Raw genomic sequence first — 576,716 nt, forward strand, 5'->3', positions numbered from 1 at the left:
GGGGCTGCCCGCGGCGGCGGCGGCGGGGCCCTTCCTGCCCGCCCGGCGGGGCCGCGGCGTGCGGGGGCCGCGCTCGGCGCAGCCAGGGGAAGGTGTGCGAGCAGTGCGCGGTGCCTGCGAGTGCCAGTACCGGTGCCTGTGCCAGTGCCTGCCCGAGTGCCTCCTGCCCCTGTGCCTGCCGGTGGGTGGGAGCGGGGCTGGGGCGACGCGAGGGGAAGGCGGGCGGGCAGAGCGGGCGGGCGAGCGCCTCTGCGCGCCGCAGCCCGGCAGGGATGCGGCATGGCCGTGGGCTCCGTGAAGATGCCGTCGCCGTGTGAAGGCGCGGAGCTGGCCCGCAGCTGGAGCCCCGGCGGCGGAGCCCACGACCCGCCGCCGCCGCCGGTGCAGCTGCGGCAGAAGCTGCGGGAGCTGCCGGCGCTGCTGCGGAGCGGGCTGACGCTGCGGAGGAAGAGCGCCGCCGCCGCCGGCCGGGTGAGTGAGCCAGCGGGCGGCCCGGGGCAGCCCCCGCCGCCTGCCCGCGGGGCCGGGGCCGGGGCCGCCCCCTCCCTGCCCTGCCCGGCCCGGCCCTGCCCGCCGGGCGGCGGTGCCCGGGGCGGGCGGGGCGGCGCCCGCAGCGCCCCGGCCGGGCCGCGGTGGGGGGCGGGCCGCGGGCTCCCGGCGCTGACCCCGCGGGGGGCCGCCGGGCGGGCGGCACGGAGGGAGGGAGGGCGATGGGGCGGCTCCGCGGCGGGGCCGCACCTCGGCGGCCCCCGGTCGGGGGTGCCCGCAGGCCGGCCCCGGGCTCGGCCCGCCTCCGCCGGCTCTGGTAAAAACTGAAATACCAGTCTGGGTGAGTGCGCGCCCCTGTCCCCATCTCTGGGTTCCTCCTGTGGCTCTGCTCGTCCCTCCTTTTCCCCTCCATGTGGCAGAACTTGTGTGGGTCGCTGCATGCTCTCGGCTGTCAGGAGATGCTGCGCAGGTGTGCTCGGACACTTGTGCAAACGCGTGTTAAAGCAGTGAACTTCAACACGCACCCACGTTTTTGAAGCTAGAAGGCCCTTCTGGGTGTGCTCTGCCCCCAGTCTTGCGTGCCTCCAGAGACGGAGGCCGTGGGCTCAGGTGGGCATCGTGGAAATCCCTAGCCAAATTTCACTCAAGTTCACTCGTTTTTAGAAAGGCCGATGGTACAGGGGTGGTTTGGTAGGAAGCAGCACCCTGGCAAAGCACAGTGTGACACCGCTGCAGCTGGGAACCGCAGTGGTGAGCGGCTGCTCATGCCTTTGATGTCTCCCAGTCGTGACTGGAGCCATATCACGGGGGTGGGATTGCCATCGGGTCACGGCAAAACTTACTTGCAGGCCAAAACTGGACTGAAACCCACCATCTGAGTAGTTGAAATGTGGGGGTTGGGTTTACCTGCATGGGGTCAGGTTTGTCTACGTGGGGAATCAAGCGAGCTGCCGTGTGGCTTTGGTGCACAGATAAATGCCCATGTAGGGAGTTAGTGGGGAGAAATCAGCATGATGTATTTGTACCCTCATCAACTTTGCTGTACTTTACCCATGTAAATAAATGCTTTCTCTGCAAGGGGAAGTTGTTGTGAAATATAGTAGGGTGTGAATTTAAAAACCAAACTTCCTGGGTGAATGCTTTGTTATAAGAGGATATGTATGCAAGGAAGATAAATAGGATTAAGTTAGTATGTAAATTTACAGCAGAATAGCTATTTCTGAGTAATATTTTGATTCAGAATCCTGTTCTAGAATAAGTTTCTTTCTTCAGGTGAACTTAAGCCACTGAATAAAGACTAGTCTATATGGAGACCCTTAATGATTTTTATTGTTCAGGTGAAATTGTAATCCACTTGACAAGTGTCCGTATAAACACAGACCTAAGGGGATTCATATAATTTTAAATGGCCAAGTCTTGCTCTGCCCTAGCAGGATGTTTATGACAGATATCTATCTTCTGGTGAAGATGAGACCTTTTCTGAATTGAGTTTAATTTGCTCCACTTTAAAAGCATACTACCAAAGAAGTGGAGTACGTGTGCAGTAAGGAGGTAAGAAGCAGTGCAGAGCCACTGCTGGTAATGGTGTTGGTTTGTAGGCAGGTCTGAGATACTGTTCTAGCACAACAAATTCATGGTGCTTCAGGGAGACACCATGCAGAGCAGGCTCGGGTTTATCCTCACAGTTATTCCCCATGGCTGCTGAAAGCATTTGACAAGCGAGTGGTACAACAGTTACTCTAAATACTCTAAATATTTGGAGTGGGTGCGTTAACACCCGGGTAAGAAGCCTGGGTAGCTCCTCAGTTGTGCTTGCTGAAGCCTTTGTCCTGTCTTGCTTCATGCAGTCCCAGCTGAGGCTCCGCCTGTCTTTGCTGATGTGCTGTGTTATGGACCAGCAAACACAGCGTGACAGATTTTGTGGTGGTGTGATCTGCAGCTTTGCCTTCCAGTACCCTGTGGGTCGCCTTGCAAAGTTTTCCTTGAACTGTCTGTCCTGGTAGGAGGGAGGATGGTGAGTCTCTAAGTCAGTCTGGAGTCAGCCCAGCAGATCTTGGATCAGTGGGCGATGCTGCGTGGAGATGCTGTATGGCTCCAGCAGGACCTTCTGGCCGGTGGCTTGGTCCTGTGCGGACAAACGGGACTGCTGTGCTCTGCCGTTTCTGGGTTTGCAGGGATTCTCCTGCAGCTGGAATTACTCAGCAGTGCAGGTGCCTAGTGGGGTGTTCTGAGGCGCAGGTCACGGTAGGAGTCCAGTAGTGATGTTCATGTCACTTGTTCCCTTTGGAAACAAAGTGGACACTTGGGGTGCGTGGAGGGTCTCTCCCACACATGCGATTCTCCAGGGAGTGGTCTGGCTCTGTTAGTAGTGCCCCGTGTTGATTTCTTGCTGCTCTGTGCATATGCCTTTTCCCCCCAGAAATGCAATTTTAGGGACACGGCACTTTTCACATATTTCTGTTTAATGTGGAGAATAACTTCAACCCTGAAAATGACAGTATTTGGGAGAAGGAAGGGTTATGTTAGAATAATCAAATGCAGCATTTTTTATACTTTCCCTTTTAAACATGACTCTTAAAATAAAGAAGCCTTAAAATAAGGTTGGAGGAAGGTTGAGTAACAAAAATATGAAACAAAGATTCCTTTTTTTTTACCTCAACAAAATATTTCAAGTTAATCCAAAGTTAATTTTTGGAGGGTTTTGTTTGCTTATGAAATCTCCATCCCCTCTACCCCTTTGAAAAAAAATTTAGTCTGATCTTCCTCTCCAGTGACTTTTTCTTTGTGCTTTTTTGTTTGTTCAAACGCCAAGCTGAGAGTCTTATTTGTCCAGCTGGTTTCATCAGGAATGTTGCTCACTTAGGTGAGCTGTTTTCAAGTGAATGCTGACCAGCTGAAATTCTGGCTTGTTTAATTTCCTAGAAAAATATTATGACCCCTGAGCAGGGGGTCTGCCTCTGATGCTGACTTGCTGAGGGACCGCCTGCAGTGCAGTTTGCTTCCTCGTCTATAAAGCAGGGATAATCTGCATGCTTGGGGACTATGGATAATAAAATATAATGGAAGTGTTAAGGGTGCTATAATTGTTTTGAGGATGTACTTCACTGCATGCTGTTCAAATACTTCCTGTGGTGCGGCAGGGAGGAAAGCATTGCGTAGTAGAGGGTAGTATACAAAAAATGGAATAAATTTTGCAAACCAGTGTGGGGTGGAATAATTTTTTTTAAATCTCTTTGGGCTTCTCAGTCCTTGGCCCTTGGCACTAGACTGTTTGATAACAGATAAAACTAACCTCCACTTCCTTTGCTAGCAAAGCCCAATGCTTTTTTTAAAGCTCCTGAACTTTGAGCTGGACGTTGGCCTTGTCCCTGACAGTGGTTTTTCTTAAATTTGATCTTAGGGCAGGTGCAGCACAGATGTCCGAGACGGCACTGGGGGTTAAGCTGCAGTTGCACAGTGAGCTGCGAGGTGTGGGTTTTACTCCTCATCCTCTGCTTGGTGCTTCTTTGTTTCTGCTGGATAAGACAGCAGAAAATAATCCAATCTTTTGCTGTGGTAGTTGTGTGTGTGTTTGTGTGTGCGTGTGCCAGAGCTTGTGCAGAGGCAGAGGAGGGATCTGTTGTGGTGGGTTGCTGTGCCCTGTGGAACTGTTCCCCTCTGCCATGTGCTTTCTCAAAATCTTTGGAAAGTGGGACCCTTCTGTTTCCTAGTTTGCCTCCTTGAGGTATGTGTTAAGCGTACGTGTAGTAAGCATGAGTGTTTTGGTTATTAACTGTCTTTGCTGTTCTTCCTGATGCTTGCCAAAGAAGTTTTCCTCTCTTCCCCTTTTTCTCGTAATTAGTGATTAAATACAGGTCCCTGCCCCTGGAAGCACCAGGAGCGCCACCGGCAAGGTCCTGCAGGCACATCAGTGCAGCAGTCACTCCATCATGCCAAAAATCCTTTTCACAACACTCAGCTGGACTCTTAATGGAGCTAATGCCGCTCCTGAGTGCCTCCTGGGAGAGCAGGGAAGCGCTCAGCAGTCAGAGGAGGAATTAGTTTGCACGCACATGCAGACACGCACACATTTTTAATGACATTTTCTGCTATCTAGGTTCACATTTACACACAAGCAAAATACTGTTATATGTGAGCATGGATGTTGCTCTTTGTCACAGTAGTGGAGCTGGAAAACCTTTTGGACGTCATGGTGTCAAACCCTATTACTCTGATATTGTGAAAGATCTTGCTGGCCTGTACAAACTTTCACCATGGACATGCCTTTTGACTTGCTCAAAGTTGAAGAGATAACCATGACTATTTTCTTTTCTGAGACCCTGTAATGACTTTTGTGAGGTTCCTAGAGGTCTTCAGCCAGGCAAATGTTCTCAGACTGTCTTCACCCTAGCTCTGTTTTGAGTGACAACTTTGCTGCATGTGTATGTCAGGATGTAAAATGACTGTAGGGTTACAGGCTGAAAATAAACCGCAGGAGTTAGGGTATGGATGCTAAAAGTTTACATGAGTTCAGGGTGAGACTGGAGAAGTTCATGGAAGAGAAATGTACTGAACATACATATTCCTCATCAGGCACAGAAGGTTCCCAAGCTGAAAATAGCTGGAGGGTTGGAGCGTATTAGAGATATCTATCATATATTCTGGCACTGGCAGTTGTCATGCTGTTGGAGACAACTCTTCTTTGGCAGGGGAAAAAAATCAAATTATATGCAATCTGTTTTAATTAAATGAAGTATCCGAACCTCTCAACTTACATTCTGCTAAACTTCTATTCGTCTCTTGCAAGAAGCTTTCAGTTGCTTATGTCATTCAAGTTACTTTCCTCTAATCAATTAATCCTGCGACCGGGGAAACCATAGTGTTGTAGATGAGGTTTTGCCAGGACATTAGAAATTCCCTGCTGGAAATACTCAGAATTTCCAGTACTTCTTTCCATGGCTACATTATGTTGGTGGTTGATAGTGACATTTTGATTGAGCCAAGCGTATAGATCTACCTTGTACTCAGGTAGCCTTCCCACCAATGACTGACATTTATAGCAGTCCATATTCTTGTTCACAGCTCCTCATCTTAGTAGTGCCTGAGTGACCTTGTCTTTCATGCTGCTGAATTACACTCTTTTCCTAATACTCCAGTCCTCGAACTGACCTAATCTTCCCATACGCCATTCTGTTTACATTTGTTTTGACAATGCCTCAAATTTTGTGCCATCAACACATTTCATTAGCGCCTTTATGCTCGTTTGACCAGTGTTGTTAATGAGAAGAGGAGAAAAAAATCAGGAGAACAATTGCTCTGGTACCTATGTTTATACGTACTATAAAGGCTTTAATTTTGGAGTTTCTCCTGCATTAAAAAGATGCAGTGTTGTGGTGTGTAGATGCTGTACTGGCTGAAATCAGTGCACAAAAATACTGGATTGGCTCAGTGAATCGAAAGTTTTACTGTCAGAAGTATTATCCAAGTAGGCTGATTGATATTGGTGACATTTTGCTTTAAAGCCTGCTGTAGAGGTTCTACTCAGTAACTTAATACCCCCATCACTTTGGCAGTTATTATGTGGCTAAAAATAGTCGTGGTAAGTAGTCTTGAATTTTTCCCATTGTAATCAGGCTTATTATGTATTCCTGCTAAATGTATTTGATTAAGATAATTGTCTTTCACAGTATCCTTTAACTTGTCAGGTCTGTGACTGGTGACACGTGAAATGTTGAGTAATGAGTAAAATAGCTTAGCGACAGTGACCACGGTAGTTGATGGGGAATTTCAGTCTCTTGTGTTTATTTGCATAATAATTTGTTTCATAGTCAGTGTTCAGTGAATTACTAAATTGAGAATACTTCTTAATTAGCCCATGTGTTATGACATCTGAGAAATTATGCTGGGGTTTGATTAACTACAGTTGAATGCAATGGAAGGCAAACCCACTCTTCTGCCCTAGGAAGTAACTTAATACGTTTTGCAGAATGCAAAGTTATTTTTCTCCCTTAGGCTGGGGATAAGTCTGGTTGACAGGATGATGCCCACTGCCTGTGGTCTTACACTGGCACTGGGTGTGAGGCTGGCAATGCCTGGACTGACATCTCAGCTGCTTTCTAGCATCCCTGGGAAGGTCCAGGTGCAGCACTAGCAGGAGGACCAACGCACGGGGAAGAGGTGCCATCGTGTGGCTCGTGCTCATGGAAGGTGCATAAAATTGACATCGACCCTTTGACACAGAAAAAAATGCAGCAGCTTGCTCTAAGCTATGGGACAGGTTCTGAGTTTCCTTTCTCTATTTTGGCCAGAGCATATCCTGGTAAGTCCCTCTTTGACCCACAGTCGGCTGCTGTGAAACATGGTCTTGTCTTTAATGCCTTGCCACACTGCAAATGAAGCTCAAGCTGAAAACACCTTGAGTCAATTTTGCCCACGGTCAGTCTTTTAAGTGCTGCTTTTCTTGTGTTAGTAACCTTCAGTTAGGGACTCCGTAAGAAAATATCGATCATCAGCCCTGCATGCTTTTGTAATTCTGGTTGAACAAGGATCTCACTACTTTCACTTTTGGTTTTGCTCCTGTTTCTAGGGGACATAGCCTGCAGATCCTCAGATGTGGTGCTGCCATGTGTGGCTTGGAAACCTATCAAGGAAATCTATGTAGGAAATAAGATCAGCTCAATTGGAATTAAAAGGAATGTATTTGAGTATTTGCAAAACTTCTGCTAGTGTTATGTCTTGATGAGAGGCTCGATTTAAATGTGAGCTGATTGTCCTCTTAGTTATATATTTAAAAGGAAATAGACAAAATTCACTTTGTGGAATTGTATATTTTAATTTGCTTGGTTGCAAACCTGCATTATTGGTTAATTCATGCTAGATTTCCCAGCCGCCAGGATGAATGAACAAGCGCTGCACTGTACAATTATGACAAACTCTGTTAAGGTTTGTATTCAGCTGTTGTTACTCGTATGGCCCCAGTGGTTTGAATTCCATTTGCGCCGTGAGGAAATTGCAAAACAAGCTGTGCATTTTTATGCTGATGAAAATGCTGAAAATAGGCAGCGATAGCTTTTTAAAAGCAGGGGAAAAAAAGGAAAGCAGAATATGCCATCTTTTCAACCTAGTTCATGGAAAGTTATTGTAATAAAACAGATGTTTTATCCTTAATATATAACAATTAAAGTAATATTTCACATATGGGAAAGGAAGTTGCTTGTTCTTTATACTTATACTATGCAACTTTTTATACTTATACTATGCAACTTTTTATACTTATACTATGCAACTTTTTATACTTACACTATGCAACTTTATACTATGTAATTTATACTATATAACTTTATATTTATACTATATAACTTGCTTCTTCAGTTACAGCTGAAGTGCTGCTGTCCACCCATGGTTTCTGACCTCTCCCCAGGGGAGTGCTGGGTGTAACAGCCAGCCTCTGGAAACCATGGGGTTCAGTACACTGACTTTTGGTCTGGCTCTGCTGAACTACTCAAGACCGCAGATAGGTCTTGCCACATTCCTGTGGCTGATCACCATTCACCCAGGTCACAGAGTCGTCTCCTTGGGATGTGAGCCATCTTCTATTAGGGGTTCATATTAATGCTTAGAAAAAGAGTCTTGGCGTTGGTTGGGGCTCAGTATGGTGCTGTGGCACTGAAAGTAAAATGGAACACCTTTTAACTCTGGACAGAGTGAGAGTGCTCTGTTCTGTGGTCCCTCAGGGCTGGCTTAGCTGGGCCATCCATACATTGCTCTGCTCTTTGTGCACAAACTCTGAAACCTCTTTTTCCCCAAATCAGGCTGCCTCGTAGATCCCGTAGGGTCCATATGCATAGATCCATTTCAGTGGAATATTTTAGGTTGCTTTTTAGTATCTGCTGTATAAATTTTAGCCATATGACACCTTTTGATTTAAACATTTTTTCATTATATCTGCACTTTTGGCAAAAGTTTAAGGATAAAAATGAAGTCATTTGGGCTGTAAAGTTAAAAGCCGTGGAAGCAGGATCTGAATATTTTCAAGTTCCAGGTGTAAAAGGCAGTAGCTATTCATAATTGTCACGGTGTCTTTTATCTCAGTTAACTTATGGTTTGACTTGGGTTAGTCTGGCCTTGTAAAGTGATCTACTTATGGCTGTTGTATTAAGCTAGGGTCAATTATTAATATTTAAATATTATAGTATACAGTTTATTCTGATGGATTCCTTTTTCACAAGACATTTTCCTGGAGAGGACACAGCAGGATAACTGATTAAAAGTCAATATACTTTTTATAGTGCAAAAAGAAAATATTCTGCTGATTGAGGGGGAAAAAACCCCTTCAGTCTATATAAATACCAGTAGAGTTGTATTCATTGCATCAGTAATCATTTTTTGCCTTCAGTTTTAGAACTAAATTAACCCATTAAAGATTAAAACGATGGATGATTTTTAGTTTGCCTTTTTTAAAAGATTGATTGTGAAGAGTGCAACTTTCTTTTTTTCCTTGATTTTGGGGCTGTGTGTGTGCTTTCTGAACCTCATACCTAAGTATTTATTTGTCTGAGACACACATGGGCTATATGACTTAGAGCAGTAAGGAGAGAACTACTCCAGAGGCTCTCCAGCAGTCTTGTTGCTTAATTATGGAGTGGGTTTTATATGTGTGCGCTTTATTGTGATCTGCTGGTAGCTTCTCCTGCAGCTGGCCCTTCCGAGCATCTCTGCAGGTGGTGTGTCAGCATCATCACTGAGACTGTGCAAAAAGCAGCACCAAGCAAGGGTCTGTGGCTGCTTACAGTGATACCACTGGCCAAAGCAACGTATGTCATGCAAAAAGCAACCATGCCCTTCGTGATACAGTAGACGGTATGCAGTCTGCAGGTCAGTACTGAAGAGCAGTAAACCAGAGGAAGTACTCCATTTTGGATTAAGCTGGCCCCCTCCCCACCCAAACCCCAACAAACCCCAAACCAACAACAAAAAAAACCCCAACAGAAAATTGAGGTCCAGACCACTTGTGAGCAGCAAGAATTTATGACGTTGCCTGGGGTGAGGAGGGGGAGGGAGAGCAGGTGTTTGGGTTTTGTTTATTTGGTTTTTTAAGACGATAAGCATTTAATTGTGGTTTTCTGGCCAAGTTCTCACTGAGAGAGTTAGACTCAGTGATCCTAAAACACTTTGTAATTTCAGATGGATGTGGTAATCATTTGCTGTCATAGACTGCTACTGCACACTGCTAAGCAGATGCTCCATTTCATCCCATAGCTGAATGCACTTCAGTGATGCATAAATTGATTTTTAAAATATGGAAAGAAGGGGAGAAAAACAATGCACACACATGGTTAGCTCTGAAAGTCGCAAAGCTGTTGTTTACTGGATGGCTGAAGGAATGAGCTAAAAGAACCCCTTAGATCTGGTCTGGGTCCCAGCTTGTGTACAATCCAGTGCTTTGTTGCGGTTTGTCGTTTCTGCAGCGCCTGAGGCCTCTTGGCAGCGAAAGCAAATCTGGGGGTGTGGGCTGCGAGTCTGCTGCTGAATCTGTGTTGTAGGATGAACCAAGATTTGTGGTGTTTGTTAAGGAAGGCCAAACTCATGGGAGATGCGAGTCCTAAAGGAACAGAAGCAGAATCTGGTAGTTAGCTGCCAAAGAAGAAAGGTGAGAACACAGCGTATCCCAAGCTTTAAGTGTGTTTCGGCTTAGGAAGGGTAAACTGTAATATCTGTCTGTACTAGCACTGAATTATGCATAGGAATTCTTTAAAGTAGTCTTCCTCAGCATTTTGTTGGAAAAAAATTAGTTAAGATACAAAATATAATAATCCTGCTAGATTAATTGTTATAAACCTTTTGAAAACTTAACCAGAATTTAACTTCTGTTCACAAAGGATGGCATAATCATGTCCAAAAATGGAACCAAAAATGGAACTTTAAAAACTTACACCATACATGCCATCATAAAGCTATACTCTCTCAGCTCGAAGAGTGTTTACAAATGATTAAAAGACCTGTTCTCTTTATTCCTCAGTATCCACATGTATGAAAGAGATTGATAAAACTGGTCAGCCCGTTAGAGCATAGTTATTCATAAATATTGTCTTTGTAATTGTCTTTGACAGCAATTGCTTAGAATAAAATACATAAAATGCAAAAATAATAATGGTAGTTAAATGAATACCTCTTTATTTATATTTGTGTTATTGTGTTGAAGGATACAAAGAGGAACATTCAGCAGATATTTAATTTCTTGTTTTATCTCATTAAACAGACAGTCCGCAAACAAATGAGTTTCAGATTAGTTTTACCAAAGCTATTTATCTAATTATGGCTTTCACTGCACTTGAATGAATGGCTGCAAATGAATAGGTCTCTTAGGTTGCCAGGACATGCATTAAAACTGGTGAGTCTCCAAGCTGAATAGCAGGAGTAATGTCTCTTGGTTTTTTCCATTGAGATGTCTGTCCTCAGTTCATACAGTGTATGCATAAACTGAGAATTTATCAGAAGTCCTGCTTAAAAGGTCCCATTTTTGAGTTGATAATTTGCAATTCAATGTGGCAATAAATGTTTACATTATAGTGGTAGAGGTTTTATTAAAAAAACCAAAGCAATTATTTCAGAGGAAGGTAGTGTAGATACGAAACGTTGTAGTGGGTCAAGATGATGGTTCATCTAGTCCTATATCCATAAGTTTTAAGGTTGATCTAACAGGTGATTGTTTTAGCCACAGATATAAAGTTTCTTGTGCTTTCAAGAGAGTGTGTGGGCAAATGTTGTATAGTCTGCCTTCCACATTGTTTTTTTTCTGGTTTCAAATAGCCAGAGATACCTTGTACTCTGATGCTTGGAGGTTGTTACCATCAATCATTGTAGTTATAGCTTTTCATGTTACCCATATACAGCCTTTTAATGAATCTGGCTAGTATTTTCGCTTCAGACTCATCTTGGAACTCACATTTACAGAGCTTGTGTGTGGGGTTTGCTGATAAAGACTTCACAAGGCAAGGAAAAATATGTTTTGGTTTATTCTGTTGCTAATGAAAGCATTTCTTTTTGATCAGTTTTGAATATCTCACCTTTAATTTCAGTGACCCTATGAGGCAGGGAACTTCCAACTTCTGTACAGTTAGTTTTTATGTATTCTTTTATACAGCTGTTTTTTAAAGCAAGCAATCCCAGTCTCTCTAGATGACTCTTTCCATGCTATAATCATTTTTGTTACCTCGTTTTGAACTCTGTCTGGTTTTTCAATGTCCCTTTGAACTTGTGATGGCTTGTGCTGAATGTAATATTCTGTATGAGACTGCACTGCTGATTTATATAAATCATGCAATTTCTTCCCTCTCTCCATCAGGTAGGCTTTTCATCCTAGCAATTTGCTATCTTTTTAGGGTTCCTGGTGGTACACATTAGTTCTTCACTGAAATGTCTTCATAGCCATTCAGGTTGCTTTCTTTAAGTTGATATGGTTAATTTAAAACCACGTAAGTCGTCAGCATTTTTTCCTTCCAATGGGTGTTACTTTGCATTTGATGTAGATAAACATAATTTAACATGGTGTTGTCCACTCACCTACCTTGATGAGGTTCATCTGAAGTTGTTTATAGACTTCTGATTGTGACTAACCAAAATCGTATAAGCAAAATTGGCTTATCTTGATAATAACATCACAAATATGTTTTATTAAACAGCATTCAGCCTAGGATATAACATTGGGGCATCTTCATATTTTCCTTGTCTTAATGGAAACAGCCTGTTTAATCCGGTTCTCGTCCTTCATCACTTTGCTATTGCTTGATCATTTATAGTATTTTGCCTCTTCAAGAAACACTGCTTCAGCTTCTTTAGAGGAGTTCTGTGTGTTAGAGTGAGTCTGTACTACGTCTGTTGAAGTTGGAGGTACAACTGTAGAGTATTGCTGTGTAGATGGTCTCTGAACATACAAGAAAACCAGCTTATATCATGTCAGTCTTGACCTTGTTACAACATACTGTGTCAAAGGCTTTCCTGTTCTTGTAAGAAATATAAGAATATTCATGGCTGGTGAAGCTCCTGTTCAGTGGGTGGACAACTGTTTGGAAGGCTTTACACAGACTAGTCACCAACAACTTTGTCAAATAATCTCTGAGCAGGGCTCTGCAAGAGTGTCTCTTGGCTCTGCTACTATCAGTATTTTATTTAAAAACTGCAGTGATGGAGTAGAGAATATGCTTGTTAAGAAGCAGCTGCCTGTCCAATGCATCAAAGAAGAAAGGGCAGGGAGGGGGAGAGCGCGGTTTGTTCTTTTTAAATTTTTTTAAAAAATTTTTCTGCTTAGGCAACTTTATGGCAAAACTGCTGCTAGGAACAAAACTATCTAACAGGCAAATCACTTACCAAAGATTTTCGAAGCATGTCACATTACAGACAACTGCTCTCTAATCTTGTAAAGCTCTTTATTAAAAACAGGGACAGAAAATGTCCCTGTAGTGGTCTTTTGCATTTAAACACAAAGCGTAGCTAACAGAGCAACACTGCTATTAAATCAAAGTTGTGGCCTTATTAAAAACAAGGTAAACTTATGCTCTTTGAGTATCCATTTATTGTGACTGTAGAAAAGGACCAACTTCAGTTGCTTATTAATAGCAAAGCACGTTACAGGAAAACTGATGGCAGGATGGTGGGAGCGGGTAAGGAAACATTACATTCTTCCATTCTGTAAATAAGAATCATTCCGAAGAAGCTACCCAGAGACAATAATAATTTCTTTTTATAATCCTGAGTTAAAAACTGTTCCCTGTCACTGAAGAGCTAATGGTAAATTTTGTGAGACTTCCCAAACTGGAAACCTGATTTTTTTTATTTTTTATTTGAGCTAAGCAAGAAAACAGACTGAATCTTCATCCCTTGCTTTAGCAGTTCTTGGTGTTATCTGACTTATAGAAACAAAGCTAAATACTGAGGGTCTGTGAGTCATCATCTTTTCAGCCTGAGCCAACTCCAGTTTCAGTATGTGTATGCTTCTTTCTTTATACGGTGACTTTTTCCCTCCTAAGTTAGTCATTGTTATCTCTTGGCACAAGTGGAGAAGTTAAAAATGTCAACAAGCATGAGGCACGCTAAAAACATGCAAACAAACCTCTCGTGTAATCTTCCAAACCCCAGAGCGTTCCTGTTCCCATTACTTTGTTGTTCATGAACCCATCTGATCTTTTGATCCTATCCTGGTGGAGGGAGCAGGGAGGTCAATTCCAAGGCAAAGGTTTACTGACCAGGAATGGTGTCCTAGAGGCCCTCTCCAGTTAACTTCTGCTAGTGTGTCCAGTGCCCACAACAGACATTATGGCATTGCATAGACAAAAGGCAGCAAATAGATGAGAGGTGAAAAAACTTTTGTTAATCTCTTTTGCAAGCTTCGCTTTTTGAAGAAGTCTCTGTGTGTGTATCTACGTACCAAGAAGGTGCTGAAACTCTGTTTAATTTTGCTACAGTTATTTTTGGCACTTGGGAGCTGACCAAATAGATACGTTATCCCATAGGCTTAGGCTGGCTTAGGTGAAATTGGTGAAGCCCATGTGGTTTGTGGTGGTGGTTCCACTGAGACAAGGACTGGTTTGAAGTCATCTCTAAAAAGCTGGTGTGGGAAAGGATGGAGCAGTGAGCAAGTCGTTTGGGGTGAGAATCAACTGGTTCTTGAAGACAGTGTATCTCAAAATGAAGGTCTTTTACAGTAAGTGGCGATTTGCCATCAATCTGCCCTAGTGCCACAGTTTAACTGATGGCTTGGGTGTCCCTGCTGCAAAATGAGTTATCAAGCTGGAGGGGCTTTTGAGATTGTCATGGCAAAGGGGTTGGAAGAGTCTGAACAGGTATTACCTACTTTGGTAGGGTGTCCAGGTTGGCCCAGGCTTACTTGGTGAATTGATGAGGGCAGACTGAGCATCACACCAGACTGTTAGGAGGTCACCGACATCTTGCTCTTCGTTAGTGTTTATAGAAACACAGGTAGTGTACCTCTGCTAGTCTCTGACAGATCAGTCCCTGCGGTAGGGAATACTGCAGTATTTAATCTTTTAGATCATTTTGCCTCCCTCATTTCAGTCTAAATTCTCTAACAAATTAGCATCTTCCATGGGCGTATCGCTTGAACCAACTTTTAAAGGCAGCAGTTCCCCATCTCTCCCCTGCTCTCCTTGCTGTCTCCTGCCTCCTACTTTGTGTAGGTCAGAAAACATTTGCTAACTTAAAATGATATTTATTACTGACTTTTAAATCTGGGTGGGCTGGTAACCAGGATACAGTGGGCAAGTGGAAGGAGGATAACAGCATGTTGAAGTGATAAATGTTGCAAGCATTGTCTATGATGCAGCATATTAAAGAGGAAGAAAGTTAATTCTCTTTGCCCCTAGACCTGAAAAAATGTGGTCAGTCTTTACCTCTGGTGCTTTTAGTTCCATGGGACAAAGCAGCCCTTCAAGGATCTTGGGGTGAAGACTCAATCTGGTGAAGCAGAAGAAGGTGGCTCAGTTCTTTGTTGCTGCTTTACATGGATATGTAAAGGAGGATCCTGGAAGAGCCGTGGACAGTGGTGTCTCTGGTAGAGCAAGGAGAATGCAGCTCCAAGTGGCACAGGAAATGCGTGAGCTGCTGCTTAGTCTGATGGTCAGACGCTCCTCAAATGTACTCTTCTTAGTACTGGCTGCCAGGCCTGACTGTCCTCAGGTGGTGGAAATGTGACCCTGTAGAAAGTCAGTGATGTGTGAGTCCTTTCCTCTGATTGTACTATGGCATCTGCTGGCTCTTTGAGGTTGCCTTGTTCAGGATACGCTCAGCTATACTTCGGCTGTGAGTAATGCAGAGGCTATTGTACTTTTCTTTTATATGCCCTGGTTCACACAACCGATAAGCGTGCTTACATTCACATTGTGTCCTTCTGCTTCTCTCTTACGTGTTCTAATGAGTATTTCCTTAAAAATAGTTATACTGCTGCCACTGCTGTCTTCAGTGAGGGATGAGATCCTTGTCTGGGCTGTTATTGCAGATTCTGCAGGTGCAGGCTGTGGTTACTGCCTCATGTACATTTTGAAACAGCCTTAGAAAGGTCATCCACAACTTTCAAGACAAGAGACTTCTGTTTTAAAACAAAAGCTTATAACCAATTGACTAGGAAGGCTGCTTAATAGAGTTTCACTGGGCTGTGCCAACTATAGTTAAACCCTTAGTATGATCTTCTGACACATATTTTCTGGACTGTCCCCATATCTGGTGGATGTCTGGCCCATTCCACGGTGAGATAAGTAACCCCCAAACAGTTCCTCTGGAGGAGTAATCTTCCTTACAGCACCTGATGTACAGAGATGTTGTTGAAATCATGGAGAATTCAGTCTCTTTGTCAAGACACATCTGACACAGGCATGTATGTTCAACTTCATAATATATAATTCACCTCAGATCCCTGCACTGCTGTAATACTATGGACTTCTTTTTTCCACTGCACACATGTTTTTCATGCTAATTTAGACTCTAGCACTTTTTTTTTTTTGCATGTGCTTTTGAATATGGGAGTAAGATTGACTAGGATATAGACATCATATGGTGGGACTTCTGCTGGGATGGAGAACTAGATAATAGTTTCAAATGCAATTAAAGGTTAATTAATTCAGATAATTTAATCATGTAAAAACAGAAAAATCTTCTAATCCTTTGACTCTCAAATTTTGGACTTTGTTTAAGGAATAGTACCTTTCTTGTAAAGGAAAAAAACATTTGTGTCTTTATATTTGTTTAAAGGCCTCCTAATGTATGTAAGGAATGAAACAAAGGGATAGGAACTTTATGCTTTAACTACCAGGTCTAGTTTTGCTGGAGGGTTTTTTTCTGAGGGCTGGAAATTGCCAGGATTAATGACCTCACATGGGACAAGAGGCTGATGTGGGACCAATTGAAGGCTTATATTTATTTGTTTGTTTCTCTAGTTAGTTAATTAGTTAGGCTGCCTAAACCATTTTTTTCAATATATACTTCTCCACAAAAGGTATACTGCAACGCAGTTTAGTACTTCCTTTTTCTATGAATTTGAGTGGGGTATCATCACAGAGAGTGTTAATCTCGCAAGAGTAGGTTGTCAAATTTTGTGGCTTTTTGCTTAAACTGAGTTTGGTTGAACATCTGTATTCTAAGCCTGAGGAGAGGTGCAGGGATCACCTGTGCAGGCCTTGTCTGATCTCGCCCATGCTGTCTTGCAAATAAATGATGAATGTGGAGAACCCTTATAAGGACCAGTTCTATTCATGACAATTTCAAATGTCTCTTGTTGGAGCAAGGTTCTGCCCTTCAAAACTGTAGATCAAAATGAGAAAACTCCCTGGTACCAGCTGGAGAATCTCAAGAGATAAAGAACCCCCCAGCCCTCACACAGAGGGATCAAACTTCCACAGCAGTAGGAAGAAGGACTTGTAGACTTACTTGAGTTTAGACTGAATAAATTTACAGTGACTAAATTCAGAATAATGCAGCATAGACATGATGTGACATATCCATGTGCTTTAGTAATATCAAATGTGTCCAAACCGTTGTTATATGAATAAAGAATGAAAATAAAGATATATATCAGAAGAAAGGCAGGTAATTAAAATTAAGGGTAAAGTATACCAGTAAGGAAACCTGTATCTTTAGGGTGGAAGTCTTGCCTAACTTCAAAAACTGTGTTCTTCTTTTCTTGGACCTATGTTCATGAAGGAGGTTCCTATCTAAAGATGCTTGAACTGTTTCTGTGACCTTAAGGGGGTGCTGAGCACATATTTTACTTTCTTAATAGCTTAATATGCATAAGATAGGTCATTTATATTATTTGGGTATGATCTTATCATACTAAGTAAAACTTGTATCTGTTAGGTATGGCACTTGAGCTGTTTTTCTATGTCCAAAAATTTACAAGACTCATCTGTGTCTTGCATCTATGATATTTTCTGATTCTATAAGTTCTCAGTCTAGTGAAAGCTAAATTTACCTAAGCTACTTTTAATGGTTGTTCGTATACAGTGCTAAACTGCTGTTCACGTTCTAATCCTATTCCATATCTAATGGTTATTGCACACTACTTCCCATGTTACTTTATGTGCTAAGTAATCAGGATTGAATGATAGGCGTGCAGTGGTTTCTGGCACACCGGCAGAGACTTTTGAACTGCTTTGTTTTTCAAGTCCCTTCCCTCCAAAGGTAGCAAACCTCCCTTTGGAAGTGGAGTGCACTTGAATTTTCATTTGTTCCTGCGTCAACAGACAGACCAAAGGTTTTCAAGCACAAAAAAGATCTTATCAGGGTTAGCGTGATCCCATTCTGCAGACTGTTTGAAGGTGCCGGTAGCAGAGCTCCAAGTAGCGCTGAGGCTCTGCCGAGAGCAGGTGAGGAGTTCCTGGATCTACTTTGCCAAGGAATTGCTTGTGTGATCCAAGGGAACGATTTTTTTCTTTCATTGCATACTGAGTGCTTTTTAAGCTCTCTGTACAGTGAGGCCTTGACTGTTTCATGAAACTAAAATAGTTAAACTTTAATAGTTTTTCTACAAAAAATTAAATTACAGCTGTTCTTATGGAAGTGGTTAAGAACTCCCACTATCCAGTCCATAGTAGGTTGGCACCGGCTTGTGCCAAGAGCTACTGTCAGTGAAATTAATATTGTTCCCAAGAGGTCTCATAACGGAGTGCTGCCAATACAAACAACAGTGCTGCAGATTCTCAAGCTGTTAAGGCTGTAATGCAAGCTTCTTTAACCAGAGCTTGTTCACCCAGCTTGGAGGCCGCTCCCACTCTCTGAAAACCTCAGAAGCAAGAAAAGCAAAAGTTGGCAGTTTTATTCATGATTTGTTGTGTTTTAAATGTGCTATAGGTATTTGAACTTAGAGTGGGGCTACCCTGGCTACATGGCAGAGAGCTTGGGTGCTTCTAGCCCTTAGCTGATAGCTGATGTTTACCAGTAAGTCTCAAAGTGCTTTGCAGAGCAGAGTGGTCATGGTTGTTCCCATTGCATGGGAAGGGAAATGACTTGCTGAAGGTTGCGACCACACCAGGTTCAGGAATAAAACCGAGGTATGTTGAACAGTCTGGTGCTTTGTCCAGTAAGTCAGCTGGTCTCTGTAAAATCAGAAAATCAGTTTCTCGGAAACAAAGGGTAAAGAATTTCAACGTCTTGTACCTGAAAGCAAAAACTGTGCTCTGCTTCTAGGAATAAGGTTTGGGAAATTATTGGGTGACCTACCTTTTATGCAAGCAGGGGTAAAAGCGGAGCTCTCTGAGAGCAGGGACATTAAAGAACAGGGACATTAAAAACATACCTTTGCACACTTGTAAAGCAATTCATGGACTATTTGTGTGCAGCTCCTGAAAAAAAAAAAAAGGTTGCCAGAAATGTATGCATTTTTCAAATAGTAAACTAAAACTGATGCAATTTACTGCAAGGTATTTTCATAATTCATAATCAAAGCACTGAATTTTAACTTTGTCTTTTTGTACTTGAAACATTACATGTACTGTCATTATTGAAATCTGTAAAACTGGTTCTTTATTTGCAAATTGCTTCTGAATAAATTAAGATTTGAATGGATTTTCTTATTCAATAATATATATACTTTGTATTGACATTTTTAGCTAGCTATTGGCAGCATCATTTATAACTGATTTGCTGAATATTTACTAATATTTGAAGTTTTGTTCCTGCATCTGTGTTCACTGAAATAGCAGCAGCAATATTGGATATTTTTTCCCTTCTGCTGCTTGTTACAGTTCTTGCGGCAGAGGTGAGCATCCTTGCAGCAGGGTCATGGGGGCAATTCACAAGAAGTCTCCTGAGCCTGTACTGGGGAAAATCAAGTCCTTAACCATGCTGACTTTGCCTGACACCAGAGAGGGAGCATTTGAACTTACATCTACATGATGGGTGGTTGGTAGTGACAGGTAGAGATGAATCAATTGTTTAATTGATTGTCTGCTTTAAAATTTTTTATTATATTTAATCTCTGACAAATGTGGGTTGCTGAAGGCTGAGGTCTGGCATGAGTATTATCTGCAGTAATGTTGACAGCAGAGGTACATCAGCTCCACAGCAGCTGAGACCTGGCACATTGGGTTAATGTGACTGGGAGAAGTTTTGGTGAAAGACTTACATGAATATATGTGATTTTAAGAGCCTTTTTGAAACACAGGGTGCATCTAGAAAAGTGTTTCTGGTTGCTCTGCAGCTCCACAGACTTTCTCTCCCCTTCCTGATGCAGCAGGTTGGAGGAGCAAAATTAAGTTGTGTCTGGGAGTGATGGAGCAGGAGAGAATTACAGAATAATTTGGGTTTGAAGTGACCTTGCGGAAGCTGTCTGATCCAGCCCCTGGTCCGAGCAGGGCTAACTTCAAACCCAGAGCAGTTGTGCAGGGCCTTGTCTGGTCAAGTTATGAAAACTCCAGGAAGGAGATTGCACAGCCTGGGCATTAGTTCTTGTTTTTGACACACAATTTCTCCATGAAATTTCTTTTTACTAACCACAGAATCATAGAATGGTTTGGGCTGGAAGGGACCTTAAAGATCATCTAGTTCCAACCCTCCCTGCCATGGGCAGGGACACCTTCCACTAGACTAGGTTGCTCAAAGCCCCATCCAACTTGGCCTTGAACACTTCCAGGGATGGGGCATCCACAACTTCTCTGGGCAACCTGTTTCAGTGCCTCACCACCTTCACAGTAAAGAATTTCTTCCTTATACTTAATCTAAATCTACCCTCTTTCAGTTTAAAGCCATTACCCCTTGTCCTATCCCTTGCAAAAAGTCCCTCTCCAGCTTTCTTGTAAGCCCCCTTCAGGTACTGGAAGGCTGCTATAAGGTCTCCCCACAGCCTTCTCTTCTCCAGGCTGAACAACCCCAACTCTCTCAGCCTGTCTTCATAGGAGAGGTGCTCCAGCCCTCTGATCATCTTCGTGTCCCTCCTCTGGACTCGCTCCAACAGGTCTATGTCCTTCTTATGTTGGGGGCCCCAGAGCTGGACGCAGTACTCCAGGTGGGGTCTCACAAGAGTGGAGTAGAGGGGGAGAATCACCTCCCTCGACCTGCTGGTCACGCTTCTTTTGATGCAGCCCAGGATACAGTTGGCTTTCTGGGCTGCAAGTGCACATTGCCGGGTCATGTTGAGCTTCTCTTCAACCAACACCCCTAAGTCCTCTTCCTCAGGGCTGCTCTCAATCCATTCTCTGCCCAGCCTGTATTTGTGCTTGGGATTGCCCTGACCCATGTGCAGGACCTTGCACTTGGCCTTGCTGAACTTCATGAGTTTCACCCAGGCCCCCCTCTCAAGCCTGTCAAGGTCCCTCTGGATGGCATCCCTTCCCTCCAGCATGCTGACCGCACCACATAACTTGGTGTCATTGGCAAACTTGCTGAGGGTGCACTCAATCCCACTATCCATGTCCCTGACAAAGATGTTAAACAGCACCGGTCCCAATACCGACCCCTGAGGGACACCTCTTCACACACACTTCATCACTGGTCTCCACTTGGACATTGAGCTGTTGACTGCAACTCTTTGAGTGCGACCATCCAGCCAATTCCTTATCCACTAAGTGGTCCACCTGTCAAATCCATGTCTCTCCAATTTAGAGACAAGGATGTTGTGCGGGACAGTGTCAAATGCTTTGCACAAGTCCAGGTAGATGACATCAGTTGCTCTTCCCTTATCCATCAACACTGTAACCTTGTTGTAGAAGGCCACCAAATTTGTCAGGCATGATTTGTCCTTAGTGAAGCCATGTTGGCTGTCACCAACCACCTCCTTATTTTCCGTGTGCCTTAGCATGGTTTCCAAGAGGATTTGCTCCATGATCTTGCTGGGCACAGAGATGAGACTGATTGGCCTGTAGTTCATTCATTTGTTCATTCTTCATTCTCCCAGTCCCTGCCTTTGCTTTCTGCGACTTGGGTGGTGTGGCTTGAGCACTTGCTGAGGCAAAAAAGTTGTTGAGTACCACAGCCTTCTCCATATCCCAGGTAACCAGGTCTCCCGTTTCCTTCCAGAGAGGGCTCACATTTTCCCTAGTCTTCCTTTTATCACTGATGTACCTATAGAAGCTTTTCTTGTTGCCCTTGATGTCCCTGGCCAGATTTAATTCTATCAGGGCTTTAGCTTTCCTAACCTGATCCCTGGCTGCTTGGACAATTTCTCTGTATTCCTCCCAGGCTACCTGTCCTTGCTTCCACTCTCGGTAGGCTTCCTTTTTGTGTTTGGGTTTGTCCAGGAGCTCCTTGTTCATCCATGCAGTCCTACTGGCATTTTTGCCTGACTTCCTCTTTGTTGGGATGCATTGCTCCTGAGCTTGGAGGAGGTGATCCTTGCATATTAACCAGCTTTCTTGGGCCCCTCTTCCCTCCAGGGCTTTATCCCATGGTACTCTACCAAGCAGATCCCTGAAGAGGCCAAAGTCTGCTCCCCTGAAGTCCAGGGTAGTGAGCTTGCTGTGAGCCCTCCTTGGTGCCCTAAGGATCTTGAACTCCACCATTTCATGGTCACTGCAGCCGAGGCTGCCCTTGAGCTTCACATCCCCCACCAGCCCCTCCTTGTTGGTGAGAACAAGGTCCAGCATAGCACCTCTCCTCATTGGCTCCTCTGTCACTGGGAGAAGGAAGTTATCATCAACGCATTACAGGAACCTTCCGGATTGCTTATGCCCTGCTGTGTTGTCCTTCCAACAGATATCGGGGTGGTTGAAGTCCCCCATGAGGACCAGGGCTTGTGAACGTGAGGCCGCTCCTATCTGTCCATAGAAGGCCTCATCTGCGCGGTCTTCCTGGTCAGGTGGCCTGTAGCAGACCCCCACTATAATGTCACCTGTCCCTGCCCTCCCTTTAATCCTGACCCATAAGCTCTCGGTTGGCTCCTCATCCATCCCCAGGCAGAGCTCCATGCACTCCAGCTGGTCATTGACGTAGAGGGTGACACCCCCTCCTCATCTTCCCTGCCTGTCCTTCCTAAAGAGCCTGTATCCTTCCATTCCAACACTCCAGTTGTAAGAGCCATCCCACCACGTCTCTGTGATGCCAATAAAGATCATAGCCCTGCAGCGCGCACTGCAGTAATGCATGCTTGTGACTCAGGCTACCTGGCTTGCGGAATGGCTTTGCCAAGTTGATGTGCCATCCTGCTTTCTTTTTTTATTTGGAAATGTGTTGTGAGAAGGTATTTTGCTGGCAACACAAGAAATATGCCAACAGAGGTACTTTGAAAAGCTTTTAAGTATGCAGACAATCCGCATTTTCCTACTCCTGATCTCTCTTTTCACCGTTTTGTTGATGTCTTCATTTAGATCTATCTGAAAATAAATGGTAACCTGTCACCAGGAACATCTTTTTAATTATAGTGTGAAATATCCAGTGTGCATTCTTTTGAAAGCTCCAAATAATGTATTATTAAATTATAACTTGCCTCATTAGAAATATTAATTGTTGCATAAAATTTTAATAATCACTAAAAAACCCCACCCACCTGCTCTTGGGTGCTACCCTCCAGATCAAAACCAAAACAGATGCTGATGGCCAGGAACATGATGGTAGATTACAAAGAGCATCTAAAAGGGTATTTATTAGGTGCTGAGTTTTAAAGAGAAATAAATGGAGCAATATTGCTAAATTTTTATGGTGACAGTCTGTACAGTGCCCATTTTCTACTGAAAAAAAGGGAGGATGCTGCTTTCCTGTGAAATGTTGCTGACAGCCAGAAAGAGTGAAGTGCACTGGGAAGCTTTTAAGGTAGCATCAGGAAAGGTATGGCTGAAATGGCAAACTAGAGCACAAAATGCTGCAATAAAGTTAGGTTAATGAAGGAACACGAATAGTCAATTAAGTGTACTCTGCATATTTTAATGTTATATAAAGCATGATAAAAAAGCAGTAAAATTCTGATTCTTTCTTCTTTTCATATTTAATGAACTCTTATTACAAACATTGTATTAGCATATGAGTTGAAAACGTCCATAATGTTTTTATAAGAAAGAGAAGAGAAAACTTGTTTAAGCTCTGTTTCTATATTGTAAACTATGGCTGTAGCCCATGCAGTCTGCAATTGATCTATGGAGTTAAATGAGACGGGATTTCTGTTTTACTTAAACCAATGCATTTATGTGAACGTGAAGGTGGGAGGTGGGGTTCCCCATTACTGACACCTTTAGAATTTTGAGTTGTCATCTTTTGTGGGCATAGTTAACTTCCTTTTTACGTCGACAGAGCAGAGACACTGAGGATTTATTAGGCATTTTATGCCATCATTCCTTGGGTAGTTTTAATCCAGCATAAACAAGTGCTTCCTCTGAGCACAGCTGTCCCTTCCTGCCTCCCTCCGCATCCCACTGCTTTCGCCTGTGCCCCTGCCGCCCGCCTTGCTAGCCATCGTGTTTGTATGGCTCCCCAGTGACCCGGCGGAGGGAAATAATCTGGGTTAAAATGAATCGTTATTTAACGAGCCAGTTCGTATCAGCCCTTCAGCTTGGTTCAGGACGTGGCTTCACAGACATGCGTGGAAGCACAAAGCAGAAGAGTGGTGGGGATGGGAAGGTGAAGCAGGAGGTGGGGGGAGGACACGACCTGCTTGTCAGCCGCCTCTTTTGTGGTACTTTAACCTGGTCGTGGAAACACATCATTAGCAGGAGAGTGGCCGTCTCCTTTTTTTAAGGAACATAAAGTTTCTCTAACCCAGGCATCCCTCTCTGCCAGTTCACCACTCCTCCCTTTCTCTCAAACTGAGTTGGCTTCTGTGTCAGTCTGCCGCAGCTTTATTTGAGGCACAGGATACGGACAGAGGAGGTTCAGGCCTGTGTTGGTGCCTTCCTGAAGCTGGATTTATCCAGGGTTTTTCTCCCATGCTAGGACTGGGGAAGAGGGAGGAGAGCAATGAGCCAGTCCCGCCGTATCGTCCTCTGTGATATTCTTTTCTATTCTTAACTTCTTTTGGGTAAAGAAAAAGGCATTGCAAACAAAATTTGCTCTTGCACACTAAATTACACTCCTTGCTAGGCTATGGAGTCTTTAAAAGTGGCTGGCTTATGCCAGATTAACTAAAAAAGAGTTTTGTTTGAAGCATAAACCCATTCAGCCATATTTAGTTTGGTAGGTACTGGAAACTACAGAAATGCTTCTAAACACATTGCTTTCCTGACTGTCGTTGTCTCAGAAATAAGTCTTTAAACCTAAAGAGCACTGCTTGTCTTTATAAAGAGCAACCATTTTCTTCGCAGATCCCTTTCTGTTTTGGGAGAGGCAAGAATGAACCATGAGTTGTGGGTTTTCGTTTTGTGAAATAACTTATTCAGATTCATTGCAGGTTCTTTTTATACAGGAAACAGGTGGGATATATCTTTTGGTTTCCTTTCACTAATGACCCATTTGGGTTTCTCCAGAGAGCTTTGCAGGCTCACCTGGGAACCCTACATTGCAAGCTCTGCTGAATGCAGATTTCTCTTTTTACAGCTTTTTGACCCTTTTATGCTACACCTAAGTATATGAAGTTTCAGATGATCAGGGGAAGATCTTTCCTTTATAAAGAAGATCCTTTATAAAGAGTTTTATATTTAATCTTAAATAAATATTAATGGAGAGAACTGTTCCATTGGTTGTTCTTCGTTATCCACGAATTCTGACAGAGGGTTTTGAGAGGAGCGGTGGGGGAAGGTTGTTTGTTACGAATATTGTTTGGCAGGAAGTCAGGCATATTCTGCAGTTTCATATGAATGATATCTGCTGAAAGTCAGCTAGCTTCCCAACCAACTCTGCTTGCTGTGCCTTAGCAACCACGAGGAAAAATCTGCTGCCACATGGAAACGGATTGGGATTCATGACAACACTCCCTCTATCCAGCCACCCTCAAACAACGCTAGCATTTCATCCGCTAAACACAGCACCCATGTCTTGTTTCTGCTTAAAACCCCTGTCATTTTGACAGTAGCAGGTGATGTCAAATGCAAAAATTGGAAGGTGGCAAAGTGATAAGCCAAATTGTTAGTAATTTTCTCTCCCTTCCCCCACTCCTTGCCTGGCATGAGTAAGCACTGGGAATAAATGAGCATTTACTCCTGCAGAAAGTGCTGCCTTCTTGCGTTGCAGGTTGAGGAGGGTGTGTTGGGCAGGTACAGCCCAGCTTCATTCCAGGATTCATTTTCAGATCAGGGCTGGACTGGAAACTCTAATTATTATAGCTGCTTGCTTTTAGCAATTCCAGCAAATCTTTTTGAAGGAAAAAACCCACAGGTTTCCATCAGTTGTAACAGTTGCAGTAGTTTCTATCCCTGTTATGGCATTATCATTGTAATGGTTTGTAATGAGAGAAAGAAATCTGTCTAGGAAAAAAATAATTACTTTTTGATTTGTGCGTGGAGTGGGAGAGAAGCCTGAGGGAAATTAAGTAAATACCCTTGGTGGATTTTTTAATTTTTTCCTGAGCCCCTGTATTGTTAGAGTTGAATGATTAGTAAAGAGAGAAAAGCACAAACAGATGATTGTTTTTGAGAGTGACTTTGGATTCAGCTTTATTTGTGATCCTTTTCCGTATGCTGTCTCTCATGGTTGGAACGTGAGAAGTTTCCAGCATGAATACTTGTGAAAGTGTATTTTAGGCTTGGATGCTTAAATGCTTGTTGGAAATCTGTCTGAATATATAATTTCCTTTGTGGTCACATTAGCCAATTTAGGATTCAGGTGTTGAGTAGTTGCAGAAATCCCCCTGTCAGGGAATAGAAACAATGTCATTACCAGGTAGTCTGTGCTACACCATGTGCATTTCAAAATGAGATGATTTTTTTTCGGGCTATTTATATTTAGGGAATAAGCCCTGATAGAGCACAACACTGAAGCATTTGCTTAATTTTAAATATACTGAGTAATCCAATTTGGAATGCACAAGTGCTATACTGAATTCTTTAGGGACATAGTGATAGTGCCCTGAAACTATGAACAATTGTTTTCTTATATTTGTACACAAAAATATTCCTAGAACTGCTCAGCAGTGTGGAGTTGATTATGGGCATGTTTGCAAATTCAGCCCTGATCAAACAGACAAATATTGATGAGTGTGTTGTAAACTGAAAACAGGTAAAGTTTGATTGCACATTGCAAACTCTTAATGTGGCATTATGCTCAATTTTTGGTAACGCAACCAGTTAAAAACCTAGTTATTTGAAAAACTTGGAGTGGAAGCTTAAACAATTTGCGAGGGGGAAGAACCCAGATTCTGCCTTTTCTCGTTTCTTTTAGTTTTAATATAAATCCTGCTGTAAAAGATTTAGAAAAAGGAATAATCTTGATTAATAAAAAAATTTCTTACTTCCCTATTTTTGCCAAAGCTTTTTTTTCTTGCTAACTGCATAGGCATATCAGAAGCTCTTAGAAGAAAGGCAAAACATTTGCGTCCCATATTTGAAATTATTATTTTCCTACAATTTCTATGGCCTCTTCTGTAGTGTACGGCGTGACTTCTAGTGTAGACAGGTTGCTGGCTGCTACCACTGTACTAAATCCCAGCTGAGGAAAGCACTTGAACTGGAGCTCCAGGCACTCTTGCTTTGTTTCTTTCTGAGCACGATGGTGATTAAATTGCTAGCAGATGTATGGAGCATTGCTGATGCTACTGCGACTGCAGTGCTGGCAATGGCAGAAATATCAGCAGTTGTTGGAACAGCTTGGGCAGGAGGCAAAGCACAAGCAACTTGTAGGCAAGTCATCCTCTGAAGTTGAGATGAGGCCAAAGCAAAATCCCAGATCTAAAAACATGGAGAAAATGTAAATGTATCTCCAAAAGGTATGACTGAAAACATTCTCTATAGTAGCTTTAGCCCTCGATTAGAACATTAACCAGGTTGTAGTAATTGCATAGGAAGTTGCTCTAGTGGAGCCAGTTCAATACTCTGCTGGGTAAAGAACTAAGTCAGCATCTCACAGGAAGATACAGCTTGATCTTTCCAATGGAGACCAAAATGTGCCTTCATTAGTACACTTTGCTTGTTGTGTAGTATGTCATGGGGGAATTTCTTTCCAAACCTTTCAAAAATCAGTTTGTGCGCATATATTAAGTGTTATCATCGATATCTTTGCATGCTTAGCTTTAAATAATGGCAACGATTCTCAACTTGTTAAAAATAATTGTCCAGTTGAAGCAATACGAATTTAAACCCAGATATAGACCTTGCATAGTAGTATCAGTCATTGAATTAGCTACTGCTTTTAAAAATCTAGCTGGAGTATTTGATTCTTTGGCTAATAATTCCATGAGCTGGTCATATAGATTGTAAAGAAGTATTTCTTTCTGGTTGTTTTAAATTAGTTGCTGGTCATTTTATTCTAATCCTCCCATTCTTTTAACACCATTGCTCTGCTCTTTGTGTTTCTAGTGGTTTTAAACACCACAGTAAACGCCTTTATATTTTTTCCCAATTTCAGACTAAATTATCTGTGGTGTATTCAGATTTGGATCCTAGCAGTCCTATTCCAAAACCTTCTTCTGGGCCACCTGTCCCAACTGTCCTCTCCTGTCACATGCCAGTCGTGTCCCCGAGCTAGGATGCCATCCCTGTACCACGGTCATACTTCACATTCCTGATCGCCCAGCCCAAGGCACCAGCTCCCTGCCTCTTTCTTCCTGCATTCCCAGCAGGGAAGCTGAAGCCACCTATGCACACCTACTCATGTACGATGGGGAGCCCTCCTGGAGGACCTCCAGCGCTCTGGATCTGCTCCACATGTGGTCTCTTGTCCCAGGACCATACGTGCTGCTACATCCCCATCTCCTCCCTGACACGTGATTTGGCAAAGCTTCTCCTCAAGCTGGTGAAGGGGCACAGGGGGACACTGGCGTGGCAGTGCCTGGAAAGCGGCACGTGGCATGGGCAGCAATAGCTGTTCCAAGGTAGTTTTCATGAGAGATGAGTTGTTTGCTTGATGACTAATGAATTTGCTTTAAAAGCACACTTTGGCTCATTCTAAAAGTTATTTTCAAATGTATTTTGAATTGGTGTGTGTGTGTCAAAATTATTTGGGAGGAGCAGCCTATATTTACCAAATACCTTCAGGGAGGAGTGGTGCTTCCCCCACACAGCAGCCCGAAGGTTGGGGGTTTCAAACAAAGCCTGGACCCCTGATCCACTCCCTCTTCTTCATCTCTCTGGAAGGTGACTGCCCAGTTTGTCCCCAACAGCCAAAGTAGAGTCTCCTGAACAGAGGTGTGCTCAGTAGCACAAAATGACGTGATTTTGTGCTACCTAAATATTTATTGAGGCAAGTTAAAAAAAAAAAAAAAAAGGAAAAGAAAAGGGATCTAGCTTGGTAACTAGGACATAAACTCCTAAAATTTTATATGAATTTCAGCCTAACTGCAGTGAGTGTTTCAACATTACACAGGCTGCACCAGTATCAACAAGAAAGATCATTTTTTTCTATCCTAGAATGCTACTTCCACTTTGTTTTATTTTATCCTGTGCAATTTCCATTTTCTTATATTTGTAGAAATTTCGTGTGTGTAGATTCCTGCATGGCAGGCTAAATGTACTCTCCTGGGCTCTCCAATGTTTCATGCTTGCTCCAAGCTGATACGGGTTCAGGCTGCCACCGACAGAAGCCATTGTCCTGTCTTCCCTTCTCCCATTTCAGGGCTGTGAATTCCTTTTCTCTCCCCTGCTCCAAGAGCTAGCATGGTGTGGTCTGAAGGATAAATGAGAAGATTTTTTTTTTCTCTACTAGTTTTCAGCCTCAGTCACCTTTTGCAGACTCCTTGGAATTTCTTCCTAGTATCTAATCTGAATCTACCCTCTTTCAGTTGAAAGCCATTACCCCTTGTCCTATCACTACACTCCCTGATAAACAGTCCCTCCCCATCTTTCCTGTAGGCCCCCTTCAGGTGCTGGAAGGCTGCTATAAGGTCTCCCTGGAGCCTTCTCTTCTCTAGGTTAAACAATCCCAGCTCTCTCAGCCTGTCCTCATAAGGGAGGAGCTCCAGCCCACTGATCAACTTTGTGGCCCTCCTCTGGACTGGCTCCAACAGGTCCGTGTCCTTCTTATGTTGGGGGCCCCAGAGCTGGACGCAGTACTCCAGGTGGGGTCTCACAAGAGTGGAGTAGAGGGGGAGAATCACCTCCCTCGACCTGCTGGTCACGCTTCTTTTGATGCAGCCCAGGATACAGTTGGCTTTCTGGGCTGCAAGTGCACGTTGCTGGGTCATGTTGAGCTTCTCATAAACCAACACCCTTAAGTCCTCCTCAGGGCTTCTCTCAATCCATTCTCTGCCCAGCCTGTATTTGTGCTTGGGATTGCCCTGATCCGTGTGCAGGACCTTGCACTTGGCCTTGTTGAACTTCATGAGTTTCACCCAGGCCCCCCTCTCAAGCCTGCCAAGGTCCCTCTGGGTGGCATCTCTTCCCTCTAGAGTTTCAGTCACACCACTCAGTTTGGTGCCATTGGCAAACTTGCCGAGGGTGCACTCAGTCCCACTGTCTATGTGCCTGACAAAGATGTTAAATAATTCTGGTCCCGGACCCCTGAGGGACACCATTCATCACTGGTCTCCACTTGGACATCAAGCCGTTGACCGTAACTCTTTGAGTGTGACCATCCAGCCAATTCCTTACCCACCGAGTGGTCCACCCATCAAATCCATGTCTCTCCAATTTAGAGACAGGGATGTGTGTGTGGGACAGTGTCAAATGCTTTGCACAAGTCCAGGTAGATGACGTCAGTTGCTCTTCCCATATCCACCAATGCTGTAACCTCATTGTAGAAGGCCACCAAATTTGTCCTTTTTGCTGACTTTGGTTCTATCCTGTCGTGTAACTGCACCCTGCAGTAGCAGTATTTTCCTGGGCTGAGGCTCAGCCATCCTCTGAATGCCAGAGACCAGGCCAGTGCAATGCCAGGGGCTGTAGTTCCCACCGGTATCGCTGAAATTAGCTTGCTGATGATAACGTCGTTAGCGCCAGCCTGGGAATGGAGCGAGGAAGGGGGAAATTGATGTATAAGCTTTGACCGTGCTGCTGCAGTGAGTGAGGCTTGTTGAATTAAAGACTTGGACAGAAACCAAGTGAAGTGGTGGTATGTAGGGCTGCTGCAGAACCGAGGTGTTAATGACGTGCCGTCTAGGAAGAGTTAGTGGGATCTGAGGCAATGTTGCACTCTTACGGCATCTTTGTTGGGTATGGGAGAGGGGAATTAAGCCTTTATGTTCTAGTATTTCCATATGGAGCGACTGTTATGCATGAAACTACACTAACATTTGTGATGAGCGTGGAAGGGTAAACAGCGTTAGATGGTTCTGTGGTTCCTTGTCACTTCCCTTTCTAAAAATACAGTAACAAGAAAAAGGAGGAAAAAAGCAGGTGGCATTACTGAAATATGGATTCTGTAATTCTTACAGGGTGTGAAGGATGATTTTTTTTTTTTTTTATGATTACAATATACCAAGTGTGAATTGGATCCTTCTCAAAGCGAGGAATTAATTATGCTGCCTACAAGTTGGAATAACGTGAGGGAGCACCACACAATCCTCCCATTGTGCTGTCAGTGCACCTGCACAATGTCTTCTGTTCCAATTCCAGACTTCTTTTAGGCAATGTTTATTTGTGTCTTGTGTGGCTTGTAGTAAGATAGAAGTTGCCAATAAGATTCCGAGTAGACAATATCTTGTCTTTTAACACTGACAAGATATGGAAGTATCATGGTGAGTAAAGGTGGGGTAACCTGACTCTCGTAGAGATGTTTATCCTGTCTCTGTTTGCTTTCCAGAGTTCTGGTTCACTGTTAACTTTATAACTTTAAATCCCCAGTCTTTATTGATCAGTGGTAAGGCTTTGGCATTTGCATTTCCCTGCTGTGAAGCGTTACGTGTCATTTTCCTTTCTATCTCCTCAAATATCAATCCTCTCTAATTTCATTGAGTGATCGGTTATTCTCATGTTACATAAAACAGAGCACAGAAAGTCTGTCTTTTCTCTGTGCCATTTCATTATCTTGTATAATTGCGTTATGTCTCCTGTAATCTCTCCTTTGTAAGGTAAATAGTCACAGTCTTTTCTGTCTCTTCTCATATTAAAATTTATCCAAATCCTTTATTATTCCTACTACTATTATTGCCTGAATCCCCTCTAACATTGGAGCGTCCACTTTTTGAGATGCTGTTACCAGTGCGGCATGTGGCATGGCAGAGATAATGCTGATCTACATTAGAGCAATGTTACCTCTGTGCTGGTCACCATTTTATTCCTCATTTATCCTAATATTTTTTTTAACTACAGTTAAGAATTTCATTTGAAGAGTGGTCTTCCTTGAGAAGTGTTCTGTGACCCTCAGGTGTCTTTACTGAATTGATAAAGTTTGCTTTAAGAGGTATTAGAGCACATGTAATTACATTTTCTCCCTCTAGTACATGCTACTTTTAATGTTGAGCTCATCATGATACTGTCTTTTCACCTAGGTTTTTTTAGGTTTATCTTTAAATTCTTCACTGTCATTTCTGGTTTCCTGGCCCAAATAATTGTGTGTTGTCTACAGACTTCACCACCTCATTGCTCATCTTCTTTTCCAGATCAAGAATAAATGTAGTAAACAACACAGAACTGAGTTTACCAAACCTTTTTCCTGATGTGAAAAAAAAATTATTTGGAGACTTCTCTTAGACTACTCAGATGATTTGATAAATTCTTTTTATGTAGATTTCAATAGCTAAAAGACCTAGATTGCTGCTACTTTTTTTCCATACAAAACCCTGAACAAAACTAAAGCTCTACCAAATTGTCTTACAGACCCTGTCCAGAAGAATTTCAAATCCCTATTTGGAAACTCCTTCAAACAAGGTACTTGTCAAGCTTCTTTTTAATTTCATTTCATCAAACAATGTATTGGGAATCTTTTTCCTTTGGTTCAGCCTCTTAATCATAGCTTTGAAAACACTTGTGAATGTGGCCTGCAGTTAAATCCAGTTAACAAGTTACAATTTGTGTATGTTAGAAGTTGTCTACTTCTATTACTGAATTTGCAAACTGAATTGTTGTGAATTCCGACACGCACTGGCTTCCCAGCCATTTAAACGATTGCCACTGTTTAGCTTACTTTTGCAATATTTGAGAACTCTGAGAGCTCTTGCATCTCACAAGACTTTACTGTCTCAGGATGATTTTATATTCCTTGAGAGATTCCTAAACATAGGAAACAAACAAACAAAAAAGGTGAAACCGTGGCATTGTTTTTCTTTCAAGTTAGTTGTTTGTGTTACTGATGTGTTTTGCTGGGATGGTGAGGAAACATCACAACAGAAGCCTGAGTTAAATTCATCAGTAAGGAGTGGTATACCGAGTCCAGGTGGAACATGGTTTTATAGAAGATGGAGTTGGGTCCTGTTTTGATAGACACATCTGCAGCCTTGAGGTGTAAGGTGGAAATCAGAGGTGTGTCCATTCTGAAAGACCACAGCCTCCTGGCAGGGTAAGGATGAACTGACCTGTAGCTATCATAGGATACCTCCAAAGTTTCTGAACAAAAAGAAAAAACTATGAAATGGTGTTTCAATGTGTATTAGGCTTGTATTAAATTATTTAATTCAAATACAGTTTAATTTTAACTATATTTGTGTGGTTTTGCCGTGGTTAATGTAGTCTTTTTGCTTTGCTAGAATAACACGTTTTCATTTGAACTCGTCTGTTGTTCAAAGGTAAAGCTGACAGATAGTAAAACCTCTGCTTTTCTAAGGCAGCAAATGTAAAAGTAGTCCAGCTCATGGGGACACCTGCAGCCGTGATACAACTGGGTATGGCAGAGGTTGGGGTACATTTCCTACGAGGCTTTGACTGCTTGCTTGTTGTTTAGCTGGGGAGAAGGCATTGCTCAGAGGGAGGGAGCGGACAGTGGCAAGGCAATTTACTACAGCAGGAATAAATCCCTGTTTGTCACAGTTTTCAATTTCTCTTTTCATTCAGATTTATGGAGAAAGTTCTTCCTGTGCTGGGAGAGCTCTCAGGAATATTTTTACTCTACAAGCATCTGACCTGATTAAAGACAGGGTGTACCTTACTGGCATTTGCAGGTAACCCGAGATAATTCATTCTAATCAACTGGATGGGTTTTATTTGCATTTGTCTATGCCCTGATTTGACAAGAGAGTAAATTCTGAGAGTGAGATTTTGTGTGTGTTACTAAGAATCAAAAATATTTTCTAAAAAAATTATTTAAAATCTCATGTACTTTAATATCTTTTCTTACGTTACTTTGTCAGTTGGTAGAAAGCAGCAATGGCCTGATTGTATGTCCATTAATTTAATTGCATATGATTTCATATACAGTTGTGTTTGTCTGTTATTTTGTTGAAAAGAAAGAGTATTAAATTCAGCCCTGGTCTAGAGTTATAAAAGAGATTAATTGGCTTCCTAAGATTTAGTTACACAGTGATTTTTTTGCATGTAGTTTATGGAATATTTCTGTAATGAAGTGATTTTCCATTTGTGTTGCTTTACAGCATAAATACTTCCTCCTATTTTCAATTATGCCAAAATGTTCAGGTCTCTATTATAGCACCATTCATTCATATCCGTATTTAAGAAAAAGCCACAACTTCTTTTTTTTTTTTTATGATTTAAAAAGATAAGTTTACCAATAATGTGAAAGACGAAGTACATCCTAGAGCAGCACTTAAGGTCTTACACATATATTGTGTAGCTGTATTGCTTATGCCTATGCTCAGAAAGGAAATAAAATCCTGAGGCTAAAAGCTGGATTTTATTTAGCTCTTCTACATCTTTGGATGACTGTCTGTATGCAGCACAAATTGATAAAAATATTATATATTGTAAAGTGTGCCACATGAATTAGGTATGTAAGGGAACTTATCTAGCACGAGTTCCCTCATTGTAAGTAAGGTCATCCCCTGAGACTTGCCAGAATAATTTCTTCCCTTGAAATGAATAGGATTACAAAAATTAGTAATTGAGACAAAGGGTTTGCCCTTCTGAACAAAAGGATTCACTTTTAATAGCTTTAAAAAATAGCTCTTTATTATAAAAGAGCATTTTAACATTACTGTAGTGTAAGAAGTGATGTTTTGCTTATTTTCAGGCGAAGCTGTGTTGGATCGGAACTGGTAGACTGGCTTTTGGAGCAGTGCCCTTTTGTTAAGTGCAGATCTACAGCAGTTGGAGTGTGGCAGCTCCTCCTGGATATGGGCATTATATTATCAGGTCAGACTTGATAGTACTTCTAGCGTGAGGAAGGCTATCAGTTTCTCCTGCATAGGATAAGGCTCACGTTTTTGATGGAAGAGGAAGGAGGGAAAGAAAAAAAATGCAGATTGATCCATTTTTCTTCACAGTTTATTTTACTATCTCTTTGGTAGGCTCACCTCTGTGACCTTTCATTTCATAAATACCAAAGATTAATCTCTTTTTTTAGGCAATTTCCTTCCTTTTGCCTTTGCAAATGTAATTGCCTATTACCATGTTGCAGACAGCATGCGTGTCTTTTCCAGACTATTTTTTTTCTCCTCAAGCTCTTTTAGGTTTTTCACAAGACAGCAGCTGTTTGGTCGCTGCAGATCATGGCTTTGCCAGATGACTTCTCTAGCTATTAGTGATTTTCCTTTCCTCTCTCTGTTTTTCATAGTTTTAGATTAGAATGGATTGAGAGAGGATTCTGATCCTTGAGACGGTGGTGATGCCAGGTTCTACCTGGCTGTCCCCACCTTCCCTGCCAGATTTAGGGGTTTGGTCCAGCTAATGTGGTTGGCAATAATTACACTGGTAACCAACCTCTGGAAATCTGATGGACTTTACTTTGTAGCTGGGACTACTTAGGTAGCTCAACTCGGAGCATACCCTGCCCTGGGGTCTGTGCTAGACACTTAACTTTCCTCCTTGCAAAAAGGTGAGGTGTTATGGAAGATTTCCGCTTATGTACATGGACGGTATACTTAAAGGTTTTCTTCTACTCCAGCTACACTGACAGTATGTCTGATCATGCAGCCTCAACAAGGGTTAAATGACTCTCCCAGCAGGAGCTTGTGCTTTTGGCTTTGGAACCCGTTCTTTGGTCCCAGTTCAATCCCAGTTATGCCAGAGAAGACAACAGCTGTTGTACTGACATACCATTTTACCCGGGTCTTGTCTACAAATCCAGTAGCCCTGAATTTGAGGAGAAGCTGCTATAATGATGGTCTGCATCCCCATTATTGAACTTTGTTTACTAGTGCCTGGCCATTAGTGAGAACAGATTAGAAGCCAATGGAAATAGAGGCTCAGAAATCTGACAGGTGGAAGGTTTTTATCCCCTAATTCTGAACTGATTCCAAAATTGATTAAATACTTAGCAGTCTTAATGCTTGAATTTCAGGAGCCTGGAGATCTTCAGATTGAGGTTTTGGGGTTGTCCTGTTTGGATGCACTGAGTTAATACAAGAGGGCAGGATTGCTTCTGTGCTGACTTTGCGATCCTTTTGCCCTGTGTGGTGGTGCAACTCAGCATTAAAGTCAAGTGCAATACAGAATGTGGTGGGGACACGGAACCTTTACATGGTAAAGGTTTAAAGGCTATCTAATGTTATTTTTTCTAACAGTGGACAGACAACTGTATTTTCAAGACACTCATGCTTTCTACCAGTTCTCAGCGGATGAATGTACCTACCTTTTCTGTGAATTTGAGAAAGAGGAAGGATGGAAGAATGGAGTAAAGCTTCTACTTCAACTACTGCCGTTGTCTTCTCCCAGGATTGACATGTGCAATCTGTAAGTGTGCTTATACAGCTGTTTGCAACTTTCGCTGACTGTTTTTAAGTGGCTGGCTTATAATGACACTGTTTATCCCCAAACCACAGTGCAAATGAGCCAGCTTTCTATTCAAGGTTGACAAGCTTTGTAGAGATGGGCTTTGTAGAGTGTGGGTAGATAAATGAAGGCACTCGACTTGGGGTTTTTGGCATATTGTGATTCTTAATGCACTAGCTTGCTGACTCTAGCTTGCTATATTACCTGGGCAAATGGCTTTATTATTTTTTTGGTCTCCTCTTACATTTGGAGGTTTGGCATGAATTTGGCAGCAGGCATGCTGTGGAGCTGATTGACTAGCAGATCAGATGCCCTTGTGCTGTGCCAGGATCAGCTATCAGATGGATAGAGAGGATGGGTAGAAAAGTGGTAGCTTCAGTCATCTGATTTTAGTTTGCTACTGCATGTTTGCCAGAGCTCTGTAGTCTCACATTTTTTTTCCTTTTTCAGAATATCCCTTTTAAAAGTTTTGCTTTGTGTATGTCTCCTCTTTCACCTGACTGTTGGATGCTATCATACCCTCTGTGCTGATACAGCTGCACTCTTAAATGTTGCCTATTTAGAGCAGCTAGAAGGAAACCATAGTTATTTGTGCCACAGTGAGAGGCCAAAACATAGGAAAAAGGTGTCAGTGAGAGGTCTGGAGGCTCATGACCTCTCATGCCTTAGCAAACCCACAGGAGCTGGCCTGGATAGACAAGTTGGGCTAAATTCTTTCATTGTCCCTAGCATGATGAATCCTCAAACCTGATACTTATAATGTGGAGAACTATTACTCTGCCAGTACTAGGATTTATTCTCTTTGATGTCAGAGACAAAACTTTCTTCTATAAGTACTTTCCTTCTCTACATATTAGATTTTACAAACACAGTCTCTCAAATAAATGTCAAATGGAAATATTTTAAAGGAGCACAAAGCCCAAAGTCCCTGTAAGCTGTCTCAAGCCCAGCTTCTTAAATTCAGACATGTTGAGCTGGTAGAAAAAAAATCTCAGTGATTTCTCTGCATGGCTCAGGGCAGAAACTTGATTCCCTCCCTGTTGCTTACTGCCTTCACCAACCAGAAACTGGCAGTTCTGGAGTGGGGATTCCCTTGAAAACGCATTTATTTGGTCAGCTTGAGTCAGTGTAGCCAAGTGACAAGGACTCCAGATTGGCTAAAGCAGGGGACTGAATGTGATCATCTAAGCAGATGACTCATATGGGAGAAAACCTTTGAATATGTTTGCAAATAGAAATTCTTGTCTTCCAGCCTACTCTGGTGCTAAGCAGTTTGTCTGTCCCTTAAATATCAGGGCGATTTCATCTTTATTTCAGTGGGAATTGGGGTTTTCCTCATTATCACTGCAAACCAGGCCATTTTTCATCGTTCATGACTACTTGTACAAAGGCTTTGAATCAAAAGACAGAACAGATAGGTTGTATTGATGTGTTACATGAAGCATGCTGGGTAGGAAAATGGATTGAAGACTTTTTAGGTTCAGGTTAAAAATGTGTCCTGCATGCTGACCTTGGCCGGAGAGTACCACTATTTTACAGTCTGCTTTGCAGTTTTATTGTTCCAGTGCAACTGTCATTTCTAGTGGAGGATGATCCCTGTCACATGAATTGAACAATTATTCATTAATGTACATTTCCAGCTCCTTCTTGCTCACATTATTCAAATTTTAGTTGAAGTTGGATTCCTTTTGGGAACATTGTCACTGAAGAATTATTTTCTGGAAGTTTTACCTGTCAGATTGTGAGGGTGCTTTTAAAAAACCACATATTGAAGGAATTGAATTTTAAATAATGGTATACTCTCGAGGGAGTGAGATATTAAAAGGAAAGGAGGCTTTTCCAGGTTCAAAATTCTCCCATGTTTGATGCAAATAATACACTGCTAAAACACAATCTGAAAGGGAATAGATGTCATGAGGTGTTTGTTAAAGTTATCTGACCAGGTTAAATAAATCCATATACTCTTTTTCATGAGGAAAGTGAGTGTCTTCCTTGCAGTGAGTGTTTGTCTTTTCTCAAATATATAAGCTGTTTTGCATACCATTAGAAGCATAATCTTTCTTGTAATTTAATATTTTTGTATTCATTTTTCTGTCTTAGTTTTTCTCATAGTCTGTATTGATGGCATTAATTCTGTAGGTACATAGGGATAGAGAAATTCTTACCTTATTAATTAGATTCCCTGCTTTTGATGACATCAGAAGCGACTACCTGCTTGTGCACCAAAAGGCAACGTTGGACATCTCCTGGTGGTCCTGGGAGCCAGACGAGCTCTGTCTCCTCCACAGCTGGTGGGCAGCAGCCTTGTGCTTGCCTGGACTTGTGGGGTGCATCAGTGGGTCTCTGTGGAGCACCATGGATCTGCTCTCCCAGAAGGAGTCTGTAGACCAGAGTAGGCACTAGCAGCTCTGGGCACTTCCTTCAGTAGCTCTTCTGGAAACCCTATTAAATAGAGGTGGCCCAGTCTTGACTTCCTGTACAGATTTTTGATGGATTTATAGTTGCTTCTGGTCAGTATTAGCAGTGTTACCAAATAATACTATAGCAGGTTCTTCAATGGAAATAGCATTCTGAAGCCTGAGACGTGCTTACGGTTCCTGAATAAATGCTCCCTGTTGCCTTTTGACCTTGGCAAATTCCCTATATTAAACATAACATTAGTGGGAATCTACCGTGCAAAACAAGACGGGACATAGCAGATTTTTAACAGCTCACGCTAAACTGAAGGCTAATGTCGTTATGTGTATTCCACAGGACTGAGCCCCTGTAAATGTTGTCAAATGAGATGGGACTGATACAGAGGCCTCTTGGGGTCATTAAACACCCTATGTTTATCACAGCCAATTCTACTTGAATAGAAAAGAAGTGAATATTGCAATAGCCTGGGAACAAAAGATCTGTATTGAAAGCTGTGCCATGGACTTCCTTACAACCTTGAGCAATCACTTAGGCTCTCATCCAATGCCTCCTGAATTCTTTTCCAGTGACTGCAATGCCTTTGTATCAGGTGTTTAATCTTTGTGTGCTTCTATTTCCTTCTTTGTAAATGGGGGTGTTTATAACAACATCTAATTCCCAGAACCACCGGTTGACTCAATGAACATTTCAAGAATGCACTGGGTACCTTAGACTATTGAAATGTATCCCATAATATTTTTTTAAATTATTTGAAGAGATGTTAACAGGGGATTTTTTATCTTTATCTCATATTGCTTGTTATTTTCTTTTCAGAAGTGTTACACTATATTCTCTATCTTCTGTCCTGAAATAATTTACATTTTATTAATTTTGGAAGAGTAACCATTCTTAAAAGTAGTTTCTTTTTAATGCAAAGAGCCAGGATGGGGTATTCATTTAGTTACTGCTTTATGGAGTTCCTGGAAAGCTTTTGCCGAACATAAACAGCTCTCAGGTATCCATGGGTCTTTTATTGGCATTGTAGGTGGATTGTAAAGCCAGCTTAGAGACATATGTAGTGGCTCTACTTTGGACAGTTGAGGTCCAGGCCCGGGACCATGGGTGTATGCATATTGCTTCCTCCGTCAGCAGGTCGGGTAGCACTGTAGTTGCTTTCACGTGGTGTACAGTAATAATCGTGCTGGACCTGACTTGCCTGCATGCAGATCTAGGGCAAGCATCCCTGCACCTTGCTCTGCTTGACACACAACTGAGCCCACGCACCACTGAGCTGTATAAGCATTAGGCTTGTTTGCCTGGGCTTTGTAGCTCCTGTTTCCTACCAGCCCTACTAGGTCTTAGCTGGGCCGCCCCTTTTGAAAAAAATAGGATGATATCTGTCCTGATTCTGTTCCTCAGCATCCATTCTCTCTTACTTTTTTCCATTAGCCTGGGTATCATAATACACTCTTCCTCTCTGATTCTGGAAAGCTGACTATAATTTTTAGTATATTAATGGTTTCAGAAGATTTCAATGCTCATACACAGATGAATACTGGGAGTATTTTTAAATAGAAGATAAAGTGATAGAGGCCCAAGATGGAAACAGCTGTGCTATATGCTGTTCTGGATTTATAGATTGCGTCTGTGGCTGTGTCTATGGAGCTGCTATCTTTTGCCTCCAATCTAGAAGAATCAGGTCCTAGCCTGGTTCTGAGAGATCAGAAGAGATCAGATGTGTAGGGAAACAGGCATCTAAAGATGTAAATTATTTTAATCTCATTCCAAATTATAAAGAGAAAGACTGAATAAATCAGTCTTTGTAAACGAAAGTGCATTAATTTATTTCTTTTGGGCTGTTTAGAACACTTAAAATGTTCAATCATATTTTTCTTTGAATAGGAAAGGCCGTTGTGAAAACAATTGTGATTTCTAATCTGAATTACCATTTTGGTCTGAATATGCTTGCCCCAAAAAGAATGCATATGTCATTCTGTGCTTTCTGACCTTAATTTTTTAATTAGGGAAAGAAATTTTTGGACATGGGATGTAAGAACCACAATATACCAGCTGCATATTCCAGACATGTTATCATCTCTCTCCCTAAACACATCAAGGCATATGGGCAATTAAATAATTTAGTCAAAGATAGAAGCTTCTGCTAATACCTGGGATTTATGTTTATTACAGTAGCTGCAGTTTTGCGTATCTGCTCAGTTTGCTGGCATGCCACGCTTCTTGACTATCATAAAAAGTAAAGATCTCAAGGGCATTTTCTTTTTCTTCTTCCCATAGTAATAACCCTATCATATTGGTATCTTTCTTCTGATTGTCAATAAACCTTCCAAAAGGCTCACAGAGGTTTTAGTGATGGGAATTAGACTGTTTTAAAGAAAAACACAATCCTATCCTGTGCTGTCCACAGCAGCTTTTGTGTGGCTTTTTCCATGAGGGCCAGACTTCTGTGACAGTTTCTAGAAGGGTTCGTCCTGCACTGCCCCAGTTTTTCAGACACATTAAGTCTTGTGAGTAACTGTCAAGACAACCTAATAGTGTTCTCAGCCGTTGCTTTAGTTTGCTAATTTATGGCTTCTTACATGTATTCTTTTCATTTTCACATATATTTTTTTTAAATATCAAACTTCATGTGTCACATAATGATTTTTATGTTGTCTGCTTTTATCTATGTGAGCTTGCATTCCATAGGTGTTGCTCCACACCTTAGCAAAGCTGGGTGGTGAGCAGATGGAAAACTCTTTTCTCTGTTGATGGAGTATGTTTTTAGCAGAGCAAAATATCCATTCAAATAGGCAACTCTGAGCTAAGAGGGTCCTGCATTCTTCAGTTCTTCGTCATATTTTTATAGCTGAAGAATTTTCTCACTGTTTTATGTTAGTCCAATCAAAAGAGTTCTTGACAGCAAGGGACAAAGGGTGTACTCTGTCATTACTGACACAATTAATTATTGTCATGTTGCAGCCATCATTTTGAAGTGGAATCTCAAAAGCCCTTTTACATTAGTGCCTGTGGCTACATGGTTCCTTGCTTTCCAGGAATCAAAAGATGTTGAAACAGAATTAAAGAAATAATAAAATCTTATTTTTATTTTTTTAAGGCCTGATCAAAAAATAGAAGATACGGCAGAAACCAATGCTGAAATTCTTGCTCGTCTCACTTCTGCGGTAAGGTCACTGCATCAAAGTTTGTACTGATCATGTTTGAAATATTGTCATGTTTTGGATCCTTTCAAATTAAAGACTTAGTCTTAGTGAGCAGGTGTTTGTAATGCAAACTACTTTTTTGTCTCTGAAAGGAGAAAGCTTTACTGGGGTAATCTTAGTGTGCAATTCCAAAGCTATTAAAATCAGTCCAAGCAAGGACTGCTGCAGCCAGCTCTTTTGTAATCCATGCTATTCATGGCCCGGGAGATACCACTTTGGAGGATCATGGTGATTTTTCTGCCAGGTAGCTTACACTCAGATCCTCTTGGTCAAGTGGACATCAGTGAAGACAATGGTGGGGTGGGGGATAAAGGGAGAGAAAGGGCCTCAGCAGCCCTGGCATAGATTATCATAAGCTTCTGAGGAGACCTACCTGGGAAGCCTGGGTGTCTGGCTTCCCAACTATGTTTAGCCGCAATAAACTCCATCATAATAAACAACAGCTTATCCTGTCTGTGCTAGAATTTGGTGCATCTTGTTTATCTTGTTGTAAGATCATTGTTCTAAGAAGCAAAGAGACAGGACTTCAGAAGGTTAAGCTAGATTCACTCAATCTAATGTAATCTGTACGATCGTACAGAGTGCAGCCTCAGCAAGTTTGCAGGTGATGCAAAACTGGGAGGAATGGTCGATACACCAGATGGGTGTGCTGCCATTCAGAGGGACATTGATGGGCTGGAGAGATGGGCCAACAGGAATGTCATGAAGTTCAACAAAGGGCAATGCGATGTCCTGCATCTGGGAGAAATAACCTCATGCTCCTGTACAGACTGGGGGCTGACTGTCTGAAAAACAGCTTTACAGAAAAGGACCCGGGGGTCCTGATGGACAGCAGCTTGAACACGAGCCCTTGTGGGGAATGTGCCCTTGTGGCAAAGCAAGCCACCTGCCTCCTGGCCTGCATTAGTAAGAATGTTACCCTCAGGCTAAGGGAGGTGATCATTCCCCTCTGCTCAGCACTGGTGTGACACATCTAGAGTGTTGGGTCCTGTTCGTAACTCCCAGTACAAGAGACACATGGATGTGGACATGGACACATGGAATGTATGCAAATGACCATGAAGATGATCAGGGGAGTAGAGTATCTGACTTACAAGGAGAGGCTGAGAGAACTGGAAGTTGAGCTTGGACAACAGAAGGCTGTGGGAGGATCTTATCAATGTGTATAAATACCTGATGGAAGGGAATAAAGAAGACGGAGCCAGGCACTTCTTGGTGACATCTTGTGACAGGATAAGAAGCAGTGGCACAAACTGAAATTCAGGAAATTCTACTTAAGCATAAGAAAAAATTTATTTACTCTGAGGGTGATCAAACAGTAGAACAGGTTACCCAGAGAGGTAGTGGAGTCTCCATCCTTGGAGATGTTCAGAACTCAACTGGGCATGGTCCTGAGCAACCTGCTCTAGCTGACCCTGCTTTTGAGCAGGGGTTTGGATCAGATGACCTCCAGAGGTTCCTTCCTGCCTCAACCATTCTGTGATTGTATAGTTCTGCGAACATCACACCTAAATCATGGTATCGGCAAAACATGGAATTAGTGCTAGTTCTGTTTTGGGTATGTGAGAAAGTACAGAGATGAAAGTGAACCAAGCAGGGTGAAGTTATCATGAAAAACACATGAGGATAAGAGCTATTTTAAGTAAAATGAATAAAGTACTATCTTGAAATTCCTGAAAAATGGAAGGGAAGGAGAATTTGTGCTATATTTTGTAAAGATAAATGTCTTTACAAAAGACATTTTGTAATGTCTTTGGAAAGCCAGTGGTTCTGCATGTTCAACCTTATGCAAAAATAATTTAAAATGTATGACATTAGAAAACTTTGTGTTTTAAAATGGTTTTTTATTTTTTATTTTCTCTATATTCAAATTCCTTGTTTTCTCTACCTTTTCTTCCTAACTGAAAATGAAAGGAGAACTCAGAACCTCAGTATCCTCCATTTTTAGTTCCATACAGAGAAAAAATAGAAAAACATAAAATACTTTCTGCAAAGTTATATCTTTTTGAAAACCCACAAAACTACCAACTCTATAAAACATTGCCAGTATCCCTCAAAAGCTTCGCCTCTCAAAAATGGAAGAATAATGTTTTTTCACCAGTTAAAAAAAGGGAAGCACTCAACAAAACAAAGTGACTTTCTGAGTTTAAGAACTGGATCTAACTGTTGCTGGATACACTTGAGTAAAATGCATATCCTTAAACATGTGAGTAATTGACAGTGAGTTCGGAGTGCTTCGTGTCTAGCTTGCAAGGTCAAACCTTTGAACTACGTCCTGCGTGATTCCAGCAGCAGGGCACATGGACAGCTTTTTTTTAAATGAACGATTTTATTGCTGTAGCTAACTAGCTAAAGAAAAATTAGGCAGTAGCATTGCCAGATGGCCTGAGACCCATCTATTGCCATGGTGGTGTCAAAAAGACTGATCTTTTCTCCTGCATTTTCTGATTTTCCACAAAACTGTGCAGGCGCTCTGTAATGATTTTCTAGTCTAACCCTGGAGAAAAGACGTAAGACCAGAGCAGAATCCTCCAAATATTAACATCTGTATATGAACTTCTCCCTCTTATCCCTCCAGAATATTACTTTTCTTACATACAGTAGACTGGGATCTAAAGTACTCACTGCAAGTTTATGGAGAGTCTTTATGTGTCCCCAGGGAATCTGAACTCTCAACTTGCACCACTCAGCAGAGGGCTGGACTCACCAGGATACGGTTCTCAATTTTATTTTTTTCTGCCAGCTTCAGAATTTGTATGGAAAAAGAGAGTCCTGTGAGCAGGAGCTGGAAAACAAAAATGAAGGTATTAGCCATGTCTGGAAATGTGTTCATACTGTCTTGCTTTTTGGCTCACTGAATGTTTATGTATTTTGTACAGAGTCAAACCAGTCTTCCTTGAAGAATTCATAATTCAGAATCCTGTTCACAATACTCTTCAGACCAGTGTTTCAGAAGTGGAGGGGAAAAAAAAAAGAAAATCCTTACTTCCAGCCCCAGCACTAAAGCAGTCAGATATTAGAGTTGACTTTTGTGTACATTTCTAGGTTTGGAGGTTCAAATCCCATCGGTGTTGATAGTACCACCGTCTCTTCTGGTTTTCTTTTTGCTTTTCTTGTAATGGAATAAAACATTCTGTGTCAGGTCAGAAGGATGCTTCTGTATCAGCTTTTCTTTTTTGGGGATTAAATTCGCAAATTTTCAAACCTAAACTGATTGTGAAAATCCAGCCCCAGCAACACTGGAGGAATCTGTGTGCCTAAAATATAAATCACTCTTTTAGCATCTGAAAGCGCGGGAAAAACTGTAAGCATGCATGCACATAAGGTCTAATCATGTATTTCTGTAACTCTATAAAAGCTATTGCTGTTGCAGAGGGTGGCACTCACCTCACCTAAATATAAGTGGCCATATGGCAGGCATCTGCATCTGAGCTAGCTTTCCCAGGCACTCCTTACAGCCAGGGAGCAGACACAGTCACTTTTAGGATGCCGAATGTATAATTCATTTTGAAAGTCTACTTTAGGGAAAAACAGTCATACCTTAGGCTCCGCTGGTAAGGTATGCACTCTCTATGAAGGGGTTATAGAATGACTAGCATAGACACAGGCATCTGTGCAAGTTTGGTGAATTCCTCTCTCCACCTCTTTTTCTTTACTGTAGCCTGACTTTCTTTGTTGGCCTTTCTCTTATTACTTATTCCCTATTGCTTTCTGTTACCAGGTGTTGTTTTTCTTGTAGAGTTCCACTTTTCACATTCACTGCACAATTTGTGATTTTTTTTTTTTTGATGATTCAGCCAGTCTAGAACTGATTAGTTAGGGAAATGCACTCTTGGTTTTAAACAATGGTTATGGAGATTGTAGAAGATAATAGTGATAGCTGCGGTGAATGATGCCAAGTCAGAAGGGCAGCAGAGAAAAAACTGCAGAGGTTTCTTTATCATCTTAATTTGTGCATAATGTATGGAATACACCTCTTTTAAGAGCAGAGTCAGACACAAAAGATAAGAAACTAACTTGTCGGGGGTCTCACTTTTTCTGTACGCTTTATTCTACGATGGAAGAAGTGGAGTCAGTCAAGATAACTGAATGGAGCCTATTGAATTATATGCTCATATCATATGCTCCATTACAATGAGGCACTGACAACACCATTGAACTTAAATTGTAAAGGCAGCTGATGTGCAAGCAGTGCAAAGTGCCTTTTGAAATACGTTTGCATCATATAATCTTTTTGGTCATGAATTTTTAAGAAAATGCAATGATTACTCCTGGGTTTAAAGAAGCATTCCAGAGTTGGCATGCATCCCATGTCATGTCACAAAGAGCAGCTTCATATTCAATGTCTTGTCTGCTAAAACCAGAGCACAGTGGGATGGCTGTAAGTGTTTCCACTGCAAAGCTCTTACCTTCCCTTGTGATAGGACAGAAGAGAATATCAGGATGTTATTGCAGCGTATCTGGGAAATACAGTTTTCTGGTACTTTAAGACGTCAGCCAATACTACTTTTATTTAGAGTCCATCAAACTATCATTACTTGAGATGCAAAAATGTGAACTAGACTCTTTTCTTTTTCAAAACCCTGCTGCTTAGAGCTTTCTGTTGCAGGATTTCATTTTGAGGTGCTGTAAGGATTGCCACTTTGTCTCTAGATCTGAAGTCCTATTTGGCACATTGACACGTACAATACTATTTCACAAAAGACTACCATAGGTAGAAAAAAGAGAGGGGAAAAAAGTAGAGGTGGTATGCACTGTCTACTAGATGCACAACTATGCCTTCTGTGATAAAATGACCAGATTCGTGGATAAGAGAAGAACTGTAGTTGTCATTTACTTTTGAAAAATCTCTACCTCTGTCCTTTGAAGATGAGAAGATTCACCATATAAATAGGCCATTTGTATTTAACCAAGCAGAAGTATATGTGGGTACCACTCTGTATGCACACTCTTGCTCTTTCATATTGCGAAAAGAAAACTGATTAAGATGTGGTAACATGCCAACAACACACTCAAAATGTTATCTTTCAGACTTTCATAATATTTCTGTAAATACCTTATGGTAAGCTGGCCTTTAAACTGAATCAGTTTTGACATCTGCAGTGCTACTCAAAATGGGTTACTATTTAGATAGCATTAGCTTTGTAGCGGCAAGCTCTATGTATAAACCAATTTTTTGTATTTAATATCTCAATTTATTATGGTAGGCATAGCTCTTGTTTGAATGTGTATTTTACTTTGAGTCCACATTATTATCTTCAATGTGATGTGCAACTATCGATTTTGTCAAACAGGCAGTAACTGGAATCCTATTAGGAAGAAGTATGATAATGTGTAGCATGTGTGCAGTGAGGAATGAATGTTGTACACAGATTTCCATCGGTGTAATGATGCATGGGAATTGCATGTCCAGCAGACATGTCAAGTGCATTTACGCTAAAATAGACAAAAGCATATAGATTATGAAATCTAGGGACACCAGGCAAATCCTGAAGGGTGCTCAGCAGTACCAATTCTTTGTGATTTGAGTGAATCCTATGAGAGGGAGCTCAGACCGTCAGGATGAAACCCTTTGATGAAGCAACATTTGCTTAATATTAAGATGAGAGGAACATTTTTTTCTCCTGCTTTAACTGAAGGGTTTTGCTCAGATTAAGTAATATGCCAGCTGCATTCCTGGCACACAGTAAACAATGAGATATTTTGCATAACATAGACAAAATACAGAAAAACAGCCCTTTTATTGCCTGTGATGTTAGCACCGTGTTTCAAACTTGAAAAGTGCCACCTTATAAGCAAAAGTAATACTGCAAATATAACTGCAGAATGCCACAATGCTGCTTTTTCTTCTGAGAAGATGGGTTTTTCTTTACACTCATGGAGAGATTTGCATTTTTCAATTGTTTGATTAGGTTAATTGGTATGTTTACAACTGTTGCAGATTGTAGTGTCTCCTAAGGCTAATCTTGAGATAATGTATTTATTAAGTGCTAAAAGATAAAGATGAGACATTGGTGCACTGTTTCTTACTGTCAGTAACCTGTGAGAATAGAGCCAGGATCGAGGCATCGACATTGGTACCTCCTGCTGAGTTTAATGAAGGGAGAGGGTCTGAGCAGTTTAGCCGTGAAAAGTCGTGGTGTTGTTATTCAGAAACCACTTGGGCTTTTATTGAAAATCCCACTCTAACTCTGGATAGCTGGTATGTATTATTACTAGTGTATATTAATTGCTGCAAGCACACAAGTTGTTTTTCCACAGAAGAACTGTTCTTTCCATCTTACTTGCAGTTTATGCTTACATGAACCATGATTAACAGTTCTCCAGACATGGGAATGAGTGTACAGGAAGGAAGGAAGGGAAGGTAATACTGCCAGCTTGCACAATTGTGCTGGAAACAGGACGACATTTAAGAAAACTGTGGCACTGCCTTCATATTTTCCTGCTTGGAGTGGCAGAAAACTCTGTCCCTCTCAGTGGGGCAGCGTCAAGGAGTAGAAAAGGTCCTTGTACCTTGCAAGGACAGCAAAAAAAGCTCCCTGGTCCTTTGCCTCAAGGGAAGGAAGGATGCAAGCAGAGGAAGGATGTGGCCTCTGGTATGACTGCCTTCTGCCACATGCAGAGCGTACTGCTGTGTGGCTGCTGAGTATCTGATCAGTGGATGCTAGAGTTACCTTCGTACTGAGATGTCCTGGGTGATTTTGTCTGTCTTTCCGCTCAGACCAATATAACGTTAACTATTCTTGTTTCACATTTTCAAACTTTTCTTCAGTCATGAGAGTGGGATGTTGACAGTTGTTAGTAATTGTATTACTTCAGGGATCCTTCATGGGCTTTATGCCTTATTCTGATCATACCACGTCTTGTGAATGATGTTTTAAATTTCACATGCTCTCGGAAACTGGCTGTCAAAACTCCCACTGCAGAATAGCCTTGAGCTTTGCATAGGTCTGTTAGACAAGATAGCTAGTATGCAGTGCAGAAAATGTTGTACAGAGAGGTAAGACAATCCCTAGAAAAATAGTTGGAATGTCCCCCCTTTTTTTTTTAATACTAAAGACAGGCTGTCTTGGGAAAATGAGGGAAATTGGAAGAAGCTGGGAGGTGTACAGAAGAGTCTGAGAGTGTGGATGGGGCAGAGGAAGGGAAGAACCGGGGTGTATGCAGGAGAGAGTGTCTGGGGGTGCCGTAGGTCAAGTGCAGGGCACTTGGAGCAGCTGTGATGGGACAGACAATGGCAGTGAGGAAGTATGAAGGATAAAAATAATGCAGAATGCAGAATTTTACTGATAGAAAAAGGAACAGACCTATGGAGAGAAGTGGATGTAGAGTTGAGCTGGCTAAAGGGACAGTAGCTGAGTTGTGTAGAGATTGTAGGGAAAATATGAAGAATGCAGAGACAGGAGGCTGAGGAAGGGAGCTGGCTAGCGTGGCAGGGCTGTTTCATCACACGCTAGTGAGTTAGCCTGTAAATCTGGAAATCAGATAGCTTTTACTTCTGCAGGTTCATCTCAAGCTAAATTTTGGTCCTGAAGTGCTCAGCCATGCTATTAGGAGAGGTTGTTTCCTCCTAAAATCTCCAAAAAGCGAATGTCATTTATATACGTGAACCTCAGCCAAACCTCAGCATGGAGGACTGGAGTCACACAACAAATCCAGCATTACAGTGTGCTCAGCAGAGGCAAAACAAACATTTAACAAGGAAAGGAAGAAGCTTCAAGTGTGTGCTTGTGAAAGAGATACGTTGTGCAAATAAATTACAGGTCGGGCTACCGAATTGCCCACTCCCTAAGGAATGTGCAGTATTTACATTAAATTAAAGTTAAAAAAAAAAAAAAAAAGTTGTCACAGAATTCCCAGCTGAAAAGGAAATAGATTTGCTAGGAAAAGTGACTGTAGTTTCAAAACCAAGTATCTGCATAATTCCATGTGCAGTTGACTGCTGCAGAGGACTGATAGCTGATATCTTACCACTGTTGCATTTTGTTTTGTTTGACAGTGCTAGTAACTATAACCATCCTTTCCTTTCCTGGTATTTTAGGTACAGAGAGAACTGGCTGCTGTCATTGCCTTGAAAGCAAGGAAGTCAGGTGAGTCAGGCTGGACTTTAGAGGGGGTTTTGTAATGCTGTTCCCTTTTGTCATTTATTGAAGTATTTGAATTGTCATTGCTGTCTTATTAACATGGGGAGCAAAGATAGCAGACCTCGTTCCTCTCTTGTTGGAGAAACTGTGTACATAGCACAATGCAATTACTGTCAAGCTTTGCTTCCCCTAGCTCATCACATCTAATGACCTAGCTGATAAAATTGGAGTATTACAGTTGAATATGAACTTGGGTCTCTTTCTGGCCAAAATCACTATTTCCTCTGGGCTTGCACTTTTATAAAAGAGGCTTATGTCTTTATTTGACTTACATTTAAGACAAATAAGTTGATAATTTTCCTATGTTTTCTTTTATGGCCCAGTATCTCATGTCATCTTCACTGTGTTTTACCTGCCCAGTCAGGTGTATTTCTTTATGCTAAAGCAAAAAGACAACTTCATGCATGAAGGCGTTCTTTCCTGAAGACTTGTCTATACATCTCTATGGCTGTAGAGGCAAGTCTCTATTATCAGGGCAGTAGAAGGGGAAAGGCAAATGGATAATTGAAAGTCTCTGACAGTATAAGCATTTACAGCAAATGCTGGTGATACAGTGCAAAGGCACTGAAATATGTGGTCATCTCAGCTCTGTCAGGGTTTGGTAGCACAGCCACTTTCAGAAGGTGTCTGCCTTGCTGAGCTGGAGTGGAAGCAAGGGAGCTGTGTTCTCCAGGCACTGCACAGGAACTAACAAAACCTACTTGACCAGACCTGACTCTATACAGGGTTGACTCTCTGGTGTCTTCATATATAGTGCAGTTAATCTGCAGCATGGGCAAACTGCATATGGTGAAGCGAGAGTTGAATGTATTTCTAGAGTAAAACAGCGGTGGAGTTGCCTTAAATTATTGGCGTGTTCCCAAAGCCATTGAGGTCTTTGGGAGCATTTTCACTGAGCATCTCTTGTGATCTTCAGCCATTTTGCTAGAAACTGAGATCATGGATCTTGCACTTTTTGAGCTATTTTCTGACCTGTTAATAATATTGCGTCATAATATCTGTATCTGTCTATCTGCGGCTTACAAATACAGCACAAAAGTTATTGCACACAACACATGCACTACACACAACGTGATATCTTAAACTGGAGGCACCGAGAAGATGTGGCTGGCATATCTGCAAACATTTCTTTGTGAAAATGTAAGTATTACAAAAATATTCAGTTTGATGCATTTTTGTCTGGAAATAGAAGTACCCATAGGTTATATCCACAGTCACCTGTAAATGTAAATCTGCAGAAAGTAAACACAAATCAAAGTGGGAATTCAGACCTAAATTGCTTCTGTGTAATAGCTTTGCTTCTGAAACTGCTGTAGTAGTTGATGATGTTAACACCCCTCAGCTGCTTGCCCTTACCTGGTATCACCCAGTCCCACCTGAATTATAATGGCTGAACATGGAAATGGTTCTGCTCTGGTTCAGTGCAGAGAAAAACAGGCTATTTTAAGGAAGGTCTCAAGGTAACCTTTTGTTTTGCTGCAAAATGGGCTAAGAGTATGGTGCCCTGTACCTTTTTACTTAGTGCTTATACAGCTCTAAGAAATCTCTTTCCCTGCTTCTCAGCAGTTGTGTCGGCAAATATTACTACTGCTACTGGCAATAAATAAAAACTCTATTCCCCAAAAGAGTTGATTTTAACCTGAATTAGCCTCTCACTTCCTTTTGGTGGATGCTACCTAAATGGTTGTGTCAGGAGAAAATGGGATGGGGGTTGGATTAGGAATGAGCTGCAGGAGATGAAAATGGGAAAGGAGGATACCTCTTGGAGTCCCCTTTATACTAGTGTAACTGCAACCCACTTTGAGCAGGTAGAAATATTTTAGTTAAAAATCACAGCTTTAAATAAACAAAGCTCCCTATAGAGCTTTGAAGTGCTGACCAGCCTTTCCTAATGTGTTAATGTAAACACTTAAAATATCGGTTTAGATCTGAACAAAAGATACCTCTTTAGTCAGTTTAACTAGTGCATGCTTGTTGTTGAAATTTGCATTTCTTTATGCCTCATCTTGGATGACTAAAAAATGGCTACATGATCAGGCATAACTGTAAGGTCTAATTTAAGTTAATGCCTTTACTACAGTAGGAGCAGAGTAAATTAGGGTGGTTGATTATGCTTTTTTATTTTATTGCTGATGGTTAAATTCACAGCGTAGCAGTTACTGTTAGCAATCAAGCTATGGTATGCTGTGCCTGATGAAGTGAAGCATATTTCAGAGAAGGTACTTCTGGAGCTAAAAGCCACAGTATCTTTTGAAGATAGTTCTTCTAACCCTCTCCATATAGTTCCAGGAAATAAACCAACAAAGATCAGGCAAAGAGTTTATTTTGGCATGAAAAGAGTGGAATCCCATGGCTATTGGGCCAGCTGCCCTGTGTGGCTTCCAGGCTGGTGTGAACGGTGTGGGCGCCTGGCGCATCCGCCCTGGGATTCATGAGTGGGGAGCGCGGGCGATGGGCATGGTCCTAACCTGCTGGCTAGAACCTGCCTGCAGTGGGTAATCGGCTCATTATCGAAAGCTTTCCTAGAGATTGGCAGCCCCAAACCCAAAGCTGTTGTGCAGAAGTTCCTCTACTGTTTTTGATGGTTTGGTGGGTTTTAAATTACAGTGTTTCGAAATATTTCCTCTAGATAGCTGGTTAGCGCTACCAGTAAGAGCAAAAAAGGAGTATTTTTGCTTAATGCAAGGACTCTGTAATTTGTTCCTGAATTACTTTAATTTCTGGATATACCTCTGCCCTTAGAGAGGCACTTCACAGGGGTTTAATTGTACTAGAAAAACTGTCTGATTAAAGCTTTCATATTACTTGTCTAGGACTGTTGTAGTAATCACAGAGTTACATTGCATGGAAAGTGCTATACAAGCACACAAACACCACAGCTCCCTCTGCAAGAGGTGAAGAGGGTCCAACTAGGAAGGTTTGCTATGCTTAGAGGGGGTAAACATTGCCTTTGGTTACCTGGGTGAAACAGTTTATTTTTGTTTAAACGAAGCTTGGGTTTGCTACCTAGTATATGTGTATGAGAAGTAGTAATTACAACTATTTCAGTTCTTGGGCCAGAATGGCTGTCTCAGAGATTTAGACACTGTATCTATTGACAAAATGCTTTGAAAACCGAGGTAGAGACCTGAGCCTCCTGTGGCGTAGGGCAGAGTATCAAATTCTTGCTAGTACAGGATCTGACTTGATGGAGAATGTCAGCTACCAGAAAATAAAAAGTCAGTAGGGTGTGGGGGAGAATGCCTTTCCCCAAGAGGTGTTCTTCTGTTTTTATTGTGGGGTGGAAGTATAGGAGAAATTCATAAAACTGACAGATGGCTGAAGGAAAAATGCAGAACCTGAAAAATGGAAAACTTCTGTGCTGTGGAAAAAAGCTCCTTTTTCATATTTCAGATGTGTACTGCAAGTATACCACTCTGATAACAAGGCATAAGCTGATAGAGAGGTACTTGAGAGCCCTCATGCATTTTTAGCTTCTTTGCAAATAAAACTAAAAAAAAGGTAAAATTAGCATCTGTAATCCTGAAGCTTTGATGGATCTCAGTAACACTGTTGACTAGAAAGCACATTTTTATTTCATTAGAATAAAGCTCTCATGATAAAGGTGACCTAAGAGGGGGAAATGAGCTTGTGCACTTCTCTGTGGCTTATAAAAATGCATTAAAATTGTTCTTGCTTAACCTTAGAAATAAATAGATTAAATACTGTCTTCCTTGATTTGGTGAAAGGTCTTGGGGAAGCAAGTAACTGGAGCAGAAGAGAACTTTGTTTTTAATTGCAGGCACTTGGCATTAGAATTGCTGTGTTTATTTATACCTTGCTGGCTTCTGATGGCTTCCGCAAATGTGCTGAAACATAACAGAAATGCAGCCTCTCGTCTGAAGGTTTACAAGGGCTGGCATTTATCTGAATTGCTTGTCGTGGCTCATGACGTGTTTCTTATGTGTTAGAGATGGTAGCTAAAACAAGGATAAAAAGCAGCAAATAGCCTAAGGCTGGAGGCTTTAGCTGGTGGCGTAGCTACACAGGTACATCGGAACTGATCAAAATCTGTCAGGTAGATGCTCTGAACTGGTGTTAATACCATCCACAAACAAGACATCTTGCATTTCTGTGCATGAACCTAGCTGCACCCCATGGCATCACGCAGCAAATACTTCTAACTTTATATCTAAAGGAATTTCTGTAACTTTATTCCTGCAAAGGGCCATTACTAAGAGCATGGCTCTGGTCCTTGTGTTTCTGAATACAGGGGCTAATTAAGATAAGAGCTGACAGAGTATCAGTGAGGTAGGAAGAGGGTGACTGCAGCTTCCCCCCAGGCTTTGCGGGAGCAGGGGCAGGGCTGTGGGTGCTTCTCCCTCCCACTGTGAAGGGCAGGGCAGCCACAAAAGCCCTAGCACTTGTGTGTGGTTTTGCTCCCTCTTAAGAATGATACTCAGGTTTCCACAATATAGTTAGATACTTTTTAGTCATGCCATTCTTAAATTGACAAGCTCTATTGATTTTTTCAAAAATGGGTCATTTTATCTGTAATAATATGACTTTTGGAACATATTAACTTTATATTTGAGATCTTCTGGATTACCTCCACCCAGTTTACGGTTGGACTCGATGATCTTAAAGGTCTTTTCCAACCTATACGATTCTGTGATTCTGTTATTCTGTGATTCTGACATATGAGTATGCATATCCACCCTTCCCCTTTTCTTTTGTATTGCTTCTGTCAGGACTTAACTGCCTATGTATTTGCTTAGTATTTTTGTTTTAGGGCAGACGATTCAGTATGAAGCAGTCACTGGAGCCTGAGCTTTGCCGACATGAATGAAAACCACGCTGTGAACAGCTATTCCTTTTCCCAGCCACTGCGCCATCTCTACAGCACTGCTGTCAGAGCTGATTGCATGACTCGGCTCAGACACACTCCAGGCAATGTCAACCCGGTTAAAAACATGAGGACAGCCAGGCTGGGTCAGGTTAAAAGTCCATCCAGCTCCGATCCTACTGTGAGTGATGAGTAGGGGATGCTCAGAGTAGAGAAACAGAGCAAGTACAAACAGTCCTTCTGATGTGCGTACTCAGCATCTACCAGTCTGTGCTAGAGGGATTTTGTTGTACCCACACTGTTGTGTTAGATAGCCCTTGGTGGACCTTTTCTCCATTAACTTATCAAATTGCTTTTTAAGCCTGCTTATACTCCTGACCTTCATCATCTCTTGTGGCAGCGAGTCCCACAATTAATGTGTGTGGTATATGAAAGCATATTATTTCTTGTTTGTTTTAAATACATTCCCCACGACCCTCACTCTGTTGTGATATAGCTTTTTGGTGACAGAAAGCGGTGAATAATCCATTCCCAGTTCATCACCATACTATTCAGGATTTTGTGCACCTCTGTCATACCCCTATGAGTTCTCTCATTTCCAGGCTAAATCGCTAGTCATTCCTCATACCAAATCTGTTCCATTAAATCTGATCATCTTTGCCACATCTATTACATTATTTTTGAGATGGGGCAGCCAGAGCAGCATGCAGTATTGCAGCAGTATGTGCTGGAGCTGGCACAAAGTGAGGGTGGCAGCTTCTTATCAGGGTGGGGAGGCGGAGGGATGTGGGAAGGAGCCCAGTAAGATGCTTTTGGCAGCATTAAGCTGTTTTATCAGCTTAGTTAACTCAGGAAACGGCATCTTTACCATTCAGCCCTTTTCCCCAACTAGCACAGATCCTTGTGAGACTTCTTGGTAACTTTACTCCACAATAATTAGCAAAAACTTTGTCATTTGGTGCTATATGAATGTCCTATGTTATGTCATTAGTTTCATTTACTTGTAGAACAGAGTTGTTATATAGACAATGGAAACCATTACGAATTTGAATTAGATTTGTACACATACTTGAAAAATGCGGTTACAAATACATGATCAAAGGTCATTCAAGAATGGAGCAGTTCAGTATTATGTTTAAATCTCAGACATATTAAGTACCCTTTGTATTTGCAGGTTTTGTAAACAAGCAGATATACAATATTTCTGGTGTAAAATGTGCACAGTTTATTATCACTTATTTTATGCCACTGAAAAAGAGCATAAAGAGGGATGAAAAAACTTGCTCCTGTTTACAGAATAAAGTGGCAGTCATGTGCCAGACAGGTGTGCATTTTCTCCTGCGGAAAAATTGAGAAAGTTTGAAGGGTGGGGAAAGGTTAATATCAGTAGGATCTTACTGCTTTTCTATGTCCCCTTATGTCTCTTTTCAGTGGGTTTATTTACTTAAGACCTTATTTCATTACAACTTTAAATTCCTCCAAGCATCCACTTCTTTAAAGCAAGGGTCGAACTTAGCAAAATGTGTGGAATAAGAGTTCTTCTGCAAGGGTTGGACTAGATGACCTGTAAAGGTCGCCTCCAATCCAAAGCATTCTATGATTCTATAAGTGTTACTAATAGCATTCATCCTGGAGTAGTGGCCACTCAATGTAAAGGTGGAGGAGTGTCATGCTTCTGGTAGGTCTTGGTAACTTTATCTTTACTTTTCCTCTGCCCGTTGAAATTCAGTTCAAAATGAAAGTTGCACCTGAAAACATAGCTAGGAGTATTTTAAAGGTTACATTGTGCTTTAAGGATTTCATGCCTTGAAGTAAGGGAGGTGATCATTTTGGCTTCTTTAAGCGATCCTTTTTAAACATTTTATGCCTTAGTGAAGGGAATGCCCACCCCTAGGGACCAATGTCTTGTTGCATCCCGTGGGATTCTTCCATTACTCCTGAGATCAGGCATACCAAGAAACTGGCAGCGCTTCAAAAGGATAGCATCAGACCCCTTCTAGCCCTGGGGAATGGTACTTATTGTGTTGGCCGGTCAGGAACACTGTGTGCGACACACACACAGCTCCACTGTGCCGTGGCTGAATTGGTGACCACCTGCTTTGTGCCCACCCTGGGCAATGCTGGGCGTGGGAAGTGCCCTGGACAACATCAGCGAACGAGCTACACAGTTATGCTCACCAGCCTTTGTGTATTCAACAGCTGATATAAAGCAGAATGGACTCTGAGCCTTGGAAAAAGAAGGAAAAGAGCTCCAAAGAGCTCTCTGGTGGGAATTATGCTGAGAGGGATTTTGGCAGCTTATGGTCTGCTTTTTGCAGTTGTTGCAGAACTTCAGGCATAGTTCTTTCTGTGTGATCTATAGAAGAAATGAGCAATGCAGAATAGCTGCGTAGGTGACAGATGTTTTGCACATACCCAAAAAGGGATTGCACGGTAAGGTTGGAAAGACAGCAGTTGTGCAAAAAAACAATTCCCAGGTCAGTGTTTTGTTTCCAGTGCTTTGGGAGAGGCATTTACAGAGAGTTCACAGAATTTATTTATTCAGAGTCTTCTTTGTTTCCTGCTCCTTTCCTGGCCGTGCCCGGAGGATGTTTCCATGGAATTGAGAGCGGTGTTTCGCTTTGCACCAGCCTGCTCAGCGACTGCCCGTACCTCCTTGTTTGATCAGTTCCCGGCAATCATTCTCCCTGTGCCTGCTGATCATGTAATGGGCTCTTCTCCACCCTTGTAACATCTTGTTTCAGGCAACACTGCTATAGATACATTAACTGGCACTTGATTTTTTAAATTTTAAATATCATGCACATGAGAATTAATGTCTAAAAGCACTGGGTAAAAGTTAAAGCTTTCTGCATTCAGCTGTCGAATGGTTTTCCTTGAGCTGCTACGAAGAACATAGCTTTTGTCTGTTCCTGTAGTATTCCTACAGTGTTTGCAACTCGTTTTCCACTTTTTTTCTCCTTGATAAAAAATGATATGAGTTCATATGTTCACAAACTGGGTGTAAAATGTGGCTTTTCCTTTGTCTGTATCACAAAGTGCCAGGCATTGAAAACCAAACCTCCCCTGGCCACATGATTCAACAGTAGTTGATTATCTATTAAAAAATGCCTCCCTTGTTTAGCCAGAGGTGTTTTACAAATTATGTTCTTCTAATGCACCACCACCTGGATGAAATATGGGCCTTCAAACCCAGATGAAAGGCTTCAGTTCTGATAAATAAAATAAACAGAACTTCTGAACAAAACCAGTTGTATGATAATGTGAAAAGAATAGCAGCAAAGGCTCCTGGCCATAATCTGACTGAGTTGGGAAATATCGGTGGCTTTACTTGGTATGCTCATTTTTGAATTTACAATGGCTATATAACATAGGCAGGCCTGAGTCTTGCTTAAACTGAGGTTTGTCCTTCCTGTGGTCATTCAGATGCACTGGAAAGGAACGGCGCCTTAATCGTGTGTGGACCAGCAAGACCAAATCTACGTCTGTCAGCCTCCTTTCTTACCACACTGGCTTTGCTCTGTTTAGATTGCAGATTCCTACCCTTGCTGTTATCTGTTCCTTTTGATAAACTCTGCAATGAGAGGAAATGTTCTGGCATCATTTTTGGGAGTCCTGTTTCCTATTTGAGATCTGAGAAATGGCTTGTAGCACTAGGACCCTTGGGAACTTATTTTTCTGCGTGGAAACTAGACTAGCATAATGAGTGCCCTCTGTGCAAATTCAATATTAGTTCTACACTTAAGGTCAAGCAGAAGTTAATGACCATTTTTTACATACAGAAATCAGTTATGAAACCAACATTATATTTCATGCTTTTGTCATTTTAGAATGAAATAAAATGCTGGAGTAATTTGTATTAAATTGCTTTAAACTACAAAGCATAAATATCATGAATCCCAGATTAGTGTTTGAGAGAAAATGGCATCATTGTCACTTGTGCAATAGTTCATTCCCCAATTTACAGGAGCCTTTATTCCATCCCATGCTTGCTGTGCTTTTTTAGATACAGAGGTGCTGAACAATGCTGTAAGCAGGAATCTGTCTTTAATAATTTTTGCATTTTCTTTGTTTCTTTAATTAGCTGATTTACTCAGCTGATTGCACAGCTGTCTGGGCAACACCCCCCCAGGGGCCTGCCAACTGTTTCAGAGATATGTAGTGTACTCAGTGAAGGGAAATCTGTACAATAATTTGCATATATATATGCAGAAATAGTGGGAAGGAATGAGAAAGCTCAAAGGCAATTTTTGTATTGCTAATAAAAGGAAACATGCTAAGGATGAGCTTAAAAAGCTTTCTCTTTTCAGTAATTTCTGGGAAAAGATTACAGTTTCATGGTAAATAAGGAACCAATTCTCAGTTGCAGGGTTTTATTCCTGGGATGATCACTGTCTCTTATATGCAGCTTTTGGGGATTTCAGAAGTATTCAGTGCTTATTGGTTTTCCCCCTTTAATTTGGAAATAGGACTTGGAAAATACAGGAGTATGCACGAGGACCTGGTCTGCCTTAAAATGGTCCCCAAATCTGAGGTTTGTAAAGCATTTACTTGCTGCTCATCTTCCTTTCTACTGCTCAGTGCTAGTGCCTTACGTAAGCTCGAGGATCTGGCTTTTAGTTTCCCCAGTGGTATCACTATGAGCTATTCATTTTTTTCCACTCTGATAAATTAATAAGCATCAGCAAACATTATAACACTGTCAAACAGCTCAGAGCTGCCATAGTAACCAGCCTCTCTAGAGCTCGCTGTATACCCTCCACAAAGAATAACAAGGGGGATACCACAAGCTCCATTGTTCAAAATAACAATAAAGTTTTCAAAAAGCTTAGAATTATGTGATTTAAAAAAAAAAAAAAGCTTTTTTGCTGTTTGTTTCTGAAGAGCTTAATGCTAACAACTTCCTTTGGAAAAAAAACAGAAAAGAAACATGCCTCTCAAAAAAATTTGGGATATAAGAAGAATGCTAGAAGTTGTGAGCTTCCCAGCAGCTGAAGATAAATCAACTGGTGCAGGCTGCTGGCAATTCAGAGCACTGGAGCCTTCCCCCAGGGAATATTCTTGCAGATTCCTGAGGTCTTTTCAACAGTGATGGTTTGACAGGGACAGAAAAATAGGCTATAACCATCCAGCAGGGATGAGACAGTGAAAATCTGTTGGCTTGTCAAATAAACAAAGTTCTTCTGTTCAGGAGTAGGCTCTTTACCACTTCCAAGGTGGTGTATGTCTCCTGTCTGTAGAGGGCACGTACGTGCCTTTTGCATACTGGCTAGAAAAAAAGAGATGCATATATGAATTTTGATCACACAGTAGTGGAAAGATTGAAATCTTACAAAGGGCAGAGTGGTTTGATGTTCTGGGATGTTAGGTTAAAGAACAACACTAAATAATGAATGAACATCTTCATTTGAACCAAAGGAGCGTCACTGAGAACACGAGGGACGTGGGCTAAGGGGTGACCGAGCTTGGTACGGCGGGCAGAGCTGCCTCTGGAGCAGCTGTGGGGACAGTGGACTCCTCACCCAGCCCGCGCAGGCTGTGCCGCCGAGCCTGGCAGTGCTTGTGCAGCTGGGATCCCTCGCTTGGGCTGCCCCGAGGCGATGCCTGAGGGTTTGCAACGTGCCAAGCAAGTTCAGTCTTGGGAGCAGCCGAGGGCAACGCAGAGGTAAACCGCATGTCTACCAAGGGCGACGTTTATGGGCTTCCCACCCCCAAAAGGCAGGCAAGCCTGGTCCCACAGTTGGACTCACAGCAAGCTGAAAGGCTGAAGCTGGAGTTGGGTGGCACAAGGGGTCTGGCAGCAACGCCGGCTTGCAGGGTGCCCTGCGCCTTGCCCTGCCCGCTGCGTGGGGGCTCTGTTCTCAACCAGGTCATCAAACCGAGCAGATTAAAAGTAATCCTTTGCCAATCCACAAACCCCAAGTGCTTTACGGTAGTACAGAGCGGGAATAGCAAGTTCAGGAGGTGTGGGACAGGCAGCAGGGATGGGGAGCTAAGCTGGCCTGCTGTCCTGGAACGGCCATGCGGGTGCCACCCAGAGTGAGCGGCTTAGGGATCGACAGAAGTCCCTGCCTGCTGTTCAGCAGCAAACTGGTTAACCGTGATGGCAGTCCTCTCCTAAGCATTTAAATAATTAGCTTTCAAAGTTAACACCCTATTAAGCCAAAGGGAGGAAGTTCACACCTCTCCTGGTGTTATTGTTCCAGTCTGGCTGGCTGCAGCAGCAGAATGACGCTAGTGCCTTGGTTTGTGTTGTGAAGGTTATCTTTGCAGCCAGAAGGGGTAGAAAGAAGAAACTTCATTTATAGAAAAGGAAGAAAGTACAATACAGCAAAGCCTCTGGGAAGATTGCAAGGCTGTGGGTTCCAGGAGTTGGTTTATGTGTGGATTATTTTTTTTAACTGTCCTTTCCACTTCCAGTTGGGTAAAAGATTCTGCTATTTTGAATAAGACAAAGTATTAAAATGAAATAATGTGCATTGTATTACATGACTTTTTAAAAATCTTACCCATCAAACGTAATTAATTTCCCTTCAGTTTGGGGCCATACAGAACACCGTATCGTGGAGGCACTGCTCTCTGGGTAACCCTGGCACCCTTGGCAGCATTCTTCCATAGGCAGGAGAAGGTCCGTAGTGCTGCAGGTGGTTGTTGTGACACTCACTGTGTGCCAGTCTGTCTAGCGAAGGTGAGCCCTTTAGCATACCAGTAATGCTTCATGCTGCCGCGAAAAACAAATCCCTTCCAATGGCTTAAATCGACTTTAAACTTTGTAGCATAGTAGTAAAAGTGGGGGAGCACTGTTGGTCAGTCATGGTGACACAAAGGATGTGCTTGGTTCCAGCGTCAGCGATGGTTCCATTCCCTTTCCCTTCACACCCCCGTGTGATGGCTGATTCTGCTGAGGTAGCTAGTACAAAATGATTTACTTTTGTTTCTTATTTCTTTGTTATTTTTTCTGCTGATTTAATGAGCTGAAATGGGATTACTAAAGGACAAGGCTCTCCCCCGCAAGACTTCTCTGTTCCAACATTAGTTTACAGAAGAATCTGCTAGCAAAATCTCAGCTCTGGTCCATGGGGGCACAAGGAACTCAGATCAGATGATGGCCCTTGTGATCCTTAAGTGACCATAAAAAAATCAACATCCTGAATTCCCTAGGCTAATTTGCAAATGGACACATTTGAACTGCACATTAGCAAGCTAATGCTCATTTAACATCTTTTTCTTTCATTCATCTGTGACCTCTCCAGGAGAAATGCTGCAGGTAGAAAAGGGAATTAGTCACTCTATGTTTGCATTTTTTTTCTGTCATAGGTCTCAAGCCTGAACCCAAACATAACATTAAATAGATACATATAGATCATATAGATCAGGGTAAACCACTTTTGCCTTTCCCTGGTATTGCTGCCTTGTGAGAAGTGCTGGGGTATTTGTATCAAGGGGAAAAGCTGGGTTTATGCTGGCGGAGAAGGAAGGGTTTGGCCCAGCTCCAAAGTTCACAACTTTTTTGTATGTACATGTTACAATTTTAGGGAACTGTTCCAGAATCAACACTCGCCTGGGAAATACTTTTCCATCCCACCCTAACCTTCTGCTCACTTTTCCTACAGTTGAATTTGCAACGTCAAGCCTTTTTATTAAAAAATAAAAGGACAACTGACACTAAGTGGGAAATTATCCTTGAATTCTTATATTTTATGACAGAACTTGTATCGCGTGTACAAGAGCCCACAGGGCAGCGCCTGGGCCAATTCAAGGGGTGTCTGTGAGTTGTCACGGGGTTAGGAGGCACACTGTGTATAGAAATACAGCAGCTGGTTTCTTCTGTGTGTGTGATGACCCCTGTGAACATAAATTTCTGAAGACACTGGAATATTTTAAGAGATTCATGTTTTTTCTGTATTTTATAGACAAAACACTTAGTAACATTTTCATACAGAAACCAAGAAAATATAATTAAGGGTTGTTATTTGTCTGTGTGGCCTCTTCAGCCTTCAAGAGGCTATGTTCTTGTGATGGAAAAAAAGGTATGAGATGGTGTGATTCCTTGAGTATTGTTCCCTGGGTGTAGTTAAAGGGGTTCAAATTGTGGCTGGTTCTTGTGTGTTTGTATAAGAGGCAGAGAGGACACCAAAATCAAGTTTATGATGGAAATTTCATGAAAAAGAGGCCAGCTGCTCCCTCTCTCCCAAGAGGGCTGCGAGAACGTCAGTGTGAGGTCTGGGATTTTTTCTTTTCCTCTAGGAAAATATTTACTGGTTCTTTTCTACATTCCTTACACAGTTTAAACAACATTGAAGCCAAGGAGAGCTGGGTTTGGATTATGAACTTTTTCAGCTTTTTTAGAGTTGAGCTGTGAAATTGCTGATAAAACCAGCTTTTTTCTTTTTTCTTTTTTTTAAGCTGTTCACTTAAGGTATGTCTAAACCAAGGTTGTTTTCTCATCATCTTTAAAATTGCCCATGCTAAAATTTTTCAACACCCAAGGATATCTGGATCCATTGGGGCTGTGGACACGTACCCTCTTTCTCTTTCCCTGTGTGCTAGGTAAAAGATGTTATTGTCCTCAGCCCCGGGTGTTTGCTGCTTGTCACTAGCCCCTGGCCAGATACCGTCCCTTCACTAATCTGCCAGCCCAGCCAGGTTAGCAACAGCGTGCCTCCTTGAAGGTCCGCCTGTTTGCTTTGGTTGAAGATGTTCTGGGGTGCTTGCCCTGGCACCGGGCAGGGAATTGGACACCTGTAATAGAGGCCAGTGACAAGAAGCTGGTTGGCAGCCACTAAACTTTTCCCCTGGCACAGCTGTTTGCGGAGCACCCATCTGCTCAGGCTTGTCAGAAAAGCTGGCTGGATAAATGTAAATCACTTAAACCTGGACCCGTGGCCTTGTTACTAGCAAGGTGCTACTCCTTTAAATGCCATGATTAATAGCCAATGTCTGTGGGGATATTTTGCCCATCAGTGGCTACAGCAAATTGATTTTAGGAGAAATCAGAAAATTGAAAGGAGAGCTGGGGAAATGTTGTGTTTCTGCTAATGCAGCCACAGACTTAAGCGATTTGCAATTGCTCAATCATTTTATAGCATTTGTTAATGCCTTCTGGCATTGCAACATTCCCAGCTCATGCCGGTTGTTCTGAATAGCATTCGGCAAATGGCTGTCCTGAATGCTTTGTGTCCGCGGCAGCGGGTAGAACAGGATCATGCACGTGTGGGAGTGTGCAAGAGGACGAGGCAACTCTTGGGGAGGAAGGCTGGGAGGTGGGTTACAAGGGAAGGGGCTGCACAGAGCTCCCAGCCTGGTTGGACAGAGAAGGTTGCCTTGGGAAACCCTGACCTGCGCTAGGAAAGCAGGGTCCGCACGGGGCTGTTGAGGCAATCACTCTAGTTACTGCTTCATTGGGTCGTTACTTTTCCAACCTGGGGCAGAGATATGCCACAATGTCCTAAGCACATTTTGATTTTGCCCAGCTTTAAATGCTGCTGGGATTTAACCCCCATTATACACGCGTTCTGTTATAGCTATAGATTGACCCTGTGTTTTCAGCATTCCCCTTGAATTTCAGAGGTTGGCTGGTAGTGATGTCAGCAAACCCTCTGGTGAAGATTTATACCAGACCTCTGTTTTCCTTTGATAATGGATTAAAAAAGATCCCTGAATGGAATAAACTGTATTGACAAAATGACTTTTTTCCCCTTTTATAATTACATTTTTATTACTTTTTTTTTTTGATAGCATAACTATGGGGAAAGAAAGAGGAATTATACCCTATATGGCATAGCAATATCAGCAGAAATCCTGCAGTAAAAAGAAAATAAATCCATATGCTTTATTTTAGAGGTCAAAAACAGTCTAAAGTTACTTTTCTTTTGAGTTGCTGGATGCTGCCTAAAGGTTAGGCTGCTTTTTGTCTGCAGCAGGCCCCGAGCGCCCACGCAGACACACCAAGCTAGACCTCATGGCTCACATTACATGTATTAGCTCAGCCATGGTAACCCAGTTGTATGTCTAAAGATTCAGGCTGAGGGTTGAGGAGAGCTTAGGTGAGCATGGCTGATGAAGGTAGTACTGCTACCTCTATAGCCGATCTGTTCATCAATCAAATCCTGGGCTGCCTCAGCTCACAGGCGTAGTTTTAAGGCAAAATGGGACTGGTGATCCTTGCCTGAAAACACAGTGCTGTGAGCTGTGGCAGTTCAGGTGCAGCCTGACGACCAGCTCAGGTACCCAGGGGTGAAGGAGAGAGGAGGTGGACAGGAGGAAACGCACAACCTGAATCCTCCTGGCCATCCATCAGAGCCATGAGCCTGGTGTTGTTCAGGAAATGGATTTGCCAGCTCTACTGCTTCAAGGACGCTTTTGTTGTCACAACTGCTGTGGCTACACTGGCAAATTGTTCGATGTGTACACAAGATCGATGATATTTGAGTATGGTGCTTGTAAGTAAATAAGTATGGTGTAAGGTAAAGTCACTTCTCATGTGTTTCATTGGGTCTGACCCTCCTAACCTGCCATGTGTCACATTTCAGAATGTCTGCGACCTTAATGTCCCACTAAAATACAGCGGGCGTATTGACTGGAAGGCTATCTTGGGCTATAACTAGTAAAACTACCTATAGATATAGCTGTTTGCAGTACAGAAGTCTGATGTGTCTCTTCAAAAGTGGTCCTTGTTTCTTTAGCTAGATAAACTGATAACTCTGGTTTCCACCTGTCCAGAGCTTCCATGTTTGATCCAAACCTTTTTTCTTTGCAGTCTGGCAAAACTCGTTGGTGTTAAGCAGTGTTAATTGAGCTAAGTTACTGGTTTCTCTTATTGTGCCAGCAGCAAATAACCTTCAATAGAACATCTTCTGCGACCATTTATTTCCGGAGATTACTTTTATGGATAGTAGTGGTGTTTGTTAAGATTGAGATCACTTTGCTTACAAAGAATTTTCCAAGGCTGAGATGAGGGATAAATCTGCTTATTTTGTTTAGTCTGAATTGACCTTCTGCAATATAATGAAAATAAAGGGATTCTTTTATTATTTTTTTTATTTTATGATTTTTTTATTCTTTAGGAGTCACCAGGTCTTGTTATAATGTATGGGAAAGTGGAGTTTCCTTAAATGTCACCGTTTTATCAGGACTAACAGTAGCAGGAATATAACTATTTAGTACTGCATTTGAACCTGCCTGCTTCCAATACATTCCCTCTTTCTTATTTTAGCAATTCATCAAAATGAAGAAAACAGCAGTCAAGAAATAAGAGGACTAGAAGAGCTCAAGGATACTGCTGATGCTCAGGTAAATGTGCAAGATTAATGGCGTCCGAGGGACTTTTTCAGATCTACAATTTGAAGGATCCACTTTCAATAGCTCTAGGAAATGGATTTTCCTCGATGTTCTGCGCAGGGAGCCCGTAGGAAGGAGAAAGTCTGCTGGATCTTGTCTTATGTGATTATTTAGAATAAGATTGATGATTACCCTGGGAATTAATCCCATGATGTTGAAATCAGACAGCATTCTTGAACTATCTCTCTGCTCTTTTTAGATAATACACATAGCATATACCAGATGTGAAAATAAAATGAGATGTGTTTTAGGAGGCAAAGACATGTAGCATTTTGATTGAATTTTAATCACTGTAAGTAGACATGCAGTGAAATGAGGATACTTATTAGTCACTCGTGTGTAAGCAACAACATCTTTCTTACGTTCCCTAACTGCCCTCATTTACAACTAAAGCATACTTCTAGATATTGCTCAGAAGAAACTTAACTGCATTTTAGAGTATTTTATTATGGAATTGCTTACCATTTTTAATTCAGTGAAACTTTTTTGATTAATCTCCAGTTCATTCAGTCATTTAGTTCATGCATTCAAACTGTGCAAGTGTAACTATATTGCTCGTTGTATTGGTACTGATTGTTGCTTTTAATTTGAAATTGATTTCTCTCAGTCTTGACTGTTTTTTTTTCTTCTATTCCTCTTGAAAATCTTATGTTTCCCACCAGTTGACACCTTTTCTCCTTCCTACATACACAACTTGCAGTTCCTGTCTCTGATATATCTCTTAACACCTTGCCCACTAAAAAGCTGTGTGCGAGAAAGCAGGATTTGCACTGATGTCTGTGAGCAAGCCTAGCTGAAGGGGTCCAAGCCATGTAGCCAAGTTAGCAGTACCTATATCTTTCTAAAGGTAGGGGCTATCTCTAAAGGAGGGGCTGTAGGCAGCTGTGGTAGCAGACCTGGGCCATGGCAGACACCTGGAGAGTGCAGGCAGAAGAGTTGGGGACCATGTGGATATGCCTACTGCATCAGTGTGTAACTGGGCTTTTCTAGTATACTCTTCAAGCAAGATGTTCGGAAACGGCCTGCTCTTTTCTTAATTGCAGACAGTTTCAAAAATATTTTAAAAAAAGAGTGTAGTAGGAGCCCTAATGTGTGAAAATTTTGTTACCTGACTTTGATTCCTAATTTGGTTACCTGATTTTGATTCCTAATTCCTGATTAGGAATTTGATTCCTAATTCACATCAGTGTGGGGTTGAGGATCAATCTTCTAGAGCTCAGCTGTGCGTTACAGAGCTATAGAAAAGACCCAGGGGGAAATACTGACCTCACTGCACAAAAACTCTGGCTTTCTGTTTTCTTTGTCAGGTTTCATATATGCTCAGTTCTACTTGATTGTAGTAGCTGTTATTTTTTGAAAATGTTTGTTCATGTTTATGTCAAAAGCTGTAAAAAGAAAGACTACGACGTGTGCTCAAAGCTCCTAAGTAGCCAGCTAATACGATTACCTGGGCAGATTATAAAAACCCGTACGAATTTATCACTGGGATATTGATTCTCTTAGCTTTTATTTGGCTGGAAACCAGCTTCTAAGATTTGAAAGAATTTGAAACACATTTAAAATTAAACAATTATTAAGTGAGCAGTTAAGAAAAGTGTTCAAGTGCCCAACTGGGAGGAGAGCAGGAGCGTTCTCAAAGCAGCTGTTGCTCCAATTTGTTTGTCAGTGCCATAAAAAAGACATCCTGCGAACACGGAATACAGTTTGGTTTAAGGGTGTGAATGATTTTTTTTTCACTTTAGTGAGACACTGCATGTGACTGGAGCAAAGCAAATGAACTTTCGAGGCGGTGGCATATGGTTTTAAGTTTTCAGGTTGATCAAAGGTGAAGCCTCTAATAATTATGTTGTTTTCACCAGACACAGAAGGAGACAGAGGTGCAGTGGAAAGAAACCAAACCACCACAAACCTCTTCTGTTAGCAGAGTTGAAGGGTGTGGTGCCTGCTCTAAACATTGCTCTGTGGGACGGCGGCTTGACTTACATTGGAGTTAGTTGACAAAACTGGTAGAAGCATGGAAAAAATTCAGTACGGGGATCTTTAAAAGTGAGCATGCTGTAAACGATGTAAATAATGTAAATAAAAAATCCCATCCTGTCTGCCTAGGGCTGTCTTAATTCACATCTGTGTCACTGCTAGCATATTCATTTATGTTCTTTGCAGAGGGAATATTTTCCAATGGATGTGCTGAAACAGAAAATGTGTTGTCAGCATCTTTGCTTTTCCAACCTCAGTAGTGACTAATTTATTTTCCTTCCCATTAAACTTTTTTATTTCATTTCAAATATTGCATAAACACCTTTAATTATAGTAATTTTGTGCCGTGAATGGTAGTAAAGCCTTACTATAAAGCTCCTACGTTCTTTTATCATTCATTAAATTAACACCAGTTAAAATATGCAACTTTGTGATTTTCTCCTTCACATAAGTTAGTACTTGTATCTCTGTTGGTGTAGATGAATTAGAAGACTAAGCACCAACATTTGGGCATGTGGGATTTTGGAGGGTGTATGCCTGCACAAAATACAAATCGAAATTGCTCTTTGCAAGTAGGCCGGCTTGCCTTTACCCTTTCGCCTAACAGCTTCAAAGGTATTGCTTGAAAATTAACTTTATATTGACAAGTGAAAATGACCAGTAATAGGAGACTCTTAACAATATCTTCCCAACCAGTTTTTAGAAGCTGTCATCAATTAATTAATTAGTTGACCTGGATGCTTTCTTATAAGTATTTAGCAGAAAGATTTATAGTGGAAAGTCAGCATAATTAAGAAAATCAGAATTAAAAGTGAGGGATTCATATTTTTCTTCGTAATTATGAAAAAACATGTTTATAATTTTCTATTTCAAGTGCATTCTTTACTCCCAGAGCCAAGCATGTACATTTAACGTTATAATACCTTAGCCCTCCCAGAAATTTTTTAGTTGACCTTTTATCTGCTGGACACTCAATAAAATAAATATTTTTTTCATGTTCTCTGTAATTCTTTAATTTAAAGAAGAGTTGGGGAGGAGGGGACATGTTAAAATGTAAGATTTCTTCTTGGTGGTTATTTAAAACAAGACAATATGATTCTTTAATGAAATGGCCAATTTGAATACAGACAGTATTCATGGAAGGGGTAATGGGCTTGTATCTAGAGTTACTTTTTCCTTGGGGTACTCAACCATGAAGAAAGCAATAATACACTCTGAACACAGGACAAGGGGTGAAAGAAAGTAAGGCCCATGTGTTCAAAAAGTTGTCTTTCTCCGGGATGTTTCTTCCACTGGAAGATACTGAAGCCAATTGGTCCCCCCAAAGTGAAATCCCCCTCCCTCAGCTTAAAAAAAAGTGTTTTTAACCATTGGGCTTTGCTTCATACACAAGGTCAATAAATATTTGTTCGGCAGAGTGAACATGGCATTTCCATCGATGTCCATCTGACATTTGAAGTACAGGGACTCGTAACCATCTATGCCGCTCATAGGTCATGGTTTGACTTGGCTGGGCACAACATGAAGGTGGGAGAAGTCCCTCCACAGTAGTAAGATCCCAGATCCAGAGAGGCTGTCAATCTTTATCATCCCAAAGCCCGAATAGTCCCAGAGCCTTAATAAGCCATAACACTTTGAGTTGTCCTTAGCCTACAAGCCTGGGGGGATTACAGCACACAGATGTTATACTCCCTGCTAGAAGCATCCTGAAGCCATGATATAAGCAGGTTTGGCTCCAGCTGATGTCCCCAAGCCAGCAAAGTGTTGTGAAGTGCAGACATCTGACCTCAGCCAAGTCTGTGACAATTGCCTTTTTCTCTATTAATTAAAGAGAGTTGGGACAACTAGTTCATTTTATTCTTCCACATTTGATAAAGTCAGTCTCGCTCCTGATCTGCAGGTGATAACGGTGTGTCAAAACTGGTTTATAAATCCACGTCCTCGATTTAGAAGATCAGGAGCTAGTCTCATAGAAAATGTAAGGATCTTCAGGTTAAGCGCTGCAATTCCTTATTTTTTGGTGGGTTTCTGACCTTCAAACCAGTGTGTAGGTTCCTTATGTGGGAAAGCTGGGTGCCTCAGGAGGCTGGGGACTAAGCATAAGACATGCAAAGCACAGGCTGTATCTGAAAAGCTTTCCTTCTCCAGAGCACAAGTGCCTGATGCAGGCTTGTGAGGAGATACCTTCATCCAGACTGGAGGAATGTAGGCATGTGAAAATGTCTTTCAAATAATTTGTTAAGGATGACTCTTCGGATTTGGTCGTGGAACCTATTTTTTTCCATCAGCGTTAAAGCACTTGTTCAGAAAGTGGATTTGTTACCCTCCTCAGCTGAAGAAACCTTAACCCACCTTTCCCTCTTCCTTGGAGAAAACAGCGGACCATAGGATGGTTTGGGTGGGCACTCTCACACTTTCAGCTGTTGTGGGCAGGAGTTTCTCAAGGCCAAAGGAATGCAGCCTGCATGGCACTACAGGTTAGCAATCAGGGCATCCCTGGCTTCTGGTCCTGACTCATAAGGTGTTTTTTGAATTTTGCAGTAGACACTGATTCAGTTAAACTCAGGATGAACAGTAGAAAGAAAAGGGTGGAGGAAGTGGGGAAAAGGGTTTATTTGCAGATTGTCTTTAAAGTCATATGGCGATACCATAGCCATGCCACATGCCTGGCCCTCCTAAGGCATATGCTGTTCCCACCAGCAAACATCTGGGCTAATCTGAGTAATACTGAGGCTTTCACCCTCAGTAAGTTTTCAGACAACACGAAGTTGGGTGGGAGTGTTGATCTGATTGAGGAGAGGAAGGCTCTGCAGAGGGACCTGGACAGGCTGGATCGATGGGCTGGGGCCACTTGTATGAGGTTCAACAAGGCCAAGTGCAAGGTCCTGCATTTGAACCACAACAACCCCATGCAACGCTACAGGCTTGGGGAAGAGTAGCTGGAAAGCTGCCTGGCAGAAAAGGACCTGGGGGTGTTGGTTGACAGCCGCCTGAATATGAGCCAGCAGTGTGCCCAGGTGGCCAAGAAAGCCAATGGCATCCTGGCTTGTATCAGAAATAGTGTGGCCAGCAGGACTAGGGAAGTGATCGTGCCCCTGTACTCGGCACTGGTGAGGCTGCAGCTCGAATCCTGTGTTCAGTTTTGGGCCCCTCACTACAAGAGAGACATTGAGGTGCTGGAGCGTGTCCAGAGAAGGGCAACGAAGCTGGTGAAGGGTCTGGAGCACAAGTCTGATGAGGAGCGGCTGAGGGACCTGGGGTTGTTTAGCCTGGAGAAAAGGAGGCTGAGGGGAGACCTTATCGCTCTCTACAACTGCCTGAAAGGAGGTTGTAGCGAGGTGGGGGTCGGTCTCTTCTCCCAGGTAACAAGTGACAGGATGAGAGGAAATGGCTTCAAGTTGTGCCAGGGGAGGTTTAGACTGGATATTAGGAAATTTTACTTCACTGAAAGGGTTCTCCAGCATTGGAAGAGGCTGCCCAGGGAAGTGGTTGAGTCGCCATCCCTGGAGGTATTTAAAAGACGTGTAGATGAGGTGCTTAGGGACATGGTATAGTGGTGGTCTTGGTAGTGTTAGGTTTACAGTTGGACTTGATGATCTTAAAGGTCTTTTCCAACCTATACGATTCTGTGATTCTGTAGTAAAAGCTGTGTGGTATCATCAAGTGAGGACTCGGTTACACAGAGGCTATATCCATGACCAAATAATGGATAGTGATATTAGTCACTGACTTTTCAGGGAGCAATTTAGCCCTCATCAGCTAACTTTGTGATAGGTCTGGTATCCCTGTGTGCAAGCATTTTTATAAAGCAACCAGTGCTGAATGTTATGACAAAACACTATCAGCATAGCTTGAATAACTGGCAGAATATTTGCCCAAAAAATAGTTCTAACACAGTTTTTACAGCAAATCTCATTTTCTTCCCTAAACAAAATCAGGAGATATTGATTTGTTATTTACAGAACAAATAAACATCGGGCAACTGTCTTTTAACTCTTAGGGCTTGCATACGTGAAAAATGGTTGGAGCTGGAGCAGGGGGAGTTTTAGCCTGTTATTTTTAGGAGTGCCTTGTGTTGCGCTTCATTCTTTTTCCAGGACTGTTCCTGGCTAACTTTCCCATGAGTTTTTAACCTCTTGCTCTTGCTCTCTTATGTAACAGGAAACAGGCTGACAGGAACAAATAAAACACAGCGTATCTGATAGTCACACTCAGAGGAGCGGTTCATTTAGTTAGCCCTGCCTTCGTTCCTACAAAGTAGATACATTTGGAGATTCGGATGTGCCTCAGCTCCTCTCCAGTTGTTCCCCAGGAAGCAGCGACTTGTTTGTGTTCAGCAAGCGGCACCGAAGTACCGCAAATATGAGAAAACAGATGCTTTTCTTTTAAGGTTGAAATTTGTGGTGGTGTCATGTCCTGGGATTGTGGATTTAAGTATCTGTTTGCTCTTTCTCCCACCCTTAAGGCAGGGGTTTTGTGCAAGCTTCAGGGAAGAGATGACATCGGACGGATTGAGCTGGTCCAGAAGCTGGCGAGAGAAAACTGCCAGTTTTTGCAGGTGGACAGAAAACCACCAGAGAAGGCAGAACAAGTAAGACATTTCTTGTTTGGGTTTTTCATTTCTTTCTGGTAGGGGAGGGAGATTTAGGTCACAAAACTGAAATAGCAAAGCTGATGGTCAGAATCCAGGGCACACATTAGTCATGGAGCTGTAGCTGCTCTCCTCTGGTATTTATGTTTCTCTGAAGTGCATTCAGTTCAATAATTGTCAACACACTTAAATTATTATGTTGTCATTAACTGTCAGTTACTGTTACTAATATCTTACACGTATAGGAAATAGCAGGTGATTTCAGAATGCTTTCTACCAAATTGTTGTTAGTGATTATGAAACATTTGGTTTTTAGGGTGCATTTAAATAATGTATAAGGTATATGAGTGCTTCCAGTACTTACTTTAAATTGTCTTAAAATTACTTTGCTGCTGGTATATTTGGATGCAAGTATTGGCTGGAGCTTTTCAGTGTGAATTAAAAAGAATGGTCCGGGTAGGAAATTCATCAGTTTCTTTAAAAAAATTGTGTTTTCAACCAAAGGTTACACTGAAGAAAGCAGCATTCTGTTTAATGCTTCTGAAAGCACTTATTCAGATGTTAATAAGTGGATTGAAAATGCACTAAAACTTGACTGCTCTGCTTATAGCACAATGTATCTTAATTTTGTTCTCCTGGTAAAGATTTCTGTTGTGATTGCATATTCATCTAAGGTGCCCAGGATAACAACTGCAAGAAACAACAAAAATCCCACCTAGTCCTCATGTGTCTTGCTATAATGTATATGTAATTTATTCCATTTTCTGCTCACTGGACAGTAGAAAAAAGGCATGTGCTTTAGAAAAGAAACACTTTTCAGCTCATCAGCGAGCTCATTCCTACTGAAGTAAGGCTGCACAAAGGAAAAGAGAAAAGATGAAATCTTATTTCAGAGCTTCATGCTGTTCTGTTCGGCAGTGTATAAGGTCTAGTCTGGTGTAGTTAAATATGTAATTGTATCAGTAGGTGTACACAAGGGAGGAGGGTAATTAGCCAGGCTCAAATCCCTTAGATTGAATTGTTCCTCAGCTGATCCGCTAGCCATGGACATCTGGCAGAATTTCCATATATCTTTAAACTGTATCAGCAAAGCACAATTAAAAGTTTAGGTGCTTAAGTAAAGAAGATTTTAAGCCAGGGAAGGTTTCTAATTTTGTTCCAGGATTTGGAAGCAAAATTACAGATGCTGGGGCATAGCGGATAAGGGAATGTCAATACTCCAAAAATTCAGTGGATATTTTTGCTGCTTACTCCGGTCATTGCAAAGGGTGATGTGGTGTCAGCTGCAGCTCTGTAGCTGCACAGATTACAGTACAGTTCCAAAAATGGAAAGGAAAGAAGTGCTCAGCTTTTCTTCTCCTTTGAAAAGTATGGTACTTAGCAATTGCTGCTATTTAGGAGATGAGTGACTTCAGTTTAGCAGGAGCTAGAGCAAGCTGCTCATATCCATACTGAGCAGTATAATGCAGCAGCAGTTACTGCTCTTGGGCAAGGATGTGCCTTTAGACAAAGGAGGTGCCAGGAAAGAGAAATGTCGCCTGAGAGACTGCAGAAGCGCAGGTCATTCCTCACGTGCCCTTTATTTCTGAGTGGGGAGCATCTTATGGCTAGTGCTGGCAGGAACAAGTTATGGTGTGCTCCCCCCACCCTGGTCTGCACGTGTAGGGTGGGGGATGATGTGGCTCTTCCTATGGTCCAGGCAGCCCATGCCCAGATGTAAGAGAGACTTGCAGTCCTCGGTGCGAGTGTATTTGCTAAGCCCCCAACCAGTCTATTGATTTCATTAGGAATAGTCACCAAGAAGGCATTACCGAACATGGGCAAGGTCTGTCGTAGGGTTCTCAGTTTAGCTGACTCAGGTAACTTAGTTTCACTGGAAAAAACCCACGCTTTGCTGTGGTGGGGGTGGTGGGTCGCATATGTTCAGGAAGATGTGAGCTTCCATCCCTTCCTCTCCCTCCCTTCCTCCCTTGTGGTCCGAGAGCTGCTCTGGCGCATGTGCAGGTGGCAGGATTTGGCTGGCTGGGCAGAGTTCGCTGCTCCAGGCAGCTGTTCCCTCTCTTCTCCGAGGAGAAAAGCAGCAGGCTGGATTGCAGTGAGTACCGCTCAGATGCGGGCTTTCAGACCTTCCTGTCTCATCCTGCTGCTACAGAAGTGATGGCAGATTCATTGGCATCGGCTTACTGCCCAGTCCCTTGTGCTCACTGTGAATGTTAGAGGAACAACATGTTCAGGGTGTGGTGTCCTTACAAAATGATGTGTAGCATGCCTATGTTTCTTTTTTTTGTTTGTTTTTAAAAGCATAGCTTACTCTTACATTACTTTCTTAGAAACACAGGGTAATGGGCACTTGATGTAGGCAGTAAAATGGAGCGGCTCTGCAGGTTCTCCACAGGACCCTCATTTCTCAGCAAGTATCCCTGCGCTAAAGCTTTCACCAGCTTTCCCTCCTGGGGAGCTCAAACTGCGCTTTCACGGATGATCTGCCTTCCTCAAAGGGATGGCGGTCGGTCTATAAATGAGACGCGTGAACAGCCTGCCAGGCTCCTCTCCCTGCCCTTCAAGAGCTGGCTAGCCGGGCTGGCCTCCTGGCACCCATCTGGAAGCAGAAATGGTGTTGGTTGGCGGGGCTGTGCATTTCGATCAGCCCCGGGGCAGTGTCGCTGATCGAGGCTGGGGGCTTTGTAACCCCCCTGGAGGTAAAGCTGCTCTTTCCAAGATGGCTAAGGGGGAATTTTTGCCCAAAGTGGAGTTCTGGGTTGTTCTGCTCTAGGAATATGCAAAAAGAAAAAACAACTTGAACACAGGGTTAGAATTGTGCATATGCATACTTTCTATCTAGATGTGCTGTGTCCCAGCCATGCAAAAATGTCAGGGTAATGTAGTTGTGGCTCCTCTGTTGCAACCTACCTACTGTGTTTCTAAATCAGGTCTTTTCAGACTAGAACCTCACACGGTTTTCCAGCATTAACAGCAAACAGAAATGTATCTTGTACTTTCTTTTGAAGAAGGAAGAGCTCTCAGCCTAAGTGAAGAATTGAGTACCCAATGAACCCAATAGCTTTTTTCCTACGCAGTGAGTGAGGTGTGGAGCTGCCTGGGGAAATGACCCTCTTTGCGTTTGTAGCATTCTGAGCACGATGGGGACCTAGGCTGTGAGAAGGACTGGTGAGCCCTCCTATCATTCAAATAAATAATCACCATCTTCATCTGAGTTTGAGGACAGAACTTCATGACTTGCATAGGAAAGGTAGATGACATGTGAATGCACAAGAGTCTGGTCTTCCAGAGGTTTTCGGGCAGCTAAAATACCTAATTGCATTCTTCAAGGTGTGGTGTTGGAGGCTGTGGTCTGTGGTCCACAAAGGGCAGGTGAAGCACGGATTGGTTTGGGTCACTGGTTCAGGAAGAGATGAAAATTAAATATTTTTTCTCAGAAAAAAGCAGATGGTCTGGAAGAGGGAAAATATGTGACAGCTGGGTGGTTCACTGGAGGAAACAGTTCGGTTTGGAGCTATGGTGGCAGAGAGAAGGGATTCCTTCAGTTTGCATGTGTTCTGGAGGGTGTAAAATTGGGGTATATGCATGATGATTTTGTACATGCATACATTTTTACTTCATACATTAAGCACCCTAGTCAGAAAGTCCATACTGCTTTTGTTTCAGGTTTCTAGTATGCTATCATTTCTTTTTCAGATTCATGGTCTGGATAAAAAATTGTTCTGAAAAAGTCCTATAATTTAACAAGTTTTGTGCACAAGCTCTTATACAGGTGAGCCGCATATTTGTTTCAGGCACTGCAAACTTGCTGTGACCAGGTTAGACTGGTATATTGGAACTGGAGATTGCTATTCTGTAGCACACAGTGCCAGCTTCCTCTCTGGTGAATACGTTTGCAAAGTGCTCTAACTCTAACGGTGCTCACAGACTTGTAGAGGAAAACATAAACTAAATTATAGTGATTTTTTTCTCCATTCCCACTTGCCAATGTGTTAGAATAAGGTTCTTAATTAAGGCACTGAACCTACCATATGTGTTAGGTTTCCTAAAACTTCAGTTTTGCTAATGAGTAGAAAGTAAATAGTAGTAAATAAGCTTCTAAATAGGCAGATAAGCTGCTTCTCTGTGCTGTTGCATTCCTACAATGAGATTCAATGTACTGATAAATAAATAAAATGAAATGGTTGTCTAAAATGCACAGAAATTATTTTAATATCAAATGTGGGCTAGAGTAAAAATAACTATGCAAGCTTGCAGTTCTAATTTTATCATTACATGCAAATCATACTCATAAGCCTAGGGAAATGTAAAACTGGATATTTGTATTTTTATGTTATTTAAATATTTCATTCCCTTAAAACAATTGTTTTGACAGAAAATAGATGAAAAATCTGTGTTGAAATAGTCAGCTATAACATGAGCCTGCTTTTCTGAGAAGTTTGCTTACTGTTAGCATTAATTATAATATAGAAAGCAAGCTCTGTATGTAAAGCCATTTGAAGTAATTTGTCACAGCTTTTTTTTGCTCAAGCATACATTTGAGATGCAGTTGAGGCATATTTGCACTAAATTTTAGTTTTTTGGAACTCCTTTTAAGCAACTACAGGCTCAATTAAATAATGCCTTTGTAATAGACATGATACTGTTTGTACAGTATTTCCAGTTATTATTTCAATGAAGCATTGCACTGATTAAGACAATCACGTCTGTTTATAGTGTCAATCGTAAAAGTGCTTTTCACCTCAGCAACGTGGAGAAAATATTCTTTAGACTATAGTACCATTTTCATAGTCAGATCAACTGAATAAGCTTTCTACAAATTGACAGTAATGTTCAAAGGAAATGCAAGATTCTCTAATGTGTTCATTAGAGAACTAAAGAATATGAATTCGTTTCTTCAACTATATAAATTATATTCTAGGCTGGGGCTCTTCCAGTACTTCCATGCATCAGTGGGGAGGGGAATGTTTCCTAAATCCACCTTGTAATCCCTTTACAGATTAATGTATATATTAATTAGAGTTACATACTGTTTAGAAATATAAGTACATACAGCTTGAATGTATTGATTCTGTGACTTAGCCAGTTCAAGATGAAAGAGTTATATTGTAGGGGGGCAGGTATGTTTTCAGAAGGACAACATACTGAAGAACAGTTTTGTTAATTTACTGGGTACTAACTTTTGTAATCAGTGGTCTCATTAAGAAGACAGATTATTTGCTCACTGAAGCAGGTTAGTGGTTGGGCTGAAGCTGTTAAAAGGCTTACAAAAGAAGATTAATGATTTAGAGCCTTGGGTTGTATAGATTACTCACGACCGAGGAATTTCTTGAGGAAATTCCAGCCATGACACATCAAGGTTATTTTAGGGTGCACCTACCTGTCCAGCTGGACGCCTGCAAGGAGACAAGAATGAATGTCAGGACATGTCCAGAGCTGCAGTTTTTGTTAGCTTGACAAAGCCGTGGCCTTGTGCTGATGTACTGTTGAATTGATGGTCAGTAATCAGGGCTTCAATGGAAAAATATTTTTTAAAACGATGACGTCGAATGATGTTTGAATGCAGTCAGTGACTGAAATCTGTGCTTTACTTTTTAAAAAAAGTTGCCACTGCTTTTGTGGTATCTGCTCTAGCTGGGACAGATCTATTGGGTAGCTTGAGTGCAGATTTACTGCTTTTGGCTTTTGGAGGCTATTCTCCATCTCTTGCAGAACTGTGGATCAAGTGGACATAACAACTACAGCACAGTGAAAGTTTTTGCAGAAACTTTCGTGGCTTGAATAGGCATGAGATGGTATAGATGTCTGAAGTCATTGAAACAGAATGGATTTAGCATGTCAGCACAGGAGTTTGCGATTTCCCTTCCTACCTCTTAGATCTGCCAGTGTTAGCAGAGAGAGTTGTAGCAGAGTAAGATGATAGTTTGCAATTTTGACTTAGTCTTCAACTACAAGACAATCAGAAAAATGAGTCTATCAGTGAGGTTGACAGTTTATAGCTCCGTGTTGAGTAAGAGTAAGTAATTAAGAGGTAGGTACATGCTTGCTGTGGAGGTAACCTGAAGTTCAAGTCTCTGGTCTGAATCAGGAGGAACAGAGACTTGAACCTAGTTCTGTCATGTTCTGGAGAGAGTGTCCTATTCCAGACAGTCGATCTTTCATCTGCTGGAATGAATGCATAGCTCCAGGTGATCCCCTGTTCTTCATAAGCCAACCTCTTTATCTTCTGAGAAGAAGAGACTTTTGCAGGTCCTAGGATTTTTTCAGTGCCGAACAGGCACAGGCATCTTTTTGAAGCGGAAAAAGTTTGTCAGAGATAAGGATCCTCCTGCTCAGATGTAGGACTGGGATCGTTTGGCTGCTAGGAAAAGCTTTGTTTCAGTCTCTTGCAACAGTTTTGTTAAAATAATAAGAAAAGTATTTTTATTTACTATATACTTTTAAGAGGACTTACTATTCCTTTTGTTGAGTCTGTTTAATGTAGCCAGAGTTTTGGAGGAGAATGCCCTCTTGCCAGGAGTGCAAAATAGCGGTGAGATGATATGGTCCTTCTTGCTGTAAAAAGCACCTGAGAGGAGTCATGCTTGTGCTTACATGATGTCTTGTGAGGACAGTATAGGGACATGTCGGATGGGAAGCTCACTCTTTTCCTTTGAGTCAAGTTATATATTCCCATAATACTTTCTTTCCTCCAGATGCTCGGCCTAGTGTTTAAAAGAAAAGAAAGCCTAATTTGCTCCTCTTTGATTTATTCTGTAAAATTAAACTACTTTGTATAGAAGGAAATACCTCATACACATTTTGCATGCTGGGCTTTCTTTGGTGCGGAACGGTGACTCATTCTTGTATGGGACAATACCTTAGCTACTGGGCTGAAAGGGGTAAAAAGGGCACGTTGTATTTAGCAGGCTAAAGCCTGGGAGCCAGAACATTGAATTTTTATTTTTGACTCCATCAGTTATTTAATATGTAACCTTCTTCAAATCATGTCACTTCTCTGCACCTTTGTTTACTCAGGTATAAAATGGGGTCTTAAACATGTAGGACCTTGAAGGGGTGCTATAAAACCTACAGTGATTAATGAATGTTGACGAATTGCCTTGAGATCCTTGAGAGGTGGTTTGGAGATCCCAGAGAGCTGGAAGTGGGTTGGACTTTGAACTGCTGAGGGCCAGGGGGGGATATTTTTTAAAAACGTGAGCAGAGTTACAGCAAGGCCAAGCAGTTGCAGTCACTTTGCAGTCTCTGAGTCCTCGGGCATCGCTTCTGCGGCTCTGCTGTTGGCAGCATCCCTGCCCCGACTGCTTCTCCCCATCCCTGGGCTGCCCCGTGTTGTGCTGCTCTGTGAAGACACACAAGGAATAATCCAGCTGAAAAATAAAATAAATACACCTTTCTTGTGAGGTTATTTTCCAACTGGATCACTTTCCCTCATGGTACGGGGATGTGGGTATGGGGTGGGAACGAGACATGGTGTCATGGATGACCCTTGCTGGCAGAGCTATTCTGCTGCTGACAGTGAAACACGGCCTTCCTCCTTTATTCCCCAAAGCCTTGTGACTTACCAAATCGAGAAACTAAGCTGGATCAAATTAAATATCTGTGTGTTTTTTTGGTTGGCATAATTTTGATCTAGATCCTGTGCTTCACCGTGTGGCTTCGTGAAGGCTTCCATGCGCAAAGAAGGGGGTGAATGACGAGTGGGGGTCAGCATCCAGGAGCAGGGAGAGGACAGGAGTGCTCTTTTTCGTGGGCAGTGGGACTTCACAGTTCCTGGTAGCACCAACACTGAAAGCATGGTTCCTTGGTTCTGCCTTCTGCTCCATTTATCTATGTGAAAGAGCAGAGAAACTCTTCAAAAGCTTTCATCTGCAGGTTGTCACTGTCCTCTGCTTCTGTGTTTCTCTCCAGATTCTGAACCCCTTACCTGCTTATGTTCCTAGACTGTCCGAAAGCTTACATAAAATTAATCTATCATTTTCTCCTCTTAGAGAAGTAGAAATTACCAGTTTATGAATTCCAAGCACCTGCTCTAATGTTTTCCAGTTTTAAATTTACCATTCTGTCCCTCTCTTTCTGTGATCAATACATTTGATGACATTCTGAATGTTCTTTTCTCCATTTTTCTGATTTATGACATCGATAAACTCCCAGTTATGCTGATAATACAGTGCCGGTATCCTTGCCATCTACTTCTGTACAGTTACTTCTACGCTTGTCCTGGGAACTCTGAGTAACAAAAGTGCCTGAATCTCTCTGTCAAGTTAGGGATTTTGTTATCTAAATTCGGTAAGATTTAAAAGAAAAGTTGATAATGCTTTCAATAGGTACCACACAAACTTATGTCAGAAATTCCAAGCAGTTTCTGAAATACAGGAGAAGTAATTTTGTCCTTCGCCTTTCAGTGGTGCAGATCTTTTCAGTCATTCATTGTTTTACTAGACTTTTCTCTTGGAATTGAAACCAATCAAGGACATCTGGCTTTGGCTCATAGTGTGGACCTGGCAGAGAAGAAACAGCCAAGATAACTGGAAAACTTTGTTGATAAGCCAGAAGCTGATGGCTGCCCACCACATCATCCTCTCTGGAAGTTATCTGAGATTTGGTAGGCTGCCCAGAGATCAGACCCATGTAAAAAGGATTCCGTGCTTCAGGTCTCTTTTTTTTTTTTTTTTTTTTTTTCTTTTTTTCTCCTATTCTCCCGGGTAAGTTCAGGAAGAATTTTCAGTTTCATTGAAGTGGAGATTTGGGCCATTAATGCAGAAGATACGTGGCTAGTGTCATTAAACAGGTGAACATGTTTCTACTTGTCAAGCTTTGCTCCTGTTTGGAGTAGAAACTGCACCAGAGCAAATTCTGCAGTAAGATCTGCACTCTATGCTAAGGTCAGTTAGGTTCCAGTGGCAGGATGCTCTGGAGTTGGTGAGGCCTCCTTTGATTTCAGGTGCTGCTGTGCTGGCACCACAACCCTCCCCAGCTGCCAGAGCAACCTGGCTTTCTTCAGAGATCTGACAGCCTGTGTCAGGACCTCACTGGAATAAATGCCACAAGCATTTGTCAGCATTTGTTCCTGCAGGCAGGCTCTGGAGACCACCTGGAGCATGCTGGTGTGAAGACTCAGCCTTTCCCTTACATTCAGCTGCCTTCCCTGTACCAGAGTCAGGCTACCTGCACTGAGGGCTTTTTGGAAAAGGGGCAGCTGTAAGGTGTCCATCTCTGCCTACATTGCTGAAGCCTCCTCCACAGCAAGAAAGGAAGGACAACTTGACCTTGTATTTTTTTGCAGGCTTCTTTTTTTCCAGGATTTATTTGTTTTAATCATGAGACATCCCTTAAATCTCCAAATGTTGTCCTTTTGCTATGGCCCTTCTGTCACTGTGCCTGCATTTTAAAGGTTAATTCAGCTCCTGCTGATGTTAATAGGTATTTTTTGGTGAGAGCAGGGTATAGCCCTTAGGGTCCAATGCTTCTGTCGCGCCGTAGCCTTGAAGGTGGTGGCATTTTGCAAGATGTGCTTGGCACATGGTCACCTGTGGAGAATGCTGATTTGGTAGCAGTTAATACACCACTTGCATTCATTTTTCCTGGTTGTATGTGGCAGCTCAAAGAGCAAGGAAATGAAAACCCAGGCGATTAGTGGTATTTTTGCTGACTGTCTTCCTCTGAATCAAAGCAGGTTTTCCCCTCTCCTTCCTCGATTAGTGTTCCTACCGCTGTGTGCAGCACGTCCTGTATTCTAATTCACAGCACATGAAAATGAGGTCTCAAGTGCATATGCATGGATTTCATTTTAACTACCCAGTGAAAAGTTTTAATTAGGTGTTTCATGTGGAAACATGAAACAGGGTTTGAAATTAGCGATGACCTTGCGGTCTTCCTTGAATATATTTTCTGATACCATGTGGCAGGCAGTTCCCAGCTTTTTTTGTCAGTGGCTGGAACGTGCGCATCCGAGTGGGGAAGGCTCTGACGTGTGGGAGCGGCAGCAGTTGCTGGTTGCAGGAAAAAGTACTTCAGCCTCATTTGGTGACTGGGAAAATAATAGAATGACCTAACTCAGGAAGATCATGAATAGCAGCTGGTATTTCCTTTAACAGCTTGCTGGAGATCACACCTTAGGTGGAGTTCCAAGCTCTGAAGTAGGGTAAGCCCTGAACAGGGTGTGATGCTGAACTACACAGCCTTGTTTAATCAAGGGAAAGGCGTACAGCTTACATCCCTTGTTGGCTGTGCTGTGCATCCGCTCTGTCCCCTGTCAGCCTGGCTGACACTGCTGTCTCACCTGGAGTGGCTGAACTGAGAGCACCGTCCCTTAATCCGTCTCCATTTTCTCTGGGAAGTGAGGGAGTAGACCTGTGCATACTCTGTCAGGAGCAGCGTTTCTACTTAGCCCAGTGCTGGGAGGAAGAAAAGAGAACCTGCTCTTTTGGTAGAGGAGGAGACAAGCACAAAATGCGAATATGCATCACCTTTTTGGTTTGGTTGCAATATCACAGTGTCTCTTCCCTTTTTAGGGGCACTGATATGTATCAAATGAATACAATATCAGTTTAGGCCTTTTTGCCAAATACTTTCGATATTGCAAGTAGGGGAGTATTCACCACAGGAACCTTTAAAACATATATGTGGATACAACTACAGCAGTTACATCGATTTAGTGTTTGTAAAATATGCTGTTTGGCCATATTTAGCCGGTTAATAGAGAGAATTGATGTGATCAGGGTCAGGGGAGAAAACACTAATCAGACCTGACTGGAGTGAAGAGGCCAGAATTTCAGTTCTCACATGCAAAGCCTGGTTGTTCAGATTTCAAGCTAAAAACCAGACACATTCAGGCCTGAATTTCCTTGTGTGGATGGTACATGGCTGGAAAGTGTGCCGACGCTCTGGCGTTGTCTCCTCGTGTGAAACCTGAATCTTTGCAGGGGAATCAACACATTGATTCAGTCTGTCTAAATAATCTTGTCAGTCTGTACACGGTACCTATAGCAAGCTAATCATTGGGCTATATTGATTTCTTTTTAGTTTCCTAGATTTGATGAACTTGTGTAAAAGCAGCATGTGGCTTCTAAACAATACTCCCTTTGCAGTGAGTTCTTTACTCCTATTCCCCACAGAGGAAGAAGTAAATTAAGCCTGGGTGGAGGATTGTCCTACCTGCTTTATCATTGGCATCGCAAGATTTTCCGGAGGAGTTTGAGCAGTTCCCAATGCCCCACAGGGAACCCATCAAATCCTGCACATTGCAGGTGATGGCATCCTGCATCTAGGGCCTTTGTCAGGATTTCACCAAGAATATGGCAGAATCCTCCTCCACCAAGGAACTTTGGGTGCTCGTGGTCCCCCAGTTCTCCTTCTGTAGAGATACGTGCCTATGTGTGCATGTGCTGTAAATATTTATTCATTAAACAGACTGCAAACCTTGTTCAAAGCAAAGCTGATCACTTACAAGGACTACTTATGGAACCTTTTTTCACATTGTAGAAATAACCAGTCATTTACACGCAGTCTCAGTTGGTAACACAAAGAAGCTGCTTTCTCCTGGTGACCCATCTGTTCTGACACTCCTCTCCTCCTCTCTTCAGATTGCATCAGGTTTTCATCTAGGAGTTTCTGAGAAGTTTCAATCTCCTTTTCAGTTCTTCAGATCAAAACCTGAATCTCAGGCATCACATCTGAGACCCGTACAAACTTCTGTGCCCCTGCCTCAGGGATGTCAGGGCTGTGAATGTCACCTTTCCCCTGCTCTCCATCCAGTGCCTGCTGACGGAAAAAGTGATAGATGCAGGCTGTCTCTTCACTGGGTTATCTTGCAGGTAACTCTTTATAGGTACACGTTACCATAGCTGCCTCCCTGAAGAGGAAGGGTGGATGGTGGAGTCGGGGTGTCAGAGGGGGACTCGGGAGCTCCCCATCCTGCATGGGCTTCCTCCGAGACCTTGGGCTAATGACTGAATGTCTCTGTGTCTCAGATCCTCATTTGTACATGGAAGTGCTGCTTCCCTGCTCTCAAGAGCGTTGTGAACGTAGGCTCTCAGGATGCTCTCCCACACTGATGTGGTGTTTGAGTAGTTAGAGTGCACTGGCTGGCTGAAGGATACTATAGATAGGTTGAAGCAGCTTCCCTTTTAAAGTCTGAACAGATTGCTTCAGTTGACAGATTTTTAATGTGGGACCCCCAAATCAGGTACTTTCTTAAAGGTGGCCTTTATTAATTTTTTTTTTTCAGAGGAGCAGCTGTAGCCTTCATTTCAGCAGACCCCTAAAAATCTGCCTCTCTTACTTCATTTTAGACATTTCCTTGTAGGAACCTACGCAGGAACTGAAGGAACATGTTCCAGTCTTACAACAGAGCTGTGGGTATCTGTGCTAAGTTGTGTGGGATCTGCAGCCGCCCATAGAACGGCATTGCTTTGTTCTTGCACTGGGTGGCCGTATGCTCCCTGTAATTTGTCTGTTTTCACTCTCCCACCCTCAGCTGTCACACAGACATACATATATACATACGTACAGATACGACTATCTCTTCCCTGGTGCAAAACTTAGTTTTATGCTATGTGGGGGAAAAGGCTACAATTCCACTACACCATTTTCCTTGTCAGCTGCTGTAGCAATGCACTTAAATTCTGTCTAATACTTACTGGTTAATCAATTGACCTGTTTTCAGGTCAGGTCAGTAATCATACTGTTTTCATTGCAGTGACATGTAAATAGTAAATATTTGTATTAGACAAAAGCTATACAGTAAATCATGCATATAACTGTTGTTTTAAAATGCTATTAGTTTTTTAATTTGCGTGACGTTCAATATGTATTAAGGATCCCCTAAGAACAGAAACAGTAAAAAAATAGCAATTTAGTCATTTAATTATGGTAGAAATTAAAGTCTTACCTGCTGTAAGAAGAAATAAAGGTTTAGCATTCTAGCAGAAATATCAATAAGCTGTAAAGCTGTAAAAGTTGCTTGACCGTTATAATGTGAAAATTAACTGTAAAATCATAGACATTTGCAATTTTCCTTGTAATTCATTAACGCTCCAGTTTCCGGTATTCCAGTGCTCTCGTGCATGGAAAAGATCTGCGTCAAATGGTTGGGTGCCCAGCCTGCTTGAAAAAAATCCTATTGATTAAGATCTAATAATACTTCCCATTCTGGGGATTCGTCATTTGGGCAATTTTGCTAAGGCAGCACAACGTGTAATATTAATATGCCCATACCACTTTTGCTTTTATAACAAAAAATGTGTTCCAATCCCTTTTACTTTTTTTTCCTTCTGATTTGCCATGCGCACTTTAAGTGCTTGCTACAGCAAAACTTCTTCGCTTTCCTACCTTAGACAATATATTTAATGAACTTTATCTGTGTTGCATTGTTAAGGGCAAAGAGCTAGGAGCCAGCTCTAAATAGACTAGGGCTTTTACGAAAATGAAAGCCCTGAAGAGTTGCTTCATCATGGGAAATGACTGCCAAATGTCGTGTGAGCTCTTGCTTTCCTGGCACACACAATGTAGAGAAATATTTTCATTTTTAGCATCTTGACATTCAGCTTTTTGACTTCTATTGCTTTACCACTTTTTAGTATATGAATATTTTCCATTAAAATTCATTGTTATGAATTTGCTTATATTGAAATAACAATTGAGATAATATAGAGATATAGATAATTAGAGGCTTAGATCATGCTGTACAGACACATCTTAATCAGATCAAATAAAAAACTGCATTTTATTTTTAGCATAAAATTTTTAATTAATTTTTAATAAGCTAAAGCTTGAAATCTGATGAATTGGCAATGATTTTGTGATTTGATATTCAGAAAGAATGCGTCCTGAATACCAAATGAATGAAAGTTACTGTGGACTATCATTGCTGCGTTTTTTATTTTGACCTTGAAAACTGGGTTAGTTTAGTATTTTCCACATTGCTAAGCTTGAAACACACTAATTGGAAAAACAGTGCTGAAGGTTAGCTATGCTTTTACTTCAGTTATCATGGGGGAACAGTTTGAAGTTTATGGGGGTGGAGGGAAATTCTCTTCAAGATCTTCAAATAGCCTGAAAGTTCTGGTGATGACAGCACCGTAAATTACCGTTATCTTAAAAATGTCCTTCTGTGCCAGTGAAGCCTCACATAGCTAAAAGGAAAGGTGACAGGGGAGTGGGGTTTAAGTAATGTCAGGAGGATGGGGATGCCCGAGAAGCTGCTAATCAAATCCTTTTGGTGCTGTGCAAACATGTCCTCCTGCATCATGGAGATGTGTCCTCACAAAATATACTCTGGTGCAGCATGGTTTTGGTAGGTCACGTGAGTAGCTATTTGTAAATATTATACTTTTTATGTCAAGTAAATGCTCATGAGCCTAAAGATCTTGTCCCCCTCTTTGCTGGTTGTTAATAGACAGCCACTGCACCAGTACAGACTAAGGGTAGATGAAGGAACGTGCTTTGCACAGGGAGAGCTTCCTCTGGAATAGATACAGGTGTAAGACAGATTCAACAGGGGTTTTTTTGTCTTTACTGAGTAGGTAGTTACACTGTAAACTTCACATTCATTACTTACACTGGAAAAAAAAAATCTTAGCAGATCTTCAGGAACATTAGATTGTGATCACTTGCATTTTAAGGAAACAGAGGAAAATGTAAGCAACTTCTGCTTAGGATCACCTGAAAATATAATTCGTTTTATTAAAAACCTAACAAAACCCTCATGTTTTAGATACCTGAGTTTTTAAAGACTTTGTCTCTTCCCTGCCCCCCGGCATGAAATCAGTGTGGTCTCTGTGTTTCTGATTGCAGTCTCCTAATCCTCCAATGCCTGTGTTAAAATTCAAGGCATCCACAAGGCACAAGTCCTCCTGACCTAGTGCTGTAGTTATGATGATGCATAAAATAAATCATTGGAATTACTGAGGCAGTCTCAAGCACTTAGTAACTCAGGCAAATGCTTCTTGAAACATGACTGAACTGAAGAAAGGATCATTAGTTATTTCCCTGGAGTACTTGGATATTGTAACCCTCTCCACAGGGTTCTATTAGGGAGTTAAGACCTGGTCATTTGTTCACACATCTCATTTTATCTTTCCATTACTCAAATGCTCTGTGACAGCTGATGAATTCCAGAGCACGTCTCTTCTTTAGCCATGGCATCTTCTTACCTGTCAAAGTTCAGGTCAAATAGCAAATGACCAACCAGGTGGGAAGGAAGAGCCCAGCAATGACAACGTAAACAGGTTTAAGAAGTCATTACTGGAAGGACTTATGAGATAAGGTGACTTTCTGAGACATAAAAATAATTTCCTGAGTAAGGAGGAAGAAGTTGGTTAGATGAGATCTCAAGGTTATACACAAAAAGAATATAAACCTGTAGAAAGCTATATAACTTGTATAAAGCTATGAAGGTCAGGAAGGAATCGAAGCCAGAAATGGGGGAAGGGAGGTCAGGATCAGAGATACAGGAGAGTTTCGGTATTTCTTGGGTGACATCATAGGTGTTGGCAGTGTCTGAGTAGTCCATACTGTGCTGTCTGATGGTAATGGGATGTGGTGTGAGGAAGAGAATGGGATCAGAAGATACGTGTCAGTGGACATTCGCATCCCCAAGCAGAGCCCTTGCTGGCTGAAGAAACCACTGTGCGTACAGTGTGATATCAGAAGCCGGCAAGTGGCATCACGGTGTGGCTTTCTATCTCTCCCTATAGATAACACCACTGCAGGTTGCTCAGGAGGTCAAGAAGGAGGAGATATTTTGAGGGGGGAGAAACTGAGTGATCCAAGGGAGATTACTTACTCAGGAATCTGGTGTTGATGCTGCTCCTTGTGGTGAATGAAAAGGATGGGGAAGGGAGCCTTGTGTGGGCATGATAGTGGCTGGAGAAGAAGAGCTAGAAAAGGGCAGCAGGGAAGTACAGTCAAAGCCCAGCGACTGATGGATATTTGATGCTGTATGGATGGGACTAGCAGTAGAGCAATATGGTCTGAGGGGGTTGTTCTGGAGAGAGTTGTCTTCATTAAGAGCGGGGAGGAGGGGAGGCCCTCTCAGGGACAGGTTGTATGTTAGCTGCTGATAATATCTGAGCCCGGCAAGACATGCAGCAGCGTGGTTCAGGGCTGATTCAAGGGTAGATCAGATGTCCTTGTTTTGGGGGCGGCAACATCTATCAGAAGGGTGGGGCAGATGGCTGGAGGCGGTAACAGCGCCAGCTGCCCCATTGCGATGTGCTGCTGCACGTCTGGCAGCTCTTCACGCTGTCGGGAAGACTGTTTTTCTACTGCTGTTGTGAACGGTCTTCTGATGCCAAGGTACAAAGTGAGTTTGAGAGGTACACTCTGTCATTTGTGAGGTTTCACAGTCTTGATTGAGGCAAATCCTAGCAAAACATTCAATGGTTAATTTTTTTTTTCAATATTTGTACCTATTCTAATGATAGATCTAGTTAGATTATCCCATGCAAAAATAACATTTGGGATTACTTCTATCAACTTTTTGTAGAAGAAGAGAGTGAAATTGTGCATGCTCCTCCACAAAGGAACCATTCTGTGCGGAGGAGGACACACAAGCGCACGGATGAGTGTTTACTCAAGATGCCTTGCATCTCATTGCAGATACCATGTGATTTACCAGTTCCCATGGTAACGACGCATTTTTCATTCCATAACTTGAATAAATGTTGAGATTGCCCTTGGTATAACTAACTTACCTCCCTCCTAAAGTTGGGCACGATTGTATTATCTAAAGAAAGCAGAGAGGAAACTCCCAACATTCGTACTGCAATAAATTTTTAGACCATGTAGCTAGTTAAGAAGCAGGTACATGATTCCATCTGGAACAAAATAAAAGTAACTTAATATGTGATCATTTAAAGTCATAAAATGGGAGAAATATAAAATGTGACTTCATAATGTGGTGACTGGCATTGTATATTTTTCTGTAATTTTTATTGTTTGTGACATGTTGTTTTTCTTCAATACATTAACATTTAATTAAATTTATCATTTTATAGTATTATTCTTTACATATGCATGCAAGAAACCACTTTGCTTCTTGTCCTTGTTGTAATCTTGCAATAAAATTTCTTTATTTCTTGTGTGCTATAACCTCCACTTTTGCATGAATTATTGCTGACAACAGCTGGCTAGTTGTTAACCCGCTCTTTCCCACCTCCCATATTCTTTTCCTTTTTACTTTTGCTAAATGTGGACAACAAACCTTGTACCAAAGCAAAAAAAAATCGGAGCCTTTAATTTGCTCCTGTGTTAGACATTAGAAAAAAGCATCCTGTATAGAAGCAGACCGATTTTTCTTATTTCTATAGTAGACTATTCGTTGACATCAGTGAGCATTTTATACTGCATAATAAATGCAGAATCAAATCTCCAGCTATTAGGTGAAAGGAGTGAGCTTTATTTTTTCTTCTAACTCCTTTTTCCTTTCTTTTTGGCAGCCTTATTGCATCCTCTACGCATTGCTGTCTACTTAGGATACGTTATCAAGTCTGCGAGTGATTAGTGACTTATCTATTTTTGAATTATTTAGATGCATGAATTAATCAGCAAGAAAAGAACCATTAGAAAGCATTAGTAAAAAGGCAGGTCATTTCAAGCTATTTTGGAGGGAGTTAAAACCATCATCCAAACCCAAGAAAATTATATTCATAGTGCTTCATGCTTTTCTCAGAAGAAATCACCGCATTTTATCTAACTTAGTTGAAAACAACCACCAAAACACAGGATATAAACTCTACTTTGTGATGTCTACTGTTGGGCTAGAAGTTAAATAAATTGGTTTTATTTTAAACATTAGCTTTGGATTTTTTTTTTACTCCCTTACTCAGTGCTTTTTCACACCTGCTGTTAGAAGCCCATGTTAAATGTCAGTGCATTTGAGAGAGTTTGGTTCTGGAGTTCCTGAGAATGAGTTCGAGCCTTATATAGTATTCTCGGTTTTAGAGTTTATCTTAAGCATTTTGCAAGGCCAGAACCAGCTCCTGGCCTTTGCTGAGTATTCTCTCATGAAAAATCAGCTACATGCTTCTGTAAGCATAATGCTTCAACAAAAAGATATATGCCTTACAGTGATAAATGAGCAGCACCTCAGTTTAATAGACAAGTTTTAGTCTTCCAAGTTTGGAATTGTGGCTTATATTGTGGATAGTGTATATATTTATTTATTTATTTATTTTTAATTAGAGTAATTGCATTGTCAGCATTGAGAGGTGCTGTGAACATAAGGAAAGAGACAAAGGTTTCTCTGGCAGATAGTAAGTGGATAAGTCAGTTTTTAAAAATATTTTACTTCACACCAAGTATGAATTGGAGTGAAAGGCAAAGAAAGGGATCAGCAATCTTGTCAGTTTGACTTAGAAGTTGTATGTGTGCAACACATAATTAGAGCAATATAAGGCTGACAGTGTCATATATTTACTGCCATCTCTCTTCCATTCCTTCAGGAGACCTTATTTATCGCTATGTCCATTATAAGGGTTGTAAGGCCTTTGTACACGTGTCCTTACCAAGGTGAATATTATTCTATGTTAATAAATTAAATCAACTAACGTTAGTGAGCTATCTTCTGCGGTTTTCATTCTTGTGTGAAAGCTGTACGGGGGATGCCACAGAAGCCAAGTTCCAGCCCTGCTGGATGTTAATCAAGTTGTTATCTAGTTCCCTCATATCCCAGTAATTTCTTGAATTTCACCCTTCTGATGTTAAGATTATTCTCAAGTATAACTTCTGTATATCTAGTCAATCATCTTCCGTTTTTCTTTTCCTAAGGCATATGGCAATAGTAGTATGTGTTATCCATCCTGGGGTATCTGGGTTAAGCCTGCAGTACTCCTCAAATCCTCGGAAGTCCTCCCCGCTTCCTGGCCAAGACATAAGTCCTGCAGTTTTTATATCACTTCCCTCATGCTTTTCACTGCAGCTAAGGCTTGACCACTGCCACTGACATCACTGGAAGATACTCTCCGGTAGCAGGGGGATCGAACTGTTGCTTCGTCTACATACTCCTATTCTATTCTATTCTATTCTATTCTATTCTATTCTATTCTATTCTATTCTATTCTATTCTATTCTATTCTATTCTATATGCAAAGGAGAGACTTGCATCTGGTGTTTGAATGTTTGTCCTATAGGAAACTTTAGATTCTTGAGGGGAAAAAAGTTTCCATTTTGATTCTGGTGAAAATAATACAATTGCAAAACTCTCTTAGGGCAGAAATACAAATGTAACTTTCCTGCCACTTACCTGGGGCCCTGGACCTCCAGGCCTGATGAGCTCCTGCGTGCAGGGGATGCAGAGTTCCTGCCAGCCTGGGGCGGGCAGTATGCGCAGGCGGTGGGGGGAGGCTGGCCGGCTGCTTTCTGTTCAAACCAACATATTCTGGCACTATTGCAGTTGTAGTGAATCCACATTTTTTCAGTAGAAAAAAAAAGTTGCACTGGAAAATTTCCAACCAGCTCCACACCCCACTACATTGATTGCAAGTCCACTGGAAGAGGTGGTTGGCACCTGCGCCTTTTGTTCTACAGTCACGTTAATTTGCCCTGGTGTGGTGCAGGTTTTTCCACAAATACACATGCTCTAGGCCTGCAATTCTTCCATATCCCAGTATTTTTGAAGTAAGTGCTTCCCTGCCAGCTGTGAGAGAATGATAACAATATTAATACTGTCCTCACGTCTTTTGTCTCTCTCTCCCCGCTCCCTCCTCCTTTCTTTTTCCGCTCTGCTTTTGTATGGTTACAGAGAGAAGGTCTCCTAGGTTGTCCTTGCCAAGGTGGTAGCTCTCTGTCAGGCTGTCAAACTTATCTACTAATAGCTGTGAAGAGCATGTGCTCCAAGAAAGGGAAAACCGAAATGCATAGCCTTCAGTTGTCTTAAAAAGACATTTTTCATTATCCGACAAAGAGTTGTGGAGTGTTAAGGTTATGATATCATTACTTTGGTGGTTGTGACACCAGTAATGGGGTTTTTCATGTTATTTTAGAAAGTGTGCCCTTTTTCCTGTGTTAGACATATTGCTTCCTTTCATAAAAGCCCGATCCATAAAAGTGCTTTCACCTTAAATGATGGTATTTGGAGGTAACTGGGGGCCAGTCAGGGGTACAGACAATTTGGTCTCGATTTAGGGCACTTCTTGCTACTAACCTGCTATGAAATGCCGCGTGAGGCTCCTCTTCTCTCTCTCCTTTTGTCTTTCTTGAACTACACAGATTTTTTCATGTTTTTTAAGTGGCCTGCACAATGAAACCCCAACCTCGCTTGCGGTGGAACCACCGCTTGGGAACATCACGCGACTGAGCTTTTTTTTTTTTTTTTGCCCTAGGACCTAACCGCAGCCTTTCTGCTCACATAAGGACTTGCGTTTAGCAGTGCCCTATTCCCATGAGCGGTTTCTTTCTTCTTAGTAATAGGGAAAGCAGAAATAATCCTACTCTCAGCAGTTTTGAGATTACAGGCAAAAATTGAGTTCCTTGATGTATGACTGTGTAGGGATATTAATCTTTTCCCTGATGCCTGTTGTCTGTCATCTCTGTCTTACCAGCACTGTCCTTTTGACCCCTCTACAAAGGTAACTTGTTATTAACATTGCCTTTGCTGCAGATACTCAGTATGCAGATGACAGCACCAACAGTTTTTCTAAAAGGGCTTATTCTGTGCATTATCGGGTGCGATATTCAAAATCGGTTTCAGCAACAAAGGATTTTGATTTTTTTTTCACCATGTGGCTCGTGCTCATTTTACCACCATTTGCGAAGTTGATAAATTCAGAGGAGGTTGTGTTGAGCTGAATGTCGGCTCTTTATTGTGCATCTCTGAGACAGAGAGCTCAGTGTGAGACCACTGGGAAGTTTGGGTACGATGCCTGGGTGCCCGTTGTTGGGAGAGGTGGTGGTCGAATCATTTGAAGCATTTTATAGTTTTATAGACTGGTCAGAAGTCGCTGAGAGCCAAAACAAAATCACTGTGTAAGCCATTTCAATTTTTCATCAGTGGATTTCTCTTTCTCCCAGTGTACTGTGGATTAGCACATGCTTATGAAAGTAGATTTAACAACTGCAGAGGGAAACAAAAATATTGGAGTACAAAGAAGAACTGGAGAAAAGTTCATGAGAGGAGAAAAATAGTAAAATGTAAGATGAATACGCTATGGGCTGTATTTTATAGTGAAATAAAATAACATAGCCTTATGTGAGAATTTTTTTTGATTCTTAAGAATTGTCATATGAAAAGCTGCTGTTGATGTGCCTGCAGTCCTGTAAGGTAATTTTTCCCTTGAAATTGGGAAAAAGTAGTGATCATGCAACTGACTACAAAATAGGCAGTCCCATTTAAAACGTTTTGTGCTACGGTATTTTAAGTAGAGGTAGAATAGTAGCTATTTTTTATTTTTGTCTTTCTAGAATAAAGAGAGGGTAATCACTGCATAAAAAATACCGGTTTCCTCTCTATACAGCTTGGTTAAGCTGTGCTGGTGACTTTGAAATGCTTTTCTCCTGCTGTAGTTGAAAGTCAGTCAAGCCCATTAATACAGATTTTGGTCTCTCTTGAAATTCTGTGAAATACAGCAACATATTCTGAGATGGATTATCCCCAGAGATCAGAGATATTGTCGTCCATCTCCACTTTAATTGTGCTGTGTTCATTTCCATTTTCTTGTCAAATAAAGAGGAATAGCCTGTAAAGAACAGGGTCATTTTTGTACATCTATTTGTACTTTGGTAACTTTAAATCTAATTCTGCAGTTCCCACAATAACAGATTCCAGGGAAAAACATAGTGAAGTGTAAGCAGGCAATCATCTTTAGTCTTTGATAGATGCTGTCTGAAAGTGTCACTTACAGGAGAAGCTGTTAATAGAATGTTGTTGGGTTTTTTTACTTTCTTTCATGTTTGTAATATAAATATGTTTGTATTTTATAGCTAGGACTTGTCTCATTGTCTACTACTAGCATTGGCAAATGCCTCACATTGTAACACTTCATTTTCAGTTGCTTCTAAGAGTTGTTGCATCTTATCTGCTTATTCTGAAAGGTGTCTGCCTTAGCCTATTTAATCTTTTAATGAAAAATGCAGCCAGCATGGTTCAGAAGCTGCTAAGAGTAAGGTTAGGGGTAAATACTGTTTTGCTATGTTAAAAAAAGTTCTGGCAGTAGTTCTCTGAAAAGCTCTTATGCCCTTATACTTCTGAAGTGGGATCTGAAACCCCTTTGGGGAAAAGTCTTTGGTTTTTTGCCATCTTCATAAATATCCACCCAAATCTGGCCCAAATGCAGTTTGTATATGTTCTGTAAAGAGTTTCTAGAGCTTTGGAGGTTAATATTTGAAGGATCGGTAAGCTCTGATCATGCTTCAGCCTGAGCTGTGAAGAGTTTTCTTTACAGCTGTAGCTCTCAGCTGTTACAGCCAGGGTCTGCTTGTAGGAGGTAATGAGCCTGGACGGAGCTCTGAGCTAAAGCAGCTGTAATTCTATAACTTTTGCTATATCCAAGCTAGTTGTCAGTGGGCAGGTTTGGGGACCTCATTGTCACCCTGTGGAGGCAGGTGCTTCCAGCCTTTGCAGTGGGTACAGCAGGGTCCCAACAGATGAGGACATTTTGTCATTGCTCAGCTTTGACCCAGTCCCAGAGCAAGGCCTCAACATAAGCTGAACAAGGCAGAGCTGTAGGGATAGAGCACGACATAGTTAAAAAAAAAAAAAAAAGAAAACCAAAGTGTTTTAGTCAAAGGAGCTAAATTAAAGAATACCAGTCAGTGTTTCCCAGTTTTCAGACTTGTCCTTTCCATCTTAATCATGTTCTTGTAATTCTTCTTTTTGCATGGATAATACGCACCAGGGATTGATTATAACATCCAAGCAAAAATATGCCTGCCAAGGAAAACAATCAGTCTTCTGAAATGGGAATCTTGTTATTTGGTGGCTTTTGTCCTGTTCCGTCACCTATTTGAGCACCTTCCTTGCACTGCAGTGGAAGCCTGTCTACACTTGTGCATCTGAGCCCCCTTCCAGCCTCTGCTCTTCTATTTCACTCCTCTTACATGGAAATATTCCTCTGTGTGTAGGGAAGCTCCATGGATTCATTGTGGGGGGGGAGCGGTCTCCTCTTCAGAACGTGAACAGCCCCGGGAATCCTTCGTGTATGCCTTTTCCCGTACCTCTCAAGGGCATTCCCTGGCACCAGCATCAAAAGACATAGAAGCAGAAGTGATCAGCGTTATCTGATTGCGTTGAGTCAGTTTTACCAAATTATGCTATGAAAACAAAATGTTCCTACCCTCCATAACTCCTAGAGGAGGGACTTTCTTTGTTATTTAATGTGATTTTGAAGCAGATAGCCTGTGTAAAGTTTGCTTTGTTGCGTGTTGCCCAAAGAAGATTCTCTTTGCCTTTGCACGGTTGTTTGGCAGCAGGAAAATCTGTATGCAGACTGGATTTTCAATGCTCCATTAAGTTTATAGGTGCCTTTATTCAGGTTATCTCTTAATTGCCGTATTACTTCTTTACCCATTGAAACCAACGATGTGGGAGTCTCTCTGGATCTGGAGTTTGCCGGGGTAGCTCTGGGTCTGGTTCCTTTTTTAAAAAAGCAGGTGGAGAGATGTTGAAGGAAAGTTCTGTCATTGGGAAGTGCATGTTTTGCATTGCTAATTAGTGGTGTTCCAGCCTAACAGGCACTTCAGTAATGGGTAAGAAAAAGAAATAAATCTTTGTACAGGTGTCCTGTCCCATGGAGGAATAATGTGAAAATGCAATTTCTTTTCAATGAAGCACACTTCTGAATATACCGTGTCTGTCGCAGAGCGTACTGGTTTTTTTTTTTATTAGAAAGCTGTTAGAAAGTAGAGCACCTTTTTAACGCTATTTCTAGCAGTGGATGTCTCTTGTAGGAAGAGGGGAGGCAGCACATTCTGGGTGTTGGTTCCTCTTTTAATTAATGAAATGGCCAAACTCAGAAGTTCAAGGGACATAGAAGCCCTGACTGATACCAGAGTTATCGGTTGCTTTGGCCAGAGATCGGATTCTTCACTGCCAATTGCAAATAACTCAGAAATCTAATGTCTTCCACAAGGAAGCCAGCACACCATGGCTGTTTTCAACACCACTGTATGTACCTCTGCTTTCTTCTGCCCCAGTGGTAATTCAGAGGGTCATATTCCTACTCATGCAAAGCGTAACCTGCACAAGTTAAGGCCCGCTAAGCAAGGACTTCCAGCTGTTTCATTCCTATAAGCATATAAATATTTATACCACCCCAGGGTTCCTTTCATGCTGAAAATAAAGGTAGCACTTGTCTGCTGTTAAAATATATTACCCAGGAGATAAATGGCTTATCTCAATATTAGGAAGATGGATGCAAGGAGTGGAAAATTAACCATAATATTGGTCAAAAGATCCACGAAGTCCAGAGGGCCTTACTGTTTACCTGAAACTCCTGCTGGGAAGTGATGTAGAGGTTGATGGTGCTGTGTTTAGCTATCAAGAGGTGATTAATTAAAAGCCATAATAAATGTGAAATATAATGGTCGACACACATAGCGCTTCATGGACACTAGCTAAATTTCTTAGTGATGGGTATATCAGTCCCTGCACCAGGGATTGAGTATAACATCCAAGCAGGATGCAAACGGTGCTTTTGAAGAGACGACTGAGAAGGAGAGCCTGCACCAGTGACTTGCTCGAGGCCACATGCGAAGTGAGACAGCGATTAACCTCTACAGCATCTCTGGTGCTCTGCCTCCTCCTATCCCACCTCTGGAAAGCACAAGTCCAAATGTATTCTGACCCAGGCTGCTGGGAGTCATCTCCCACACTCTTGCACTGGAGGGAAGTAAATGTCAAATAGGCAGCGTGGGGGGCTCAAAGCCGAGGTGCCAGTGTAGCGTCACCAGAGTTTGAACTGTGATTCTGCTGTTGATCTGGAGCATGACCCTGCAGTAGCCTCTCTGCCTCAAATCATCTGCCTGGCCATAAAATGAGAGAGATGGTAATGCTGAGTCGCTGTGCTCCTGCGTGGTCAGTGCAGGTTGCTTAAGCAAGGGCTGCGTAAGGGTCTGAAAAAGTGCTGGGAAGCTTCGTTGTCAACTGGTGGTATGATGAGGATGTCTCTTGAGTCAGTCTGCTGACTTTTAGGGACTCAGCTAGGGTGCTGCCGTGCTCTTCAGTACACGCTGCTGTCACTTGGGGGCCCCTTGCATCCTCCTTCTCATCTGCCACTGGATTTAGATGGAGCATGCTGAGAGCAGCCTGGTTTTCTTCCAGCGAGAATTAATTATTTCACGGACCATTCAAGATTCCGATAAATGAAGCGTGCCTTGATGTCATTTTAGAGTAATATCTCTAGTGAAATCAGAACTTGTAAAAATTGAGAGAATACACAGGACTTGTCTTTGTGTTTTGCTTTGTTCAGGTTAATTGTTGTTGCTTGTGGTATGATTAAAGGGTCTGACTGAGCACAAAAATACATCATGCATAAGTGGCATTTTAATGAAATAATAATTCTTCCTTTAAAGTGAAATTGTTTTTAACAGAAGATAGCAAAATAAAGAAATTCTCTATCCATCTCCTTTTTTTGGAAATAATTATTATAGGTAATGAAAATCCAAATTGAACCTGGTTGGCCTTGGTTTTGCACAGTTTTTGTCTTTCCTGATAAGATAGGTTGATTTTTCTCTTCCTTGAAATTGATAAAACAGGCAAGGACAAGAGGAAGAGCCTTACGAAAATCTCACCATTGGGGCACTTTATGCAGTTAATTTGCACACAATTACCCAAAAGGTTTTTTGAAAATGTTTCTGCTTGGTGAGATGCTGAAGCGGGAACATTGTCTTCCAGAACCACCGTTGTTAATGTCCTTTCAGTATGAGAGCGCTCTTGCCCTCCCAGTGCTCCCTGTTGACTTGCTGCCAGCTGCTCATGTATGTAATGTGTATGGGTATGCAACATGTATGGGTATGCTTAAAATCCATTTCGATGTATGTGGAAATAGATGGTTTGTACAAATACAGCACCGTACATCACATGTATGCCCCATATGTGCTGCAGTTTGGAATGTCAGTAAGCATGGGGAAATGAGTGTCGGGGCTCTCTTAGAGGATGCCAGAGAAAAGAGAGAGAAATAGAGAGATTTATTTGTTTGGATAAACCTCCCTGTTGCTGAATTGCTTTAATGCTGCACCTGTTTCTTGTTCTTCCTCTCTTTCTCTTTTGCTTCTTCTTTCATTGCAGCTTTTCAAATATGTAGGCAACAAAAAATCACGGCCGGTGAAATGGAAGGTTACAATTATGCATCAGTATTCCTGTAACGCGGCTGCTCAGTAATGTCCCCTGGGAGTGTTACAATGAATATCTGACATTAATTGGCTCAGTACCTGTATGCCTGACCTTGCAGAAATTTCATAGATCAATTCTACATGTTGTTTACTGATAAAGAAAACTTCTTCAGGGCAGGGGCTGCATCTTTGGACATGCCTGCACCACACTGACAACCAGAAGCAGCAATCAGACTCACTGGGTCTTGGAATAAGAAATAAAATAATAGAAAGAGGGATCATAAAGTGGTTTCTCTCCCTTGTTTTGCCAAGATCTGTTCCTCAGCAATTTTTAGCCCACCTGAAGTCTCTGTCACTGCTGGATACTGGACACTCGATGCACAAATGCTGTTTTTTCTCCTTCGAGTAGTCCATGTATTGCCTTCACACATGCGTTTGACATACTGAACGATAGAACTAAACCAGGTCAGAATTAGAGGAACAGCAACTACTGGATGTACTTGCATTGGAGCAGCGGCCTCTTTTGTGTCGCTCACCCTCCGGTGGCGGAATCTGGCAGGAGGAGCTCGCAGGGGCTGCGAGCAGCCCTTCGGCAGCCGCCGCGGTTCAGCGCGCCCTGCTCAGTCAGCAGCAAAGCCTCATCTCCGCTGCTCGGTCCGCTGGCTTCTGCTGCGCCGTGGATGCGGGCTGCGTGGGCAGAAATGGACGATTGTGCAGCTCCCTTCCGTTTAAGGGAGCCCAGGGGGAGAAAGTCAGTGTCCAAATGGCAGCTTAGCCGAGATTCACGCAAGGGGTGGTCACTGGGCTTAACTTTCTGTGCGGGTGCCTGTTTCCCAAGTTAAAAAGTTGTTGAGAAGGAGGGAGATCCGTACACAGAGTACTTTAAGAGACGCTCAGAGACATACACTGCATGCCTGTCCCACTGCTTTTATTGCCTTTGTTGAAGTACAGGAGAGAAGCTTTACAGAAGGTGTATTCTGCTTGTGTATTTATTATTGGGGCGCTCGGGAGCGCTGGCCGCTTCCTGACTATTGTTACCTGTCCCCTGCTTTATTTGACCGGCTGGAAATTCAACAAGCCGTCACCTCGGGGCCACGGAAAGCCGCATGCCCGCCCCGCTCCTGCGGATTAAAATCCAACACACGCTGCCGAGCGCCGCTCACAAAGGGGAGCCGGTTCCTCCTCCCTGCCCCTCTCGATCCAGACCTCCGGCAGCGAGAGCTGGCCGGGCAGAGCCGGCGGCGGGGCAGCAGCCCCCGGCCGGCGGCCGGCCCTGACGGCTCTCTCCCCTCTCTCTCCCCTCTCTCGCTCTCTCCCCCGCGCACAGAAGGCGGACGATGGAGGCGGCGGCGAGCGGGCGCGGGAGGAGGCCGGCGCAGCGCTGGTGCTGCGGAAGGTGTGGTCACGCAGCCCGGCCCCCGAGCGGCGCGGGAGGTAAGGCTTCCGCGGCTCCGGGAGCGCGGGGCTGGGCCGGCCGGGCCGGGCTCGGCGGCGGCGGCGGCGGCGGCGGCAGCGGGCGGGGCGGCGGCGGCCCGCGGCCCCCGGCAGGGCGATGGCCCCCGGGGGGAGCACCTAGGGGGGCGGCGCGGGGGAGCGGGGCGCCATGGGGAGCGGCAGGGTGCGGGTGCCCGAGGCGCTGGCGGGCCGCGGCGGGGAGCGGCCGCTGCCCACCTTCGACGTGCCTTACTTCAAGTACATCGACGAGGAGGACGAGGAGGACGAGTGGAGCAGCCGCTCGCAGTCCTCCACCGAGGATGACTCCGGGGACTCTCTGCTTTCCGACAGATACGTGGTGGTGTCGGGGACTCCGGAGAAGATTTTGGAGCATCTCCTCAGCGACCTGCACCTGGAAGCCGCCCAGGACAAAGAGACAGGTAAGGAGCGAGCCCGGCGGGGAGGCGGCGGCGGCCGGGGAAGCGCCTGTCCCCGGCCCTGGGCGGGAACGGGGGAGAGGTGCCGGTGCCGGTGCCGGTGCCGGTGCCGGCAGAGCGGGGCGGCGCGGGGGTCGCTCCCGGGCATCCCCGGCCGAAAGCCGGCTGCCAGCCTGACGTTCATCCCGGGGCAATGTGGGGAGGCAACGGTGAGCGTGCGGCTGTCGGGGGTGGCAAAGCGGGGCGCCCGGCCTCGGGGCAGGAAGGCCGGCAATCAGCGAAGCCGCTCAGGAGCCGCATGCTTCGCAGCAGCTTCAGCCTTTTTTGTATGCGGCTTTCGGCGCTGCCTGGGCAGCGCAGGCTGCGGCGTGCAGCACCCGTGTCTCCTCAGGCAGAGACTGCCATTCCTCGTAGCCTGCAGCTATTACTGTATTGATCAGAATACTTGCTGTGCACTTCAGCCTCCTGGCTAACTACTTGTTTTGCCACCACCCCGGTACTTTGGCACGTCTTCTGTTTCATATGCGCGGCTTATAAATTTCCTCATAGCCCAGGGCACAGCGTATAGCCTGATGCTGTACTTGTGTGTCTTCAACCAGAGATTGTAATTTGTTCCAGCCTAGAGCAATTATTATATTGATCGGGCTACTTGACATGCAGTTTAATTTTCGGCTGGATCTCTTGGCTATATGGACAGCTTGCTGTCGCCAAGAGCTCCTGGGGTAGTTTATCAGAAGTGCCTGCAACCTGCGATTCGTAGATAGTTTTAATGGAAGCGGCTAGGCTGGTGAGACTTTCGGAGGTCCCGAATACTGAAGAGCTGAGGAAGGCAGCTGGCTGTAAACGGAGCTGTGCATTTCATCCCTCCCGATAGGGTTAAAACGCATACTCCTGCTGCCTGTATATATCTCTCTCTACAAATGAGATTACTGAGAATAAACACACTTTAATCCTTTTAAGTGACTGAAAATATAAATGACATCTGCGATTCCCAGAGGAACGTCAGGATTGGGTTCTCGGAACAAGTCATTAGTTTAATGTGGGACAATAGGCTTATTCCTAGTGCTGATGTGTGAATGCCCCGAAGAAACATATAGAATGTCTGCTGGTGATACTATTACGGTATTATTCCTAGTGCTGCTTTTGTCTGCCTAGACATTAATATTTAGTGCAAAGAGAGACTGTGATTGTTTTCCTTCCACAGATGCCCTGAGACTAGTTCTGGGTGTAATTTACTTGAGCCAGCTCTTAGGCAGTGTAGTGGGGGTCCTTCGTTGGCCCTTTAAGGTCAAATGTTAGATCCAGAATAAGTTTCCCCATTAACGCTTACGTATGCAGATTGAGGGACATTAGCTGCCCGTCTTTATAGTCTGCTGCATCTTTTTTTATAAGCTCACAATCTTGCTGGAAAACAATGAGATTTGCACTAGTGATAGGCATTATATTTTAGTGTTTGTAAATACAAAGCACTCCTTACATAAAGCATTAGATGCTGTATACATCCTCACGTGTACTACCTTTTCTTTCTCTTCTCTTTGCTCTCTCTCCTTCCCATCACCGGGAGGCTGTTCATAAGCCTGGTCTTATTGTTATAGAGGGGGCTGGTAGACTGCCCTCAAAACAAATGCTAAACCACTACTTGCCTGGTTGTTAGCAGATGGTAATGTGTTTAAAGGTTGATTGGCTTCCCCTCACCTCTTTTGCCTTATCCTACCTCCTTTTAGAAAGAAACAATTAGCTCTGCCCTGTAGGCAGGGTTAACTGGATCCTAGGGACAGAACAAAGTAGCTGTGGCTTCAGTTTTTTGCCATCACAAAGAAGTGTGCTAAACCTTGCCCAGCGGCCCTCCACTTCCTCAAAGGTAGTTCATCATATGCTATTTTCTTCTGACTTTATTAATCTGGTAATATTGAACTTCATCAAAATAAAAGACTTCGGGAGTTACGTTTCCCAATGTTTTATGTGGCGGATGCCCCTGTAATGGTTTTTATCAGTCTGCTTTGCAGACTCAGTGGCATTTGGCATGAGGCGGTACGGGATATCGGCTGTACATATGTACATCTTTCTTTGTGCACCTGAAGGCATCCTTCTGCTGTTTGTGGGCTTGGATTTGCTGTTCTTTGTATTTTTTGTAGTTCCGGTCTGGCCCATCTCAGAGGACGGTTGAGTTGCAGAGTCCCGCAGGCTTGTGTTTTAGCAGGCATAGCTTTGCGGAACATAAAAGGACGATGTTGTTGTACCCAGCTGCTGCTCCTGCTGTCGGTTTGCCAGTTCCAGGACGACTTCCTTGGCCTCCTGTTTTCCCTGCAGCCCCCAACCCGGTTTGCTTATTTGTGTCTGTAAAGAACGTGAGAAAGAGCTGTTCTTACATACGCTGGTGCACAGGGGGCTGTTGTCCTGTTTGACCCTTTGCACTGCTTCCCAAGGAGGGATGCTCTGCATGTTTTCATTCCCACCCTTCGTATAACAGATCATAACTGCAATCCTCTGTGGTCATTAAAAAAACCCCACTATTTCCTGGGGCTAGTGTGGTCATGGGGCACTGCTTTTTATAAACACTGACATGGCTGAATGATGCACCATATATTGCTCCCAGCCATCTTCTTTTGTAGCCCAAGTCAGCAGGTACCGCTTGCAGCAGGGACAGTAAAGGGAAGCTTTGGGGCTGGGCTGGAATAAATTTAGCTGAGGTCCAGCCCAGGCCTCAAGGCTCCGTTCAGCTGCTGCTAAACCTGTAGCGAGATACCTTAAGCACTCTGCTGTGGCATCCTCTTCTATAAAAGACAGGTGGGGACACCTTCTCTTACCTGACCTGAAGAAGAGTCCCAGTGTCTGTGATGTGGCTGAACACATTATAGCAACTGAGGACACTGAAGGGGACATTGCAACATGCAGAGCTAGGCTAGTGCAACTAGCTAGACAGAGCTCAGCTCAGATTACTTCTGTAGGTAAGGATGTCTTGAAAGCCTGAGGTCTGCAAGACTCTTTAAGCTTCGGTACTTAATAACAGTTTAATGATTGAGGGTTTTTTGTGATGACTAAGTCAAAGAGTATATGTGAGTTCTTGTGGCATCACCTTAAATTGGGGCTTGCCAGTAACAAAGTCTCGCCAGCCTTCCATCTCAAAGGGAGAAAGTTTTCATCTCGCTGAGTTACTATAACCTGTAATGTACCAATCCCCAAGAAGACTGGTTTTGTTTCCTACCACGAGATGGCTGGAAATTTTAAGTTTCTGTAACGAACAACTTTTCTGAGTCATCCCAAAGGTTGTTGGAATCACTGGGGGATGTCTGCTGAATGCGCACTTTAGAGGGCAGTTGGAAGTTTTAAGAACTGAACAGAGTGAGATACTTCAATTATGTCAATATCCAGGCAGAAAATGCAAGGCATACCTCCTGGGCTAATCCTCGTCAAGGATGGGGATTTGAACAAGTAATCTACAAGAGGCCAAATCTTAGCGTCTCAGGATCTCTAATCCCTTCTCATTGACTACAACATTTCTTTCACAATTGTTGTCGTCTTCTGCAAAAGCTTCTATTTCTTGGTCATTAGCAGCATTTCCTTCTCTGGATATTATCTTGATCTAGTCTTTGGAGTATCTTCTGACTGGTCTCTATTCAAACATACCGTCTTGCCTCGCTGTGATTGCATTCAATGTTTGGCAGCGTCTGGAATGACGCAGTGATCATCGCATCCACTGGTACTTCTCCAGGCCTGCCTGGATCCCTCAGATCATTTCCTTCAGGCCACTGGGCCACCTCTCTCAGGCAGCTTAAGCAGAACATTGCTGAAGCAGAACATAATCTCCCTCATCACATCTGATGACACTAGCTGTCTTTTACCTCCCTATTGTGGGTTTCATTTTAGGGAATGAGTAGGGAGAAGAAGAGATTGATTTGTGAAGGTCTTTGAGAGCAAGAAGCAGTGGGAAATGGAGATCTGGTGAAAGGATGTAAATGAGGAATGGTAAGACCGGAGCAACGTGCTGGTGTCGGTCTTAACTGACGTATCTTTTTACTGGACTGGGTGAAAGGGATTGTGGCAAGGGGGGAGGCATGATACTTTTGTTAGACAGGCTGTCACAGAAGTTAGGATGGCAAATGATGAAAGGCCTGGAGAAGGGCTAACGGGACAGAAAAAGAGGATGAATCCTCATGATGTAGCTAAAACAGATGCAGAAAGGTGTAAGTATGGTCTGGATTTCTTAGGAATAGGAAAAGAAAGGAGTAATGACCTTTGTACCATGCTGTGTCACCTTATCTGGGACTATGTATGACCCTTGGATTAGTGGGAACTCTCCCCTGTCACACAGAAGCAGTTTTGGCATTAGGATCATAACGTAGCATCTAGGATGGGCCTTCAGACCATGTCTGTTTGTCCTAGAAGTCTGTTCTGTTTCTACACTTGCACCAATGGCATTGCTTTGATGTTGGGTAATGGCACCCTCTGAGGAACTGTATGTGACCTTTTAGGAGAATGGTAGTGTCTTGCATGAGCTGATTGTAGTCAGCTGCTAAGTGATGTTGCAAAAAAGGGATACAGCGCTGCCTTTTCTAGGTTTTGTCTTTTGTTTAATAATAAAAAAAAGTCTGATTGCTTTTTGATTTTTTTTGTTTGTTTGTTTCTTAGCTATAAAGGATGCTGTTAGGACTCTTGCTCACTGTGCTTTATTACTGATGAGTAAAAGGAGTTAAATAACGTGCTCCTGTGACTGCCACACAATCAACATGAGTGTATCATCTGATGCATGTGGACTGATGTCAAGGAGAATAACTATTTGCCCAACACTTTGTGATCCTATCTTCCAGCTTTTAGGATGGAAAGAATAAATGCCTGCTAGCCCTTCCTCTTACCAGTCATCATTTTGAGGGATTTTGTAAACGTCTCCCCAAAGTCTTAGGAAAACTTGGTGAACTGAGTGGGCTAAATGCATGTTACTGCCATGCCCATAGGAGAGGAATGAGAGTTTAACAGAATGCATGGAGCAACATCAGTGTAAGAATAGCAGAAAAGCTAAAATAATCATTTAACTCTGTGTTCAGTGTAAGAGAACCTGGGGAGGATCTCGCACAGGACCATTGCTTCATGCAGCATGAGTCTAAGCTGTCTCAAATTGGAGTGTCAGTAGAAGCGGGTTTAGAATAAATCAATAAAATGAATAGTAACAAATCACCGGGATCAGATGTTACTCCCCAAAGACTTCTAAAGGAACTCAGATATGAAATTGCTGAACTCCTAACAGTCGTGTGTAATCTATCATATAAATCGGCTTCAGTGGCAGAGGAAGGTGGAAAATGTGATGCCAATTAAAAGAAATGATTCTATTTGGGGAACATCTAAGCAATAAGGTTGTCATTTTACCAATACATTATTCCAGCATAAACTGGTGCTGTAGTCAAAAGAAGCAGCTCAGCCTTGCCCAGCCACTCATTCCTGCCGCTGCACTGGTCCCTCTGTGTCTCTACAGCCTGTCGTGTGATTCTGTAGTGGACCCGAGCAGGGAGCTGGTCCTGGTTGACACTAACCAAGGAAATACTGAATTATTAGTTTTAAGACGGATCAGTTTCCTGATCCACTTAATCTGTCAGTGGTGCAAAGTTTGCCCCTGACACAGGGAGAGGGTGGCAGGGAGTGGGAGACACGCAGGTGAGGACCGCAGGAGAGAAGGACTGGTGCCTTTAGCAGCTGAACTTGCTTGCAGGAGTTTGATTAGATGCAAAACTGCAGCGTAAATTTATGACTTTGTTCTGGGAAATTGGGTGGCAGTACAGTAAAAGTAGAAAGAAGAAATGCATGCAGCAATATTATACTGAGGGAAGGGAGGAAAAAGGGTTATTTTTCAGAGATAAGTCAGATCTTTTGTATCCTGTAGAGCTGTTAAAGATTTGAAGGAGTATGAGGGTATATATGGTCTGGTCTGCCTATATCTTAATGTTTGTATTTCCAGAATGCTTTTGATAAAGTCCCTTGCCAAAAATCCTTAAAGAAATTTAAAGATCCTTTTGATAAGGAAGAAGATTCTTTTCAGGACTGATGACTTAAAAGAGGGAAAATGAAAGGTAAGAGTAAATTGTCAGTGTTTAAAATGGAAAGAAGTCCCCAGTGAAGACTGAGGTGCTGGTGAGTGTGGGATGAAAACTGAGGTGACAGCATGTGCTGATAATATTAAATGGTTGAGGGACTCATGATAATTGAAGCCATGGTTTCACCTTTGGTGGCCATGCAAGGTTATGTTCTTGTACATCCTATTATACCCACCTCTGACTGCCTGTTTGAGCTGTCGTGTTGTCATACTGACAAACTTTGCTTAGGTGTTTCTGCAAGATGAGTTAGATCAGGAAGCTGATCCAACTCAAAAATAACCTCATGAAAGTAGTGACAATGGGGCAGTGTAGGACTGGGAAAATTAGTTGGGAGTGGGCCCCCTCAAACCAGCCCCGTGGCTGAAGAAAGATGAAAGGAATAAAAATCTGTGTGACTGCGTGATAAAACTGCAGATGAGATCCAAGTTTGAAAAATGCAAAGTAATGCATTTTCTAACATGGAGAAAAGGAAATCCTTATTATACATATTCAGCAGAGGTGCTGAATTGGCTAATATCATGCATAAAATAGGTCTTTGGAGATAGTGTAGATAGTTCTTGGAAGTTTTTCATCAGCATTGATCAAAAAGGCAGACAGTATTTGGGACAATTAGGAAAGAAGACAAGCAAGAACCATAGTTATGCCATTGTATAACTATGTATATATGGTTCCTTCTTCTCCCCCAGCTCAAAAAGGTTGTAAGCGAACTAAAAAAAGCTTGAAAAGGGCAGCAAGGGCGATTAGAAGTATAGATTAAATACATCTAAGAATAAATAGCCTAGGTCTGGTCATCATAGAAAAGCAATTTCTCTAAAGGAGGCATAAGGTGATCTGTGAGACTATGAATTGTGTGGGGAAGGTGAGTAGGGAAAGATTATTCATTGTTTCTCATCGTACGAGAAGTGTTTTGTAACACAGTGAAATTATTTGGTTTATAACTAATAAAGAGAAGTTCTTCTCTGATATGATACACAGCTAAACTGTGAAACTCATTGTTGTGAGGATTTTGTGGAAGCCAAAGATTGGAAGGGCTTAAATTAGGCAAAATCCTGGCAAAAACTCCATCACTGCAGTGATGTCGATACAGCTTCCTATTTGGAAAGTCTACGCTGCCAGTTGCTGGCAGCTAGGAGGGTATATCAGAGAAAGATAACTCTGCATTTGTCTTTTTCTTAGTTTTTTTTCTTCCTATGGGCATCCTCTGTTGGCCCCAGTCAAAGACCTGGTTCTATTTTATGGGGATCTTTGATGTGACCCAGTATATTGCATGCAGCACATTGCAGTTTGGAAGCAATTAATCAGAATCTAAGGTTATAATAAGGTACTAGTTCCTTCAGGTAGGACAACTGAGCGACTAATCAGTTCAGCTGGCAGCAGAGAGTGAACAGTTTTCTGCTGAATGGCTTTGGAAATGGTGTGGTGGGGCCTGGAGCTGGGACAAGAGAGGCAGGAGCCTTGGGGATAGCATGAGGCTGGGACCAAGGCTGCCAGCAGTGACACTGGCTTCAAGTGGGAAGATCTGACATCCTCCAGTTGTCCTCCTGTTCATTGCCACGTAGCCCCTTCTCCTCTGCTATACTTGGTTTGACCTTGTGCCAGGTAGATCCGAGTATCTCAGTAGGAAACTGTATCTTTTTTCCTGTGGTAGGTTTATTTTCTGTCACATTAGTGAGCTGAATCAGCGTCCAGAAGGAGTGCCGTGTCTGGGATTCACTACAGACAGTGTGTCACACGCTGCGGTGCCTAAACTAATAGGAAATGCCAGCAAGGGGAATATGTCTAAGATGCTGTCTCCTGGCAGGAGCTCAGACAGTTATTTCTGGGAAATGAGGACTTGGAGCCTGAAAAAGGTGGTGGTGGTTGTTTTTTTTTTTTTGCACTTGAGCACTAAAGCTTGTTTAGGGCAAACTTTTGGAAAGGCAGAGTCTGGGGATGCTGCTCCTGGATTGTCTCACCATTATATCCAATGACTGGGAAACTAGAGGCAGTATGGGGAATGACGAACATCCTTAGTGATCAGGACTCTGTCTTCATGATCAGGACTCTCTCTGTAGGTACTGATGGTATTTTTTCAGTTCATCACCACAAATAGTTTTCATGGTGTAAGCATGCCTAGCATAGTAGACCCTTTCAAGGAGGGAAAGGAACTGAGGTAGCCATCAGACAAACACGTGGTTTCAGTGTGCTCAGGAGCACCTAGACACCTTTTGGCACCTTGGGCACCTAAATAAATTTTTTTGTACCCTGTGCAAGAATAGCTTGGGGCGATGGTAGGGCCCCAGGTGTTTCATGTGGTTTGTGTTTGAGTCAAATTTGCAGAAGAAAAAGCTAAAAGATACTCAATTAGATCATAGTATTCTTAGTCCCTCAGTCTTTTCTCTGCAATACTGTGGTTCATTATAGCTAGTTGTCACCTTTTGCTATGTGAGAAATTGATAAGGAGCTGTCATGAAAGCCTACTGTGAAACCATTTATTGTGAAGATGTGCACTGTAGACAATATGAGGGATTTTGATGATCTTAGTGATTTAAGCAGAAAGTAATTTAGAAGTGCAGGTCTAGCAGGAGAACTTTTTTAGGGATGAAGATCAATAATTTTCTTCTGACAGTGAAAACGTCTTCTAATTTTTTTTTTAAGTCATAAAAAGCAGAATGTGTTAATTTGTTGTATTGCAAAATAGACTTGGGTGATGTAAACGTTTTCATGGGGTACCTGTGAGACAAGTTGTTGTGACACTGGGAATTTGGTAAGGTTTCTGGAAAGCCAGTGTGGCCCTAAAGAGTTTTAATCAGTTATTTGTAAAATCACTTTCACCCTAATGACATTGGAAGTCTAGGTGATACAAATGAATTGTCAAACCAATGGAGTATTTCAAATATATGAAAGGATATATGATCATATAGATCTCTAAATGAACAAATGCATTAAGTAGCTGAGATTATAGAGGCATGTTTGTATATTTGAGAAGTATTTCTTTAGAACTTTTTTCAGAATAGGGCTTTTGATAATTGCTGATTGTCTTGTGTTGTTGATTCAAGAAGTAAGTATGCAAGGGACAAAAAAATCTCAAAAGGGTCTATTTTTAAAAAATGCTTGTATTTTAGCGATAAAAGAGTAGTAGAGGTTGCCTCTTAGTTTCTGCCTTGGTCTGAGTCCTTTTCGAATGACCTGAGTGTGGCTGGTCAGCGTCAAATCTAGCACAAATAACTAGTGTTCCCAGGTCAGATGGCTAGGACTGAGGGCCATAAAAGGCAAAAAGGAAAACTGAGTCACTGCACAGTGGTGATGCCAAAGAGATCTCTCTTGACAAGGGAGATGTCATCTTAGAAGTATGCCAGCCACTTGGGTTGATTCCTTGTCTGGCTTAAATGCTACGCTGGAGGTTGGGTCAGTTCCACAGCTGCAGGTTTGCAGACAAAGCAGGACAGATCCCTTCTGTTGCAACTAATGCCATACTGGTTCTAGTGAGCTGTAAGAATGTCAAAGGCAAAGGAAGTCAGCATCGACTGGGGCTTAGCAAAAAGTCATAGCCAAATTCTGAAATGGGTCTGAACTGTGGTAACTCTCACTGACTTCTGTCTGCTGGAAGTCGATTCCTCTGCAGCAGTGGGATCAAACCACTAAATGTGAAACGTATGAAGGGAGAGGACAACCCCTACTGTGAAGGTGGCACAACTTTCTAGATCCTCTCAGCCCCAGATACAGCCCTATCTTCATGTTTTTCCAGAATGTGGCTCGTAAAGCATTGAAGCTGGCTAATTATAAAACATATACAGTTATCTCAAAGCTACTGTTTCTACTAGAGAAAAAGTGAGACGTGATTTATAAGAGAGTACCACAAGAGGAATAGCAACAGATGGTGTGTGGGTTGGCAGGTCAGTTAACTGAGAGTAGGAACTGGAAATGCAAACTGAAATACCAGTGTTGCTGCTTCTTATGAAGTGTCCGCACGTCCTGTTTCATCAGCGGGAGCCACAGACCATGCAGTCCTTCAGGAACCCCAACCATGGTGCCCTTCACCACAGGTGTCCCATCTTTCCTGGGTATTTACTCATCCTCACCACTTAGTGGTGTTCTCCTTCCCTTCCTTCTTAAGGCTTTTTACTGTCAAACCCTGACCTGCAGACTGTTGAAAAACTGGACACTCTTTTCAGTACTTTCTTTTTGTGTTCGTCTTCCACAACACAGAGGTTCACCACCTGCTGACATAAGTAGGGATGTTTGTCCATTAAGACTCCTGTGTTGCTATTAGCACTTAGTGACGTGGCTGTTAAGTCGGAAGCTCGTTCTCAGAATACAGCAAAGCACTCCTTCCCAAGGGCAGGCTCTCTGTAATGTTATAAAACTTGGATATGGTGCTCTGAAATTCAGATTTTTTTGGAAGGAAGCTTTCATGGGGTGGGGGAGTTTTTATGTAAGAATGCTGAAAACATAAAACTGTATCTTGACATACTTGCTGTATCTTTTGAGTCCAAGAATACAGTTCACACACTGTCTTCGGGGTTTGAATTCCAGTGTTTCCAGTGCTCAAAGTTGCTATAATACAATGATTTTTTTGTGAGATTAACATTTTCTGAGGAATATAAAGAGCGTGTTCATTCCCTGCCCACGGGGTGGAAGGATGGATTCACTGAAGACCTGTGCTTTGAGGTTGTGTATTAAGAATCTGAAAGAAATGTTCTTCAAAGCCGCTTTTTTCCCCTTGTGAACTAAATTTACTCTCATGCTGTTAATTCCTCCTTCCCCCGCAATCCTTCTTAACATGCCCTGAGTTCAAACGGTTTCACAGTATTATGGAAGTAGCAGCCTCGGTCTTCTTGTGAGCAGGAGAGGGGCTGGTTTTGGCTATAGCCAAACTACAATTATCGTTACTTTACTACCGCCTGTTACTACCGTTGATACTTAGCTGTATAGTGTGCTGATGCAGTCGCTTTCTTTACCACCTTACCATTTTCTGTAAATCCCTGTGCTGAGAGGACACCCAGGGAAATTCAGAACAGAAAGCCACAACCCAAGACCTATTTGTGAACCATAAATTGGAATAGATTTCTGGCTATTTCTCCATGCATAGTGCCTGATGAGACTTTCTGCAGGCTCTTAAGATCTCCCTTAATAGCTGCCAACCCTGGGCTGCATTACAGCACCAAATGCCTCTGCTTGCTGCGTACTTGAATAAATGCTATTGCTTGAGAGAACCTGTCTGTGGCATTGGCAAACTGGTGCCAACACACTCCGGATTATCAACTGCAGCGGAGCTCGGCTCTGCCTTGCCCTAACGCTGGCTGCTGCCTTCTCTATCATGTCCAAGGAAGAAAGAGGGGAAAGAGCAGCTGTGGCAGCAGCTTCTGAAGGCCAGATTTGCTGTGTGCTGGATGAGGTTGGCAGGGGATTCTGCTGTGGTTTATGTTATCTTGCTGGGTTTTGATTTTAGTGGGCAAGTCAGAAGATCGGCTGTTGGATGTAGGAATAGATGGTTGTAGTAGGAATACTTTTGTGAAAGTGGAGGTGCCTGTCTAAAGAGGAGATAATGGAGCAGAGTGCGCTTGGCATAAATTCAAAAGCTTTGTGCATTAACTGCAGTCGGTAAGCTCATAATACAGGCTGTAAATTGCTGTCGCTTTTTTAGAAGGAAAGGCTTGATCCAGTTTGGTATCAGTTGGGGTATATAAAACCTTTTAGGAGAGTCTGTGTGGTTGGCATTGGAGACAATCCTTTTTTTTTTTTTTTAAAGTCAATTTTGATCCTTTTGGAGATTGAAACAGGAATAGAATTACAGCACTTTGACAGCCAAAGGTTTCTCGTGAGATGTCAGTTACCCTCACAGAGTATAGCTGGTTCTAGCCGAAAGAGCTTTTCGGAATAGTGTTAGTTACTGCAATAAAGTAAATTGCTTGTCCCATCTTTTAGACAAGGTGAAAGATACTGATGTGAGTTATCCTGTGGCAGCAGCTCGCATTGCTGTCTCCTGAGCCAGGCTGAGATCCTGAGATAACCTTGTCTCCGTTCAGAAACGCTTGTGAGATCCGTCTGAAACCAAATCAGTGCCCTCCCTCTGAAGTGAAAATGTGACGGCTTGTTTTCAAGGACACTGAGGGCAAAAAAATTGGAGGGTGGGAGGACGAGGAAAATAGATCAATGTAAATAAAGTGGCAGCGCTGATGGATCCAATTTTGATGGAAGCTAATAATAAAAAACTTAGGCTTTCTTGTGACAGCATTTGGGATGAATTGTGATTTTATTCCTTTGCTTAAACTTGAGTCTTGATGGAGATACAAATTGCCAGAATCAGGGATGTAATCATGGAGAAATCATGCTGTCTGACCTGGGACTGCTAGAGGCCTTTATACCTCACCTTCTAGTGCTTTTCAATTTCTTTCCTTTTTTTCTGCACCCTGCATCCCCCTCCTGCCGGTATCCCTCCTCTTCCTGCTGCCCAGAAGGCTCTACTGATTCCCCAAGCAGCCTTTCTTTAACTCTCCCCACCCCTGTTTCTTAGGATTTAGAGCTTGTTGACCTCTCTCTAGGAACCACTGCAGCTAAAACCAGAAAGCCAGATACTGTTTTTGTTCTTTCCCAGTTGTGAATTCAGAGCCCCGGCATCAATACAATAAAGAAACCCTTGTTGGGTTTCATTCCCTGCCCCGATAGGAGCCTTGTCCATGGGATTTTGTTAGTTGTTACTGTTAGTACATCATGGGGGATGCACAGCCACAAGCTGGAAGCAAACAAACAACAGTGAAAAACAACCACAAACAAATAGCATTTGTCAGATCCCTGTTGTCAAGGGGTTTTCATTCAAAGTCTTAAAGCAGCAGTGAGCGTGCAGAGTTGCCCCAGAGCATGGAAACCACCAATAACTGGCAAATGCAAACATTTTGCCTATTAAGGTGACTACAGCTTCTTTTCTTACTGTTGCATTGCTGTCTGTAGAGATAACTGTAACGGGCAGGTGGAAAATTTCCATCCTGGTATGTGCCAGCAAGCGGTGGCAGGGAGGCAACAACTGGATGATTTAGAAATCCAGCACGCACGCACGCACCCCACTCCTGGCAGATGAAACACCTCCTCACCTCCACCTTCAGCTGCATGGGGATGAACAAAGAGGCTACGTAGGGCTGGCTGAGTAATTCTTAGGACAGGCAAACAGACACAGACCTCTGGCCTGCTTGAGCCCAGCCTGACTGCGAGGAAGCAGCCCTGGCCGTGCTGCAGGCTCCTTGCTGACCCAGAGAAGGCATGTCCCTCTGAGCAGGGCTTGGGAACGAAAGGGATGCTCTCTGCTCCCTCCTTGCTCTCCTTGTGACAGTGGTGTGGGGCTCTTGGGCCACACAGCTTGCAAATGCTTTGAAGACGGTGTCTGTGCCGGGGCTGTGTGCTCTGCCCAGCGGGGCTGCTCGGTGGGCAGGGAGCCCTTCCCCAGGGCAGTGTGAGGCCTTGGGAAGCCATTGCCATTGTGGGGCTCCCCTGCTCCCTGGACCCCTGAGGTCTGGGTTGAGCAGAAGCCCCAAAGCACACGCATGGAGATTTTGGGACGTGGTCAGTCAGGAAACCTGGGCATGTTGGGCAAGCTAAGTCTAAACCTGTAGGCAGGGAAGGGTCTCTGCCAGCTGAAGCTGGGCTTCTCCCATGCGTTCCCCAGACCTTCTCTACTCTCCCAGTATTTATTTTCTGTTGCAAAGCAGCAAGAAAGCATTTTTCTGAGGTCTATCCTGGTGCGGTGTCACTAGGTTGAGGCAAATTTTGTTTAAGTCTCCAGCGTGATGGCCCATCTCTCTAAGCAAAAGTTTAGGCACATCTTAAGGGTTGCTTGTGCAGCTTGTGTAAATATTTTGAGCAGTTTTTTTTCTTTGATGTGTGCATACAGATTGTGTTAGTATTAATGAGAATCTGATCTCCCTACTTGGGGGAGGGTTTTGACGTGCAGATGGGCCATAGGGCATTTGATTTAACTTCTCAGTTTAAAGGATTGGAAATTTGTTCAGGGAATCAAGGTTAGTAAGATGTAATTTGAGAATTTACAGCTATGTTCTTGATTACAAAGAAGGATAAATCTTTAATAACAATTTTCTAAAAGTATCTGAAAAACATGAAAATGCCATCAGCTTTCCAAGAAACCACTGTATTGGGTTTTCTTGACAAATGGAGAGCATTCACATCCTCCTAGAGGGTACAGTCATGTAGGTCTGGGATGAGGGATTTACAGATGAGGGATTTACAGCAAAGGGCAGGAGCAGTTGCCCAAAGTGCTGCTATTCATAGTGTTGGTAAGAAGGCTCCTCTTCTGAACCCCTGTGACTTAGGGGAGTCCTGGGTATGAATCAGGGCAGAGAGACTAGGAAAGTCCGTCATTAGACAATATACAAGCTCCGCTGAGGTCAATGTTTGTCAAGATTTTGTGTTCCCTACAGCAGAGAATGGCAGCTCTGTATGATCAAGCTCCAAACTGAACAAAAAAAAGGCAGCTTTTGTATTTATCTTAAAATAATTAGATGTTGTTAATAGTTTTTGGATACTCTCATTTCAAATAGGAAGTGAATGCACCACTTCCCCTGCTAATCTGTGAATCCAGAGATTCACAGCATTTGGTTTGAATGATTTATTTACTTTTTAAAATTCAGACATAGGCATGTGTGTGATGATTTATTCCTCCTTGTAATTGGATACAGTGATTAAATGAGCTTGCATATTATACTTCATTGTCCTTCTGGGATGTGGGCTGCTGTGTCTTTAAAACAGCAGCTCCTAACAGAATTGATTCCAGCTCCTGTATATTTACTGTAATCAGCGATGTGTTTCTAAAAACTGATTTGGAAAATTGCTTTTAAATATATGTTCTTATATAGGAAGTATTTAGCTAGCTGAACCAGTGGTATGTAATCCTCAGAGTATTCCTTTAAGATGCTTTGCTACCTTCTCTGACAGGCACTCTTTAGTAAAATAAATACATGCTCACTATTTTGTAACCTGAAAGAAGCTATAGGTGGTGTTACACCTAGCAGAAGTGTCTACTGGCCTGCAGCCGTGGACAAGTGATTGCAGTCTGTTTAAGGAGACTGTCATCACGTAATTGATGATTTTCCATAGATTAGCCAAGGATGATATAGAAAGGATACTGCTTCTTAGTAAGAAAAAAAATTTAAAATGGATTTGTATAATTGGCCTTAATGACTAACTGAATAAGCAAAGCAGTTTAATGAAAAAATCCTTATTTACAGAAACAAATGCAGAAAGATACTGAGTTATCATTTTACATATATACAGGCATTCAGAAGCCACAGTGTCTGTGACTGGTGCTATGCAAACACAAAGTAAGAGACAGTGCTCTGCCCTGGGAATTTTTAGGGTTTGCTAAGAGAAGACCCAGCAACCTGGTGCAGCAGAGATATGGGAACAGCAGTGATTGGAAGCCTTGTTAGAGAAACTGGGTATGGACCCACTTTGCAGAATTTTAAATAAGGAGGATATCTCAGTGATGCTAGTAGTCCCAGTGTTTGAGATAGATTGTATCTTTTAATCAAAAAAGCCCAGTCCTACCAGTGGCAGCTTGAGGCTCTATCACTACATCTCCTTTGGCTGAGTTATTTTATGTCCACAAACATAGCTGTGCTTACATGGCAGCCCTTACTTCAGTGAGACAATAATTTGTCTCTCTTTCTTCTACAGATGCACTTACTCCCATTACTTATAGGAACATAGTGTCTTTGAGAATTTGCTGCCCTGTCTCAAATTTGGTTGAAATTTGTCAACAGATCCAAAGGTTACAGTGATACGGGAAAGCAAGACTTACAGACAGTTGGACAGGCAGTTAAGATGCAAAAGCAGTTTTCCTTTCGGGAAAAAGAAAGAAAAAGAAATGCTGAAGGAAACTAGAAAGCGTGCTGTTGTTAGCCTATTTCATTTGAAAAGGGTTTGGAAATTTGACAGGGAAAGGTGATTTGCAGTGGGATCACCCTCTGAATCTTGCATTTGGTGGTTTTGGCCTCACTGGCAGGAGGTCAAATGCACTGGAATTGTCCGCGTGGGACCACAGAGAGATGAGCAGAACCGGAGTGAGGACACTGGGTTTGTACTCTCAGCCTTGGCAAGTGCCTCCAGCCTCAGCTAGTGCTGTTGCTGGGCTTGTGTCTGCCTCCCTTTCTCTGTACAAGGGAAAAATAAAGCTTGCATGTTTTGCAAAAACCATGCTGGCACTTATGGCCAAAAAGCTATAGAAATGAAAGATAGCAGCAAGCACTAGTCACAGCCAGGTGTTGTTATGTATAGTGGTGAAACATGGTCATGGAGCAGATGAGCCAAGAGACCCAGTTGAATACAGTATCCTATCTGTTACTGCAGTTCGCGATTTTTACCTTTATCCTAAACACTGCATCGGATTAATGTATGCTTGTGCAGAAAGGTACAGTTTACATCTTGGCCAAGGAGATTCCTCTGTGCCCCGTGGAAGCCCAAGGAACAGCTGGCAGTGTTGATGAAGGGGTAAACACTGAACAATTTCTACAAGATACAGAATGCATCTCTTCCATTAGATGCTTTCCAGTTAGTGCATGACAGATACAGTATCTCATAAGACTTGGAAAAGAAAGCTGGGCTATACCAGTCCAAAGTTATATGTATCTGAGAGCTGTTTTCTGGGTGTATTTTATGTGACTAAATCAATAAATAGCACTAAAAATCTGAAATAACAGCAGAAGTGAATATACACCTTTAGAAAATTACCCCACTGGGCTTTCATCCAGTAATTGCTTAATATCCCTGCTTTATTTAACTGAAATAAGCAAGGCCATCAAATAAAATCCCTGAGTAATTATGGTACAGCTGAATCAAGGATCTAATGCTGAGCTCCCCAATAAGTGAAAATAATTTGAAAATTATCAAAATAAAGGTGTTCTTTCTTAAAAGTGTAATGTTGAACTACTGTGTGTTGCAAGCAGCCGAAGGTCCTTGCGCAAGAGCACAGTTCTGCTGCCACAGGGAATTATGCCCATGCAGGTATTTTAATACTTACAAGCAGCTGAACTCCAGGTAATGTCTGTTCCTCGTGTCTTACCCCCGTATGATCTTTAAACCGTGCAAGCAAGAACATTTGTTATTTCTTTCATTCTGCTGTCAGTACAGGGTTGTACTGGCAAACCCAATAGTTTGAAGTTGTTAGATGTTCTTAATACGTACACAGACTGTGTACAAGGCATTTTTTTATTGCTGTCTTCCATTAAGTTGTAATAATGAGGAGTAAAGCTGTCTTTAATTTACATGGTAACCTGTCATTGGAATGATTTGGGTGTCTCAGTATAGCAAGTACAATTTCAGGTTCATAATTTAAGGACATATATCATGTAAATAAGTCTACAATTAATGTAATATTGTGTTTTAACACCACCATCATGAAACGCATCAGGTTTTTTTGGAACCCATTCACCACATGGGGAAGCAAAATGCAGCTGCCTTATGAGTGCTCTGATGCTTGTTGTTATGGTTTTACACTGTGAAGCTGTGCTTCACTGCCCCGGGGAGTGGGGAGGAAGGCAGGTGTGAGAAATGCAAGATGCAAGTATGGCCCTGTTTGGTTTTGGGGTTCTTTTGGGTGTCATGTCCCTCCTGCTACCCCCCTCCCAGTACAAGGAGGTCTCTGCTGTGTGTTGTAGGTGTTTAGATATTGCATAAGTTATTTCAGAGGTATCTGAGCAGTCTGTGTCCATCAGCCTGAAGTATTGTACACTCTGGGGCAAAATGCTGGACGTGGCATCCTTCAGCGCTGCAGTGAGATTGCAGTATGCTAAAGACTGTCGGGTCTCCTATGAGGTTTGCAAGATGTATTCCCTCCTCCTCCTTGTCCCCTGCCCAGCAGAGCCTGTAACACGTCACAGCCATGCAGCACCTTTGCTGGGCCTTTTGTCTCCATATGTCAGAAGATGTTGGCAAGTGAGTTGCTGCTTTTGACGTTACATGACGGTGGGCTACAGCTGCAAGACCCTAACCTAGTCTGTGCAACCCAAGACACCAAGTGCATTGCTGTTTCACCTGCTGCAAGAAGTCAGTGGTCTGTACATTAGTCTAGTGCATGTTATTGCCATCTTATGCAGAGATTTGGCCTAAATCCAACAGTTCTTGCTCAGATGAAAATGCCATCATTCCCTTTGTAGGCAGTTCTGCCAAATCTACAGAAGCCAGGAGCGTTTTGCCAGTGGAGGCTTTGTTGTGCTAGGCTTCCCTGAAGAGTCGCTGTGATGTTTACTGCACATGCTCCAGAGCCACATGTTGGGGAGCTTGCACTGCTTAGCATATTTATGATAATTTGGCTCCCAGGGGCAAACGAGATTCTACTTATATCTCCTTCCCTGGGCCGAAGCACAAAGAAATTTCCCCTTGCTGCTTTGTAGGGGGAAAATAATAGATCAAAGCTTCTTGCTAAACACTTTTAAAAATACACAGTGCGGATCCGTACATTTCTGTTCCCTTAAGGGACCTATCCCTCTGGTTGGTATGGAAAGCAATAAGCAGCAGGTGCTTGGGATAACACTGCACACTGAAGTCTAGGCATTGCACCTGACCTGCAGAGCTTTAGATGTGGCGTTGCCATGTGTGGTTTGACCTGTCCTTTATCCTTATTATGTACCAGTATGGAATGTATTCTGGTCACTATACTCTAGTTGTTGTAATCTGCTGGACTGGATATTGTCCAAATACAGTGGATTTTGGAGCCTGTCATTAGGTACTGAAGTTAAAACTTTTTGGGTTAATAGTCTTAACTTATTATGTATTTGAAAATACTGCCAATTAAGATTGTTTTTAATATATATAGATGTTGGGTTTGGGTTGTAAACAGAAAATTTGGGTTCGTGTTCCCAGAAATGTCACTGAAAAGTAGGCTCTTTGAAAGTATCTCAAGTTGAAGACCCAAAAATTAAGAACTCTCAATCTTTTTTTGAAGATGTGATGATATTTAATATTTATATATAATATTAAATCTGAAGGTTACTGTTTCCTAGGAGTAGATTTTCCAATTCAGCGATGAGAAAGACATGCTGAACTTGAAACTTGGTTCTTCTTCAATGCCATATGAGTGTCGGACAGCAAAGATGAAAAGAATGAAGATTAAGTACATCTTCCCTGATATTAATTTTCTGGAAGTCGAACAACTAGTCTAATTTTAGAGTTCCCTTTAGACTCAAATGTGTGCTGAGCTGTTGGACCTGGGAAAAGGCTTGAGCAGCCATGAGCTCCTCATAGCACCCACTTGGTAGGACCAGGCTTGCAGCGGCAGAGGGAGCAGGTGACGCAGCCTTTTCGTGTGCGCTGCTGTCTCTCGCTGGAGGACAGCTGTGTGTGCAAGGGCTGCGCTGCCACCAGGCACTAAAAGGTCTGAGTGGCCCCGCTGAGGCAGTGACAGCTCTCGGTGGCACCTGGAATTTGTGTCATTGAGGGGTCCGGGCTGGAGAGCATTGCATCTCTTTAGGTGCCTGGAGAAGAGGGTAATGGCAGGGATGCAAAGAAGTCCAGGTGCAAGATAGAAGCAGAAAAGCAGAAAATTGCCTTGCACTTGCTCATACGACTTTCACCGAGACCTGCTAGTGGCTGGGGTGCCAGGCGGTGTGTCTGCTGCGGGTGAAAACCCGTGAGGGCAGACAGCAGCGTGCTGTGCTGTTACTGCTGCATGCCCGGCGCTTCTGCCCCATCAGGCAGCTGGACCCCGGGCAGAAGGATGAAAGGGAACCATGAAATCTTTTATCCTCCGTCCTGCTGCTCCAGGCAATCCTGGCCTGGCTGGCTTATTTTAAACAATCTGTAGAAAGAGAGGGTGGGTTTTTCTCCTAAAGTACTTTGGGAGATGCCTGATGCAAATAAGGAGTGGCTGCCTTCTGCAGCGAGGCTTGTGTGAGGACTTCACATTAAAATACCTCAGTTTACTGTCAAGTAAAGTTTCACGGCATGGAAAGCTTGAGTGTTTTAGTTGCAGTAGTCAAGGGCTTTTTTAAACAAAAAGTGGCAATATCTTAGGGTGACTGCTATAGGCAGTATTTCTAATACTTCGAAATGTATAAGGCGTAGTGGATTTGTCCAATAATTTCAAATAACCCCGACCATTATAGCTGCACATTAATCACCAGGGCTCCCTCCTACCTGGGGAAAAAAAAAAGAGCTTCAGATTTCTATGTGGAAAAATTAGTGCCTCATTAAAGCCAGACAAGTTTGACATTTGCTCTCTGCCTGTGGTTTCAGGGCTTTTTGTCCCTCAAACAAAATATGAAACTGCTCCAATACATGTGACAGCAGCAACTGGAATGCAGCTTTAGGAGGGTCTTTGACCTTACCAGACAGAATGTGTTTGATTCATTCTGCAGATGTTAAAATACTGCCAGAAATCTCAGGGAGATGACCTTAGAAATCATGTCTAGTTCTGATTTTTGTGCTCTAATAAAAATTCTGGTTGTACAGGTTAAATATCTTGCCCTTATGTATTTTCTTTTTCTAACCTAGCACCAGAAATAAATGGCTTGCTCTTTATTCCTTTGTGCATTGATTTCTTGGTGCTTCAGTGGTTAGATGACATAACTACTATAATTGTTTTAATACATTAGCAGCAAATTATATATCGATATTCTTTTTTCCATTGACCTTTCTTTCTCAACATGATTTTCATTTTTTGCTTCATGCTGTGTCCATGGTGGCATAGCATTTTTAGAGGATTTGATTTTGGATTAAGGGCTAATCCTGCAAGGTCCTGAGTGCCATTGCCATCTGCTGGATTCAGGGGAGATCCAGGACCACTCAGCACCCTCTCAGACGTGAGCAATATCTTGCTAGATCAAATAGTAATGATAGCAGTTTGCATTTACTGTTTGTACTCGGAGACATCCTGACATTTTTTGTAAATTGCTGTGGAATTACAGATTATTGAGAAACTCCTATCTTTGAAAAGAGTCGCCCTCAAATCATTTTTCCGTTTCTGCAGAACAAGCAATTTTCTGATTACAACTACCACTGGCTGGACATGCATTTGCACTGCTGAAAGGTTTCAGAGCATTGCATAGTATTATGTGAACAAAAACATGCAAAAATTCTACATGTAGCAGTGTCTGCCTTGAGGTATGATTATAATTTTTCTCATTTTACAGAAAGGAGCAAGAGGGGTGACAAGAATTTATCAAGCTTAAGAGCTTTCAGCACTGAGAGGCTGAAAAACTTGAAAATGCTGTGCTGTAGCCCTCATTTAGTTTAATTTGAACTCAGTGAGTGAATATTTAAAATAGCAAAAAATGTCTATTCCCTATAGAATAGTAAGTAATCATCATCCATTTTACTCAGGCACAGGGAGCTCATCTGTCTGTTTGCCCAGCTGTAACCCCATCTCATAGGGCTGCTTTTCTTGATGATTGTGAGAAATGCAAGTTTTAACTGTTTCTGAGCAGTTATGGTATTGCTAACCCCATCAGTGAATATTTTCTTTAAAAAAAATATTTCCAGTATGTGCTTTGAAGTCATAAGGTGCATTAGCATTATTGAGCCCTGCTTTTCAGTCATAGACAGGGAGATAAAAACCCCAAAGGATTCAGTTGGTTTTGGCTTTTTTTTTTCCCAAATATACTCTGAAGGATGAGCCGCACTGAATGTTAAAGAGAAGTGGCTGGTCCTGCAAGACAGGGATGACGCAGCGAATGTAAATGAGAGCAAATTTTGAAATTGTTGGCGATTTTTAAATTCAGAATTCTGGCTAATACTGATAAGTCTATTAACATAAGGGGATGTCAGGAGCTGACCATATGGTCATCCCCTCGTCTTTGCCTTAATCACAAATGGGAAATGGCATAGCTAAAGAGTTTTAGAATTTGTTGTATGTTGTCTAAAATACATTTATTTCTCTCTCTGTCTTTGTCTTTCTCAAAAATCCCCTCCCCCCCCCGACTCCAAAGAGGTGTCATTAACGCACAAAACTCGGAGTTTGCATTGATGTTTGAAAAATGCATGTGTAACCCCCATTCACATTTCATGCTGCTGGAGTTCCTACACGCTGCCCACCAATACATTATACTCAGGTTCTAACATGCTTCAGGATGAAGAAGATCGTACCATCTCCTTCTGTTTGGTATGTTTCTGAAAGATATATTGAGCAGTAAGGGCATTTAGCGATTTCCTCAGCTTGGAAAGCAGAGAGTTGACTGAGTAATATTTTTAATTCAGTACATGAATACCGAATTCATCCTTTTACTCAGCTTAATTCTCTCATACTCATAGTGAAAACTGCAACTCCTTTGTAGCAGAGTAAGGGTTGCCGAACTGACACCACAAAATTGCTGTAAGAGTAGTTTTAACCTACGAGTTAACTGTGAATTCCAGTGGCTTGTTCATTCAGACAATCTTTTTTTCCCTTCCTCCTCCCCCCCCCCCCCAGTCTCCATACAGGTTTGGCCTCCTCCACCAAATCCTTGGAAAAAGCTGAATAGCTACTTTGCATAAAGTGGAAAAAGACTTGCATTCCAGTACTTTATCTATATTTTCTTATAATCCGATTTAGTGTGGAATACAAGTCTGAAAAACCCTTAAATCTTTCTGTAATTCTTGCACAGCCATTCACAATGGATTTGTACAGTGCAAGTGGAAGAGATTTGCGTTCAGAATAGTGATAAGTTTTTAAAAAAAAAAAAAAAATCAACAAACCAACAGATGAGTTGTTTCCCTTTGCAGTTTAATAGATTTCACTATTAGTACCTTCTCCTCAACTAACAGTTCATGATACAGATAAAGGAATCTGCAGATAAAGGAATATAGAGTCTATAGGCACAGTGTCTATATGTTTATACTCCTCTATATAGAGGAAATTACCTTTTGTAAACTGGCTAATTATAAGAAAAAAGGTTTCTGCATTGCATATTTAAAATCCTCTTGACCTTGTTTTGCATAGCTTTATTTTTTCTTAATATTTAAATAAGTATGTAGTGGCAAAGAAAGAACATGGAAACAGAAATGCTATAGAGTGGGAATAATAGGGTGTGAAAAGTTGCCCTGTAAAGTCTGATATGAAAAAGAGAATGGTTCTTGTCACCTCAGCAATCACAGTTTGTCACCAAAAGTGGGAGGACGTGTTTGGCTTATTTTTGACCTTTTTTTTTTTTTTTTTTTTTTTGTAGCCATTGAGAAGCAGCAAAACAAAAACTATTGAGGATCTAACAGGGTGATCAGAAAACCAGGACAAACTGGAATTTGTCTTCAAGTTGTCTCTTCTTATGGGTATAAAGGGATTAATGACTCAGTACTGGCATTAGGAATTATTATATCTGGCTTAACTGGACGGGGTGTCTAATTTTAGTAATAGAGCAATAGGTATATTCTGAATTCAGTTTGAGCTATTGAACATGTTTGCAATGTAAATGTGTATACAGTATTGTTTTAGCTGTGATGGTCTAAAGACCCTGGTTGGTGCACATGCAAACTAGTAAATAATATGTGGACCTACAGATTGCTAGGTGGATAGTTAGGGAGGTGTATCTATCTGTAACACTGGAATATTTCCCTACTTTTCCTTCTTTACTCGTTCTATGAGACAGCTAAACTGAAATATCTGCTTTTTAAAGACTGTCCTCAAATATATTTAATAGAAAGAATTTAACTTTTACTCCATTTGAGAAAGGCATTTCCTTCAGATTAAGTCTCTTTTCATGTTTATGTAACAAGTTCTTAATGTGAGACTGCTCCACTGATGCTTTGTACCACTGTGATACCACATTTAAGAAAATGCTCAAGTTTGAGAAGAGCTTACAGGTGTTAGATGTGGCAACACCATGAAGTGTACTGCCTGTCCTGGTTTGTTAAATGTGCGCCACAAACGATGTCTGGCTACAGATCTGTATTCATTTCTGTCCTAAGGCTTAGTGATTGATACCCTGCCTAGAGAAGAGGGTGGAGAAGGGAGAAAAGAAACCGTTGGAAAATCAAATTTGGTGTGTAAACCCATGTGAGAAACCCATTCTACCCTCCTGGCATTTAAAAACATGCCCTCACATTGAGTTAGTATTTGTAGAGTTGCCCTCTTGGAAAGAAAGAGTATGATCTTGGTTAGAGAGGTAAGTGGGCACATGGCAAGCAGCAGGGAATCCTCTGGATTTTTTAAGTACATGGGAATATATGATGTGTTGTTTATCCAAATATATGACCATTTGGGACTCTAGATCCCCCTTCCCCACCAAACACACCATCGTTGCCGTTGGCTGTCATCACCTTGTACATGCAATACAGTTGCAACTTCTCTTGTAGACGTATTGCTGGGTCCTTTAGTTACTAGCTGAAAGCAAATGTTCCCTGGGTAATCCACATGGACTAGAACATCCCATGTTTTTCCATCCCTCAGCCACCCTGAATGTATCTTGCAGAAGGACTTGGATATCACAGAGAGATGGGAAGAGCAGTACTAACTGCTCCCGGTAAAGCTGGTGTCCACGCTGCTTTATTTCACCTGGGGAAAGGAGAGGACAGACACAGCCCGTGAGAAACTGTCTCAGCAGAAGCTGGTGTGAATTGATTATTTAATAACAAACAAGCACACTGCCTGCTTTTTTATTATTTTTATGCCTATGGTACTTGCACACATTCGGCGTGGTGAGATTACTGCCTAAGGCTGCCCCCAAAGAGCTGCAAGAGCAGGAGCCCATTGAACTTGTGCTGGTTCTGTTGCATGTCTTAATGAAGCTTTAAAATGCTTGAAATTGTCTTTGAAATGAAATATTCCATAGCTGCAAGCTAACTGCATACTTTGTAATAATTGCTTAGCCAAATAAAGGAAAATTGTGAGGAACAAAGAAAAATTAGATTGATGGCTAGAAGAAAATTATTAAATAAAAAATTCATGAAGAAGAGAAATTAAAAAAAATAGCATAGCATCACAGGCTTTTGCACAAAGACTTCCCTTCCAATGGGAGTTTTCCTTTTCCAACTATTACTGTGCATTTTATTCTCCCTGTTTGCTACAAATACTAGAAAAACTTTTTCTATGGGAATAATGGGGAAGGTGGTCACAAATTTATGCAGAAACTGGGACACAGAGTAAAATTTAAAAGCAGAGGTATGCATTTCACTGCCATTCTGAGTGGGGGTATGGTGCACTGTAAATAATTAATGATTTGACTGGAAGTGCCTCTTTTTTTTTTAACTCTTAAATCAACTGTGACTATACAGAAAAACCCCAGAAAGACTTCTGTTCACAATTAGCAGCCCAACTTGTACATAGAGCCCTTCCTCATTCAAATTTACTGCTCTTAGTGGCCATTAGTAATACAGAATGAAAAATTTGCTGTGAATAAATTCTCTCATGCTTAGCCTTTCTCTCTGTTTGCAGGTTAAGACCAGCAAATCATTACTTCTGGACATGTATTAATGTCCAACAGTATCTGAGAAGTGTGCAATTGTTTGTTTGGAACAAATTATTTTTGAAGAACCAGTACACCCTCAGGTTTTGTGTCCTTGCTATGGCATGAGAAACCATTCTGGAATGATTTTAAATTACAGTGCATTTAGGAAGAAAATACAGAAGATAGTTACAGTGAACAGTAGGACGTCGGGGAAATACCTACAAGCTAGTGCAGGCATTTTAAAATACGAATATTGTTGCGAAGTCTTTAGGTGACGTCTGGTAATAGATATTTAATCTAGCAAAAGCACTTTCATTGCTTACTTGTTAAAGTAGTTTAACGGATGAATGATGTTATTAATGGACCACATGTAGAATCCAGACTTTTTTTGTTCAAAACATTCCTTTAGGGTTTAAATTTCTAAACAAGTTCAGAGGCAATTTGAAGAGATCTAGCCTATATGCAAGCTATGGGAATCATCATTTGTGAACTTTTCTTCTTCTTAGCATTTCCTCTGCATTTAGAAGAAAAAGGAAATCACTCTGTATACTTATGTGCGACTTTAAGTCGGCTGAGTGATATACCTTGTTTTGAGAAGATTGTTAGAAGCCAGAGACTGAACAGATAGATGTATGATTGAGCATGCAGAGAGAGGGAGATAAACAGGGCTTAAAACCAGTTGTAAGCTATGTGAACCAACATACAATTTTCATCTTCTCTTCATTAATTTTTTTGAGAGAATTGCATTAGTAATATCTGTAGCATAGCTCTTGCAAAAAGTTTAAGCAAAAAAGCAAAAACTGCAAATCATAGCAAAACCAGCCTTTCTTCCCACCCCAACACTTTGGGGTGCTGGAAGAATTGAAGGTAGACATGTATAAAACAAATGATCAGGTATTAAAAATAAACTTTTAAATTGGTATTTTAACACCAGTTAGTAACAGAAAATCATGCTATTTTGAACAATTTTGATAAGTGTTCCTGTTTTGCTTCAGCTAGTATTTAATTTCTGTCCTGAACACATGGCTATGTACTGCTGAAACTCAGATATCACCTATACAGAGTAGAAAATTGTGGAAATAATCTGTTGTAAGTGTGTCTTTGATTTCTTGAAGATCACTGCACAGTCACATAGTTTAGTCAAGAACTAAAATGTGGTTGTTGACTCCAAGAACAGCAGTTTCCAAATAAATGTTTGTGAAACCTCCAACTTTTAACAGCGGCATTGTATCATCCAAAAGATGTGCAACAGAATGAATAGATGACCTTTCAGATACAGAACAAGCTGTTCACAATGTCTTTTCATTTCCTGAGACGAAATATTCTTTTTATACAGAGATAATACTTTCCACCATTTTTAACAATGTTGGTGAAATATAAAGAATTTAATTGTTTTGTTTCTGAATGCAAGGGGTTTTAGCTATGCATCTTCAGATCAGGACTCCTTTTTTTTTTTTTTTTCCCTAGACCAGCTGTGTTAAATGCATTGATCTAGCTAGATCTATTTTTTTTTTTTTAAAGACAATGGAGGTATTTTGAATCCCATGCTCACAGGGTGGGATGTCATTAGCTTTCCATCCATGTGATATCCACATGGTATTTAGCTTTGAATGATATATGGATGAATTCTTATTGCCATCCTGCACTGCAGCTATGGGGTCAATAATTTACTGACAAGGAGGTCCAGGGCAGCTGTAACTGAAATTGGTCTAAATTATTGTGAAATTGCAGCCTTGGTGTGAAACGCTGCTGGGGTGCTCTCAGTTGCACACACCTACACAAGCACTAGCTTGGGGTGGAACAAATCACGAACAAATAATGAGAAAATCAGGATAAGGAAATCAGTGCTCAGCCTTATCTTTTTCATGTGAGATATGGTTCAGCCCCATGTGAAGTATGGGTCAGCCCCTAAGTCTTTACAGTTGTAAAGCCACCACTTAAATCACAACTGGATAACTGGTACTAACTAGTAACAACTACTTGTACTGGTAAAGTATTTTTTGCTCTGCAGTATAACTGCTATTACTTCTGTTATTGATCAGCCTCTGTCCATGTTCCTGTTCTCATCTGAGAAAGCAGGAGGTGCAAACCTGTTTTCCTGTTAAAGGGAACACAGTATATCTGCTGGAATTCAAAGAAATATGGTGAACAGGAACGCCTCAAAAAATCTTACCATTTTGGGAAGAAAAAACAAAAAACCAAACACAAACATTTTTATTTTGGGGTTAAAAAGACCAATATAATTCTCTTGTCTGTTTGCAGAAAGCTAAAGGTTTTGTTGATTGTGAGCCAAATACAAATTAATTCCTAGATCACACATCATATAGGAGTAATTTACTAAAATTGGAAGCAAATTTGTTTAAGAATTATAGAATAATTTCAGTTGGAAGGGATCTGTGAAGGCATCTGGTCCAACCCCTGCTCGAAGCAGGTCCAGTAAGACCAGGGTGCTCAGGGCTTTGCCCAGGCAAGCCCTGAATATACCTGATGTTGGAGATTCTGCAGTCTGCCTAGGCAACCTGTCCCAGTGGTTGACCCTCCTCACAGGAGGAAAAAAGATCCCTTGGATCTAGACAAATTTTCCTTTGTTGCAGTATCTGATGGTTGCCCCTTGTCATTTTGCTGCACACCTCCAGGAAAAGTCTGGCTTGATCTTACCTGTACTGTGCCATTGGGTTTTTGAAGACCACCACAAGATTTCCCCTGAGTCCTCCTCTCATCCTAGAGCAAACCCAGTCCTTTCAGCCTCCCTGCTGCGTGTGGTAGAGGTTTGGAAAAATCCTAAAACTAGTGTGGCATGGGAATGAAGAATGAGAAAGTTACACTGAGATCCAAACTGGCAGTACTGTTCATCCTGACAACCCGAGGTGCTACAACTGCAGTGGGTAGAGACAGTCAGCAGAGAAAAAAAATTTCTATAATGTAATTAAGTACACCTTAGAGAAAACTTCTCAGCACTTAAGTGATGTCTACAAGACTAACCAGCTAAATATTTGAATATATTTATTTCATGGTTCTCAATTACTGTACGTAGATGTTAATTACAGCACATAGCAATAGCAGTTTTCTTTCTCCTATTACTAAAAGCTTTTCTTCTGAATTTCCAGAACAACTTAGCTGGTGGAAAGGTTGTTTTGCATGCAGCAGAGCCAACCAGGATGGTGGTGTTCACGATAAGGACTCTTTCCTACCGATTCCTAAACTGTGGCTTATTTTGTGCACATTCGTGCTTGTTGGTTCTTTGAGAACTGAGGATGTACTTGTTAAAGGAACTGATCTCTGCAGTGGCGACATATTGTTAACTGTTTGAAACTTAAAGTTTGATGTATTCTGTATGCTTTGGACCTTTTTTGGGGGCGGAGGGGGTCCTATTCCTGCCATGCACACTAACAGGAGTAGATACTCTCTTCCTGCTCTCAATAATGTATTGTTGGGCTTTTTTGTCTTCATCTGCAGAAACTCTCCTGGATGACTTCCTTCTCACGTACACAGTCTTCATGACGACTGATGACTTGTGCCAGGCACTTCTGAGGCAATATCCTTCTATTAAGTATTGTATTAACAGGGGTCACACAGTTACACCTAGGCTTATATATTGTCAAGCCTTATATCAAACGTAGTAAATTGCATGCCTGGGATAATTAGTTTTACTCTTTGCATATTGATACTATTGAACTACAACCCCACATGATTATTTTGAGGTTGCATGTAAGAATAGTGAGAAAAGAGAACAATTGTCTAATATTTATTATGGCATGCTTAAAAGGTGGACTGCACCTGGGGTTTTGGCATCACACCCCAAGAAACACATGAACAAATAGGAGAAATTTCAGAAGAGAGCAATGGGAATTATCAATATTCTAGAAAAAAAGACCTACCAAGAAGGATTGAAAGAATTTGAATTGTTTTACTGAAAAAAAAGAAACTATAAATGGGACAATCTTTCCGGTACCTAAAGAGGAAGGGAAGAATCTGTTCCCATATCGATGCCAGATGGGACAAGAGGCAGTGAGATTAAATTGCTGTAAGACAGTTTCATGTTAGATACTAGGAAATATTTTTTTTTACATTAAGAAAAGAAACACTGTAGTGGAAAATGTGTGAGACAGTAGAATCTTTGATACTGGAGACTATTAGGAAGAAGAAACTAGAAAATACATTCCAAGGATAACATAGGGTATACATGAGCTTCTCTTAGAGTGGACTAGTTAGGGTGGACTTGGATGGACTAGTTTAGCTGATCTTTCAAGGTCTTTTCTTCTCCAGTCCAATTTTCATAAGGTTTTATGATACTTGGAATTAGATTCAAATCTGTAGCTTCCCAAAGTTCAGGTTATATTGTTTTTTTAACTCAGATGGGTTGTGGAAGAAAAGATTCAAACTGGAAACATTAAATCCAAATTTGGATATGAGTTCCCTTAACTGGCATGTGCCTGTAAATAAAGAGATGTGTATATATACACATTCACCTATTAAAACGTTTACAATTTACATAGCTGAGGAATCAATAAACAGAAAACTTCTGCTCTGAAGTTGAATGTACAAAGCTAAAGCTGCCTCTGAATAAACCTGTATCCAAAACATACACATTTGTATATGTGCATACTTACTTCACAAGAATGCTTGAAAGATGTATTGAAACAGATGTGTAACTCATAGCAGCAATGCAATCTTGTCTGCTCTTTTTGTTTAAAGATATATAAACCTTTATAACTGTTACAAAATAACACTTAAAATGGGATTAAAACCTATCCAGACCTGTATGTTAATTCTTAGAATACCTATATCTATGTAACACATTTCAGAATACATGAAGAGAAAAAATGAAGTATTCTACAATCTCTGCTCCTTTTATCATGTGATGATAGAGTATATAAGTCTAACTCATTCTGAGATAAAGAAGTTTGTTCTTGTATTTCCAATTACTTCCATAAGCTATGGAGTATTGTTTGAATGAACTTGTAGCTATAAAATGAACTTGCTTTTTTTTTTCTTTTCTTTTTTTCCTCTTGTGGTGAAAACATCATCTTTTCACCTAATAAAAGAAATAATAGCAAAGGGACGGGAACAATGTACAAAGTGGGTATCTTCTGTCATTTGGTGTTTCTGCTTTGTGAATAGAGAACAAAGGTGGAAATAGATTCTTTCACCGTATTTTTTTATTATTATTTTAATAATGTTATTTCTGCACATAGTGTAATTTGTGCAGGGAAAAAGAAACTGCCTTCCTCTGCCTGGGTTTTTTTGTTGTTGTGAATGATGCATTGTCCTCCTTCCCATAGACATTCACATTGGCATCAGTGTGCAGGACAAAGGTTCGTTCCCGGTTCTGCAGAAAAGATATGACTCAACATTGTATAATTCCTTTTGAATTGATTTTACTTTTATAGACTCGCCTCTCTAATCTATAAAGGAAAAAAATCCTGTTGGCACAGAGGATGAACTGACATTTCTATTACTGAGAATTTCATTCCAAAAACTTGATGAAATTCCTAAAGCTCCAGACAGGATAAAACATTTCAAACTGAGCAGTGTAGTGAAAAAATCTTTCATTAGCAAATGAGATGATTGCAAAGTCTTTTCCATCACTTAATTTTTAAGTTTCAGTGAGACCTTATATTTGTTCCTTAACCTACTGTACCTATTGTGCTAAGAACCACCAAGGGAAAGAAGACGACTCTGATGTCTCCTGTAGGAAACGAAAAGTCTTGCATTTGGTGTCTCAGTGGACTTCTCTCTACAAAGACTGGTTACATGAAGATGAGCATTTAAAACAATTTTTAAAGGTATTGAAACACTTTCTGATGCATTTCAGCACTGTTTAATTAACATACTGTGTCTGAAAAGCCCCAACAGCAAAATCTATAAAGCATAATTTTTCATACTTAAATTTTCTCCATGAAATCTATAATATAAAATGATTTACATCTGTCTTCCTTGAATGCCTTAGAGATAGTCTGTTTGAACAGAAAATCTGTAATATCAATACATTCAATGTCAAAAACATTACTTTCAGATATGAAACTTATAGAACTCCATGCTCTCTACAAAATGGGAAAATTTAGGAAGGTAAGAAACCTACAAAGACGTGGAGGTTCCTTGGACACACTGGTCGTGTCTGCCAGAACAGGGTCTACAGTTGGTATGCAGAGGATCATGGATGAAGAGAGAGTTTTGTGGTCCTTGTAAGAGATGCTACTTTGACTGAGGAGTGAAATGCTATTCCACAGTGTTGGTCAGGTGCACGTGGAAAGCAGCACAGCTTTATGTATTTTTAATAAATAAAATTATGTCCTTACTTATTAGCAAGGATCTTCTGATCTTTCTGGATGAGTTCCAAAAGCTTTTAGAATTCCCCTGTAAATTTGCAAATAGCCATGTCATTGCTGAGCCGAGATCCATCTGGTTGGTGAATTCCCCCTCCTCCCACCCCGCTGGTTGAAAGATGAAAGTATTTTAGGAGGCTTTGCATGATGTTCCACCTTTCCTGATGACAGACTCTTTGTCTGCAACTGGAGATCTTCTTAAGGGCCTTTTTGCTCTCTTCAGTCATTTACTCAAGACAAAGGGATGAAACATTGAACTAAATTTGGAGAAAGTGTTGAGCTTCCTTTTTTTTTGTTTTTTGTTCTGTTTTTGGAGTAGGACACACTGCATATGGAAGCAGAGAGCTTAGGATTTTTGCTGTTTGGTAGTAGGTGTGTAGTGCTGTACTGGAAAGGGGGCATCATTCCAGCCATCAGTTAGGTTACACTGCATTGCACCTGTCTTGACGCAGGGCTTGTCCTTCTGGCCATGGAGGTGTGTGACTGTGTATTGCCACACAATTTCTCTGCTTGAGGCTTCTGTGCAATATTAAACAGCAGTAATGTTAATGGTGGTTGAAGTTATACATGCAAAAACAATATGTAGGATTCTAATCCAGAATAATTGTGCTGAGATTGATGAATGTAGGAGTGTTAATTGGGCTAAAGCAAACCTGATGACTCAGTTTATACATATGATCCTCATTTTCTTGGAAGGGAAAGAGAAGGATCTATGTGCAGATTCTGAAAAAGTATAGAGAAAATATTTCCTACAATTTCAGTCATGAAGGCTAATTCGGTTTATTTACCTCTTCTCTGAGGTAGTGTCTTCTACATTTAACTGAGGTTCCTGATTGATGATATTCAGACAATGCCTCCTCCAAAAATAAGAAGTAGCATTTATTTATTTATTTATTAGTTTACAACTAGGAGTATGTTGTTATTTGTTTGTGAGAGAGAGAAACTCAATTTAAAAGGCATGCAAACATGAGGAAAAGTGAAGGAGAACATTCTCCATTTTAAAAGTCTTAACCAAATGAACCTGTTTGTTATCATTTTGGATAAGTGGTGATGGTGTGGTATGTTCTCATGCTTCAGAATGTGTTCTTCTGACCTAACCCAGATTTCGTGTAACAGCCCCAAGTGCAGTTTTAAATCTTCCTGTTTGTAGACTAATGAGTGTCAACATTTTGCCCTCTCGCTTGGTGATGATACAAAGAGTGTTTTGCCAAAGGCAAGCTGAATATTGACCAGTCTGGAAATGTAAACAGGAACATTCTCTCCTCGTGGGTCTTGCATAAATACAATGATGAATTTTGTTTTAGTAGGCTAGTGCCTGAATTGATTTAGACCACTGATGTGATGCCTTAGATTGAAGTTTGAGTTATCAGATGTTTGCAGATACTGTTTTATTTTGTAGACGATATACAGGAATGTGTTAGATGATGTGTATGAATATCCCATTCTTGAGAAGGAACTGAAAGAATTTCAGAAGATACTTGGGATGCATCGTCGTCAGTAAGTATTGATTATATCTGTGATCCAGTCTCCTTTTATTTAGACCGTAATTTATTTTTGTTGTCATCTTGCTGTAATTCAGTAAAGATAAAGTGATGAGTGATACAAGTACTACATTCATTTTTTACAAATCATCTCTTCTTTAAACTAAAGCTAGATTATTCAGTTTTCTCGGATGTTTGTTGGGTGGTGTGTGTGGTTCAACAGTCACTCACATCAGTTTTGACTGGGCTGACTTGCAAGTAGAGTGATACTTTGTGGAAAAGCTGGCAAAATTTCCCTCAGAATCTGCAGTCTGTGACTTCGGATGGTACATTCATTCTCATTCTCTCTTTGCAATCTGCAGTACTGCAAAGCAAATATCTTTTGCAATAGTCGTCTCAGGGTTATTATTTTACTAATAATTATGGTATTGGTAAAAGATATTTCCTTGGCATGTTTTTCCAACAAATGGAGTTTGTTTCTGTGGTTTGGCCATTGGGGAAGTGGAAAGAGCTGTGTCCTGAGAGTGACCCTGCCTGCTTACCCAGGGGCCCGAGCTGCGTCCGTGTTCTCCAGCAGCTCGCGGGCTGGCAGCATTGCTTTTCGCTACATCGATTGTGCAAGTCACAGAAGAGTTTCCTGGCTGAGCCAGGCGCCGTTAGCTTTCCCTGAAGGAGCTTTGCAGCCATTCTGCGGTGACCATTTAATGTTGAAGACTTTCTGATGTTGTAAACTTTGTAATAGCTAAAACTTCCTTTTCTTAATCTTTGGCTGGAAAGAATAATTTGGATTTTCCTTTTTGTTTCAGCACTGTAGATGAGTATTCACCTCACCGAAAGGTAACGCAAACCTGATTGTTGCTGGTTGCTAGATAACTTATCATCTCACTTCCTTCCTGTGTGCCCCCTTCCCTCTCTTTTCTTGTCTTCTCAATTGAAAGTGACTGGTGGCCAAAAACATGACAGGATACATCAGAGAGGTTAGACCTGCAATGTTGCTTAAAGAATTTTTTTTTTCCTGCCAGTGCAGCCTCGCTATCAGCTGCATGAGCTAACCCGCAACGGCTGTGACAGTATTAGCATCTTAACAAGATGCTCTAAGATGTCAGAATTCGGGAGAGGCCTGGGAGCATGTCCCCACCGGGCTGGAGAGATGTAGCAACCTGGGCAAATCAGGCTGAGCACAGGCATTGACTATGGATGTCAAGCAGACAGAGCAAAGGGGGGATTTGTTGTGGCAGGGACAGAGAAAGAAAGAGAGGAACATAAATCTGTCTATTTAACCAGAGGGAGAAGGTGCAGCTGGAGAAAGTTGGCGTACAAACTGCACAGAGGTGAATTGCTGTGCTCGTCAAATTTACTGGGCTGAAGCTGAAGTGTGTAATAAGCTTAAAATGTTACTGTGGAAATGTGGAAGGCAGAACATGAGATTGTAGTGAAACTGCTAAATAGGCTGATTGGTACACAGGAAACATATATAAGAATAAGCATGTAAGAAATGGGCTGTGAACATGGCTACAGAGAACCTTGAATTGTGCTGGCTGCTTAGCCTCGGCACGTCCCGCTTCCTCCAAAATCCCCACCTTGGCCATTATTTAGTAAGGCATATCCCAGTTCACTGATCCCAGAAAGGGTGGGTGGATTTCCTGTACAGAAACCTTTTTGGCCAGACGTATGGGCCAAATTCACGTGTTCTGTGAATTACTGCTTTGTAAAGGGCAGGGATGCAGAGAGTCACTGTTGTCTTTTTTTTTTTTCCCCTCCCACTCCCTTACAGAATAAAACCTTTTTCCACCAGTTCAGTCTAAAGGAGAACTGGCTGCAGCACAGAGGAACGATGAATGAAACAGAAGAAAGTAAGTACGATTGAAAGAGTGGAGGAAAAACTCCAAACCTGCAAAATTGTTTTTCAAGGGCTGCCCATAATGTAATTTTTTTTAAACTGACATACAGCTTCTGAGCACGATCTTAGGGCCACAAAAGAAGAAAGATTTGACCGTGTAAGGCAACCTTCATGCTTCCTACTTTGCAGGGGTTCAATAGTGACGTGGTGTCTCAAGGGCTTTTTGCCCCCGTCTGGTTCCTCCAGCAGCCTGTAGCAGAGGTGTGTGCCTCCCAGGAGTGCTGGCAGCCCATCCACCAGGCGTTATTGCAGCTCCATTTCATGCTCTCGGTCTCTTGACCTAGATCTTCGTTGCACAAGGTGAATGAATAAGCCTGTCACATGAAATGGGCCAGGACCTGCTAACTCTGGGAACCTGCCTTAGTTCCTTCTCTGCTCGAAAATTGTCTCCATGTGAAGTGCAAGGTGCCACTTCACTTTAATATCACCCATTTCAAAATGCAATTTCCCTTCATAGCTACTAATGCAATAACACAGTGAGGCTGTCACCCTCCCGTAATGCCTGTACGAGGAAGGAGGCAGAGAGGAGGATAACACTGTGTACACAAGCAGAGAACAGGCAGAAGGACCTCCTGCCTGGAAGTCTTGCCCTTTGGTGATGTATCTTTGTTTCTCACCGGAAACAAAACTTCGGAAGTTCACTTGGAGTCAGGATATTTTTAGTGCTCATTTGTGACAGAATAAAAACTGAGCTCCTTCAATGCCAAGTCTTTCCACACAATACGTGCTGCTGATAGATATCCTCTTTCCGTGCTTCAAATATAAGGTTATTTGAGATTTATGTTATCAAGGCTGCTTCTAAAAATGGCATTTCTGGATGAGAACCACCACACTCATTCTTCTTCTTAAAAAGTCAGACACAGCTCATGAGTAAATGGGGAGGGAAATGTACTGGCACCAGACAGGGGACAGACTCTGTGGCCATGGGGACAGGAAGGGCGGGACCCAGCAAGGCCAGCCCCGACTGGGTTAAATTGCTTTTATCTCACTCCTTGGGAGCATGAGCCACGGAAGATGGTGGGATTGAGGGAATGAAATAGCAAAAGTGGAGTTGGGGAGAGGAGAGACAGATGCTGAGGGTGGACTTCTAAGTTGGTGTGGTGGAGTGCTGCTGATCGATGGTGCTTGTGGAGGGTGTGTCTGTCCAAGCCGCACCATGCCACTTGACTGGAGCATTTTATCCCCTAATGTAAACATTACCAGGGTGACTTGCAACCCATGACCACTTCCTCCCACTGGCATTCCCTCCTGCACCTCACAGAGGAGCAGCACAGGCTCCTGGAAGAGATGGCATGGTCCATGACAATAGGTATCTCAGATAGAACATTGGAAAGGTGTGTGGGGGAACAGGCTTTGGGAGAATCGGTATGATGGTTGTGCTTGAGGACCTGCCCTGTAGATTGGTTTACTTCAATGTTAAACAAAAGATATGTCAATAGCCCAGTTATAAACATATTGCTGTCATCTTCCCCTCCCGAATGACAGAGAGGAGGAGATTTCAAACAAATTCACTGTAAGCAAGTTGTGCTGCACTCTGCATATGGAGTCCAAATATTCCTGTCAGATTTTTTAAAATTTATTTTTCTACCTGGTAATTTAGAGTGCAGTTTGATGTCTCTTTCTTTTCATGAGTTATATCCATTCTGAAGAGAGATTCTGCCATAGGATGAGCATCTGATTTACTGTCTGTCAGCAAAGACAGCTTAAGAAAAAATTATAAAAACAAATTACTTTTCTTCCCCAAGGTTAAACGTTAAATTTCTCCTTCCTTCTCATTGTCATTTTTTCTTTACTACAACACAAAAAAAAAGATATTCATGAGGATAGAGTTCTTAACCACTTCTGGCATGGTCTTGGTTAATGAAGGTGCCCTGAAGCCATGCAGATTTGTAGGACAAGCAAAGAGCTATTGCTACATACATCTGTCAATAAAAATAATTTTAAAAATACAGCATTTCTGGAGAAGAAAAGTTTTGGCTTATACTGACATGGTAGCAGCCTGTCTGCAATAAGAAGTACTAGAGTAGAAGGAAATGGACAGTTTAATTAAGCACTGAAGTGAGTATGAAACCAAGAGTTGTGGCAGTGCTTATTAGCAGATGTAATTTTTGAAATATTTATGCAAGTCTGCAGCTCTGTTTCTTCCCTTTTAAGTATGGCAGCTGTATTTCAAAGAACTGGCTACTGCAAACTCGGCAAAAGATGTAAACCTAAAATTCTGGCAAGCAGAGGGAGCATACATCCCTTTTTGTAGGAGAAACAAAGTACTACCTGAGCTGAGCACAGCATTACTGCTGGGAATCTCCCTCTCAAAGCCTAACCAACTCATAGACCTCAGTGGAAGTGATGAGCCCATGGAATTTCTCCAAACCAGTCCCTTTTATGTATGCTGCAAGTGATTCAGGGAAAGAGTTGTCAGAACTAATTGCATTGCTGTACAGGCAGCCTCTGCTGGTGCAAAAATACCGTGGCAATGCAAGTAGTTTAGATGTCTAGACAGATAAGCTAGCGGGAGTGGCTGAAGACCAGGGAGCGTGGTTGAAGACCAGGGAGTGCTGTTCTTGCGAAGCCTCCTGTTCCAGGTGGAAGTGGAGGTCCAAAATAATTTCTGCAGCAGATGTGAAATATAGTGGAAGGACGGTGATTTATGTGAACCTAAAAGGAAGGAAGAAAAGATGGCAACAGCTGAGTTGGCAGAGAAGATAGGCAGTAGAGGAGGTTGTCTGTGATGAATCCTCATGGTAGGAAGTCTTAAATAGATAGGTATTGCTGAAGTGCAGCCATGGGGGTCTCTGTTTCCATTTGCTTGGCGCTCTCATTTCCCAGGGAGAGGAGGTGGGAAGGGGGAAAATGGTGACATTTATACTTAGTTTCCTGTCCCTGTAGGTTGTGGTGCAGCAGCTGCCTTTCGTGCAGCCACAGCAGCCAGGCAGCCGAGGCATTGCCATGGTCGGGTCTGTGAGATTCTCCCCTGCTCTGTTCAGGTGTCTCTGCCTACTGCTGAGTGTGTCTTTCTTCCTTTGTGCAGTTTTCTGCCGTGTGTATATAACAGAGCACTCCTATGTCAGTGTGAAAGCTCAAGTATCCACTTCAGCTCAGGAGATACTGAAGATTGTAGCAGAAAAGATCCAGTACCCGGAGGAGGAGTTGGCGCTGGTGACAGTCACGTTCTCTGGCGGTAAATAACTTCCCTTCATCTGATTACTTACCTTTTAGTGCATCGTGTAAGGGAGGGCTGAAATTTTCTGGTTCAAGGATACAGCTGTTCCTGTGTGGGCCCACAGCTGGATGACCACGGGAACAATGAGGAGCTGCTTCCCAGAGAGTCGTTTCCATGGCAACAGCTCATTCTTGGGTACCATCGGATACGGCATCTCCTCACTGGGAAGGGAGTGCAAAGGACTCTCAGGCTCCAGCAGTACTGCAAGATTTTAGTTTTTCCCCACAGATAAATCTCCTACTTTTGCATTTAGATTAATTTGGAAGGTGATGAGGCATGGTTTGCTTTAAAAAATATAAAAGGGGATAACAAATACTGTATACGTAGCTGTTTCCTTATTTACAGCATGGGTAATGAATATTCTCCACCAGAAAGGAGGGAGACGTGTATTTGCACAGTTGAGATACTGAGAGCAGTCTAAGCAATATTTTGTAAGCAGTCTTGCTTACAACTGACATTTTTTTGCTTATTATTTTGTGTTTCTCATTGACCAGAAAGGCTTATTGTCTTTTTTAAGGAAGACCAGACAGATCGTGGGCTGATACTAGGGACCAGCCAACCCCCCAAGATTTGCTTTGGTGTCTGTCAGGTCTCAAGGTCTTCAGTCAGATTGTTTTGCTCGTTGTGGTGCCTTTTGGCTCTTAGGGAATATAAAGGAAGGAATTTAACTAGGTGCATAGAAATGCCAAGCTGGACCTACAAAAAAAGGTCTAAAGAGTTTAGAATATCTTGGCCATATTCTCAGATAACGTTAGTTGGTGTCGATCCCGTGGGACAAAGGATGCACCCTTAAAGATATGGCACTCATTCTTACTTCTTTGTCAGTCTAGTTAAATGAAATATAGACAAATGCTGGCTTGTTCTGTTTATTTATTGGATTCAGAAGTGTAAGGTCACATTTTTCTCCCCCACGCCGAGCTCAGTTAAACAACCATTTTTTTGCAGGGCACTGGTGTGGGTGGCAGGGAGATGGTGCCCTGCCCTGGCTGTTGAGAGCCTGGGCACAGAGGGGCCACACGGGAGTATTGCACGTAGGTGTCCTGGCCAGCTGGGTTACATCATTTGCAGGCACACTCCTTTTACCCTTGTGTATGCCCAAACTTGCCTCCAGTGCGTTTTGCAGCACTACATAATCACTGTGCTGCTGTTGTTTTTCAGGTCTTGCGTTCCTGTTCAAAAGCAGGGCAAGTTTTGCTCCGATAGCAATAAATCTGGTGCTAACTGCCTACTTAGCTAAAGAAAACCAGCAATTCATAAATAATGAAATACACTGTTATCTCTAGACCACATTGGTTGCCGAGAAAGCCACAGAATAGAAGTGGTTGCCACTTGACTGTTCAATAAGAAACAATAATTAAAATGTAGGTACAATAGGACTGTCATTTGTACATGACTATTGTAACCCTCAAAATGTTATTTAGTCATGTTGCCTGAATTAATTGGAGATACCACAATATCAGTATCCTTGTTCTTATGCGTTGGCACCCCTCTGCTACGAGCAATAAACACCAGCCTGCCATGCTTTTTTTTTTCTTTGTATTTTTGCTATTTGCATGACTCAGAACTGTCATCTGCCATCCACTTGGAGGGCAGCAGTATGAGCATTGGAGAACACATTTTTATTGTACTCTTGAAATGAACAAGCAAGCTCTTTTTATTCAAAATTACCTTGAAAAAACATACTGGTAGTTCAACAGAAATGTATCTGGTGTCAGTGTGAGCATGGATAAGAGGGAAAACAGACAGTTTGAAATGATGTTTCTGCTCAAACTCCTTCTGGTCCTGCTCCTCCCTCATGGGCAATGAAAAGTCCAAGGTAGCTCTCAACATGCTTGTAGTGCTTTTGGGTCTACATTAATACAGTAACTGTAATCAAATCTCATGTGTCAGGTCTCCAGAAGGTGCCCACAGGAGCCCACAGGAGAAGACAGTTTTCCCAGGGCAGATTTTAGCTGTGTTCTGGGTTTTGCTTTATTTTTTCCCACACCTTTCTCTGGTGCATCCAAGAATGCCCAGAGCTGAACCACTTCTCTGGAGTGGAGAAAAAAAAAAGTTCCTTTCTCTTTGCTACCAGTTTGGTGTGTCCTGCTCTTTTGCTCAAATGTTCCCTAAAGGAATTACTCTAGGTCTAGAGGTATTTCTGTACGTACCGTACTATCAAGGACTCTTCAGCTCTGCTCCATGGGGTGAATTTTATGGAGTTGGGATCCTTTAAACTTCTTTTCCTGTTGAATAGCCATGGCTGCTGATGACATCTCCACCCTTGCCCTTGTCTGCCAGTGACACGCAACAGCTCAGTCTCTGGGGGCCGAGACACTTTGCTCTAACAAAAGTCACTACATTTACAGTAGATACACTGGATTGAAATGAAATGTTCTGTAATGCCTAGGAAGTTAGACTAGGTGATTCAAGCGTTTCTTTCTGTTCCATCCTATGTGATGTCCAATTTGAAAACAGATGCTGGAAGTTTTTGTGCTCTAGTCCAGCATCAGAGACATCTTGCCTTTATTGTGCCTGAAGAGTGTGGAGATGATGATCCCATGCTTGGCATATACATAGGGACTGGGTTTGATGCTTAGCTAAATTCTAAATTGATGTGGCTTTACAAATATATTTTTAATGTTTTTCTCAGTTATATACAGCTTTTACTCCTTTTCTGAAGCTTCTGTGTTTTGTTTTCTGTTTTTACAGAAAAACATGAACTACAGCCAAATGACTTGGCTATCTCAAAATCTTTTGAGTCATCCAGTCGTATGTTTGTCTACCGAAAAGATCTGACTGATTCTTTGGTAAGGATGTGTATTGTATACTTCCCATTTTTTATTTGTCTGACTCCAGATCAAGAACTCACTATTCCTCTCAGAGGGCTTTTTCAATACAGAATTTATTTTTTGCTTCCTTAGTAAAGCTTACTGAGCTGCTCTATACCTGAAAAAAAAGTATCTTGCATTAACAGAAGTTATTTGACTGAACAGTAATGCAATTTGTTCATCAATTTCAAATAGACCAAAGCTTCTGTACAGCTTAAATCTTTCAATCTACATCAGCCTGGAAAAGCTGACTTGTGCTTGTACAGGACTGGATGGGATAAGGATTATTCAGGGCCTGTGTGACTTTTTTTTTTTCCCCCCCCTTGTGCTGCTGTAACACTTAAAGTGGCTGGTACATAATCATACAAGGTGATGGACAAACTTTGTGGAATTATTACATGTAGAAATAGATGTCGTGTGAGTTCTACAACAATTACTGGGCATCAGTGTGACCCCAGTATTGTGGCAGCCACATGGTCAGTCTGTGGCTGGCATATATTGCTAGTGCTATCTCCTCTTCCCTTCCTTCTGTCTGTCTGTCTCTCAATCCTCTCGCTGGTGCTGGGGAGGGGAGTGGGTTGAAGAGCAGCAGGTCTCTCATTCCCCCTGTCCTCCGAAACCGGGGTTGCAAACTCTCTCTCCCCCTGTGATTTCCCAAAACCTCAGTGAGGCCGGAGCAGTCAGGCACTCAAAAACATTGATCTTTCAATAGTTTTCTGCTAATTATGCAGGCGTTTTGAGGAAAGCGCAGGGACGGTATCGCAACTGACTTTCACGTGTTGTCAGTACCGCTAGGATCCGTGCATTCATCCTAGGGATGAGAAATGTCTATTTACATGTTGTTGGATCAATGTGCCCCGAAGAGCTGACATGCTGCTATCATTGTAATCTGTCATCCCCATTATCTGTGGCGTTCTAGCCACCTCTAAAAATGCGAATATTAGGGGAAGGTTTCCAGTGCAGACAGGTGACAGCCAATCTAGTTTCATTAGTTACATAATAAAAATTGCAAAACTTGCTGTAACTGTCAGAAATATAGCACCAAAGTAATGGCTTAACAGCTAAGAATAATCTTTCATCTTGGCAGATGGTTCATGTGCCAGGTTTCAGCCTGATGAGGTAAAAAAACCCAAGAGAAATGCAAACTTTTGAAAATCCAAACTAATAATGGAAATGTCAAATGACCCTTAATACCGGCAGTACCAGTGCACTCCACAGTAATATGCTAAGTAACTTTTATGAATCAGAACCCACAGTGTTTACTGTTTGTTGGCGATTACATTTGGAGTAAATGAATCATAAAATGGATGGATTTATGTTATTTGTAAAGGTGGATTGGTGGGCAAGTTGTGTGTATTTATTCTAAATCCAGTGTGTTTGCAGAATGATTCCTTTATCTTATAATACAAAAATTTCCTGGTGTCTTAATTCAGATTTTATTTTCTGATGGCTTCAGGGATTTTATTTTCATTATGCTTTCTGTTTGGTCAGTGTTTTATACTCAAGGTTTAAAGAAAGAGAGACAGAGCGAGAGGACTAATCCAATAGGAAGTCATTGATCCTATTGACCCATTTCCTTTTTCAAGCTATTTATTAAATAGGCTGTAACTCCTTGATTTTGATTGGGGGAGGCGGGGGGGGAACCCTCAGAGTGCACTTAGAGAAGATTACTTAGTTCTGTTTTGTACCTTGGTCCAGTAGCTGTTTCTTTGCAGACCTTTTGGTGTTTGCTCAGGATTTTTTTGCTCTTGGCTATTGATTTAGAACCCATTTGCTGAAAATGAGGAATTGCAGCAAAGGTCTGTGAGAATTTTGGGAATCAACACCTGGGATCTTGCCTTAGAACTAACAAACTTTGACTGGAGCCTCTTCAATGCAATTCATGAGGTAAGAAGCACCATGTCCACTTCCAGGTATATTACTGTTATGCAGCATTGAGCCATTATGATTTCCTGACGTTGCACCAGCATTTTGGAGCATCAGTATTCCTTGGTGCTCAGTTCACCATCATGACAGTATGATTTGGCAGCTCTCAGTAGTGGTGGCATTGAATCAGGTCCAAGAGATGTGTTGCAATCCTTAATACTGAAAAAAATTGTTAAAGGTTTGTAACTTCCCTTTGCTAGGGCATCTCTTATGTTCCCTGTATACCTTGTGGGTTTTATTGAGATTTGCCTCAAGAGAGTAAAAGAGCATGATTATTCTCTAAAAACTGTCTGTGTGAATATGTTATATATGCAGATTGTCCTTTGCACTCGATAATGTTCCAGTAAATACAGGACTCCACAAATAGGTGTCCTTGATACCACGTTAACCACAGCAAAATTCACAATTTCAGCAATTTAGGTGGTCACATTACTGTTCTTGTTAGGCTTCAATGAGATAAAAAATGTTGGGCAGGCTTTATAAAATGGGATAATGGCCCACTTCAGTGCCCATTGGGTTGTTTCAATGACTTTGATAGGTTCTGGTGTGAGCTGCTGAGTAAAATACACCGTTAACAGTACAAAATGTCACTTGAAAATATCATTCACTGAAAAGCATGGTGACTTTCTGAGAAAATGAATGGGAAATTCCCTTGCTTCTCATCAGATGCATTCCTTGATCTTTCACTTCAGGTTCTTTTATTCAGGTTAGACACTTTAAATCTAGAGCCGGTCGAGTTCGTTTGTTTTGGGGTGTTTTTGCACAGAAATCAATACCCCCACCTCTGTTTCTGAAAACTTGGCTATTTTTAGGAAGAAGTTTGAATGGAAATTTTTCAGATTCTGCAGTAGTCTAATATGGTTGCTTTTTCATACTGGAACAGAAGTGATGAAATACAGAAAGAGACAGATTGCTTATGTCCTATACCTGGCTGTAGCCAGAAGTGGAACTGCAGGAAATCTCACAAGAAAAGCACATCTTGCAGGGCTTCCAGTCCACTTGCCTGTAATAAGCCTCTAGACTTTGCTAAGCCAAACATGGACCCTGAATCATTTGTGATTGGCTCATGGATAATGAAAAAATAACCATCTGTAACCAAGTCTTGTTTCAAAAACACACTCCTAAATAATTAATAATTCATTTACATTTAAATTGTTTTTATATCCCTAATAATGTTGTCAATGTCTTCCAGCAAGAGCTGATATACTTCACGTTCAGCAGACAGGGCAGTGCTGAAAACACTGAAAATCTCAGCCTTCTGCTTCAAAGGTGCAACGAGGTCCAGCTTTGGGTTGCCACTGAGATACTCCTCTGCAGCCAGCTCTGCAAACGCGTACAGCTAGTCAAAAAGTTCATCAAGATTGCTGCCCAGTAAGTTACTGAAGTTACAAAAAAAATCCTTGAATTCACATGCTTTTTTTGGTGGGAAAGGAGAAGTAGGTGCAAGAGCAAAGAAAGAAAACTAATTTGTCATCCGATGTTTTGACAGTGTGTTAGCATACCTAGATAAAAGAGTCCATAAATAACAACAGCAAACACTGGCCAAAACTAGACGTGGTGGAGTATATGCTGCTCAAATCTTCCCCAGCAGCTTAGCTGCTGTATCTGCAGCGTCAACTGCAAAATCCCTGATGGTGCAGAGATATCTCCTTTCTTAGCAGAGATAACCTGAGGACCATATTACAAAACTATTTGAGCAGCAACACGATTATTCACCAAAGACTACACAGAAACCAAAAAACTCTGTTATAATCTTGAAAGTCCTACCTCTAGAGGAAACTGGCTTCAGTAAGCTATTGCCCAATGTTATCCTCTCTGGAGTACTCTTTTATTTATTGGAGGGGGGGTTCTTCATTAGTTGGATTTGATGGGCTATTCTTGCACTATTACAAAATAGTGCTGGCATTTATTCTGCGTCTTGGAACAGAATACAAATATATACTATACACAGAGAGTTCTTTTCTCTGTAATCACTCTTATTTTAGTAACCAAGGGAATGGAGCAATTTAAATATGTGCAACCATTCTCCTTGCCTCTCTCTCCACTTGTTGGTCTTCTGCAATATTTGAATATGCATGTTCATGGAAAAATGTATAATTTGTTCCCTTCATTGACTGGGTTGATTTAATTTGCAAGGCACTTACACAGAAAGGACTGTTCTCTGCTGAAGCAGTGCCTTTGGTGAAATGAATTCTTCTAATCTAATCTAGTGTAACTCATAAATGTGATTTGATTTAGTTTGCAAGTTGTATGGTATCCAGTAATACGTTCATTTTCTGCCTTATCAATGGCCAAGTTTGGTCCAATTACGTCAAAAACGGTTGGTTCTGTGTGCCTTGCTTGCACCACAGTAGCATTAATTTGCATTCCAAGAAAAGTTTGATGTCTGTCCCACATGAATAGGGATATATTTGTCACCAGACTAAAATGTGGCTCTATTTGAATTAATTCGATCTCTGTTAAGTGAAAAGCCAAAGTTGTGGAAAATAAATATGGTTATCAGTAAACAATAGACAGGATCTCCCAGTGCATTGCAGAAGCACCCATCATTGTAGCGTGTAGATTGTGAAGTAATGGATACACAAGTAAGTGAGCGTGTAGTTTGCTCGGGATCTTTTTTAAATCAGAAAAGCAGCTTTCTAAAAGAAGCCATTATTGTATCTCATCAGTTCTGGAAGAGTTGATGAAAGAGGAAGGGTGGAGGGATGGTGTGCTAAGCACAGGACTCTCATCATGAGGCACAAGCCAAGCAGCCCTGCTGCTTTGTTTATGACTAAGGCAGAGAGGTCTGTGAGCAGCTCTGGCTGCTCCATTTTCTCTCGTCCCAGATTCAGCCAGGAATCTGTGTCTCTGACTTCCAGCTTGTCAGGAAAGCACCAGGACTAAGCTCTCATGTTCAATGTTTGTGTGCTTCACTGTTGAGGAACACCTGAAGAAGATGGAACGCTCTTACAGAGTGTGCCAATACATAAAGGAGAGATGGAGTTTTTGAAACATGGATACCTACGCTTCTGTTGATGCGCTAGTCTAAAATAGAAAACAAATTATTTGATAGAGAAAATGAATTAGCATGTTGTCAGAAATGAACACCCTGAGGAGCTATAGAAACAGGTCAACATAGGGTTAGAATAAATGGATTACAACAGCAGCCTTCTTGCTTCCCAAGCGGTGGCTGACTGTAGAACATGTACCTTCTCTCTACAGTTCTTTGTGAGAAATGGGCCCATCCCATAGACAGTTTATCCGAGCTGTGCTGGACACCTTTTTTTTTTTTTTGGAATGAATTACCTTTGGGAGCTGCCTGACTTCAATGATAAAAGGAGTCTAAGCAGCAAAGTTAGGATTAACTTTAAGACAGCTGAAGTGAAGTGAGAAATATACCATCTCAAGACAGTACACAGTGATGAGTGCAAGCTTTATAAAACTCGTAACAAATGCTGGCGTGTTTCCAGTCTAAGGCCTTGGCACATACTTTTCCCTGATGATAAATCCTAGTGAAGGCAGTGGATTCACTTGCACCTAAAATTATCTTAAAAGAGGATTCTCTCTCTCACTGTCACACACACACACACACACACACGTACATTTATGGTGGTCTTCAAGAATCTGTAAGAGAAAGTGGAATCTTTTTGTTTGAAAAGGACTCGATATTTCAGGATTTCACATTTCCTAATGGACTAGAAATAAGCAGGGTCTGATCATATATAGTAAAATGTCAAAGAATAGAGGTATCAAGCAAATTCCATAGGGACCTGTTTTGGAACCATTGCTAACTGCAACTAATTTATAGGGATATGTAAATTGAACATTAATCAGACTTTCAGACAATAAAAATGATGAGGGTTTGCAAATGCATTGGAGGATAGGAAAAAAAAAATGATCTAAGGAGTCTGGTGGCATGTGCAAACAACAGTAGGATAAGATTTAATTTAGATAGATGCAAAGTAATTCAGCTAGGGAATGCTAATACTGAGCTGAAGAAATAAATGCATGATTGTAAAGAACAGTACTGTGACAAAGGTCCTTGGGTGATAATAGATGACAAATTATAGGCAAGGACAAAGTGTGATGCTGTTCCAAATAAATAATTTGATATTTGTTTTATACTTGCATAGGAGAAAGGTGTAAGAACTTAGACCCAAAACAGTAATTATGTTTCTCCTTCGCTCCCCACTGTCTCGCTACACCACCTTGATAAGAAGGAAACGCATGAGAGAAAAGTTAAAATAAATTACAAAGAATTCAATGAAGGATAATAACAATATGGAAAAGTAGATTGCAGGCCATGACCACAAAGAGAAATTGAAGGAACCAATGATGTACAGTTTACAGGAAAGATGAAAAAGGGGATGAAAATATTTATAATACAACAGAATAGAGGTCAAGAAATTTTTCTGTATGGTAAAGGACAGCTGAGAGTAACTTGAACATTGAAAAGGGAAAATTACTTTTGACAGCAAAGGAAAAAAAACAACCTGCCAACAACAGGGTTGATGAGACAGTGGAACATTTGCTAAAAAACTTCTTAGAGACCCCATCACCTAGACTGCAGGTGGTCATGAGAGGACACTTAATGAGTTCATTATGTGGAAGATGATTGTATGTTAGTGCTGAGGGTTGAAATGGGACTCAGTAACCTAGGATACCTGTGCATTCCATTTATCTCTGATTCTGAGTACAAAAAATCAGAATACAGCGTTCATATTTTTATTCCACAGCTGTAAAGCCCAAAGAAATCTGAATTCATTCTTTGCTATTGTTATGGGTCTCAACACTGCATCTGTCAGCCGGCTGTCTCAGACCTGGGAGGTAAGACACGTCTTTGTATCTTTTAGGCCCTGTCAGAACCATTTCTCACAAAGGTTGTATACTGGTGAATTACCTTTTCTTTCTAATTATTGGTTTTTCACGCTGAAATCAAACAGGGAGTGAGTGTTGGTAGAGAAACTTCTCTGTGACCTGAAACCTTAGATAAACAGCTATTCAAATAAAACTAAATGTGTCCTTCCAGAGCTTTTAAATACAAACAAAGCAAGGAGATCTTACCCTCTTTAAAAAAAAAAAAAAAAAAAAAAAGTCAGGTAAATTATCCTAGCATTTTAAGTACATGTCAGAACAGAAAGTTATGAAGGTGGCTCTGAACAAGCAATACCTTGTTATGGAATAATTTCATTAAAAAAAAAACAAAGTAGAAATAAACCCTCTTTAATACTCCTTTATGAGCTCTTTTGCAGCTGCTCATCTTGGACAACAAAGTTAGGAAATGGGCCATGATTAAGGAGCATACTGGGGAACAGAGGCTATCTGCTGAAGAAGCTACTGATTGCTAGACAGAGCATGGGATGTTTAGTGGAGGGTCCCACTGAGATGTGTGTTTATATTGTGGATTTTTTTTTCCATCCAAGTAAATTATCGAGTGGTAGTATCTGCAAGCTTACTGTATCTGCTAATGGACCAAAACTGGGGAAGGAGTAATTTAGTGTGATGGGGTGAAGCTTCATGCCTCCCCCATGCTCCCAACACTACAAGCAGGCAGTACTCACAAAATACCAATCCTTAATACAAAGTGACAGCGGCTGTGATCTCCTGCCTTGGAGATACTCTTGACCACCAACAACTGAAACCAAATTGCCATCAGAGACTTACAAACCTATCTGACACTGTCCAGATCAAATTCTTCCCCCTTAGCTGAAATCATGCAGATGGAAACATCACTGCCTATGTCAGTGGCTTCAGCAAGCAGGGAAACAAGGGCAGCGACTGCTTCTGCAGGGAGGACTCAGGCATGGGGGAGCTAACTTTAAATAACAGGTAAAGCAAAAATTTTAGAAAAAAATACATACCTGAGGATGACAATAGAGAAAAACCCTTTGTCTCTCCTCCTTTTTAATGCCTTGCCCACTAGGGAACATTTTGTCCTTGCCTGCTTTTATGGGTTGCCTTCATCTCATTTCTCTGGGCTTTGGTAGGAGAGTGGAAGGGGCTAAGTATTGTATCAAAGGCACCCGGTGGCATTGGTGTAGATCTCTCCCGCACAGAAACACACAGAACTCAGCTGTGTGATGAGACCTCTGGAGATCATGCGGTGCTAGTGGACTTCTCTCAGGAAGAGCAGAATATATTGCTTGTCGGAACAAGGAGTCCATCTGCATATGTATCATTGTAAATACGTCACGTTTCTGTGTGTAAAATATTTATGAAGTCACATGCTTTTTTTTGTTTGTTTGTAAAACTTTACTGCACTGGAAATTTCAAAAGCAAACGGTTATTTGCATTAGTAATGTGACTTCTAGAAAGTAGAGCAATGTTTATAAATTAATTATAATTACTTACACATGTAAATCAAGCCACCTAAATTTAAGCAACCATTTAGACACTAGATTATATTGGCTCTGCACTTGAATTCTTAAATAAGTAGTATGCTCCCAAGCATATTCTTCTACTTTTTTCTACAGTATGTAGTGTTTTAATGAGCCTAACTTTTCCTGATTGAAGATATTAAAAATTTGCAATTGCAATTCCATGTTCAGTTATTTTAGCATTTTAATCATACAGCACATCCACTTAATCTTAATTGTTCTAAATCTCTTTTCTCTTGGTAGTGTCATTGTGGCTGTCCGGGTCTAAGGACAAAGGCAAGACAGGATTTCTGCTAAGAGAGGATATCTTTTACTAGACTAACTAGTATGGGTGTAAAAAACAGACAGGCTTTAAGGTCCACACACCATTCTTCAAGTCTGAAATACCAGCAGCAAAATTCAAACTGAAGAGCGATTGCTTTGAGTATAATGAGGTGAATCCATTAAAGCATCTTAGAGTTAAAAGGCAGGAGATGCTTGTGGAGCAGAGCAGGTGTTATCATATGGGGCAAGAAGGTAGTTTGTGCCTGGGCTCCCTTGGAAGGTGTTTTGTGTACCTCCCGGTGGGATCAGGATGAGGAACCAGAGGTGGAGTAATCGTTTTTTAAGAAAGTTCTCCTTCTCTGGCACCAGCATGTGCCAGTAGTAACACTGGTCAGCTCTGGGGTGGTATATCAAACAGCACTGAGTGTTACCCCTATTAATTTCTAGAACCCGTGTTTTAGGGGAAGATCTATTATAGCAAATGATTTAATCTAGGTGCGATCACAGTATCTGAATTCTCAGCCTGTGTTACTGCTTCTAACTTGATATGGATATTAAGGTAGATGCAGTAGATGTGGAAGCTAGGGAAGAAAATAAAAACAGCTGCTAACAAGCAGTTTCCATAAAAGAAGGATGCAGGTCCCTGAGGTGAGGCTGCAGGGTCTGGTGCCTCACTGGCATCTCACTGAACATGGTCTGTAATTAGGGCTCTTGGAGCTGAGGAGCGGAGGTTAACTGCCTGTTGGTACTTTCAGCAGGTGCTTCACACATGGCATTCTCATGGAAAAAAATGCCTCAGCATTTTTCTGCCTAAATCAGCTTTCCTGTTTTTTTCTCTGTTTTTCCCCACTTCAGAAAATTCCTGGGAAGTTCAAGAAACTTTTCACTGAACTTGAAAGTTTGACGGTAAGTACAGTGTTGACAGCAGAACGGCATTGCTTGTCTTTACCTGTCTTCCTTCTTCCTAATTTATTTGGAGGCAGCCTGTCATTGACTAGAGCTGGAACTTGTCATGTCAGAGCCGTGATTTGCCGAAGGCCACGCAGCCCCCCAGAGCTCAGAGGTGGTCTCCAAACGTGAAAAGGAAAAAGGTTGTATTCCTGACAGCTGGAGGAAGGGCAGAGCGAGGCGATTGTAGTGTTGGTTCCCCAGCATCAATTTGGAAGCTGTTCTTTTGCTATGGTGGTTAATCAGCCTTTATCCGAAGCAACATGCTACGGATCAAGAGAACAGGAGGACAGCTGAAGTTTTAAAAAAAAAAAAAAACAACACACCAAACTCCGAGGCTAAGAGTCTTTGTCACCATTATCAAAGCTGAATAAACAAGTGTTTCCTCTGGCTGTCATGGAAGTGTGTGCGTGGTGAGATCACTGCCTGGCGCAGGGAACATGAGATGCAGCCTTTAACAGTTGTCACGCTTCTGTACTTAAAGTCCTTTATCAATTAATGTGTTTTCAAGATTGCGTGTGAGCTGGTGTACCAAAACATTCATTTATATGGGAAATTAAGAAGACTTTTTGAATTACTTGCATAACACCACTGAAACATACTCCCGTACTTTCTTTGAAAATATCCAATATGCTCCATTGATCTGAGAGCAGTTTTTGTTGGGATTTTGCTGTTGTTGTCTGGTGTGTTGGGGTTTCTTTTTGTTTTTTTTTTGTTTTGTTTTGGTTTTTTTTTTAAGAAGAAATTAATTGGCAATACATGCTGGGATACATTTTGTGCTAGATAGTAAGCTGAAGAGATTTTGCTAATAGAAATTTGTGGCAAAATTACAGAGCAGTCTCAGTGAATCTATTCTGCAGCTTACTCCCATTTTCGCAATGCTTCATCTAGAGGAACGTAATTGCTTTTGTTCCTTTCACTGTTTACGTTTCCTGTTCAGTTTAGTAAGTCACCTCGCTTAGAAAACCTTTATCTACCTTGTTTCCTGAGGAAACCTTTTATATCTAAATCATGTTCAGATCATAAGCCCGTAATGGATTTAGAATTGCTCTTTTTATAGCCTATTGATTTTTCTCTCTATTACCCAAATGGTTTTGTAGGACCCTTCTCTGAATCACAAAGCTTACAGAGATGCATTCAAGAAAATGAAATCTCCGAAAATCCCCTTCATGCCCTTACTTCTGAAAGGTAATGTTAAAGCTTGGCTGCTCTTCTTCTTTGTGGTTAATTAAAATAAGTATAAGGTGATTTTTTCCTTCAGGTGGCCTTATGATAAGTATGTGGCAGATGTAGTGGTATCTGCAAGATGGCACTTGGTCTGGATAAGAAACGGCTGCCTTTTAAGACAGGGGGAAGATGGCAATTTTCACCCAGGTTTTCAAACTTCAGTACCTTCCCGCAGGCGTGGGTAGAGCAGTGTGCCATTGCTTTGGTCACATCCTCCTCGGTGGAGAAGCGAGACCTTGCAAGCCCCTGAACGGGGCGGCCTCGGCCACGCTGCTGGTCTGAGGTCTCGCCCTGCCTCGCCGGGGTGAAACTGCCTGCTGTCATCCCGAAGGCAGAACCTGCCCCATCTGCCTGTCCTGAGAGGAGGGGATTGTCAAGTCTCTTATAGGCCTGAAGGAGATTTTAAAAAATATTTACTATTAAAAAATATTTTCAAAATATTAAAAAATAAAATCAAACTACTTGCTTAACCGAGTGAGCTGGGCAGCTAATTAAGTGGCAGGTATTTAAAATATTCTGTTGTCTTGGAGTCATTAATTATTAACTTCCTTGTCTTTGAACATGGCAAATTCATTTGATTATTCCTGTATTCCGAAAGTGTTCTCTTTAGGCTGTTTATTCCAACCTGCTGCTGCTGCGAGTTTAAAATGTCAGACAGTTCTCCAGATCAGTCGGTAACAGTTTGGGAGCCATCAGGCACTTCCCCTCTTTGCACACATCAAAGGAGTTTGCATTAATTCAGATGGATACAATTATCAAGGCTTCAAAATCAATATTTTTTAAGTGTTCTTGAGTATGTCTTGCCTGCAAACAAAGGCAGCAAACGTAAACAAGTAACTTGTAGCAATGATGGTTGCACAGCACTACAATATGGTGTATAAGAACATGCACGTAAGCAGCATTCATGTCTCTAAAATTTATTGGAGGTAGCAAGGAAACTTTGCAAAATAATGCAGTAATTTTCTTCAATACAGTGATCCATAAGGAGATGATGCCAAGGTTGGTAATACCCAAAGTATTGCGCAGTATATAGGACTTTATTCCATGTCAAGCATGTTTGTATTAACGTTATTTCCAAGACCAATAAAATAAGCATTGATAGCATAGAAATCATTAGTAACTCAACAAATTACTGTATTTCAACACAAGAGGAACAAAAGTAGTTTCAAGAAAAAAACCTGAAAATCATTAATAACCTTTCTTTAATTATGAAAAATAACTTTAGTATGTCCTTTTAAAGTTAATTAAATTTAAATGTGGAGCTCTCTTACAGCACACAGACACAGCTTTTGAAAATCAGGCAGATTTTTCAAATATGTAATAAAATACTGTGATGTACCCTTACAACATAGCTCAGATGCAATTTTCTGCTCCACTGAATTTATCTAGACTCTTAGTTGTTGGCTGCAAAGCAAATTTCTGTTCCTTCCACCTCAGAGAGATACACATTGCTGCCACTGACTTAAAAAGCTGTGTGGAAATTTCTGCTTCCAGTACAAGTTTTTCACTAGAAGTGACAGATGGTTTTTAACTGCATTGATATCATGACAAGTAATGCCTGTGTCCTGAAGCCGTGTCCTTTCCCGGTCCCTTTCCTTGGGTGCCCCAAAGCAGCCCAGCAGAGGAGGTGTAGAGGGTCCTATGCCCTCCTTTCCCCCTGATTTTTAGGATGCTGCCCAGGGGCAGAGAGGTGCTGGAGACATCCCCAGCGTGTGCCATGTTTGCCCCACTTGCTCAGGAGTGCACCAGGGGAGGTTTAGACTGGATATTAGGAAATTTTACTTCACTGAAAGGGTTGTCAGGCATTGGAAGAGGCTGCCCAGGGAAGTGGTTGAGTCGCCATCTCTGGAGGTATTTAAAAGATGTTTGGATGAGGTGCTTAGGGACATGGTGTAGTGGTGGTCTTGGTAGTGTTAGGTCTATGGTTGGACTCGATGTTCTTAAAGGTCTTTTCCAACCTATACAATTCTGTGATTCTGTGAGTGCCGGCGAGCATCCTGCGTGGCCGGGCTGGCATCCTGCCTGCCCAGGCTGGTATCCTCCCTGCCCGAGGCAGACCCCAGCCCAGCTGCCCTGGGGACAAGGGAGCTCTCCATCACCCCTCATGCACAGCTCTGCCTAATGAGTCCCAGCCCCCAGCTGGTGGGTTTCCACCAGCATATAAAGCCGTTAACATTTCCATTCTAAGCAATTATAAAATGCCCCTTGGGTACAGAGCGAGTCTTTGAAACAAAAGGAAATAAATCAGGTTGGCTGTTTTGGGGGTGATGAAGGGGGGTGGGGTGTGACAAAGCAGCCCCCAGTGTCAGCTGCAGGTTCCCAGTCCTAAAATCCCCCAAAACTAGGGGGACCAAGTGGGCATCAGAGGGAGTCCTAGAGATGAGCACAGGAGAAATGCCGAGATGCACAATTAGACTGGTGGGTTGGAGGTTGGCAGCTCTGCTGAGGGAGATGTTGCCTGTTTACTGTGTGCCATTTGCCTGCTGGCAGACACAGCTGTGACTTTTAAGAAGTAATGGTATCGGAGTGCTGTCTCATTACAGTAGTACTGTCTCTACCTGGTACTTCTGGGTACCCACACATCCAGGAGAGGGCTGATAGGGGGCATGGTGGTGGTGCTCCTGCTAGCACTTCTAGGAACCCTGAGGATGCACTATCAGTGGCAGAGTTTCCGTCCCCGTGGGGAATCTGTCCATGTCCTTGGTACTTCATGACGAAGATAGGTCTTGCTTTGTGTCCTTATATGCATTAGAAAAATGGAGAAAATGACCTCAAGTTACTGTTTTAATTGTAAACTTAACTTAGCAACATTTGTTTCGCCTGATATTCCTGTCTCTCCAGCTCATTACACTGTGTTCAGTTCCCTTCCTGGAGCCAAATATAGACCTTTTCCTTTTCCTCTCGCTGACCTTTTTGTTGCCTTTGCAAATTCTCTCCGACAACACTGTGTAAAAGTGTTTTTCCTTAGCCATAATGCTTATTTCAAGGCTTTGAACTTCAGTTTGGTGGCTTGTGTTTAATCTCCACGGCTGGCCAGTGCTGTAGCTCTGTGTGGGACTTCAGAGTCCTTGTGGCCCACAGAGAGAGATGAAGGGGTGTCAGAGCCAAGTCCAGCCTCTGGTAGCTCTGCCCCCATGGAGCTCCGGGCTCAGGGACCAGCCAGCCCCAGCCTGGGCACAGCCACAGGCAGCGTGGCTAGCTCGATGCGGCAGGGTGGGGAGAGCAGGCATGCCATGCAGGGCCATCCCTCTGGATGCCCCTGCCTGCTCCCAGTCATCCTCTGTATGATATATATGCACCCCAGAAGTAACACAGGCCAGTTTTAATAAGAAATCTGTGCTCGCACTTGAAAATGTTCTTGTTACAATGTGTACATAGTGTTGCTACGTGATAATCGCTGCCTGTCATCGTTATACCAGACTTTTGTTGCACTGTTATAAGGTATTGTGTCAATACTTAATGGGATATTTTCCTCTTTTTTTTTTTTTTCTTTTTGTTGCTGTTTGTTTGTTGTAAACAACAAAGCCATGGAAAATAATTCTTTTTCCTGTGTTTTTTTCAGATGTAACATTCATCCATGAAGGAAATAAAACTTTTCTGGATAACCTTGTTAATTTTGAAAAGCTGGTAAGCTAATTTTGTCCTTCCTGTTTTTCAAAGAGATTCATGTTCTCTTCTTCCCTTTCCCCTCCTTATCTTGTAAGACTAAAAGGTTTTCTTCTGGATGAATCAGGAAGAAGTAAACAGGGGTAAAAAAGAGCAGACAGAATAAAACAGCCAACAGTTTATCTCCCCTGCCTCTGTCCTCTGCTCCTCTCTCCTCAATCCTTCCTCCCCTACTTCTGTGTAAAATGGCTAAGCCAGTGATGGCCAGCATCACTGCCACACAGTCCACTCAAATTTTTTTTTTTTCCAGTGAGAGGTGTTCCTTTGCACCACCTCGTGGACTGTTTCTCCTCACTTAAGTTCTCCTGCTTCAGCTTTCTCTGAATTATGTTTCCTTTTTTTCTCAAGGCACTAAAGAAAAAGTTTCTCTAGTTTATTGCTTGCTACTGGTAAGCTAATTCCAGGGATCTTAAATGAAAGTAAAAGTTTTGGTCTAGGTTAGATGATGAAGGAAATAATGCCTGAAATATGAATTAAACTGACTGTAAATACCACTATACTAACTTTTATGTAGAAGAGCAGTTACTGACATTGTATCTTTGGCCACATCTACTCTAGACATCATATGACATCTACTCTGGCATGATAGATGTTCGATTTCTCTAATTTGCATTATTTCATTTTTTTGTTGATAACATTTTCGTAGCACTGAAAGCCACAATTTATATATCTGAACAACGGTAGAGTGGAGAAACTTTGGGGGTTTGGGGTGTTTTTTTTGTTTTGGGCTTTTTTTTGCTTTTTTGTTGGCCTGAAGTATTTGATCAAGAAACCAAAATGTTCTTTCTGATTGCTCCAGATGTGCCATGGGGCTGTTAGTCCAGATGGCTGTGCCTGGTGAATTGTTCCCAACTATTTTCCCCATGTGTTTACACTTGTTTGAGAATGAACATGCAAACCTGGAGTTATTAATGAACCAGATGTTGAACTTATTTTCACATCCTATCATAACGTACGTTGTCTTTCAACTTGCAAGCAGATGTAGACTTTGGCTTTTGAACCTCAGGTCCTCTTTCTGTGTTTTCTATTTGATTTCTGTACCTTTCATGTTGCAGAGTTTACAAGAACACCGATTTGCATTTAATGAAAGGTTTTCCTGTCCCAAGTCCATTAACTGTTTGACCTTTAGGTGTTTGCGTAAAACTCATTAGCATGTTCTTCTTCATTGCCTCTTGGAAGTACATCCAATTAACATGTAAATTAAACTAGCCCTTGATGCACAATAATTGTTACTAAAATCCCGCCACTCGCCCATATATTTATTTAGTGAATACGTAGGGTCTGATTCATGCTCCAGTCTTAGCCAGACCTTGTTAGTTAGTTTGTTTGTTTGTTGTTTAATCATGTATATGTTTGATGTATGCTGGGCTTGCTTGGTAAGATTTCCTGTCCTTGCTGTCATCACCATTGTGTCTCCAGAGGCAGTGGGAGCTTTGCTGATTGACTTCAGTGAGCCAGGTTTTCACCTTTTCCATGCAAATGGATACTGGGCATTTTAAATGGGAGGGGAGAGTTTGAGGTGATGGTGGGGGGGTGAGGGTTGTTCAGACTGACACTTCCTCCAAATTATTAGTCAGATCACACCCTCAGGAACGTGCTGTCTCACGGAGCCCTGTGTACATATTAACGCAGGCAATAGTGCAAGTGTAGGAAGTGGGGGCTTAGGAGAGATTTAAATACGAGTGTAGTGGAAACTCGGGCAGTACACGTATTGCACAGCTTCATTTGGATGCTAAGGTATTTAGTCTGTGGACATGAACTTACTAGAGATGCATCACACATAATCACATATGTATCAGTTCATGTTTCTTTTCTAACTATAAGGGCTTTATCCCAAGGAAGAACGCCTTCCTTGGTGTTTTATACTGTGCTGAGCACTTTCTGGCCTCTGCTGAGAAAAATTAGGATTGACATTGACTCCTGCTTGGTTTGGATCAAGCTGCTGAACCTCACCTGCAAACTCGCTCTTGCAGAAAAAGAAGAAAAGAATTATTCTACCATAGTAGATTACTGCTTTGGGGAAGGAACTTACTCACTGTCATAAATGCATAGAATTTCTACTTATGAATTTCAAAGCAAAGATGATTTCTTGTGCCTCCATTTGGATCAGTATTTTAAAATATTTCATTTCTGCATTAAACACCTGACCTGAAGGAGGACTCATTGGCCTGAACCATTGTTTTTTCCAACTATATCAGTTGGTTTAGTAAAAGATATTATCTCTTCCTACAATCCCTGCTTCTTTTATATTCTTAGACCATTGTGGCCACAACAATTCTACCGTGACTGAACTTGATTTGACATGACGCGATTGCAGTGAAGACAAAGTTAATTCAAAATATAAAGAAGAGAATTTGCAAAGAGAAGGAAATAAAATGATCTTTTGTCTCAGGAATGTTGCTGAGTTTTAGCAGAAGTTCAAGGGACTGCAGTGGTTTATTTAACTCCATGTTTGGTAAACTCTAGTTAGAATAGTGTTTGATCAATATTTAGTACCATACTTCATCAACTAAATCTGAAGGAATAAATTAAAATATAGTCTTATACTGTTGCATCTCAAGGTATTTCCACAGTATTTACTGAGCTGCTTCACTGAAATGTGGCTTCTTCATTTTTTTTTTTCTCCAGTCAGGCATCACCGTGACATGTCTTAGCCACACTCCAGCAAACTCTAATACAGGTCAACAGCCGTTACAGTTTTAGATAACACCTTCTTACCTAGTGCTTTCAGCTGTAAGCGCTGTGTACATGTAGCTGAAGGTTCTCAACCCCCACCCCCCAAATATCTAGGCAACTCCCAAGACTGAGTTTTTGCTACCCGTAGTTAAAGGGGTGCTAATGATCCTAGGTAGCCCGTAGCCTGAAAGGCTGCAAGAAATATGTGTAACTCATCACACTAATGGTATGGAAGCACCTGTTTAAACAATTGGCTGGTTTTCTGTATTGCAATTGGATGCCAGAGAATTGCAAATGGACAGAGAGAAATGCCTAATTAGGCTACTAAAGAAGGGAGATTTGAGATTCTGCTTTACGAGAGTGTTACACAAAGAGGTTCTTCCGTCACCAGAGCATCACCTTCAGAAGCCAGTCTTGGGATGGACCCCCACACTGACTGACTACAAAGGAGAAACGGCAAAGAATGACAGTGTGTGTGATAATGGGGTCTCTCTTCTAAAAGCGAGGTTCAAAGGGTATCAGCTGGAAAACGCCACACCAGCAGCACTGGTGGAGGTTGTAGCACTCCCAGTACTCACACTATTGACCCTGAAATCTAGGATATCTCATTAGAACTTCATTATAATCAGTGCAAGGACATCAGCACAAGACATTGCATGATTTCATGGCAAACAAAGCACGTCAGGTAACAAGAAAAATTATTTCGATTCACTGATGAAAAGAATATGAAGTTTCCATTAAACATGCTGTTTTTCTTGTGATAAGCTTTTCTGTGGAGGAGCCTCGTAAGCCACTCTCTGGGTGTTGAGAGATGAGCTGTTCTACATCGTTCTGGTCTTAAACACACTTTGCTCAAGACAGTTAATCCTTTCCACCTCTGATTATTTAAGAGGGAGATGTGACAAGAACATCAGCTGTTTGCATGAGCTATTATATCATTGCTGCTAACTGCAATTTGCTGAAATTAGTTACTAGATTTGGTGAAGAGTTGCCAAATTCAGTATGTTTTCACCTTTATACCACAGAAGCAGTCAAATAAAGGAAAAAAGGAATGCCTCAACAACTTTATGGGCAACATCTAGTGAAAATGAGCGCACCCCACTGATTTATAGAGAGCAATTCCAGTTTTCATAAGTTGAAGACCTGAGCCTGAATGAGAAACCAAACTTAACCCTTTTATTTCCTTTGCTTAATCTAAGTGAACATCCAATATCCCTGTTAGCACCAGCTTTTCTTAAAATAGTATAGCTACAGTATAGTCTTATTTGATGTGCATCTGTGGAGATGTTAGGGCGCTTGCTCTGCAGCATTTAGGTGGTGGGCTGTTATTTTTGTGTTGGTTATTGTACTGCAGAAAACTGGTGCCTCATTGTGCTAGGCATTATACAAGTATATGTTAAGGTGCAGTCTGTGCCACAGAGGTGCTTACAGTCTAATTAGACAACACGTGGAGACAGAAGGAGAGGTTGCAGACTATTGAATGTGCTGGATAATGCACTAAAGCCAGGGGTTGGACCCAGAAGCACCCATCCAGTCCACGAGACTTCCCTGCTGGTCGCTTTCAGTTTAATAAAAGTCACAGGAACAAAAATAAGCAATTGTTTGGCCATTTTTCATTACCACTTTCCATGGGCTCTTAGGGAGTTGTTCTCATTTAATCTGTGTGATATCAATAAGGACCTTCTAGACTAACCCTGTTTCATCATATATTATCACTAGAACAAAGAGCAAAGTCTCTCTCCTGCTGTCTTCATTTTCTACCTTACTACAGTTGCTTTTTGCTGTACAGTGTAGGGCAAGGAGATTTTTTTTCAGGCTTTTCTAATGACAGAATCCATCTCAGATTTTTGCACTGACGTTTTATATCTTGTCTTTGCAGCACATGATTGCAGATACTGTTCGGTCATTGAGACATTGCAGAAATAACCAGTTTGGTGAGTAGGCAAAATTTGCTACTTTCTTTGCCTTTGTACAGCCTTGAGGGTTTTTTCTTTTCTGCTTTCTTTCCACTTGCTCAGGTTTACTACAGCAGCAAAACGTGGCCGACAGTTATTTAACTGACAATTGGCAAGAGGGGGTGTCATTGTTGGAAGGTCAACATAACAGAAACCACAGCTGGATGGAGTTTTACTTTACAAAATGTTTGTAGAAACAACTTCCAATTTTTTTCTAGATTATTTTCCTGCAAAAATTATCACCTCTTCAAAATACTGTGTAAGATCTGTGCCAGCTGCACTTAATAGTGGAGGCCTCTGATGTACACTGCTGTTTCTCACTTTCCCAGCTATAAGCGAGTTACCTCAGTCTCCCACTAGTCTGTGTGTTCTGGTAATGAATTCACAGCTGTCTTGGCTTCCAGCAGCTAAAAGATGGTATTCATCACCACAGCTTTTCACTTAGCTTTTCACCAAGAGCAGTTGTTTGCTTAGTTTGGGTTCTTAAGGACATTTCACAAAATGGTAGAAGTCTTGAAGATACTAAGATCCTGTGGGTTTCGTGAAAGTAGTTGACTAGGTAGAAAAGAGGAGGTTGCGTTAGTACCTCTGCTAGGGGAAGCCTGCAAATAGAGCTCTGCCTGGCTTAGACACTGGAGGATCTGTGCTGATGGGAACAGTACGAGCACCTCAGCTGTATGAAAGGCTTTTTTGTGTGTGTGTGTGTTTCCACCTTATTAGCTACCAGAGAATCCAACCCTAAGGGACGATGGCAGAAGACCCCGGCTTGCTTTGTTCTGCTGCTCACAGAGGAGAAACCTTGTTTTTCTCCTTCTCAGCATTTCTCATCCTCTGCAGAGAGGTTAAACACAGGAAGGGGACAAACACAACACTACTTTAGGAAGTGGTTAGAGTCTTTAGGCCAAACACACTAAACATGTCATTTATTGAGGCCACTAAAACCTCTTTTCCAAAGAGAAGTTCAGAACTGTGCTGTAGCCTTGGGGAAAAAGGGTTTGAATCGTTTCTTTTTTCCAGCTGAATTTTCAGCAGCTGTCAGCATGGACTTTGACAAAAAGAAAAACAATAACAATTTTGTGTATAAATACATGTACCTTGGAGAATGATAGGTACTGCTAAGAGTTTTGCTGAACATTTGTTCTATAGAATTACCTTGTGTATGAACAGTCTTTTTTTTAAACAAAGGCTGCTTACTATTATGATTCTTGTTTTATTTTGAGATATATATAGAAGGGGGGGGGGGGAGAGGGAGAAGTACGTGCCTTTTGTTTTTATTCTGTTAAACCAGATACTAAAGGAAATATTGATTCATCCAAACGATGTGTCTGTAAGTTAGAATATGTCTTATTTGGCATTATAAATGGTAGCATTGGTTCCTTTTAACAATGTGAAATTTTTTTTGCAGCTTCTCTGCAAATCTTTCATCTCATTTTTGCCTTTTTTTTTTTCAAGTGGTTTTGTAAGTGTTGCAACATAAATCCAAGGTTAATACCTGAGATTTATCATATAATCTGGTAGTTTGAAGTACGTGATTGTTATTTTATTTTACCACAGGCTTGATTTATTTTGAAGCTGGCATTTAAAAAGCAGCTTATACAGACATCCCTGTAGGCACTTTTTTTTTTCCTTAAATTCGTTTAGGCATGAAATGAATTCACTGAATATTTATTGAGACTTTATGGACAGTTTCCTTTTCTAGTGGGCTTATTTTGCACTCAGGAATATGAATCTTTCTACTGCATCAACTCCCAGATTGGCCTAAGAGCAGCAGGCATCTCATTGTAGGAAAGAATTCAAACAAAACTACGCAAGGAATATTATTATTGTTTATGAACTGTATCATGTGTATTAAGCTTGCAGGCCAAAGTCTTTCTGGATTAGAAACTGGTTAGGTTCCAAGCAAGACTGAAATGCCTTTTTAATGGAATTAATACTTTTATATCCTAAATCCTGAAAACAAATAATAGCATTTCCAAACCCGGGCAAAGCAGCCTGAACAAATAACATAATTCAAGCTTTTGTCATTTCAGGTGTTAATGAGAAATACAAATGTTTTTTGGTACGTTCAGTGCAGCTGCTGGGATCCTATTCCCTCAGAAGAGAAAGGTCATCTCTGTATCCTGACACAAATTTATCACATTGTCCTGTTCTCTCCCACATTTCTCAAGTCAGATAGCCACTCAGAAATAGCTCCTAAAAATAGCTGCCCAGGCACCCCGTTAGCAGCCGCACGCAGAGCTGGCTGCACTGACATCCCACGTTGCCTATGCAGCATCATACGGTGCTCTTTAGAACCAAGTGGGACGGTCGGTTCCTGGAAAGCTTCTTGTGTAGCTGGAGAGCATGGCGAAGAAAAAGATGATAATGAAACAAAGGAGAGGGAGGGAGAGTGCAAGTTAAGCTGATTGGTTCGGGGAATTTTGAGAGGTTTTATTTTTTAATTTATGGTAATGTTATTAAAAATTCCTTGAGGACATGGAGCAGAACAGAGCTCTCCAACCTTCGCTCGTTTGTCAGCAGTCAGCAACGTGTGGGAAATGTATCTCATTGCTTTCTCTGTCTGTCTTGATGGGTCTTGTGGCCACGGGCTTAGCTTTTCCTTTTCCACTTCTGCCTGGCCACCAGCCATGCTGGAGGGTTTCGCAGGGGGCGAGTTCCCACAAGCCAATGTTGGGCATAAAGCTTGTAACAGAAAACATCTGCTATTCAAGCCACCCTTCAATTTGTCTGTTACGCAGCTAATTCCTCTTGCTGTGTAAACTCCCATGAAATGACAGCATGACTCTTGTCTCTGTTACTAGATCAGAAATCAAAAGCACAACAGATCAAAACGCGGGGGCCTGTCAGAACAGCTTTGAAGAGCTTTCGTACCCGTCTGCTGCGCTGTCACCTTTCACCTGCTCTGAAGGACGTGATTTGGGGTCCTGCTGTCTTGTGTACTTGCGTTAGGGTTGTTCAAAAGTTGCAGGCTGGGTCGCCCACCCCTGCTCAAGGTCCCGTTGTGCTGCCAGAGCGGCACAAAGGAAACCTTGAACCACCCTTACAGGGGATGGACTGCCTGTACTGCCAGCAGGAGTAGATCTGCCACTCGGGAAGAATCAGCTTCTTGCCATCCACTTGTCCCTCCTTTGTGCACGGTGGCTGCCCAGGATTGCCTGCTGCTTTCTTTCTTCTCCCCTTTTCTGTATCTAGCTGTTACCTCATACATTGCACTTAAACACAAGTCCTTTGGATCGCTGGCTGTCTTTTTTGTGACTGTCTAGCACCTGGCAGGCTGGCACACCAGGGACTTCGTAAGGCACAGGAGAGAGAAGCAGGCAAGGCATGGCTTTCTGATCCATCCCCTTTCCTCCTGTCTTGCAGGCAATGAAGTTCCTTCGAAAGAGCATCATGAGCTGAAGCCATATGTCCATCATCTGCACGTCATCGACAACCAACAAGCTCTGTTTGAGCTTTCTCACAGGATAGAGCCGCGAGTGTGAGCATACACAGCTTCATATAACCTTGTAACTGCAGCACTTTGAATTAAGTGAATGTTTATGCCAAGCATGTTGCTTCCTTATGTAAGAACAGTTTACTGAGTTTTATCAGTAGCTCACGCAACATGCACAGGAAAATCAGGCAAGAGCCAGCAAAGGAGCTGCTCGCAGAGTTGCAGGGCAAGCTTGGTGCCATCCCCGCTGGTCACTGGGGCAGGAGGGAGCGGAGCAGCATCCTTTGAGCTCAGGAGCTTGGTTTCTGTGAAAATATTGTTTGGTCCAGTGTAGCTTTCAATGCAGATTCTGCCAGTATTAGAATGAAAGGAAACGTCGTGTCACAGCAGCAAAACATTTCAGCAAGCAACATGCCGCAAGGGGATTGATTCTCAGCTCACCACAGTATGTACCTCACTAATTCAAGGCTGCCAAAGTATCGTTGCCAAAAATACTGTGCAATCCGTACAGCTCCCCTGAGTCCACTGGAGCATCTTATTTGAGATAAGTGCGGACAACCAGGAATGGGAATATAAAAAGACAGCGCACCAGATGAAGCTCAAGAGTGTGTCATGATGTGGAGCTCAGCAGTAAACAGTTCACGCTGTTATGGCCCCTGAAGAATCTGCTTTATAAAACACACTGTAAGAGCCAATCCACTTTTGTTGCAATTTATGGACACAATTGTTTGTAAACTGAAAACATGTTATTTTCTTCCTTTTCAGTTATCCCAGGTTTAGCGCCAGCTCCTGCAGTTAACGTGTTATAAATTATTATAGCAGGAGCTTTGTTTTCTGTTTGGATTACAGCATCCTTGGTGTCTATTCAGAGGCAATGCCTAGATCCACCTACCTTCCTAACTCACCTCCTGGAAATACTGTTTCAGCAGGTAAAACCTCACCTAACTTATACACGCTTCTAGTTTTTAAAGAACAAAAGGGTACACCTTACAGGGTACCAGTGTAATTACCTGCATACACACCGGGCTCTCAGCATTAGGGTCCCTTTAGTGCTTCTGTCCCTCTCACACCCCTCCCCGAGCCAATTCTCACGTAGCTAAAAGTACTACTTCTGGGCATGTACTGAGGCAGCATTTGTAAAGTCTTGTCTACAGTTGACCTACATCTAAGCACCACCATCACCGTAGCTCTGGTTTTCAGTGCTAAGAAGTTGCCCTGAAATAATCTAGTGAATGCCACAGGCAACGTGCAGTGTGCTACGCAGTCTGGCACGTGTTTGTACACTGACTCACGGTAACGGTCCCTTTGCAGAGCAGGGAGGACATTGCATTGCTTTCCCATCTCTCATGGATGTTTTCCACATGAGGAAGACTTCCAAGAAAATGCTCCTTTACTGAAATGTGGGAATACTGAAGTAGCATGCTCTTCATCATTGTGTTATCTCTGGTTTAAAGGGATTTAAAAAAGCAGCTTTAACAAGTAGTCTGTGGGAGAATCTGTAGAATGCATTCGGTTTTCCCATCTGTGAAATATTGTATAGATCTATTGTAAAGGAAACGGATGTTTCAGAAATGTATTTGCTTGTACTTTGTTATTATCAAATACTATATGATTTATTTTTTTTTTTTAAGAAAAAAAAATCTTTTTACCCAGTAAAAAGAAAAAAAAAAATAAACTCTTGCTGGCCATGGAGTAAAAATTTCCTATGTTCTTCTGTAGATGTGACTGCACATATTGTAAATACCTCTTTTGTGCAAACAGACCAAAACTGTTCAAATGAGGATACTAGCTGCAGTGGGCTCCTTTTTGCAGTGTAAGAACACAAACCAGATACAATTTGCTGCTTGTGTTATTGCAGTTCTTCCTCTGGCTATAGCACTCACCGAATCCCCACCCTAGACTCATTACCTGTGTGGTTTGCTGGTTTTTGAGCTCCCCCTTGTGAAATCTTTTTACTGTGGCATTATTTTTAGGCGTCTGTGTGTAGACCAGCCTGCATGCTTTAGCTCATGTGGTGTTACACTCTAGTTCACAAGTTGTTCTCTTGAAATCTGTGGGAGAGGGAGCAGGAGAAGGTATTCAGGGTGAGAAAGTGGGCCTGTTTCTCAGTTCACTGCATTTGGCTCTGTTTTGGTCGTTACTGTTGATGGAGCAGCAGCGGTGCCAGAGAAGAATAAAAGACAAGGAAATGAAAGAAGGGGGAAAAAAAAGAAAGAAAAAAGAAAACAGAAGTAGAAAGATGATTCTGTGCTCAGGGTTTGATTTGAAAGGATGCTAGAGCCACCTTGAAGGCTCCTTACTCTGCCAATTCAAACTGGTTGAAGTAGACGGATGGGTTAACTTGTACCATTAGGCTTCAAGCCAGCAGAGGTATTGGCTAACGGCACCACTGTAACTTTGTACTAAATCAAGTGTTGTCTACCCCTTGCAGCTGGCATAAACTCAGTTTGAAGGCACATAGCCAGCATTAACCTTGTTATCTGTGTTGTGGCTAATTAGACTACTGTTTAAAACTTTACAAACTAGTTTTCATAGTGGCCTGTATAATTAGGATATAACTTTCTGGTCTGAGAGGCCACCTTGGATGCATCAATTTCACATTGAAAATACAGATATTATAAGTGTTACCATAAAAGAAAGACAAATAGTCCAAATCTGTAGCTAATATGTCTAATAAAAAAAGGCCCATCAGAGTCTTCAGCAGGTGAAGCATTGCAGAGCTGGGCTGCAGACTGGCAAGCAGGTTGAAGGTGTGGTGGTTGGGAGGAGAACTAGAAATAAACCCTGTGAAAGAGAGGGGGACGCTACTACACAGCCTCTGCCAGGGTCCAGCACTGGTGATATTGTGTGATTCTTAAATCCTTCAGTAGTGCAATTATGTTACATAGGATAAAATCCATTAAGTTCAGTTTATCACAATCACACCTGGGGTTAAATACTCTGTATATTTTCCTTAGTAGCTAGAAGGAGTAATTAGAACAGAGGAAAAAGCTCGGTCACTTTATAACTCTTTGCTGTGGAATTTTGTTGCATCAAATTTAGGTGCTTCTATGACACATCTTTTTGATTCCAGCCCCATCTTGGATAGAAATAAATTGCATTTGCATGACAGTGGCAAAACCAAAATGTTATCAGAAATAATAAGACGTGCTGCTGTAAAATTACAAAGAAAGGTGTAAATACTAAACATTTTAGCAGAGTAATATTTATTTGCATAGCCTATTTATTGTCATCTTATTACACTATTAAGAAATACTGGGATGAAGTCAATGAGCTGAGGTAAGAACACCTGCCTGTTCCATTCTCTCTGAGTGCCATAATGCTGTCAGCTTGCATTAAAAGTAATAAAATAGAAAACCCCAAATCAAGGTATTTACCTAACTTCTCAGGGACTACAGCTAGTAGTTATCCACCGTTATGAGACCTGGTATGTATGAAATAATCTGATTTACCAGAATCAATATTGCCAATGTTTTCCTTTTCATATTTCATGCTTGTCTGCCTCTGTACATATTATTGTGCTGTGTATTTATGAGAGCTAGTAAGCAATAATTTATATGTCAAAATGGCCAAGCAATACAAGGTTAAAATGTGTAGAAGCAACTGTTACATTTATCTTGCATTTTCCAGTGTTTTTTAATATTGCTTTTCAAAATATAAAAACTACCTTAATGAAGTCTGGGCTCTGTGCCTTCATGCCTATCACACATACTTATTGTTCCTAACTGGAATATTTTACACCTATACTTCCAGTCATTCAGTTCTGCAAACCCTCGCTGGGTTTGCAAGGTGTATGCAGACCAGCGTGCGCCTGGTTAGAGGCTCAGGAGCCTGACCCTGTGCAGAGCTGCTCGTTCATTTCTGGTTGGTGGGATTTGCTGGTACCGATGTATTCCAGGCAGTTTCAGAAGCAGAGATGATGTTAATGGGGTCTCAGCTGTGCCTTATCATCATGGCAAAGTCTAAGAGGGGCCTGGAGCCACCATGAGAAGTCCCTGTGGGAGAAGGGAGGAGTAAATCTATCTTCATATCCTCTGGAGTCTGCTTATCAGCACTTGATCCTCTTACTGAGGACAGCCAATGCTTTCCCCTTTCATCAGGCATCCCTGCCAGTGTGGTTTCCTCTCCCTCCTCTCGACTGGTCTGCAGCGGGGAAGGCAGAGCCCATGATGGGCTGTGAGCATGCTGTAATGCAGCTGAGGCTTGTCCTGTCCTTCCACCCTTTCCACTTGCAAACCTGGGGAACGACTAAGCCAGACATGGCTATTTCACACAGAAATAACACTTGGTACTTACAGCATGATGTCTGTTCAAAGTGCTTTACAAATAGGCAGTACTTTATCCTCTAAGTGCCTGCACCTTGAATAGTCTTAAGCCTGACCAACAAAGTGTTTGTGCCAGTGTTACTATATGGGTAGGGTGAATTTTAACTGGAATAATTAAAACAGTACAAGCCCAAATTGTTGACACAGATCTATAATGATGTTCAAAGATACTTTACAGCCAGACATCCTTTTCCAGATCCAACTGTGCAAGCTGAATAATTTACGTTCCCAGCTGTTCATCACTGTCCCTTCGTTGGAGATCATTGCTCCCCACAGTGTAGCCCAGAAGGAGACCTGGGGAGTATCTCCTAACCTGTTAGTTAGTCAGATGGATTACTTCAAGCCACATGTGGCTGCATGCAAGCAGCTAACTTTGCACTGAAGGACTCTCCTTCCATCCATCAGCCTTGCTGGGAGGTTGTCGCAGGAAGCTAGGGTGACGATACCTTTAAGATGATTTGCAAATGGGAAGGTGTAGGGCTGAGGATAGCTGCCTTACAGCTCCATCTGTAAGCTCGTGTGCTACAAGAGCTGCAAGAAGAGGCTGCTGCACTCAGCAGCTGATCTCCAGATGTCCCTTCAGACTGTCTTGCTGAACTATTCAGACAAGGGCTCCTCCATTCCTGTCAACCAAAGAAGAGCGTTAATAGCAAAGACCTGCACTCTCTGCATTTTCATTGAAGTTAAAAGGGTTGAGAGAGGCCTGTGATGATCTGTGCCTGCAGGAGCTGTGTGAAGGGGAGAGGCAGCAGGTGGGGATAGTTTGCTCTGAGGCCGGCACAGCTCTCTGCTCAGAGTGGGACTGACCTGCATGGGGACAACTGCTCTATCCGGTGTAGAGGTGATTCCCTCTTCTCAGTGGAAAAAAACCACTCAGCCTGAAAAACAAACCTCCTAAATGTTTGCTGTGTTACACATCCCAGCGGGCTTTCATGCCACACAGAGCATCTCCCCTGGAGTCCTACTCTCTTCTGCCATGGAGGTGGCAGCCGAATTACACACACAGCAAAACTCAAAGAAGGTAAGTCTTTCTCTGGCTCTAAGTACTGTCTACCTCTACACCTACAATGACCACCATTTCACACTGGAGAGTTGTGTGATGGCACCCTATGTGCGTGGCTACAATAATACCGTGAAATACCTGTAGTTGCACCAGAGCTAAAAGAATAATGCAGTGCAGCTAATATAAAATCTGGAGAACTGAGGAGGCCTGCAAAGGTGGGCCAAATGAACAATTTTTGAAGGAAGGAGAGAAGTGTTCTCCTCTGCATTCCCTCTTGTCTGGAAGAAGGTCAGTGGATTTCACAAGACCCTTGTAAAGGTCCAGAAAGACTAGTGAAAGTGAGCTTGAGCCTCAGAGCCTTTCAGAGGTCAAGGAATGCAATGATAGTCTGCACACTTTCTTTTAATTTTCATTGCCCATTGCAATGGGTAATGTTTCTGGCAAGCAGTTGCAGCTGTTTATCCCCCTAGGAGGTCTGTACTGCCGCTTATTTGTAAAGGCACCAGGATCTTTACACAGATCATCTCATACTCGTTGCAAATCCATGCATTTTGGGAACTGGCTGGGAATCAGCGTGTTTTTTCCATCCCTCTCCTATCCCAGGCAGACTGTGGAAGGAGGGAAAGGGGCATCATCTTGAAAGCCTTGGAAAGCTTCCTTTCTTCTGAAGTGTGCTGCTGACCCATTCCAGGTCCCACTTCCTCAGGATAGAGGCAATTCTTGTCCTTACCTCCCCATTGAGAAAAACACAACAATCCTAGAGAAACCATGCAGTTAAAATCCAGGAAGAACCTCATTTTGGGGTCAGGAGAGAGAAGAGCCATTCGGGAGGTCACATAAACCCAGCAGATGAGAGGGAAGCTCTTCCTTTGTGTTCTCTGCATGAGTCTGATTGATTGCACTGTTTGTGCATGGATATTTGCCTGTTTAAGCTGTTACTTTGCAGGGAGAGGTGGATAGTGCTGGGTTTGTGTGTAAGTAGGACCATTTGTGGGCTGGCTTTAGTGCTCTGTATATGGTCTTGGTGCTATCAGTTCCTCTCCGTAAGGTTTCAGCTCTCATCTCTGTAGTAAGGAGTCAGAGCAGTCCTGGGGGTGCTAAGAAATAGTGACTCAGCACAGTTTAGAAGGAAATTTTATTGGAAAACCAAACTTACTTTACTCTTTTTAGCATGAAAATGTGGATTTAGTGGTGTAAGTTTAGAGAAGCACATGAGCAAGACATGAAAATGTTTTTAAGCAGAACCAGATGAGCTAAACCACACTGAAGGACAATCACTGGGGTAGCCTGCCTTGAATAGCTGGATCTTAAATGATGGTTTGTGCAAGGAGGTATGTTACAGATTGAGTGGTCTTTGGAACAGGTTTTCTTGCAGAAAGTTGTCGGGCTTCTAAAACTTGAGCAGCTTTTTGTCTTGATCTCCTGCTGTCACTGTCACCAGTGCAAGTCCTTTCCTGTCCACAGCGGCAGGAAGAGCTGGTTCAGAGTGACTGCTAGTGCTCCAGGTAAGGTTATAAAGAAAAAACAGTTAGTGATGGCAAACAGCCTCTTCATAAGCTGCAAAAATTAGGCATGAGGTAAATGCCACTGCAACAACAACAACAACAAAACAAACCAAAAAACCAACCAACCAAAAAAAAAAAAGGAAAGGAAAAGTCCTGCCATTGACCCTGCTGAGTGGAGAGCTGCCTGCGCAGGCAAATGGGTTAGACTGGAGTATTACTTAGCAGGGAGAAGTGGCACTGGCAGAACTCACCCATTTAACCTAAGTGGCAAAGTGCCCCTTGAGAGAGGTACGGTCAGCTGTGACAGACGGCTTGAAAGCGCAGAGCTGTGCTTTGCTGGAGAGGAATTTACCAGCAAATGGACATAGGGATGATTCAGACCTAGAAATGACAAAGGATGGTGAGGATCAAACCCCAGATCAAATGCCCCCCGATAAGTTATACAGGCTTTTGACAAATGCTTGTGAGAGCTCTGTGTAACACTAGGCGAAGGTTGTGTTGCTTCATAAGCAATTAAGCTGTTACTGAGGCGGCATGGGCCTGATTCCTGCGTGGGCTTGCCCCCAGCCAAGTGTGCCCGTCGATGGGGGTGACTGTGGTACGGACAAGTGTCTGCTGAGGAATTCGGCTCAGCAGCTCCAGGTGACAGTCCTTCAACCATAAAGTTACGTCAAGCAGCTTGGGAAAACTTCCATCAAAACAAGGCCAGCTGCTGTCATAAGGGTGTCTCTCCCTCTCATTCAGAAAGACTGTGTGAAGTCAAGTTGACCTTCTATTGATTTCGGTTTTAAAAACTCTGATTGCTCAAACGTCTGCTGTCAGGCTAAGTCCCTGGCTATGCTACAAAACTGCATGTACTCACTGAATCCAATTTGAAACACTTTAAAGCAGCAAATAACTGCAAACTGCTTTGTCTGCTGCTGATGCTGGGCTTCATACGTGGCCAGCACCTCTGGTCACGGTGCAGTGCCAGAAGAGGATGAGGCAGGGCTGCTGGGCATTGGGTGCCTCGTCACACTCACAGGGATGAAAACTGTTGTGGCTGATGCCAGCTGCCAGCATTGACCTTGGCTTGAGGCTACAGCTACATGTTCCAGCTTCAGGGAACTTTGTTGCTTGGACACCACTTTTTAAGTCCAAGTAGATGACGGTGTGATAGTAAGAGCTAGCGGAGAGGCATAGGACATGATGGGGAATAATTTGAGCAAGTCCAAAATAGCAGAGGCAGAACAGGGGAGGACTGTTAGGGGGAAGAAAATAACATGCAAATGTGAAGAAAATTCACGTATCTAAAATGCATTTAGACACCATTGTTTAGTGCTTATTTGATGAGGTTTACTTCATTTTAAGTGAGGTAATTCACTTTACTTTTAAATAAGAGTTTCTGCTGAAGACTATAATGTAGTTTAGCCAATCAAATAGAATTTTGTGCATTTTGCTAACTTGATTTATTCCTCAGAGCAATTTGGGTGACTCCAGGGAACTTGGTCTGGCTTTGTACAAGTGCAAATGAGGAAAGACTTAGGCTAAATGTTAAGGTTTTCAGAGGATATTGAGAGATAGTAACATGGCAAAGGTAGGTATCATTTCCCAGAAATAACTAGACAGGAAACTGCCGGAGCCACTTGTTACTAAAAGACAGGCAGGGTTCTTATGGGGAGCATCTCTACAAAGAGCACACCATCATTTTGGCCAAGCAAAGGGCTTGATTGGCTATAGTTGGTTGTAGCAAAAGCTGCTGCCAGCTAGAACAAACTTTTCCAGCAGCTAACCTGCTCTTAAAAGCTAAGCTGCTCTTCGAAAGCTCAGATGCCATTGACATCTAGTGGTGAAATCCTGTGCCCGGAGAGCCAGGTTATTGCATCAAAACTGCCTATGCGACCTCAAGGGACTGCAGGACATAATGCAGCAGTGAGAGGCTCCTCTGTCAGCTGCGTGGTCCACTGACCCCAGTTTATTAAATTTGTTGACTCAGATTCCCGTTTAAGTGGACTGATGGGATTATCTGTTCAGCTTTTTGTGCACGTTTCCCCATGGATTTAGTTTTCAGGCTTTATGATGAGAGTGCACATTCACTTAGGACAGATGCTAATGTGAATAAAGACTGCTGCCTTCTCATCTGTCAGTAGCCCCCGGAGTCAGCGTCTCATCCAAAGCTGTTAGCTGCAGTGTGAGCATTTGGTCTGGGGCAGCTTCTCCAAACACGCCGCAGAGTTGAGTTGCCTGGGTGCATTTGACAAAAGCAAGCAAATCCCCTGCCTGCTGGGTTAGTGGTGTGAGGCTGAATTCACTGTTTAATCAAAGGAGTGGTTTTGTGAGCCTGAGGAGCGGGTTTTCTCTGGAAGGTGCTGTTGTACATGTGCTCCTGGCAGTCCTGGTGATAGTTTGTGGCTACGTTCACCCAGTCTGAAAAGGAGGAGAGCTGAGCAACTTGAGCTGCTTTGTGTAGCAGTGCTGGGCTTTGATCCCAAATACCGTGTGCTGCAAATGAATTGCACTATGAAAGGAAAACAAGTTGCTCCTGAGTTTAGAACTCTCAAGCACTGCTGTCACCAGCGCGTGAGGCAAGGCTGTGCTGATGTGCTGGATGGTGTACCCTGGAGAGGCGCAGGGCACTGTGCTGCACCTGGGGAAGGGGTTTTGGGGCTGGTCTGCTCGCCCTGTGCCATCATGGGTCACGTCCTCTTCACTCTGGCCAAACCACCCTGAATTCCCCATATCTGCAGTACCTCCATGTGCACAGCTGGGCGAGGGACTGAGCACAGCTGGGGCCAGCCAGCTGGAACTGCTATGTGCTGTCACAGGGAAGCTGCAAATAGATAAGACAGGAGCATTTGGGAGTCAGTTGTGTTATAAGTTGCTGGTTGATAAGCCAGTGACTGCTAAAAGGAGCAAAATTCAGAAAGGCTGAACATGTCTGCTGTTGGTCAGGGACAGCTGCAGGCTGTAGGGGCTCTGGGGAAAGTCAAAACTAATCAGATTTTGGTGTAACTTGGTGAGTAGGAGGACTGTGAATTTGTCACGTACATATCATGTAGTTGTGAAGAAGCATCCAAAAGAGTTTAAGCTGTAGCTGTTTGATAAACTGTGCATACTCAGCAAAAGGCTCCAAACGACTAATATGGAAGTACTTTAGGAAATACCTTCATGATGAGCTGACTTCAGCTTTGAGTTGGGACCAGGAAGAGCCCTGACCAATCATTCCCACCGCTGTGTTGATGCACCTGCTCCTCAGCCTGCACACAAAGCCAGATCATGAACCTGGGAAATATTCACATCCAAGGCAAACCTCCTCTGCATAATAAACCTCGTATTTGAGATACACACACAACTTGCTAACTATCCTTTATCCTGCTACTGGGCCTAATGCATGCAGTTCATTACGGGTCTCCCTAGAGACTAGTTGCTGTGATATTGTGACTATGGTCACAGTGATAGTCACTGATCAGTTTGGGGTGATGTCAGGGACTGTTAACACTTGCTCTTCCCTGGACTCAGGAAGAAGAGTGCTTATGAACAGCAGATAAAAGAAATGTCAATAAAACTTGTTCATTTAGTGCCACTCAGAGGGATCTGAAGGCACATAGAAAATGCTAACCAGTTAAAGTCACCAGGAGGCAGAGAGGAGTTGCTGTCCTGTTTCACAGAAACTTCAGAAAGAGAGAGGCAGAGAGACTTGGCTAATGTCACACGGAGCTAGGACACCATCCAGATTGCTTTTCACCCGTCCTCGAGTGCTTTCAGACCATTGGCGCTCCTCCCATGCTGGCTTAGTAAACCAATTAAATGCTGAACAAAAGTCAATGAATGCAAAAAAGAGCGAGAGCCCGGTGGAGACAACCAGGAGCCGGAGTGCGGTAGGGCTCAGCACACTCGTCACTGCTCCTCCTGGCCGGCAGCACATGGCCTCCCTGTCTCCAGACAGTCGCCCAATTTTCTGCTTAGCACAGCAGCCGTGGTGTTGCTTGCGTAGGCTGTTTCCTCTGTGCACTTTGAGGCTTTTCACACTTTCTTTTGAGGAAACCGGCGTGACTTGGAAAGTCTTCCCCTCTGGACACCTTCTCAAGCAGGGTGTCCATCCCAGCTGGTGAACTTTCCACAGCTGCTCCTCTTCTGCAACCCCTTCCACTCCCTGCGGCTGATGACAGCTGCCTGAGAAGTGTGCTCTGGGAAACTGAAGTTGTTTTATGAGTAGGGAAGGTGACTTGCATGGAGGTCGATGACGCAGTCCCTAACCACAGACATGGAAGGGGCATTTTGGAAGCTGGAGAAAGGTGCAGCAACTTTCTCAGGTTCCTCAGAGCAACCTGCTTTGGTAGACACGGAGCCTCCTCTTTCTGGGGGCTGCTTCTGCTGCGGGAGCCTCCTCGCTCGCTGCAGGCAGGCACGTCTCCAGTCTGCCCTCTGACATCTTTCTCAATGGCTTGTTGTTAGCAGTAGTTTTTTCCCTGAGTCTCTTACTCTGCCAAAATAGCAACCAGCTCTTAATGGTTTGGGCTTTATCAGTATTTAATTTATTGGTTTTATTTTTTCTGTGAATCCCTTCATGGAAAGAAGGGGGGTTACTTTTGTATTTCTAGCTTGCAACATCTCAGGCTGAATGCCAGCAAGAGCATACTGTGACCAAAAACCAGATAACTCAACCTAGAAGATTATGTCCTGTCTTGTGCACAGGGTTGCACCATCAGTTTATTGACAGATGAGGGAACTATGAGACTGCTTTTGAGCTTTGTTCTCCTTTATGCCAGCAGTCACTTCTGGAGTAACAGGCAGTACTTGTGGGAGAAAGAATTTGCTGCTGGTATAATTGAGGGGAGAGAAGAAGCATTTTTAACCCAGTTTCTAAAGAAAAATGTCTTGTTTGCTTGTCCTGTCTTATCCCTTGTTAGCTTTCTAGGTACTTGAGACACTCTCGACCAAATCTGGAAGAGTAATGAAAGGCTCAGAAATAATTATATGCCCATGAGGGAACTCAGAGGGCAGCTGGGAGAGGTGAGGGGGAGTCAAACAGGAGGGTGCAGCACCGCTCCTCATCCCCGTGGTGCTCTGCGGCCAGCAGGAAGCCAGCTCTTGCCTGATGCATGATAGCTCTTGCCCAGCAGAAATTTTGCAGGTCATAGGAATCAGTGCCTGGGCACGTTTGAGCAAGGTACCATTGGTACACCTTGCTTTTCATCCTGGAGGTTTAATGTCTGGTGGTGCTAGCAAGGCATTGATCCAGGATCATAATCTAGTTCCTGCTTCTACCAGCAAGTAATTTCTGCTGCAGTTCCTTTGTTCCACATCACAGTCCTTTCCTCCTGCCTTTTTCCAGTCCTGCCTTTTTGTACACCCTGCAAAGAGGGTGAATCGTCTCTTAGTGTCTCAGGCAGGAGAGTCTGACCCTTTGTGAGCGCTGTGAGTGACGCTGATATCCTAGTGCTACTGCTGCCCCATTCCTAACCAGGAAAACAGCAGTGTCATTTTAGATACTTAACTGGGGGGTGGTGGTGTAATGTTTATTTGTTTCCTTGCTTTTTAGGTCTTCAGCTCTAGTATGGAGAAGAGAGCAGCTCAGGGGAACAGAATCTGAACATCATTCCTATTTCTATCCTGGATATTTTACAATGTAAAGACCGATGTTTGACTACCTTACAGCATCTTTTCTGAAGCTCCCTTAAGGAGTATAAGCAAAGTGCTTTAGGACTCCCAAAAGGAAGGTCGTAACTCTTGTTTGGCCAACCAATACAATTTGAATATATCAGGATGGCACCAATCTGAGGCAGAACTGCTGTTACACAAAGCAAATAATAGTACCAGTGTACTTTACGACAAACACATATTGGCTTGGCTTTTAATCAATAAAGAGGTGTTTCTAGCTGGAGCAAGTTGGGAAGGAATCAGATCGAGTTCCTTGTTTTGATTTCGAATACGTAATGTGGAAGTGAGCTCAAGTAATGTGAACTGACGTTTGGGTAGTGGTTGGGGGGGGGGGTGTGTGTACAGAAAGGAAGCAGAAAGGCAGAAAAAATCCCATCTCAGCTCAGTGTTGGCGAGTGGAAGAGGAGTCTCGCAGTGCCATCTAGGGGCTCCCGTGCTTGACAGAGGACTACATATGCTGAAGTTCCCCCTAGCTTGGAGCTGGCAGTGCATTTTAGCTACTCTCACCTTGGCAATAGCAGTCCCCAAAATGGATGATACCTGTTCATTACTCAGCCCCCTACCATATAGGAGAGAGACATACAATATTATAGAGACACGCTGTCAAAAGGTATAGGCACATATGTCCGATCCCTGGGAGATCTCAGGTAAGTTCCACATCTGAAAACCATGTGGATCAGTATTTACTGTTTCCTTAATCTGGCTGCAAACAAGGAAAGAGTAATCTTAGTTCTGGCAGGGAACTGGATCAGACTTTTCTTTTTCTCCACTCAGTAGCAGGATCTTGGGATTGAACAGCCCATTTCTCTCCAGGAAAGGTGGTCCTCACCTTGTTCTACTCGTGTTTCTATGGCCTGGCTTCACGTTTGGTTTGCTGAAAGCACATGGAGAATCAAAAATCATTGGTGGGTGAGGTGAATGTCTATGGCAGAATTTGATTTGGGGAAGTGGCATCATCATAATCTTAGTTCATTTGAAGCAAAAGTGCTGGAACAAAGGTATCATAGTAAATATAACTATGGCAACACTAGTGGCAGGGATGACTCTGGGTCATGATGATTAAACTAGAAGTGTATAACATCACAGTAAGACGCGGGCATTTGGCATCCTGGGCCATTCCTCAGCAACCACAGAAGCTAAGCTATTTTAGGCTGTCTTTATTTTTATACATTAATGATTTTCCCTGCTCTAATTCTGTGAGGAAGAAGTAGGGCATTCTTCAGAGAGGCATGATATTTGGGGTATTTGTGATAACCAGTGTGATGTCTCTGAATAGAGTCAGCCAGCAGGTTCCTGATGGCTGCTAGACATGTTTTGGGACCACGTTTGTTCTCAGGAGCCTCTGTACTTCCAGCACCTGTGTTGTGATCAAAGCATTCCCAAGCACAGGCGTGCTGGACATAGCAAAAGAGTGCAGATAACATGCTATAATGAGGGTCACACTCTTTCCAACATGCTTTTTATTGGCACCTGGTTAAAGCAGAGATTTCCTTTTATTATCAAAAATTTAAGGTTAGATTCTGTGAGATCACACACACTTGATTAATCTTCTTTACAAGGAAATGAAGTGGAGAAGTAGCCTGTGATATTTGGCTATATGTATAGTTGAATTCTATGAGACGAAATATTAAATCTTGAGCTTAATATGGGATAGACTGTAGCTGAATGAGAAAGAAAAAAGATTCATTTTCTGAAGTGCCTCGCAGTGTGCTGAACACTGGTGGGGAATTCGTCAAACAGAACAGCTCAACGATGACACCTTCTGTAAAACACTAAAATGTCATGTCTTACCATTTCAGCTTCTGCCCTTGGAAATTTCTAACCTATATGCTGGTAGAGAGCTGCTCATGCAGCTTCTGAAGCAGGCATCTCTGCAGAGAAGTGGCTTCCCTACCCAGCTGTGCAAATGCATCCCAGGCTGACAGGTCACAAGCTGCAGCTTGATAGTAATGGGAAGTCTTCTGCAAAAAGATTAGAAATGTGAAAACCCTTTTGGCAATCCTATTCCACTTTTTCTTCCCTGTCCAAAAGCATGCTTACCCAAATGAGTGGGAAGCTGAGCTCCTTACCTGAACGGCTTCAAGTTCACAGCAGCGTGCGTGAGGGCCCCAGCCATACATTAGGTGCGCTTTTAGACCACCTGTTAAAAATATTCCACTGCATCATATTTGCTGAATTAATTTGTTAAAATAAGAGAGCACAAGAGGGAGCCAGACTCTGCATCCTGGTAAGGCTCTTGGCTGTGTGTGGGAGGGGGCAAGGGCAGCCTGGGGCTTGGTCTCTGTGCCCTGAGCTCTTTCTGTATTTGTTCAGTGACTCCAGCCTGAGGTGCACAAAGTCCTGTGGACCCCAGCTGGAGCCTCCAGGACTCCCCAGCCCCCGGTGGTGCCCAGGGACTTGGACTGCAAAGTCAAATCTCATGTCTTTCCCTCTGCCATCAAGGGAAGTGGCAGAGGAGCATCCCACTTGGGCTGGGCAAGATGCAAGGAGGTGGCAGATATGGCTTTTTTTTCCTCCTCTTCTTCCTGCTGAGGAGGAAACACAACCCAAATCTCCTGTTTGTCCCTCTGGCCACTGTATTTGTGTGGTGCAGGTACAAGGTGGAGAGCACTGGCACTGCTGGATCAGGTTTATTGCTTTGAAAAAAGGAGTACAGGTGCTGCGGGGGATTTGGGGTGGCAGTGGCGCTCTTTAGCAGGGTGCCTGAGAGTTGCTGGTGTGCGGGCACAGGAGGCTCGTGTCTGAGCTCCCTGCCTCCTGGTCTGTGTATGGTCAGCATCCGCACTGCTCTGGAGCTGCCCATCCCAGTGCCTGGAGCTCCCAGTGCCTGGAGCTCCCAGTGCCTGGAGCTCCCAGTGCCTGGAGCTCCCAGTGCCTGGAGCTCCCAGTGCCTGGAGCTCCTGACGCCCTGCCTAGGCAGCCAGGGTGACAGCCAGCACTGGTCTGGGAGGCAAGCCCTAACTTTTAAGCATCTGGGATTTTTACTGGCACTAGTTTTAGCTGATGTGCCTCAGATCACTCTTGCAGGGTATGACAGAGTTGGGAGTTGAACTTCTGCACCCTGAGCCTCAGACCAGCGCCTTTACCACAGGTCAGCCCATCGGCTGCTGTGCTGCATCCTGAAATAATCCTCTGTGGCCTCTGCTTTCTAGTAAGGCATCATGCAAGTCCTTATCTGCCACTTAGCCACCTTGCTGGATTACTGAAATGAGCAGGAAGAGTTCTGTTTAAGAGTGGAAAATCAACCAGATTCCTTCACATTTGGTGCAGTAGTTATCAGATATCATGATGTTAAATCAAGGGTTTAATACCTTCACAGCTACCTACAGGATGTTACAAGGTGAATACACCCCAGGGTACAATACAGGGTGGCTGTATAATGGGACCGCAGGGTGTATAATTCTGTGTAGACAACTCTTACCGTGCAGCTCTTGCACCACACAGGCTGGGTAGGCGTCAGAGCGGCAGGGGCAGCTCTGCTATGTTAACGCCATCTCTTCCGTCTGAAACTTGTCAGAAGGTTTAGACCAGAGTCTCTAAACTTCTTGCAAGGCAGTCAGTGCTTCCTTATTTTTAAGAGAGCAAAACTAAGAACTCAAGCTCTGCTCCACGCCATATATCCTCAGGAATTTTTTTTGGTGTAACTTGACTGGCTACAGCGGTGCTAGTTCAGACTTTTTTTCTGTTTACTTTCCAGATAATCCTCCTGCAACTGACAGGTTTGCGCAGTTAACATGTAGATTATTTAATGATTTTATTCGTATGTATTAGAATTCTTAAAGGCTCTGCTCCATCGTGCCCCAGGTAAACGAGTGTCACTTCACGCATCAGGTGGCATTAGTTGGATTTTACCTGTGTCTCAGTGACCTGCCCTCCCCTGAGTTTACCAGGTATGATGAGGATTAAGCTGAAAGAAAACTGAGAAGAAAGCATTATTTGAATGATGTGTCATGTTTGGCATATCAGATGCAATGTCAGGAGAAAGTTACTGTGGTGGATGCTATCCGAAATTTGATACAGCGTTAGCTTTAAGGTGAGTTAGTGAGTTGTGTAGTTGAGTGAGCTTTAAGGTGAGTTAGGTGAGTTGTGTAGGTGAGTTAAGTTGCTGGCCAAGTCTCTGTTGACATCAGTGACACACTTGTATTTAAGTGCCTTTTGAATTTTACCCTTTCATTGCAGAAATCTAGTTTTTGAAACTTAGCCTCTTCCCACCCCTTGGCTACACAGCCCACGTACTGGTCCATTGCCTCCGAGGTTCCTGGTTCCCCACGGCTGGCTGGCAGTGGATGCCAGGCCAGCCCTGAGGGCAGGCAAGGTCCTGGGCAGCAGGTTCAACGCCTCCTTGGCCTCAGGCAGCAGCCTGAAGGCTTTTCTGGTGCCTTCTGTTAATTTTATCTTGTGGGGGTGGTGGCCCACCATTGAGAAACATTGGCGACATTGCATGCCACCTTGCAGACAAGAATAAAATCCTGTTTGGGGCTAAGCAACATCTATCACATTCTGAAATTTCCTTGAGACACACTATATTTATGCCTAGTTGTATATCTCCTCCCTCTCTTAATCCAGCACGCACAGGCGCTTGCGCATCTCTTATCTTAATAAAGAAAGGGCGAGCTCTTCATTGGAGCCCAGCCGGGTCAGAGGCTGGGGCTTTGTGTTGGTGCTCCGCGGGGTGCCTCATCGCTCCGCGGGGTAGGCATCCACTCAGCCACACAACCTGTAGTATGCAGTGTCACCTAAAAAAGAGCATTAATTAAAGGGTGTCAGGAGAGGGGAAGGAAGAAAAAAAAAAAAAAGAGAGGGTATTTTTTTAAGGGAGGGGGAAAGCAAGGAAAATATATTTTTTTAAGGAGGAAGAAATAAAAAGGTATTTTGCTGCCACCTCTGATTTTTGGAGGCAATTTTCCTTTTAGAATTGCATGTCAAACCTTCTGCCCATTTCCACGCAATTTGGCAGGGAAATGTTTGTAGACAACACTGAAAATCAAACTGCTTCTTCTAGTTTATTTTCCATACTTAATACAGCACACATCCTGTTGCATGCTTCCAGATCCAACCTGCTAGTCTCTACAAATGTCACACACTGAGTAGGAAGATGCAGCAGTATTTAGGTAAAACTATGGCTGTTTTCAGCAGAGATGATTGATTTTTGTTAATTAGATGCTATGATACAAAAAACTGAATTTCATATATATGCACATATATATGTGCAATATATAGACATGTATACATCTTCAAGGGAAAAAAGAATCAAATTAAACAAGTGCTTGCTTTTTTTTAAAGTGCCATGAACTGGTTTGTTACACAGCACAACTGTAGAACAGTATCAGTTCTACAAATTAGATTATCTACTAGTAAACCAGAAAGTCAAAATTCCTGGGATTAACTATGCCTTTGAGCAGTGAGAAATACGAGTGCTCTCTGCACCAAATTACTCGGTGGGGCTGTGTACATCTCGCACACCCAAGCTATAAGGGCAGCCCTCCAGATGCCCTTCCCCTGCCTTTGGGGGAGGAGGGCAATAAGGGAAGAGTTGTTTGTTTTCCTCTTACTGTTTTTCTTTTCCTGCCCCATCTGTGGGGTGGTGCCTCTCACGCCTCCTTGAAACAGCAGATTTTTGAAAAGAGTTTTCAAGATTTTCTGCGGGAGTGCATCGGGATCACAACCACTTTCTGCAGTTTTTTCAAAACTTTTCAGATTATTTTCTTGTTCCTGCTTCCAAGAGTTTCATTTTATCAAAATAGTTACAGTATTGACTATTTGGGTTAAAGCTAGGCGGCAGTGCTACCTTTTACCTGCAGTTTCTGCATGAGGACATAGTTTCTTTAATAGCTGTGGCTGCAAATCTCGATGCTGCCAACAAGGCTGAAGTCAGGTTTGCATTAGCAAAATACAATTATTTTGGATGAAATCCACTTCTTTCCATTTCCGCCTGTTGTGGTTTAACCCCAGCCAGCAACTAAGCCCCACACAGCCACTCACTCACTCCTCCCTGGTGGGATGGGGGAGAGAATCAGAAGAGTAAAAGTGAGAAAACTCGTGGGTTGAGATAAAGACAGTTCAATAGGTAAAGCAAAAGCTGCACACACAAGCAAAGCCAAACAAGGAATTCATTCACTACTTCCCATGGGCAGGCAGGTGTTCAGCCATCTCCAGGAAAGCAGGGTTCCATCACATGTAACGGTTACTTGGGAAGACAAGTGCCCCCCCTTCCTTCTTCTTCCCCCAGCTTTCTATGCTGAGCATGAGGTCATATGGTATGGAATAGCCCTTTGGTCAGCTGGGGCCAGCTGTCCCAGCCGTGTCCCCTCCCAGCTTCTTGTGCACCCCCAGCCTGCTCGCTGGTGGGGTGGGGTGAGAAGCAGAAAAGGCCTTGGCTCTGTGTAAGCGCTGCTCAGCAGTAACTAAAACATCCCTCTGTTATCAACACTGTTTCCAGCACAAATCCAAAACATAGCCCTGTACTAGCTACTATGAAGAAAATTAACTCTACCCCAGCCAAAACCAGCACAACCCCCAACCCACCATTATAAAATCACTGAGATGCTGAATACTAATTTCTTTAAGCACATTGTTCTGTGAACAGTGAAATTAATGAAACCTGCTTTTCAATTAATTAAATTGGCAATTTCTATGTTAATTTCTATACTTTCAATCCCTTCACGTCCACTACAACAGAGCCTGCTTCTTTCCCTGTACACCATTTTATTCCCAACCTCTCTCCCCTCTGTCCTTGGCCCTGATTTTCAGCCCATCAGCCTCCCCCAGGGCTCAGCACCCTCAGCTCTTTGCTGATGGCTGTCAGGCTACATCCATCACAACTCATCCCTAAGTGGGCACATGCTGGCCAGGCTGTCTGGCTGGAATCTGGCTAGGACAAACCCGATGGATGACGGGGTGGACCTCACTTGTCTGTTTTTCAGGGGAAGAGGGAAGATACTAACTTGGGTCTCTCCCTTGTCTCCAGCTGCAACTTTTCAGAAAATGTATGAGAAAGTTCTATGTCAAGCTCAATTGCACTGAATAATTAATCAGTTAAAATTGGGGGACTGAGCAGTAAATCAATTATATGATTACATCAGTCTCCTTTCTTTAGAATACCAGGCTAAAATGCCCAAGGATTTTAGGAAGCCCAAGCTCTGAGGATACATTAGCGTGTGAAGAGCATTTGGAGAACTGCTGGTGGCATACTGACTGAAGAAAATAGGTGAGTAAATTGGGGGGGTTGACAACGTGCGATACTGGTAACGTAAGGAAAGCTTAAGGGAAATAGGAGTCCCGAAAAAAGCCTGACGAGAGTGAAAAGTAGTGGCATAAGGGATGGGAGAGGAACTCGGTCTTCCTCCAGACAGCTGGCAGGAAGCGCTACATGCATTTGAAGTTGTCTTTCAGACTGAAATGACCCCACATGCACTTTAAGTCTCAGTACTTTCCCAATAGAAGTCAAAGCCAGGAGGCAGTTTCTAGGAGGGAAAATAAATACAAATGTACTTACAAATTAATTTTTATTAATTTCTAAAAGCATGATTTGAGCCTTTCAAAATTCATGTAGTGCTTCACAAAGAAATTGTGAATTATAAAGCTCCATATAACCCTCATGGAAGTGCATTTGTGGAGCCATTCCTTTTTTTCTCCCCAAATGGCAGCCCTGGTGAAAGCGTATCTCTTGGGTATAGCACTCAGCTTTTTCTTAGTGGCTTAGAAATATGGTGGTGGGACGTCTGGCACAGCGAGGGAGGGGAAGAAATGTGAGCTGTACATTGGACAGAGACAGGGTCTTCCTGGGATTTGAGTCTGTGCTAATATATTTCTGCTTTTCCTCTTTGTTGCCTCCCCTGTCAGGTACCTGGGCTCAGGAGGTTCCTTGGATGAGAATTTGCGCTGTGACGGCTGGCTGAGATGTATTCACACAAACAGGTGGCCCTTCTGAGCTCTGGTATAAAAAAAAGCAGCTTTTCAGTATCTATTTGGTGAAATAGCCCCAAATCAGAGTGTGAGCAGAGCAGAATGCATGGTGCTTTCATGGTGGGAAAGGTAAGTGAAGTTGGGCTGTGTTGGCTAGTTACAGACTCACATTCAGGTGCCGCTGGCCTCGAAACCTGTTCCCTTGTAGGGACCCAGGTTGTGTCCTACGCAGGCTGTGACCAAAGTGGGCAATGGGTTGGGAATAACTGAGGTTTTCATCTCCATTTCCACTTAGAATTTGGGGATGCTTTTGTAAAATCCTTCCTAGCATTGCTAACAAGTCCTGTTTATAATGATTTTGGGGAAGACACCTTTTCATCCAAACACTTTTTTGGCTGGCTGGAGGAGGCACATGCCAAGTTCCCTGTTGAACCCACTGTAAGAGGAGGATGTCTTCTGTGTTGGCCAGGCTAACTTTCATCCTTGAACCTCCTTGTGTAGATAGACAGCACACATTGAGAGGCAAATCAAATAACCTGTGACTTCCCCTCTTAGCTGTTTGCAGGATTTGTGCATTAGTAACTCTATGACAAACTCAACCGTAGCAGCTCTGCATTCAAATCCTCCTAAAAGCTCTGTGGGGACTGAAAGACTTCGTAACAGTTATGAACAAGCAATGTGACATTCCCAGTCCTGGGTGTACAGTCTATTTTGTTCCTTTTTCAACCTTCCTACTTATAACCTCAGTTTTGTACAGCACACTCCAGGGATGCTCGTACAAAACTGCTCATAAGTAAAGATAGTTATATATTTCATTAAAGTAGGTGGAAGGCGTAATGCCAAATGGACAGGAGTAGTGAGACTGGAAAGGCTGAAATCTTTTCTACTAAAACTGCAATTTATTACTTACTTACACAACTTGATGTTGGTAGGGCTTTCCCAGAAAATATTTCTTTAAACCCTAAAACCCCCAAATGTTTCACATTATAGGTGTTTGTTAGTAATAAAAAACCAAGAAAGTGTGGCAGACCTCTTTATGCACTTAATTATGTAGCTGATGCAAGTTTCCTTAATTTCCAAATCTAATCTGCATAGATACAAAGATCACAGAACAATCTGGAGACTTGTTCTTTAACCAAGGGGAAAAAAAACAACAAAAGGAGTAATTAAACCACAAAAAGTATATACAAATAAGATAGTATCTGACAGAAAGCCACGGGGGGCATCTTCCTTTGTAATTCTTTTTTAATGGCAGTATTTAAAAGAAAAGAGAGAAAGAAACAGAAGTCACTAAGAAATATCTGAGCATTGATTTTTAGTTTGCAATAGCTAGGAAAGTTTTTTTATTATTTTTACCTTGTGTTGTCCCATTTTACCATTCTCCTTTCTTTAGCTCTACTCTATTAAAGATTTAGAAGATTCTTCAGAGCTATAGGATATGGAAAAGGTACATCATTAATATGTCCTGCAACTTCCCACATGCTCTATAAATCTGTACCAGGTATCAATTAATGCTGAGATAAACATGTATTCAGATAAGCACTAAATTATACTGAACAGCGTGTGGCCCCCTATGAAATCCCATATTTGTTGCAACTGGGATATTCATGCCTTTATTTTCTCTGAAAAAAAGGTGAGACATCCCATGGAAGAGGCTTCTGGGTTACAGCACGATAAGGAAAAAATCCAGCAGAAACAGGCAATATATTTCTTCCTTCATGTTGCAATGACTTAAACAATGAACTGCAACCCTGGGAAAAAAAACAGTTGCAGAAATGTTTGATTCCTGAAAGGCATCTTTGCAAACCTAGGTACCATGTGGAAATTGTAGTACTAGAGAGACATTAATAAACAGGACCAAATCAGTATGTCTTTAGCTCATGTGGAGACTACTGAGGTTACAATAATGCAGTAAGCCACAAGATGATATAAACAAAGAAGTCCTTTCCTACTCTTAGGCATGCAATAATTTATGCCACTGAAGGCATAGTGTTTTAAATTTCTGTAGAAGAATAGTAGCAAGGTATCTCACAACTGTAAAATTAATGGATTAAAAGGTCATTTGCTGGATTTTGTGTTGATTTTATCTGACATCTGGAACAGTACATGGCGTACGGTTGCCTCACAGCCCTTTGAACTGAGTAAGTTTTTGCAGAAATTAATTAGTCAAATTGATGTAAGATTTGTTTGTGGGCCACAATCCTCATTACATCATTCCAATCACTAGTTATCCCAACTGCAAAATCCATACTCTAAATGTGTTGAGCTTCCACTTCCACCTTTTAGATCTTATTATTGTCTTCGATTGCTAGTTTATTACCACTGTTTTATAGGGCATTGCACAAGTTTGTGAGAGAGGAATCCATGGATGATTGTTAAATGCATAGAAACAACATGAGGCCCAGAAAACTCCCTGAACTAAAAATGTTTTGGGGGTAGGAGACCTTAGAGAGAAGTATCATAAATTTGCTCTGTCCTCATACCCTCTTTTCCAGTCATCCATGTCTGGTGCTGTTGGAGAGATGATAGTTAGCTGAACTGATGTTTGTTTTGATCCATTCTGGCTGTTCTTGTAGTTCTCCTATAGGTATTTACAAGTTTTGTTAATTAAACCATAAGTTTTGTTATCTGTTTTGCTCTTTGAATATGTAGATGGTAGATTCAACTGCAGGACACTTGCTTGACCATTATGAATGCATCAATGCAGGTCTTGAATTGTAAAAGAACTGTAGGTAGTGTTTCAGTATGAAAAAACAGAATATAACTTTTCTACAGCTATGAGACAGCCCTTTCTTGGTGTACACAAAGGTCACATTAGCCTTTTGCCAATGGTAGTATGCTGAGAAGACACGTACGTTTTCGCTGTCCACCAGGACTCCAAGCTTTTACCCTATGTTAGTGTTTTGCCAGAGCAGATCCCCATTCAGCAAAGACATACTGCATATTTTGTTTCCAGATTTATGGTTACAAATGCATATTCCTTGTTTGTGCCTGTTTCACAAACCACTCAAACTGCTCTGTCTCCATGAGCACAACTTTGTACTCTCTTTGTAACAGAAGGATGCTGTGGAAGGCTGTCATCCACTATGACTGGCAAAAAGTACCACCTGCTCCCGCTTTGTGTTTTTATCTATTAGGTGATTGATCCATAAGTATTCATGATCCCCTGCCTCTGAATTGTCAATGACTCAGAAACCCATAAAGCTACTTTGATACAGAAGGTCAAAAGAGGGTCTCCTTTGACTCGTTATCTCCTTTGACTGTTTGATCCTCGTTAAAAATTGGTTTTCACATTCTACTTATACAAATATTTCCAAGAGGTTTGAGAAATACCTATGGGGTGACATTTATGCTGGGAGATGAATTAATCCAGTTCTTTCTTATCTAGGCTCCTAACATTGGTACATGAGCAACTGAAGAAATTCTTCTCATGTCTCCTCATTAACTATGATTGTAACTTCTCAAAATTCCGATTTGGGTTAAGTGAATGCATCTATGTTCTGCCCTTATCATGCTTTTGGATTTTCTTCATTTATTTACCTTAAAAAATTAGACTGGTTTGAGATCTTTTTATTCTTGCATTTTTTTCAGCTCCAAAATATAGTTTTGGAGTAAAGGACTGAAATAATGTCTTCTTTTAGGACAGAAGGCCCTTTAGGCCTATGCTGAAGAAGTTCATATAATAAGCTCAGAGGTCCTTTTTGTACCTAGTCAATGAGATACCAACAGCTTCTAACTGAGCTGGCATGTAACCACGACAAAAGGAAAACAGTTCAACTAGCCAGTCAGGAAATGGTTTTAGCCTTTTTCAAATATAAGCAAAATTTTAATTATGGCAGATGAAATTATTTTTGTACCTTTGACTTTACTAGAGGTAGGCAGCTAATTTTTATACTATTTTTTAAATGCAAGTGTTAAATACTTTAAATATTAAATATTTTACTACTAATATTGCTGAGAAAAATATCTCATTAAAGTCAGTGAAAGACATTTTGGGCACAGAGAAAAGAAAAAATTAAGTTCTACTTTTGCATATGTATGTCTTCCTACTATAGCTATCAGAAATTATTTTGCTTAGATCTGCATGAAATACGCTTCTTTGGGGAACTTTAGTTAAAGAGCTGTGTATTCTGTCTTGATAAGCATTGTGTATGTTATGTATGTTTTGGGCTTGGTAATCCAGTAGTCATTTTTGTGATCCATACAAACAAAATACCCAAACCAATAAGGTAACTAAACCTTTAATTACTGTAATGTATGTACTGAGCATTTCTCCTCCTCCCTACTTCCCTTCGCCCAAACCATCTTTAGTTCCCCTGGGCATCGTCTACTAGCTAAAGCATCGAATTCGTCACAGCGCACTTAAACGGCTGCAGGAAATTTGTTTTACAAGGCTGGTTTTAACTGAACTACCTGCTGTGCACCGCATTGCTACTGTTTGTGAAATGAATGATGGGAAAAGCAAGTCTGTGATTTCATTTGTTCAGACCGATTAGTCACACGTTGCATATGGTATCATTTGCTTGTCACTTAATGACTGACCAGCCTGCCTGAATCATTAGTGCGGCAGTGCAATGAAAGGAAGACATAAACATAATGATGAGCTCAAGGAAGTGGAGTGCTGTTTTACCTAAAAGAAATGGTGCGCAGAAATCCAGCACAGCTGCAGGTGCTCCGACGACAATGTGGGAAGCAGTTAGCTTCCAATTTAGCAGAAAATTAAGAGCGAAAAAACTGTTATTTGTGAGAGAAGATACTCATGGCAAGCAATCATCCATGCTCTATATCCACAAGATGAGCATTCAGCTGTCTTTGTCGTGACTTAAAACAATTGGTGTCTTGGGCTGCATTCAACACCAGATTGGTGCTTATTATCTGCAGTTTATTCTTTCTTGGGATATTTTGTAAACCCCCCCCCCCCTTTATTTTATGGTTAATTTGCTTGCTTGAATGTAAAGCCATTTAAGCTGAAAAATCTGGATTGTGGTTCATCATTGTGCCAGTGCTCTGAGCTGTGTGATGCAACATAATTGGCAATTTTCAAATTCATAACCCATTTTGTTTCAAGCATACACACACACACACGCACACACATGCACCCTACCACCCCATCTCTTCAAATTGGTAAAAAAGCAAGATTAGAGCATGCAAATTCCTTCAGTCAAATAACAGGAATCAACAAGAGGCATGTTTTTATAAAGTTAAATAATGAAATCCCACAAGCCAAGAGAACATCATTCCCAAAGAAGAACTAGCTTTCTTTTCCAAAAACTTGGAAGAATTCACGGATCTGAAGTATCCTTATCCTTAGCCAGGCAAGGCTTCTGCCAGCTTCAGCAGAGCTTCACATGGCGCAAATATACTGGAAAATCTGAAGGTTTTAATTATGTCAGTTTTAGTGATTTTGGTTGCAGGCTACTGAGAAAAAACATGTTGGAGGGAGGGACTGGAACTTCGCATTGAAAAGGAAAACGCAATAATTTCTTAAATGCATGGCTGTTTATGCTGATGCACATTGCTATTTGTTCAGCAGAACTTGAAATTCACTTTTTGTAATTGATGGTAAAATGCAAAACAGGGAAAATTCAGGCCCAGAGTCCTTCTGTAAAAGCATTTTGTTTCTCCTCTCCTGTTTCATGTCTGGCCTTTGTTCCTGGAGAAGCTTTCACTTCTCTGCGCTTGCTTACAGCCAAGGGTGTCTTGGAGGCCAAGGGTGTCTCACCTTCTTACCATAACGTACGGCACTGGCAGGGTTGGTTATTTTTTTTTAAGCTTTATTGTTTCAAGAGTAACTTGGGTTCCTACAACAAACTCTGTCCTGCCTGAGCTTGTGATTTTACTACTTCCTTGTGCTCCCTTTCTCTTCTCACCAGCTGGCCACAGCCAATGCTCGGCTCCACTCTATTTCCCCCCGGCTAATGGCCAGCCGCCTCGCCTGCCAACTCTGCCTGCGATCCGTCGATTCCTCTCCACCCGTTTCCAACACTCCTGTCAGCTTGCGGCCTCTACTTCATTAAGCATATCTTCTGGTTTATCAGCAGTGAAGGATTCTTTATGATGCTGGGACAGAAATGATCTTAGACCACCAACCATTTGCGCCCCAGTGCAGTAGATGCCAGATCTCCAGGATTTGCCATGTTGCACCTACTTGGGAGGAGATCACGCTGAACCATTTTCCTATGAGATCTCTGTCTGGTCACCCCAGTATGCAACCTTCACACCCAAGAAGGTTTGATTTCACCTAAAATTGACAGTAGCATTATAAACTTTGAGTCAAAATTTTTCAGTGGGTATCATAGATGCATACTTCCCTTGTTTGAAGACTTACAGGATTTCTCCGTTCTGCTCAGTTCAAATTCACTAGGCCTACGTACTCTGAATTTCTCTGTTTTCTGGCAATCTGCCACTCTGTTCTTCAATGGGAAGGTGCTGCAACCTTTAGACAAGTGATCTTGTGAAAGATGACTACAGTGACTAGTTCACGTCTTTCAACAGCTGATTACTCAGAAGGCAAAAGTAAAGTTAGCAATTACTAGGAAAGGATCTGAGAATGAGACAGAAACCATAATTTTGCTGCTCTGCAAACTACAGATGTGCTTGTACCTTGGGCACTGTTTGGCTACCTAGTCGGTCCACCATACACAGGGCAATTGAAGGTGTAGAGAAGGGCAGCAGAAATCCCAGACCTGAGACCAGGAGTTCCATCTGGGAAAAGAGACACCAGGGTGGAAAACGAGACCCATATGATCATAAACAGCCCAGGTTAATCTGATTTTCTCACCATACAGGAGCAATGTCAAACAGGACTTTTAAAACAAATAAAAGGCAGTACATGTCCACCTAGCACATGCAGCTGTTTTCCAGTAGTTGCTGTGGAAGTCAAAGCAGGAATATTAATGAAGAAGGAGAGTCTTTTACTCTTGTATGTTCATTTTGATTTGCAGGACATGAGGGATGTGGGTAATCACAGCCTTCCTAGCGAATTTCAGCTTCTTGCTTTACTTGCTATGCGAAGAAGTTTCGCATAACCTTTCGCATATGCTTGCGACTGGTTGTGTCTCTAACTGGCAGTGGAGCAGCATCTCACCAGCACGGCATTCAGACAGGAAAATAAATGCAGCATTGCATTCAGAAACAGCTCCTAAAACCATTCAGTTATCCATATTTAATGAAAAAATTGCTTTACAACAATGTTGGAAGTCTGTCTTTGAGACAGGCATTCATAAGTACTGCAAGGTGAATTCTGTAAAATCTGGCTAACTGAACAGTTGTTTAACCCAAATGATATAATTGTAAAAGTTGTAAAATATTTAATAGAAGCTGGCTCGTGTTGAGTTTGCGAGTTTCATATATTCAGATGGTGAGGTGCAGTCTCTGCATCCTAATTGATGGCAACAAACTCACACTGACAGCTGCCTGTGTATAATGACTCATATTTAAGAAATGGTTTTACAGTTGATTTATTTACTCATTGAATTGAGAATATCTCAGGTGGCAGAGTTCCTTTTAAAAAACCAATTTCTTTAAAAAAGCAGTGGACTAAGCGAAAGAAACATTGCAGGATTTACAGAGCATCTTCAAAAGCCTTATGAGAGACCCTTCTGATCTTCTTCACCACTTTTTACGGTCACCAAAATTCAGGCAGGAAGCAACCAAAGCTATCTGCAAAATCCCCGCCAAAAAATTGTATGGGGTCAAAGAGAGGAAAAAAAGTCATTAAGACTTGTCAATAATATAACATTCAGAGAGAGTGTCAAGGGAAATTGTTGTGTTAGAAATACCACTTACTAGTTAGATAGGCTAGCTGCAATGTAAGCTGTAAAATTTGGACATGTATTTCTGGAGCTTGATTACAGGGCTTAGCCTCTGGAATCGAGGCATATTAATGTAGACATAGCCACACTGGAACTAACTGACTGGTTTTCAGCTCAGTTTCTCAGGAATCATAAAGAAGAGAAAAACTGTGTGAATATGAAAATTAAACTGATAAAAATGAGCTAATTAGGTTTTGAAGTTCATGAAAATAGGACTGAAAAAGGGGCTTTGAAAAAAAGATGGGGTGGGATGAAGAAATGGAAACCAAGACGTGTAAAGGAAAAAATGCACTTACCTCAGTAACAAACTAAATAGTGAAATATTATAATTTCTCTTGATTTCAATTGCTGCGACTAAAACAATGAAAAGTCATACTCTGTTTATCAAAATGAAAATGTTAGCATTCAGCAAAATTTGGGCTGTCTAGTGGAAAAGGAAGTTTTCTTTTAATATGGTTTTTAACTTGTTTTTACTTTCCTAACCAAGGAACTGTGAATGACATTCTTTTCCCCTACCAGCAAGTAGCAGCAAAATAGCTTCAGATCAACTTTCAGTATATTACATATCACTCTATAACCCATCCTCCTCTCACATTTAGACAAAGAAACAAGTAAAACCAATGTGTACATCCAGAGCCTTGTTTTTCTTTTATTTACTTGAATTCAGAAAAAAGTCATATGGAGATTAACACTGCGAGCCAGCATGGGGACCAAACAAAAACTGGAAAAAACAATTATACTGCTGCTGCTGGCACTCCTGTACAATGCTCAAATTGCATGGTTGTCAGTGCTTCCTGCCACATTTTGTTTTTTATAAGCCACTTTTGTCTTCAGCTAAAAGCATTAGTATATTTTGCATGTATTCTGTGTTCTGTACCCTTGTAATTGAAATCTTTAAATAAAAAAAATTAGGTATTTGAACAAACCTCTTAAGCATTGAAAGTACTATACAATAGGAAGTCATTACACACATGTATTTCTGTATCCAGTCTAATTCTATAGCTACATGGATATATCCTACTGGGTAGCTCAGGGAAGTCTGAGTCCACCAGACACTGGGTAAAATGCCAGCATCGCTGAACCTATCCGCTCCATAACATAGGAAAGTCCTTAATAATCGTGCAGTCTGGTCAGTAAGTGGTCCACTAGAGAACCTGTCAGCACAAACTGTTTATGACCAAGATGTCTGGAGGCAACTGAGCCGTCCTGCTCTTGGAGCCGAGATGGCCATACAGTACCATCTGGAGGAACGAGGTAGTCCACAGAGCCACAGTGATCATTAATTGTGTCTCTTATTAGTTCAGAAATCTAAACGAACAATAAGAAAAAGTGAGAAGATTAAAAAGGACTGTCTAGCAGAGTGTGGTCATCCATTCATGACTGAAACCAGAGCAAGAAGAAAAGCCAGATTTGTCTGGGACACTGGAATACTCTGTTAGATATGGGAAGAGAGTTCTCCACGTCTGATAAAACACCCCTTATTGACGTTCCCCCTTTGCCTATGTTTGTGTAAAGGTTGAAGCCTCTCACTCATTTCCCAGGACTGTCTTTCCACCTGGGTTACAGCTACAGAGCCACATGAGTGGGACTGCCACACTGTCTCCCTCCTGAGCTATTGTGCTTTGTACAAACCAGTCACAAAACAACAAGAGGCATGTGGTGCTCTGCCCCAGGGTCCTTTCCTGGGCGATGGGACAACTGTACTTCAGTGCCTGCACTCCACCAGGTAGGTGACAAGAAAGACTGACTATACCTCTGTAGCAGGTCACACTAACACATGCCTTAATGTTCCTGATAATAACACGAAATGACCACAGCCTCTAGAAAAAAAACCCAAACCACAAAACCCCTGCTCCTCTAAACCATGCAGCCTTAGGCCACAGGTAATTGAGCTGGAAGCCAAATCAACAGTCATCGCTGTTTTACTCATATAAATGTTTTTAAATTATTTTTTTTAAATTAAAAATATAAATGTATTTTTACAAAGTGGTACAAAATGTAATGAAGCTTGCATGCTTCCAGAATACCTTACAGCATAGTGGTTAAGGCACAAGGATGAGATAAGAGGGGGGAAATCCCAGAGAGGTAAGAAGGGGTTTAAACTCAAGTTCCCTTTATTCTGGGGTGAGTGCACCAGTGACTGAGCTCCTGAGAAAACAGGAGATATTGTTTCCTCCTCTTTTGTGAATCCAGCCCTTCTCTTCTTTCAGGAGTACCCAAGGTGTTTCATTAAGAGCTGAAAGGAATGTTTGCAGCCAGGTGAATTTTTGGTGTGTTTGTTTGTTTCAGTGAGAGGAAAATAAGGAAGTTTGATCCAAGCAGAAATAACTTCTTTGCACAGTCCCAATCCTGCATTTGTTCAGCTGAATTAGTTTACCTTTCTTTTCTCTTAAACATCTCCAGGAGTCAGGCTATACATCCACCATGGTGAAAACTAAATTGGTGTAGTGGAAGAAAAGAAAGTTCAGTCAGCATGGGAACCCTTTCTGTGCTGCAGAGCGATAGCATCCATGTCCTCCTCTGCAGCCACATTCTCTCCATTTTCACAGGCAGAGTTTCAGCGAAGGAATTGAGAGGAAAAAAGTTGCCCCTGCTGCGGCAAAGAAAAGTCAAACAAGGCTCCGGGAAAGAATAGTAGTTCCAAGAGGGTGATTTTCCCACAGAGTAAATTGTTTGTAGGAATCCCATGGTGTCATTGTAATGGTCCCTGAGGCAGCACCCTTCTTGGGGGATTGCTGTTGTGAGTCAGCCTAGCAGGGAAGCGAGCCTTGCAAGGAGTGGCGAGATAAGCAGTCATTAAACTCCCTAACTCTCGTTCATTAGTCAGAGCTATGCTGATTTAACAAGACCTTGTTCTGTAGCTGTCTAAATTCTCACCTTTAAGAATCTGTTGAAAGAAAAAATCTCCCTTCTTCCTCCTCCTTAAGGTGGTTTTAAAGTCACCAAATATCAGAGGAAAAGTCTTTATTCTGCTCTAATGTAGCTGCCTTGTGCAGTGTCAATATTGATTTTGATACCAGAGTGTCTTCATCTCCTGCTGGGGCCCTGCAGGAGTCAGCAGGAGTCTAATTCTACCCACGCTCATGGGAACATAAATTCGCGCTAGCTTTTACATCTGTGAAGCTGCTCCAGATTTAAAGTAAGGCCTTTTAGAGAAGACCATAATGATAGATCTTTTATTCCCTGCTGCAGATCCTAAGGGATGAGCTGCAGACTTGGAGGAGGGCCAGGTGTCCCAGTGAGAACGGCTGGGGCTCGGGAAACCTCACTTCCATGCAAAGCTCTGCCACCAGCCTTCCAGGGGTCTGGTTAGTGCACTCTCATGTGGCACCACTTGTGGACATAACAACAATACTCATCTCTTCTCTGAGGAGTTTTGAGGTCTAGATGCAAAAAGCATATTATGCAGGTGTTGCTAAAAGTATGTGAAGTTAGGCAGATAATGTGAATTTTGCTAGTGAGAACTTCAGTGTAAATGCTGGTTTTCTCTCTGTTTTTAACCTTCATGTCAGATGCCAAAGTGGAAGAAGAAAACAAATTAACTAATCTATTACATGAACTACATTTAGTTTACCTACGTATTTAGTTATAGTTATATATCTATCACATATAGATATATTATCTTACCTGTCTATCTATCACGTAGTTATATATCTACCTTTACGCTACCTCAGTGGTGGAGGTCTGCAGTAGCAACAACATTGTTTCAGGATGCTATCAACTAGCATGCTGCATGGCTTTCTATGGAAAACTGTATCTGAGAGCAATTACAGAAAAGAAAAAATGTGTTTTGTGCAAAGTCCTTACCTGGAGACTTTGATTACAAAAATAAAATTAGATAATGTGTCAAATATATGTTATGCAGCAGGAATATAAAGAATTACACATGACTGATGACTAATTAAAAATTACCCATGAATAACTTAAAAGTGAGTTGTCTTGCATTTGACTAGATGAAAACATCTAAAAGTTGCACTGAACTGAAAGAAGAGTTAATAAAGTTGCTGAAACTTCTGAGGACAACAAAGGGTGAGGATGCCTGTGAAGCAATAGTGAAAACGATCATTTGAAATTTATATTGATAAACCAAACACTATATGTGTTGCAACAGATGGCACACCAAATGTATTCGATGTGAATGTAGGGTTAATTACAGTATTTGAAAAAGCATTTGGACACCCATTTTTGGCATTTCCATACAATGGGCATCAACAAGCACTGGGAATGAAAATAATTGAGCAAAGCTTGAAGAAATGAGAAAATTGCAACAAAAATAGTAAACTTCAGTATCTCATGTGCACTGAGCAATCACCATTTGAAAATACATTGGAAATAATCAATTTACTGTATTCCGGATTGGTGAAGCATAACAGTATATGGTGGTTTAGTTACTGGTGTGCAGCTTGATATGCCATTTATTGTTTGGAGAAAGAGAGATTGCACATGGTCTCCAAAGATCAGAATAATCTACAACTGCCTCATCAGCAAAGGCTCATGACCTAATGGTTTTGTTTATTTTGATTTGCATTTGAAACACATTCTAAACTTCTCAAGGAAATATGGATTTCTGGGGACTGATACACTTTCCAACACCCAAACTACATTTAGGAAGCATGGAGTATTTCAGGACAGTGTTAACACTAAAGGAAAATTTTAAAGGGTAATAGATTCTTTAATTCAGCCTCTTAGAATAGACTTAATTAGTTTTGAAAGCAAATAATCTAGTTTACTACAAATCTAAACACAATTGATTCAAAACATTTCAGATCGCCTTTCTACTGAACACTTACAAGACAAAGGTATCTTCAATTTTAACCCAAATTCAGTTTGGAAAACAAAATAATCAAATACAGAAAACAAAACTGAGTGATCTGAGAACTTGGTCAGGAATTCTTGAATGTGAAACACCAGTGGTTAATAGGGTCAATCTTGAAAATAAAATTCAGGGCCTGTAAATACTTGACTACTTGCTCAAAGACAGTAAGATGTTTATAATTACATATGTCATTATATGTAGAGCAACATATCCCCAAGAAGTTCTTTTCACCTATGCAGTACATGAAATTTGACACAAGAAACTTTTACAACTGAAATGTCTGTGGTATATGCTGTACTGAAAACAGTCAAGATCAAACCAACAATTACAATGCTTCCCACAGAAATGTGAAATGGAAAAATATTCTCAGCCAGGGAGGGAGTATTGGTCTTACAGCATCTCTGGGTGCATACATAAACTGCGAGAGCAAAACAGTTGCCATTTGTCAGGAGCAAAACCAGTTGCACCAGTAGTATCTGTAGGTGAACCTGCCCTCCTAAGGGACACCCTGAGCAGTGACATGTGGTTTACGGATGTATAAGTGCCATATGTTCTCCTGCCACATGCTCTCCCTGTCGGCCAGGCTAGGTTGTCCTCCCAGCTGGCTGGTGGTTGGCACCAGCCTATCGCCCGGCTCCCGCCCAGTACAGTCATCAGGGAGAAAGACCTTTCAACTAGACCTACGTTCACTGAGTCCCCTGAGACGAGTCACCCTTCTCAGGAAGGGTTTCCAGATCCTACGGTGCAGCAGGGAAGGCAGGGATGCTGCAGAGAACAGATGTGGGGAAGGCAAAGCCAATTCACCTACGCTATACAGCTGAGCATGGTAATTACAGATGTGGTGTGCAGCATGCTTGTTTATTTGCTGCTTTATATCACACACCGTATAATAGCCTGCAGGAATCCATTCTGCCCCTAATTCAGTCTTAATTAAGATTATGCCTTTACCTGGGTAAACAGCCAAAAAAAGTTGAGAAGGGTGGGTGGAATAAATAAATAACACAGTACATTAAGCCATTGCCTCAACTGGTATCAGTCAAACTTCTCATACATCTAAAACTTTTGAAAGGCAATGAAAGAAAATTGAATTTAGTAGGATTTTGCTCTGGGTTATAGTGTTGGATTAGTCTGACTCTCAACCCAATTAAACTAATGCTCATGGCAACAGAGCATAGGTAGGCAAAAGTGTGCGTGCACAGATCCCTTGATGCCTTATAACCAAGCCTGGCTCCAAGCAAATGGCTATTTCTTGAAGATGCTGTTACTTATTTTTTAGATCACACACAGAAAATCAGGTAACAAAGAATAATTCTCAGATGTTGAACACACCTGCTGGTCACTTCCTGGTAGGTGATGATGACAAAGCAGGTAAGGCAGCAGAGATTCAGACTCACAAGCTGGAGCAATCTCAAACATCATGTCCATTTATGTCCCTGAAGTCATCCAAGGCTTTATCTTTGATGGTGTTTCTGTTCTTAGATGACAGAAAGTATCAAAATGATATAATTGCTTAAAAAAAAAGAGGATAGGCCTTTTTTTAGCCACAGCAATAGCTCTTCCACTTAAAAGAAGAAAAAAACAAAACAAAACAACCCAGTACATGTTCATGCAAATGTGTTTACATAATTCATTGTGCAGCTTAAGGTACTTTGTATCTGAGGGGGTGGTTTGGCTTCCAAGCAAGCAAATTGAACCTGGAAAATAGCTCAAATAGCCAACACTCATTTCAGCTTGGTGGGACAGTGAGGAGGAGATGTTTCAGAGAGACATTTGGCTAGATTTTTTTTTCTGGAAAAGTGAATGACTATAAAATATTTTTTTATCCCAAAGTCCCTACTTTGTTTGGGATGATAATAATGATGTGTCAGTTTGTAATTACAGATTGAATGAGGTGGTGTATCATGGAAAGAGCATTGTGTCGTGCACTGCTCCACCCTCTTCTGCAGCTCTTGGGACTACAATGTAGTCCCAGTTGTAGCTACGGGACGATGCAGCTTTGCTGTGATTGGTGACCATGTAGTCACTACACGTGGCCTTGTGACTCTAGCTAATGCTGGGGGCAGGCGTAGTGCTGGCCAGCTGGGTAATTCTGATGATGGAAACCTGCATGAAGCAAGAGATCTTGGAAAATCTTTATCTCCGGGTATTTTTTTTCCAGTGGTCTTTGTCTTATTTCATTTATGTCACCATTTCCTTTCCACAGTGACAGTCAGAGGCACGTAACCTGTCATTATGTTTTGAGGCCATTAAAGCATTTTCAGCAGTATTAGGCAAATCTACCTAAGAACAGTGACTTTATTTATCAGAAAAATGGTTTCTAGGGAAACCTCTTCTCTGTTCAAAAGAGAGAGAAGAAAAACATGCTGTTCATTAAAACAGCTCACAGCAGACCTGCTGCAGGTGAGGGTCTCCTGTGCATTTCCCTTACCATCTTCCTTCTCCAGGTGGGGGGAAGGAGATGGAGCCTTTCCAAAGACTGTGCCTGGTTCGAGGGTCTAAACCTCAGCTGAGGCGTGCTTCATGATGGATGTTTAAAGAGGTGCCATGCTGAACACAATCCTCTCTGAAAGTTTTTGTAATACAAGTCTTTTCAACAGTGATGAAAAAGAAAGAGAGGAAAAAAGCCCCCAGATAGCAGTATACAACCCACTTAGAAAGGATTTGACAGTGGATTCAGTAACTACCTTCAGGCTTTTTAAATCGTTCCTATTTGGATGGCTAAGCAACTTTCCAAAGCAATAGGATAACATATTCTCCTTCCTGCTTCCTTCCCAGGTTCCTCGCCACCCTCTTCCCCAGTCAAACAGCTTTCACTGTGTATTGCTGTGTCCACAAGGGAAGGCACGGGGCGGGTGAGAGACACTTTGTGCCCAAGCCTCCCTAGGACTTGGGCACACAGCTGATGCCTTGTGAGTGCTCCTGGCTATGCCTAATGCTCTCTGCTTCTGGGTGTATGCCAGTATTGTGGACTCCACGAGACTTCCTTCATGCTATGCCTTTGCAGACAGTCTAGCATGGTGGCACTGGCCTTAGTAGTCCTCGGTGCCATCCTAATGGCAGTAATTCCTAATCGCAAACTCCACACAAGGTCCATCACCTGGGTGGCTCTGCAAGTCCCCTTCTCTCCTGTGAGGCGTGCAGATCATGGCAGTGAGCACAAAACATCTTTGCTTTTCAGCCCTTGGACATCATGAGCAAAACCCCACTCCTTGACAGGATGCAGTATTTTGTATTTTTCTAGCCAGTCGTGGCAACAGGACTCTGTCCAAAACTCTGCTGGCTAAAAGTAAGCACAGCGTTGCCTTCCCTCTGCAATCAACTTTCTGTACCAGGGACAAAAGACTTGTATGTAGGGCAAACACACAGCCCCTGTGTTCTTAATATCTCCTCCCACCCATGTAGTACCAGCAGCCTTCGCCAGGAGCTTTTACTACTGAATGGAAGCAGTAGCCAAGGATGGACCTGTGGCTGAGGACGTGGAGTCTACCAAGAAGCTGAGGTCAGTCCCTAGCACTGCCACTGCTTTTCTGATTAGTTTTCACAAGTCCCAGTCCCAGTGCTCAGCTTGGCTGAGCAGGATGGGAGTTGCAGCAAGCCCTGGGCTGTAGAGGGCTCTCCCCAAACCCGCCTGTCCGGAGATGCAGAGGCAGCCTCCCCAGGCAGAGCAGAGGCATGGCCATAACATCTCCCAGCTTCTGGATTTGAAGGTCAAGGCCATGGCCATGGCCAACCTTCAGCCATGCAAGCAGCGAGGCTCTGGGGCAGCCCCCGGGGGCTGTGGGGCTGCACAGCTGGGCCTGGGCAGGACCAGAGCTCAAGCACACCAAAAGCAGGAAGGGCTGCAGCTTTGCTAGAAGGTGGCCGAAATCACTGACCTACAAAGTCCTTCCCAGATCCATGGTGTCCCCCCCAGTCCCAGAAACCTAAAAGCCCTGGGGCTCGTCAGCCAGGCTTAGATGGGTGAGTTAAGGACCGCTAAGAAATCCCTGCTCTATTTAGCTTGAGAGAGATTAAATTATGTTTCTCACTTTATTTTAATGTATTTAATGTTTATTTCTATATGTGCACAAGTACTTAATTTAGAATAATTATTGAGATGAATTGCAGCTAACATTACAAGAAAATTGTAACTTGTCATAAAACAAGTGGGCCATATTGTAACAGAGCTGTTACCACACAGAAATGCTCTGCTAGAATAGCTTAATAACACAAATAAATCCGCAGTCCCCAACATGATACTTCTTTGGGGATTTGATTAATTACTAGGAAGCAAAATGGCTAACAAAGTAGTATATATAAAAATATCTTCTCACATCAATAAGATTGTAAATTTTAACTCTATTGCATGACAGCAAGTGTAAGCAAGAATTACACACAATGCAACGAGCTGAATTAATTAATATGCTTAGGGCCTTTGTTGCTAGAAATACTTTGCTCTGTATTATAATCAGCCATTGTAACTCTGCTCAGCTGCAATTTAGGTTTCTCCTCACAGTTTAATAAGTGACAGACAAACATTTGTGGCAACGAGAGCTTCCAATAATGTGTGTCTTCATACCTTTCCCCCCATGTCCGAGGCCTGACCTTCAGGATCTGGTGTCTTTTCCATGTGGTAGGCAGCTCCAGATACCGTTGCTACTTTCACCTCTTTTCCAGTTCTGGTCCCTGCCTGCTGCAGCCCGGTCCTGGTTGTCCTTAGCCCCTACGGTGCTCCCAAGTACAATTTAGCCACCCAGCTACATCTCCTCACAGAGGCTAAGAAACCAGAAGTACTGAGCACATTGTTGAGATGTAGGGAAAAATTTCCTACACAGATACCCCTGCAGGGATTTGCTCACCAACAGGCAGGAAAATGTGAAGCAGACTCTGGAAATCCAGCCCCGGTCTCCTCAGTGCCAGCCGACTGCTTGGATCATGAAGCCCATCTTTCTTCCTCTCACCTGGCAGGAATGGAAGATGAAAGGTTGTGCTGCTGCTTTGACTCCTTAACCAACATGTGTTGGAAAATTACGCCAATGTAAAAATTCATGCAACCACACAGGCTGTGTCTTTCCATGTGGATCATGATTCAAATCAACCCAGGGCATCAGTGACAAAGATTTGTTATCAAATGGTTGTTTATTCAGAGCTTCAGGTGACTTCAGTCACTATAGAATAGATGGGCCTGTGAACGTTAAGGAGAAAACCAGAGTATCCATGCAGAGGGGTTTCTTGACTGGCTGCTAAGAATTACTCTTAGCAATATGGTAATTTTTCTTAACACTAAATGTAATTCTGAATAAAAGTTTTGCCATCAAACATTCAAAAAACATTTCTCAGCCACCAAAAATCATGAACTTGGCTTAAAAGCCATGAATTTAGAAACAAAATATCTTTTGAGCTTTTGTGTTTCCTTTCTGCTTTGAAAATGTGGCTTTAATTTAGTCACAGTTTCAATCTTTTCTCCCCAGAAAGGAGGGCTGGAAGTTTACTTTTTTGTTTAAATAAGTGGTTTGCAGTGCAATCACATTAAACTATTGAGCTGCTACATGAAGCAGATTTCTGTTATGGTGTAAACATGGAAAGCCCCACAAAGACGAAATAAGAATTAATGGAACAGGCACAAGTCGCACAATATAACTTCTTTGCTGTCACCAGTATGACTGTAGGCCTACTGCTTTTTTTGGATTTTTTTCTTTTTTGTGGGCTGATTGTCCCTGTTAGTGAAATGGGGCAAGCAGACAAAACCCGTGCTTTTTGCCAGGACACTTGCAAAAAGTCTCCAACACTTTTGCCAGAATAATGGCTGGATGATACACAGTAGCCACCCAAATTTGTCACTTGAGGCTTTGCCGCTGGGTGCAGCTCTCCATGGGCTGCGATCGTGCCCCTGAAGTTTCTGCAGACAGGGCTGCCATGGAGTCATTAGACCCAGACATTTGTCCAAGCTGTGGAGGATGCCAGAGCTCTGCTTTGGCACTCTATTGCATGGGCATCTGGTCCTAGTGTTGCTAAGTGGCTGATTTCACCAAGCCAGTCATGTGTCTCCACATCATTCATTTAGTCCAGAAGTGGAGAAGGATAAAAAAAGCATTTTATAGCAAAAAAAATTACTATTATGGGAAACACAATCTCCCCATTCAGAAGCCTTTGTGTTAATGTAGGAAAGCCAGCTATGTGATTAAAAAGATATTTTAAATTAGCTACATTTTATTTCCTGCACCTCTGCTGTTAGGTTTTTTGTCTCCATATGTCTAGCCAAAGTTGCTGGAAATCACATTTTACGAATGCATCTCCAGCTTCATTTCATGAATGCTTGATTTTGCACTCAAGGTGAAAAACACACTGAATTCCATACTGAATTTCACCTTTATGTGGTGGATGCATATACAAGCTTAATGCTGCATGTGTCAGTCTTCAGACAGGTTTAATGAAATGGCTGCTTAAGCTGACTATTTCTACCACAGCTGTGCTTTCCGCTCCAGCTAGCCTTGGGACACAGCAATGCACAGTACAACAGTACTTGCCCCAAAGTGTTTTCAAGCTTAATAGACAAGGCAGAAGAGGAGTACTATGATCCCTGTTACCAGTGTCAGGGTCCAAGGCTGACTTTCATTTAGCAGAACTGGAGCTTAAACTCACGTCTCCTACCTCCTAGGCTGGATCTCTGATTTTCTACTACCGTACTAACTAGAACTCTAAAAACCTCAATCCATTGCTGCCAGGAAGAAAAGCACGTTGTGTCATAAAAGATCAACTCTATCAACCCTGGTGGGGGTTCGATGCTTTCAAGGCAAACCAAAAGAGACACAAACCAGCAACCCAGCTTAGGCAACTGCACATTGAAAAAGATTTCTTCTATGTTTAGCCTTTTGGGGTCTGAGAATTACTTCATTATACATTTTACCTACATGTGATAAGAAAAAAAGGAATCACAGGTGACATCAGGGTGAATTTGGTTTTTCTCTGTTTTTTGGTATTTTCTGCATTTTAAGGTCCGTTGGATATTCAAGGAACCTGTACTGAAACAAAATATGCAGCATATTGAAAGTCTTCCATTGTAAGACAAAAATTCACCGATGTTTGTTGTCAAAGAAGGGCTGATCTTCATGAGAACAAATAAATAGTGACAACTCAGCAAGGTTGAAGCCAGATGACCTCCTGGAAAAATGAAGTGTTTCATGAATTAGGATAGTTCCTCTAGAGTACACAAGACTAAATTGGCTACTGCAACAGATCCCAAAATATAGACAGCCCTCTGCCACAGTGATACAATGTGAGCAAAAGGTTAAGGAAAAGACACTTGAAAAAATAGGTGATCGTCAAGGCAGACAACTTAATGAGATCACCAACTTTGCTGGAGCAGTGAACTGATCCATAAGAAACGTTGACCTAACACGAAAGACTGCTGGCACCTCCTTGCCAACACCGTAAGTGCCTCCACCAAACCCTTACTCTGCAGTGCTCTGCCCAAGTCAAATTCAAAGTCATGGGATTTCATCTTCAAGGCACTTACTAGCTCAAAGGTCACCCCAAAGTTCAGGACTGTCTTTGACAACTCCTGAGATCCAAATGACATTTCTTCTATAAGGGTGAAGTCCGCAGTACAGAGATTGGGACAAATCTTTCTCAGCTGAAGGTGCAAAAGCATGTAAGGACCTCACAAGGACAATCCCAAAATGTTGCACTGCAAGTTCTTGAGTGAGGATAAAAAAGCACAAGTAAATGCAGGTGACAGTCATCTATCCCATTCAGTCTTCAAACTTCATAGAAACATGCTTGGGTAAGGGATCAATGGATCTTCAGAAGAACCTGTGAAGAACAGACTACAGGCACTGCCAAGCCGCATGGGCTGAAAGCTTCATGGATTTCACTGGTCATGTGTCTCAGGTCTAGCTCACACTCAATTCAGCATATACTCCCTGGTCTTAGGTGGCTGGTCCCCAATTTATAGGTGTAGAGCCAGCTCTGCCCTCTCAGTCTCTCCAAACTCGCTCCAGAGGCTTTTCTTCACACATGCACAGGAGTCAGCAGTTCTCCATTCTCACATTAATCAAACATTCACCCCTCCAGGCATGACCAAATTCTGGAAGCTGTTTTTCTTCCTTTGAGCATCCAAGACCAGGAGAGCAAATACCCTGCCCTCATGTCAAATCAAAATATTATCATTTTTCTCTAGAGAAAAGATATGTGTAAGAAAAGAATTGAGCAACAGGAGCCTGGACCTGTCTGTCAATGGTGAAGTTTTGCAGCCCCCACACAGATTATGTGGCAGGGTCTCCACAGTCACAGCAGAGGATGCCCGTACTTCAGCAGTCATCCTTTTTGCCATAGGTTGAGAGAGAGTGAGAGTTTCATCCTCTTGTCCCGCTAAAATTCTCTTGACCTCATCTATGCTCCTTGGACCTTTCCCAGTAACATCCCACAGGTGTTTGCAAAGAGATTTATCAGGAATTTTTTTCTTCCTGTTTCTTTTTACTAATAGCTCTCTTTAAATGATACCAGGATCTTCATCCAACACAAACCAAGATCTTCATTTCAGAGCAGTTTCCGTCCCACACTTCCATATCAGCTATGGCTATGTGTCAGCAAAGCAGTACCAGGAATTCAATGCTAACCTTACACTGCCACAGAGTCACTGAATCACTTGCATGCCTTTGGTATTTGGTGTTGGATATTGCTAAAAAACAAATGGATTACACCTCTTTGGACATTTGTGGACTTGCAGAAGCTGCAGATGAGATTTGATGTCCAGCAGAATAAGGCAGAGTATGACACAATCTGCTCTGCACCATCAATCATGAAAAAGGAGGACTCAAGTTAAATCCAGACAAATGCATTGTGAGAGCATCTGAAGAAAAACATTTTTGTCATATTCTCTGAGCTAGAAGGATATCAAACCAACTTCTGCTAAAGCAGCAACTTTTGCTATGATAAGGACTGTCTTAAGCTAAAAGAAAATATGTAGTATTGTGATGTGATTTGAGGAGTTTATGTTACACCTTGCAGAGCATATCTACCTCTAAGCTAGGCTCTTTAAAAAAACCCAACAACAACAACCCAAACCCCCCAAATATTCCAGTGCCCTGCCAGCAAGATCCTGCCTTGGTAAAAATAAACAACTGATTTCTAATGCATGAAAGCTGGTGTATGTAAAAAAAGGATAGCTGGTGAGATGAAGTAACCAAACATATCTGCAGCTTTGCTGATGGGAGGAAGGAGACAAGATTCAGAGGCCAAAATTACCACCCAATAAATACACAAGTATTTACAAACCAAGCCTGAACTAACCTCCTACCTACAGATTTTGCTGCTTCAGTAATCTTTAAAGACAAAACCAACACCCAAGCCTTAGGCTGGCCTTTGCCTCTGGCTTGCCGCACTACTGTTTTCTCCCTGCCATTTCACTGAGCTGCCTTTCCCTTAGTCCCCAACACCAGTCTGCATCAAAAAGATGAACTGGTTACCCTTCACTGAGCTTTCATAGACACAGGTGTCTGTCAGACATGCTCTGGCTGCAGCTGAGCTGGGTGAAGAGGCCCAAGCTGTAAGAAAAAAAACCACGAGCCCTTTGAAGCCCTCTGCTCTTAGAAGCAGTTAGACTGAAACAGGATGTTTGTCTGGTCTCAGTGCATGCTGGCGGTAGTGATTGCTGTCTGGTTTCCAAAGCTTACCCTGAAACTGTGCTGAGATGAGCTGGGCTGAAGGCGGGAGAAGACTCTCCCCCCAGTAATGAAGAGCTGAATGGGCAGAAGAGCGAGAGAGATGATTTGAACTTGGTGAGGAAAGGAGAAAAAGATGAAAGAAAGCTTCTACCCAGATTTTAAAAGCCCTTCTGACTCCAAATAAGTGGGTTATAATCATGCTAACAAGTGTGTCCCGTCCTACACTTTTAACCCTTTTAGTCAACAATGGCTTACTCATGGGTGCAGAGATGCTCATGATAACTCTAGGCAAACCAGCCTGGGTCCAACCAGACCCAGTAGCTTATGTCTGAGACTTCTGTGCAAATGCCATGGTGCTACTGCTGAAGCCAGCAGTCACCTGCAGTTGTGTGGCATCAAGCCCAAGGTAAGAAGCTTTGCCAGTGCTTGAGCCTGGCAGGGCAGCTCAGCACAGCCTCAGCACTGGCTGGGCTGGAGCCACGTGGCCGTCGCTGCTTTGCAGTCCTGCTTCTGAGAAGGGTCTTCAGCCTGGGGTCAGTGCGGAGAACATGCAGCTCAGCTGGTCCTGGACCTGTGCTGATGCTGTGCCTCTACCTGAGCCAAAAAAGCATGAGCTGTATGGGAGAGGATGAGGAGCATCACCCAAGTTGCCACAGCAGCAGCTCAAATCTGTTGTATTATCCACATTACCTGATTTTTCCTCACTCCCTCACTCTCCCAGAGAGGCAGCAGAAAGGTAACCTGAGCAAACTGAGATGCTGCTCTCTGGGCTGCTCAATTTTATTCCTGGTTGGCCCCAGTCTTCCTACCCTTCTTTTTTCCCCTTCTGCTCACTGGTTGCTCAAAGAAAGGAGCCTTTGCTGAAGCCAGCTTTGAAAAGCTAGTGCCAACCTGGTTTTGCTTTGAGCCTAAATGAGCAATTGAATAATATGGTTACACAAGACTGGCCGGGTGCCATGGTTACACACAGTAGCACGGTTGTCTGGCACCCTGCAAAATTGGCAATGGTGACTGGGAAAAATAATACAAAGACATTTATATTTTTATTATGGAGAGATCAGCTGAATAACATCCTGGTGATATACCACAATGCCTTGGCTGCCAGAGGAACTCAGAAAGGTCTAGACTCTGATGAGAAAGAGTTAAAGCACATTAGTATTCAGCAACCAGGACGATACTGAAGCAATCAAACAAAAGCTCTCTAGACCTTTAAGATACGACCCTTTCTCTCCCTCTCTTTTTTCAATATGAATTTCTTCCTCGCTTGTCCAAGCTGTTACCTGCAGCAATAGTGGAGCATTCCTGGTTTTACTCTGGTCACTTACAGTGCTGAATTCTTCATCACATGCCAACAGCTAACGCAGTGTATGGCATGCAAAGCATGAAGTTAAGGACTGTTCTGAGCCACGGTATTCCAACTGGAGATACTTCAGAGCATGAAGACATTCAGGCTCAGGTTTTTAAAAACAAACCTCATTTGAGGTAAAATTAATTCAAAAAGGCCGTAAGGCTCCTTGGTGTGGGAATGATGTGTAGCCACAGATGACCTGCGACTGCCCTTGGGGGAGGCAGAAGTCAGATTTATAAATCCCTCATCAGCAAGAGTCCCCTGGGTTTTCCAGGCTGAAGGGCCAGGGCTTTGGCTGCTGCTTTTCCCAAACAGTGCACTGCCATGCACCTGGACCCACATTAGCTCTTGGCTCCTTCCCCTCTCCCTTCCTAAGGAAGAGAGGGATGGGGGTAGAGGCGGGTTCCTCTTTACGCAGCCGGAGCTTCGTCCTTTTTCCAACAGTTTGGAAGTGGAGGCAAAACTCCACTCTCCAAAGTATGGACAGGCGTGGGGGGGGCTGCTTCTTGGGCACCTCTGCCTGAGAAGATGCATCCTGCATCGCACTTCCCTCCTAAAGGCCCCAGTCTTGGTACACACCTCAATATTCAGAGATCCTATAGTTTGGGCAGTGTGTGGGCTGGGACATCACCTCCCTGAATCCATTATTCCTCTTGATAAGGTGGCTGTAAGGCAACTGATGAGATATAAGGTCGGGCTGAGGGAATGAAACGAAGGGGGAGGAGGGAATGGTAACCGACAAGCTTTGTATTTTTATTATGTTGCACAGCTGTTGCTCTTTGTCTTCCTAATGCTGTTGATCTGCCTTTGTCTTTTTAATCTGTAAATTCTTCAAAGCAGGGCTTATTCTTCATTCTTTGTGTGTAAAGGGGATACATATTGTGTCTAAATAGCATGTATACTACAGAGGAATACAAAGAGTCTTGAAGAGTATACAGTCTTCCCTGCCTCAAGATTATCCACATTTCTGTAAAACAGAATGATCTCCATCCCTTGTCCTAACCTGTAGATTTGTCCTATACATTTTGTTCCAGGACTTACCTTAGACATCACTGCATTTGCATGTACAAACATTTTGCAGATTACAAAATGCCAGCTTCTGCTTTTTTTAAACCTCTCATGGGAAGTAAAGGTTCCCTGTGCTACCTGGAAGTGCACAGAAACCTCTACCTTGGGCCCCAAAAAATAGAATTAGGCTTGATATTTAAAAACTGAAAAGTGTATGGGGAAATCTAAATCAGAACAGATAGGAAGAAAGGGTTAATCACCATGAAGACCAGCATAATCCTGACCACATTGATTGTAGTAAGGTTTTCATTAGCAAACAATTAGCAACACCTACACCAAATAAAGTGAATTTCTAAACAACAGGTAGTAATAACAAAATACACTCCTTAGCCAAGAGTCATTAGAAGGTAGAGAAGGATTATCCATAAAGAGAGGATTAGAAAAAAGAGAAACCCCTGATGTAGCAAAGGGAGCCCCAGCAGGCCAGCTGGCTAGATTGAGGTAATAATCCTGCATTTCTTCAAAGAAATAACAAAAGTAAAAAGAAAGATCAAAGCCAATAAAAGAACCCCTTTGCATGATACAGTGTGCTATGGATAAATGCATGTGCCTTTTTAACAATTGTTTCTAACAGGCAAACAAAGAAGAATCAGCAGTAGGGTTTAGTAATATTTAAGGAGACCCAGGAACTGATAATGCCAGTTTTATACCTGTGTAAATCCACTGGCTTCTTGATGTATACCAATATAAGTAGGAGGAGAATTTGGAGCCATACGGTACAGTACAGTGTGCTCTAGGACAAATTGTGCTCACTGTTTCTCTGACTGCTGGGGGGCAGACAGAATGAACTAATAGGTCTCCGGTTTTCTGGGATTTTTATTTTTTTTCTTAGGAATGTTTTAGATCCCAGTTATTTTCTTGCCTTAGTACTAATCATTGTTCCGTCTGCTTGGCACTGGAAAGAACAGAGTGAAAGTTTGCCTAGTTTGACCATTACTCGAAGGCTTTCCATCCTTTCCTGAAGCAGTATTGCTGTGGCGACAGGTAACTCAGAGACGGGGGAGAAGCAGTTCAGGGACCAGAGGCCAGGTACGAGGGACCTCTTCCCTCCATAACCAAAGCTCTCAGCCCCAGCTGGGAGGGCTTAGCCAGATTTTCCGTGTGATAAATCAGATCCAGTGGTTTGCTCTGGGCCTGGCTCACCTCCCAGTTTCACAGGACCCATTCTCGCCCAACCCAGGGAGCGGCACCAGCGCACGGCAGAGGAGCTCAGCTGTGCGGGTTTCTCGGTTGAGCATCTCCGATCCAAAGCTCCCTCATAGGAGTTCCAGCAAAGAAAGCCCTGCTGAGCCCAGCCCGCTCACCCCGGGAGCTGCCTCGGCTCACGTTTTCTGTGTGCCCCCCGGCCCTGCACGTTTCTGCCATCGCCGAGCCCCGGGACCTGCCCCTGGGGCGGTTTGTGCCCGGCGCCCACCGAGCCCCCCCGGCCTCTCGCAGGCCGGCTCTCCACGCACCGAGTGCTGTGGCAGCTCTGGCAAGCTCTGGCCGAGTCACCGAAGCCCGGGCCAGGCCCTGCTCTGCGGGTTTGTTCCAGGAGATGGCACCATTGCAGCACCCAGCCGCCCGCGGCCGCAGCCCCCCAGGGTGCGGAGAGCCCGGCCGCGGCCCCTGCGGGCTCCCCCTCGCCTGCCGCAAGCAGAAAGCGGGAGATCCCCGGAAAATCTGGCTTGTCTTTTTCCTCCTCCCTGGGAGGTTTTTTTCAGGTGAGTCTGAAGACCGAAGCGCTGAAGCAAAAAACAAAGGCAGGCGCCAGGAAATTCTGTCCTGCCTGGTGAGGACAAATGTACCTGGGTGCACCTGAGAGGGAGGTTTTGTGGGAAAAAGGTTAAGGAATGTTTGTGCAAAAAGTAGCTGAATCTTCTGGGTTTTGTACCACACATCCCACATGTGGCTTTGACCTAGAAAAGCAGGTTTGTATCTGACATAGGTCATTCCACAAAGGCACGAGGAGGATGAATGGATTAGCTCCCGCTCCACGATATCCTCCCGACACCCCCAGCTTTGTCTGCGTGTGTCTGCTTTCCTTAGCGTCCTCAATCACACGGCGGTATCCGAGACAGCAGAAGCAGCTTAAGACATTATTGTCTCTGCCTGCTTGCTACTGTGTCGCTGCTGGAGGTTGTCATCCTAGCAGCCCCGGTCGCAGATCCTGTGTGTGCTCCCACCCGGGTCCAGGGCAGTCACCCCATAGGCTGCAGTGGCTTATGGAAGCTGGCCTGGACTGTAACTATTGCAGCATCTCACCTGTGGGGAAACAACTTCTGAACAAACGGTGGGAAATGAAGAGCTACCAACAAAGCCTCTCAAAGCACTCACGTGCAAGCCTGTGCCTCACCTCACCCTGTGTCTTCTGCTCGTAGCACTAAGTCTGCACAAGGTTATGCTCAGATTTAGGAAAACATCTGCCAGATTCCTTCAGCTTCTACCATGCCGAAATTGCAGGAGACGTTAAGCTTCACCTGCTCTCACAGCTCTAAGTTTTCAACGAGGGACTACATTAACAAAAAGCGCTAGTCAGGACAAGTCACCTAGGTACACTGGGTTGATTAGCGGCATAGAGAACTGCAAAACTGCGCTCTAGAAATAGGCAGGTTACTGACACTGAAGTCAAAACAGGGTCCTTGTCCTATTAGAGAGCTTGGGCCATGGCCCCAGAGCCAAGAGGTTGCAATGCTTGGCTGCCAAACCCCATGGTCCCATAAAGAACAGCAATCGCTGTAGTAGGGATGCCATGTGTCCTTTGCGTGCCCAGTGAAAGCGCAATGGCCATGCCAAGAAGGGCCCACCTATCCTTTCCTGGCCTACCTGAGACCCTCACCAAAATCTCCTCCAGGTGGAGTGTCTTTTTACACCCCCATTCACATGCATGGGAGAAGAGGGCATCGTCGGGCGAGCAACTCCACCCTCAGGAAAAAGCTTAGGCACAGTCTCGACAGGGCAAAACTTCCTCCCACCCTGCTCCTTCCTATGGTTTCTCCTGAAGGAGGGGGCAACCAGGCCCATTATTTATTTAACACCAGATTGCTCAAAAAGAGGTTTGAGCTGACTGTGTAAAGAAAAGCAGGTTTCATTACCTCTAGCGCTTCACATTTCAGAGGAGCTTGTATTGTTACGCAGTTTGAATTGTTTGACAATATAATTATTATTATTAGTCCATAATGTACACTAACAGGTCTGGTGGTGAAAGGCTGTATATTAATGCATAGTAACTATGTTTCTCTGGAGGGGGTTAAACAAAACTGTAACTACGGTCAAAGCTATGCCTTTGCCTCCATCTGCTAGAAACCAGACATACTAGCTTAAATTTTAATTACAAATTAATCAAACAAAAATATGGCACATTTTGCACTGGAGAGGTAAACACTAATTTTGCAGCTAACCAAGAAATATCTAATATGGGAACGCTCTAATGCTAAAGGTTACTGTAGTTCGCTTTTGAAAATACACCTGATAAGATCCTTGAATTGGAACTGAACACTAAAAATCAGGAAAGAATAGCATAGCCTAGTGAACTAATTTTTACACCTTCTCTCTTTCTGAAGGTTCAGATAATTTCCTGGCAAAGGCTGTTAAACCAATATTTTTTTCTTAGTAAAGACTGACAAGTTTCTGGAGCTCTTCTATAGCTGCACTAGTTTCTGGGAAGGAGAGATAAGCCCTTTCCTATTTGCCAAACAATGATGGCAAACAAAGCGGTATTCTACAGGAAGCAAAAGGCTTTTTAAAAAAATGTGTTTTATTTGTTTGGCTCAAGGTAGTTGCCTGCTAGATGGAACAAGCAAATACATTTTGCTCACATTTCTCTGTAACCCATGTTCCAGTGCAAAGTACAGGCATTAATGTACAGGTACAGAACTGGTTTCAGGGTGACCGGTCTGTTTTTTCATAGGAAAAGATTTGTGTGGTAATAATGCTGGAGATATAGCATGCTAGTAAGAGCCTTGAAGGTATTCTTCCTACCTAGCCCCCTGCCAGGGGAGCAGCTTACAACATGGCCATCTCTTGGGAGATACAACATTGGGAGGTGGTGACTGCAATGCGCCATCCCTTCTTCTGAGTTATCAAAAGCACGTAAAACATGATGCCTCCTGAAAAGAAGTGGTAGCCTTCAACAAACTAGTGAAACCCAGAAATGGGCAGGAGGCGGAAGATGGAGATGGTGGCTAGAATATGTGAGTCCAAGAGATGGCCAGTCACGTAGACTCTTGGAGGATCTCTGTCCAAATACTAGTGAAACTTTACTTTTAGCAACATGCTTATGTTTAGGCCAATACAAATCTTCATGCCTCCTAATCTGTTCAATATCCTGCTAAAAGTACCTTTTTCTTCCCTACATTCAGCAGGTAGCACACATACAACCCAGTTCTTCTGCTCCAGCAGAGCTGGAACTTGTGCTGCTTTGGACTGTGCTGAACGTCTTAGGCAGCCATGACATAGCTTTGCCACTGGGGACCAGCTTGTGCCCTTGCTGCTCAACAAGCTTTGCTGTAAATGCACCTTAGCACTGCAAAGACCAGAGGGAAAATATATGCAGCAGTGATGGTTGCTCCATCACCTGGCTATTTTGAAGGAATCTTCCTTCCTGACAGGCCCTCCTGTGAGTGAGGACAACCCCAGTAGACAAATTTGAATTTCCTCAAATCACAGTTTTTCTGATGCCAAGCCATTTTGCGGAGATGTATTACTTCTGCTGTGGCTGTCACCACCTCCTCTTTGCTGGAATGTGAGAAGTCAGCTTCTCCTCAGTCTGCCCAAGTCCCACTTTCCCAGTCCAGCTGTTACCCTACCGATGATGGAAGGAGAGCTGCTGCCAAGAACCCATGAGAGAAGAAGGGGAAGGGGCACTGGGCTGCTGCATTACTGCCGGAGGGGAGGTGATCAGTGGAGAGAGGAAGGAAACACCAGCTAGGCCAGGCCAGCCCCCACTGTCTTCCCGTCCCAGCAAGGGAAAGAGCTAGTGCATTGCCAGCTGTGCAGAGGAGGGCAAGCCAAGCTGGAATCGGACCAAAGCTGCATAAGGAAAGGAGGGAAAGGCAGACAGTTAGTGCTCGTGCAAACCTGCCCCTGTTCTTGCATTCTCTATGTGACTGCAGGGAAATAGTCAGTCTTTCTTTTCTTTGTGTTTCTGCCTGTTTCCAAGAGAGGTAATATTTGAGAATAAATGTTTGGTGTCAGCCAAGTGTTTGGGTTCCACAAAGACGGTATAAGTGTTTGTTCCTCAGCCATCGCCTGGGTCCTCGCTTTCTTCAAGCAGAGTAGGTGCAGAGCCTGTCCTCGCACCACCCTTTTCATGGCACGCTTCCCAATGGAAAACTTTCAGGGTCTCGTTGCTGTTTGCTGTGGCATGTTAGCAAAGGGTTCGTCTTCTGTCCTGAGGGGTTTAGTGGATTCAGTGACTGATTTGCCACATTTGCAACAGGAGCTTCCCGAAAGAAATCTAAGCACAGTGATCTGTCTTTCCATGTTCTGTCAATCAACCTGCATATATGGTTTTTAACTGTGTTGCCAGTTGCCTCGAGGCCTTATCTTGTTAGGCTCTGTTTAGACATGTAGGAGGTATTGTCCCTGTCACGAGGAGCTCTCTAACTAACCTGACATATGTAATGCTGTAACATGTAGGCAAAGCATGAGCCAACCACAAGGATTCATAACTGTTCTCTCCGGATTTCTGCTTGTGTCTTAATTTCCCTCAAACTGTTCTCCTTCCTGTCTGTTCCTCTCTATACTAGACACAGCCAGTACCTGCTGCCTTATGAGTTGCTCAAAAATACACTCAGTGTAATGTGTGTGCCTATGGGAGAGGGGTCACTGGGGACAATTGAACATTATTAATAGTGGAAAAAAATGGGCAGTATCAAAAGGCTTCCCCCATTCTGCGCATCCACCCCTTGCTCATATGGGGAAAAACTTTGTGGTTTGAGAGCGTAAGTGAGGCCATGCCACCTCCTGAATCTGCAAATCTTCCTTGTTCTTATTGCATCCCTTATTGCATCTCCTCGGGAGAAGGGGTTGTATTCTTTTTTCAAACTGTGAGTGACAACTGCTCAACAGGAGACACAAGGAAGAGGGGATGCTACAACAGCACAGGGAGTCCTGCAACCAAGGTTTTGTCCCCCAGCAGCATGCAGGAGCTTCTGTCTGTTTGTGGGGGATGTGGCCTTTCCCTCACCAATCCTTTTAACTCTAATTTTGGTGAGGGCAGGTGAGAGGTGTGTACAATTCACTTAATTACTACCTTACCCTCCTCTGAAGTGTGGAGCAAGCTTGATTTGTAATGAGTTCACTCCTGTAACAACTAAAAAAAAAAAAAAAAAAAAAAAGAGAGATCTTAAGTGACATAAAGACTCTTAAATATAGAGTACTCTCCTAATTGTATGGTAGTATAAACCTATCTCTCTCTAGTAGATACGCCCATAAGTCTTTGGACTAATGGATTAACTGTTTATATTTACTAAAGATAGGGTTTGATCCAGAGCATCTTTGCACTGATGAAATGGAGAGGATAATTCTAGTTATCAATACATAAAAATAAAAAGAAAGGCGAGGGGTTATTCCTACACTAGACTCTATTTTTACTTCTTGGCTTCCTTGAGCCACAGTGCTATACTGATTGGGCAGGAAAAGACTTTTAAAACACAATGAATTACGGGGATTTTGGTTTTGTGCTTTATAAGACAAGGTGGAGAGTCCCACTGCACTCCCTTGTTTTGGTCAAAGAAAGCACCCACAAATTTTTCCACAGGATCCTGCCCACCAGTAGAGTCAGAAGTGCGGACAGTGCGGACAGTCAGTTGTGCCCCAGATTAGGTACCTAGTGCTCGGGATCAAAAGAAAGTCAGATGCAATGTGATAGACGTATCAAAAGATTCCCCATGTGCCATGCATCCTCTCCTTGCCCCAAAAATGAAATCATGGTGGTTTGGGAGCACAAATGCAATCAGGACATTTCTTGAATCTGTGACTCTTCCTCTCATTCCCACTTATTGATTATTGCATCTACATATTCTTTCTTTTAGACTGTGAGGTACAGAATTACGCCCTAGCACCCAGCACCAGGTACTGATTAGGTACCACACGGGCTTTTGCAGGGGTTTGGGCTTCTTGCATTCAGTGCTGTTAGTGCCTTTCAAATCTTACTCCTAAAACATTGTTAGAATAACAAAGAAATTCAATGTGTTTTTGTAAGAGTTTTTTGATTTAACTTTAAAGTGATTTGAAGTGATCACTGGAGGCATCGCCTCCATGGGCTGGATTTAAGCTGGATTTAAATTAATTTGTATAGTAGACAGCATTTTCCAGCTTTTCTATAGTAGAAGATAAATTCTCTTGACCTGTGCTACTGTTAAATGCAAAGGATAAAATTCTCTAACATGCTCCTGGGAGGCAGGTACTCCTTCCCATGAAAGCCATGAGATTTTGAAACTATTCTAGGAAGATGATGTTGAATATCCTTTTATGGTGGGGTTCAATCAGCATATTAAAAGAAGGAGTATGCCATCGTTAACTATAAAAGCATCCGGACATCTACTTCCCAAACCCTGTGTTTCTAGTGAATTGCACTGCTTCTTTATATTTTTTCCTGTGTGTTGTTGAGAAGACTTATCTGCTCCTTTGGAAGCTGAAGGGTGGATAAAGCCCAGGAAAAAAGCTCATTCAAATGAGCTAATTCCACTGAGGCACTCTCCAGCCCTGTGTTTGCAATCTGTGCTCCGGCCAGTGACAAAACATAGACCGAGCCAACACAGGCAGTCGTGTCTACCAGACGCTGAGCACTGGCATGAGTCTCAGTTTCTCCAGTGATAAGGCACAAGAGATGGTGGCAAACACTTTTTCAGTGCTATGGCTCCAGCTGACTCTTCCTGAGGGAAGGTGTGTGGTTCCTTGCTGAGCTGGAGATGCAGGCAGCACTCCTCGCCAACGGGAAAGCCCGTCACACCGCAGTCAGAGACTGCACTCTCAGCAAGACACATGATGCCTGGCAATGAGTCTAGACATTTTGCATGAGTAGATGGTACCTCTGGAGCTGCGTGAGCAGCTTGTTTTGGCCCACACGGTTCTAACAGACTCAGGTGGAAAGGGCCAGAAGTAGAAGTTGCCTGGCCAGATTGTTACAGGTCCCTGGCTAATCAGTTTGGAAGTGGCAAGTCACCTGCTAAACCCATAGTTACGGATGCTTGCTGGGGGGAGTTACTGCTTTGGTTCACTTGCAGGTGGCAAAAGAAGGGCAGTGTTCCCAAAATAATTGCAGGCTTTCAGTGAGCTGCAATAGGGACACTGAGGGCACACGGGGCCCGTTATCTGCTACCCTCTGGAGTATGCCAGCAGGAAAGGACCTCGCTCAGATGCTGTACAGGTGTTGTCCACAGGTGTTGTTAAGAGAAGTCTATGGACACTTACCCATTGGCAGCTTCCAAGTGCCAAGAAATAATACATGAGACACAGCTTCTTTGCATGCTAGTAGTCTTCTACCATCTAATTCTTTGGGGCATGATGATCAGCTTGAATTGCAGACATCTGGCTGAAGGTTTTATGATGCTCCGAGCAGATGTGTGGTGCTGGCAGAATTGTCACTTGACGATCCTGCCCAACCTATGGGAGGAAAAGGGGAAAGTGTTAGCGATGCTGCTTTCACAGACCTGTGCCAGCAGGCTGTGAATGCACCTCAAGAATTTAGACTACATCCAGGAGAACTGGGGAAACAAGGTTGTTCCCGCAAGGCTGGGCTACGGGGAGAAGGTGTATTAGCACAAGGACCACTTTTGTGCTCTGTGCAAATTAATTTAGGAGGTATATGAAAAGTTAGGTGAAGGCCAGAGTTTCTTACTACTGAGTATAGTCACCTTAGTCCCAGTTACTAGAATTAACTGTGAGCCAGTAATAAAATGATTTCTCTAAGAGACTGTCTCTCACACACAGAGGCATTTATTGAGGCATAGCCCAGCTGCCAGAAAATAAACCACCAGCAAATGGGCAAAAGTGATGCTTTACCTAAGCCGTTTGAGACCTGGGACAGTAGAGTGCCGTGGCCCATGGGGTAGTATTGCAGACTGTCAGTATACTGGTCACCCTTCTCTCCTGCTGGCGGGGGAAGCTGGGGGTCCTGGGACCCTCTCACCTCCCGCTGTCCCCTCTGTGACAGGGAAGCACAGCCTCTAGTGTGAGTTTCCAGCTGGCTGCCATAGCAAGGCAGAAAGGCGGTGGCATGGGCAGGGCTAGGCTTGAATCCTCTTTAGATCTTCCAAGGGATGTGTTGCTTTGGCTGCCAGAGAGCAGGAGAGGCAAAGGCTGCAGGAGCCTATTCTCTGCTTCGGTGCTTCCATCTCCCAGTTGTCCTCACCTCCAGTTCCGTGCTGCTGTGGCCCGATTTTCCAGCTTCAGTTTGCGCTTTGTCCAATCCATTCTGGCATGTTGTCTTGGCTCCTTTTCCTCCTCCTGCAAAGATTTAGTAAATGGCGCACTGCTAGCAACTCCTGGTAATAAGTTAATTCCACTTTCAGTTTAGTGGCTGCGGAAAGCAATAAGACACTATATAATTTGGATTTTGGGGAGAATCCAGGTGGCACAATGCTCTGTGTCACAGCAAGGCAAAACTCAACACTTCTGCCTCACAGTGCTTTACACTTTGTCTTTGCCTCCTCTACCCTTGTGGCTCCAGACATCGATGATATACCTGTTTATTATATATTATGTAATGTGCAGTGCCATTTGTAATATTACATTGCAGCTTATGTACTTCAGATATTTTTCCTGTGTGAGCTCCCAAAGGGGGCAGATGATCTCCCTGACGGAGAAGGAAAGGGGCAGATTTCAGAATGGAGACACTGTCTCCTTCATCTGAAATTTAAACTACCTGTACAGCAAAAAAATTCTTCCTTTCTCCTTGCTATATTCTCAGCACTAGTGTAAAGATGGGATATTCATAGGCAAACCCACACAGCAAGTGCCACCGTATGGGATGCTGAAACATACTGTTAGCTGCTAATAAGTGTGTCTAATACGGGTTGAAGCTGATGGGTCCACTAGCTGGATTCTAGGCATGCTATGGAAAAGAAGTGATTAAGCCTTTTATGGGTTAAACGAACTAACACAATGGAGGCCACCTGCCAAAGTGTTGGCCGTATGAAATGCCAGTGCAAAAATTATCTCAGAGGAAAGAAGGGAGGCTTTCCCAGGAATTTGAATACAAACACAGGACTGAGATGTCGAGCGGTTTCAGAAGTAGAAAGCAGTAAGAACACATGGCTTGAATGGAAGCTAAAAGACAGAAAGTGAACTCTAGTTTTGGGTAGACAACTGGATGGGGTGGATGGATGGGAGCTGTGCAGAATAAAATAGTCTATTTTTTTCTTTTTCCTGTTTTATTGCAGAAAAGGGTCTTTAAGGGCATTGTAAGTAAACTGGAATGCAACAAAGAAATACCTAGCACACATCTTCATTTTCTACTTCTACATGAAACAAGCTGTGATTCCCTGTGCTTTCAACTCATTGCTTAAATCATTCAGGTGATTTCTAAAGGGGATCCAGAAGCCCAGGAGAAAAACCCATTGATTCAAGATGTAATTGAGTTGAAGAAATTCTTATGTCAGGTGGTAGAAGTACTTGCAAAACTCAAATATTGACTAATATATTTGAAATGGAAACTGAAACTGAACTTGCCAAAAGCAATGAAAATAGCAGCCTGAAGCATCCCAAGAAGTCACAAAGGGTGACTTTTCATACAAGAGAAGAGCTCTGATGCAAAGACTGTGTTGGGTACGAGAAGTCAGAGCAGATTGCTCTCCTAGCTTCAGATCCCAAAGTGGACTGGCTATTGGTAGGGACACAGCAGATTTTTTGAGGAAATTTATGCCAGGCAAACTTTGGTGAGTCTGGAGTTTGCTAATGACGATCTTCAGCAGGATTTACAGAACTGATGAATCAGCCTCAGACACAAATTAAAAGGATGACATAGGAGAAAGAATTGGGAAGTGAATCACCTAGAGAATGTGGATGAAATAGAGCATTGCCATGTGTTCCTAGCGTTTTTTTAATCCATGGAAAGCAGGAGGAGAAAGGTCAGATGATCCTAGCTCATGGGATACAAAACAACACTTCCTCTGAAGGGAAAATCCAAAGCTCACTTCTCTGAAACAAGACTCGTTTGTCCTAGATGAATGGCTGGGAAGGTAGGGGAGAGAAGGGCATTTCCCATATCCAACTGGAATGGTCCAGCTCTGCTGATGCTGCAGAATTTACCCAAGGAGGAATTAGCTAAAACTAACACAGCCCCCTCACAGGCAGTTTGGAAGCAGCCATTCATCAGAGTGGGCTGAAATACAGCTAAGAATTAGTAAAAACACAGGGCATTTCCAAATATCAATGAGGAATTTTAGGATGAATTAGTAAAGGACATGGCTGTTTGCCTTGACCCAAGACTTGCAGAATTAGATCAAGAAAAGAATGCCAAGGATCCTCTCATAAATTTGGAGTGTGGATTTTTTGCTGCAGCAGTAGCGTACTGGAAAGGAAAATATCTCCTGTGAGGAAGCTGGAGTTCATCCACCTGGTAAGTACAACTTGCTGTCTAATAAGTGTAATGGAAAGGGGGAGGGGACAGTAATCCTGGTTCATCTACTTTATGAAAGCCTGGAAACAAAGTACTGGTCTGCAATATGAAACAAGAAAATGAAATTTTCAGCAATGCAAATGTTATTGGTACACCCTCCCCGCCCCTGCTGCCCCAAGCTTTGCAGCTTTTTTAAGGGAACTATGAGAGAGCACGGGGAAGGCTCCCTTAGACAGCATTCAGGCTACTATTGCAAGAGAATAACCTGAGGCTTTGGTTTCAGGTGGTAGGGTGAGATCACCCAAACGTTGCCCTCAGCCTCATCCACAAGCCAATTTGTTGCAACAACCAGCGGGTGTGAGGAAAGGTTTTGAGCTGGGTGGGTGGGAATCAAGGTAGTAGGAACATTTCTGCTTTTGTTGTTGTGTTGTTGGCACCCCACCTTCGGAGCACAAACCTTCACCTCCACTGGCATCTTCAGCAACGGCTTTTGAAAATACTCTCCAAATTGACCTTAGGCAGTTTGGGAAACCACTATTTTTTGTGTATATGTGAAAAGTACATTTCTAGACTGTTAACAGAATACATAATATTAAAAACTGGGTTCAAGTTAAGGCAATTCAGTATCTGTAGCTCTTTGTAGATACCTTTGAGAGAAGTATTTTGCCCTGAGCACCATTCACGTAGCAATTGTGCATGTATTCATGCAGCTATTAGAAACCAAAACGGAAAATATCAAAGCACCAAAAATAGTGATGGAAGATGCCAATGAATTAATAGTCAGGGACACAGCTCCTGGACAAGCGTGACCACAAGTAAATCTTAGATTTGTTGTTTTCTTCTATACCTTCTGAGATGGTGATTTGCCCTGCACAGCAGAACAGATCTTGGCCTTTCTTTTTCACTTACTAGAGGATTTGCAGAGCAGGAAAAGAGGATTACAATTCCTCTCAGCAGAAAGTAATCCTTTTAAGTTAGGTATGTCAGCATTCATTGAGAAGTGTGGGAAAGTGCGTGCTACTTAAAATGCTTGACAGGTCTCAGAGAAACGTGGTGGCAGGAAGATGGGGGCAAAGCCCCCAGTCATGATTACAATGGCCCCCAAATTAGAGACTGTTGGAAGGAGCAGTGAAAACAGAGCTCAGGAGTGAGGACTGATTTTAATGTTTATCCACTTTGGTAAATGCACAGCATTAAAGTCCAGAATTATAACCTAGAGTGGTATTTGTTCATTTGAAACTAATGGCAAACAAATTTTGCATTTACATGGTCACTTCAGAGAAATTGTAGTCCCGTCCTGTAATTTTACTGTGCAGCAGCACGTTAGCGAGGTGGCCCACATAAACTGGTGGATCTGCTATACCTGATACACATTCCAAGGAGCTCATAATTCCTTCAGTACACGTTTGTTCTCTTTGGAAAGTTACAGTCTGATTATAATGGTCACATCGAGCCCGAGACAGAACTTATTGTTATGAGTTTCATTATATAGTTTAGGAGTCTGAAGACCTCGACTGAGACATTATCAGCAATGGTCTCACGGGATGATCAGCAAGGTCAGAAACTATTCTGGACCTAGTCGTTGCAAAATAATTCAGGCTTAATATATAAGGTTGAAGTTGAAGAGTACCCGGAATCCAGCTGAACCTCATCTGAGCAGCTGATGAGATCCTACTGACAAGGCAATAACACAAAAGCTATTGGGGGTTAGAAAAATAAACTTTGAAGTAATATGAAAAGAGGTAAAGAAAATGGGCAGGAATTCAGCGATAGAAAATCCACACTGAGAAGTATTTGAGGTACAGCTGCAGACAAATTAAACTAAGGAAATTAAAAAAAACCCAACACTTCTAATAGAGCAACATAAAGAGCAATAGCTGACACGAAGGGCTTGAAAATGCTGGGAAGGGGAAGGATTGTGAAAGTACAAAATAAAGTGGAAAGTTAACAGAAAAAAGAGAAAGCAACAAATTGCATAAAATAGCACAAGATATTATCAGGCAGTTCATAATGTATTTGTAACAGCATAATAGCTGCACATCTCTATTGTAACGGAAACCAATTTTATTCACCCTAATTTAGCACAGGACAGTCAACACAGTCATTTCAAATCTGTTGTTCGCAATCCAAGATAGCATCTTGACAGCTTTTAACAAACAAAGTGCTTCATAACATAGACTGTTGGGGACAAGTGAAATAATGAAACCCAGGGTCACCAGTGGAATACATAAAATAGATGTCTTTCAGAAACGTATCGCTCAAGAGATCTTTATTCTTTCGTATTTTAAGAAGTCCGCATTTCAATTTTGCTGATATTATACATAATTCCCACATTTTGTCTTGCACTGAATTCCGTCCTCCCCACCTCATCCCCAAAGCTTCTTATTCCTGCAGCCTGAGTGACAACCGCAGGTGCCTCTATAGCGGATATTGCAATGCAAACCAGTATTTAAATGGCCTGCTTTGGCTAAACGGTTCTTTGTCTGCATGTAACTACTTTCCTCACATTCCCTTCTAACAAATACTCTCCATACGGCTGGAATATAAAGGCTTGGAAGTACTTAAACGGGTAGTCCACCATGTGTTACACTGAGGATCAGATACCATGGTACACGGAGAGGCTCTTCTTCCACATTTTAAGGTGGTTGTTCAGAGAGGGGCAGAAGACCATTTCTCATCTGTCCTTCACTTGCCTACAAAAACTTTTATTTTAAGTCAGAGAAATTAATTCAATATTTACAGTACAGTATTTAAAACACCCAGTCAGGCCTGGGAACTCATCATAGTAGGCAGACTGCACAACACATTTTGGAGCTCTCCCCTAAATTAAAACATACATATACCATTTAATTCGATGGCATCCAGAAAGTATTGAGATAGTCAGACCAATCTGAATTTATTTTTAGTGTGGCAATTCTCAGTTGGGTTTGAAGGCAAGCTACAGAGGAATGCAGTTGGTTCATCAGATTCACTTTTATAAATGCAAAAACTATAAAGACAGTTATCATGGGCTTATTTCAGCCACATTATGTGGGCAAGTGAATTTCTTGCTGTCCTGGTCCAACTATCCAGACTAGAGGCTCGTGGAAGCTGACCCACATGCTGCTAGGCAGAAACCTGGGTGTGGACGTGCCCCCAGACCTTATCCTGGCATGCCCCGATTCAGACATTGCCATCGAGTGTTGTCCTATTTTCTCACATCCCAGCGAGAGAACAGTAAAGATGCACATTTCTTTTACAGCACTGCAAACACTGAAGGTACTTCACTGCCGATCCCGAGAGGGCTCTTTACCTGTGAGCCACCTGCAGAGGCCATCCTGTTGAGATGGGTGATGAGCAGTTGGCAATAGCCCCATCAGAGGAGACGTGCGCCTGCAATACTGCCAAGAGGGAGGACGCTTCTCAGGCCCACCAAGGGAGAAACGTTCAGATGCAAGAATGGTAAAAGGGAGGGGAACTGTATAAAATGCACCCTAATCACAAGAGTTAACTTAATTACGGCCCTACTGGAAAGCGCACCATTCCGTTACCAAAGCTGCAGCCAAAAAAGACCATCTCAACAGGTTTCTGCCAGACCTGCTTCACACTGCATTGGACACGTGAAGTTTCACAGTGTCAGCGGGACCGGGGGAAGCCGCGCATGGACCCCCGCCCCACCCGATCAGCCATCTTTGGGAGCAATGCTCCCCTTTTTGAGTCTCTGCTCAAAGGGCTACTTTTCTCACTGAATTACTGCGTAATCATAAGATAAAGTGCCTAATCTAGTACCAACCCCCTTGATTAATGAAGTGACACATATAATGTTGTAAGTTTTTAATAAAAATTAAGCTTCATAATTGAGGAATACAAGTTATTCAGAGGAAAGTAGAAAAATAGTTTCCATGTCTTTGTGTTCATTTTTCTTCCTGCTAGCTGAGGAGTGGAAGAATATAATAACACAGGAATTTCTTGGAGGAAGAATGCTTTAAAAATTGATGTGCTCCCATTTTTCCAATTTGCAAATTTGCAAATTTCTAATTTGATTTACTTTCCACTATTTGTGACATTTTGAAATTTGAACTCTGGACTTGCGGTTGAAAGAAAACAGCTCTGCTTCCCATCGCTTTCACCTTCAGATTTCACTTGCACTGTAAGTTAAGGGCACTTAACTTGGGAAGCTGGGGAAGGCTCACACAAAGCCTTTTGAAGCTACATCATCTCCATTGCCCCTTTTTTTTTTTGGAGTCCTCAAAAGGCTTACACTTCACACCTGTACCGCAGAAGGAAACCTCTTAAATTATTTGGAGGATGAGAGCGTTTTCCCCCAGGCGAGACCGCTCCTTTCACACTCAGAGCTGCTGCCGTGCGAGGGGTGCGTAGGGAAGAACGGAAGACGCTGGGTGCCAACGGGGGAGCACCCGCTTCACCCGCCCGACCCAGAGAACCACCACCTCGGCTGAGGCATCCGGACGGCGCTCACCCATCCCCAGCCAGGCCACACGGGGTGCCCCGTCCCCATCCCGCCTTTCCCGCCGCCGCCGGGCGGCTCCACCCCGCCACCGCCCCCCGCTCCTCCCTCCTCCTCCTCCTCCTCCTCCCGCGGCGGCGCGGGCGGCTCCTCACGCCATGGTGCGGCGCGGGCGGCGGCGGCGGGGGGCGGCGGTAGCAGCGGCGAGCCGCGGCAAGGTGAGGCGGCCCCGCCGGCTGCGCGGAGCGGGCGGGCAAGGCCGGGCGGCGGGGGAAAGGCGCCGGCCCGGCTGCTTTCCGCCTTGCCGGGGCTGCGGCGGCCTTTGTCCGCTCACCCGCGGGGACCCCGGCGGCGCGGGGGCCGGAAGAGCTGCCCGCCGCTGTCGGCGGCGCCGGGACCGGCGCCGCCGACAGCGGCGGGCAGCTCTTCCGGCCCCCGCGCCGCCGGGGTCCCCGCCCGGTACACACGGTCCCGGCGAGCGCGGCGGCCCGCGGTCCCGCCGGGCGGCCTCCACGTGGCGCGGCGGCTGCGGGGTTGCAGAGAGCCGGGGAAGAAGGGGGGTGGAAGCCGCCTTCGGGGCGGCCCCGAGGCGTTCAGCATCGGCGGGGGGAAACTCCAGCGGTGCTGGGTTCTGCGGCGTCCCTAATAAAGGCCGATGGGCTGCGCGTAGCTTATTGGGGAGGAGCTTTGTTAATTAATTAGTCTCTGTAAGCCTGGGGATGTCACTTTTGAAATTAGCTAATTTTTTTTTTTTTTTTTAATTCTGCCCTCTTTTTTTGGTTGAAATGCCGCGATGCCACAAACGCATATTTGAGTCGCCTGAATACATGTGAGTATTTATAAGGCTTAGGGACAAACGCAGGCGTGCTTTGATGGGCGCACCCGGCTGCGGTCTGGTCCAAGCCCGGCGTGCTTGGATGCGTCAGGCCGCTTGTGTGGTTCAAGTCTTGAGAGGTGGTATGGTGAGTCTCCCAGGTGGTGGGCGGGAGGGAGGAGAAAGTCAGCATCTCGGTCACCTCTTGCTGATGGAAGGTTAGGGAGTTCCACAGGTTTCTGTGGGACAGGAGGGTTGTAGAAACACTGAAACGTCTGTTAGGACCTCTGTCCTCGCAGGGACTTTGTAAGTCGTCTGCCTCTATGCGGCCTCAGGCTCTCCATCGGCAGAGTGGAGATAAGGGCACTGTAAAAGAGTTTGGGAGAAACCTGACGACACGGTACAATAGAAGTGAATGGCACTTCACACCCCTGGTGCTGTAACGAGAGGCTCTTACTGTCTGCTACTCACCTTTCTACTGCACAGCTAAAAGAGTGGTTTTTTAAGGCTCAGCAAAGGGGAAAAGGACGCAGTCTGGCTTCAGTGCTCTCCTGTTTCCCGTGGGAGCTTGTTTTCGGCTGAGCAAGGCCTTCTGCTGGCTCTCGCTCCTCTTTGTGACACGCTGGTGAGCAGTGGGTTCAGTCCTGGCTGAGCCAGAAGGTCGTGGTGGCGAAGGTTGCCGTGTCTCTGAAGTCACAGGTCGTCTGCCGACTGGCGAATTTGCTTGTGAGTACGTGCCCCCATTGAAAGCAATTGCCAAGGAAGTCAGCAGTACAAAATTGTTTCGAATCGCAAGACCTGCAGTTCCATTTCCCATCCCAGGGTCTAATGTAACAGGTCCTTGCACAGCAGTTTCAGTACGCAGAGCTTGTTAAAGAGGTTGCTGGCGAACGCTTTGTCGCTTTCACACCCAAAGAGCCTGGATGCTGGCAGTCCAGATGTGAAGAGCAGACACGTTGCGTGCCTGTGGCGTTGTATAAAAGTGTTTTGCTTGGGATGCCGGGGCTCAGAAAACAATTAGACACCACCACAGATGAAAGGGATGCTCTTGAGTTACGCAGAATTAATTCAGAAGTAGCTCTTATTACTGTTTGGATCAGTGAGAGATTAGATACTACAGAAGAGGAGGTAGTAGCCGTTGACAGAGTGTTTGGACTGCGTTCATATGCCAGCATGCTGGTATTCACATTATTCACAGTGTTTTTGAAAAGCGGGGGATGGTTTCCAGGTAGGTGTTGCCTATGGAGCGTAACATTTTTAAATGACTCGCCACGTAATTATGATAGTTGAGCATTCTTTATTTTAGGATAAAGTAGCTTGATGGGTTTTAGCTTATTGCATTATCAGTTTAAATAAAGCAATGTAGAAGCCATATTCCACTGTTCTGAAAGTAGCTGAATGTACTAAAATTTCATGGAGTACTTGGGTTTAGCAGTAGGTTGACTGGGGTGAAAATTACCATAACTTTTTGTGGGTGTAGGGGGAACCAACCTGAAAGTCCCAGGAGTTGTTGCTGTGACAGATTTACAGGCTCAGGCATAATCCATCTTCACCTTTGGTGGAATCAAAGTATCCCTGTGAAGACTGTAAAAACTGTGTGATGACTGCTCATTTTATCACTTGTTCCTTCTTTTCTCTGAACACTCACTTGCCTTTCACCCTGCTGCCACTTGTGCCAGGAATATACTTCACCGTCCAGAAGGTTTCAGTTTTTTGTCCTCTGATGCTGTTGAGAAATTGCAGAGATCATCTGGGATCTTCCTTGCCTTCCTAGATTTCGTTGTTGCCCTTGAGTCTCAGGCTGGTTGGATGGTGTTGACAGTCCTGTTGACTGTGTGTCTAGCTGTGTGATTCTTCCACGCTGTAATACATGACTTTGCCTCTCTCTGCCTTCCACGTCTTTCACACGTTTGTATGATGTTTAAAATTAAGCTTTCATACAAGGCTGTTTGCCATGATTCCAGTGGAAAGACCAGGATCTCGACTTCTAAATAGTTTTGGGTTTTTGGTTTGGCACCTATCATCATTCTAGCTGGGGTCCTCTATTCTTGTAGTGCTGCCCATAATTGTCAGCCTTGGAGCGCTTCCCTGTCTGGTTGTTATTTCGGGGCTATGAGCCAAATCCAATGCCTGTAACCCTTGGGTGGCATGCCTTGGGCTTGCTGCATACTAAGCCCGGGACAAGTCAAGAGGTTTTCCAGCATGAGTTGAAGATGTAACTTTGCACGAGTCTGGTTTGCGTCAGTATGCATTTGCGATTAAACTGGGATTATTTCGGTTTGACTGAAATGAATAAACAGCAAGTTTGAATGTTACTGGAATTATCTGTCCTCTGCTTCAAATAGGAAGGTCCATACATTGTGCAAACTTGAATGAGGGGAAAACAGCCCAACTGATTGGTTTTTTCATGGTAGGAGCTAAATTAGAGAATGACATCTAGCCCTGCTTTCTCACACAGTATGTTCTCCTGATACATCATTGTCAGAGAAGAATGCGCTAATGTGACAATTGGCAATGAAAGTCATATATACAAATACCTCTTAAAAAAAAATTAAATATGGTTGACAGTGACATAGAAATAACTCTGATGCTTCCCACCGAAGCTGAGGGTGTGCATGCACGCAAGCGTTCTCTCCTCGCAGCCTGCCAGGGCGCTGCCTTGCAGAAGGGCAAGTTGCATCTGTTTTGGCTTTGGTATCGGGAAAGTTGCTTTTTCACTTGAGACCCAAGAATTCTTCCTGTTGACGTGGAAAGCAAAACATCTCACCTCAGGCTTTTCTTTTTTTCCTGGCCTAATGTGTCAGGTGGAATTCATGGAGATGGCACTTAGAAAAGTTGTGTTTTGACTGGTGGGGACCTCAGGTGCCTTACTTTTCCCATCACTTGCGTGGTGAGTGCAGGAGTGTTGCCAAAACAGGTCTGACATCCCTCCCGGCCTCGTTTTCCGTCTCTGTCACCCTTGTCCCTTGGTGGCAGGTCTGCCAGCCCTCATGGGCGCACGTGAGCTGCCTGCTCCCGGTTCTGCAGGAACAGTAACTCTTCTCCATGCAGCCCAACAAATTTGGATGTGTTCTTGGCTGTACTAGTGGCATTTTGTCAAATTTAGAGAAGGGGAAACTGGGAGATGGGAATATCTTGAACTTTGATCTTTTGTTGAAAAAAACCATACTTAAGGTTGGCTGTTCTGGAAATTGTTGGATTCTGCGTTGTTTGTAGGGGGCAATGTTTTCTGATGCTTTTGAAAAGTACCTTGTGGGTGTTTGAAATAAGTAAGTGTATTTTATGTGCAAAAATAACTGTGCTCAAGAGGTATAAAATTTCCTACTAGAAATGAGACTTTGACTGTTTCAGCAACTGTGAATTATTTCCAGCTTTTACTAGATTTTCAGTACTTAGCTTTTTGTAACTGGTATCTTTAAAAGACAGTATTTCTCACATCTCTGCAGTGTTTCAGCAGACCACTGTGTCTGAACCTGTGTTTTTTTCATGTTGAAATATTTTTCCTGAGCAAGCTTGAAATGTTCATCACCTCTCTGCATTCCTGCCTTTTTTAGGGGTTTTGTGGCAAAAAGATCCTCTCTTGAAGTGCCTGCATCTTTCAAGTGTTTAGAATAGATTAATATTTTGCCACTGTGTTTAAGCAAATATGTATTTTCTTTCTTGGTATATGCTACTTTGTTGACAAGAGTTAAAATGCTAGGCTCTGATGCTGATTATAAATCAGTTTCTGAAGGTATTTTAATTGAAAGTTAAAAATGGAAATGTCTGTGGCTTCCAGGACTACACAATAAATAAAGGCAAACCAACCCATCACGGCAGAGGTGTTCGGTGCAAGCTTGTCTTTGATGTCTGTCTGCTGATGGCAATGGGCTTCTGCTGGGAATAAACTTGACTTGTGATTTCAGGTGTAGAAATACTGGCGATGAGTATTTCTAGGCGAAGCTTGGTCGTGAGGGTGCTCTTTTTAAACTCCTGGAGTATGCTCACCTTGTATGTGTCAGGTGTTCTCTGTTATTAACCTAAGCCCTTTCGGTGAAATGGGGACTCATCAATGACTGAATGGGATTCTTCATAGTCAGGCTATGGGGAGCAGGTCACAAACTAAAAATCTTTGAAGTTCTGCAGTAAGTTACTTAAATCAGTACCTTAGTATTTGGGAATGCATAAAGATCACAAAAGGTCTTCTACTGGGAAAGTTTTTTTTTTTTTTTCTTTGTTCAAAATCAGTAATTACACCCCCATAACTGCTCCTCTGGTACAGATGCAGAAGTAATAGACAAAGAAGAAGAAATTAGTTAGGCATACAGTAATCACAGCAGTGGCTAACTCAGCTGTACAATAGCACAAGAACTAATGCAGTGGCTCCTGGAAGCAATTTATTCATAGCAACGAGCCTCACAGCTCCTTGTATGTTTTTCCATTAAAATGCATAATGCTTCATTTTTAATGCTGCTCTGTGCTGAGTGAATTCCATCGCAGCAATGGAGCTGGATTCTGGCTGTTCGTTTTAAGAGGTGGGGGTGAGGGAATATCCGAAGGGGTTCAAATGCGGACAGCACGACTTCTGCAGAAATCCGATGGGTCATGTCATTATATGCCTGCGAGGGTCAGTTGTTCAGGGGTGAATTCTGCTCTTGCTCAAGCAACAGTAAATCAGTTTTGCATCAGTCTACATCAGCTTTCTAAAAGCAGAGCAAGAATAAAATTAAGCCTATGTATGCTCATTACTGTGGCTTATTTCAGAGAGTGAAGCTTTGGTCAAAGTGCTGCTTTCTCTTCTAATGGAAGTGGAATTTTGTCAGCAACATTATTTTTGGAGAATGAGCCTCCTTTGGGCCATTTGCCTTGGCACAAATAAATAAAAAAGAAAAAGATAAAATAATAATAAAAAATAAATCATTATATGGGGCCCTGTTATGAGCAACCTTGATTGTCTATGACAGCAGACAAGGGCAGGCTGCTCTCAGTTCTGGAGTTCATCTTGGGGATGTTCTCTTGAATGTTCAGGGCTGGAGACCTTCTCCTTCAGACAAGGAACTGGCCCCTCTCACCAGGGAGCTGTCGATCTCACGTTCCTGAGAGTTAATGAGAGGGGTGGGAAATCCACGTGCAGCTTTAGCACACAGCAAACAGCAGAGAGGCTGGCTTCAAGTAAGAGTAGCGTGCGTGATGTGTACATGTGGTCCTGGGGATGTAGAAGATAAATGTCCGGGTGCTGGTGAGCAATGTGGACACTTTTCTCCCCAAGCATTTCTGCGAATGGCAGAATGGTTTTGCAAGTGATACTGGGATGTGTAAAACCATGTTCTGAAACTTGGCAAAATGCCTCCTGTCTCGGTTTTTAAGGCTGAATCTGTTCATCCCGTCCTTCCATACCCCAAATCCTAAAGCAGCCTAGGTGTGAGCTGTCTGAAGGCTTCCTAACTGGCCTCTTAACATGGAGAGGCTTATCTGAAGTGCTTGGTGAAGTATGTGGCCAGGGGGAATGGTTACCTCTGGTGGTATGAGTCTCCTTCCATGCTGGGGCTGGACTTCTCGAACTCTGAAGTTATGACTTTGGTCACCTCAGAAAGTGCTGCTGCCTGCCCTGGGCAGTGCTTCCTCCTGGCAGGCTACATTGTGGGCTTCTAGCAAACAAGAAATGTTCTCGGTTAAAATGGGTTTTCACTTTCTTACCAAGTGTCGTGGAAAAAGCTCTGTGGCAGTACTGACGAAAGAGAATGAGTTGCATTGGTTTTATTTTTTGAGTTATGTAAGTGTCTGATAAAATATGTTTACAGTACTGTTATCGGATCTAGTGGTAAGGTTTCTTTGTACTTGTTTAGCATTGCATTATATTTGAAGGTGTGTTCCTCACCTCTGAGCCATCGTTGCTCTGTAAGAGGAGGAGCAGTGGTGGATTTCACTATGGATAAAGGGTGCTCTGAGCACCTGCTTGCAAAGATGAGGCACACGCGTATTTTTACGCCTGAGAAGCACTGTTGTGTGGAGTTAAACACCCTGCATATTGCATCCCCTCCCTAGCCCCAAATCTGGAGTCTGTATTTAGGGATTAAAACTGCTTGTACAGAATTTCCTGGAGTTTAGCTAAATGAGGTACAGTTTTGCTAAGCATAGCATATTTTGTGATACAAATTTGTGCTTGCATAGGAGTATAAAAATAAGTTGTACTCTTGCCAATTTGAGTTTTCCTATTAAGTTGGCATGTCTGACTCGTATCTTCTGTCTCGTTTTGAATCAGAAACAGATACCCAAGGAAGTGGCTGACATTTTTAATGCCCCCAGTGACAATGAAGACTTTCTGGGGTTCCAAGATGATGCTTCCAGACAGAGGTTGTTGTCAGAGGACAGCTATGCTAGTTTTGATTCCCTGGAGTCAGGAAAAAAGGTAGGAACGGATTGCTGTGGCTCAGTTACGCTCTTCTGGTGCAGTAGTGCTCTGAGCTTGTGTCAAGGCTGCACGAGCCATGCCTCGCAGCAAAACCCATAATCTGCAGTCCTCATATTAAAAATAAGTGTAAACAAACTTGCTATCCTTTTTAGCTTCTGATGATTGATTTCAAAAACTCTTTCATAATATAAGGAAAATGGGTTTCATTAGAAGGTGAGTTTAAGTGGTGTAGGTAAGTGAAGCAAACAGGAGAGAGAGAATTACCATCCTGGGCTGGTGTGCTCTGGATACATAAGACAGTGGAAATGCATGGTAATAGATGGGTTTTGTGAGAATGCAGACTTCAAGGTATTTCTTCCAGAAACTTAATTAGTGCAGAAACAGCACTGATATTATATTAGTGCTTTTTCTGCGCTAAAATTGCTGTTTTAGTGGTGGTGACCCACTGAAACCATCAGCTCCTGCTTCGATTGTGAGATCTGCTGGTTCTCTGCTCTCTTAGTGGTGAAGTAGCTTGGATCAGCATAATGATTTAATGTTTTTCATTCTCTGACTTGGTAGCTGGAGGTACCAGCTGAATTCATAAAAGAGGAGGAGAACTGGTGTGCTATCTTGGCTGCCAGAAAATTTAGTTTTTAGGCTTTTAGAAGCTTGTAATTATATACTTGATAGATAGGGGCTAATGTGCTAAAAGATACCGTTGTCAGCTGTGCTCTCAAAAGGGTCCCTCCGTTCTATTAATAAAAAAATTGAAAATGTCTTTTTTTCTTTCTCGTCCCTTTCTCGTCCCTTTCTCCTCTCTGTCCATCAGGTCAGTACCTGGTTAAGGGTTGCTGGAGGCGAGGAATATGACTAGTGTTAGCAAAGGGAACAGACAGAATGAGGCTTGTACGAGTATGTGCTATTTCTGAGCCTTCGTAGGCAAATGGTCTCTCAGAGGCTTGTACAAAGTGCAGAAGTTGTTTGGCAGTAGAGCCTGAAGTCTGTGCTATGGAGAAAGACAGTGACTTAAAAAACCCCAAATATACTTGGCTCTAAATTGCTTTGTCATCTTGTTGGTAGACAGTGGTACTGGTGAATTCAGAAAACCAGGAGGTAGCTTGCTCTTGTATCTGTGGCTTTGTGTGGAGCGTGAAGAAGGATCAACGAGGAGAGGTGGTGGTGGTGGTGGAGGAGAGGGAGCTTTGTGCAGGAGCCTGAGCTTCTGCTGCCTGCTGGGGGACTGCAGGCACCTTACTTTACTTCTCTCTGCCTTGGTTTCCCAACTTGTGAGATGGAGATTATGATAATGATCTTTGCTGCAAAGCATTTTAAAATCCTCTCATGAAAAATGCTGTGGAAGAGGTAGGTACTATTAATTTAACATGCATTACTGGGAATCCCAGTGAGACTTGTTCCAAATTTACAGCTGGCACTGCAGCCTTCCTCACCATTCCTGTGTTTCCCTTGGGCTGAGAATTATTTTAAATCTCCATCAGTACTGAGTTTAACTATTGTACCACTAAATGGTACAATAAAACCACGATTTTTTTTATCCTGAGTTCCGTCCATTTATGATGCCAAACACCACTGTCGCTGAGAAAGACCATAGGTACTTGTTGTGCAGGAAACTAAAAGGTTTTGGTGTGAAGAGCAAAATGATGGGAAGTTCAGAAAAACGCAGCAGTTGTTGGGAGAGGAGACAAGGCTGCTGCCCTGCTGGGGTGGTGAATGGGATGTTAGTGCATCAGATGTTCCCTTGGATACTGATGCGCAAATGCATTAACAAGTATTGACCTTTGTGTGTCTGCTTTTCCTCGGGGCTTTCTGCAATCCTACTCCCATAATCTCTGCACTTCTGCTGAGTTTCAGCTGTTTCTCCTATAGGTATCCCTGATGTGTATTTTACCTTGTGTAGACTATTCTTTATAGGTGTAACAGCATAGCTCTTAGGTGTGTTATTTTTAGACGCTTTAGCTAACAAACAGCTTATTCCCCCCCCCCTTCATTGCGGAATTTAATGAAAACACAGAATGCATAAAAACTTCAGTTTCCCTCCAAGAAATGCAATTTAACTTTAAAGTAACTTCCCTATTGTGTTTGTTCCTTTCTCAAGCAGCTGCACTGCAGCTATCAACAAAAGAATGAAGTAATTTTGCTTAGAGAAAACTCATTCCAATTACCCATAATAATTTGTAGGAGATGTTTAAGTGTAAAGAAACAGCATATGCAGTAGCTCCCCCTTCCCATTCCCCTGTAAGTTTTTCCACTCATCTATTGTATCTGTTTTTCACCAGATATTATCTTAACGTAAAGAAGTGTGTAATTAAAGTCAGGGAAGGGAGGGAATTGAAAAGAAGAATAAAGATATTTAGCAAGTGCATCGTATGAAAGGTCATTTTTGTATCTTGCGTGGGAGGAAGAAATAGCGGGAAACAAGTGAGTGTTGCTGACTTTCAAGAGGCAGATGTGGTGTGAACATGGGTTATGTTCCCACCATGAATGAGTCTTTCAGGAGTCTTTCTATTAATTAGTCTTTCGACTAATTTTGATTAGAAGTATGCAAATATATGTCTGATTTAGTAAATGTATTGTGTTTAATTGGTATGTAATGTGCGTATCGTGAAGAGTGTTTTAATGAGATCTTAGTTTATTTTTCATGGGCTGACTTTTTACTTCCTAGTCTGTAGGCAGAAATTTGGGATCTGTCTACCCTAGAAGACGTTTGAATGATAAACCGCACCATTAAAACAGGGAGAGTTGGGCAGTTGGAAGGTGGAGGGATGTTAGCCAGGCTGTTCAAAGCTCTGGTTTTGTGTTGGTATCTGTCCCTTCAGCGATGGTTTAACAGCGTGAGAAGGAGCAGACTCCATCTCCGGGAGCCTCGAGTACTGCTGCAGCAAGCCCAGAGGAGAGCGTTGTTTCTACTGCTAAGTGAAGAAAAGGAGGGCTCTTTCGTACTGTGGTTGTGGTTTGTATTTTCTTCCATTCAAGGCCTGTTTTTTTACATCCAGAAGAAAACATACAAAACAACATGATAGTTTACACATAAGAAAACAGATAGTTTATTTTTATTGGGTCGTAGTGAAGAAGAGGAGAAAGAGACGAAGACGACAGTTTCCCTCACAAGAAGCAGCTCAGTTAAAGCCCTGTGCTCAAAATGGGGAAAAAAAATCCTGCTAAGTTAAAATAACTCAATGCTGAAACTCTGAAAGTCTTCTGCTTTTTTCTTTTGACAGGCTTTGCCTGCAAAGTGCTTTCACATTATATGCCATCTAGTTGGTACCTGCCTGAACCTCAGAACGTGTTTATTGTGACTGTGTGACTACTCTGTATCTGACTGTCTCTCACAGCTACTGGCTGGTATTTTTACAGGGGGTTCGATTTCAGTCCGGATACCTCACTGAAGAACTGCGGAAGATTTTCACTGAAGACACTGACTCTGAAACGGAAGCGTTTGAAGGCTTTGCTTCAAGTGAGGTGGATGTGAACGAGAAAGGAGTTCTGGTAAAGGCAGTCACCTACACGTGAATGTATATGTTGATTTCTTTTTTTCTGTCTCTTCTGTGTAAACCTCATGTTCTAGTAGGAGTGTTTCTGATACACCGTGATGATGTTTCTTCATGCTGAAGAAAAATGTGTTATCTTAAAAGAGAAAAAAAGCTTTCTTTAATGCAACATCACATATTAGAAATGAGAACTTCTTCCCCTGCTTGTAGCCTGACTGTGCGGGGCAAGATTGTTCCTCTGAAGACAGCCATGTCTGCATCCCAGACAATATTAATATGCAGATTTTGTGTTGGTCTCTGCACAGGGAGAAGTCGCGTACTGTGAACTTTTAAAAATTTGTTGATTTAGTTGAATTTATGACAGTGCCTTCAGGTGGTGAGACTGCTGCCTAGAATTAGTGATTTAAAAATGACCTTTCTTGTGTCACAGCCGATAATGTAACATGGGATTCTTCCTGCCTCTAGGCGATAGAGTCGGACTTGAGTGATGAAGAACGCGATAATTTATTGGGTAGTGAGGAAGAAGAGGAGGAAGAGGCGAAGAAGAAAGTTTCCCCCAAGAGAAGAAGCTTTGGCCTTCGTGTCGCCTTGCAGTTTCCCACCAGAAAGTCATCTGAGAAAAAAGTGCCTGAACAGGATTTTTCTAACTTACCTCTAAAGGACAGTGAATCCCTCACACCTCTTTCAAATGAAATAAGCTGCAAGCGGTGGGACAAACTAGAAGGTTCTGCTTCAGAGTCTGAAGAAGACATTAAAGAAACACAGGAGGAAAGTTCCAGTGCTCTGCTTAAGAGAGCCATGAATATTAAAGAAAATAAAGCCATGGTAAGACTTATGAGCAGTGCTTTGTTCTCTGACATTTATATCCGAGTACTTAGCTTCAGCACACTTGAATTTTGGGGTCCCTGCTGGTGCTGTGCTGGGACTTTGGGAAAATCTCATGGTGGTTTGTGTTTGAATTTTTCTACCTGGGAAAACCCTAGAGGACCATCAGCACTCACACATTTACCCCTAAAACAGCCTGAAGTAGGACTAGCCTGCTGACGTTTAAAACCAGAGTTGAACCAAGCATTTTGTATGTGGATGTGAACAAAGTTACAGATGCCCAAGTTGCAGTCTTATATTTGGAACATGTCAGAAAACCAGCTGGTCCCTTCAGGTGGTTCATCGTGTCATTTGCACAATAGAGCTTCTACTTTTCATTTGTGTCTGACAGAACTGCTGCAGCTACTGATTACTGGGTGCAGTTACTGGAAAGCCAGCTAAAAACTGCTAAGGATGACAAATGGAATTTTTCTGTTGTGTGGGATGTGATGCTTACAGTTATGCTTTGTTATATAACTACCGAAAGTGTGTGTGTGTGTGTGTAGGTGCGGAAAAGAAAGACACTGATCGTTCCCTAACGCTTTTTCCTCTATTGTCCAAAATGCCACCAGCTCTCTTTAATTATCATGCTGCCGTGCAAATCTGAGTTGATTTTGGGTCCTCAGTGTCTCCTTCAGGTTTACTGTATTCCAGGAAAAGTTGCAGCTTCCAAGCAGTTTTAGGGCTCAAGTACACCTCTTGGGTGTGTGGGCCTGTAGCTCCCACATAAAAACTTGCTTTAGTTTTGTACCTGTGTTTCTTCATCTGTCTTGTATCCTCGCTGCTGTCGTGTTGGTCTTGCTGCTTTTCCACCCTTCTCACCTTCCACTCTTTCTTCTAGTTCAACCATTGCAAAATTTATTGGCATCCTAGCTGTGGTACTGTAATGACGTTAAATAGCTCTTAATAAATGCCACACCAAAGTATTTACTGAGAAGTGCTGTATCCAGCTTTTAATCTCATGATCGGTACGGCGGTCTCAGAGACAGCTAGCAGCCTGGCTCATCCCCGCTATTGCTGGCTTTTCAGAAGATAGCCTCATCCTGGCCTTCCAGAACAGGTCAGTATTTTTTTGGACCTGTCAGCCACTGCTTCTGTTGAAATGTATCTCCAGGACATCTCCTACACGGTGCAACAGATCGTCCTGCTGAAGTGCTTCTGATGCTGCATACGCCATGGTTAGGGGAACCGCCAGTGGGGCTTAGTTGTTTTACGACTTTGCAAATGAGTGTGTACCCATGTTGCTGTGTGTGTCTGCACAAAGCAATGGGTATGTAGCATTACTAGCTGTGGTTTGCAGCATTTGTGAAATCAGCACTAGCTGTCATGACTGAAAAAGGGATGTTCCCAGTCATTGCTACTAAGGACCACTGCAAAACGACGAGCAAAGTTTCCCTGCTGCAATGTCACTGCTTAAGGGGACACTCTGAGGTCCCTGGCAAAAAGCACAGGTCTGTCAGCAGTCATTCAGTAAAATAGCCCACAGGGAACATCTTACAGCCTTCTGGCCAAGGGCACCCTATCTTCCTTTTCTCCCTCCTGTCATATGCACTGTGAATTTCTTGTTATCGGTCCTAGATGTTGTAACCATGTAATGTCCTTCTTCAGTGCTGTTTCGACAAGATCGGATGTAATTCTAGGTAATTCTAATTCCCAGTATGAATTAATGGGAGCTGTGAAATGAGTACTGCCTGCAGAGTTTTGCTCATTCAGGGGTAAATGAGCCCCACTTAAATAACGTGCCTCCAGAAAGGTTTCATGCACTGAAACTTCATATGTTAGATATAATTCGGAGCGCATGTGAAGAGTGGATGACAGGTGTTGCTTATTTGCAAGTTTGCAGTGAGTTTTCAATGCGGCATCACTGTTGATTTCAGCTTGACCAGCTGCTGGCAGAACTGAATTCCATACCTGACCTGTTCCCAGTGAAAACACCCACCTCGACTCCTTCGGTAAGTCTCTGGTACTGGCTAGAGGTGACAGTCATTTTTGCTAGACTTAGGATTAATGTGTTTCCTGATGAAACACTTTCACCAAGTTTGTTCTGATTTTCTTTGGTTTTGGTCACTTTATTTGTATATATTTGCTATTGATCAGTATTTAAGTACCAGAGGTTAGGTGAGGAAATGGAATGTTATAAGATAATTTATGAAGAAATACGGAGACCAAGGCAAGATGCTTCTTCATCATTTTTGCCCCAGAAATACTGTTGAAATGCTAGACAATTGTCTGTGGGAATAAGGAGGAGTAATTGCTTTCCTTTGGGTTTAGATCCTGTTAATTTCCCTCTTGCAGGCTTTTCTTTTAAAATCCACACTTCCCAGTAGAGTTATGCTGATGAAATTCAACCACTTCAACGTGAACCCGGAATCATACTGTAGTTATTTCAACTGACTTTTCTTTGCTAGAAGCAGAGAACTGTCAGCCCTTCTAGGTTCTCTATAGAGTAGTGTTTTTCCAGATACATCATCAACTGAAGAGATTTGATGAAAAATTGAAGGGCCATGTCTTTGGGAAGCCCATGTAGAAGTGCTGGTGTGGTGGTTGTCAGGTGAAAAGGTGAAGCCAGATTATACAGTCTTTGAAAGGCTGGAACCTTGCTAGCTCTATAGAAGCTTAAACATCCTTAAACAAACTTAAACTGCTATATAAACTTAAACATCCTTCAAATACATACTTTTATTTGTATCTTTTTATTGCTACTGTTATTGCCTGCTACTTTTATTTAGTATCTTTACTTGAGGAGGGGGGAGGACATCAGGAGTATTCTAGTTACCTTTACTGCTTGGTTTTTGACTTCCAGCCTGTTTCCTTGTGATGTGCCTTTCACTTCCTTCAAAGGAAATAATTAAAGAGCACAGTAGCAAGCAGACTTGCTTCCTACATCTTGTTTATCCTGTCAGATTTAGTAGATGCCTTTGTGGTAGGTGTCTACGCAGGACTTCTGTTGCATGAGTTCAATCATGCAGTAATTGGCAGGTGTGAGAATATGAAAAGGGTATCTTGTGCCTCCTAGTAATTTCCAGATCTAGGAATCTGGAAGTAGGAGAAGAAACTTATTAACGACCTTTAATTTAAAAAATATAAAAGAAAATAAACTAGAATTCAGATTATTCCTTGAAGATGTATTCCGTTTGTAGGAAAATCTGAACCTTTAGCTGCTGAAGAACAGTGAGAACTAGCTTCTATGTTAATATTCCATACAAAAAGTTTTGGTATAGTTCTGTGATGTTAATTGGAATAGAATTTGACTGTGAAAATGTGGTGTTTTAAAAGGATCAAAAAGGTGTAGCATGTAGGGAGAACACATAAGTATGCTGGAAATTGGTGAGGTTTGGCTTAACAAATAAGGAGTGGGAGAAGAACAGATTAATTCATGATAGCAGAAGTGTGGTACAGACATTTTGAGATAATTTCTGGTGTTTAACACTACAAACGTAACTGAAAGGACAGTTACTGGAATCATCTTCTCTTTCCAGAAACAGAAGAAAATCCCAAGGAGGACATTTTCTGAAGGCCAGATAGCACGTCGCATGAACCCAACCAGAAATGCTCGTCCACCAGAGAAATTTGCCTTGGAAAAATTTACTGTGTCGGCTGTTAAATTTGCAGAACAGTTCCGTAGCTATAGACAACAAAACCTCTTGAAGAAGAGACTCAGTGTGGTATTTGCCAGGCTTTGATATCTCCAGTAGTCAGGGATTAGGAAACATTCATTTAAATTGTTGGCCAACGCTTAGAGCAGACATCACATCCTACAGAAAGTCAATGAAGACCTTTGGTTTTAGATTAGCTACAGAATAAGTTGTCTTCAGGCCTTCCTGCCTCATCTTTCACCTGTTAACTGGGCTCTATTTGTGACCTGCGTTGTCCAAAACATAAGGCAGTTTACTTATGGTCTATTATTTATTTATTATCTGAAAATTATTAGAGCCCACAATGTAGAAGGCCTTCGAGTGACAAGGCAGTAGGTCTGGTGGAGGTGACAAAGCAGATCTTCTCTATCTTCAGGAAAAGTTAGCAAAAACCCCTCTCTGGAAATAGCAGAGGGAAGATAGAGAGGAGTTATATAGCTGAACGGAGGATGAATAAAGGGAATCTGCACCAACAAACTCCTGATGTACTGGCTAGCCATTCAAAAGTTGCAGATTGTGTTCTTCCCAATTTTTTTTAAATCTCCTGTTTTTCCCTCCCTTGGCTTATGGTGGTCATTTGTCTTAGTTATATTTACTGTATAGCCTTTATGAGGAAGACTCTTAAGTTTGTATTTGTACATGGTAGAGGCTGGATCCCAGTTCTGCTTAGAGGAATGATTGCTGGGCATAGTTGAAGCATTATACAGGGAACTTGGCTATTAAACAAGGTGAAGTAGCACTGAATGAGAACCTGGGCTGGTAAACGACTATTTGGGAGAGAACAGAGCTGACCTAGGGTGAAGGACAAATTAGGAGTTAAGAGTGGGGTAGGCGGAAGACTAAGGATCAGTTGAGACTTGTATGTGAAATTTGAAATCTCCTGAGGGGCATAATGCCGATCCATGGATTGGGGTCGAAGAGATTGATATTTGGAAGGAAAAAAAGAGCGCTTAATAGTGACTAGAGGACTTTCTTCCAAATAACAAACAAAGGGCTGGGTATGGCAGGACTAACCTAAAATTTCAGTAAAGGTTTTTTTACAGTACGTTAGAGATGGTCATTGGAGAAAGCAATTGGAGAGCATGCTAGGAGATTTAAGGAGCAAAGCACAGGAAGGCAGATAGTTATAGTTCTTTATTCTGAGGGGGAAGAAATGGAGTATGAGGAGTTACAGTGGAGGTGTGCAGGGAATGCAAAGAAAAGGAGGTAGCAGAAGAACATGTTAGGAATTTGTGGAAATAAAAGTAGCAATGATGGGAAGGAAGAACATATAAATAATTAATTGAGTAGAGAAAAGATTAGGGAGGAGAGGGAGAGAAAGAGGCAGTGATGATTTGGAAAGTCTATTCCATGTTGTTCCAGTGGTCCGTGAGCCTGTAGTCCGCCCCCTCTAGACTGCATACATATTATAAATGAAAGAATTTGTCACCAGGTGTGGTGACAGAGTCTTCATGACACCAGACAAAAGGTGTTGAGATGAGTTTGTTTAGCAGGGGGATTGTGGAGTGCGCAAAAGGAGGAGATCATCAAAGTATTCGTCTCACCGTCCCGTAGAAGATATTACTGAGGAGGACTTGGACAACATTGCAATCACTGTTAAAGACAAAATCTATGACAAAGTTCTAGTAAGTGGCTGCTGTTTTCTTTAGTGTGCTCATTTGCTTGAAATTGAAAGTCTCCTAACAGTTCATCTGGTGTTTGCTAAAGGTATGCTTTCCTGAGGTTCTGGGGAGTGCAGCTTTGCATTATTATATTATACAAGCACAACTTGGAAGCTTTGCCAGGCTTCTGTGGGCTTGCCCATGCTGGTTGATATGCCCCACCAACTTTTTGCTTCTGCAAAGAAGCGCTTTCTTGCCATAGAGCTATTAAGTGGAATTTGCTATAGCTGTGACTCACCGCTAATAAGAGTTGACATCCCTTTTATCTCTCATTCTCACTTAATATAAATGCGGTGGTGGTGTGGTTGTACCATTAAATAATAGTGATCCCTGCTGCTCCTTGTACCCCCTGGAAATTACATTTCTGTACAGGTTGGGTAGTTTCCAAAGCTCTTGATGAAACTCCTCCTCCTTCCCTTCACCGGATTTGGCTATTATTAATGGTCATACAGATCTAGATGATCAGCTTACTCTATATTTCATGCTTCATTGTCTTTGCAGAGATAAGTCAGAAGGTCATTTTCTGAATAGTTTTAGCTTTTTCCTAGATAGAGAGAAGGATCAGAACTGCGACATAACGTTAATGTAGTTTGAGACTCTGAATGCAACTGAAGCTGGGCACTGGCTCTGTAAAATCCCTAGAATCTCTCCAGCTAACTATATGATTTATCATAATATGGAACTTACGGTTCTTACTAAGATTTTCACTGCTGAATTTGACTTTGGTTTGAAGTTTGTGCTTTGCTATCAGCAGATATATTAGTAAAGTTCAGCAACAAGCATTTAAGATGTCCTTCATACATACATATTTCTCCTCCTTTCCAACTTCAGGGTAGTACTTGCCACCAGTGTCGACAAAAGACAATTGATACAAAGACAATCTGTCGCAACCAGGGCTGTGGAGGAGTAAGGGGGCAGTTTTGTGGACCATGTCTTCGAAATCGATACGGGGAAGATGTGAAATCAGCACTGCTTGATCCAGTAAGTATCATTATCAAGTATCATTATCAAGAATACGGTTTTGTTAGTAAGCGGTGATGAGTATATGCTCATGATAATGTGGTGTTCAAAGCTTTTTGCCATGAGAAGATCTGTAGTACTGTTACAACTGACACTGATCTTGTTGGAACTCAAGTGGAAGGTGCTGGACCTGGGTTACAATCCATCCAGCTTCGTGCTTTGAAGCTCTGCTTGCTTACCAAATAGGGGAGGGAAAGCATGAGAGCTTTTAAGAAAAGGAATCTGTTCCCTTTCAGAAAAATGCCAAAATGTACCCTTTTTTTTTAATGCTGTCAGTAACGTAGCATGCAAAGCAGGTTCCTTGTTTTAGATTCTAATTTTTAAAATGAGAAAAAAGGAGAAGGATACCTAAAAGTCTTAGGGTTGGTTCCCTTTTCTCTGTTGTCCCCTGAGGCACTGAGCAAGGAGGGAGCACAGGCTGTTGCCAGAGAACGAGGCACATGGCTACACAAAGACCTCTCAGCAGAATAGTTCTCTCTGCTCAGCTTGTTCTGGGACCTCCTCTCCCCCACCTCTGCTTTAGAGATGGGCTTTTGGGATGGCATTCTGAAGGACAATGAAGAACTAACGGCTCCAATACGCTAGCCCAGTGTGGCAATGTCTGCTATACTGTAATGCAGGCTGCGCCTCTATGTTCAGTTGCTGAGCAGCTGGGAGATACCTGACTTCATGTACATGCTGGCTAATTCAGTCTCAGGAATCAGGCTATGCCAGCAGGCAGAGCCAAAGAAACTTGTCACGGTGGGTACCCATCTTTTTCTAGGGAGTTCACTACAGTCAGCCTAACAGGATGAGTTATCATTAGGCATTACAGATGCCTTTAGTCTATTTTAAATTAATACTGAACAAATCAGAGAGCGTGAGTCTTCAGAGTAAGAAGTATTTAAGCAAGCAGGGTAGTACTTAATCATTTCTTCAATCCTACAGAACTTGGAAAGTGTTAACAAGGTTGGTTGGCTGGCTGATTCAGGCTCTTAAAACCTTGCCCTGAATGATCAATCACATGGTAAGGAAGCCATACTCTTATCTGTCTGAGCAATGGGAAGGCAAATATAACCTTGCTCACCCATGGCTTGCCTTTAACCCCCCTCCCACATTCACCCCCTTGCAGGCCTGGATCTGTCCTCCTTGTCGCGGGGTGTGCAACTGCAGCTACTGCCGCCGGCGGGACGGGCGCTGTGCCACGGGCATGCTCATCCACTTGGCCAAGTTCTACGGCTACAACAATGTCAAGGAGTACCTGGAAAGGTGAGGGCCATCCCCTGTGGTCATTCCTTTTCAAATTGTTGTAGCCCTTTAAATGGTACTTGACTTGTGGCCTGGGGCAGATCCTGGACCTATGCAAAAGAAGTCTCTTGACTTGAGATTTCTCCTAGGCTGAAATCAGCTGCATTTAAAGTGAGTCATATTGTCTGTGTAAACAACAACTCATTTGCTTAAGAAATTGAAATGCTTTTCCCTATTTTGAAATCAGTATTGATTGCTTCAGGCATATAGAAGTGCTGTTTTGGAAGTTGTCATCTTCAGCAATGGAAATTGTCTGTTTATGAGGAACCTGAGTTCCCTAAAAAGCACTAACACTGTTTTCTCACATGTCTTCTAGTTTACAAAAACAACTGGTGGATGACAATTGAGAACACTGAATTCAAGCTGTGCCTGCAACTGGTTAATATGTTGACAAATTTTGACTTCAAAAGGTTATTACTATGTTTTATATAAGATAGAATTGTAGAGTATAGTATATGCCTTTCTGTGTTGGGAACTTTTTGATTGATGTGGTCTTATGCAAAAGATCTCTCAGGAAAATGTTTTGGTAGAGAAATCTACATGCACACACCTATACGTTAAATGAAATGGCACTCTTGAACCTTGGGTGGTTAATTTTCAATAGAGCTACACAACCACATGATGGAGAACTTGGTCAATTTGAGCAATATTTTTTTTTATATAGTTGTGCAAGTTTGCAGAAAGGGTGTTTAACAACTACCTGTAAAGCATACCCTGTCTTTAAAGAAACAAGAAACCCCTTGTGTTCCAACTTGACCGTAAAGATTCAGTTTTCTAACCCTTGCTTTCTGAACCTGTTCCTCCACCTGTAGTTTATGGAACTTGTCCCTGCAAAGAAGGGAAGGGTACTTTCATCTGAATGCCATTATATTCCAGCCAAAGCTGATGCAACCCACCAGTGGGAGGATGATTTTTTTTTTATTCCAAAGTGCAATTAATCACTGAAACATGAAAGTGGAAGAGTGTTTTGTAAAAAAAAAAATAAAATTTTAAAAATTTTAAACATCATCCCAATAAAGAAAAAGAATCGCTCGCCAGCAGTTTTTATGTGATGCACCTGCTGTGTGAACCAACTACCTTACAGCAGTCATAACTGGTTAACTGGTTTAAATCACAAAGTTCAGGATTAATTTTTTTTTACATACAGTTCATACTTAGATGTTTTTTCATATGTACAACCCAGCTTTCAAACAACTTTCAATGCAACACGTTTGTATTGCAGTATGATTATGTTAAAATTCTTGTAAGATACACATTTCATTTTATGTAGAAAGAATAAAGAATAATCAAGAGGAGTATTTTGTGAGTCAAACTACACCCGGATGGTAATGTTTCCCATTTACTTTCCCATAGCTGGTGTAATGACGGAATGCTTGCATATCAATAATCATTATGTGGAGAAACGCATGAACACAACACTGACAGATGAGGAAATAACAACATAGAGCACATAAGCGTTACACTAAGGATTGTGGTTTTGTGAGGCAAATCTCCTGCTCCAGCTGACTAAAAATATTTATCTCCTTTTGCTTTAACTACAAGGCAGATTGAGAAAGCAGCACGTACTATTGAAAGCTTAGTACTAAACTGCCAAGAGTAAAGCTACTCTGGCCAGAATCCATTTAGCTAGCTTCTCCTGACTTTTCAGATTGAAAGTCCAAATGTAAGTTGGCCCTCTGCTTTTGGTTTTGTAAACTGGACTTTCTCTTTGATCCACTAGAATAGTCCTTACAAAAATTACTGGCATTGCTGGAGTCAATTCCTTGAGCCGGGCTTCAGCTATGGTCCCTAGCTGGATGTCTCACCTGGCACCTGCAATAAATGTAGGCACATGGTTTACTTGGTGTTCTGTACATGGTGCAGAATAATTTGGGTTTAAACAGTTACTTATTGCTAAATACTTAAAGCTACATTTGAACATACAGATTTAGTGTAGACTGTTGTTGGCCTGTTCTGCGTCTTCTCTTTGTATGAATGTGGAGATGAGTACGTAGCATCTGGCTGGACTGAACTTCTGGTTTCATCAGCATGTCCTTTTATTGAAAGCAGGGACTGGTAACTACTTACAGTTGGAACTTTGAGTATGCCTCAAGTGCATGTGACTGAGTGTGTCTGTCAAAGTCAAGTGGTCAGATTTTCTCCTAATTCTCCACTAGTTTATGGTCAAGTATTCCAAAAGCTGGAGAACTACACTGGAGTATTTAGCATATGTTTGTACAGTGAGATATCAAACAGGTACTTCAGTGTAGTTAAGACAGATGAGTTCTGTGCCATGAAGGGCCATGCACTTTCTGAAAGCTGCTGGATTTGTTAACTTTGTTGTGTGTTCTTCTAACATAAACCAGCATATAAAATGTTGCAGATGCTTGTTGTGGGTTTTAGAAGTGTTTATGTAGCAACAGAGAAGTTTATATTTGCAAGTACCAACACAAACACAGCGACTGCAGCTCACAGGGTTCCTCCATACCTTCCTCATATCCAGAGGAGGAATGAACAGTATTGCCCTTTGAGTGACAGATGTTTTAAAAAAAAATCCTCTGAAAAATTCAGGCTACCTTTTCAAAAAGCAACAGTCAAATGACATTCTCATCATTGCTCCAGCCCCTCACCCTGACTTTCCCCTTGGGGCTTACCTGGTGTAGTAGCAACTCCCTTCCAAAAGAGTTGCTTTCCTTTTATTACACTCAGGTCTAGTGAAGAGTATGAGTAATGATGATCTTTCTCTAATTGCCTGCTGGAGTCATTCACCTTTCCTCGAATTAGCCGTAACTTAGTTGACAGCCTTTCTAAGTTAAAACTAGAATCTCATTTTGACTGTGGGCCTTAATTGTCATTCCTAAACTAGGTGCTTCAGTCTTAGGAAAATAAAATTTCAAAAGAGCATGGTACAATGTTTATCCTCTGAAAGTTGTTAAAAGAGGGATTGCAGCTCAACAGATGAGCACAATTTCCATTCAGGGACAGCCTACAACTATATTACAGCTACGGCAATAATTGACTGCTTGGAAACTCAGATGGAAAATCTACCCGTGTCATACTTGCACATCACCCACTTAGGTGTGTCATTATACTTCATGCTCATACAGGGGTTCGCAAGTATTTCCTTGCTTCTTGGTATCTCTCCCCAACGGCCTATAAGTATTATGGCCCAGGAAATGAAAAATTCAGAGTTCTTTAGATCTGTTTATTTAGAACTGACAACTTTCTGCCAAGGTGGAAGAAAAACAGGAGAAAGATGATTTTGAAAATAGCTTTTTTTGGTGTTTTTTTTGTTTCATTTTTTTTAACTGCAACTGTATAGATGGCTTGATCCAGGTTACCAACAACTGGTAACTACTAACCCTTTTCTGCACCTCTCAGAGCTGCAGAACATTTCTAGGTGATCAATATCAGGGTGAAATTTAAAGTCCCTGGAATAGTTTTAAGCAGCTGAACCTCAACTAGATTAGAGCTGCTGCTGTATTACAATGCAGACCTTGTTCAGACTCAGTTAACAGTTACTTAAATGCATGAAGTATAGTCAGTGATTAGGACACCAAGCTGGTATGAAATTTAAAGTCATAGTGGACCAACGCCAACAATCCACCACCATTCCTAAACTTCCTCAGTGCTGTTAATAGGATCATAACGCTTTAGTCCAACTCCTGATGGAACTTACCTACCTAATGAAGGAAGCTAGAGTCCCTGAACTAGGTTACTGAGATCAAGCAATTTACGTTTATTTCTTACTTTCCATGAAAAGCCCACAGATACAGGCTCCTTCCCTTGGTGGGTGGCCATAATCTTTGGTCTTTTTTGTAACATCTACAGTCAAGCACACCTTATCCAAAGGCCAGTTGTTCTTGCATGCCCTGCTCTGCATTACAGCTTTAAAAAAATAATACTTTCAATAATTCAATATCCAGACAGTAATTTTAATGTCAGAACTGTTAATGTGCCCCTCTTGGGCCTGTTGTGCACAAGCCTGAGACTGACTGGGCTTTGTTTTTGCTTTTTTTTTAACTTTGGCCATTAGTTAGTTGAAGTAAGGTAAAAAAGCTGCATGAATGCAATTGTTTGGAAACAAAACATTCTGCACAATACAGAACAAAGCAACCCCCTCCTTAGCAGGGGAGCAAGACTGCATTGCTGTCTGCACTCGAGACGCCACCTCTCTCCAGCTGAGTCCCTGTTCAGAACAAGCCTGTGCTAACATCTGTTCTAGCCTGCATGGTCCTTACGTCCCCCCAGCCCTTGACAGGAACAAGCGCCCAGAAGAGAAAGCTTGGAGAGAGGCAGTAAAAGAAGTGAAAAATACAGCTGGGTTTCTCTATGCCCGTGGCACACAATGAGCATCATTTGAGGACCTCGATATGAGCAGCAGAGAGAAGAGGAGTTGCCTGCTAGCCCTCATGCTGCCATCCCCTGCTGCTTCCAAGTACAGGCAGAGGTGCTTCACTGTCTGGGCTTCAAACACTCTCTGGGCCCCCACTGCCCATCTTCTCCAGGGAACGATGGCAGCCTGGCCACAATGTCCTGTGAGGAGCTCCTGGCTACCTTTCTGCTAGGCTAGCGAGGGATTATCAGAGTGCCATTGGTGGCCATGCAGAATTTGAGATAGATACCGTTATCGGGCTCTCATGTGGCTTCACTGTGGTCTGCAGAATAAATAAATACATGCATATGTGCTGTGATCATGGCAAGAAGTGAGACGTCAGTACACTGCTGAAGATTTTTCATCCCCTACTGTGGCAACAACTACACAAAGAGGACTGGCAGACATTTATTTTTTCTACTTAGCCTGGTAACTGCATTAATACCTAGGAATAAACCAGAATGGTACCATGACATACACACTGAATTGGTTAAATAATAATGGCAGGAAAACTTGCACTCTTAACCTTTTTTAAACTATGAAATTCAGCTTTTATTTCCTTAGCTGTTTTGTCTTCACACTTCTGAGTAGACTGAAGACACGTTTGGGTTGTTTCCCCTGCTTCCAGGAGATGGTTATTGTGATACCAATGAGTCTACCTACAGGAGAAGAACTTGGACTAGATGATTTTAAAAATGGGACAACTCACCGCTCTGTAACAGTCCCTGTTACAGAGCAAGGTTGTTGTCAAATAGATTTTAATGAGAGCACATAATTAAACCCGAGACATTTCAGTCTTAGCTTTCCTGCCATTTTTGTCATTTCTTTACTTTTCTGTTCAGCTTAGATATTTGGCTGACTTTTATCTTTTTATTTAAACTGTGCTTAACTCCCCAAATAGCATCACAAACATAGCTAACACCAATGGTAAAAAATAAATATCTGGCAGTGAAAGGATATGCCTGGTCCTTACAACCATCACTGCTTACCTGTCAGAAAGGACTGAGGATTGAACAAGCCAGGAAGCCACACCACTGCTGGCAGCACAAGGTCCTGTGTCCAGATCTCAAGTTCTCCATATCGCATGAGAAGACTGGTAACCCAAAATGAGAAGCAGCAATAGCTTCTGCCTTAACCTATTTGTACTACTTTTTTAGACAAAATAAACTGCAGACTTCAAGTGTAAGAGTCCTCTTGTCTACAGGCAAGGTACACAGCTGAAGTAACCCAGAAAGTATATGCTTACTCAAGCATAAGGTCATGGTTTTAGAGGAATTTTTTCTTTCCCTGATGTAGCTATGTCCAAAATCAATTGTAGAAGGGGATCAGCATGAGACAGGTTGCTGGCAACAGAGAATGTGAGTATGCTCAATCCTGTAAAACTTGTTGTCTTGGGGAGAAACCTGAACATCACCATTAGTCATGTTAACATACCTTCAGAAACTGCCAAAAACTGGTAGCAACAGTTGATGGCTTCTTAAATGCAAATTGTCCGATACCATCTTCAGTGGTGCATTTAAACTTCCAATAGGCCAGAGCAAAGTACAAATGAGAAGCACAAGGGAGTCTGACAGAGACTCTGAATAATGGCATAGTGCAGCACACATTGCCATGAGATATCAGAGGGATTTCCAAAAACACTGCCTATTTTTTCCATATCTAACAGCCTGCAAGTGGCTATTGCTGGTGGCAGGGTAGGGGAAAAGGAATCCTGAAAGATGCTGGATGCCCCTAGCACTTGTGACAAGAGAGGTGACGAAGCCTTGCTTTAGCACAGTGCTTGGCATTTCTGCAAAACTCACTTCAAAGAAGTAAAACTGACTTGCATTAAGACAAATTTTGGACAAAAAAATAAATGGAACAAAGCTGCTGGTATTAGATCACTGAAATAGCTCTGTGCATAGTAGCTAAACCCCATTACTGTGGTGTACTTACCAGGGAGCAAGGCTGTATGTGGATGGATATGCTAGTTTAGTCCATGTGTCTGGCACAGCATCATAGAAGAGTGCGGACTGCAGCACTTCCATGTGAGGAGAAAACACCAACTTCCCCTTTGTTTGGTGAACAATAAAAAGCATACTAGCATCATAAAGAATAGCTATTCTTTAATTTCCAAAAAAGCAACAGAAAGCCCCAAAATCAACAGTACTGTTAGTAAAAAACTCACTTGCCTTCAGACCAAGGTCCAGCTGTTTAAGAGACCTACGGATCTCTGAAAAGAGGAGGTTGATCCTCTCACACTCTTGAAGGCAAACAAGGGCATAGGGGCTCCAGGCAGTAGTCTTCTGCATATCTGCCATGTTAAACTCCTCAGGAAGCATCCCCAGAATACTATCCAGGACATTCTTAACCTTTCCAGGCCAATACAAACAGAGCCATTAGAAATCACTGCAATTAACTCTTTTTGACTCTTCTACTTTCAAATCTGATTTCTTCTTCCGGAGAGTGCAAACATCCCATTTACTTAGGCAGATAAAAAACAGAGATGCTCCCTCACCTTTGCTCTCTTGTCGGCAACAGTATTGAGAGAAATTACTTCAAACCAGTTAACACTTAGCAGCTTCTATTTAGCTTTACATTTTCAAGTAACACTGACCCCCAAAGCCCACCAACACATCGTCCCTGGGTTTGGGATGACCGCTGTTACAAAGTTGTACCCTGAGATTGCCTTGTTTTTTAGTCAAGCATGATTAGTAGTTTGTATTTCTATAGTACCTAATAGCTGCTATCTCCCCTTCCACCACCCACAGTCCTTACTGTCCTGGGCATCAGGCAAATTACAGTGCAGGCACACACACATCTCACCCCCAAAAAGAGCCTCTCTCCCTCCCCGCAGGCCTGCTCTGGAACCGAGACAGAACACAACTGAAAAACAATTCATAACAGTACTAAAGAGCAGGAACTGAAATCACAACATTAATGCAGCTCAGCTTCCCTTTCAGCCCTAGCTTTGGCAGAATTAATGATGAATGCTATATATAATTGTCTGCACTCACTAAAGTGGACGGGACCCAAACGTGAAAAGGATAAGCTCCCCCTGGGAAATGAAGTGTTATTTGGCTACTTGCATGCAGAGCTGTCATATTCCCTTCTGCAAAACTCCCATGATTTGACGGTGGTAAGAGAAAAAAAAGAGTGCTCAGAGGAAAAGGAGGAAGTAAAGACAGGGATGGAGAGTTGCAGAACAAGAGTGGCAGTCACAGGGGAATTTAATTAACTCTGGTAAGGATGAGGAGCTGAAGGCTCAGTCTCATGATATGCCAGTTTTTGGGGCATCTGGACATAGTTTCTCAGGTCTACACTCAAAAAGGAAGGTGCAGAAGACAGCAGGGTCTGATAACAGAACTAGCTGAGATTTCTGATTACATTTTCCTTTCCTGCTCATCCTTTATTAATTTAATTTATTAAGCACAGCACCAGTACTGTTCCATGCTTAAAACCCAGTCTTTTACATTTTTCTGGAATCCGTTTGGCTGTACTAAGATATCTGGGTATCTGAGATACCTTGACTGTGAACAGAACTACAGTGCCCCAGGTAACTCCATATTAAGTGACAAAGCTTATCTTTGTATTAGGGTTGGCCCCTTCAACCCAGCATCTGATATAGCTTATAGATATTAATGTTCTTGTTCTGCTAAACTCCAGATTTGGTACAAGAGAGGTGCTGAGGCTAAGAGACAGTCAGACAGCCTCCTTGCCCAGATTTCACCTCTTCACACCAGAAAACTAAAAATCCCTGAAACCTCCTCCTCAGCTGCTGCTTGCAAGGGAAGTCTCTTGGAGCAGCCACATGGCTCCTGCTTCGATCGAGGGCCCAGGAAGGGGAGCCGTGGGAGAGCACTGTGCTTGGGCTGCTCTTCCTGGCGTGGAGACCCCACACATCACTGCTAGGCTGTGTTGTGAACGTGGCAGAAAGAAGCCAGGACCACGGGTTGGGAGGGACTTCCTATGCTCAGCACAAGTGGGAAGGAGCAGGGAATCACAGAATCGTATAGGTTGGAAAAGACCTTTAAGATCGAGTCCAACCGTAAACCTAACACTACCAAGTCCACCACTATACCATGTCCCTAAGCACCTCATCCTAATGTCTTTTAAATACCTCCAGGGATGGTGACTCAACTGCTTTCCTGGGCAGCCTCTTCCAATGCTTGATAACCCTTTCAGTGAAGTAAAATTTCCTAATATCCAGTCTAAACCTCCCCCAGTGCAACTTGAGGCCATTTCCTCTTGCCCTATCACTTGTTACGTGGGAGATTTATCACGCAGGAGATGTGAACAAAGCACAGAGGTGAAGACTAGATTCACCCACTCGGCCAACCATAACTTTTTTTAGTAAGTTAGTGTTGCTGTACTTGTTATATAAAAGCACACAAAAAAGCAAGATAGATTCATCCCTTGTTTCCCACCCCACATTAAATTCAAAGTGAAAAAGAAACAGTCTGCATAACAGGTGAGACGTTCCTCTGGTCCAAATTCCTATCTGGTGCAGTACATTGCACAGGCTGGTGCATTATCATTGCCACTATTAACACTCTGCTGATCTTTGCTAATTTGATGCACCTTTTTTTTTCCTAGAAATGAAGTCTCTTGCTGAAATAACACAGTAAGATGTGTGCTCCACATGTCATTAACAGCACCAAAATGCACTAGATGAAGAACTTTACCTTTTCCTCTGCAGACTGGCCTGATCCTTCTCCTACAAATGAATTCATGGGTTGCATTTCCAAAAGAGTTTTGAAGAGATGATCTGACATTGCTGTCAAGTATCCCATCTCAGCATTGGGATGCAGTCCATATAGTGCAGGGCTTTCAGATGGAAGCACTTCATCTATGTATTTATGGTATCCAGCATAATCCAGATTTAGTGGGACCAAGAAACCTGGTGCCAGAGTCAGTTCCCCTTCAAGCTTCAGTAAAAGAATCAATAATGGTATTGATAATGCTGTCACCAGTTCTCGAAACATTCTTCTGCATCTACAAAGTTTCAGAAATTTGTCTGGAGTCTATGAAAATGACACCTGTGTGTTCTGATATAATGGAACAGGGTTACCAAACTACTTTTATCACAGTTACTATTTGAACACTTTTCCAACTTTCCCGTTTTCTGCAGTATTGAAATACTGTTGCTGCTTCCTTTTCCTTCATGAGGATGCTCTTGAGTTTATTTTAGGGACTGCCACTATTGAGGTGAGTGTATTTTAAGTACGGAATTTCTGCAACTTCTCAGTAGACAAGAAAGGATCGTTATCCCATTTTGCAGATGAGAGTCTGAGACACACGGATAGAGTGTCACACAGGACACCTATGGGAGAGGCAGGACTGGAGCCTCAACGCACCTGAACCCCCACCCCAATAATACATGAGCCACAACATTAATTATGCTTGGTGTGTTGTTAATTAGGGGCTTTGCACAAACACACTGTACTCACTCATAATAACCTTAAAGAGGTTACAGGGAGCGACAGGTCAATGAGAGAAGTAAGTGGAGTGTGGAAATGGGACGACACACGTCAGTATTTGTGCAATTCTTAGCTTGTCGGAAACAGCGATCCCAATCCCTTTTCCACAGAAATGGTTGCCAGTTAGGACATTTCTTCATGTGCTGATGTCCCTTCCTTTCTCTTCTTCCTGGCTGTTAACACCCAGGAGCTGGAACAGAAAGGAAAAACATGCTACTCCGTTCCATCTCTCCAAATGCAGGAGTCTTGCACAGGGTTTTGTACTGCTGCTTTGGCCTCAGTGAATAGACAGTGGCAATAATTTTCACAGCAGAAAAAATTAAGGTCTCAATCAGCTCAATATTGAACCAAATACCAGTAACTGCACTGTTCCTATAGAACAGGCAGGCCCTACCCCTGCCAAGATATTAAAGATAAGACTCAGGACTTGGGAGCAAGTCAAGAATTAAGTAGATAGAGGGCTTTGGTGAGACCTACTCTTGGTGGGCTGCCCTCCTACTGATGACAGGACAGAATAAAAGCTGTAGCAATAACATTTATTTTCCAGGCTCCCCCAGCTCCTGCACTGTAAGGACTTCGCTGGATTCAAAGAGTTTCTCTGAACTTATTGTCATAGAGCTGTCTGGGATTTAAATCAGACTTGCAAGTTGTTTTTGCTGAAAAATATTTCTGGCTCTAAGTGGTACTTTTCACAGGAGCTATTTCTTCCTAATGCAGGGTCCACTCCACAAAATCACAATAAAATTTAACGGCTTTTGGCATTTAGAGCAGTCAACAACAAGCTGCTGCTCACAATAACACCAGTAAGCACTTATTTCTGAAGTAATTTTGGTTCTGCAACTAGCCATTTACCTGCGCCTGAACCTGCACCGCTAACCTCACCCACAATAAGCTATGTCTTAAGATGCCACTTTGAAGTAGTGCCGAGGTTTTGAAAAGAGCCCTGTTGTTCACCTCGAGTGGAAGATCAATTCTGGCAGACAATCTGTACTTACCAGTCTCTCTGCTGGAACTTAAAGCAGGTTTTACAGTATTCCTGGGAGTCATGTGCACAGAGGGAGGCTGCGGGTTATAGGGGTTCATAGCAGGAACTCACCACCCTTCTGTCCTTACGACAGATCCCAGATGAGGTATAGCAAAGCTGACGTATGGTGAATTATTCTAACACACCTCGTGGAATGAATTTGTAGCTAAAAGAACTCATCAGCAATGTGAATAGGTAAAAGAGAAGGTAATCTCCCCAGCGAACACAAAGTGCCAGTGCTGATGAAAGGTGTTGCCATCCTGTTTGCATTCATTTGGCTGCCAGTCAAAGAATGATTTTTCTGGTTTACATTTTCCAGTTACGGCAAAAAGCTCGGAAAGGTATCTCACTGTTTAAAATACCAGTGGATCCACGCTCGAGGTTGGGTCCCTAAACTTTCCAAAGGCCATACAAATAGCAGTGATTCTGCTCAGGTTTCACCACCTATACTTATTTTACAATTATTTGAATGAAAGTTCAGACTTGTGAAGGTTAATGGACTGCCTAAACTGGAAGCAGTAATTCTTTACTTATCCATAGGCTAGAGCAGAGCCGGAGCTGGCAGGATGAGCTTCCCACCATGCCCCCATGACCTCAGCTGTCATTTGGAGAAATCAGCCTCCGCCGAGGTCAGGAGTACAGCGGTGTTTAAGCCTTTCCATCTCCATGGCAACTTACTCTTGGGCATCTTCTTCTGAGCAGTTATTTCCAATTGCCTTCATCTGAGCGTGGCTCTTTGACATATGAAAACCCACTCGTTAGGGACCGAGGAGACACCAGCAGCTCACCTCACTCACGACCAAAACGCAGGCTTCAGCTGCATTGCCAAGGGGGAAAAGTGCACTTTCCCCAAGTTAGCCAGGCTCCGCAAATGGCCTGCTCACACGTAACATGCTAATTTTCTTTTTCTTTTTTCCTCCCAAATAAGCTTTTTACCTTTGGACACTGAAAAATAACAAGTCTGGAAAGGGCACTTGAAAAATCTCTCGGCTGTTTTTATCAAATTGTGTACAATCAGTTCTCTAAAGTGACTAGTTCAGCAGCTTAGGAGAAGCAGCCAGTTGGGTTTTTTAATGTATATATATATATACACACACACACATATTTATACACCTCCCCCCCCCCTTATAGATACATACGTATTTTATATAAATATATGTATATAAAAATAGATTAAAGTAGTTTCCATGCAAGACTTTTTAGAACTAAAGTCAAAGCAACATTCTCTTTTTGTATCCTCAAAAATTCTAACATTTGTTTCTGATTAGAAGCAACTTTGGCAATCCTGTACCTTGGACTCATGGATGCTCCACATACACTGCTGTCCAGGACCAAAACTCAATAGTGACATTTGAATAATTCAGTATCAGCTGGTGATAATCTGACAAAGCTACAGAAACAGATGTGAGAGGGTGGTGGAAAACGAGAAACAGTCTTACAAACTGTTTTCCCTATTTTGGAAACAGGAAAATGCAAGGAAACGTATAACATTTCCATTCTATTATTTTTCTGGAGAAGAAAACATACAAACAGTAAATGTAAGTTTTGAGGATAGTGCTGTTCTGGACTGCTGTCAGTGGCAAGCCTATCAGTTACGTTGGTTAAAGTGCAATTCCATAAAAGGTACTTTCCTACACCCACCCAGACCTTTCTAAATAGCAGCACCTTAAAAGACAATAGTTTTATTTGGAAACCTAAATGTACTATCCCCTAATGTCATTAAGCTGGCTATACAGGCAGTGTTAAAAAACACTGAATTCAAGCTGCCGAGTAAGGGTGCTTGCAAAAGTATCTAAACAAGCAATATGCCAAGTCACAAAGCCTTGCAGACAAAATCTGCTCATTCTGAATCATTGTACTCATTACAAGTTGGAGAATTTATTCCCCCACAGCCAGACAAGACCTTGCTACAGGTGGGGCTGCATAGATGAGAAAGCTTGTGGTCTTCTCCACAAGGCTCCAGTTCTGAAAGACGATTTTCTCTTAGGTTGAACATACTATATACGTGTTCAAGAGCTTCAGGCATGTATGAAAGTTCTTACCACAGGTGAATTCTTGCAGATATATACAGCAGAGCCTGCGGTCCCAGGCATCGGTGATGTGGCCACCGTACATGATCTCACCAAAGAGGTAATGCAAGTCTTCCCATGGAACCTACCCGGGGGAATAGAATGCATCACTGAATAAAACAACTCAGCTTTCTGAAGGACAAACCAAAGATGCTCAGAATAAATGCTGTTAAGAGAAACAAAAGAAATTCAAATACTTCCTTTCAGAAAGCTTCATGGTTATATACTCTCATTGCTGTGTTTTGTTTGTTTAGCAAAAAACTACATTGAAACACAGATTTCTTTTATTTCAATCCAGTGAGAGGTATCTATAAATATCTGAGTAAAAATATCAAGTTTGTGACTAAAATTCAGTAATAGTGTAAAGTGTATCACCTAAGCCTTATTTCATGTTTTCTACCTTATCCCTTATAAAAAGCTTTTAAGAGAAAAGTACATTTTCAAAACACCGCATGATATAAGAGAACATAACTCATTAACAAGCACATGTATTTTCCCATACAGATCTTTAAAAACATAATCCTCATGAGTGACAGGAAGGTAACCCACTGTGCCTTTCTTAGAGGAGAAATAAAAAACTTGTATCTGATTGCAGTCTTTTATATCTCCTCACTAGGAAACGCTCAGTAACTGAAATTCTACATTATTTGAATTTGGGATGTATTCAAGAACTTCGGTAAAACTTGAATTAATATTAATCCCATTACTACCACATCACATAAGCATTATGCTTATTGTAGAACTCCAGTCATAATGCCACTGTTATAGCATCTGATTAACAGTGGTAACACATTTTATTCAAGGAACTACTGTCTTTCTCTTTTATTTGGCTTCACAGAGTTTGAAGCTTCTTTTTGCTACCCTTTGGTTTGCAAAATATGCCAGTTTGTGATGAAGCCTTTCCAGACAGGAACCTTTACGCCCTTGGGGGCAGTATTTGCCTCCCAACAGTTCAAGTAAAAACTTAATTATAGGCTTTAAATATTGCATGATGTGACAGAACAGAACAAGTAAAATAGCTGCAGCTATTCCAGCCTGCTTGCTACAAGTTTATTTCAATTGAATATGTGAAACTCTAATCCATCTTTCTTTTAAACTCCTTTGAAGAGAATTTAAAAAGAAGAAGAAAAAAAAAAGCCCACTGGAATATAATACGCAATGCTGCATGCTGGTGATGAGAAGCCTGAACAGAGAATCCCTGTGAAAAATGCCAACAACTTGGATTTAGAATGAAACATTCTTGCAGTTAGAATAAACCCACTTTTCTCTTTGTTGGCAACAGAAACACATTTAATGTTTTTCTAATTTCATATATATTTATCTCAAGAAATGGCTTTTCCTTTGTCTTTTAGAAGAGTGTATCAATATTCTAACTCAGTACAAGCTCATTCAGCTGCACACTTCTGGGGACATTGATTACACTGGGATAATCAAAGCTTGTGATATAAAAGGGACATTTTTGCTAGTGTGAGAAAACTGAGGGGTTTGCATTAGAAATATTTTGGGCTGTCAGGTTTGCATAATTGCCATTGTACTCTATAGAAAACTGGTCTGTTGTGGTCAAAAAACCACTGAGCCATTGCTCAGTGGATGAATATGGTGAGGCTGGAGTCCACAGCCCCCTCACAACATTGAACGATGACACCATGAACATGTGTACGTGGATCAGAAGGCGGAGGGGAAGAGCGGGACAATGAGGCAGGATCAGGCATCCTCCACTTCACCTGAGCAGACCTTAACTATCAGAAGTTAGTGCGGTGGAGTTTGTCTTAGCAACAGGAAAATGGGTTAAGTCAAACGAGATGCAAGAAGATTAAATATTCACAGGGAAGCACCATAAACTGGTCCAAGTGATGATGGAGTTAGGCAATTTCCACTAGCTGATGGGCTAGCTCAAGTTTCCCAGTTTATGCTTTCTGGTCAATCCCTAATTGTCTTAAACAAAGTTGTCCCCAAAGGATACTCAACTGTGAGATTTTTACATATATATATATATATATATATATATGTATACACACACACATACACACACAAAGTCATATATATATATATATACACACATACAAAGTCACATTTTAAAAAAACTATTATATCTTTTCTCTCTCCGATATCTATGTTTAAAAAATGCCTATAAATCCACAGGGTAATGAATCACTAAGCAATACAATAAGAAGGGCCAATAAACAGTATTACCAAGAGGAGAGAAGAAATAATTCTCGCTCTTACAGACCTTTCTAGTCCTCCCTGCCATCAGAATCCTCCCTCTCATTAATTAGCAAAATTAATTATCCAGCTTATGAATTGTGGTTTGAAAAGAACAGAGCTTAAAGCAGTAAGATTTATTAGCAAAGAAAACTAAGGGTTGGAATAAGCTGCTTTTATAGACTTGTTTTCTAAATGGGAAGCATTATTAAATCATCACTATGAAATTAAGCAATTATTTCACTATGACACCAAGTACCACAGAAAGGAAAAACAGTTTCATGTCCTATTAGCTAAATAAAGGTCAGCAGGGGTAAAAAGAAAATAGGAAAATTAATTTCTAAGAGTAAATACAAGTTGGGAGATAAGGAGAAAACCATATCATCAAGGGGTGACATTTGCCTCTCTTTTTCTTTCTAAATGTCTCTTAAATTTCTTTAAATTACTAAAATGGGAGGACCTATTCAGTACTATCTTATATCTTTCAGTAATAAATAATTATTGCTTTTATTTAGCCATTTCATATACAGAACTTACACAAATGACCTCACCTGAGTATTTAAACTATAGAAGTGTGAAATATGCTGTAGCTCAGAAATAAAATCACTCATCTACCCTTAACTTTGACTCAAGGGGAACATTACTGAGAAAGTCACAACAAGGTGGCATCCTTAATACATAATAATGACACATGCAGGAAATGCACCATTATTTATACATGTGACGTGCTGTAAATTGCTTCCATCATCAGAACTAATTGTAGTGATTATTAATGCAGTGTTATGAACTGTCAGAATTGCTGTATGTAATTACATTTGTGCAAATGCTTCATTACCTGCCTAATGAATTTGGCATATATGCACATGTAAACCACTGTTTTTGTTAACATAATGAAGGGCATTTTTTTCCCCCTTAGCTACTGATGTAGAACTGGTTTGACCTATATTACAAAGTTCAAGCATCCACTGCCAGAAAAAAACCCACAACCCCCCCACCTTTGATCTGGTTTATTTTCATACTCAGCAACAGCATCGTGTAATGCCAACTACTTAAATAACAGCTTCAGCGAAAGAATTGTGTCCCCCTTAGTCAGTATAAACAGCTGACTGAGTCGAAATGACCTTGGTGTGTGGTTACCTGACCACTACTTCTTACCTTCGTGTGGGTCTCTCAATAGTTGCAGGGGACAGTGATGCAGATGGCGAGATCTCTAGTACTGAAGCGGGTACCTTCCATTCCAGCCCTGAGGGCCACCCTTCAGTCTCCCGGCAATGCAAGCGTGAAAATAGCACAGAGAAAAAAGGATGCTTTTCAATTCCCCTTCTCTGGTACACAGTTCAAGGGTATCCTGTCAAAGAAAAAAGGAATACATTTATCCAGTTAACAACCGGCAGCCTCAGCTGCTGAAAGGGAGCACTCGCAAGCCTGAAGTTTGAAGGAGAGTGAGAAACAGGTTTCTTAGTGATGAGTGACTGTTAGGCAGTATTTTTTGCAGTAATTCCCAGCAGCAAAAGTGTTGATGGTTACCTTTCTATTTCCAAATGTCCTTCAGGAAAGAGAACTGTCGTGCTACTGAAACCAATAAAAATAGAGACTTTAACTAGAATTCCATAAATATTACTCAGATAACTGCCAGTTTCTTAGCATAAACCATCCATAGACTTTATCTCAAGTGGAAAATTTGCCAGTTTAACATTTATTAAAAAGGGTACTATTCCTTCAAATTTTACACTGTTTCCCAAAGTGTCATGTTTGAAATTGAAGTTTAATCTTTTTTTTTTTTTGCCTCCTTTGTTTATAGTATTAGTAGAGAATCTAATCAACATGAGATTCAGTGCAGGGCTTCAGCTGATTTTTAAATTACTGAGACAAACTATTTGGCATTTTCCTATAAAACCTGCAGAAATTCATTCTTAATTCTCTGACAGTTTTCTATATTCTATCTTTTAGTTTAAGAAGTAATTAATGTAACAAAATGACTTTTGATACCCATAAAAACATAGATGTGTGGAAGGAACTTCAGAGGGGTAAACTCTTGGCTGTCAAAAGGAAATAGGTCATCCTGAACTGAACAACAGGTAGCAAAGCCTGAGCAAAGGTGAAGGATTTTTTGTCTGACAAAAAACCAAAAAACCCTCCTTAAGTCAGAATCCTGAGTTTGACCATGAAAAATACAACACAAGCTTCTATCCTGAAGAAAACCACAAAACGTGAAATTTATTCCACCTGGATTAGGCATAGTTTGATTTTCTTATTACAATTCTTTTTTTTATTATTATTTTTCAAAAAAATTAAAATACCTTAACCAGAAATGTCCTAAAGACAGTGGTGTCTGCACAGGAATTTGTAGTGAGCCGCAAACACCCATGGCTCAAAATAATGGGGGAGAAGAGAGTTTTCTAAAGTATCAAGCTTAGAAATTAACTAATTAAAATATATACATATATATATTTCTTGAACTGAACACAACCTGAAGTGGGACAACAATGTGTATGAATTGCCTTTATTAAAAACTTTGTCTAGCTTTTTCAGTTTTCCATTAAAAATATTATAATGTTATTAAAAAAGAGAAAAAAATATGCTGCATTAATAATTGTCTGTTTAGCTACAAAACCACAGCCATTCTTCCTTTCGCACAAGTATCTTTCCGAATCACCTCATACCATCAAAATCAATCCATTTGTAGCCAAGGTAGCTTTGACACGGCTCTTTTAGTTCACGGCTCTTTTTTTCTAGGCATTGGTTAGCAGAGGTCCCTTTAAAAGAAACTCTTACCCTTTTCACATCCAAGCTCTGCCTTCGTGTGTCCTGTGCTCAAATAAATACATGCTAATACATTGCTGGAAGGCTAAAGTGTACAGTTACGGTTGCCTTTATCATGGTCTGCTTTGCTGACACGAATAAGCTTGCTGCTCCAGCGCTTTCACAGGTGCAGGGAAGTTGACTTGCACTGAGCTTGACGATCTGTCTCCAAGTTCCTCAGGGTAACAGACCAGGATAACCAGGGATCCAGAGGGAAGGAGGCGACACACGTCCAGTGACACCCCTGCCCTCCACATTCTCGTGTCTTCTTTCTCCTTCTTCTTCTTCCCACCCGCCAAACAGCTCCGCAGAACCTCACACAGGGAAAGAGCGAAAGACAAAACAACAAAGGGCATGTAACCCTTGCTCATGAATTCCTTTCTTTATGCCTAACTACAGGAATTCATACGCAGAGTACTGAGCCTGTGGATACATAAACATCTGGATACATAAATCCACTCTGTAGGGGAATGGACATGGTCAGACCAAATTCAGAGCTGAGCAAAGTTAGTGAGTACCGTCAAATGAAAGAGCTCTGACTTTAGAGCATGGACAGTTTTTTTCATAAGACTGCACAGATGGGTGAAGCTGGTGCGACAAATGCACTTCTTTCTATCTTTGTAAGCATACCTGTGCAGGTCTATATCTAGATATTTAATAATACAAGTGTACACATTATTGTCACATGTTTCATCCTGCCCAACACTGATGGGAGACATGGAGGCAGCGCAGGGCACGGAGGGCTGGCACCCTGCAGCTGTCAGGTTAGTTTGGAAGCACAAAGATCCCAAAGTTCTGCTCTCCTACAAAGCGGTCATCAGCGTTATCACTTCTCCCCGCGGGGGAAGGAGCAATTAAAACCAGTTAATGAAAAAAAGTACATCTTGCTTTTACCTGGTTAAAACTGTAGAGTGCAGCATGTAAATTAGCCAGCATCCCTGTAGGAGGTTCACTGGTAATTTTAATCGAGTTTTCCAGTATTCCTTGAGGAATGATGTGCTTTTCTGGGGTTGGAGCTGCTTCAGCACTAATAAAGACATGGAAATCAGGGTGACTTTCTTCACTGTATTGCTTGAGGAGTTTTTCCAAAGTTTGTAGCCACTTGGCTACTAGATGAATATTCTGTTGAAAAACAGCCAATATATTTATTGTGAGAAAACAAATAAATTTGTTATCCTTAAGACATTGTTATTGTGGCTTTATAATAAAAAATAGCTGAGTCAATTCAAAGCATCACTTTATTATTAAATAAATTGATGATACAAAGAATAAACTTGAAGATTCTTAGCTACTGTGCCATTTCTTGATATCTGTTGCAATAACAGAGGTTTTACCACTAGCCTCTAAAGTTTCAGGCTTTGATTCTGAAGCTAACAAAAATATTATAAACTCAGGGTTAAGTGATTTGGGGGTGTGGGTGGCGGTGTTATCCTATGTAAAGATAAGCATAACTCGGCAGAGCACTTGGACTCTAAATTCCCTGTAGAACTGGGACCTAAGACAAACCATGTCCAGTGCATACCAGGAGCAAGACTGAAGAAGTGGCTAGAGAAAGAAAAAATGTTTACAGCTATGCTACTACTTAAAAAATACGTTTCATACCACTTCAGAGCCTAGTTGTCTTTAAGATTCTTAATATATGAAGACAGTGGAAAGTCATTGATAGACCAGAGAAATTAGTTATAATGGAACAGTATCTGCCTCCAAAGCACCTACTGGTGAAATATGGGAAAATCAAGAGAAAGGTTTACAGTGTGGCTGGGCTACAGCTGTTTTCACCCCTCCATTAGCCCACACTCCACTTTTTTGTTACAGAACTAGCATTTCAACTCAAATTGCAGCTCAGCCCTACCGCTTCTCTCTGGCTCTTCACTGCTGTGCCAGAAATTGCTGATTGCACTGGCTTCCACCTCCATGCAGCGCAAGAGGAATTGCAACTCCATACACCAGCCAAGGAATAGGACATGTCAGTCATGCTCTGGCTGCTGCATCACTTGAGACCTGCTGAAGACATATTCCCAAATTGTCCCTTGACATGTGGAAAAAGGAATAGGGGGGTGGAAAAAGGAGAAGACTTTCATATCATGTTACCTGATAGCAGCCTGGCATTTTCATATAGGCTACATCCATCCACTGCAAACTGGAAGTGATTCAAGCCTTAATACAATAACAAAATAACCTTTTGATATAGCAGATGTCTGAGTTTGAGACACTAATGTAAGAGTGACACAAGAGTTAAACCTGTTACCAAAAAGTTTCAAGTCAGTCTTTTTTCTGCCAGTTTACCAAATGCTGTGCCAATTGTTTTTGCTACGGTTTTTCAGACCCTGCATTGTTTACGCCACAACATATTTGTCCTACCTCTTGCTCTGTCACCTTCTGGACTTCCCTCAGCTACACCTCCAGCAGGAGTTTTGCATTAAGAGCTTGACCTATCTCTTGCTGAGGTCAGTAAAAAATTTCCTCCCTGCTTCAAGGGCATAGCAGAGCAATTTCTTAAGTATTTCCCAGGTTAGTTAGAATAGCAGGCTTTTAAAAATACCTAATTATACACCCCCTAGTCTCCAACAAAATGCATAGTAAAATACTTCTTTTTTTAAAAAACTTAAACATACAGGTATTTGGGCCAAACCCCAGAATACTTGAGAAGCACTGAGTACATCCAAATCCCACTAGCTCTAGCTGGCTTAGTATCATTTCAGATTTGGTCCAAAATCTTTATTTAGCCTCCTTTCGGACTTTCCCCAACCCTTCACTATCAAAAATCTTCATAGCAAAATTGTCACCTCCCTCCTCCCTCAGAAGCCAGGCATAACAGGCTGGAAAATGGAGCAGGTCTGTAACACCAGAAGCCTCTCAGATGTTCCCCATTTATCCCTGTGGATTCAGACACACAACACTGCTGATTTAGGGCCTTTGCCATCTCCCATTTTCTTGCCATGTCCTCAGAGCAACTCAGAACACCAAAATTCCCCTGAAAAGCAACTCTGCTCTTTCCTTCACAACAACATTTCTATACTCACTAGCAGAAAAGCAGAGTTATTTTCAGGCTAGTGTGACTACCTTACTCGTGCAAAACCTGGTTAAAGAATTCTTCCAGTTTCGGGGTTGACGAAGGGGTCAGTTTGTGCATGTTTGCACAGTGCCTAGCACACCAAGGCCCCTCACTAAGCCCACGGTGATTTTACTTCAGCCAGCAGACAACACTGAGTCTAGCCCATCTTTTCATTTGTTGCAAGCAACCTAGTTGACAGCCAAATGCGTATGTTGCTGAGGTTAAAACCAGGAGGGAATCATCTGGTCCCCATGACCTCCTTAATATCAAAGCCTGGAACATGCATTTCTTGTTTGGCTTCAGGGCAAAGGGATTGTTACAAATATCCATTTAGCATAAAACGGTGGGAGGGAAGCACCTTCTTTCAGTAGCATTAACAACTATGGTGCTCCTGTCCACTCCATCATTATGCTGGGAACTGCAGCTCGTCAGGGTATTGCACAGATCTTTTTGTTTGCTGCAGCGTGGGTTCTCGGTCCATACAATGCTGGCCAAGGCTGCGGCTGCTATCTCAGCAGAGCAGCACTCCAGGGCTAATTATACAGCTTCCCAAGGGGGAGTCAGACCCGTTTTATTAAAGTCTCCATTATGGCCCACTGAACAGAACAGGAGCTCTTAATTACATGGGGGAAGTGTATGCCTGAGGGCAGTCCTACCTACCCACGAGAGGCTTTCTGTTTTATCTCTCCTGTTCCTCCTGGGAGGGTGAGGACAGTGTTCAGAAAAACATGACATACACTCTATTAATATAATGTTTAACCTGTTACAATCAAAATCAAAAGCAAAAAGGAACAAGGTTATTAGCTGTTTATAACTTTTGCTGTAATCTAGCACACATTTGGTTTGTATTCTGGAAATATCCCTCCAGCTGAGGAGACAGTTCCCACCAGAGGGGCTGCTTGACACTCACTTGGAGAAGAACCCAATGGCCATGTCTAGCAGCCTTCTCGAGTGCCTCCTCTGCAACCATCTGCTGCCCTTGTCCTAAAGAGATGTGATTAAATCTTCCAGAGTCTATAGTGAACCCAAGCTTTTTGCCTGTAAAATAAATAATTGGTGAAGGGTGAGTGACGGGGGGGAGGAGATAGGAAAATTAGCAGAGCAGAAAGGAAAAAGAATGATAATGCCCCCATTAATTTCACTATCACTTGTGCAATGCATATTACTTCTTCTGAAGCACTTCACTAAACCCTTACAATTTCAACAAGCAAAATTGCGAGCTCTCAACAGTGGCCTTATTGCTGGTATTAGAAAAAGCCTGCAGAAATCTGTTCCCTTGGTTTTAAGATAATGAACCTTTTGACATTTTGATAGATGCTCGGCATTGTTACTGAGCTTTAGAAACTCTTACAGGGGGTACAGAGCAATTCCCTTATGAAAAAGGGAGCAACATGTGGTAGATATCACATCAGTTTTTTAACTGATTGGTTCAGTGGGTAAATGCACAAGCCTCTCACCTTGTGAGGCCTGAGTTTAAATTGAGCACAGTGAGGTCACAGCTGTATTAACCTGGTATTCTCACTATTGTCTGTGGGGAATAGCAATCCTAAGTATAAAGCCACAGAGCCCTATACAATTGAATATAGTTTGTATAATGACCATTATTTAGTCACAGGGGGCACAAGATTACATGAGCATGGAGAAAATTGCCCTCTGGCCCTCATCTAGTCAAAAGGTAGAAAACAGTACAAAGGAAACCTGCATTATGCCAAGCAGAGGAATGCTTGGTCTAAAAATTTCTTCATACTGTAGTGCTTATGGCCTTACACTTTTCATCCACCCCATTTACCATGAATATGGTGGGGGTGGAAGAAACTTTAGAACTTGAATCTTCTGCTGAAAATAAACCTTGCCCAACTTTCCCATAGTAATGTATACTCCATTGTAGTGACAGATTATTCCAGAAGGCTTTGTTCTGTGTCGAGGCACATACGGGCACATACACACAAGCGTATAACTGTCTATCGATTTATCTACATTTATAGCCCTGCATGCTCCATTTCACTTTTGAGCTTAATTGTTCTTTCTTTAGTGGGAGCACAGCTGAGTGATCCTTGCAGCAGAAGCAAATAAGAGGCTTACCTAGTGTCTCAATATCTTCAAGTGGGTCTACTCCTGGAGACAGAATGAAAAACACAGGAGTGGCTGGACTGCTCTCTTCATAGGATTTCGCTAAGTCCATCCTTGTGCTTTCCACATATCTTGAGCCAAGCTTTTCCTCTACAAAGTTCCTATACATACGAAAAAACATGCACTAAACACCAAAAATGTTCCCTGATACAGTCTTCAAGCCTGCACCATTCTCAGACTTGAGTGGCTGACAGCCATAGTCTAACAGTCACTTCATCAAAGAAATTGTCAGGGAAGCGAACTGAAGGCAAGAAGGGGAGGCAGGTGGTGAAGCAAGACAGAAGCTGGTCATTCCCATTTCTCTGTGGGATAGGGGCCATGTGACAGAAAACGGCAACTTTTGAATGAAAAGGACCTCTTCAATAACTGAATCCAAGAAGTCATTATATGTAGGCAACACTGTCATGTAAAGCCAGGGCAGCTGGGCAAAATAAACATCCAGGACACAAAAACTGCATTCTCAAAAGGCACGTAAATGGGTAAAAGCTGTGATTGTGAGGTGTGGAGGATCAGGTCTATGAGACCATCACTCGGGATCAAAAGATTAAAACAGTACAACTGGAAAACAGCTGGAAGAAGATCGGTAAGTATCCACAACTGAATCTTTCTTGGTATCACAGGATTTTAAAGAAGGGAGACATGAAAAATTGTCATCCCATGAGGTTAGCTACCAGCCCTAATACCATGATGAGAACTACCACTGAGAAATACGCTTTTAGCTATTAACAGCATAGCTTACTATATTTCCATTTATTAATGAGCACCCTCCTCAGGGTACCTATATGCAATCTAAAAGAAATCACAAACATAGCTCTGCAAACATGCCGTGACTCATGTCTCACCACACTACCTCTTCATAAACTCTTCACCAGCAGAACAGGCTGGTGTCGTGGTTTAGTCCCAGCCGGCAACTAAGCACCACGCAGCCACTTGCTCACTCCCCCCCGGTGGGATGGGAGAGAGAATTGGAAGAGCAAAAGTAAGAAAACTCGAGGGTTGAGATAAAAACAGTTTAATAGGTAAAGCAAAAGCCGCGCACACAAGCAAAGCAAAGCAAGGAATTCATTCACCACTTCCCATGGGCAGGCAGGTGTTCGGCCATCTCCAGGAAAGCAGGGCTCCGTCACGCGTAACGGTTACTTGGGAAGACAAACGCCATCACTCCGAACGTCCCCCCTTCCTTCTTCTTCCCCAGCTTTATATATAGTCATTGATTTCAAATTCTGGTTGATCGCCTAGTTTGTAAGTTATTTGCCTGCCTCTTAAGATCCACGCTGACACATACAAGCCACCCTCACACACACTTGCCCCGAAAGATGTACCCTCAGATTTCATACCTAAGAGCGTATGTCATTCTGTCTGGACAGAGCGCCCTCAGTATGACTAGTTTCTGAAGAGAGCTTTTGTTTGTCCATTCCTGGGGGAGCTTTTCCTTTTCTGGACATTCTGAGTCCACCCACTTCTTCCATCTCTTGGTGGATCCTTCAATATCTTTAACCCCCTGAACACATCCATCACTGCCATAGCCTTGAAACATGCCAAAGACATAAATATAGATGATGTACCTTCTGCTTGAAGACTGAAACGGGAAGACAAATACTGATACTTTTGGGGTATGTAAAAAAAACGTAGCTTAACCAATTACAAGGGACTTAGGACTTACCTTAAAATACTAAATTACATATATATATATATATATATATATACACACACATATATGGATAATATTATTTATAAGAGTTTACTTTCATCAGTATTGCCATACTGTTTCCTTACAGTTAAATATCAAGATATGACAAACTTGAAACCTTGTATGGGACATTTACTATAATAAGGAGTGGTATGAAGATCAAAATTATATTTCTAGGTGACTGGACAAATTATGGTAAAACAGAATTTCCTCACAAAGCACAGTACATGATGTGGGATAGGGGCCATGTCGGGAAAAATACATTCAAAAAGCAAAGACAACTCCTCTTTGAAAGCATCACTAGTTCTACTAAAAATTATGGTGGAATGTATGACTTTATCTGAAATTGTCTAGTTGTAGCATGCCTCCAGAAATAACATCAGAAAAGATTTAGAACTGAAATGCAATTTTCCCAACCTACCCTAATGGCACTCCATGACTGAGTAGTTAAGAAGTCGACAGGACTCTTGTAAGTGTGTTCAACTCTGAATCGAAGAAGGAAATCCAATTCAAGGAGTTCTATCTCTTTACTTCTTAGAAGAAGCCTGACAGCATACAAAATTGAAAAAGGTCATCAGACTTGCTTCAGAGCACTTCTGCCTTAAAGTATTCACCGCTCAAAGTACTACTGAGTAGGGAGCTCAAAGCAACAAAAATTCTTACGGCTGCATTTTCTGAAACTCTGATATAAGAATTTACATCTTGTTTTAAGGATATTTTAAGATATTGATTTGAAATCTATTGCAAATGGCGTGAATCTTAGATATTAGTCTCTAAAGGATGTGACAAATTTTTTCAAAACCATTCCTACACACACACAGAGCTGAACTTTACCTGTTAAAAAAGACACCATGAAAACCAAACACGACCTGTCAGTCAAAACTTTTTGCAGAAAAGATAACTGCTGTTCATTTATGTACTGAAAGACAAATTCACTCAAATTTTAAGATGAGCTAACCAACAACAGCAGTCATTTTTCTTTAGCTTGTGGGAACATAAACAAACAAAAAAATGTAAGTCTTGCACACTGAAGTTAAGCTTACATAAACTTGGCCACAAATTATTTTATACTAATACTACTGAAAAAGTACAGATTTCTGAATCCCATCTAATTATCTCTATGTATCCTTTTTATCTCTCAAAAGATAGAGAGAAGAACAAATAGTGCACAGCTGTTTCCATCACCATTCGAATCCCTCTTCAGACTGCAAGCTGACACAAAGCTTTGAGAAATTTGCAGATCCTGAGAAGTTTTTGTCATTTTTTGTTTGGTGGTTTTTTGGGGGTTGTTTTACTCTGAATCAGTTCTAGCACATGAGCTGAATGTATACTGAAGAAAACTCCTCAGGTTCTGCGAGGGGTTTTTCTAGGTCTTTTATCACTTTCATCACATACAGTGGGAAAAAGACACCTTTGTTGTGATACCATAACATTCTCTCTCCTTTCTGATATAAATACATCTTTCTTCCTCTATTAAAAGCCTTCTCTCTTACCATCTAAAAATGTGTTTAATAAATCAGAAGTTTATTCTGCCCATTACTCTGGTTTCTGTCTACTCTGTAACTGTGATAGAGCTTATTTTTCGGTTGCCATACAGATTTCCATTCTTCATGATCCATCCCAGTACCACTGCTACAGAAAAGACAAAAGTTAAGCAACCCAGTGCTAAAAACCAAGGTGATATGAATAAATCCATCTGCACCATGATGCAGAGAAATCATCACCAGTTTTCCTTCCCCCCTTTTCTCTCCTTTCTCTTCCAGACATTTCTGCCTGCTTTTAACCCCTATTTATACACTGTGTGGAGTGATTCCTTTCTTCCTATCTGCCCCCAAATCAGGTTCCTCAATTTATATTTTTTTACCTTCTTCCCAAATTGTTGGTTTCTAGTTTAATTCCTACCTCTGTTACTGATCGGCTCTGTGATACAACCTGCAGCAAGCTCTTCAGGGCAAAATCTGCCATCCAGTACAACTGAGCCCTGATTTTTTCCAGGGCTTACAGATAACTAAAATTAAAAGGAAAAATAGCAGCCTGAATGTGATATGGATATTGTTTAGTGAATTCTTACTTTACATACCGCATCAATTTCAACCCTAATTATCCAACCACAAGCAGCTAAGTCATGCTATTTATCCTCAGCGTAGCTTCATAAAGTCATTGCAGCATTTTAAATGAGAAGGATTACATAAAAGCATCTTTGGAATTTTTGGAATTATTACTGATATTGAAGCAGCAGTCACACTGTGTGAGAAACTGCACAGCCACAAGGCAACAAGATAACTTATTTGGGCAGAGGCATCACCTTCTAGTGAAGAAAGAGCAAACAGTAAATATCAGCATCACTGATCTGAAAATTTTTCCTCACCTGAAAAGCTGTTTGGGCCAAGAAAATGAGCTTATCCCTTTCGAAAAGTCCTTGGCTTGTGAAAAGAAAGGTTGAATATGTGACAGCTTCTGTCAGGTTAGAGATATGACTATCCCCTGATTTTTCAGCCTGCTGAATTGCTTTGTGGAAGACTGCATTGAAGGCCTGAAAATAAGTACAATTATTTTCATTTATTTAATTTCAGAATTCTGTTTGTTTGCTTTTCTACACACAAGATCGGTTTCTGACCGTAGGCTTCTAAGAAGAGCTGACCTAAGCAGTCTAAAATGCAAGGCACTTCTGCCAAGAGGCTTTTGAGGAAACATTCAGCAAACCAGGGGTGAGGGCTGCAAATGGCAATACTCTTCTGCTTCCTTACTTAACTCAGCAGGCAGAACCTCGCACTTAAGCAAGCTGGTAATTTTGCAGTGGGTGATCTCCCTTCCTTGTAGCATTAGATCATTTGGTAGATTTGCCACAGTGAATTGTTCATACAGAATCCCTCAAAACTCTTCCTACCTGACCCTGTGGGATGGCTTAACACAAGGAAGGTAAACTGTACAAGCACAGCCAGAAAACACCCTCAGAATGGAGACAGCCAACAGAGACCCGTGGAACGTACCGTGTTACGAAGCAGCAGGAGATCACATCATGTTCTCCTTTCTGAGACACACAGCCCTGCAAATGTAAACATCTGGTACAAGTAATAACTAATATATCAAGCATCACTGCCGGAGGCAGAATTCTGTTTCTCGCACTTTGAAACCAAATCAGCAAGATAAATTTTTACCTTCAGTGAAAACTGGTAGATGGGGTTGATGTTGTCCAGACCATTGCTAACGAAGTAAAGAATGGATGCTCTTATGGCTGTTGGTCTGTAATGCTCTCTTGTCACATTAATCTGTGCTTCATTTTCTTTGGCTTCAGCTATCTATAGGATGACAGTTGTCTCATTTATTTTTTTAATGTGCCACGATTATCCCACACAATTACCAAAACATTCCTATCCGTACAAAAAAGAATATAGATATACTGTAGAAAACTGACTTGATTTCAGATAGTAGAAAATATTTAAGGTAAGCAAGCTTCTTATCTTAGACAAACATTGGGGAACGACTGTTCTCTGCAGCAATATGCCTGTTCACTTGTGAAAGCATGGCAATCGTATATGAATACATTTGTTCACATTTCATGCTGGTACTTCTTTTATGAGTACTAACTCAAGCACCTAAATCGAAAGGAAAAAAATGATTATGTGACAACTACATACCATAGATATGAAACTGTAAATAGGCGGGTGGACAGCACTTGCTGGACAGACAGGAACTGGACTATTCCTAGCTCATAGAAATATTTCACTAAAAATAATTAATAATACACATTTTACAGGTGACTTTAAGCTGTTAAAAATAGTTTAACTGTTATTATCTCGTGCTGTATTTCTGCTGGAGTTGATTTGTGGATTCAAGTTTCTCTACAAGTTCACTGTTGTCTAAGAAACTGCCCTGGGCAGCTGACAGGCTGAGCAGCATGTCATCCTTCAGCTGCCTGAGCTCAGTCTTGAAACGGCTCTGCTGCTTGGCCAGGATTGACTAGCAGAGGGAATGAAAACGCTGTATTTAAACAACTGCAGCAAGAAATACTGTTTTATAGCATTTGTGAGCTATATTTTCTATTTAATTACATCAGTTGATTTAACTTAAATTTCTGAAAAAGACAATTTATCTTCTGTCCCCATGCACTAGAACTAAGGTTCTGGGACAATCAAAGCAAGCAGGTCAAGGTCACCATGGACCAGAACTTTATCTCTCTCCTAGCTTCCTTCCTCCTCAGACTAAACAAAAGGATTGGGATCTTGCCAGGGATGGCAAGTGGTAATCTACGTGGCAGCTGAGAAAACCAACAGTAGCAGCTGGAGAACCCCACTTCAGCAGCAAGCAGTGTGGGAAAGCATGGTCATAGCCTGCTCTGCTGGACTGACCTGACAGTGAAAGAGCTTGACTAGTGCTATTGGGAGTTCTCCATCAGAATCTGACCCTTGTACCAAAAAACCCTAGGTGATACAGGCATTGTAAGCATACAGCTCCACGTGGAACAATGTGCAGATGCAGAGGAAAATGACCAGCTGTTTTCAGATCATGTTCCCAAGTATATGGGTTTCGTTCTTCAAGGGGTAATTAAACTCTCTGACCCAGTTTGCCCTTGCATGAAGCAGCAGTACCTCAAAGAGGTGTAGCAAATCTTTGCGGACCAAGTTAGTAAATTACATGAGATAACTAGAAAGACACACTAGAGAAATAGGAAGTATTCTGATTATTCACTTCACACCCCTAAGTATTTTTTCATTTTTTAGCTCATAGATCACAGTCTGCTCAAAGTCCTTTCTATAACCAGCTATAAAAGTGTTTCTCTTCATAAGTTACTCTACATTGGTATGACTGCAGCAGCCACAGAACTGCATCTTTGCAGGAATAAATTATGATTTATTAACCAAATGCCCCAGGTCCTAACAGTGCCATCATATCCTCTTATGGACTGGCATGAAATTTTATTCACACTTATTGGCTCAAGATCACTGAAGCACAAAGCACTGCAGAGGGCTTTAATCCTGCACTGTAAATTAAATGCAATGCACAGAGCAAACCAAGCAGTAAAGAGAAGTGTGGGAATAAGATCACAATAAATTTAATTTCTGGCAGAGCTTTAGGTCAAACCCAGCCCTCTGGGAGCACGGATTTGAGCAAATCAGTAGAAGTACTTTCTACAGTTTGCAGAATCTGACCCTTAAAATCTTTCTAATATATGGGTTACTAACAATTACTGTATGGCAGATTCAAACAGGCATATTAATTCTAGTCTTAAAATATCAGAAGGGTCAACGGACAGATCGAAAGATAGTCTTTACCTTACATTTTTCTAAGTCCGGCCTTTCAGCACTAACAAGCTCAGCCAACAGCTGGTCTTCCAGCCCGTCCCTGGTGACAGTGAAATTAATGAGGGTGGTCTGAGCCTGCAGTTCTGGCTTGTAGTGAGGGTTAGCCAGTTTAGTGTGAAGGATGAGACGGAAATTCTTGGTGAATTCACATTCCTTGTCTTCAATCTTGATATATCTGGGAAGGAATAAAATGCACAAGAATGGGGGCCTCACTGAATTAAAAACTCATAAATATCTTAGATTGCAAAAGATGGGTACTGCATGATCTTGGAAGGATAGGAAACGGATACAAACCAAACTATAGGTGCCTGCAACTTAAGAAACAAAATGAGGATGATTGAACACACCAAAATTATATGAAGAATACACAGAGCATTTCTTAATTGGCATAGTTTCATTTGCATATACAGCAGACACCAGTAGATTATTCACTGCTGTACTGAAGAGTCTGTGGCTTAGGGGTAAACATCTATCTTCATTACTTACCACAAACTTAGGAAAGTTTTCAAACAACCCTTAATGAGATAGCTGTTAGTTCTTACAATCATTTCCTTAAATATAGCTCACTTTTCCATTTTTTGAAATAGCTCAGAAGTAGATCCTAAAAAACTAAGCAGATGCATATATTTATAATAAACTGGTAGTGACCAGAGGAGAGAGAAGGGCTGCTGACTGAAATAACAAAACTAATTTTTTAAGGCAACTTACTAAATGTTTTGTTCCAAATCAATTATTTGCTGGGTGGAAGAATGAGTTATACTAGGCTCACCTTTTATTCACTGAATAAGATCCCTTACTGAAGAGATGTCATTTCCTGACCACTTGTCTTCAACGAGAGGTGCCAGCCTGTCCCATACAGCAACACTACTACTGCTGAAGTACCGTTTTGGAGCCCTGCAGTGAGGCAACATGAAGTTCACCTTCCTACTTCTATGGCACAGCACCAAAAAAAATGGAAAGACTGCTTATAGACTACAGTGTGTGCCCTGCCTCTGGTCTGGTGTGAGCAGGTGCCACAACTTTGTGTCATCTGCTTGCACAGTGAGCAGTATGCTGATCTTCAGCCATCACCTGCCACATGAGCACAAGTACACTATTTTCTGTACCACAATGGCTTGGAACGTTGTCTGCCAAGAAAGGAGATCCAAACATTAGTAACAAAATTCTGTTTAAAAAAAGCCAGTAGAACATTTATACCATGGAACATAGGTAGACATAAACCCTTTTCACAAAATTCAAACTGAAATTTGTTAAGTCAAATCAATCTTCAAAGTGATTGCAATAGTGTAAATACTAAACACTTAAAATGCAATTCACAAAAAGTCACATCAGAACGTGAATAAAACAAATCTTTTCTGTACAAATTTTAACATTCCTTTCTTTCTAGGATATTGTAGTGCACTGTCAGAGTCACAGACACATATTTCAGCTCTTAGCATCCTTGCCTGCTTCTGACATGCCCTTAGCCGGAAAACATAGGCTAAATGAAATGGTGTGCTGAAAGCACTTCTGCATTTCACCATGGATCAGGAAGAAAAGACAGTCACTTATGATATTCTGCAAGTGAATTCCTAAAAATAACCTAATATGTCTATGCTAAGAAACCCATGACTCTACAAAACTCAACATCAGACGTGTATGTTGTATACTGCTGCCACACAAACTACTGGAGATGAGTTTTCCTGGCTTATGCTTGTATAATAGTGAAATAATTTAGCCATACGGTCATGTTCTTCAGATAATACAACCTTTCTCAGGTGGACATGAATTCACTTTCCAGCTCTGCAACATGGATTTCAATTCTGGTACTGTGGTCTCTCCACAACCTTCAAAACTGGCTACAGCTGAAGGGAACGAAACAGTAGAGCTTGACACAGAGAGAGTAATTTTGCTCCACTTTCAATACACACACACAGAGGCAAAAGACAGAAGCAGAGATCTGACAAAAGACAACTTTTTCAGTTTTCTTTGTCAGTGGAGAAAACTTTGCTAAGGGAGTCACACTATATTTCAGGTCTACGTGGTGATACAACAAGCTTTAGAGTTCTGGATTCAAGTACTTAGTTTATGGGTTCTCAATTCACAGGAGCAATAAATTACCAATTTCTGTGATTATCATCTATGAAAGGCAAAAACTACATAATGACTCAGTGGGTTTTATTACTGCAGCTATTCTAGGTTTTCTGTTAATTACAGATCTGGGAAAAATAAATGTTTTGTTATTGCTCTCACATGGTTCAAGGAGTATAAGCAACAACGATAAACACAGAGGTGGGGAAACCCAGTAGAATTGCTTCATTTTTTTCAATGAAATGTATCTGTTTAGAGGTTAATTCTGGATTCTGAAGAAATGTAGCAGATATAGGCGCTATTTATGGAAGCCCATGATAGAAGGCATAGCAAAAAAATGATCGCCAAAGAAATTACTGAAGACAAGTTCTACCTTGGTAATTTTTTCTTCATAATCTCCTGTTCCACCAGCAGAGGCAGATAGAATGGACTGAATTAATGTACCGGTCTACCCAGGAATAGACAGAGCATCTTTCATGTGAGCTCCAGCTCCCTCTTAAGAACATACAAAGTAAATTAAAAAGAAATTGTTCTCCGCTAGTTCTTTCCTGTTGAAATTCTCATAGATCTTGAAATAAAGTTGATTAAGGGATTCCAAAGATCTTTGCAAAGCACTTTTAAAATCCTGTATAAACTCTGAGGAATAACTGAGTTTTAGCAAAAACAAATATAAAAATAAATACATCCCAGAAGCTAACATGAGTGCTAAACTCTCAGCTATTAAAAGTCTAGGAATAGTGCAAATCTGGTCTGATCTGTCAAAATCTGAGTTATTGGCACAAAGAACTGTTTCTCTCTTGTGTATTTGCTGCCCAAGGAAACAATGCCTAGGACTTTCAAAGACAGGATCTGAAAGACGAAAACGTCTTGAGTATAGGAACGTGACTTCATATCATGAACTGGCTCAAGAGTTTATGAAAAACCTTTTATTAGCAGATACTTTCATCCAACTCAAAATTAAAGAGTACTTTTCAGGGCAGATGTTCTCCAAAACATGCCACAACTCTAAATGGCAGAAAGCAGGATAGTTTCCTGTAGCTAAATGTTTTGGATTAGCTCAGCAAGCATGAAAAGAAGTGATAAATTCTTGGACAGGAAAGGAAAGGGAAACAATATTTTTCAGTGTAAAGAAAGAGGGATAAACACATTTTCCAAAGGAGCCTTCTTTCAGTTCCTGCTGCTTAAAATTAAAAGCTTCTGGAACCAACTTGCGAACTCCAACAAGTAATGTAGAGAATGAAGCTGAATAAATCAGGTGAAAACAAGTGCAGAATGGAGCTGTTACTAGGCAATCTCAGTAGGCAAACTGTGCAAGTTGGTCAAACTAGTTCAGTGGGAAAAGCACTGCCTTAAAGTGGCACAGCTGGCAAGACGTTCAAGGCAAGGAAAGCTTCTCCCTGTGGAGAAACCGAGTGAATTGTCTTGCTGTTTCATGAATAATAGTCATGCCTCATAAGAATGGAAACTTGTTCATACAAGCTACATTTGCACATAAATCAAATTTCAAGACATCTTAAAGAATCTTGTAATAACCTAATCTTGCAACTGAAGAGACACGACTACCACTTTGTGAACGTGCAAAGGATATGAGCAGGTGTAACAACTCATGAATGCAAATAGGGGCCTTACGAACAATGAATTTATTCCTCTATCTTCTCTCCTATGAGTCAAAATGACATTGATCTATTATAGTTAATGCTCATATGCAGTGATCTCCAAAACGGCAGTGCTGGGGAGACAGGATAGGAAACACACAGATAAAACTCGAATATTAAAGCCTATCCATGCCAAACCTATTCAATGGCATCACTCCTCTTATAGCAGGCGGAGGCCAAAACCCAACACTGTATAGAATTAGAACCTGTTTACTTTTATGCCTTGATTTATCTGCTCCAGAAAATCTAAGTATGTGCATTTTGAATAATTTTTGCATACACTGCAAAAAATTGCACCTAAATTTTACTTCCTTTTCTTCTTGTGCCTTTCATGCTTACATAAAGCTATGTACTACAACTGATATTTTTTTGAAATTATTTTATTATCTTTTGTCTTTTCTCCCTCTTCTTAAAGCAATCCTGAAATATTTTAATAAAAATCTCAGCATTTTAAAGCCATTTTGAACATAAGGTCACAGTCTAAAGTGTATTAAGACCCACTGAGGAGGTTTGCAGCTCCAAAATTAAAATTAAAAAAATATCCAAACTTGAACACCTAAAACTTGTTAGGCTTCTAAATACATACTGAGGCACTGAAGCAAGAAGTCTGATTTTCAGAGATAACAAGTACCTGTAGTTCACCCTACAACCACCCACATTTTGAAGAAAATCTAAATTTATATATATATTTGAAGTTCTCTGAAGCTGAGAATTTGTTTTGCAGGCTTCATTCAGAAACAATACCAGAAGGTGGTGTTACAGAATATCCAAGAGTACAACACGAGAACAATCTTGGTAAACAAGGAAGAGGAGATATACTTTTATGAAGCTGCTTCACAGATCAGCAAGTTCTCTAATATGCAGGCTAGTAAATTTGCTTTGGAAGGAGTACAAGTTGATAAATCTCCCTTGCTATGCTTTCTGTCGATTGATATGATAAGATATATTTTACTTAAAATTAGGATTGTCTGAAGCTCAGTGGATTTAATTATTTGTAATTATCCAGCTGTTGTCAGTATGTGGCCATTTTATGACAGTGGTATCTACTGTGTGGGTCAGGTTCAACTGTATATCTTTTCAAACACAGAATTAATGTACTATTGATGAAACCATTACTAGAACCAAATTAAAGTCTGGGCTGATGTATTGGTCCACAGGGTGCTGTCAGACATGAAAGGAGTAATTAGTATTCATTACTTCATACTCTGCAACATTCCAATTATTAATGAACTTCAACTGCTGGACTACACCATATCTATCACAAATACCTTTCTAGTCTTTCTTTATTAGGAAAAAAAAATTCAAAGTGCCTGACACAACTACTAAAATAAACAAATAACAGAAATGAATCCAGAATGAGGAAAACTCTGCTCATTTGGTAATAAAGGGGTATATATATTACCAGTGCTCCACAAAGGAGACCTGCCACACCTTCAGTGAGCCACAGAATGCTAGGTCATGTAATGCTTCTAAAATATTCACCAGAAGAACCTATATTTGAATAGCTTCATATATTTGTGTTTGTGTCTGTGTGCATGTGTACAGGTCTGTTGTGCTGCATGGAAGCCTTTGCTAAGTAAATGCAAAACTATATTGCTGTGACCCTAGTCCTTTTCAATCCAACTTCTTTCTACTGTTTTACATCCCTCTGTCTCACGCCTTAAGACTTGTTAGACCACGCAATTTCTGATCTCTCTTTCAGACCAGTATAATTCTAATTTTCAGTAGAGTTTCTCCACTATAGATTCTAAAAAGCAAGCTATATGATCTTACTCTGAAGTACTTCAAATACCATTACAGAAAAATGCAACAAAAAGGAATAATTTCAAGATCTCACAGTGCAGGGCAAGAGTGCATCTTCCAGGAGCTTCATATATGCAAGGAGATTTGAGCTGTTGTGTATTGCTTAGATTTACTGTGCAGGCACCAATGCCTGAAATATGGGGGGAAGGAGTGAGAAAAAGCTTGGGTAATCTGTCCAAAACTAGATACCGTTTTTATTTAACCTATCTTGCATATTTTCTCTTTTCATAATCTGAAACTGTGCAAGTGCTCTAAATAAACATTTGAGACTCATCCAGAAACGCTTCAGGGGTACCTCTGACTTTTTATCAGAATAAACATCATATTTTTCAACATGAAAAATCTAGCTTGTTGATGTGTCATTTGAAAACAGGAATAGAAGAGAGGAACACTTTCAGACTTAAAAATAAATTCACATTTGCGCAGAGACAATGACATGGCATTTCAGTTCATCAGATGAAACATTTAATGAGGTTTACCGAGTTTACTCTCATGCAACCACAAATCAACATTATTCTTTAGGTAACAGCTGCCTTGAACACTCAACAATCACGTTGGAAGTTTTAATGGAAAGTGATGGAAGACATTACAGACTGGAATTCTCTTGCACCAAGGACTTGAGTACAAGCTCCTTTACTTTTCCTAATATCATCCTGAAAATGAATATCTAAAGGTATCTTAATTAGATCTCAGGAAATATTTATTATTATCTTTTCTAAATTTGACAACAATTTTTCAAAATCTAGGGAAAAAGGGGGCACGGGAATGAAAGACAAGATTCACAGACATCCCCCACAAAAGGTCGGAACATGAGGTTTCCCTCCCTTGTACCATCCACCACTCCTGCCACAGCAGTGTCAGAACAGGGCAGACACATTAACTCAGCCTTGCGTTACCTGATTCGAATTTGAATCTCCCACTTCAATGCCCAGCTACAGACCTCTGGGGTGGAGTTCACATGGCTGTCAGAGCTGTAGTCCTTCCACTGGGAGGGAGAGGTCAGAACAGTCCCTGTACTTGGGTATTTATTTGGAGCACTTGCATGAGAAATGGGGCTTTTGAGTTTTGATGCTAGCAGACTAGGTTTCTGGGTAAAACTGAATAGACAGCAACACCACCGCTACGTCTGCCTCGATGGATTTGTGAACACTATCACTGGACAGGTTTGATGCACGGAACCTTGGCAGTCCCCATCTCTAGCTTGCTCATCTCTGTCCTGTGTTGTAGCATATCAGTTTTTCCTCATTAGCCTTACTTTTTTGCTTTTTTTTCCCCTTTTTAAGCCAGTTCATTGCGTTGTTTCATGGGGTGGCCCAACAAACAGTTATGGCAACACACTGCGAGGAGGAGGCGTGGTTTTCTTACGCTGATACTGCAGCTGGAAATCCCTATATTGTTAAATCCAAATCTAGCCTGTAATTTGCAATGCTTTCCCTTTCGCTATAGATGCCTAACATGGAAATCAAATATTTTCTTTTCTTTTGAGCCGAATTATAATATATGCTCCTCCTTGTTTCGATCCTTTTTTGAAGTAAAAAAAAGTAAAGATTTTAACTTTGTGTTGAGAAACTCACACGCATGTCTATATTGTATTTCGAGTTCGATTTGCGAATTGAGAATTTTGTTATCTAATCAGATGCAGATATTAACATTTTAATATCCACTCATCACCAGTTTTTAGTCATTGCATTTTAAAAAGAAATACATAACTTCATGAAGGGTTACGAAGTAGCAAGCAAAATGTAGAAATCAAAGCAATACAGATCCAGTTGTCATGGAAAAATTCTGATTACACAAGTATACTTATTTTCCATTTTTAACTGTATGACTTCCAAGCAGGGGATCAAGTATGGGATCAATAGATTCACCCATGCTTTTGATTAGTACAGTCTCTCCCCAAGCCAAAGCTGTTTCAATGGTCTTCAGAAAACTTAACATGAAAAATTAAATAAAACCCCCTCAAATACTAGATAAATGCTGGTCATAGAAAGATTTATTTTATATAATAGAATTGGAGAAGTTTTTCTAAAAGAGCATGGTTAAACCATGCAAAACTGTTCACAAAGAATTTCTCAGTGGTTAAGAGCTTGACACTTTTGAGTTCAACATCTTTACACCTATGCTCTTGCTAGTCCTCATATTAAATAAAAAATATATTGCTGGGGTTTTTCTTAGAAGCAAATATGAGGATATAGCCACACATTGAAGACATTGGAATTGACACAGAGTAGTTGAGGGGCACATATATCTTTTAGCTTTTGTTATTTTTTTAATTATATGTTTTTGTGTTATAGCTTTCGGTATATCCTCATCTACACTATAAATGCTTTCTTGAAGGCATTGCATCTGAATGACTTGGAAGAACCCTGTTTCAACAGGCACTGAGAAGAGAGTAGATAATCGTGGAAGGATAAGTAAGCAGACAATATAGCTTCATGCAGAAGGGTACTGCAGGGTACGAATGAAAATCACAATTATTTCTGAGGGTTGGAAAAAGAATTTTAAAAAATCAGGGCAGGTGAGGGAAAAGACTTTGTTCAGAGGAGCAGACCAGATAAATGATAAACACTTCGTTTAAAAATGAGACATTACTGTGACCATTTACTGCACTGTGAAAATGTGTGCTGCATCTGCAATTCAGTAAAATAAACTCAGGTAGTCCTTTGAAATGGAGCAGTTAAATCTTACCTAGTTGTCTCCCTAAATCAAAGTAAACATGAGAAAAGATATGAACAGATCAATTACATGCACGTGCTATCCACTTACATATAATTCAGTAATAGTAACGAGAATTAAAAAACGTTTTTATCAGCAAAAGACTTGATAATTGGCTTTTGCCTTGAATGCCGTACACTGGATTGAATCTTTCCCTCTGTAAGGTGCACGTGCTGCGTTCTGCTGACTAAACTGTACAGTATAAGCAACATCATATCATCAGGATTTGCACCTTACCTATTGAAAAACTGATTTGCCTCTCACAAGAAGTGCACCTCAACTTCCACTTCATTTCCTCCTCAACACTTGAAAATAGCATTTAAAAGGTCCTCTTTCAAGCACCATTTTAAATGGAAAATGACGCTATGGATAAATAAGCAGCAGAGATGTAATATTTCAAGTCTTCAAGTAAGTGCATTCCAACAAACACCAATCCTTCACAAAAATTAGGAGAACTTCAGGGCAGTAAACATGAAAGTCAATTCTTCAGCATGCACATACCCTTTCTGTCCTAGATGTACGACTTTAAGGTCAGCTCCATATTTATTCTTTATCCATTTAAGTCCCTGTTGCTGGGGATCTATCATCAGAGGCCAGCGCTTGCAGTTTGTTAGGATAGTGGCATTTTCTGTTGACATCCTATCACCAGCCAGTCCCTCATTACTCCATGCCGCAATCATAGCATCATCCGTCAACGTGGCAATCGGGTCCAGGCCCTCCGTCTCAGGAATAGGAACCTTTGAATCACAGTGGAATATAATCATCCAGCAAGGTTACCAAGCAGCAAGACATGACTCAGTGCAATGCACAAGATAACTGGGCTGATATAAATTAAGGCCTTCTAGGCAGAAAAGTACGGAGGATCCCCGTGGAGTCTCAGATGCAAAAGGCTATACTGGGAAATGTGATGAGAAGCAGCTTAATATTTTTATCACAGATTTTTAAAAAATGAGTTTTCATTTAAGACGTTTACTTCATAAAATGTATTTATAGTTTGATAAAGTTAAAAAACACCATGTATTATAAACTTCAGTGTATATGGGTTCTGATATTGCAAATTCAACGTTCATGTATGCTCTTGAGCAGATATTTCTGGAACATAAATCAGTATTTATCTACACAAAAATTACAAAAACAGGATTCCCATGGTATCTTATTAATATAGGTCAGCTATATGTTAATAAGGTCAAGAGCCAGAGAACAGAACAATCTCCAGGGGCAGAGGCAGCCTTGGAGCTCCCTGTGGCACCAGCTGTGTGGCACCAGCTGTGGCACCAGCTGTGGCAATGCTCTTGTGCGAGTGCCTGTTCGCTAAGAAGGAAGCTGCGATCTCCACGTACACCAGAGCAGCCGTCAGCCAGCCACACTTGCTGGATACTATCTTGTCGCAGGCACTTACAAGGAGATGAAAACAAAAAGAAATGGAACATCTGAAATCAGTGCTTACCAAATGGGTATGGGTGGGAAGGGAAATGCCTGAAGCAACACAACAGAGTAAGAGAGTGAATAACTAAGTTATTTGGAAAAAAAAGTGGCTAGTGGAAGCATAAAAGATCTATACCTGGAATTAAATTTTTCCTTACTGAAGCAAAAGCAAACCCCCACCAATTCCTTCACGATGTTATCCCAGGCTTCTTTATTTGTGATTTCTGGGTTGAATTCTGAACCCATAAATTAAAGGAAAGCACAGCATCATCAGTGTTTAGCCTGAACGATCTTCTACCCCATTCAGAAGTGTTTTAAAAACTTAGTGCTGGCATGTAGACTGTAGATTCTTTTAAAAGTGCACACTGAAAAAAAAAAGCATGTAAATCTGGTGGTTATTTGTAAAGAAAATCATTACATATATTTAAGTTGAGCCAAATCTGCACAATTATTAGTATTAATAAGAATAGCACCATACCTCTAGTGCAGCTTCTGTGGCACGATGTCATAGTTACCATATTATTACAAATTACATACCACCTTAAAATTTTCTAACACCTGATTCTAATCACAAAGCCCAAAATAAACCTAACTTTTGATGAACTTGCTGAAAATACAGGCACAAAAGGACCAACAGGCATACACTCCCCTCTGCAAGCATGCAACATATCTCCCGTGTGTAACACATTTATCTAAATATACCAGAAGATTGAGAATATGATCTGTTTTATCTCTGGACTGCAAGGCAAGCAATACAATCATTTCCATGAGCCAAAATACTTCCTTGTGGAAAACACTAGCATTGGGGTATCATCAGGGTTTCTAATACAAATTTTCACACAATGCAAGAAAAATATTTTAATATATAGATATGTCTATTGTCCCCATACTGCACAAAACCGATACTTCACGTTCCTTCTAAAGAGGCCTATTAATAAACATCTATTTTTAACACCACTTCCCAAACGCATTTCTCACCTCTTTTCCACTCTTCCCTACTTGCAGGAAAACAATCAAAACTGAAATGAGGTATTTTATCTCTCTGCTGTTCAGTGAAAGCATCTTAAAAAGTAAAAAGTTACAGTACGGATTATTTTTATTTATAAAAATGTTCAATCCATTTCAGAGGGTTCTTAAAATAGTTAAGAATAACATTTATTTCCAGGGTCCCACTATTGAAAACAAATATACAAGATTAATTTTTTCTACCTGTCAGCATTAGGCTGCAAGGTAGAAGGAGGTTTTTGAGAAAGAACTTTATGTGCAGGCAAATTTTTGGTGGAAAAGGGTAGGGGCATGTTCCAGGCAAAACAAAGCTCCACACAAATTAGTGACTGTTAAACTCTCACACAAAGCAAACATCTACAAAAAGACACCCCTGCAGTTCTGAGTGCTGACCTTGGAAAGCCTGGATTTGGCTTCAACTGTATTTCCAGAGTGTCCTCAGGCAACTCAGCTCGCCCGCTGAGCCTTAGTGTTGTGATTTAAAATGGGGTAAGAGTTCCAGAAGTCACATATTTCAGAGAATAAACTACATTAATCATGATATAATGCTGTGATTTGTGGCACATGAGAAATAGGAACAAGTAGGAAGAGGTGAGGAGCATTTGCAGTAGTAAGGAAGAAAGGAATGGTCCAAAGATTCACAACGAAAGATGAAGAAAGCTTTGCAGAGATAACTCTAAGTGTTAGAGCCTCTATGCATTTATTGAGTACTATCATGGTTTCCTCCATGTACAGAGAAATGGAGATTATCATAACTACATGCTCTTCCTGGAGCTGAAAAGCTAAGCAGAATAGGTCTCTCTATACAGCTCTATCACTATTTACAGCATTTGCTGGTACATAGGTGTCACAAAGAACAGAATTTGGCATTGAGAATTGGAAAGGGAAGGGATTTTCTTTTGCCAAAGAGAATTTAATGTCTCTCTCCCGTTCCCCTCAAAATGTACCTGTAATCTGAGGAAAGTATGTGTGTGTATGTGTGTGTGTGTAGACACATATACAGACACATATATATACCCTGGAAAACAAATAGCTGCAAAGAGTATTTTACAGCCACATTTAAATACAGATATATACTTCAAATTTTTGAAAGACAGCAACTTTAACAAACCAGATTCTTCACTGGAGACTCGCATTTTGTACAGCAAATTTTACTGTTTGTGACTTTAGAAAAGGAATCCAGAAATGTTCCATTAGTTCCTGGTGATACTGTTTTGTGAAGGGTCCAAAGTAAGACACAAATGCTGCTGTTAATAAGACATCACCGCATAAAGTTTTCTTTTGTACTTTGAGGTTTTCAACAGACTGGTTCCAACGCCTGTTTTCAGACTGCAAAGCAAAATTAGAAAATGTCATCTCCTGAACAACTTGGAAGCGACAGAACATTGAATCTCCACATCACAAACCAGAAGCATGCAAAAGCACAATAGGAGAGGTACTCTGCCAGCAAGAGATACACTTCCTAAGACTGCAAGGCTGGAAACAATCCATCATTTCTGGTGGTGATTTGAAGCCTTTGAATCTGAAAAAATAGGATGGAGCTCTTCATGAAGTATTCTGTGTCCTTCCCTTTTCTGATGTTTTTTCAGTAATGGTGCTTTTCTCTAGACCAGACACAGTATGGCAGACACACAGCAATACTGGCAGCATCTGGCATACTACTGCCAGGTACAGTATGGCAGCAGTGCCTTGTGCAAAGTGCAATCATTTCCAGCAAGATTCAGAAAAGGCAAGGAAACAAGAATATTAGAAGAAAAAAAAATATGAAGAGAGGAGAAAAAACTGTTTCATCCTCAACAAAGATGTGACTTCTACTTTTTTCTCACACTTTTTTCCAATGAAAGGGGCAAGGCAGAAGAGTTGCAGATTTTTCTCCTCTTATTTGTCTGGCTTGTTTTACCTACTAGCTACAGAAGTTTTACTGAGTTAAGAGCTGTAATGATTTGGAATTTCGACAGGAGGAAAGACGAGGGTGGTCAAACACACAGGTTGCCCAGAGAGGTTGTGGAGTTTCCATCCTGGGAGATATTCAAACCTGAGTAGACATGGTCCTGGGCAATCTGGTCTAACAAACCAAATTTGAGCAGGGGGGTGGACTAGATGATCTCGGAACGTTCCTTCCAGCGTCAATGATTCTGTCAAAGTTTAACTCTAGAAATTGTTTTCTTCATTTTTTTTTTTTCCCCCACAGAGAGCCCCGATTTCTGGAATCCCCTGCACCCTTTGCAGAGTTCATCTTAACCATGCTTACCCTGGGATATTTTGGATGAATAGTCAGGAACAGTCTCAGATATTAATGATTTCTTGTTAGCAGCTATATGGAAAGCTGTTATTTCATTCCAGTTATGTTACAAAGACAGCCCACCGTCTATTTAAAATGTTGAAATGGTGACTAAAGAATTTCAGAGAAATGAAAGTATCTTCTTTAAAGAAAGTTAATGTTTAAGATATGGACCAAATCATCATCTCCTTTTCAACTGGAATATATGACACGGTATAAAAACCAAACTAGCAGTATTTGGCACATTATACTTTGATTGTTCTGTGTATACAATTCCCAGCAAAGGAATGAACGTATGCATGAATGTATGCTCAAATAGTTTCAGCATGGAAAGGAAGGTAAAAATCGGTCATCCATTGGAGTCATATTCAAACTGATGAAATTCTAGATGTAAAATTGGAATAGACTGCCATAACCTTTCTTCCTTGTTTGCACTGTTTGAAATACTCAGGATAAAATAAAAGTTGTTTCACAGTTTGTTCACTTGCATCATGGAAACCTCAGGAAATCATTCTCCAGTGAGCAGAGGGACTGAAGCAAAGAAAGGGGCAGCATGAAAGAAGGAAAGCACACTGCTGAACAACTTATAAGGACTGTCCTTTACCCACTGTCCATACAGACGTTTATTTTTCAGAGCAATGACAGTAATCAAAACACATTTTTCCAGTCCTTTACATGATGTAATCAAAATCAATGAAAATCGCTGAATAGAAAGTATCCTCCATACTTCAAAAAATTTCATGTAAAATGGTTGCATTTTGCTGGTGCTAGCTGCTTGAGAGCTTAAAAGAATACTCTTAGATGTGCTCATTCTTGAAAGCCTTAAAAGTGTATAAAATCAATCTCAAATAACACTCACTCTCATTTTCAAAATAAATTTCTATGTGTACAAATCAAAGTAACAAAATAATTGTTAAATTTGATATTCATGAAGTATTTTCCATCTGTATTTTTCAGAAAAATCAGAAATATTTACTGAAATGGTTAAACATCCTCTCCTGCAAAGACAGATGCAGGATTCTATAACAGAAGACTCAGACTCTTTTGTTATAAAATAGGAATATAAAATATCCACTAAGAAAATAGAAGTCTCTTTAATCAAAGTACCATGCTTAAAAGAGCTAGCATTTAAATGTTTCACAGCGTAAACGCAGGAACTCAGTGTGTGAAGGGCTCCTAAACCCCATTTACATTCACAAGAGATGCCCAACAAATGACAAGTACAGGACTATTCCTGTTGAAAGCTCTAACAGCAATCCTTGTAATGTAGCAGTTTTGTTTTGAAGTATTTTAGACATCCATTTTTTCCTACAGAAGTCATTGGATTCTTCTTTAAACCATCAACTGAAGGCAACAAGACAATAAATCCATTAATTTACAAGAGATCTTTTTTGATTTATCCATTCTCTCTTCTTGTTGTCACTGACTGGTAAGTCATAAACAATAAAGAGCACCCACCTCATTCTCCAAAATAGCTCTGAAATTTGAAGATTTACTAAACATAGAATGATTGTCTATTTAAATCTTCACTGATGTTACCATACCACCCAAGCACCATAAATCACTAGTGACATTGGCTAACAAGGGTTTAAGAGTTGGAACATGCAGTGTAATAAATTTCCAGACAGTTAAAAATCACTATAATTTTATTCTAATGCATTATAGATTGCCTGTAATGTCATCCTGGCCGGGGTGACCCATTTCTAATTTTGAACAGCTGTTCAGCTCGGGAGTTAGTTAATGATTAAATATAAATTGCCTGATTTATTAGTCTGAATGGTTGAGCTTCCAGGTCAATGCTATATAGACAAAATCATCAGTCTTGATGCTTTTCAGAAGTTAACTGTCTCCTGTTCTAGTCAAAAAGAATTTATTCTCAGAGGAAAAGACTTGACGTTGTCAATTAATCCTTTTAAATATTTTCCCCCTTAACTTACACAATAGGATCACTAATAAAAACTCAAATCTTGGACAAAAACTTTTTAACTATGTAGAAACCTTCAAATCCAAGACTTGGAGACTACCTATGGGCAAAGGCCATTGGCTTCCACAGAGCTTCCAAAGGCTTTGGGGGTCTGCCGCGCCAGGCTAACAGTGACTGTCTCAGGCATCTTGGGGCAAACAAAAATTTTCATATGCAGATAGTAACAGTGACTTCACTGCTTTTCTACCAAAGCAAAGATTATTTACACATTTTATATTTCTCAGCATATTAATTTCAGAATTGGGTATCAAAAATGGATGTTTTAATTGCACTGGGGGTTTTTGATTAGTTCCATACTCTTACATTAATTTTTTTCTAAACTAATTTAATCTTCTTGATTGCCAGCCTCTGCTGAGAGATTTGCAGAAACAAAAGTATTCACTCTGTGATCTTAGAAAGCAAGGTCACACAGATTTTATGAAATCCAACTTAAAATATTTATTCTGACTGCCTTGGGACCTCACGTAGCAGTGTAAATATTCTTTATACTTTTTATTTCCTGTTATTTACACTTATTTGTCAAAAATGGAATGGTTAAAATTCTAGATAGTGAATTGAGACAGCACGATTTCTGTAAAGACTTTAGGAGAGACTGCACAGCAAAGCTGTGGCTGACTTGAATGGTTACTGACCGTTAAATAGGCATGTGTTAGCTTTAATGATGTTTGTCTGCAAATAAAGGTAATAACCACACTGAAATACATATAATTTTAACATAAATACATTTCATTCTTATTTAAAAATTAATAGTTTCTGCAAAAGGAAAAAAACAAAAGAAAAAAGCAAATATCTGATTGGTGCCTTCCACTTATTTACAATCTAAAGTGCAATGGGGCAGATGCAGGGTGACTCCATCCTGACCTAGAGGATTATTCAGTCTTTCTGCTCATTAACTAGAGGCTGCCCAGCCTGTCACAATGTGTTCACAGTTGGGTACAAATGTGGTGACTTAGTTATCAAGACTTCTCTCTAGCAATCGTGCCAATATCAGTTGCTCAGCAATACATGATTTTTAGGAAATACACTTGTGGTGCAGCACATTTTACTTCTCAGGATTTTATTATGGGTTTATTTGTGGTTTGTTTTTGTTTTTTTTTTTCCATTTAAATGATTTCTAATAAGGGTCATCTTCCATCTGTTCCCCCCCCCTCCCCAGCCTTTTTCCCCCCCCCCCACTATTCTCAAAAATTTAAGTTTAACCTCATGGTCAACAAAACATTTCAAATATTTCAAAACTCACACTAGCAAAGAACACTCAGGCAAAATCTTTTTACCTCAAGTCCCTTGACCAGCCTGTTGGCCAGCCCAATAGTTTTGTTTGTTCGATCCACATCATCTTGACATCGGACTTTCTGTGCAACTGCTTTCTCGAGTGAAGCTGTGAGCTTACGCAAATTGCTATCCAGAACCTATTCAGAAAAGGGATGGGTAAATACTACAGCTTAAGGTTTGTTGGGGTTTTTTGGTGGTGTTCTTTTTTTAATTTTATTTCATTTTATCTTATATAACATATTTTAATGACAATAATTGTAGACAGTACCTTTAAGTCTGAAGGATACAAACTTTAGAGGAAAGGTTTTTTTGTAGTCTGTTCTTTCTACAGCTCCTGGCGCAATGTAAGTACGCTAACTAACAGCAATTTGGAACAAAACCATCATTAGAACACCTTACCAAATATCTATTTAAATGGTGGAGATCAGGTGCTTGGAGATAATAACAGGAAGAGAAATGTTTCTGTGCCATGACAATGGCCTGTATTGCAGCAGGATCTAGAGGTCCCAGACAAAACTGCAAGTTTATTGTGCTAGATTCAGTAACAAACATCCTAGGCCATTGTAACTATGTCCTGTGCATTCCAGAGCATTTAAAATTGTGCCAGAGACAAAAAAAAATTGCAATAAAAGAATTATTATTTTTATTTGGTATATGAGCCTGGTGGTATAAGAAGATCCAGCAATTTGCTCTTGGGCAGACAAGTTGGTTTCACCATTGGCAGAAAACAAGTAGATCTGCATGCCAATCCACACCTTCAGCAAAGATCTTTAACCACACTTTCATGCACTCTGCTCGAAAGGCAGCAACATGTCCTCCCTCTGCTTTCAGGGATTTCACACTGGATGTACCTCAACTCAGTAGCAGCCACTGCCCACCCCCAGTGAGCCCCTGCAAATTCCCTCTCAGACTGCTCAGACCCTTTATTTTCTTCAGTCTCTATCACTCCTGCCATACAACTGGTAATTTGCTGAGCTGCAGCATTTTCTCCAGATTCTCTTAACTGAGCAGCTAGGATGATATGGGATTTTTAGATAAAATCATGTAAAATTTTTTCTGTTAATGCCAACTTAACTAAAACAGCTGAAAGACGCTTGGCTGAGGAGCTATCTTGTTATCATTGTTGAAGAAACAATACCCTGTCTTTCTGAAAAAGTCTAAGAAATACGGTAATAATCAGCCAAGAATAGTTAGTCAACAAAACGGGGGGGGGGGAGGGAGGGATTACAAGTTTCTTCTGGTTGTAAAAATAAAAACTCCAAACTACTGCATTTGCTCATCAAAAAGAACTAAAAAGAGGAAAACCACCCACAATGTGTTTATCTCAGTTTTCCCTTTCATCAGGAAGATAAACACTTACATTCTTTCCTATTCTTTAAAAAAAAGAAAATCCTTTCCAGCTCAGCAAACAAAGACCTAATGAAAAGAAAGGTGTTAAAAAAGTCAGATAGTTGAGTGATAAAAGCTAAGAGGTTAACTCCGTGAAAAGTACTATTTTTACAAATAATCAGGTGAGGCAAAAGTTGAATACAAGAACAGGGCTTGAAAGACCATTTTGAAAAAAGAAAAGACAAGGCAAGACAACAGAGGCTGCAGCAGGCAAGTTGCCTGAAACTGTTTTGCTTTCTCTAGAGTAACTACAGAAATAACCTCAGTGAGTTCCACTTTGGAAAAAATTTTCCCATCTCAGGTTTAATGGAAGAACCGTAACAGGAGCAAGGAGTGCATACCTTCACGAAAGCTCTGTGGGTTTGTAGAATAAGACTTAGATCTCATCTGCCAAGTTTAGTGCTTGAATTGGGGGTGTGCAATCAGGAAATGTCAAAATAATATATAAATTAAAAATAAGAAATTAATTGGCAAAGGGGGAAAGATGAAATTACAACTTAAAGCTTGATGAAGAAGGTTGGCTTGATTTCTTAGGGATAATGAGGCAGCCAATCCACTTTTTAAGGGTGATGGATCTTAAACTGAGATGCTAATGAGGACTTCTGCTCAGTAAGCGCATCTCACAGAGATGGGCTATAAGTAAAGTTCCATCGGTCTAGCATGCAAAGCATAAGAAGAATGAACACAGAAACAGTTCTCTACTCTCTCTTTTTTTTAAGAGAGACTTATTTCTAGGCATCTCAAGTTTGCCTGCATTATAACATAGACCTGACCATAGTTCAGGTATACTCATCCATCAAAGGCTCAGGTAGTAAAGATGGCAAGAACATTCTTCTGCAGTGAGACAAACAGTAAGGAATGCCCCAACATCTCTGTGGGTTTTTTTTTTTTGCTACATAATAGTCTCCTTTATCAGAGCACTTCCTACCTCATGACCTTTGAATAAGTAAGGTATCACTACAAAACACGCCATTCCCTTTTGTCATTCTTTCATAGGATGTAACATAAATAAAGTATAAGTCTAGCAACAGCAGGATTACATATTGCATTTTATACCCCAGTACTCTAAATTCTATGGGGTAATTCACATGTTTTAAAAATGCTTGTCATTGAGTTATAAGTTAGTGCAGGGAACTATGCTCTACAAATCACAGCAGAAAGCCATTGCTTTCCATAGCAAGCCTGCTGGACTGTGCCCTTGTATAATCCTTTTCAGAGTGTATTTTCACTGTATTTAAGTGCTCTCACATGTTAATAGTAATGATTGCAATGACAAATAATACAAATTGTACTATCTCCTCCAAAAGGATGATCTTGGCCCAACTTTTTAGCCTTAACACTAATAAACATATTACCTTTTCCTTCTCTTGTTTTTTTTTTGTATATAATAGTCATTGTAATATATATGTGAATGAAAAATCATCATTTTCACAAATATTTTTAGCAGATAACTGTAGTCTCTTTAAGGATGGAAATCTTATTTCATTTCACTCAAAATGCTTAAAAAATAATTTTGCTTGTGAAGAAACAATCCTTTTTTCTATTTCCTAACCTGTTCTTCTTTCCATTCACTGTAAATATATAACAATTGTTTGACTGGATGGACAAATGTACATCTTCATATATTAAAACTTTAGCATGCAAGAAAGGATCAGTAGGCATCACCATCCACAGAGTATTTTTTATCATCTTTAATACATTGTAAATGTTTAAAATGACATACTATATTAGCATTAGTACCAGTCTGTATATATTTGGCATAAAAAAAATTACTGTGACAATATTCATTACAATATTGCCCATGTTTGATAAGAATTTAATTTCTCATTTAAAGATATATTCTGGAAGCCACGAGAAGTGAAAGGAGGTTAGTCTAACTGTGCTGTCTAGGCTGAAGATGTATTATTGATTACTAACAGCTGCACCAATTATCATCACTGAAAATTGCTGGCCGCAAAAACTTCCATATGAAAAATATGTACAACTCTCCTCTCTCTCTTTGCCAACAGAAAGAAGCTGAATTATGAGTCAGGGAGCACAGAACATCCGTGAATGCAGGAGCAGAGATCACTAACTGATACCTTTCCTTCAAGTCTATTCTTTAGAAAATTGGATAGAGGAAGATGGGAAAGAGACAGGCAAATAAATGACCAGAAGAGAAAAGGCCAAGAAATGAACTGAAGGACAGGGGGCAACTGAACGTGTGGATTGATGCTTGGATAATGATAAGAAAACCTCTAATGCCACTTGAAAGGTATTTAAAAGAGACTAGATAGAAGAGTAACTGCTTCATTGCTTTTACTGACTTTGTTTAGCTCCAGAATGAAGAGGACTACTAAAGGCTAGCATTCATAAATGACATACCAAATCTCTCTCTCTTCTGTACTGCTTGATTTCATGCAGATTCAGATTAATTTTTACTTGTGAAGTACCTTCTTTGTGGGCTCTACATACTGGCCTTGTGCAAGCTTAAAAGAAATTTGACTCTTCAGAGGATGACTGACAGGACTGCACAGCACTTCTGCCACTCCTGAAGAAGAGGCGGTGGGTGAGGTGAAAACTTCCCGCAGACTAGATCCAGTCAGCAGGCAGCCCAGATAGAGATATAGAAGAATGTCCATATATTGAAAGTGACTATCTTTCAACATTAGAGGACTTCTTGTTTTTATGGACTATGGATGCATACAACTGAAAAAAGGAAGAAGAGCTTTCTACAGGCTGATGGGGTACAGAGGGTTATCAGCAGCTAAGATAAATAAAAACTAGGCACTTGTCACTGAGTAGTGCCTGCATTGTTCATTTTTTTTCCAGAAGAAATACAAGCCTGCCTTCTCTTTATACCTGTTTCACAGACTCCCTTACACAGTGAATCATGCCTTTAAAAGGCGTGACATGAGCCAGCTGGAATGGGCTGCATAGGGCAGGGGTGCACGTTACAAAATACTGCATGCAAACATTAAATGAAGTGGATGGAGAAGTTACCATAGTTGGAAAAATTGATGAAACTGATGAAACTCTGCTAGATGTAAAACTCTCTGGAAAAGTGGAAGACAACTGGTGAATATTTATACAGCACTTCATTCTAATTCTAAAAATGGATGCCAGCAAAAAGTGAATGTTTCACTCTGAATTTGCATCTTTTTATCAGCTAACCCTGGTTAACGTTACTGCTGTATATAACAGCCCTTCCCATGGGACATCACGTTGAACATCACGTCCTTTAACATGTGGACTGATACAAGTTTCCAGCTGAGGAACTCAAATGATTTTAAGTGTAAGACTGAACAGGGCAGTTCAGGTTTATTGAACAGGGGTGAAAATCTACAGACTAAGATATTCACTGTTGACCATTCTGTGCGTGTTTAGATGGAGAAAAAAGCTGAGCCCAGAAAGCTAAGCGGAGGCTCTGTGAAATGCCAGCTGTAACTATGGTTAAAACAAAACCAAGCCAAGTGGTGGATTTCATGGAATTAATGATTGTCAATTCTGTTAAAAAGCAAAAGTGCAAAGACAGGAAAGGATCCTGTTCTGTACCCACCAGCCTGCAGAGCTCATTCCACCTACTGAGCCTTACTAATGAACTCAGCCTCTCATCATCCTCTAACAGGTAGGAAACTGGGCACTAATGATCAGAGGAAATGCATCTCTCAGCCATACAATTTTCTATAGTCAAAACTTCTTGGATTAACATTTTATAAAGTGGGTCTTACATCCTCAACTTGTTATAATTCTGGAAACTTAAACTTCCTTCTCAGATTCCTAGATTGTTTGAAGCTCTGGTGCATGCTAATTTGCCTTTTTTTTTTTCCTTCTAGTTGCCAGTCCCGGGAAAGTATCAATGGCTTTTACATACACGTGTCTTCATGTTATGTACTACACTTTTATAGACACTTTGATAATTTCCAGTCTGCCACACAGCTATTAGATAAGACATAAGTTAAACATGTAATTAAAACTAGGTTACTTCAATCAGTTTCAAATCTTTTCTTTAAATAACATTTTAAATCCCCTTGATGAACAAGAAATTACATTCTTTCCTTTCTATGAGTACAACAGACACATAAATCATTGTTAGTCCAAGTGTATGTAAGCTTATGCGCAGTATACCCCATTTGGATACGGCATATGTATAGGTAAGTAGTTCATGGAAATTAGTAATTTCAGTCACCTCACATATAGAAAAAAGCATGGCAAATTATATGAGAATCCTATTGCTAGCTGGAACTTGCAACACATTTGAATGAACAACATTTTGCATTGGCCTGTGCAAAGAATTGCACTGTAACTGAAGCTTTTGAAGTGAAATATTTGGAGACTGCATAGAAGAACACTTAAAAATGGAGACTGTACAGTCTTCTTGAGAAATGACATGCAACATGTGGACTGTGGGAAGCAAACACAGAATTGCCCAACAGGAATAACAGGCCTTCAAAACAAAATTTTACCAATAATCCTCAGTAACTAAATGATGGATTAAGACAGGAATTATGGAAGTATATAAATTTTTCAAGTTTCTTCGCATATAAAAATTGAATCCCTTTTTCATATCTTCAAATTTGTGGACTGAGTCACAGCTCAGTTACAAGAAACAAACCAAAAGTGAGTCTTCCTGAGTAAGATGTGTGCAGCAGTTTTTACTATATCATTATAACACTCTCTTACCACTCACTCTCTGAAGTGTTACAAATAGATTTTAGCATACATAATATACACACTGCATAGACAAGTATTTCCTTTTTATTTTTCTACTGAAGTTCATATTCTTGATATTGAACTGAAGTTCAATATCAATAAAATATTACTGGATGAACCAAATTTCTGCTTTATTTTTGGAGCCACGAGCTGGTATAGGCTAGAAGGACCTTTGGAGGTCATCCAGTCCAACTCTCAGCTCCAAACAGGGCTAACTTCAAAGTTTTCTTTGAACTATCCACAATCAGCCCCAGGTCTTCTTCCTTAAGCTACTAATGAATAAACATTAATCAAGAAGTATTCATAGAGAGTTCAAATTTTTCATTCCAATAGGTATTATTTTGCATTTATCAACAGTGAATTTCACCAGCTACAGTGTTCTTCATTGAACAACCTCATGAGCTCTGGGGTTCATGAGCTCATTGCTATGAGTAATACCTACCGGACAATGAAAAATTACAGCTACAGCTCCTTAAAAAAGTTTATCAGGTTGATCAGCTATAGTATGAATCAGTTATAAAAATAATAGTTTTAACTGGATCCTCCCACCTTGTAAAAGGAAGCCTCGTTGAACATGCAGTATGGATTTTATAAAGAGGTTAGGAAAAATTATGAAATGACAATGTGACAACTGTTGGCCTAACACAGGAAACAGGTAACTGCAGAGGGAACTGCAACTTCATCTGCAGTGCAGAATTCTTCCTACTAGGAGCAGAGCATAGCTGAGAGAAAAACTGCTGCTAACCACCTCCAGAAAAATTCATGAGGAGATGAAAGGGGAAGTAAATAAATACAAAAAGACAGGACTAGATTCAAAGTTGGAGGCTTAGTGAACTGCAAGACCACCTAGAACAGGAAAAGGTTCTTTGAGATACTGTCAGGAAAGGAACAGAGATGCATTAGTGCTCTTCTTTGAGGAACACATTAAAACAATAAAAGATTCCATGAGTTTCAGGGGTGACTGCTATGTATTAAAAACAATAATTTAAAAAATCATTAAAAAGCTATTTTAGTCCAAAAAGTAAGTATTTGCACTTAGTAAGCATACATCAGTATAGATGTGTGAAATAAAAAAAAAGATTCTTCAGTAAAACTATCTTTTAATGTAGATACAAGCTTCATGAGGGCAAATGCACTTTGATCTGAATGGGCAACTCCAAGATCACATGGAGGCAAAATACTTGCTGTAGCAGCTGATGGGATTTTTGGGATGGGGGGCAGAGAGGACCAGAAGAGGAAGAGAGATAGTAAAAGCTGTCTTTGTTTACCCGTTAAATCTGCATCTCCTTCAGAACAAAACAGCTAGTACTACAATAGCAGGAGGAATAACAGGAAATTGCTAAAATAAAGAATGAAATTCTGAGACACCATAACTCACAGATTTCTGAGAGTTTCAGTAAAAGTGAATCTTGCCCTTTCTCTTAAATTGATCATTTAAGAGAAAACAATGAGAATAATCCCCACATTACATGTTTGTTCAGCCTTCATTTATTGCTTGATATCTTAAGTTGTGAGATTTCAGGTCTAAATATTATGAACAAAGTGAGTCTTAAGCCAAGTCAAAGCCTTCCAAACCCAATTAATACCGTGTTCCGAACCATTTAAAGCCTTCTTTGCTAAGTTAGGGTAATTAGCTTGCAGTAGAGAAACTCCTTCCACCCACCATCTCCCAAGTTACCACAAGGTGTCTTTGTCTGGTTCAAGAGCGCTTTGCATTGCAATTGCTCCATTAAATGAATGCTTAATAAACAACAAATAACTCCTCTCAAAAGTTCAATAGATACTTTGTGGTAAAGATGGTCTTTGATTCAATCATTAACTCAAAAGACATTTGTCAGTAAAAGACTGTAATCAAAGTTTCCACTTCTATGTGCATGTGTGCATGCATGTGTATATATGTTTGGAGGTCTTTCAAAAAAACAAAGGAGATTTGTTGTCATTTTTATGATATGTTTAATGACAAACATAAACAGATGAGCATGAGCTTCCAAAGCCTTTCTGGAAGTTATTCCTATATTCCAATAGGTCATTACTCATAAACACTTGGCATATATTCCTTGTAAAAATCACAGCCAGTTATTTATATCAACTGTTATTTCAGTTTACTAATCTATTGGTTATAACGTGCCTAGATGGCTTTGAGGAAATTCAGTCATTTCTGATAAACAGCTTCACGTGCTACCACCGAAACTATGCAATATTCTTCAGTAGGTTTGTGGGAAAAATAGTGATAATCCCTAATGAAGCCATATCTTGAACACTTGAACTAGGAAGTAATAAAATCAATAAAAATAAAATAAATTAACAAAATGAAATAAATAAAACTAATAAAATTAAGTGTGCTCAATATATTAGAGAAGAATGCTTATTAATCAAGCAGTACTTACAAGAAGCTTTTTCCTGATGGCTTCTAGTTTTTCTGTAGCTGCTGCTAATTCAGCATTTGCCTGGGCCAACGCACAACGTTTTGGCTCTACCTCACAATACACCCTGAAAAAGACACACAGCATAGGTACATTAGACAAGAAGTTGGTCTCACATTCATTATAAAAATTGCAAAAGACTCCTGATGAAAGCCTTTCAGATAATTCTAGCAGTCTCTCATTACATATATTTGCCTTAGAGCCATCTTTCTACACAATAGAGAGACATGCAGAGATTTCTTTCATTATCGACCTAAAGACTACAGGAGATTTGATTATAACCTGAATGCATCCTCAGTGGGTCTACTCTCCAACTAAAATTAATTTCTATGTATCAATCACTTTCATGGTTTTAGAATACAGGTAGAAATCAGACAGGCATTAAGCTTGAGTAGATTTCAATTAAAATGGATTAGTTTTTTACTATTTTATAATTAAATGATAACCTGCTATAATACTAGGATGAATGGAGGAATCCTGCTGCCAGGTGCTCAAGGGAATCACAAGTGATAAGCTCTGTCTTACACTCCAGACGGCCAGACTCAGATGGACGTTTCAAGTGAAACGTGTACATCTGGAGAATATTATTTCCCAACTGTTGCATCATAATGACAATTGAAAATTCCTGGACAGTCACATCTTTTTTACCACTTTCTACTAAAAGTAAATACATGTATACGTACTGTTAAGCATTGACTACTTCCCACTTTATCTGTCGTTGCTGTTACATTCTCCCCAGAACACTAAACTGAGCTTACCAAAATAATAAAAAACTTCAATAACACAAATTTCCCCCCATCAAGTCAAGAGAGGAACTGATATATATACATACCTCATTGAATTTTACTATATAGGAGACCCAGGCACAGAGACCAGCTGCTGCAAAGTATTTTGTACGAACATAATTTGGGTTGAAATCTGGATCTTTCAAGTAATGTTCCTTGACAACTTTCAGACAATTCTGAGGAATATGCTCCTTATCATAGTTGATTAAAGCTTGTAAGAAGTCATCAACCTGCAAGAAAAGAAGTTCCAGAGTATCAATCCTTTTCTATTTCAGAAAATGAGAAGCTAACTCCTACTTTCATCGCAAATGCAAAACTGGAATCCTGCACTAGCTTATTGTTTTGGAAACGTTATGCAAAATGTTAAGCAAAAATATTATTTCCCCCAAATGCCTGAAGGATTCAACCTCACAAACACATTTTGTGACCTTATGATTCACTTGAGGAGTTTGGCAGAGATAAAATAAATATAATGAAATGCTCTCCCTTTGACCTTTCTTCTATTTTTGCAATTAACAAATCCCAGTGGTGCTCAGGCTGGCTTGAGTTTGTCACCAAGGGTACACGGAAGAGAACAATGCAGGGTCGTATCTTATTCCCATAAATTCAAACTGTAAGAAAACGATGTTGTGATTTAGTTTCTCTTTCTCTGGCTCTCATCTCAGATACTATATGATGTCCCATTGATCATTACCTTTCCCATAAAGACTTTTGTGGCTTTCCAGCTTTGGTCTTTGGGCACTTTCCCTTTATATGCCAGTAAAGCCATTACTGCAGCAATAACGTTGGTTACAGCCACTGGTGGGTTGATGAAGGCTTTCAGTTCTGTTAGATTAACCCGAAAAAAGAAGATCAGAGGAACAGGTACAGAATTGTGCAACAACAGTGGATTTGTTTCACAGAAGCTTTCTCATTACCAGTATACAACTCTCAGCTCTTTGAAGACTATTACTAATTATTTTATGCAGTGAAAATATTCGTGATAACAGCAATTCCCTTGCTCTGCAATCCTAAGTGCAACTTGGCCAAGTAGAGTGATGGGAAGTGTAATGCCAGGTCAGGTACAGCAGTTGCCATCCTGTTGCTTTGGAGCATGCTGCCCAGAGAAGATGGAAATTTGATTGTGCTTGGCAGCTTGGCCCTGGAATGACCATTTAATAGTCTTGAACTATTTGAACAATCAACAGATTTTTTTTGCAGGTATCAAACTATATGTTTACCTTATTAAGCACATCTAAGGCTGCTGTAGCAGCAACAAGAGCAGGTTTAGCTTTCAGCAGGTCATCCTCACATTCTTTCCGTCTCAGATACACTTCTCCTTAGATTGCTGCTACCTATTAAAACAATGAATCTTAAGATTTATATTGAATACTAAGGCTGTAAATCAAATCTAAGAGCTGCTTAAGCGCTCACACTTGCAGTGTAACATCTGTATAAAAATAGATTTTAAAATGCCTTATTTTATGTTATGCATAAAAAAGGCCTCTACAACTCTGACACTCAAGCAGGTTTGTGCCCAGCTCTAGACTCCATCTGTTCTGCGTGGTGAGAATTAACATCTCCTGTTTATACAACCATACCACAGAAGAGTCAGCCTCACCTCTGTGCCTGGGAAGATCATGGAACAGATCCTCCTAAAAGCTATGCTATGGCACATGGACGACAGGGAGGTTAATTGAGACAGCCAGCATGGCTTCACCAAGGGCAAGGCTTGCCTGACCAACCTAATGGCCTTCTATGATGAAGTGACTATAGCAGTGGACAAGGGAAGAGCTACGCATGTCATCTATCTGGACTTCTGTAAGGCCTTTGACACAACATCCTTCTCTCTAAATTGGAGAGATATGGATTTGATAGGTGGCCTGTTCGGTGGATGAGGAATTGGTTGGATGGTCACATCCAGAGAGTAGTGGTCAACAGCCTCAATGTCTGGATAGAGATCAGTGATGACTGGTATCCCTGGGGGTCCGTACTGGGACCAGTACTGTTTAATATCTCCATCGATGCCATAGTGGGATTGAGTGCACCCTCAGCAAGTTTGCAGATGACACCAAGCTGAGTGGTGCGGTGGACGTGCCTGAGGGACAGGATGCCATCCAGAGGGACCTGGACAAGGTTGAAAAGTGGGCCCATGTGAACCTGATGAGGTTCAACAAGGCCAAGTGCAAGGTCCTGCACCTGGGTCAGGGCAACCCCAGTATCAATACAGGCTGGGGGATGAAGGGGTTGAGAGCAGCCCTGCGAAGAAAGACTTGGGGGTAGTGGTGGATAAAAAACTGGACATGAGCTGGCAATGTGCACTCCCAGCCCAGAAAGCCAACCGTATTCTGGGCTGCATAAAAAGAAGCATGACCAGCAGGTTGAGAAAGGTGATTCTGTCCCTCTACTCTGCTCTGGTGAGATCCCACCTGGAGTACTGCGTCCAGCTCTGGAGCCCTCAGCACAGGAAAGACCTGTTGGAGCCAGTCCAGAGGAGGGCCACAGAAATGATCAGAGGGATGGAACACCTCTCCTGTGAAGAAAGGCTGGGAAAGTTGAGGTTGTTCAGACCAGTGAAGAGAAGGCTCTGGGGAGAGCCTTCTTATTGCAGCCTTTAAACCCAAAAGGGGGCTTAATAAGAAAGATGGGGACAGACTTTTTAGTAGGCCCTGTTGCGAATGGACAAGCGGTAACAGTTTTAAACTAAAAGAGGGTAGCTTCAGAGTAGATATAAGGAAGAAATTTTTTATGATAAGGGTGGTGAAACACTGGAACAGGTTGCCCAGAGAGGTGGTAGATGCCCTATCCCTGGAAACATTCAAGGTCAGGTTGGACGGGGCTCTGAGCAGCCTGATCTAGTTGAAGAAGTCCCTGCTCATTGCAGGGGGGTTGGACTAGATGACCTTTAAAGGTCTCTTCCAACCCAAACCATTCTACGGTTCTATGATTCTAAGAGACAGCTGAGTTTTGCAGTGTCAGGAGTTCCATAAGGCAGCCAAAGCTCGCTTCAGTAAAGCTCCTATATGCTCTGTGTTAGCTAGCACATGCAGCTGCTCAGGATTGAAACCTTGTATGTAGTGAGGATAATGTGATAAAGAGCCAGGCACAGAGGAATGTGCTGGCAAACCAGCTATCTACAATCATTAGTATTTAACAGGCTTCTCAGTGACTTATGACCTCATATTGTATCTGCTATTTCTACTAAAGCAGTAGTTTAACCTCAGGGTAGCTAGATCACATTTATTCTCATTGCTCCAGAGAGAAAATTTGGTATACAAAGTTCCTTTCTTCCCTGCTGCTCTGAATCATGAAGCATCCCCGCATGCTGCTCTGCCCTTTTAAGGACAATAGTGTGAGATAGGAGGTGGAAACCTGCTGACTATCTGCTTTGTGGAGAAAAAACACTGAGACTAAGAGAGATGAATAGGAAACAGAATAGCTTTGGATTGGCATACCATTTCTGTTTATACTTATGGACAAATGTCTGTACCATCACAAAGAATCTTTATCTGGGTTATTATAACAACTGAATATTCTCCATCATCCTCCGCTGCTCAGTTTTGCAAACTGAAAAGAAACAGGTACTGATGCTTTATCTGCTAAAAATGGTTTATACTTGAAATATTCACTTTTCAAATTCTCTTCTTCACAGGCTGCTCTGATTCTGGCCTTGACAACTTTGCCTTATTCTTATTATCATGTTAAATACACGTGCAGTTAACCTGATGAAAAAAAATATTTTACCTTTGGCTTACTAAAGAATTGCGTGGCTTAGTTCCACACAATTGTGGTGGTGCTCACCAGGTTGACGGTGAAAAGAATATGGGTGTCTCAAAGACCAGTTCAGCATTTATAAGACTAAACCTCTCCGGTTAATTAACTAACTGTTGCTTAGCACAGCCTCCTCTCCTTCAGGGCAATGAAGGACAACACACTACCACCACAATGCTGTGAGAGGACTATGCAACAGCTTTATACAATTTTTGTTCATTTCTGTGAGACTATAAAAAAACACATACATTTTTCAAATGGGTATTGGATTAACAGATTTTGTGTGATGCCCAATTTCCTTCTTGCATAGGACACTACAACACAAAATATTGCAAGTAATGCTTTCTTTGCCATCTTGATATCTAAAGACATAAAAGAGAAGTACAGCTGTAAGAAGGGTAATATATATTTATGTATACATATTTTTTTCTTCTAGATAAGCTTTTAACATCTCTTGCTGAAAAATTGCTAGTATGAAGGCTGTCCTTCTCGTAGATGTACCTATCTACCAGGCTATGATCAAGCATGTCTGTATGGATATGAAATACCACCTATCTGTATGGATGCTTTTGAAAAAAGGAGCCTGTAAGCTTGTGAAGACACATCAGATAGTGAATGCTCTTGGTTGCCAACAGAAACCTGGAGATCACTGTGAGATACACAAAAAATTTAGAAGGACTCCTGTGCTTAGGACTCTATATAATACTGTAGGATGCAAAGGTGAGAGATTTAGTAATGCAGGACAGGAGACCAGGTAAGGTATCTGTACAAAAAAGCTGGGGAATATTAGGGCAGTCTGTTACTTCTGAGGAGTTATTGAACACAGGGGAGAACTCAATAGCTTATGCTATTTCAGTAGATAAGCTGCAAGCATTTCATGATCTATGTTCAAATGCAGAAGCTGGACCTAAACAAGAGATGTATGGTGGAGAGAAAGTGAAGATTTTTCACTAAGATTTTGAGAGCCATGAGCTTTTACTCCCCTTACTCCCCCATTCTTCCCCTTTAAAGGGCTACCTTTTAGAAAATCAGAGAAAATACCAGGGAGCCAATGGTCAGTTGTAGTGATGCACTGGCAGTTTCCCTAGCCAGTAAAACATTCACTGCATTTTGGGGTATAGATAAATATATCAGATTTGTCAAACCAGCCTCCATCTTTTGGTAAATTTGCCTTTTTCTTTTAATTCCTCAGTTCCAAGTCTGAAACCACAGGCCTCAACAAGGGAGAGAACAGGAGAAAAGGAAATATCCTGTATGAAAACACTGTACTTACTTAATTTCAGGTTTGGAAATTAAACAGATACCAATCCAAGCAGATTTGTCAAAACACTTATTTTGGCTTAACAGTGGCTTAGATCAGTGACTTTACATCAGCTAGCATCAGTTTTTAGTGAAATCTGAGTGCCTCCACAACTTTCTGCAATAATTTAATTATCTGTTTAAAAGCCGATTATGATTTCATTGGTGCAAATGTTTCTGGTAGAGTAACCCTGGAGGGTGTTCTGTATCATCTGCAATTGCGTATTTGGAACATTATCATACACATTTTTAAGGATACAGTGCCTGGGGCTGAAGTTAGTTATATTTGATTCGTCTTTATCCTTGCACCTCCTGCTCATCTCACAGGCTCATTTCCTGTCAGGTCTTGCTTAAACAAAGTCTAATTACAAAGAAAGAGGGTATTACAATGATCAAGATGTTAATACTTGGATCAAGCACTATGCATTGGCAGTAACGAGCCTCTGTAAGAATTTAATATCCTTACAAAACGTGTTTCTACAATTGTTGGGGGCACTTTCCATGTATACATTCATTACATGGGACACACACAGACACTGTCCGTGGAAATAACAAAGATATTACATTAAAAACGACAAGTTACTAATAAAGTTAAATATTCCCCCCATCTCTTGTGATGTAGCTTCTAGGATTAAATTCCCAATGTTTATTGGTTTGTATCTTAGCAACAATATATTTTTAAAATTAAATACTGCATGTACAGTTGCAGTTTTGGTTTGGTTTATATTTTCTCTAACATGGTTTTAGACCCATGTTACTGAAATTAACTTAAAGCAAAAAGCTTAGAACAGCCAAATACTCCTTCTGTTAATGTTTTTAAGGATGTAACCAGGTGACCAAGTATTACATTTACAGTACACAGTGCTTCTAACACGACATGGTATTTTCCATTAAAACAAACAGCTAATTTAAGTCACACAAGTTGCATTATAGTTATGTCTCTCTTTTTTCTTATGCTTAGTTATTCTCTGCTTGCTGATGCCCAAAGAAAATATGGGACAAGATAATTTTTTTTGAGGGAGGAAAAATTAAACAGAGCAGGTTGCAGATAAGCCTTAGGACAGTATTTCTCAAATCTGCTTCTCCCCACAAAGAGATGAAGGAGCTTTTCATCCCTGTCTCCAGAAGTTTAGTCCCCTTTACATCAATGACTTCTACAGTAGAAAGCTCTTCAATGATGGGTAAATTGTTAGAAAAGCTGGAAGCAGTGTGCCCTTAGCAATCAGACCATGAGTAGAGTGGCTCAAATATACCATGTAAATAAAGAATGCACTTCAGCTGAGGGAGGTAAATCAAAAAAGCTCGTTGGTCTAGATCCATCTTTGCTCTTAATCCTCACCTAGCATCACTATCACCCATACACTTACACACCATGCTCTGCATGTTTTCTTCCTTTGAAGGGGTAGGTCCCATTTTAAAAGGCAATGGCATATGCATCTTCATCTGTAAACCACTCTGGCTGGCATCATTCAGAGCACACAAACGGCCAGTAAAATGACAGCAGTGTTACTGCCCACTATTTTAAAACCTTAGCAGTGTCATGTTCATAGTCAGACCTTTGTTGATTACTATACAGATATGTAGCTCTGCCACATTTATGGGGCATCCAGACTGACCCCACTTTTCCTGATGAGTCTGATCTAAAGTGACTTCCACTCTTCACCTTTTCTTAAGTAATGCTTCACTCTAAGGCAATACCTCCAAGGTATTTACTGGCTTAATGTTGTAAACCTCAGAAAACCCTTATAAACTCCAGTTTGAAATCTATAGAACAGGAAAGCCAAAATAATTTTTTAAAGGGTGACAAATTTTAATCAATTATGAAGAGTATTTGCAAATTACTTAGCTGGAAGATGTATTCTCATTTGCTGATTTTTTTTTTTTTTTTGTAACAAAAATTATAGAAGATTAATATTTAGAAACCATCATTAGCCTTATGAAATAGTTTTAGATTAATGTAGCACAAAATGACACTTTCATTTCCAATGAAAACATTTCAGAAGTGCAATAAAGCAATGAACAGGGGAGTATGGTAATCATTAGTGTCATGCGCTGAACTTCATCCCTGAAACAAAGTGGCCCAAAGATGTGATTATCCCACGATAATCACTCTGTGTGTTTCACCTAGTTGCTTAATGAAGTAATTAGAATTGTGTTAAGGGTGTATTTTGATCATCCAAATCCATCAGAAGCATATGGAACCAATACAGGAAAAGCACCACTGAAAAGTGTTTGGTAGGATGTTGAGCTGTTGGATCCAATTTGTGCAAGTTTAATTAATTGCACTATTTGGACTTTAAAACGTTATAGCAATTTTTAAGTCCTATATAAGATATGGATCAGCAAAAGGCTGAAGTCCATAATTAGCATAATCCAGAGAAATATAAAGGTCCTGATCCAGTCTCCATTTATGTCAGTGTCAAAAATCACTTTTCTCTCAATAAAATTAGGATGAGACACAGGCCAGTAGAAAAGTATTAAATATCACCTAATAATAATAAGTCTTTAAGAAACAAAAAAGAAGAGAATGAAAGACCATTTCGATTGCTCAGACAGTATAGTCTTCCCTGTTGATCAGTATCTGAAAACCGTTTACAAAGTTCTTGGCAACTTGAAGTTTCCATAGCTCAAAATCAGGCATTAACAACTATTATGAGTCAATTAAAAATTTCTCTCTGCAGTATTGATAAATGACACAGTGTACATCAGATTTCATAGCAAAATACCAGAGCTGAATGAGCATTTCAGACTTTAAAGGCAGAGGAACTTCAGTTTACAGCATTCCATACTGCTGGTGTTTTATTTCAAAACCCATGCTTGTAACAGTAGATGAAAATTTTAGAGTCCAGATGAAATTATGCATTTCTATTCCTTCTGTGATGAGGACTAATGCATGTAAACTCCTATGTTTCCACATGGATGTTGATAACTAATGTTAATAGGCTGAACTGAGAGCAAAAAGAAGAAGATTCAACACTGACGACATATATTATTAGGAACGCTATCATAATCTTAAAATTCAAGGTTTGCACCTTTAATATTGCGAGATACTGGAATGAACTTCTGTATCAATTGAGTTGTTCAATTTACCTAGAGCCTCAAAGCCTTTAGAAATCTGAAGTGCTCAGAGATGACTCTCTGACCTTTACTGTATTACAAATAGGTCTGATTCTCAAGATCCACATCCATTAAATGCTTGAACGAGCTCAGTATTTATTGTTCTTTCATCTCATTAAAACAGCTAAAAGGTTGGGAAAAGGCATAATGTAAAGAAAGGTCAAGTGGTAATCATGGTGTGAAATGCTGTTATACATGTGTAAGTATGATAATTCTTTAGACTTTATGCTCCCTGGAGAGGAAGTTGTTCAAAACTGTTCACCTAAAAAGGTTTATTTTGTGCTAAATATAGCTCAACAGCACTAAATGGGGGAATTAGACTGACCTTTTGCTCCTCTGCATCTGCAATGGCCTTTTCTTGGCTCACTTTCTCAGTCTGAAACCCTATCTTAGCAATCAAAGCTTCAGCATCTTGATTTCTCAGTTGCAGTTCTGCCTCTTGAGAAGCAAGTTTGGATTTTAGATCTTCTACCTACAGGGCAAAAGGTAATGCGTTATTCAGGAGAAGGGTCATTATGTATGGTTCTGGAAAGATTACACCACATGAGCCCAAAAAGCTGAACTGAAAACAACATTCATGTTTCGTGGGTCTCAGTACTAGAAGTGTTATCTTTTCCTTTTTTATTTTGTTTCCATTTGACAGCTCCTCATTTGTGGTTCACAGAATTTTGTTGACATAGAGAATTTAATAAGAACAGCCTAACTGCTCCCACCAGGGACCCTGCAGCTCCCCCGAAATGCTCAGATGTCTGTCCAGCTGCTGAGGTTGTGTTTGTAACCAGGTGTCTCAGCAGTGCAACAAGGCCCAGCTGCAGCACCTAGCAAAGATGCAAAGGTAAAAGCAAAAGGACATTATGGAAAGTGCTTAGTAATCACTCTGAGCAGATAATTCCAGCAGAGGTTTGCCAAAAGGTTAAGACAGACTCAGAGACTGATGAACAAAGACTACCTGTTAGTTTGCTGAAATAGCAATTTATTGCCTGCCAGGCAAGAAACCCGTACCAAAATATCCAGCGACAATATCTTTCCACATATAAAGGAATTGTTTCAAATATCTGGTTTTTTATTTTTTTCCCCTATCCCTCCAAGCATTTTATCTGGCACCTGTTCATGATAAAAGGCTGTATTTTAACCAGAGGGGACTTTTGTTAACTTGATCTGGGTAGGGGTGATAAGACAAAGAGGAAGACAAATATTAGAGGGCTTAAACTTTCATCACATGGAAGGTCTTGAGGTCTCTTCTTCTTTGGTGGGCTCCTGAAATCTTACAAAACCTACAAAATCTACCTTCTCAAAATTTGACCATTTTGAAATGAGAAGACAAAGCTGTAATACTGAGTTGTAACAGATGACTGTAAAGATCCCAAATCTCTCCACTCACTTAATTTTTCAATTTATTTGAGCTGACTTTATGTCTTTTTCTTTCTGAAAAAACTAAACGGTGCTGCATTTGATATTCTTGTGTAGAGCTCCAGAATGCAGGATAAAAATGGCTCAGTGTCCAAGTACCTGGCTAGATAGGAGCTGTGGCTCTGTCTGCTAGCACAGCATGCAGCACTTGAAATTGTTAAATTACCTTTTGGTCATTGTCAAATTAGAACTCAGGGAAAAAAGAGCATTTTAATCATTTACTAGCATGGGATGCCTTATTAAAAATAGACTTTAAAAAAGCAGTCACCCTTTTCTGTTGACCATTTATTTTTGCAGGTCTTCAGCTTGAAAAGTGGGAATAAGCCATTCAGCTCCCATTATTGTCATGCCGTAGCACAAAGATGCAACATTATGCAAAAACTGGAGCTGAGCATTTCATCTGCAGTTTTTATATAAAACACACAGACTTTTTATTTTTAATAAAGAAATTGCCGGATTATGGCTTCCCTTCAAGCATCTGCAATAGGGATTATGGAACACGTGGCGGGGGGCAGAGGGAAAGGCTTCAAAGCAATTTCCCCTCCCTTCTGCCTTTGTGGACTGACTAGCCACAAATGAACTGTAGGCAGAAGCACTGACTGGGGGCTAAGTGGCACTACCCCCACAAGGAGGTGATGACAGCTGAGGCAAAGGCTCCATACTTGTTCCTCCTGCTTTCATTACCTCTCAGCTGGTCACTGGGCATGCACAAAATCCCCACATACAAACTGCATCTTCTCTCTCTCCATGGTCTGGCTTTTACTGTGCCATTGACTTCCCCTCCTTCCCTCCCACTCTTTTACTGTGGCCCCACTATGGTCCGCTTCCCTCCAGACTTTGTCCTTGCTCACATGGATGGACCCCTCTTTCCAAAGACAGCTAAAGAGCTCAAAGAGCTTCTATGTGAAGAAAAAACCAAATCCCAGTTTCCAAAATGAGGTAATTTCAATGAAACACAAAAATGCCACCCCACAACTAATCAGTCTAATGAAAAAGTGCTGTGATAACTTTGTTTTATTAGCAATAAAACCAATATTATTTATAAAGAATGAAAGAAAAGGTTGTGACTTTCACAGTTTACCTGGGAAGCTGCTGCCTTCAACTTCTGCATGCCATTCACCAAGTGCTCCATGTGTTCCGACATCTCATTGCTTTTCTTCTCTAGGAGGATCTTATAAAGCACGATTTGCTCCAGAAAACTCTTCAGAGTGGTGTAATTTTATTGCCTCTCATTACGATTTTATTTGGCACTCAGCATATTCACACTGGTGTGGACATAAGCCATGAAATCGCAAATGGAGTCCTGGATGAGTGGCTGAACATACCCAAGGAACAAGAACAAATGTAAACACAGGAATGTTTCAAAGAAATGTTTCAAAAATTAAGTATACCTATGTAAGTCAGAAAAGGTTCTGTTTCTGAGGATGGCTTGTTCACAAAACTATTCTTCACTCTACCCCAAGCATAATTCTGTCAGCATGTAAAAAACATTAAAGCAAAATGAGCCTTCCCCAACTTTTTTGCATATAAAATTAATTAATTCTGTGCTGGCATTCATTAAGTCTTCATCACCACAGAAGCTCAGTGCTTCAACATACTTTCACTTTTAAAAAATAAATACTCCTAAAAGCCAAAACCAGAGATTAAATCAGTCACTGTACTGCTATATGCAGAGTTAATACATATGGATTTTCTATTTCACCTCTAGAAATCCTGTTTAAGAAAAATTGTGTATAGAGTAGCCACTCTATTGTATTTAACCTAATCACACTGATCCCCACATACCTCATGTATCATCAAATTCCTATTCAGAGTGAAGCACATTTATGCCATTAACCTCAGATTGAGCAAACTGGACTCCATGATTTAGATTTCTGACGTTGTAAAAGTCCCTGCTTATCTGTGCTTATCAAAGTCAGTGATAAACTAACATAAACTGGTACGAGGGCAGGATTAGAGCACTGTGGAGTGCTTCTGAAAGCTGAGTCTCTACCTGCCATAAAATGTCAGAAAATCAGCAACATTTCTGTGCTGAAGAGATCTTCTATCAGTTTCAAGGGTTATTTGACCAGAAAAGCAGTTACGACTTAATGGAGTTCAGAGTCACCCCGAGCTGTGATAGTTGACACTCTTCCCTTCCCTAGGTGCCACCCAGGCAGCAAACCACGAAGTATACCTCCAGCTCTGAGCAAAACTCAGCACACTGTGGAAGGGATCCCAGAGCGGTCCCGTGGCCCCAGGGGGCTGTGCTGGGTGCCACACAGCACTGCATGGGGTTTCTCTCTCATCACAGGGAGGAAAACGCAGCCGTGAGACTGGCAAACTCTTTTCACATACTATATGATAAACCAAAACAGGCTAGGCATATTTAAAACAGCTCCAGATGGTCATTTAGCCATATATTTCTGAGCAAAATGCAGAGGTAAAATGCCTGTCTTTATTCACCTCTCACAGCAAGAAGAGAGATAGTTCCAGGACTAAAGCTCAAACGTCCTTTTTCTAAATTTTTTGAAAACTGAACTAGCAAATACAAGACAATACCACACTACTTTGAATTAGAGTATACTTCCCCAGGATAAATATGAAATAAGAAACCCCCCAAATTCATTTTTGCTTGTTTTAAAGGTCCCTATCTACTTATATTACTAGAATATATGCATATACATGTCTAAGCAAGAGCACAGTATGCAAAATTAACAGGGAAAAATACTAAGAAAACCCATTTAACTCCATCACTGTAACTGACTTCCATTTTGTCCTCTATGACTTCCAGCATACTTAACTTTATAATTTGTGGAGTCACATCTCCCTCATTTTAATGATTATTTATTGCATTCTGTACAAGACGAACCCAGTTCAATTAATCAAGGGAAGCCTAAAAATCAATTAATATGAATTAAATGAGCTACACCAACTCTTAGGAAAGTCACACATAATTTACCAAAGCATTGTCAATAATGCTTAGGGAACTTTGGGAAAATTGCTCACGAGTGGCTGTTGATGCAGTTAAATATTTTAAGCCTACATCATTAATATTACAATCAGGTTGATGCAGAAAGACTTGCCATTTTTCTCAGTAAGAAACCTCATTATTTTCTTGTGACTTTTAAAAGCTAGTTTAGAAGGGTACTTATTTCACCTATGATTACAAAAACAGAAATTAAAACAAGGACTAAATAAAGAATGATTTGCATTTAGGGAAAGCAGAAATAAATTGCTTTACAAATGAAAAAAAAATCAGAACATCATTAGTTGAGGCAAGCCTAGCATAAATTCATCTTAAAATAAAATTGTTTGTAAAAGCAAGGCTAGTCAGCAGGAATGGACATTTTATGCAGATTTGAGCAGCGCTTGGCTTCCAACTGAAATGTGTTTCAGCCTTTTTCTCCTTTTTTTCATTGTTTGTGACACACATGCACCCTGCAGTACAGCTCTTCCTCGTGAAAGACAACCTCCTTACACATGATCCTTATGAGAGGTCTCTACTCAGCAGCCCTGAAAAGCTCTCTAACAACAGTTTCATTTGTAAATCAGTGAGGGAAGAAGTGGGTTCCGGTAGAGCTGGAAGTGGCCCGAGACAACTTGTCTCAATGGGGCAAAATAACTATTGTTATCGAGCTTAACAAAATGGCACAGCATGGGAGACACGCCGAGCCAGAGAGCAGCTGGTTGTAATTCACACTGGTTTTCAGAAAACACTAATCGTTCCCGAACAGACCTCTTTGAGGATTGGTCTTCCCTGCATTTTCAATTTGTCACTTTCTCTTATGATAAGGTCAGCGGTGACAGCACTTCCTGACATTAACAGCTGTGGCTTTTAAAAGGGTCATTGTGGAACTACTAATTGCAGTAATTTCATTAGCATAAATTATTTATTCTGCCATTCATTTATCTCCAGGGTTGTTTTTTTTTTTAATACTACATTGTACTTCTCAATATATGCCCATTCAGGGTTGTAGGCAAAGGAAATGATTATTGCTAATTTAGCCTTCTTTATTAAAAAAAAAGGCAAACAAAAAAGAGTTGATACAGTAACAAAATCTGATTTAACTGCAGTTCACTAGAAAGCATAAAGTAGCTTGAAGCCAACAATGAAGATTAGGCTGGTACAAATCAAAACCATTCAATAGTCCTAAAGACAACTGAGCAATAAGCCTATATACAATCTGAAAGAAAATATAAGGGTGAAGTCTGTTCATTCTCATGTAGTCTCTCTACTCTAGGCCTTGGCTAACTGACTTTTAAGCATGCAAAAAACCCTGCCAATGCAAGTTATGAGTAGAGTTTAGACAGGAGTTTTGCCCTTTTACTTTCCTTGGGATGTAAATTAGTCATTACCAAATTGATAAACCCTAGCTGTTTGCAGTTAAGTTGAGCTAGCTGAAACACGCCAAGCAAAGAGCAAAAAAGACCCATGTCATTGACCTTGAATGCATCCCACAGGCAGTTATCAAAACTGAGAATAAAACCAAGCCAGCCTGTGTCTGAGAGGAACAGGTAACCGGGAAGTGAGCGTGGCGAGGAGTGGGGAGCGTAAGAGGCAGGGGAGAAGGCAAAAAAGTTACTTCAGGCTGCTTCTTTGCCACACCACATGTTGTAAAATACTTGGGAATACAATAAATTAATAGTATAATGAATTTATCCCTGGTATGCTTAACAGCATGCGCTGTTTGGTGCTAAGCACCGGAGGAGCAGCATACAAGACAGCAACAGCAAAATACTCAAAGGAGACGGCAGAGATATACGTTGCTGTTATTTTCAAAGGCATGGATTAAACAATCCTGACTCTTTTATTCTGTACTCAGTGCTGATATGTGAAACCAGCTGAAAGTAAGGGAGAGAGATTGTGTCATGTTAAATTTGGAGATAGAGTCGTCATTTCAAAATACTATAGATCATGTTTTATATGAAATGAGGCGCTTTTGTAAGTTCATTAAGCTCAGTATATGGATTTCAGAATCGCTGCACAGTGTTCTTTGCTTGCGCTCTTTTTAAATGTAAGTTTAGCAATTTGAGTGCTGAAACAGAAGAGGGCTCTTTTCCTTTCTTTTCTCCCAAGAAATCAAAGACATCTGAATTGATTAAATTTCTGATACTCTCCATTTCTCTCCAAATATCTCTGAACTCACTGTCTCTTGTCCTTAACCCACACATTGTTCAATGTCCTTCCGAGTAAAAAGGGGCTCATGGGACTTACTTTCAACAGGCACCATAATTAAGGAGGATCACTTGTTCTTTCTGTTCAGATACTTTCACACAGGGCAGAAGGGACGTTCACAGCATCCTTCATAGAACATACTGATGCTGCAGCTCACTGTTTCCCTGCTGAGCTCAATCTGCCCCACTCCTTCCCTGGATAAACTGTATCTTCCAGAAAAATACCTAGACTTGGTTTGAAGATAGAGAGATGGAGAATCTAAGAATTCCTCCTCAGCTCCCACAATCACCATGAATTTTTTTATGGTTTTCTCTTACCATTTAAACCCAGAAATTTTCCAGTTTTTGTAAAAACAATGTAGATATGATGTCATATTTGTATTGAACTTTTAAGAGAAAAAAAAGATCATTAGCTTAACTTCAAGCTACCCTAATTAAACTAATCTGTAATATTGTTATACAGAGATGAACAACAACAACAAAAATCTAGCAATTACTATTGTTGGGGTTTTTTGGAAACTCAGAAACAGGACAATTAGGAGCTAAGTGTCAATTATGCCAAGATAATCACTCAATAACAGATCTTGCATTGCTCATCATAAAGGACGATTACAGCATGTTTCAGAAGTCCAGGCATACATGGGCCCTGGCTAACAAGATTTCTCTACTAAAAACAAACAAAAGGCTTTCCTGAGATATCTAAAATGGAGCAAGTGAAATGACGTATCAACATGCCAGCACTAGAGATGAGAGAAGGAGAGGAGACCACCTCCTATAAATCTTCGACAGAGGGGGGATGGCAGACTGCAGCTAACATTCCCTCAGTTCTTCAGGGTGGTCCTTTTCCACCCTGCCCCTCTCATTCTTTCGATATCTTAATATACCTCTGCAACTCTCCTGTCCCCCCTCCCTTTACTAACCATTTTTCTGTAATCATTCTCCCTTCATATCCCTTTTATTCCTCCTCAGACTCTTTGCTGTACCACCTCTCCTCCCTTTCTGGTTCAGTTTTGCTTCTCTTCTACCTCTTTTGGTTGAGCTCCCCTCTTCCCCCAGGACACTGTCACAGTTTCTCTGTTATTTCAACGCCTCTGTTCTGGGTTCTCTTTTTCCATCACTTTCAAATCCTTCCCCTGTCTCCTCCTAATATTTTTTGCATTCTGCTGTCTTGTCTGTTGGTCTTCTCATCGGCTGCACACGCAGACATGACTCAGGCATCCAGTACTGCTTTACGTATGTGATGACACAGAAACCTTACCTCACTGTCAATAGAGTGTCATGTTATTTTGTTAGTTGCCATTTATTTCACTTGCTGGGAACTGAACAGGAAACATATTTACCAGGAGCAGTTAACACCAATGTGCAAAAGAGACTCATAAACAGTTGCTTGGATCAGTGAATTCTTTCTGAAGTATCTACAACAGGAATTCTATAGGAACATAATCCTTAAATAAAAAAGTAATTAACCCCCCAAACAGTTTCAGTATTAAAAGCCTAGATTCTGATGGCCAGGTGTCTTTTCAAAGCAGCAAAATATAATTGATTAAGGATTTGCAAAAAAACCCGCATTTAAGTCAAAACAAATTATTTTCTCCGTGTAATTCCGGCAGTTTCTTTAAAATAAATGGGAATATGTAAGTTGGTATCACATTGAAAAAAGGGCAAAACATCCGCATAGCCCACCGGACCACAAATCGCTATCTTGGGAGCTGTTAAAGCAGAAGATGCTGACGGAAAGTATGAATGAGCAGGATTTGCAAGCGTCTCTTTCCCTCGCAGCCCTATAGGAGGCATCCGCACGCCGCCGGAGCGCGGGTACGAGCCAGCCGCGGGGGAGCCTCCGCCGCCGGCAGCCGGGCCCGCCCGCCCCGCCGCCCGCCCCGCCGCCCGCCGCCGCCTCCGGCCCCTCTCCCGCGCACAAGCCCCGCGGAGGGGAGGGCCCGCCGGCTGCCCTGGAAGCAGCCCCAGGCATCCCTGCAGACTTCCCCGCTCCTTCGCCTTCATTTCCTGAGGACTCCATGTGTTTATGGGTTTGAACGGAGGACAAACGCTGTAAATGCATCGATCTCTCCCGCAGAGATTTGCCCGGGGACTGGTGCTACCCTTGACTAAAACCAGAAGGCTCTTCCCTGGGCACTCCTGAAATCCTCAGTCTCTCACGATGACAAATCCCCTGCACAAATAAGTGGTCCCAAATATAACAGCACTCCAGAATGAAACTACTGCAAGTGCAATTGCTGAAAGAAAGTAAATCTTTTCTAGATCTATGTGAATTACTCCACCAGCAAATACCTGAGCAGTCTCACCGCCAGCACGGCAGTGTTGTCCCATGCGGGGTGGGACAACAGAGGCAGAGTGTTAAAACTCCTAGAAGAATACAAGAATATTCCTTTTCCCTGAAAGGAAACTCGCTAATGCATGATTTTTTTCTGAAAACAAACAAGTCACACTCCAGATCAATTGGGAACAAAAAGAGAATAATTGCCCAGATATTAAAACTCTAAATGCATTTGCCGTGTGGTTACAGGGGAAATTTTCACCCGCTTAGTTGCTGAACAGAGGGAAAACTTTTCTTTAGTTAGCCTGGACTGTGCACTGCAATATTTCAGCCTCACTTGCTACAGCACTGGTAAAGATATTCAACTGTATTGAAAAGGGTTAAATAAATTCTGCATCTATAAGATCCTAAAAAGCCTAGAATTGAAGGAGTCTGCAAAGACAGTGCTACGAATTACATGCCTCTCTTCTTTTCCTCTCACTTCTCTGCCTGTGCTAGACAGCTCTCTAAATCCTGCTGAAGGAACTGGGCAGTGACACGCCATAAAAATTCAGCTTTTAGAAGGGGTGAGCTTGAACAACACCGAAGGCAACAAGTATGCACAGGAGGAGTAAAAAGAGCATTGTTTTTTTCAGCTTATTCAGTTATCGATCTTTCAATGATCTCCATTGCTTTCTTAGAAGACTGACGAGCTTGAAACTCTGTACCTCGGCCCCCTCAGCTTCCTCAATGAACCTCCTGCTGATGGAGCGCAGGGCCTCCCGCGGCCACTCATGAAACCAGTCAATAGCGGTGCAGTTAACTATGGCTGGGAACTTCCGAGCTCGCGCTCGCAGCCTGACACCGGCGGGAGAGAAACGCAGAACGATCTGCGGAGAGGAAGGAGGGAAAAGAGAGAAAAGAATCACACGGCAAGTTGAGGTCATCAAAGAAAGGCATGCAACGAACCATGGCCCAGCGCCGGCACCGCCCAGCGCACAGCTGAGGCTCCAAAACAAATTTGCCAGCTAATAAACTTCGTCAGCTACCTTGGGCAAATAGATTTTACTCCCTTTCCACTGTACAAACACAGCATACTTGCAGCTTCCTTTCCCTCTCCCCATGTTAGTATCAGTTACTCGGTTTGATAGCTATAAATAATAATGCAGCCACAGGGACTGGCTGGCACGCAGACAGCCAGAAGGTGATCGTTCAGCTGATCATGGTGACACAAACCCAGTTCTTGAGTCGCTAAATCTGTTCAAGCCACTTCCTGCCACTTTAATATGCACTGCAAGCCCATTAAAAGAACAGGAGAAAAGGAGATCTGGATCTTGGTTCCTGTGTGAAGTTTGAGGGACTATTCTTTACAAAAGTGGAAAGGGATGTCCACACAAGGGTAGGCTAAAATAGTCAAAGAAAAATAAATAAATTTATGATTGGCTGTTAGTATCACCGGGCCTACCCAAAGCACCTCACATTTGGGAAGGAAGAGTTATCCTAATCTCTCAGTTGTATCTGTGGACCTACTTAATGCCATTAGCATATGTTTTGGCCATTGTGTTTGCTTTTAGTTAATTAGCAAAATGACAGACATCAGGCTGTTATGACAGGACTGGAGTTTCTCCTATACGCTTCTTATGAAATGAGCTATTTTTGCTGTACAGGGCTTCTCAAACCATATGGCATTGATATTGTTAATTCCAATAGAAAATATCCAAATGGTATCAGAACAGGCTATCACTTCCCCAGCAGCCACAAGAGCCAGGACAGAGCCCAGTCAGGCATGCTAGGGAAATGACAGGTTTATTCTGCCTCTGGAGTAATTGGGAATTGACACTACCTATTAAGAGAAAACTGGATGAAAAAGGAAGAAGAGCAGACAGTTGAAAGAAAAGAAGGAAAAAAGGAGTAAAGAAAGGAGAAAGTTGACCTGGGACAATACTTCACTGGGTTTTAAAGCAGTCAGAGAGGAGAGAGAGAAAGTGATGAGTAGATAGTAACAGTGGAAAAAGCATCTATGGTATCTGGAAAGAAGATTACACGGAAAATGGAAAAGACTTGCCACTATCTCATAGTTTCTAAAAATACATCTCCGCACTGGAAAACACAAGACAACAATTTCTGCAATTAACCTTTAGTTATGAGCAAAGATGGGTAAGTTTCAGTAGAACTAAGTCAAAAAAAGAAAACCTTTTACCATTATTCAGAAAACCCTCTCAAAGAGAAACTGTTTCCTGGGGCATTTATTCATTTTGTAAAGCTTGGATTTTATGCTGAACCACAGGGTATGTCCTTTTTTTATTTCCAGCCTTTTTAGCAAAATCAATTAAGAATTGGCCTCTGGTCACAAGCACTGGTCAGGCTGTATAAAAAAAAAATTCTCTCTCATGGCTCCACAAACTGAGTGGAATTTTGACATTATTGGAGGCTTCAGATCAATGACACCATTTTCAGAAGGGTGTGATATGGCCAAGTGAAGCAGCAGGAAAAGCACAAGTGGTCCCTTCTGTTGGGAGCCATGGTGGAAACAGAGGAGGTGAAAGGCAGAAGATGTGTGAAACAATCTTAAAAGAAAAAAAAAAGAAAGACCTGAAAAAGGGTAAGAGGAAGAAGCAAGGAAGGCAAATAGAAGCAATGATAGTCTCCCATGTTGTGACAGACAGGAAGAGAAATGATGCAGACTAAAATAATAAATGGGGCATAAAATAGAGAAGAAATCACTGAAATATTTACTGGTGAGTGAACCATAAATATTCAACAAATTAGCGCCCCCAGCCCATGCTCTAGACTGCACTGTGAATTAACTGCATGTTCCACCATTTTTTAATTAATTTACTTCTTTATATTTCTAAATGGAGGGTATTCACTAGTTCCTATTCCATTTCCAACATGCCTGCCAGTTTCCCAGAGCTACAAGATCTCATAGTACATTTTTTTCTCTGTCTGTGGAATGGGATGTAGAGGACTATTTCACGTTAAAACAGAGTTTTGAATTGCTGTAGTTATTCTGGCCCCCCTACTGATCTAGTTTATTGTCAAGCAGAGAAAAATACCTTTCTTACATTAACCTAAAATTCTTCTAACCACAGGTGATTTGCACATTTGTCTAGCAAGCACTTGAGAATGTGTCAGCAAGAGAAACCACTGGTTTTAAATCACTTGTGACCTTTGACTCCTGCAAAAATTACAAACAGCAGTGCATGTTCTCATATTTGCAAGAAGATAATGTTCTCCCCCATCTTCAATAATTTAGGCAGAAATGTAGACACCCATGCAAAAACACAACGGAGTCCAGGTTGTCCAAGGATGTTACAAAGCCAGGCTGATCAGCAAGTTGGTCTAAGGTACAGAAGAAAATGTCATCTACTTTGAATGTGTTCAGCATGAAGAGGCAAATGGCAGAAAAGTCCATGTAGAAATCCCTTCTAGCCAAGTGATGAAGACTACACTAAAACTGTACAAAGACCACAGAAAGGTCTTGGAACTTACAGCAAAATTTTATCAGGCTGATGAGAAAGAAGGGCAAACACCGAACAAACAATCAAAACGATACAAGAATAAGTGGTCTCCACCCCAAAACTCTGAATCAGAGAAGAAATGTACATGAAAAATCTGCTAGGTCTGTTTCATCATTCTCAAAGACCTTGGACGCTTCTGTGAGTTTTCTGAAATTTCTTCTCTGTTATACCATGTATCCTTCAATTAGACATTCCCTCTCCCTCTCCCTCATGTCACCTCATTTTCTGATAAAATTCTATGTTCAGTTAGAATATCAGAGGCATGGTGAGCAATGTTGATGCTTGGGGCACCTCATTTTCTCCTCTTGTCTCTCTAGCAGCCACCTTCTCAGATCTGCATACCATTCCTGCTGTGGTGGCAGCAGTAATGGAGAGCCTAGAGATATCTGTCCCTGCTTTGATGTGCTTCTCACAAGTGCCTTGCTATAGCAGTGGTGCCAAACTGAATCTATCACACCTCCAAAGCTGCAAAGCATACACAGTCTTCCTAGAAGTTACATCTTCTACACCCTCCTACACTGCTCACATTGCTCATATTTGGACTTAAACTTTCCGAGTATTGGACTGCAAGAAGAGTCCAAATTAAAGTATTGGACCATTTGCCAAACACAAATCAGAATTTAGTGTTTTCCTTAGTCTTGTACCCTAAGTAATATTTTATCCTCCCTAAATATTAAACAATTGTTTGTATGGAATGATTACTATTTATGCCCTATTTATATCAATCTTATGTTGAACTTTAGGGGAGAAGGTGCTTTCTCTATCCAATGTCATTTGTTAGGAGAGATTTAAAATAACTACTTCTATCTGTAAGGAGCTGCATTAGTTTATATGAACTGCGGATCCCTGAGAAGATAATACTGACCTTTCAGGATTGTTTACCTTAAAATTTATCCTAGCATCTAAATTCTGGATTTACTAAGTCATACCCATACTCATCTGTTCTCTCCTTGCCCTGGGCCACCCCTCAAAAAAAATTTCTGAAAGTTTTGTAGTGTACATTATAGTAGTATGTTCTAATCTTAATTCTTATCTCATGTTTATCCAGCACAGTACTGCTGGAGCTCATGTGGATAACCACAGGACACAAGAGCCTCTCAACAGTTAACTTCCATAACAAATGAGTATGGAACAGGAGGTGAACAGTGACGAGTGAAGACAGACAGGAGAGAAATGGTTGAAGCAACAGCGCATCTAGCACAAGTTGCTAAACATGCTAAGTGAGTCCTAATGAAAGTCTTTGCAAGAAGTACCAGGCACACACTAGTCCTACCAGGATTATTCGGCTGGAAAGCCCGACCAAGAAAAAGGAAATATACCTGAGTAAGTATCCTGGACTCAACTCATAACATCCCTGAAAACAGCTAGTTTAAAGGCAGGTGAACTTATTATACATGAAATAGAGATACACTAATCTTTTGCTTGCAATGCAGTATGTATTCAAATACCTAGCTGTTATTTCACAAGTGCAAGATTACAAAGCAAAAGGTAACACTTGAAAACAACTGCTATGAAGGCTAAGAAGAGAGGGACTAGATGAGAGGATCTGCAAAAGCTAAAAGAGAACAGCAGCAGATCTGAGTTCTAGAAACCTTGCAGAAAACAAAGAGAAACAATTACATCCAATTTAAAGGTAGCAATAGGTAAAATTAGTTACCTACACCCAAACTTTGTAGATTATAATGTCAGGATGAAGTTTAGATGAACAATTTCTCAATCCTTTAATAAATTACTTCTTGGAATAGCTAGTTCTAGAACTCAAGTTTAAACACACTATTTAAAATTTTTATTACTTTTCTCTAAAACACGAAGTTACAACTGAGTGATTTTTACTATATTCTATTGTTAGGCAGAAAATTCCAGCACAGCCCTAGCTATAATGTAACACCCTAATTAGATAACTATGTCTTTGTTAATTGTTTTTTGTGGACAATAAAAAATAGGATGTATCATATACTTTGAAAAAGTAGTCATAAAAAGCAGGTAACCAGATCCTCACCATGGCATAACCTTTCTATCTACTTTAGCTTTAGTGAAGTTTGGTGCAATCACATCAGGCAAGGATTTGATGCGGCATCTTTTCAGGGTTCATTTGCATTCCTGCCAGTGAACTCCCAATATTATAAAGGAACTTGTGTACTGCTTGCTTTGCACGCAGAATAATGAAGATGCCATGTGATCTGATAACAAGAGAGCTGTGAGGAAAAATGAGTAATTATTACTGACTACATTTTCAGCAATCTTTGCTTAAGCAAGGAGGTCATATTTTGAAAACATTTGTCTTCTGCCCAGGCCATAAATGACAGTCTAATGTGACAGAGGAAAAAAAAAGGAATAGGAAACACTCCATGTAAGAAATGCTTCATTTCTTGCAAGACTACCAGGATATAAATATTACAGTGAGGGTATTTCTTATAGTAATAGAAAAACTTTTCAAGTTCTCCAAGATAGACCCATCCCTTTCTTTGAAAGAAATATAGATTGAGAGGGACTATGCAAGAGTCTTTCATCTGATATTTTTAAGATTTAAATTTGCACAACTGAGTAATGAAGACGATCAGCGTGGACAAAGGAACTGGTATCATGTGAAATTAATATCAAATTGCCATGTAGCATTCTCCACTCCTAAGAAAACAAAACCCCTCTTTTCTCAGATGTCCCATCTGAGCCTCACACTCACATGTCAATCTCACTACAGGTGTGTCTTTTACACTGTATTTTTTGGCTCAACCTCCTCCTGCTTATCTCAGATATGCAAGCTCTCTAGGTTCACTGAGTGCTTCAAACAGAGCGACAGACAACAGTGTATCTTAATACTAACAAACTAAAGAGCGCCTTGGCACATGCTTGACCACTGGTCTGACAGGGCCCATCCTATTTAAGTGTTAGCACACTCACTTGCATCGTTTTCCCATGTGAAACTGAGCAGTGCTGCAGCAGGAGTAAGGAGCTGTACAGATCAGGAATCATTCCTAACCAGCTCTACGCTGCTGCCATCATTTTCTGAGCAGGGGAAGTGAAAAGCTAAGCCACGTGGATGCCAGCCATGTCACAGTATCAGAGAAATGCCACTAGTCCACAGGACCACCAAATAAATTTACTAACACAGATGTAGCCTTAAAAATCAGCTCTCTAAGTACTCAAGAAGAGATGGCTGACATCCAAATGCGAAAAGCCTGGAGCTTTTCATAGAGAAACAGGAACTCTGGGAGAGCCTGCCAACTGCAGAAGCAGCTGTTTTGCGTGCTACAGAACTCAGAAATCCTCAATAGCTTCTTGGCTGTCTAATAACATAACTGAGCCTTCATTCAGTGGGAGGGCAGTAACTGTGTCTGTCTGTCCCTGATCCACCTGCCTCCTTGGTGGCAACTGGTTGGTGAGTTCGGAAATTAGTCGGGAAGTGAGATTGATGAAGTGAAAGACAGCATGATCAATTGAACCCTTATTTCCCACTGAATCAAATATAATCACATCTGGGGTCAGTATTAGTTTAACATAGAACCAGAAACGCTAAAAACACCGTTCTCTTTGGCTGGGATTAAAGCAGTGAGGCTAATAGGCGTGTGTATTTGTGCCCTCAAAGGAAAAACCACGAGAGCTGGCCAAGAGCTGAGCTGTGATGGAGCTGCACAAGTTCCTCTCGGAGTCACAGATAAAAGAGATGTTCTGTCAGCGGTGAAACAGACCACAAGGAAAATGCTAACATGTCCTGATGAAAGAGGACTTGGAAATGATTTAAAAGCAAAGTAATAGTAATAATACAGACAAAATTGCCTGTGGCGATGCAGCACACCTGCCCTGCCTATGTTTGACATTAATTCTGGCTGAAGCGTGAAACTGCTTTACTGCTGAGTTCCTTAGAAAACGGGGAGCCAACTAAATACTGACAGGACTATGCAAGTAGGAGACCATTATAAGGATGTAATGACTGAAGTAGTCCAGCCAAGTCTGCCTATTGGAAGGAAACTGGAGAAATACTATTCCCCTAAAACCAGCAGACTTAGCTCTTAATGCTGGGACTTCACAACAGCCACTGAGGGACTGTAAACTTTGAAATATGAGGAAAATACACAATGAGGAAACTTGTTCAAGAAATGGGAGCAAGTATTTGTAGTAGAGATCCACAGCTCATGAAGAAAACTGGCTGCACAGGGACTAAGTAACAGAGATTCAGTTCAGAAGAAAAGCCATATAACTCATACGGCTTTAGAATACATAGTAATGTTTAAGAGCACTGAGGAAAGTGAGATGAGCTGGTAGGAAATGTAGAACTCAGAAAACATGCAAAGACGAAATGCTGTAAAGGGCATGTTTACTGGAAAGAGTACATTTAAGAGTATGTTCCTGTAGGGCATGAATTGCAAGGTATTTAGGCATGGTGTTCCCATTTTTGGGAAAATGTTAAAAGGTTGCCATGACCAAAATAATAAAAATCAGATAGAGCTCAAGAGACAGCAGGACTGACTGGCCATGCCTCATATCCATGCTTTCAAGAAATAGTTGCTTCTTCTGGCCTTTACTTTTATAAACAATTTTGGTAATGTGCAGCTTATTTAAGTGATTACTGCACAGATGTGGGATATTGAAAGACTTCTGGAGCTCCAGGAAAACACTGTGAGCCTTACAAACTTCTCAGCCTATACAATGCCATACCTTAGCACTGTCAGCACATTACCCTTCACAATGTTTGACCATCAGCTTTGCTTGCTTAAGCAGCATTCTTCCTTTTTGATTTATTTCATCATTCATTGCAAAAGCTTTTGAAATCTTCAGGTGCATGTATGTCCTCACACACACTTCAGTTGTGGACCCATGTCTTATAATGGTCCAATCCACTGTCTTTGACTGACATACTTCCAACTTACACTGACAGAAATTTGCACCTACATACATGGCATGTTCTCAGTACTTTAACAGCAGAATTGATTGCAAGTTCCAGTCTGAAAACAATCAAAACAACAACAACGCAAAACCAAAGAGCTATGGTGGTTCAAAGAATTGCACTGTGTAGTTTGGGTTCCTGAGCTACAGATTCCTCATCATAAACAGAACCGTAGGATATAAGATGACAGGTGAGTACAAGGGAAATGTGACTTAATGTAGGATGTTGGGTTTTTAAAATAAAATTGAAAAATGAGACTATATCACTTCACCAAGCTTTAACATTCTGAAACTGTCTAAATTCTCCATTTTGTTCTCTTTCACATTTTATTAGTCTTTTATTCTTCAAATCTAGGGAAAGGAGGAGGTGACAGGTCACCCAGCACTAACTAAAAGTCCATACAGATATCTGCCAGTGTGTTAACTCATGAAATTTGTCTCCTTCCCTACTATAATGTCTTTACTTTGCTTCCCTGCAACATGAATACATATCTCCTGTTCTTGCCTCCAGAAGTGCTAATTTGCACAGTGGGGTCTGGTGAAATGGTTGCAAGGTAAAAGGTGTTTGAAAGCTGGCTTTCAAAAAACCATGAAAAAGAAAAGAAAAGAAAAGAAAAGAAAAGAAAAGAAAAGGAAAGGAAAGGAAAGGAAAGGAAAGGAAAGGAAAGGAAAGGAAAGGAAAGGAAAGGAAAGGAAAGGAAAGGAAAGGAAAGGAAAGGAAAGGAAAGGAAAGGAAAGGAAAGGAAAGGAAAGGAAAGGAAAGGAAAGGAAAGGAAAGGAAAGGAAAGGAAAGGAAAGGAAAGGAAAGGAAAGGAAAGGAAAGGAAAGGAAAGGAAAGGAAAAGAAAAGAAAAGAAAAGAAAAGAAAAGAAAAGAAAAGAAAAGAAAAGAAAAGAAAAGAAAAGAAAAGAAAAGAAAAGAAAAGAAAAGAAAAGAAAAGAAAAGAAAAGAAAAGAAAACAAAAGAAAAGAAAAGAAAAAGAAGAAATTGTTGGGGCAATAAGGAAAACACAAAGGGAAAGAAATGGGAAAGAAGAAAATGAAGAGAGATATTAGACATCATATTTTTTTTCCTGTCCTCTTAAAAAATGTACGCAAATGCGATAGTCATGAAACAGAGATAAATAGCACTGACTAGAAACAGAAGGTAAGCGCCACTATTGACCATGTCACTGAAGTCTGGAAAAGTGAAAACAATACAGAATACGTCACACTAGATCCTGTACAAGTCTTCACTGGCCTTTTAAGTTACAGAATAAATTTGTGGAGGGACAGAAGTGATGGCAACAAAATTAGAGATAAGAGGGAACATCAGCAAACTAAAGCAGGGTAGGAAAGAGAGAGATGGGGGGGGGGGGGGAAGAGAAAGTGGTATGATATAAAGTGTAGGAACTTGAAAAAAATCTCATAACCAAATAGGAATGGTCTTTAGATCAGTGGTTGTTGAACACTTCAAAAGAAGCAGAAAAAACCCACACAGAAGACTACTGTGGAATAATCTGCTATGGGAAGGCTTTTCTCATCTTCAGTCAAGCAGATCAGTCTAATACACGAAGTATGGGGCATACATTCCTTTCAAAACACTCTCTTTCTAAAAGGTTAATGGTCTTCAGACTTTTAATTTTCTTATCAGCTACATACATGTTTCAGATGATGTATAAAATTGAAGCCTGCATGAACCAAAAGGTCCTAAAGATTCCACTCCAAAACCAGTGTTCTCAGCTTCTGCTTTCCAGCTTTCAGGAGAGAACTACAGTCAACCTCAACATTACCTCTAAAGTGGAGTTCTAAGAGAGATACTTGTTGCAATTGTGGTATCTTATTAACATATATTGTTAAACAGCTTTTGACCTGAAAACATGGATATTTTTATTTTCCCAGTTTTAAATGGCATAAGAAAAGTAGAAAGAATTAACATTTACTGTGAAATTTCAGTCATTTGTGCAAATGTTTAAGAGTTGACTACACATACAGAATTACAGTATGTGTAATTAGGGAACATATTTACAATGGCACTAACTGCACTGCTAGCTCCTCATCAGCATCTCACTTCTCTCTGAAATGCATCGTTATATTCAAAACATAAGACCATGAAACTAAGACAAAGAGCAGCTATGTGAGTTTCCTATGAACAGGCAGGAAGTCAGTAGCCAGGCCTAGGAGTAAAACTCGGTGTACACCAAGCCTCCACATAGAGAAGGCTATTACAGGGGTAACACGAGAGAGGCAAATTCGGTGTCACATGTCAGAGAGTAGGTCTTTCAAGATAAGTATGCCAATATATGTGGGGTTATAAGACAACTGCAATATGTTGTAACTTTAACCAGCTCAGTACCACCTCTCTCCCCGAGATATGCCTTACTTTTAACTGCAGCCACACTCTACTCAGGAAGAACCTCCAGCAGCTTTCCCTGGTGTCCATCAGGCCCAGGGCTTGGACTTCTTTTCTAACTCCTGTAACTATGCCCTCCACATCTTCATCACTGAAGAGATCTGGAACCTCTCCTGTGAAAAGACAAAGGCGTAGTTAGGAGAAGGCTTACACAACACAACCTGAGAAATAATCTTCTACACGGTATTTAGCACAATGGGGTTTAGGCGCATAACTGGAGCTACGCTATGATCATAGATAGATCAAGTACCAAAACGTTTCCTCCTGTTCCCCACACTTTTTCACCTAAAAAGAACAATTCTTTTTATAACGGAGAGGAAACAACATTGTTTTAAAAAGACAAAAATATTTGCCCTGATAGGAAGTTCACTCATAAATTATGTATCACTCAGAGTAGTGGTTCCTTTTTTTACAGGCTGTTAGAAAATTGTTTTCCAGTCCAGTTACAAAAAAAAAATAAATCTTTCAAGATGCTCTCTAACTGTACAGCATGGTATTATTCCTATTTGTCTTCCACCCTATTTCCAGATCCCCACATTCAGAATCCCGATTCTCTAATTTTCAAAACATGGGTGAAACCGCACTGCTGTTACACTTGTGCAGTCACTTGACAATGACTTCAAGACATTGCTTGAAGTCAGTGAAATCATATCAAAGCAAACATGGCATTAAGTCAAAGAGAGATTCCCATCTCCCCCCAGATCAATGCACTTATGCACAATAAGCCTTAACAATTCGTCTCCTCAGGGGGCAATGCTTTCTTAAGCAAGTTAGACTCAATGCTCAAGTTGGATGGGTTGACCTGGCCTCTCTAAAAGCTCCCCCTACAAATTCCTGAAAGAGAAGTAATCTCTTTAAAGTTCAATGAAACCACAGATAATTTGTCATTGGAAAAGATCTTTCAAGAAATGTGTTGGTCTAATCACCTGATGCCAACAAGTCATTAATCAGCACAAGAAAGCGTTCATCTGGAACCTGGGCATCTGTCAGCAAAAACACTGTGGGCAGGTTCTTGGCACCAGTCTTGATGTACAAACTGGCAAGATCTACCTGTAAGGAAAGGAGGCAATCACTCATATTCTGTTAAAACGTTGATACAGAAAAAGTGTGAAATGCATGTTAGTGGATAGCAACGCATTGCTGAATTCTCCTTACTTTTTTCAGTTTATTTACATATTGCTAATTTGCTGCATAACATCCAAAGGGAAAAGCAGTTTGCCTCTGTTTTCCATATCAAATACTGAGGTTTTGACATGACCTAGTGGTAAAGACCAAAACGGACCAAAATCAAGACCAAAATCAAGGAAATCCCCCCATGAATGTACTAAAAAAGGGATATTGCAGCCATGAAAGTCCCCATCAAGAACAGCCATAACCATACCAATAATGCCTGGGAATTGCACTGAAGAGTCAGATCCATTTTAAAATCTGTTATTTTTGCAAGCCTTTTTTTTATTTTTAATGAATTTATTTAGGAGAGCTTTCTCATGGGGGGGGGGGGGGGGGGGGAAGACTGAGTAGTGCACTGTTACTTTTGCTGTCACACATGGGTGGCCCAGAGAGAGACATGGCATGGGACCATTGTGCTAGCAGTGGTACAAACATGGAATGCTTTTTGGCATTGGGCTCCAGAAAAAAAACAACCCACATCAGTTGCATTCGAGTGTAGTCACATTTGAAACACAGAGTAAGATTAGTGCTGGCTGATATGAACAAGTTGCCACATGACCTAGCAGAAAGCAAATCCTCAGGCTTGTTAACAGGGGCTTAAAAGTTTCCTGGCTTGGAAACAACATGGGGGAAATGACCACTTGAGCCCACATCTTAAACTGCACCTCATTTGCCCAGGGAAGGAGGCCACAAGAAGTTAGACACCATGTAAGACACTGAAGAACACGCAGGACTTTTCCGAAACAGAACAGTGTGTACCTCCCTCTGAAAACTGATGCCTCGGGCTGCACACACTGGTGGTTTTGGCCATGGCCCAAGGCTAACAGAAGGGCTTTTTGGGGACCACCAACCACCAAATCTGGCCACAATCAGATCCTCATTTAGCCTTGTCTGAGATTCAGAAGCATCACTTGTTGTCCACATGGAGTGAAGAGGAAGAAGATGTTCCCTCCTTCCCTGTTTGCTCACATAGGTAGGGCTCAGCCTTGCAAGGTCTCCAGCCTCACTCAACTATGTTCCTTATCTTTGCATATGACCAGTTCAAGTGATTAAATGACTCGCATGCAAGGACAAAATTTTGCCTGGTGTTCACCCACATCAATTTTATTCCACTAAATCAATATGTGTGCAATGACATGCAAAAATTTGTAACAAATGGCTAACTTTAAATACCAGAACTCCAATCACATCTTTGTAGTGTGTCAAGTAGCTGCCTTGGAAAAAGTGAAGAAAGTACCAAAATTCTGTGACGCGTATAAACAGACACTAAAATACCTTTTGACCACTCATTTTTCAGAGGTTAAAAAAAAAAAGGTACAGCTGGAAACCACAGAAACCACAGGGGTTGTTACTGTAAATTACACTGCTTTGCCTGTGATTTTATCAAGCCCATATAACAACAAAACAACGCATTCTTGAAGTAGTGAACTCAACAGACTCAAATAATATCTATTCATTTACCCTCAGGTCCTGGATCCTATAGTCTTTCTTCAGTGTGATCTGGAAAACCTCCAGGGAGCAGATGTATGCTGCCAGCCTCGACAAACTTTGTTTACCCCTACCACCTACTCCAATCAGAAGTGCGTAACCCCTAGGGGCTTCTAGGATACAACTGATCCGGCACCTGATGACAAAAAAAACCAATGACATAACATAGACTTCAACAACCTGGTTAACCAAGTTTCTCAATTTCTTTTTATTGCACCAAGCTTTCTTTTTTTTTCCTCCCGTCTATCTTTTTTGTCTATTTTTGTGGTAATGTGCTCCTGACACCTAAAGGTACATTATCTTCATGCCAGCATTTTGTTTCTTTCCAATATTTGAGCAAGTGGAAAGAAAAGATGTTTTCATTTGTCAAATATTGAAGGTCTGCGCTGACCTCTGCAATGACTGGAGCTGTCTGGTTGCTCATTCTTTACATTGAGCTGCTCCAAAGCATCATTCCCAAGATCCTGATGGACCTTGACTGGACGCAGAATAAAGACCTAGTTAACTTGAAGGGAGGTTGACTGGGCCCTAGGAGCATATGAGAATTTCATGTCTGGCAGCTTGCACCTCAAAGGCTGAAGGATGATGAATCACTTCATGAAAAATATGCATCAAACTTTTATTTACTCTTGGAATATCTAGCCCAGACTACTTAAGGCATGCTTTTATTTGCTGATGATGGAATACTATAGGATGAATGAGGCCAGATGAGAATCCGGCCCAAAATTAGACAAGATTTAGTTGCTAGAATTTTCCAATGTAAGTATTGAGGTAATTCTTCCCCAAAAAACCTGTTTGAGACATTAAAAGAAATCTCTTGCAATTGATATTTTAATCATTTATATAAACATCTAAAACTTATTTTTAAAATTTAACTTTTTAAAATCAGATGCAGATTCTAAGGGATTACAGCCTAGGATCAGCAGACCAGAGCTTAGAGACAGCACGTTGGACCTTTTGCTTCATTCTTCTTCCATGTATCAATGAAAAAAACCAAAAAGCAACCCCCTCATTCTCTTTACGTCTCATGCCACTGAAAAAATCACCCCTGAAAAAACATCGATGAGAACCTTCTTAAATAAATGGATAACATGTCTAATCTGGTTGCATCTAATAAAGAGGTAGAAACCTGTTCAACCAAAACATTACTGGAAGCTAATTCTCTTTGACCTCACTGTAGAGCTTTGTCAGCCTCATTCATGATTTCACAATGGATCTATAAAAAAAAAAAACAACCCGTAAAAGGTGCAGAAAAAATTTACAGGATTTGATTTCACATACACTTTTTCTGGGACTGCCAAACTGTAAGGCTAAGACACCCTGCCACTTTATTTGCCAAACTGGGATACTACTCTCGGTCACTAGACTTCAGAGAGAAGATAATGGCTTACCAACATATTCAAGCAAAACTAGCGATACCTGAGAAGGCTTCTGTCTGCAATTCTGATGATTATCACATCAACCTCTAAATCAGCAGAACAAAATCTACAGTCCCTATGAAAGATCCATAGGATTATCTTTGTAATTTAAACTCTTTTTTAATCCTCTTGGAGAGAAACTTCTACAATAGACTGCTTTGTCAAGAGTGCCTTCTTTTATATAGTTCCTACCTGAATATGTGCAAAGTGAAAAATGGTGACACTGAAATCCTAGTCCAACTCAACGAGAAGAAAAGGTTCCGTGTTAAATGATTTGACACTGCAAATAATAGAAACTGCTTTAACAAAACTAAGCTCTGACAGCATGGGCCTCTGTCTTTCTGGAAATCACTGATATTATACATGACCAGAACAACTGTATATGTTGAAGAAAGACTATAAATAATGACAAGGAGCAACAATGAATTCTGTGCCTTGCTTATTCAGCAAAATCTTCACTTCATCTTCTGAAAACTGTCTGGTTTTCTTCCATGCAGGAAAACAGAGCAAATGTAGTTAATCAGATTTCAGAAACAGAAACAGATTTTTGGGCCATGATGGATACTAAGATATTGCCTGACACGAGAAAAACAAAGTATATGGAAAAAACTAAGGATAAATAAAATTAAATAATAATAAAAAAAATCTGCGATGACACTTAGAAGTCTGGGCTGGTTTAGAATTAAAAACATATAAGGCTAGGCAGCAAAGCAGCTTCAAGTCTGCCATGCAGTGGTGTCATTTAGTATATGCTTAAGGTATTACTTGTCCTTGTTTTGAATTAATCTAATTTTAAAAGCATTTTCCCTTTCTTGGAAACAAAAGATAAATATTACTTTTCTTATAAAGGCCTGTTACATCATTAACTATTTAAAAGATAAGGCAGACTATCTATAGCATTATAGATTATCTTTCCAACCTCAGAGAATAAGTGGTGTTAATTTCTGTGCAGCGCAAAAAAAGGATGAATCTCTATTTAAACAAAATGGAGGTTAGCTTTAACACTGAGCCACAGTCTACTCTTCCATAATGCCACCAATAAAGTATATTTAGCAGGACTATTGCTGCATGGTGCCCTTGCATAAGCCTTCCATTAAGAGTGTTATGAGTCTGCACTGCAACCACCTCTGAACAGTAAAAAGCAACAACTTCATGTAAACACTGGTAGCACCATTATGAATTACTTGCTCCCTTTATAGGTATTCCATGTGCACATGCTGCATGGCACCCTCAAATAAGACTAGGTTCATAGAAGCATGCATTTCATTGTAGCTTTCTAGGAACTCCTCAAGTATATTCCTCAGCAGTTCCCACCCTTTCACTGGCTTGTAGCAAGGCTCTGCTCTGCCGTTTGCAAAATGGCAATAGATGAGCGGAGATTGCAGTAACACTTGGTCTTCCACATTCATTCTACCACATAGTGAGAGAGAAAAATAATAGTTAAAAAATGCCCCAAAAACAGCACATGAAAAATGTTTCCATGAAAAAACAGTCCGTTAGTGTAGTGATTGATGTACCCCATTCACTGTGAGTACACTCAAAGACTGAAGGTGGGTGCAAGTATGGGCTCAAAGCATTTGCACAGTACCTCCAAACAGCCAGACTCCAAACAGGTACTAGTAAACTGTCTATATCTTTAATTGTTCTTGTCTAAACTATTTAAAACTAAGGAACAATAATTTGTGACAGGAAGTCACTGTTCAATCTAGGTTCAAACACTCCCAAATATTTTAAATTTTCTGTTTTGGTGTCCTCATTCCTATCCTTATTCTATTTCTTTTCACTCCTTTTTTTACTGGCAAATAGAAATTAGAAAGGAAGGGAAAAAAAGGACTAGTAAACAAAGCTGATGTTTTCCAGTTTGAATTTATTTGACAAAAAATGGAAATACTCACTCCCTTTTTCTTTTTCTTCCCCCTCCTCCCCAACTGTTAGGAAAACTATTTTATTTTTTAAAATTCAAATATACATGCATTTAATATGTTCATTTAGGTCATGTTTCTGCTGCTTTGTCTGCTGCAAAATGAGTATGCTTTCAAATGAAGAGTTTTTGAAGGGCAAGTAGAAACAGCATTAAGGTTGTCACTAGTTAATTCATCCTTGGTATTGGCACCAACACAGATTAATTCCAGAAGAAACTATATATGCCATAGTGCTATATAATATGTGACATTATTTGTCTTCCTTGTGCCATGAACATACAATGAACAATACTGAGAGGTACTATATTTCATTATGTACGACAAGTTAAGGAAACAAGAGGCATACCTAACAAAACTTAACTGGGAACATCAAGGCAAAGGAACATACTTGTTTCCTGGCTTGTATGTGCAGTGTTTGGACTGTGAAAACCCTCATCCCCATACAACAGAAAGACCAAAATGAAACTTGCATGTCTGTTTTATATATGTCTTGCAATTTACAGTGCCTTAACTCTTTAATAGTTTAATTCTGATAACAAGTACTTTTATTTGGATAACCAACAGTGCTCAAAAAGTACGTGCTGTTTTACTGACATGCTCTGAAGCCCAAAGAGGCTGCAATTTAAAATTATTTGAAAAATAACTTAATTCAATTTTTTAATATAAATGTATATACATACACATAGATACACACACTTAATACTCAAGGTAAACTATTCAGGGAAAGAAAACTAATATAAAAGGAACAATTAGTAAAGAAAAATAAAAGTACATTATTCTTCTGGTTTGAAGCACAGAATCAGGAAACAGAAAATGAAGATCGCAACTTGTTTCCACATACCCAGTGAAGGACATGAAGAATCATGTCCACAGACAGGTTGCCACCTCCCAGTTCTAGGGAAGGCTAAGTGTTTGCTTTAGGTTACTAACTACACTGCAACAGAGGTACCTGACAGTCCTCCGCTAGTCAAACATTACAGTCAAGGTAAGAATAACCACCTCTGAATCTTCTCAAGGGGGAAGCTTCCTTGGTTTCCACTTTTCACTTATTCTGGCAGCTGCTTTTCCTCAGTAAGGAAGATGCTTGCGTTGGGGGCTGAGGATAAAAAGATTAGTGTGCTACTGCTACTTACGGTTCCAGTAAATAAGACCTTCCACTACACAGTTTTTAACTTGCTGGCGTTAGGCAAAATACTTTCAAGCTACCAACATACCTCAAAATACTTGTGCACAGTGTCCATCATCAATTTATGAAAGAAACTGCAGTCTTTGTTTTCCACCAGTTTATCCCCATAGACACGTGCTGATTCATGAAGCCAAAGACACTGAAGATCCTTTGGTTGTTGTAAACACTCGGGTGTAGCAAACAATACCCTAAAGATAACACACTATATATATATTTTTTTTTAAATGCTGTCATCTGGCATTAAAATAGGCCACCCTGCAGGATATCAGTTAGTCTCCCTTAAAAGGCATTAATCATTCTGAGTAGAGACCCAACACGCATCGTGCTTGAAACTATATGTTCTTTAACATGAACCAGAAAGTCTCTAAATTAGCAAGTTCTTTAGCCAACTGAGCGTACAAAACATAATTAAAACAAATGTCGGCTCTCCACTGACTGACGCACTTAGGTGACTCAATTAGGATTTGAGCCCCTGGTATAGTACAGGACACAGGGAAGTATCAGCACTACCAGGACCTTACGTGTTCACTAGCCCTGTTTTGCAATACCACTCAAGAAAACAGGACACAGTTTATCATGATGAAATTAGCACTTTCTCAACTGTCACCTCAAACTTCCTTCCTTAAATTCCACACCAGGATGCGTGCAAGTGTGCATGATGGGCCAGTGCATCCCCATCAAACTGGGTATGTGTTATACAGGGCAGTAGGAGACCTGACAAATCCATGCCTCCTTGCTAACAGTTCACAATGATCCATGGGGTGGGCAGGCAAGAAAAATATTCTGGAAGAGAACAGAGTTGCACTCCACGGAACAGGAAAGCAGGTAAAACCAAACCAGGACCAGTCTCACCTGATTTTACAAGAGGGACCAGGATTTGCTGACCATATTATATCCTTTCCTCATTTTTCTCTTTAATCCCTGCTCTGATGTTCGGCTACTGGCTTCATCCCCTGCTTCAGAACTTCTTCAATCTCTGTTTCATTCTACCTAGTCTCCAGAAAGTTGTTCTTCCCTCCGAACAAAGTTTGACCTTCTCTTCTCAAAATAATAAGCAAGCATAGCAAACTTTGCAAGCCATTACTTTATTTCCACTAAGCATCTTTTCTTTCTCAGCTTTGTACCCTTTTCATCTACCTGACCATAGTCACCTCAGGGCAGGGACTATCTTCTACTTTGTACAAAGGCCATCTGTCCTTCGTTGGTCCACTGGCCAATTTACATCATTAAATAATAAAGAGCAGCAATAATAGAGTGTTGTTAGGTAGAAAGTTAACCCATGATATAGACCTGGAAGACGTTGGAGAGGTCTCTCATGTTAAAGATATAGTGGAACTTAACAGCAGCTGGTGGGAAGTTTTGAACCACCACCTGGTTGAAGCCATATGGTTGCTTGCACTATGGCTGGAATATTCTTGATTACTGATGGAGTAAAAGCACGTTGCTGGAAGTGGAAGCAAACTAGCTTGCTATAGTCAGGGAATCTGAAGAAGGGAAGTTCAAAGCAAATACTGCAAAATGTCTCTGAAAATCAAAAGGGAAAAAGAGATAACGATTCTTCAGCATCAGACAGCAGTTAAGAGTCAATGAAGTATTAAATGACAATACAGCCTGGTGAAAATACAGTTACTTGTGTGTCACAGAAAATACTTCATTTCTAGCCTCATCCTTGATGCAGTTCCACAGCACTTGAATGTCTGGCTACGAGCTCCAGGGGCACGTCTGCCAGGTGAAGGACCCCACGAGATTGCAATTGCTATGAAATTCAGGGGAATCTCAATATCATAATAAATATGGTTTGTCTCTTTCTGTTTAGCTATAGGAACAACAGGATTTTGAACCTGTACTAAGTTTCAGACATTATGTTTTCTCCTATCCCCTTTAATCTCCTTCCTATTGCAGTGAAAAGCTAAATAGTAATTATCTCATGTATTAAAAACAGGATTGCTATAATATGACACTTCAAACCATACCTGGAGCTTAGGGCTGATAGCGAAGCTGCCAGCACTTGGATTCATACAGGCAATATACTGACAATTATGAATTTCTTTAATAGTTAGCTTCTGCCTATCATACCTGAGAAAGAAAATGTAGCTTGATTAATAGTAGTGACAAAATACTGTACATTTTCCAGGCTCAATCTCAGTGGAAGAACCAACCTTTCTGCTCTGTGGGAAATCTGGAATACAAATGGCCACAGAAGTATCAAATTAGGATGGACATTTTAAAATTAAGAAAAATCACACAATTTCTATCACATAATATTATGTTCAACATTTTTGTTGAAATGAAGATATTACATTCTCACAAAACATTCTGATGATGAGAGAGGTTTTTGAATGAAACTGTCTCCAAACCAACTTGCATGTGTACAACACGGACAAAGGAAGTTCAAATCAGTTTGAGAATGCATACAACCATGATAGATAAGACAAAATTAACAGATTCCAATAAGAAAAAAACAGCAAAGATCTTCTTGACATGTATGAAGAAATGGCTCCAAGAGCTACGTAAAACAACTGGCATCAAGCACACCTAAGAGAAAACATCACAGAGTAGGAGGTGGCACGCTTAAAAGATCACTCCTTTTTTTGCAGCATCATCCAATAGATACTGTTTCTGGCTCTCCAGATGACATAGCTCCAGGTGATTTAAAAGGAGGCCACTTTAAATAAACAAAAACCAACCAAATAAATAAATAAGAGGCATTCAGTAGCTGGCAATTTGAGTTCTGATTGCCCAGATCTGAAGACAGTCTTGTTTCTTTAGAAGTTAGCATACAACTCAACTAGGCCAAACAGCTACCATCTTTAAAAAAACACAGTAAAAGAAAAACTAATAATGCAGGCACTCCCTGCTTAAACCAACAAATCCTCCCCAGAACTTCATAGTATAATACATTCTCTTTCTTTCCATGCATTTGCAACAAATTTTACTCTATTTTAGAATTCTCAAATGGTTATGTTCAAAATTCCTGAATGGCATGACCAACTTTTTCCTAATTTGATTTGTTTTGTAAAATGGAGATTTTTAATTTTTTTGTTTGGTTTTGTTTCAAAAGAAACAATTAAAAACAATTCAAAAGAAAGAAACATCAACAGTTTTAAGCAGTAGGAACCTTTAAGATCTGAAATTTTCAACCTTTGTGAGAAAACAAAAAGATTCCAGGCTAGAATACCTTATAGCTCTGGGAAGAAAACAAAAGGGCATGGAGACGTTAGCTTTGCATGTCACTGAATTAGACCTGATTGATCTCTCCAAGCTAGAGATGCTTCAGATTTGAGCAGTCACTTCCTTTTTTCTCTTTACATCTCATTCCTTAACAAGATATTCAGCTGACAGCTGGTATCATTCCTTCATCAGATGAAGTATTACCTAGTGAGAAGCTTATATGATTCGACTGAATCTGCATTAAAAGATGCAAGAACAGTACAGATGCTATTGCCTCACCTCAGTCACAATTACAGTCAGATCACAGTGTACGTGCCAGTGAAAAGAAGAACCCATGATGAAACAAAAATTGTAAGGCTACAATACACAGACAGATGTGCATTTAACTTTTTTTAAATGTTTGATTACTTTTCTCCTTTATCCACCAGATCATTCACAATGTTTTCTTTGTGTGTCGCATGTTTTCTTCATGTCACGTGACATGCTTGTATATGAACAAGAATCTAATGTGCATTTATAATAACTAAGTATTTACTGAAGATGTAGCTCCTCCTGTAACAGAACAAAATCAAACACTAATCAGTTGATTTTAAACTAAAGACTTTCTCCTTCCACAGACTCTGATAAAAGGATATTAATAATGTTTTCACTGCCAAAAAATTAAATTGTCCTTTGGAAAGCAAGAAGATAATTACCTTAATTGCCCAAATCAACTTAATTATCCTTCAGTGGTCATCTTCTGTGTTTTTCTTCTCATGGCACAGAAAGATCATGCATTTGAACTAGTACCGTAAAGTTTCTGTGAATTTTGTCTGCTGTCTTTACAGGGTGATGAAAAGATAGGTGGTAGTATAAGCTGAACATTTGGCAGGCTGCAATTCAGGGAATCAATTTCTGTTTCTCATACATCCCTGTTCTCATCAGGTCAATCAATGGGGTCAGTATCCAGCAGCTCCATCAGGAGCAGCTGAAGGATACTTTCCTTCTGACACTCTCTACAGCCCCTTCACTTTATGCTTCTCTTTTCTAAAACTGTTTATAACCTCCAGGAGACTATGCTTTTCCGTTTAAGCAATTCTCTTTGAAGCTTTCTGTTTCTATGTGGTTTAGAGATCACATTGTGGGCCACAATATAAAAATTATAGCATAACGTTAAGTAAGAAGTATATGCTTACCAGTGTCCCTAATCTATATGCTGTCGAATCAATGCATGAGGTTGAACTGTTCCATATCTATCCACTTCAGGCATATTCAAATCATCCATAAAATAGATAAGTTTCTTATTTCCTACTGGACCATAGTTATGACCAGCTTTTTCCCCAGCTCTTTTTCAAGCATTTCTCAAAAGTAACACAAGATACATAAAAATGATTACCATATTAAGCAATGCTGAAACTAAACAAAACAAGAATTCAAAATCATGCTGGCTAAAATTTATGAAACATTTCACCACCTACAAGGGTTTTTGAACTATTGAAGTCCTTAGTAATCACAAACTCACAGAATGCCTTTGAAAAAACATCACACTGGGATTCTGAATTCCAGAAGAGTCTTGTTGATTTAGTTAGTTGACTACTTCACAGCTTTTGAAAATCTCACTGCATATCCATCTGCATCCTTTGGATCTGAAATGCTTTGAATGTGAAATCCCTAGGTATCCTGACACTCAGCAAGTTTATCAGTGAAGTAAATTATTTTCTCCTTCTCTTGGGAAGGATTAAACAAGGACTTTACCATATGTAAAGTGTAAAAATATGAATGATAAATATCATTTAATCAGGACATTTAATCAGGAAACTAGAGTGGCATCTCCTTTACTAAGGAATATTAAGCTGATTGTATTACATTTCAGCCTGTTCCCCAAAATGAGGTGCTTACATGACACTGAATGCAGACCATCAGATAACAAAATTACTACAACAGTGAACAAATTAATTCAAATACCCTTACGTATTCATCAGAACTGTAGAATCTTTAGACATAAATTTTGAGTTTATACAATTTTTATCCAACTGCACTGCTTCCCTTAGAGGTGTAAGGGAAGAGTAAGTACAGAAAGCTGCTAAGTCATCTTGAAAATACAGAAGAAAACCACTTGTATTAAGCATTATTAAAATATTGAACTTTGGTATGATGTGATCCTCAACTTTTGCCACCTAGTGAAGTATTCCACAGACTCACAAGAAAGGATTCATCATCCATGGAAGTTTGGTTTCTAATTGCACTGTTTCTATTTTGTGCATGGAAATAAGAACCTGCAGAAATCATTAGGAATTTATTAAAAGCAGGACTGGAAACTAACAATCTCATCTCTCTTCCTTCCTAGGTCATATATTTTTGTCTAAATGATCACATAGATGTTTTGCACAAAATGAAACCACAGTAATAGATGGACTTCAAGGAAAACTTTTCAGCATGTCTCAGTGACTGGGGGTCTCATCCTTGGTGAGCAGCCTTATTTTAAAAGCTCTCTCTGCCTCATTCAGAGCAGGGGTCTGAACCAAAGGTGGTTATGAAACATTTCGGGAAGATGGTGGTTACAACCCTTGCAGCACAGGAGAGAATTTAATTCAGATTTTATATGAATGAGATTTCTCACTCAATACTGCTGGGCAAGAGGAAGAAGATTTCTCAAAAATTCTGTGCATCTAGCTGAGGTTTTTTTCGTCTAGTCAATAGTGTTGTGAATTTGGGCTACACCTGCTATTGGTTTTGAGATGACCAAGCCCGCATTTTTTGTGACTTTAATATTTGTCAAAAAGAAAGGAGGGTGAGGGGAAAAAAAAAAAATTATCATCAGTTCCATGTATAATAAGTAGAATAGGAAAAAAATGCAGGCTACAGACTTCTTTTTTTCCATTGTATTAGGCTGTATGTTAAAAACCTTTGGGTTAGACTAAAAAAAAAAAACCAGTGAAATGTAAGCATATGTTTTTGCACTTGTCCTGTTTTTTTTTTAAACTGAGCAACACGTTCACAAGAGCTTGTAGGAAATGGAAACTGCACTTGCATAGTGACAGCTGAATGCTGTCTGTCATAGCCCTGCCACGGTTCTGACTTGTGGCAGACTTCTTGGTTTCTTAGGCAAAGTAGTATAAACAAATATATCACTGCAAACACTTTCCATTAGGACAAAAGGAGTATTGTGTTGTCATCTTAGATTCTTCAAACAGTGAAATAAATAATCTGCAAACCTCAACAGTGATTCTGTCTGGCCAATTCAAGAAAGGTAACAAATGATTCCAAGGACATTTCCGTCTAGTCACAGTCAGCTAAAAAGATAGTTACTGACTGTGGAGAAGAAAAGAAGCAGATAAAAAGTGAAGGTGTGCTGGAGGACAAGATAGAAATGTACAACCTCAACATATTTGCAACTGCATGTTCATAAATTTGGGGGAAAAAAGCTGTGACCACACTTATCCTGCTTTTCTACCACAGAGAGGAAAAAACTTTTTACAGAAACTATGTGCATATGAAAGGTTTAAAGTACCTTAATTACCTTAAAATCTTATGTAAAAGAAGATTTTCTTCTTCTTTTAGCTGAGGTACATATATAACTGTACTTTTAAACCCAAAATTAGGAATACTCCTTCTTGATCCTTAACCTTATCTAAATTCTAAATAGCGTCGACAATTATAATCTATTACTCCTATTTTTTTTTAATACTGTCTTATTGCAGTACAATAAGGAAATATATTGTACTAAATTCCATTGTACATAAATGTTTATGCAAATTTCTTCTCTGTGGCACTGTTCCAGACTTTAGTACTATTGAAGACCCCAAACATAGCATACCAATATTAGCTTGCATCAGAACCTGCCTCCATCACGTAACATTTTGAAACTTTCTGCTGTTCTAGAGGCAGAGTGGGTGAGTCATATGCCTTGGGGGAATGCTAAATAAAACCCAACACTACATGCTAAACTCACCCACTCTAGCAGATACCTCAAAAAAAGTTATGTGGATACAGATAAGATGGGAGCTGGCAGAAAATACTGCAGATTAAAAGTGACATGATCTGTAAGAAAAATCTTTCCACCTCTAAACTATGGAAATAACATGGCAATGTAGTGAATAACTACACTTCAACAAGTTCAGCTCTTAAGCTCTTCTTTTTGAACTGAAACTTAATTTAAATTGCTCATTTGTGTAATTTGATGTGAATGCCTCTTTCCATTAAAAAAATTAAACAACTTGATTGTTCCAAACAATTGCTTGGAGTGGTAGCCTAAAACACATAAGGAAGGCATTTCAGTGTATCACTTGAATGCATTTTATAGGAAGAAGCATTGGTACACACAAACACAAAAACAACGTAAGAGGCCACCATTTTGAGCTATACATGACAGAATAAAATCATTCCATCACAGCTCACCAAAGAAATGTAAACACAATGGAAAGCCAACACAATATATTTGCTTCTGAATTGTCACACAGTTCTTCACTTGCTGTGATCAGCAGAGGACTTGCTAGCAGAGCATTTAACAAGAGGGACTTGGCTGAAGAGCAGCGGACAGAAAGAAGAGCTGCAGACAACCAGAGGAGTCCACTTCTTTGTTCGTCCCTTAATAGTTCTTAGAAGGAGCGGTGGATGTTTTACAATACTGACTTAACTTGAAATCTGAAGGAATACTACTAACATTTGATAGCAAATCCTTAAAGGTTCATAAACTCCCCAATGTTATGTACAGTTGGTGGGTGTGATACACTTGGAGAGAAAGCCCCTGTCATGCTGACTTCACCTGTTTGATTTATTTAAGAATCCTGCAAGAAGAATACACAGCCTTTGCTGCCTAGGAGCTCCTTTCATCAGTCCCTCTTTGCAATGAGAAGTGTTATGCCTTTGTGCTCTAGTGCCTTGGTCATGGTTGCTTTTGGAATGGCAATCATTAGCTAAAAAAGTCCCTCTCGGAGCAGAGGAATATCTGAAAACTTTTTAAGGCTGATTCCCCATTAAAGGAGCTATAACAGTTTACATCGGTTCATGATCTCACTCTGATGCGCAGCAGACTTCTTTTCCCCAAATGTCTCCATTCATTTTGAGGGGCAAAAAGGAGATTAAGTTCTGTTAATGCAGGATTCTAAGTTAACATGAATTTGGAAACACTTCAAAGAATAAACTAAGGTACAAAGTAAACTGAAAGTAGTATTTGCTTACCTGACCTGAATACAGAAGAAATAAACAGGAGACAGGAAAGAAAAAGCAGTGTAAAAAGTTATTCAATAGAGATTTGTGGATTTATACTTATTTTTTTAAGCCTAGTGACAATTTGATCCATTAGCAGCAATGTAGATTGGCTAAAAATTAAAAATTTGATTGCACAAGCAGTTAAATTAAGCATCAAGCAAACTTAAATACTTCTAAAGATTTTATCTAAAGACTCCTTACATTTTGGAAAGTTTTTAAAAGTGAGAAGTTGTTTTCTATATCTTCTCCCAGACATGAGAGGATAAGACAGTTGTATTAACTTCTTTCTCTAGTGCTTTTCACAGCTGTAAAAAGCTGTATAGTGAATAGGGCACGTCATTTTTTCTGTATGGTTGTATCAGTTCAAATTACTGTAAGGATGAAAAAAGAAGGCAAAGAGGGCATATCCACTGGCAGAGGGGCTCTCCCTTGATTGTGTTGCTCATGAAAAGCAGAAGACACACAAAGCTTTTATGAGCCTATTTTACTTTGAATGTATGACTCCTCTTGTTCCAAAACCTACCACCAGTGTAATGTTTTTGGCCACCATACAGCCGCCTATGTTTGTGTCTTATATTAACATTTCCTTTGCTCTGCATCCATCTTGCCTATGGAGACTCCAAACTTCTCTACACAGGGATTGCCCCTCCTCGGGGATTGTATGGTGCCTAGCAAAAGCAAGCCCAACTCCTGACTGTCCTTTTTGGTACATCTACAGGCACAATGCAGAGACACCCAGGCTAGCCAAAGCTGGCTCAAGGCTTCTTCTTAACATAGGTAAAGCCAATTTTTCTCTTATCCACAAGCACAGAGCAACTTGTGGGAGCAGTGTCAGTACCAGTTTGCTGCAAACAGTTTCATCCTCCTCTTTTCCTCTTGCCCGCCCCAACTTCACTAACTTTTCCGCTTTGCGAAGCAATGAGCTTGCCAAGACCCAGACAACAGCAGTAGCCAACAGCTGTAATGAGATCGTAATAACTGTGTAGTATTTTTCACCTTTGCTGTTGAGGCAAGATAGGTTTCTTGCATCTGTATGGAACTTACTCTGGAGCACTGGTGATGTTGTGTAGTAGTTCAAAGGGATGTTAGCCAGGAGGTAGTCTTCAGAGAGAGCAGCAAGCCTATCGCCTACAAACGCTGTTTTTCCTACTCCAGCATTTCCAACAAGCATGACTGGTTTGCTTTTTGTTAAGAGTAAATCAACAAAATATTTGAGACGTGTAGTCTCAGATGCGTGAGCAAAGATTGCCTGAAATTGAAAAGGGGCGGGGGGGGATCAAACACTTGCACAACACCGTTTAGTTTTAAAAGCAAACAGTAATTTCTGTCTCTCGCTGGCTAGGACTGAATTCTAAAAAGCAATGAAACAGGATACACTGTTCTCATGTTCTCAAACATAATTACTAGAACAAAATGTTCTACTGGATTACTTTTTACACAGCATTTCTACTTGAAAATTTGTATTCAATTTCTTCTAGTAGGAAGATTTTGAAATCAGGTTGTGGCTGAAATGCATTGGTTCCATCTCAACCTTTCCAGGACACCAGTCTCCCAAAAACTGGTAGAGTAACAAAGGCTGGTACAACAGGTAGTTGGTTTAATTTTTCAATTAGTATTTCCATTTACTTCTTGGCCTGGCTTTCAGCATACCTAAAACCGTTTGGTCAAATAGTTGGCAATAGATTAGCTTTACTTACTCTGAGCACCTAAAACCTTCATTGCCTGATAAAGATTTATTTTCCAAGTTCTGTATTTTCCTACGAAGTATTAATCCTTAAAGAGAACTTGTTACAGGATAGCTGGTAATGGATAATGTCTTTTGATCATCAGCTCCATGTTTCTATACCCACAAACTTTTAATCTCCCCAGGAAAATTCCTACTCATCTAAGCATTTAAAAAGAAAAAGACCTAGAAGTTAATGCAATCAAAACACCATGAAGCATTTGAGAATATTCTATGCAAATCACACTGAAAAAAGAGCAAAAACAACCAAACCCCCAGACTGAGGCAATTACAATTAATAGCTCATGCTTCCTATTTCTCCACTGACAGGTATATATCATACTAGCATAACTTCTACCATTTGTATTCCACAAATATAACTCTAACTTTGTAAGTTGATCAAGAGCATAGTGGAAAGGTGATAAAGTGATTTGCTTCCCCTAGACCTCATACACTTCTGTTAGTATGAAGGGCATTTAGCTGGCAAAAGAATACCTGTGCATAAAGCTGGGAACAGAAACATTTTAAGGCTTCAATTTGTGGTGTACTGTTACTGTGGGCACTATTTTCAATGATTAAATGGACTTGGAGCCTGAATTTCTCCTACTGTGGAAAAAGAGTATAAACTACTAACAATTTGAATATGGTATGTCTTCAGGAGTGCTTTAATAACAAAATAATCAATAAAAGCATCACTTCATCATTAATCCTCAACACTCAACTAAAAGCACATGGCCTAGATAGCAGGGATTTATCCAAACACATGTAGAGAGCGCGTTACTTCCAGGACATCTAAGAAGATGTCACAATTTCTGACAAGACCCTAAAACGTTCCTGCATCTAGCAATGCTCAGCGTGTGGTCACTGGTGTGCACTGTACCTGCAGGGGTGCAGCTGGATCCACATCAGGACTCAGGACCTTATCCACCCAGGGCAGGAACTTCCTTGTCTCTAGATCAAGGTAATAATCGAACACTGTGCCGTAGGATGGAAACTTCACTGCTTTCATCTTCTTAAGCCACCAGCAGCTGAATTCAGCTTGGTAATTTGAAAGCTATAAAATGGTACATTAATTGTTTACAGTGCATTTTCCATATCTAGACATTCATGTGGAGCACATATGAAAAACGGATTTACAAATAAATCTTATTTTTAAATGCATATACATGTAGACTGTGATGAAATAACCAAGACCATCAAGGCAGTATCTTAGCGTTCCTGCTGTTTAAGGGGCTAAAGACAGGCCACCTTTTGATGACATCCTGGATTGAGCGCAGGTGGCAAGATGTTGGCAGCAGGGAGCTGCAAGGTGGCCTCTGTGAGGAGAGCATGGGAGCTGCCCTGTGCTGGATATAGCCAGTTCTAGCCAGCTCCAACAGACCTACTGCGGGACACTGCTGAGCCCCTCAGCCAAGCTGGTGCCACCTCAGGGAAAACATATTCAAGACAGGGCAGAAAGAGTGAGAAACAGCACACCACCAAGGTCAGAGGAGGAGGAGGAGGAAGAGGAGGAGCAGCTCCATGTTGCTGGAGCAGATACCCACACTGCAGCCCTCCGAGGACCCCATGCCGGAGCAGATGAATACACCCTGAAGGACTGCAGCCCATGGAAAGCCCATGCTGGAGCAAGGGTAAAGTGTGAGAAGGAAGGAGTGGCAGAGAGAAACCACTGTGTACTGACTGTAACCCCCCATCCACCTACGCCACTTGGAGTGAGGGAGTAGAAGAGTCAGGAGTAAAGGAGTGAGGCTGAACTTGGGGGAGGGGAGGGGGAAAGGTTTTGTTTTAATGTTTGCCTTTGTTTCTCACTACCCAAATCCATTTTAATTGGCAACAAATTAAATTAATTTTCCCCAAATCAAGACTGTTTTGTCCATGAGAGTAACTGCTTACCAATCTCCCTGTCTTTATCTCGACCCACAAGCTTTTTCAGCCTATTTTCTCCCCCTGCTATGCTGAGGAGGGGGAGCGAGCGAGCAGCTGAACAGGTGTTTGGCTGTTTGCCAAGGCTAACCCACCACACATCCAGCCCAAATATTTTATCTCCTAAAACTTCTAAATTCTGTTTAAATTTATATAGCTGTGAGACCAGAGATGACTTGCTTCAGACAAGACCTTCCTGAGTATGTCCACAGAACAGCAAGTTTCTTCGAAGGATAGGGAAACAGATGTCAATATGACCAAAAAAGATCTTCCCAGTCTCTTGATACAATAATGTGTTGCTTCTGATTTTTCAACGTATGCAAGGTGCTCCTTTACCTATGGATGATGCACGTATAAATTTGTTCCTTCACAAGGGCTTCATCTAATTTAAACAGTAAAGCCAACTGTATTATTTTTAGTCTTTAAGAGGCAAGTATGACTAGATATTTCTCAAGAAATGAAGGTCTATCTAAGCAAAACACTGACAAGTAATTGTAGAGTTTTAGAACTTTCTTCTTCAAACCTTTATAGCACCACAACAAAAAAAAAATCTCACTAAGGGGAATGTGTTATGGTGTCTTGCTTATATCTACATTTCTCAGTATAAATCCAACAGGTGAGATTAAACATACTTCTGTCCAGCCCTTTACTAAATGCTTTAATTCTGGTAGGCATGACCCTCATATTACTTTTTGTTGCTTGACAGGGATTTTAGTATAGATAAAGAGGTACAACCAGTAACACTTCCCTCAGTAAACACAGCTTCTCTATGCATGGTAAATGACTCTGCACTGTATGCAGTCAGCTTCCTCCAGTCAAGTTAGCTCATTTACAGATGAGCTCCGATAGCTGAAGTACACAGTATTACAGGCCCACAAATCAGATGCATGGGCTATTGCTCTGCACCCCCTATCAGTGTTAGTGAGTAGAAACTTACATATACATACACATATACATGTATTTATATCTGTTTAAATATGTAGGTAGGTGTGTATATATATCTGTTTTTCAAGCACAGTGAGATATTGTGGTCATTTTCATTAACTGACCTGATCTTGAGAGAGTGCCCTACCAAATACCCAAATACAGGCAAAGACAAAATACATCTCATAGAGCTCTCTGGGGCAATCCATTGACACATTTTCAGAGGTCAGCAAACAATCCAGCAGAGAACAGAGTGTCTGCAATAAATAAATATGTGAAGAGAGTGACCTGTGAGTCTTACTCCATAGGAAGGTGACAGTGACCTCAAGAAGGTATTTAAATTTAAGTAGTGAGACTGCAGCTCCTTGCTGTGCTTCCTTATTGTCTAGGAGCTCCTTTCAGAGGTCAAAGGCATGAAGAGGTCTTCTAATAAAATGTGCCAAAATACCTTAATTCTACACTACTTAAAGCAAGGTATATGAAGATGATGACACACTTCAGAGGCATGTATGTTATGGCAAATTCTTAACACTCATACTCAATAATTAGTGTTCTCCTCTCATACTGACTTATTTAGAAGCAGGCAAAAACTCAGAAGAGTTTAGACTGACAAGGCATATTAAGTAGATTTAAAATGTCAACATAAGGATATGCAGTATCAGATCATTTATATATGAAACAGAGCTCAGCTCCATTCTTTAATAACGTTTAATAACGTAGGGCCTCATTATCAGAGTATGAGAGTAACTAATGCTAATGAATTTAGTGAGCATTTAATTAGAGAGAGGCAGAATGCTTGTACAGAGGGATGAAATGGGTAACCCTAAGCTATCTAAGACGTTACTAACAGAAGCAACACAAGAACTGAGAAGTCAGGGAATTACGTGCAGTGTCATAAACACACTACATTTCTTTTTGTTACAGTGGACTGCTGCAATATGAAACCTCTTAATCCCTGTAGGTCTCCAAAATAAGGGTCCAGGTTCAATATATAAGAGCCTCTCAATTTTATCCCACATACGTTTCAGATACACAGTAATTTCAAGCATTTTTACTCCTGCATAGGACCACATGCTCAGTGGATGTTTCAGAAATCCTGTTTCTTAAAATATAAGTAGTTTTACTCCTAATGCATACCTGAACCATACTATTCTCAGGAATAGGAGTAAGAGTTTTAAATCTTGTTCTGCGTTGTTCTAAGTAAGGAGGCACATATTTATCAAAGAGAACAGTCAAGTTAACCTTTTCAGATTGGTATCTCCATGTTTCTATCCAGCTGGCAACATACCTGCAAAACAAATTGGAAAGCAACCAATTTTTTATCAGAGAGAAGTTGAAAAAATACAAAATTTCTTCCCTCTAGGTTTGAAATGCAAACTTTTGTTGACTTTTGAGAACTGTTTGTGACTGCTTTTAGTGCAATGCACATATACTACTGCACTGGCTCTAAGTCAGACACAAGTGCTGCCAGCCTTACAACATTTGTATTTGTTCATGCAAAGGTCATCATGCTGTGGCATTTCTAAGAGCTATTATGACAGTTGAGCATGCTGGCATATAGCTATACTCCTTTTCCTTGACTGCATCCTTTATTCCAGGGAGGGCAGGGAGAAAGGACCTAGGTGATAGTTTACTCCTACTTTCAGAGGGCTGCACCACCAAAAAGCAGGTGGGAGCAAGGACTCTGTATTTGTTTTATGTTGTTTGAGAACAGACTATTTAAAATACCACTGTGTAAGCTGTACACGAGACCGAGGATTGTGTGACACCCAAGTTCAACATAACTTGTACTGCAGATATCTACAGTAGTATATATAACCCACTCTGTCTGAAAAGTCTGGCTATATGTAATTGAAGACAAAAACGTAACCCTTCTCATCTGCTAGTTCCTATCACAATGAAGTCTAAAACTCCTTACCATTATACTAACTAGAGCACATGCTTCAGGTTAGCAGCCACATGCCTAACTATCTATATTCCAAAGGATTAGGCAATTTTATCCCCTGCTCGTGTTCACACAGTATTAGTCAAACACAGTCTAAACTGATTATTTACTCATTCACAGCTATTTTACTCAGTTTGTTGCCTACTGTTTCCATCTCTACACTCCTCTGTTTGCTGTGAGAGATTGTATTGCCTCTCTATGTCCTCACCAGTCCTCTGATCCTCATCACCCTAGGTGGGCAGCTTGTACAGACTCATGCTGTTTAATTAAATTCTCCTACTGACAAGATTCCTCTGGGAAGTATGCACACTGAAGGCTTCTTGTCCCAACAGCATACAACTCTAACCCATAGTTAGAACTGACTGAAATATTGATGACATATTGGAATGCTGCAAAATTGAGTTTTGACATGAAACAGCAGTAATGCTGCTTGAAAATAAAAACACCGACTGACAAATGTTAAAAAGATTCACTTCTTACTAAAATTTGTAAAAACTCTTTTGGATCAGCTCAACAAATGCAGAAGGAAAAGATGACATTGGATTGCTTCAAGTTAATGCATTGTGCCTTGAACAACTAAATTCCCTTTTATACATGGAAACCCATATTCTTTAGAAAACATTGTTCTCATAATTAATTTGCATGAAGCATAGATATAAAACAAGTTAAAAGAGCAGTACCGTGATCCAAAGGAGTAAGAGAAACAAAAAGCCAAGCTGATGCAAACCAGTGTCCTTAACAGTATCAAAGATAGTGACAGTTATTAAAAAGCTGTTGGAGAACAGTAGCCAAGTTATTCACTTCTTGCTACTGCCAAATTTGCATTACAAAAAGCAGACAGTCAGTTCACTACTTGTATTGGGTTTGCATGGCAAGATTTTGGTAGCGGGGGGGGCTAGAGAGGTGGCTTCTGTGAGAGAGAAGCTGCTAGAAACTTTGCCTATGTCTGACAGAGCTAATGCCAGCCGGCTCCAAGACGGACCCGCCGCTGGCCAAGGCTGAGCCCATCAGTGATGGTGGTAGTGCCTCTGCGATAACATATTTAAGAAGGGGAAAAAACTGCTGCGCAACAGCAGCTGAGAGAGGAGTGAGAATATGTGAGAGAAACAACTCTGCAGATGCTAAGGTCAGTGAAGAAGGAGGGGAGGAGGTGCTCCAGGCGCCGGAGCAGAGATTCCCCTGCAGCCTGTGCTGAAGACCATGGTGAGGCAGGCTGTCCCCCTGCAGCCCATGGAGGTTAACGGTGGAGCAGATACCCACCTGCAGCCCTTGGAGGACCCATGCCAGAGCAGGTGGATGTGCCTGAAGGAGACTGTGACTCCATGGCGAGCCTGCTTTGGAGCAGGCTCCTGGCAGGACCTGCGACCCCATGGAGAGAGGAGCCCACGCTGGAGCAGGTTTGCTGGCAGGACTTGTGACCCCATGGGGGACCCACGCTGGAGCAGTCTGTTCCTGAAGGACTGCACCCTGTGGAAAGGGCCCACACTGGCGCAGTTTGTGAAGAACTGCAGCCCGTGGGAAGGACCCACGCTGGCGCAGTTCGTGGAGGACTGTCTCCCATGGGAGGGACCCCCACACTGGAGCAGGGGAAGAGCGTGAGGAGGAAGAAGTGGCAGAGACGTGTGATGAACTGACTGCAACCCCCATTCCCCGTGCCCCTGCGCTGCTCGCGGGGAGGAGGTAGAGAAATCAGGAGTGAAGTTGAGCCTGCAAAGAAGGGAGGGGTAGGGGGAAGGTGCTTTAAGATTTGGTTTTATTTCTCAATACCGTACTCTGATTTTGATTGGTAATAAATTAAAATTAATTTCCCCGAGTTGAGTCTGTTTTGCCTGTGCCAGTAGCTGCTGAGTGATTTTTCTGCCCTTATCTCAACCCAGGAGACTTTTGTCTTATTTTTCTCCCCCTCTCCAGCTGAGGAGGGGGAAGTGATAGAGCAGCTTGGTGGGCACCTGGCATCCAGCCAGGTTCAACCCACCACACTACTGCTTTGATTAAGCAGGACACATAAAAGGGGAAAATAAAACACTTAACTGATAGTGAAATTTTCCAGACTTCATATTTGAGAATATACATGGCCACCAACTAAATCATCCCGCTATTATCAGAATAAAAACCAGAAGGAAGAATTAATATAAATAATGGAGTCTATTCCCAATTAATCTTCAAGATGTATCTTAAAGATGCTAACTAATATCATCAGATACTCACGGATGCCACCCCATGTATTGGGTGTTCAGATAGAGAATACCAGCTCTGGATACTGTAGCTGGGGTAGCAGCTCTTAAATGGTGTACCTCAAATAGCAGCCGCATTGATGGAGTCATAGGGACACGCTCATTGCTTGTAAGGGTCAGAACCTAGAAATCATCGGTAAAGTTTTCAGCAAAAGCAAGCTAGGATACACTGTCTAACAAGAACATGATCAGGGGAATCGTGTGTTTATTATAGCCCCACAAAGGAGCAAGGATTACCTGCAACACCTTGCATATACGCTATTTCTTGAATGTAGCTAAACAAACTTTATTCGAACATGGCTATAGTTTTTTACTTCAGAAACACAGAGGAGGAGGAATCCAAAAGGTTTTACTTGATCTTGTATGAGTTTTTCACAGTTTAATTCATTCAAAAGATGACTAGCCTGCTTCACCAATGTGAGTTCTCCTGAAAGCTGCTAAAAGCAGGGGAGGCAAAGTCTCTCTCAATGTCAATGGAAATAAACAGAAAATTATTCAGAGCAGGAGTCTAAACTTAGGTGCTCTGAAAAAAAAGTCCCTTTTTTTTTTCCCCAAGTCCCTTGGAAAAGCCACTTTCTGTACGTTAGCTAAAGTTAGGCTATGTGGCTAGCACCAGACAGACACCTTGCTGAGTAACCAGAGACCATGTCACTAGATAAGCTTTCTTGTCTTAAGAACTTAAACCTAAGAAATGGGCTAAACTACAGTCACCTTCCTAAGGTTACATTCAGATTTCAGATTTGGATTTCATTACATTACAGCATTTCAGACAGCCAACAAAATTGGTTTAGCTGTATAATTGATAAGAACGGAATAAGAAGTCTGGATACTACCGCTAGTTCTTAAACTGACCTATTTAGATTTCCTAACACTAGCCTTCCTTAGTATAGTGATGCGAGAACTTCACTCATGGAATCTTAAATCTATTTTACTGAGAGGCTTTCCAAATACCAGTTTCAATAATCTTATGATTGACATCTTGAATTACATCAATTCATACACTAGGAGGCACAATCACGCTTACAGTATATGTAGGTTACTTTAAGTTTTTCTGTTGTACAAAATAGGCAAGATATAATGTGTTAATCAGATGCTAAAATATTACTTAGCAATAGTGAAAACCAAAGAAATTGTAAGAACAGAATAAAAAAGGAATGCACACTGCAAACTATCTCCAGAAAAATAAAGGAAGAGGAAAATGTGAAAACAGGTAGAGGGGAAGCCACTGTACTTCCTTCTCAATTGCTCACCGTGTTATCATCCATAACAATGTTGAGCAACACAATCCACACAGGATCTATATCTAAAACGAAACATTTTGGCCCCTCATGGGTAATATTAGCCTACTCTCTCAGAAGAGATGACAAGAGACCTGCAAATTATATTTCAGTAGAATCCCATCACTTTAGTGCTTAAATAACATCACTGCACAGCAATTAGAACTTCAGAAGACTTAATGCATCACTGAAACAAGAAGTTTTTGTAACATCAAAACCATGTTTTTTTCCTTTGCTTGCTTATCAGGTGGTTATTCAAAGTAAAATAAAGAAATATTTTCAGTGAACACTTGATACAGCAAAATTACTACGTTTTATGTAATAATGACCTATTTCTGTTTTGATTACAGGAGAGTATGTCATTAGTCTTAATGATATGGGAGGTTTCATGGGTCTGGGGAGAAAATAACTCACCCTTTAAGGCAGCTGAATCAGCATCGTTCAGGTTAGTACTTTTCTGTTTACTAGCACCCTGCCCTGCCTCCAGTCTTTCTACAACCACCAGTGCTCTGCACCCACATCTCATTGCATCAAAACACAGAAAAACACAAGAACTTGGTCTCTAACACCTTCTCCAAATTCTGACTTGTCCATTTCTGATAGAGAACGATGCCTCCAGGAACAGGTCCTAGTAAGAACATGTATGCTACTTGCCATCCTTCTATTCTCGGGTTGCCTCATGTATAAAACTGAACAGTTCATCAGCTGTCAGAACTTTTGGGTTAAGGCCATTCCAAACAGGCTTTTGTTTCATGTTCACATATGTGTGATGTAGAACTTTCAGCATCTGAAGAGGAACAGGCTGCACATTAGTGACACAATTTTGATAAAACAGGAATCTTTGACTTTCCTCCTGAACTGGGTCTCTGACTGCAAATCCCTGCACTCAGTCAACTGTTCACCTTGATTTACTTACACCTCTGTGCTAGTTTAGTCCCAAGTTTCCATTAAGCCTAGGATGGAAAGGAGACTCCCATTCTGAAATGGCTGTAGTCTGCAGTCGATTGTAATATAAAGTGTTAAATGGGGAACAAAATCCATGCAGCTGCCAACATTTAGTAGCAGAAATGGACAAGCATTATCTATTAGAAGTATTTGTCTAGTGTTTTGGCAATATATTCCACTATTTCTGTCTAGAAGCCTAATTAAACCATCCTGCTTCTCCTTCCAGAACAAAGTATTACTTAGTCTATCTGTCAAATCGAATGCTCATTACTTGGTGCCACGATTAATTTTCCTTTGGGACATGCAAACAACACGTAAAATGTAGAATTTGCTTGTAACATTGGAGCTTTGCCATTGCACATCATGTCGCTGACTGGATGGCCTGTGTGTTATTGTGTGTTATTACAGTGTGTTACAGTGTGTTATTACACTGCAGCCTAAGGCAAAGGCAATGTGCAGAATGTTTTCTACAAGAACCATGGCAATTTCTTTACAATGTAAGATAGAAAACATGCTGCATAGCATAGCAGGCAGGTACCTTACTCTTTCCAGTCCCCACATTTCCAATGACAAACGTCAGACAAATGTGTTACAGAGTGATGCACTGCCAGTAGCTCCTCCAGCTGAACAACCTACAGCACAAAAAGGATACACAGTGAGCGCCTTTCCTCTCCTGTTGTCCTTCTTATTACAGAGACACAATTATTCAAAAAATTATCTCCCCCTCCACATTCCTATTCCCTTTAACAGGAAAAATGAACTTACACCTTCTCAACAGATTTGCCTCAGCTGAGCCGATGTTGCATCAAGCAACACTGTCTCCTAGAAAATGGGAAGAGAATTGGTTTAAATTAATGAATGCAGTTACCTCAACAAGCGAGAACAAATCCTGTTCTGCTAGACAGCCATACAGTCCAGTAGGATTGTGCCAACCCAGGGATACAGAACAGTTATCACAATTTTGCCATCATTTTAGCAGAGTGGATTCCACACTCAGAACAGCTATAATTTGGTAAAACACAAAATCAGTCCACTAGTAACACATCTCTTCCAAAGAAATAGTTCTGTGAGCCACAGAATGAAAATGGCTTGGCTGCTTATGGATTTCTGTCTTAGCAAAGAGCATCCACACTGATTTTCTAAAGTCCAATAGGAACAAATCCATGATCCTCAGTGCTCGTCTTCTGATCCACCCAGTTAGCAGGAATCAAAATACTCTATAGAAGGCTGATTGCAAAGTTCATAATACCCCAAGGTATAGCTTATTGTCTTTCACCCTTCTGTCAGGATAATGGAACAAGATAGACAAGAGCAGAAAATCCTTTATAAATCCTGAGATCAGTCATATTTAACCAGCTTGGTTATCTCAGTTTCTAATATACCCTAATAAAGATAAGGAATGTGCTATCGCATACAGCAGATGTGGATGTTCCTTGAAGGAGGGTGGGAAAATACTTTCTTAGTAGTCCAAATAAGCACACTTTTTATTTGGTCTGTATACTAACCAGTTTCACCTTTTTACCCTGTCTGTAATTCAAACTAAGATTAGTGTTTAAATTTAGCTTATACACAAGTAATTCTTATGAGTATACATGCATACATACATGTACATGCATGTTTTTAATGTGTATAGCACAATATGCATTATATTATACAGAAACACCAGAACACACAAAAGTCACATGTAGCCATGCACATTCCGAATCCACGCTTTCTTATTTATATGTTTTTGCTCCCTTACTCTTCTTTCCTCCCCTATAAATAATCACCAACAATTAATTTGCTACCGAGTACAAATGCTTGGTACTGTACACAAACAAACATGTTTGTCATTGTAGACAGCTTTTTTGATCAGGATACGTGTTTCCTTACGGGCATATTTATCATACAGAGGAGCATTACTGCCATGACAAAATGCCTTTGAAATACCAAGACATTGAGGACACCTTATCAATACTGTAACATACTCAAAAATAACCTTCATGTCTAATACAACCCCTTTGCAATTATTTTGATTGAAACTCTTAAGGGGAGTAATTAAAGGCAATGAATTCTTTTACTTTGAGAATAAAGCTCTCTTCAGGCTGCAAGCGAAGCTCCAGGGTAGATTGTTTAACCATCTGTTCAAATTGCAGGTTCCTCTTCCTTGGAACATCCAGAGCTGGAAACAGGTCACTGATCAGGCTCATGAAAATTGGGATATCATCTGTCACTATTTTAGGCAAATTGAAGTCTCTTAAGGCTCGCATAAGTGCCTAGAAAAGGGTGATAAAGGATGTAAATACACATATTGGATGATAAAGGATGTAAATACACATAAAGGATGGTAAAGGATGGTAAATACACATATTGTAAGAGCATTAAATCCTTGTCTTTTTAGGATTCTGTTTTTATTCAAAGGCAAAACACCAGAAACAGCTTCTACTCTTAGATGCTTTTAAGTGAAGATTTTACCTGATCCTCAGATCTGTTCTTGTCTCCTTGTTTCAGTGAGCCAGCAACTACCAAAACTGACTTGATAGCATGAAATCCCCAGTCATAATGGTCCTGTGAAAACATTTTAACTAGTCATGTTAGCACAGGAAATAAAACTAAGTGGTAGTGTTTACAAAGAAAACAATTGGGTTATACACAGAATAAAATGACACTTTTTTATTCCCTTGTAGTCTTGCAGTGGCTTTAGGCCAGTGTTGGAAGTCTAGTAAAGAAAAATCAAAAATGGGTGAAATGTGTATATCTATTTAATTTTTAGTATACCACCACTTTGTTCCCTATTTTTAAATGGCAAAATTTGCACCATCAAATATTATTGTATTCATTGCAACTATACTTCCATGATGAAACAAGGCAAGCAAAAAATTGCTGCCAAACTTCTGCTAATTTGACCTGATGCTAGCAACACTTTTCTGTTTCCAAAAGAGAAGACTGGACAGATTATCAACATATTTTGCAACCAGCTCCAACACCAAAATTAAAGGAAAAGAGAAACAGATAGGTACTCAGCCTAGAGGAAAAGCCTAGAAACATTCGCTAAGTGAACGGCAGAGAAAAAGCCTATATCCTCCCTAAGCCCTGCCGGAGGAGGGTAGATATCCAACGCAGAAGGCACAACTTTTTCCACCACACACATGCTCTTCAATCCCTCTTTCTCCTTCTTCCAGGGCTGTGTAACACTCACCTCTTTCCCTCTCCTTCCTAGGTAACATACAAGTAGAAAGAGAAGGAGTTTGAACCATTTTGGAGATTTAAACAATTTGAACAGCACCTCATATGATTGAACGGAGTACCCCAATAGCCAATTTTGCAATTTGAAGAGGTCTACCATGAAGTTACAGCTCTCTAAATTTAAGGCTACACCTACACTTAAAGGTGATCTTGCAGCTGCTGTAGAGATCCCAGATGGTTAATTTTCATCTAACCAGCAGTGGGACCAGCTACTATTAAGAGCAGCTGGCTAAGTATGTAGATAATCAGCTCCTCTCTAACCTCTGTCTTGCTGTGGCCAAGAGTTATGGCAGCCACCATCTCTTTATGTCAGCATGCATCACACCACTCATAGTGGTCTACAGCTTCCTTAGTGTGTGCACACTACCCCTCCCGCAACTTAAAAAAAATAAAATAAAATAAAAAAATAATAATAATAAAAAAAAAAAAAAATCTATCTGGGGTTGCAACTACCCTGCTGTCAGCACCCAAACTGGCTACCAGTCAGTAGGGTTTGAGAACATTTGCTGCAACCACACCTAGGACTTCAATATAAATACAGCTGAGTTAGTATTATCACCCAAACCAAAAGAAAGACAAAAGAAAAAAAAAAAAAAAGGAAAAGAAACCCCAAACAGTAGCAAACCCACAACTTAACAATTTTTAAAGTTGACAGATGTCACTATCCTCTTCCATCATAGCAGCACGCTATAACTGCGAATCAAATGCACTAAATATATCACAAATGAGGCTCTACATTTTACAAATGGTACACCTAGGCAAAGAAGTTAAACACAGAGCTGGTTAGGAGAACAGGAAATTTAGGGATATACTGGGCTTAATGAGTTTTTGCTAGATTTAGGTAAGATTTTTTTTTTTTTTTCCAAATTTTTTGGTGGTTTGCAGTCTGACGGGTTGTTAAAGAGCAAGCTATGCATCTTTACAGCAGCCTGCTATGTGGATTGTCCAGTGTACAAGGACTTTAAAGACATCCAGGGTATTTGCCATGTCATGACAGGACCAGAAGTCCCTTCCTTCACAGTATATGCACTGAAAGCTCTGACAACTCTTTTCTGAAGCAGTTTTCATAGGCTATGATCCTAGTGCCCCAAGGGTATATTGAAAGTCCTAAAAGCCCCAACACTGGACCAGTATTTTCAGAGCTCTCTGAACTCCTGTGTATTTTCTGCAGCAGCCCAGAATTTTTGTCAAAGGGATTTCATTTCTCCCATGTCCGTTAAAATTAAAACAAATAAGGTTAAAAAAGTAAACAAACAAGAACATTCTAGCTTTTGCTTCAAATGTTAATGTTAATATTATTATTACTATTATTAATATTGAAGTGGCAGACAATGGTATAAATGATTTTTCTGAATTCAGAAAATGACTACAGGACAAAATAATCATTAGAGTCGAGGAATCCCTGTTCTAGTAAAGCAGACAATATTGATATCTTAAGATATACAAGGTTTAAATTCATTATCTCTAGAAACATTGCAAGAATGTGCCAGAAAAACTTCAGGATATTTAGAGATAATTTCAAAATTATGCAGGCATGAAAATAAAATTGCTTTTGCTTTCATAATGGCCCTGCTTGCTAGAGTTTATGGCTTAAGGTTGAAGAGTTCTCTGAGCTCTTGTTTCACAAATAAAACTGAATATTAAGAATGTCTTGTGAAAAATTATACAGTTGGAAATGGGTAAACAGCATACATATAGGGAAGGAATGATAAACCTTCCAAGTTTTATAAGTTGTAGATTTTTAAGATAATTATTCTGAATATGAATTCTTTCTAGTATAATAATTATTTAGCAATGTTTTATTTCCATTTTTCAAACAGTCCTCCACTGTATTTACTTGGGAACGTTTAAAGAAACATTCATCCAAACAGAATACGTTCTTTGTTTTTCAGAATAATTCCTACTCTGCTATAAGGTTTTTCTCTTCTCCAACAGATAGCTATATTTCTAATATAGGTATTACACAACAGCACGATGTAGTTCAGCCATCCCAGGTATGAAGCACTGATATACAATTATTTAATGCAAAATTAAGGCATTACAAATGTCCCAAGGTCAGAAGAAAGGGCACTTTCATCTAAATTCATATCTGATCATTTAATAAGGATGGACGTGTGATTTAAAGTGTCTTCAAAATGAAAGATAAGACTATATACATAAACCCTCCCTGTTATTACACAACATCCAGCCGCACTGGTATGGAGTATATGCTAATTAACACGTATCAAACCCAGAAGTCCAAAGAGACCCTCACCTGTTTAGAAAGCAGCTCCCTGCAGAGAGTATACAAGGTAATAAAGTTCCTGGCTAACAGACGTGCATCAATAAACTCTTCAGCAACCAACATAATTTCAGAGATCAGTTCAATGTCACGGACAACTGTGGCACAGGGTCTAAGGAAGAAAACAAACCCCATAATCCAAATACACAGATTAGTATTTAAACCTGGTAAGAATAAGTCACTTAAATCAAATGACTGATGTGTGCAAACATTTTTAAAGACAGCGCTCGAGAGAGTCACAATTAAGAGTGTCAGTCAAAGCTAACAAGGACCTTACTTCAAAGTAAAAGGAGCTAATTAGGCACTGTTGATTGTTAGTATTCAGTAACATTGCTCTACACAAAGGAGGCAGCTGAGAAACGCAGGGCTTGCGAGACAGGTACTCCTGAAACTTAGAGCAGGCACAGTCTGCAGCGGGTCACTTGCCACCAACAGCTGGAGGACCCTGCCAGCAGCTGTACAGGGTCTGGAAGTCAAGTGCAACACCCTGCCATTGCTAAAAATGCCATCATTTTTAAAGGACTTCGATTTTTGGAGGGCTTTAATGGTTTTATATGAAGTTATGGTTGCCTTTGGAGGTTTCACTGTTTGTTTCTTTTTTAAATACAACCTTCAGTTCAAACTTTTACAACAAAACCACAGCCATTTTAATGATATAAATGAGAAAAATCTCCAACAAAAAGTAACACACAGCAATAATGCAAAGGCTAAACAATTTCCTCATTAAAAATGTTACAAAACTTAAGTTACATAGTAGCAAAGAGATCTTGAGTTTTGTGTTCAGGTCAGCTACAAACCAGCAGATTTGTCCCTCAGAACACTTTTCTTACTACTGACAAGTACAAAGATTTCTTTTGTTCCCCATTCATATCTAAATATGGCAAAATTAAGACCAGTGGTTTAGTCCAGCAGTATATTTCTGACAGAATTCAATAACATATAGTCTAGAAATAGAGTAAGCACCCCTCTGTTAAACAATTTTTAAGTAAACTATTCCCCAAGAAGCATTTCTTCAAAAGCCCAAATAAGGGCTGCTATATGCATTGCAGTCAATTATAAAAAATTATATGCTTTTCCACCTACCATAACCAATACCCTTCTTGCAAATAGAATAACTGCTTGCACAAGAAATATCAGGCTAGTAGTATTTAATATATCTTCTCTCCCTTGTGAGATTTTATTAGGTGGCAAATATGAGGAGTTAATGCTTTACAAGTTACCTCCTGCCTTTCCTGTGCATTGTACAATGGATAAGAGCTACTACAGACATCAGCTACAGGGCTGAATTCCTGAGTCCCAAATGCAGCAGTTCATACTTTAATTCCATAGGCTTTTTATTTTATGTGACAACCAAGTAAAGGTAACGCTTCAGCTTGAGGTAGCAAGTACATTTTGAAAATTTAAAAAAACAAAACAAAACAAAGCCAAAGAAAACCATAATAGAAAGCACATCAAATAAAGCAATAATTTGACTTTATCTTTCAGTAGAGATATTGTTAATTAATATTATTTCATATCCCGTACTCTTTTCTTCCCAAATGAAAAAAAAACACTAAAAAAAAGGAACAACAAAAATAATAAACGAACAACAAAAATAAATCACATGCATTTTCCATCCTCTGGTAGTTCACTGAGAGATGAAACACCTGGTAGCAACAGGGAATGATCCCTCCTGCTGTCTTGTCAAATACCACATCTAGCTGACAGCAGAAGACACGGCCGCCAAGGCAGCTGACTGTCCGAACGCAGAAAGGGCGGCAGCCGCCCTGCACAGACACGGGTGGATGGGGTCCCCGTCACCCTGTCCTCCCTTGGGCGAGATTCTGAACTGAAGGGCTGCCCAATATCATTCCCTTTGTGTGCACGACTCCTGCTTTGCCTTGAAGAGTTCTTAGATGGCAATTAATGAGAAGGCTTGGTAAAGCAACAGCCAAGCTGTGAAATATTCAAAAAACCACAGGGAAGCACAGTGCATCTCTCAAGGGTCTCCCTCCAATGTTTGCTAAGACCCAACTACAGGGTCTTATTCAAGAACAGTCTTTGCAGAGGCACATGAATTCAAATCCTAACCTCCTCCTTGTAAACAGATGTTACGTACTGCTTGTTACAAATGATTGTAATTTAGGCTCAAAGAACAAGAAAGCTAATTGCTGCTGCTGCCTGGTCCTGCCATCTGAAGCACGATGTTTGGCTGGCAAGAGGATGAGATGTGCCTGAGCAAACAGCTTTCTAACTTTAGCAGACTTGTGTCTTTCTGCAGTGAAAGTGCGAAGGAGTATGGTGTCAGGAATTCCCTGGCTAAAGCAGAAATAATAAAATACACCAAAATCTTGATGTACCTTTTAATACAGAAGAAAGTAGTACCTGTGTTTCAACTTGCTCACAGAAGCAACAGTGATGCCCGGTTCTGCCCTAAGTTTCTATCTTTTAAAAATCAAAGGGATTTACTGCTCAGAGAAGCAGATCCCAGATAGCATGTCTATACTTGTGCCTCCCCAGACAGCCTGGCAATGCCTTGCAGCTTGCCCCATTGAACTTCAATATGTTGAGAAATGAAATCACAGAATCACTTTTTTCTGAAGTCTTAAATCAGTGAAAAGTGTTAATGCAAGAGAAGGATTTCAAGTGATGACTCTTTTTTTTTAAGCAAGCCCTGCACCATTTAAGTCAAAGACCATTACCACATAGTTCAAAGCACAGCTCCAACACTTTGTTGGAATAAATTGGCATCTTTTTACTGCCCATCGTGCCCGAGTAACCACTTGTGGAATTAATTGACTCTCAGAAACACCATTTTGATACAAACTCACTGAGCGCAGCATGCAAAATGCAGTCAGATCTTTTAAATTCAAAACTTGCTTCTTTGAAACATTAGTGTTAAGATATAAAGCATAAATACATACTTTAAGAAAAAGATAATGGGCTGTCCTACAGTGTCCAAAAGCATATGCATTTTTTTGCTGTGCGCGATACTTTTCACAGCTTTCTCAATCACACATCCAATATCTTCCTAGGTAAAGGCATATGGCTTCATTTTCAACTGGTAGTTATGAAACATCTATGAACGTATGCATGCCTACATCCATGGAAGAATGTGATAGCTAGACATTTATACAGATGGTTATTTTACTAGGTTAAGCCAGCTGTGAGGATTCCTATTTACCACAAACCAGTGAATATACTTGCATGTATTTAGGTACATTCCGTGTGTTCACAGGTACCTTCAAAATTTTAAGCAGATTTTTAAAAAGGCAAGTTACACATTTAATTTCCTTTGTCATTACAGTGTACAGGCAGGCACAATATGAATACTGATTTTTTTTTTTCACCACACAAATTCTGAAGCAAACACAAATTGCACTTCATTGCAAACCAAGGCTAGTACCATTAGGTGACACACGTACTCTAAATGTAAACTTGATTTACTTGTATGCCATAAAAGTACTCTATAGCATACTTGCCTAAACAGAGCTTTGACATTTTCAGGTAGTTCTGTCCGACCTGCATATCCTGGGCTCATGGTAATAAATATTCCAACTGATTACTTCAATGTAATGTTTTCACCAAGGAATAAAAATCTGTTATAACAAAGATGATGCTTACAAACATTTTACAGTTGGATTAGACATAAACAATTGCATCATACAAAACCAGCCATCATGGGTCAGGTGACAAAGGTGCACCTGGGCCTGGATCCAGTCTCGCGCAGTGGCCAAAAGCAAAAGCCTAGGCAAGTTTATTAGAGCTGAGCAAACATGGAGGCATTTCCCTGGCAGGCACCAGCTTTTAGTAATCTATGGCTCCTCTGGCCAGCACTGAATTTGGAAAGAAAAGACTGGACTGGTAGAGCAACAAAGAATTCATATGGCTGAAGTATGTCTATAGGAGGAATTAACTTTTAAAACATGTAAAATAAATGAGATTGATAGGGATGCAGTGGGTTTGAAAGGGCCAGGAGACAGCATCAAGTAAAGGAAGCAGAGGGAAGAGAAGACGGTACAGTGGAAACACAAGGCCTCTCTCAAAACCGCTGGGAAACCCTGGAACCCCCAGACTTTTTGCAAAGTTGAACTCCACCAGACTTCTCACCCATATGATGCAATGATTTCATATGGTGGGACTTGAACAGGACCAGAGTTTCAAAAGGAAAGCTTTATTTGGATTCCTGTAGGGCCAGGAGTTCACTCACATTTATTGCTACATTTTGAAGAGAAAGTAATTTTGAGGTAGTATATTAGACAGGTGATTTAAAGTTACCATCTACTCCCTCCCTGCATTTACAAAGGATTTCAGAGGAACCTGGAAGAAGATTTTACTGGTTCAGTATTCATAGTCTGCAAAGAACAATAAAGAAGCACTGCTAAAATACTCACTTCTTTTTCTTGTTCCTAGTAGCATCATGGATAGTCTTTACTTGTACTGCCACTACTGACAGAACTTCTACTGAGATGCGATTGAATTCATGAAAGCATCCCCAAGCTCCTGTCTGGACCAAACCTTTATAGATATTCCCTATAGACTAAAATCAAAAGTGAAAGATTTAAGATCTTTTTCTTAAAAGCAACGATTTCCAATGTACTTCATATGGAAAAGAAATTAAACAACAATTTCCATACTGCTTCGCAGAACATCTCACCTTGCAATCCATCTGCTCAGAACAGTTGAAGATGTACACCATCACACCAAGAACACGGCCTAGATCTCTGGTGGTCTCTGTTCTACCTGTGCCGGCTGGTCCTGCAGGAGCACTGCTCACTGTTAGGTGGAGAGACTGGGCTAGAGTAATGTAACACCTGAACACAAGAAAAGTGATTGTTAGCATTGCAAGGAACATCTACAATGTCAGGACTTTTTTTTCAAACCTTACGTTTCATGGGAAATCTATTCTGAGTCCACTTTCTCATTATAATTTAACATTTCATGTTCATGTAAAATCATGACATGGCACTGCTTGGAAAATGCTTATTTTAGATATGAAAACCAACCATATTGATATTTTTTAGCAAGAAGGAATATCCTATCAGGGGTCACATAGGACAAGAAGCAGGAGGCTGTAGTTGCCGCTTTCCCTATTTCAAGGACTTGAGCCCCAGAATTCTCCCCCTCAACTGAGGGTCATAAGCACTAAGCCAGCCAGGATTGCTGGCTGCATCGTTCTGGATCACCAATTTTGACAAGAAATTGCATTCTGGAGCCAAAAACATTTCCAGAAAGAAAGCTTCATTGTATGTGGTGTGAAAAAAGTACTGGTTTGGACTTCAACGCACACACAAAAAATACTCTTTTACTGAAAACTCCTGATTAACCTTGGTATAGATCTACTCCTATTCTTCTTCAGACTAGACACTAAATATACATATTAAGTTATGCAAGAAGTATTTCAGTTATTTTAAAAGTAATGGACATTAAGATCATACCATGACTTCAGTATGCACACCTACCTGCACACACATGCTCAAAGATATTGTGTCTTAATAACATTATAAAATACATATGAGGTATGGAAGAACACTGAACTTGTAAGAAACATGTAACTTTTTATTCACGGAAACAGATAAAGCAGGCACTGTTATTAGTAACAGTCATTACCTGTCAGTCAAAGGTGTAATAACTAGCCGAGGGGTATTTCGCAAGTACTCATAAAAGTACTGAAACTGAGCATCGCAAATGTTGGCAAAACAGTGTTTCTGGGCATCATCCCATCTATGGCGTAGCTGTGACAGCCAAGCAAAAGCTCGGGAACTGGTGAACTAAAAAGCCATTGCAGAGCCATTATGCCAGGTAGGAGCTATGCAGATGAAAGAAATGCGACCCATCAGAAAGCTACAGCTGTCATCACGAGGTTTCACACCTCATTCCTAGACACTTATGAATAATACCTGCTACAATCAATTATAAAGGATTAGATGCACCTCGAGGCATTTGTGCTTTTATACAGATGCAAATGTAATACAAGATCTTTTTAAAAGAGTTATTACAGCAGAACACATTGCCACTTATTAAGCCAAGACCTCTCCTTATAAACAATGCAGTCTTTGCATGGGAGCAGACATTACTTTGACCAGAATGAGTTTCATTTTACTCCTCAAGCCTTGTTTCTTCTTGTCTTAATGTCATCTTAGAAACCAATTTTATTTCTGAGGCTCAGGAGGTCAGAAGGAAAATAAGAATTCTTTCCCATTTCACTCCTCATCCAGTGAAACGTTTCATGCATTCAAACCAGCAACATGTGCCGGCCACCTTAGTTTTACCTGAACAAAGTTATACACAGAGAGAGCACTTTGGTTTAAATAAACACTCAAAATTATAATTGTATGCATTTATAAAGAGTCACCACAGGAGAGGAGTGCCTTGCTCTAGAGATGTACATGTATGCCTCTAAAAGGAGAGCAAAACACACTGTGAATTATTGAAGACGGAATCATTAAAAGCAGAATAACTAAAGACATTTGGAAAGTCTGCTCAGATTGACCAAGGATTGTCTGCACTCAGTTTTGTGATCTGAAATTTGAATGAAATACCTTGCTGCTCACAGAAAACCTACTAAAAGTTTGAACGGTTCCCAGAAGTAGGTTAAAAGTTGACACCTGACTTTTGTTCAGGAAAATTTTAAATTCAGAAGGCAATAGCCCACAAAAACACAGGCACGGCACACAGCTCTGAAGCAGGCTGTCTTCATGATTATAGCTTCTACACCTTTTCCTTCGTCGTGCCCCCATGCAGATCCAGACCCAGAATTGGCTTAAGTACTATTAATTCTTTTCAAATCCACTAAAACTTTGAACGTAAAATATAATTGATCCAAACACATACCTTCTGAGCTACAAGGCTTGCTACTACATCTCTAGCATGAACATCTATGGTGCAAATGGTCATGATTTTCTGTCAATTACCCGAGGAAAGTTCTCCGAGCAGGACGGTAATAACAGCATTTAGCTGAGTGACCTGGAAAGATTTAGGCTCCCATCTAAGACCAGATGGATCCCAGTACCATCTATTATTATTGCTACTAGAAATTAGTTCTGCCTACATCATGAATTAAATCGCCACAAAAACTAGTTTGTATGTACAAATTTACTGATATTAAACCTCAGATACCAGAATAAATCCTGGTTTAAACAGACATTTCAATCACCTCCAAGACAATGACAATCCAGATGAGCACAAATACGGAAGATGGCCAAGCAGGCAGGGTAGGAAGAATGGATGGAGGAAAAGATTTGCATGAAGTTGAATTGTAAATTTTGTGGTTACCATCTCCATAGATATGTGCACCAGACTCCACAAAACTTGTGGTACTAATTGTTTGAGAACATTTATTGCCAAACTGTTTGAAAATACACCTTAGGAAAGATCACATTTTAAAAATAGGCAAGGGAAGATAACAAAATATGATACAAATTTATTACACAGAGTCACATAGTAGAAAGACCCTATGGAATTTTTCAGGTTTCATATTAATAGGAAAGAAAAAAAATGTACACAGCTACTGCATGTAATTTTAAGGAGGCAAATATCACTAACTTTACTAGAAAGATATATTTTATTGGGTAGCTAGTGTGAGACAGAGCTATGCTTGTACCTATTTTAAAACTCCAGCTTAAAAATGGGTGGTGAATTAGTGAGACCTCAAACACTACACTTTCTGTATTATTTTTATATAATATACAAAAACATCTACTGCTGCTGTTTTTACTGAGACAGAGTTAAAGCCCCAGAATGTAATACTCTATGCAAACAAGTTAATAGCAACATTTTGAATGAAATTGTCAGGCATACTGAAATATTTCTAGCATCTTCCTTTAAACACACCCAAAGCTCCACTTCTTTAGGGCAGTGAGCTGCTATCTGCAGAGAGGTCCAGATGATCTTTCCTAGTCCACCCTTTTTACAGCAGAACCAGTCTGAAGTCCCCACCACAGGTTTCACCATCAGGGAGCAGCAACAACAACTTGAGACAGTGCTCTGCTCTACTTGCAAAGTGACCATAGAAACATAGGCTGCCTCGATCACATAGAGGTTCATCATGGATCAGTCTCTGCCTTTCACAGAAGCTAGCACAGATTGTATTTAAAAAAAAAAACAAAAAACCAAAACAAAAAAAAAAAACCCCAAAACCAAAAAACCATCCCAAAACCAAAAAACTACCCCCCCAAAAAAAAACCCATCCCAAAACAACAGCAGCAAAAGGCACATAAAAAACAAGTCCAGGAGATGGATATCCTGGGAACATATGCCACAATTTGCTACAGACACATCAGCCAGAATTTACTAAGCAAAAAAAACCCCTAACAACCCAACAAAACCAAACCCTCAAAACCATGCCATCTATTTTATCATCATATTTAATAGTCATGAACTGTACTGAAATTTGGCTAACCCTTTATTTGACCTTTTTTGTACTTCTGTCATTCTGTAGCCGAAAGTTTGGTATTTTAAACTGTACACTGTGTGAAAGTATTTCTTTTGTTTAAAGTCTGCTGCCTAACAGCTTCAGGTAGTGCTTATTAGCTGTTGTATTATGAGAAACAGCGAACAAAGATTAATCTTTATCCACCTTCTCTGATACAGGGATAATTTTAGACACCTCTATCAGATTTCCTCCCCCTTAAAGGTGTCTCTCCTATTTCATATTTCCCTTCGGCAGATTTTCTGGGTTGGAAAAGAAAACCAAAACTATTTAAACTTTTCACAAAGAGAAACAATACTCACACCAGAACAAAAACATTCAAAAGAAGCTGGAGGTAACAAGGGTGAAGCAAAAATCAAGTGGCAGAAGGTACCCTTCTGAAGTGGGACTAAAACAAATAATAGTAGAAGTACTGTTTGGTTTGACACAAACAAAACCAACAGTTTTGGCTTCCTTACACAGGTATATGGGTTTAATACTTGTATATGTACTAGTTGCATACTCTGTTGTTGAAACACTATCATGGTTGACGTTTGGCAGTATCTTTGCTTTTACCTTTCATCTCAGTTCAGAATAATCCCATGGAAAACTCAGTAATTAAGATGTGATAAAAATGTCCATGAGATAATAGAAATGGAAGCAAAAGGCTTATTTCTTTTTCAGTAGATGTTAACCGCAGTTGATTTACTACAGGATTAAAACTATTCAATATACCACTCATCTCTCTTTATGAGACCATTTTCACACTGTACTTATTTTCACTGAGTTAAACAAAACTAAGATACCCATACCTTCTTCTTGTGGCAATCCTTCAGGGCTGATGCCAAGCCTTCTTCCAGCCTACGGAATGCCATTTCAACATCTGAAATCCACCAGATTTGTGAACCAGTAAGTGCAACCTGGGCTGGGTAGTCAAAAACCCACTGTTCTCTCTGCTTCTCTTCATCGGCCAGTATTGCCTCCAAGATGCAGAAGCGCACTGTTTTGTGTACAGTTTCCTCAAGGCATTGCAACCAAGACTCTACCTGTTGAAGAAAAAAACCCAAGCATGCATAAATTTATGCACGTAACATAAATGGTACATTTTATACTAACAATATAGGAAGCTCATCTCATTAATCTTTACAAAGGATTTTCCTTACATAAACATTCTTTACAAACTTGAACCAAGAGTAGGGGTTTTTTCCTTCCATTTTCTCTCTCCTACTGTCTCTTCAGTAGGGTTTAGTTCAGAGGTGCCCTTCCCAGTTACTGAGATAATAGACATTGTTTTGTTTTACATATCCATTGGACTTAAACCCACAGACATACTGTCTTAGAGCTCCAAGTATGAAAGTATGAAGTTTTTCTATTCCACAGACACAGGGTAAACACAGACCATACAGTCTTTCCTATGTCTCTATGCACTCAAATGTAGCTGTATCTTGGAGAAACTATCTCTAAGAGGCAAGCCGCATATATTTGCCTATTCAGTCTGGGGCCTCCCTGCTGAGACAATCAATCATTAGAACCACATGCAACACTGATTTTATGCAATGTGAATGCTTATCCATTCAGCACTGTTCTGAGAACAATACGTTATTGTCTCAGAAGCTGCTGATCTGTTCTTTCTGACCTACCACTACCCAGTTAGCACACATACTGGCTGGCCAATTAGCAAATACGAGGCTCAAAAACAGCTAAAACCCTGTTCAGCTGATAGGGGACACGGGGGGGAGAGCTGGAGGTCTGGAGAGCTGTGTGCTGAAGAGTAAGAGAGGAGGGGATCTGAAAGTATAACGGAAGATGAAATAAAAGGGCAGAAGAAGAGAGGAAGCATGAGAAATGCAACATTCAACCATAGGCTTCATCAGTTCTGTGGCTTTTAGTACATATTTTTTCTTTTTCATTGCTCCTAAACACTTAACTCTCTACACTTCTTAAAAAAATGAAAACAAACAAACAAAAAACCCCTTACATACAAGGGGCAGCTAGACAATTTATTAAATTATTAGTTTATTACACATTTTTGGTACACAAAATGTTTTGAAATTTGGAAAAAATAGTTGTACGGGGGGGGGTTATTATTTTTTTTCTAAATTCACATTTTTAAAAGCAGCATTTCATGCCATTGAAAGTGTCTATTTAATCTACATCCCAAAGAAGGCAAAATCCATGAAAGAAATTTCACATAACTCAACATACCTGACCACTGCATCCATAGCCTTCAACATACTCCTTTTCTCTGCTGTACATCCCAAGGGCAGTATTTACAGATTCCTCTATATTCTCTTGAAATTTAACATCAGCAATGTTGTCAAAAAGTTTGGTAAATGATGGGCCACCTGCACCCAAAAATACCAGACATAAAAGGAAACTATTTACCTTAGATTTGTGTCAACCACACTACTTTAATGCATATTTCTATTGAAGTGGATAACTACCATGTTAACATTTGCTATACACAATAAGATTTTGTGGTTCAGCAAAATTTAACTCAGTTTTTAGCAACTCACTGGATAACATGAAGTCCCTGCACTAATCTTACAATTGTGTTTCTTATTCGAATGCTTTCAGCACATAGTGCTTCAATTGATCTTAGCAAGTAAGATGCACTGAATGACCAGGTGATTAATCAACATTTCATTCTCAAGTTTTAAAGACAAAAAAAAAATTAAAAACCAGTTTTTCCCATAGCTTTAGAACACCTATGCCAATTGAACAAATAAGAGTACTTCTGATTTCCCTGGTGGCACAGACTAACACGGTGACGCTATCTGTCTGTGGCATGATCACTACACAGGAGGTTGTTATGGGAAAAGCTGGGGTTGATTACACTATTGTCAGTCATCAGAAGATTTTGAAGGACAAAGATAGCTCAATATAAAACTGAGAAGTCTTGAAATTGTTATTAATTATGGCTAGTGCTTATTTTACAAGTTGTCGATTCAAGTGTAAATGCCTTGTGTAATCACACGCCTCTCCAAAGACTGTGGATTTTCAAGATCACAGTCTACACACCAGCATGCTCTATGCGTGATAACCAGAACAGAAGATTTGTTTGGTTGCTGTTCTTGTATATGGTGCAGAGCAATAAGTGGATGAAACAAGTCGCTGAGACTTAGTTATGTAAAGAAGCTATGAGACTATCATCACCTTTGAAAAGGCTGTGTTCAAGCCTCACAAGCCCTTCATCCTCTTGGAAAGTATCAGTTCTTCTGTTACAGGTCACATTGCATCTAAAAAGGCTTTGCCTGAGACACACCAATAACTCCAGCACTCAGAGAATTAATGGTCATGGCTGCATAGTCACTGAGGCCAGGAGTATCATCTGGCATGTAGATAACATAGTACAAGGCTTCTGAAATACATCAAAGTGCCTGTGCTTTTATACAAATTGGTCTCAAAGTGTCACAAAACCTAGCAGATCATTGTTCAAGGGAGGAAAACAGAAGGATAGCTACAAAAACATTCCTCGTACAATGGTCAGCAGCTCAGTCAGAAACAGCCTAACAGAGACCATAGATCTTTCAGTCTTACTTATCGTTACTCTGCATAGCATGCCTGAAATTTGATCAGTCAGCGCCAGAAGCAGAGTAGATTTGATGATCTCATTGACCTTTTCCATTTCTAATTCCTGCAACCCTACAATCCAAACATCCAAATAAATGCAAATTGCACATAGCTAGATTTCCAGCAAGAGACAGCACAGGATTTGTAAGACTTCTCTTCAGCACGATGGTTTCACCTTTCCTTGCTGAACACCGTGTACTTGTCCTAGCTGGGGGAAAATGTTTACTACCTTCTTTACACAAAGTGTTCCTATTCGTAAAGTAAATTAACACTCAGAAACAAAAGTGCAGTTCTATGATACTATCTCCTCATATGATTCACTGGAAAACTTGCCTTTCTGTAGACAAAATTAAGTACAATAGTTTGCAAGGAGGTTCACCTTCTTTGGCTGTGTTCTTTTGAAAGGATGTCTAGCAAGTCTGCTGAAGAAACAAAATAGAAGCGAGGAAAAGCTATGCACTTGGTTTCTAAATATTCAGCCAGAGCTTTTTCACAAAGAGAAAGCCTGAAAAGAACACAGAGATTTTAACATTACCTGCCTTTAATCACCCTAAAGCCAAGAATTCCCTCCCAGTTAAGGAAGAAATCAGACCAAAGAGTAAAACAGAACAATACAATCCACTTTTGATTTAAAATAACGATGAATACAACTGTAAGGAACAGATAAGGTGGCAAACCTTACATGTTTCCTTTCCAGAAACCAAAACAGAACATGCTCTTTTTACTCATTCAGACCAAGGAACCCAAGAGAACGGAATAGTGACAGAAAAGTCCCTGAAAAGGTAAGTTTGGCTAAGCAGAAACTCCCCTTCAACCTTCCAGAGTCCAGCCTTAGAAATTAAGGGACAAGAAAAAAACTTCTTACTTGACAGGGCAGTTATTTGCAGATAAATTTTTTAAAAAAGAGAGAGAGAAAGGGAAAAAAAAAGGAAGCTAAGAACCAGTCTAATAGGGGAGCAAAGTAACCACTTTTCTTAAGATGCACATATTTTCTTTTATGTATGAAGGATAACAAACATGAAAACACATATTGCTATTGACACAGAAAGTATTAAGAATCAAAATACTCAATTACATGCCTATCTGGAGAGGAAAAAACCACATTTATTTATGTGTGACTGATGCACTTTAGCTACTAGCTTGGTATCTCTCATAACAAAAGTGGCATCTCAAAAAACAGGTTTGTGCTTTGGGTTTTTTTAACTTCCTATTACAACCTTTTCCTGCAAGGAGAAACAGGCTGAGACTCCAAACATGGCTGCCTCTACAGGTAGGAAGAGTGAACATCAGTGGGAAGTTCAAGGCATACCTTTAAGTGAGTTGAAGGAGGACCTTTGCTGTACCCAAGCCACTATCTCCTGCTGTAAGCATGAAAGAAAGACTCCCAGCTCCCAGGTTGTAGATGGGGAGAAAATGAATTTCATCTAAACTGAACATAGTTTTAAGACCTTTGACAATTTTTACATCATGCAATCCATAAATAATTAACCAATGCCTCAAATGTAATTTATCATATAAAAAGCAGTACAAATCCAATATGTCAAATAGAAACAACTGACAAAAATACTATCATCATATCATCTCACCCCTGTACAAAAAGCAAACGTGACCTGACAGCTCTCATTTCCTGACTGTTCCAGAACTACATTTTAGAACAATTCATAATCATACTGGAAATTTTACCTGTGCCACAAAGCTTCAAACTTTTCATACACCTTTGGCTTGGTTGTAGCTTCCATCACATTTTTTGTATTTGCGATGTCAGTCACCAACTCCTGTACAGAAATGGGAGGAAGTTATTGCAACATGTGGAACAGACCTCAGACTTTTTTTCTACTTCATACTGTTTACTGGGACAAGAAAAGCACTGGGAAAAAGAGCTGGAAGAAGGCACCTCATCAGCATGGTTTAGGTTCTATTTCTTAAACAGAAAAAAAAAATAATCCACAAACGCCTATTTTGACAGCGTTTAGACTGAACACGAAGGAAATGTAAAATGAACAGAGAGCTGCACTAGAGAAAAGCAAGTACCACCAATTACACTACTAGAACTCTAACAAGTTAAAAATGACAGATCATAACAGAAGCATTAACTTGTACAATAATTCTACTCATGCATGCAAGCCCAATGCCTTTTTCAACATGCACCATGAAGAAACTTATGCATGTTAAATGGCATGAATAATTTCATTGTTCTTAACAGGGTTCTCAACTCATACGAAGGTATGAAAATAGATTTTTTTTTGGCATATAGTTAGGCATGCTGCTGCCCACATTGTTTAAATTGCAGGTTTAAACAATTAGAAATGTATCTGAACTTTTAAACATAGAATCTCCCTACAGAACATTATCATATCTGAGCTTTTCAGAATTGTACATAATGAGAACTTTCCCTGGCATACATGGATTGAATTATAGGTATATTGACAAGACACAAGTTATTCTCTTTACTAAGCAAGGGTTCAGTGACTTTTTTGGTCAGAATGAACAATTAAGGCATGATATTTTGTGTAAGTTCAAATGTTTAGGTTGATTGCTCTAATTACCTTTGGCCAATAATAAATAATAGACCATAAACTTGTATTTCAGCTATCATTGTCCTAAATGATATGGAGTTTGGCAGAAGGGATTTCTGTAACTCAGAAGTATCATATCTTTATGTGACTCCAGGAGGTTAAAAAGCTAGCAAAGAGTAAATAAGAGAAGATATTAAAGTCATGTGAAGGAATGACCTGCAGAACTTGGTCACAAATCATGGTTTGTGACAATGTGTTAACCAGCAGCTGCCAGTCCACGTAAGGAAAACAAGGCAAATAATTATTTTGATTTCAATAGTAAAGAATGCAAAATCCACTTCTGATATTCTCCCAAGTAAGCCTGAGACTCTTGTAATAATGTTAGTTCAGTGGGTTAGAAACAAGCCTATCAAAGGAATACTCAAGCTAAACTGTCAATATGGTATTATTTAAAAAATATCTATTTCATTACCCACTCTAAATAATTCAAATGCATACTATTTATGCAAGGACATAAAACACTAACTCTACTAACTTTCAAGTCTCTGTTGATTTCATCAAATCTGTTTGCATCTTCAGGCAGCTGGCTTCTGATATCTTCAGAGCTCATGAAAATACTTTCTAGATGAGACCACACGCGTTCAACTTCCATCCAAATGTAAATGACAGAATCTGCCATGCTTAATTTATTTTGCCAACCTTTCACTTGTTCAATGAAATATACCACATATTACTTCTCAGAATTGTTTGCAGCTGAACCTAGAAAAACAAAAACAGTGAAAAACTGCACTAATCAAAATAATTTATCGGAGGAACTACAGCTAATAAGAGTTTAACAAATTCTCCTGTAACTTGTTATTATTGTATATCATAATAGAAGATATCTTTAAACACTGCAAATGGACAGCATATTATTAAATGATTTAAAAAAAAAAATCTAAGAAAATATAAGCTTAGAAAGCTGTAATTTTGTTAACTCCTACATGGAGACAGGAAATTTTTCAGAATATATATAGTTACATAGCATCATATAATTTCCCAGGACTAAAATCTGGAGAAAACATAACTGTCTGCAATAAAGATTCAGGAAAAAAGTTTTAAGGGAGCGTATCAAGGCAGTGAATAATATACTAATAGTATTTCTATTAATTAAATCCTTACTTGATTGTTATCTAAAGTTTCAAGCAGCTGTTCATCTGACTTCAATAAAGGAACTTTGTTCCTGTGATGCTCTTCATAGGAAAATTCCATGGCAGCCCATGTTTGGCTGATTTCTGCCAAAATCTGGGAACAAGAAGAGTAGTAGTAACATCTGTCTATACATATCACATTCCATATTTTGAGTTGAGAACTTTAATTTAAATATAATTTAATTCACACTGATGGTAAACTACACCACAGACAAGAAGTTAGTTTCACTAGGCTATGAATTTTGTTCCCGAGGTAAGTCACACAAAAATACTCACTTCTATCATTAATTTCTTGAAACAAAACTTAATTAAACAAATGCAAAAACAGAAGGAAAAAATGGGCACCTCTCACTTTTCAGCACCCAACTCTTTCACAGCCTTGTCAACTATACTTTGGACTTCATCTTCTACTTTATGAAGCTGGAGTCCCAGAAGGTCTGTCAAGGTAGGATCTTCTGCTACTAAAAGCCTGGCCTATAAAGCAAAGAGACAGCAGAGAGCAAAATAAGTAAACGAATAAGAAAAATCAGACATAAGCATGTAACAAAGTGTTCAAATGGAATCCAGGTAAAAAACTACGAAATAAGTTATACGCACTCTAGATACTGGATATACTTTCAGATTTGCACCAAAACTGTGAACTTAATCAGCCTTGATTAAATAGTTCTTGATGCTGTTATGCTGTTACTGTATTTTTTTGTTTTGTACTGTGATATATTGTGTATCATAACGCTAAAAGGCAAGTTCATTTGCACAGCTGTCATTGAAGTTGATGTAAGCTGCAGACACAGTATTTGCATACTAGAAATCTTGGGGAGCGGTGGGGGTATTTGCCATATTTTGTTACTGCTTTGTAAGATATCAATGAAAAAGAAACAACTTTAAAACTTTAATCAAGGCTTTGAAAAGACTTGACAGTTGATCCTTTTTTCATTTTTTGTTAAAAAAAAAAATCACAAAAATTTTGTGCTAGGCCTGTTTAGGAGCTTTCTGCATTAAAATAATTTAATATGTGCTTTTATTAAAACTGTATGTGAAAAATGCTTGGTATATAAACATTCTGTTATGCTCACTCTCTTCTGTGTTTTTCTTTCAGCTTTGCAGTTTTCTTCATTTTAAAAATGATTGAAAATTGAACTTCAATTTTTTTTTTCAAAATGGTTAAAATAATTTTTATTCAAATTTTGAAAACCAACAACCGGTCCATGTCATGCCCTAGGAATCAACCCACTGGGATTCTTTTTGAGAAACTGAAATAATTTTTTTTGTTGTTTATACAAACTTCTTTGGTTTTCAAGCTATATGATCAACAGTTGGGTAAAACATATACATCTCTCCCCTTTCTGGCGCCTCTTTTTTTTTTTTTTCCCCAACCCCTATGTACTGTTAGGTCAACAGTCTCCCTATGCACTAATTCTTAAAAAATTTACTAGTAGGCTGATTATTTCAGGTGGCCTTTCTTTCCTTACCTTCCATTTCCCTCTGCCCATCATTTCCTTTGTTCACTATTCAGAAACATTCTCTTTTGCTATCCAGGAAAGTTTCTAGCCACATTGCTTGATTTTCTTACAAATATTTAATAGAAATTATTACTGGAAAGTATTCCCCTGACTCAGACAAGACAGAGAACATTTCAAGCTTTGTGCTATTTTCAGGCTCAGCAGGGAGACAGACAGGTATGGAAGAACCCTCTAATTTAGCAAGGCAAGTCTACCTTCAGAGAATTGGGTCCTTTTGTCTGAGCAGAGACCACAAATTCACTTCTCAACCCACGAGATGCCTCTGTCCAAAACCTAAATCTCTGCTCCACTTATACGTTGAGTAGTTGGCAGCAGCGGCTCTACCACGTGCCTGACAGTCCTGCTGCATCTGCCCCTGCTGCATGGGTAGAGCATGAAAGACCATCACCGGGGTCTCCTTGGCCAAATACTTGCTCCTGTCACATTCATGACCTGGTACCAGTGTCTGTCTCGGAGTGCAGGATTTTGCAGCTTCAGTATTGCCCTCAGTGATGACATCAGATTCTTCACCTTTAACTCCAAGCCCATATATACATCCCAGGAACTAACTGCTTTATCCAAATACCTCATTTCCTAAGGAATAAGATTAAAATAATTGCAATAATTACTTGTCATTAACAGGCACCTTGTTGATGGCTTTAAGAAAAATTTAGGAGGTTTGTCAGAAAACTCTACTTTCCTGTTTCATATGCAGATGTGTGGGACAGTTGTAGTTAGCACAAGTCTAGGAAAGATTTTACTGGGGTCATTGGTTTATGTGGCAGATGAAGCAAAGGCTCTGGAAATGTACTTTCCAGCGTGCCACTTACAGTAATGGAACTGTGTTAACACTGCATTTACACAGTGATTTTATGATTACGGTTGGATCACAGCCATTTACTTCATCACAGCCCTGATGATTTAAGTCTAATTTTCTTATTAATTATTCACTGCAGACAAATGTAGCCATAAATTTAATATATTCAAAACCACCACTCAGAGGGGAAAGGGAGACTCATATGCACACATGAGCGTGATGAACATGACACAAGTGATCAGTTCATGGGCAGCGATCAGCATCTTCTCTGTTCCATGACCTGGCATATGTGCCACAGTGAATGATGCAAAAGCAGAAGGGGAATGCAGTTATCTCAACTCTCTCGTCACTTTTACCACCCCTATCGCAGCATATGAGCCCCAGTATCATAACAGGCTAAGTGGAGTCACATTTTTTTAAAGCAGTTTAAGCCAAGACATCTGCTCTAAGTCCAATTCTTCTCTTCAAGTACTACTAACTGGGCATGCAATTAAACTTATTTATTCCTAAATGAAACAAAAGTGTAAAGAAGAAACTTCATACCTATTAGATTCAAGACTTCCTTCCTTCCATACTCAACTACTATGCTGTCTATGAACCACAGCTATTCCTCTGGTGTCCTGCAAATAGTCCAGGGGACGTTGTTGCTATTTTTGCTTCATGCTTCCCTTGTCCCATTGGAACTGCCTTCTGCAGGGCTACTATTAACAAAATTTTGCAAATACTTCAAGCAAAGAAAGTGCCCTCCCTTTAAAAATGAGCATCTTTGCTGCAACTCCCAACACTCTGGAGCTATGTCTAAGAGCAGAGCAGATAAACCTCTGCAAATTCCACCTGTCTCTCAAAATAATGACTTTCATCTGGTGGGCCTGTCATAAAACCACACACTCTTTATTCTTTCACATACTGCCTCAATTCAGAGAAGTGACAGCATGGTTTGACCATGTGCCTCCACAGGGGCTGGAAACTGTCAGAAGAATGAAGTTTTAAAGGAAAGCCGCCAAAAAAACCCCCATGTTCCAGATCATTCAGTTTGGATGCAAGCAACAAATCCACTGGAACATCAAAGTGGGTGGGAAGAGTGAGGAAGGGGTGGCACCAAGGCAGATAAATTGCAGAAAGAGACAGCTATGGAACCTGCCTTGGCAAACCTTCCGAGCTCCACATCCATCTGTTCCACATTAATCTGTCTCCACTGGGTTTTAGCCCAATCATCAATGCTGCTCTGAAACAGAAAGTACAGACAAAAGCATCAACATTTGGTAATGACAAGCTTCTGCTAGATAACAGATAAATGGATGCAGGGGGAAAGCCCATCACCAGCAATAACTCCTGGACCTTATTTTTTCCAACCCTACACCACCACTATCTAGAAAGCATACAAAATAATCCATCCTCTCAAAATTCAACACAAAACCCAAGCATTTAAACCATTTTATACTTCAGTTTCTGATAGGTATACATACATACCTTTCTTGCGCTATTAAACACACACACATATCCACTGATATGAATATACAGATGCACCTGGGAGATGTGGTAAAAACTGCCCTGCACCCCCTCCTGGCAATAAAAGTGCTAGGTAAACAATTACGGAAAGAAAATCTAGTACATATATTTTTAACCTTGCCTATGAAAAACAACTTCTTGAGGTAAACAGAACTTTACAAGGCTGATTTCCCATACAGGTCTGTAAACTGACTTTTCTGGACTCTTGCTTCTAGTCTTCTACAGCTTTCTAATGTACAATCCTCAGTTCAGAAGTGGAATTTTCTGGTTTTCTGAATTTTTACTCAATGATTTTAATTATTCAAGCAAGTTATTGGTATTAAAAAAGCTCAAAATGAAACTACAATGGTTGTTTTGCTTTGGGATTATCTTGAAATTGGTTAGCTTGAGAACAGAGATATTTTTACCCTAGGTATCCCAAAACATAGCAATTATAATTTCAAAAACAAAAGGAATATGAAAATCTTCATTATTTTAAACTTTTTTTTTTAAATCAAAACTGTAACACTTCTAGGATCAAATTAAAAGTATAACATTCAAAATACATTCTAGCTCTACAATTAATTTATTTTTTTTAAATCTTACATTAATATAAACACTAATATCTCAAACTTTCTTGAGCAATCGCACTTTTCAACATTGTTTCATTTGCTTGTAGTCTGGAATAGCTACTTCAAATAGTTTTGCAGATTCCTGCATTAGTAACATTTCTTTTTCCAGCATCTCAAGCTCTTGATTTGCCTTCAAGAGGAAAAGAGCACTCAATAAAGTACAGTTATAGGGTATATTGGGCCTACCTAAACCTGTCAGTGAAATTGATAGATTCTGTATGTATGATTCAATATAAGAAAAGCTGAGAGCAATTATTGCAAAGAGGTTAAAAAGTTGCATTTGAATTGTCTCTGAAAGCACCCAAAAGGCGTATGAAGGGCTCTACATTTGAACCATAAAAGGAAAAGTTGCACAGAAAACAGTTAATCTATACTCTTGTAATAAATCTCTTAATGTATTAAACCACTTCTTAAAGGTGTATAAATGCTAACAAAGTCTGTTCACAATGTTTTAAAAACATCCACTAAGTCTTCCACTTTAGACTACTGTATTCAAGAGCACATTATGCTGAGTTTTTAAAAGAACATGAATAAAGACTTCGAGCAAGTATTCTGAATTTTTTTATTTTACCAGTGAGCATATGCAACACTGGAAGAGAAATAAGAGAAACCTAGATTTGGTGGTGCTAGAATTATACCAGCTTCTTGGGGGGGGTGGGGGGGGTGGAACACCACACAAAACCAAAAACCAACAAAAACACAAAAAACCCTAAACAAAACCACCCCCCCAAAAAAAACCCCACCCTAAAACCCAAATAACCCCTGTCAAAAAAAAACCAAACCAAAACCACAACCCACAAATATTTTAATATGTACATCTAAATATCATTAGATTTAGTACTGAAAGATTACAAGCAAACACATTTTTCTGAGATTCCCCGTTACCTTATCGAGATGAGCACATGCATTTTCTGCATCAAGCTGAAAGGGAGCTTCCATTTTAAATCTTTCTCTGAATTCCATCTGCTTCTCCTGATGAAACACAGGTAATGACACCTGTCACTGATCACGTTCTCATAAAAGAAAAAAAAAGAGAGATAAAAAAAGACTCATCACAGAATTCAAGATACATCAAGTAACGTGCATTTTTTTCTGATAACTGCAGCCTCAGATGCCTGAAGAGGAGTTACTTTGTGCTTTACCAACACAGGTCTCTTCTTAATGGCATTCCATTTTTCAGGCAATTCCTATTTAACAGAGTAAAATTATCTTGGAGGAAAAATATCATACATGGCAGAAAAACATCACTAAAATTCTATATTAACAGTGAAGATACCCCAACACCTGCCCATGAATAAGAAATTATAATGGAGAATTTATTTAACCACAAACTACACTCTATGTCATAGCTTTTACTAGAATTTTTGTCAACTGTATGATAATTAATTTTATGGATCATCGGTAATCATAAACTACTTGAACTTAACAAACTCAGTTATTTTATGTGTAAATCACATAAAACTTCATTCAAAAATATGTTGTGAATCTTCCACACAGTAAAACAGAGAGCTCCGCTCCTGCTGCTTTAACACGTTTTCAAATATATAAAGCTGACCTGGAAATAGCTTTCTCTTTCTACGGATCTCCCCAAGATCTCTAGAAAAACCATTCAGTAAACCATGCAAAAAACCCCATTCCATCAGGATGAAAAAAATACCTTGACAGGTTTTTTGTCCGTGTCAAAAGAAAGTACAAGAAAGAGAAGCCTGAATCCAAGTCACTTCACAGTAACTAGAAGACTAGTTTAAGGTACACATCAAAAATCATACATTTATTTTCCTAGTCATCCCCTCAATCTGGTTTGGATCAGACAGACACAGAAATAGAAATTCCACTGTGGACTCAAACTCACTGAAACTGGTGAGAAGTTTTCATTTTGACTAATTAGATTATCTGATGAAAAACATTAGCTGAACTTCTACCTAATTCTATTCAACGCTATTTACAGTGTAGCGCATCTCCCCAAACAGACCAAACAGAGGTGTCCCATATGCAGGTGCTCATCTTAAAGCCATAGCTTCATAAGCTCTTCTTTTAGTGTCAGCAGGGACTACTGCAGCTGTAGTGCCTTCCCACCTATTCTTACCACCGAGTTCTGTTTCATTCAGTTAATTCCCCCAATTTCACTTGCCACCCAAAATAATTACAGCTGGAATGGGTGTGGGGCAGAATATATACAGAAACAATTGGCTGAGGATGTCTGAAAAGCAATATCACCTGACAGGCATCAAATCCCAGCTTTCGTACCCATGTTTGAACAAAGCCCCAAACTACCGTTAACTGTGTTAAGAAGGTGAAGCAACATAGGAAATACACTCACTAGAGTTTCTATATGGCTCAGCTCCTGGGAGGAGGCTTATGAATGTGAACATGATTTGGTCAATAGAAAAAAAAAAGCAAAGTAAACAAGCAAAAAATAACTACAGACCTCATCAGAACAAAATGTAACACATCTCTTCTTGAACCGATTTTCCATCATTCGCATAAAACAAGTCTTTTCAAGAACATAAGAAAAGCTACCTGGTTTTACAGCTGGCAGTTGAGAAGAAGAGGAAAGAAGAGAATGAAATTATTTTGCTTCGCTGAGACCAAATACTGCTATTTTGGGACCATATATACACATATATAAACATGATATATTACTTTTGCTACAGTACCTCTAACTGGGCATAAACTTTGCGTGGCATCTTCTGTCCATAGCTTTCCAACAGTGGAACCATCTCTTTTAAAGATTCAGAGAGTTCATCAGCAGTTGCCTGCTTCACAGCCAAGAGATGGCCCATGATTTCTACCAGCACACAATAATCTCCCTCGGTCACCTCTCTTTGAAGTCCAGCATCTGTCACTTTTATAAATTCTTCTAAGTCAGTCAGACTACTGAAGAGAAACAGGTATGGTTACAAACAGGGCAAACATTGCTTATGATAGTGAATAAACATGTAGTAAGCTCTATCGATACTAGCAGTGGCACTTATGCTGTTTTACAAAATAAATATCGTTATTTATAAAATAAAATAAAAACAATATAGTTTTATTATATCATTTTAAGATATTTTGGGCCTGACTTCCAGAGATGGCAAGTGCTGTTACTAAGAATTAACCCAACAGGATATGCAAGTACAATATCTGGTAAACAAAACAAACAAAAAAACCCCCAACGAACCACTAAAAAACCACTAAGGACATAAAAATAAAAAAGCTGCAAACCCAGATCATTGAAGTATTATATGTAAAAAGACCCCAGGCTTATAGTTATTCCTTTAGTGCATGTAAACATGCACACACGCACTCCATTTTACCTAACAATGACAAGTCTCAAGAGATATTCCTTAAACATCCGGTTCCATTTCTTAATAATGTTTAGCAAGCTCATTTTGAAAGGCTTTGTATCCACTTTAAAGCAACTTTCAAAAATGTTTGAGTCTTCCAACTTGCTTATCTGAACACAAAGCTTTTCATAGATGTCAATCTAGAGCAGAACAGAGAGAAATAAATGCATATACTCCTCCAATCCCGCCCTCCCCCACCCCCACCAATAAATAGCCAGTTACTAAGACTAGTTGCTTTCTTGCCTGCTCTTTAAACAGTTTAATAGTGGGAGGCTGTTGAGACACTTCATCAGCAAGAGGCATCTTTGTGGATGCTAAACCATGACCATGGAGAAGGAATTGCTTCATAAACTCAGACTGGTCCTCCAGCCAGAGAGATGCATAGCTAGCAGGAGACCTTCTGTACTCCAGGGTTTTGCTGGTAACATTTGCCACCCTCTCCATAATCTCCTGCCTGATTTCAGACAGATCAAACATGTTGCCCATATCATTCTAGGCATCAAAAGAAAAGTTTTGTTATTTCAGTAACTGAGACAGTAATACCAGTTGGTTAAATTTACATGCAGATGGAAGACTGGAATTCCGCCCCTTTTCCCCAGAGATCTCTTAATAACAAAAATTACAATTCACTCAGCTGTTCCTATTTTGGGTTTACATTTTGTTATGTGAACACATAAAACCAAACTGAATACATATCCTTTGCAAGTTATTCAAAGCTGAACTTTTCATGGACTATATACAATTCTGACCACCAGTTTAGTGCATACTCCTTTACTTGTCTAACAGATTAAGTTTCCACTATGTGCAGATGTACAGACTTCAACATGGCACCCAAGGTGGAAGCTCACAGCACAAGAACGGAGAGATAAATATTCAGCTAATTTAAATTAGCTTTGAGTAAAATGGACAACTTCATTCTGCTGCTCACGGATGCAGAAGCAGGTGGAAGCATGAGTAAACCTTCAGAAATTAATGGGACTATGCCTCTATAAAATGCATAACTGAGAGAACAGATGAGGCTCAGGATTTGAAGACTGATGCTATTAAATGAGTTTGCAACTAAAAATAAGCTTCTTGCAGCTTACAATTAATTGGATTCACTATTTTGAAACACAAGAGAAGAAGCTGTACCTGGTAATGTTCTGATCCTAGGTGTGCTGCTACCCTTTTCACCTGGGCAGACATTCAGAAAACATCACCCAGAACTTCATCTACTAGATCATAAAAGCCATCACCAGCCTCTTTATCTAGAGAAGGTTTAAATTGAATCTCTGTGCCATTAAGGATCATTTGTGCTTGAAAAAGTGGAGCTGGCTTCAACTTTCTTCTGTGTTGTCCAAAAAGAAGTCTAAAGAACCCATTATGGTGTTATATAAACCATCGACCACAATGTCATCAACATACTCCATATAAATTCTCCAAGAGGCTGAGGAGGAATCTGCTTTGAAGAGCTTTAGATCTCCCTAAATAAGCAAACAAACAAACCATCTCACAGTTAAAAAAAGCACTTTAATATATGGTTGTGTTAATGTTTGTTATCATTCAATACACCTCCTTGTTTCAGTATTATTTTATATAGTTGACGTATATTGCAAAACAACCCTTTCTAGTATTTCTTGTATCCAGTGTGCTGCTAGACTGTACTTTGGTCAGTGTAGGAGACTCCTGAACCTCCTTGGAATCACATTTACACTAGCAAAACCTCTGTGCTTTGTTCTGTAGTGCAGTATCAACCCTTGTTATATTTAACTAAACATTAAAAAGAAACCCTTATTTTGATCTCCTTAAATATCAGTAGTACAAATAAAGGCAATAACACAAATAAAATTAGGTCTGAATCTGAACTAAAAGGTATTCTTCAAATAGTAACACTAAGATTAACGTTGATTACAGACTGAAAAATTTGTTGCAGTAGACACAGAAGCAGGTCCCTGAAAAAATTAGCAAAAATGGGGCAGAGACACAAAAAAACTCTGCTTCTGCATTCACGTCTTATTCAAGTTAAGGTCTTTAACTCAGTCACTGTATGACATATCACTTGTAATCACGTAACGCAGCAGTTCATATTTAAGGATATTATAATTTGATTTAGCATTCATAAGTAAACTGATGAATTAAATTATCTGTGGCATATTTTTAATTACACATATAAGGAAGCAATATTCACATTTCAGATGAAAATTATTTCACAATATATCTAGTGCAAGAAAGTGTTTCAGAACAATTTCTCCAGCTGCAGAAATTACTTTACCCATGGGGATCACAGGAACAACACACAGACAACACAGGAACAACACAGAGTAACAAAAATGAGACAGCAGCACTATCATGACTGCAGCTTGCCAGTCATTCCCAACCTACCAACTTAAAAAAGCGCTAGTGTTCTTTTCAGATGTTGCCAAAATTGTTCTCTATTCTCCCTATTTGCCTTCAAATGTCAGTCTTAACTGTTGTGCAGTTTGTGCAATTATACAAATAATTGAACAAAAACATGCTAGTGACCAAGTATTAATAGTCAAATATTTAACACCCATGTCACCCCATCAAAATACATCTCACTTGGCCATTACCTCTACAAGATGATGGATCTGGTAGCTGTTTTCTTGCAGCACTTTGTATATTTTAGCAAGTCTTTCTCCTTTGTCATCCAGGTATAATAGAGCTTCTTTTTTACCTTTCCTGAAAAAGAGGGCATGTTCCATCCAAGCGTTCATAATTCCCTGGATTGATCTAACGTTGTCCTTTGATTGCTGAACTCTCTGCTCCAAATCACACACTGACGTTTTCATTTGTTTGATGCAGTCCCAGCAGGTTGTCGCCTGCCACGTGCATATTTCTTCTGCTTCTTTTAGCTGGTCATCAATAGTTCTCAGCTCGTTTTCAATCAGAGGATATGCTACCTCCAGAGTAGTCTGCATTAGCCTGTTGTACAGCTGAACAACAAGGTCAGGTTTCCGATACACTGTTCACAGGAAAGACAGGCACAGGATGAAATCCCTCTGAAGTCCCACACATGATATTACACACTTTCCTGGGCAGAACAGCTATTTGAGGGAGGTCCTTTCACACCTACACACTATGAAAGGGAAACCATGCAGACCTTAAATGTGTCCAAGCAGAACAGGCTGCTGGGAAGGCAACTGGATCCACAGCCTGGAAGATCCAGACTGGCAGTGCCCCCCGGTATCTAATGCTCAGCTGTGCCCAGCATTGCAAGCTGAAGGGTAAGATGCGGTGGGATTCTGTTAGACAAAGATGTGATATTTCTTTTCAACAAGAACAGCAGGGTAGTTAGAGCCATGCAGGTGCTCACACACATGCATGCAAGTTGCAAGGGCCGTGGTGAAGAAAAAAGAAAAAACACCACACACATTGCTAACACATCCTGCCATCATGCACCTTTGCAAAACTGTTCCTTTTCTCATATACAGCTAAAGCAAAATCTGGAATACTGGGTTGGTTCAACATCAAGAGATATTTCACCTCTCTCAATAAAGCCACTAGCTAGAAGAAGGAAAGAAAGTTTCTCTCATATTTATCCTTTCAGAAGCCTCAACACAGTGACTTTTTGTTTACTTTGTATTTAATCTCAGACACAAAGGCATTAGAATATCTTTTTGATGACTGGAATATAAGAAAGTATACAGGACACATCTTTTAATTAGTATTCAGCAATTTAAGGGTAGGGATTTAAGGGCTTTTTGAAGTTTGATAACTTGAAGGTATGTTACAAGGTAAGTGCTGTCATTATTATATAATTATTATAATAACATATATCATTGTATTTCCTCCACAGATCTCTGGGGAAACCATTTACTACTGTAATAGCCTTCTTTACTGTTTAAAGTAAGAACACTCCCCTGAGCAGGTATAGGGCAACCAGGTTTCCTGACTGGAAAACAAAGACAACAAAATAAGTAAGATTTAAGATTTTAAGATTTACTCATGCCCTAGAATATTACTGTCATTGTATGAATATGAAGTCAAGGAGAAACATCAGATAGAGATTTAATTACAATTATATATACATACCTCAGGGTCAAAATTCACACTCAGGAGGCCATTTTCAGGATTACACTTAATTAGGATTACACTTAAATTAAATTGACAAATTTCATCCACCTGAACTTTCCATCCACAGTAGGTCTGATCTTCATATTGGTCAAGAAATTTCAACATCTCCACATATTTCTGAGAAATAAAAACAGCTCCTGGACTTTCTAAGACTCTGCAAGGAAAAAACCACACCTAATCAGTTTTCTTCATTTAATGATACCAATTCACAAACAAATTATGGTGAAAAGTTTTGGTTTCCCACATTATTCATTTTTAGATGAAGTTCCACGTACGCTGGCCATTTTTAAGCTAGCCATATCCTTAACAAATTGAACCAGAAGGGAAAAGATACATAAAGCAAGAAGTAAGAACAACGGGAATGATAAAATTCTGGGGGACAAAAGGAGAATATGCCCCCATTGTATCTTAGTAGCTATGTCAATGGTCAACAGTTGGTATGTTTGTTACTCAATACTTTAATTCAGATGTGTCTACTTCTACAGGAGCTTTCTGTTCTTTGTGCTACCAGCTAAAAGCCTGTTTGCTGAAGGATCAGGAAAGGAGGGAGAGACAGGGCACAATTTTCAAATAACTTGGATGTCTAAGTCCCACATAGGTACCTCTGAAAGTGTTGTCACCATAGAACAATAATACTGTTTATGTGGGATATGTTAGTGTTGTCCTAAAGCAGCGGAATTCCTGGGTTTGTTAGTTATTGACTCATCCAAAAAAATCACCAAGCAAATCTCTTACAGTTCTTAAAAAGCAACTCTGAGAGTACTACCAAGTGCACTTCAATGCAGAAACATGAAGTTTCCAAAATATACCACAAAATCTGAGCTGTACACATGCACAACACAGATGTATAAATTCACTTGGGTAAGAGACCATATTATGCAGATCACACTTGTTCAGTGATTAGCGATGCTTTATTAAAAGGCTGTTAACTTTCCACTAAATCAGTGACTATGAACACTTACAGATAAGGCAGAGACGAGAAGTAGGACCAAAATGTCTGTATTTGTTCCTTCAGCTCTTTATCCCATTTAAGGTTTCCTGAAGCAAATGGTATATTTTTGTTAGTTATTTCATTCCCTTCTTCTGCCTGCTTATTAGAACAGAAATTAAGCCATTGTGAACCAACAAGAACATAATCTTTTATTTTTGCATTGTGGCATACCTTTTTAATGTGTTCATCACATATATGTCTGCAGTTATCCAGTTCCTCATAAAACATTTCCAATAAAATTTTGCAATCTGGACTAAGTATATCCATGATGACAGTTTTTTTTTAGAAAGCTTCCAAAGATAGTTAAAAGCTTAAAAAGAAAATAAAGAAAAAAAAATCCAAACAGCAAAGTAAGCATTAGAGTTCTCTTTCTGTAATACTCTCCTCTCAACTTGAAATCTCATCCAAAATGCTTCTCTAATGCTTTAGATAGAACTAGAATTAGAGTTCTACTTTAGATGCTTTCTAAATCCTACCCTGCACATTTTTAACCTGTGTGTTTCCTCCCCTTTTTCCAGATATATTCTTTCTCCTAAATCCCTAGCCTCTTCCTCCAGTGTCTCACACAAATCCAAAGTCTTAATTGTATGTTCATGGTTTTCTGGGAAAAAAAAAAGCTTACTGCTTTGTAAATTACCAAACAAGAGGCAAACAGAAGTGACTTCTCTCAGGATAAGTTGTCTTCCATTCTCCTTGCTATGTTTAAAGTTAAGATAAGTTATCTGCCTTTTGAAAGAGTAGATAATACCATATGTATTAGCTGAATTCAGTGAGAAAGTAAGTTTAGAAAGAAACAGAATAAACAGCAGCATTAAATGCAAGATACTCATGTAACTGCTAGCGATGCCAAAAGCGACAACCTAAGGAAAATTCATTTACTCAAAATTTGTAGTTAAGTATTAATTATTACTGCCTTATACTTACCACCACTAATTTGCAATACTTTGACACAGTTTGAGCGTAATGTATACAATGTCATAGAGACGTATGTTTAAAAGGGACTTCAAGAGCAATTAGTCCATGTTCCTGCCCCAAGAGAAGGTCTGCTATACCTATACCATTTCCAAGATATGTTTTTCTAGCCCTCCCTGAAAGATTTTTCAATAATGAAAAGCCTGTCACCTCCCCTAGCAATCTATTCTAGCAGCTCATTATGCTTGGCATAAAGTGGTTTTCCCAGTCATCAGACTTGAACCTTCTGCACTTTAAATTAAGTTCATTATGTTCTGGATGTAGAGAACAGACTATTTCCTTCCCATATGCAGAAGTCTTTAATGTATTTGAAGATTTATGTCTGTTTTCTGTCTTTTCTTCTTCAGCCTCAATAACCATCAACAGATCCTCTTTCCTGAAGTGTAATGCTTATACCTGGGCACAATACTCCATTGGAGGCCTTATCAAGGGTGATTAAAATGAAAGATTTCTCCTTGTGCCTTTCAGGACAATCACTTGTTTGAACATCTTACATACTTACCTCTTTCTTAATAACATGACATCATTGATTCAGGCTCTACATATGACAATCATGTTTTGAAGAACTGTTTCTAACCAATTGTTCTCTATCTTACATTTTAATTATTACTGCTTAAGAATAATACACACTACTGCAGAAACACACTCCAGCTCCCCAGGCCAACTATATGCTGCATTGGATGGAGAGCCTGGATGCATCTGCCATCCATGAGATTCTCCATGCCTTGTGCAGTCAAGTGCAAATACAGAATGATAGCGAGTGGGAAATCTCTCTGTTTCTTTGAATTACGTTTTAAATCTGGCCTTTGCTATCAGTTAACTTCTGGAAAGAACCTGTATTCAGAGCATCATTAAAACGAGAATAGAATCGAAGAACTCGGTTTGAGTCTGCAGCTGAAATACACCACAAAATTACATTTATTTCAAAAGAATTTATTGCCAAAATATTTTCTGCTAGTCAGTGTTCCACGGCATTCAATTCACAAATAGATTACCTAAAGTATAATTTAAGGAATGCACAAACCTGATTTTTTAAATAATAAATGAAGAACAGTTTTATGTGTATGGGTACTGACCTTGAACATGGATTCTAACCCTGAACAGTCATTAAATCTTACACAGAGAACTGAGGCAAACATCTGTCAAGACCACGGTTTTGGCTTTAACTTCAGTATAATCATCTTCAAACTCCCATAATGATAAAAAAAAAAAAAGTATAAAATGTATGCCTTTCCAACAGGAAGAAAAGCTAATGGGCAGTATGGTTGTGCTAAACACATAGCTTGTTTCTGTCACTGAACAAACTTCTGAGATTTTTGTATTTCAGATTTTTCAGTAATACTTTAACTGATGAGCAATGATCAATACTATCTAACAGTGATGTTGTTGGTTGTTTTTTTTTTTACAGAAAATAAGTTAATAACTGAAGCATTTGCTTAGCAATACAGATTATTTTTAAGTAAGCTCAATACATGTGTGTACCAGTGATACAGACATTCAAGGAAAGGAAATTATTAAAATATTTTGTTTAGGAAGCTTGATAAGAGGGATAGGCATCTATGCCAGGTAATATTACTCCTTACCTTCATGCTGACACTATTAACCCTCCCATTAAACAAAGAACTTCTCAACAAGTTTTTACAAGCCCCAATTATCTCTGCATGTTTTCATTAGGTAGGATATTATGAGCATCAAACTTCAGCTACTCAGATACTTGAAGTCAACTCACTAAGTAAACAGTATCTTTTGACTGTGACTCATTGTTACATTTAATTAGATTATCTTAAGAATCCGCAGCTACCACATGTATTAGGCAACAGAACAACAGTCATTTTCTATAGCACAGCTGTACCTTCTTAATACTCAAGGTAATGAATCATGTTCACAGATGAGGACTTCTGGAAAAATAATACCAGAGCAGAAAATACAGGTGCATATTAATGCATGTTCATGCTGGTTCTAAAGGGAGCTCCAGCAATTTCTGCTTTGTCCTGTTAGCAACACAAATAGTAACATGTACAAGTAAACCTACGCTTATTTCTTTGTTAAATACATTACACGTTGATCATGTTTGGGAAAATATTCTTCTTTACAGCTTGGCTAAATCTCTTCTCTGTTGCAAACCACTTAGAAAAAATAAAATAGAAGTACCAGTAGCTAAGCTGGATGTTTAAATAAAATCCAGCCTCTTTGGAAAGGTATATTAAATTAACTTGTTTATTAAGAATCTTCTTCCTTTCTACCCCCCTCCTCCCCAGTTAATGTGGTTTTTGTTTGTTTGGTTTTTAAACACGCTGCACAAACCCACACATACGTACCCAAAACACAGCAGATGAACTACATGCACTTCTTCATAGCCAATAAATTCAGATTTAGTTCTGTGACTGGGTGTGATATGTATTTAAAATACCTCTACTTAACACATAAATAATCTGCTTAAGACAATCGGTCTGAGAAGCCCATATCCGTGCCCTGAAAGCTAAACATCCTTTGGTCCTCTTTGGGGTCAGGCCCCGAGTCACACCACAATCCATCCAGACCATTTCTGTGTTCTGGATTTGGGGCAATTGCATCCACACATTAACCAAACACATAGTGCACATTGCTTATTCAGAAGCCTGTAAAAATTGTCCTTGGAAATATCTGGACACTATTCATACATCATACAGGGAATAGCATGAACCTTGAGGCTTCTGACAAACAAGTTAGCTTCAATACAACAGCTATTGCTTGATAAAGCTCCTGATTAGTATTGTCAAACCCAAAGGCAAATAGTTTCTGAAGAACCTGAAAAAAAACCTGTTTTAATGATGACAGTAAAAACAGCACAGTAATTGGTGCTTGGTATTCCACCTGTACTTCTTCTGTCAACACTAAGCCTGCATACACAGGTAAGAGTGGCTCAAACTTGAAAACTAACACTCGTTGGCTATGCTTTACTTGGCAATAAGCTGGAAAGTCAACAAGCTTACAATGCAGAGTGATCGTTCAGAAATGCGCTAAAAGGTTGCTTTTGTCCTGAGTCAGTCAAGTCCCTAAGGACTCACTGCCTCAAAAACGGATCAGCTCAAACCATCTTACAATCTATGTCTGGCCAAATATGATAATTGCTGTACTTTACCTAGCAGCTTAAAACTGTTATTCAAGCATCTCACCACCATTTACATTTAATATACCGAGTATGCAGGGAATCCTTCGTAGAGGTAAAGGCAAACCAGACAAACTACCTGCGGGCCTGAGAAGGGGTGTCTTGAAACCACATCTCCCGCAGACGAGGACGCCTCAGAGCGTCAGTATAGAGTACAGTACAGTAAGTCTTGACCTTAAGACATGGGAAGCTTTGCTATGGATTTTAAAGCAGCATCAGGATTTTACCCCAAAGGCATTAACAACTGTGCAAGGCTTCTGCACAAATTAAACCTGTGCCATTCATTTAGTTCAAATCTGGTTTATGACCATTCTTCGGGATTTTTGATTACCTAGATTAGCCCACATATTTGCAAGAAAAACCAGTGTGCATGCACACAGATTTTATTTCCTACCACATCTAATAGAACAGTAAATTTCTATATTCTGCTAATAATTATATTATTATTTATATTATTTTAATAATAACAACTTTAAAATTTGGGTCTGTTTCAGAAAATTTGCCTGTTAAAATAACACCTTACCCAAAATATGTGCTCCTCACACACACAGCACTCTGTCTCCCTAATGCGCTGCCAAAACCACCATGCAGCAGGTCCGAGCTCCCTAAACGCCAGCAAAGCTTACACCCACGGGGAGGCTGAGCCCTTCTCCTTGTTGTCTGCAACTGTGCAAACCCAGTAAGGCTTGTGGGTACACAGGTGTCAGTAGCACAGGGAAATGGCAAGGACACAGCCAGGAGAATTAGCTGGCTGGAGGATTTTGGGGGAGGAATGAGTGGGTGTAAGTGTAAAAAAAAAAAAATTGGTCATCTAATAGAGAGCAAGAATTTCATTTAAATTAAGTTCAGTCAGCAAAGAGATGAGAAAAAGTATGTTTTTAATGTAGATTATTTGGAGTGATTGAATCCTCCTTGTGATGGGATCAGGATGGCAAAGAAGAGTCATCACGGGGCACCCATTAAATCTGCAGCTGGGGCTGCCTCACCCCCCTCCACTGCTGCCTCACCTCCCCTGGCTGGGGCACAAACCTGTGAGGAGGCAGACCTGAGTTCACCAGCCTCCCCTCCTCAAGAGGAATTTCATCCATACCTCCTCACTGCCAAAGAGTAGCCTGCTCCACAAAGCTGCAGGGTAAAATGGAAGACGAGAGCGAATTCGGCTGCCGTTCTGCCAGCCCTGCCAGGTGCAGCAGCAAGCAGCCGGCGGAGCAGCCCAGCGGCTGGGGCACTCGCCGGGCGGCTCTGTCCTCCTCCCCACGCGTGGCTGCCCAGTGCAAACGCGGGAAGCATCCTGTGCGCTGGGACCAGAGCCCGCTCCGAAGGCAGCCGAGTGCTCTAGCCAGCAGGCAGCAAAGCCAACTACGTAATGCGACAAGGTACTTCTTCATTTGAATTTATGTTAAAAGTGGATTAAATCCTTCAGAAAACACCATTTTCCAAGTTTACAGATGTTTATAGCTACGAATTAACACCAAAATCTTGAAAATTATGAAAAAAAAGCGCCTATGAAAACAACAGTAATAAACATTCTTTCTGTTTCATCAGATATACGTACCGTGATTGTTAGTGAGCATAGTGTTAGGAATTAAATCTTGAAAATGACAAAAAAAAAAAGCACCTATGAAAACAACAGTAATAAACATTCTTTCTGTTTTATCAGATATACATACCATGACTGCTAGTGAGCATAGTGTTAGCAATTATTTTAGCTATTATTGCAAAACATCGCTATCTATGAACACTTTTAAAACCTTCTCTATTTTTCAAGTAGAATCAACTGATTTATTATTTACACCAGAACTGTATATGAATTACATCCTAACACTCAGGAAAAAAAGCTTACAGAACTGTCAGTTCTGTATATGGTATATCAATAATTAACTTTTCTTTATTTTTTTAAGTTTGGGCAATGTTGGTGGGGGATTTTGTTTCACTTTATCCAAATTTATTTTATTCACTTAAATTTATTTTATTCACTCAGGTTCTTTGGTGAGAGCCATCTGAATGCTTCTCCACATGTGTCACTTCTAAATAATTCAGTCATCTGATCAGGCAAAAGCATCCAGAAATCTTTTCTTAAGAAAATTAATTTCCGGTTTAAGAGGAAGTGGTAGACACTGAACCCAGCTGTGTTGGAAGACTATTTCATGCCTAGTTCCATCCAGCACTATAAAATTCCCAGTTTCACAATCTCTAAGTTCACAGATACTTTTAAATACACAAGGAAATAACAGCACAAAAGCCTATGCACAGGGTGCAATATTACCATGTTACTGTAATCTGAAGGATCGTATGTTCTCTGAAAACCTCACAGCTTTCCAGAAACTCTTCACTCATTCTGCAGACCTGCTCACTTAAAATCTTCCCCTTGATTCCACCAAACTCCAGCTTTTCCAGCTTCTGAAATTCCAACTTGTTAATGAAAATTTCCTAGATCAAATTAATAAAAATGAATTAACGGTATGCCTCTACAAAAAACAGTAACAAACCTGATGTCTGAGATGGCTTTTGCCTCATTTGACCTTCTCTCTTCCGGTTTAGCAGAATGAGAAGTTAAAATCTGTGGCATCTTAAATAATTAATATGAAAAAAAAGTGGAGGAGCAACAGGTAATTCCAGCAAGGCTTTATCCTGGTTGAGTCACTTACAGGATTAAAACACAAGTGGAAACGAATTGTTCCGTAGAACATACAAATTTTACTCCATTTTAATTTTATCAGATTAAGTTAAAAAAGGTATGATAAAGAAGAGCAAGCACTACTGAACACATACTTTCATGTATAAACATGTTTTATTATCATAACACAAAATGTTGCTATGAAAATTAAATAAATCTTTCTCAGAGGAGTAAAATTGAACCCACTTTAACCTCCTTTGTAACATGTGCAAAATTATTTTCCATGGTCTTCTGATTTCACTTGAATTAAGTAATTGTTTTATGCCCCACAGGGATGAAAATAACTGGTTCCTTGTGTGTTTAGAAACGTGCAACACCTATTCTTGTCAGGAGCAAGCCAGTCACAAGTTCCCCAAGCAGAGTCCTGCTGGACTGCAGACCCCTAGGCTCAGTATTATGATCTACAAAGACTTAGCTGCCACCTCACACTGAAGGGACCTGCTTGCGCAGGGCTGGGCTCTCTGTGGCACCATCTGATTGTCAAGAACCAAAGCTGTCAGCAAGAGTTAGCTCGTGTGCCGTGGCTGTACATGATGCTCCTGACAGGCACAAGCAGCCATGCTTGCAAAACTGCTGGTACAGGATGCTGTTCCTAAGCATCTACAACTACCCCCCAGCCAGAGCACTGCAACCTGTCTGTCTGTCAACGGACAGCCAAGATCATCCCAAATCCCTTTCAGAGATTGCTCTGGTAGGCGCTGTCAGACACTGTAAGACTGGATTTCTTACTCTCTGATAGTATTTTAAGGGGGTGGGATGGAGAGGCACACTAGCTAAATAATTGCAGAGCTAAAGCACATCATTTTCCAGCTCAGATCCCAAAAGCGAATCTCCCACTTCCCAAAAGGGCACCCTAATCAGCAGCCAGTCTAGACTCCTACTGCAACTGCTTCTAGGCTCACAAAAGCATAGAAAAAGCCCCCAGGAGCAGGAACCAGAAGCTATGACTGCTCCCATCCTACACAACTACCCTAACAACAACATTAGAAAAATATTCTACATTCCTTTCCTGACCTCAGATTTTTCATCTTTTCTTGCTTGTTGGCGCAAATTTAAAAGGAGAGGTGAAGAGTATTCTGTCTCATCCAAGGACTAGCTTAAAACACCAGTTTTAAGCTGTAAACAGATTACTCCTTCTCAGTTCTTAGAAGAAAACAGATGCAGGTGCCATTCTCAGGAGAAAGTCCCAGCCATGGGCTGCATATAAAGAGTAGCACTTGACTCAAGCAACTTTCAACATTCTGGGAAGGGCTGGATTTAGGAAACACATTTGTCATTTTTCTTACTGCTAATACTAGTCTGCTCCTTGCACAGCATGCAATGTTTGCATCCTACTCAACACTCCTAATTCTTCCTGTGCACTGTAATTTTGCATTCTGGACATTAGAAACCTGAGTCTTGCTGTTTGTATAACTGAAAATAGCCCATATTTCTCAGATACTATATTTATCCAGCAATATAGATTATAAGTAATACCTCAATCGTCAGTAAGCAGTTGAGGAACATATCAAATCTGGAAAACAACATCTCAGATCTGAAATCCCATGGTTTAAACTCCTTGCCACAGGTGAAGTAACTCTCCAATCTGTTCCTGTGACTAAAGAATAAATCCTTAAAGCTTTTTAAGGCAGTTTTAGCTATTTTCACACACTCCAATGCTTCTTCAGTTTCTCCTTTGAAAAGATTTTCTGGTGAAAGATACAATCTAGACTAGAATGTAAATAAATGAACAGCAAAAGAAAACATTTTTTAAAAGTAACTTTTTAAAATGTAGTTATGACACCAGTCATAAAGTTACTTTCCACTTTATAAATGAACACAAAAAATAATATGTATTACATTTTAAAATTGTTATCTCTAACTATTCTAGTTTGTCAATTATCTCATAATAGAACTCTCACTTTTGACATGCTCCCAAAGTATGTTCAACCTGTTACAAATCCCTCCAGCCAGACTGACCCTTACGTATCATGTTTTGTACACTGAACAGTCAGGAAATAAGAGTAAAGGGACTTTTTACCCCCAGAAAAAGTGATATTGGGAATGTATTCTCCTGGTTGCCATAACACCTCCATAGCCTTTGGGTACTAATTCTCCTGTAGCATACATAGTGCCAGCACATACAGAAGAGCCAACACAAGTCCTTCTAGGTTTTTTCATTTAGTAAATTAGCAGAAGAGAGCTTCCCCCAAACGCAGAATCAAACCTAAGACACATATGTGCCTAATGTATAATTCTGGACAGTAACATGAATAACCTGAAAGAGAGAACCAGGACCCATGGATAATGCCATCTGCATGTAGTAAAGTTTGGGCCGAGGGGGGAGCAGTGAAGAGGACAGGGCTATAAATTGGTTTTTTGCTGTTCTTACTTCATCAGTTTATCCCAAACTGGTATAACTTACATTTATTACAGATTCACATCAAACACATAATGTTAATTTCTTTAATGCAATGCAAGTTGGGCTGGCAGGGGAGGCATGGGGGAAATAAAAACCTTTTCCTGGTCATAGTTCTCAATGCTATTTCCCCCCTGCCATATTTTTCTACTTCATATTGCCACCCTTCCCAGGTACTTCTTTCCCTCTCTTTCTCCCAGCCTTACAAACTAAGAATTATATATGGCTCCATACAAACCTTTTGGCACCACTTCAAAACGTGCTATTTTGGGCTGAGATCAGAATACACAGGCTCTGTCCTTCAACAGCGCTTGCCTTCTAACAGAGAGCAATAATTTGCCAAGCATTCAGATTAATTTCAATGAAAATTTTATGTTCCCCTGTTAATGTCCAGCTTAAACACATGAGGAAGGAGATGGTGCAAAGTCAAAGAAGTGGCAAATCTGTTCTATACTTGCCATATATAACAGATGTCTGACAAAGTAAAAATAAATGGGAGCTCTGATAGTGCAGTGCTGTGTGACATGGGAAACACAATGATTTCTTCAGATCAAGTTTCCTTTCCAAGCAAATCTAAGTATCCAGTTCCTATCCTGCCAGAGAGAGGACTTCTCCAGTGCACAGATGTTCATGCCACAGTTTTTTCCCCTGAAAAAAGTGTGAAGTACCCTGTACCTACTCACCACTTCAATACTGCTGTAAGCCTGTAACAGAGAAAGCGGATTTACTCCTCCAGGTGCTCTCGGGAGGCTCCTGTTCAGTGACAGCCCTGCCAAGCCTCCTCCTACTTCTGTAAGCATGACCCGGGAGTTGTTCCTTGCAGGAGAAGAGAATCTGGTCGCTTCTCTCACTCCCTGGTCACAGGTCACCCTGAAAGCTGCACACTTGTCCCCTCAGGGAGGGAAGTCAGGGAGGCTGCCTGCCTGCTGTTCCTAAGGGAGGCCTGTGGTGGCCATTTAGAAAGTACAACAGGCTGGCTTTGAAGGGAATTCTCCTCTTTCTCGACCAACAGAAGTACCTCCAGAACAGTGAATCTTACAGAATGGCTTTGCTTGCCAACATTTAGAAGTTCTCATACTCCCACCAAAACAGTGGGTTTCGGTGGAAGCATGGGGAAAGCTTATTGATGACAGGAGGACAGAAAATGCACCAAGGTGGCTCTTCCACAGCTTGTTTGCAAACCCTGTATTTTCCTGATTTGCATAGCTCTTACCAGCATTTTGCAATTCGCAAAAGGAAATACCTACCAAGAAATGTGGTAAGAAAAGAGGCAGCAAACTTATACCAAAAGGAGGAGGGTAAGGAGCATCAACCCAACCTGAAAAGATTATATGGCTTCTGAAGAATAGTTTTCTTTCACTAGACAAGAAACATATTTCATTCTTAAATATACAGTATGTGAATGGTGCAGCTGATGACTAATTATTTGGTTCAACTTCAAATGTAATAATCTAATACTGGTTGAAAGTAATTATGGTGTTTATTAGCCAACTGACAGATTAAATCCATGTCTTTGTTATTGGTGTACCGCATAGCAACTAACATTTATTTAATTAGGTACTTATGTGGTTTACTACCCTTTCTTGAAGCTACCTGGTCAATAAGCAGATTGCAAAATTCCTGCAGCAGAACAACTATTTGTGCAGGCATGCTGTAGAACTCGGAGTGGCTCCATATCAGGCAGATCGTGTGAAATAAAGGTGGGATTAAATTACAGATCTTTGGGAATTCCATCTCCCGAAAGACTTGAATGTATTTTTCCAGTGGTCTCAGATACAGATCAATATCTTGGGCTTCTACAAGTGCTGTAAAAATATAAAAGGGAAAAATGCTATAGTTTAAGAGATTATCATTTCCAAATTAACCTAGCCTCAATGAAGAATGCAAAGTTATCCTGTACTTATTTAAAAGAGAAAGATATGGAGGTTTTAGTGGCATGTTACAGCCAAAGATTGCTTATGAAACTGCACAGAGGCTCTGCAAGTGGATAGGATGGTTTCCATTCCATTGCTGGTAGCTAAGGATGCTTAACAACCTTCTGTAATCAGTAATCCACTGCTGCCAACCAGACTGAGGAGAAGCAGGAATCATTGCAGATACCCAGGTCATCGAAATGTGAAATTCTACCTTGGAATGAAAGAAAAAAATTCTGAAGCCTGCAATCATTTTAAAGAGACAGGCCAGGTCTGATCACAAGAGGTCAAATGATAATCAGTTCATACTCCTGACTAATCTGGTACCAAGAGGAAAGTGCATCTTGACATTCTGGAAAGGACTGTGTGCTCCACTGCACCTTCCAGTGTTACATTCAGTGGCTTGGTGTTTTTCGTCAAAGGGGAAGAGGACTCCACGTTTGCTTCAAGCTGGGTGTTTAACAAACACTGACAACTTATTTCTTTTCATAGACCGTAGAAGCTTGTGCTATTGTGCCCTTCAGCAGAAGGCACAACAGGTGTGCTCTGGGCTGCTGCTGGCATGGGATGACACGGGAAGGATTCAGACTCATACAACAGTTAGGTTTGGGCTCTGTTCAACATAGATAAAGTCTGTACTTTTACTGCTCAAAACTTTTATTAAAGTGAAAGTTGTAGAGCAATGCCAGCCTCTACAGGTGGCAAGGTCCTGGCGAATAATGTCTTTCCATTGCCTGGTAGGTATTCCACTCTGGCCTCAAAGGTTCAGAAGAAACCTGAAAATTTTTGCAGTCTGTCACTGTAGACTATTGGCTAGCGAAAGGCACCTGATGAGCTATAGGAAGCTTCAATCCTTTCTTCTAGTCATACATCAACAGAAAAACTGCTTAAATATATTTCAATTCACTAATACAAAATTATCGCTCCCATCAAGAACCCAAAATTTTAACATTGGGGTTAAAATAAAAAGTAAACGTGTGAGTACTTCAAGGTTTTATTTCAAAACTTTAACTGTGATCTTTAACCAGGAGTAAAATAGGCAAGACAATACTTGTGAGTATAAGCTGTTTGCAGAGCTAGTATCTCCTAAACTGAATAACATAGAAGCAGGCATTTTATTATATGCCATTAAAGTTTAATTTTATATACAAAGTAGTATATTAGCTAAATATTTCTTTATTGCTAACTGCCTTATTTAATTTCTTTTAGCAGTAGAATTTATCTATCTACAGATTTACTGCAGCTAAAGAATCAAAAATGATGCTGAAAATGCACATACTAATTGATTTTGCTACTGCTAGACCTCTCACCTATTTTTATGACAGGAAAAGTATCCACATAAAGTTTTTTAAAAAAACCCAAACAAATAATGAGCCAGCTCAGCACACAAAGAAGCTTGATTTAACATGTGTATGGCCCTGCAGCCCTGATATATCTCACCATCATGACTTACACTGTTATGTCAAGACAAATTATAGATTATTCTGTAACACACACATATAAGCACAGATAAAATACACATCTCATTCACTCTACCCTTCCCATCTTCTACTTCCTTGAAAATGTCCTGAGAAGCAGAATAATGGCTGCTTTCTTTGGCTTTTAAGATCTTAATCATTTTTTGAACAACAGGCCTCTGAAGCTGCAATTTAACAAAGAAGAAATAACCAATTAAAGATCATGGTTGCCTGTCGAAAGAATAGAAAGAGTAGAAGGGAGAATTCAGGCAACTTACAGTTCACTCGGAGAATTAATGAATAAGTATGTCTCAGGTCTACTAGCGGATAAAGACTGATCCACGCCAGCTGAAATCCATGCAAAGGTCCCAAAAGCTTTCAGTGGGGAATGAACTGGGCTCTTCGTAATGTTCACTTATCTGACATTGCAACATCGCAAATAACAAGTGATGGAAGAAGCAGAGGATTAAACACAGCTCCCAATAACATTTCATATTTGGAAAGTAAATAACCTTGCATATCTTTTTCAATTAAAAAGAGCTGTTTCACTTGTAACAAGCTATGATTATTATCATTAAACAACAGTATCAGTTTCATAGCCAAATTTGGGAATAATTTCCCAAATAGAAACTTTGTTCTCAACTTCATTTTCTCCAGAGTTTAAGAAATGTCATGGGAAGAAATTTAGAAAAGATGGACAAGAACAACAGAATTCCTTACAGCTACATAGCCCTTCATCACTAACTTTCACTATCCTCTCATGTTTGACTCTGTTTTTCTTTGGTAACCTATGCAAAGTCTGATTACTTTGGAAAACCACTATAAGCTATCTGAAAAAATAAAACAACAAAAAACCATTTTGGTGTCTCATTTTTCAGAGTGCATGGGGAAAGGCAAACCAAAAGAAAGTTCTCCTTGATGTTTACAATAATACCTGAAATCACTTACTTGCTTATTTGTATATAAAAGATTGTCTTTTCTTGCTTTCCAGAAGTTCAGCTCAGTTTGGGGGTCTGGATGAAGGCCATGCAGAAGAGGTTCAGCAGAATCCCTATTCACAGTGTCATGAATCTGATGTGACCACCTAATAACCACTGATTCGATGGCATGTAGTACTGCCCTGGAATTAGGATCTTGTCTGCAAAATACGAAAAAAGCCCCTGAATTTCAGAGCACGTACTGTACTGTGATAATACAGAGCTCTTCTCCCCCCACTCCCATTTACATTTAAGGGTGAACAACATTGAAATTTGGAATTTAGTTCTGATAAGAGGAAAATAATACGAAAAAACCCTGAAGACAGAGCTAAAAAGGCTGTTTATGAAGACACAGATCACACTTCCAGATACATTTACTATTCAGAACCATAGCCAAACACCCTCTGAGAAATTATTGGCAGCAGATCCTTTGAACAGATCCTCTGCCATTATTCCAGATGTGAAAAATCTGCATTTTACTGTTTAATTTTCTAATAAGTAAGTTACGTGGTAATTTGGTGTTTGAATGTTCATTCAAGGCTGATAGTTAACATAAATATTAAATAGATTTTATTTCATGTATTTTTATTACACTTTGCCAGTGGTTACAGAAAGGAGCTAACAATACACAGCAAAGCATTTTAATAAAATATTAATGGAACATTAAAGTTTACGTTCTCCCTTTCACACTCTACTTTTCCCCTTCAGTCCTTTCATTTAAGCTAATTCATCTGTTGTGTCTCAGTGTTATCTCCATACTTACTTACACTATTCTGCCTGGCACACCTGCTTCACTGCCGTGACATACAGCAAGGGCCTTAAAAATAATTTATTATTGACAGGTTATAAATCTTCACTTATCCAACAACTGATTATCAACCATCTCTGTACACAGTCATTCATAAACTGAAATCAGGCCTTTGATTTACTTAAACTGTGACTTCTCTGTGATATTGCTGTTTTTACAGCTAACATGCACATCCCAATGATTAGGGCCACACTCCTTTTTGATGCCATCCTTTGAGATTAGTACTAATCTCATTGAAAACAGTAAGACCCCTTTTATGATAGGAGTTCAGTTCACATTAAACACTCAAGGCAACAGAGAAGTGCAATGTATTGGAAACACATTTAAAAGGTAATTCTACAGAATCACCCTATTTTGTACTCTGGAAGCATAGCTTCATGTGATTCAAAATCCTGGTGACTCTACAGACAGCTTAAGTCTTGCCTTTGAAATTAATAAACCCAAAATATAAATTCTTGGAAATTCATGTTTTCATATGACAGAGCAATTAGTGTTTAAAATACATTAATTGCACATAAAATACTTTAAAACACCTTTTAATGCTTTAGAAAAATGGAGTAATAAAAGTATTATGTTTGGAACATTAAGTATTTAATTACTTTCTTGTTAATGCAATTTACTACCAGTTTACATCTGAGACTAAAAACCACCAAAATCAGCATGCTTTTTTTGCACCCCTTTCCCCCCTCACCCCATCCTGTGTTGCATAGGTCACACAATAGTCTTTCCTTACCTATTTTCAGCATATATTTGATGCAAGTCAGTCTTCGCTGCAACCATGGGAATGGGAAGATGAGTTCTTCCTGACATCAGTCCTTTCATAATTTGTGTTTTATTTTTCATGATTTCCACATGATGCTCCATATCTTGGGAAACACAACCCGGCCAGGATGCGTGGTTTTCCTTATTGCTTAGAATAGGCACTAACACCTGGAAGCGAAGCGGGAGAAGTAACATTACAAATCGGTAACAACAGTAACTTGGCTATTGGTGACATACTGCAGACTGCTTCTTTAAATCTGAGAAGAACAAGCTAACCCAAGCCACACTTCTCAAACTCATGACTATTTGAATCAAAATCAGCTTCATATTTTCTTTTTCTATCAACATAAATATGTACTTGAATCTCAGTCAAATTGTACTGCAGATGGAAGTTATGTTTTGGGATAGCATTACTTCTCAGTCAGCTGAAAATTAATACTGAGCAGCTTCAGAAACTCAGAAGAAGTTTACACTACTTTTATTATCCCTCTCCCCCTTCCCTCCCTTACCTCAAAAAATAGAAACAGATTGGGAATAGGGGGAGAGGGGAGCAGGCATAGTTTCATATCACCTATACCCAGTATTTTCCTAACAGGAGAAACAAATCCTATTAGTTGCACAAACCCTCCTTTCTGTGGTTTAATAGCCACTAATATATACTATTTAAAGCCAGTTTACTTGCAGGCTATAAGCTCCTATTTAAAATTATTTCCTAGAAATAGGCACCTGTGATACTGGATTTGGAAAGATATTTTTTCTGTGATGCAAATGCATAACACTGATTATGAATTTTGTTCCACTTCACACATTTATTTTAAATCCTTCATCTTCTTTCACTACATAAACATTTCCTAACTTCTCTCCACATTGTTTCTTAAACCATGTCAGTACAGAGTTCTGCTTGGGAAAGCATGTAGGAACTTGAAGTATGTTACTATTTGTCATGACACTTAAAATTAAGCACATGCTCAAATCAAAGTACTTTGCTGAATCAGGTCCAAGCCATAGACAGATTAATTAAAACTTCACACCAGCATCCCAGGTGAACTTCTTGGAGGAATGTCTTCATCAGTGTATGGACTTCAGTCACTTCAGGCCCTCATAAGGCTCAAAGTATTTTATTGCCAAACATCAAAATCGATGAGTAACCTTTGAGTTACAGAATTCAGGGAGATGGACCCTTGCTATGAACTCAGCTTTAGGGCCTAGTGCAGCCAAAGATGTGCTGCTACAGCCATACTGTGTCCCATTTACTCCTCTCCATGCCGGAGTGATTTACAAACAAGAAACTGAAAAATAACAGAAAGGGAAGCAGTAAGGAAAATAGTGATGCAAGTCTGCTCTTGCACAAGTAGTTACAAACTCAAGGTTCACTTTTAGGGTTCAGTTTTGCTTGTTTTGACAGTGAAGACATGAATAGCATAAGAGCAGACTCAGCATACCTGTTGCTTTGCAATTATTACTCAACTGTGATGTGTTATCAAGTGGGCAAAAATAGGAGCTAGAGAAGCTAGGATGAGCAGCACAGTGCTTCTGTTTATCTGCTTTAACCATCCCCACAATCCCTTTCCCAAGACCTAATTTATTAGGCCCTGATAGAGTAACAAACAGTTTCTTCAGCACTTTGAAGCTCACACTTCATCGAAGCCTGCACCTGAGCACCGCCAGCTGCCTCAGAGCAGCGGAGCCCTGCTCCCACGGCAGACTTTCCTCCCCTCCTAAAAGCCTTCCTGAGATCTCTCACTCAGGCCAGTTCCCATCTCATCCATGAAGGGGACATGCCTTACACTGTATGCTCCCTAGAGACTCGTAAGGCAGACGTTAATTTAATGAGTTCATTTGTGGCTTTAGGAATGGAGTTATGCTCCCTTAACATAATAAACCCCTTAAACTTCCCAAACTTCATAAATCTGACAGGGTTTGGGTTTGCTCCAGTATGGAAAAGAGGAGCAAAACTGATATTTTGGGGGGTTATTCTTCTGTTGTTGAACACTGAAGTCAGGGTATGAGATGTCACTGGAGTTTAGAGACTAGTTTTAAATATCAAGGCTATAAAAGAAACTCCTTGTGTATATACTGAGCAAGCACTAAATTAATGTCAAAATCTCTAAAATTTCTTATTTAGTCTCTCCTTTGCAAAAGGTTTTAAAATATTTTAATTTTAAAATAAATTTTTAAGCACTTTTTGCTGAAGACTATTTTTTTTATAACACAGATGAGCAACACATGTAGACTGGAAGTTATGAGATATTTAAGTTAAAAACTTTAGCAGGTGCTACTGCTGGGAAATTCTGGCTTCCCTCTGCAGAATATGCTAGTTAAGTAAACAGCCACAATAGTGCTACAGATACCGTTTGTGACGACCATATCTTAGATATTTGTTTCCATAACATCAAACCAAAGGAGAGATAATCTCATTCTCATTTTAAGCAGAAATACCTAAGCCAGCTGAATGCCTATATCAGGTTTCACAAAAATCAGCTTCCTTAATAAACACAGATTTAGCAACATACTGAACTTAGTTGTCAACTTCCTCTTCTCTTTTCTTTATGCTAGCCATGATTCGCTCTCAGTCTTCTTCTCTTCCTTACTAATCTTTGAAAAAATCTTGACCTTTCCAAACAGCCCAACAGTGGATTTCAGATGCATTCAGGTTGCTGTGCTTGAAATCCTTCTCCTTTGAAGTTGATGGGAGTTTTGTCATGGGCTTCAATGAGGAAGAGATTTCTGTCTCGGCAGGAGAGTTGTGGTTCTATCCCTGCCCCTATTCATAACCGCTGTCTCTCAAGATCAAACCACCGAGATAATGACCAACCTGAAATCTGAGTGCTGCTAACTAAGTACTAAAGGACAGGAAGATGAAAACTATTCTTTTTGTCATTGCCATCAGTATTTATACACAGTATCTGTAATACTGTGGCATAAATGGCACACATTTATTCCCTTTTTGAAACATCAGTTTTTCATAGAAATGCAGGAGTAACAACTAAAACTGTTCTGTGAAACCTGTTTGGCTGTCCTGGTCTTAAATTTGCGTTTCCTGAATCCCAACTATGGACATGAACCACTATATTGGTCTCTTCCTCAAGCCAAAATTTGATTCTGGATCTGTAATTACAAAAATTTACTCAGAACTAGAGTATTTTCACTTAAAACATCTTATTTTGATGAGGCAACGCTTCTCAAAATTTTGGGAAAGAGTCCCAGATAATCAGGGTCAGGACCACGGACATGACTCAGGACCTGGAAAGAACAGTACAACACTTTTACAGCCATGATGTTGCCTTTTTGTACCAAGCGTAGATCCACCATCAGTTTAAAGCAGAGCTTCAAATGGAACTTTAAGGGAATTTTTATGGCAAAGGTAGGAGTCTGATCTGGATTACAGTCTCTCTGTACTTTTTCTTTAAGATATTCATGTAGACTCAGCTACACTTCAAAATGAAATATTTCATGTTATTTCCAGAATTTTTACCAGACAAACCCCAGGCATTTTGTATCCAGACCTAATTCTGAGTGTCAGCTACACAGTGTTGTTAATAAAGCAAGAGCTTTCTATGCAACTTTAAGACATGTACACTAAAAGAAATTGCACATACATGAATTTAATTACTTATGCCTTACTCCTTAAGAATATCTTATGTAAGTACTTATTTTTATAGCTTAATCCTAATAAGTCTTATAAGACAAGTTTTGAAACCCTGTATATGAATCTTTTATGATTTACATTTCAGAAGCAGCACAATTTGGGGAAAACTGGTAGAAAACGAAATACTTCTTTTTCTTACTACCTTCTTATGAGTATTCCTCCTTTATGAGCTGTAAAAGCCTTTAATCATGTGACTTAATAAACTGGTTTTACATCATATAGTCAGCAGAGAGCCAGTCTGAGGTGATGATTCCCTATGTGCCTAACTGCTGGTATGGTAGCTTCACTGTGTCATGGCTCCCAAAGGAGAGGTGGTTAGCCATCACTGCCCACAAGGGAAGCGACTCGTCCCTCATCTTTCACGATGACATACACTGGACAAGAAGTACACCGGCTATCAGTGCATCGAGGATGGCTCTAGAGACCTGAGCACAGGAAAGAATATATATTTCACGTTGTAAACAATTCAGATGACAGCAGTCACATCCATTATACAAAAAGCAACGAAAAGAAAGCAAGAGCGACATGCTACACAGAACTAAGCCTCCAGCAACAAGCCATCTCTGATGAGTTTACAGAGAGTGGAGTAGCTACTTTTTTTAAAGAGTCACTTTTTTCCTTTCGTAAGAGTTATTTTGCATCAGTTGTCTCTGGTGCCAGTTAAAATCTCATCCTTGTTTTTCCTGCTTTATTACAAGTATTTGGCTGTAAAGACCTCTTCTATGAATGCTACCGTATGCTCAAGTGGTGCTTGAGACAGCTTCCCAAACTGAAGGTCCTTTCTGTTGTTCTCTATTCCAAGGCATTCTGTGGTCTTCCTCATAGCACTGACAGCTTGCTGCATCACCTCACGTGGCATCTGAAGCAAGTAAGATGCAGGCTATCGGTTTGGCAATTTCACTGTTGCACTACTGTTTACACAGAGTAAAGAAGATGAGGAGAGCCTCCTCTACCCATCAGAGCTCTGCAACAACTGATGCATCATAGAAGTCAAAATCTCAGCATGTTTTGTTGGGACTGAGTGGAAAAAAAGCAAGGTACATAAACAGGCAAGTTGCAAATCCACAGAATGTTTTCCAGAACACCTATACTACATGAACACACATATATACGCCTTAGTCTTCCTCCTAAACCTGCTTTTCCAGCTTCCCTATGGCTGTGCATTGACCTTTCTCCAAGCCGTTGGGCTTGGAAATATGACCATACAAACCACCTTTTGAAAACTATGCCTGGATACTCCACACCACCTTTCATCGGTACTATATTTCAATATACATAATTTAGTCATCTATATTCTCTCTGCTCTGCCAAAAAGCCGTATATTCTCATCTTCCAGCCAGCCTGCTTTGTAGCCAACAGATACAGAATCAGGGTCATGCTTCCAGACACCAGTGAGGTTGCATTTTAGGACATGAGATGAGACTGCCACAGACCTAACTCTGTTCCACTCTGTACACATGACTCCTTCTTAAACTAGTGGGAACCAAAAGAATATTTCCAACAGCATAATCTCACCTTAAGTTATGTATTCCTGTCCAAAAATAAACTAACTCTTCAAAATCTTCTTTGCCAGAGCTCTGTATTTCATGACTTGGCAGCTGTGCAAGTCACTGTGAATTTCACTGCTTGCTCAGAAATACAGAATCTGAATTTTCATTCAAGCAAAATACTTTTAACGTACCTGAAAAAGTTAAAAGCCATAACTGAGTACAAGCTGAACTGGCTGTAGCCTGGGACCATGCCAACAAGAGATCAGTTCACTCCACCACACCAACAGGCATATATAGCTTTAAGTGACTCTTATGGTTAGGTTGTAGCCCACTGAATGCCATCAAGCAGAGGGCTAAGAGGGACTGAGGCAGCTCCTCAGCAGAGGAATAATCCCCTCAGGAAGGTCAGCATGCTCCTGGCATAGATCGGCAACTAGAGGTAAGAAACAGCAAGAGTCCTGGCCATAGCACAAGCATAACTTCATCGGTAGAAGGAGGGGCGGGGGGGAGAGCTATGCTACGCACAACTAAAGTTTTCACAGATTTTCTGGCCGGACTCTACATTCATGAAAACAACTCATTCGCCACAAAGCATTTTAACCGGGACCAAGCTTTACACAGTGCTCATAGTTCTAGTTCTCACCACAGATGCCACAGAGCCAGGAGAGCAGAGGAGAAATCAATGACCTTTGTCAAAGTAAGTGGCACAGAAGATCTTCAAACCCACAGACATTCAAGGGAGGAGAAAGGAGGAGAGGATGGGAGGGAGATTGCCACCATAAAGCATCAGCATTTCTACCCCTTGGTTTCTATCACAAAGTTAAACTATTCTTAAAACATATTCAGCTTATTTGAGAAGAGATACAAGTGCAGCCTCGCAGTGATGCAAGGAAGAGTTACATGAACAGCTAATTATTGAGCCGGCTGGTCAAACCAAGAATTTGGAATCAGCTTGAGGTTTTGTCTGTCCCCCACCCCCCCCCAAAGAAGAATAACTTTTCTGTTTCGGGCTGAAACGAAATTTCATTGAGAGATGACACGCTCACCGTCTTCGCTGCTGGTCGCTACGTTCTTCAGACTCTCACAATAACACAACCCTGGGAACTGAAAAAAAGAAACACAAACCCGCTGCTTTCCCCCGCTATTCACACTGGGCGGGGGAACAACAAAACCCCTCTAAATCCCCTGGGAGCAGCCCACCGCGAGCCCGCCGCGCTCCCCCGCGGGCCGGCAGGAGGCACCCGCGGCGGCTGCCAGCGCTGCCCGGCCGCTGCCTCCCGCGGGGCGGCGGCGCGGGGAGGGCTCCGCCGCGGCCGGGGGCTCCGCCGCCCGCGCCCGGCCCCGGCCCCGCTCACCTGCCGCGCCCGGGACCGCCTGGCGGAGCCGCAGTGAGGGCCCCGGCCGCCGCTCCGCTGCCGCGACTTATTCCCCCCCGGCGCACACGCCCCGTACTTACCGCCCACCGCGTCCCGTCTCCCTGGGCATGGCCCCGGGGTCCCCGGTCCCCCGCCCGCTGCCGCCACCTGCGCGGCCAAGGCCGGGCGGGCGGGCGCGGATTGCGGGGGGCCGCTCCGCGCCGCTCCGCTCCCTCCACCGGTTGAGCGGGGGCGGCCCGGCCCGCCCGCCGCCTGCGGCAGCCCCGGGGGAGGGCGGCGGAGCCCCCGGGGGAGAGGGGCACAGCCGGCGCGGACGGATTTGAAGGAATTCGTGATCGTTTACAGCATCGGGTCCTTATGGAGCAACACTTATACATCATCCCCTCCCCCGCCGCCGCCTCTGGGGAAGTATGAAATAAGGGTCCCTATCTCAGCATCCCCCCTCGCATATGTTTACAAACCCGCCATAAATTAACTCTTTGCTGTCTGCCCATACTTGCTCCCCAGCATGCCCCGGGGATGCCAGGGCAGCCCGTCAGATGGAAGCTATTAGAAATAAACAGACCACAAATGTCCGGTTCCCACTCGGGGCCCAGCGCCACCGTGTCCCCTGGGACACGTCCTGCCGGGCCCCGCTCCTGCACGGGCAGCGTCGTAGCTATTGTGACTTTATTTGGGCAGTTCTTAGTTAAACTTCAGGTCATGCGAAAAATAACTGCCTCTAACACAGTGTGAGGACTGCTGCTTTCTGAAGTTACACTCACTGCTTAGTAAATATTTCCCATTGCAATTTAAAACTGCTTCTGAGTCTGCTTTTTGCAGAAGGAAGATGAAATAGGTCACTAGTGTTTGCCTTCCCAACCTCACAGCTACTAGAGCTGGCTAATTTTATCTGATTAAGCACAAAATACAAGTATTTGCAGAAGGTATGTTTTCAGCCCAGTGAAAGCAAAAAATCTGTAGATGTTTGAGAAAAACATCCATTATGTCAGCTGCAAAGAAAGCCAGTTGTTTTGGTTTGTGACAGTGATTTCTCTCTGAGGTTTCTTCAGTTTGGTGCGTACAGGCTGCTCATTCCTCTGTCTCTTAACAGTGGTCAGCCAACCTGCTGGTCAGCCAAACTGTAGAGCACCGCTGTAGTTGGCTACTCATTTCAGAAAAAGTTGTTTTCCCCATGTGACTAATGCAACAACACCCTTACAAAATATGTGTGTGCTCTTGGCATGGGCATCTAGAAGACCTCTGTGATCATGGAGGTCTTTGCAAAAAGACCCCAGATTGCATCTAGAAAAAACAAAATGTTGACTATGAGTTGAGCTCTACTACCAACGTACCCTAGAAACCAGTACCTGTAGGTGGGCAAAGCTCTGACTGCACAGAGCCCTGCTCTGCCGCATGTAAAGCTCTCCTGAAAGTTGAGCACAAATAGTGAGGTAATGCCTAGTGACAGCAATCCACCGCGTGCCAGGCTCCTGCCTGACAGACCTTTGGAGCTGGCTTGCCTTCTTACTTTGTGCAAGAAACCGTAGTGCTCCTTGATGAATTTTTCTCTCATTCTTCTGCAGCACCAGGGAGGTTACATTTCTTCCCCTAGTTTCTTTTTCTGTGAGCACCTTTGTCCTCATCTTTTTAGAAAAGGGGATTACTTCTCCCTCTGCAGGGGCCAGCCGGAGTTCAGCACCGTTGCTAGGGCTTGGAGTTTGGCTCTCTCACCAGTGCCATCCGTTTGCTTTTCATGCTTCATTTGGTCGACATTTAGCACGTAACCAACTTTTAGACCACATTCCACCTCTCTCAAGGAAACAGCAAGAGAACTCTCTTCTTTCAACTTCTCTTGCTCTTTGGAGCCATCAATCTGTGCAATATAGCTCCTCACTGCCAGGCTTGATCTACTTTTCTTTTCGGGGATCACAGAGCGGCAGAGAAAATAGCTGGCCTGGTATAAGTGCAAGGGTTTTTCAAGGCTTCCTCACAGACAAACAAACCTGCCTCTTGGGTCACATCCAGGGCAGCCTACAAACTTAAATGGGTACTGGTGAAAAAGTACCCATCTCATCTATCTATGTATCTATGTATCTATCTACCTATTGAAGGCTATTTCCCCATGTCCTGGGAGGGGAAACCAAGTGCAAGATTCTTTAAAGAAAATAAAAGAATTCTACCATTAAATAAGGGATAAAAATCCTAAAGATTGACCCTAAGTATTTTACTGACTTCTGTAACCTCAGTGACTGACAGAAATTGTCCTCGAGTTTTATTTGCCTTATTCTTTGCTGATAATCCTTTTGTTTCTTTAAATCTTGTCTCAAGTAGGTCAGCAAAGCAGAAGGTCTTCTAGCAATGCAATTCAGCAAGAGTTTGGTTGAAAGCTTCAACATAATTTTTTTAGTTAGCTGTTGCAGCTGTAGCACAATGAATAGACACATTCAACAAGGTATGTAAAGTGGATATTTGAATCTGTGTTGGCCAGTCAGAAGGACAATTAACAGATGATTAACAGACAAATTCAACACTAATTTGAAATGATAATCTGAAATCTTGAGGGACATAAGGTGAGAGTTGACTAGGTGTACATGAAATAAATATCGATCCCTAAGATCTCAATGAAGTAGTTGAATAGAAGCTTTTGTTCTCTGAAATGAAAAGGCTTGGCACCTTCAAAAAGTCATTTTCTGATCCTTATTGTAAACTCCTCTTTGTAGAATCTTTGTGGAAAGCTTTGGCTAACTAGTTCAGCTGAGAGATTACACGGGATATTCTGTAAAGTCATTTAAATGAAGGGATTCACACACATTATTGTGATACATGAATTTGCATTTCTTCAATATGACAAAAAGGTAATCCCCCAAAATTCCTTCTCTGATCCTGTGACACATTTGAAATCTGTTATCATTTTCCCCAATAAATTTCACTTTTGATTTTCCTCAATGCATCATGCTCTTCAACTGGCAGGGCTTGGTTGCAAGAAATATTTGTCTCAGCTAACTTTTTTCACTGCATGTGTTCCTGTGTATTTGCTAGACATCTTCTCAAGATCAAGGATAATTAATTTTTTTTCTGCAGGCCACGTGCGGAACTTGAAAGAACGGAAGAGATCAAATAGAGACAGGATTAAATTTAGTATTTTTGCAGGTAATGCCTCTTTACATATTGGCTTGTTACATACTCCATTGCTCTCCAGCTGTCTACTCTTCACATGCATGCTACTGGGCTATCAGTTGGCTACTGCCAATTAATTAGATAACAATCTAATAGAGACTAGAGTTCTTAAAAGACTAAGAAATTTTATTCTAACAGTGTGGTAACAGACTACTGTGCTAAAACAAACAGAAGATAGAGGCTATTGAACAGTCATAACTAAAGGAAGAACAAAGGTGCAATCACTCATTATTACTGGCTAAATAGCAATAATAAATAGCAATCAGAGTGGTTTCTAGGTGATCCACAATGGCAAACTAGTTTTGAAAGCTTAAAGTGTAAAAAGAGAAGGCTGCCCAAAGGTTTCGATATTAGTTTCAGAAGAGGCTTCATGCATTTAATTCAACAGAAGTTAATTTTATAAATGTTAATGTAGAAGTGTGGATTGTGTTTAATGTGAAAGCCATATTGACCATAATACATCTCAATTACATCATTTGAACTTTTTCAGTAAGTTGATGTTGGAAGACAGTCAAATCAGTTCTGCCCATATTTAAGAGCAGGGCTTAAATGTATTGCTGTTTCATGTCTTAAACTCTGACCATTTAAATCAGAGTATTTTTATTCCATCAAGGTTACTGACTTGATTTCTGTGTAGTTTCACGCTGCTATAAAACAGGAGGGGAAAAAAGCTGAGGGAAATTGAATTTTTTTCTATGTAAGTAGAAAAATCTTTCTGTTTTATGACAGCCTGTAAAAATTGATTGCCTGTCTTAATGTAAACAGATGGTAACAGATCCAGGATGACTGACATTTATGGTGTTCATGCACAGCTCCCCGGGGACTCTACTTTTAGTGTAATCCACTGTGCCTGCAAATCCAGCAGTTTAGAAAAATAAACACTAACAAGGATTTCCACTTTTAAAGAACTTTTAGCAGTGAGTCTACTGAGTACTCAGTGACTTCTGCTGCTCATTGAGATAGAAAGAAGCTGCCTGCACCGTTTGCATGACAGTGTTGTTTCAAAATTCAACAGTATAAAAAAAATGTGTATTTGCAAAGGGACAAACCTACCTATTCTCCATCTCCTTCTAGCTCAGAATGGGAACTACTACTTTTCCTACTCCTCTGTTATCATTTCAGATCCCATTCAGGTCTGTTCCTGTTCTTTAGTCTCCTGTTTTGTAATGTACTCTTTTATACCACCCTTCTTTCTGCTACTTAGATATTTTATCATCCCTCTCATCCCACTCTCAAGTAATTCTTGCCTCCTTCAATTATTTTGACTTCTTTTCCCTTTACCAGCAGCAGTAAGCTTTAATGACAGCTGTCAATAAAAAAACCTAAGAGTTTAGGGGGAAAAGGTACACCAACCAGAATCACGTTTATGCTCTAGCTACCTTTTTTCCTTTAAATAAACACTTCTTCCACATCTAGTTATGGAAGTTTCCTGTTAGAAACTGACAAAAGAAGGTGATGAAAATCTGGCATGCCCAAGTAAAAATTATAACAGGATAAAAGTAAAATATGTGCCTAGAAAACGTTAATTCACTTGGTTTGGCTTTCACTTTCTTGGCTTTGTTCCACCTACCTGTGTAATTTTATGTACTAGTTCCTTAGATTTTTAAAACTGTAAGCAGAGGATGTGTATTTGTAAGACTGACGTAGAACTGACTAAAAGGAGTTAGAAAGAGGATAGTGTTTTATATACTTGTTGATGGACAAACTCAAAAATCTTTCAAGTAGCTCCTGAAAGATGCATATGCATCACTTAGCAGACACACACCTTACCTGTCAGCAGTAGTTTAAGTTAGTAAATTGAGCTATGAACGTAAATCAATACCTCATTAATTCAATTACATTTTTAAAAAATCTGAACGTGTCTAGGTCTATGGAGAGCATGCTTCTCTCAATGCTTGTTTTTAGTTTTAAAAATCTTCCAAAACTTTGACAAACGTGTCAACACCAAAAGGTCTGCCAGCTTTGAGATTGGGTTCTTCCTGGAATTTGTCCCAAGATTTGCCTTTAAAATATATACATGTGACATAAAACTATGCATTGAACTTAAAACAGTTTAAAAATTAACAGACTTTCAGACCAGCAGTACAAACATTTTTTTGAGAAACACCCCCTGCCCTGCAAATTTATATTCCATTTTAAACTCTACCCTGGACTACGCTTCCATAATATGTGGGGATGGAACAGAGACCTCATTCAACTCAAATACTTTCCAAAAGAGTTTTCCAATATAAATATTTGAGACAGAGTACTTCTTTTGTCCAGTCTATGTGTTCCTGCAGTGGTTTTAGCAAGAAGCAGGACATTATTAAGATAAAAAGCTATAGCATTTGAGAATGCAGTAAAAAAGGTCCTAATGGAAACCTAGGCTAGGATACAACATAGGGGACAGTTGCGAGAAAGTGAAAAATTCTAGAAATGCTGTAAAACGTATTGCTGGTAAAGAAACCTCTGAATATTTATGGTCTCCAATACACTTCATTGTAGAGCAGAAAGGGTTTCTTCCTAGGGGAAACTCCAAAAGTTGACATAATTTTTGTAGGGTTTTTTTTTAAATGAAAACATTGTGCTAAAAACGTTTTTATAAGAAATTATTAAATGGTTCAAGGCTAGGCATTTTCCATACATAAAAGTATAAATGATAGGCAAAGCTTGGAATCTACATATTATGAATCTTACATTACACACTGCTGCTCATATAAGTCAAAGAAATGCCTCTGTTCCTTGATCTGGCAATTTAGAAGTAGGTAATTTTTGATCCTTGCTAAAAAAAACCCCAACAAACTAAAATAAAACCAGACAGAAAAATACCTCAGCAATGCTAGTGGAATGATTTGAAGAAACATCTCACTTGAACAATTCTCAAATATCAGAGCCTGTTAAAAATCCTGTGCAAGCTATAAATCTTCTATCCCAAATGCTTCTGGAGAAGAGACAGACAATTCCATGGCAAAATGAGGGACCTTTCAACATTCCTGTTAATGGCAAATCACTTGCATTATGGAATGGGCACATTGAGCCGAATCCCCCAGTCACAGTGGTTTAATGTCTAGCTTAGTTGAAGCAAGTGCCTTTAGCCACAGTCACATCAACTGATTACATCACCAACTACCTGCTGGCAATGACTTTCGCAATTTTTACAGTGAAGCAGTTCTGCTAGAAAAAGCATCTTGCTGTCCTCTCCCTACGAAAGTTATTCTAGCAAGCAAGGACAGCGTATGCTAGCTGTTGGTCCCCATGGTATTTCTATGTGCATTGACAAGTCTCAGGATGTCGGGAAATTATGCCAGTATCTTTGGGGAAAGGAAAAGGAATGGCAAGCAGGGACATGGAAAGCATAAGGAAGTGAAGGTGACAGCAAGAAGCTCCACATGACTTAAATATGAATTTTACATACAGCAAACAACACCCTAGTATTTGCTACCTAATTGGACATAAAATTAAGCTAATGGAATAAATATAAAATGTAATTAAATTCATAGCAATGGCACTGAATGTAAAGTTGCAGAAGAAATTACTCAATTGGGTATTATACTTTGTTTCACAGAGTAGAATGACCACATTTAAAGGACTAAAAGGGTGAAATGGAATAAGCATATTAATCCTTAATGTCCATATGTTAAATTTTGTTACCTTTTCTGATATTGTACCACAATGGTGGCTGTGTAAGTGGAGGACTACTCTCTTATCAGTAATCTAGAAGCTGCTTCAAAACGCCATGTATCTTGTAATTCACAATAAAAATGCCAGTGCCAGAATACTAAAGAATTGGGCAATAAAGACATATTAGTTGGTCAGATGCAGTTACTTTGAATTATAGCATAGTTTGACTTCAGTTAGTAAGTTTGTCTGACATTAGAATCATTGCATTCAAATAGAGGTTAATGAGACTTAAAATTAAACAGGTATTTCATCAAACATACAATAAAGAGAATTGATTTTAGGTCTCAATTAGGAAAGAGGAAAGATAATTCTGTCTTGCAGTACAAGGCTAGAAGCCACAAATTTTAAGTTCCATCTTCTTTTGGAAGATGGAACAAGCAAGTGGTCTTCCTGATATTTATTTCTTCCTTTGTGAAATACTACTATTTGTTCACTGCGAAAGTACGGTAAGGCTCACCATCAAAATTATTTTAGTATTAAAAAAAATTAGTATACCATTATAATTAGCAGTTTAGTATACCATCAAAGTTATTTTAGTATAGCACAATGCAGGAGCCTGTTTACATTTCACTAAGAAAAGATGAATATATTTTCTATGAGTTGAAGTCAGTACTTTAAGGTTTCCATTTATTTGTTCTCTTCATTCTCTGTCTGCAATACAATCATGACGCTTCTATTATTTATCTCTCAAATGGAATTATCTTTTTTTTTTTTTAGATTTTAATTATTTATTTGTGTGTGTGTGTGTGTGTGTGTGTGTGTGTTCATACTCCTTACCTTAGAAAAGTTTTTCCTTTGGTTATTCCTTTGGTTTCTTCAGGAATAACCATAACTTCCATTCGCAAGAGCTGAACAAACCCCACAGAATTCATGCTGAGCTAGAATCTGCTGGTTTAATTCCCTGCTGGGAGTCTGCCAGTTGGGAAACGCTGACCAGCAAGTACAAGTCTTAATTACACAAACGCAGAAGCCGCTGCCAACCTTTCCCCATTGAGAAGCATTTGCTTTCTAGTGTTCTTCTTGATGAACAGATTATCACTCAAACATAATTTATTGCTGCTTTATATTGTAAGTAATTAAATGAAGAAACCTTTTAAACTCAAGGGAATTTTAATAGGTTACTTGCAAAATGTTATTGCAGGCAACAACTTGTACATGATTTTAGTTCCAAACCCACCAAAAAATTATACAAATCAGCATTGTAAAAGTGTCAAATTAATGCCTTACAGGCTTTGCTGGCAGAATTAATTTCTAAATTCTAGATGTGGGGAAATGTTACTCTCATTTTTTTCCTTTTCCATTTTTTTTTAGAAAAATTTACAAGTGAAATATTACTACAAAACTTTTTTATAAGGAATTTTTGCAAAACATTTACATTTTTACCATCAACTATTTTTCTGTTTCAAAATCATTATGTAGATTTAATACCCTAGGCTGCACATCAATTCTTGCGGGATGACAATTCAGTGACATGCATAAAAAAACACCACAAGGCATTAAAATGAAGACTTAAATACAAATATTGTTGCAATAAAACAGTTATAAAATTGAAAAATAGGACCTAAACATCATGCTTACCTAACTTTGACAAATTAACTTTTTCTCCTAGATTACACACTTTTATTACTGCTCTCGTGAAAGAATGTGATAAATAATGACTTAACACCAATTCCTAATGTAATCGGCAACACATACACAAACCTAACCAAAGAAAGTATATTGTAAGAAAAAAACTATTCTAACACTGGAGTTCTACCATGGTAAATACACTTTGCACTGATAATTACAATAAAGCAAAATTTTTAACGGTGGCAAAGGGAATGAACAGTGAAATGCCATTAAACAAGATACTACTGCACATCTGTGCCCTATTACTTACAACAGCTATATCCCACTGAGTCAAATAAAGGACATTGAAATTTACGATCCTTTTAAGACAGAAAAGTGGATTCAGAATGGTATGCAGAAGAGACCGTCAAAATGTTTCTAATTCCAGCGGTACAATATGCACCTGCTAACACAAGTTAATGTACTTGAGATGCTATGAAGCCAACCACATTTAGATTTTGATACATCTATAATAGGGATTCATTGCAGATTAAAAATTACTTCAGTTTCCTATCTGCATACATAAGTATGCATGAAAAAATTATATATGAAATGGTTGTGCAGAATGCTCATAACTTCAGTTTACAAAAATTGTTAACTTCTAGGAAACATGGTATTAACATTAGGAAAGTTTTTTCTTTGCATAAAGAAATTTATAGCACTGATTGTGAAGCATAATGATAAAATATATATTTGACGTTTCATTTCCTATATAATAAAATTAACAGTTAATACTACCTAATGTTCATCTGTATTAAATGTAACATCTAATTGATTCTGATGTTTTAAATCCAGACACATCAGTTAAGAGTACTTTAAATAAAATATACAAAATAATGTACAAAACCCAACTAAAATTTAAAGACTCTGTTACAAGTCTACAAAAGCTTTAAGAAACTTGAAATTTATAACCACAGTGTAAAATTGTTTTTCTTTAATCTCAAAGCTTTTTATGTAAACTGAAAGTATAAAATACCTTCAGCTTAGTATTTTGCTACAAAGGGCTGGCCTAAAGTGTACACAGTGTAAACAATGATTGGTATTTCTCTTGCTTCAAAAATACAGAAAACACCACAAGATTGATAAAGTATTCAGATGAGAAGTATATGCTTTGTGAGGGAATGCACAAGGTATCTGTTATGTCTCTCAAACCAACAGCTACCAAACACATTCTTCCTTTTGTAATTTGCAGGGGAAAAACAACCTTATCCTTCTTGCACTGTACTTCCTTTAGTTACATCAAAAATATTTTGGTGTATACATTTTTTAAAAAACTGGTCATGAGAATTATTACCAAATGACTGTATGTGTAAAAGGTTACATTTATGCCTATGGGAAGTAATTAAAAATCCTGAGTATGAAATATTTGGCCATCTTTCCTCCTTGTACATACTGCAGTTTTCACATACAAAATGCAGTTTATTTTTGTTACTGTTATTTTTCAGTTCATCTATATTCCTATTAAACTGGCACATCTGAAAATGTAACCAAACCTTTGAAATCAGAAGTTGTGTAGTAAAAAGATAACTATATTCCTCTTTCCCCAGTTTGTTTTGCGGTTGGAGGCTCAATGTAAGACTTGATAGGTAACAGATATTTATTACCAGCCCACATATCCTTGAAGAGAAAATAAAGACAGTAATATTTAGGGGAAAAGAGAGAAAATTTTTACTTTCAATACCTTTTTTTGGTTAAAATGTGATAATTAATTCTTTTCTTTGGCTATTAAGTCAAAGCATAAAGAACTCGGCACATTAACCACAATATAATAACTAATATTTACAGAGAGAAGATACTGGAGAATGAGCTACAACACTCAATTGTCTGATTAATTTCCATGAATTCTAACAAAATTAAAACATTTAAATACTTAAGATTGAGTTTTTATGATTCATGTTACCTATGAGTTAGAAATGGACCTCGGATGTTTTAAAATATAATGAAATGAAATACCAAAAATTGACACGAAAGTTGTCATATTAATTTTTCATCCTACATAAAGATACCATTACTTTTGTAAAATCTTACGTTAATATCTTTCTATGGTTTTATCTTTCCTACTGTATACACTAATTCTACATAACCTTAGCTCTCCAAACAAAGAGAGAAATTAGAACTCACTGATTGTCATTTATACACACTACTATAATGTAGTGGTCAAAATTAATCTGAGGTCCACCTCAGAACCACTTCGCAGCATGCATCATCCAGCTGCTATTTGAGTAATTCCAAAACTTGAGAAAAGACAGCCAAAATCAACTGATGTGTTCTATGGACTGAGCAAAAACCTAAAATATTTCCACTATCGTTCAATCTGCATTCGGTTTTGCTGTGCCTTGGGAAAATGATGTTCTCGTGAAAATATTACAAATTTATTTTAAAAACAAAGTACCTTCATCAAATGATATTAATCCTAGTCAAGGTCCACCCTGTTTTACATTGATATTATCTGATTTTATAAACACATTAACATACAATGCTAAAATAGGGGGGGAAGTTCATTTAAAATCATTACATGATATACAGACATATAACTAAAAAAGTACAGTATGGAAATAATATTCCCCCATCTGTTTATCCAGTACATCAATTTGCGCTGTTTGTATTTTTGAAATTTTTGTCTTGTTGCACCGGTGTACACTTCCCATGCTGACCCTCCAACCTGGAACACTTACAGAAGTCATGACTGAAAACATGATTTCCTGCTCTGTAATCCACTTTACCAGCCCACTTCCATATCCTGAAAGGTATGTAAACGTAAGTGCAGCACTAGGCGTCCATATAAATGATCCTTTCAGAATTCTTCCATGTTTGTTGAAACGTTAGGGGTTGCTGGGTTTGAATCTTGAGAAATGGCAGCAACAGTGACAATTCTTGGAGAACCAAGAACCTCAGTAACTGAAGAGTCCAGTTCTCCTGAGGTAACAATAGCAAGGGCCGTTCCACCACCCTTCTTGTTCTGATGAGTTTTGACATGTTTTGAGAGATGGTCACTTCGCATAAACCTTTTCGAACATTCTGGGCACTCAAATCTCTTTTCACCTTTTTTAAAAGAAGAACAAAACCAAAATGTTACTGAAAGAGATCACTGAACACTTTTTGCTTGATCATTTGAATCTAACCCTTTTCTATTCAACATTTGAAGTGTCTTTAAAAGGATACAATGTTTTCTTCTCTACCTGTCTGATTTCCAGGTGACAGGCTTCTGGCAATCCACTCTTCACTTCTAAAATGTTCTCAACAAATATTTGCTATGCTGTGATTATCTGGTGAGAAATCTGAATTTCAGGTCACCAGAGAATTTTCATAAACTTCTATAAACCTGACAGAGTAGGAGAGGTAAAAGGCCTGAGAAAACTATTGATAGCATTTTTAAAGAATACTTTTGTTATTTAGATTACAGTGATGAGAAGGGAATTTGGAAACATTAATCCCAAAGCTCCATGAGAATGTATGAAATCTCTATCAAGAGAGATAAATTCACCATACTAAAGTCCTGTCACTGTTCAAATGTAATTAGCACTTAGACTTCGAGTGCTATCTTCTGATGCTATAAGTTGGGGGGGAAAAGAACCTTCTTGAGGCTAGAAATACAAAGGCTGATAAAATTTTCAGTTTCTAAAATGTCCACCTTTCCAATCTGAACTGTAAAGAGAACTTGCTTTATCAGTTCTCACTTGAAACTTCAAGAAACTTCCCAAGAAGATCAAATCTGATGTATGGACTAGGTTAATAAATTTCTTACGAATTGAGCTAGTCCAAGTGAGGAAATGACAATCCCAGTTCCATGGCGAATCCTATATGCTCAAGAAAATTTGCCAAAGTTAGATCAGGCATTAGCGAATGTACATCAGCCATCTGTGATGAAAAGGTCATCTTTTTCTAGCATAAGTACAGAAGAACAGTTTGAACAGATCTCAATTTATTTATTTGAGTTTACAGTCAGCTTGCATTGATGAAATCTGAAATCTACCACCTCCTCTGTTTTAAAGTTACTTTATTTACATTTAAAAGTAGTTTTCAGAGATCCTAATAAGTGAGATCTTTGATATCACTGTTTAACCACGGCCATTATGATTCAGACTTGCTGTACTATGCATACAGAGAGGGCTGACCAACCTGTGTGGGTTCTTCTGTGTCGTTGTAACTCATCGCTCCTTGTAAATCGCTTGCCACAAAAAATCCAGTTGCATACAAATGGTCTTTCACCAGTATGCCAGCGCAGATGTGCTCGAAGATGAGATGTCTTGCCATAAACTTTTCCACATCCTTCAATATGGCAGATATGTTGTTTCTTTTTTCCTGGCTCATTGCTACCTCTAAAAAGATCAAATTTAAACAGGTAAGTAATTATATTCTAAAATATTATTAACTATTAGGAAAAATATTTCATGCTAATAGAGACAATTATAAACCCCTGTCTAAAAAGAAATATATAAACATACTTTCTAATAGAAAGCATTAAAAAATGTAGGCAATATAAGAAAATCTCATCCCCAAATGAGGCAAACTGATAAGAAGCCTAAATACGTACTGACGAAATTTACATTTACCTTCCTTCTCCCTCTCTGCAATTAGGACATGAGCAGGCAACCCTTCTCAGTCTCTTGCCAGGTTGCACTTCCTGGTCAGAAGCTTGTTGAGCTTGTTGCAGCTGCACTTGTGTTATCTGATCAGGACTAACAGCACCAATTGCTGCATTAGCGATGCCACCTACTGCTACAGTAACAGGAGCTATTGTGGCTTGCTGTACTTTTACTCCATCCTGTCCTTGCTGTTGACCTGTAAAATAAGAAAGTTCTTGTACCTTTTATTAGTCCTTTCAATAAGTAAAATGCACAAATAAACTTTATATGTTTTATAGAACAAATCCACCTAAAGTTAAGGGAAGCCACAAAACAAATATTAAATCCAGTCATTTTCCTGAAGCACTACCAGAGGACTTACCTGCTAGCTTAGATAGCCCTGTTTAATGTAATCTGTTATTAGAGCAGTACAAGACTGCAAATTACTGACTGATACTAAGAAATGTGAACTAGTTTAACAAGTGTTTTCTTTTTCTCAAAAGCTGAGATAAATGAGAAAACATTAAACAAAATCTTACACAGAAAGATTGTTAATTCTATTGCCAATTAATATCTCTCTAATAACCTTTGAAAACATATCTACATTCAGAAAACTACAATTAGCTAATTTTAAAAGCACCTACAGAATACTTTATAGCACATACAGAATTGTCACTTCTCCTACAATCTGTCCTGAATCAACATTGAGCCACAGGAACTTTCACAAAGAAAAAGAAATGTTGCAGGACTAGACTTGAACAAGCTAGCATACCAGGGCTTTGTTGATTTTTTTTTTTCCAGGATTCTCCACCTGGGACAGGGTAATCCTGGTTATACGTACAAACTGGGGGACGAGAGGCTGGAGAGCAGCCCTGCGGAAAGAGATCTGGGTTGATGGCAAGTTGAATATGAGTCAACAGTGTGCCCTGGCAGCCAAAAAGGCCAACCGTGTCCTGGGGTGCATCAAGCACAGCATAGCTAGCTGGTCGAGGCAGGTGGTTGTCCCACTCTACAATGCACTGGTGCGGCCCCACCTCGAGTACCGTGTGCAGTTTTGGGCACATCAATATAAGAAAGACATCAAACTATGAGAATGTATCCAGAGGAGGGTGACCAAGATGGTTAAAGGTCTTGAGGGCAAGACTTACGAGGAGTGGCTGAGGTCACTTGGTTTGTTCAGCTTGGAGAAGAGAAGGCTGAGGGGTGACCTCATTGCAGTCTACAACTTCCTCAAGGGGGGCAGCAGAGGGGGAGGTGCTGATCTCCTCTCTCTGGTGACCAGAGATAGGACACATGGAAATGGTATGAAGCTGCATCTGGGGAAGTTCAGGTTGGACATTAGGAAAAGGTTTTTCACTGAGAGGGTGGTCGGTCACTGGAACAGGCTCCCCAGGGAAGTGGTCATGGCACCAAGCCTGTCAGAGTTCAAGGAGCGTCTGGATGATGCTCTTAGTCATGTGGTTTAGTGTTAGGTAGTCCTGCTAGGAGCAGGGAGTTGGACTCAATGATCCTTATGGGTCCCTTCCAACTCGAGATATTCTATGATTCTATGATTTTGTTTTGCAGAAGGGAGTATGTTTTCAAGGAGACTGGAAAAGCAGCCTGACTGAATCAAATGGAATTCTAAGATTGACTTGATGAATTAAGAATTCAGTTTCATTGCATAAGTTCATTGATGTCATTGGCTTTCTTAATCAAAGGAAATCAGGATTACTGTCTTGATATTAAAGCAAAATAAAGACTATTCCAATATAGGTAAAAAGTGTAGTTTCTTGAGCAGCAGGGTAATATTATGTTTGCTTAAAAAGTTAGTACTATACAGTTTAAGAAAATAATGTGACAAACTAAATCTGACAGATACGACTTCCAGCCGCAATCTGACAACACTGAATGCCAGTCCTGCCAGTAACAGGAATGGGACAAAATATCATGAGATGCTGCCATTTTCAAAAACTCAGTGCCTTCATACAAATGGGAAATAAGAGGAAATACTACCTACTTATTGAGAGAGTGTAATGACCAACCAGAATTCCTTAGAATAGACTATAATATTTTAAGACTTGGAAGGCCTCAGTATTGAAGCATTAATTTAAAACTTAGAAATCCCTTGGAGGTAGCATGATTCAGAGAGATTCAAATGGATACTCCAACTTACTTCTCAAGCATCCGTAACAGACACCATCAATGGAGATAAGACTGAGAAGAACACTCTCTCTGAAGTCTAAACTGCCTAGCTACCAAGTGAGTTCATATACAACACAGCATGGGATAATGACTACTTCATTCGCATGATTGCTGAGGAGCAATATATGCTATCTTGTATAACACCATGATAACAGCCATAAATGAAACCTAACACACACCACTTAACACCACCACATACACGCAGATAGGTTAGGACTAAAGAACATGATATACAGAGAACCTCCGAAAGTGACTTGACTGTCCTCTAACAGGCCACGCCACTGTTGGCTACAGGAAATAGATTAAATCTGTCTTGTGCCTAGGTCAGTACCAGGTTATTTTCACCAAAAGCACTGACCACATTTTCCCAGTTATCTCTCTCGGTTTCCATCTGGAACTTGCACCTGATCTGCCTAGATATGAATAAACATGATTTCCTTGTTTTCTTAAGCAGGCCACAAATATTGACAGATGCTAAGTACTTTCGGTTCTCTGAAAAGCACAAGGACAAACCCAGAAGAGATAACATCTGAATCCCACTTCCTGTTGGACAGACAGCTATTAAAACAAAAAAAAAAATCTAAAAAAAGTCTGGTATTTGCAGCAGAGGAACCATAGAAAAAGAATTACAGGCTTAATCTTGAGTACAGAGCCTCTATATGTCTAGGATAGAACAAAGGCTTTCTTTTCAGAATAGCTACGTAGTGGAAATAAATTTATTTCCCATATTCTAATGGGAAAGAAAAGCAGTCATGAAAATCCTTGAGGGAGAATATGATAGGGTAAGGAGAACACTGTGGTATAAATGCAAATAGTAATATCTATTTGGGTCTAACAGTGGCAGAAGAGGACAGAAGAGCTTCCAAAGACAGTGCCAGTCCAGGGACAATTCCTTGTCAGGCTGTTAAGCTGCTGAAGTGCTGACTGAATGCTATGAATAGCCAGAGTCAAAGGCGGCTGATCATTTTTGTTATATCTAATGCTCATCTTAACATGATAATGTGATTGCTTGTGTTGAAAACCAGCTGCAGTTTTTGGTTAGCCAAAGGTAAATAAATTAACAGGAAGAACTTGCTCAGCTTGTAGTCTTTCACAGAGCACAAACCACTCTCCTGTCTGTTAAACAAACCCAAGATGCAAACTCCTTTAATTCACAGAGCAGCACTATAATGACGACTCTACAAATGGTTACTGCAAAAGTTAAAGATGTAACAGATATTAGGGCCACACCTACTGCAGCCTCTCATGCTGTTTTCACCATCAGTCATGTATTCAAGTACATTAATAAGAATTATCCTTTGTCACTACAGCCTGCTAGAGGGATGACTCCATCCATGTCACAAAGTCCTATTTGAGCAAAAAAGTCCTGGAACCTAACCAGTCTGTGGTCAGAACACAGATGAAGAGCATAATTTTCTCTCAATTTTCCCCTTCTCTCTGATCTTCTTGAATTGATACTAAAGCTTCAATGCAACTTTCCCCTAGGCTGCCAGACCAAGGCTTTCCAAGTAAGATGTGAATTGAGGCACTTGAACCCTGAGGAGGACGACTCCATTTTTCACTCCATGACTAGTGCTACAGTGATAAATGTCCGGCACCTGACTCTTGCTGGATCTGACCAATCCACATTTATGGGGAAGCCTGTTCAGCATTTCTAAAAATCCAATATATTGTGCTGTTTCAATATGAACCAACTTTCAGTCTCTAAGTCATGAGACAACCAACCACACAAGGGTCTTCTAATACTTCTTCAGAATATCAAGTACCACTGCTGACACATACTTTATCGGCTCCGAACTTTCCCTCCCCGATGGGAGGACCACGCGTATCTTGGAGTATAGGATACACACTACTGAGCCGCAACCTTAATCTATTTATTAAACATAATATAGTGATACACGTGAGTAGAAATTCTTCACAATAACTGTAAAGGTGATAATAAAAACACAAGAGAAAATGCCAAAAGTAAGGTTGCTCAGGCAGACAATTACATTATCCATATGGTTTCAGTTAAACAGTAATTAAATGACTGCTCTTTAGACGGCATTAACAAAGTTATTACTTTTTCTAATGTGAATGTTGATTTTCTTCTTTAAATTAATCTCATGGAGTTGTTATTTTAAACTCTGTTCCCTTGTATTCCACTTACTAAATTCAGAACAGAAGGTTCTGAAACTCTCAAAATATCACACAAATATCCTTATTTAAAGATCCAGGCCACAATATTCAATAGGCAAATCTCTACTTTTTGAGGTAAAAGAGTAACTGAAGGAAGCACACATATCTGATAAATATTCTTTGCCAGAGATTTACATAGTCATCAGAAAACACTGGAAAGTTCAATAATGTAACTCCTGGACTTAATTTTTGTTTTGAACTCCTGAAAGAGCATTCCAACAAGCTAGTACACTAGTAGCATACAGGACAAAGAAATGCATCTGTTCTCATTTTAAAGTTGTTAAACATAAAATTCTTCATTCTTGTTCTTTGAGAGTAAAATGAATGTATTTTAGACCAGTTGAAAAATCTTTTCTCTTGAAGAAAAATCAGAAAATTTTCACAAAACAATTGACAGAACATGCCCTGGTCTAAACTTCAAAGTGAGCCTGCTGTAGTCTTGAGTTGTATGGGATTTTGATTTTTTAAACTACATACTAGAATTCACTATGCATCACTAAGGGCTTTAACTTTTACATCATTTATACTTATTAAGGGAAGATAAAGGAATTTCATTATTTCTTAAATCAAGTTTACTGAAGAAAAGATACTGAGGAAAATTAACTGTTGATATGAGCTTGTCAGCAGCCTACAAAATTAAATTGGGGCAACTTCTAAAAGTTTATAAAAATGAGGATTTTTCAATAGAGAGGATCTAGATACAAATTAGCTTTTTGATTTAAACAAACCCTGCTTATTCTGAAAACAGGTGGCTGAGATATTGTTATCCATACAGGAACAGAATGATCTCCTGATACTTTCTAGATGGAGAAAAAAGACCTATTAAAAATAATCGATATGACTTCTTACTAGTGGCATTAAAATACCATTTAAAGCCTCCCAGAAATTCTGCTACAATCATGAGATCACTTGACATTACTTCTTCCTGACATACTCCAAACCACAAGACCTGATATCACTATACTTCACCATTCATAATCAAACCTTTCAGTAACAAGAACTCTCATGTTTGAAAACAGATTTCAGAAAGAGGTCTAAAGAGATCATTGTATGAGGGAACAAAGTCACACGTCAGTTCATCTGTTATTCTATATAAGTTGTCAAAGCAGTCACTGCATATTTACACCTGCTTTTAGAAGATAAATTTTTCTCAAGTTCCCATGATTTCTTTAATAGTGATTTCCTGAAATTGTGAAACATTCTTGATTAACAAAATCATCACTGAACTTGTGTATGACTGAATTTTGTTGTACATGCTGTCAAGTTACAACAAAATGTTAGTGTGCAAAATAACACTGATACCAACTACTCCGGTGCATTTCATTTTCTCTCAGGTCTAAGGTCCCTCTTTCTTTTGGATAGTAACCATTTATTTGACCACAGGACAACATGCAAACAACAAGGCAACCTGATATGGTATTTATTTTGCAAATCAAGAGCAGTAAGACTCTCATTGCAATATTGCACATATGACTATAACTGAATGCAATTAAGAATAACATTATAGAAATTTTTAAAGCTTCTCAAATGGAACCTGCAGGATTTTAGTCCCTAATCTTTCCCATTTAAGCAGTTAAGTAAATGCATTACTTATTATCACAAGATATAGGATTATCAAGATAAAGGATTGCACATCTTTTGTTCTTCAGCACCACTTACTCAGCTTTCCAATTTTGCAGTAAAACTGCATTTTAACAGTTATAACTCATATATGCTTCCCCATATACCTGAGTCTGTAACACATTCATGCAAAAAAACCTCAACAATTTTAAGTAATTACTATGAAGCCAAATAATATATATGTGTCTCAATCAATTTTAGGCTTCAAAGCTAATCTGCAAAACAGTAACTCCCATAACACCACCAGGATGATTAAAGAATGCTAATGCATGGTACCTAGGAAGTACTTTCCTATAGAGTGATTGACCACTGAAGATCATGGTTATTAGGCTTGGCCATCCATCATAAGTCAAAACAAGTTTCCTTTTACTACATATTGCACCTGCATTCCTATTCTTGTTCACCTGAAGTAGCAAGCATGAAAAACTACTCCTTGAATAGGGCAGAAAGGGAAGAAAAGGACTTAACTTTAATGATCCACATGGGAGAAATCATGGGAGACAAGCTTTACAAAAATGGATCTTGGAAAGAAGATAAATTTAAGACTAAGAAAAGGACACTTCTAGTTTCTGGTACTTAGTTGCCCAGAACAATTTGTATAGATTTCCTGTTGCTGTTGTGCAACAAGCATTCAGCAGTCAAAAAGATGACAGCATTAATGACAGAGAGTTATCTCAGTAGAGGGTTATCTCAGTAGCATGCACCTTACTGCAAAATCTGAGGAACACTTTGCAAAATGTACCTAGAGCCAGACTGGCTAATGTTGCAAAAAAGAAAATTTGTTCAACTACATATTCTAAAAATGAAAGAGAAGGTTGCAACTGACATCCATAATTCAATGTACGTTACTAAAGGACAGCTAAGTAAAGTTAACGACAGCCTGCAGAGTTCTGAAGCTCTACAAGCATCAGATCTGATGCAGCAACTCACCCATTCAACATCTTACTGATGCAAAGCAATGGGGAACAAGAGGTTTCTCATCTCCCCTTCCCCTGCATACACCAACTATAGTCAGCTTGCAAACATCCTTTACTCTAAATTCTTGTTCCACAATGACATACAGATAATTTATGATAATATATACATATATTATAAATAAATGTATTATAAATAATATCTATTTATATGTATGTATAATAAAAGAGAATACTTTGGTTAAGATATAGCCAAGATTTTAAAATTTAAAAAAAGTCTGTGGCAACAGTTCATAGGCAGAGACCATGTTTTTCCAAACAAAATCCACTAGGAAGGAGGTTTCATGCTGAAGAATGAAATGCAAATCATGTCTTAAAATTAAATATATGTGGAGACAACAGTGAGTTTCATTATTTACACAGAAGACTGTGATTCAGTGCTACGTAAATGGTACGCAGACAATTCTGCCCTCTCTTCTACCCTGAAGCAGTGGTTTATAAAGATTTATGAAGAAACAATACGTGACAGAGGAAGAATTCCCCAGAACAGGAACTGTACAGGGCAGATGCAAGGGACCTACGTCAAATGGCTCAGTGTGTTCAAAAATTACTGAACAGCATCATAATTATGCTTCACTTCCGAGAAAAAACACCACTTAAAAGCATGAGATTTAAGGCAGTAAAAAGTAAGTTTAAGGGTTTTAAACACCTTAAAAAACCCTGAAGTCTTTTTCATTTTGTGCAAGAATCTTATTGGCAACACAAAGACAAAACAATGCCCAAGAAGTTTCCTGAAGGTACTTTAATGACTTTTCAAAAATTAAAGGCTTTACCCTAGTGCTTTAGGACAACCCGAAGTCACTTCAGTACTTTTGAGACAGAAAAGAAGTTTTCCCAGCTGGTAGTAGTATCTTTCATTAAACTGAAAGCCAGTTTTCTATTTATTACTTTATTAAACATAGGAAAGAGCTACCACAAATATAACACAGAAAGACCTGTACAGAAACAACATTAAAAAAATCAACCATGGAGCTACAGTTTCACAAAATTCAGTCTTGCACAACCAAGTAGAGGTTTCAGTCAAAGCAAGGCAATGCCTCTGGTTGTTCTGGATGCTGTGGCTTCAAATGGGAAGAAAATATGGTCAATTTATTAGGTATTCTAAAGAAGGAGTTGGAATCAGAAAAATAACTTGTTATACTACTGCTAAGGCAAGAGACCCTTCCAAAAAAAACCTGATTTTCATCATCATTGAAAAAACAGTGAAAAAGAAAAGTATATTTAGGATGAGTGTTCAAGAATACTTCTCTGCAGATGACACAAGTAGTTCCCTGGGTACTGAACCTTAGAGCACATAGATAACTGAAAATTCAAGTACCAACTGTGCTACAGAATGTCAGATGCACTGCATGGAAACTAGTAGAAGATCTAAGAAATTGAGATTTTTAAGTTTACTTTTATGGAACATCTCCCTCTACCCCATCACCCTGCCTCAACTCTCAGGTTATTTTACAGCTTATAGCCACAATAGAACACGGCCCCGTTCTTTCTTCCTTTAACTCTGAAATAGGGATAGGACTAGAAAGAAACTTTTTGACTGTTATTCTCTACAGTCTGACTAGAGGAGCTCATCAATACATGACAAACTGTAACCAAAAAAATAATTCAAATGCCTCTCTTACACACTTCTGCCATATGGAAACTAAAATACTGGTCTCAGGAAGTGTGTTTTTCAACATCTCAGTTCAATTTCTGTATATTGCCATGGAAATAGTAATAGCCTAATCTTGGACAGAAGGAGCCTGACATGAAAAAATGCAAGCTAAGTTTCCAGTACTCTGTGTGGGGGGGAGGGGAGGGGTTGACTACAGTTTAGCTAGCTTACATATTTTATGCTTGACTAGAAGGTTCATTAATGTCCTTGAAGTAAACAGTCTGGCTATATGAAGTGTTATCTTCATATTGATCAAGATAAAAATAAATACACATCTATGCACAGGAGGGGTTAGTTAGGTACATACATGGAAAATGGAAAATCCTTTCAACAGAAAGGAAGATAGCTGACTTTAAAACTAGGTTAAGTTGCACAGCAGTTGGTAAATTTATTCAGAATTAAAAAAAAAACACTGGCAAGGTGATTAAAAGTTCATAAAACATGTTTAAAGACCTTTTACAGTAAGACTAAACATGAGACACAAGCCTTGGTTTTGTAACAGCCTATGGGCAGATAGGCTCACCAATACGAAGACTTATTTGTTTATTAAAGATGTAAAAACTGCAACTCTGTTACAGCCTTCATCAGGCAAGGACCAATAAAGCTACACATTATAGAATCACAAAAGAAGGGCCATGTAAATCTCCAAGATCCAAATCCTTAGAAGTTCTGCAATCTTCTTCTGTAACGCTGTTATCCCTATAAAACAGTACGCGTAATCTTACCTGGTCTTCCTTTTTGGTTCAGAACAAACTTCAGAGCTTGATGTTTTAGTCAGAGTTACTTCCTCATGACCAAAGAAACAAGAAAACCAAGGCCCGTATTTCTTAAGACTTCAGTATTTTGCTCAAGGGAAAAGTGGTCACGTCATCACTTGAAACTACTCTATAATTAAGGAAATTCAGACTTGTACCTAACATATATCCCAAGTTCATTTTGGCAGAAGGATATTCACCGATCATTTTCTCTTTATAACAAAATGATATTAGTCTGCCATTCTATTAAGACTAATTACGCATATTGGGATAACATGGTTTACCAATAACCAGCTGATTAAGGTATGTGACTGTTAGCCACTGTCAGTAGTATTAAACATTACTCGAAACTCTGTTCTTCAGAATGGATGCATATAGAAATCTATATAACTATAGCCCAAACTAACCTAAGCGTGTGCTGAGATGCTACATTTCTCAAGAGACTGCAGATGTCCAGAGCTATTGTTTTGCTGAAAGTGTCATGACAAAAGCAAAATATTCATTATAAAAATTACATTTTGTTATGCAGTCCTGACTACTTGCAAAGCTACTATGCTACAGCATATGAATAAAACAACTTTTATTAACTAAATTGTCCATTAAAATCACTGACCATTGAAAAATGTAGTTGTTTTTCAATAACAACATTGTTTATAATTGAAATTAACATTACCCTTAGAACATGACATCTCATTCCATACATAGTTAGATTTTTCAATAATCACCATTGCCATTAAACATTTTTAATATATTAAAACAGTAATAATTGACTTATCTACCAGTACCAAAATCATATGAAGCTAAGTACTCCATAATTTAACTTACACAGAGGAAGCTATTGAAATCAGATTTTGAATATGCTTCTTGCCACCCCCTAACCCCGGGTGGTAATGGAAGAACAAGAAGGTTGGCTTAGTGCGGATCTAAGCACCCTTAAAAAAAAAAAATACTAACAGGCTGATGAAGATGTGCAGTTTGCTTATTTGACATTTTCTGAACATGAAAGTTCAGCCAATTCATTTCCTGCTTTATATACTCTGATTTCTGACAATAGGGAATGAGAGAGGGGATGGCAAAACCTGGTATTCTCGGAGAGCGCACCTGTATTCATGAAACATTTTTATAAGACCACATACTCTAGTAGGGAAATACAATTTTACTAACATTCTTCTTGGAAGACTTAAGAACTTACATTTAATTCTTGAAGTTAATAGCATAGAAATGGCTCATTAGAAACCTGTTTCACCTCAAAATTATGAGCAAAGTTGGTACTTGAAATGCTTCCCCTTCCCACTTTCTCTAGAAGTAATGATGAAGTCATACCTTGCTACTCACAGGTCAGGCAGAAAAGGCTTGTTTCACTGAGGCATTTTTACCAGGTTATTCTCCATAGGCAATTTAGCTGAACAGGTAGATTGTGCGTTCCTTATGCATCAAATTCAGCAACAGTATATTGATACTTTATTTTTAAGCTACCATCACCAAGGCAAACATTTGTTTTCACCAGCATTGTTTGTTGTTAAGCTGTTCCTGCCACTATTTTGAATTTCAGTTTAAGAAAATCCCACAAGCAAAGCAATTTTGTCATTAGAAGGCTAAATGCTTCTCCTACAATTACTCTGAAGCATTTGAAAAGGATGCCAGTGCTATAATATTTAGAACACTGTGGTTCTGCAACAATTCTCAGCTCAAGGCCACCTGAGAACAGTTGTAACTGACCTTTCACGACTTTGGAAAAAGTATGCTAAATTTCTATACTCCTCCCAACTATACCCTCAGAATGCCAAGTAACACACTATGAAGTAAAAAAAACTAAGAAAAAACTCCTGCATTTTTTCTGGTTTTGTGCAAAATAACTCAGTTCTTTGTACTTATCTTTTTACTGCAGATTCCATAGCTTGCAGCTTGTTTCTTTCAAGGTATTTGCTGCAGCTTGCTTGCCAACTAACATCCAGGGAAACACTGGATGTTATTCAAAAAAAAGATCATGCAACCACCATCCTTCAGATCCTTTGACTTCCACCCTTGGTATTTATTTTTGCCAATTTGCTTGTATATACTGTGGCTATTTTAAACCCTTTTCACCTTGTTACCACCTACAGGCATACCTCCTTGCTTAGCCACACAACTCACTGAGTTCTGCTTCTACACATACTATTACATTAACATGAGCAAGACGACCCACAGGTTACATGTTATCACAAAAATGCATTTTCTTTCGTTCAACAACATAAGTGTAATATTCTAGGACTTCAGACTAAGCACCTTCCCCTCCCTCAATAACTAGCATATGTGATAGAGATAATAGAAGACCATGAGTGGTATAAAGGTGAATCAGATCATTTAATTTTTCATAATACAGGAGATTGAGAACATTAAATAAAAATGTGTCTTACACAACAATTAAGACACAATTTATTGCAGACAAGTATTGAACATATAAAAAATTTACACAGACTCACGAAAGACATTCCCACAAGAAAAGAAATTATTAAATATAAAAAAAAAATATAAAATCCCACTTCTGGCTCAAGAAGACTTGAGCTGCAGATCACTGAATGGTGGGAAGAGTATCCAAGCAGATTATTCTTGTATGCATCACCTGCAGTCAGCATCAGACAGGGCCAGAACCACCTTTGACTCACATTCATAGAATGGTTTGGGTTAGAAGGGACCTTTAAAGATCATCTAGTTCCAACTACCCTGCTGTGGGCAGGGACACCTTCCACTAGATCAGGCTGCTCAAAGCCCCATCTAACCTGACCTTGAACACTTCCAGGGATGGGGCATCCACAGCTTCTCTGGGCAACCTGTTCCAGTGCCTCGCCACCTTCATAGGGAAGAATTTCTTCCTTATGTTCAATCTAAACCTACCCTTTTTCAGTTTAAAACTGCTGCCCCTTGCCCTGTGACTACAGACAAGCCATGGTAAAAAGTATCTGTCAGTCTTTCTTATAAGCCCCTTTTGTATATTGAAGGGCTGCAATAAGGTCTCCCCAGAACCTTCTCTTCACCAGTCTGAACAACCCCAATTCTCTCAGCCTTTCTTCATAGGAGACATGTTCCAGCCCTCTAATCATTTTCACGGCCCTTCTCTGGATCCTCTCTAACAGGCCCATGTCTGTCTTTTACTGGGGACCCCAGAACTGGACACAGTACTAGAGATGGGGTCTCAAGAGCAGAGAAGAAGGAGACAATGACATCCCTCGACCTGCTGGCCTCGCTTCTTTTTATGCGGCTTTTTATGCAGCCCAGGATACGGTTGGCTTTCTGGGCTGCAAGGGCACATTGCCGGCTCAATTTTTCATCTACCAATATCCCCAAGTCTTTCTCCACAGGGCTGCTCTCATTCCCTTCATCCCCCAGCCTGTATTAATACCAGAGGTTGCCCTGGCATATGTGCAGGACCTTGCACTTGGCCTTGTTGAACCTCATGAGGTTCACATGGGCCCACTTCTCAACCTTGTCCAGGTCCCTCTGAATGGCATCCCATCCCTCAGGTATGTCCACCACATCAACCAGCTTGGTGTCATCTGCAAACTTGCTGAGGGTGCACTAAATCCCACTATGGCATTAATAAAGATACGGAAGAGTACTGGTCCCAATACAGACCCCTAGGGACACCACTGATTACTGATTTCTATTTGGAGATAGAGCCATTGATAGCAACTCTTTAAATGTGGCTATCCAGTCAATTCCTTATCCATCTAATAAGTCCATTCATAAAACCCATCTCTCTCCAAAATTATTGTATGGGACCGTGTCAAAGGCCTTACATGAGTCATGGTAGATGATATCAGCTGCTGTTCCCTTACCTACCAACACAGTCACTCTGTCGTTGAAGGCTGCCACATTAGTCAGGCACAATTTGCCCTTTGTGAAGCCACGCTGGCTGCCTCTAATCACCTCTTGTCACCCATATGATCTTAACATAGCTTCTAGGAGGATTTGTTCCACGACCTTACCAGGCACAGAGGTGAGGCTGACTGGTTGGTAGTTCCCAGGGTCCTCCTTTTTATCCTTTTTAAAAATGGGTGTGATGTTTCCCTTTTTCCAGTCACTATTCCCGAGTTACGTGCATTTAATCTTATGTATCACTTTATTCCTGCTTAAAGAATTTGGTAGAATGTTTCAAACTCCTCTGCAAAGTTTGAACCAGAATGATAGTAATATCTACACAACGTCTTCAGTCTTTGAACCGCAAGTCATAAAACTAGTGACTGTCACAGAAGAGTTACTAAAGAAAGAAAGGGAAGAGAAAGCCTTGAAGTTAGGATGAAGTTGGATCCAGACAAATGAGAAAAGGCACAAGAAAGCAGAAGGAGACCTGGAGGTACTGAAAAATTGCATAACTACTAATAGTAGTGCAATGAAAGCAGCTGGTCAAAGAGAAAAATGCCTTAGTAACTCACATTACTACAGAGTATGAAACAGAAGGGCAAGGTTCGTTACATTTTTAAAGTGCCCCAATAAGAACACTTGGTATTGGACTTCACTGTCATTAATAACTGGTTTAGAGTCCACAGCACATCCCTGCAGAAGCCTTAAAAACTCTCCAGTTCCAGTATTGCCAGGCAACAGACTGTTCCACCGAACACAAGTCATTCCTCCAGGTTATTTTGGTGGATGAACTCCAAATTCCCCATAATTCAGGCTATGTCACCACTCATCTTAAACAAAATGGCTTGAACTTGACTTGCAAGGTGATGGAATCTGGTAACTTTTGCCTAAAGCAACTAAGAAAGCTTGGACTAAGTATACATAAAATACAAGTAATATTTTTCACTATTGTTAAAACAAAAGTCTCTCATACACTTTTGTATGGGACAAACACCTTCATCATGTTGTAACAAAATTACTTCAAGATGTATAATTAAGGTAGATACAAGTCTGATCTATTACTTTTTTTTTTAATAAGAAACAGTGAATAATTCTGAAAAGACATCATCACCACCACCACCACCACCACCATTAGATTCCCACTGTCAGCAAAAACGATGAACAAGTTCAGAAAAAGCTTGCAACCTCTTCTGAAGGCTCCAGTGAAAGAAATCCTACAGGCAGAACACAAAACCTTTACAGGGAAGCCATTAAACTGTAATGAAACGCAGAGTATTAACTGGTCTGTTTTATCTCAGCCCATATTCTTCAGCATCCACAAGTGTTCACATTCCGTGCTATTCCTAAAATAAATATACTCCAAGCCCAACGTGTTGAGGGACAAATAAACTTAATCCACCAAAAGGAAATGGTTTTTATGAACTATATATTTTTCTTAGAACCATCTAGTACTAAAACAAGTTCTTTCCACGTAGTTACTTATGTTGTCAATTAACACATCTGGACAAATAAAAGGGCCTGAAAATAAGCTTTAAAAAGGCAAAGGATACCTTATTTTAAGAAGGGGATGGGAGGCAGCAGGGGACAGGAATCCTTTGAACTTGCATCTACAGCTATCACAGCAGAAGCCTTGAAAAAAAGGCAAGGGAACTGTGGAGTACCTGCTTGTCCCCAAGCTCATAGGGGCTAAATTCAGGAAGTCACCACCTATTAACATTAAAGACTATCCCATTCTACAGGGAATCATGTATAAAACAACAATTCACACAGCACAGAAGAAATGCAGTTTACTTTGTACAGAACTAGCTTGCTTAAAGGCCGTGACAGGTACTGATCTCATAGCAAGGCAGGTATTTGTAGATGCCTGCATGTTCAAGTAAACATGGTTGCTTTTACGTAGTCTGTTGTTTGATTAGCTCTTAATTAAATAATTGTTTAAAGATCTGTTTTAAGGCTCAGATACTTAGTTTCTATCTTCTCTTCCAGCTTTCTTCTGTACATTTAACTACTCCTTTGACTGACACTTTGTACATCTTCTCAGCAAAATTTCACAGAGTCAGAGTGGTGTAGACTGGAAGGGACCTCTGGACATCATCTCGTCCAACCACCCTGCTCAAACAGGGTCACCTAGTGCAGGTTGTCCAGGACCGTGTCAAGACAGCTTTTAAATATCTCCAAAGATGGAGATTCCACAAACTCTCTGGGCAACCTGTGTCAGTGCTTGGTCACTCTCACAATAAAAAAGTAATTTTCCTCTACATCATTGATATTGAATGAGCTCTCCCGCAGGCCAGAAAGTGAAAGTGAGAACTTCTCTGCTTTGCCCTGCTTTTTCACCACACACAACATACAACCCAAAGTGTGATACTTACCAAGTGCAATGTTTGAACTTTTAACTGAAAAACACAACAAAAAAACCCAAACACACTTATTCATCTTCCTTGGTTTACAGTAGAGCCTACACACCTTGGGACCAGAAACTTCGAGTAACAAAGGTTATAAAAAGCAGACCAAAATATAATATTTACTTGAAGATTTTAATATTTTTCTTCCCAATGTGAAATTTGTCTCTTTTGGAATTTAGAATCTGTTTGCCAAAGAAAAAAAAAAGAGGCTTTCCCAAAATAGTTCTATAGCTTTTACTATTTCATTTACTACTGAAAAACTAAGAAAAAGGTACCTAAACTACCCTGTTGTAGAAATAACTAGGAAAACCAATGTTCATGGAACAGAAATACAACACAAATAAAAGAACAGTTATTTCAGACAAATACTTATTGTGATGTTTATTTTTCCTGAAATTCAGCTGGCTTGATCAGTTGGGTTTGCTTGAAGGACAAAGTAACTTTTTTTTCCTAACAAAGTTAGAGCACCTGAATCAATGCATGGGATGAGTCCTTCACTCAGTCTTTTCCCTGACACTTTCTGGGCATCCTCCGTACAGCTCATTTTCAACATCTACTTCTACTGATCATTTGTATCTGGAGATTCTACTGATCTCCAGAACTCTCCACTTCTGGAGAGTTCAATTAATGTACAAAAGAGTTCACACCGGCAAGCTTAGCTACTGCAGAAAAAGAATGGAAATACCAGTCTGCGGGTCTTGAGGTAAGTGAGTGGTGAGCGGTTTATTTTTTTAAAAATGTTTCCTGGAACAATAATAGCAAAAAACACTTCAAATAAAAACCAGCAAATCTGAGGAAGTTAATAGCCCTGATCAAGACAGCTTATTCCTTGTAAGTAGCAAGCAAAGTTTAGATTTCAGCATGTTTGTAATTTCCTATTTCATAATCATTCTTTCCTTGAATACTTAATATAGCATTAAGGACTGCACATCACACTCTTCACTCTCCTTTCTACGCTAACATGTCTCCCATTCCCAAAGTGTAGCATCAGGAAGTTTCACAGGAAAGAAGTAGAGATAAATAAGAGAAAGAAATTCTAAGTAATCTCTCACATTCTCGAAGTTTGTTCTTTCTCTATAACCTCAAGCCTTGGGAAACAGAAATAGTACCTTATATATGAAGGAATGCAGAAAAGGTTGGAGGATTCACTGCTGCTAGCATAAAATTATAAGTGCTACAGAAACAGCCATAAGGCCTACTTGAATTTTAAGAGGGGGGGAAAAAAAAAAAAAAAAAAAAAGGTGGAGGGGAATTCAATGGTCACAAAGCTTAACTTTAGTTAACATATGAACCCTGTATGACTAAGGCTTGGCTTCTCCAGGACCATACTTGTGACTCATTCCCCTTCTTTCATCCTCAGTTACAAATCTCAATCCCTTTATTTTCCAAAAGGCATCACATGCGAGCAGAGGTGCAGTCAAGATAACAGAGCAAGATGATATTCAGATGCTCTTGTTATAGTATCTATTAGTGTGTATTAAACAGTTGTACATCATTAGTAAGCAGGAAAAAAAAATGCATGCAGAAAGGTTCTTCCTGCACCCCCAAATCTAGGCTGTTCCCAAAGCAGTCTTCCTATGAAAAGTCCCCTACCAAAGCAGGAACTTCTGTCTAACAACAGTAGTCAACCAGCACTTTCCCATCAAGGAAAAATTTTTCCAAGGCAAATTGGATGGCAAGATATTGTAGCAGCTGGTCAGCTCCAGCTCACTGAAACTTCTTTTTTTAACCATTACAGCTAAACACAAGGTCAAGATTTTAATTCTGATTACCCAGATTAACATTTCTGTAACGCTCCTCAAATAAGTTTAGTAGTCCTCAAGTAGGTTTAATGCATCCAAACCAGCTCTTAGTATTTCAACATGGCATCAAGTGCCGAAGAGTACCATAGCAGATGAAGTTCTCCCAATGGCAAATTTATTATCAAACTATGTTTAATCTCCTCAAAAATGTTTCAACTAAAGGGAACAATCCTTTGCCTGGTTAAACATTTCTCATCTTAGCATATGATTATTAAAAAAAAGATTAAGATTCAATATGATACTAACGTTTGTTTATGCAGACTGGACAGTAGTTAAACGTGAGTTTTCTCTTACAGTTTTATACTAAAAACCTGTATCTATAGTCGGGTTGCTCTTAAGAGTTTATTGTAGCTACTACAACAGAAGACTTTTACTTGTATGAAATAAAACCAAGCTCATGTAAGCAGTTATCGGACTGGCAGAGAGAACCCCTAAATCAAGTTTTACCTGAAATGTTAAAAGTTTGCAACTTATATATAAGTTGCCCTTCTTGGACACTGCAGAGACCTCGCACAGAATTTACTTTAGAACTAAGCTCTGTTATCCAGGCTAGAGCCTTTTAATAGCTACTTTCCCAACTATTAGACCAGCATAACTAAACAGGCATTTCATAATACATATCAAAAGTTCATCAGCAAGTACTGAGGTACAGTTGCCAGTTGTTTTTATTTTTTTTAAGAAGACAAGTCACAGGAACTATGCTGTGCACAAGCTTAACTTATTCCACTCAATCTCTTTGCAGAACTCAATCTTTTAAGGGAACAACTTTAGGAGCTAGTTTGGAATACAACAAATAATTCCATACAAATGCACGCCATGACACAAGATACCCCAGTTCACATACCGTCACTTTTATCATCCTACATCCCCCATGCAGAGATTGGGAATACTGCCTCGTTGGAAAAAGCTTTTTGTTGTTGTTTTTTAAACATATCAGAGCTCTAACAGTAAAGTCTCACGTTCACTCTCGAAGCCTACAAGTCCTTAATAAGATGGAGAACAGCATCATTTAAGGATAGTTTATCAAATACAAATAGTTCAATTTCAGTTGACGCAACTGGTAATATTAGCTCAATGTTCAGGAGAAGTGTCAGCTATTTTAAAACCTGAATTTTAGTGATAAGTATAAGGTATTTCCTCAGTTAAGGGTTTAACATTTATTACAGAAAATCCTGAAAAAAGTATTAATTTAAAACTGTCTGGTATTCTTGCAATAGTAAAAAAAAAAAAAACCAAAACAAAACAAACCCAAAACTTTGTCAGACCACTCACCCGCAACACTGGTAATGGTAACAGGAACTCCTTGAACTTGAACACCTGCAGCACCCAGGTTGGCAACACTTACTGTTTGAAGATTAGGTACTGAAGCAAGCTGGGCAGCGTTCAGAGTGATGGGGGTACCAGCAACAGCCACTGGTGCAATCTGGGCAATGGTTGTGCCACCACTTGAAGACACAGGGGTAATGGTTAGTTGTTGCGGTAACCCAGCATTTTGAACCTGAAGATTTGAAAGGCTTTGCAGATTCTGAACCTGTACAGTTTGCCAGCTGATCTGCCCTGATGGTGTTAAAGTTGGAGCCCTGATGAGCACCTGAGTTGGACTCACTGCCTGCAGCTGAACGTTCTGCAAAGGCTGCTGCTGGATGGTCTGTATAGTCTGCCCTGACTGGAGCTGAAATGACTGTGGAGGAATGGCCTGAATAATCTGCTGTTGAGGCTGCTGGATCTGTATCTGCTGCAGAATAGGCTGACCTACAATTTGGACCTGCTGAAGGGAACCTGACTGATCCTGGACGTTCTGTAGTCCATTGGACTGAAGCTGACTGGAGCTCTGGGCTTCGGAGTCTGTAGCAGTTGTTTGAGGTTCTTCAGTCGCCTGCTCTGAACTGCTGCCTGCTGTGCTTGTGTACTGTCCTGTTTCTGCAGAGCTTACTAGCGTGTCACTGCTAGTCAGAGATGTTGAGGCAGTGGTCGTAGAGGTGGAAGATGAGGAAGGAGACTCTGGCATTGTACTAACAGAGGCAGAAGTGACTGGCGTAGATGCTAGCTGATTTCCGTTGGAAACTCCACTCTCAGTAGACTGGCCAACTTGACCCGAACCTCCTCCAGCTGCCACATTGTTTATCACGGGCAATGCTAGGGTTACCCCACCAATGTTTATAGGTAACGTTGTTACAACTTGCGCCTGAGTACCAGGAATAGTTTGCAGTTGCAGTGGTATGGAAACACCAGGCCTAATTTGGACTGGAACTGTCTGATTTGCTAGGTTTTGAGCAATAACATTCCCCGAAGCTGTCCTATTTGCAGTTGTGAGGATAGCTTGATTATTCCCTGCAGGAATAAGCTGAATTTGACCCTGTATGTCTTGTAGACCAGTAGCATTAGATGGATTGATCTGAAGTTGTTGACCTTCTGTTGTCTGAATCTGTGGGATCACTTGGTATTGGACACTGCCGCTTGGATTTTGTACTTGAATGACTTGGAATTGTCCAGGGGTTGTTGCAGAAGAATTGCCCGATTTGGTTTTTGAAGGAGATGTATTTCCATTGTTACTGCTGGAGGGACTTGCTGCACTCGAGGCAACAGAAGATCCTTGCTGAGCAACATTATTTTCTTTTGAAGCAGAAGGAGCAGCAGCAACAAGCTGCCAAGCGTTTCCAGCAAGCTGAGTTGTTACCAATTCTAACTGCTGTGGCTGATTCTGAAGCTGCACCAAACCTTGATTCGGATCTATAATAATCTGCTGCTGCCCAGTTCCTTGATTCTCACCAGGAGTTCCTATTTTGCTGCAAGTGGCTGCCAGCAAAGCGAGAGGTGAAGGCTGAGAATCCTATCCATAAAGAGAGAAAACAGAACAGATTCAGAAGAAGAGCATGGGTATGAACCATCAGAAGTAAGCATTAAGGTTTACACAGGAAGAAGGAAAAAAGTGCTTCTGCATAGAGACCAGTGATACAGCTCTGAATAAGGAAGTATGTATTTCTGTAAATAATCTTTAAACATAAAGCCCCCAATTATCAAGGAATATGTGACAGCCAGGACCTCAACCACATCCTCAATCCAGTCTTTCCCCGCCTCCCCCTAAAATAAAGAAAAATTTAAAAAATGCTTCTGTTACATGGAAAGCAGCTGATCACTGCAAAATGCAATCAAAAAAACATGTCCAGGCAGTAAAAATATTGCACCCAACCAACTATGTTTCATCCAACCCAAAGAAAGATGCCCTGAGCAGGAAAATGCTGTTAGCTGAACATTTCATTTTAAATGCTAATAGTTTGGGCACTTCCCTGTTTGGGTGTGTGTCTTTTACCTGTGAGCCTCCAGTTTTCCCCTTTTTATTATTATTGTTGTTATTCTCTGCCTCGGGAGATTTCTCTCCCTCTGTGGGCATAGTTTCCTCCTTCTTTTGATCTGCAAAAATATCAAGTGTAACAGGTTAATTATTCACTTTCATTTATACAATAACAAATCCTACAAGCATATCCTTTTTGGTTCCCAGCTTGTCGCCTTTACCTCTCCATAAAAACAACAGTGCAAATCATTATTACAAAAGAACGAGTCCTAAGAAACGTGGTTTGAAACCCAACCCATGGGGGCTGGAGAGTTAACACCCAGAAAGGGGAGGTTTGGTTTCCTCTCCCAGAGACAGCAGGAAAAAACCACCCACAACCCTCCTCCTCCTCCTGCCCCCTAAAGCATCGACGGCCACTCAGTGGCCGTCGATGCTTTAGGGCCAGGAGAGGGGTTGTGCATGGGAGGGAAAGAGGGAGGAAAAGAGGAATGAAAGAGGGAGGGATGTGCACAGGAGGGAGGGTTAGCGAAGAAAGGGGGAATGGAGGAGGGAGGTACGGAGGAGGCAAGTCGGAGGGGCAGGCAGGGGAGGAAGAGAAGAAAGGGGGCATAAGAGGAAGCGGCACGGATGGGTGGAGGGGCAGCAAGAGAAGAGCGGGGTAAGAAGGGGGAGAAGCAGGGGAGAAAAGGGGGAACCCGGGAGGGCGGGATAGAGGGGGGATGAAGGGTGGAGGGAGGAGCGGAGGGAGGGAGGGGTGTGCACAGGAGGGAGAGAGGGAGGGGGTTACATACCGCTCATCCCGCATTAATGCCCCGCTGAGGCGCCGCTCTAGGGGGGAGGAGAAGGAGGAGGAGGAGGCGGAGGGTGGGGTGGGGGTAGCGGGGAGAAGGCCGGTCGCAGCCGGAGCTGGGAGGAGCGGGACGGCCTATTTTTCCACGAATGGCCGCCGCTGGGCTGTGGCGTAGCTGCCTCTCTCTCCGCCCGCCGCCGCCGCCGGCCTCAGCCCGCCGCCTTGAGTGACAGCTGCGGGCGGCCGGGCGGCGAGGGGGAGGGAGGGCGAGCGGCGGCGGGGGCGGGGCTCGCCGGGGCCCAACTGACGCCCACTGAGCAGGAAACCGAGCCCAGCCGCCAGCCTCTCGGCCGCCCCTCTCCGCCTCAGCCCGGCTCCCCACGCCGGAGGCAGAGGAGGCGGGTCGGGGGCGGGACGCGGCGCCCCGCGAGCCCGGCCCCGGCAGGCAGCGGGGCAGGCGACGGGCCCTCGTCTTCCTCCTCCTCCTCGTCTTCGGGCCGCCCGTGCCGCGCGCCGGGCGGGAGGGGGCGTGGCTGCCGAGGCGCGCGCGCTTCGGGGTGGGGGCGGGCGGGCGGCCCCGGCTCCCGCGCTCGTGCCGCTCTTGACAGCGCGAGGGGAGGGCAGGCGAAGGGCGGGGCCCGGCCGCCGCGGGGCGGGGCCCGGCCGAGCCGTAGCCCTCGGGCTGCCCGCGGCCCGCCGCGGCTCGGGCGATGATTGACGGCGCGCGCGCGCCGGCCGCCAACGAATCCGGCGAGGGGCGGGCGGAGCCCAGCGCGGAGCTGGCCAACCCGCCGGCACCTGCCCGCCTCGCGCGCTCGTAACTGACAGCGCGCGGGAAGCGGCGCCGCAGCTTCCCCTGGGGCGCGGCTCCCTCCCTCCCTCCCTCCCTCCGCGCCGTACCCCGCTGGCGACCCACCCCCCCCGCCTTCCCCAGCCCGGCCGGAGAGGGAAGAGGAGAGACCCCCGTGGTTTCCAAACGGAAGCCGGGGCCTATTCCCTCCCCCTCGCTCCGCTACTCCTTTGTAACAGCCTTCCGAGCCAACCCTCTGCCTGCGCGCCCGGCTCAGAGGGAGGCGGGGGAAGGGCGGCCCAGGGATTTCTTCCACACCTGCTGGGGATATTTCCCGCAGCCGGGGGCGAGGGGGCGGGAACTGGCCTCCTCCCTCCCCATTGGCGCAGCCGCGGTGGCGGGCGCGCGCGGCACGCCGGGATATGTAGTTCTGGGCGGGGGCCACGGCGCGGGCTCGGGGCGCGCAGCGCGGCGGTAGCGCATGCGCAGAGAGGGCGGGGGGCGCTGTCCCCGGCAGGTGCCGTTGGGCGCCGTCAGCCGCCGGGCCGGGCTGGCGCGGCCGCCTAGGACGGGCGGGGGGAGCGGGGCGTCGGGTCGGGTCGGGTCGGGTCATCTCAGCCCTTTGCGTAGCCTCGCTGCGATTCGCAGAGCGGGAATCAGCCCCCAGCAGCCTGTGCTGGGCCAGGCTGGTGGTCGTTGCATTAAAACCAGATAAATTATGGTTGTGCAGTTGATTTCCTCTGGTTCTTGCACTGCCCGTTCCCTGTGGGAGCAGGCCGGTGGTGTTGCTCACTCAGCCTGACTGGTTTGGAAAGACAGCTGGGTAAGCCGAAACTGGTTGTGGCTGTGGTGTGGTGCAAGAAATGGTGGATCTGCAAAAACTGGCAGCATGGCAAAGCACGTTAATCCCATTCAGATTTGGAAGAAATTTGCTTGTAGTGGTACACGTTTGCTGTTCTGTCGGTTCAAATTTTCTATACTACATGCCCAAATTCTTTGTGAAGTAATACAGAGCACCTACTAACCATGTCAGTGACAAAAATACCAGCTGTTCAACAGTTTCATCCTTCAAAGAGATGAGGATGCCTTCAATCTCCATCCCAGGCCTCCAGGACACCCTCTGGAAGACAGGAAATGTAGAAATACCAGGCTTGTCCATTGTAGAGGAAGAAAATGATCAGAAATAAACGTGGCGCAGGCTGTTACCAGGCATACACAGTCAGAACACACAGGTCACAAGTAGGTGCACCAGAAAATGACCTTACAAATGCTGAATAAATTGCGTTCAGATAAGCAAATGGTAATATCTCACAGTTTACAGCTCAGCCAGATCTCAGGGCCTTCTCCTAGGCAGTGCCGGGGAGCGGGAAGAGCGGGGCTGCCCCAGGAGGGAGCTGGCTGCCGAGGAGACCCCAGCCCGGCAGGGCAGTGCCCTCGTGGGCAAGGCGCTGTCCCCCATGTCTGAGCAGGGCTGGGGTGGTGACAAGACCTGCCAATGGTCCAGCGGTCGTCAGAGGAGCAGGAGACGGGGCCACCTCCACCACAGGGCTGGATCTGGGGCCAGGTCTGAGCTCTGGCGGAGCTCCAGCCCCTGGGCAGTGGGCAGGGGTTCTGAGCAAGGGTGGTCAGGGCACCGCAGCCTGCCCGTGTGCTCAGGGCTCTGAGAGGCGGAGTAGAGAGCACCTCCTGAATAAGAGGTTGCGTGAAGAATGGGCAAATGTATTAGCAAGGCCATTTTTTTAGTGAGAGACAGGTGTTTTAAGTCCTATGGGAGCTTTTAAACTTTCACTGGATTCCACTGGATCTGAGGCTGTAGTGCTTTTGAAAATCTGGCTCTAGGGTGCAAAGAGTAAAAGCTCTGTCTCAGCTCAGCGAGGGATTGAAGTGACAGATAAAAGATGGTGGTGGTGTAGGTGGTTTCAGTAGGGGCATCATCATTTTTATATATTTTTACCATCCACAGTTAGTCCTATACCACCTACTCTTTCCCAAATTCCAAATGTCACTCTTGTTCAAATTCTTTCTGCCAACTTAAGCTTTCTGAGCCTGCCTCTTTCAGCATCATCCCCACATGAACCAGTACCTACCCTCTGCACCCTGATACTGGTTGCTCTCTGTGGGCTCTCACAGAAGTCAGCAGAAGTCACTTGTTGAGTTACATGGAAGTAGGATTAGGTCTGAGGATGTATATTTGTTGACACAGGAGTCCCAACTGCTGTTGGAATGGATGAAAGAAAAGTAACAGAAATAGGGAAAAATTAAGTAAAAAGTTTTCATCACCACCTTCTTTCAGGCTCAGAATTTTAAAAGTGTGTCAACAACCAGGAAGAGAGCACAGCATGGAAATGCGTGGGTGAGCAGAGACCCACCAAAATGCGAGGTTTCTGGCAAGACGTAGCTCAGGCATAGTATCACATGAGGGTGGCTGGTTTGCACAACAGCCCAAAGTAAGAAAATCCACTTAGTGCTGAGTCTCTACTGCTTGGCATCTCTCATAGTGTATATATATTTTGTTTAATTATGAAGAGTTTAGCTCCCTGTTTTTAATATTTTAATTATCCTTTCTCTGTATCCATATGTGCAGTTTTCTGTCTCTCTTGTTTATCGGTTCTTCTACATTTCATTTATCGTTTTCTGATCTTTTGATGACATTCCTTATTACCCTGATTTGATTTTCTTTATTTTCTCCAGCTTTTTCCTCTGTGAAGTTACTTCCCTGGATCTTGCTTGTCCCATTATTTTTTGCTACTTTCTTTCTTGGTTCTAATACCCACTCTTTTCTCCACCTCAAAAATATTGTTCCACTGAAATTCCCCACCTGTGTTTTGCATTTCTCACCCCTCCCCCCCCCCCCCGGCCCCTCCTTTTTAAGCTCCCAAACTATCTTATATCTTCTTTTGTGTCACTTCTGGCTTGCTCTCTAAGCTATCCTTAGCGTTCATTGGTTTTTCACCTAACACACTGACTAATATTTTTGAACATTTTTAGGCATTGCTCTACTGAGCACAGTGAGGCTTGTAATGCTGAACAGAGCAACACCTAAATATCTTTACAAAGAAAAAAAAAGAGGGGGCGTGAAGGGGGAGGGAGAGACAGCTGGCTGCATGCTCCAGTTTCATTGGTTACCCTCTCTACTATCTGCCAGCACTTACATAGGTTGTGTTTGGACAGAGAGGGCTTAGAGGCCAGCAGCTGTAAACAGCAGAGTCAGTAGTTAGACGGTGGCTTCACAAAGCTGTGAATCTGGTTGTAGGCTAGCTAGTATTAGATTAAAAATGCTGCAGCCCTTAGACACAAGATGTTGAACTAGTATAACACCACTCTGTTTGGCTGAAGGAGGGGGTGGGGGTAAGAATATATAAATAAACAAATGAAGGAATAATTTTTATCTGGCAGGATTATGCAAGATCAGGTATCAGATATCCACATTTCTGAATGAACCTTCTTTGCCAGCCCAAAGGCTCTTTTGCCAATCCTTTCGTGCTCCCTTTCTGCTCTTGATGCTGCTTTGTCTTGGAACCCAAATGTTTCCAATAAATCGCTTTCCCTGTGTACATGCAGGTTTGGGTGCATATTTTTCCTCTTTTATTTGGGCCCTTGCTGGAGTCCGGTGTTTTGTTGTAAACTGTCTCGACTCCAACAACAGCAGCTTTGAAGAACTTGGTGACGGCATAGCATTACTGATCAGACAGAGCCTGGACCAGAGCCACTGTGGAAATCGTGTACTTGGCAAGCACGCTCCTTAGGCATTGTTCAACATGATCCCAAGTGGACCAAGTCAGAGGTATTTGACCTGCTTGGATTCTGTGGAAAACATCTATCGACAACACCATGGGAACTCAAGGCATGAATTCTTCTGTAGTGTCATTTCTTTGCAAATACATCAGCCTGGGAAACCTCAAACAGCGCAGGACTGGGTTAAGAATCCTGCCTCCAGGAAGACCAATGGTAAAAATGAACTATGCAGTTCTGCCTGCCATGGCCCTAACTTGTCCAAGCCTGAAACACAAAGCTCCCCTTCCCTTCTACCGCATCTATACACATTGCACCTGCTTCTCACTCACCTGTGCTCTCCTAGGATTTTGTCATGTCGTAACTATGTGACAGTAATTATGAGAAAACAGGTATGTCTCAGACACTGAATCAAGCATTTAGTTATTCCGAACAGAATTTATGCAATAACATGACTCTAGACAGGGCCCATGCACTCCCCACCCTGTTACCATACCAACTCTGACCATTGGGTGACATTGTGTTAGACATTGTAAAAATAAGCTTAGGATAGAAAAGCGGAACCCACTTGATATTACTCAAGACATCAGACTTCATTCCTTGTCACAGTAACAGGTCACAGCTGCAATCCAGGACTTCAGCATGTCCAAGGACACAGCATGGACAGCAACTTCAGCACATTCATTGATGGGCTTTCCCTGGCTTAGTCAAAGATGTGCTTTTTCACCACCCAGAATCATGTCACCCAGCATGAAGGTGATGTGCATACCTTAAGGGAGTGATCATTCTCTTCTGTACACTTTTCTATGCTTGACCTATTGCAAATTTGAAAAGTAAAATAAAGTCTTGCTCAAAGTCTGTTTGAACTCAAAGAGCTATTTGACTGTACTTGTCATTGTTATGAAGTGTCTTTGGCTTCTCTCCTCCTGTCCCTAACTTCTGACAGATCTGCGTCTCTGCAGACATCTTGCCTTCTCCTTTCTCCCAAGCCAGAGAGCCCCCATTGCTAAGTATGTGACATAATCTACCATCATCAGTGCTAAATTAAGTAGGGAGGGAAAAACCTTGGGATGCACTTCCTCATGATTAGGAGATAGATACTGTTAAATATGTAAAAAAATGGTAGGAAAGCTATGGGTAGAATCAAGTCTGACAGAAGATCAATGATTTTTCTTTGAGCCGGACAGGCACACACATCCAGCTACCATTTGACAGCAACTTAAGCAGTAGTTGAAAAGGTTTCAGTGGAGATTGCCAATGGATGAGCTCATGAGCTTGGATGTTGGGGTGCAGGTACAGTCACCAGTGGCTCTTGATGGGTCAGTCTGTTGATCTCAGCGTGCTGGGAACTTGGGGGACCATAGCCTGCCTCTGTCAGCATGGCCAGGAGAGAGCTGTGGAACACACAGACATCACGTACCTTGCTAAATCACCCGACACTGGCTTTGTCTTCCATGGTTATCTACAACAGCTTGCAACACAATTACTCCTTCCTTTTGATCTAGAGCATGGAGACCTGAATACGTGGAGAGTATTTTTTCCCCTTCAGTGACCCTAATGCAGCTGAGAAAGTATCCAAGAAAAGTCTGCTACCACTTCTCATCAAAATGGTTGTTTTCATTTCCTAAATAACCTTGTTTGCTGTTGATTTTCCAGTCCCAACATGCTGCCAGAGCACTGATATAGTAGAATTATGCTTTGGGTCTTCACATGACTAGTTATCCTCCTCTACTTGTTCAACAACACACTTATACTAGTCATTATCTCACCAAATAAGAGCTGAACTTATCACAAATCTACCGTTAATATTGTACTTCCCATTCTAGAAATGTCATTTCGCTGCTGAGCCACCCCACCTGCTTTTGCAGAATTCTTCTGACAGAGCCAGACATGATGCTCAAAGGGATCCTGTCTTTGTCATCAGTGACAATATCTGACTACCCAGAAAGTCGTGCCTGATGTAACTCCAACTTTGCAGTTTCGTTTTATGTGGCCCATTGTGTGCAGGAAACAACACTTCTGGCTCAGGAAGTCTGCATGCATCTGCACTGCCACTGAAAGCACTGCTGCCATGCCCAGATATGTGCTTCTTGCTCAGTTCATCTTGCAAAAATGGAGAGGCTCTGATGGTGGGTGTGGTGACAGGTCCGTGGTGTTTTATATGAGTTTTTTAAAGCTGTTGGGTACTTCAAAGACAGAATCATGATCCCTCTCCCCTATTCCCTGCAGTGAAACAGGGCTTGCAGCTTTCAAAGTACCAGAGGATGGGAAAGTGGGATGCACTACAAACTAGGATACTTGTTAACATGCCTATAATAGACGTAGGCCTAAGCAGGATATCCTATGCTCTGTGTAATTTGCAATTTGTGATCCAAATTTTGTACATGCTACCAGTGACTCAGTTCTGGACAAATCTTGTATTAATAAATGTAAAAAAAGCTGCATGAGAGATCTGTCAATAACAACACTGGTTCTTGTTTGAGAAAATCAATTAATATACCTGGAAATTCAAGTCTACAAGTGTAGCAAGTATATGGGAGAATGTGAGGTTGAATTTTTACCCCTAAACTCTAATAGAAAAGAAAACTGATAAAACAAGCACATTCCATAGTCTTAGATATATTTTCTAATCTTGACTCTTCAATATGATACAGTTTTACTTTAATGAAATTTCTGAGGTGAGAGAACTGAGAACATGAGCCATAGATTCCATTTTTATCTAGATCAAAGTCTCAGTGTGTTTTGTGGTAAAAGAATGACCCTTGTAAAAGAAGTGCACAAGGAAGGGTACAAATGGAAGTAAACTAGTAGTAATAGATCATTTCAAGTACCCAGGATTAGTGGCTCAAATGCCGCTGAAGGATATAGCTAAGAGTAGCAAATTCTTGTTACCACAAATGAGTGCTTTAAGCAGTAGGTAGCTTTGCTGGTGCACAAGAGATTTAGTCCTAAGTAACAAACGAGATCTGATTTAAGAAGTAATTACAGCTGACTCCCTCTGTCACAGTAGCTGCAAGATAGTGAAGATTAGTGTAGTGATCTTAACTGCAGAAAGTGTCCAAAGGCATAAAACCATGAAACCAAAGGCAAAATATTAAAATGAAATGAACTTTAAAATGAACTTGGTAACTATTTAAATACACCACAGTAGAATAGTAAAATCAACAAACATGTTACATTAGATAATTTATTCCAGTAATAAATAAGTCTACCAAGAATTAACAGCAGCCCCAGTGATGCCAGGAGGAAGCGTCATGAACAGTGGCAGCTGAATTCTGTAGCTGATGTGCGTATCAGAGGGGCTCTGTGGGGAAACGTAAAATTCAAGTGGCCAGAAATAAATCTGAAAGAAGATAAATATTTGGAATCAAAGACCTGCAGGCATCAAGAGACGCGTTAACCTGTCTTGAGAGAATGGATCAAAGGCAGCAGCAGATCTAACCTCTCTGCAGATGTTACTACTTACAAGGATCAGACCACCAGGGCATGAGTTTCTTTTTGCAGATAAGAAAGGCAAGTCACTGTCAGAAATGGGCGTGAAAATATTTAGTATTAAAATAAAAAAGCTAATTTAAGTTACAAGTTTCTGTTTCTTTGATACTGTAACAACAGTAGCTAGAATAAAAAAAACTGCAGGAGCTCATACTGTTTGCCTCTTGCTCCAAGGAACGGAGAATCTCTGATGAGCATTTTTCTAACCTGTTCTTAGAAACCTGAATGGTAGAGATTGTACCACATCTTTAGGTGACCTATTTCTGTCCATAGCTATCCTTAGAGTTAGAAGTTTTTCTTATCTTAGCCTAAACCTTTCCTGCTGCAATTGAAGCCAGTTAGGTTTTATCTTGTCCTCAGTGTCATGAAGATCAATGGGATCCCTGCTTATGAGAACCTTCTACATATTGGAAGGTTGTTATCATATCACCTCCACACCTGCCATCAGCCTTTATTTTTTAAAGCAAATATATCCTTTCCCTTTTTCAATCATTCTCCATCTTTTAAACCTCCCTTTTTTTAAAACATCTTCCTGTACTGTCCTATTAAACTACACCAAACTAAGACTGCTGAGGTGAGTTAAGAAAAACTATTTCTAACACTGTCTTGCATATGACGCATCTATTAAAATGTCCCAGGATGAGTTTTTCTATTTTTGTATCCGCATCATATTGTTGACTCATATTCAATATGTGGTTTACTGTAACATGCAGGTCTCTTTCTACAGTGCTGTTACTATTCTCCATTTTGTATTTATGCATTTGATTTTTTTCTTGCCTCAATATAGTACTTGATACTTGTGTTTATTGAGTTTCATCTTATTGATTACAGACCACTTCTCCCATTTATCAAAGTCATTTTGAATTCTAATCCTTCAGCTCCCTTGCAACCTCTTCTACTTTGGCATCATGTGCAAATTTTGCAAGTGTGCTCTCTGTTCCATCATCCAAGTCATGAATGAAAATGTTGCATTGTATAAGATCTTGGATAGACCCCAGCAGAATTCTATATTATATATACTTTTTGTTTGAAAACACAATATAGATAAGTCTTGGAGTATTTTTGGCAAGCAACTGTGCACCCACTGTGTAGCAATTTAGCCCAGAACAAAATATTTCTGTAAGCTGTCTATGAGAATGTCATGTAAGACAGTGCCCAAAGACTCCCTGAAGTTGTTACACATCACTTCTACTGCCTCTTTCACTGCAGACCAGGTGGTCTGTTAAAGAAGGAAAATACAGCAGTTTAACAAACTTGTTTGCAACAAATCTTTGCTGGCTGTTTCTTTTTCACTGAGCCTCCAGGTGCTTTTAATGTGCCTGTATTAGAGTATTGTTCTTGATGTTGAAATTATGTTGACTGCTGATTCCTCCTTTCTTTCTGAAGATAATATTATATTCTCCTCTATTCAGACTCACCCATCTTCCATGAATTCTTGAAGACAGTGATGGCAAGGAGGTGTTACGAATGTGTTAATTCTAGAACCACTCCACAGAAAATTTCTGAGGTAAATATTTAGATAAGGAGTGAACGTAGTAATCACAGCTCTGTGCTTAAAATGAATATTTGACTCTTGGTTTAATAAGAGGTAAACTAGGTAAACATTGTTAAAGACAAAATTTACAACACAGAAAAGAATAAAGTAGAATAACTTATCAGAAATAAAAATGTATGACCAGTGTATTAGTAGTCTTTGTAACTTTAACAGACTTTTCCTTCTAAATATTGCCAAAGGTTATCATAAGAAGCTATTTAAATACTTACTAATTTTCTTTACCAAAACTACATTACCATAAAGTACTGGTTGCCAAATTGCTTACTTGAAGGTTGACTGGCAATAAGTCAGTAGGCAAAAGGAGTTAAAAAGGTGAACAAAATGTTAGGATACAGGCAGTGAGATCTAGAAATACTGAAATACACAGTATTTACATGTGACCGACCCTTTTTATCCCCTTACCCCTCAATTTTCCCGCTCTTGTTCCTCCCCAAATCACCTAAACCTCTCCCTTTTCCTGCCTTTGGTTCCTCCCCTAAACATCCCATAGTAAGTCCTGTGTGATCGCAAACTGCTTTTCTCCTGCATCCCATGATGTATCCTACCCCTGGGCAGCAACCCTCCTTGGTCCGAAAGGTGACCCAGAGAGCTGCTCACTTGCAGTGCCTCATCGTGATGGGTTTTTCACCTGGACACTGGGGCTGAGGCTCTGCTGGGACAGCCCGTGGGGGGGCCTGGACAAGTTGTTCATTCCTCGTCTGTCCTTGGTTCAGGTCCCTGCCTGTCACTCTGCGTCCCTGTGCTCCTCTGGGCTTGTGGAGGTGGGTCTTCAGTGGGCTGATGGCTCCTGTGATGGGCCTGGGGTTCCCCTCCTGCCACGGTCTCTCCCTCAGCTCCTTTGTGGGTGTTCAGGTGAACTTTATCACACAACCTAACACAGAATGACTCTTCTGCCACAGATGGGACTCCAGACACTAAAAAAATTAAAAATACAGTTGGAACCTTTCAAATGTAACTGATTTCTGTTAGTGAAATTTAAACCTCTCTGGAAAGCACCTATTTACTGTTGGTCTTGTAAGCAAAGCTATCCCCACTTGATATTATGGGTTGTGGGAGGTCCAATGATTACCTGAGTCTGTTCTTTCTTCTGTTTTAAGGAAAAAAATGTCAACAAACTGGTGACTGCCATTTTACCTGGTCGTATTTCTTTTCACTTTTTTTTATCTTGGTTTTGAGTTGAATTATGATGGAAATGTGAAAAGTGCTTTCTGTTTTATAAAGAGCTTCATGCAGATTGCTAAGATTCACCTCCAAAGTGTTAAAAGTCACATTCTAAATCATAACAAAAGTCTTCTCTTTTCATCAAGTTTTAGTTATTATGTGAGAGAAAAAAGGAAATTGCTTTTGGATACTCCTTGGAATTATGTGATGCTATAAGAAGCTGTTGCTAAGAAATAGGAGAGTTCAACCTTTTCTGCTTGGCAAAAGAATGTGGCCATGAACAGCTCTCCATCTGACTTAGCAGAGCACCTTAATTTATAGCTGTATGTTTAAATTTTTATTTTACAGCACGGGCACAGTTGCCTGACATCAAAGACAGCTTTCCTAGGCTGCAAATTTATTTTACTTTGCTGTCTCAGTAGCTGCATGTTGCAACAAGCAGCTTACAGAAGTGGGCACAACTAATCTGACACCATGTAGCCCATTCACCTTAGTCTTCAGATGAAGAACAACTGAAGAGTTTTAATGTCAGAGTTGTATCTCCTGTAACGGTAGGTAACAGCTCTGAACTAGCTAGATGCATCAATAGCCTTCTGCTACTCTCTAAGCTGAACAGGAAATCTAATTCATCTCATGTGGTTTCCTGCTGAAATACATATTTGCAATGGCAAATGTATGAGCACTGCAAAATTCAGTTACTAGATAGTGAGAGATAGCTTTTGTATTTTGGTATTTTTTTCTACAATGAAACATTGAACTTGCCAAACAACTGACTAAGCTCAACATAAAATATAATATGGAAATAATTTCTCTCTTTACCTACTGGAAAAATAATAATTAAAAGATAATTAAGAGAAAGATATATGAGCTTTCTGTTTAAATGTGTATATTTTACATATTTAAAAATTGGAGCTATTCTCACTGGAGTGAAGTCTGCCCTCAAGCTTCACAAGGGCACCTCACAGCTCTGGAGTAAGCACTGCTCTGGTGCCTAGCTGAGATGACTAAAGAGCATGCATGGAGAGCCAAACTCTTTGGGTGCCATTAAGTCTCCCTCTGTGGGAACGTATGCATTCAATCACTAGGGACAGGTAAGGGCAGAAAACAGCTGGGCAGTGGCTGCTGTAATCACACCGTGGTGCAGATGCAAGATTTGGCTCCGAGCAGCTAAACTATTTTGTCAGTTTGACAACAAATTATACCGTAGGTAGAATTCCCTGATCCCAATGCCTATGCTGACACTACCTATTTTTCCTCTTTCGAACGGAGAGTGAGAAGGGGAATGACAGGGATAACCAAAGTCAAACCTGACACCTTCTGTTTCACGTGACCAGCATATGCTTAGTGCAAAGTTCCTGCAGAGTCGCTCTGTAAAGCTGAGAGGGCTGGCTACAAACACAACAAAGCAGAAAGCATCTCTAGAAGCAGAAAACTGGCACACTGGAGCTTATGCCAGTTTGATCCCTTCTGCTATCCTGTATCAGAGGACATATTCCTTAGTTCCAACTCTTATTTTAAAAATATTCTTGTTTTGCCAGAGTTTATAATCTCCCGTTGTTAGTAACAGAAGGGCTTCAGAAACATTTAACATTTATGCTTTCTCTCAGTTTGCTTGTTCTGGACAGTACTCCTCTCATAGTCAGAAAAGCCATGATCTTGCAAATCACAGTGATCTATACCAATCTTACTTGTCATTGCAGCACTAGTCATTAGCAACTGCAGTGCTAGATTAACAGTAGTCTAATTAAAGTCTTCTGGGTTAGGCATTTAGTTTTATGTGCTGATTCACAGCCGCATACTTACCTGCGTCGGGTTCATATTCAGCTGTGTGGTTTCACAGCTATCTTTAGCTAACTTGAGAAGGTGCTCTTCCAAAAAGAACGATTCTGGTGTGCGTCACCATTGACTCCCTTGTGGTAGCACCAGCGCTTGTGTGGCCATGCAGTGATTCAGAGAAGCTCACTTAACCCCACTGGAAAAAACAATGACAAAAGAGGTGTTTTCTCAGCTAGGTCAGCAAGCTGTTTCAGCTGCCTGTGCTGATGAAGCAGCACAGCCCCAATGCAAAGGGAAGGTGAGAAGATGTGGCCATGCAGAGACTGGAATTGCACCTTTTGGCAGCAGTGGAGATCAGCTACAAGAGGCATGAAACCACTCCTTCACCGTGGGGTTAGCAGAATACCTCTGCACGAATTTTACTTGCTATCATGAGGTCGTTTCTTGCCTCCTTCCTTCATAATAGGCTCAGCCATGCTGTGAGACTGTAGCATAGCTGAAAAGAGATGCATGCTTGTGTTTGGACCCTTGAGCTGCCTTTGCTGGCAGCATGACCCCCATGAGTACCTTATGGCTATTACTTTAGCTCAGGTGTCAAGTCCAAACTCCACATTTATCCATGCTGGTTTTCACTTCAGCTTGTATATAAGCACAAGTTGACTGACGTGCTAGGAGGGGAAACTCAAGTAGGAAGTGTGGACAGGAGAAATTAGTCTGTCCTACTCTTCATAGGCCACATGGGGCAGAGTTAGCTTAAGTTATACATAATGAAGAATTAAGCCCAGAATGAGGGATGTCTCACAAGGACTCTGCATGTCACATGGTATACCAGCAGCATCAGGACATGTGATGGCCTCACAGGGGTTTTAAAGCATATAATTTGAATTTCATACAATATGTGGATGAGCCTACAAATAAGCCATAAGGGTGAAACACCGTTACTTCTCAAAACATTTTTGAAAGTTGATCCTCTGTCTACTATGTTGCTGATACAGATATTTGTAAGGAGAAGATAATGCTGCTTTAACTGGTACAACACAGTAATGCTCCCTGGAGAGCTACTATGGCATGTGAGAATAGCTGGTCCAGTATGCTCTTTGGCCTTGCTCCCAGCCATTTCTCTTATGCCAGAAGCTGAACTGAGTGATCAAGCACTGCTATTCCACTGGTTTTACAAGTCTCAGGGTATTCTGTAATTTGGAGAAACTCCTTGGCTGGACATTTTATATTGTCTAAAGTCTGTCTATATTTAGGTCTAAAGTCTGTCAGCTTTTTTTTTATTACAGACATTTTATTATTTGTTTTCAAGAAAAAACGGTTCTTGATCAGCCCAGTACCTCCCAGCCACACACACAAGTTGAGGATTATCATTGCCACATCCTGCTGTTTGGCTTCTGGGGAGAGGATACTTGTGCCATTAGCTGTGCCTGCAGTTTGGGGAGAACCTGTCGAGGTTGCTGTTAGCCCAAGTGTCTGGTCTTCTAGTTCACCAGAAGACCCCAAAATCTGAGGTCTGGGTCTGGGATATGGCTCATCAGCAGATACTGAACACTCCAGAAAAGAACCACCAAAAGTATCACTAGCATGAACAAAGCTGCCCTGCCTTCTGATCTTTTTAGCCTATATTTACTCTTAGTGAAGGAACACGCTAAAGACGAGTCAGCAGCGAATGAAAGTGAGCTCAGTGGCCAAGAAAGTCTTATTCCCCAGTCCCTTGCTCCCACTCTTCCTCATCCACGTGTTCCTGACCCCTCAAGCCCCGCCATCCTTCCTTGTTCCAGCTCTTGACAGGAGGCAGGCTTTGCTGTAAGTTGATCTAGCCCACTGCAGACTGAAACTGGCTCCCAGAAATACCTCATTAGCTCTGGAGCTGGCACCCTGTGAGCAGCAGGAGTGAGGGGTTAGTGCTGGGACAGAAAGGAAGGGTGGGAAGGGCAGGGAGCAGTGTGTGCATCAGCCGTGGTGGGGTGTTCATTCAGCTTACTGAAGTTGTGAAACCATCCCTCGAAGCTGAACAGTCTGCCTTGCAAGCAAAGGCAGTGAAAATACCTGTCAGTAAGGTTCTATAAACTGTGGTTAACAGTGTTGCTACAATTACTAATATAGACAAAAACTGGAAGATAATGTTATTCAAGTCTTCACTCACTGCAGATACAGCACTGATAATAGGGTAATACACAGTTGAAACATAATTGGAACACTGAGGAAAGCTTAAGCTATTTATAGTATTTATTAATTAATTTAATAGTAAAAGTGCACTGATTGTCGTATTAATTTTCCTATTTAATTTAGTTATTACTTCTATTTCTTTATTCATAATGCAATAGCTTACTTTTGTATAGCACCTTTTTTGCATAATTCCCATTTTGGATCAGAATTTAATCAAGATCTTTCTGCTGTTCATAAAAAATACATACATACCTACATACATACATTCTGAACAATTGCTTAAGACTCTACACATTGTAATCTATCAGAGCCCTGCAAGACTCATAAAGGGGATCTTATCCCTAAATGCTTATTCCAGGATGTGTGAGACACCTCTGATTTTTGACATACTTATGCTCACAACACTCTGCTAAAATCAGGGAGTTTTATTACCCCCAGTACAGCTGGGATATCAAAGGACAGAGATGTTAAATTCTTTATTCAAAAAAAGATACTTAAGTGCCTGGATCCTCCTAGCTGACTTGCCTGAAGTGATAAGAAAAGCCTTTGTGGAATAGGCACTGAACTTAAACCTGCCCAATCTAAGAGGCAAGAGTAGTAATCCTTACTACTGGACTTTGTTGTCTCATTAAGATTGCAACAAAGAGTTCATTTAAAGCTGGGTTTGGAGTACTTTGTTGACTGTGTAGAAAGATTTTCATGTAAGGGGAGTTTTGGATATAGGTCACAGGAGGGCAGAAAGGATGTAAAATAGCTGCTGATGCATGTGATGCCTTTTATGACTAAGGAAAATGAAAGCTGTAAAATTTTGAAAACAATAATATCCATGACATCAAAACCAAGCTTAAATTAAGGAATACTGGGTTATGCTGGAGCCCCGAGGGACTGAAGTCAGAAGAGTGGAGGCATTCCTCTGGAAAAAAAAAAAAAAAGAGAGAGTCCATGGATAAACTTAGCATTGCTTTAGAACACGTTGTTGTTACTCAGAAAGCCAGTGTGGTGACAACCTGTGCACCTATTTGGAATGTATAGCATGTAACACACACACACACAAAAAGAATCAGTTTTAAAGTTAAGTCTAAACTGTGAAAAAATAGGATGCTGTTGTGTTTGTGTTATGGGCTTGCTTTGCTATATTAATGTTAAAATACTTCTCAGCGTTTCAGATCATTTATGAATATAATCATGGCTCTAAATTTTGTAACTCTATTTTATATGAAATCAATTTGGTGGAGATATTTAGAGGGGGTTTGCATGCATTTTTTATGGCTAAGAAAGGAAATTTAAAATGGAAGCTCATAAAGCGTGGAACTAATATTTTCCAAAGGAATTTTCCCTGACATGAAAGGAATTCTTGATGGGACTTATAATTTCCTATGCTGGCTGTAGGAGACCAGCCTAAAGGAACAAAGAAGTTGAATTTCTAACAGGTGACATACAAAAAATATAGTAGATAGAATGTGCTTTATTTTGACATGCCTTGTTCTGGGAGTTTTAAGTATCACTGGTAACAGAATAGGACTTTGGAGCTGTGCATGCTCTTCCCCAGGCCTATATGTGGTGTGCAGATACATGCATGGATGCGTTGACATTGCCTCTTGAGAATGGTCGTAAGGTTGACCTCAGGGTGCACGCTCAGGATGCTTGGAAGTGCTGTCCATTGGTAGCCCACAGAAATCATCAGGCTTTGCGTGAACCAGCTTCAGGCACAGCAAGGTAGAAAGACATGAAGAACATCACACTTATGGCCTGTTGGAGGAAGCCACTTTCAGACTGGTATATAGGTGGTTGCCCGGTGGATCTTCAAAACCATGTAATTATTTGTTACTATTTTTATCTAAGCTTTACAGTTATTAAAGCTGGACAAAATAGACAACACACACTAGTCTTGCTTTACAGAATATAGTTTTAGCGCAATAAATCTGTTTATATTTTCATAATGTAATAATTGGCGCTTTTTTTTGTTTTAACTTTTATTAATAAAATTATATTAATAAAACTGGTTAAATGCAGAGTATATAGAAAAATCAGTATTTAAGTGTTGTTATTTTACCAATCCTACAGGTAATGTATTTTCTATTCAAAATATTTTGTTTTTATTTGGTGCTATAATAATAAATTATTCTTTTCAGGACGTTCAGATTATTTGATTTAATAAATGAAAACTAGATTTAAATGCCAGAATTTAAGACAGATACTATTAGGTAGCCTTGAAACAACAAAAAAATATTAAATAGATGAAACTTGTCAGAAAGCAGCAATATATTAAAAAAAGAAAAACATGTGCTGAACATATGCAGTGGTTTTTTTGTTCTTACACTTGCCCAGGTTAATACTGTTCCAGTGATTTTACAAAGACAGTCTGTTTTCAACTGTATTTCATCTTTCTTCCTTCTCATCGGTATTATTCCTGGCAATACTCACACAAGTAAACACTGACACATTTGAAAAAAACAGAGGATTAATTTTTCCAGGGTGCATTTCCATAAGCCTCTGGGCTTTTCTAGCATCTCCCTGACAAGGAGGAGGTCTTGCTCCTCCTGTGCTCAGAGGGCCTCCTTGCAAGTCTCTCTTCTATAAGCACTGTTGGCGACCACACAGTCCTTTCTCCTTCTCTTCTTGCTCTAATACTCGTCAGTCCCCTCCCCAAGCCAACTGAACTCACTATTCAAGCAGAATATGCTCTTTTCTTTTCTTTTTTCTGAACTTGTGTGCTGGGTCACTGAGCTGAACAGGTCACAGAGAGGTCCCCTGGTGCTACCTATGTGGTGGGAGCAGGTAGGTGCTGGGGAACGCAGAGGAGGGGAAAGACAAGGAGTGGTTTTCCTTTTCAGTGGCGAGGAATGGTTTCATCAGCTCACCCTGTTTAATGTCACTTCACCCTCCAAGTAGGTTTAGTGAAAAAACAAAGGGCTTTTTTTTGCTAAGTCAGTTAGGGTGAAGACAGAGGTAGGGGAGCTGCTGGTGGGACTGTACCCCAGGTGACTCCCAGCATAATACTGACCATGATTAGACAAGCATGAATGTATTGTGTTGATATGATATTTAATATGGTACTGAATTAACCAATAAGAAGTTTCAGAAGTTGTTTGATAAGCTTTGTCCTTAAATTATTTAGCTGGAGATACTGTAATGGAGACTTTTTACAACAAGCAATGTCCTTTTTATTATATATATATATTTTTTTAACGAGGCTTTCACACATTTCCCAAGACAGGTGATTTTTAGTTCTCTGAGATTCTGTCAATGTACACACTAGCAGCATCAGCTCTTCACAGAAGCCTAACAAGTTTTTGAGGATGTCCTGGTTTCGGCTGGGATAGAGTTAATTTTCTTCCTAGTAGCTGGTATAGTGCTGTGTTGTGGATTTTAGTATGAGAATAATGTTGATAACACACTGATGTTTTAGTTGTTGCTAAGTAATGTTTGCACTGGTCAAGGGCTTTTCAGCTTCCCATGCTCTGCCAGGTGCACAAGAAGCTGGGAGGGGGCACAGCCAAACTGGCCAAAGGGCTATTCCATACCATATGGCGTCATGCTCAGTATATAAACTGGGGGGGAGTTGGCTGGGGGGCAGGGATCGCTGTTCAGGGCCTGGCTGGGTGTCGGTCTGGGGGTGGTGAGCGGTTGTATCACTGTTTTTTTTTCCCTGGGTTTTGTTCCTCTCTCGCTCTCTTGTTGTTTTCCTTCTCATTACAATGTATTGTTATTATTTTTTGGTTCCAATTATTAAACTGTTAAATTATTAAACTCTCAACCCACTAGTTTTCTTACTTTTGCTCTTCCGATTCTCTCCCCCATCCCACTGGGGGGGAGGGTGAGCGAGCGGCTGTGTGGGGCTTAGTTGCCGACTGGGGCTAAACCACAACAGAGGACTAAGCCAGTGTCTTCTCCCAGCAGTCTCAGTACCTACTGAGGGTACAGTTCAAAGCACAGTGAGCACCTACCGGGCTGTATCTCTAGTCTCTGGATACTACTGAAGTAATTACATAGCTGGTGTTCAGAGCAACTGGGAAAGTGAAATTACAAGAAAGCAGAGCTATTTTTCAGTTTCTCGAGCTTCTATTCCACATAGACTGAGATGGCTTGTTCCTTCCATCAAGTGTGCTAGAAACTGCAGCCCCTACATCTCCCGAACTAGCCTGTCATCGTCGCTCAGGATGAAGGCCTGTGTAACTGCAGGCAGTGATAAAGGTCAGGCATATGTCAGTGAAGGCGTGAAAACAAGTTAAAGCAGAGCCAAAGGCTTCCTAGAGGGGTGGTCAATGCCCCGTGCCTGTCAGTGTTTAAGAAGCATTTGGACAATGCCCTTAATAACATGCTTTAACTTCTGGTCAGCCCTGAAGTGATCAGGCAGTTGGGCTAGATGATTGTTGCAGGTCCCTTCCAACTGAACAAAGAAATAGGAAATAAATAAAACAAACCATTAGTTTAGAGTGGCTGATCATCCAAGGCATGTCGGGCCCGCTGGGGACACTCTTGCACAACGGGCTGCATGAAGGGGACCTGCGCAGGTCAGCCCACTGGCCCCTTCCAGCTAGCTCCTCTGCCGACTTCAGAGAAGGTGCAAAAAAGGGCTAGGTTTATAGATTGACAACTTTTTCAGATCCAAAAAGATTAATTTTGCACTATTGAAGTACTGTTAAAAATGGGCAGTTTTCTCTTTTAAAGGAAAGTAACAAGTAACAGTTATTTAAAAGGATATTAAAGCTATCAAGAAGTGCGAGTTTCAAGAGACTGTAAGCAATGTCACTTGTGGCTTTGCCTTAAGTGACACCTTAAATATGTGTGATTAGGCTTGAAGGGGAAGAGTAACAAGTGTGGCTTTTTAACTTAAAAAGGGCAATGGCTTTTCTTTTCAGCACTGAAAACCTGGAATCCAGTACTTTGGTATTTAACAAGAGTTATTTTTCTATGTGCCTGGTTGAAACGAAGAGTGAATGAAGAAGGAATGATGAGCTTAGAACCCAGATCCTTCTGTTAGCTTACTGAGGTAGAAAAAAGAAGAACAATTATTATAAAGAAGAGATAAGTTGCAAGTATATCAGATTGCAAACAACACAAAAGATGATTTTCTAATGACAGATAGCAAAGCCAACTTACCAATGTTTTCTGGAAATATTATGTTTTGATTTTATGAGGCAGATGCTTCCAGCGAATATCATAAACACTTTCAGCTATTTCTTCAGTGGCTATAAAACCAACATCTAATCATAGACAGATTGACCTAACCATCTTAAAAAAACACGAGCCCCAGCTCCTTGAGCTGCATTCAGTTTCAGATTGCACTATTTGCATAAGGCAAATATGAAGACTTTTTACTTAATTTAAAGTAATTCTTAATGTTTTAATTTTGTTAGTGCTTCTCTGCTTTACTCAAGCTAGGACATACTCTCCAAAGTAGCCTAGGCTTAGACTAGTCCCAAGTTCTGATCACAGCCCAGATATTGGGATAGGCTCTGGTTTGCCGCATAAGTAAAAATCTGTTCAGAGTCAGTAGGAGCGTACAGCTTTCTTGTGGATTCCTCTTGTAAGCTGTCTGTACCAGTCAGCCAAAATGCAAAGCAGCAACAGAAGTCAGAGTCATTTGGAGTAATGGTAGGCTTGAGCAGGGATATGGAGGTGGCAGAAGCTGAAGGACAAGGACGTGATCAGGAGAGAAGGAGGCACAGAACGGCTGTGGTGACAAGGCCCTGGGAAACTCCCGCTGATGCAAACTCACCAGAGGACTCTTAGTAACCACATTCTGCCCTTGGGCTCTCCAGCTTTCCCTCAGCAAGATGGTCTATCCAGCCTTTCCTTAGCCACAGCTCTGTATTTGTTACCACTGTAAGGAAAGGAAACCTAAACCTACCACTTTAAGTACCCAGAACCAGGACAGGCACCCCCTTGAGAGGATGTGCCCTAACATTTCCATCTATTTCAGAGTGAAAAGAGGTATCTCCTGCAGGAACTTTCAGGCAGATGAGGAAAAGAGAGTGAAGACAGGTAAACAATGGTTTGTTCTCCTTTAACCATGTGGGAGCATAGACATATCAGAAACTATTTGGAATTTCCATGGTCACAGGCACCACGTAGCCACAGATGAAAATAACTCCTTTCCAACCAAATTTTGCAACAACATTGTCTCAGCTGGAAAAGAAGCTAATAAGCTAATGGCAAGACAGGAATTATTTGGTCTACATAAATATATCATTTTAGCATGAGTGCATTCTGGAAAACTGTATGTCACAAACAGATTATATATATGTGAAAGATGATGGATAGCACTACTGCAAACATTTGTTGCCTCTGCAGAAACCATCTTGTCATTTTCTATATTTTTCATGTGTGTCAGGAGCATAAACATTGCAAGAGTTTTGTTCTAAAATTATTAGAATTATTGTTATTAAGCATCTTAGTTTGCATGCTGTCTTACGCTTGACAGTCCACCACAGGCACCTCTGCATAAACTTCACAAGGTCTTACCTAAATTTTTGCTATTTTTATGCCTCTATGCAAAATAAATTTTCCATTTATTCCGGTAAGAGAAAGATTGTTTTTTCTTTTTAAGGGGTGGAACAGTTGCCATCGCTGTTTTCATCCAAGTAGAGCAAACTTGGCTAATAAAAATATAAACATTATGTTTTCTGTCAACCTCGGGTCTGTACCTATCTTTACACAGCACAACTGTATATAAAGCCAATAGGTTTAAGTACTTGGGCCTTTTATTGCTAGTATTTACCATGTGATAAATATTTGAGATAAGATCCTGACTAGCATGTGAAAAGATTGATACACAAAGAACTTGACTGTATAGCTGTGATTGATTGATGTAACTTACAAAAGCTATTCAAACATACTTTAAAAATTTTAGTAGCAATGGGATTAAATTCTCTAGGAAGTTTGTAAGGAAAAGAAAGATTTTTTTGTCTTAAAGTTGCTGCATAAGTGTTATCTGTTGTTTGACATCAAATCTGTGAGATACTTCATAAATTTCTAATGTCTTCCTCAAAGAGTTACAATCTTCCAGTAGGCTGGATCAAGGTTTCGACATCTGACTATAAATTTGGGACAGGCGGTCACCAAAACTCATGTGCATATCCTTGCCTTTGCTGAAAAATAGTCTACTCAATTTGCTATTATGCTCTTTTGCTGACAAACAGAATCACATTTGGAAGATAATTTACTTCAAAATAGAAGCATCGATCCATTACCTAAAATAGACCACATTTTTAGATTCAGTCCTCCTTCCCATTTTAATTTTAGAGTTTATTATTGGTGCTAGTGGTTTTAAATAGGTTGGTTTTGTGGCAGAATCCCACATACATGTGACTTCTGGCAAAAATAGCTCTTTGCAAAAAATTGCAAAAATTGAGACCAGCCTAAAGCTAGGGTGAAAATATCTTCTGTGTACAGACACTAAGTGCAGAGAGTGAGTCAGTCTGGAGAGGGAAATTTAGGGAGAAAAGAAGGCAGTTCTGCAAAAAGATGACATTGTAGTCTCTAGAAATCATTTTCTAGTGCATCTGTGGCAGTGACTCATTAGAAGAGAATGAGCAGTAACCATCACTTATGGCTTCTGGGCTATCCTCCTAACCTTGGCTCTAGAAATAGATTGTACTTGGCTCTAACATGTACCCACCAGCAGCCATCCCACCTACTGAAGACAGACACAGCAGATCACTATTCCAGCACAAATACCAAGAAGGATATGTCATACCCATCTTGGCCAAAATCCTCCAATTGTCTTAAAAGCATTTACATTCTTTCATTGTGTGGTTCTCTACGTTTGACTTGCTATTCTAGTGAGGGAGCTACAAGTATGTGCAGTTATTATGCTGTATCTGTGGTGAGGACATGAGTACTTTTCAACCATTTATTTTCTCAAATGTTGGTGACTGGCCTTTTCAGAAACTGCATTAAGTAAACTAACCAGTTCTGGGTCAGAATTAGCGTAGTGAGATCATGCAGCAGTTCAGCTACGCATGCAGAAGGACTGGTAATAGTGGGATGTTAGTATACGGATATTAAATTCAGCACTCCAGATTGTAGGAAGCAAAAAAGCTATTGGGTTCTTCATTGAATCTCATACTCTTTCCTTTTTCTGCAACCTACCTGTCATTATCAAGCTCTGAAGGCAAATGAAGGAGCCAGCTTCCTTCAGGCTCTGGCAGAGGAGAATGACAGCCCTTTCCAACAACCGTCCCTCATAGTCTTAGAGGTCACGTTACTGATTAACAGCCCATATGTATTAGCTTCAGCTGAGTCCTCTGAATTATTCTGGGTCTTTAGCGCGCATCTTAGACTTTAACTTTACTGTAATTGCCTAATTTAATGTTATTAAAGCATTTGCCTCCAATATCCATGTAAATATCATCATCTTGCTGAAAAATAGTCAGCTGATGTCAAGGTGACTTGTGAACCCCTGACTCTGCAGGGCAGCAGAAAAGGGTGGGAGAATGAATTAAGGCTGGGGAAACCATAAAAAGGCCTTGAAAAGATGAAGAAGGAGATATGAAATGGATATGATAAAAATCTGTCACTTTATTTTTTCCAGAAAATTCACAAGGTGGATGGGAGACAGGACCAGGACAGTGGTAGACATGTCTGAGCACTGACACTTTCCTTGGCAGCCCGTGAGGTGAACTGTGCGAAGAAACAGGGTGTTGGCCGATGCTACCCATTTTACGTGATCTGTCATTCCTACAGAGCAAGGCGCAGCGGGGGAGGAGATGAGGTTTACTGAAAGTATGTGTAACCTCTGCTTTTCAGAAACCAAGTTGCAGTATGGAAGTCATACAGGTCCCTGGAAGATCTATGTCTCCACCTATGGCTAGGCAGGTGATAAGTACTTATGTTAACTGTATAGCTGTCTGGTCTTTAACACTGTTACTCTCTGTATGCACTAGGGAAAACACAGCTATAGATTTGTACAGACTAATTCAACAGCTCTAGAGGGCAGTTATTGTACCCCAGGAAATTCTACACAACTAGGAGCATCCTGATCCGTTTCAGGAGGTGCTTAAGCACAGATCAGGAACTGGGCACCAGACTCCTTTTAGCAACCGAGACTACTGTGAAACAGGGCTTTTTGCTTGCTTGTTTGTTTAGAAACTGCTTTTCCAAAGGTAATTGAGAGATTTTCTACCCTAAAGTACATGGGATCTGATCCAAACCCCAGCCAGGTTACAGAGCTTATAGTGAAATGCGGTGGTTTTTTCTCTTCAGTTTCATCCCAGCACGGTGATGAGCACCACTGGTTCCCATTACATCAGTACAACCACAATGGCAGTTGAGACCACTCAGCTGAGAATTGTCCCCCTTGAAGTAGATAAATCGTAAGTTGTAACATAATGTTCATATAATCTTTAATACTTAGTAAAACTGCAAATATGGCCTTTTGAAATAATATTAATGCCTTCTTTCCTGAAATGGCTGTAGTCCTAGAGGCAGTATTTGACAGTCTAGTAGTAAAAAGTCTTATTAGTATGCCTGTAAAAGAAGGGTATACAGAAAGAGTTTTAATGCACTTTGCCACAGGAAAATTTACTAGCTGTGTACCCTTCATGAGTCACATATGTTAAATATAGTATTTACGATGAGGTTAAGAACCAAGATATATTAATATGTAAATGAACATTACTTATGCTGTCTGTTTGCAATTAATCTCTGGCATAAATCTGGAATGAGATCCATAGAAATTTCAACACAGAAACCTGAAATACAAGATTAATAACTTGAAATTGTGTACTGCTATTGAATTGTAGGTAGAAATTTTGTATCTTTAAATATAATTAATTTAATTCAAATTCTGCATACATAAATGATGAATGTGCTGCAGGACAGTATTAAATAAAAATAAATGGATTAACAGGTACTGCAGATCTTGGCAAACAACGTTAGTCTTGCTGTAACAACCTTAGATACAGAGGGATTCTAAATAAGGGCTCAAGTTTGGATTTTCCTTTCAGAAGAAATCATCACACTCTATTACTTTTTAATTTTTTTTAAAAATACTTGAAAAAAATGAAATCTCTACTTTAAAGCGTATCTAATTCATTTCCATCCTTGGCTACCTTTTATTACTTGCATTCTGAATAATGAAAGCACTGGCTAGTGAAAGCACTTGTGAGAAGCAAGAAGAGGAAGTGTGTCTCACACCAGTTGTCCATATTTCCCTGATTTAAAAACCCTAAGAGACCAGAAACCACATTACAGCCGATATGAGTACTTTAAAATGTTATTGTGTGAAATTTTTTCAGTGCTGAAAGAACAGGTGATTTTTGTTCTATATGCTGTTATTTCCATCAAAATAAACCTATAGAAACAGACACAACCAACCGATTAATAGGTACAGAGCCAGAGGCAGTGCTATAGAAGGATATTTTGACATCCAAGGCAGGATGTCAGTTTGCCACACCCAACCTTTCTTCACAGCATAAAGAGGGAAGAGAAGATGCTTCTCTCTTTTATTACAATGTTGCTGTGATAAATGGCTATTTAGAAGCATCTGGGTTTCATGTGCTCAATATGTTTGTTCCAGTTTGGTGCTGTTTCGAAAGAGGCATTGGTGAAGGGGGACTCTTCTTCTACTGTTATGCATATTGTCTTGGATGGAAGTGACCGTTGTGATGATCCTAAATAAGACAGCCCTCAGGTTTCCTCAAATATTTCTCTGAAACTTACTTTCTCGGCAGGTATTGATATTGATTGGGAAGACTGAAGTGAAGCCTTCAGGCTCCCTTTGGCAGGTTGCTCATAACCTCACTCAAATGGAAGGGTCAAAGAGGGACATGAGAATGAAATGGTAGGTAGAAGAGGCCTGAGAAAGCATTTTCTAGGAAAAACCATGAGTTGGGAAAGAGTGGCCTCTGCACCTTTGCTAATTTACAACTGCATGGAATTAAGTCCCAGAGAGAAGATTAATTTGGGCTGTATGCAGTGTGCAGCCTTTGGGCTGGCCATACTAGCAAAGAAATTCACCTTAAAAAACCTAAAAAAACCTAAACACCTTTAAAAACCTAAATTCACCTAAAAAAGCCTTCACTGATTCCCAAAACCTAATCAAACTTTTTAGAAATGTCTCTCAAAAAATTTGCTCAGAATTGGACATATCTGCCTTTTTATCTCTAAAAGTGTATATCAACTTAATTTGAATTTCCCCTGGATGCATTTTTATAGGCCTTGTTTTTTTCTATTTAGTTTATATCTTGCCATTTTAAACACTATTACATTTGAAACTGGGTGGGCTGGCTGAAAACATGTTCTTGGCTGGCTTTATTTTTCTTTGTCTGAGACAAAACGTTATTTTACATGTTGTAGATAGGTCCATACTGAGAAAGTCTGCTGATGTTTTGTTTTCTAAAGTTTAATATAGGAGTAATTTTTGATTGCTATTTCATATAATTCAAGCTTCATGCCTGGCAAGCTGACAGATGAAAATCACAAGCTCACCAATTCATTAGAGGGAGATACTAGTAATCCTGCTTTCCTGATCTGTATCTGCCCCTTCCTGGCAAGTGTTGTCCTGTGATGGAGAAGAATGCATGCAACTGTTAGCATATGGTATCACGAAGAACCGTGACTTGATAAATATTTTTCATCAATATCTGATAATTATTAAATATAGAAACATCATAAAATACGGCTAGAAGGGAGTTCCAGGGTGTTCTTACCTGTCTCAGCACCTGAGGAGCCAAACTGTCACTACATAGCTGTTTGCATGAGCTGCTTCAGGGCCACCGGTTGGTCAGAGAGAGATGACCAGAGATTTTATCTAGAAATGCCAGGGGTGTTTCTTGTTGCTGGTTTTGGAGGAGGAGCTTCTCAAAGGACAGCTGGGAGGTAAGTGACTATACAGGCTGGAAGGAAATTGAGCAAGTAGATCTGAAGATAAAGGGAGGACAAGGACATTTGCAGACTGTGGTCAGTCTGGGAATGTCTGGGGGCAGGATCATGAAACAGGATTGGTGGCAAAGCATCAAAACAGTAGAAGTGAGAAGGATGGAAATACATGAGAATGGTGAATCAGCACATACCAGGAATCAAGAAAGGGTCAAACGTGGCCTTTTTTTTAGGCTACATTTTCAAACTGACATAACCTCCACACTATTTGGGGTGAAAGAGCTTCATCAAAACTTTCGAACTTTAGAGACTAACATAATGCCACCTACTCATTTAAATGTTGTTATGTTAAGCGTGAAGGGGAAAGAATAATCTAATTCTCGCATACAATGGCATTGGCAATATTTTTAAAATGCTGATGATAAATAAAGGTAGTGCTTATTCTCTGATCTGCATTAGGAATCCATAGGATCAAAAAGTCTGAGATGAAAGTCCCTACAGTAACAGATGGCAACTATAAGTCAGCATGTGAGGCAACTGTCTAATGGGCTGTGTATCTATGGAGAGGATGAAGTGCAGGAATAATGTTTTAATTGTCTTTGGTAGCCAGTGCAGTGCATTGGTACAGAAAAAGTTTTACTTCTTGTTGTGACATTTGTTAAAACAAAACTATTTCCACTGGAGGCTGTGGTCTATATTTTATTCCCATGAGAGGGTGAAACTCCAGCATCGGCCTAGTAGATGGCAGATAATAACTGTACATAAAGCAGAAGGATGAAGTTCAAGTTACCATGTCAACAAGCTGGTATCTATGTGGAAATGTAATGGGCTGTTGACAAAATGTCATCTTCTGGCTTAGTGCCCACCAAGGTTCCTCACAGAGGACAAGAGGATTACTTCAGTTGCATGCTGCTGTAAGAGAACAGCTGCTGTAAGGAAGAAATTACTGTACTGCATAATTTCAGAGTAAAAAGATATTTACAGGGAGAGTGCTGGAGAAGAATGACACCAAAATGCAGAAGAAAAGCAAACCAATTTTAGAAGTTGTCTAGCAAAGACTAGTCTTCATGCTTGTGTTGTACCTTGTTCAAAGGTAAAGATACAATTTTTTTTCTATGAAACTTCACTCCTTACAGTCCCAGGAGAAAGTGGCATTTTGAAACAATTGGGAGGATTCTCCAAAGTCTGTTGCTCTGTCTCTGTTTCACAGGCAGGAGAGCCAGTATTTGTGGATAACCAGATGCTCAGAATGGGAAGTCCTTCCTGTGGTTTTGTTTGCAAAACACAGATATAAACTGTACCTGCCCAAGTTTATGTGTGCACATGCGTACACTGAAAGCTATAAACCTGGCCTGTACTGTACTTTGGCAACATGTGTTGTTTTTCTCAGATGCATAACTACGATACTAAAATATTTTTTTTAAAAAGTGGGACCTACTGTAGGCAGCACTGACAGCTTGCAAATAGTGTTTGTTCAGAAAAAATGGAAGTACAATGAAGTGCCTAGAGAGAAAACTTGCAACTGCTAAGAAGAAGAATGGTTATATTCTAAACATAGGTCTTAATATGTCAAAGAAGACTCAGATTGATTTTGTAGATATTTCAGAGTAAAAGCCAACAGGAATTAACAGAAGATTTTATATTTAAAAAAAAAGAGGGGGAAAAAAGGAGTTAAATGTGTTACTTATTAGGAAGCCAGTGGTTCCAGAAGCAGAGAAGGTGTCACAAGAGCAGAATAACTACAAAGACAAATAGAAGTATGCACTTCTTCACTTTATACAAAATATTGGAATACCACTGAGCAAATGAGGTGCATATTTTCCTGATAGTCTGAATATGTACCAGACTTAACCAATATTCAGGAATCAAGAAAAAGAAAAAAAAAATAATTCACAGATTCATTTTGATTTTTGAAGGGCTTAGTCCTGTGTTTCTCTGTGAGATAAATGGCTATACTGAGTCCAATGCATTGTCATATTGACTTGTACAGTTATGTTTACCCCTTCAAGTCAGCACCAACATCTTCTGCAGCTTTTAATACACAATTATTTTTGTTTTCTGGGGCAGCTGACTCAAAAAGAATGTTTTTTGGGATAAGCCTATATAACATACAAGGTTATGCCATCACTTGCTCAGAATTATGTATGATAATATGCATCTAAGTAAAGCTGAGTCAACAGCTTAGAAAAAGAAACATTATTCATGAATATACATATTAAATCAAGTGTCTATATGAGGGAATAAAGTGAGATTCTTTGTGCTTTCTCTTCTATGTAGATTGCCTTTACAAGGGAAAAAAATTATATCTGTGCCTTCTCTTTGAACTCAGTAAATGCCCTCTGGGTCAGTTATCAAAGAGGAAGGGGACTTCTTTACAGTCATCTTACTAAAGGAATTACAGAGCTCTTCGAGGAGGTGACATGCTTTTGCGTACTGTAACGCCCACATCAATAATATTAAATAGCATTTGCTATTAAAGAGAATGCTGTTGTGAATGAATTTCTGGTCTAAAACTCAGATTCCATCTAATCTTTTTGTTGGTTTCTTTCCTTTGAGACAGTCTTGAATAGGAGCATTAGGTTTGTTCAAGCTGTATAGCATTTCTTTAATGCCAGCAACTACAAAAGGTTTTTGCTCAAGACCTTAGAAAAGGATCTGGAATTTCAGGTATTCTTTTGGAACTTTTTCAAATCTGTTGTTCTTTAGTCCTATGAAGTGTTCTCCTTTTTCTCTGCAAAAATAAAAAATCTTTTCTGCAGTCCAGTTTTACACCTTCTCTTTAAAATCACTAATAACCTGTAACTAAATGCCTGTCATGTCCTAGCCTTAGTTGACAAGAATGTTTTATGCATGGATGTGTGCACTGTCACACACAGAGAATCACAGAGGAGGAATGTTGGAACAGATGTAAAGTGATCATCTGGTCTGTCTTCCATCTACATGCTGATTGATATATACAATATGTGTGTTTTCATATACACTGTATTTGTGTATATTATCCACATACAAGAAGATGTATTTTTTTTCAGATTTGCCATTTTTCTGCTCACTTTTTTGTAGCGGCCTTTTTTCAGAGTTAGTATTTTCCTTGTATGTAAATAGTCAGCCATTTGACACCTAATTAGTAAACTGGTTATATTCTGCTCAAAGTTCTTTTTCTTCAGGAATCTTATCTGCTGGAATATAAGTTGTCTGGCAGGTATGAGGTAAAAAACCAGCTAAGTATTCAAGAAACCTGTCCGTTAAAGAAGAGAAAACATCAGCTCTTGAACATTTCCCCCTTACCTTGTGTTTCTCTTTATAACTACAATTGCTGTTATGAGACTGCCTAAAGCAATTTCATTGCTGTGTCTTGTTGAAGAATAAAACTTCTGATAAGGCATAGTGTGAGTTTGTTTTCTGATTAGGTATTGAAAGGAATCCCATTGTGCATTCTTGGCTCTGCGTAGTTTATTCTTGTAAGTCACTGAAAAGCAGGAGACACTTCAGCTCTCCCAATTGATCACCACAATGAAACTGTGAGATGCAAAGTGATCTGAATTACTCTTTTCATTTTAAAACTGATTGTACACAGCTGAACACACATGCTAACACACACTCACTGTCCTGTTTTTAGGACTCTATCAAGTCATTCCAATATTGAGATTTTTGCAAGTACTTAGTAAATCCACTAACAGGAAAATTGTTTGGGGAAAGAATCCCCAAAAATGGAATAGATTCCAAAGTCCATCTTCAGAGACAATTATATTAATTAATATTTAAAACAAAAGTTTTTACACTGGGATCTACAGAGTGTTGCTAACAATCCTTGGAGAGAAGGCTTGTCCAGTATAAAACCGGTAAAACCACATTATCCTTTCTGTAAAACTCTGCCCATGTGTGTAGTTGCTATTGTCACATGAAAGTTATGTGACCATGACTGAGGGATGTAAACAATACAAGCAAAGGTAAATGGCAGGTAAAGCGTCTCTATGCAGTTCTCAGTGGGAGGAAAGGAGGACTCAAAGAGTTTTCTCTGCTACCAAAAGATTTAAAAGTCCTATTTCAGGATAAAACTTCAAAAATCCACAAAAACTGGACTGTCTTGCAAAATCTCCTTAAGCAAACTATTTTCCCATTGCAGGAAAAGAATAACAGATATGAAGCGTGGAGTGTATAGTGAACTGAGAAAAACAGAACATTCCCTGAGGGGAATTTCACCCATAAATCACCAGCACACCAGCACATATATCTGCCCTGTCTCCAGCTTAACAGGGTGGATACCCATACCCATATACTTTTTTTTCCTCTCTGAAAATACTTATTTACTTGAAATATGTTCCACTAAGTACCGGGAGCAGAGGGATGCCCCTCGGGGCGGATCAAGGCACTCTCCATGGTCCTGCAGAGAAAGCACCCGCCACGCTAATGACTGGGTCAGGATTCCGGGAAAAGACCATTGCTCTGACTTTTAAGTAAATGATAGCAGAAAGTGAGAGGCTTGCACGCAAAGAGTCTTCAACGCTATTTCTACTTTCCTAGTTAGTAAGCAGAACTAGTAATTTAGGGGAGCATATGGCTCATTTCTTATCAGTTGTACATTGGCTCTGTTGTAAACAGGTTCTCCCCCCGCAAAAAATGCTTCATGAGATATGAATTGCATATAAGGAAAACTAGCCAAAGAAGCTGTAACAAATGAGAACAGATGGAGCAGTGGATCTACTCTGCAAGTGTGTGAAATGGGAGTTCAAACTACAATTGGACAATTTAGCAGAGAAAACAAGGTCACACTCTCCCTCTGACTGAGGAAGCGAGCAGAGATTTGGGCAGTAAGGTACTAATTTTCTCCCCTGCACTCCATATTGGAGACAGTCACTGTATTTCTTCTTTATCCAAGAAAAAAAGATACCTAGAAGAACCAATACTTGGCATATCCCAAGGTAGGTGAGGTCTTTCTCACATGACTGCTGGCTGTGGAGTTGAAGCTCCAAAACTGAGTTGTGGAGAAATCATTGGCTGCTGCTCTGAAAATGAGCTGAAACCTGCCAAAAAGATGGACCCATTTAGGAAAATAGCTACCAAAATGATACCAGGAAAGAAAGTGAGTGGATGAAATACTCTCTTTCTTATGCAACTTGGTTGTGTGTCATGTTATTTCTCCAAAGGCAGTCTCTTATTTCATTTTCTGAATATAAATTCTGTGTCCAGAATACTGTGTCCAGTCTCCTCTTTTGCTGATCTCCGCTGCCATCAACTTTGCTTAAGTTGGCCTTTGTTCTCATTGTAAGGAAAATTTAAAAAGTAAGAATGTTATAGGTTCATGATGGAAGGTACAAGGTGAGACTGAGGTTTGGGATGAATATTTATATATATAATTCTGAAATTATTTATATCTATATAACTCTGAAATGAGCTTACTACCTTTTTACAAGGTAGTAAGGTGAGTATACAAGGTGAGTTCTCCAGCTTCTTCCAGGCTAGTGTTTGTGAGAACAATGGTAGAAAGACAAAATTAAATACCTAAAAGCCCTTTCTAGCTTTGGACATACAAACACATGCTATTCCAAGGAACTTTGAACTTGGAATCCAGTTTTCCTAACGACATTCTCCTCTCTGCTCTCCCACCAGCTGTTCTTTGAGATTTCCTTCTCAGTATTTGTGCAAGTCTTGGAGAGGGAAGTTGAGAAAATAGAGCATGAATTAGCCCGTTGTTTGCATGGAAGTTGGTGTGGTCCCTGACCTTTGTCACTGATTATCTGATGTTACTTGCTTGAGCCCACTGACTGATGGTCTCTTCAGTACACTTGATTCTGAAGGCCCCAGATTCCCCAAGAACTGCATCAGGGTTCACCAAGTAGATGATCCAGATGCCTATTGTTAAGCATTATGAAAGAGTCATTTACAGCTTCTGTCTATGTGAAGTGTTTAATCACTAGAGGATAATGTGAGGCAACATTTTTAAAGCCTAAACTGTCATAAATTATAAATGCTGACATACCCTGTGTTGTATAAAGTTTTTTACATTTATTTAATGTCATTAATTGCTCAGGAAATAAAAATCAAGCAATTACTATCTCTAAAAAGTGTATATACATATAAAAGTAAGACTTGCCAACACAACTGGAAAGCTAGATAGGAGGGTATGAAATAACTTAGCTCTATGCCCTCTTTTTATAGCACATTCTGTACCATTGGCCAATCATGGTATTTCACAACACAAGCAGTAAATCACGTCTACTGTAGTGTGTCACACATAACAGATTAAAGAGAAGTCCTGTTTTCATTCCAATTGCACTTTAAAATCATCATTAGCAGCTATGATCCATTACTGGGAAACTACTGTCAAATGGTATAATAAATCAACGGGATAGAAGCACTCAATACTCTGCATGCACATTGCACTTGCACTTTTTAAAAATGTGCTTTTGTACACTGTATCACTTGTAGATAAATACAGATGTGCCTCTTTATGGAGTTCATTGTCTAGTAGCTCCCTCTGTCCTAGTCTTTTAACACAAAAATCTTTCAGCTTTTCACCCTTGTTTTCATGGTTTCCTTTCAATATAATGTGTAGGTTGCTTAGCACAAATTATACTCCATGCCCTGCATTAGGAAGATCAGACAAATTCCTTTCTGGCAATACAGTTCCTGGCAGTAGGACTGTAGAGCATTTGCCATAGACATGGGGTAATCCAGAATGCTTTCCAAATGCACAGCTGAATGGGACCACTCCAGACCAAAAGTGAGGAAAACCTGGACGAAGGAGAGTCATGGCTTGATCAGGCGATGCTGATTCTGCATATTTTTACTATGATTCTTTCAAATGAAACAAAACCCACAGAAACTAATTGTTCTTTCTGCATATAACATGCTGATTATTCTCTACACATGAAGCATATCCGTACACCAGATAGCTGACTTAGGTCTTGCATAGATGTATGCCAGACAGGGAAAAAGTGGAATCAAACAAGTACTTCTGTGATATGCAAGCACTTCCTCCAAAAGCCAGCAGTGCACAGCAAGAGTATGTAAGGATGTCACTCACCTGGTTATGGGCACTGTGTGATTTTAGTGTAATTCAGCTCTGTTGCACCAAACTGGGAAGGCAACTAATTCTTTTGCATTCAGTCAGCACCTGCTCCACTTTGTAAGCTGTCAGTGGGCACTGTGTGCTTGAAAATGGTGTAGGAGGAATTTACGGTAGGGGACTTCGGGTTGCATGCGGAAAAATGAACCCCTGTGCTTCAGAAACAGAATAGAGGAGGCAGTCTACAGGGGAAAAACAAAACAAAATATATGCTACCTGTGTGTTAAAGTAAGTATAGCCACGTAATGAGTTCCTGTGGTCTTCCAAGGTTTCATGACCATGAATAAAATTAGGTTCTAGATGAAGACCAGGGACTCCTTTTCAGTTCACAAGAGATTCTGTGATGAATAAGTATATTGGGCAAGGTTCAGCCCAATTGACCTGGCCCAACTGGTCACCCCACCTAGCAGCATGGACAGCAGTTCAAATGTTCAGTTATTGTCATAACTTGTTTACAAGTTCAATTGGTCCCCCAAATAGATAATTGCTAATAACTGAAAACGGCAAGGAGGAGAAATTATTTACCTTTTCTCTCTTTTTAATTTTTTTAAATTGTGTTTTAGGAGCCACTATACATCCAAAGCTGATGGTTTCTTATTTTATCACTTCTGGTATCTTAGGCAAGGTTTCCATACCATCTGATGAAAAATTCTATATAGGACTTCTTTTCAAAGTGACTGTTCTCTTCAATCCTAAGCACATCATAAAGTTAACATTCAGAAAAGTTTAGAAATAAAAATGAAGACTGTATCTGCTGGGCAGGCTGGGACCCTGTATTTTCACTGTTCTAGGGAATTTGCTTTTGTCCTTGTAGACTGCAGAATAAAACCATTGAGAAATACATACACTGGGTCATTCTTATGGTCATTTTACATTCTGTTATGATCATTTATCTCTCCTTTAAAGGTTTGTACAGTTGAATTTATGATAGTAAGTCAGACTGGTGGGAGAAAGCATATGAAAAGAGAACCTCACACATTTTTTTAAATCTTATTCTTTAGGACATTTACTAAAATATTACTTCCTATGCTAAACATAACTTGTGATGACGTGCTCTGGGATTAAGAACTTTTTTGTTCCAAATTTTGTTGATCTGGAACTCATTCATGACTTTGCAGTTAATATGAATTGCAGCTATTCATGTGTATGTATACATAAACTTTCCTTTAAGATAAAATAAACACAACTTTAAAAAAGCCCAACAGCATAACTGAGTTCTTTTGCCAAGATAGGCATACCCTTCAGCGCAAAGGTGTGACAGTGGTGACACTACAGGTCAGAGTATGTAAAGTAATGCTCATTATTCTGTAATTTTTCCCCAAAGACTATGACCTTCAGTGAGAACAAATAACATTTTGAAAGCAAAGGTAATGCAATTATTCATAGACTGTTTTGGATTAGTTGGCAGAAAAGCAAATATTTCAGTTTCAGCTTGAAAATCAAGCCATTATTTAACTTTCAATGTGCAGTTCCCATAGTAAATTCATTTTTAATGGGATGGTGTACCTGGTTTGTGCTTGGTAATTCAGCTACAAGAAATCTGAGCTGTGCCCCATAAATCAATCTAAATGGTATGCCATAAGACTGCAATAAATTTATGAGCTGCCTTAAAAAAAAACAGAGCAGATATTAAGTATTTTATGTGTTATACAGATCACAAGTCAAATCTTTGACTGTAGAAAGACAACTATGGGTGGTTTTAAAATGGAAAATCTCATTTGGATCACCTGGGATCCTTTGTATTTAGTGTATCCCCAGCCTGAAACTGATCTTTGGGATCCCTTTCAGATTTACTGGAAGATCTGGCTGTGAGTCAGTTCCAGGGAGTCTTGCTGAAGTGCCTTAAAGAAAATGTACATTTGTGCTGCTGGAAAATCTTTACTAATAGGAAAGTGTAGCTGTGTATGTGACAATTCTGTTTGTCTCTGCAGGTCATTCATTTCATGGATGACAGGAGGGTCCCAGAGTTATATGACACCAGCCCCTCACAGAGGCTTTTTCTTCTGTATCTTGATGATTAATACGTGATGTATGTGGTAGTCAGAATGATGAGAAAAGTGTAGAAGCCTATAAATAGGTGGAGTAACCTTTTGCTAGTATTTCTAACAAGCGATCATGTAAAAATACAGAAAATAAGAACTTACACAGTTTCTTAAATTCAAAATTATGATGACTTTTTAGTACTGGTTATAGATGTATTCTAAATTAAACTTGAAAGATGATACAACCAGATTTACAATTTTTAAGAGATACATGGAGGTTAGGATACTCCAGGTAATGGTGTAGAGTCCCTGATGAGACAGAAGCTCAAGTCCAGCAGGACCAATGCTGAGCTGAAAGTCATATGCTTGCCCAGACCCAGCACAACTGCTGCTCAGTGCCCCCGCACTCTGGTGGCATGTTTATTAATTGAGGGTTAGCAGTGGCTCTATGCATGTGCTCATGATACCACGTTCAATGAATATGCCTTCATCCAGGCTCCCATGTTGAGGCGTTTGGGCTGTCTCTGCCGTTGGCTGGCCAGAGGCTGCAGGTGCAGACGGTTCAGCATCTTGGTCCTGCAGAGCTGCCAGCCCCTGGAGTGCCATGCTGGAGCCATGCAGGGGAGCAGTGTGCCGGCTGTGGCACGGCCAAACTAGGAAACCTCATGTCTGAAGCCTGGCTGGTGTCCAGGGTAGCTGACAGCAGCGTGTCTTTGGTGCCAAAGTTTCTAAATCGTCCGAAGCGCAGAATGGGTGATGGCACTGGGTGAGCACATGGAGCCGCATCTTTGCTGAGACACCAAGCTGGCTTTGGGCAGCCACAGCCTCTCCCATGGAAACAGAGGGAATATTATACCAGATTGATTTAATAACTAGTTCATGTAAAGCTGAAAATCTGACTGAGCAAGCAGTAATGATGTCATTGTCCTCTTTCTACCTACGGAAAGTGAAAAAAAGATGGAATTTACTAATTCTAAAATCCTGAAAGACATGCTGAAAAAGGGACTTCTCAATTACATGATGCTTGATTTGATAAATCAGAGAACAATGTGCTGTGTTGGACTGAACTTTTCCTCCCTTCCTCTTGTATATGCATGCCTTGAGTTAACTATCTCAGGTTCTGTTTGGGGTCATTTTTAAATGAAACCTAATTTTAATTCAAGCATAGTTGGTCCAAACCATTGTGAAAAAATTTGTCATCCCTTATTCTGTAAAGAGTTAAAAATATAAAAATTAGGAGTATGAATTAACATGTTAGATATATGATAATTTAAATAAATATTCATGTACATACAGTATCTGATATTATTGTATACCAAAGAAACATTCTGTAAGGGAAACAAATTGAAATTTTGTTGACTTTCCATGTTCTTGAGAGCTAACATCCTGAGCAATACTGGTGGAAAGTGACTTTTATATGAATCGGTTTATTCAGGCAAACATATTTGGGCTAGACCTAAGGAGGTAAAGTATGAACTGAAGTCTTCAGACAGTGAAAGACTTAAACCCCATTATTTGTATTTCCAAGGAGTGATTAATGGGTTAATGCTTCAATTTTCAGGATGCAAATGGAAGTCTCTTTTTGTCAACATCTGGATGGCAAACTTTGCTCAGTATCAAGATTACTCAGGATTGGTCTGCATGTTTTGCTTCCTGTGTGTTACTAACCTCCAGATATTTTGAATCTATTTCCTCCAGAAAGCAAGAACTTAGAAGACATTATAATCCATCATACTTAACTTTTCGTGCAAGTTACTGAACATCTGGTTTAAATCATGTAGAAAATGTTGACAGGTATTTCAGTGAAATGAAATTTCCCTATTAAGAGCTGTAGTTCATTTGGTTATTTAGCACACTGACTAAAATACTAAAATGCAGAAATCTGAAAATGCACCATTGGTCCTCCTGTACACCTGTATTTGCATCATCAATTTCTGCAAATTAAATGCTTTTCATGGTTTTATATATGTAAAGAGTTAACAGAGATTCTGAAAAAGCTCGTTATCTTAGAAATGAGTGATCTAAAGATAGAGAGGAATCTGCTGTGTGGTGTACATTGTAGGTAGTCTACTGAGACAACCAAAAGCTATGTGACTTCATTCACAACATGCAGAGTCTCAATGTAAAATCCTACCAGGTACCACTGCTTGGAGCTGAGCAACAGGGTATATTCATTTTGAGTTGATGTTACTTTGGCACAGTCATCTGATTTTTGGTCAGTTAAGAGAGTGAGCAGTGAGGGTTTGTGTCTCACATTTGATAAAATTTATATATAGCCTCACTGATTTTTTAAAGGTTAGCATGATCTGGTTCCAAGAAATACACTTTTAATGCTGCAAAAAAGATAATATCAAAGTCAAATGAGAGTTATTATAAGCAGACTATATTTTCCAGTTGAAAAACAAAGCCTTGCATGTTTCATGTGAACTTTGCCGTGCAGACAGGTCTTAAGCAAGACCGATTAAAATAATTTAGAAAAATAAAATTTATTCAAATGGGGAGTGAAGACTCTTGTGTTCTCAGCAGCGACAGTGAGGCACAAGGTGAGACTCAGGAGCCAGCCACCCAAACAAGGATAAACCATACCCTCAGCTGTTCCCCACTGTCTGCAGCTGTGCATATGGCTACGTACACGGTAATGGCAAGGTAAACAAAGGCCTCCTTCCTCTTTCACTGAGGACAACCCTTTGTAGGGCTCTGCTGTTCCCCTAGTGATACACCCAGGTGCCCTATACACAGCCTACGAGAAAATAGTGAGTTTGGCTGATCATTACCAGCCTCTATCAGTATTCTTCCTTCCCTTGCTCTCTCTTCCATGAATATTTCCTTACCTCCAGGCAAAGAGGAGAAATTCTGAAAAGATCTGAATAAAAGAAAAATCTTTGTCTGGTTCATGTATCAAAGGGAGCACAGTTGCATTCGCAAGACACATCTGTTCCAGCTTCCACATCTTCCTTTCAAAACTGGCAAAACCTTGTCTTCTGCGTGTCCTCCTAGGACTTTTGCTGCCTTTGAAATGTAGGTAATCAGCTACACCTCCTGAGGTTCTTCATGGTGGTGAAGCCTGTAATTAATATTTTAAAAAGTCTTGTTTGACAGAAGACAGCACTATTTCTTTTTAATCTCTTCAAGTCTTTAAAACAGAATTTTAAGAATATCTGCAGATTTCCTGTCCTATTCCTCTCACTCCAAAAAACTTTTTATGTGTGGAAACATTTTTTTGAAAGAAATCACTAAAACCTGTTACTTTCCTCAGATGTTTTGTAAAGTAGCCAAAGAAACACCTCTAAAAGAAAACAGTTTTTCACATCTTTCCAATTTTGCTTTTCTTAGTAGCTTGGTGTTTTAATGCATGTTACTGGCCACATACCTCCAGTTCTTCTGAAAAGACACTTCTGAAGGTAAAGATACGGGATGTTGTGAAGAAACAGTGTTTTTCATGAAGTGTAGCCTTGACATAGCAACATAGATCTGATCTGGCAGAAGCAGAAGCAGAAGACATTCACCAGGCTATGGAATCCCTCCCCGAAAGCCACGGTAGAGCAGAGCCCAAGCTGTTTGGGTGCTTCAGTCTCATATTTCCTAATTCAGCAAGTTTGAATTTCTTTTAAACTGAACTTTCACTAACTGAAGTTCGTGAGTTTTTCATAGTTTTACAATTTCTGCTTTTAAAAATAACAGCAATCTCTCTTAGCAGCTCCATGCTACCTTTCAAACATTTCTCATCAAACCTACTTCTATTTTAATGTATTCTAGTGTTCAGTGTATTTTTGAAATCCTAGGAATTCATGCTTTTAATGTCAAATTTCCTAATTTTATAGAGAATGGAAAAATAGTGAAGTAATCCACTTGAAATAAAATATATAAATATTTGTTCTTTTTTCTCCGTGGATATGACCAAGCTTCATTGCAAATGGCACAGAAAATAGTTTTCATAAGTAGGATTAGCACATAAGGATTAAGGCCCAAACCCATTTTAATATTGTTAGATGGTAAGATTACACTCTTGCTGTAAATGCCACCTTAATCTTGAAGCTTTGATCTAGACTTCCATGATCCCCACTTAAATCAATGTGTACATTATTGAAGTGCAATTGCCATGGATTGATTATGGTGGTTTTTTAATCAGGTGGACCTACAGGACTTTATTCTGAGGTACTCTCACATTCCTTTGCTTGCCTCTGGGAGTGGTAAAGATGTTCTGTAAAGACTGTGAGTTAAATTGGATCCAGTACTTAGTTAAATTAGATCCAGTATATTACAATGATTTTCAACTCTTTTCAGTTTCCACCCCCATGCCTTCCTCTGAAGAGGTAGATGTTTGCAAAATGAATTCTAATTTCATGAAAATTACTTCACTTTTGTTATTTAGCTTTTCTGGAAGTCTTGGAAATAGTCCATCCATGCTTAGGTTTTCTCAGACCTTGTGTTCGAAAATGCAGCTGGAGTCGGTTGAAACCTGTAAGTGATGAAGATACGCAGAATGGAATTCACTGACTGGAGATGAGGTTGGCACAGTAAAGTTATACCTGTATTAAACCAGACTTAAAACCATCTCTAGATTTTTGTGAATGTCCAAAAATGATGTTAATATATCCGTTCTGCAGCTTTGCCAAAACAATGCACCTCAGGTGCAGGTCTATCATGTAAGCTGTACACCACTATCTTGGTGTTACTTGACAGATAAGATAGCATTGACTGAGAAAGCAAAGAGCATGCAGTGCATAACAGAACATCCTCTACTGCAGTAACAAGTGTTTTGATGGAGCTACCCGATACTGCAGCTAAGCCAGACCTATTCTGTTTAATAGAAGAGCTGAAAAAAAAATCAGATCTTGAGGTAATAGAAATGTAGACACTCTAGTTTGGTTTTTCTTTTATGGCAATGTACATAGGCATGAGATGTTATTGCATACAGCTGACAGAAGTGTTTTAAATGAAGAACAATAACTGCGTGCAAGATAAATTAAATGATTTTTCATTGTGTAACTGTCATAGATCTGTCACATGATTTTTTTCTACGTGTGAGGATTGATTGCTGGCAAATTTTGCAAATGGAAAACAATCTTAATTGCAAAATGTTCCATTCCTTTCTTTATTTTCAAAGGAAACATGAATATAAATTATTTTTATTTAAACATTTTGATTTCCAGGCACAATAACAAAAAAGAGAGAGAGAAAAAAGCCTCTTGTATTTCGCTGACATCAGCAAGGTTCTCAAAGCACTTTGCAAGGCTGAGTGAAATAAAACTCATCAGACCAATGTGTTAGGCTCATAATACTATCACTCCTGTAGTACAGCTAGCGGAACTATAGAACGGAGCTACCAAGAAGAACGTGTGAAAGTCAGAAGAACCAACATCCGTTCTAACTTCCTTGTGCATTTTACCAACTTTCCTGTGTTTTTCAATTAGCTCTCTCTCCCTTTAAAAAACAAAGCAACAAAGCATTGTTGCATAAAGATTATCTACTCTTCCACAACATCTGGAGTGAAGAAACCTGACAATTCCCATATATGGTTGGTAGCAGCAATCTAGATGAAGATTGTTGCCATATGAAAAGAAAAATGGCAGTCTACTGAATTGTACAAAGGATACACAACTTTTCCTTGCAAAACTGGAAAATACAGATGGAAATATTTAGGTTGCCACTGGTAGATGTTTTTCAAAGCTGTATTGTCCTTTTACAAAACTGTCAGACTTGTTTTGTCAAACATCTTGGCACGTGTTATTCTGATATAATACAACAGTCACTTTGACAACTTTAAGAGCAGGCACAAGATAAGAGGGTGTAGGTTAGACAATGGCGTGAAAGTAGCTGGCGAATCAGACAGAGATCATCAAGTGAAGGGATTAAAGACAAAAATTATTTATATAAAACTGTTTTCTGTAACACATTAGATATATTTGCAATATTTTATGTCACAGAAGAAGTACCTGCATCATAAATTAGATTGACTCCAACTTCTGCATGATATGCTCACTCTGAAGGGGAGAGTAAACAGAACAGCAATAGATGCAGACATTGGCTGGGAGGACCTGCAGTTCCCCAGAGAGTCAGTGGATTACTTCTAAGTGGTCTGCTAGAAATAGTGTTAAAATGCAATTATACAGGCAGTGGCTCGCAATTCAGCATGCAACAGTGGAGGCAGTGGCCATCCTTGAAGTGTCTGAAATTTGAAAGGACATGAATATGTGTTACAGTGTGAACTCTGCTGGCATTAACTGAACCTCAGGACAAGCCAAAGCATCAAGTGGATACAAGAAGCAAAGCAAAGTTTTTACCTTGAGAAGGGATGCGTGTAGATCAGAGGAAGGCCTACGTTTCAAGGCTGCCATTTCCCTACCCTTGAGAGGACCCATGTCTACGACATGCTTCAGTACCCATGGCTACTGCTGAGCCACGTAGCAGCCACCACCACCATCTGCCTGCTGGGAAAGACTATCTAGAATTTGCAGGGCTGATCCCTTCACAGGTAGCTACATGATAACATCTCTGCCTGCTCACTCTAAAAATGGTCAGAACTCTTTCCTGTATTAAATAAGGACCTTTCTAAGAGGCAGGAGGGGAGTGAGGGGATTAGAGCAGAGGAAAGAGTATCTGACACATCCAGCCTCTAAGCAGGTGCACTGTTGAGTTCCTGAATATAACATAATGTCTAGATTCACTGGGTTTTCAGAAAGTCATTGCCAGGAAGGATCTTCCCTTCTTTCCTCTTTCACTGCTGTAGGGGTGATTAACAGTGCTTGTACTTTCACTGCTGCACCTGCAGGTAGTGAAGAGATGTATTCACAACAGCAAGCAATTTCACAGCATGAGCACTCAGAAGCATTATTTATTACTACCGTTCTAGCTAAAAAATCTGAGACTGCAAAACAGTTACACATACAAGCTCTCATCACTCATCTTTAATTTGCATTTTTCATGGATACAAACCTGGCTGGCTAATTGGGAAGTCATTTGACTTGAGACTTAATATACTTTTACCTTTTGATGGATTCAGCATGAAGAGAATATATTGTGTTTTCATTACTTAGAGCCAGGAGCAATTTTCAACTTTGTGTTTTCTAGTTTCAAACAAGAGAAAAGATTTATCTGCCACAGTAACGGATTGGTCGTCTAATTCAGCATACTTCCAGCACTTGCCACCAATGCTGTGGATGTTGCTGAGAGCCTGCCCTTTCCTGATAATTTTGCTATCAAATACAAAATTATACAAAGACATGCAGTGGTAGTAGAGCAGGGGAAATTCCTCTCCGTTCAAACGGTGCAGGTGATGAGCATTGCAATGAAGGAAATAAAACCTCCAGTTGTTGTATGTTCTATGGTCGGGGTGAAGGAAAGGGAACTCAAGCTTGAATGTGGCCTTTTGACAGATCAGATCATCCCCTATTCCCTCTCCAAGCACTGGTTGTTTTTATTTCCAGAGCTGCTCATATTTAAATACACATGAGCAGGTTACTCATTCTTTTTTGTCCATAACTCAGAGAAGGGTCAGTTTTAAAATGAGAGGAACACAGATACCAGACCAGGACAGCAGCTGATTAAAGAAATCCTGCCAACATGAAATATGACCCAACACACAGCTGCTGGCTCGCACAGTGGGGTGGAGGGTCTCCATCTCCACGGCTACTGCCAATGGAGGCATTGGACTCATGTCATCTCCTGTCATGGCTGACTTGCTGGGTGGAGAGTGACCATAAGTAATTACAGAAAAATAGAGAGGAACATCTGGATGAATCCAGTCTCACCCAGCAACCACTGACATGATTTGACTTTCTAACAGCTATGATGCTGTAAATAGGTTTACCCCTCTAAATCACCCTCAAACCAACTCAAACCCATAATTCATTTTCTCCTCCCCCTCCAGAGGGAAAAGAATTACGTAGTTTATTTTGCCAATTATGTGATCAACATCTAACTGTGAAATGCTTTACAAAAATAGTGGCCTGAGGAACATCTGCAAGGACTGGCAGTAGGGTCAGGGGATGAAGATACTTGAGGCCATCCAGAGAAACGTACCTGTTTCTGCACTCAGCTGTATTGAGCATATCTTGCTGCTCTGGTTGTGTCTCACTTGCTCCGAGAAACTGAAGTTACTAAGACAGAGAAAAGAAAAATCAGTGCTATGCAATCTACCTCTTTACATTCCAGTTTGAGTGACTGAGCTTTTAATTCGTTATCTCTTATGACTGGGTTGATCACAGCTATAATACTATGAGATTACTATAATATTCCCAACATCTTAGTACCTTTTACTCCATTCATGCAATGAACAGTACAACCCTTGTGGGAGCTGTGAAAGTGTCATACTTAGGTTTTAATAGTCTGTGAACACTTGAGGTCTCTGATATCATTCTAGCAGCACACCAGGGATGCTGCCAAGCAGAAAACACCATTTATGTTATAAAACTCATGTTTCTTGGTTGCTTGTCTTTGTTTTACAAAACCCTTCCTACGCCTCCAGGTCTCCGTAGGGTGGTATTCTAGCAGTTTGTGCTAGAAACTCTTGCATGCAGAATCTGCCTAGTTCAGGCACATAACTTGAGACTGAAATTTAAGCAATTTGAGGTTAAAAAAGCAGTGCCTGAGCTTTTCAATCAGTGTGGAGAGGGAAATGTCTTTGAAGGTTTCCAGAGGGAAGGTTTCCATGGGGGAAATCCTATCCACTTTCTTGAGCATCTAAACTGAAGTTTGGTGGATAGTTAACATCTAAAATATGCCATAGATAAACCACAAATATAGAGTGAATGTTATCCATCTTTCTGTGTGTTATTGTATAACATGACCCAGTATGGGTCTGGTAAAGGCCCAGCTAAAGGGACAAAGCTTACTTGTGGTTTTGTTAATGATGAAGTGTGGAGAAAGGGCTTCCAGATGGACGCTGACTGTCAAAAGACTGAAAAGGTGGAAGACACCAGCATCCCTCCCTTGCTGTGATGCAGCTCTCAGGAAAAAGCACCCTATGCTTCTGAAAAGGAGTGATGCATGGGCGCAAAAAGGTCTACCCTGTGCCATTCCTAGACAGCGTTCTTCTTGGAAAGCTTACCTGGAAATCTAGTTAGAAGATTAGTCTTGCATGGTCTAAAGCTATATATAGTCTAGGATACCAAAAAACCAAGACAGCCTTCTGTGTCTAGCTTAGATATACCTATTAACTTTTGTTAGTTTTCCTTGCTTATTATGTACAGCAGAAAATATTATATATTACAGTAGAAAATATATATGGAAAAAAATGCCATGTTTAGGCCAGTATGTATCGCATTTAAAATGACTAATAGAATAGATATTTTAGGGGCAGGCACAAGTACAACCTACAACTAGCTGTTGGTTATATAATACTTTGTAGTCAAGGCGTAGCCTGACAGCAAAAATGAGGTTTTACGGAGGTGTGATTACACTCACACCATCTTCCTTCAGTGTAGTCCCTCTTAGTCCTGCTTCTGTTTAATGCTGCCCCAGAGTTCGATCTCTCCATAAACAAATCTCGTCAATGGTTCTTATAGGTCTATCATATATACTCAACACAACAAAATGACTTTGTGAGAGCTCCAGCAGTGCAATGGCAATAGGGATACATCACTTGAGTTAGTCAAGTTGTAGAAGTATAGTCACTCATTAAGGATTTTTGATTCTATAATTTCATCAGTTCGTTATATACATTGATAAAATAGACTATGTTATCTTTGAAATGGGAAGAAAAAGGCAAAAAACCCCTTGAATATTACTTGTAAAACAGCATTGCCATACACTACAGATAGTAGTTGAACCAAGTTACAAACAAAAGCAGAGTGCCCTCTTGTGGCTACTAGGACAGGCAGCAAACACAGGAATATAGCAAATATTTTGTGTTGTCATGGGAATATTCTGCAATTAGGATCTTCTATATTGGAAGTCATTTCTACGTATTAATTCCATTACTTTTGAGGAAAATTGTAAAAATTATTTTGGTAAGCCAAAGGAAACTTATTTAAAATGTACACACTCCAAAGCATTTTTATTTTTCCTTCCAGTTAGGCAATACAATGCTACATTATTTTTAATGAATTTGAGACTTTCCTTTAAAAAAAATATGAAGGATGTTAATGTGGTTACTCTTTTTTTCTGTATATTATTAAATATTATTTTTTAAATTTAGTTTACTTTTTAGTAGTAGTTACCAAAAATGTGTATGAAACTATAGAATCATTAGGATTTCAGAGAAAATAAATTACAATAGTATAAATGGTAACATATATTGTTAATTTTCCAAAACTCTCTCGTGTTTTTCTTTTGACATTTATTCTGTGGTTTGTTTTTTTTTTTTCCTCCAGAAAAATGTATTTGAGATGTTTCATTTCACAACTGAAACAGGTTTAATCTATGGACCTGACAAAAAGAAAATTATATGCAGAAATGGTATTGATGAATGTACTTCAAAAGATTTTGTATTACCATATTCTCAATTTAATAAAACCTCAGTTTCATGAATATATGTTTTAATTATAGCATTAGAAAAAAAAATCACATTTGGACGATAAATATAATGCAAGCAAGAGGCAAGATCATTGAAGAACAGAGTTTCTGTATTTTTCCTCTTTAATTTCCAGACTTCTGGCTTAAGTCTATATATTTTATGTTAGGAAATTAATGTTAATTTACCGTATTTACTAGCAATTTATCCTGATTCAAAAGGTGAATCATCTATATGCTTTTATAGTTACCACCATATTTCTGAATACACAGACATTCAGCATTAGAACCTGTTTCTTCAACACTTGGTATTGAAGTTGTAATACAGTAAAAGAAATTAAACTACACAACTTTTCTTTTTTCTACTACATCTTCAAATGGCTACAGAAGAATGGAAACTGTCCCTTTATTACAAAATAGCACAGAACAATCACTTCTACAAATGAATCATTATCTGTACAATGATACAGACGCAAGATAAATTGAACTATTTAATTAACTAACATATTAAGCATACACTATTATTTATCTCAACAGTCACCATAAAGTGTGAGTCTGTTCTCAGCATTTCAATAAAATATATAAGACGATATGTTATTTTATAAGATTTTTAATGCAAATCGATCACTTTCAGTGTTGACATCCTCAATCAATTAACATACGAAACAGTCCTAAGTATAACAGTGCTTTCACTCCCAGCCAACAAACAGATGACAAAGGAAAAAAGATGAAAAACAAAAACCAAAACAACCCACAACTATTCTCATCCTCCTATGAATTCCTGCTCAGAAATTGCAATAAAATTTACTGGTTTATCAAGGCTTGCTGGAACTTAGTTTCAGAGAGTCACCAGAAAGCCAGGCGATCAATTTTTCTGTGTCATGCAGAGACAACATGGGAGCTAAAAGCTGCACTCAGCTATTTTGCTTTTTGGGAGAACATGGTAGGATTAAGTAATCACCATTTACTACACATTTTTTGTTGCTCACTGTATTCTGTGGCATTTAGCATCTGTGTTTGCATCTGGTTTTTAAAAATACTATTTTTCATTATATTAACAGAAAAGTGTATAACTATGTCTGGGACGGTAGGCACCAATGAACAGGCATGTGCATACCCATGCACACGCAGGGAAAGAAATTGCTTTCCACTAGCATCGTCAGGTATGTCTCTTTCTAACCATCAGTGTTGTGTGTAAATATTTAGCAATGCAGTAGGTCTTGGGTTTTTTTGTCTTATACTTCTGTATTCTAACACCAATCTTTAAGTGAATACCTTCACTTTTGCAAAATTAGCTGCTTTGTTTTTTTCTTTTAACTGAAACATTGGAAAAGATGAAACTGTAACATTTGCTGTGTGAGTGCTTTACTATGTTAAAGGAATAGGTTTTGATCAACAGAGGGCACTCTATGGTTTTCAAAGGAGCCTAATAGGAGCTTAAAAGGGTTGAATAGGAGATGACTGAGTATAGTTTTCGAATAGTCTTTAGTACTGGTCAATCTATAATTTATTGGAAATGCTACTGATTTCCACAATAACATAAAGTACAGGAATGAAAGAGAACCCCATCATTTGATAAAGTCAGATACTAGGAGTAAGCCTGTGATGTACACAGTCAGCTTTTAGTTACATCTTCAAAATTGTAAATTATGTGTAAAAGTTGTAGCACGCTCTGAGTTAAAAGTGTACTTAGTAACGGTGAGTTTTACCCTTGCTGGTTGTTTAAAAATTATGACTTTGAATATCATAAGCGTAGACAGGTCAGACACCACTGCTGTTCCATACAGGATGTTTCTTCCAGTTCATAAATAGGTTAGTTTCCTGGCACCAGTCTATCCTGTGCTATTGATTTTACTGACCATTTTGATTTCTGTTGTTCACTTATTTTCAAATCAAAATCACTGCATTTAGATCTAGAACTTGAAGGGGAGTTTCTTCAGAGCAAATTAGGTATTTTTAGCCTATCTGTCTAGAATGCATGGAAGTAAAGTGGAGTAATCTAATAAAAATGTAACACAAAATAATTCATTGATATAATGTAAAACTTCACAAATTGCTTCAAAGTAAACAGAGATTTTAAAATAGAAGCCAAACTATGAGACCCTGGCAGGAGTACTGCACGTAGAACTATCATACATTCAGGTAGCATGCATGTATTTGTATAAAGTAGACTGATCCTGCTAAAAACCCTAAAACTCAAATTGGGAAAGCGATGATGCATGCTAGCCCTGGAGAACACAGGAGTTAAGCACTGACACAGTTTTAAATATGTGCTCGATTCTTTTCAACAAAACCTGCAAGCATGCGATCCACATGTAAAGCTGGGTGCACATGCGTTAGGCGATATAGGCATCTCTAGCTAGAGAGAAGGTACTAAGGGTTAAGGCAGAGTAAAGTATACTAAGTCCTCATTTTATCCATTCGTCCATATTAATCCCCCAGAGAATTACTGTATAATATGTGTTTGTAATTACAGACAATAAGAGAGCCAGTGAAGAACTAGTCAAAGTTTAGAGGGCAAATTCTTATCTCTGCCATGCCTATGAGTGTGGAATGAATTGAGGGATTTCAGTGAAGCTGCTGGCAGTGTACGTGGATCACAGCCTAGCCCTCACAAGGAATGAGGATTCCTTTATTGCAAACCTGACAAGTAGAAGTTAGAAGCTGTTTTCCGTGCTTTAACACTTACATTTGCCAACAGCTGTTTCAACATTTATAAACACAATTCCCACTGGCTGCCAAATAACCATAAATTCATTTCTGCATATTTTTGAGTAGTAGGCATAAAAATAATTATGTCTGATTAAATCCATTTATGCTTTCACATCTTACAAATCCATAATAGATATGAATTGTTGAACTGTTGCAATATATTATATCTAAACAAAAATTTCACAGTGGGTTCGAGGCAGGTTATCTTCAAAGGTTATGAAGCAATAATTTATTAGGTAGAGTCAGGTTGTTGTATTTCACAGATTCATTCCAGCTAGAGCCCACGGTGTCTGGTAAGCGACAGCATGACTCAAGGCAGCATGCTGTAGGAGATTCAGGTGTTCTTGCTGTCCCCAGCTTCCTGTCAGTGAACTATTTTAACATTATAGATACCCAGAAAAATTCTGTCTGTAGGAGGAGATCTTCAGAGTGCTGCTATGAAATATCGCTTCTCTACAGGGTATGTTTTCTCCCCTGGAAAGTTAAGCTGTGGCTAGTGTTGCTGAACACTTGTTCCTGCAAGAAAATGTGTATTCGACTTGTTCAAATATGAAGCGTGCATGATGCTAGCAGGCACTGTGCTTGCGAGTGTGGAGCTACAGAGACTGAGTTTTGCTTCTTCCCTCTGAGCGCATAATGCCTTTCATAACATAATATTTAACCTTACATGTTCTACCACAGTCCTTAGTAACACTTCATTTTAAGTGTGCCAGCATTATTAATTCATTTGGTATTCACTGTAATAACACTGATCATAATTAACTCATTCTGTAGCCTTGTGAATGTCGTAAGTACTCACATGGAATTCCACTGCAATTCAGCATTAATTAAGGTACCACCTAATTTTCACAGAGAAACAAGAGTGTGTGATCTGTCTCATGAAGTAACTCCCTTAACATCTCAGAGCGGTCCAAATATTTGGAGTGCATGGGTGTTGTGAATATGTTGGATATATTCCCTCTCTGAGGAAAATTGTGTATACTGTGTGGATAAATTATGCAAGAACAATGTTGTCTAAAACACAATACACACGTGCCTACTCTGTATGTCATTATGTAAAGTATATTACACTGCATTTAATACTGATAAATGTATTTCTTTCTACTTTACAAAACATGCATATAGCCAGGCTGCCTTTCTAGAGCTTAAAAGCAAACCTATACAAGAAATACTTTTTTTTTTAAATCTCCTTTTAATTTTCTAAAACTGTACCCCACATGTACATATTTATGTAGCAGCTGAAGTAATCTTGTCATATCAAATGCCATGGAGTAGCTTAACCAACCTGCTTGCTGCAATGACATTGTGAACTAAATAATCTCCTTTAATTGAAAATAGGCATAAAATTGTTATGCTTTTTTTAAAGCATGTTGTAAATCTGAAAATTAGTATACTGTAAAATAAAAATACATGTTCAATTTCATAGCAACTTAGTGAAGTACATATACAGCTACAAGATGTCAGTGTATCCCTTAAACTAATTTTTTCAGGGATTATTAACTTTGTTGGGGAAAGTGATTCTAGGCAAAAACTGGGCAGGCAGGGTCTCAGCCTGCAAACTGATTTTCTGTGCTACAGTTTCTTGAACATTCTTTCAAAATGACCCAGTTTTGCTCATTTTGTAACGATTGAGAGGGCAGATATATGTAAAGTATATCTATATATTGCGTGGTCACACAAAACCAGATCATATCAACAAAATATTTGGGATGTCTGGTTTAGCTTGTTTGGTAGTCTTGGGTTTGTGTGGGAGTATATGTGAATTTTTCAGTTTGCTATGCTAAAAAACACCTCGGTTGTAAAAGGGAATTTTGAAAACTGAAAGCAATGCCATATGATTTAGGCTGTTGCCTCATGTCTAAATCATACTCATTAAACTATCAGTCCACAAATTCCTCTGAATGAATTTCTCTTGGTCTACATGAAGGAACCAAGGGAATTAAAAATAAACAGAATTCAGCCAGTAAATGTCTTAAAATAATATTGATTTCTTTTACAGTCCAAACCTGTATTGTGGAACAATCTCACCATCGGAAATCAATGGCAAAATTTTAATTGACTTCAACACAGCCAGCATATCATCTATGAAATTTAAGGTTGAGACTGTGCTATATTTTTTAACCCACTGCACTGCAAACCACAGCTTCAATAGAGATCTACTCTTCTTTAATAAGTAACTATGACTCCCATTAGCAATATCAGGTGTTATGTACTAAGTGGAAGAGGAATCCCAATATTCTATACAATATTAATTAGTGAGACAGCAGATATGAGACATTTAGACACAGCATAGTGAGATTCAAAACTATATTTCTTAGAATATACAGCATTTTTTGAATTTCAGCATGAGAGGCAAATAATTTATTTTTGAACACAGAAAAACTGAGGAAATATGATCTTACTTTAGGAAAAAACCTGCAATATTCAATTTATAACTTCTTAGATAGAAGATCTGTCACCTTGGCTACTTTGTGGGGTGACATCCTACTTCAGAGAGTGCAGGCAAATGTGTTCAGGTGCCCACCGTAGCCACCAGTGATTTTTTCAGAATTTTTAAAGTCAAGCCCTGAATTCAGCTCCCTAATCTGAACAGATATGCCTTTCACTCTATGTTTTCTATTTTCAGAGTTTGGGGTCTTCATTTTCTAGAAGCAATAAAATTTGTGCCTCACAATCTTGCTGAATTTATTTAGGCAACAACCTCTGTTGTGGTTTAACCCCAGATGGCAACTAAGCCCCACACAGCTGCTCGCTCACTCCCCGCCAGTGGGGTGGGGGTGAGAATCAGAAGAGTAAAAGTGAGAAAACTCGTAGGTTGGGATAAAGACAGTTTAATCAGTAAAGCAAAAGCCGCAAACGCAAGCAAAGCAGAACAAGGAATTCATTCACTACTTCCCATGGTTCAGCCATCCCCAGGAAAGCAGGGCTCCATCACGCATAACGGTTACTTGGGAAGACAAAACGCCATCACTTTGAATGTCCCCCCCTTCCTTCTTCTTCCCCCAGCTTTCTGTGCTGAGCATGACATCATATGGTATGGAATAGCCCTTTGGTCAGCTGGGGTCAGCTGTCCCAGCCATGTCCCCTCCCAACTTCTTGCGCACCCCCAGCCTACTCGCTGGTGGGGTGGGGTGAGAAGCAGAAAAGGCCTTGACTCTGTGTAAGTGCTGCTCAGCAGTAACTAAAACATCCCTCTGTTATCAGCACTGATTTCAGCACAAATCCAAAACATAGCCCCATGCTAGCTACTATGAAGAAAATTAACTCTACCCTAGCCAAAACCAGCACAACCTCCTAAGAGGGAAATTCACTTTGAGAGCCTCGCTGTTGCAATAAACATTTTTTAGCTTGTCCAGTGATCATCACCTCCTGATAACTCCCAGAGCAAGAACTTTCAAAACCAATTTGATTGCATCCCTAGGACAGCATATTTAATTTAGTCTTGAATTTCTGTAGTGTTTCTTATGTGGAAGGAGAAGTGGATCCTGAATCATGCAGCTCAGTGCACAGTTTGATCTTCCCAAGGGCCATTTAGATCTTCATCACACGCAGCTGGACCTAGTCACCTCCTTGGAAATACTCTAGGTGCAATTTTTATATTGGTGTATTTGGTGTTTTCTTATTATTTAGGTGAGCAAATCCATTTCCTTTCTCTTAAAGTTCTCTAACCTGAAAAAATGTGAAATATTTTGTTGGTCTCAAAAAGATTCAAAGAAACACTTTAAATATATGAGAGAGATCCAGATGCTCCTTCTCCAGCTGTTTTCTGTTATGCAGTGTTAGAGCAAAAAGGAGCAGAGGGGCATTAGGTATCTCTCCTTTTGTTCCTTGCTTATGAAAAGTAAGCTGGAACAATAATTAGTTAGCCTATGTATTTTGGAAAACATGGCAGAGTACTGGTGCTGATAAAAGAAACCTGTAGTTGAGACAGAATTAGATACTGCAATCAGAAAATAATACTTTCTCTTAATACTCTAAAATAGATTAATAGTAAGTGTAAAGTTTTAAGAATAGAAATAGTGGAAAGAATGTTAAACAGGTAGGGTTGGTGTGAAAAGAGTAAATAGAGTCAGAGGGAACACCATAGAACTGACTGACCCTGCAAAAATCTCCTACTAACATAGTGTTTACCATAGTACTCTAGTCCCATGTTAATACAACATTTAATTATAATACTTACAACCTCAGTGTCGTCACAAAAGGGGCATTCTTTCAAATTAAATAGAAGGAACATGAATACAACATTGTCATATGCTTTTGCTTAATTTCTGGTTTGTTTAGTTTCTCTTCACTAGTAGAAAGAACTCATTTTTCTTCCAAAAAGGTATAGTTTTTTATTATCATAATGATAACTAAAATAATGATAATATTAAAAAATGATGGTACCAGAATACAGACTAGAGCTCAAGCTTATCCAGATCATGAACTACCACATCATGTAAGTAGTATCTCAGAAGTATTTAAAAACTCAGAGAAGTTGCATCAATGAGATTATACCAATTGCCAATGACATATAGGATATAACCAGATAATAATAAGTCATAATAGATTTAAATCAGATCATGAAATAATAAAATGTAGACCAAAAAAATTGCTTTTGCATACCTTAATTCATATACACATCTTAAATAGGTTGCTCTTTAAATCAAAAGGAAAATACTATTTAAAATAAATATAATCTCTGAAGAAACCAAGTTAGTAACTGAATGTACACTACAGTCTACCTCATGGATATCCTTTAGCAATCATAAGGCTTTCCCCGTTCTTTTTGGCTTAACCATGTGACACCCGAGCTCAGGATAGTGACATATATCAGTAACATCTCTATTGCTCCTGCTTGAATTAGCATCTGATCTCCTCATCCGTGTTAGGTGAAGCAGGTCTCTGAACTCAGATCTTGGCAGATCAGAAAGATTTTCTTGGCAAGTTTTTTTGACCTTGTAGCATTTAAGGGTGCCACTTTGCATGCATAAGCACACATATTTCCTAGTAGGCGGTGAATTTACGCTCCATAAGAACCCACATGAAGATTAATTCTTTGATATTTGTATGTGTGTGACTTTCAAGAGCCTAAGGCTATAGCCTCAGCACACCACTGGGGAGTGATGCATGGTATTTTTAGTTTTTAAAAACCCAAAATAAAGGATGGTTAGATCTTTATCACATTTTCTTCCAGGATTATAAAGCTTGTGGGTGAAACACAGATCAGAGAAAAAGGGCGGAACTGTGACAGAATCACCAAGTAGTTGAGGTTGGAAGAGGTCTCTGGAGATCATCTAGTCCAACCTCCTGCTCAGAGCAGGGTCAGCTCCAGCAGGCTGCTCAGGAAGACAAAACAGCAGTTCTGGGCACAAGGATAGTATGTTTTCATGACGAGGTCCCCTCAGCTTCTGTATGACATCAGGCTACTCAACTACTTGCTACCCCAGAGGCCCCATCTGTGACAGAAAGATGTTAAATTCTAGCACAATTCCTAAACTTTCTCATAATTCCTAGAAAAACTCCTCTCCCATAGCAGTGGGAGATTCTCCTAAGATTATTTAAAAAGCTGTTTTAAGACTTTAAAACTACCTAAAGCACTTGCATGCTACACTTCAACACTGTTGTAACTCCTGTCTTCACAGGGTCTATCAATATAAACTCATCCATCCGTCACCATTGGAGGAGGCTTGAATGAGTCCTGCTGACTCTCTGCAACTAGTTGTAGTGCTGAACATGAAACTTATGGCATGGATCTTGTAAGCAACACTTCATGGCAGTGCTGTCAGCCAACATTCATTATGAGTTTACAGTAATTATCCATGGAAGTACCATGCAAAGAGTAATGGAAGATGGTCATTCCTGTTGGACCATGCCTTCTGTCCTAGCTGCATCTGCCTTAATTTGCACTCAAACTCATACTTAAAAAAAAACAGAAGAAAAAAAACTTTTAAGGTGCTGTATATTCACTTGAGAAAAGGCCTTTTACATGTAAGGCCAGTGTTCAAGCTTCAGGTCCCCAGCAATGCAAGGCCAACACTCACATGAAATCCTGGTATTTCAAATACCACCCATGATAAAAATTCTCAGAATTGAGGTCATGAGCAGGAGGACTTTCCCAGTTGTGCAGCAGATCAGGGTGTGTTACATTGGCATTTTAGCTGGTATTTAGAGTGTGCTTGTATAGTAGATGTCCTCACTGTCCTCAGACAGTGAGCCTTTGCTTGCCTTGGGGTGCAATCTCTGCATAGCAAATACCTTTTGGAGTGGGCATGCAGACCACAGGACCAGACTAGAGCATGTCAAAAACCCTGAACTGTATATAATGAGATCTTCAGGTCCTCTGCACTAACTGTTCCACTCCACATAGCCACTGTTTTTGGCCCTGCACTCCTTGTTGTGGGTATAGCCCCTAGGGACTATCTCCATTAATGCCGTTTCCAAGAGGAAATGAATTAAGTTGCTTTTTGTTACAATAATTTCTTGCATCTCGTCCTCTGGCAGCTACATAGGATCATAACAGGAATTGGGTTAAAATACTTGTAGGTAGTCCTTCTACTCTTCCTACCACATCAGCTGTGACACCAGTGGGTGAAAAAGCTTATAGTTAGCACAATGTTCCAGGCGCCATTTTTTCTGACGACTTGTTATTGGAAAATACTTTGTATGTATTTAATCCTTATGTTTTTAAAAGACCAAGAGGGAAATGTGCAATTTTCCTGCAATTTAATGCAAAGAAAAAAGGGGAAAGGGAAAAACAAAACAAAACAAAACAAATCCCCAAAACAAAAACCAAACAAAAACCCCAACCCCCCAAACACAAACAAACAAAAAGGACTATAGGGCATTTTTGACCTGAAGTTTTGAAAACAAATTCATAATTTTTGAGCTTGGGCTCAAGCAGTGCTTATGAACACTAGGAAATACATGGAATAAACAAGAGCTGTTTATATTTATATGTGCCATTGGTGATCATAGAATGATTTTATATTTTAAAGTTTCAAAGATAGTTAGAGATTAGCCTTTCACAGCATCCAGACATGAAATTCAGCCAAACTCAATGAGTAACTGACCCCCAGTTAGTCATATGTCCTCTCTTCAGCAAATTACTAATAAATGCTTGTAGGAAGAATGTCAGACAAGATTACATGTCAGTACCATTAGTAACTATGGATCATCTTTCTTATTCTATGGTTAGATAAGAAACGTTTCGTCATTTTCAGGAGTCATCCAGAAGTGAATTTCATATTCATTTGCACCGCTTAGCAGGGATAACATGGCAAGTAGCAAATGGATCATCATTTCAGCTTTGAGCTCCTGAGGGTTCATTTATAAGAAGTCCTGCAACCACGCATGCAGTCAGGTGAAACACATGCTATTCTGGTTTTCATGTGAACTTAAAGTCTGCCCCTTACAAGCCTGAATTCTTCACCTTATATTGTATTCCCCATTTTTCCTTCTCTACCGTCTTAAACTCTCTGTTATTAATTCAGTCCTTCAGTATCTCCCAGCAAAGCGTGAGCAGGGGCTGGAAAGTTCCCTGTTGCTATTTAGCAGGACTCCTCCATTATAACTTGCTCTTCAGGAGTAACATGATAAGCAAGGTTTTCAAAATGTCTTTAGATGTGTAAAGATGCTATTAGATATCCACTGGGATTTATAGAGATGCCTTAGTGCCACCAAAATATAGGGGGATGACAAGCTTAATCTACTTCAGATTTTTTTCAAATCACATGCAATGTGTGTGTCTGTTTAACCCTCAAAACAGCTTTGTATACACTTATACATTGTTCCCAAGTGTCTAGCACTGGCTATGCCTACTGCATATTGCCCCTTTAACATCGTCTTGAAAAATACAGCATTAAAAACTAAATAGCCTTTCCATTAGTAATCTTCAGGTTCATGAGACTCCAATTCTTATATTCCATCATTTCAAAATCTGAGTATATATTGCAATGTGCTTTCTTATCTTGTTTTTCAAAAAGATGAAATATATCTTACATTACTTCTATTACAATTGACCATGTCCTTTATAGCTATGAAAGAATGGCTTGAAATACCCATCAATAAGAAAATAGTTTAAAAAAATGTAGTTAAGTACAATGTAGCAATAACAATAACTAGCATATGCAGTAGTCAAGGATTCCATTAAATTGTATGGTGCTTCAGAAAAGCGAGCATTTAAATCAGTTACACAGAGACAGAAAATAGGTTTATGCTTCTGAGAGGGTAGGAGAAAAATAAATAAGTTTGATAGAAGAATAATTCAGAGTAGCTTATGAGATGGTGACTGAAAAAAAAAATAGTAAGATGTCCTCCCCTCATAGGAAGGTTACATGAAGACTACAGCACAGCAGGGCTGTGGTGGTACTTCAAAGGGGAGGTGACCATGGAGCAAGCCTGTAAAAAGTCATTCCTAGCGTGTGGCGGAGCTGCGGCTGGAGAATAAGCTGTAGCATTTGGTCTAAAGCAATTATCAGGCCATAGGCCCTGGGGTCAGGGTCTGTGCCAGCTCTGGGGACTGATGGCCAGCTGCAGGTTGTTTCACACCCTGCCTGAACTCTGCCGGTGGTGAATGTCAATCTCCAGGCCCCTGGATGACTGCCGCTCACAAAGTTCGTGAGGTCCTGCCTTAGGCGGGGAGCTACAGCTCGAGGTGCCAGCAGGCGTCCGTGACTCCTCACGCCTGGGAAGAGCAGTCTGAAATTCCCAGGGAACTTCAGCTTCCCAGGAGCAGCCAGCACAACAGCCACGAACTTCTGCCTCCAAACTCGGCAGAGCAGAGCACAGGGCAATGGCCCTCCAACCCATTCTGAGCTCAGACTAAGGGTCAGCTCCTCCTCTCACATAAATCAACACCCTATATTATTCCCAGTCCTCTCACTGCTAAAGGGGAACCCTACAGCTGGGACCAGAGTTTTCTTATTTAAACCAAATGAGGAAATCTGACTTACTAAAAAGGTCATTCACTTCAACTTTCCTGACCTAAGCAGCAGGGACTGAGTTATGTCACATTTGCAAGAGATAATCCCAAAAGAAGCTGGTTTTCAATGATCACCGTGCATTTTAGTCCTGACTTTGGCTTTTAATCATATTGGGCCTAATTTTACACATGACCGTGTGCAAGGACTGATGCGTGGGCACATTATCCCAGCTAGGGTGCCAAAGGTCTATCATACTTCCAAGCAGAGATAACATTTTCTTTAAGATCCCTTCCTGAGCGTCTGCAAGGTGGGTGTCTCTCCTCTGTCAGCCTCAGGGATGCTGCTCTTGGTTTTCAACATGTGCAGCCAGGCAGCAGGGGAGAGCTGGAGCCCTGAGCTGCTTATATGGTCTCTCGTTGGTAGCACTGGTCTCTGATGGCACTAAGAGATACGATGGTAGCTCCTATCTTTACCCATCATCTGTGCCACACAGAGAAACTTTTTTACCAAATAGGCCATAGAAAGGTTTGGGTTACTTTGCATGTGTTAATACTGCCTACTGCTTTTCTGTTGCATTTATTCCTGTAAGGTCTACTTCAGCAAATATACAGTCCATAGTATTTTTCATTTACTTGAGATGCAGATGAATATGCTCGGTAAACTTCTGAAATGTCCCTTCACAAGGTAAAATAAAAGAATCTTTGTAGCCATCATTAAATGTCTTCACCACAATATTTACTACTGCAATCAGGACAAAGCAAATGGATGCTTTTGGCAGCAAAAAACAGTCTTAAAAAGACACAGAGTATTGTTGTTTTCCTTGCAAAGTATAAAATTCCTCAAAAATTACATGGTGTCACACAGCCTGCCATAGCTTATAAAAAAATGATGCACTGCCTTTAGTTTTATTAGGAAAATTACACTGTGTTAACTCTTTGTGTCTTTGAGGGCATGTCTCTGCATTGCACAGTAAAGCTTATTCCAGACAGATCTGTGCCATGTACATGGCAGAGGGTAACACTACAGGGAGATACTTGCTCTGGAAAGACTGGCTCAGAGCATTTCATCGGCACAGGCAAAGCCTGCGGCCCAGGGGCTGGGAGCCAGGCTGCTCCTGGCCTGGGAGCGGCAGAGCTCTGGAGAACGGGGGTCCTGCAGGGAAGCCTTGCTGCTGCTGCTAGCGGAATGGAGGCATGGCAGCAGTGCAGGAGACTGCAAGGATGAAGCACGTGTTTGATGCCTTCCTCAGTAGCATCAGCCAGCTCAGGTTTTTTTGGTCTCTGGCATAAGCAAAGGAGGCGACAGAGTAACTCTCAATGCCACAGGAAACTACTTGAGTTGTCTGTACTTAATCAACTGATTTACTAACCTGCCCTGCAGCAGGACACATTGACCCCAAACATAGGTCTCCACCAACAGGCTGCCCTGCCATAGTGTTGGGGTAGCCTGGCCAGTGCTGTCACAGGGATCTGTGCACCACATGTCCTTGTGTAGGGCAGACCTTCCCTGATACTCCAGAGCAATGCATTTTCACCCACAAGCACAAAAGAGACCACTTTGTGAGCCTGGTGTTCAAAAGGGGAAGCCTAAAGCCAGGCTCCTAAGAAAGGTTTGAAAAATTGATCTTCTGAAAGTATGCTACCTCGATAACCCTAGCACTATCACACCTCCCATAAGGCAAAGTTGTGTGAGACAACAAAGCAGAAAACATATGGACTGTGTGCATCAAATGTATCTCTAACTCTTATAGATTTTATCACATTAGTGAGCACTCTCTGTAGATATTTGCCAGTCTTTCCAATACCTAAAGCATAAGGTCAGATGTTTTGTGGCTGCACTGTCACAGAGCAACGATTTCCAGTCTTTTTCACAAAACAGTCTCGTTAACCCTTTCAGGACAATCTCCCCTGTAGCCAGGATTTAGCTTGACAAGTACTCTTCCCCATATAAAAGACATGGGTCATCACTGCCTCTTGGAATTCCCATGTTGAAGGTGCCTTCCAAAAAGTGTAGGTGAGCAAAACATGGTGCTAATTTATTCTCGTATCAGTGACAAAGGAGGAAGGAAAGCAAAAATTAGGTGTTCCTGCTTAGAGCAAGAAATGTGGTTGCAAAAATCAGTCACTCTTTGCACACAAAGGAATGAACTTCTGCTTAAAAGGCCATGTAGCACATAATGTTGTTTTAAGGATGCAAAGGAAGCAAGTTGCACCAGAGGCATGACGTCTGCATCAAGCATTTTCTTTTTAGTTATCCCTTTGGGACAATATTGATAGATTCAAGCAGTATTAGTTGAAGTCTAATATTCATGGTGAAGGAGTGTGGGGCAATAAACTGCTTTTGTGAGTGACTAAAGGTAGTCTGAAACTGAGGTATTCAGTATGCACATAGCCATTTATTGCAAATGAAGTACAGAGTAATGGAAAAGGTCCTCAGGACCATCCCCTTGGTCCTCAGTGTAGCCTTGGGCAGTGGCAGAGAAATCAGAAATAACAGACACAAAATGTAGAGTAACTGAGTGGCTCTGGTGAGACTATCGGACAAGCCCCATGTTGTGGCAGTGGTGTTCTCCAGTCTGTCAGATTGACCATGCAAGACCAAGACCTATTCCATACAGAAAAACTAAATTAAATTTAAAAAAAAATAATGCAGAACTTGATCAAAATACAAACAACGCTGAGATTCAAGGACTCCATGTCTGTCCTAACCAGTGTATTGCAAAGTTTCTCACAGTTCCTTACTGATTTCATCAATCCAATGCTCACAGGCAGACTCAACAACAGAAACTTAAGGACTAATATCTTTGGTTCAAGAGGCTTGTGAGGCAGTTGGTCCTGAAATTTCTGTATAAGAAGAACCAGAAAACAAGTGCTGCTATATCTTAGCCTCATTCAATGTCTAATTTTAAATATTGAGTGACTGTGTGCTAAAGGCAGAATTGAAAATATCTGAACAAAACTGTACCTGTCGTTAGATCTCTCCTTGTTAAAGACATGCAGATAGGGAACTCATCTGCTGACAGCAGGAACTTAGTCACCGACTATGAAAAACAATGAGTGCAGCAAATGCAAACAAATGTCTGATCTAAGTCATTAGCTAAAGAGGTCATTGCAGAAAAAAATGTTAAAATGTGTTATCAAGAAATCACTCAGATTTAAAATAAGCAATTACTGGTAAACATCCAGTGAAAGGCAGAGTAATTCTTCTAGTCAGGGACTTCTGGCTGTTCACACCAGCCCTCAGTCTAGACCTCTATTTTAATAGATTTTCAAAGAAATTCTTCATCAGACCTCCAAGAGTCATGAAGATGTCTAAAAGTGCAATAGACTGATTTGTGGTTTGCCTCCAGCTTTTCATCCTTCAGGGGATACTTGGTTCATATTTCTCAGAATTTCTCTGTAACCTTTAGGACTAGGAGTTTAGTTTGAGGATTTATTTTCCTCTCTTTGGCATCGCTAAAGCTGGGTATCTAAGTCTGCCCTTGTCATCCTTAGCTCTCTTTATAGCCAAGGAGGAGTAAAAGGCACTTCCAGTGGGGATTTACTCCATCCCAAGAAAAATGTCTAAGTTGTGTGAAATAAATTCTTTCTGTGGCCCCTGGTCCTCTTTATCTTCTCTAGCTTTAGATGAAACCAGGAGTAACTGGTGTAGACTTAAGCATCTACCTCTGGGATATCTACAGTCAGATGAGATGAATTTCAGGTCATAAAAGGAATATTTGTTTCAGTGCCAGCTGAGGTTATTACACAACATCCTGCTTTGAGGAGCTGGCAGTGTCTGGAAAAAATAATTAGGAACCAGATCACAAAAGCTGGCTACTACTATTTGCACTGTTAATTCTGTCATTTCCTGATTGTTACTTTTGACCAACATCTCTATTTTTATGTTTATTTTAAGAGGTCCAGTGTAATTAGTAGCTGCTAATTTTTTTAACCTTGATATCACAAGCACCAAGAAGTTAACATCATGTTTTGTCAACATGTAATACCCTGCTGTATGCATTTATTACCATTACATAGTAGTAAAACCCAAGAAGCATATGCATGCACAGAAAGAATTTTAAACATTTGTACTATTTCTGTTCTAACACTAAATTGTCAGGAATCAGTGGGTACTTTGATGCAGACTACCTGCCCACCAGAGATGGTCAGGAAAGGGATCATGCAGAGAGCAGCCACACCAGCCTGTATTTGTTTGCTCTGTGTCAGCTCTTATGGGCACCAGAAGACGAGGTAGGGGATGAGCCCAGATACTGTTTAAAAAAACCAAAATCCCAAACAGAAGCAAAAAAACTGTTGAAAAAAGGGACCCTGGCCAATGTCTGAACTAACCTGTAATTGTATTTATGGTGCTGCAGATTTAGGAAGTCCACTCTTGGCCAGGACAGAGATGGTGGGATGAATGCTCCACCAAAGCACACACAGTTGTACCTACAGACAGTTTTTCAACTAGGAGAAGGGATTTCAGTAACTTAATGCCTATGCCTGTGTGTTGGGCCCTCTCCTGAATCCTGCAGCCTAAAGGCGTTTGTTATCTGTGACATTATGAAAACAAGTGCTGTAATTCTGTCTTTGTTTTAAAAAAAAAGAATAGACACATCTACACTATCGGAAAGCAGAATTGCCAATAGTCCTCATTGGCGCAACTTCTGACATCAACAGGACAATAATAACACAGAAAAGAGAGGAAATAAAAAGAACTTTTTCTTAAGAAAGGACAGTGTACTAGAGATGGGGAGATTTAAATGAAGGGAATAATTTTCTAACCAAGAAGTGTTGCTACACTATCAGCACAGTTTTTTGCTGTGCTTTTTGAAATGCAGCCTATTAATGATTTGCCATGCCAGTTTCAAGAGAAAAGGGGGATCTTTATGGGAGAACATGATGTGAGTATAAGCACAGTTGCTGGGTGTTAGGAGCATTCATCAAGACATTAACCTCTTCTATTAACTTGCAGAAAAGAGTGAAGTTCACACAATGCAGATGAATTAGAGACTGCCATGGAGTGACAAAGTAGCAGAACCTTTTCTACTCTGTGTAACAGAAATAAATCACCTCAGAGGATACCCAACCTGCAATCCATGTCCTCAAGGAACCTCCACCCCAAAATCTGAACAGGTGGAGGCATCCACAGAGAGAAGGGACAGAGCCATCATTTTGGGGCAACCATAGCTTCCAAATCAGTGTTTTATTGAGGATGGCAGGCCTCTTCCTCTAGTCTTTTTCTGAACACTTGATTGCGTGGATTATTTTAGATTCACATCTGTTCTACATTTTTATGAAAAAACCCCACTTCATAATGGAGGTGGTGATGTTTTTTAAAAAAATGAAATTACATGCTTAATATTAATGATAAGTGTTAATAAATTCAGTCAACTCCTGTAGAACGGACATAATGCTCTTGGCATTCCTGCAAGAAACAAAGCAGAACAATTATGAGTCATCAAATGTATTTGTCAGAGGATTTTGTATTGTAAAAAAAAGCCTGTTCATGTTAGCATAGTGCTGAAAGACAAGGCGTGAATTATAGCTTGGAAAGTGATGGGATAGATATAAAATCCAAGGGTCCAGAGGCCAACTGACTATATAGGCTCAGCTGGAGACAGAAAATACATGTTATGTATTTTTTCAATGGATTCTTCCATTTATCCTGTTAAGAAGTAGTGACTCCCCAAATCAAATGTGAGTTAGGCTAGAATTTTAATCGTGCTGGAAACGTTGCCACTGCAATTGGTATTTGAAGCTCTCCTAACTGATTGTTATGCTATTTGTTCTACTGTGAATGCAGAGAACCAGCAACACAGAAACAGGAGCTGTGGGTAACAGGACAGGCACAGCGACACACATGCAACTACATGAAAAGTGCATTGCTTCTGATGCAGTGGCACATATGCGTCCTTCCTCCATGGATGCCGATATCAAGGGGACTCCTGGCCCTGTTCTGTTAACCCAGACAGTTTGCAGCAGCATTCTCATAAACAGTAAATCTCCTTTGTATTGTTGCCATTGCTCAAAGAGCGCTCTGAGAGGTGCCTCCAGGGGTACATGCAGATAAGAATCTGTCTGTTGGCATTCTAATATTAATGACCAGGACTAATTTAGAAAAATAACATAACAAACTTTTTATGGTATAGCAGAAGAGCTTTAATTACTCTTTGCACATATTTGAGGAAAAGAAATATGGCTGCTATTGGAGATTTTCATTGTTTTACAATGAAGACAAGAGATGGGCAAAGAGCGTAGTTTTACACTCACCTTCTGGGTGTGATTTTAAGATAGTTGAAGAAGACTTTGAAAACTGATGGGTTGAGGGTGAACTTCAGATAGAAAGGAACTGATACTCTCATCATTTAACTCCATTTGTAGGCTTGCAGAATATCAGGAGGCTTTAATCAATGTTGTACTGGAAGTTTCAGTGGGTGCATGTTTATGTTCTGTCTCATAGGGAAAAATTAATTTTTATAATAAAGCAGCTCTGACTCCACAAGAATAATGTTTTATAGATCCGTTGTAAGATTGAAAGAATTAACTTCAAAAAAAAAGGTGAGAACCTACTGATTGCATGCTCATGAAGGCTGAGATTCAGCTTTCTGCAAAGGCTTGCACTAGGTTCTGGGTGTAAGTCCTTGATATAAAGCTTTGGTAGGCCTTCTGCAACGAAACAGAATTTCATGAAAATGTATAAAACACCCAGTTTGATACAGGAATATTTTCTTGTTGCAATGCTTTGCAGAACTTTTTTTTTCTTTTTTTTTTTTCTTTCAGTAAAGGAAGGTCAAATAATTGTGTGAATTGAGCTTAATTTTATATCCATATTAAACAATGGAATTTTATGTGCATTGGAGTTTCTTGTGCCTACAAATCAGGGAAGAAAAATCAAAGTGGGAAGGATTATGGTAATTTCAGATACTTCTATCCCAGCAGCTGTCTGCCCTCAGTTGGGTCAGCTGTAAAAACTGGGATATTGTTCAGACCCTCTCCAAGCTATCCAAAAGCTCCTTGAAATAGAATTTCTTATTTCAAGCATGTTTTTTCTTCATGAGAAACTATTAAATCTCCTTGGTGGCCCTCTGTGACATCTTGTGGGAGTTCCAAGTAGAATTTTAATTTTCAGAGTGTTTCATGCACTGATTTCTTTGTTTGTAATAACATTATTTCATTATCATAATAGGATAGGTTTCTTGTAATGGGTGCTTTCTTCCTTATCTTTTCTCCCATGAACAAATAGGACCGGCAGAGAAAGAACATAAAGGGCTTAGCTAAACTCCATCATGTTATGAGCCCAATACAGTGCTGTTCTCAAAGTTGTAATGCTTATTTGACGTGCATGAAAGTAATATATAAATGAAGATAAGTAAATATCTACAAAAGTTTTTTGTAATGCTCCCAAACTAATGACTTTACGTTCAGCTGAAGAGAAGTTTTTATCTCTGTAAGCTAGCTTGGCAATACAATTGTTCCATTTCTCAAAGCTAAACCATCACAAGAATGGTTGAAATTAACACCTCAGCAACATGAATGCACTCTACAAAAACATAAACTGGATTTCAGTATAGCTCACAATTGCGACCATCTACCGACTTTGGTGGAGCTTGTCCTGATTTAAGCTGTCACGCTGTTAGAGGGGTTCTCATCCCACAGATATTCACCCACTGGCAGTGGGATTAATCTCATCTAACTTTGGTCGTCAAAAAATTGTGTTACTACTCTAACCTTTTTATTTAGGCTCCTTCTACAGGCAATGGAGAGAGACAAACACCTCCAGAGGGCACTTCGTCTTAGATAGTCTTAGGTATATGCTACAGCATAGGATAAATCTTTTCTCTAAGTGTCTTGCCTTTCTCTTCAGAGAGTGCCTAAGAATACTAGCAAACTGGACACTTAACTTTGGGCTGGCTAAATACCCCAAATACATGAAATTACTTCCATGAGATGTCTCTGTTAGACAAGCTGGCAAACATTTTGTCGGCACTTGGAAACGTTACTTGTCAGCCCTCTAGCCGGCCTACAAGCTAGAGGTTGATGCTTCTGTGGCAGGGATGTTAGAAGGCAACATGTGCCTCAAACAAGTGAGTTTGTGTTAACCTATGAGGTTGTGAACAGAGATAGTGAGGGGCAGGCAGACAGTCCATTTGCTGTTCCTCTGGCAGAAGTGTGGGGCACAGGACAGCCAACGCAGATAATATCCTGAACTGCTGCAGCTAAATTTGCAAAAGATGCTGCTGCTCCTGCCCAAGGCATGATTTAAATTATTATGGCAATTCTTAAAGGCCTGAAGTTTGGGCCTAATTCTCACTCGTTGCCCAACCTTCCCTTTTGTGCACTGAAAAATCAACCCCTAAATAAAACCTGGAATAAATTAAGACATCTTCTACTCTTGCACCTTCCCCAAATCACTGGTACTGTTGTAATTGTGAAAACTGTAGCAATACTGAAAAGATGCTGATTGTAAGGATTTTTTAAACCATTCCCTATATCGCAGTTTAACTGACAAAGTGATTTTGATCTGGAAGGGAAGAGGCAAATCCTGCTTTTAAAGAACTGCTGAAGAAAAACAAGAGCAGGGGACTGGGAAGACCCCTGTGGGTCAGCAAGCCCAGCTCCCTCGGGGCAGGCAGCTACGTGGACGTTAGGAACCCGGGCTATCATTTCAGCTCTAATGTCATGGCATGCAGTCAAAGCTATGCCACAGGCTGAAACAGCCGGGATAATCCTGGCTAGGATTTATGTTGCCCATGGAGACTAGCTATGGGAAAAGGCAATTAGCACAAAACCAACGTAGTGAGTAGTGCAACTGTACTGTTCCCTACTATAGATATACCATTTACACATATTAAACCAAAGATACATAAAGGTATGCTATTAGCCAGGCATTCACAAATGCATGATACATACATTAAAAAAAATTATCCATAGTTAGTTCCAGTGTTCACTAGTAAGGTTCCCTGCAGATTTGAATTAAAAAAAAAAAAGTTCTTTGTGTTGTATAAAAGGGAGTCCTATGGCATTTCTTAGTTTGACCTTCATTCTCCAACAGTGTCACTTTAAGATGACAGAGAATATGCAAATATATGAAAAAGGTAATTTTAGGCTTATAGTTAAATAATTAAAAAAGCCTAATAACACATTGGCTTATAATATCGTTTCCCTTGTTATACAAATGTCTCTGTTTTGGTTTCCCTGGTTAGATATACCGGTATGTTTAGTCACCAATTTATGAGGGAAATACATGTTTCTACTAGGCCTTTAAATAACGTTACAGTGATTAAAATTTATTTAATAAGAAAACATATACATAGAGGTGGTGCTTTACAAAAACTCATTAAAGAGGCAGTCACTTGAAAGTCTCTGGGTTAATTACTTCAAATATTAAAATATTTTACTGTTCTCTACACCTTGCCTGGTCCTTTACACCTATGTAAACGTACAATGAATTAAACATGCTGCTATGATGTAAATGGGATAATATTGGCCATTAGTAACAGTTCATTAAAATGTATGGTTGTTATTATTTTTTCTAATCCAGTAAATCTGATTTGCCATTTCCAAGCATCTTGTGGTACCTCCCAACTGTGCAAGCTATGTAAGAGTGCCACCAAGCTTAAATTCTTCCACTGGGATGGAGGTTGGATACAGCTGAACACTGCCGGTGAGTGGCTGAACTGACAGTAAGCTGGGGACTGCCACATCCAACTGAGGGAAGCTGGAGCCCTTTCACAAAAGGGCTGGTTGAAAAGCTGTTGACAGGTCCTAAATCATTGCTATTTTCAGCCCTATGTATGAAAATAAACTGAACCAAATTTCAGCTTCCCCTTTGTAAACCTGTATGAACTCTGGAGCTCTTTCATAGCCTTTCACTTGAGTGCTTGGATGGTTGAGTGTTGTGGTGGTCACATCGGCCAAAATTCATGAGTGTTGTGTTAACACTGTACTTTCATGTGCATATTTAAATACCTTCACAGGATGGGAACACATGCAATGAAGGCTGATTCTGATTTTGCTTCTTTTTATAATAGTGTAAGTTCACACACTTAGAGGTACTCCTTGTTTAAAATAGTGTCTGGCAAGAATCTGCCTTTGATTCTACATGCATGAAATAGAATTTAAATAAAGCCCAAAACTTTTTGTTTATAATATTCTCAAAGGTAAAGCAAACTCCAATATGACTCCAAATATAGCAGGTTAGTAAATTTAAATACCTATAAGTCGTAAGGTGTCTCAATAACATTTTTAATGCTAAAAATATAATTGTTTATCAGATTAATTAAGGTACTTTTCAGTACTTCAAGTTTCAGAATTTTTGGCTCAAATGACCAAATATGGACAAATAAGATACTTCAAAACTGACACCAGCAGGCAGAACACTAAACTTCCCAGTGCAAACACTTTACCTCAATACAATACAAAGGGAAGAGAGGTCAATAATACCTAACTATTTTTTCAAAGAAATAATTCATACAAATATACTGCACAATACTACAGCAGTAGCAGATGTGATGTTATCAGGGTTTGACAGCATTTTCACATAAATTATTGTGTAAGCACAGTTAATCATTATGTACAGGCGGTTTGCCACCTGTTTAATTCAGTTTCAAGCTGATTTACACAGCTTTTAAGGCAAACACCCCCCCCCTCCAAAATTACAGTTTTGCCTGTGTTTCTACTAATGTGGACAATTATATTTCCCTTCACTTCCCGCTGCCCCCCAAAGACACAGTGAAAGTAGCAGCTTCTGTCCCCATCACATCCTTGTTTTAGCCGACACTGTAGGAAGTGCCGTTACACTGATAGAAACACATGGTGCCAGCCCCTCCAACACGAATTTTTACCTGCTGTATGAACAGTGGTGATTTAATCACCTGTGTTTCACCATTGTGTCTCTAACTCTATATTTCTGGTTGTACACTATAGCCCATGTGAAAGACCAGCCCCCTTTTACAAGCTAAAACTCCTCTTCTGCAGGTGTTACACAGACCAATTAGTTATGACATATAAATCCCAGTTATTGCTTGGGTAATCCTGATACTTAGCACATGTAAGTTGTAAGATGTTGAGAAATGCTAACAGCTTTACAGTAAAGTAAAAATGAAGCAAGGATCTCATTGCACCTGCAGGTGGGAATCCCATCATCAACATGAGTTCAGTGCACATAACTACGTTTATGCTAATATGACAAGGAAAATTAATTCTCACCCTGCTTTTGGACAGATTAGATGTGAATTTCAGTCTAAATTTTTCATCCTGCGTTTACCTGATTCAGCCTGGTATTGTACCCTGGGGTAGGTTACAGCTGTTGCTGACCGTTTTATTTATTCTCTTCCCTTAACTTGCGTTAAAGATCTAAAATTGATAAACAGAACCTGTTCCTACCAAGTATTCTAAAACCTATCAAAATATCCAGAAAACTGTTAACATTAAGTCTCTTCTGACTTCATTACTACATATCTCCTACTTGCTTTTAGGGATATCAGCAGTTTTTTTAATTTGCACCAGCACTCTACTGAGCACAGGGGAGCAGTGGTCTGGCAGTGACACTTCAGGGCTATGGAAGAGATCCACATTTCACAATATCCTCCAACCTCTATGTTACCTCAGCGACGCATCTTTTACCTGCTTCCATCATCTCTATTTATTATCACCTCCCAGACTCCTGTCTCTGCATTTCCCAGCTCAGGATGGGTCCAGCTTGCAGATCCTCGTGGCTGCTCCTCACAGCTCGCTTGCTGGTGAGGGCCCCAAAGGGCCAAAATATTCCCCTTCCCTCCAGCTCTGAAATCTTCCTCTGATGCTTTTTTCTCTAAAATACATCCAAGATGATAAAAAGTTATCAAGTTAGGTTCTGTCCTGATTCCATTCTGTGCTCTGTGTCTGCTCACAAGCAGAAGGGGAGACAGCTTTTTCTCTGCTTACATGGGAATAGTGATTTTGTAGGAGTTAAAGTAACACCCTAGTACAGTCATACAACACACCTTTGCACACATCACTGCCAACCATGTTAGAAGAACATTATTCAGGCTGCTGAGATCAAGCTTTCTCAAGCTGAAAATGCCAAGATTTTACAAAATGGCCTAATCCTGTGCCCTTCTGTGTCCATGCAGTGCAAAAATGGCACCCCAAAGTTGAATTTCTCTATCCAGCCATTTAATTATTGAGTGTCATAGTGTACAGATAGAAGATCACATTCAGGTTTACGTGTAAATTTGATATTTCAAGAGTTGGGGTTTTTTTTCTTTATATGTGCATATATGTGCATATTCTGGAACAAGCATCTCAGCAGGACATAAGCCCTGTGGCACTGCAGGAGGCTGCTGCTACCTCCAATAGAGGTAACTATATAAACAGGAGATAGGAGCAGGCAAGAAGTACCTGTACATGCTGAGGAAAAGCTCAGCTACATGTGTCCCTGAGCCCAGGCAAGAAACGTAGTGTTTGCTAGGTGCAGTGTCCCAAGATGACATGCTCAACACTGCTTATCTTTATAGCTCTCAGGTCTTATGCGCTCCTGCTGAAGTAGTTGCTAGTAATAATGACTTTATTAGTTGGATAGATTCAGTCTTTAGAAGTTTGTGATCACGGGGGGTTTTTTATAAATATTTTTGGCATGCTGCCAAAGCTTTTCTGAGGAACACAAATGTCAGGAGGGAAGCAGTGATTTTCAGCACTTCGTCTTAGCAAATATGTAGTTGAATTTCATTGAATGAAAAACATAAAAACAACAACAAAAGGAGAGTCAAGGCACATTTTCCCTGGTCCCTTATCAAATTTCAAAAACCTGCTGAGGTAGGCAAGGTATAAGTGCAACATCTTAAAGGCTGCAAAAACTTTTTCTAATATAGAAGGTTGTATTTTCAGTTGGTCTCTAACAACATACAACAGAAGCTGTGTCCTTCCTTTAGAGCTGGATATTGCACTGCTGGCATAGACTAAGAGACAGAAAAAGGCATCCAAGGGTTGATTTAATGCACCTATGGAAAAAAAAAAGCATTTTCTCTTCAGTTCTGTAGGACTGACTCACATGTGGAAGGTGATGGGATGGGTCTTTGGGGAATCGTACTACTCAGGACAAAGCTGTGGCCATTTGCAATATAATGGTACTCAGACATGAGCTTTACCTCTCTGCCCGTCATCCAACCTACCTGTGTGGCTGGGAGCTGGCAGAGAAGGCAGGTATGTTTCACAATAGGGGAAGGATTTGGCAGAGGAATATGATGCTGTGTTGTACAGAATTACATGAATTACAGAAGTTTTATTATTCTTCCTTTAGGATATGGAGTAGGAATAGAGACGACGTGATTAGGGAAATACATCCAGTGTCTGGAAAGCAGATGGGCTGATCTGAAAGGTTTTTGCTGCTGAGAATGGGGGGAATGAGTGGTGGTGACAAGTACATTTGTCTTCAGTTTGCTTGTCTGATTTACTGGAGGGTCCCTAAGGGTTAAGTCTGCCTGATAGTTTCAGAGTTCATTCAGAATGTTTTCATTGCAGTGCGGCCAAGAGCAGACATTGGGCATCACCTGGATTTTTGTGGTTATTCCCCAGGAAAATGGCACTAGCATCAATTCATTTGCATGGGATTGAACACAGGGGGAATTTTACTTATGCATTTTGTTTTTTTAAGTAAACAGTCTGAAATGAATTTTCCTAGTTAGAACTGTATGTAAGCACTGTAGGTTAGTGTATAGGTAACATAGGTGGCCTATTTTATTGCAAGCTGTTAGCCCTGTTGAGAGGGTGCAAGATTCGTTTGATTGTACCTGACTATCATCTTAATGTGTCATTTACTTTACTGCTTCTCCATCACTGCTCCCTGCCCAAATATTAGCAGGTGTGTTTACACGATTATAAATAAAGGACCAAGGAAAACATTCATGGCAGCGGTCACTTAATGAGGGGACTTATTTAATTGAAATTGTGAATCTGACTAAGTTCCTACTCTGATGTGATCTGACAAAAATGATCATAGGATAAAATTGCTGCTTGCTGATCCCCACCTATCTTACATCTCAACTTGCTGCAAGATTGAGGCAAACTGCACCAATTTACTGCTCCCAACTGCCTGATAATGGACACTTTGCTGTGCACTCTCCCTTCATTACAGCACAGGTCAGGGCTGTTAACAGGGGCTCTTGCCACTTTTGACAGATAGTCACTACCAAGATGAATGGCACTAGCCACATGACCACTTAGTACTATGCTTTTCCTTTCTAGCACCTTTAAAGCACTTATATTTTTTAAAAACTCACTTCATCCTTTAACTCTTTATTAACTAGGAGAATCAATAGGAATCTGCTGAAACTGACCTCATGCAATTCTTCTAAACTTAATTGGGTGCATCGCTATGAATACATCTTGGCATTTGTTGCGTGCCAGTAATGAGAGATTCATTTAAGCATTTATTTTAAATTCATTAAGGACATTCAGACAATTTACTCAGATTTTCTGTATGTACCCTAGTGCTAGGTTTTTAGAATGATTAAAGGCATAAGGCTGCAAGGACTGAATAAAACCACTAATTATCAAATATTTTGCCTTTCTAATGAAAATCTTTGGGCTTGAATTTATGGCTTATTGTACAGTAAAGTATTCCTATTTTCCAAATTTCCTATCTCTGCCTTTGACACTGTCAGCCTAAATATCAATAGTTTTCTCTTTAGCAAAATTTTTGTTTTACTAACAGACTTGGGAAAGAATACCTAAAGCATGCAAATGTGAAGCACTTAATAACAAAGTTGCTTAGGTGCATTCGGTTAGCTAAGACAAATTGTTTGAGACAGTGCCAGGTATAGTTTGAACACATGTGTTTTTAGTTAGCTTACCGCATTACATGACAGATCAGTAAATATAATTTAATTTCAAAAACAGCAGAGATGATTAGACAGAGAAATTTTTTTAACAACACATTTATATTCCTTTATTTTTTGCTAATGGTATTTTGTATTGAAGTCTCCCAGAATTCCTATATATGGAAACAGAAAATTAGTTCTCTGTATCAGCCAGGATGCTACGCTCTCAGCATGCAGCAGACTAGTGCTAGAAGCTGACCAAAATGTGATCAGCCAAAACAGGATCTTGGTGCCGGAGATCCTATGTAATCTGACAGCTGTGGTCACTTACTGAAGGGGCTTTCTTGAACTGAAAGCATCTGTTGGATGATAAGCATATTTTGGGCAAAGGGTGTGCCAGGAACATCAAGCTAATTTTTAAGAGCCAGGTATGAAAGTTTTGGTGAAACTGGTATTTCACAGACAACTACCATGGAAATTCCCTGGCCAGCTTTGAGTTGCTGCACCTAGGTGCACTGTTTTAAGCAGTAGCATGCAAGAAACTGCACTGAATCTGCACATACATGTTGATGTGCCTTTGAGTGTAGTTCAGAAGCACTCAGTTCTCCTATGCTCTTCAGCAGACACCCTGCCTGTTGCAGGTCTGCTAGATAAGACCAATGCATTCTCTAACCTGATGAAGATATGTTTTCCTTTCATGACATCTATTTACCCCTTCTCCTTTGTTCAGCCTATGTGAGTATCTCTTCCCTATTTCAGCTTTGTGCTGTGCTTCCTCCTGTACAACTAATAGGATTAGAAGACCCCAGAAGACCATACTGTGGGCCACATGCAGGCAAGGAGGCTCCTGTTTTGTTTCTTCTCTTCTGGTGTCTCCAAAACCAAGGGAACCAGCAGAAGGCTGGGAACTTAAGGTTTTCTTTCTCCCCTTAATTCAAGATAGAGGAGAAAGGTTTTGTAGCAGTGCATGTCTCCCAAGAGGCAACTATTGTGTAAATATTTCTCTTTCCCTGTCCTACACAGGCAGTGGGCAGAGCTGCTGGGACAAGAGAAGTGGGTATAGAGGAGAGGACTCACAAGAGATGGTATCTTGTCTTGCTAGGGAACTGCTAGGAAGCCCTTTCAGCCCTGGATGTGAATATTGTTCTCTCCTGTCGGGATCTGCAATTCCAGGATGATGTCCAGACCCTGCTTCTTCCATCTTTCTGTTCAGTGTACCAAAACTAATGCCTGAGCCTCTCCTCAAAGATGAGGTGAGGTTTTTCGCTGCTCTTGGTAGAGCATGTGGAGAATCGACGTCTTCCATTCCTTTGGCATAGGTGGCTGCTGGATTTTCACACCCTGACCTGGCAGCTACTTTATCTTCTGTGCTGGTCTGTGCGCCTCAAGTCCCAGCTGCTGCTAAAGGTAGGAGGGATGGGAGCACACATGGTATAGGTTAGGCCACATTTTCTGGCTGTAATTACACTAACAAGACTTTTTCTTCAGACTATAAACAAGAAAAATCACCTGCAAAGTTATGATTCCTCTGTATTTTATTGTAGAAAGAAAAGCACTTTGGGTCTTTTTGACATTTAAAAAAAATATTTAATTTTTTTCATATTAACACACAGACGTGTGATGCTCCTTCATTCTATAGGTTACTAGTGTCATTACCCAGTAGGCAGAGACCAGTGGTCTAAAGACAGACCTGTATCCATGGCAACCCATATTTCAACATATATATTTTCAAACATATACAAGGGCAATCCCTTTATATAATGTTTGTGCTTTAACATGATCATGTGGCCTGTGAGACGTTCACTGTGACTGCCACGATCTTGCTGCCAGAGCTCCACGCTACATTTCTAGCGGGCGGCTGCCTGCAGCTGCCATTTTGCTCGGCAAGGCGGGCGCTGTGTGTCACGGGGAGACTTCACTTTTGTTCTTTCCTGTTTTGTTGCTTTCCTCAATCTGAAATAAATGCCACTCAGATGGAAAGCACATGCCTACTCTCTGTGCATGGAAAAAAAAAAAAAACATAACAATTATCATGGCTTCGATTAACAGCAACAGTGACCCGGGGGTCAGGCATTTCCCCAACATTAATGACCGCCCAGGTTAAGGGCACCCTGCTCGACGCCAGGTCCTCAACTCTTCCAGCTGGTCATTAACAGGCAGAAATGCCTGCTCTCAGGGTCATTATTGTTTAATTAATGCAGACTATAAAACAATTTTCACATAGCTTCACTCTATAAAATCTCTAGCAATTGACTAGTATCTCTAAATTGAAAGCATGGGAAAGTTATTTTGTATTATTTATTAATTTGCCTGCTTAATATGAATACATAATTAATGACAGAGGACAATTTTAGGGAAAAATTATGCTGAACTCACAGGCTTTTAGGGTTACAAGAAACTGTCATTCAGTTTACACACAATTAATGTTTTTCTCTCTGTGTAATTCTTGATCATTTCACTATGCTTTGCTCTTGACAAACACTCAAATTATGTGGTTACAACTGCTATTAGATTTACATTGCATTGTCTAATTCACTTTGCCTCATGAAATTAGATGAATTATTAAACACATAATCTGTTATTCCCTATTAAAATTAATTGATTTTCATGTCAGTTTAAAACTAATGAATTGTCTAGGGATATTCTCATAAACCTCATCACATAGCAGAAAGATTATTTTATTTCTCATCATTTCTGATAATGATCTTTAGAATATGATACCTCTACACCTTGACACAGTAGCAAAAATATAATTATCCCAACACAGGCTTTTCAGCTGGTTTACACAGAATGCTTTCAGCTGTTCTGTGTCAGAAAAAAAATATGTAAAAGTTATAAATGACCTGAAAAACAGACCAACTACCTGTAAGCAAAGTTACTTTAGATTGACATGAATGCAACAAAGACCACAGGCTGGTCCAGGATTATAAATTTTCTGAAGATACTTTGCTGACATTTAAAAAAAAAAAAAAGAACTAAAGAAAAAAAGAAAAAAAGAAAGCAAAGTGGCCGCATTGGGTAAATTGCTGTCTGTCTTCTTGCTGGTAAAATGAGCGGTGAGGTAATCTCCTCCCCAAATTAAAGCAATACTTTGACAGATTAAAACCCAAACAGTGTCATGTTAAAGTGGAGAAAACTATGAGTAGTAGCTTCTGAGAGACACATTTAATATGTTATTCCTCAGAGTATTAATATTTCAGGGGCTTGTCCAGCTGTGTCTGAATTTTACAATTAATTTTATTAATTAGTTCTTTTATTCAGATGTCCCGCCCTTATCTCTCCCCTCTCCCCAGCTTCTTTCCCAGCCTGGTTGCTTTAATTTTGCTGAATTCAGCTGCATCATTTGGTATATTTGACATTGTTATATTCCTATACACATCTATATAACCCCATTCAGCTCTTTTGTCTGTAAGCAGCTCCATTGCTTCATACAACACAATTCGCCATCTCACTTTTAGTATTCCTGATTGCAGTGCTCATCTAAACCAGTGGCACTGGCATCAAACAGTGGTCTCCAGCGTGTAGCATTGACACAATAGCTTCCCAGGGTTTTGAGAAAGCTGCTAATTTCACCTTTCAGCCGAGATAAAGCGCTTGCAAAACTGAAGCAGTCCAACAGTGTTCCACAACATTAAAGTTCCTAGGATTTCAGTTGAATAGACTTTCTCTTTATTTATTTATTTCTACAACTTGTTCCCGTTTTATGCATAAGATTGCTATTTACCAGGAAACAAACATTATTTATACCTTGCTTTTTAAAATCTTGAAAGGTTATGTGTTCCCTGACTTCCTCCTAACTCTGACTTCTAATACATCTTTGACTTTTCTTTCTTTCAGCTCTCAGAGAAATAATTTCAAACAAGCCCAATTATGGTTCCTTTAAACATGTCTCTGTGTTTTACTTCAATCAAAAAAAATGCAATGGCACAAAGAAAATTAAAAACATTTGAAGGAACAAAATAGTATTTTGCTATTGTTTTCATAGACTTATTATGCATAAGCCTACAAATATGTCTAAATAATATTTATAGTATAATTCTAAGCAGTTTGCAAAGCTTATTGAATTTTACTCTTTATTAGCATTCTGAATTTCTAGGAATTTTAATTCAAACAAGGAGGAGTCACAACCCTTTTAGAAATGTTTGGCTGAATACATAAAGAGTAGTGCAATGGCAGCATGAAAATGCCTGTAGTTAATCTGTATACTGATATCCAAACTATGGTTTTGTTTACAGGGTTCTTTCAGACTGCTGAAAGGTAAGTTGGGTTAAGGGGGGTGGTTGTTCCTCCCAAAGCCAATTTGTCTGATCTGGTGTCTGGTTTGGGTTTCACAGCTATTCTTTACAACTACCATCACCATAGGATCCAGATACTTTCTGCATAAACTGCCTCATCAAATGAGTGACACTGAGGAACTTCACGGAGTCCCTGCGTGTCCTTCATAAAGGTCATCATCACCCAGTGCTGCTAATGGGAAAGCCTGAATAAAACAATTCTTTTTTTTTGTTTTAATTTTCACTATCATTCCCTGTTTTGATTGTGGTGGCAAGTCTCCACAGTCTCATCTTCCCCAAAAGTCACACTGTAACTTGTCAACATTTTGTCTTGTACTTTTGCGAAAGTGTTTCATCTGTTGTGCTCTGAGCTGCATTGTCCTGGATAAGCACAGCTGGGGACTGACCTGGTGAAGATCGTAAACAATAGGACCAAGGACCTGACATGGTAGGTTGTCCAGAGAAGAAACAGCTTGCTATATTCTCTCCTTCCTGTTTTCCCCAGTATCAGCTACATCTTGTTCATGTCTTTTCTACTTCTTCACATGCGTGCTGGCTCCTCGTACGCAATGTGTCACGTTACCAGGCTCCTGGTAAGACATAACTGGCAGATTGCGTTCAGCAAGGTCTGTCGTCTCTCTGTACAATGGTGTAAGGTCTCCTCTGTTTACTGGAGCAGAGCAGGGACAAGATTCAACCCTATGGGAGAGATCCCTGTGGGTTTTTCAGGGCTTCTTTCACACACCACACCTTTTCTCTCCAGTTAAACGTGGTGAAACAGATATGGTGTGTCAGCTACTCCAATTGTCTTGAAGACAGAAGCCAGTAGTAGTTTGCAAGCAAAATCTGAGGTGGGGAGGTAAGTCACCACGAAGATGTGACTTACATCACCAAAGCCACTTCCACTCTTCACCCTTTCTGACAGCTGAATGGCAGCTGCTGTCTTGTAATGATGACATTTGGTTGAACCCTGTCAAGTGATTTGTGTCTCGAAACAGGAACAAGAAGCTTTCCACAGGAGATGTGAACTTCTGGAGGGTGGATTAGGCCAGTGAAGGTGTTTGGTGCTTGCTGACTCCATTTGCTTTGGACTCCATCTCTTTGCACATGCTGGGTCTAGCACAGGGGGTCATGGGAGATCTTTCCCCAAGCTCAGCTCCATGCCAGGAAGCAGCCACCGGACCTGACCCACAAGCCTGCGGGGCCAGGGCTGAGTGAGGCTCTCTCCCAGCTTGCAGGAGATGAAGAGTGTCACTTAAAAGCCTGATGTCCCTTCCCAGGGAATACAAGATGTGAGGGAGAGGAGGAGCCCAAGAAATGGCCTGTAACCTTTGTCTCTAGGAGGGACGAGGACTGCCCTGACTGAGCCAGTGGTGCCTTCCCGAATCCAAATTTAGCGATAGCAACGCAACCACTATTCCCCTATAAAAACCCACCAGTCTCTACAGTGGGATGAGGCTTTTTTATAGCCCCGCAGTAGGGAGGATATACTCACCTAATAAAGCCATTGAAAGAAATTACCCCAGGTCAATACAGTAAAATGTAGCTTATATGTTATCAAGGCCCAAATAACGTGCTTGTATTATTAGTGAAAATTAAGATTCCACCTACCTAGTGGCATTCCAGTGGCAGCAAAGCTCCAGGGAAATATGTCTCTGTGAAAGATACCATGACAAATGCATTTATTACTACACTCTTGTATTTATTAAGAACACTTAAAAAACCTAACTTCATATCAGCAATTTGTATTTTTACTTTTCTTTAATAATGCATACCTTTCTAATCTTTATGATCAAAAAGAACGGGATCATTATTATTTATTCAGTAAGTATGTGTATAATAAATTCAAGAAGGTATTTACTAGATGCTTGTTATTATTATTTATTATTTGCATTGCCTTAACTCTTAGTACAAAGATTATTTTCTGAACTGTAAATGAGAAACGAGAAATGAATTCTCCTTTTAATTTTAACCATTCCATCACTCCGGTTTGTAAAATTTCTTGTTTCATTATACTGGAAAATAAAGAAAAGCCATATCTATATCTTGAATTCCTCCATCTATTCCAATATTCAATATGAGTTTTGTGAAGATGGTGTAAACAACAAAAGGTTGTTGTTTATGAAAGACAGAATACAAAATTAAATGAAAAAATTTGAAAACTAGGATAGAGGTATTTGAAGACAGATTCCTGTTTGGGGCCATTTTTTCTTCTGTGTAAGCTGTATCAAAAGTTTTGGGATCATTTTGGGTCCAAAATGCTATGTAAAAATAAGTCATCATGATAGTTTCAGTCACTGCTGAGGTGATTCCTACAAGAATGCCAATCTATTGTGTTAATGTGAGATTTCTCTATGAAATTCTTGAAGTGGAAATTTAATCTGTTCATTTAGACACCAAGCAAATTCTTTGCTTTGTTAGCATGGAGCCAAATATCAAGACATCTCTGTGTGCACAGTGTAACCAGTTTATCCAGAAGAGGTAGCATGGTGGCAAATAAAGTTTTATGTCAGGCAACTTGGACTGAAAAATCTCCAGCAGTGAATACTCAAGTGCTAAACAGTGAGGAGCAGGCTGAATGTTGGCTTTGGTGCCAATAATAATATGGAGAGGAAAACAAATATAAAACTTTTAAACCTTACAAATGTAAAAATATATGTACTTTGCCATCATACCCAATTGCCAAAAAAAAAAAGAAGAAAAATCTCCATACACACCCAGATGCATAAGCTTGCAAAGAGAACAAAGACTGCTATAAATATTCCAAGAAGCCAATAAAAAAACTAGGAGTGGTTAGTTCTCCTGTGTAATGGGCTGCCATAAAAGCTTTTATTGTTAAGGGAGTTACTTTACTAAGAGCTGTATGAAGAAAACTGAATGAATGTGAAAAATTGCATGCAATAACCTGAACTGAAAGATGATTATCAACCTCAGAGTTCTATGCTTTTGAGTGGGTGCTGCTGTTAGAAGATTGCTGTTGTGGTTAAAGAAAAGCTTGTTTTGTACTACTATCCCTCCTCCAGGTGTACAGAGAGTCAGTGTGTTCTTCTCCGGTGCCTTTGTCTGTCCTTATTAAATGTCATTTTTTAAAATTGAAGGGCCTGATCCTGCAGTTTTGCTTTCAGGAGGCACTTCTCCTGTGTGCTGGAACATTTCCACTGAAGTAATTTTTAGGATTTAAGGGTCTGATCGCGCGATCCTGGAAGGAGAAGCAATCATGACTTGCTGTGACAGCTACGTTGCACTGAACCAAGGAGAGCGTTAGCCTGCAGGCCAGAGTCTGTAAGCGGAGCCTGACCTAAAACCACAGAACTCATTCCCTCGCGTGACTCAAATGACCGCTGAATCCACCACTTCCCAGGAATAAAAGCAGATTTATTTTTTTTTGTGACCATTTTTTTGCTTAGCACGGTATTTACAAGTACACCAAATGCATACATTGACAAAAAAATCAAAACCCCAAAAGCTTTTTTCTTACAGCTGTGAAGGAAGGAAGTAAAAGACGTGGTTATTTCTGTACTTCATTATCTGGGAGGTGGTCTGAGTGCTGTGCTAATTAGGACCTTATCAGTGGCTAAATGAATAGGCAGGTATCATACACATTCCATGTCACTTCAAAGGGAGCTCCAAACTCTGAACATTTACGACATCAGGCTTTTAGATATTGCCACTTTACAGAATATATTTCTGCCTTTGATTCTCCAGCTAGTTTTTTTTCTTTCCAGCACTTAACAAACACACAAGGCTAGAGGATGGCTGCAAATCAGAAACCCAGTAGATACATCTGCCTAGAGTTTCCCACGGAAAATGCTAAGGCACCATGTTTGGTGCCTCTCTTTCACAGTTTCATGTGTGTTCGTGATTCTTTATCATTCTTGCTGACATTCTCAGAGATCAAGTCAAAGAGAAAAGCACTAACATCAGCTTTACTACTTCTCTTTCTCTCCTGTTTCCAAGGGATAAAGGTATTTTGAAAGAAAAATTGAAAGTAAGATATTGTTCAATCTTCTGCAAAATCTTCGCGATGAAAATTGAAAGTATAGGAGTTGAACATGCTTTCATAAATGAGAACCAGATTGTCCTAGATTTGCTGAAATTTGCTTGTTTTTTTGTGCAATCTCCAAGAATTGGTACACTGTGTTAATATAATTTTAAGTAATATTGATCAGCCACTGAGGTGAGCCAAGGCGAGCAGCTCCGGTGCCAGCACGATCCGCAGCAGAGAGCTCCAGTGCGGTGCACAGGGGGGTTTTCCAAACTGGGGGAACCGAGAGAGCTGCCAGGAGCCCGCCGCTTGCGTGACAGCAGCTGACGAGACCTGGGCAGGGCCAGGAGCAACGGCGGCCAAGCCCCCCCCAGGTATAAAAGAAGCCCTTAGGGAGCACTAGGGACCAGGGGAGCCACGACCAGGATGGGCAAACAGGGCATGGCGCATCAGCAAGGGCATGGCAAGGCAGTTTGTGTGGAAGGGCGCGCAGGAAGGATGCTCAAGCTCTGCCGGCTCAACCAGGGAGCAATGGTATCCACCTGGCAGAAACCCATGGCCTCTCTAAGCTCTGCACCCACCATGACTGACGCAGCTTCCCAGACAGAGCTCCGGCGGGAACACGCTGTCACTCAGGTGTCAGGCTGCAGGGTGTGCCCTGCTCTGATGACAGCATTGGACAGCAGCAGTGAGCACGCCTGTGGTAAAGGATCTCCTCCGCTTAGTGACAGAGCTCTGGGAGGAGGTGAGTAGGTTGAGGAGTACCAGGGAGTGTGAGAGAGATAGACTACTGGAATGGCACCCTACCTTCCCTGGGACAGGCCCGACAGAGAGGACGTATGATATGGAGGATTCCTTATCCTCTCTCCGCCTGGCTGAACACAGTGACTGAAGGGATAGGGGGCAATGGTGACAAGTTCCTGCGCAGCGCAGCAGACGTGTCTCCTCTGTGACTACCCCACCTTCCCAGGTGTCCTTGCATAACAGGTATGAGGCTCTGCAAGTGGAGCCAAACAATAACGAGGATGATGGTTCATCTAGCTTGAAGGTGTTGGTGAGGTTAAGTCGGCCTACGCCCTGTGTCAAAACTATTTCCATAAAGAAAAAAAGACGGGTCATTGTCATAGGAGTCTCCCTTCTGAAGGGAACAGAGGGCCAGTGTGCAGACCTGACCCACTTCTTCAGGAAGTCTGCTGCTTCCCTTGGGCTCAGGTAAAAGATGCGAGGAGAAAGCTTCCTACCCTGGAACGGCCCTCAGATTGCTATCCATTATTGATTTTTCAGGTAGGCAGCAATGAAGCTGCAACAAGAAGTCCAAGGGCAATCAAGAGACACTTCGGGGCCTTGGGACGACTGGTTAAGGGATCAGGAGCACAAGCTGTGTTCTCCTCTGTCCTTCCAGTTGCAGGGAATGATGAGGGAAGAAACAGGAAGAGCCAGCAGATCAATACCTGGCTCCGAGCCTGGTGTCACTGGGAGAATTTTAGTTTTTTTGATCACGGGTTGGTCTACATGACACCAGGCCTGCTGGCGACAGACGGGGTACACCTGTCTCAAAGCGGGAAAAGGATCTTTGCACAGGAGTTAGCAGGGCTCATTGAAAGAGCTCTAAACTAGGTTTGAAAGGGGGAAGGGATAAAACCAGGCTCGATAGAGATAAGCCTGGGGGCAGCATGCCAATGTTTGAGGGATGGTGTGCTAGCAAGGTCCTTCAGTCTGCCATCTCAGTGGAGGCAGGGGATGGAGGTCAATGCAGAAGCAAAGATACAAAGCTTATGGATGTGTTAGAAACCATGGAAGCGCCTGAGAATGGCCACATAGGAATTAGGGCTTCACCCCCCAAAAAGGTGGCAGGATCAATAGCCCAACTGAAGTGCATCTGCACCAATGCACGCAGCATGGGCAACAAACAGGAGGAGCTGGAAGCCATTGTGCAGCAGGAAAACTATGATATAGTTGCCATCATGGAAACATGGTAGGATGGCTCGCACAACTGGAGTGCTGCAATGGATGGCTATAAACCCTTCAGAAGGGATTGGCAAGGCAGGAGAGGCAGTGGGGTAGCCCTGTATGTTAGGGAGTGTTTTGATTGTCTAGAGCTTAATGATGGTGACGATAGGGTTGAGTGTTTACGGGTATGCATCAGGGGGAAGGCCAGCCAGGCAGATATCATAGTGGGAGTCTGTTATGGACCACCCAACCAGGATGAAGAGGCAGGTGAAATATTCTATAAGCAGCTGGGAGAAGTCTCAGAGTTGCTAGCCCTTGTTCTCGTGGGGGACTTCAACTTACCAGATGTCTGCTGGAGATACAATACAGCAGAGAAGAAACAGTCTAGGAGGTTCCTGGAGTGTGTGGCAGATAACTTCCTGACACAGCTGGTGAGTGAGACGACCAGGGAAGACGCCCTGCTGGACCTGGTGTTTGTGAATAGAGAAGGAGTTGTGGGTGATGTGACGCTTGGAGGCTGTCTTGGGCATAGCGATCACAAAATGATAGAGTTTTTGATTCTTGGAGAAGTAAGGAGGGGAGTCAGCAGAACTGCTACCTTGGACTTCCGGAGGGCAGACTTTGGCCTGTTTAGGAGACTGGTTGACAGAGTCCCTTGGGAGGCAGTCCTGAAGTGCAAAGGAGTCCAGGAAGGCTGGGCATTCTTCAAGAAGGAAATCTCAAAGGTGCAGGAGCAGGCCATCCCCATGTGCTGAACTAGGAGCTGGCAGGGAAGAAGACCAGCCTGGCTGAACAGAGGGCTTTGGCTGGAACTCAGGAAAAAAAGGAGAAAAAAAAGGCATTTTACAGGTAAAATGTAAAAGGATGCATTTAGTAGCTATCAAATGAACATTTTTTGTTGTATTTGAAAGTAACAACTTAAAATACTACTTTATTAAATTATAAATTAAAGTATGCTACATCAAAAATGCTTGCTATGACCTTTGGAAGAAGGGGCAGGCAACTCAGGAGGACTACAGGGATGTCGTGAGGTTATGCAGGGAGAAAATTAGGAGGGCCAAAGCCCAGCTAGAACTTAATCTGGCTACTGCCGTAAAAGACAATAAAAAATGTTTCTATAAATACATTAGCAACAAAAGGAGGGCTAAGGAGAATCTCCATCTTTTATTGGATGTGGGTGGAAACATAGTGACAAAGGATGAAGAAAAGGCTGAGGTACTTAATGCCTTCTTTGCCTCAGTCTTTAATAGTAAGACCAGTTGTTCTTGGGGTACCCAGCCTCCTGAGCTGGAAGACAGGGACAGGGAGCAGAATGAAGCCCCCATAATCCAAGGGGAAATGGTTAGCAACCTGCTACACCACTTAGACACACACAAGTCTATGGGGCCGGATGGGATCCACCCAAGGGTACTGAGGGAGCTGGCAGAAGCGCTCACCAAGCCACTTTCAATCCTTTATCAGCAGTCCTGGCTAACTGGGGAGGTCCCAATTGACTGGAGGTTAGCAAATGTGACACCCATCTACAAGAAGGGCCAGGAGGATCCAGGGAACTACAGGCCTGTCAGCCTGACCTCAGTGCCAGGGAAGGTTATGGAGCAGATCACCTTGAGTGCCATCACGCGGCACGTACAGGACAACCAGGTGATCAGGCCCAGTCAGCATGGGTTTATGAAAGGCAGGTCCTACTTGACCAACCTGATCTCCTTCTGTGACAAGGTGATCCGCTTAGTGGATGAGGGAGAGGCTGTGGATGTTGTCTACCTAGACTTTAGTAAAGCCTTTGACACCGTTTCCCACAGTGTTCTGCTGGAGAAACTGGCTGCTCATGGCTTGGATGGGCGTATGCTTTGCTGGGCAAAAAACTGGCTGGATGGCTGGGCCCAAAGAGTTGTGGTGAATGGAGTTAAATCCAGTTGGCAGCCAGTCACAAGAGGTGTTCCCCAGGGCTCAGTACGGGGGCCAGTTCTGTTTAATATCTTTATCAATGATCTGGATGAAGGGATCGAGTGCACCCTCAGTAAGTTTGCAGATGACACCAAGTTGGGCAGGAGTGTTGATCTGCTTGAGGGTAGGGAGGGACCTGGGACCTCTATAGAGGGACCTGGACAGGCTGGACCAATGAGCCAAGGCGACTTGTATGAGGTTCAACAAGGCTAAGTGTCAGGTCCTGCACTTGGGTCACAACAACCCCATGCAACGCTACAGGCTTGGGGAAGAGTGGCTGGAAAGCTGCCTGGCAGAAAAGGATGTGGGGGTGTTGGTTGACAGCCGGCTGAGCATGAGGCAGCAGTGTGCCCAGGTGGCCAAAAAAGCCAATAGCATCCTGGCTTGTATCAGAAATAGCGTGGCCAGCAGGACTAGGGAAGTGATTGTCCCCCTGTACTCGGCACTGGTGAGGCTGCACCTGAATCCTGTGTTCAGTTTTGGGCCCCTCACTACAAGAGAGACATTGAGGTGCTGGAGCGTGTCCAGAGAAGGGCAACGAAGCTGGTGAAGGGTGTAGAGCACAAGTCTTATGAGGAGCGGCTGAGGGAACTGGGGTTGTTTAGCCTGGAGAAAAGGAGGCTGAGGGGAGACCTTATCGCTCTCTACAACTGCCTGAAAGGAGGTTGTAGAGAGGTGGGGGTCGGTCTCTTCTCCCAGGTAACAAGTGATAGGACAAGAGGAAATGGCCTCAAGTTGCACCAGGGGAGGTTTAGATTGGATATTAGGAAAAATTTCTTCATGGAAAGGGTTGTCAGGCATTGGAAGAGGCTGCCCAGGGAAGTGGTTGAGTCACCATCCCTGGAGGTATTTAAAAGATGTGTAGATGTGGTGCTTAGGGCCATGGTTTAGTGGTGGACTTGACAGTGCTAGGTTAACGGTTGGACTTGATGATCTCAAAGGTCTTTTCCAACCTAAATGATTCTATGATTCTGTGATTCTATGATATTTATAACTTTACTTTATCCTAATAAAAATACCCATTCAGAGGGTCTGAAGCACTAACTCATTTTTGACATTACCAGACCACATACAAATTTCAGCTAATTCTCTGTACCAGACACTATTCTGTAAAGACATAAGTTCTGCCCTGCATTGGCCATTAGGCTAATCTCCTCAAAGGTTAACAAAACAATGCTTCTGCCAGCATATCCTGAACACAAGAGAGGAAGCGCTGTGCCACAGCCGGAGCCTGTTTCAGTGATGTGAGGCTCTTCTGAAGAGTGTCTAGCCAGAAATCATCTCTTCCCAAGAAGGAAGCATCTCTTGGACTGCATAAATGCCCCCTGGGGAGAGAGAAGGCTGTTTTCAGACCACTTGATTCCCTAGATATAGTGTGTGCCAAGCAGCCATAAATTGTATAAACCTCAGACTCCCTGGAAAAAAAAATTCCCACAAAACACATACTTCTCTTTACCTGTAGCTGGTTTTTGGAGGAGGTTCAGTGGCTATAATCACATACTCCAGGCTATTTTAACACCTTCAAATAAGAGCAGCAGGACTGGCCCTTCATTATTTTCAGGTAGTGTATGTGATTTGTACCTGGGAGATTAAGGGCACTGTCTGCTCTGCCTTTTGCCTGTAAATCTCACCGGATCTCACTGGGAGAATAGGCTGTACATGTCAGGTTGAAATGTACCTTTTTTGCTTCTTAGCATCAGGAAGTTCTCTGAGCCCACGTCTTCAAGAGGGGACAGCAGGTCCCTAAGAGAGAGTGCCTGGTCAGATGTGTTAGACCCAGCCAAATTTGCCACTTTTACCTGCTGTGTCCCTGATGGAGGCCACCCACATTTGATAGGGAAGTCAGTCTCGTTTGCCTCCTTCAGCTCTGGGCATGCAAACAGTTGGTATAAACATTAGGCTGAGGACTGAATACTGGGGAGGATGCATGTTGATAGGATACATGTTCTCAGCAAAATGTGTAGCTGGTGGTGATGTGGCTGGAGGCCAAATCGCTCCTGGGTATGTGGGATGGAGGGCATGGTTTGTCATGGCACTTCATCCCCTCTGACCTCTGCAAGTCCAACCTGAGCTGCTTTCTATTGCTTGCACAACACACCTGCTACAAACCCCAGCTAACCTTAGTAAACATATAAATTGTTTGCAGCACTTCCAGGTGAAATTAAGTTCTGTTTCTCTCACTGTCATTTGTCTGGCTGAGGTAATAGGCTGCTGCAGACCAGCTGCAAGAACCTGGGATTGTTCCAGCCGGAGGAAGACTTCTGAACATTGCACTGAGCTGGAAATAGCAGAAGGCTATTCCAAGCTTGTGGTTAGAGGAACAGCTGTGTAGCGGTGGTTGCATAGCTTTCTGGGGGAAAAGCTCAGCCTTTGAAACTTCTCTGCAGTGTACTTTGAAATTTAAAAGATATGTTAAATCACAATTCTGCTAAAAGTAGTTGTGCAAATGGATCCGCCCATAGCACTACCAATGCTACATATGTGCTTAGGAAGTCTCAGCATCTCCAAGCGTGCCAGAACTACTTAATTGTGCTCCACACAATTGTAAGGTATCATCTCGCTCTCATCTTCCCATTCCTGAGCCCTGGCTTACTGCTTTTCAGTGAGTTGCTTAAGCTGCTTGTAAGGCAACAGTCTTAACTACAGATGTGCTCCCTTGTCATTTCCCCAGGAAATGAAGTGTATTCTTCAAAGCCATCATAATAAAAAGCTTGCTCATTTAGAGAATAGTTATGGCTAAACAAAAGGAATTACCTAAAAGGCCAGTGCTGCAGCATCACTCAGGCAAAACTTCCATTGCAATTAATGAAAGTTTTGTTTGAGAAATGACTTAATATTGGACCTATAGAGACATAATTGAGAAAAAATGCATTATCATGTTGGGCTACATACGGTCACTTGTTGAGCAACAGTAGAATATTTTGTTCATAATGACAGCTTATTGAGTTTGGTTGCCTTAAGTTTTCAGCTTCTAATTATAGTCTTTAGAAGACAATGGAGACGGCTTAAAATAATAAGAATGCTGCTAAAATTGCTATGGCTGCTGCGGTATTACAAAGACAAATGTTGGCTCCCTGTGTATAGTATACATTTAACCTGTCACCAAACACAGAGCATTTTACAGGTAAAATGTAAAAGGATGCATTTAGTAGCTATCAAATGAACATTTTTTGTTGTATTTGAAAGTAACTACTTAACTTAAAATACTACTTTATTAAATTATAAATTAAAGTATGCTACATCAAAAATGCTTGCAATTTCCTTCTGTTATCACATGAGTCATTATAATGCAAAGTTACAGGTTTCTGGAACATAATGAAATTCAAACTTGCATTCTTAGTGCAGTTGCCATGGCCAATTCAGCTGAAAATGAGAATTATAGTGAGACCATTTCCTGGTCTTTGACCCCTCTTATAGGGTTTTAAAAAGCAGGTTTTTTGTAGAGCATTAACCTCATTCTCAAGCAATTCATTTCTCTGAGTAATATGAGAGGTGTTAAAACACTTCAATAAATGGAAAAGTATTTAAATATCTTTTATTCTAAGTTTCAAAAGACTGGACATTTAACTTCAAGGATTTCTGGCTGTGTAATGCAAAAGACTTTGACAATAGAACCAACTGTAATAAAAAACAGTCTCTAGTTTATATACATATTTATCAAGATAATGCCTCATGACAGGTAGGCAGTAAGAGACAGACATATTTGACAAGTTATAGTTACATACATTTTATATTTGTGTATTTGTCTCTATTTTACTGTTAAATGCACACAATAAGAAAGAGGGGGGAAAAAGGAAAAAAAAAAGCTGTTGATCCTGGACAACGAAAGGGAATTTCATGGGTCCTTATGGTATTCTGTGAACCTTTCTAAAAAGTCATTATATGTGTCCTATAATACTATAGCACCAGCTGACGGGTCCTGAGCTAAACTGAAATGCATGCTTTGAAAGTCCGTACTTTAATTTATTTTGCTTGCAGAAGCTTCATACTTGCACTAAATTATGCCGATGGATTCTTGCAAAAGTGATTCCTGCTGAAGTAAATGGGAGTTGGTTTATATGTATGCCAGAAATCAGTCTTATCCTTTCTGGCATAAAGAATAAATGTGTCTGAATAACAAAACCTAAATACTATATATCAAATACTAAGCACTAAATGCTAAATATGAAATATTAAACACTAAATACTAATAATGAGCCTGTTCAGTTCCAAAATTTTAGGTGCTTTTTGACAGAGTTAAGAATTAATCATTGCAAATACTGTGTTATTAACCAAATGGACTTAATTGCTTATTACAAAGTTAGATCCTATCCAGTTTTTGTCCCTATAAACTATATTGGCATTTTGTGAGTTTTGCTTTCTTATTTTTAAGCTTTGACAAACAATCACCAACTTATCACTTAGGTGGCCTGTCATAGTCTTTACTTTCCAAACAGTATTGGAAATCACAATGAACTTCCTACACAAAGTACTAGAATAAATTGAGGAAATGATCCAACATACAGAAATAGCATTATTTCATTATCCTGGAAAAGAACTATAAAATCGAAGTGTAAAAATTTAATGCTGCATGAGGGGAGACTTAACAAGAAGATTACTTGTTTTCAAGTCAGGTTGCAAAGATGTGAGAAGTGTCACCTAATGCTGTGGCACTAAGCTGACTGCAGGCTGGAGTGCTGCAGGCTTTTGAGGCAAAACAGTGGCAGAATGTTGTTATATTATAGGCCACATCCTGTCAGGTCCTGTTGCGCGTACATAAAGGTATGCATCTGATGGGAATTAATGGAATTTCTCAAAAGGAAACCAGACTGGTTCTGACTGTATGTTTGAGATTGGCCTGGTATTTGGGAAGATTATCTTTTTTTTTAATCTCAGCACACTTCATTTCCCTGAAACTCTCTTTTGACTTACTGGTAATTATCTACCAGCCCACGAGTTTGATATAAGGATGCATTAACTGCAGTGCAAAAGACCAGCATGCAGCTCTCAGTCTTTTATTTCTGGGGGCACAGAAGACATCACAGAAGCATACATCTGGTGGAAATGGTGCAGATGCAGACCCAGCTGCAGATGCTTACTTTGCGGAGCCGGATGGATTCATGGAAACAGCTCCTCCAAAGGTAAGTAACAGAGCACAAGGGAACTGTGTGCTGCTCAGAAGAAGATAGCTCTTGCTAAAGTGGAGGGCTTGGGTCACTTAGTGAAATGGGTGTCAGAAGTATCTTTATGATAGCAACACTTCTACATACAGGGAAGCCAATCCCAATTAAGGAAGAGAGGGGGACCTAAATGCTGCTTTTATTGAAGATCCAAAGCATATTAACTCCTGGAAATTGAAGAACCAAAAGCTATTAGCTCCACAGATGAATCCAACCCTAACATGAGCATCTGTGCTTTGCGTAAGATGCAGCTGAACCCCTCCACCCTCTATGATGTGCTGTGCTCTTGGTCCACTCAGGTGCATCCATCCAAAGTGCCGCTGCTCCTTACTGAAGGTAAAAGCAGAATCCATCCATTGAAAAAACATACTGAAAGAGTTTAAAAATGGAATTGCTATGTAAATACATTATTGCTTGCTTTATGCTACTGGAGAATAAGAACATCAGTTGGAGAACTGGTTTACAACAGAATGACAACTACTCAATAACGTGTATTTTTTGAGACATGTATCTCTTTTGGAAAAGAGGAGAATGTAACTTAATTGACACTTTTGCAAGCAATGGTTGCTTCCTTTTCAAGCGTTCACCTTGCTGAGGAAAAAATTGAAATGCAGCCCAAGATGTAAAATATTGATGTTGCATTATTCAAACAAGAAAGCTTTGGTATGTATCTCTTTTGTTTAATCATGCTAAAAGCAGAAGTGCACGGGACATAAATGACAGAACAATAGGGCTCTTATGTTTTTAAATGACATCAGATTCACAATGCAGAGCAGAAAATAAAACGCCTCTAAACCTAACATTTCCTAAAAAATCACAGATACATAGAAATATTAGAGTTTATTAACATTATCATGGGGTTTTTTTATTAATGGCAGTCTTTTTAAGAATGATGTTACATTTATATGCGCCAATGTACACAGAGTAAATATTACTCTATATGTCAAGGTTGCCAACTTAAACATTCGAAGTTAGGTGATTCCTGTGTAATCCTTGTTTGGGCCACTTCAGTTTCTACGCTAAAACACAATCAGTAATGATATGATCATACATTGTGTTTGCCACTGGCCTTCTGCCTCTTTCAGAATGCAGGATGGACAATGCTCACTTAACAAGCCGCTATTCAACATTATATTTTGTCTCTATTCAGCATGTGGCCTTATGACATGTTTATTGCACTCCTTGCTCTGAATACCAAATTGTTAATATTCTCCTGTTTTTCTTTTTTATTGTACTCGTCTCTTCAATATTTGAGTGCTTCACAAATTACAATGAATTTATCTCCCAGTGCTCCTGTGAGGCAAGTTGACTTTTTTTCTGTTTTACAAATGAGGAACTGAGCTACAGACATATTAATGCAGATTAAAGTGTCTGATTTGAAGTGTCCTGAGATCCCTATAGTCTGATTTTTCACAAAGTTTCTTATTTTATAATGCTGAAAAAGTATGCATTATTTAAGTGCATATGTTTCCTAACACATTAATATTTGAGTACTGCCATCACTTCTACAAAATTGATGTTAATATGTTATTTCCATTGTTTATAAGAAAAACTAATTAGAATTACATTTAAACACAAGATTAAAAAATTTTACTGTAAGTGCAGTTGAACACTGGAACAGGTTGCCCAGAGAGGTTGTGGAGTCTTCATCCTTCAAATATGATATTCAAAACCCAGCTGGGCATGGACCTTGGCAACGTGCTTTGGTTGATCCTGTTCTGAGCAGGGGGTTGGACTAGATGATCTCCAGAGGTGCCTTCCAGCCTCATCCACTCTGTGATTCTGTGAGGTTTTAGCTATGTTAACAGCAAGCAATTATAAAAGAGAAGGAACTGAAATGTACAGATCTTATATTATTTGTGCTTAGTTCAAATTTGCTAAACTAAAAATACTTTACTGGAGTTGTTTTTATTTAGACTCATACTTCAGTTCAATCAAGATAATGTCAGCATAAATTTAAATTAATGAAAAAATGTATAGCTGTGTTTAATCAAACATGATTAATATTCCATATCTATTTCTCTTAGATTTAGTACAAAGATTGTGAAATGAAGCTAAATATTTTCATGTGTTAAAAGGTACCTTCAATCAAGGAGAGATGACTGGTTTAAGATCATGGAATTTAGCAGCTTAAACATAAAATGATAAGCGGTTCCAGTGCAAATTAAAGAAAATTTATGGAAATAGTATTAATTGCATGATTTAATCTAGGAAGGCAGATTAGTAGAATTTGGAAAATATAATTATACTTAAATATCTGCCTATGTCCTGTGTTTCCTAGTATCATTTTCAATTGCCTCTTTTTGTAACATAATAGAATAAAAATGCAATTTTTTTTTTTAATACAATATAACTTACGGTAAGTATGCAGTGGAGCATAATGTACATTTAAAGATTCTGTTCAAGGTAGACACCAAACAAGCCTGTGGAGCAGGATCCATGGTACTACTTAGCCACTTTTCAGAATGTGAGGTTACTGTGTGATACAAAAGGACTTGCCTACCCCTTCACTCTCTGGGTGATGAGAGAGCTCAGGTAACACCTTCATGGGAATTGCACCACTTCTTGTCCGTCGAGGGATAGGGGAGCATCTCGCAGTGTTGGATCACAGGAGGGAGAGCACCTTCGTGCTAGGTGTTATCCGATGGGATCAGGGCATTATGTGATGCAGTTGGGGCTCTACACAATGAGACTGGGGTTCTGTGCAATGGCATTGGGGCTCTACACAATGGGATATGGACCCGATGTGATGGAATTGGGACTCTACATGATGGGGCTGGGGCTCTGTGCAATGAGATTGGGGCTCAATGTGCCACAGACCCAACAGAGAAAAGCCCACACTACCCAACTGCAGCAGTCCCGCTCACACCTGCAGACCTGGCACAACACACAAAGCTGGCTGGTGGGCTGATTAGCTCCCCACAGGGCTGTGGAGCTAAAGAGTACAGGCAGGGTATTGCAGTCGGGAGGCAGGAATAACAGAGGAGCTGAAGCCCCCTTAGCAGATTCCGCCCTCTGGCTAATGCCCAACCGAACATCCCTTACTATACAAGTGTCATCCCTTAAAATTGCTTTCTAAAAGCTTTTGGCCAGTAGCCTAGTAGCCCCATAAATCTTATCTCTTGTAGTGCTGTGCATTACAGCTCTTAAGATCTTGTATGGATGCTCTATTGATGCTCAATGGAAGCACAGTTTTAGACATCAAAGTTTGAAAATACCGTCCTGAGCCCTGAATACTGATGTGATTTTTTTTTTTCCCCACAAAGAATGTCCACATGAAACCAAGCTGGAGTCTGCACATGCCAGGGAAGACTGTAAAATTCTCTTTGCCCACAAGAGGGTACAACCCACACTGTGCCGCCTCTTATGTCAGTATAAAAGTTCAGATTAAACAGTCATAATGAACGTGATGCAAAACTGGCAACACTTTAGATGCTTTATCTTATACACTGAACAAGATAAAGGGAAAAAAAATCATTGTGTGGAGTTCTAGAGAGAAGCAAAAGGCAGGAAGATGTAAAAAATGCTGAGCTGTACAAAATCAGCCTCACATGGGCTTGAATGAAATCAGGATGGAAAGAAGAAAACAGAACTGCATCATCATACTTTCTGCAGGTCAGGACCCTATTATGCCTAACAGTGCCCATCCACAAACACACAAATCAGAGAATACTTGCCTTATTAATATGTCAAGTTTTTATACAAAATATACAAATACAAAATTATCTTTAGAAATATTTTTTAAATATAAAAAATCATTTATGGGAAATCAAACCCAGAATTTACCAACTCCCCCGTAGACAATTGGCAAATATAAATAAGCCTGAATTTAAAAGCATCCAGTATGTCACACTTCACAAAATCCTTATCATGTTTTGTTAGACCATAATGACAGAAGGGACAAACATCTTTGATATCTGATAATCTTCATCTTTCCTTGATAAACTCTACAAACATCCCTTAAAGCTTACAGACAAAGCTTTCATGTGTCTGGTGACTTTCAGGACTATACTTTGTTTGTGCTTGGTTAAATAACATGAAAATATGGTTCACTGATATGGCAAAAACTGTATACATATGAAAACAGAGATGGAGACAAACTAAAGGTCAATGAACAACATATTTGCATGGCTGAGAGGGTCTATGAAGTGAGCAGTCAAATCTGTATTTCAGTTAAGTTGTTTAGGAGTTTAGAAATGCGTGTATAGAGTTTGCATCTCCTGGGCAAAGGAGAGATCTAGTGGGATGAGCCTGAGCTGGGACAGGCAGTCCCTGAGCTGCAGGGAGGCCATGGGGTGGCCTGGGGTGGCCAAGTAGCTTGATGACCTCCTCCTCCTTTTTCATCCCACTCTTCTTTTCTTCTGCCTTTTCCTGTAGCTTGAATGCATGGATGCTGTCTGCTGTGCTGCCCGTGCCCCGAGAGTGTGCACACCCTCTTTGTGTTATGGATAAGTAGCACTTGACACCTACATCCGCAACAGAGTAGAAAGGATTTATTTCGTCTTGAACCTAGCACTAAAGGACCAGTTCATTAAGGCTGGGGATCATTTGTTGACCAAAGAGAGTTCCCTAACTCTGTGATGCTTTGTTCAAGCCCTTGAACCCCTGATAAAGCAAAGCAGATACTAGGCACAGAATTGTAATCTGCTGTCTGTAAAGACTGTTTGATTTACAACCTTTTCTTGTTGCTACATTACACATAGCAGCTACGGATGGATAATTCCATGTATGCCATGTTACTTCTGACAGTTTAAGAAGGAACAGCACATTGCGCTTGCAGCTGCCATGAATTCCCAAGAGTTGTGTTACTTCTATGTAGCACTGTCTTGCTCTACATTATACTCCTGCACATCTATATGCACACACCTTTGCTCACAAAAATGAGCTTGTAGGGTGAAGAAAAGATTTAAATAACAATGAATAAATTTTTGCACATCCCAAGCTTTTTTCCAGATTAGTCAAATGTATATTTCTGTACCTTTGAGCCTCCCAAGGATTTAATTTCCACATGGTCCCACCCTTATCCCACCCACCCTTACCCCAACACAGTGGAGGGAACTTCAGAGATCTTTCCGTGACCACTAGACTCCCTGTGCAATACTACAACATACCCGACTTTTAGACTCTTGACTACTAATGCCTTAAGTCACATAGTAGATAAAGAAAAGGGTTTCCAAAAGGAATGGTTGTTTTTAGGATTCTCATTTCTCTGTATTCTCTCAGACCCACCTAACAGTTACACTCCAAAATAAATGGGCATACAGCACTGGAGAAACACAACCGAAAAGCAAGTGGACTTAAGCAAGTGTTCCTCAGTATCTGATAATAAACAGAAGATAAGAAGGGAAGGAGAAAAAAATAATATATTCATGGGCTTTCTTTTTCTATTTGTGCATGTCTGCAGTAAATGCCTTTAATTTTAACAGAAGTCACACAGATATCTATATATCTGCATATCTTCAGCTTTCATACAGTGTTTACTGCACTGATGTCATAAACAACATATCCAGCAACAGAAGAACATGGATCTTTAATAAGACAGAGCTACGTCTCATTCACTTATCACATTCAATGGAAGAGGTTGTTTCTGAGGATTTATGGCCTTCCAATGCATGTGGGACAAAGTAGAAATGACAGACTGTAATTAAAGACTGCATTATAGTGCATGTGCAAAAGGAGACAACATGAAAATTTGAGGAGTAAATTTAATTCTGCCATTCCCTACTATTAAAGTGTTTGGCTTTGTAATTTCAATATTTTAACATCATTTTTGTTATGTTGTGTATATCTGTAGGACCCCACTTTTTAGTTTACACCTCCTGAGGGACTGAATGCTTCAGAGTTAATGAACTTTCTCATCAGTTGGCCATTAGTTTGAACTGAAGCCAACTCATCAGGATGAAAAGCATCTTGCATCTAATGGATGTTTGGGGTTCTGTATAGAATGAGTTTGGCAGGTCTCTTTCTCTAGCTGCCACAACACAAACATGCCATAATGCTCTGCACTAATTGGCAGATTCAGTGAAGAGGCCAAATGGTGGCTGATCTATTGAGTCTGATCTACCCTTTTTGCCCCTGGAGGAAATCTTCCACCCCAGGTATGCTGTCGGGGTTTGTTAGTGTTTGTTAAGCTTACCAGACTGCCTTCTTTCAAAATCCAGAGGATATCAGTCATGAAGGCTGTCTGGTGATGCCTCTCATTATTGCTAAAACCACACAACTTATTTAAAGAGGCAGTTTACCATGAAGACATTTTTTGCACATAGGCAAACATCTCATTAGCTAAACTGAATAAAACGTCACCCGGCTCCATGCAAAGCTTGGCAGCTACATGTAAGTTAGCAAAACTCCTACTTGCTTCAAGGAGAGTTTATCAGTTTATGCACGTCTGGGTTTGTATCCCAGTCTTGTATTGACAAGTGTTTGTATTTACCCAGAATTCCCTTATATTGTAATCTTTCAGCCTTTTATTTGTACATTCCAGCTGTGTGTGTATATATATATATGTGCGTGTATATATAGATATGTATTTATATAATGTCAGTACATTCAATATTCCTCCTTGGAGGAGAAAAACAAGGGTTTCTTCCTGATTGTCCATATTAATTGGAAATTCTTGGAATGTCAGTGAATGGACAAGTTAAAATGCATATTCTGCAGAAGCACCTTTTTGATTCTGATCCTTTTCATCTTTTTTCCCCATTAATGACTTAAAGAAACCAAAACTTAGATCTGCCTAGCTTTCACAGATTTGTATCCTGAGTTTATATTCAGGATGGATATAGAGTCATGTCCTCCACTGTGCCTGGATCGGAAATCACAAAATGGGGATGGAAAAAAAGAGGAATTGAAGGATGTAAGCTTGTCTTACGTTTTTCTGCTCAATACCTGCTACTGCAGCAGGACTTCTGTTCTCCTGACTACCAGCTCCTGCACTGAAACAGGACAGTCCTCTAAATCCTTTCATTTACACTGCCTGCAGATGACCATACAGAAAAGTGCCAGACTAACATGGAAGAGGGATATCTGAGCTGCTGTTTAAGCCATGCCTACCAGCCTTTTCTGCATTTGCCGGGGAGGGGGAGGATTTCAGGGTGAGCTTCACCACCAGAAATCAGTCATATACCCAGTGCAGCACAGAGAGGTTTTGACCCATGTGTTTTCTGATGTCTCATGCTTTTGGATGTCTCCCCAAAGCTGAGATACTCTATGGACCATTCTGTGGTGTGCTCTGCTGGAAGGTATCTGTTCTTCCCAAGCACCTCTGTTATTTTTTATTAGTCCGACAACAAATAAAGAGTCTGTATGGAGCAGACTTCTGTTTGCTCCAGCTGTTTCCAAGGTATATATCTGCAGGTGAACTGTGCCAGCTCTGGGGGCTGGCGATAGCATTTGTGCTGCAGTGTGCAGTCTCCTCCCTCTCAAAAACACAGCAGCTGGCCAACATCCTCCACTACTCCTTTCACTCCTGCTCCCTTGATGTTGGAATATGCTTTGGGCACTCTACCCCGTTTGCTCTCTCCCTTTTATTCCCTTTCTTCTCACAGTGAAAGAGCATATTGGGTTTGTATTCATGACTTTATGTTCATGTCACAGCAGCACTAAACAGTGATATTTTTATCTACTTCCATCCAATATAAATTCTAACTAACTCATGGCCTCATATGAGGCAGGAATATTGTTTCTTGGACCATTCCTTTTGTTTAACTTACAAATCCTTTTTTCTGCCTAGCAAGTATTTATTTCAACTGAGAACACTTATCCATTACTGCTCAAAAAGCTTCATAAGTATTTAACATTTATTTAGCTCTTTCAACAGGGAAAAGTTTAGTGGCGTACTTGGGAGAGTGGGACAGGGACCACTGAGGTAATAATAATCTTGATGTATCAGAGCAGTTTAAGAAATTTGACATAACACCATATATAATTTCAATACTTTAGAAATGCATAGGTGAATTTTAAAAATACATGATCTTACTTGCTAAACTCGTAATTCCAGTTTTAGAACAATTCATTAGTATTAAGCCATTAAATATTACTTTAAAATAATTGTTAATTCTACCTTTATTTTTTGCCCCTACCTTGGACTGTATCTTATATCAAACATCTAATGAATGGAATAGAAGAGGGGAGTGTAAAATTGACATGTTTAGACTATGCTACGTCTGCAACTAAAAAAAAAAGTAAACCTACTGTACCTAAATAGCATACATTTTCCAGTGTCAGTGGCTGAAGTCAACAGTCTACAATACAGTTCCACCAATGCTGTAATTTTGCTTGTAAAAGTAACAAACACTACTTTTCTCACCTACTCAGCTGTGGCACCAATTCCAGTGTTTCTTCTCCTCCAAACTCACCTGAAATGTGTCCAGTTTTGGGGCAGGACTGTGCTGACAGACCTGTTCCAGGACCTGTTCCAGCTCCTATACTTTCACTGTTGTTGAGGTCTCCTCAACTCTGCCACCCTCTTTGTCAGACTGTTCTTCATCCAAAATTCAACAAAAATGAAGGATCAACCAACAAGTCAACCAAGAAGTCCATAAAGTCAAAGCCCTCATTGTAGAAGCAGATGGACAGGGACTATCAGACTTGTCCTTGGCATGTTACAACTTGAGGTTTTAATGTTTTTTCAGTAATAACCTTCCAGAGTTACTACCACGACGACCTCAATTTTAATCAAACACTGGTAAGGGCACAGCTTAGATCTGCAGTGAAGGCACTTGCCAATGAGTTGCATCAGGCAACAGCTCTATATCTCTTAAAAACATTCCCACTGTCTCCCCAGTAGAACCCTCTTATTGCAGAAAATGTTTCTTTGAAATATTTTTTAAAAACTGCAGGGGTGGTGGTTTTTTTCTGTTTTCAGCCCTCTTCACAAGTAACCTTTTTTCAGTGTAGCCCACTGTGATTTATAGAGCCTTACCCCTTTTTCTGTTTTCAGTGTAAGGTCTGTTAACAGGGAAGAGAGGATTGAAAAAGGGGACAGAAAAATTGAAAGTGCAGGAACCTTGAAGAAATGAAGTTTCAAAGTATCTCAAAAGAGGTTGGATCAGCTTTAGTAAGAAAGGTGATGTTCTAAATTCACATATGAATCCAAACCAATATGAGATACTGTGTCATTTGCTTCCTGATTTAGGGCCAGAAACTGCTCATCTTTAAGAACTTATTAAAAAGCTATTCATATGTACAAAGCAGATAAGACTGTTGCCCTTTTTATTTGCATTTACATAGACATTTTACTTGTATTTATATAGACATTTTAAATGCTTTCCCTTAATTATCTAAAACAGAGAGGTTTAGAAACTGCATGTGATAGGTAGGTACATCTCAAACTCTTCCTAACGCTTTTGGTTTCACATAAAGGTATCCATCTACAAAGGCAGATATTAAATTATTATATAGTGGTCTATATTAATACAATTCTTCCATAGGTCTAATTAACTTTTCTTTTGTATTTTTAGTATTCCCTATGCAAATGAGTATAATACCACAGGAATGCCACAATTGTTTCTGCAAGTAATTAAAGGGTGCTTTGGTGACTAGTGTTATATCTTCAGGATACTGTAGAATATCCCAAATCCTGTATCCATGAAATGGTGCATAGTTTTCATGTGCAATTACAAAGTGAGCTAATAATTCACATTTTACAATATTTACTGAGTAAAAGGGGTCATGCTACACTTTTCCCATTCACAAGCTTCGGTCCCAGACTTTCCAACCCTTTATTTATGAAAAATGAAATATTATGCTAACCATGACCTTTTAACAACAGCCTATTCACAGTGGCCAAAGGTTTTTATTGCTGACCTATTAATCTATTATAAAACAATAATTTCCATGGGTCTCCTTTTTTTAAGGAGAAGCAAAACAAAAAGACAAACATTAAAAGAGTAAGGCTTAAAACTCCCTGAAACATTCACCAAACGCAGAATTTTTTCTTGTTTCCTCTGCCAGAACACATCAAGCAAATACTATAATTTATAGCTTTCCCCCCCATATAAATCATGAATCCACACAGAAAAAAAATCAGTTCTGTACATACCTCTCTTCCAGTAATTTTAAGTTTTCCCATGTCCATTAGGCCCTTACAACCTAATCTTGCTCTGCCAATTGCTCCCATGGTGAGATCATTAAGTAAATTATTTAAAGATCAAACAGCCTGCAGTGACAATGGAGTTCCATGTAAGGTAAATGCTTCAAAGCCCCCCTCCCCCCTTCTCAAATTATAGCTCTACAGGCTATTCATCACCTCTGGATGGGGCATGCCCCACCATTACTTGGCTTTTTGCTGCAGGCTAAGGTAGCACCACTAATTGGCCTTTGTAACAAAACTGACCTGTGGACAGGATAAAACTTGTTTGGAGCTTTAGAGACAACAATTATTCAAGGTTAAAAACACATCAATGCCACAGCTACGTCACTATAATAAGGGTGAATGAATTTCTTCCTCTTGGGTCTTAATGTGAAAGAATGCGTTCATGTTGTGCCCATGCCAAACAAAAGCTCCTTCAGGTAGTTGAACTAGTCCACTTTTCTTTCTTTCCCCCACCCCTTCTTTTTTAGCTCAAGGACAAGTAGGTCTATCATTTTCTTTACTTCTTCAGAGCCCCTCACAGTGAGGGCCCTTTGATCTCTGAGAATAATGGTAGATGGAACAATTTAACTGCTTCATACAGGTGCAGGAGTTTATTTGACAGGTTGCGGCTTTTATTTCTAGCACATTAGCTGCGTGCATACAAATGGGCTCTTGACAGATTCAAGCAGGTAGATCAGAATTTATTTTTTTTTTAAGAAGCCTCAACAAAAGCCTGGCCACACCTGCAATGATGGCACGATTTAAAATGCTGCATAAATTAAAGACCGGTAAGGCCACTGCGTTCCCTGCTGTGAATGAATTTTACAACTCGGGAAGACAGCATGTAGGAAGAAAAGCGGCTTGATCGAGTAAACAAAATGGGATCCAGTCACTTGCCTCTTAAATGAAAGGGCCTCTACTTGATCTGAGGTATTTTGAAATAAATAACTCTGCTAGACAAACACATTGTATTGCCTGTAAGAGAGAACTGAATGTAGGATAGAAGCAAAGTGAAGGAAACATGTTCAAATCACCTTTACTCAGACCAGCACTTTTTTCCCCAAAGGAAGATTAGCTGTATGAATTATCTTACATTTGCAATTACTCATAATTATGACCAGTGCAGTGAAAATCTGTCCTTAGAAGCCCTGTAAACTGAGGGTTTTTTTCACTCTTTTTTTGGCTTTTCACTTAGTTTAAGTGTTGTTGAAATGGTTTGTGTAAGGAGATGCTATTCAATAGCCTACCAGCTAATAATAAGTCGGCTAAAGATTGCTTCTTCAGACTGTTACCACTTAGTGGAAGCCACACATGCATTTTACGTTTATTTGCCTCCCCTCTCCTGTTTTGAGCTTGACGTTGGTTTTTCAGTGCATTGCAGTTCTTCAAAGAATATCCTGCCCTTAAAGTCATGTATTCAAGAAAAATAAGGCTTGGGAATGCACAGGTCTTGTACCAGCATAAATAATTTGTTTGGAAGTGTTATATCAAAACTGGTAGTATAGATGCAGTTATGCTAGCATCAAGAGATTTTATACTGGATTAGTTTATCTAATTTGTGGGAATATTTATTCTAGACTAAATGTCTTTATGGCAATATAAGTGTTTTGGCACTGCAGGACTATATAAACGTAAGTGTGCCACTGTATTTAAAATGATAAACCTCGAGGTCACATTTACATTACTCTCCGTCTCCGCTGACACGGCTGTGACAGAGTGGGATGTGAAGAGGTAAGACAGGCGGGTAGTGCCGAGAAAAATCCTGCGTAGGAGAGTACCAGTGATGGTTCATCCTTTTCAGTCTGAACTACTGCATCCTTAGCAAGTGCTTTGTTGTTGCAGCATGCTGGTAATGTACTGCTTCATAGCTAGTGTGCTCCTGGGGGACATGTGGCCCGTTTATCACCTGTATGGTAACTATAGTAGCTGTTAAACAGTGGGGGTGAAAACTACACCCCAGTTCTCCAGGCAAAATAATGTTCTCAGAGAGGTAACAGAAGCACAAGACTGCACTGAGGAATGAGTGCTGAAGATAACTATTAGTCAGTTTAACTGTTTCAAATTTGTGCATAGTGAGTCACATTTGAATGTAATTTAAACATGGGGTATTTATTCAGGTAAGCTGGTGTTTTACTCCACATAAACAACCAGTTCCAGAAGAGAGCTGGAGCCACACTTAAATGTTTTAGAGGAAAAGTCCTAAATGAAGGTGAAGTTCCTAGAGTGAATTTTCACTGATAGAGTACAGAATACTGAAATTCTGAACTGGACATAAATCACAATTTTTTACTGGCACAGTATAAGGCCCTTGGATGGTGTAAATATCCTGGGAAGATTTCTGCTATTGGCACATCCCTAGAGGATTTTTGGAATCAGCTGTTGGGAGAGGTAGTTTAACTACGCTGTTTCAGGCTCCTTTTGGCTATTGCAGTTCCTCTGCTTACCCCATTGCTGTAATGCTGCAGGCTTGTGTAGGTCAGTGTAAGTGCCTGCAGAGTTATGCCTCCTGACAGTTTTCTAAGATGCTCTGCTGATCACAAGTTGGACTGCAAAGGTTTGCTGTAGAGCGTGCTAGCACAGCTCCTGCTGGGGCCACTTCACCATGGGAAGACACCACCTGGTAGTGGAGCAGAAGGGACGTGTCCTACCCTCAGAGCAGCAGATCACTGGAGAGCTCACAGTTGCCATGTCTCTGCGGGAAATGCTGCCAAAAATCCCGTAACGCAAAGACAGGCAGTTTCCCCAGGCCAGCCCGCAGGCTCTGCCGTGGCCGGCTGTCCTGTGGAGGAACTCACCAAGAGATCAATATCTGAAAGCAAACTCAATTCTGTATTAAATTCTTTCTTCTCCACCCTGCACCAGCTGTCCTAGGATGCTGACCAACAGGCGCTCCTTGTTCTAGAACAAACAGCCTCCTTCTTTGTTTGTTTGCCTGTTAATTAAAAAGCAAATTCTCATTTGGAAAAAGCTGAACATCAGGATGTGGGAAAGACTGGCTCTGAGACACAGCAATGAGTCCTGTCGGCAGTCTGCTGCCCTAGCTCCCACAGCCAGAGTCCAAGAAATAAATGTGAGGTGTCCCAGCTGCCAAAATACTTTCAATAAAAAAGGAGATGTGAAATGCATTAATAATCAGATATTTCAGAATATCTAATGAAAAAAAAAAAGGAAGACTCGCCCTGCTCTGCCTGCTTTGCCTTTTCTATTTTAACATTGGAAATAAAATATGCTGCTGCAGATTGTATTTCTGTTAAAGCTATTACAGGTTTATGACAGTGCTAAAATGGTGCAACAAACATGGAAATTAGTGTTACAGTCTTTTAGGGTTCTTTATTGCTTTTATTTAATCAAATATATAACAGCTTTGTGGTACTTAAACATAAGTAAGTAGGTTTGTTTTTCAAAAGTTTGAATTTGTGTCTGGTAACCAATCAATCAAACTTCATTTCCAGGTATTTTTCATATATAAATCTTAAAGGACTCTGGAGCACCAGTTTCCTAATATCCAATGGATTAGAAGCTGGGCTACAAAAACAACAACTACCAAAAGAAGGTGGTAGATGATGATATACTGCACCAGTTACAACAGGAGTCTGTGACAAATACTTTCTCAGTGCTTCATTTTTTCTGAAGAAGCTTGTAATTTTGAATCAGTGCTGGTGCAATATGGCAGTCAGAGATGACATCAGATAATTTTTTAAATTATTCTAGGTTTCTTTGCAATGGATTTAAAAAAAAAGATTGGTGCTTCAGTGGACAGCATTTGCCCCTTTGGTAGATAATTAATCAACAGCATGGCTTCATGTTTTGCATCACTGGCCAACTGAAATGGCACTCTCTTTCACACCATGGCACTGACCATGGAAACATCCGTGAGTTGTTCTCATGGTCCTAATGTTCTGTCCAAACACTGACTGTGACAAATATCTGCAGTGGCTTTCTCTGGAATCACCCTGACTGAGTGATTTCAGCCGGATTAGTATTCTTCTGCAGTGATTTCTGTGCATGTGTAGGAGCTACTGTATTTCCAGGCAGAAATCCATTAGGAAATATGGAGAGTAAATAATTGCAATCATTATTTCTAGTAGAGATAGGTTTATATCACAGAGCATACAGATGCCTTACACAGCCATCTCCACACAGTTCAGCTGCACACTCTTGCTAAGGGTCATGCTGCAACTACCTGTGGTTCCCAGAAAACATGACAGCTCCACAGTGGTGCTGACTGTACCACTTTTCTCTGTAATTTTTGCACCTCATCTCAGTATGGATCCTAGCTGGACAAAGCACTTCTGGAGAGCTCTGCTTTCAGGACAAGAAATAATTGTTTCAGCAGGTCTTTTTCATTCTAAATTCTCCATCTCTGCCAGCTGATTCCCTATAAAGCACGTGGGAAATAGCTCAATGATCCAATTTTCAGTTTCACTATTGAAGGTTTAAAAGTTGTCTCCCTTCTATGTTTTTCATAAATCTGGGTTTATTCTGCTATTTAAATGAGATATTTAAATGAGAACTGAAATTTATACTGTCCCTATCAATTAAATTCTATAATCTTTGCTTTCTATATCCAATTGAGGATGTAACCCTCTTAACCCATAGTAAACAAAGCTATGTTTGAAGTTAGAAGGAAAATAAGAGAGACAGAAAGCTGTTACCTCTCAAATGACCAGTGGAGAACTGTATGACTTGCCTGTCATAAGACCATGCTCCAAACTCAGATGAATTTCAGGAATGAAGGACCAAAACTGGATTTGACATAAATGGTTCCCCTCAAGCAATCAGCTAAAACAGTAAAGACTTTGGCTTGCTGAGATCAGTAGAGCCATAGTAAAAGAATTATTAGGGTTATTATTAATTAATTTTCAGTACATACCCCCCATCAATTATATACTCTATTCAGTTCGTACATCTAAAGATGACAGGTTAGCATATCTAGTGTGTCATTTAAGTTATGATTTTATCATCAAAATTAATATCATAATTATGTCTTGCTCTAGACTATCTACATATAGAATACTAAGCAGCACCGAAACGAGATTTTTCTCACCTATACTGAATAACAGAGATTTCTTGGGTTTACAGCTCTTTGGGTGTCTATTTATTGCATTAAAGGCAATGTGTCTTTAGGCCAAAACCTTCTTCATAATTTTCCAGATCCGGATCACAAAATTTTTCTATAAATAATTGGAAAAAAGTGAATGCGTTGCTCACAATTAAGGTATAATCAGTTGACCACCCTATAGCCCATCACACACGCACCCACATCTAGCACAGAATGGCAGCGTGTTGCTACACTGCCATCACAAACACAATAGCAGTTTGAGTATTGCTGACTGATGCAGTGCTCATTTTGTTCTCTTAGAGCTGTGATAAAAAATCTTCCCCTATTCATGAACACACCTATAGTCATCAGTTACACTTGAAAAAGTTTATAAAGCCCAGATGTTTTGCACATCTTTTTATGAAAAATCATGCATCTCATCAGTTTTAAGAATGGCACAGTGTATGACAGATACTTGCAATGCTAAAAGATACCCAACTTGTTGGATCCTGCAGTTCTTATTTAATGTTGCAGTACTTTTCTGTTGAGCAAAGTTTTTTCAATCAAATTCAAAGTCAATGAAATCAATGAGAATCTTTCCAGTGACTTCAAGGGCTTCAAATTGGAGTTCTAGCTGCGCTTGCAATTTTCCAGATGTTTGGACTCGTATACATATTCAGCCAATTCACATAACTTTGCAGTCTTAATTTATCTAAACTCTTACGTGTCCTGTATTTGGTTTTGTGTGCCAAATAGCTTGAGTGACTTTTTTTCCCATTTGTTTCTTTCCTATTTCACAAGTCTCCTCCAAGGGGCTTTCGTGTTGTTAGCTGTATTGTCAACCTGCTCCTGAAATTGGTTGTCTACTTTCAGCAAATTTTGTCTTGCAGAGCAAGCTGCTAATTCTGGTAGTAGAGGAACATTTTCTCTGATGATTCCTTACGGACAGAAACTTTGGATTTTGAAATAACCTCTACTTCTATTTTGCGTCCTTAAATGTGCAGTTACATCTTGTTATTTACTCTAGCTACACTTGAGTGTTCCTGCGCTCTTGAGTGCTGTTCAAAATCCCCTGGCAAAGCTGTAACAGATCATAAAGAAGATATGTGGGAATGTCTCCACTACTAACTGGTGATGTGCATGGAAGGAGTAGGCTTTGATTTGTTGCGAGCCACTTTGAAGCTAGGACTTCATGTCTGCCTCATAGCTTTACTGGCAATGAAGTTCGCTTTGGCCAGTGGTTCCAGGCATGCACTGTGCATGCATACAGGGCTAACTGCTGGAGGACATTGGCTCTCCTTTGCAGGCTGGGTGCTCTGCATGGTGCCCCTGCGTGTGATTTCAACCTTGATTCCACCAAGGGAGAAATCGTTTGGGTTGCATTAGTGGTACATTCAAGCACGTGTCACCAGACTCCTATACATGCAAGGCAAATTTCTACTAAAAAAGTCCTGCCACCTCACTATATCACTAGTGTAGCTGTACCCATTAGATCCAGCAGTAAAGAGCTGTTGTTAAATTGTAGGATTTTCAATTGATGTCTCCAGGTGAAACTTGTCTTTGCAGGCATGAGCAAAATTTCTGTGGGCTTAAATGGGAAAAGATGACACCTTCTGTGCAGCTTAGAATTCTTCCCTCTCAGTTGTCTGTGGAGAACGGGCTGGCCACAGATATCTGGCTGTTCTCACTTCCAGTTGATAAGCCACACTAAGAGCGCTACAGCCCTGACACTCACCCTAAATTAATAAAACCAAAAAAAAAAGAAAAACAACAGGACAAATTAAATGGACTGGTTAGTCTTGCCAAGGTGATATCAATGTCATAGCACTTTTAAACAAATTTTGATCCTGAGTCTTTCACTGCAAATTAAGAGCAATTTAGGGTGCTATATGAGCTGAAACGTCATTATTTTGGCACGTCCACAGGGAAAACATTAGATTTTTTAAAAAATAGTTATATTCTTATTTTGCTGTTTTGACACAGTTTGGTATGGCTCACACTGATCACTTGCTGTGGTGAGCACAGTTGCAGGACTAACAGTGAGTCTTTTATTGCTAGCTGATTTCTTTAATAAAAACAATGCTATATTATTTACTAGTGCTATAGGATTATGTAAGTAGCCTATTACAATTAATAGGAGGTGCATTTGCCTGAAAATATGGATTTTTCTCTTCTTAGCCTATGAATACTATGGAGTATTATCACTTTCACCCCTGTAGACTGAACCGTAGCACTGCATAATGCTACTTCAGTCCATTTTGAGATGACTGCAAATTGTCATATTTTTTTGTTAATGATCAAATATTGATATTTCTTCAGTTCATACAAATGGATACAACCTTTTTACATGCAACTTAGTCAATATATTCTGATGTTCACATTAGGGATTTGGAAATCAATGCAGTTTTCCTGTTATTCTTTTATGATTAAATCAATTGGAGTTATTTACTCATAGCAGAAAATATGGGTGATTGCCAACCCTACGGCTTGGTGAATTGCTTTCTCACTACCGCTGCCCTGTAATGAGAAGGTACAGGTTCTCTTCAGGGGTTGACTAAACTTGCTCATGTATAGCAGCAATTTGAGGTGCAGAAATTGTTTATTATTAAGGGCTAGCAATGTTTCCTGCCAAAGGGTGTCTTCATCATTTGCCATTACATTAACATTGGCAAAGCATGGTAATACTAAAACCCAGCAGTGCTGATCATATGGAGGAAAATAGCAGATACTTGGCAATTCAGCTTAAACCAGCATACTTCATACTCCTGGGGTTGAGAGACCAGTTAAAAGACAATGGAATAATCAAATAGATGCACAACAGGACTTTTGGAAATACTGTTCCTGAGATTTGGAGCTATAAAAAGATAGAAGACTGTGCATTAAACAGATTTGTATTAAAACTTCACATAAAAGCTGCAGTGGCATAATCTGATATTCTAGACCTGGCAAATAGATTTTGTTTATCTTTCAGAGGCAAGAGTAAATATTAGTTTGCATAGTAGGTTTAAGTAAAGATACAGTTAATGTGTTGGAATACAAAGCTTACATTGCTGGAGTCTAAGTTTCCATATTAATTTTATTTCTGTATGCATCATCCATACTTTTCTTTTGGAAGGGTAAGCGTGTGTATGTATGTAATGTACGTAATTGGCAGTTGCCCTGATGCATTTCGAGACAAGCACCTCTCATTCATTAAAATTATGTGAGTTCCAGCCTATTTGATTAACCTAAAACCTGATTTAGCATGAAAACCCACTATTCTTATTTTGTGCAGGTCATTCCAGAACCTTAAATTTGGAAGCACTATGATCTAACAACAACTGTTAAGGAAAAAAAATCACCTAGAAATACTTCTTTTTACTGTAGTGCCCTCTGCTTGAAATTAAGGCAAAGAAAATGACACAATGATCGAGGTGGTGAGCTTCCTAAGCCTTAAGCAAACCACCGTTCTAAAAATCGTCATAACGTCCACTCCTATATCGCAGGTACCATTACTTTTAGACGTGATTATATAAGAGGGTTGCATATCATTGTGGAAATCAGTTTAGGTTCTTGTTCAAAAAAATCTCATAAATATATAGGTGCTTGTTATGTATAAATTTCCATCTCACCAACTTCAGCAGTATTTAAGAATATACTTAACTGACTAAGTATAAGTATGACTTAAGTATGACTTACAAGTATTCCTTAACTAAAGGGATATTCTTATACTGCTAACACCATGGAGATAGCTATTGGCCTTGCATTCATTTGCTCACTTCTCTTCCTCACCAGACATGTACAGTGCTACACATGTACAGCTGTGGCCTTGCTGTATTATTGGGCTCACTGTGATCTTTTTTTGGGAAGGCTTGGCTTCAGAAGCCAAGATTGGGCTCACAGTGATCTTTGGGCTCACTGTAAAAGCCCTACTATCCTAAAGATGACAAAATGTTTCAGTATTTTTTGGCTGGGCAGAGGTGATGATAATAGTAACCTAAGAAGTTTAACTTTTTATGGGGGAAGGAATATCAAGTCTTACACCTGACGGCAAAATAGTTTTTTCAGCATTTAAGCCACGGAGTATATAACCATTCATAGGCAGTTTATCAGAATTTAAGAGCCCAAAACTTCCAGATCAGATTGTCTCCTGAAACAATATACTCTCCAAAAGTGAAAAATCGAGGAACACAAGTAGGTGAGTCATAGTGACTTGATTCACCAAACCTTTTGTAAGTTAGAGCAGCACAAGTCTTCTCCAGGCTTCACCAGCTGGAGGTGGTCCCTGTCTAGTTTTGTATGCAGGTGACTTTTTTTCTATTTGTATGTAGGTGAGTTTTATTGGATATGGAATACATCTCAAAAAACAAAATTTGGGTTTTGAGGAGCAAAGGAAAACATAAAGGCTTTAACGCTAAAGCACAGTCTTGGTTTGGGTAAAGGCATGAAGGAAGACAATGTCTGCAGTCCTCCCTGATGACTGTATAGTAAGCATATAGTTCCTCTGTTTAACAATCATTATTATGAATGCTCAGAAAATCTTCTGCATAGTTATCATTTTGAGATAATCAAGTAATCATCCCTCAAAAATGTAAGATTTTAAAAGTTAAATCCTGGAAAAAGATCACGTCTGCCAAGCCTTAATCAAAAGTGATTTTTATGGCTGAGTTTTAAACTTCTTAAATCTGAGTCTGTAATGAAAGTGCTTATAGGCCCTTAATTATATCGATAAGACTGAGTGCCTCTACAATAAAAGCCAGGTGCCAATTCATATTACTGCATCTTAAACTTAACACACAGCCAAACACGAACGTGAACAATGGCAAACTTGATAAGGCAGCAGAGTATTTAGATCTCACTTGAAAATCAGAGGACATAATTTCAGTTCCTTGGCAGCAGTGATCCCATAAATTGAGCTCATTGCTGAACGTTTTAAAACATATTTTCTCTTTCTTCCTCCTCTGTTGACTCAAACAGGCAAAGATTGAAATCTCCCACGCATTCAGCTTCTGAAGCCAAGCCTTCCCAAAGCACCAGTAGAAAGCTTCTGTTCCAGTGGAAACTGGCCATCCAAGTCTCTTAGGTAGTTTTGAGAAACTCAGTCAAGACCCAAGAAAGTGGAGACCAGGAGGGACAACGAAAGCGTGTGGATTTTCATGCAGTGTATAGCTCTGGATTCAACAGCCCTTTAAAGTTAAGAGCCAGATCTCAAAATCAATACCAGCATGAACTTAGACACTGAAGGAATGACTTAAAAATGTGAGCGTTATGGCCAAAATATTTGAAACGGACAACAATGAGTGACTGGCAGCATGTAGTGAAGTCTGCCCACAGGGGCTGCCAGGGCCCCTATTAGCAGGAACAGCAGTAATTCAAGCTGGAGGTAATGAAGGTATATACAGGTGTCAAAATATCTGAATGCTTAAGGAGCGCTGCAAGTGTTTTTTAGCAATGGTAGAAAAGTGACTGTGTAATATACTGAGCTGATTCCTACCTTGACTTGTACAACTGCAAATCTAGTGTAATTCCCCTGATTTCACCATTGTACCAGAAAAGCACAATGTGTCTCTGGAGCCTTAAAAAAGTGATGTCAAAATTGACCGCACTTCTGAAACAGAACACTGCAAAATTCATACATTTAATAAAATGACTTTTCACTCCTGCAGGTGACTCCTTAATTTCCTTCTCTCCCTCCCCTCTGTGAAATAACCTTGCATACCCTTACATCTTGCCAGACAACGAAGGGAGGCTTCCCTCGCGGCTTATGGCAGGGTATGTTGAGAGTCCCGTGTTAGTGGCATGCTGGAAAAGGGCTGCTTCCCTCCTTCCCCGATACCGTCAGCACCTCATCAGCATCATCCTTCTTCACCAGCATGATTCTGGCCAAGCATTCCAGGATCATTTCCAAACCTGGCTGTCCTTCAAGCCATCATCTTGGTACACATCGCCAATAAAATGCCAGTGGCCAGCTCTCTCTGGGTAAGCAATCTTCCTAATGAAAAGAGGTCTGAAGTCATTATCAAAAACAGCGTTTTGCATGTAAGCAACACAGTTAAATACCTTGATGGAACCTAGTAAATTCAAAGTACAATTTTTTTAGGGTGTGAGTGACAGGCTCTTTGAAAAGAGTTAGGAAATGTTAGTGTTCTGCGACTGCAAGCTCGATTTGCTAATAAAGACAATACCTTATCCTGAAGGTTTTTTCCAGCTGCACTCCCTGAAGCACAAACATTGAGCATGTATCACACAGAACTGTCAGTTACTACTGGAGCCAGAAAATTGTTGTTTCAAATGTTACAGTACAGGAAAATCGCCTCTCTGCACTTGCTGCCAAAAAAATGACAGCTTAATTTATGCCATGCTGAAGCTACATTACAGAGCCATTCAGCCTGGCAGTTAAGTACACTCCATGCTCACATCTTCCCCCTGTGCAAGTGCACTGGGGAGAAATACACAGGGACTGTAATAAGGACAATTGGCTGCAGTGTTTTCCATGTCACTGGAACTAAATACAGGTGAAACAGTATCAGCAATAAAATACATCACCCGAACCTCATATGCAAAATGCAATTCGGCGTGTGGATCCACGAATAATCAGGAGGGATGTGTGACAGAATTGTTATGCATGAAGTGGATTATAGAGAGGTTTGCTTGTGTCAGACCTCTGGGTTTTATGTTGAAGGGAGGTGCTGAGGTATTACCCATGCCTTTGAAAATTATGTCAGTATCCTTGGTTCAGACCTTCAAAACTTGGCAATGTTTACACTTTCTGAAATTAAAAATCTGACAGTATTAAAGCACAGCCTAGTGTCGATATTTGTCATCAAGGTTTTCACAAGATATTAAAGATGCACATGACATTATTTAAAAATGAACCATCAGCCAAACAAACCCCATAAAATTATCATCCTAAATGCATCCTAAGATTGCTATGTAGTTTTTTAAGGCCAAAGCTTAATTTTGTTTGACATTGAAACAATGATCATCCATGTAATAGAATGAAAAGAAATTATCATGTCTGTTCTTCTGCTTAGTTTATTCATATTAATCACATGATAATTATGTCCAGAAAGATTGATCTTAAATAATCTTGCAAATGAAGAATTGTAATTCATTTCATAAACTCATCAAGATCAAAACCAGTTGATCTGGATGTCAGTTAATTTATTTCCCCTCTCCTTCCTTTTCTACTCAATATTTGTACGAATATTAATGCATGCAATATTAATGCTTATCACTTATATTTAGAATGCTTTTGCTAACAACTAGCTCGTTCACAGCAGACTGGTTTCACAGTCATCTTGTGAGGTGGAGGGCAGTAAAACAAAAGATTTCATCAAATAAATCAAATGCACTGACAGATTTTTAAAGGTTAAGAAGTCTTCTAATCTACCCATTCTAGATTTTGCTATGAAAGCTACCCACAGTGAGTAGGACTGTGTATAAAGCCATTGTGGTGGTTTGAAGAAACTATTTCTTACTAACTAGTAAGGACAAACTTGGAAATTCTGAGTATGATTAAATAACTTCAGAATTCATTGTAACGTCAGAACAATATCAGGCTTAGAACTGGCATGGTTTCTCTGGGAGCCCTTGTGTCTTGTGCGGGCTTCTGTCCACATTTATCTTGGCCTGAATGAAACATTTCCCATTCCTGTTTTCACAGAGTTTACATTTTGAATGAACCCAAAATCGGGAAAAAAATCTCAGTTGAAATGAGTGAAATGTGTCTGTTAAACTAGAAATAGCCAGCAATTTTCATGGTCTTTATGCTGAATTGTAAATCTTGTTCTAGTTCACCCAAAAGAATTAAATGCTGGGAAGTCTTTCAGCAAGGTAAGATGAAGTCTGTCATTTAGTAAGGCAAACCAAATGAAAATAACATAATTCCCTAATTTCACTTAAATTTCAACTGCAATTTAGTACATTAACACTAAAATATGTTTTAGACTTTTCTTGAAACCTCTCATGAATTTCTAAATGCAAGCCTTTTCAAGCTTCTGTCATGTAAAATCCTGTTCACTCCAAACTGGGCATAGAGCAAGGTTTTATCTTACAGTGCTTGGTTTTTTTCCTCTCTCTCTCTGTGTAAAGTCTTTGAATCGAGTCACTATATTTTTTGTGCCTGTTCATAGATTGACACTATCAAATCCATAATCTCTTAATACATACGGGGCATTTCACACAAGGCATTTTCTGTGTGATTAGGAATGCTGTAAATTATCCATTTTCATTTCATGAGAAATAGGTTCCTGTAGTACAAAGGTCTGTGCCAATCCTATTCTTTGGAGAAAGAAACATGACGTTCTGTTTCTTAGGAGCCATAACTCATTGCTAGTTTTACCACATAAACAACAGGCTCATCTTTAGCATGTGTATCTCTACTTATATGGATGTGTACAAATTGTCTATACTTCAGCTGTGTCGGGATTTAGAATATTATTATCACACATGAAATAGGGGAGGCAATGCACTACTGGAAGAATGAGTTTCACACTCATCAGTGATTAATGATCAGTTAATCAGACACTTAATATGTTTCCTCATAAAATTAACCAACAAAGACATAGGAAGGTGCAGAGATGTCCCAGGTTTCAACTATGTAGCCCTAGTAATTTAGTACATTAACAAGAAGAAAGGACCTTTACAAATATAAGACAGTCATATTTTACAATTTTTCTCCTGAGAGGACAGGAGCACACTGGTGCTGGAACCAAAGTTGATCTGAAGCTCCTACTTTTATAGTATTAGCTAAGCTTTCATGGTTTAGGCAAAGGATTAGAACTCTGAGACTCCACTTTGTCCTAGGAACTCCCCCAAATCAATGTATGGCTGGTCATCAGGAAAAGTCATTAGATTAAACTTAGCATCGTAAGAGTGCTTTGGGCTTTCAAATTTCTAATTAATGAATTCTAAGTGTACCCTAACCCAGTACTGATTGGAGTGAGGTTTCCTAGACTGGGAGAGACTCTTATTCTGTACGCTAAGATGCTTCAAATCATGAAGTTGGAGGTTGTGCAGCTACATATATTTTCTGTGTCTGCTTTATGCTCTGAGGGTATTTTGAAGTATAAGAATGAGGATTCATATGAAATACAGAAATGTGTATGCATAACATCACGTCCTTTGTTAGATTTTACGAAAATTTTAAAAATTATACCTGCAGCAAGCATGCAATTTTGGTTGTGTATAATATGTGCCAATACGGAACAAAACTGCTTTCTTTGTGTTTTTCTATAGGAAAGAGAACTGGAGTGATTGTGGATGAGGCTGAGCCATTATTTAATTCCTCTGTGCCTTAGTTTACCCATCTGTAAAGGAAGATAATGGCTTATCTCACAGCTTGGTTTAAAAACCGATTGTCATTTTAAAAGCATTTCAGACTGTTATTATGATTGTATAGTGTCAGAGATATTCCTTGTTCCTCATGGAGGAATAATAAAATAAAGATACTTCTGAGCCCACAGAACTTCAGTTCCTGTATAAAAGAATAAAACTGTTCAGTTATTTTTTTCTGTTTCTTTCATTTATTTGTATTGTTTGTCACTATTTCCCAGAGAGTTTATGGTAATATGCTTCAGTTCATTGGGTGAATTATTCACTAATCTTGTCTATTATCCTATGGATGTGCATGATTCATTGGCCACATATCATATTTCTTTTTCTAAGGCTCTAGAACAGATAGGGACTAACAAGTAGTGAATCATAAGAGATTTTCAGGAGAATAGCTGTTTGCACTTAAGTGACACAACATTTTAATTGAGTAAATAATGCTGAACAATGGCTGGCTATCCTATGAGATTCATTTTGTTTTAAGGGCTGCCTTTGATTCACTAATTTGCATTAGTCTGAAAAGTATAACAGAATCAACTTAATCAAGTTAGAAGATAGTAATGAGTCACCAAATATTTCAGCAACATGAGCTTTTGGACCTCTTCAGTCATTTGTACTACATAGACCATACATATTCCTGCAAAGATAAGCAGCTTAGGTATGAATTCTGCAGAGTCGTTATGGGTGAAATCTTGGCCTATTTACATCAGAAGGACTGCAAGGGCCATAATTTCTCCCATTTGTCTGATGTTTTTTTATTTGTATGAGAGCACATCTTGCATCATCTATGACCTGACGTAAAAGGGGACCAGTTAATCTGGAATGGTTCAGATGAACGTGTAGTGTGGGTGAAATACAGTATTCATAGAAGAAACATACATGCTGTCCCTTTAAACAGTATTTTATCATGTTAATTCATTAATTCTATTACTCACTGGAAGACTGACAACTAACTTCAAGTAAGTACAAGTGTCCAACAGATCAGAAAGCTAGTAATAGCATTTGCACAAATAAATTATATGGTAAAAAGTGATAAGATGAGGCTTAATTTTGAATATATTCTTTAAAATGAGAAATGCAAAGCCCAAAGACTGCAGTTAAGTACTTAAAACAACATGCTCAACTTACTTTTTAACTGTGCATTTCAGCCATTTCCACCAATCGAAGCTGATAAAGCTAAAGAAGGTGCCTAGGAACTTCAGTGTGGCAGACATTCAGTTTTACAAGAAGTCGTGGAAAACAACTTCCAGAGCAGAATCAAATCCTACACCTTTCAACAGGAAATGATAGGACATTAGAGCCGGGTTTGGTTTAACCATGTATAGAACATACCTTGCTTTTCTAAGTAAGCACTGCCTACAAAATCTGCATGCTTGCATTGGACCCCCAGCATGTCTGGGGGATGAGAGTCTCCTGTGAAGGCTACATGTTTCCGTTTTCACTGCTGTATCAAACTGGTGGGTTATCAGCCATTGTCATGAAGACTTCGGTAAGCATCACAGTTTTCATTTTGCTCATGTTTCAGTAACATGATGCAGTAGATGCAGATGTCCTAGAGGTTATTGATGAAGAGTCTGAGAACTGCATATACAAATTAATTAATTGCACAGATATATTAATTAATTAATTGCATATTAGATTAAACTGATGTGGACATACCTGATAAAATTATTGAAAAGATAAAATTCTTTGCTTTCATTTGTCAGAGTCATTATTGCATGTTTAATTTACATTTTGGAGGAATATAATTAACCAAGATCTTTTAGCAACTGGAAACAGATTACACCATTTTTCTTCCTTTTACTGAATGAAAAATATAGATGGACTAGGTTTTGTTTACTGTCAACAAGCAACAGCTACTCTGTGCTATGCTCTGTAAAACCACGTTTAGACAAGCATTAGCTGTTATGATGTTAATACTAGGTTGTGATTTTTGGGAGCCTGTTCATGACTCAAAGCTGGAATGCCCTTGCCCATGGTGCAGGACAGACCCACGCTGCCTCGGCTGGCCTGTGGCACCCTCTGGTCCCACTGAGGCAACTTGCCATTGGCTGGAAATACCCTGGCCAGAAGGTTAACTGGCTGTATCGTTGGCCGAAACAGTTTTAAATCTGGTCATGGGGAGCAGATGGCTGGAGGCATTCGTCACATGCCTCTGACATTTTTGGTGCAGTGGAGTTCGCTCTTTGCTATATCTATGTTCGCTGGCTAATTTTTAATTCCTTTTGTATCACACAGTCTCTCAGACTAATAGCATTTTCCTTTTCTAGAGCACCCAGTCTTGCCAGGAAGAGAATATGCCAAACAAACTTCCTGATTGGGTTAATTATTTAGGAACAGGGAGTGTAACGCCTAATCCGGCATTCATTGGGAAAGCCAGATTTTGCTTTTTTCCCTTGGGGTAGTCTAATCCTTACGATATAAGAAGTGTCAGGATTCAGCTGCAAAGGAAATCAATGGCTGGACACACAACTACATTTGCGTGTTGACAGCCTCAAGCTGACTTTTCAAAACTGGAGACATCACCCAAGTATGGCAGTATCCCACAAGCAGTCTTTCAGCTGGAACAGAAGACAGTGGGACACAAGAGAAATCCTGTTGTTATCTTCCCTTTTTATTAGGAATTTCAGCCTTTCCTGCACCTTTCAAACCCAACTCACATATCCCTGATCTCATTCAGGCATGTCATTAGGAAAATAAGGTACCAGCAGATGAGATGTTTCTTCTTTCAGGAACATGACCCATAGCCAATATCTCTAAACTACAAAAAAAAAAAAAAACCTTTGTAAGGAAGATGGAAACTCTGGAAAGCTTTGATTTATCATGCAAATAAGTAAATGAATGGCAAAATAGAAGAAATGCATGTCCACAAGCTACCTCTGAAATTGTGTATTGAGAGAGTGCAACTGTCATTATGGCATCTACCAATTTCTCTAATACCATACAAGCTATTCAAATATTTCAACAAATTTGAATTTTACTTTAGTCTTAGGAAAGATAAGTTTTCTACAAAGGCTATGTGAAAATTTCAGAAATGTTATTACTACTAAATATTACTTTTCTGATAAAAAAATCATTAAAAAATTTTAATTGTTCATTAATAGATCTTGTTTTAATAACATGGTCATAATATCCTAATAAAAATGAACAAATAATGAAATAATTAAAACTCTAGTAATATGTCCACATATTATTCTTCTTAATGGTTTATGTTCCTGAACAGCAGATCAGTATGAACACCAACACTAGACCCAATCCCCAAAACGCTACTTGTGTAAATTTTTCATCTTCAAGGGTATGAAATTAAAGGGCTCATGGGACTAATTATGGCTACTTGGGTAACTGCTTGATCAGGCACACACACACCATAAGTTTGCAGTAGATGATCAATGGCAACTACATATTGTTTACAATTGTTATCGTAAGTTTATTAAGCCTTAGAATGTAGTATTTTCAGTATTACAATACAAAAGCACAAGTTTTATTGGATGCAAATGTGTGACTTGTCTAATTCAAAAAATGCCATATAGACAGCTGGAATCTTCCTTCTGTATCATCAACTTAGGAAAAGAAAAAATATAAAATCAAGTCATGGACCTCGCCACCTCTACTTCTGGTTGAAGCATCCTCCTTCTGGTTAGCACTGCCGCTTTCCTCCTTTGGCCCCAAACACAAACTGGATAAATCTAACTCCTTCACTGAAATACGGGCTCATAATCTAGTTGCTTAAAGCCCAAGGAGCAGGTACCCAGACACTCTTCTCTGTACAGTCAATAACTGTATCGCAAGCAGAATGAACAGCTACATATGCTCTTCCTTTCCTCAGTTTTCCCATCACTTGAATATACTTGGGACTGTTTTTCCCCAGAGCGCAGCATTCCCCCTGTCCCCATCTTCAGTTAAGACCCTCTGGTCTTGTCTGGGTCCTCAGAGAAGCACTGATGAAGACTGTAATTTTGGCCTCTTATATTTTGTGCTTTTTTTCATAAGTTACCCTCTCTCACACAAAATTATTCTTTGCTTCCTTCAGCTGAAACAATGACTAGGCCACCTCATCTCAATGGAAGGAGGTATAAGTTACATTCTTGGTTTTATTGATCGATAGATATAAGTGGATTTTCCTGAAAAATGAAATAGTAATTTTCTATCAAAATGCTAGTTTCAAACACAAAGGCAGTCTTTACTGCATCAGGAAGATACATTAGCTCATATCAGGGTTTGGTATAGGACAAAATTCCATCAAGTGTTACATGTCAGTACTCTATCCTGTTTGAAGGCTCAATAGAAAATAATGTAGTTTATTGTCTTAATTGCATAATTTTGTGCGCTAAGATACTTTGCTTTCATTAATTTTATCAATCATACCTTAAAATAGTAGCTTACACTAAATCTAAATCACTACAAAACATAAATTGTAAAATTTATTTAGTGACAAAAATTATGTTTGTTTTTTGAAAGTGCCAGACATTGGAGGCACTGATCTTTTAAACTACCATTAACAAAAAAAATCTCTTAATAATCAGCATTAAGATTTTCTTGTCACTCAAAAATATTGTAACTCATATTTGGAAACAACTTTTTTTTTAATTTTGTTTTAGGCTCCATCAAGGCAGATGGAGAGGAAGACAAGGAGAGCAACTAAAATGAGAAATGTAAATTCTTTCCTTCAAAATTGAAGTGTTTTATAATAAACAAAGATCTAAATTTCTAGTTGCTAAGAGACCTACGTCAAAACAACTAACTTTTCCTTCTAAATAAGGACCCAGCATAGGCTACTATTTAACTCTTTGTGGTCTCCAGCTTTCTTCATCATCATGTTGAGAATGAGCAAGGGGGAAAAAAAAAACAGATTAACGTAACTACAACAAAGACATTTAATAAAACATAAAGTACTTAACTATTTTATTCACTCATATTTAGGATGCTATCAAAGCTTCCTTTTCTTCCTCAGGAAAAAAATGCAACATGTCAGAGTACATAAAATTACTGTGTTTCATTTAAGTAATAAGATAAACTGTCTCCAGAATGTGACCCTGAAAAACAAAAAGGAATGTTTTGAGCGTTATGTTTAAGTAGTGCCTATATTGTATTGACTAGCTCTCACAGTGTTGGTGTCTTTGATCCACAATGTAAGAGAATGTGTGGCTGCAGGCCAGCAATAACAACCACAGAAACCTTTAAAGAGTGAGGAGCTTTTCCTTTTTTTCCCTCCCCCCCTTTTTATGTCAAGGAAATCAAACACACAGCTAAAGGGCATCATAAATATATCTGATCACTGTTCAGGGGGTTTCCAAAATGAGCCACTGGAGACACTATCTTTATTGCAAGGCCAATCCCAGATTTAATCAAAGCAAATGTGCTTTAAAACCTAGTTGATTAAACTGAAGTAAATGTCAAAACAAAGACCAGACAACAGTATTTACACAGAAGACATGTCCCTCTCATTTGTGCAATGCCAAGGACAAGTTTCTGCATCATTTTGAAAGCTGTCCTATTCATCAGGAAATTTGTCCAAAGTACCCTCTTCTGGGCTTTGCGAAAGGATGAAGAGGAGGCACTGTACTTTCAGTTAGCTTTTCAGCTGCTTCAGCGTCTCCATAGATACTTCCCATAACTTTCTCATTCAGCATTCAATGAGCCTCCCTCACTTAACCACAGAACTATGAACTATAGTTATTTATAACTTTTTGGGTCCAGCTCCTTAAACGGTCCTGCCTGTGAAGCCAAGCTTCCTCGCCTAGGATCAGTGCATGTGGTGTACGCATTGCTCCAACTGACCTTGTCGCATTGCAGGTCTAGTGGAAGAGAAAAATGCCAACTCTCAGTTTGATTTAACTTGAGCTCTATAGACAATGTGCCATCTAGACGATAATTTCTGACACTGGAAGAGGAGGAAATTGACACCTGCTTCCAGATTCTTGTTGACTGCTAAGATGCTTGAGACATTTTTCTGACAGAGAAAAGAATATCAAAAGACAGGAGACCTAGACCAGCAGCCCACGGGAAGTTTATTGCCAGCCTGAGCCACGTTAGGAGAAGTGCGGCACTTGACCCATAATGAACAAATGGGGTATAAAAAAGGTATGCAAAGGAAACTTAACTGGTAAGAAGGGACAACATATTCTGAGTAATCGAATTGTAGCTGGCAAAAAGCTGAAAGGCAGCAGGGGGGTCACATATATTGCAGTACTCCCTCCAAAAGCTGTCTCTGTTTCTTCCAGCTTCCTAATGCACTTACAACCTTTTAGAAACAATGGGGTTTTCCAGCTCCTCCTCCCGGGTACTTCGAGTACCTTGACTCTCTTAGAGAAATGGTCTGTCCATCGCTCCATACTGTCTGGTGAACCTTCACTGGGAAATACGTGACATTTCAGCTCCTCAGCCTTGTCTGCAACTCCAGTTGTCTGAGAAATATAAATGACCTCTAAATTCTGTCCAGCCTTAGGACAGTTTCAGTGCTCATAAACATAACACTAATGAGCTATACCTCAGTGTACACAAGCCTTCAGTGTCAGTGAAATGGATTCCACGGGCCCTTTGTTTCCCATCTTTGCTTCTATTATTCATCTAAGTCCATCTTTCATTCCTGCTTTGTGATTTGTTAGGAGGTTACATGCAAAAATTTTATGGAGCATGGTATCATCATATTTCTGATACAGAGTCAACTGCAGTGGGGCTGAGTCATCTTTCACTCCAAACACTGTTGCTGTGTTCATGTTCAATAATTTCAGCGATTCAAAGGTCACAAGAGCAGTGCAATGCATTTAGTAAAGTTAGTTCAGATATATACTACAATAAATGAAAGTAGACTTAGATCAGTAATTAAAAAATACATGTTAAGAGAAGGGAGAAGCTAGCAGAGAGACCTCTGAAAGGCCAGCTACCAAGTCAGGTGTATGACATACCTCTCAAACACCCTAAACACTTTGATGGGGAAGTCTGGGGGAAGAAAGGAAGAGGGGGAAACATTTCCTTTGGCTGCTGCCAGCTCTCTTTCAAAAGTATAGTGAGAAAAATTGAGTGTGGCTGATCCGGTGCAGAATACAGAACTGCAAGCATGAGTTAGCAGAGTCAGAGACACGCAAGATGTGTACATTTTTTTCCTCAACAGCCAGCATGAGACTCTTTTTGTTTGGATGTTATCACCATATGGACTACCTTATAGGTACACATGGAAGTATTCTTGTTCTTGGAATCAGCTCTCCCACAAGATGAATTCCTGAATTAACCTATTAGTTAATGAACTGTGGGCTATTTAGCATTAAACATGGCCTCTAGAGGACAGCGCTGCATATTTGGGAACAATGCTAATAGCATAGTGATAATCAGTCACTATTTTCAGTTGTGATAATTTAGTCTTCATTTTCTTAGGTGATAATTCTGTGATCCCTGTAAAATATACTTACGTTATTTGTTACCCTAAAAGGACAGATAAAGCAAATTACTTCTTTAATCTTCAGTTTGCATGCACTCTCAGGATGGTAATATCCATCTTCTACCAAAAATCGCAACCTCAGTGCCATCTAAATGCATTTTTTTTTGATCCAAAATTATTACAGGAACAGGGCCCAAACAAGTCACCAAATCACAAAAGGTGTCCTTATTGATTATTTAGGCCTGATGGTTTTGTAAAGCATTTTCAGATGTTCAAGTCAGCATTTTTTTTTAAGCTGAAGGAGAAAGCTTGCTCCCAATACTGAATGCTATATCAAAGGAAAAAGATTAGATGTTATCCACTTCCTATGGTGGCTGACTGTCACTTGTGTTTGTCACATAACCATTTTGTGCCTGCTGTTGAATGAAGTGACACTTCTGAGGGTCAGTGTTGATATTTTCAAATCTAACACTGCTGGCCAGTGTCCACAATCTGTTAAACCAGTAGAGGCTGAGCTGCTTCAACAAAATTGTGCCAGAAATTTGCAATGCGATGAGATCAGAACCTAACCCTCCTCATGGCAGGTGATGGAAGGATAAGATAACAGAACAGCCTTGAATCTTCAACCTCCTTTCCTTCTCCCTCAAAGCAGACAGATAGCTATGGGACATATTTATTGTAAGAAAATACCTTCTAGAAAAATAGCAGATGCTTAATATTTATTCTTCTCTGTGACAGTCTGGAAATTTATGCATAACTTACAAATTCTGACTTTATGAACCCTTCATGTAACTATAACCATCAATGTTGAGAGTTTCTGGCAGGGTCTGTGTCACATATCATGTACTTTATCCAGAGGCAGCTAGAGGACAACTGAAAAAGTTGTTAGCGTGGGATAAGTGCCTTGGAAAACCACGTGTATGACAAAAGACTGAGCAAGTTATGGAGCCTGCAGAGATAGCTGTGGATATTAAGTGGCGTGGGAGTTGACATGTCATGCCTGCCCTTGGGATTGAGAGCGTAGCTGGTCAGCTGGATACAACCAACAACGCTTCTTCTCCTTTCCAGGAGAAGAAAAAGTTGTTTTAAACAGAGGTGTTTAAAATGAGATTGGTCTCTTGGCTCTCTAGGCCAGGAGATCTAAATTAAATAAGGAGGGCTCTGGGCAAGGAGAGGGAACCTGAAGTTGAGGAGAAGATGAGACTGTGGGGATCAAAAGGATGCGGGGATAAAAAAAGGGTGGGAAAATCAGAGGACTTCCATAGCAGAGAGGAAATTCAACCAAATGTTTTTATGTGCAGATTTTACTACCTTTGTATGGACATGTAAATAGCTCTTTTTGCATATGAACAGTGGGAATGTGTTTAAAAAGTTAGTTTAGAACCCTTGCCTTCTTTGTTGTGAATGAACTGAAAGATGCAGAAAAAAACAGTCCTAGTGAGAAGGTAGCAAAGTTCAGAGCAGACTGGGGTAAAAGGACAGTTCCAACACTTGTTTGGGGGACTGAGCAGACTGGAGCACCTCCTTCTCCTCCTGGGCAGGAAGGCTGAAGTGGCGTGACTACCCCTGCAACGAGCCAGGGGTACGCAATTGGGGTGCTGTCAGGCTCAATAAACCCAGAAGCGCCTGTCCTAACATCATTTGCTAAAACAAGAAGGTGTTCTGAAGCCTGCTGTGGTCCATTTAAGAAGGTCCTTTTCTTGGAAGTAGGGCTTGCTGCTTTTCATTCACTTGTGAGGAACTGGTGACTGAAGCCAATTCCCTTCTGGGAGTGCTGGGTTGAAATCCTGCCCAGCTATGGGTTGAGAAGAAAGGGCAGGATGGACCCTGTTTCTAAATAAGTACATTCATGCAGAGCTGTATAGGAATCTGTTCATACAGAGCAAAGTCAATATTGTTTATAATTAAGCTAATGATATATTAACTTTCTTTTATTATATCAGAAGCCTAATTGCTTGCTATAAGGTATGAGTTTCAGTATTGCATATGTTAAGTATGTCAAATATTCAGAGGAGTGGCTCACAGAAAGCTTTACAAGATTAGGTTGAGTGTTTGGCTTTATTTTATTTTCCAGTTTTTGTTCCTGCACACTTTGGCTTTAGCATGTCACAGTGCCTCAGACACATGACCCATTCGGTGGTGTGGTTCAGTGTTAGTCTAATCAAAACATGTTAGTCACATGAATATTTGTGAAATGCACGGATGACAGCTTCACTATATGCATCCAGGATGAACTATCTCTTCAAATGAATGACATCAATGTAATCTCTCTGAATTCAGCAAACTATAAGTCATGTCAGCTATGTTCTACCAACTTTACAAGACTGTAGGACCCTAATCAATCTCACAGTCATGTTTTTAATCCAAAATGTTTAACCTTGCCCATTTACAATGTCATGCCTTGAAACTCGCATAGCAAACCAGACTCATTTCCTTTCTTAGAAATTGTCTCTAATAATTTCTGTACTTGCTGACTCATAAACAATATGATTGTCAGGGAAGGGTAACTACTTTCTGAAAATGACTTTCTTACATGGAATATTGTTTGGGATGTTATTTTAAATTGACTGAAAACAAACATAAAGTGTAACATTAAATATTAGAAAGACACATTATTCTATAGAGGATAAAAATATTTCTCCTACACATTCACAATTTAGGAGAACAATTTAATCTTCTAGCCACAATAATTATATACTTCATAATCCTTATATGTTAAAGCCGCCTTGTGTGATGGAAGCATAGTCCTGTCAAAAGAATTTGCATAAGGCATGCTGGCTTGTTAATTCCTCCATCATAATTAACTGATTAATTTTAAATTGTGTAATTTTAAAAGAAGCTACAAAAAGACCCAATAAAGTACTCAAAATTCAAAATACCAAATTTTACAGTATGAGACATGATCAAACAGAGAATCACACAAATATATCACATCAATGAAGCTGTTAAGTATATTTTTGCATTAATTTCAGGGGCTATGCTATTAAGGGATTACAGTATAGGCAATATTTTCCAAGACTAAAGAATGTTCCACTGTATGGTAGGTGCTGAAGAGAAGGCTAATGAGAAAAAGAGTGATTGTGACAAGCAATTATGTCACCTATGTGAATGGCTTAATTTTCTAAATTAGCCACTTTGATAATTATGACATCTCATTTGTCTTTTAATTCCATGAGCTGTGAAGTTTACCTTTGATTTTTTTCCAATCAGATAAGAGGCTTTGATAAGCCAAGGGTCTATTATGTGCCTGAAAAACTCACATTTCGGTCTGATTGTCTGCTCATCTGCTTGAACAGGAGCAAATAGCACTCTTCACAAGAGCTCTCCAAACAAGGCTTCCACTCCTTCTGTTTGCACTCGCTATTAAAAAATATTTGCTAAGCAAATTAATAATGTAAATAAGACTGCAAGTGGGAATGTGTAGTCTGCTTAAGAGGGAAGGCAAACAAACTGTTTTCAAGCACTTTTTAAATCACTCGAACAACAAGCAGTTTGCATATAAGCAATTAGCATCTTAATTACAAATGGTTCTTATCCACTCATTAGAACATTTCTGAGATTCACTGACAAATATAGGTCTTTCTTTAATTATCTTGATTCATAGGGGAGTCACAAAACTTGCATTTAATTAAATTAAAAGGAAAGAGTAGTATTTTAAAGAATCAAAATGGAAGAGTAGTATTTTAAAGAACTAGTTCTGATTTGGAATTTAACTACAGTAATTCTGGTAACTTCTGTGTATGACACATGTAAGCCGACAATGCTGTGCATCATTTGTATATAATATGGAAAATAAATATTTCAGGCAATTTTTTAATATATGTGTTACTCAGCCTTTGTTTTCCTTCACTGAATATGGTTTTTTTCTTTGCAGGGACTGGGTTAATAACTGTGAGGGAGAACACAATAGTTAATGACTTATGGAGGAATCTGACAAAGTAAAATGCCATTTAACATGTAAACTCATTTAGTGCCATCTTCTCCTCTCTATTTGGATGCACTAGTTACTATTCCAGCCCAGAGGGAACAAGAGTGGACAGATTGTTCTTTTCAAAATAAAAATACTCTGCATTGTCATTATTTCTATGTCATGCTTTTATATTGGCATGAAATCAGCAGGAATCAATGAAAAGTATGCTTTACTCTCTGGTAACAGCCACAACTGGGCTGAATACAGTCCAATTACTTTGATCAGGATGTCAATATTTGTGATACTGAAGCACAAGGCATACAAGATTTGTAGTGGGCAAAAGCTATGATACTCAGTTGAAATGCAATAGTAGGTATGCCTCCTTGTGTAAGTGCTTGTACGGCTCTTACTTAAAGAGCCTTTTCTATTTATTTGTTATATAGCAAGGGAGGTTTTTTATTGCTTGTTTTTGCCAAAAGCATTTTCCACTTTTATTCTAAAGACTACACAGATGTAGGAAAGACATTACAAACTCTCTTGGCCGATGCTAAATGACTTGTGTGCAAAAGTTATTGCTGTTCCAAACTGTCTTTTAAATGATATTGAATCCCTCTGCTCTCCCATAAGTACCTAGGTGAGACACCAGTTAACAGTGATGATAGACTAAATCACAGCTTCATGAAAGTAGCCAATCCATTTGAAATGTTAAGTGAGTTTTTGCAGTACATTTTTTTTCTGACAAGTTTGAGTGATGATAATGCTTTTGGAAGTGTATTTAAAACAAAGGTCTATTATTTTTTAAAAAAACATATGCATTTCAGTTGGTTTACTATATTTTACCAAAAAATAATTGAAGTTGTAACATCCAGTGTTGTTCTTTAGCTTCCCCTTGCAAACTCAGGTGAACATCTGGTAATCTCACCTATAAAATCTCATTTGGCATGAGATACAGGCTGATCTCCTCTGTATGCTCAGACCTCCAACGGTTTTGTGAAAGTTTGCAAAAGAAATGCTATGACATGCTACGACATGGCTGCCTGCAACAGGCCACTGGGGCCTTTTCCATCCTCCTCTCCTATGTCTCTCTTTTGCCATTTCTCATTGTCCTTCTCAGTCTAGATCTTCTGAAGTATCTGAGCATCCTACTCTCTGCGGGATGGAGTGAGGCATTCAGGACTGAGGTCTGGATCTGTCATGTAAAGGGTTTTGATAACTTTCATGGTTTTGTTTTCTTTTTTTTTTTTTTCCCCCAGAGAAGTTCCTGAGGCAGTTTGGGTTGAAATTTTGGCCTCGCAGAAGTCATTGATCATAATTTCATTGCCAGTATTTTGCTTCCAATTGCCTACCCTGTGTTTCAGTACTTTTTCAGTTGAACGCCCCAGGTTTCAGTATTTTTGTTCAGTGTGATAGTTACTAGAACATTTATGAGCTTTCTTAAAAATGCGCACTATTATATGGCACTTTAAGGCTTCTTGCCTTGTTTAACTGCCTCAAGAGAAACGCAGTTAGAGACTTTTATAAAGCTTAGATTAAATCCTGCTTCTGAAAATCAAATCAAAGCTTTAGTAGGAAAAGGCTCAGAGTTACTGAATTTCTAATGACCCCCAAAATTTGTGTCATTCTCATCCCCTCATTCTATCCTCACCTTAAAGTCCTGAGTTTGTTTTGCAATATGTGAAACAACAGCACAAAAATGGTACAGTCCTGTGTACCAGAGTTAGACTAGAAGATATCAAGAGGTCCTTTCCAACCCAAATGATTATGTGATTCTGTGATTACCATTCTCTTACTGAAAAATCCTGAAACAGAAACATTTGTTTAAAACACCTGGAATAGAGAATGTTGAGCTATTAAACACAGTTTCTACCACCTGCAACTCAGCTTTGTAGAAACTGAGTACTGAATAATTATAATACAATAAATGTCTCTAAATGCTAAAAAGGAAAATAAACAGAAGACCCTATTATGTTAATATCTTAATACAAATAAATAGTAATCATAATTATATTTTTATTTCTACAGAACACTCTTTTCTTGCTCCAGGGCCAGGCTATTTATAGTTGGACATTAAATAAAGTCATCACATGGAGATGATTACATCTAAATTGTACAGTAGAGCAAACCTTGGATGCCAGTACATCTTTTTTATCAAAAACATTGATAAAGCAAGGTCAACTATTTTAAAAAAATAGTGTCTTCACCACACAGCCATTTGAAACCTAAAAATATGAAAGAAATATTTGAGTTATTTTGCAATGAAGCATAGACAGAAAAAGAAATCAACCATATTTGGATAGAAAACCCACCCTATTCCCCTGTAATTCCATTTTAAAAGTGCAGCATATATCCATTAATTTCCTTACCTGTTCGACTTTCCACTTAAGTCTCTGAAACTTTTCTCTGGTTTCTCAAGTTTACTAAACCAACTTGCTGGTTTTCCCCTAAATTTTCATGGCCCTACATATGGCTCCGGCTTTTATTTCTGACTGTCTACTCTCGAATCCATTCAGGATGTCAGATTTGCTATTTCAACCACCACCTTCTCCTTTCTCTAGCTCTGCATGCCTTCCCCATAGCCAGCGACAGGTTCTCTTTATTTTGTTGCTTATAGGTATTGAACTGCTAATTTAGTAACTGTTCCTACTTCTTCTAGTGTTTCTTCTGAAATTCCTACCGCATCTCTACTTCCCTGTCTCGGTTCCTGTTCAAGCTACTACTTAGATTATTTCCATTTCCACAGGAATATTTCCAACCATGCACACATATTTAAATGTGGCCCTAGCTTTCAGTCAGGTGTGGCAGACCTTTTCAGAGTTCAGCTCCACTCAAAATCTCCACTATTAGTGACTAAATTTTAACAAATGCTTGCCACAGTAAGAGCCAATGACTAGAGCCAATGCACATTACACCATAGAAAATAAACTTATAAACCTGATTTTTGTGGATTAATTTCTCACAGAAGTTAAAGAGACTTATGCATGCATTTATGAAGCAACTTCAAATCCACTAAAACTGAATAGTCAAATAAAATAACAATATGTAGTACGGAAAACTGATATTTTCAGACATGCAAGTGTACAATCTGAATTCTGCAGAGTAGTGAAGCAATTGCATGCTATTTAATATTTGCCTGCTGACATACTCGAGCTTTCAACAGCTGTTTGTGCTGTCTCAATTTTTCTGTTTTATTTTCTCACAATTGCTCTACCTTGACCACGAGGAGCCTTGAAGAACAGCTGGAGAGACACACTGAGTCTGATTGATGGCTGCAGGACCCAGATGGTGAACTCTCAAAAATGTTGCTGGCCAATACTTTTACTGCTGGAACAGTTTGGTTTTTTCTGCAGTTCCCTTAGCTGAAGCTTTACTAAATGCTGAGCAGTCATTTCTTGGCTAAGGTCCATTCAAGCTGCATTTGGATCTTGCTGGGATGGCTACAACCTCATAAAAGTTCATTGTTTATGCTCTCTCTCACTCATGGAGAGTTTGCCAGCTTGTAAGCACTTGTATTCTTAGGAATTCTTCAAAACAGATGCCATCAATAGGATGTTTTGACTTTACTTTTACTGCGGAGAAAATCCTTTCAGAAAATCGTTGTCATGCTGTTTATACATACTGTACATTTTATGTGGAGTTATTTATAGAGCTGTGAGAGTTTTGAAAGACTGGAGCTCTCTTTGTTTAACATGTCTTTCAAACCAGAAGCATATCATAGGTCAATAAAAAAGTCTCCAAGACAAACATTTTCTTTTGTAGAGTAATCCTTTCTGACTAGTCTTCTGAAACTTCCAGTCATATCATAATATAAAAATTCTGGGGTTTTTCAGGCTCCCTTTTCTCATGTTTAGACTTACAGGTGAAGAATAGTTTTAATAAGGTTTTGAATAAGGTTTTAATCTGTCTCTGACTGATCATTTCAGCCAAGTAATTTTGCGTAAATATGATATCCCTCGCTGACGACTCCTGAAGCAGGGTTTGTCTACTGAATCACTGCTAACAAATGAATGCCAGTGCATGGTGACATTTTGACCTATAATATTGAAAATGCTGCTTGTGAAAATATAAAAATATAAAACAAAAGTCTGCAATCCTCAAAAATGTTCAGCAATCCTGAAACTGTCACAGCAAATTTTGCCTAATTTGTGCGTTGGTATGTGCAGCAGGGTTCAGTTTGGTAATTTTTTCTTCCTCTTTGAGTAACCTCTCTAAAAGCTACTTACAGCATCAGAAGAAATTGGTGTTCTTCAGTTCTTCTCCTAGATTTCTAGGTAGTGCTGCTGTGTTCCATTCAACCTCAAACAAATGCCCCAAATACATGACATGCATTTTGAAAAAGGCAATCAGGGATCTCTACATCTCTAATATTACTCTATGGAAAATAATGACATAAAGAGAACGGTTTTAAAAAGAGCCACTCATTGAGCGACTGTAAGAGGTGAAACATGAGAGTGCTAACAAGCAATAAAATAAAATTATGTTGAACTATTTGCATCTAAGGGCCCAATATAAAGCCTACTAAAGTCGATTGGTTTTTCATCTTCTTTGCTGGTTCAACCATTGAAAAACAACAGTTTTAGAGACTAATCCTGGGCAAGTAGCCATTAGTCAAAAATATATAACTTCAATAGATTTATTGTTATAAATCTTTTGAAATGAAAATGAAGATTTAAACAAAAAAAAAAAGGTTGGTTTTGTAACTTTCTTTGGTAGACTAATGTCTTTCTTTCAACTTTTTAGGAACAGCATTTTTATCAAATCAGGCTATTATATTAATGCCAGTTTTTCTTATAATAAGAGCCTCAGTTCCCCTGTTCCTCTCTCATCTTTGAGAAATAAGAAAAATTGGACCTTTAAATCTAAACTGAACCAAAATGGGGTAATTCAACACAGGTACTTCAAAGCAGAATGCAGCAGAGGAGGAGAGTTCCCCATCTCTGAGGTGTTTGGGAAGAAAGAAAAAAAATTCTGGCAGTTTTCAGCAATTCTGACAGCAGTTCTGAGCTGCTTAGAGAAATCACCAGCAGAAAAGAAAAAGAGAACGTAGCACAGGTAAGGCAGGCAAAGGGTGTTAACTACAGTAAATACAGTTTATCATATGGTTATAGAAATTTATTACAGGGATATCAAAATACATATTTAGTATAAATATCTATAAATGTGTATCCAGAAGCATAAATATAAATCTCTCCATATAAACTCAAAGGTTCTCTCACTCTCTGTTGTCACCACATTCCCTATCAAATCCACATCTAACAATAGCACTCCTTCCTGTTAGACTATTCAAGATCTGCTTAGAGTGAATTTTCTACTATTCCCTGTGATCTTTTATCTAACTCTCTTACCTGCATTAATACATTCATCATTCTCTCTTTATGCTGTCATCCCTGTTTTATTGTCACTCTCACCAGCACATTGTTTGCATCCATCCCCTGGTGTTTTTATGCAGTGCCCTGTCACAGCAGGAAAAATATACGGTTTGTTATTCATTCTTTCTATAGCTTGTTGAGCTCTTCCTTATTGACTTTTTAGGCTCTCACATTTCATTCTCCTTCTATTAATAAATCCTAACATTAGAATCAATTCAAATAGGAAAAAAAAAAATCCAAACCTGTCATTTTTTTGTCTCTTCTTGCAAACAAACAAATTTTCCTGCAATAAAGCCTGAAGTCATAATCAGTATTTCAGAAGGTAAAGTTTGTAATTTTGCTTTTACAGTTTTAATCTTCTATTAGCAGGTTGGAGAAATGAAGGTAGGCTGTTAGAAAGGAGGTGAACTAATTAAACTCTCTGGCCAGAACATAGTACACCATATTGCACATACCTTATTGCATTTCCTTCAGTTAGTATCTCTCCAATGATTTTTACAGTGTCTTGCTGTATTGGAGCAAGATGCATTTCTAAGGAATTTCTACAGCTAAATGTTAGCCAATTTCATTCAGAAATGTCGGATGAGGTCTTCTTAACCATCATCTGTGGTAGTTCATTCTTCGTCATTTCAGATGCAGACATAGTATTTAGTGATTTATACGTCTTCATGGGCTGGCTCCTTGAAACTGCAGTCTCTTCTGCAGAAGAGGTGCATGTGGTGGAATGCCACCTGTGGGACCTTTAGGAACACAAAATGAAGTTTGTTAAGAGATAATTAGTTAGGTAGTTAGTAAGAAAGAAAGAAAAAAAAATGAAAGGAAAAAAGAAAGAAGAAATTAATGAACGAACAAAGGAATAACCTAACTTCTTCTTCAGTATGTAAGTGTATCTATTTTTTTAATTCAAATTTACTGCTTTAATTAATTGCCATGTGTGCAGTGTTGGACCCATTCAAGTCAATATGAATTTTGCCATTAACTCTAATAAAAACGAAATGCAGCTTGCAGGTTGTTTTTTTTATTATGGAATTTGAGATATTTTGTTTTCATCAGTACATCTTGATCTAACCACTCTTACCCCTGAAACCTGAAGGCTGTTTTTCAGGACAAAAAGCATAATAAAACCCCAATAATTACATAAACCCCTCAAAACCATGTTTTTGCTTTTTGATTCTTAAAAATTAATTACCTTATTTGTATTTAGTTTACATTAACTGATTCACT

General features: G+C 40.6%; 4 protein-coding genes across 11 annotated transcripts; 2 read left to right on the forward strand and 2 right to left on the reverse strand.

Annotated features, from left to right (window-relative positions):
* Positions 1-242: 242 nt before the first annotated feature.
* On the forward strand, positions 243-168,138 carry RAPGEF5 (Rap guanine nucleotide exchange factor 5). Of its 2 annotated transcripts, XM_072854152.1 has the most exons (27): positions 243-471; positions 32,235-32,285; positions 33,405-33,511; positions 34,537-34,658; positions 36,029-36,197; positions 41,749-41,815; positions 49,896-49,944; positions 66,039-66,115; positions 72,606-72,731; positions 100,327-100,433; positions 100,785-100,873; positions 129,747-129,825; positions 131,932-132,076; positions 134,016-134,113; positions 134,904-134,934; positions 135,872-135,950; positions 139,026-139,175; positions 141,909-142,006; positions 143,792-143,914; positions 145,146-145,324; positions 148,672-148,762; positions 151,432-151,482; positions 152,625-152,712; positions 156,314-156,378; positions 160,973-161,027; positions 164,412-164,526; positions 164,828-168,138. In XM_072854152.1, exons 1-27 carry the CDS (start codon positions 280-282, stop codon positions 164,841-164,843), a joined length of 2,619 nt encoding a protein of 872 aa, XP_072710253.1. In that variant the 5' UTR covers positions 243-279; the 3' UTR covers positions 164,844-168,138. The 2 variants fall into 2 exon arrangements, with proteins under 2 accessions (XP_072710253.1, XP_072710254.1); XM_072854153.1 differs by lacking the exon at positions 72,606-72,731.
* A 57,513-nt stretch (positions 168,139-225,651) lies between these two features.
* Positions 225,652-246,933, forward strand: CDCA7L (cell division cycle associated 7 like). Of its 5 annotated transcripts, none has more exons than XM_072854155.1 (11): positions 225,652-225,759; positions 232,597-232,743; positions 235,563-235,696; positions 236,079-236,232; positions 236,700-237,059; positions 238,976-239,050; positions 240,578-240,763; positions 242,227-242,358; positions 243,226-243,375; positions 244,526-244,662; positions 245,018-246,933. In XM_072854155.1, the coding sequence occupies exons 1-11, from the start codon at positions 225,700-225,702 to the stop codon at positions 245,046-245,048; spliced, it is 1,566 nt and encodes a 521-aa protein (XP_072710256.1). In that variant the 5' UTR covers positions 225,652-225,699; the 3' UTR covers positions 245,049-246,933. The 5 variants fall into 5 exon arrangements, with proteins under 5 accessions (XP_072710256.1, XP_072710255.1, XP_072710258.1 ...); XM_072854154.1 differs by having other exon boundaries at positions 242,224-242,358; positions 245,018-246,930; XM_072854156.1 differs by having other exon boundaries at positions 225,673-225,759; positions 232,603-232,743; positions 242,224-242,358; positions 245,018-246,931.
* Positions 246,284-408,195, reverse strand: DNAH11 (dynein axonemal heavy chain 11). The gene is given in 97 exon segments (XM_072851616.1): positions 246,284-246,513; positions 248,431-248,568; positions 250,045-250,155; positions 250,989-251,106; positions 251,227-251,406; positions 253,720-254,029; positions 256,856-256,928; positions 257,581-257,692; positions 260,965-261,030; positions 261,032-261,157; positions 263,506-263,733; positions 266,577-266,704; positions 267,749-267,897; positions 269,134-269,290; positions 269,293-269,323; positions 269,908-270,029; positions 271,854-272,019; positions 272,645-272,781; positions 273,290-273,446; positions 274,760-274,964; positions 282,113-282,247; positions 283,534-283,769; positions 286,618-286,791; positions 291,002-291,136; positions 299,468-299,578; positions 300,345-300,518; positions 300,983-301,130; positions 301,513-301,622; positions 308,780-308,926; positions 310,946-311,179; positions 318,007-318,168; positions 328,041-328,183; positions 328,997-329,120; positions 330,702-330,864; positions 333,359-333,556; positions 335,275-335,443; positions 336,544-336,637; positions 336,639-336,730; positions 336,733-336,778; positions 337,228-337,330; positions 339,601-339,750; positions 343,586-343,590; positions 344,454-344,864; positions 346,219-346,392; positions 348,311-348,442; positions 349,323-349,473; positions 352,339-352,487; positions 353,615-353,736; positions 354,296-354,428; positions 355,125-355,160; positions 355,162-355,218; positions 356,647-356,841; positions 357,041-357,133; positions 360,066-360,204; positions 363,554-363,670; positions 364,466-364,611; positions 364,729-364,885; positions 365,682-365,842; positions 366,906-367,037; positions 369,294-369,527; positions 370,687-370,811; positions 370,814-370,826; positions 372,434-372,450; positions 372,453-372,559; positions 373,738-373,829; positions 375,106-375,302; positions 375,305-375,329; positions 375,732-375,854; positions 376,106-376,234; positions 377,695-377,853; positions 379,218-379,301; positions 380,171-380,326; positions 381,082-381,168; positions 381,267-381,383; positions 382,854-383,070; positions 383,496-383,665; positions 383,769-384,017; positions 384,657-384,850; positions 384,853-384,988; positions 386,096-386,472; positions 386,475-386,487; positions 386,925-387,029; positions 387,558-387,753; positions 388,562-388,686; positions 388,762-388,872; positions 388,874-388,900; positions 390,639-390,705; positions 390,707-390,750; positions 393,801-393,803; positions 394,977-395,008; positions 395,011-395,140; positions 396,864-397,097; positions 399,379-399,590; positions 401,235-401,340; positions 402,104-402,293; positions 403,674-403,870; positions 408,067-408,195. Coding segments are annotated over 97 exon segments (13,431 nt in total).
* A 10,170-nt stretch (positions 408,196-418,365) lies between these two features.
* On the reverse strand, positions 418,366-471,165 carry SP4 (Sp4 transcription factor). Of its 3 annotated transcripts, XM_072854160.1 has the most exons (8): positions 471,036-471,165; positions 460,858-461,127; positions 457,237-457,405; positions 443,932-444,032; positions 441,894-443,451; positions 423,198-423,426; positions 422,764-422,963; positions 418,366-421,686 (listed from the first exon to the last, which is right to left on the reverse strand). In XM_072854160.1, the coding sequence occupies exons 4-8, from the start codon at positions 444,010-444,012 to the stop codon at positions 421,439-421,441; spliced, it is 2,316 nt and encodes a 771-aa protein (XP_072710261.1). In that variant the 5' UTR covers positions 444,013-444,032; positions 457,237-457,405; positions 460,858-461,127; positions 471,036-471,165; the 3' UTR covers positions 418,366-421,438. The 3 variants fall into 3 exon arrangements, with proteins under 3 accessions (XP_072710261.1, XP_072710260.1, XP_072710263.1); XM_072854159.1 differs by lacking the exons at positions 457,237-457,405; positions 460,858-461,127; positions 471,036-471,165 and adding an exon at positions 444,705-445,218; XM_072854162.1 differs by lacking the exons at positions 457,237-457,405; positions 460,858-461,127; positions 471,036-471,165 and adding an exon at positions 444,135-444,267.
* Positions 471,166-576,716: the final 105,551 nt, after the last annotated feature.

The sequence above is a fragment of the Ciconia boyciana genome, chromosome 2 (genome assembly GCF_034638445.1).
Source record: "Ciconia boyciana chromosome 2, ASM3463844v1, whole genome shotgun sequence".
Taxonomy (NCBI): domain Eukaryota; kingdom Metazoa; phylum Chordata; class Aves; order Ciconiiformes; family Ciconiidae; genus Ciconia; species Ciconia boyciana.

What these genes read in the sequence shown, in the direction of transcription:
- RAPGEF5 (XM_072854152.1), top strand. Translation starts at nt 280, where the DNA reads ATGGCCGTGGGCTCCGTGAAGATGCCGTCGCCGTGTGAAGGCGCGGAG. An exon ending in GACAGTCACGTTCTCTGGCG is followed by an intron (nt 139,176 to 141,908) that starts GTAAATAACTTC and finishes CTGTTTTTACAG; the next exon opens with AAAAACATGAACTACAGCCA. An exon ending in TCTTCAATGCAATTCATGAG is followed by an intron (nt 143,915 to 145,145) that starts GTAAGAAGCACC and finishes AATGTCTTCCAG; the next exon opens with CAAGAGCTGATATACTTCAC.
- CDCA7L (XM_072854154.1), top strand. Translation starts at nt 225,700, where the DNA reads ATGGTGCGGCGCGGGCGGCGGCGGCGGGGGGCGGCGGTAGCAGCGGCG. An exon ending in CCCTGGAGTCAGGAAAAAAG is followed by an intron (nt 232,744 to 235,562) that starts GTAGGAACGGAT and finishes CTGTCCCTTCAG; the next exon opens with CGATGGTTTAACAGCGTGAG. An exon ending in GTCAAGGAGTACCTGGAAAG is followed by an intron (nt 244,663 to 245,017) that starts GTGAGGGCCATC and finishes CATGTCTTCTAG; the next exon opens with TTTACAAAAACAACTGGTGG.
- SP4 (XM_072854159.1), bottom strand. An exon ending in TGCAGAGAGGGAGAAGGAAG is followed by an intron (nt 422,964 to 423,197) that starts GTAAATGTAAAT and finishes TGATCTTTTTAG; the next exon opens with AGGTAGCAATGAGCCAGGAA. An exon ending in ACACAGAAGAACCCACACAG is followed by an intron (nt 421,687 to 422,763) that starts GTTGGTCAGCCC and finishes CTTTTAAAAAAG; the next exon opens with GTGAAAAGAGATTTGAGTGC.